A 576,716-nucleotide genomic window follows, 5' to 3' on the forward strand; every position below is an offset into this window, starting at 1 on the left:
GGAACCCCAGCATCCACTAGGACGATAGAGAAAATAAGAATTTACTTACCGATAATTCTATTTCTCGGAGTCCGTAGTGGATGCTGGGCGCCCATCCCAAGTGCGGATTATCTGCAATAATTGTACATAGTTATTGTTGCCTTCATCGGGTTATTGTTGTAGGAAGCCATCTTTCAGAGGCTCCTCTGTTATCATACTGTTAACTGGGTTTTAGATCACAAGTTGTACGGTGTGATTGGTGTGGCTGGTATGAGTCTTACCCGGGATTCAAGATCCTTCCTTATTGTGTACGCTCGTCCGGGCACAGTACCTAACTGAGGCTTGGAGGAGGGTCATAGGGGGAGGAGCCAGTACACACCACATGGTTAAAAGCTTTACTTTTTGTGCCCTGTCTCCTGCGGAGCCGCTATTCCCCATGGTCCTTTCAGGAACCCCAGCATCCACTACGGACTCCGAGAAATAGAATTATCGGTAAGTAAATTCTTATTTTATGTAGCTCAGTAATGCACAAACTTTTAGATATATAAATGATACAGACAGGAACATACATACCTTTAAGTATTTATTGTTTTAAATTCTGTCCACATTTATTTCCACATCAGTAGCGGATCTTGCCACGGGCAAGCAGGACTTTTCACATTTCACCCATTGTAAGTATGGTATTGAATCTTTAGAAGTTCGGTCAGGCAAACTGAAGACATTGCAATTGTGTGGTGTGGATGTCATTCATAGAGTCAGACCTATGCAGGACTGTTACTTCAACCTCTTCCATGATGTCATCATCAAAACCGCCATTCATTATACATGACAGATTTATGGTACTGGAAAGATCATTATGTTAATATAGTGAATTTAGGGCTCTACTTATTAAGCCTTTATTCCAGCAATTTTGCAGCAGAATGGGCTTTTCTCAACTTTTTTCAATTTGTGGAAAGAGGTACTCACCTATTAGGTGCCACATACCATAATCTCCATAGACCTCTATGGGATGGAGGATTAAAGCAATCTTGAGAAAGCATTATCCTATAGCTGGCAACGAGGGACCTGAGAATCTGAAGAGGCTTCACTTCATCTACGCTGATAATAATAATTTCTCTATCGTCCTAAGTGGATGCTGGGGTTCCTGAAAGGACCATGGGGAATAGCGGCTCCGCAGGAGACAGGGCACAAAAAAGTAAAGCTTTTACCAGATCAGGTGGTGTGCACTGGCTCCTCCCCCTATGACCCTCCTCCAGACTCCAGTTAGATTTTGTGCCCGAACGAGAAGGGTGCAATCTAGGTGGCTCTCCTAAAGAGCTGCTTAGAGAAAGTTTAGCTTAGGTTTTTTACTTTACAGTGAGTCCTGCTGGCAACAGGATCACTGCAACGAGGGACTTAGGGGAGAAGTAGTGAACTCACCTGCGTGCAGAGTGGATTTGCTGCTTGGCTACTGGACACTAGCTCCAGAGGGACGATCACAGGTACAGCCTGGATGGTCACCGGAGCCGCGCCGCCGGCCCCCTTGCAGACGCTGAAGAGAGAAGAGGTCCAAAATCGGCGGCTGAAGACTCCTGAGTCTTCATAAAGGTAGCGCACAGCACTGCAGCTGTGCGCCATTTTCCTCTCAGCACACTTCACACAACAGTCACTGAGGGTGCAGAGCGCTGGGGGGGGGCGCTCTGAGAGGCAAATAAAAACCTTATTAGAGGCAAAAAATACCTCACATATAGCCCACAGAGGCTATATGGAGATATTTAACCCCTGCCTAACTTCAAAAATAGCGGGAGACGAGCCCGCCGTAAAAGGGGCGGGGCCTATCTCCTCAGCACACAGCGCCATTTTCTCTCACAGAAAAGCTGGAGAGAAGGCTCCCAGGCTCTCCCCTGCACTGCACTACAGAAACAGGGTTAAAACAGAGAGGGGGGGCACTGATTTTGGCGATATTGTATATATATAAAAGATGCTATAAGGGAGAAACACTTATATAAGGTTGTCCCTATATAATTATAGCGTTTTTGGTGTGTGCTGGCAGACTCTCCCTCTGTCTCCCCAAAGGGCTAGTGGGTCCTGTCCTCTGTCAGAGCATTCCCGGTGTGTGTGCTGTGTGTCGGTACGTGTGTGTCGACATGTATGAGGACGATGTTGGTGAGGAGGCGGAGAAATTGCCTGTAATGGTGATGTCACTCTCTAGGGAGTCGACACCGGAATGGATGGCTTATTTAGAGAATTACGTGAGAATGTCAACACGCTGCAAGGTCGGTTGACGACATGAGACGGCCGACAATCTATTAGGACCGGTCCAGGCGTCTCAGAAACACCGTCAGGGGTTTTAAAAACGCCCATTTACCTCAGTCGGTCGACACAGACACAGACACGGACACTGAATACAGTGTCGACGGTGAATAAACAAACGTATTTCTCATTAGGGCCACACGTTAAGGGCAATGAAGGAGGTGTTACGTGTTTCTGATACTACAAGTACCACAAGAAAGGGTATTATGTGGGAGTGGAAAAAACTACCTGTAGTTTTTCCTGAATCAGATAAAATAAAATGAAGTGTGTGATGATGCGTAGGGTTACCCCGATAGCAAATATTGGCGTTATACCCTTTCCCGCCAGAAATTAGGGTACGTTGGGAAACACCCCTTAGGGTGATAAGGCGCTCACACGCTTATCAAGTGGCGTTACCGTCTCCAGATACGGCCGCCCTCAAGGAGCCAGCTGATAGGAAGCTGGAAAAATATCCTAAAAAGTATATACACACATACGGTGGTTATACTGCGACCAGCGATCGCCATCAGCCTGGAGATGCAGTGCTGGGTTGGCTTGGTCGGATTCCCTGACTGAAAATATTTTATTCATGTAGAGCATTTAATAGGATGCATTCTATATATATGTATGTGAGATGCACAGAGGGATATTTGCTCTCTGGCATCAAGATAAGTGCGTTGTCCATATCTCCCAGAAGATGTCAGGGACACGACAGTGGTCAGGTGATACAGATCCCATACGGCAGATGGAAGTATTGCTGTATAAAGGGAAGGAGTTATTTGGGGGTCGGTCCATCGGACCTGGGGACCACAGCAACAGCTGGGAAATCCAACCTTTTTACCCCAAGTTACATCTCAGCTAAAAAAGACACCGTCTTTTCAGCCTCAATCTTTCCTTTCCCATGAGGGCATGCAGGCAAAAGGCCAGTCATATCTGCCCAGACATAGAGGTAAGGGAAGTAGACTGCAGCAGGCAGCCCTTTCCCAGGAAAAGAAGCCCTCCACCGCGTCTGCCAAGTCCTCAGCATGACGCTGGGGCCGTGCAAGCGGACTCAAGGTGGGGGGGTAGTCTCAAGAGTCTCAGGGCGCAGTGGGATCACTCGCAAGTTGACCCCTAGATCGTACGAGTATTATCCCAGGGGTAAAGATTGGAGAGTCGAGACATCTTCTCCTCGCAGGTTCCTGAAGTCTGCTTTACCAACGGCTCCCTCCGACAGGGAGGCAGCATTGGAAACAATTCACAAGCTGTATATCCAGCAGGTGATAATCAAAGTACCCCTCCTACGACAAGGAAAAGGGTATTATTTTTCCACACTATATTGTGGTACTGAAGCCAGACGGCTTGGTGACACATAGTCTAAATCTAAAATGTTTTGAACACTTACATAAAAGGTTCAAATCGAGATAAAGTCACTCAGAGCAGTGATAGCGAACCGGAAAAAAGGGGACTATATGGTGTCCCTGGACATCAAGGATTACCTCCATGTCCAAATTTTGTCCTTCTCATCAAGGGTACCTCTGGTTCGTGGTACAGAACTGTCAATATCAGTTTCAGACGATGCCGTTTGAATTATCCACGGCACCCCGGGCCTTTTTACCAAGGTAATGGCCGAAAAGATGTTTCTTCAAAGAAAAAAGGCATCTAAATTATCCCTTACTTGCACGACCTAAAAAGGGCAAGTTCCAGAGAACAGTTGGAGGTCGGAAGAGCACTATCTAAAGTAGTTCTTCGACGGCACGACTGGATTCTAAATATTCCAAGAATCGCAGCTGTTTTCCGACGATACGTCTGCTGTTCCTAGGGATGATTCTGGACACGGTTCAGAAAAAGGTTTTTCTTCCCGAGGAAAAAGCCAAGGAGTTATCCGACCTGTCAGGAACCTCCTAAAACCAGGAAAGGTGTCTGTACATCAATGCACAAGAGTCCTGGGAAAAATGGTGGCTTTTTACGAAGCAATTCCATTCGGCAGATTCCATGCAAGAATTTTCCAAAGGGATCTGTTGGACAAATGGTCAGGGTCGCATCCTCAGATGCACCTGCGAATAACCCTGTCGCCAAGGACAAGGGTATATCTTCTGTGGTGGTTGCAAAAGGCTCATCTATTGGAGGGCCGCAGATTCGGCATACAGGATTTGATCCTGGTGACCACGGACGCCAGCCTGAGAGGTTGGGGAGCAGTCACACAAGGAAGAAACTTCCAGGGGGTATGGACGAACCTGGAAAAGTCTCTTCACATAAACATTCTGGTACTAAGAGCAATCTAAAATGCTCTAAGCCAGGCGGAACCACTCCTGCAAGGAAAACCGGTGTTGATTCAGTCGGACAACATCACGGCGGTCGCCCATGTAAACAGACAGGGCGGCACAAGAAGCAGGAGTGCAATGGCAGAAGCTGCCAAGATTCTTCGCTGGGCGGAGAATCACGTAATAGCACTGTCAGCAGTGTTCTTCCCGGGCGTGGACAACTGGGAAGCAGACTTCCTCAGCAGACACGATATTCACCCGGGAGAGGGGGGTCTTCATCCAGAAGTCTTCCACATGCTAATAAACTGTTGGGAAAGACCAATGGTAGACATGATGGCGTCTCGCCTCAACAAGAAACTGGACAAGTATTGCGCCAGGTCAAGAGATCCACAGGCAATAGCTGTGGACGCACTGGTAACACCTTGGGTGTACAAATCAGTATATGTGTTTCCTCCTCTGCCTCTCATACCAAAGGTATTGAAGATTATACGGTGAGGAGGAGTAAGAACAATACTAGTGGCTCCGGATTGGCCAAGAAGGACTTGGTACCCGGAACTTCAAGAGTTGGTCACGGACGACCCGTGCCCTCTACTTCTGAGAAGGGACCTGCTACAACAGGGTCCCTGTCTCTTTCAAGACTTACCGCGGCTGCGTTTGACGGCATGGCGGTTGAACGCCAGATCCTAAAAGGGAAAGGCATTCCAGAAGAAGTCATTCCTACCTTGATTAAGGCAAGGAAGGAAGTCACCGCGAAACATTATCACCGCATTTGGCGAAAATATGTCGCGTGGTGCGAGGATCGGAGTGTTCCGACGGAGGAATTTCAACTGGGTCGTTTCCTACATTTCCTACAATCAGGATTGTCTATGGGTCTCAAATTGAGATCTATTAAGGTTCAAATTTCGGCCCTGTCAATATTCTTCCAAAAAGAATTGGCCTCAGTTCCTGAGGTGCAGACTTTTGTTAAAGGAGTACTGCATATACAGCCTCCTGTGGTGCCTCCGGTGGCACCGTGGGATCTAAATGTAGTTTTAGATTTCCTCAAATCCCATTGGTTTGAACCATTGAAAAAGGTGGATTTTAAATATCTCACATGGAAAGTGACTATGTTACTGGCCCTGGCTTCCGCCAGGAGAGTATCTGAATTGGCGGCTTTATCTTATAAAAGCCCTTATCTAATCTTCCATTCGGATAGGGCAGAACTGAGGACTCGTCCGCATTTTCTCCCTAAGGTGGTATCAGCGTTTCACCTGAACCAACCTATTGTGGTGCCTGCGGCCACTGGCGACTTGGAGGACTCCAAGTTGTTGGACGTTGTCAGAGCCTTAAAAATATACATTTCAAGGACGGCTGAAGTCAGAAAATCTGACTCGCTGTTGATACTATATGCACCCAACAAGTTGGGTGCCCCTGCTTCTAAGCAGACGATTGCTCGTTGGATTTGTAACACAATTCAACTTGCTCATTCTGTGGCAGGCCTGCCACAGCCTAAATCTGTTAAGGCCCATTCCACAAGGAAGGTGGGCTCATCTTGGGCGGCTGCCCGAGGGGTCTCGGCATTACAATTCTGTCGAGCAGCTACGTGGTCGGGGGAAAACACGTTTGTAAAATTCTACAAATTTGATACCCTGGCAAAAGAGGACTTGGAATTCTCTCATTCGGTGCTGCAGAGTCATCCGCACTCTCCCGCCCGTTTGGGAGCTTTGGTATAATCCCCATGGTCCTTTCAGGAACCCCAGCATCCACTTAGGACGATAGAGAAAATAAGAATTTACTTACCGATAATTCTATTTCTCGGAGTCCGTAGTGGATGCTGGGCGCCCATCCCAAGTGCGGATTATCTGCAATACTGTACATAGTTATTGTTAACAAATTCGGGTTATATTGTTAAGGAGCCATCTTTAAGAGGCTCTTTCTGTTATCATACTGTTAACTGGGTTTAGATCACAAGTTGTACGGTGTGATTGGTGTGGCTGGTATGAGTCTTCCCCGGGATTCAAATTGCCTCCCTTATTGTGTACGCTCGTCCGGGCACAGTACCTAACTGGAGTCTGGAGGAGGGTCATAGGGGGAGGAGCCAGTGCACACCACCTGATCTGGTAAAAGCTTTACTTTTTTGTGCCCTGTCTCCTGCGGAGCCGCTATTCCCCATGGTCCTTTCAGGAACCCCAGCATCCACTACGGACTCCGAGAAATAGAATTATCGGTAAGTAAATTCTTATTATTATTATTATTATTATTATTATTATTATTATTATTATCATCATTATTATTGCCACTATTATTATTATTTTATAAAGGAGCCCCGGATTGGTGTAGGACTACTACAATCTGTATAGCTGCGATAAGCGACAATACAGATTGTTAGTGCTGACTACTAATACATAGACTCCCTTAGGTATAACAAATAAAATCATGATATGGTAAAAATTAAGTTGGCTTTGTTGTGTAATAAACCAATAAGTTAGGAGCATTGCACTATAAGTTGCTATGTAAAGTCAAATAGGAGCAACAGTTAAAAAAAATTGCATACAGTATATAATTGTACAGTTACAATATTACATATAGTACAGTACATTTTTGTATAGTTACAATGTTACATAGCATAATTACATAGATACAATGTTACATAGCATACAGTATATAATTGCATAGTTACAGTATTACATAGCAAGGGATAAAGGGTGGCGATACAGACCGCACTAGATCGCTCCCGTCTCTACAGAAGACCTCCTAAGAGAGGAGGTGTATTTCAGCAGGAGACTGACAAAATATATATAACCAACTACCTTATTATTTAGATTAGAAAAGAGTATCTTTCCAATAAATTTCAATGGTTGGTGGTGCTCCCCAGAGTCATAAATAGCACATTGTTATAGAAAGAAAAGAAGACTCTTTTTTGGGGGCACTCTTAAAAATAATAATAATAATAATAATACACCTGTATATGAAGAGTACTGTTATTAAAATATAACTTTTATTAAGTATGTCTAAGATATCAGAGATTGTGTATACAAATAATTTTTGCAGCAAAAGTCATACCCTGCTATTCAATTCGATGTAGAATTATTCCCAAAGTGGGTATTTTATGGGTTGTGAATGCCCACAGTTGATGACCACAATCCTATCCTCGTTAAAACCTATATTGGTATCGAGGTGAACTATCCCTGAAAAACGGCACTCTTAGTCTATTACAAAAATTAACATGAAGGCAGGAAATAGTGGTAGCAGAGTGCATATAGCACTGCTATAGAATTTCTTCCTTCCTATTGATAGATAGCTCTATCCGGCTATTACTATACTCGGTATAGGCGACGGATAATATTCTCAGTCTCATTAGGTGATTAATGTTGGAAATTCTTGAAACAAGGGTAATTTAAAGAAAATTAAATCAAGGAGGTTTTATGTTGGTATAACATGAACATAATAAATTATAATGCCATGTTGGTCAATGGGTTGTGTTTGAAAGATACTATCAAAGGTGAGTTACCCCGAATTTCCACAATTACAAACTCATATAGGTATCACATACATGCTGCAGAAAGGTTTTCCACAGAGCTCAGGCTGAAAGAGCAGTACAAGGCTACTGCACTATTTGTGAGATACAAATTGCAGCCGTGTTCTTATTGTAGTAAAAAGGCAGTATGTAGGTTTATTTACATTTGTAGAGTGAAATAGGTGGATATAGCTCACAAAAGATGCACCCAGGTGTCCACAATTTATCTGTAGGGGTTATTTAAACCGTAATCAGTATATTCTTTCAGATTATAGGGATACAATGTGCCTTTTTAGTTGTAGCCGCTAATACCATTATTCAGTTACATCTATGGATTACAAGTTTCTCGTAACGGAACGTCACGATGTGACGTTTATGCCACCTTATCACAAAACCTTAGAAATCTTCAGCATATATAGTCACAATTAGCTCATAGGGTGATTGAACCAATCCTGATTAAATATGAGAGCCTGTATGAATCATAGGTAACATTTAAACAAGATACATTTCCAAAAATCAAATGGACACAGTGTGTTAGCTACGTTATTTCAATTGCACATATTTACCAAGAACCACATAAAAATGGGTATCAATTAAAGGTGATTAAGGCACATTATAGTGACAAAAGCTATGCGATCATGATACCATGTGTCAAATATTGGAAGATTACCCATGCTCAAGAAATCGTCTAGCATCCAAATATCAAATAGACACAGTGTATTAATTACGTTATTTCAAATGCACATATTCACCAAAAGCCACATATGAAATAGGTATGAATATCGATTAAAGGTGACCTTTAATCGATATTCATACCTATTTCATATGTGGCTTTTGGTGAATATGTGCATTTGAAATAACGTAATTAATACACTGTGTCTATTTGATATTTGGATGCTAGACGATTTCTTGAGCATGGGTAATCTTCCAATATTTGACACATGGTATCATGATCGCATTGCTTTTGTCACTATAATGTGCCTTAATCACCTTTAATTGATACCCATTTTTATGTGGTTCTTGGTAAATATGTGCAATTGAAATAACGTAGCTAACACACTGTGTCCATTTGATTTTTGGAAATTTATCTTGTTTAAATGTTACCTATGATTCATACAGGCTCTCATATTTAATCAGGATTGGTTCAATCACCCTATGAGCTAATTGTGACTATATATGCTGAAGATTTCTAAGGTTTTGTGATAAGGTGGCATAAACGTCACATCGTGACGTTCCGTTACGAGAAACTTGTAATCCATAGATGTAACTGAATAATGGTATTAGCGGCTACAACTAAAAAGGCACATTGTATCCCTATAATCTGAAAGAATATACTGATTACGGTTTAAATAACCCCTACAGATAAATTGTGGACACCTGGGTGCATCTTTTGTGAGCTATATCCACCTATTTCACTCTACAAATGTAAATAAACCTACATACTGCCTTTTTACTACAATAAGAACACGGCTGCAATTTGTATCTCACAAATAGTGCAGTAGCCTTGTACTGCTCTTTCAGCCTGAGCTCTGTGGAAAACCTTTCTGCAGCATGTATGTGATACCTATATGAGTTTGTAATTGTGGAAATTCGGGGTAACTCACCTTTGATAGTATCTTTCAAACACAACCCATTGACCAACATGGCATTATAATTTATTATGTTCATGTTATACCAACATAAAACCTCCTTGATTTAATTTTCTTTAAATTACCCTTGTTTCAAGAATTTCCAACATTAATCACCTAATGAGACTGAGAATATTATCCGTCGCCTATACCGAGTATAGTAATAGCCGGATAGAGCTATCTATCAATAGGAAGGAAGAAATTCTATAGCAGTGCTATATGCACTCTGCTACCACTATTTCCTGCCTTCATGTTAATTTTTGTAATAGACTAAGAGTGCCGTTTTTCAGGGATAGTTCACCTCGATACCAATATAGGTTTTAACGAGGATAGGATTGTGGTCATCAACTGTGGGCATTCACAACCCATAAAATACCCACTTTGGGAATAATTCTACATCGAATTGAATAGCAGGGTATGACTTTTGCTGCAAAAATTATTTGTATACACAATCTCTGATATTTTAGACATACTTAATAAAAGTTATATTTTAATAACAGTACTCTTCATATACAGGTGTATTATTATTATTATTTTTAAGAGTGCCCCCAAAAAAGAGTCTTCTTTTCTTTCTATAACAAAGTATTACATAGCATACAATACTTTATATAATTGTACAGTTACAATATTACATAGCATACAGTATATAATTGCATAGTTACAGTATTACATAGCATACAGTACTGTATATAATTGTACAGTTACAATATTACATAGCATACAGTATATAATTGTGCAGTTACAATATTACAGAGTACAGTATATATTTGTATAATTACAATGTTACATAGCATAATTGCATAGTTACAATGTTACATAGCATACAATATATAATTGCATAGTTACAATATTACATAGCATATAGTGTAAAATTGTATAGTTACAATGTTACATAGCATAGTTACATAGCATATAGAACAGTTTCTCATTGTATAGTTACTATGTCACATAGCATACAGTACATAATTGTATAGTTACAAGCTTGTCAAAATGACGGAACAACATAACAGTAATGTCAGTGCCGGCAGTTGCGCGCCCGAACAGAGCACGAATTCTGCACACTTGTCTAGCTGCCCACCATGTACAAACATATGGTGCATCACAGCGCTGTTTCTAGTGGTGGCCGCATGGGCGCCCAATGCGACACTTTGTAACTCAATTCTGCTTCCCCTTCTCCCTCTTTCATAGTACTCCGCTTGGAGGTGGAGTTTTGCACATGGGGGTAATTCCAAGTTGATCGCAGCAGGAAATGTTTTAGCAGTTGGGCAAAACCATGTGCACTGCAGGTGTGGCAGATATAACATTTGCAGAGAGAGTTAGATTTGGGTGGGTTATTTTATTTCTGTGCAGGGTAAATACTGGCTGCTTTATTTTTACACTGCAAATTAGATTGCAGATTGAACACACCACACCCAAATCTAACTCTCTCTACACATGTTATATCTGCCTCCCCTGCAATGCACATGGTTTTGCCCAGTTGCTAACAGAATTCCTGCTGCGATCAACTTGGAATTACCCCCATGGGTGCATTGTGATGTTACGATGCAAACGCAACATTTCGTAAAAACTCCTCCCCCCGAGAGGAGTACTAGGGAAGAGGGAGGAGGGAGAGCCTTATATCAGTGCCAGTGTATATAACCCCCTTGGCAGTGAGCATGGATCCCAGAGCATGAAACCTTTGGCAATGAGCAAGACACTCAGTGCTTGAAACCCCTGGCAAATGAGCATGACACCCAGCACATGAAACCCCTGGCAATGAGCAGGTAATTTAAAAGTAATTAGAAGCTTTACTGAAGGGCATAGTGTATCATGGGCATTGCGGTGTATGGCATAATATGGTGTAGGGGGTATAATATGGTGGAATGTTTTTTTTATCCCTGTGGTGGCTGAGGTAAGATGTTGCAGGGTTAAAAACTGAGGTGTAATGTAGTCTTTTACTACAAGACCACGCCCATTTTAGCAAAGCCATGCCCCCATTTGGTGGAGGACCTTACCTGTCAGCTATGGAAAGAATATTGGAATTGGGAGCATATCGTTTCCATGCAGCACTAGTTGTTACAGCGGGCAGTACCCCATGACGCTGCTGCTAGTCTCTCTCAGTTGGGGTCAGTTCAGCAACTTGGAACGGCAGCTGGCTTTTGTGTGATAAGAAATGTACAGAGAATATTGCCACTATTACCAGCAACTCTTTTCTCACAGGCAGATTGCTGTAACTCTGCTCACCTAGGTATTGGACATTGGAATCTTAATATATCTGCATGGTATCATCTGACAGCGGGTCACCTCATGGTATGAGATATGGTGAAATAGAGCTGTTTTACATCTATCATGTTATTTCTCAATTCTGCAGTCCTATAAGAGACATTGGCCCTCATTCCGAGGTGATCGCTCGCTAGCTACTTTTAGCAGCCATGCAAATGCACAGTCGCCGCCCACTGGGGAGTGTATTTTCGCTTTGCAGGATTGCGAATGCCTGTGCAGCCGAGCGGCAGCAAACAAATTTTGTGCAAAACAAGACCAGCCATGTAGTTACTTGTTCTGTGCGATGATTGCTGCGATGAATGACACGGTAATGACATCAGATACCAGCCCAGCAAACGCGCGGCCACGCCTGCGTTTTTCCAAACACTCCCAGAAAACGGTCAGTTGCCACCCAGAAACTCCCACTTCCTGTCAATCTCCCTGTGTTCGCCAGTGCAAGCGTCGCTAGAATCTGTGTAAAACCACGATGCTCTTTGTACCCGTACGCCGCACGTGCGCATTGCAGTACATACGCATGTGCAGTTTTGCTGTTTTTTAAATGATCGATACGCAGCGAACAACGCCAGCTAGCGATCAACTCGGAATGAGGGCCATTGTTGCTTTTATTAATTGCCCCACTGGGAGATAGAGACATTGGTGCTATTGTCTATTGTTATAGAGGACTCACGGATGGAGACAGCAATTTAACCCCGGTTGGAAATACTGTGTTTCCATTATTACTACTAATTTTATCATCACCACTCGCAAATTTTAAAAGTTGCCAATCAGCACTAGGGTAGTGAACTACTGCCTACATACAGTATGTTTAGACACTTTGCATTTTTACAACTACTGTACATGGATACGTGGTATAACACAGTTGGCAACATAATCTCATCCGTTTGAGGCCAAGAAGAACAGCTGGCGTTTTACTATACAGATTACTCATCTGTTTTATTTAGTTTTTAATTTATTTTATTTTGGTTGGTATTTTACCACAACATATTATATCCCTTATTCATTTGGAGCTACTATCAATTAGAGAGTTGAGTGTGGCCACACTACTGATGAATGAGATTGATCATAGGTGGGAGGTGCGACATATGTTATTGTGATTTGGTTCAGCCAAGTGGATATATTTTTACTGGTTGGTATTACTGTACATGCTATATTTGCAAAAGTGATTTGAATAATTGTATTGCGCTTTGTTTTGTTTTCTATATTTAGACTGACAGTGCATGCCCACTTAGTTTCTTCATGGGGGCTGTACCTCAGTCCAAATGCATTACATGACCATTTGCAAGGCCGAGGTTAGTGATGGGAATTCACAAGCTGGCAAAAGTCTCCTCAGTCCTGGTGGGTGTGCTACAGCATGTAGGCTGACCATATTATCCCTTTATCCTGGGACACTCATGCAGGGGCATTTCTACAGAGGAGGGGGCCCGTGTGCACCTCCGGTTGGGTCCCCTCCTCTGTATGGCGCTGTAGACTCCGGCATTGTGCCGGAGTCTACTGCGCATACGCAGGTCTCCGGAAACATGGCGCCTGCCATGATCCGGAGACCAATTTGGTTACCGCGCAGCGATTTCCCCCACGATTGCAGGTCCCGATGCTGGACTCTGGAAAGGTAAGTGTTAAAATGGGTGCAATGGGTGCAGTGTGGGCCCCCCCCTGAACCCAGGGGCCCATGTGCACCGCACCCATTGCACCCATTATAGAAACGCCAATGGACTCATGAATTACACAGGTTCTGTGGTTGGCTGACTACAAGCCTGCATTTCACCTGGTTTTAAGTAGTGATGAGCGGGTTCGGTTCCTCGGAAACCGAACCCCCCCGAACTTCACCCATTTTACACGGGTCCGAGGCATACTCGGATTCTCCCGTATGGCTCGGTTAATCCGAGCGCGCCCGAACGTCAGCATCCCGCTGTCGGATTCTCGCGAGATTCGGATTCTATATAAGCAGCCGCGCGTCGCCGTCATTTTCACTCGTGCATTGGAAATGTTAGGGAGAGGACGTGGCTGGCGTCCTCTCCGTTCATTAATAATATTTGTGCTACTGCTTATTGCTTAATTGTGGGGACTGGGGAGCAGCTGTATTATATAGGAGGAGTACAGTGCAGAGTTTTGCTGACCAGTGACCACCAGTATACGTTGTCTGCCTGAAAAACACTCCATATCTGTGCTCAGTGTGCTGCATATATCTGTGCTCACAATGCTTAATTGTGGGGACTGGGGAGCAGCTGTATTATATAGGAGTACAGTGCAGAGTTTTGCTGACCAGTGACCACCAGTAGGAGAACGAATTGACAGAATAAGAGAGGAGTGGGTTAAACCTCAGCTAGTCTGGGGGCAGGACGGTAAGGCATTATGGGAGTTTTATTGTTAGCCAATAGGAATGAATGTTGGGGTTAGGTGGAATGGGTTCTTACGCCTGAGAAAGGGGCTGGGTCAGCCTCTTCTGCTTTTGTCGTTGTGAGGGTGAGTGCTCTTCCCCCCTTTGTCTCCTTGCTGTGCTGCTTGCTATTGTGAAATATTAGGTTGCTGCTGCTGTGGCAGTGTGCTTTATACTGTGCCTCCTCTGTCCCCATTACCTGGGATTACCTTGCATACCCTCCAACATTTTACACAGAAAAATCTGTATCCGAAAAAGGGGCGTGGTCGCGGGTAAGGGGGCGTGGCCGCGCCCCTTTTCCTATGCTTTCAATGGAAGTTTGGTGAGCCAAAAATTGGTACAGACCATAAAAAAAAGGTACTGTACCTATTAAAAAGGTACAGTTGGAGGGTATGAACTTGTGGCCTGCCTTACCCCGTCCCCGCCGCTCCTCTGGCCCCCCTGCCCGCTATATTGATGCAGCTCCTGCTCGGGAGCCGGCATCCGGTGCCCCGGGCCTGAGCACTTTGCTCACGGCCGGGGCTGAGCCTGCTGCGGGCACCAGTCCACGGGCGCGTGCGGCGGCACGTGCGTCCGCCCCTTCACCAGCTAGGCAGCGGGTGCCGGGGGATCCCTCCGGCGCGGCGGCAGCTGGCGGGGGACAGGGCGGCGGCCGGTGGCGAACTGGATCTGGCAGCCGGCGGGGGAGCCGGCCGGAGTGCCCGCTGGTGTGAATCCCCCGCCGGCTGCTGCGGCGCGGGGACGCGTGCACGCGCGTTCCCTGCGCCCTCCACCGCTGAGTGTCACCGGCGGCTCCCCAGAGAATGAGGGGACCCGTGAGGCTGCGGGATTCCCTGGGCGCTCTCCTCGCTCTAGCAGGGGGGGCTCCCGGGGGCCTTTGGTGGTGTCAGCACGGGACCAGAGGGGGGGGGGGGTGATGCCTGGTGGCGGGGGTCAGCGAGTTCTCCCGGTGGAGGGGGGGCAGTTGGGGCCGGGGTAGCGCTGTGGCTCGTGGTGCACTGCAGGAGAGAATGGGGGTTCTTAGGGCGGCTAGCGCCGGTACCAGGCGGGGCCGGCATGGGCGGCGTGAAGACGCGGTTGGAGCCATCCCTGCTTCGGACCCGGGGACCGGGGGGACCACTGGAGCTGCGGCTCCAGATCCCTCTGCCATTGCGGCGGCAATGTCGGCCATGATGGCGGCGTTTGCGCCGTTTTTGTCGACTTTGTCTCCGGGTGGCGTTTCCGTGGTTCCCGCTTCGGTCGACGCGGCCGTTCTCCCAGGTGCTTCTGGCCCAGCCATGGCGCAGTTTCTACAGGCGTGTTGCAGTCTGGGCTCCGCCGCTGCGTTGCTGGGTAGCGCTACCCCATCGCCCGCAGGGGCGTCTGCTTTCATTCCCGCCGGGAGGGCTTCGGCTCCTGTGGCGGTTGTCCCTTCTTTTTCAGGTGCGGATCCGGATGGCGATCAGGATGAGGAGCCAGTCGTGGCCAACGTTTCGCCTTCCGTAGGCGGGCCTGCCGGTGAGTGGGACGCCGATACAGTTGCTATGTCGCTGGGGTCCTCTTCTTCCTCGTACGGCAGTACATCAAGTAGATCTTCTTCCTCTTCTTCATCGTGCCAGTCTGCAGTTAGTAGCACCGTAAAGGCTACGAAGAGGGCTATCAAGTACGCGCGGCGTGAGGCGCGGCACCAGGATTAACGGTCTCGGAAGAGTAGTAGTAGTTCCCGTCGGGAAAGGAGGAGGCGTAATTTGCCGGGCGTGGTTCGCTGTGAGTGCACGGCAGTCTTGCGAGGGTTGCGTGAGAGTTGCAGGAGGAAGATTAGACGGGGGGAATACGTCAACCTTTTTACGTTGACGGAGGACACCAAGAGGGAAGGTAAGGAAGCGCTTGCGAAGGGCGGTATTGGGGCGGAGGCCTTCCGCTCGTATGACAACTGGTTGGCGGGTTTCTGTGTCTTCGCGGCATGCTACTTGGAGGATCGCCCTGATGACAAAAGGAACGTCATCAGGTATATCCACCTCGTGCATGACATGCAGCGTCAGTCTAAGGACGATTCGTGGCTGCATTATGACAAGCAATTTCGTCAGAAGCACAATTGCCTGCACATCATTGACTTCGGATGCAAAGATGTGGAGGTATGGCTTCGGGTCACGCGAGCGCAGGATATGAAGATGGTGACTAAGGGGGCGGCTGTGGCGCAGGCCGCGGCGGCGAGTCAGTTTCGTCCCGCGGTTGAGGCTCCGCCGCGCCGCCCTTGGACCGCGGCCCGTTCTCCGCAGCAGGCGCAGGCGAAGGGGAAGTGTTTCGCGTTCAACAATTCCACATGCCCCCTCGGGCAACGGTGTCGTTTTCACCACCTTTGCTTACGATGTAACGGATTCCACCCTGCTTCCAATTGCTTCCGCGGGGGGCGATCGGGTGCCAGGGCGGCCGTGGGCCCAGCCGGAAAAACAGCTGGGGGGCTTGCCGCTAGTTAGGGCGCCGACCTTGATTCGTTTGGGGGCCATGCTAAAATGGTCGGGGTGGTACCCAAACACAGACAACGCAAAATTTCTGCGGGAGGGTTTTGCGTCGGGTTTTCGTTTACCAGTGGTGGGGGGAGGTTTTGGTTCGGGCCGCCAGGAACCTGCAGTCTGCTCGGGATTTCCCCGACGTGCTTCGGGAAAAGGTTGAGCAGGAGGTTCGCATGGGGAGAATGGCGGGCCCCTTTGCGCTGCCACCTGTCGAGGATTTGATTATTTCGCCGGTGGGGGTCGTGCCCAAAAAGGTTCAGGGTAAGTTCCGGCTCATTCAACATTTGTCTTATCTATCTGGGTCCTCGGTGAACCATGCAATTTCGCCGGAATATTGTTCGGTGGTGTATCAGTCCTTTGAGGATGCTTTGGACATGGTTCGGGGCTGTGGCCCCGGGGCCCTCATGGCTAAACTGGATGTTGAATCGGCTTTTCGCTTGCTCCCCTTTGCACCCGGAGTCGTTTCGATTCATAGGTTTCCGTGTCGGGGAGGAATACTTCGCAGACAAGTGTCTGCCTATGGGGTGTTCCGTTTCGTGTGCCTTTTTCGAAAAGTTCAGCACCTTTTTACATTGGTGTGTGGAGTTTTCTTGCGGAGGTAGCGGAATTGCACATTACCTGGATGATTTTTTGTGCATGGGGCCCGCGCATTCTCCTCGCTGTGGTTTCCTGCTGTTCTCGCTGCGTGCTTTGCTGGGGCATTTTGGCGTCCCGGTGGCCGAGGATAAGACGGAGGGGCCCCTCTCCTGCTTGTCCTTTTTAGGTATCGAGATCGATACGGTCGCGGGGGCATGCCGGCTGCCTCAGGACAAGGTCGTGCAGCTACGGGAGTCCATTGCGCAGTGCTCGGAATGAAGTAAGGTTACGTTGCGGGAGGCGCAATCCCTCTTAGGTCGGTTGAACTTTGCCTGTCGGGTGATTCCCATGGGCAGGGTTTTTTGCCGGAAGTTGGAGCGGTCCACGGCCGGGGTGTCCAGGCCGCACCATTTTGTCCATTTCTCAGCAGAGATTAGGCGGGACCTCGCTATGTGGGTTTTTCGTTCCTGGCGGATTTCAATGGTGTACGGATCTGGATGGCCCCGCTCATTGACAGTTTCGAATTGCAGTTGTTTACAGATGCGGCGGGCTCCTCTGGGTTCGGTTGTTATCTGGACGGGGCTTTGTGCGCGGCCTCTGGGCCCGAGTCTTGGTCGAGGGAGGGGCTGACCGGCGACCTGTTGTTGCTGGAGCTCTTTCCCATCATGGTGGCCTTGGAGGTTTGGGGGGAGCGATTGCGCGATCGCAGTATTCTCTTCCGTTGCGATAACTTGGGGGTCGTGCACGCTGTTAACAACCAAAGGGCTAAGGCCCTGCGGGTCCTCCGAGTGTTGTCACGGCTCGTGCTAACCTGTTTGCGCTGCAATATTCTGTTTCGGGCGCAACACGCCCCCGGGGTAGATAATGGGATCGCCGACACATTGTCCAGGGGGCAGTGGGATAGGTTCCGTTTGTTGGCCCCGGAGGCTGATTCGGTAGGTTTGCCCTGCCCTTCTTATGTTTGGCAGGTCATCATGGCGGATTAGAAGGGCTAGCAGAGCTGTCTTTGGCTCCGTCCACTCTCGCTGGATACCGTCGGGCCTGGAAGGAGTGGGAAGACTTTTCCCGTGACCAAGGGCCTAGAGGTAAGAGGGGTCAGAGCTTGTTTCTAGACTTCGTTTGGCAACTCTTCGTAACGGGGAGATCGAGGGCCGTGGTGTCTCGGTACCTCGCCGGGATATCCTTTTATTCTAAATTGAAGGGTATGCCGGATTTTACGAAGGGTTTCCTGCTGGCAAGGGCGCTTAGAGGTTGGGCGCGTTTGGCTCCGGTGCCTCCCGATGGCCGACGCCCTATTGATGCGTCCCTGCTTTCTTCCCTCTTAGGGGCGGTGGCGGGGGTGGCGGACTCCCGTTTTGAAACGCTCCTGTTTCAGCTGGCTTTTTCCATGGCGTTCCATGGTGCATTCAGGGTTTCTGAGCTGGTTACGGCCTCTAAGAAAACCGAGGCCTTTATGCGGCGCGCGGATGTTATTGTGGGTGGGGGGTCCGTGCTGTGCAGGCTGCGCCGCTCCAAAACTGATCAGATGGGTAGAGGTCATTGGCTCACTTTGACACCATCGGGTGGTGGGGACTGTTGTCCGGTGGCATTGGCTGGTCGGTATGCGGAGGTCAGGCCCTCGTCTGAGGGGTCTTGGCTCCTGCATTACGACGGGTCGCCATTGACGAAGTACCAATTTACATGGATGATGCGGCGCTGCCTGTCCAGTTTGGGGCCTCTCGCCTAGGGACTTTGGTTCCCATTCCTTTAGAATCGGGGCCGCCACTTCCGCAGCATCTGCAGGGCGCGCTGTGGACGAAATTAAGGCTTTGGGCCGCTGGAAGTCGGCGGTTTATAAGCGTTACATTCGGCCCGTTGTGGCGTAAGCGAGTTTGTTCTACTAACATGTTGTTTGTGTTACTGCGTTGTGTGTTTCAGTTCAGTGTATTCGTGCTGTATTGTCTCCCCTGTCCTCCCTACTCGGGTGGCTAGCTACTCGCCACTGCTGGCAGTGGGGGTCTGGAGTGCTTCGCGATTTTTTGCCTGAACTGACGAACTGATTTGGCTTAATTTATTCAATTCGGCTAATTGGCATCTAATTACAAGTTCCTCAGCAGGTTTTTACGTTTCACCTCCAGCCGAGTTATTCTGTGTTCCCCCCAACCCCCCCTCCCAGCTCTAACCTTCCCCCCCTCCCCTTTTTTGTTATTTTGTTTTTTCCTTTTGTTTCTTTCTGTTGCTTTGATTGGCCTGAAGCTTGTTCAAGAGGAAAGTTATAGTCCTCTATTCAATTTTTTCTTTTTGGCAGATCTTCGTTCTGATAGTTGGTTCCTGTTTTGGGCTGGGTTTGGTTTTATCTCCCAAATTCACATTTGTTTATCTGTTTTTTCCCTTTTAGGTTGGCGGGTGGATGTGTGTGATGTGTGGGTGATTGGCCATTCCTATGTTTATTGGGCAGCCAATTTTTTGGCTACGGAAGGGGCTCCTTGCTTCGTGGGTTCGGATGATGTGCGGTGGATAGGTGTGCGTGGTATGCTTTGGCATGACCTGAAAGCGAAGCTTATGGAGCAGGTTCGGCGGTTTGGCACCCCCAAACTGTTGGTGATTCACTTAGGAGGGAACGACCTAGGTAGGAGGAAGGCAGTGAATCTTCGATTGCCCATTATTCAGGATCTGCAAGTGATTTCGGGCGCTTGGCCAGGCTGTAGGCTTATCTGGTCTTGTATGGTGCCGCGGTTGTGTTGGCGTGGAGTGGTGGATGTCGGGCAATCGATGTGGCTCGCCGGAAGGTGAATGCCGCGGTGGCTTAGTTTGTGGTGGCCCATGGCGGTGCCGTGGTTTGGCATCAGCGGATCAAGTTTCTGTACTTCTACTTGTTTAGACCTGATGGTGTGCACTTGACAGGACAGGGACTACCTATGTTTTTGGAGGATCTGTTTTCAGTGGTTGGTTCGGTAGGTTAGGGGTATGGTGGCGGTGCGTAGTTTCTGTGGAACAGAACTTCGCTGTTGGCGGGAAAGAACGGCAAGTTAACATTTGTTGTATTAAAGAGTGGATTGGAGGTCGTTTGGTTGTTGATTTTTAGGTGCGCTCTCCTTCGCTGACTGGTTTTACATCTGCTGGACCGCCTTCACGGGTGGCAGCCTCATCACCTTCACGGGTGGGTAGTCAGGATGGAGGTTGAGCGGATACCTATTTGTTTGTTGGAAGGTTTACGTCAGTTCTTTTTTAGAAGATAGTTATCTATGGGATAGGGTTGTTTAGCCGTTCTTTCTGGCCACCATACTTTAGTTTAATTATTCACAGTTAATGGTTCACTTAAATAAATAGCTAACAATTTCTGCCAAATTCAAGTCTCCGTGTCTTTATTTATTATAATTAAGTGTTAAGATGTTATAGTTTATGTTACGGACAATCCTCAGACTATATGAGGTTTAGGAGAACGAATTGACAGAATAGGAGAGGAGTGGGTTAAACCTCAGCTAGTCTGGGGGCAGGACGGTAAGGCATTATGGGAGTTTTATTGTTAGCGAATAGGAATGAATGTTGGGGGTAGGTGGAATGGGTTCTTAAGCCTGAGAAAGGGGCTGGGTCAGCCTCTTCTGCTTTTGTCGTCCCACCCTCCCTCCCTACTGGTGGTGTTTGTTTTATGTTGTTGCGTTGGCTATTTTCGTGCTGTGGGTTGTCACGGTTTGGTTGTGGCGGGAAAGAACGGCAAGTTAACATTTGTTGTATTAAAGAGTGGATTGGAGGTCGTTTGGTTGTTGATTTTTAGGTGCGCTCTCCTTCGCTGACTGGTTTTACATCTGCTGGACCGCCTTCACGGGTGGCAGCCTCATCACCTTCACGGGTGGGTAGTCAGGATGGAGGTTGAGCGGATACCTATTTGTTTGTTGGAAGGTTTACGTCAGTTCTTTTTTAGAAGATAGTTATCTATGGGATAGGGTTGTTTAGCCGTTCTTTCTGGCCACCATACTTTAGTTTAATTATTCACAGTTAATGGTTCACTTAAATAAATAGCTAACAATTTCTGCCAAATTCAAGTCTCAGTGTCTTTATTTATTATAATTAAATGTTAAGATGTTATAGTTTATGTTACGGACAATCCTCAGACTATATGAGGTTTGTTGTCTGCCTGAAAAACACTCCATATCTGTGCTCAGTGTGCTGCATATATCTGTGCTCACACTGCTTAATTGTGGGGACTGGGGAGCAGCTGTATTATATAGGAGGAGTACAGTGCAGCGTTTTGCTGACCAGTGACCACCAGTATACGTTGTCTGCCTGAAAAACACTCCATATCTGTGCTCAGTGTGCTACATATATCTGTGCTCACACTGCTTAATTGTGGGGACTGGGGAGCAGCTGTATTATATAGGAGGAGTACAGTGCAGAGTTTTGCTGACCAGTGACCACCAGTATACGTTGTCTGCCTGAAAAACACTCCATATCTGTGCTCAGTGTGCTGCATATATCTGTGCTCACACTGCTTTATTGTGGGCACTGGGGACCACCAGTATATTATATAGGAGGAGTACAGTGCAGAGTTTTGCTGACAGTGACCACCAGTATATATAGCAGTACGGTACGGAAGGCCACTGCTCTACCTACCTCTTTGTCGTCAAGTATACTATCCATCCATACCTGTGGTGCATTTCAGTTGTGCGCATTATATATAGTAGTAGGCCATTGCTATTGATACTGGCATATAATTCCACACATTCAAAAATGGAGAACAAAAATGTGGAGGTTAAAATAGGGAAAGATCAAGATCCACTTCCACCTCGTGCTGAAGCTGCTGCCACTAGTCATGGCTGAGACGATGAAATTCCATCAACGTCGTCTGCCAAGGCCGATGCCCAATGTCATAGTAGAGAGCATGTAAAATCCAAAAAACAAAAGTTCAGTAAAATGACCCAAAAATCAAAATTGAAAGCGTCTGATGAGAAGCGTAAACTTGCCAATATGCCATTTACGACACGGAGTGGCAAGGAACGGCTGAGGCCCTGGCCTATGTTCATGGCTAGTGGTTCAGATTCACATGAGGATGGAAGCACTCATCCTCTCGCTAGAAAAATGAAAAGACTTAAGCTGGCAAAAGCACAGCAAAGAACTGTGCGTTCTTCTAAATCACAAATCCCCAAGGAGAGTCCAATTGTGTCGGTTGCGATGCCTGACCTTCCCAACACTGGACGGGAAGAGCTTGCGCCTTCCACCATTTGCACGCCCCCTGCAAGTGCTGGAAGGAGCACCCGCAGTCCTGTTCCTGATAGTCAAATTGAAGATGTCACTGTTGAAGTACATCAAGATGAGGATATGGGTGTTGCTGGCGCTGGGGAGGAAATTGACAAGGAGGATTCTGATGGTGAGGTGGTTTGTTTAAGTCAGGCACCCGGGGAGACACCTGTTGTCCGTGGGACGAATATGGCCATTGACATGCCTGGTCAAAATACAAAAAAAATCACCTCTTCGGTGTGGAATTATTTCAACACAAATGCGGACAACAGGTGTCAAGCCGTGTTTTGCTTTTGTCAAGCTGTAATAAGTAGGGGTAAGGACGTTAACCACCTAGGAACATCCTCCCTTATACGTCACCTGGACCGCATTCATCATAAGTCAGTGACACGTTCAAAAACTTTGGATGACAGCGGAAGCAGTCCACTGGCCACTAAATCCCTTCCTCGTGTAACCAAGCTCCTGCAAACCACACCACCAACTCCCTCAGTGTCAATTTCCACCTTACACCGGAAAGCCAATAGTCCTGCAGGCCATGTCTCTGGCAAGTCTGACGAGTCCTCTCCTGCCTGGGATTCCTCCGATGCATCCTTGAGTGTAACGCCTACTGCTGCTGGCGCTGCTGTTGTTGCTGCTGGGAGTCGATCGGCATCCCAGAGGGGAAGTCAGAAAACCACTTGTAGTACTTCCAGTAAGCAATTGTCTTGTCAGCCTGGGTGGTGATAAATGTGGTTCCGGTAATTCAGAGGCAACTAGAGACTTGATTGAGTTACTGTGTCCCCGGTACCAAATACCATCTAGGTTCCATTTCTCTAGGCATGCGATACCGAAAATGTACACAGACCTCGGAAAAAGAGTCACCAGTGTCCTAAAAAATGCAGTTGTACCCAATGTCAACTTAACCACGGACATGTGGACAAGTGGAGCAGGGCAGACTCAGGACTATATGACTGTGACAGCCCACTGGGTAGATGTATTGCCTCCCGCAGCAAGAACAGCAGCGGCGGCACCAGTAGCAGCATCTCGCAAACGCCAACTCATTCCTAGGCAGGCTACGCTTTGTATCACCGCTTTCCATAAGAGGCACACAGCTGACAACCTCTTACGGAAACTGAGGAACATCATCGCAGAATGGCTTACCCCAATTGGACTCTCCTGGGGATTTGTGACATCGGACAACGCCAGCAATATTGTGCGTGCATTACATCTGGGCAAATTCCAGCACATCCCATGTTTTGCACATACATTGAATTTGGTGGTGCAGAATTATTTATAAAACGACAGGGGCGTGCAAGAGATGCTGTCGGTGGCCCGAAGAATTGCAGGCCACTTTCGGCATTCAGCCACCGCATGCCGAAGACTGGAGCACCACCAAACACTCCTGAACCTGCCCTGCCATCATCTGAAGCAAGAGGTGGTAACAAGGTGGAATTCAACCCTCTATATGCTTCAGAGGATGGAGGAGCAGCAAAAGGCCATTCAAGCCTATACATCTGCCCACGATATAGGCAAAGGAGGGGGAATGCACCTGACTCAAGCGCAGTGGAGAATGATTTCAACGTTGTGCAAGGTTCTGCAACCCTTTGAACTTGCCACACGTGAAGTCAGTTCAGACACTGCCAGCCTGAGTCAGGTCATTCCCCTCATCAGGATTTTGCAGAAGAAGCTGGAGACATTGAAGGAGGAGCTAAAACAGAGCGATTCCGCTAGGCATGTGGGACTTGTGCATGGAGCCCTTAATTCGCTTAACCAGGATTCACGGGTGGTCAATCTGTTGAAATCAGAGCACTACATTTTGGCCACCGTGCTCGATCCTAGATTTAAAACCTACGTTGTATCTCTCTTTCCGGCAGACACAAGTCTGCAGAGGTTCAAAGACCTGCTGGTGAGAAAATTGTCAAGTCAAGCGGAACGTGACCCGTCAACAGCTCCTCCTTCACATTCTCCCGCAACTGGGGGTGCGAGGAAAAGGCTAAGAATTCCGAGCCCACCCACTGGCAGTGATGCAGGGCAGTCTGGAGCGAGTACTGACATCTGGTCCGGACTGAAGGACCTGCCAACGATTACTGACATGTCGTCTACTGTCACTTCATATGATTCTGTCACCATTGAAAGAATGGTGGAGGATTATATGAGTGACCGCATCCAAGTAGGCACGTCAGACAGTCCGTACGTATACTGGCAGGAAAAAGAGGCAATTTGGAGGCCCTTGCAGAAACTGGCTTTATTCTACCTAAGTTGCCCCCCCTCCAGTGTGTACTCCGAAAGAGTGTTTAGTGCAGCCGCTCACCTTGTCAGCAATCGGCGTACGAGGTTACTTCCAGAAAATGTGGAGAAGATGATGTTCATCAAAATTAATTATAATCAATTCCTCCATGGAGATATTCACCAGCAATTGCCTCCAGAAAGTACACAGGGACCTGAGATGGTGGATTCCAGTGGGGACGAATTAATAATCTGTGAGGAGGGGGATGTACACAGTGAAAGGGGTGAGGAATCGGAGGATGATGATGAGGTGGACATCTTGCCTCTGTAGAGCCAGTTTGTGCAAGGAGAGACTGATTGCTTCTTTTTTGGTGGGGGCCCAAACCAACCAGTCATTTCAGTCACAGTTGTGTGGCAGACCCTGTCGCTGAAATGATGGGTTCGTTAAAGTGTGCATGTCCTGTTTATACAACATAAGGGTGGGTGGGAGGGCCCAAGGACAATTCCATCTTGCACCTCTTTTTTCTTTCATTTTTCTTTGCATCATGTGCTGTTTGGGGACAATTTTTTTGAAGTGCCATCCTGCCTGACACTGCAGTGCCACTCCTAGATGGGCCAGGTGTTTATGTCGGCCACTTGTGTCGCTTAGCTTAGTCACACAGCGACCTTGGTGCACCTCTTTTTTTCTTTGCATCATGTGCTGTTTGGGGACAATTTTTTGAAGTGCCATCCTGCCTGACACTGCAGTGCCACTCCTAGATGGGCCAGGTGTTTGTGTCGGCCACTTGTGTCGCTTAGCTTAGTCACACAGCGACCTTGGTGCGCCTCTTTTTTTCTTTGCATCATGTGCTGTTTGGGGACTATTTTTTTGAAGTGCCATCCTGTCTGACACTGCAGTGCCACTCCTAGATGGGCCAGGTGTTTGTGTCGGCCACTTGTGTCGCTTAGCTTAGTCACACAGCGACCTTGGTGCGCCTCTTTTTTTCTTTGCATCATGTGCTGTTTGGGAACTATTTTTTTGAAGTGCCATCCTGCCTGACATTGCAGTGCCACTGCTAGATGGGCCAGGTGTTTGTGTCGGCCACTTGTGTAACTTAGCTTAGCCATCCAGTGACCTCGGTGCAAATTTTAGGACTAAAAATAATATTGTGAGGTGTGAGGTGTTCAGAATAGACTGAAAATGAGTGGAAATTATGGTTATTGAGGTTAATAATACTATGGGATCAAAATGACCCCCAAATTTTATGATTTAAGCTGTTTTTGAGGGTTTTTTGTAAAAAAACACCCGTATCCAAAACACACCCAAATCCGACAAAAAAATTTCAGGGAGGTTTTGCCAAAACGCGTCCGAATCCAAAACATGGCCGCGGAACCGAATCCAAAACCAAAACACAAACCCCGAAAAATTTCCGGTGCACATCACTAGTTTTAAGAAGCCACAGAACCTGTGTAATTCATGAGTGTCCCAGGTTAAAGGGATAATATGGTCAGCCTACGCATGTCAAAGTTCAGAATGTTCAGAATGTCGACATGCACTCGTTGGGTAGGTTCTGTGGTCATGCAGGATGGTGGCCAAACTAGAACATTTTTTAAAGGGGCAATTATTTACAAGGCTAAACCATGCCTTGTAAATGAATGCCCCTGTAAAAAAAAAAAAAAAATCAGAGTTCAGCTGGCATCCCACACAGCCGCCGAACCCGGACTTCATTACATCCTGGCCATTATGTCGGTAGTATAATGTCATCATGTTCTGAATGTCAGCATTGGAAATGTCAACAATCACAATGTACTGCAAACAATTAAATTATAGCATTTGCCTAACTCTAAGACTAACCCTAAGCCTAACTGCACTCTAAACATGAATTAATGTGCTGACATTCTGGCTGTCAACATTCACAATATCGACATTCTGACAGCATTATGTCAGTGTAGACATGGTGAATGTAACTATGTTGAATGCGACATTCAGACCATGTAGACATTACTGTGTCGACATTACTGCATACCGTCCTGTCTGCTATCACTTTATTATTATCCCCTTATTTAATTTCAAATTTTTCATTTTTCTTCAAAATGCTGCTTATTTGAGCTGATGTCTTAAGCCATCTTGATTGGGCAAAGTGGATCTGGTGTAAAAATCAAGTTGTTTTGTGGATTTACTGTAGTATTAAATATTGCTGTACACCCCTCTGCAAAGCAATGAACAATTCTAAAAAAAAAAATGTGTTGTCCCCAAAACATTTTTTCACTCCGCAAAATCATGGATTTTGTACTGTACCTCTCCATTATCCTGGGTGCATCTGCTCTAGAATTTGAGTCTTCACTCCCCTCAGTCAGCTGCCATTTTGCTTGGCAAGCTCACATGCGGCTGATTGACTCAAGACACAAAGCACCACTAAAGAATATTTTATCCTGCGTCTTGTGAATTTTGCACTTAATACTCTTTGTTTATTTCAAGTCCCCTTGTATTGTCTCTCTATAGGGTCTATGTACTAAGCCTTGGAGAGAGATAAAGGGGTCTATTCATGAAGCAGTGAAAAGAGTGGAGAAAAGGACCAGTGGAGAAGTTGCCGTAGCAACCAATCAGCTTTGAAAGAAGCTTTATCAAGCACATGCTATAAAATGTACGAGAGATACTGGTTGATACTGATTGGTTTCCATGGGCAACTTCTCCACTGGTCTGTTTCTCCACTGTTTTCACTGCTATATGAAGAGACCCCAAAATACCAACCAACCAGCTCCTGTCATTTTTCATATACAGGGGTCTATTCATGAAGCAGTGAATAGAGTGGAGAAATGAGCCTGTGGAGAAGTTGGTCATGGCAACCAATCAGTTGCTCCGTACAATTGTATAATATGCAAATTATAAATGTTACTTCAATGCTAATTCGTTGCCATGGGCAACTTCTCCACTGGCTCACTTTTCACTGCTTCATGAATAGATCCCACAGCCTGTAACATGACAGGAGCTGACTGGCTGGTACTTTATCTCCATCCACTTTATCTCTCTCCAAGGCTTAGTACATAGACCCCTTTATTTTATATGTGAATTTAAGTACATTAAACCTCACAATCAGAGCCGGATTATCTTAGGGGCAACAAGGGCGGCCATCACGGGGGCCCCCACACATTAGGGGCCCCCACAGACCTCTTTATAAATCGGAGCAGTCTCCCTCAGCAGCCGCCGATGAGCTCCTGTACAGAGTGTACACGGAGCTCATCGGTGGCGGCTGACAGAGACTGCTCCGATTTAAAACGCAGTCTGTTGGGGCTCCTAACGTGTGACTCAGTAACGCACGACGGCGGTTCAGTCAGTGTCTTGCGGGATTTCACTTCACTACCCCGCGATACACTGACTGAGCCGCCGGCGTGTGCTGCTGTAAAGCTGCTGCTCCGTATGTGGGTGAGTATGTGTGTGTGAGTGAGTGTGTATGTATATATGAGAGTGTGCGGGTGCCCGCCTACCCGCCCGCGCACGGGGGGGGGGGGTCTTTGGTCGCAATTTTAAGTGGTGGGGGCCCCCACACGTTCGTTGCCCGAGGCCCCCACCAGCCTTAATCCGGCCCTGCTCGCAATGATTATTGTAATTACTTAATTAGCTGGCCAATGCATGATTTGTTATTGGGGTTTTCTATTCATGCTGCCAGAGTGGGCCTGACCAGCATCAGAGGGCCGTGCATTTTAAAATAATTATATGTATACATTGTGGAACTCAATAAAATTTTCTAAACAGATATAAAAAAAACCCTATCAACTTTTTCTAACCAACTTTTTGTAACACATACATACAACACTCAAAGTTAAGCATGTTCAGCTGTGCACACACAAGTCCCCATATTTTATCTGAGGTCCTTTAGTATCTCGCCATTCTATGGAGTACAGATAAATTAATGTTGACATACTTTTTTACAGTTTATTAACCTGTGCTCACTTGTACCACGGAACTCTGAGCTCACAAGGGAGTTAGCAACAAGCTAGCAAGATATGCTGGGATTTATAGTTCAGCTGGAGGACTACAGATTGCATAACTGTCCAGACACCAATAGCAGTTCAGTCAACATTAGAGAAAGACAGGGGGCATCTGGGAAACAATGTTGAACTCTCACTTCCAAATGTGAGAAGCAATCTCCATTCTGTGACAAGGGAATGTAGTCAAGATTCGGCGGTCAGGATCCCAGCGGTCAACATACCAACGCCAGCAGGGGGCCGAGGTAAGCCATGCAATTACCTACATACAATAACGTGCCACTATAGGCACATGGTGTCAAAAATACAGGCCTGCTTTTCTGCTAAATAACAGTACCAGACGGGTGTGGTATAATCAGTGCCGTTTCTTGCGGCGGTCGAGCCGTGCAACCGTGGCTCCTTGTCTCCCCCTCCTCCCTCTTCCCGAGAACTCCTGCTCAGGGGGCAGAGTTTCGAGGAATGACGCGGTTGCGTCGTGACGTCACAACGCAATCGCGTCCTTCCGTGAAACCCCGCCCCCCGAGCAGGAGTACTCAAGAAGAGGGAGGAGGAGCAGACAAGCTGGAAGGAGGAGGCGGCCGGCGCGAGGAAGGAGAGGTGGCCCGACCCGAAGAGCGGGAAGATCCTCTTCATGTGTAAGTAGTCTCTCTCTCCCCCCCCCTCTCCCTTCCTTCCCCCCCACTTGACACTTGCCTGCCGTAATGTGTAAAATGGGGACACCTGCCTGCCGTACTGTGTGAAATGGGGACACTTGCCTGCCGTACTGTGTAAAATGGGGACACCTGCCTGCCGTGCTGTGTAAAATGGGGACACTTGCCTGCCGTGCTGTGTAAAATGGGGACACCTGCCTGCCGTAATGTGTAAAATGGGGACACTTGCCTGCCGTACTGTGTAAAATGGGGAAACGTGCCTGCTGTAATGTATAAAATGGGGAGTCTTGCCTGCGTAATGTGTAAAATAGGGACTCTTGCCTGCCGCACTGTGTAAAATGGGGACTCTTGCCTGCCGTAATGTGTAAAATAGGGACTCTTGCCTGCCGCACTGTGTAAAATGAGGACACGTGCCTGCTGTAATGTGTAAAATAGGGACTCTTGCCTGCCGCACTGTGTAAAATGGGGACACGTGCCTGCCATAATGTGTAAAATGGAGAGTCTTGCCTGCGTAATGTTTTTTTCCCCTGTGGTGGCCATGATGATATCAGATGAGGCCACGCCCATTTAATGAGACCACGTCCATGTTAATGAGGCCACGCATGGTTTTTCTTTTTATAGCTATGGGGGGGTGGGGAGCGCATTCTTTTTTTATGTCAATGGGGGGGGCGCATTTTGAAATCTCGCACTGGGAGCAAAATTGGCTAGAAACAGCCCTGGGTATAATAGATAGACAGTGTCTAGTTAGACAGTTAATAGATAGATACCATATGTTAGACAGTCAAAAGGTTGACAGGGTCAAAAGGTGGACATAAAAAAATAGACAGTACAAAAGGTAGAGAGGGTCAAAAGGTTGACATGAAAATGGTCGACATAAAAAAGGTAGACACCATTTATTTTTATTTTTGGGGGTACTTGTGTGAATAGTTTTATCATCTGGGACCCCCAACTGTAGAAAGCATTTGCTCGCCGCACTTTGGGCTCAGTGTCTCGCTGCGCTCGCCACAAGGTTTTAAACCAGATCTATACCGACATGGATAGAGAAGGTATAAAAAAAATCCAAAAACATGTAAAATGTTAAAAAATAAAACCCTGTGTCTACCTTTTTTTATGTCTATCATTTTCATGTCAACCCTTTGACCCTGTCTACCTTTTGACCCTGTCATCCTTTTGTATTGACTACCTTTTTTCATGTCGACCTATTGACCCTGTCGACCAAATGTCTGTCTAATATATGGTGCCTATCTATTGACTGTCTAACTAGACACTGTCTATCTATCATCCGGATACCTTACCAGACACAGATTTGTATTCCAACCATCCACAGGCCATATACAATTCGGCTTGCCAGGGGCTTTCCTCTGAGTCTTTGGCTGATGCTTATTATTACTGATCCTCTGCTGACAATAGTATTGATTACATAAGTCAGCTGTGTGGATAGAGGCATCTCAGAGGAGGTCAAATCAGAGTCAACAAAATCTTTATTATTAGAAAAAAAAAGTGGAATGCAACCAAATGTCAATCTTTTTTTTCAAAACAAACAATATATTGTAATTTAAGAGATTAAACATGGGCATTGCACAGTTCAAATCACCAGAGCTTGAGGGTGTTCTCCACCAAATACAAAAAATAATGTAAAACATGTTGAAGCATTTATCTCATGCGGCAGTTGTACTAAGCCTTGGAGGGTGGTAAAGTGGAGAGAGAAGAAGTACCAGCCAGTCAGCTCCTAACAGCCATGTTACAGGCTGTATTTTAAAAAAATGACAGGAACTGATTGGTTGGTACTTTATCTCGCTCCATTTTATCACTCTCCAATGCTTAGTACATATGAACTATTATGAACTAGTTGAGAATTAACTAGTGATGTGCACCGGACATTTTTCGGGTTTTGTGTTTTGGTTTTGGATTCGGTTCCGCGGCCGTGTTTTGGATTCGGACGCGTTTTGGCAAAACCTCCCTGAAATTTTTTGTCGGATTCGGGTGTGTTTTGGATTCGGGTGTTTTTTACAAAAAACCCTCAAAAACAGCTTAAATCAGAGAATTTGGGGGTCATTTTGATCCAATAGTATTATTAACCTCAATAACCATAATTTCCACTCATTTCCAGTCTATTCTGAACACCTCACATTATTATTTTTAGTCCTAAAATTTGCACCGAGGTCGTTGGATGACTAAGCTAAGCGACCCAAGTCGCCGACACAAACACCTGGCCCATCTAGGAGTGGCACTGCAGTGTCAGACAGGATGGTCGATTTAAAAAATAGTCCCCAAACAGCACATGATGCAAAGAAAAAAAGAGGTGCACTGTGGTCGCTGGATGGCTAAGCTAAGCGACACAAGTGGCCGACACAAACACCTGGCCCATCTAGGAGTGGCACTGCAGTGTCAGGCAGGATGGCACTTCAAAAAAATTGTCCCCGAACAGCACATGATGCAAGGAAAAATGAAAGAAAAAAGAGGTGCAAGATGGAATTGTCCTTGGGCCCTCCCACCCACCCTTATGTTGTATAAACAGGACATGCACACTTTAACGAACCCATCATTTCAGCGACAGGGTCTGCCACACAACTGTGACTGAAATGACTGGTTGGTTTGGGCCCCCACCAAAAAAGAAGCAATCAGTCTCTCCTTGCACAAACTGGCTCTACAGAGGCAAGATGTCCACCTCCTCCTCATCGTCTGATTCCTCACCCCTTTCACTGTGTACATCCCCCTCCTCACAGATTATTAATTCGTCCCCACTGGAATCCACCATCTCAGGTCCCTGTGTACTTTCTGGAGGCAATTGCTGGTGAATGTCTCCACGGAGGAATTGATTATAATTCATTTTGATGAACATCATCTTCTCCACATTTTCTGGAAGTAACCTCGTACGCCGATTGCTGACATGGTGAGTGGCTGCACTAAACACTCCTTCGGAGTACACACTGCAGGGGGGGCAACTTAGGTAAAATAAAGCCAGATCCTGCAAGGGCCTCCAAATTGCCTCTTTTTCCTGCCAGTATACGTACGGACTGTCTGACGTGCCTACTTGGATGCGGTCACTCATATAATCCTCCACCATTCTTTCAATGGTGAGAGAATCATATGCAGTGACAGTAGACGACATGTCAGTAATCGTTGGCAGGTCCTTCAGTCCGGACCAGATGTCAGAACTCGCTCCAGACTGCCCTGCATCACCGCCAGCGGGTGGGCTCGGAATTCTTAGCCTTTTCCTCGCACCCCCAGTTGAGGGAGAATGTGAAGGAGCAGCTGTTGACGGGTCACGTTCCGCTTGACTTGACAATTTTCTCACCAGCAGGTCTTTGAACCTCTGCAGACTTGTGTCTGCCGGAAAGAGAGATACAACGTAGGTTTTAAATCTAGGATCGAGCACGGTGGCCAAAATGTAGTGCTCTGATTTCAACAGATTGACCACCCATGAATCCTGGTTAAGCGAATTAAGGGCTCCATCCACAAGTCCCACATGCCTAGCGGAATCGCTCTGTTTTAGCTCCTCCTTCAATGTCTCTAGCTTCTTCTGCAAAAGCCTGATGAGGGGAATGATCTGACTCAGGCTGGCAGTGTCTGAACTGACTTAACGTGTGGCAAGTTCAAAGGTTTGCAGAACCTTGCACAACGTTGAAATCATTCTCCGCTGCGCTTGAGTCAGGTGCATTCCCCCTCCTTTGCCTATATCGTAGGCAGATGTATAGGCTTGAATGGCCTTTTGCTGCTCCTCCATCCTCTGAAGCATATAGAGGGTTGAATTCCACCTCGTTACCACCTCTTGCTTCAGATGATGACAGGGCAGGTTCAGGACTGTTTGCTGGTGCTCCAGTCTTCGGCAGGCGGTGGCTGAATGCCGAAAGTGGCCCGCAATTCTTCGGGCCACCGACAGCATCTCTTTCATGCCCCTGTCGTTTTTTAAATAATTCTGCACCACCAAATTCAATGTATGTGCAAAACATGGGACATGCTGGAATTTGCCCAGATGTAATGCACGCACAATATTGCTGGCGTTGTCCGATGTCACAAATCCCCAGGAGAGTCCATTTGGGGTAAGCCATTCTGCGATGACGTTCCTCAGTTTCCGTAAGAGGTTGTCAGCTGTGTGCCTCTTCTGGAAAGCGGTGATACAAAGCGTAGCCTGCCTAGGAACGAGTTGGCGTTTGCAAGATGCTGCTACTGGTGCCGCCGCTGCTGTTCTTGCTGCGGGAGGCAATACATCTACCCAGTGGGCTGTCACAGTCATATAGTCCTGAGTCTGCCCTGCTCCACTTGTCCACATGTCCGTGGTTAAGTGGACATTGGGTACAACTGCATTTTTTAGGACACTGGTGACTCTTTTTCTGAGGTCTGTGTACATTTTCGGTATCGCCTGCTTAGAGAAATGGAACCTAGATGGTATTTGGTACCTCAATCAAGTCTGTAGATGCCTGTGAATTAACGGTGGATAACGGAAACACGTTTCTCACCGCCCAGGCTGCCAAGGCCTGAGTTATTCGCTTTGCAGCAGGATGACTGCTGTGATATTTCATCTTCCTCGCAAAGGACTGTTGGACAGTCAATTGCTTACTGGAAGTAGTACAAGTGGTCTTCCGACTTCCCCTCAGGGATGACGATCGACTCCCAGCAGCAACAACAGCAGCGCCAGCAGCAGTAGGCGTTACACTAAAGGATGCATCGGAGGAATCCCAGGCAGGAGAGGACTCGTCAGACTTGCCAGTGACATGGCCTGCAGGACTATTGGCTTTCCTGTGTAAGGAGGAAATTGACACTGAGGGAATTGGTGGTGTGGTTTGCAGGACCTTGGTTACAAGAGGAAGGGATTTAGTGGTCAGTGGACTGCTTCCGCTGTCATCCAAAGTTTTTGAACTTGTCACTGACTAATGATGAATGCGCTGCAGGTGACGTATAAGGGAGGATGTTCTGAGGTGGTTAACGTCCTTACCCCTACTTATTACAGCTTGACAAAGGCAACACACGGCTTGACACCTGTTGTCCGCATTTGTGTTAAAATAATTCCACACCGAAGAGGTGATTTTTTTTGTAATTTGACCAGGCATGTCAATGGCCATATTCGCCCCACGGACAACAGGTGTCTCCCCGGGTGCCTGACTTAAACAAACCACCTCACCATCAGAATCCTCCTTGTCAATTTCCTCCTCAGCGCCAGCAACACCCATATCCTCATCCTGGTGTACTTCAACAGTGACATCTTCAATTTGACTATCAGGAACTGGACTGCGGGTGCTCCTTCCAGCACTTGCAGGGGGCGTGCAAATGGTGGAAGGCGCCACCTCTTCCTGTCCAGTGTTGGGAAGGTCAGGCATCGCAGCCGACACAATTGGACTCTCCTTGGGGATTTGTGATTTAGAAGAACGCACAGTTCTTTGCTGTGCTTTTGCCAGCTTAAGTCTTTTAATTTTTCTAGCGAGAGGATGAGTGCTTCCATCCTCATGTGAAGCTGAACCACTAGCCATGAACATAGGCCAGGGCCTCAGCCGTTCCTTGCCACTCCGTGTCGTAAATGGCATATTGGCAAGTTTACGCTTCTCATCAGACGCTTTTAATTTTGATTTTTGGGTCATTTAACGGAACTTTTGTTTTTTGGATTTTACATGCTCTCTACTATGACATTGGGCATCGGCCTTGACAGACGACGTTGATGGCATTTCATCGCCTCGGCCATGACTAGTGGCAGCAGCTTCAGCACGAGGTGGAAGTGGATCTTGATCTTTCCCTATTTTAACCTCCACATTTTTGTTCTACATTTTTTAATGTGTGGAATTATATGCCAGTATCAATAGCAATGGCCTACTACTATATATACTGCGCACAACTGAAATGCACCACAGGTATGGATGGATAGTATACTTGACGACACAGAGGTATGTAGAGCAGTGGCCTTCCGTACCATACTGCTATATATACTGGTGGTCACTGTCAGCAAACTGCAAAACTAAAATGCACCACAGGTATAGAATCTAGATGGATAGTATACTTGACGACACAGAGGTAGGTAGAGCAGTGGCCTTCCGTACCGTACTGCTATATATACTGGTGGTCACTGTCAGCAAACTGCAAAACTAAAATGCACCACAGGTATAGAATCTAGATGGATAGTATACTTGACGACACAGAGGTAGGTAGAGCAGTGGCCTTCCGTACCGTACTGCTATATATACTGGTGGTCACTATCAGCAAACTGCAAAACTAAAATGCACCACAGGTATAGAATCTAGATGGATAGTATACTTGACGACACAGAGGTAGGTAGAGCAGTGGCCTTCCGTACCATACTGCTATATATACTGGTGGTCACTGTCAGCAAACTGCAAAACTAATATGCACCACAGGTATAGAATCTAGATGGATAGTATACTTGACGACACAGAGGTAGGTAGAGCAGTGGCCTTCCATACCGTACTGCTATATATACTGGTGGTCACTGTCAGCAAACTGCAAAACTAAAATGCACCACAGGTATAGAATCTAGATGGATAGTATACTTGACGACACAGAGGTAGGTAGAGCAGTGGCCTTCCGTACCGTACTGCTATATATACTGGTGGTCACTGTCAGCAAAACTCTGCACTGTACTCCTCCTATATAATACTGCTGGTCCCCAGTCCCACAATAAAGCAGTGTGAGCACAGATATATGCAGCACACTGAGCACAGATATGGAGCGTTTTTCAGGCAGACAACGTATAATACTGGTGGTCACTGGTCAGCAAAACTCTGCACTGTACTCCTCCTATATAATACTGCTGGTCCCCAGTCCCCACAATAAAGCAGTGTGAGCACAGATATATGCAGCACACTGAGCACAGATATGGAGCGTTTTTCAGGCAGAGAACGGATAAAACTGGTGGTCACTGATCAGCAAAACTCTGCACTGTACTCCTCCTATATAATACAGCTGCTCCCCAGTCCCCACAATTAAGCAATAAGCACAAATATTTGCAGCAACATTAAGTAACGGAGAGGACGCCAGCCCCGTCCTCTCCCTAACATTTCCAATGCACGAGTGAAAATGGCGGTGACGCGCGGCTCCTTATATAGAATCCGAATCTCGCGAGAATCCGACAGCGGGATGATGACGTTCGGGCACGCTCGGGTTAACCGAGCCATACGGGAGAATACGACTATGCCTCGCACCCGTGTAAAATGGGTGAAGTTCGGGGGGGTTCGGATTCCGAGGAACCAAACCCGCTCATCACTACTATATATTATATACTGGTGATCAGCAAACTGTGCAAAACTGAAATGCACCATAGGTATGGATGGATAGTATACTTGACGACACAGAGGTAGGTAGAGCAGTGGCCTACTGTACCGTACTGCTATATATTATATACTGGTGGTCTGCAAACTGTGCAAAACGGAAATGCACCACAGGTATGGATGGATAGTATACTTGACGACACAGAGGTAGGTAGGTAGAGCAGTAGCCTTCTGTACCATACTCCTATATATTATATACTGGTGGTCAGCAAATTTATGCACTGTACTCCTACTATATACTGCAATGCAGCACAGATATGGAGCGTTTTTCAGGCAGAGAACGTATAATACTGGTGGTCACTGGTCAGCAAAACTCTGCACTGTACTCCTCCTATATAATACTGCTGGTCCCCAGTCCCCACAATAAAGCAGTGTGAGCACAGATATATGCAGCACACTGAGCACAGATATGGAGCGTTTTTCAGGCAGACAACGTATACTGGTGGTCACTGGTCAGCAAAACTCTGCACTGTACTCCTCCTATATAATACTGCTGGTCCCCAGTTCCCACAATAAAGCAGTGTGAGCACAGATATATGCAGCACACTGAGCACAGATATGGAGCGTTTTTCAGGCAGAGAACGTATAAAACTGGTGGTCACTGATCAGCAAAACTCTGCACTGTACTCCTCCTATATAATACAGCTGCTCCCCAGTCCCCACAATTAAGCAATAAGCACAAATATTTGCAGCAACATTAATTAACGGAGAGGACGCCAGCCACGTCCTCTCCCTAACATTTCCAATGCACGAGTGAAAATGGCGGCGACGCGCGGCTCCTTATATAGAATCCGAATCTCGCGAGAATCCGACAGCGGGATGATGACGTTCGGGCGCGCTCGGGTTAACCGAGCCATACGGGAGAATACGAGTATGCCTCGGACCCGTGTAAAATGGGTGAAGTTCGGGGGGTTCGGATTCCGAGGAACCAAAGGAAAGGAAAGGAAAGCAAAGCGAATCCCAATTTTTTGTTAAGTACATCAACAGCAAGAGACTAAAGAAGGAGAGTATAGGCCCTTTAAAGGGGTTCACTATGGTATGCCGGCGGTCAGGCTCCCGGCGACTAGCATACCGGCGCCGGGAGCCCGACCGCCGGCTTACCGACAGTGTGGCGAGCGCAAGGGCGTCGTGGACCCCCACGAGGGAGAATAAGTGTCGGTATGCCGGCTGTCGGGATCCCGGCTCCGGTATACTGTGCACCGGGATCCCGTCAGTCGCCATACTGAAGACCACCCCTTTAAAGGACAAGAGGGAAGTCTTGATCAAAAATGATAATGACATAGCAAACAAACTAAACAAGTTTTTTTCAATGGTATTTACCAGAGAGGACCAAATGCTGGGTCTAACACAAAATCTCAACAAAGATAATGTCCCACTGCTAAATGCTTATTTATGTGAGGAGGTAGTCTGTGACCGATTAAAAAAGTTAAAGATTAATAAGTCACCTGGTCCCGATGGAATTCACCTGAGGGTTCTTATGGAGCTGCACGCTGAACTAGCAAGACCTCTATTTTTGATCTTCATGGATTCGGTTAAATCGGGTATGGTTCCCAAAGACTGGCGTATAGCGGTGGTAGTGCTGATATTTAAAAAGGGGAGCAAAGCTGAACCAGGTAATTATAGACCAGTTAGTCTTACATCTATAGTGGGGAAAGTATTGGAAGGTATTCTAAGGGACAGTATTCAAAAGTTCCTTGAAGCAAATAAGGTCATTAAAGGAACCAACATGGATTTGTGAAGGACAGATCATGTCAGACCAACTTACTTGGCTTTTATGAAACAGTAAGTGCGAACCTGGATCAGGGTAAGGAGGTGGATATAATCTTTTTAGACTTTGCCAACGCTTTCGACACTATACCACACATGCGTCTTATCTACTAGCTACAAGAAATAGGGCTAGGGAGCACAATATGCACTTGGGTCAGTAATTGGTTAGATAATAAAGAGCAGCACGTTGTGATCAATGGATCATTTTAAAATTGGACTAAAGTACTAAGTGGTGTGCCATAAGGGTCTGTACTTGGACCACTTTTGTTCAACATTTTCATCAACGACCTAACAGTAGGTCTAGAGAGCATGGTATCAATTTTCGCAGACGATACCAAATTGTGTAAGGTTATAAATACGGAGGGGGATTCTGAGTCTCTCCAGAACGACTTAACTAAACTGGAAGCATGGGCAGCAAAATGGAGAATGAGATTCAACACAGACAAGTGTAAGGTAATGCACTGTGGGGGCAAGACCAAAAATAACACCTACATACTAAATGGGGTAATATTAGAGGATTCTGTACTGGAAAAAGACTTAGGGGTTCACATAGATAACAAATTAAGCAGCAGTACCCAAAGTAGGAGTGCAGCAAAGAAGGCTAATAAGATATTAGCATGCATAAAACGGGGAATTGATGCAAGGGACGAGAGTATTATACTCTCATTATATAAATCACTAGTGAGGCCTCATCTTGAATACTGTGTGCAATTTTGGGCACCATATTACAAAAAGGATATCCTGGAGCTAGAAAAGGTTCAGAGGTGGGTGACCAAACTAATCAAGGGCATGGAGACGCTGGAATACGAGGAAAGGCTTGCAAGGCTAGGCATGTTTACATTGGAAAAGAGGAGACTAAGAGGGGACATGATCAACATCTACAAATATATAAGGGGTCAATACACAGAGCTTGGGAGGGACCTGTTTTCTATAAGATCAGCACAGAGGACACGTGGTCACTCACTTTGGTTAGAGGAGAGGAGTTTCTGCACATTGAGGCGAAAAGTTTTTTCACAGTAAGGACAATACGTGTTTGGAATTCCCCGCCCGAGAGAGTAGTAACTGCGGACTCAGTCAACACCTTTAAGAATGGGTTAGATAAATTCCTATTGGATAAAGATATTCAGGGTTATGGTGCATTATAGTTAATATAACTAGTCCTAACATAAAAATAACTAGTCCTATAATAAGACTGCATAGGAGACCACAAATAGGTTGAACTCTATGGACAATTGTCTTTTTTCAACCTTAGTTACTATGTTACTATGTTTAACAGCAGCCGTGTGTGCGTCCAGGCATTCTGAGTCCTGGTGGAGTAGCTGCCGCAAAGGTGCGGTGGTTTCACTGTATTGCGGAACAAATGTAGACAGGTAGTTGGTCATCCCCAGGAAGTGCTGCAGTGCCTGTTGGTCAGCCGGAAGCGGCATTTGCTGGATGGCAGTGATTTTATTCGGGTCCGGTTTGACGCCTTGACTAGTGAGCACATGGCCCACGTACGCCACTTCTGTAACTCTAAACTTACATTTGTCCGGGTTAAGCACGGGCCCGTTAAAGTACTGTACCTGGTGCAGCCGCTGGTCGTGTTCTTCCTTGGTGCGGCCCCATATCAGTATGTCATCGACGATGATTTCACAGGGAAGGCCTGCAAACAGTTGCTCCATGCAACGCTGGAATACCTCACTACCCGTAGTGATTCCATAGGGCATGCGAAGGAATACATACTACCATATCGGGGTCATGAAAGCGGTGAGCAGGGATGAAGCTCTGCCCAAAGGGATTTGCCAGAATCCGCACTTTACATCCAGGGTACTGAAAACAGTGGCAACTGGCATGTCAGTAATCACTTGCTCGATGGTGCGGAGAGAGTGATATGGACGCAGCAGTACTTTGTTCAAATGTACTGGATCAATAAGACGTAAAGTCCCGTCCTTTTTTGACGCGGCCACCATGGCGGACACCCAATGTGTTGCTTCCTCTATGGGGCAATGACACCCAATTGAGTCATTCTGTGGATCTCTTTAATGATTTTGTCTTTCATTGCGATAGGAACCCTCCGGGGGGCATAGACAGTAGGTATAATGGAGTCATCCAGCCTCATATGGTACACAACAGGAAGCTTGCCAAGTGTACTGCAATCAAATAAATCCTGAAAGTCTTTTATCTCTGGGACGGTCATCTGTATTGCGTGTACCTCAGGCCCCAATTTGAGAAGGCCTAGCTTCATACTGTCAGGGAGGCCTAGCAGTGGTTTTACCTTTTGATCCACAATGTGGAATAGCAACTCAGCACGGGTAAACTTTAGCTTTGTGGTACCCAGTGTGGTGATGATATGGCCACCATAAGCTATCAAGTTGATCTTGTCTCATGGGTTTATCTGTGCAGTTGGATCTATTTCATGTAGTTGTTTGTAGGATATGACATTGCACTTCACTCCTGTCTATTTTGAGTATGGCCACCTTGTTCGTATGCTTTGTTCTCAGTTTGAGTGGATACTATCGGTAAGCCGGCGGTCGGGCTCCCGGCGCCGGTATGCTAGTCGCCGGGAGCCTGACCGCCGGCATACCATAGTGAACCCCTTTAAAGGGCCTATACTCTCCTTCTTTAGTCTCTTGCTGTTGATGTACTTAACAAAAAATTGGGATTCGCTTTACTTTCCTTTGCTACTAGTTTTTCAGTTTCTACTTTAACTTTACTTTGCCGCTCTTATTCCTTTACCGCACTTATTCCTTTTTTGCATATTTTGTTACAGTCCTTATAGTGTTAAAATGACTTTGCATCCCCCTCAGATTTGTATTTTTTAAATGCTCGTTTTTTTTGTCCACTAATTCCTTTATATTTTTGTTAAACCACATTGGTTTGGAATTTTTATTCCTTTTTTTGCTGCTGGTGGGAATAAATTTACGAGTATTATTAATTAGCAGTGATTTTAATACATCCCATTTCTCTGTAGTATTTTTTCCTTGGAACAGAATTTCCCATTCAATGTCCCTTAATGCTTCCTTCATCATGTCAAAGTTGGCTTTGCTAAAGTTTAGAGTTCTAGTTGAGCCAGTATAGGACTGCTTATGAAAACTGATATTGAATGTGACCATATTGTGGTCGCTGTTACCTATGGGCTCTCCTACTACAATATTTGATACCAATTCCCCACTGTTAGTTAATACCAGGTCTAAGATTAAAGACCATGCTGACAAATCCACCGGTCCTGCAATACTTCAACGTGCATGATCCAATAGTCCTCTCTGCCGACGCTTCACAGAGTGGTCTAGGGGCCGTGTGCCTTCAACACCGCAGACCGGTGGCTTTTGCTTCCAGGGCTCTCACTGACACTGAAACCAGGTATGCACAAATTGGATAATCAGTGGATACAAAAGTGGATAATCAGTGAAAAGGGTTACTTCCAATTCAATTTAAATTGATACCCCATATGGTGAAATTTGGTCCGATACTATTTTAAGCATTGTTAAATTGCCTTTTTGAAGACACGATAAAGATGTATGTCCATATTGTGATTCTTTGATTAATACACCCCTGATGAAGTCTGTAGGACGAAACGCGTTGGGTTAGCACATTGTTCTCTGACATCTCTACAAAGAAGATCATTTTGATGTTGTTTGAATTAGCAACACAACTATCGTCTGTACAAACATTGTTTATTGTTATTCTGGGCAAATTGTAAACAGTTTTATGTATTGCTTTTTAAAAAAATAAACAATCTCTCTTTTTTAAGATTATTTTATTATACAAAACTTGTACATACCAAAGTACGACATCAGCTCCCTGGGGAAATCTCTTCTTCCACTATCTGTTGTTCATACCCCATCTAACAGGGGGTATCTTCCCTAAGTTGAAGCTTTCACATCTTTAGCGCGATAAAGGTCTTATATCTTTTCATATATATATATATATATATATATATCAGGATATAAGGATTGAATTGGAGATCTGAATGGATCGCTGATTGAAAGGATGTTGTGTTGCTGCAGGGGCTAAGATAACTTTAATACCAGCAATCAACATGGGGACACAGGACAAGGCAGAGAAGACAGAAACTCAGAATATGGGCCTGCAGAGCACATACAACAGGATGTGGGGGAGAAGGGGAGATACAACAAGATATGCATGTATAGAAGTGTGTTGACGGAATAACAAAATACTGGCGTACAGGACAGTAATGTAATGCTAATATACAGAGTTGTAGTATAGTGATAAAAGAATATTGAGATGCATGCAGGGAGAGATGACAGTATATGGGAATGCAGGGCAGAGGTGATAGGATATATGAATGCAGGGTAGAAATGACAGTATATCAGAATATGGGATGCAGGGCAGAGATTTCAGAATAAGGGGTGCAGGTCCGAGATTACTTGATATGGAGATCCAGTTTTGTGCTAGCAGGTAGGCTATTCTGCACGTACTAGGACTCTAGTGGTGTTCAGCTGGGCTGATACAGGCACAATTTAGATCCATGGGCAAATTAAGAGATTACATTTCAGTACCAGTTCTCATGGAGTACCTTTACTAGTGACATGGCCTGAAACGTCTGTATTGTTTGGCAACGCCAAACTAAGACTAAAGATGTGTTTAAACTGTTAACAATAATCACACAACATGGTTTGTATCTCTGCAAAGTATTAAAGTTATAACTGTTGACCAGATAACAGGAAAGAGAAATTCCAAAATAACGAATAACGTATATGAGCTAAACTCAGAACTAGCAAGGCCATTACATTTGATTTTCTCAGATTCAATTAAAACAGGCATGATACCTAAGGACTGGCGTATAGCAGAGGTAATCCCAATATTTAAAAAGGGAATCAAAACTCATCCTGGCAACTATAGACCGGTTAGTTTGACATCTATATTAGGGTAAATATTGAAAGTAATATTAAGGGATTGCATACAGGAGTACTTGGAAACATCCAATGTTATTAATAGGAATCAGCATGGTTTTGTGAGGGACAGGTCATGCCAAACTAACAAAATTAGCTTGTATGAGAAAGTGAGCGATAATGTTGACCAGGGAAATGTAGATGATGTGGTCTATATATTATATTGTGGTTATATATATTATATTTATCCAAAACCTTCTATACAGTGCCTCACATGAGGCTTCATTTCAAACTAAGAAAGCTCGGCCTAGGAAACACTATTTGTACTTGGGTAAGTAATTGGCTGGATAACAGTGAACAGCGGGTTGTGGTTAAAGGGATGTACTCCAACTGGGCCACTGTACTCAGTGGAATACCTCAAGGGTCAGTACTTGGGTCATTACTGTTCAATTTATGTATTAATGACCTAGGAACAGATCTGGCAAGCACAAGTGTCAATTTTTTGCAGATGGTACCAAGCTGCAGTATGTAGGGTAATTAACTCAGAAAAAGATTCAGAGTCCCTACAGAATGACTTATTTAAACTGGAAGTTGGGGCAGCTAAATGGAGAAGGAGGTTTAATATAGATAAATGTAAAGTCATGCACTTTGGGACTAAAAATAATCATGCAACCTACAAATTGAATGGGGAGAAGTTAGGGGAGACGGTATTATAAAAAGATTTGGGGGTGCTCATTGATAATAGACTTAATAACAGTACCCAATGTCAAACTGCAGCAACAAAGGCAAATAAGGAACTAGCATACATAAAATGGGGAATTGAGACAAGGGATGAAAGCGTAATCCTGACGTTTTATAAATCATTGGTATGGCCACATCTTGAATTTTGTGTACAATTCTGAGCACCACATTATAAAAAAGATATCTTAGAGTTTGAAAGGGATCAGAGGCGAGCTACAAAATTGAGAAAGGGGATACAGGCACTGGATTATGATGAAAGGCTTACTAGGTTAGATATGTTTATACTAGAAAAGAGGCGCCTAAGAGGGGACATTATAAATATTTATAAATATATAAAGGGACAATACATGGAGCTAACAGGACACGCAGACACCCTCTGAGGTTAGAGGAGAGGAAATTTCGTACCCAGCAATGGAGGGGGTTCTTCACAGTAAGGGCAGTAAGGATCTGGAATTCTTTGCCAGTGAAGGTAGTAATGTCGGACATAGTCAATACATTTAAAAATGGGTTAGATAAATTTTGTAACTGAGAAAGATATCCAAGGATATACTGTAACTTCTAAAATGAATGTATTTTGGAAAAACTATGCATTCTAGTTGTCGACTAGACAAAAAAAACGGTCTTCATTTGAGTCATTATGGGTTAATCTATGGTTATATAGAGAATAGTATAGGATCAAAATATAAAGGTTGAACTTGATGGAAAACTTGTTTTTTTCAACCTCATTGACCATGTTACTATATTTACCCCTTAATGAAGTCAGACAGACGATACGCGATGGAGGTATCTCACAGACTCTCCACATTTAAGATAAGCTCAAAGTCTCTCATTTTTAGATCTAGTATTATGTTACAGTATTTTTCTATACATTTAGACTTTCCCTTATTGCTTTTATATATATTCCCTTATTTTATTTTTAAAAATTGTTAATTTGTGCTTTTAGAATAAAACTATTGTTATATATTTTTGCTTAAGAAGTGGGTCTGCCTCCATTTTGCACATCCAGGCCACTAACTCCACTACTACTCTTCAGATCTTTTAGCCATCTCTTTTAGAAAATATTATTTGAAACACCATTGGTCGCTTTTACCCCTATTCCTATATCCATACCTTTTTTAAATAGCATCTTACCCATGCTAAATACTTAGGGGATAGCTGACACCCTATACTGCTAAGCGGGTGTTATTCATTAGTCAACAGTGACAACTGTATTGTGTTTTTTACGTACACGTGTGGTGCCATACTTTTCTTATTGGCGAGTCAAAATCATGTGACAACAAGATAGCCAATAAGATACCATTTTAGAGATCCAAAAAAAATCGAGTAAATCCAAACTGTACATCTCGATTTTTAACTAAATATTAAATATGTTAGTACTGTGTGTGTAACGTGCTTTTACCAATAATGGTTACAAAATGCAGATAATATCTTCCATCCCTGTGCTATTTCATGCAGAATAATATAATCCTGACAAAAGAAAGCTGCTATGAGTGTCAGACACCTAAATTACGTGAGGAATTGTGCAACAACATATCTCTCTGTAGCACAATTTGTCTTGGGATCAGCTAGCAGTAAGCCATATCTACGGAGAAACACCAAGAGCACACTTTGAAGGCAGTGTATTTTTAGCTTTTGTTTAAACTAAGTTTTCTGCCATTTAAACAGACACTTCAGACAGTTTGTCTCCTGCCAATTTGGGAAACTCGACTGCTATTATACAGCAGGACAGAAATTCTTTAAATTTACATCTGCTGAATCATTTCTCATGATATTTTATGGCCTGTCATCAGTAAAGGGTTAATAATAGAGTTATTTTGGATTCATTTTACTTGTACAGGTTGCTTAATGTTTTATGTATATATGAAAAGTATAACAGTTCCTTTACCTTACCATTTGATCATTCCTATGTGGAAAACAGCTGTCTCCATGAAAGGCTAATGCTGATTTGGAAATTTGCAAACATGAAATATTTTCACTAGGAAAACACAAATGTGGGTAATGGGAAAGTTGCTAAAACTGCAAGATGTGTTCAGATCCAGTGGCATATACGCTAGATTTACAGCAGTCATACATCAGATACACTTTAACATTTGCATATTTTAAATCCAACTCAGCATCAGCCCCAAACTGTATCATTTATCTTTCTGTGCGGAATAAATTGTTTTGTTTTTTTAATACTTGTAAAATGCTACCACAAATTTGGTGATATGTAATATAATGGTGGTTGGGGTGGTTGCCTTGGAAACTCCATGCAGCATCATCTCCACTCCTATACTGTTATACTTTCTCCAGGTGCCATGAGTAATTGAATTGCAGAGAAAGAAAGAAGGCTTACACCTTACATCTACATTGATCCCTGACTGTTAAGTTGCCTTTTTGCATTTCCCCCAGTGCCAGTGATTGTTCCTGAATTGCTGTAGTTAAATGTGTAGTTTTGTTCTATTATTCTTTTTGGGGTTTTTTTGCATTTTATTGATTTTTCCCATGAATAACCTTGGCCTGTTCTTGGATTATGAGTTTGTAGGCCACCAGCCCTGACCCAGCACTATGTAATTATTCCTCTCTGTTTACTACCAGCCCTGATCCAACATGGTCTATCACTATAGTCTGTTAACTGTAACCCTTACACAAGATTGTAGTATCTACATAGTTGTCTAATGTAAGTCCTGTTTCACACTGTGATCTGTCTGCTATACATTCTTTCTGTGTTTCCAGTTTCTGAGTTCTAGTACTCAGTGCTTGGACATTCTGCATAGTGTTCTATCAATCACTAAACCTCTGCAATATCTTGCGGTGATAAGCCATTATTATCTGGAGTTGAAGACCAAGGACATCTAGCTTTAATTCTGAGGCATTTACTAAAGGTAAGGACCTCACAAAGCAGTAGTAAGGGTCTATACAGGTATTGCCTGCCCTAGACACAGCCACAAGGATCTCTGTTTTACTATACAGTAGCTTATAAGCATTCATTGTAGAGGTCACAGAAGAGAGGTGACTACTGTGGTTGGCAGGGCAAATCAGTCATGTCACCACCCTGCAGCCCAATGCTCCTTTTCCTTCTCATTCAATTAACTAGCAAGCGGTCCTGATCTGAATTGGTAATCTGTTCTCCCAGTCTGGGAGAGTACCTAAAATGTGTGAGCCTCTTGGATGTTCTGTTAAAGTAGGCAAGTATTCTGTAGAGTAAAGCAGAATACTTGAATCAAGAGCAAGCACGACAAATTTCTAATGGTAATCTGGGGGGTTTGTTTTATCTCTCTGTAGGTGAAATTCCTTGAGTTTAATAGATATGCTAAAATTAATTACTTTATTTAAAATTACTTAACTGTTCCTATGATCCATCCCATAACTGTTATGGTCAGAATAGACTGTTATAGCTCTTTCCCAGGATATTATTATATATTTATTTTATAAGAAGAGTGTTGTCCTTTGGCAATTGATTGACTGAAGGCACAAATTAGGACAAACTGAGCCATGTTTTACAAGAAAAAGTGAAATTAATGAGGGAGATGTTTCAAAAGTCATAGCATGATGGACCTTGAAGTGTCAATTTCTGACTTTTATTTTCTCCCTGTGCTGAACAACTTGTGTCTGAAGATCCTTGTTCCATTGTCTGATATTATAGGGATATGATGGCTGCAATGTATACTATCGCTCTTAATTGCCAAACCCACATATGACACCACCGAGCACCTTGGTTTGACAGCAGTATTGGGGAGCTGAAGAAGAAGGGTCCCCAGTTTGGAAGATGATAGGTAAAGACTAAACCTTTCAAATGAACTAAAACTAATCAAGCATATTAAAGATACCAATCCACAATCATGCATAAGAAGTCAGAGATTCTGTCAAGTGAGAAGCTGAGTTGGCAAACAGCAGGCCAGTTCAGCTTTTCCATATCTTTGCCAGTTTCTTTGCTAATCAACATGTCTGTAGTCTGATGCAACTCTCTTCCAGTCAAGATGCAACAAGTTTGTATACTTTTTTGGGATGAACATGCTGTCAAATGAGTGCCAAGGTTTGAAGCTGGCATCTGTAGGCCATCTGGCAACCTGGATGTACTGTAGGAGACATTATGGAAATTTCCCTAAGGTTGAATCCCGCCACCTGTGATCTGGATCCACTGCTTCTAATAGAGTGTACGTATGTAACTGGCCCAGTAGTTTTCTAAAATAGTACCATATTTTTTTGTATACACTGTTAACTGAACCACTAAAGGAAGCAATTGTTAGGCCACTTTCATAAAAATCTTATTTAGATCCTGAGTGCAAGACCAACTATAAATAGTATCAAACATTGCTTTTCTGAAAAATTATCAAACAATGTGATTTCAACTCAACTGAAAATCAGTCAGTCCACGGTATCTATGATTTTTTCCAGACAGGAACTAATATAGCACTGATGCAACAGTCCTAAGCTAGTTCAAATCATTTCTCACTGACAAGTCATAGAGAGTGTCTTAGGAGCATAGTCATCGTCACTAGTGCCACTGAAATGCAATATTCCACAGGGATCAATCCTATCTTCAATGCTATTTGAGATATACAGTACATGCAGCCACTGGGTGAAATCAGATGTCACGGCCTGATTTACTACTTCTATGCAGGTGACACTCAAATGTGCCCATCCTTTGATCTGGTTACAGAGAACCCAATACCAATCTTAAATGACTTTCTAGCTGATCTCCAGGAATGGATGAGTGTCTGTTGACTGCCACTAATTCCGGATAAAATAGAAGGTTTTATATTAGAGCTTCTGTCAAAGAACAAAACTGTGGATGGGTGGGGATGTCATAGGAAGTGAGAGATTTTGTGAGAGTTCCCCTGTTTTTTTAATGTGGCAATAATTTATATGGTAAAACCAGATTGATTTTCCCATGTAAATGTTTGGCACTTAAAAAAAAAACAACAGTGGAACTCTCACAAAATCTATCACTTTGTGATTCTCACACCCTATTACATTGGGATGCATTCAATTTGCCGGCTGTCAGGATCCCGGCGGTCAGGATACCAACGGTCAGGATACCGATGCTGGAATCCCGCCAGCTGACAATGCTGCCGGCAAAACAGAACTATTCCCACTTGTGGGTGTGCACGACACTCATAGAGCGGTAATAGATCATGGGGCGAGTGCAGCGAGTCCTCAAGGGGACTCTTTGCGCTCGTCCCGCTGCCGGCATCCTGCCCGCTGGTAAATCATACTGATTCCGTTACATTCCCCCCCCTGCAGCTTTGCAATACAATTGGACTTATGCAATTGAAAATTGCTAAAAAGTTACCATCTTGCTCTTGAACTTGATTGTGGCTGGACACTTGAACATAATGTGCCAGGCATGATCAAATAATCATTTATTCATCTGAGAAACAGAGAAATAAACACTTGATTTTTCAGAAGATATTCAGTTCCTACACTCATACATAACTCAGCACCAATATTTGGACGACTGCAATGTACTCTACTTTGGTCTCCTGGCAAAAGAATTGCAGTTAGTACAAAATGCAAGGGCCAGGCTTTTAACTAACCAGCCCTATTCCTGCTACATAACACCAATTATCCACTCCTTCTCTGGCTGCCTGTAATATGGCAAATCTATTCCAAGTTTGACTTACCGCCTTTCAAAGCCATAGATACTGTAAACAGGGTTCAAGGTACTTGAAGCAGCCTCTGATTCCTTATTTTGATCTACAGATTAAGGGCTATTAGTAGTACCTAGAATCTCCCAGACTTGATTTGGTTGGCTGCGGTTTAAATGTGTAATGAAATATCTGAAAAATCATTATGTCAAAGAACTATAGTCATATATATGACCTACCAGCCCTCTCTGACAAGACTATTCCAGTGACTAATATAACATTTTGAAGCAATACACAATAACCACCTCAAGGCACCTCTGCAGTCCCTTCAATGCCGACCTCTCATGCCAATGTATATTTCACAGAACCTGTCCCCCTCTCCTTCAATGTTCACCTCACAGTACCTCATATTATCCATGGCAGTGGATGAACTAATGCGTGGTGTGCCATACTTACCTACCTTTTGTGTCCTTTCTCCGGGAGCGAGCTCTCATGCCATTAGGCTTCGCCCCCACATCTTTCAGTAGCCTGCTGTGGGGGCAGACATTTTCTGTTAGCCTCTGTTGCTCACCTAGAACTCCTGGCTGGCAGCCAGGGAATTACTCATATTAACATCACAGATTGTCCGGCGAATAGGCGACCCTGAGTTAATTTTTACAATTTAAAAAATTGTTTTGGCCCAGAGGCAGATGTCACCCGGTTCCCCCAGTCCAGTCTGCTCCTGTGTCCTAGGATATGGCAAAGGTTCAGGTGCATCCACATTTACCTTTGCTAAAAATCACTCCAAATACCCCATTTGGTGTACCACAGACTTTGCGACTTAGCTGTTCCAAGTGTCCTTGTTGCATCACTAATGAGACACAAGTACAATGCGAGGGTACACAAACTATTGGGGATAGACGCACATATAGTGCTGTGTGCAACTAAGGGGGAGATGTACTAAGCAGTGAAAAGAGGGGAGAAGTGAGCCAGTGAAGAAGTTGCCTATGGCAACCAATCAGTTGCTCTGTAAAATTTTATAGTACACAAATGATAAATGTTACTTTAATGATGATTGTTTGCCATGGACAGCTTCTCCACTGGCTCACTTCTCCACTCTTTTCACTGCTTAGTACATCTCCTCCATAATAGATGCATATTGTGGTATAAAAGAGATTCGATACGAGCGGCCATGCCTCCCGCCATGTATAAGCCTGGAGAAGGGATAAAGAAGTGATAAAGCAGTGATAAGTGCAAGGTGATAACGCACCAGTCAATCAGCTCCAATCTGTAAATTGACAGTTAGGACAAGGAGCTGATTGGCTGGTGCGTTATCACCTTGCACTTATTACTGCTTTATCACTTCTCCAGGTTTAATACATCTGCCCCAGTATGCTTAATCTGCAACTTCAGTATGCTTAATCTGCAATTCCTGTGCGACAAAAGTACTAATCTAAGGACACATCTGAATGTAGTCTCAGTAAATCATCCCAGCTCCTCTGCACACTGTCAGGTATATTCAATTCACGTCGGATCCTTTCCGACGGAAAGGATCTGACATGTGAGTATTCAATGCCACTCCAAACGACTTTTTTTTAAAGTAGGATTGACGCTGTCGGAAACAGGTTAAAACCTTTCGGGTTTGGCTGCGCTTCCGACAATACACGTGGATCGGCGGTTTAAGCCGCCAATCCGCGTGCTTTCCGATTTCCCAACTTGACAGAAAAAAGGGGGCAGCATTGAATAGGTCAGAACCCCTTCCGACCTAAAACAGTCAGAAACTGCCGTCTTTCCGACAAGACGGCAGTTTCCGACTACAATTGAATACCCACCTGTAACAGCATCACAGACACACAGTATCAAAAGATGTCTAGGACCCTAAAGCAGCAGGGGTCATGGTGTAACTAAGTAGTTCAACTGTTGTACTACAACAGGATAGAAGGTCTGGGGGTGCTGCTGACACCACCTAAGTGTCAGCTGAAGCTTAATCAGTGGTTGATCAGGCCACTCCTGGCTGGATAGCATTACGTCAAGAGGGACTATCTCTCTCTCTCTCTCTCTCTCTCTCTCTCTCTCGCTCTCTCTTATACATCAGAAAATATATAAACTAAATATGATACAGTTGGCATTATAGTGATAATCTGGCTTTTTACATAGTTTCAGCTGGGCCCAAGGCAGGAGCCTAGTTTGCCAAACGGATGATTTTGTGCTATAATGGATACAGTTAGTGTCTATAAGGGGAACAAAATGGTGAAAAAATACAGGGAGCAAGAAGTTAAGAAAAAAATCAGACCAGTAATCACATCACTGTGGGACAGATAAAGAGGATAGGACAAAGGCTTGCACATTGTGATTTATAGTAAAGGACACAAAACTTAATTACCTTTCTAAAAATATGAGCTTACTATACATTTTTATTTTAACACCACCACTTAAAATAGAAGAATAGAAGGGACAGACATGGCAATTTTCTTATCACAATGGCAGTGAGATAGAGGGTCCACACAGTACACGGTCTAATACAGACGTAGTTATATACTTACTATAGACACTGATGAGCTCTGATGTCACTATTGCATTCCGCGGCTCTTACATGAAACAACTGCCTGCTCTGTTACCACCGAGCCACCTTTTCCACCTGCTGGATGGGGTCTCTGAGTGGTATGAGCAGCACAGGGCTGCACTAGGTGCCAGTCAGAGACGTGCTAGGTGATGCAGGTATCTTCCAGCTGAGTGTGGCCCCTGACCTTCTTGGCAAACACATGTGTCACCCTTGTTTCACCCTATAGACAGTTATGTGCAGGGGCGGATTGGGATGGAAAACCAGCTGGGGAAATGTATGGAAGCAGCCCTAATAGGGGTGTGGTCTGATGAGGGGGTGGAGTCTGTTGAGGGGGTGGAATCCCTCCTCATAGGGCCTGATTATACACAAATGCGGTCTTCTGTGCGTCTTTTGCTGCAGTTGTGTCTGAGACCAGGGGCAGATTGTGAACTAAATGGGGCCATGTGAGCACCACAAGAGGTATAACGTACCGTGTAGCTGTGGCAGCATCACTGGATGGCAGAGTTACGGCACTGCAGAGATGGAATAACAGAATTAATAGGGACAATGCAGTGTACTGAGTGAAGTGGGCTGTCTCTCATGTGGGGGGTGGCGCCACATGACAACAAACAAAACAGGCCCCACAAACACGTCGGCCTACCAGAAATTTTTCGGGTGAGTCCTATGGCCCTGGTTATGTGTGTCAGTGATGTGCATTGAGGTAAATGGCTGTTGAGGCACTGGCTAGTACCAGAGCCAGAATTACACACACATATATGATCCATAGGGTACCAGTATATACTGCTGAAAATTTGATGGGTTTTGATTAGAGATGTGTAGACAAGTTAGGCACTGTCAGACTCCAGTATACGCCAAAGTTTTGACTATAAAAATGATTTGAATAATACAAAGAAGATATTTATAACATATTCCTTGCATTTTTCCTATCATTTTTATGGGTGGTCTTCAGTATGCCGACTGACGGGATCCCGGCGCACAGTATACCGGTGCCGGGGTCCCGACAGCCGGCATACCGACACTTATTCTCCCTCGTGGGGGTTCACGACCCCCCTGGAGGGAGAATAAAATAGCGTGGCACGCGTAGCGAGCCCGCAAGGGGCTCATTTGCGCTCGCCACACTGTCGGTAAGCCGGTGGTTGGGCTCCCGGCGCCGGTATGCTGGTCGCCGGGAGCCCGACCGCCGGCATACCATAGTGAACCCCATTTTTATAGCCAAAACTCTGAAGTATAACAGGAAAGGCTCAGCCTAAACTGACTGCATGTCACTGCTGTGTGTGTTTACTCCCACACTCAAACTACATACTGGAGGGTAAATGACTTCTGACATTAGTATGTTTATGTTCATATGGTAGGGGAAATATATTGTAAGCTTCACTGGAGCAGAGACTAAAGTGAAATAATTAATATTCTTTTAAATTGCTGTGCAATATGTAGAATTTAATAATGATAAGGTAACCTGCATTTCTGCTAATGCATTTCCTATACTGTGAGAAAATGTTCTTTAACTCTTTCATGCATAGAAGCCTCTACAATGGACAGCTTTTTTAAAGTAATTATCTCCTATAGAAACTACTGTATCTTATGACATCATTAGTGCAATGAAGGCCTTTTTCAGCATGGGTCAAAGATGTGTTGCATTTGCATACTCCCGACCCGTACTGTACTGCGCATGCACATCAGTAGCAAGGATGCGACTGCAGTATGATTGACAGCTGAGGGCGTTGGGTGGGCGGGTTCGAGGTGTTGGGGGGTGGTACTGTGAAAGACAGAGGCATGCCCGGAGTGTTATCGGGGTGGCTGCGTGACATCACACTCTGCTGCTCTGATAAAAAAATAGTAGCACTGCACCTGCCTTCGCAGCTTGGCGGTCGTAATTGCATTAGTTACGCCCCTAGTGGCAGATGCTTTATTGTTTTTATAGTCTCCAGGCATCAAGATCATCAAGCAACAGAGTTAGGCACAGAGGGACAAATTCAGACCTGATCATAGCCGTGCAAAATTTTGCACGGCTACCATCAGTTACTCAGACATGCGGTGGGACACCCAGCACAGGGCTAGTCTGGACTGCATGTCAGGCCCTAGACCACACACGGCGGCAATGCTTTTGAACCTGAAGAGTAGCTCTCTACCAGGTAGCTGGCAGGGAGCTACCCGTCGCTGTCTGGGTCGCAGCGGCTACGTGTGACATCATGCAGCCCCCGTGGCCCGCCCCCACACAGTCCGGGCATGCCTGTGTTGCCCGGCCCGTGCCTCTAAAACGACGACTCAATGCTGCCAGCCTGCTTCCTCCTGCCAAGCGACCACTTCTGCCTGTCAATCAGGCAGAGGCGATCGCAGGGCTAAGATGGCCATCGGCTGTCTGGCATGCGCCGACAGCAGCGATTAGGTCTGAATTAGGCCCAGAGTTGTATAATATGCACAGGGGAACTAGTGGATCTCATGGATCGGTGTGTAATACTGTTCCATTATAATAGGACAATGTTTTATGTCACAGATGCATGTTGACCACTCAAGTGGACACATGTATAACTTCTTTAGTTTTAGAGTTTAAGAAAAACTAGAGCTTTTTGTGTTTTTATAAGCCCTGAAGACTAATAACAAACATTTAAAATAAATATTGCATTAGGTTATCATAATTCATGCATGAAAGGGTTAATGTCTTATCTTCAATAATCGGCATATGCTAAACATGATTTACTGCAAGAAGCCACTGGTGGGATGGGTGGATGATTGTTCACGTTTTGCACCTTTATTTGCCCATAAAAAGCAACAATTTCTTAATACAAGCTGGGGAATTCGTCTGCTGAGGGATTTTATTTGCGCTCATGTCTTGGTTTGTTTATGGACAGTGGCGAGCTGTCTGCTTCGTGGAATGTTTGGATGTACTCAGCGTAGAAACGTGTGAGGAGCTGTGTGTACTGATCAAAGGTTATTAGATGTAAACGGCTGCGACCAAGTGAGCTAAGACGGAGTGCATATGACATGCCAGGCTTGCTGGCAACATCCTAAGGACAGTTTGACAAAATGACAGAGAGAATTATTTGGCGCAATATATGGCATGGTTGAGCTCTGCTCCTTTTGTTATTCTTGTACTATGCAGCTTCAAAGTGATTATGGATCTTTCCGAATGCACGTTTTATTATATAGAAATGTGTGGATACCAAAGCACTGCTAGACCTTTCTATAGTAAATGTGTGTGACTGTGTGTTTTACTGTTTAGAACAGGGGTGGGGAACCTGCGGCCCTCCAGCTGTTGTTGAACTACAGATCCCAGCATGCCCTGCAACATTTTAGCATGGCCAAATAGCAAAACTGTAGCAGGGCATGCTAGTATGTGTAGTTCAACAACAGCTGGAGGATCAAAGGTTCCCCACTCCTGGTTTAGAACATGTATTAGCAGGGTAGATCTGCTTTAGTTAATTTATCTGTGTAAATTTTTTTTTTTAAATGCATTGTAGAGTATAATAATGTTTATATGATAATGCAAGCATTTTGTCGCTGTGCTCTACTTTGTATGTCAATCATAGAGAGTGGGACACAGATATAAATACAATACTGAATAGATCTGTCCTAAAACTTCAATAGTTATAAGTGCATAACAATGGTGATGTACACACTAATACTAAAAACAGCCCTTGGCTAGAACCAATCAGTTACTGTACTTGAACCAGATTGTAATTCTAAAAACATTTGCTAATGAAGCCAAAATAATATGTTATATGGCTGTAAGTGCACAAAATTGTGATACATTTGCAAAAACAGTATTAGTTAAAACCAATTAGCCTAAATACATGTATTAATATTGTTTAAAATACTATAAATGCTAGAAAATAAAAATGAATTATTTAAAAAAAAAATTTTTAATCGACATATATTAGTAATGTCTGTTTTCAGGTGGTTTATAAATAAAGGGCAGTTTTTTTCTCCTACGTTCTAGCTAGGAGACTTAGGGGGTAATTCCGAGCTGATTGCTCGCTAGCTATTTTTTGCAGCGCTGCAAACAGATAGTCGCCGCCTATAGGGGAGTGTATGTTTGCTTTGCAAGTGTGCGAACGCAAGTGCAGCCGAGCGGTACAAAGAAGTTTTGTGCAGTTTTCGAGTAGTTCAGAACTTACTCGGTCGCTGCGATCACTTCAGCCTGTTCTTGTCCAGAATTGACGTCAGACACCCGCCCTGCAAACGCTTGGACACGCCTGCATTTTTCCAACCACTCTAGAAACCAGTCAGTTGACACCCACAAATGCCCTCTTCCTGTCAATCTCCTTGCGATCGGCTGTGCGAATGGATTATTCGTAAAATCCATCGCTCAGCAACAATCCACTTTGCACCCGTACGACGTGCCTGCGCATTGCGGTGCATGTGCAGTTCAGACCTGATCGCAGCGCAGCAAAAAAACTTAGCGTGCGATCAGGTCGGAATGACCCCCTTAGGGCCTTATTCAGGTATGTTAGCAAACTAAAAAAAAAAAACACTAATGGACAAAACCATGTTGTACTTTAGGTGGGACAAATGTAACATGTGCAGATAGATATAGACAGGGGCGGATTGGGATGGAAAACCAGCCCGGGAAAATTTATGGAAGCAGCCCTCATGGCCCCCACAGAAAACAATAAAATAAATTGGCCCTCACAGGGAAAAAATAAATAAATGTATAATATAGCTTTTGGTATTACAATTTGTTTCAAATTTCCACTGCTGTTTGAAAAGCCCAGTCACCCCAAAAGGTTTTATAATTATTGTAACATCTATATATTATTTATTAACATTTATGTAGCACTAGCATATTCCATTGCAGTTTCTTTCAAAGTTGGGTAGGAGCAGATTGGGGACTGAAAGTGGCCCTGGAAAAATTAGTAGAAGTGGCCTCACATGTGCAGCACCACCCCTCACATGTTAACAAACAAACAGGCCCCATATGTACATCGGCCCACCGGAGATCTTCTCTGTGGGCCGTCCGCCCCTGGATACAGATTTGGTTGGAGTGTTTTCAAACTGAAATCTAAAACTAAAGCAGACAGTATTTGCCATGCACAGAAACAATATAACCCACCCAAATCTAACTCTCTGCACACGTTACATCGGCCTCACTTGCAGTGCAACATGGTTTTTCCCATTAGAGTGCTTTTTTTTTTTGTTTGCTAACAAACCTGAATAACTCCCTTAGTGCAATTATCAATAGATTTCTTTATTTTTATTTCCTAGGGTTCTTAATTAGGTTTGTTAGCAAACCATAAAAGCACATTAATGAGCAAAACCAGGTGCACTGCAGGTGGGGCAGATATAACATGTGCACAGAGAGTTAGATTTGGGTGGGGTGTGTTCAAACTGAAATCTAACTTGCAGTGTAAAGCTAAAGTAGCAAGTATTTACCCTGCACAGAAACAAAATAACCCCCCCCCCAAAAAAATCTAACTCTCTCTGCACATGTTATATCTGCCCCACCTGCAGTGCACATGGTTTTGCCTATTAGAGAAAAAAAATTGCTGCTGCGATCAGGTCTGAATTAGGCCCATAGTCTGCTCACACTGCTGTCTGTGAGAGACTTTGCACTGGCAATCTGCCAGTGATGCAGGAAGTGCCTACATAAGGATTGCTTGTTGCTGATTGACTAAGACATCTAAAGAACCAGGAACTCGGTTCCCATTGGCAGTGCTGCAGTCAGGTGACCTAGGAGAAAATGGTTGCACTCTTAGTCCAGGGCTGGTCTATGGCTGGCGTCTACACAGTGCTTTGTGACAGTATAATTGCAAATGCCTAGGATTAAAGTTGATTTAGGAAGAATAGTTACTATTTGCATACATTCTCAGAAAGAAAATCACAAAGCATGCCACTTGTTACTGCTCTGGGTGAGAGACGACTACAGTACCATAGCGGCAAATTGTCAATGTAGTGGTTACTGACAAATATGTGTACAGCCGAGCTCTGCGCTTATGTTTGGTGGCACATCAGGTCTTTTTAAATGACCCCCTAAATATCTTCTATTATTCACTTCCAAAACATTTTTTATTAATTTTCAGGAGCTCTGCAGCTAAAATAGGGCATCTCAATATGTTATGTGCAACACAACAGGCAGATATTGGACCACTGCAATCCACTTGGTGATTCCACACTGCAATTCCCAAGATCTAGGATAGAGGTGGGGACAGGGTCAGTGAGAAGTGGGTCATGTATTCCCTGGGAAGAGCCAGGCCAAAGGGACCAGGTGCTACCATTCTTGTTGATGGGGTCATTGGGGTCTAGGTACTAAGCCTTGGAGAGAGATAAAGTGGACAGAGATAAAGTACCAGCCAACAAGCTCCTAACTGCCATGTTATAGGCTGTAGAAAGATCCAGCAATCCAACAGGACTCAATCCAGTCCGGATCAAACACCTTAAAGATCTGCCTTTGCATTTGGACCTTACCTGCTAAGCACTGAAAACTGCACCCTAGGACTGTGGCTACCATTCCAAGGACTCGTACCAGTGTACATATTCGGCTTCCTCGTGTGGTAAATTATCAAAACAAAAATTGCTGTGCCTGCCCTATAGATATTTTTCTAATTTTTATATTGACAAAATAATGTCTTTTTTATAATGAATTTAGTTGTTGCAACAATGTTTTATAATAAATTGTGATTATTAATTTCCCATATCCAGTTTTTTATTAGCGCTGTATATATCTTTATTTTTGTCAATTACTCAGGGACTAACTATCCCTTTAAACAGCAGCTGAAAAGGATTAGCATATCCTCTTAACAGCGCCGGACAAATTACCTTGGTAATTTATTCCTTGCCTGTCATTTTCAAACACAGCCTGCAACATGGCAGTTAGGAGCTGATTGGCTGGTACTTTATCTCCATTCACTTTCTCTCTCTCCAAGGCTTAGTACATAGACCCCTAAAACTCTCATCCTACTGTATCAGAGAATCAGAGCTTCCACATCATGCGATCCTGCTCTTCTACTGCAGCTGAGCCTGGGAAAAGCCTGGACCAAGCACCAGCCAACAAGAGCAAGAACAGTGCAAGAGAAGTTTCAGAAAGAGGACCTTTTATGACCCCCACTCCCACTGTGCGCTTAAGGTAAATGAAAGGAGAAGACAGGGGAGTGGATAGCAGAGGAATGTAGGGGGAGGGGGGGTAGCAGGGAGCATAAGGGGGTGAGATGGATAACAGGGAGGAGATATCCCTGGGATTAATATCAGGATCCTGGTAATCCTGAAATCCCAGGATTTTAAAATGGTTTTGGGACTAGAATACTGAGCTCCACATCATATCAAGTTGACTAAACTTACAAAATACTTTTTTCACAATTTAAGCAAATACTTTTCAGTAAATACTACTGTCAGTATTGTTCTAGCTGTGACTGGTGGATCCACGCTGGGTTGCAGTTGGAAGACGAGCTTTCCGGGATGGTAATGCCCTGAAGTGTTAAAGTTCTTAGCTGCCCCTGAGGTGACGACTGGGACTGGAGTCACTGAACTGAGTTCCGATTGGGAGACGGTCTCTCCGGGATGGAAGCGGGCTAGTAGAATAAAGTTCCTTCACATGGAGTGCTAACAACTTGAAGAAGAGGATAATGAAGAAAATAAGAATTTACTTACCGATAATTCTATTTCTCGTAGTCCGTAGTGGATGCTGGGGACTCCGTAAGGACCATGGGGAATAGCGGCTCCGCAGGAGACTGGGCCCAAAAGTAAAGCTTTAGGACTACCTGGTGTGCACTGGCTCCTCCCCCTATGACCCTCCTCCAAGCCTCAGTTAGGATACTGTGCCCGGACGAGCGTACACAATAAGGAAGGATTTTGAATCCCGGGTAAGACTCATACCAGCCACACCAATCACACCGTATAACTTGTGATCTAAACCCAGTTAACAGCATGATAACAGAGGAGCCTCTAGAAAAGATGGCTCACTACAGCAATAACCCGATTTTTGGTAACAATAACTATGTACCAGTATTGCAGACAATCCGCACTTGGTATGGGCGCCCAGCATCCACTACGGACTACGAGAAATAGAATTATCGGTAAGTAAATTCTTATTTTCTCTGACGTCCTAGTGGATGCTGGGGACTCCGTAAGGACCATGGGGATTATACCAAAGCTCCCAAACGGGCGGGAGAGTGCGGATGACTCTGCAGCACCAAATGAGAGAACTCCAGGTCCTCCTCAGCCAGGGTATCAAATTTGTAGAATTTTACAAACGTATTTGCTCCTGACCAAGTAGCTGCTCGGCAAAGTTGTAAAGCCGAGACCCCTCGGGCAGCCGCCCAAGATGAGCCCACCTTCCTTGTGGAGTGGGCATTTACAGATTTTTGGCTGTGGCAGGCCTGCCACAGAATGTGCAAGCTGAATTGTACTACAAATCCAACGAGCAATAGTCTGCTTAGAAGCAGGAGCACCCAGCTTGTTGGGTGCATACAGGATAAACAGCGAGTCAGATTTTCTGACTCCAGCCGTCCTGGAAACATATATTTTCAGGGCCCAGACAACGTCTAGCAACTTGGAGTCCTCCAAGTCCCTAGTAGCCGCAGGCACCACAATAGGTTGGTTCAGGTGAAACGCTGAAACCACCTTAGGGAGAAACTGAGGACGAGTCCTCAATTCCGCCCTGTCCGAATGGAAAATTAGATAAGGGCTTTTACAGGATAAAGCCGCCAATTCTGACACGCGCCTGGCCCAGGCCAGGGCCAACAGCATGACCACTTTCCATGTGAGATATTTTAACGCCACAGATTTAAGTGGTTCAACCAATGTGACTTTTGGAACCCAAAACTACATTGAGATCCCAAGGTGCCACTGGAGGCACAAAAGGAGGCTGTATATACAGTACCCCTTTTACAAACGTCTGAACTTCAGGGACTGAAGCTAGTTCTTTTTGGAAGAAAATTGACAGGGCCGAAATTTGAACCTTAATGGACCCCAATTTCAGGCCCATAGACACTCCTGTTTGCAGGAAATGTAAGAATCGACCCAGTTGAAATTCCTCCGTCGGGCCTTACTGGCCTCGCACCACGCAACATATTTTCGCCAAATGCGGTGATAATGTTTTTGCGGTTACATCCTTCCTGGCTTTGATCAGGATAGGGATGACTTCATCCGGAATGCCTTTTTCCTTCAGGATCCGGCGTTCAACCGCCATGCCGTCAAACGCAGCCGCGGTAAGTCTTGGAACAGACAGGGTCCTTGCTGGAGCAGGTCCCTTCTTAGAGGTAGAGGCCACGGATCCTCCGTGAGCATCTCTTGAAGTTCCGGTTACCAAGTCCTTCTTGGCCAATCCGGAGCCACGAATATAGTGCTTACTCCTCTCCATCTTATAATTCTCAGTACCTTGGGTATGAGAGGCAGAGGAGGGAACACATACACTGACTGGTACACCCACGGTGTTACCAGAGCGTCTACAGCTATTGCCTGAGGGTCCCTTGACCTGGCGCAATACCTGTCGAGTTTTTCCCAACGGTTTATAATCATGTGGAAGACTTCTGGGTGAAGTCCCCACTCTCCCGGGTGGAGGTCGTGTCTGTTGAGGAAGTCTGCTTCCCAGTTGTCCACTCCCGGAATGAATACTGCTGACAGTGCTATCACATGATTTTCCGCCCAGCGAAGAATCCTTGCAGCTTCTGCCATTGCCCTCCTGCTTCTTGTGCCACCCTGTCTGTTTACGTGGGTGACTGCCGTGATGTTGTCCGACTGGATCAACACCGGCTGACCTTGAAGCAGAGGTCTTGCTAAGCTTAGAGCATTGTAAATGGCCCTTAGCTTCAGGATATTTATGTGAAGTGATGTCTCCAGGCTTGACCATAAGCCCTGGAAATTCCTTCCCTGTGTAACTGCTCCCCAGCCTCGCAGGCTGGCATCCGTGGTCACCAGGACCCAGTCCTGAATGCCGAATCTGCGGCCCTCTAGAAGATGAGCACTCTGCAACCACCACAGGAGGGACACCCTTGTTCTTGGTGACAGGGTTATCCGCTGATGCATCTGAAGATGCGACCCGGACCATTTGTCCAGCAGGTCCCACTAGAAAGTTCTTGCGTGGAATCTGCCGAATGGGATTGCTTCATAGGAAGCCACCATTTTTCCCAGAACCCTTGTGCATTGATGCACTGAGACTTGGCTCGGTTTTAGGAGGTTCCTGACTAGCTCGAATAACTCCCTGGCTTTCTCCTCCGGGAGAAACACCTTTTTTCTGGACTGTGTCCAGGATCATCCCTAGGAACAGAAGACGAGTCGTCGGAACCAGCTGTGATTTTGGAATATTGAGAATCCAACCGTGCTGCCGCAACACTACCTGAGATAGTGCTACACCGACCTCCAACTGTTCTCTGGATCTTACCCTTATCAGGAGATCGTCCAAGTAAGGGATAACTAAAACTCCCTTCCTTCGAAGGAGTATCATCATTTCGGCCATTACCTTGGTAAAGACCCGGGGTGCCGTGGACCATCCAAACGGCAGCGTCTGAAACTGATAGTGACAGTTCTGTACCACAAACCTGAGGTACCCTTGGTGAGAAGGGTAAATTGGGACATGAAGGTAAGCATCCTTTATGTCCAGAGACACCATGTAGTCCCCTTCTTCCAGGTTCGCAATCACTGCTCTGAGTGACTCCATCTTGAATTTGAACTTCTGTATGTAAGTGTTCAAAGATTTTAGATTTAAAATCGGTCTCACCGAGCCGTCCGGCTTCGGTACCACAACAGTGTGGAATAATACCCCTTTCCCTGTTGCAGGAGGGGTACCTTGATTATCACCTGCTGGGAATACAGCTTGTGAATGGCTTCCAAAACTGCCTCCCTGTCGGAGGGAGACGTCGGTAAAGCCGACTTTAGGAAACGGCGAGGGGGAGACGTCTCAAATTCCAATTTGTACCCCTGAGATACCACCTGAAGGATCCAGGGGTCTACTTGCGAGTGAGCCCACTGCGCGCTGAAATTCTTGAGACGGGCCCCCACCCTGCCTGAGTCCGCTTGTAAAGCCCCAGCGTCATGCTGAGGGCTTGGCAGAGGCGGGAGAGGGCTTCTGTTCCTGGGAACTGGCTGATTTCTGCAGCCTTTTTCCTCTCCCTCTGTCACGGGGCAGAAATGAGGAACCTTTTGCCCGCTTGCCCTTATGGGAACGAAAGGACTGCGCCTGATAATACGGCGTGTTCTTATGTTTACCTGGGGTAAAAACGTGGATTTCCCAGCTGTTGCCGTGGCCACCAGGTCTGAAAGACCGACCCCAAATAACTCCTCCCCTTTATAAGGCAATACTTCCATATGCCGTTTGGAATCCGCATCACCTGACCACTGTCGTGTCCATAACCCTCTTCTGGCAGAAATGGACAACGCACTTACTCTTGATGCCAGTCGGCAAATATTCCGCTGTGCATCACGCATATATAGAAATGCATCTTTTAAATGCTCTATAGGCAATAATATACTATCTAGGGTATCAATATTTTCAGTCAGGGAATCCGACCACGCCAACCCAGCACTGCACATCCAGGCTGAGGCGATTGCTGGTCGCAGTATAACACCAGTATGTGTGTAAATACATTTTAGGATACCCTCCTGCTTTCTATCAGCAGGATCCTTAAGGGCGGCCATCTCAGGAGAGGGTAGAGCCCTTGTTTTTACAAGCGTGTGAGCGCTTTATCCACCCTAGGGGGTGTTTCCCAACGCACCCTAACCTCTGGCGGGAAAGGATATAATGCCAATAACTGTTTAGAAATTATCAGTTTTTATCGGGGGAAACCCACGCTTCATCACACACCTCATTTAATTTCTCAGATTCAGGAAAACTACAGGTAGTTTTTCCTCACCGAACATAATACCCCTTTTGGTGGTACTCGTATTATCAGAAATGTGTAAAACATTTTTCATTGCCTCAATCATGTAACGTGTGGCCCTACTGGAAGTCACATTTGTCTCTTCACCGTCGACACTGGAGTCAGTATCCGTGTCGGCGTCTGTATCTGCCATCTGAGGTAACGGGCGCTTTAGAGCCCCTGACGTCTAGACAGGCACAAGCCTATGAGACGTCTAGACAGGCACAAGCTGAGTAGCCGGCTGTCTCATGTCAACCACTATCTTTTGCAAAGAGCTGACACTGTTAATTCCTTCCAACAGTTCACCCACTCAGGTGTCGACCCCCTAGGAGGTGACATCCCTATTACAGGCAATTTGCTCCGCCTCCGCATCATTTTCCTCCTCATACATGTCGACACAAACGTACCGACACACAGCACACACACAGGGAATGCTCTGATAGAGGACAGGACCCCACTAGCCCTTTGGGGAGACAGAGGGAGAGTTTGCCAGCACACACCAGAGCGCTATATATATACAGGGATAACCTTATATAAGTGTTTTTCCCCTTATAGCTGCTGTATTGTTAATACTGCGCCTAATTTGTGCCCCCCTCTCTTTTTTTAACCCTTTCTGTAGTGTAGTGACTGCAGGGGAGAGCCAGGGAGCTTCCCTCCAACGGAGCTGTGAGGGAAAATGGCGCCAGTGTGCTGAGGAGATAGGCTCCGCCCCTTTTTCGCGGACTTTTCTCCTGCTTTTTTATGGATTCTGGCAGGGGTTAAAATTCATCCATATAGCCCTGGGGGCTATATGTGATGTATTTTCGCCAGCCAAGGTGTTTTAATTGCTGCTCAGGGCGCCCCCCCCTAGCGCCCTGCACCCTCAGTGACCGAAGTGTGAAGTGTGCTGAGGAGCAATGGCGCACAGCTGCAGTGCTGTGCGCTACCTTGGTGAAGACAGGATGTCTTCTGCCGCCGATTTTCCGGACCTCTTCTTGCTTCTGGCTCTGTAAGGGGGCCGGCGGCGCGGCTCTGGGACCGGACTCCATGGCTGGGCCTGTGTTCGATCCCTCTGGAGCTAATGGTGTCCAGTAGCCTAAGAAGCCCAATCCACTCTGCACGCAGGTGAGTTCGCTTCTTCTCCCCTTAGTCCCTCGATGCAGTGAGCCTGTTGCCAGCAGGTCTCACTGAAAATAAAAAACCTAAACTAAACTTTTCACTAAGCAGCTCAGGAGAGCCACCTAGTGTGCACCCTTCTCGTTCGGGCACAAAAATCTAACTGAGGCTTGGAGGAGGGTCATAGGGGGAGGAGCCAGTGCACACCAGGTAGTCCTAAAGCTTTACTTTTGTGCCCAGTCTCCTGCGGAGCCGCTATTCCCCATGGTCCTTACGGAGTCCCCAGCATCCACTAGGACGTCAGAGAAAAGAAGAATGCACAGGTTTTTGGAAATCCGGAGGAGAATCCCTGAAGGACTCAAGACACCGGTATACCGTGACCTGGAGCCGGATCACCCCCCTTGCAGATTGGAGCGGTGACGGAGACAACTATAGCAGAGCGGTGTCAGCTGTTGGACTTACACAGTGCCAGTACAGGGCAGGGAGCATGAGAACTTAGGCGGATGGAGACTCTGAGAAGCGGAGCTGCTATAACAACAGGAACCAGGATCAAGAACACACTCTTGAAATTGGGAGTACAGAGCACCAACATGCAGACTAGGCTGCATCAGACGTTGCTCTGGTGCCAGACTGCCCCAGAACACTCCCAGAAATACCCTGTGGTCTCCTGGGATTGGTGCAGCCAAATTAGCCAGCATCTGGCCCCTGATTGGTCCTTATTGACCATGTGCCTAAAATCCAATATGGCAGCGCCCACAGCCCAGCGGCGCCGGTACCAAACCGCAAAGAGTTCCCCAGCATCGCCCGTTCGCCCCCTCCTGCCTCCCAGACCTCGGATTAGACGGCCGCCACCCGCCAGCCGTCTTCACCAGCTGCAGAGCCGCTTGGAGAGGAAGCACAGCGTCCAAGCTGGTAAGTTCCGGCTCGCCGCCGCCCGACTCTTGCTACTCGTGACAACTATGGGGGTCATTCCGACCCGATCGCACGCTGCAGTTGTTCGCAGTGCAGCGTTTGGGTCAGAACTGCGCATGCGCCGGTGCCGCAGTGCGCCGCCGCAGTATACCGGCGCATGACAGGCAGTGGCATACGCTGGGCAAGAGAAAGTAGCACGGCGGCGTTTAGCCGCCGTTTTTGGGGCATGGTCTGGCCAACGTAGGCATGGCCGGACCATGCGGGGGATGGGCTGCAGCAGCTGCGTGACATCACACGCTGACGCTGCAACCGAGGGCAGTGACGAGTAACTCCCGGACAGCCACAGGAGCTGCGCTGGCCGGGAGTTACTCTTCAAGTACAAAAGCATCGCCACTGTGCGATACTTTGGTACTTGTGTGGGGAGGGGACGGACTGACATGCGGGGCGGACTAGCCCTGTACTGGGCGTCCACCCGCATGTCTGGGAAGATGATCGTAGCTGTGCTAAATTTAGCAGTGTGCACTATACTCACCTGTCCAGTGTCTGCTGTTCCGGTGAGCGCTGCCAGGTGGCGGGTCCCCCATATGCTGCAATGTGACCCCGGTGCAGTAAAGTGACGCTGCAAAATGGCAGCGCACTTTACAGCACCGGGGGGTCACAGCGCAGGAGAAGTACCTGACGCCTGGTAGCCTCCTGAAGCAGCGTGGATCGGCTCCCTGGACAGGTGAGTATATTATCCTGCTGAGGGGGTGTCCGCGGTGCGCGGGGGTAGTCGCGACGGGGGGTGGACCGGGTGGCGGCAGTAGCGGCGATGTCAGCGAGGGCGGTGCATGCGCAGCAGGACATCGGGGTGTTTTTTACGAAAAATACCCCGATGATGCTGCAAAGAGGCATTGCAGGGACAGAGCTTGACCACAAGCTCTGTTCCTGCATGCGATAATTGATACATCCCTGCGATGTAATCAATTATCGCAGTGAGAGTTTGGATGATTTTATCACCTGTCATCCGCATCCTGGATGCGGATGGTGATAAATAGGCTCCTTAGCTTTTGAGCTGATCCCCTTACATAGAAACATAGAATTTGACGGCAGATAAGAACCACTTGGCCCATCTAGTCTGCCCTTTTTATTTATCCTTTAGGTAATCTCAACCCTTTTTGAACCTTAATTCTTTGTAAGGATATTCATTTGCCTATCCCAAGCATTTCTAAATTGCTCTACAGCCTTAGCCTCTACCACCTCTGATGGGAGGCTATTCCACTTATCCACTACCCTTTCTGTGAAGTAATTTTTCTTACATTTCCCCTGAACCTGCCACCCTCCAGTTTCAGTGTATGTCCTCGAGTTCTAATACTTCTCTTCCTTTGAAGAATGTTTCCCTCCTGATCTTTGTTAAAACCATTGGTATATTGAACCCTTCTCTTAGAAACATTCCTGTACACCTTACCTGTCTGTTCAGAGAAGCCACAGAAGATATCACTGGTTTAGTATGTGACCATTATTCTAATAGTTATACAATAATCAAGTGCCACTGTTACATTCTTCTTCACTTCACCAGGCATGGTTCCTCTTTGTGGCTCATAGCCTCCTCTTCTCTGCCTGGGACAGGACAGAGTTCTTATGACATCTTCTGCACGGTCTACAACATAATGTATGCAGTCATAGGAGGATGGGGGACGTGCCAATAGCCATGTGCGACTTATATCAAATAATGTGCCTCTCCAATTTTATATGGGTACTATTACAGCTGGGGCAATGGCTGTGCCGCCTACTGGGCATTGCTCCTAGGACAATGGCATGAATCGTACCACCCTTGCTATGGTTCTGAACTACGGCCATGGTTGCAGCTTGTAACAAGCAATGTAAGTGGGAGCAAGTTATGATTGAAAATGAAAGACGCAACTCAAACCAAAATTTCTACCTTTCCCATTTATAGTAATGATAATGATATTATTATTATTATTATTATTATTATTATTATTATTATCATTATTATTTCATAACTCCAGATCAATGAAACAGAATGAACAAACATTGGCAGATATACTACAGGTACACCATCGATAATGTGGCACCCTTGGTTACAGCACTGTGCCGGATTATACATTTTGCCAGCTTATCGGTGATACATACAACAGAGTGTCTTTAAATCATTAGTTTGAAAAGGTCAAGACAGTCAAGGATAAATGGAAAAATATATACTGTATGCTAACTTGTTTTAATGTGACATTTCAAACAATATAAAGGTGTAATTTATTATTCAATGGTTACCAACTAAGTATGTATACCCTTCCCGATTGTGAAGTATTATGGAATATGAATAGTAATGTATCAACATTCTAATTAAAGAATAAACATTTTTTATTATTATTTTTTTGTAAAATGAATGTCTGAACATTTATGAAATAAGTAGCATTTTAAGAATTGAGATTTTTTTAAAGAATAATAACAAAGGAAAGGAGAAACACTCAAAACTACAAAAGCACAGGACAAGTGCAACATAAAATAAATGTATTTAGCAGGCATACAGTAACTAGGTTTTTACACATATCTGGAGAGTTTGCTCCGCAAACTTTTCCAGCTTTATGAGAGAAATACAGTATACAGGAGACTAGATACTTTGACTGTTTGCAGATCACCAGCTTTGTACATTCCTTAAGTACCGTAAGTCTTCTAAATTTAGGCTCCCGACTCCATTTGAACTTTTATGCATTTATGACCCAGGGCGCAAGGGAGTTATTTCTAGTCTGTATTCTCTACTAGCTGGCTCCTCCACTTCCAAAGGACCATTTGAATTGGCCTGGGAACAAGATTTGGGTGTCACTTTGGAGGAGGAGGAGTGGTCGTTGATTAGAGGCTCGATCACCAAGACTTCTATAAATACGAATTTTAAGGAAAGTGCCTTGAAGGTTTACTCAAGGTGGTATATGGTACCTGAAAAATTACATCACATCTTCCCTTCCTGTTCAGATTTATGCTGGAGACAGTGTGGTTCCAAATGCTCCTTTTTACATGTATGGTGGGATTGCCATGTGATTAGATCTTATTGGAATATCGTTTTCGCCCGTACAATCCTCCAGACTTCCTCTCCTATCAGGCCTTTACAAACATTGCTTTGTAAACCATTAGAGGGGATTTCTGGACCCTCTTGAAGACTCTGCACTCGCATCCTTATCACTTCTAAGCTTTTAATAGCATCCTCCTAATGCAAGCACACTGCAGCTCCGTTCTTACAAGCAGTAATCAATAAAATTTGGTTTGTGGCATCAATGGAGTACATTACTGTCTTGCTTCACGATTCTGTGACTAAAGTTTTAGAAGTTTGGGGCCCATGGTACCTACATTTCCATAGACAACTGCCAGGGACCCTGTAAATGTTTATTCTGATTTGATTTCATCATCCTTCTATTGACGCTAGTCTGGCCCCTCTACCTGCTTCTTTAATGTACCCTTTTCTTTGCAGCTATAGCGGTATTGTTCCATCCCCTTCTCCCCTACCTTTCCCTCCTTTATTTTCTCACCCAATCCCTCTCCCCAATCCTCCTGTGTAATCTTTTCACAGTGCCTTTATTATCGTTTTTCTCTTACAAAATATAAAAGTGGATTCAGTGGCGGATCTAGACTTAACTTTTAGGGGGGACGGTTTAAGAATTATGACTCCTCCCCCTAATCATAGCCCCTCCCACTTAGTAATGCCCTTCCCGTTCGCTTCTAAAATTTCCTATTGTTGCCATTACTAATAAAATGTTGCCAGTTAGTGGAGAGAACCCTGCGCACTGGTGATACAGACTGGCGAATCGCCATTCCTTCCATCAGGGGTGGTAGAGGCTAAGACAGTAGGGCAATTTAAACATGCATGGGATAGACATAAGGATATTCTTACAAAGAAATAAGGATCAGATAAGGTTAGAGATAAAAATAATGTAAAAAAAAAAAAAGGGGCAGACTAGATGGGCCAAGTGGTTCTTATCTGCCGACAAATTCTGTTTCTACAGCACACAGAATGAGCCGAAATTCACATTATAGCACACTGTATGAGCTGAAATTCACATTGTAGCACACAGTATGATCCGAAATTCACATTATAGCACACTGAATGAGCTGAAATTCACATTGTAGCACACTGAATGAGCCGAAATTCACATTATAGCACACTGAATGAGCTGAAATTCACATTATAGCACACTGAATGAGCCGAAATTCACATTATAGCACGCAGAATGAGCCGAAATTCACATTATAGCACGCAGAATGAGCCAAAATTCACATTATAGCATGCAGAATGAGCCAAAATTCACGTTATAGCATGCAGAATGAGCCGAAATTCACATCATAGCACACTGAATGAGCCGAAATTCACATTATAGCACACTGAATGAGCCGAAATGCACATTATAGCATGCAGAATGAGCCGAAATTCACATTATAGCACGCAGAATGAGCCGAAATTCACATTATAGCACGCAGAATGAGCCAAAATTCACATCATAGCACACTGAATGAGACGAAATTCACATTATAGCACGCAGAATGAGCCGAAATTCACATTATAGCACGCAGAATGAGCCGAAATTCACATCATAGCACACTGAATGAGCCGAAATTCACATCATAGCACAATGTATGAGCCGAAATTCACATTACAGCACGCAGACTGAGCCGAAATTCATATTACAGTACACTGAATGAGCCAAAATAATGCAGGGACATATACACTTTAGTTAGGAGAAGAGGGGGGAGAAATGGCACATAGGCACTTTAGCTAGGAGCGGAGGGGGGAGACATGGAACACAGAGGGCACACACACACACACACACTTACTTTTGCTTGGAGGGGAGGAGACATGGCATACACTGACAGTGACACCTACTCATATTTTGTCCGCAGCAGGGTGTGATGCGCTATTATGCAAATTTCTACACTGGCTCCCCATGTCCTTTAGAATACAATTAACATTATTTCCCTTCACCTACAAGGCCCTCAATAACAACTGCTCTTCATACCGTTATACCCTTATCTCAAAATAAGATCGATCTCTGACATGTGTTGTGCCTTGATGTCTATAACTACCTCAGCAGCATGAGGAGTCGGATGGAGGCCGGGTCCCGCCGCGGTATTGGGAACGGGGTGGAGAGCGGTGCAGCGCGGCGGGGGACGGGGAGAGAGAGAGAGCGTCCTGACGCGCGTACAGGGAGGAGGGGGCGTGGTCAGAACAGAGGCCGCTGTATGCACGTCAGGAGGCTCTCTCTCTCTCCCCTTCCCCCGCAGCGCTGCACCGCTCTCCACCCCGTTCCCAAAACCGCGGCGGGACCCGGCCTCCATCCCGGTGCCGGTATGTGTAGGGGGGGTGTTCGCCCTAATCGCCCCCCGCTAAATCCGCCACTGAGTGGATTTGTTAACATCTTTGTCGGTTGTGCTGTACTTCAATGTGTAGTGTTTTCTGACTCACACATTTATACACTTTTGCTCTCCACTTTTTCAAATAAAGAGTTAATAATAATGTATTTATTAAAAACTTAACTGATGATGTTTCCCTTCAAAACCGTTCATAACATTGTTGTTTTTTTTTAAATTAAAGTTTAATAAGTATTTTTTTAAATATTTAAATATTATATTATGCACATCTGCAGAACGGATCTCCTTGTCAAAAACTGTGGGACACAGTGAGCGGTGCGGTCGCATGTGATCTGACCATGCCAATTAAGTGGGTAATAGAACAATAAGGATAAGTTGACACTTGTGGGTATAGTTCCTAAAATGCGGGTCTATAGAAGTGGAAATGTTGCCCATGGCAACCAATGTCTATAAATATTTAGCAGCATATTTTCGCAGATCTGCTGCATCCAAATACGCCAAGCAGAGCCGTAACTACGTGTGTGCCAGGTGTGCCTGGCACACAGCGCAGTCGCCATGAGGGCACAACGGCCAGCATTCTATGTCAGCGGCTTGTAATGAGTCAAACTGACTCATTACAAGCCGCCTGTGCTGTGTGCGCCACCCTGGAGGAGAAGAGAGGAACAGCTCTGGAGGCAGGGGAGGAGGAGGAAGGAGGGGGACTGGAGCCGCAGCAGCGCTATGTTACTGGTAGCAGCGCCGCTGCAGCAGTCCCTTGCCTTCCGCATTAGCTGGCCAGCGCTGCTGTGAATGCTGAGATGCGCTTCCCTGATCCCATCAGCTAATGCGGAGGGAGAGGGACAGCTGCAGCGGTGCCACCACCAATTACATTGCGCTGCTGCAGCTCCCAAGTCCCCCTCCCTCCTCCTCCTTCTCCCCTGCCCGGGATCTGCCAGCACAGAGGAGCCTGACTGCCTGAGCCAGCGGGGAGAGATGGTAAATATCTATCTGTCTGTCTGTCTATCTATCTGTCTATATCTATCTATCTATTCTGTCTGCCGTACTGTGTAAAAAGGGGGACGCTGTCTGCCGTAATGTGTAAAAAGGGGGACGCTGTCTGCCGTAATATGTAAAAAGGGGACGCTGTCTGCCGTAATGTGTAAAAAGGGGGACGCTGTCTGTCGTAATGTGTAAAAATGGGACGCTGTCTGCCGTAATGTGTAAAAAGGGGAACGCTATCTGCCGTAATGTGTAAAAAGGGGACGCTGTCTTCCGTACTGTGCAAAAACAGGACGCTGTCTGCCATAATGTGTAAAAAGGGGATGCTATCTGCCGTAATGTGTTAAAAGAGGGACGCTGTCTGCCGTAATGTGTAAAAAGGGGACGCTGTCTGCGGTACTGTGTAAAAAGGGGGACCTTGTCTGCCGTAATGTGTAAAAAGGGGACGCTGTCTGCCATACTGTGTAAAAAGGGGGACGCTGTCTGCCGTAATGTGTAAAAAAAGAGACTCTGTCTGCCGTAATGTGTAAAAAAGAGACTCTGTCTGCCGTAATGTTTAAAAAAGGGATGCTGTCTGCCATAATGTGTAAAAAGGGGACTCTGTCTGCCGTAATGTGTAAAAATAGGATTTTAATACCTACCGGTAAATCCTTTTCTCCTAGTCCATAGAAGATGCTGGGGATGCTTCAAGAACCATGGGGTATAGACGGGATCCGCAGGAGACATGGGCACTTTAAGACTTTGAATGGGTGTGAACTGGCTCCTCCCTCTATGCCCCTCCTCCAGACTCCAGTTATAGGAACTGTGCCCAGGGAGATGGACATTTCGAGGAAAAGGATTTATTGTTAAACTAAGGGTGAGATACGTACCAGCTCACACTACCAAACACACCGTACAACCTAGTATTAAATAGAATTCCAGTCAACGGCATGAACAAAATCAGCAACAGGCTGACCATAACCAAAACACAACCTTTGTGTAACACAAGCAATAATTATTAAACAAGTACTGCAGATAGAGTCCGCACTGGGACGGGCGCCCAGCATCCTCTACGGACTAGGAGAAAAGGATTTACCGGTAGGTATTAAAATCCTATTTTCTCATACGTCCTAGAGGATGCTGGGGATGCTTCAAGAACCATGGGGTTTATACCAAAGCTCCAGAACGGGCGGTAGAGTGCGGATGACTCTGCAGCACCGATTGACCAAACATGAGGTCCTCCTCGGCCAGGGTATCAAACTTGTAGAACTTAGCAAAAGTGTTTGAACCCGACCAAGAAGCCGCTCGGCAAAGTTGTAATGCCGAGACCCCTCAGGCAGCCGCCCAAGATGAGCCCACCTTTCTCGTAGAATGGGCCTTCACCGATTTCGGTAATGGCAATCCCGCCGTAGAATGAGCATGCTGAATCGTATTACAGATCCAGCGTGCAATAGTCTGCTTGGAAGCAGGAGCCCCAATCTTGGTGGGAGCATATAGGACAAACAGAGCCTCCGTTTTCCTAATCTGAGCCGTTCTGGCGACATAGATTTTCAAAGCTCTGACCGCATCGAGAGACTTCGATTCCGCCAAGGCTTCAGTAGCCACTGGCACCACAATAGGTTGGTTCATGTGAAACGATGAAACCCCTTTCGGTAGAAATTGCTGACGAGTTCTCAACTCCGCTCTATCTATATGGAAGATCAAATAGGGGCTCTTGTGAGACAAAGCCGCTAATTCAGACACCCGCCTTGCGGACGCCAAGGCCAACAGCATGACCACTTTCCAAGTGAGGAATTTGAGCTCAACCTTATGTAAAGGTTCAAACCAATGAGATTGCAGGAACTGCAACACCACGTTAAGATCCCATGGTGCCACTGGGGGCACAAAGGGAGGTTGAATGCGCAGTACTCCTTTCACGAAGGTCTGAACTTCTGGAAGGGAGGCCAATTCTTTCTGAAAGAATATTGATAAGGCCGAAATTTGTACTTTAATGGAGCCTAACTTTAGGCCCGCATTCACACCTGCTTGCAAAAAATGGAGAAAATGCCCCAGCTGAAATTCCTCTGTAGGAGCCTTCTTGGATTCACACCAAGACACATATTTTCTCCAAATACGGTGGTAATGCCTCGCCGTTACCTCTTTTCTAGCCTGAAGTAGTGTGGGAATGACTTCACTGGGAATACCCTTTCGGGCTAGGATTTGGCGTTCAACCGCCATGCCATCAAACGCAGCCGTGGTAAGTCTTGATACACGCACGGTCCTTGCTGTAACAGGTCCTCTCGTAGAGGAAGAGGCCAGGGATCTCCTATGAGTAATTCCTGAAGATCTGGATACCAGGCCCGCCTTGGCCAGTCTGGAACAATGAGTATCGCCTGAACCCTTGTTCTTCTTATGATCTTTATCACCTTTGGAATGAGTGGAAGTGGAGGGAACACATAGACCGACTGAAACACCCACGGTGTCACTAGGGCGTCCACCGCTATTGCTTGAGGGTCCCTCGACCTGGAACAATACCTCTGAAGTTTCTTGTTGAGGCGAGACGCCATCATGTCTACTTGAGGAATTCCCCAATGACTTGTCACTTCTGCAAATACCTCTTGATGAAGACCCCACTCTCCTGGATGGAGATCATGTCTGCTGAGGAAGTCTGCTTCCCAGTTGTCCACGCCCGGAATGAAGACTGCTGACAGAGAGCTTGCATGTCTTTCTGCCCAGCGAAGAACTTTTGTGGCCTCCGCCATTGCCGCTCTGCTCTTTGTTCCGCCCTGGCGGTTTATGTACGCCACTGCTGTTATGTTGTCCGACTGAATCAAGACGGGCAGACCGCGAAGATATTCCCCTTGCAGAAGGCCGTTGTAAATGGCCCTTAATTCCAGAATGTTTATGTGCAGACAAGCTTCCTGGCTTGACCATTTTCCCTGGAAATTTTCCCCCTGTGTGACTGCTCCCCAGCCTCGGAGACTTGCATCCGTGGTCACCAGGATCCAATCCTGGATCCCGAACCTGCGTCCCTCTAGGAGGTGAGAACTGTGCAGCCACCACAGGAGAGAGATTCTGGTCCTGGAAGATAGTATTATTTTCCGGTGCATGTGCAGGTGAGACCCGGACCACTTGTCCAACAGGTCCCACTGAAACACCCTGGCATGGAACCTGCCAAACTGAATGGCCTCGTAGGCCGCCACCATCTTCCCCAGCAACCGAGTACATTGATGAATCAACACTCTTGTCGGTTTCAGAATCTGTTTGAGCATGTTTTGGATTTCCAGAGCCTTTTCCACTGGAAGAAAGACTCTCTGTAATTCTGTGTCCAGAATCATACCCAAGAATGACAGCCGTGTTGTCGGAACCACCGTGATTTTGGCAAGTTTAGGAGCCAACCATGTTGTTGCAGAATTGCCAGGGAGAGCGTAACGTTTTTCAGTAATTGCTCCTTGGATCTCGCCTTTATCAGGAGATCGTCCAAGTATGGGATAATTGTGATTCCTAGCTTGCGCAGGAGAACCATTATTTCCGCCATTACTTTGGTGAAAATCCTCGGAGCCGTGGACAGACCAAACGGCAATGTCTGAAATTGGTAATGACAATCCTGAGCAGCTAACCTCAGGTAAGCCTGATGCGGAGGATATATGGGGACGTGTAAGTAGGCATCCTTTATGTCGACCGACACCATAAAATCCCCCTCCTCCAGACTGGAGATCACTGCTCGGAGAGATTCCATCTTGATTTTGAATTTTTTTAGTTAGAAATTGAGGGATTTTAGGTTCAGAATCGGTCTGACCGAGCTATCCGGCTTCGGGACCACGAACAGGCTCGAATAAAAGCCTTCTCCCTGCTGTGACGGGGGTACCGTGACAATGACTTGATTTTGACACAGCTTTTGTATTGCAGCGCATACTACCTCCCTTTCCGGAAGAGAAGCTGGCAAGGCCGATTTGAAAAATCGGTGAGGGGGCACGTCTTGAAACTCCAATGTGTACCTTTGGGCTACTATTTCTAATACCCAAGGATCCAGGGCCGAGCGAACCCAGACCTGACTGAAGAGTTGGAGACGTGCCCCCACCAGTGCGGGCTCCCGCAGAGGAGCCCCAGCGTCATGCGGTGGATTTGGCAGAAGCAGGGGAGGACTTCTGCTCTTGGGAACCTGCCACAGCCGGTGACCTTTTTCCCCTTCCTCTTCCACTAGTAGTAAGGAAGGAAGACCCTCGTCCTTTTTTGTATTTATTGGGCCGAAAGGACTGCATCTGATAGTGGTGCTTTTTTTTTTTTTTTGTGCAGGAACGTAAGGTAAAAACGATGACTTACCCGCGGTAGCCGTAGATACTAGGTCAGCGAGGCCGTCACCAAACAAGACACCACCTTTATACGGCAGAGACTCCATAGCCTTCTTAGAGTCAACATCAGCATTCCATTGATGAATCCACAATGCCCTCCTAGCCGAGACTGCCATGGCATTGGCCCTTGATTCCAAAAGGCCAATATCCCTCGCAGCTTCCTTTAGGTAGGCTGCAGCGTCCCTGATATAACCCCGTGTCAAAATAATGCTATCCCTATCCAGGGAATCTATATCAGATGACAAGTTATCTGCCCACTTTTCTATAGCGCTACTCACCCATGCTGATGCAACGGCAGGTCTGAGCAGCGTACCCGTAGTGACATAAATGGATTTCAATGTATTTTCCTGCTTACGATCCGCAGGATCCTTTAGGGCTGCCGTGTCAGGAGACGGAAGCGCCACCTTTTTGGACAGACGCGATAGAGTTTTGTCCACAGTGGGGGTTGACTCCCACATTTTCCTGTCCCCAGAGGGGAACGGACATGCCACCTGAATTCTCTTGGGAATCTGTAATTTTTTGTCAGGATTTTCCCAAGCCTTTTCAAAAATATTGTTCAGTTCATGAGAGGGAGGAAACGTTACCTCAGGTTTCTTTCCTTTAAACATACAGACCAGTGGCGTAACTACTGCCCCCCGCAGTCCTCGCGGTGGCTTGGGGGCGAGGGGCTGCGGGGGCGCCACTGATTTACAGCAGACTGACATGCGGACGAGCGTCCGCATGTCAGTCTGCTTTCTCCTTCCCTCCGCCGCTTGTTGGAGGGACATGGAGGGCACAGCGTGTGCCTCTCCTGTGTCCCTCCTGCATCATCTCCGGCGGCCGCGGGTCTAATAGGGGGAAGTGCCGTTCGTGAGCTCTAATTGGCTCACGGACGGCACTTCCCCCTATTAGACCCGCGGCTGCCAGAGATGATGCAGGAGGGACACAGGAGAGGCACACGCTGTGCCCTCCGTGCCCCTCCAACAAGCAGCGGCGGCGGGAGACGACGACGAAGTAATATCTGGCACTGGGGGGGGGATATCTGGCACTGGGGGGGATATCTGGCACTGGGGCATATATGGCACTGGGGGGGGGTGATATCTGGCACTGGGGGGGATATCTGGCACTGGGGCATATATGGCACTGGGGGGAGGGGTATCTGGCACTGGGGGGGGCGGATATCTGGCACTGGGGGGGGATATCTGGCACTGGGGCATATATGGCACTGGGGGGGGATATCTGGCACTGGGGGGGATATCTGGCACTGGGGCATATATGGCACTGGGGGGGATATCTGGCACTGGGGCATATATGGCACTGGAGGGGATATCTGGCACTGGGGGGGATATCTGGCACTGGGGCATATATGGCACTGGGGGGGGGATATCTGGCACTGGGGGGGATATCTGGCACTGGGGCATATATGGCACTGGGGCATATATGGCACTGGGGGAGGGGATATCTGGCACTGGGGCATATATGGCACTGGGGGGGGATATCTGGCACTGGGGCATATATGGCACTGGGGGAGGGGATATCTGGCACTGGGGCATATATGGCACTGGGGGGGGGATATCTGGCACTGGGGCATATATGGCACTGGGGGGGATGTCTGGCACTGGGGCATATATGGCACTGGGGGGGGATATCTGGCACTGGGGAGAATATCTGGCACTGGGGGCATATATGGCACTGGGGGAGAATATCTGGCACTGGGGGCATATATGGCACTGGGGGGGAATATCTGGCACTGGGGGCATATATATCACTGGGGGGGGATATCTGGCACTGGGGGCATATATGGGACTGGGGGGGAATATCTGGCACTGGGGCGGAATATCTGGCACTGGGGGGGAATATCTGGCACTGGGGGCATATATGGCACGGGGGGGAATATCTGGCACTGGGGGCATATATGGCACTGGGGGGGAATATCTGGCACTGGGGGGGAATATCGCACTGAGGGGAAATATCTGGCACTGGGGGCATATATGGCACGTGGGGCATATATGGCACTGGGGGGGAATATCTGGCACTGGGGGCATATGTGGCACTGGGGGGGGGTATATGTGTACCTGGCACATGGGGGGGGGGCTATATTTGACACTGGGGGCATGTGAGTACCTGGCACCATGGGGGAATATCTGGCACTGGGGACATATGTGGCACTGGGAGCACAGCCCTAGCAACAAGGACTATCTCCTAGCAACGAGCATGACACCAGTGCATGAAACACCTGACAACGAGCATGACACCCAGTGCATGAAACACCTGGCAACGAGCATGACACCCAGTGCATGAAACCCCTGGCAACGAGCATGACTCCCTGAGCATGAAAACCCCTGGCACCGTGCATGGAACCAAGAGCATGAAAGCCCTGGCAACGAGCATGACACCCAGTGCATGAAACCCCTGACAACGAGCAGGTAATTGAAAAGTAATTAGAAGCCTTACTGTAGGACTTAATGTGTAATGGGCATTACGGTGTGTGGCATAATGTATCACGGACATTGCGGTGTGTGTCATAATGTGTCACAGGCATTGCGGTGTATGGTATACTATATCGCGGGCATTGTGATATGTGGTATAATGTCTCAGGGTCATTGCAGTGTGTGGCATAATGTATCACGGACATTGCGGTGTGTGTCATAATGTGTCAGGCATTACGGTGTGTGGTATACTATATCACGGGCATTGTGGTATGTGGTATAATGTCTCAGGGTCATTGCAGTGTGGCATAATACATAACAGGCATTGCGGTGTGTGGCATAGGGTATAACGGGCAGGGCATTGCGGTATGTGTCACAGGCATTACGGTGTATGGTATACTATATCACGGGCATTGTGGTATAATGTCTCAAGGTCATTGCAGTGTGTGGCATAATGTGTCACAGGCATTGTATGTGCTATAATGTATCGGGCATTGCAGTGTGTGGCATAATGTATCACGGACATTGCGGTGTGTGTCATAATGTGTCACAGACATTGTATGTGCTATAATGTATCAGGGGCATTGCAGTGTGTAGCATAATGTATAACGGGCATTGCGATTCCTGTCATAATGTGTCACAGGCATTACGGTGTGTGGCATAATGTGTCACAGGCATTACGGTTTGTGGCATAATGTGTCACAGGCATTACGGTGTGTGGCATAATGTGTCGGGGGCATTACAGTGTGTGCATATTGTGTCATGTGCATTATTGTGTGCGGCATAATGTCTAAGGGCCATTGCAGTATGTGGCATAATGTATACTGGGCATTACTATAAGGAGGAAAAATGACAAATAATGTAAGGGGCATGAATCAGGATTATTTTTCTTTCCTGTGGTGGCTAATGTCTGGGCGTGCAGGTTGCAAAACTGGGGTATAAGGTAGTCTTTTCCTGCAATGCCACGCCCCTTTATGAGAAACCACGCCCATTCCAACGAAACCACGCCCCTTTTTTGCTTCGGCGCGCATATTTAGCCCTTTCTTGCTCCCAATTATGGGGCATGGGGGGGGGGGGGGGCGCCGAAGAATTTTTTGGCTTGGGGGAGAAAAATTTCTAGTTACGCCACTGATACAGACCCTTGTGTCAGGAACAGCAGGGTCTTCTGTGATATGTAAAACGTCTTTTATTACCACAATCATGTACTGAATGCTAAGTTTAGGATTCAATCTGGCATCACTATAGTCAACACTGGAGTCAGAGTCTGTGTCGGTATCTGTATCCGCTATCTGGGTAAATGAACGCTTCTGTGACCCCGAGGGGGTCTGTACTTGTGACAATGCATCCTCCATGGATTTTCTCCATGCTTGGTTCTGAGACTCCGATTTATCTAATCTCTTATGCAATAGAGCCACATTTGCATTTAACCACTTAACCACTCAAAACATTTACCCAATCAGCAGTTTGCGGTGCCGACAGGGTCACTCCCACAGTCTTTTCTGTCCCCACTCCAGCCTCCTCCTGGAAAGAGCACTCAGCCTCAGACATGCCGACACACGCGTACCGACACCCACGACCGCACTGGGGCTATATGGGACAGACCCACAGCAAAGCCTGTTAGAGAAACACAGAGGGAGTTTTGCCAGCTCACAACCCAGCGCCTATCCCGGTTCTGAAACGTTTAATATAATGCCTCAGACCTGTTAGCGCTTTTAATATTAATAAAACAGCACCAAATTACTGTGCCCCCCCCCCCCTTGTTTTGCACCCTGTTACTTGTACAGCAGTGTAGGAGGCCAGGACCAGCGTCTCTGCAGCTCTGTGAAGAGAAAATGGCGTTGATTAGAGCTGTGAGGGCTAAGCCACGCCCCCTTAATGGCGTGCTTCACCCCCGCTATTTTCCACAAATTTATACTGGCGGGGGTCTGGTTTTAGTGCCCAGGCACTTTATACCGCTTTTGCCAGCCTATTAGTGAGGTTTCATGCTGCCCAGGGCACACCCCCCTGCGCCCTGCACCCTGCAGTGCCGCTGTGTATTTGGGAGCATGGCGAGCAATGCGCCCGCTGCACGGTACCTCAAAGCCGTCACTGAAGTCTTCTGATCTTCTTCTACTCACCCGTCTTCTGACTTCTGACTCTGCAAGGGGGGTGACGGCGCGGCTTCGGGAACGAGCATCTAGGCGTACCTAGCGATCAGACCCTCTGGAGCTAATGGTGTCCAGTAGCCTAAGAAGCAGAGCCTTGAAACTCACAGAAGTAGGTCTGCTTCTCTCTCCTCAGTCCCACGAAGCAGGGAGCCTGTTGCCAGCAGGTCTCCCTGAAAATAAAAAACCTAACATAAAGTCTTTTTCAGAGAAACTCAGGAGAGCTTCTCAGTGTGCATCCAGTCTCACTGGGCACAGAATCTAACTGGAGTCTGGAGGAGGGGCATAGAGGGAGGAGCCAGTTCACACGCATTCAAAGTCTTAAAGTGCCCATGTCTCCTGCGGATCCAGTCTATACCCCATGGTTCTTGAAGCGTCCCCAGCATCCTCTAGGACGTATGAGAAAAGGGGACGCTGTCTGCCATACTGTGTAATAAGGGGGACGCTGTCTGCTGTAATGTGTAAAAAGGAGGACGCTGTCTGCCGTAATGTGTAAAAAGGGGGACTGGCTTCCGTAATGTGTAAAAAGGGGGACTGTCTGCCGTAATGTGTAAAAGGGGACGCTGTCTGCCGTAATGTGTAAAAAGGGGGACTGTCTGCCGTAATGTGTAAAAGGGGCTCTACCTGGTGTAGTGCCGCTACTGTGCGGCGTAATTTGAATAATGGAGACTACTGTGCACCGTAGTATGAATTGGTATTATTTTGTGGCCACACCCCTTCCCCATGAAGCCATGCCCTGCCCCTATTTTACATAATGGGAGGGCGCCAATGCTGTTTCTTGCACACAGCGCTAAAATGCCTAGTTACGGCACCGACGCCAAGTGTTGCTGTTGCCAACACCTCCATTTCTATAAACCAGCGCTTTCGTAAATACACCCCTATGGGTTTAGATTAAAAAGAAAGAGCTACCTATGTTAACAATAAGGCATTCCATACCTGTGTTACTGTAAATAGTGTTATGGCTATTTCAGTGCATTAAAAACCTTTGTATTTACAATTTACTGAAATATTTTAGTTTCAGATCAATTATTAGCTTAGGCATAAGCTATTTTCATTTAACATTTCATAGGGAAGCAATGGCTCTTGATTATCCCTTTAGTTGATTTCAGGGGTAATTCAAACCTGATCGCTGTTGTGCGAATTCGCAAGGCGGCCGATTATCGAACAACTGAGCATGCATTATTATTATTATTATTATTATTATTATTATTATTATTATCCTTTATTTATATGGCGCCACATGGGTTCCGCAGCGCCCAATTACAGAGTACATAAACAAATAATCAAACAGTTGATGACAGTATAGGACAAGTACAGGGTAAATAAACATAGTTACATTAGCAGATGACACTGGAATAAGTATCAGGTGGCAGAAGACTGCTGGATTTGGTGCACTTGAAGATTATTAAAGAAAGGATAAGCACATGAGGGAAGATCGTAATGTGCAGGCATGAGGCCAAACTGGGAAGGAAATCAGCGTCTTTTTTGATCGCTAAGCGTACACAGGTTGACTGACAGGAATTGGACGTTTGAGGGTGGGAACTGGACGTTTTCTGGGAGCGTCAGAAAAACGCAGGCGTTCCCAAGCGTTTTTAGAGACGGTGTGTGACGTCAGCTCCGGCCCGATCAGCCTGTTTCGTTTGCACTGTTAGAGTAACTTCTGTACTGCGCACAGATTGCAAAGACTGAACAAAAACATTCAATGGCGAGTGAGTTGTCAATGGATTTGCATGACCGGCATTTGCAAAGCTTTTCGCACGGCGTATGCAGACTTGCACGGGGTGAAATTTCACTCTGTCTGGGCAGCGACTATCCGATCGCAAACCTCTGCAAATTTGCAGAGGAGCGATCAGGTCTGAATTAAGGGGGTAATTCCAAGTTGATCGCAGCAGGAAGTTTTTTAGCAGTTGGGCAAAACCATGTGCACTGCAGGGGAGGCAGATATAACATGTGCAGAGAGAGTTAGATTTGGGTGTGGTGTATTCAATCTGCAATCTAAATTGCAGTGTAAAAATAAAGCAGCCAGTATTTACCCTGCACAGAAACAAAATAACCCACCCAAATCTAACCTTCTCTGCAAATGTTATATCTGCCTCCCCTGCAGTGCACATGGGTGATCATTCCGAGTTGTTCGCTCGGTAATTTTCTTCGCATCGCAGCGATTTTCCGCTATTTGCGCATGCGCAATGTTCGCACTGCGACTGCGCCAAGTAAATTTGCTATGAAGATTGGTATTTTACTCACGGCATTACAAGGTTTTTTCTTCGTTCTGGAGATCGGAGTGTGATTGACAGGAAGTGGGTGTTTCTGGGCGGAAACTGAACGTTTTATGGGAGTGTGTGAAAAAACGCTGCCGTTTCTGGGAAAAACGCGGGAGTGGCTGGAGAAACGGAGGAGTGTCTGGGCGAACGCTGGGTGTGTTTGTGACGTCAAACCAGGAACGACAAGCACTGAACTGATCGCACTGGAAGAGTAAGTCTCGAGCTACTCAAAAACTGCACAGAGAAGTCTTTTCGCAATATTGCGATTCTTTCGTTCGCAATTTTGATAAGCTAAGATACACTCCCAGTAGGCGGTGGCTTAGCGTGTGCAAAGCTGCTAAAAGCAGCTTGCGAGCGAACAACTCGGAATGACCCCCATGGTTTTGCCCAACTGCTAAAAAATTTCCTGCTGCAATCAACTTGGAATTACCCCCATAGCCCTTAGTTTTATTTGTGATTTCTCTTGAATATTTACTAAAGAATCCATCATACAGTGGAAAACTGTTGTTACATAATACATACATAAAAATACTAGATAGACAAGGTGTATGTAAGAGCTGTGAGGTTCTTCAGATGTTTTGCTTAATAAATTACACAATTTGACTTTCCAAAGTTGATGTTACATGGGCTGATTGTGCCATCTAGTGGCACATAAATACAAATGTTAGTTGTTCATTGATCAACTGGCTTTACATGAAAATGATAAATTGTGCCATACTGTACAACTCTTTTATTCTGTCACAGTTCGGTTATCTGAATCTTGGATGACAAAATATCTCTTTGAAACGTATATACATACAAAAATGTAAAATATTGATTAAGGGCCTAATTCAGACATGATCGCTCCTCTGCAAATTTGCAGAGGTTTGCGATCGGATAGTCGCCGCCCATAGAGTGAAAACCCGCCCCGCGCAAGTGTGAAAATGCACACGTATGGCGTGCGAAAACTTCAGACAGCATACATCTGCAAATCCGTTCACAACTCACTCACCATTGAATGATTTTTCCAGTCTGTGCGTAGCTCAGGACTTACTCCTACAGTGCGATAGAATCAGGCTGTTCAGGGCCGGAGCTGACGTCACATACCCTCCCAGAAAACGCTTGGGAACGCCTACGTTTTTTCTGACACTCCCAGAAAATGGCCAGTTACCACCCCCAAACGTCTGCTTCCTGTCAATCACCTTGCGTACGCCTAGCAATCTAAATTTTCACAACATTCTGCCGCTGTCTGGCATCGCGTCTGCGCATTGCGGTGCATATGCATGCGCAGTCGATCGATAATTGGCTGCTGTGCGATTTCGCACAACAGCGATCAGGTCTGAATCGGACCCTAAGGTTGCAGGATTTAGTATACTGAAAGTATATACATTTTTAAATCTGACAAGGACGTACACAAACCAATAGAGGTTTATATATACTAGGTATCTCAATATGAATCTCTACTGACACCTTGTGTCGACTCCAGGTAAATATTTACTATTATGTAATCTGGGCCTGTAAATTTTGAACATCTAATATTTACCTGATGCGGACAAACCTCTGATCTTCTATACCACAATTACCATCAGGCAAGCTGTGTGCTAAAATTTCTTTAAAAGACTTGGACACAGTCAAAGCCTTATGGGCCCTACACATTAGGCGATTGGCCGCCGAGGTGCCCGACGGCTGACCCGGCGGCGGGGGTGGGGGAATGGCAGGGAGAGTGAAGTTTCTTCACTCCCCTGTCACCCGGGCCCATAGCCCTGCATGCTAATATGGATGAGATTGTCCATATTGGTATGCATTTATAAGCGACCCGACACCAACGATGAACAAGCGCGGGGCCGCGCATCGTTCATCGTTAGTGCCTACACACTGGGGGTAATTCCAAGTTGATCGCAGCAGGAAGATTTTTAGCAGTTGGGCAAAAAACATGTGCACTGCAGGGTGGGCAGATATAACATGTGCAGAAAGAGTTAGATTTGGGTTGGGTGTGTTCAATCTGCAATCTAATTTGCAGTGTAAAAATAAAGCAGCCAGTATTTACCCTGCACAGAAACAAAATAACCCACCCAAATCTAACTCTCTCTGCAAATGTTATATCTGTCCCCCTTGCAGTGCACATGGTTTTGCCCAACTGCTAAAAAATTTCCTGCTGCGATCAACTTGGAATTACCCCCATGGTTTTGCCCAATTGCTAACAAACTTGCTGCTGCGATCAACTCAGAATTACCCCCACTGAACGATATGAACTCATGCCTCCTCACCCCAAACACAATAATTGCACAATCGTTGACAAAAATATTTATTTTCTTTCTATTAGGGGAGACCTATAAGGATTTTAGCTCAATCTCTGAAATGAGTTATATTCAGAAGATATGTTTTTCTTTTTTCTAAAACTATGAGTGATATCACAACCATGTAATAAGTATGCAAGTTGTGTTTGGCCAAGCATAATATACAACGATATCACTTATACCCCTTTTACACTCGCATGAAAATCCCGGGATATTGCACGTGAACGCGCATCATCCCGGGATTTCTGTCAGTGTAAAAGGGTACAGGGACAATTTCCCGGGTCGAGCATCCCGGGATTTCATCCCAGGTCTAAAGCAGGGTTGGTCTCGGGACCGTCCCGGGAAGCTGGGTAGTGTGAAAGGGTCCGTCCCGGGTTTCACTATCCCGGGACTGTTAAAAGGACTCGGATTGGAGCTTTCTTGGGCTCAGAAAAGTTGATGTCATCTTTTCTGAGCCCAAGGCCATTTCTAATGACATACTTATGCATTTGCAGGGATATCCCGGGATCAGTGTAAATGGGGCTGTCCCGGGTCGATCCCAGGTCTTAGTGTAGTGTGAAAGGGGTCAGTCCCGGGAATGCATCCCGGGATGCATCCCGGGAAGCATCCCGGGAGTGACCCGGGAGTGCGAGTGTAAAAGGGGTATGACAATTTTCTAATAGTTAACACTCACAATACACTATAATCCTTGTCTAAATGTTTACATTTACTGTATATGTCTTTCATAACACTTATTGAATTAGAACAAACATCAGAATTCTGCCATTTCATTTATGTTTCTAATATCTTATCTAAATTAGCCTAATAAAATGTCAAAACAGTACTTTCATAATCTAAAGTATCTCACAAATTTAATTTAATGCCCATCTCCTTACAGTGGTGCATATTTTATAACTAGGTGATTCATCACGCCCTGTGGGCGCTCTTCACACCCACGTAAGGGGCTACACCCCCATAACCCTTGCACGCCCTTGTGGCGCGCAATCATTTTATTATATGGAGTATTACATCCAATCATAATTGTGTGAGTGGTTAAATATTGCACGGACAAAGGGCGTGCAATGGTTAAGGTGTCGTAGCGCTTTGCAATGGTGTGAACAGCGCACACGGGGCCTGATGAATCACCTAGTATATGCTGTGGCTGGGGGAGTGGTGGGTGCGGGGGACACACGGATGGGGGAGGGGGTCAAGGGGTGCCGAGGGTGGGGGAGGGGTGGTTGTGGGGGCGCCGCAGGTGGGGGAGGGGCTGGTGCGGTCGTGCCACAGGTGGGGGAGGGGCGGGTGTGTGGGTGCCTCGGGTGGGGGAGGGGCAGGTGCGGTGGTGCTGCGGGTGGGGGAGGGGAAGTGGTGCCGTGGGTGGGGGAGGGGTGGGTGTGGGGGTGCTGCGGGTAGGGGAGGAGGTCTGTAGCCACCACTGGTGGTGGATGGGGGGTGTGGGGGTGCTGCAGATGGGCCTGGAGGTACTGCGAGTGGGGGAGGGGCGGGTAATGCTTCTCCTCCTGGAAGAAGCTAAGCTCCCTTTGCCAGTGGCTCTCCTGGAGACTCGCACAGCATCCAGTCAGTCACTATTGTTAGTGCTGGTGTCCCAACGAGCCGCATTACAGGGAAGAAGATGCACTCACAGCCCTTAGCGCCGGAATGCTTCGGCGCTAAGGGCTGCTGGGAGCTGTAGTTTATTTAGTGCGTGTACTTCCCTGTAATGCGGTGCGTTGGGACACCGGCGCTAACAATAGTGACTGGCTGGCAGAACTGACTGATTCGATGAATCAATGTAAAAGGTGAGAGTGCTGTGCAGTGTCAGTAACACTGCACACCCACTGCACTGCACAGCACTGTCATCTTTTACATTGATTCAGCATCCACACATTACCCTCCACGATATCATACCTCCCAACTGTCCCAATTTTCGCGGGACAGTCCCGTTTTTTTGGGGCTGTCCCACCCGCGGGCCGCAGTGTCCCGCGGTGTGGAAGGGGCAGTTGGGAGGCTCCTGTCATCGCTGCAGAGCAGCGGTGAATAGACGCTGTGAGCATGCGCACAGCGTCTATTCAGTGAAGACAGGGAGAGGGGGCATGCCAGCGGCTCACAGAGCGCTGGTCATGCCCCCTTTAGTAATGAAAAATGGGGGCGTGACTCGCGATCGCGGCAGTGCCGCGAGGCCACGCCCCCTTTTGGTTAGGCCATGCCCCCTTTTTGGGCGCACGCGCGCAGGAGTCCCTCTTTTCAATCACAGAATGTTGGGAGGTATGACGATATCACCCACTCTATCCGTTACATTAGCCATCTTGGGGCTTCCAGGCCGGCTGTCCAGGTGCTGTGTTGCGGAATCAGGGCCTCTGGGGATCTGGGTGCGGCTGTGGTGGGGAGGCACTTCTGTGACATCATGCGCAGAGGAGGCTCCGGGGCTCAGAGAGTATGCGGCGCAGGGAGGGCTATAAAAGCCTTCCGCTGCGCTGTTTTAATACACATCTATGCCGGTGGCCGCAGCAGCTTTTGTTCCACCTGCACCGCGGCTAGGGAGTGGGGATTGATGATGCCGGAGGGGGCAGGCGGACTGGCAGCAGGACATAGGACACTGCAGTAAAAGGATTTTTCCCCCCTATCTACAGCGCAGGGACTTGCTGCAGATGCAGTGGCATACCCTCCAACTGTACCTTTTTGGCAGGTACAGCACCTTTTTTTTTATGGTCTGTGACGATTTTTAGTTCTCCAAACTTCCATTGAAAGTATAGGAAAAGGGGTGTGGCCACGTCCCTTTACCCATGGCCATGCCCCCTTTTCAAATTTGTACCAATTTTTATGTGTAAATTGTTGGAGGGTATGTTGCTGCAGATGCAGTGGGCCAATTTTGGGGTGTGGGCCTGGAGCTGCAGCTCCATCTGCCCTATTGTTAATCCTGCTCTGGGAACACACAGCAGCCAAAGGGCAGAGCCTCCCATTGGATGTAACCTGTGTGGGAGGGCGTTTCTCACACAATCAGCTGTAGACTGGGTGTGATAGACCTTGGCACTAACCCAATGAGAGCTCCTAGCCACGACCAGCGTTATACACACAGGGCCTAATTCTGAGTTGATCACAGCAGCAAATATTTTAGCAGTTGGGCAAAACCATGTGCACTGCAGGGGGGGGGAGATATAGCATGTGCAGAGAGAGTTAGATTTGGGTGGGGTGTGTTCAAACTGAAATCTAAATTGCAGTGTAAAAATAAAGCAGCCAGTATTTACCCTGCACAGAAACGAAATAACCCACCCAAATCTAACTCTCTCTGCACATGTTATATCTGCCCACCCCCCTACAGTGCACATGGGGGGTAATTCTGAGTTGATCGCAGCAGGATCTTTGATAGCAATTGGGCAAAACCATGTGCACTGCAGGGGAGGCAGATATAACATGTGCAGAAAGAGTTAGATTTGGGTGGGTTATTTTGTTTCTGTGCAGGGTAAATACTGGCTGCTTTATTTTTACACTGCAAATTAGATTGCAGATTGAACACACCCCACCCAAATCTAACTCTCTCTGCACATGTTATATCTGCCTCCCCTGCAGTGCACATGGTTTTGCCCAATTGCTAACAAACTTGCTGCTGCGATCAACTCAGAATTACCGCCACAGTCACAGAGCTGGGCTATTATATAGGAGATTGAAACCTGACCTACTGTAGGTCATTTGTGTAGGCATAGTCAGTATGAAATCCCAGTGGTCAGAAGACTGATGCCGGGATCCCAAAGCTTGAAAAGTCTATAGGTGCGAACCGGGGCTGTTCTCCCTCTCTCCTATCCCTCCCCGCAGCCTAACCCTAACCTCCCCCTATAGTACCTAACCCTAACACCCCCCGCAGCCTAAACCTAACCCTCCCACCCATGCTGCCTAACCCCCCAACCCTCCCTGCAGCCTAACCCTGATCCCACTTTCCTCCCCACACAGCCTAACACTAACCTCTACGGGGGTGTTTAAACTGAACCCCCCCCCACCCCCCGCCCTAAACGTAACAATGATGGTACACTTAGATAGGTCGGGATGCCAACAATTGGGATTCCAACGTTTGTGTCCCAACCTTTTTCGGGATTCCGGCGCTGGCATTGAGTTAGGACTCCAACAGCCGGGATCCCGACAGCCAGTAAATTAAACGCATCCCCTGTAGGCTTTGGCAGGACTGTTGTTGTATAACTTTTATTTTAACATCTGCAATGGCCTCCAAGTAATAGTAGATATCCTATCAGTGTCAATCATTGTATATATCTCTGTGACAACCCCAGTATCTACAAAATATACAAAATTAAAAATGTAACAGTTGTTTCTGATAAGAGAAGTGGAGATTCTTCCATGTGACTCCTTAGCAATTACTTGTGTTTACCGAGGGAAAGGTTGTGACTGCGCACACTCACCGGTCATAGTGCACATGCGCAACCCATCACCATGCCATTGCATCCCGTAAGGATGCAATCATATGGTGACTGGCAGACGACGGGCGTCTGGGGGCGGATATGTGGCATTTGGTGGGGGAGGACATCTGGAAACACAAGTGTATCATGCCTGTTTTTGGGGCCGGACGATGATGTCACCTGCGTTAGTAAACATGGAGGCGGGACCACACCCTGCGCAGCCAGGCTGCGTAGGCAGGGGTCAACCTCTATTTGATGCAATCACAAATGATTTGTGATCGCATCGTGGGGTGGCACCACACATGCTGGGCAGCCTTGCCCTGTGCTGGGTAGCCCCTAGCATGTGAACATATGGTCGCGGATTTTGCTGTGAGAGCAAAATCTGCAACCAACTCTGAATAGACCCTTCTGTCTTGAGGCTACTGATGTATAATGGGTGCAAGTTGTGCGGTGCACACGTGCCCCTGGGTCCAGGGGGCCAACACACACTGCACAGTGTTGCACACCCTGCACCCATTATTATACTCACTGGCCCGGCACTGTATGCAGAGCAGAAAATATCGTTTGGAAAATGGCTGCCGCAGCCATTTTCTGGTGGTTATCACATGCGCAATAGAGATGTGCCCAGGAACGTGGCACGGGCACTATGTTCCCAGAAACCGGTGCATGCACAGTAGACCTGGCACAATGCCAGAGCCTACTGCACCCAGTGCATCGGCAGAGAGAAGGTAGCCCAATCGGAGCTTGTACATGGTCCCCCTCTGCCTGAGGCCTCTCAGTTTCTTGCTCACATCATGTGACGTCCCTCCTTTATACTGCAGATGCACATCTTCTGCGCAACCCCAGCCTCTGCTGCAGCTCCTCTGCAGCTGCAACTGTACATGTGCAGAGAGAGAGAGAGCTCAGTGATACTTCACTATAGCAGGATATCACATACTCTCCTGCCAAAATCACACATTTTGATATAAATGGTCAATTTGCAGTCTTTTACAGTAAACCAAATATATTTTACAATTAGAATAACAGTGAATACAGTTCAACAGTGAACACAAAAAAACATTTGGGCATATATTATTGTCTACATGACAGACAGAACACCCTTAATGCTCCTCTCTGACCTTCTCAAGGTCAATATGGGACCATTAGGATCAGTAACATCATGTACTGGGACAGACATAACAAGTCCCCGATCTCTTACTGACATCCCTGATACTAAGCATAGTCAAAGATCCAGGGAGTTCTAACTAAGGAACACTAACCTCTCTGCTAAGGGTGAGTCAGTGACCTTCTCTGCATCTTCCTTATTTTCAGTTGTATACAGCTGTGGTCATTAGCATGGGACCATATCATGAGTAAAATTCACTCTGGGTTGACTCTGAGGTAATGTATGTCATGGGAAAGGTGATCGATCTGCTCTCTTTACTGCTCCATCCGTGGGTTAACTACCATTTCCTTGGCTGTAACTGGTTCCACGTTTACCCACCAGCTCTTCTACAGTAGCCTGCTCTGCATTTTTTCCAAACTCCTTGTCTAGCTTCTTGACTTGTTTACTTTCAACAGAAGTGGGAATGCTGGGAACTGGTAATAATTCCAGTATAATTGAACCCTCTGCAGGTTAGATAATACCAGTGTTGATTGCGATCAGCTTCTTATCTGCTGCCTTGCACTGGAGCGCCTCCAAGGCCAGTCACATTAATGGCTTTGACATCCTTCTTTCCATTCACAATATCAAACTCAACTGTGTTTCCATCTCCCACACTGTGGAGTTACTTTCTGGGATTGTTCTTCTAAATGGCAGTACAGCATACAAACTAGGTATGTGCACCTGAAATTTTTCGGGTTTTGTGTTTTGGTTTTGGGTTCGGTTCCGTGGCCGTGTTTTGGGTTCGAACGCGTTTTGGCAAAACCTCACCGAATTTTTTTTGTCGGATTCGGGTGTGTTTTGGATTCGGGTGTTTTTTACAAAAAACCCTAAAAAACAGCTTAAATCATAGAATTTGGGGGTCATTTTGATCCCATAGTATTATTAACCTCAATAACCATAATTTCCACTCATTTTCAGTCTATTCTGAACACCTCACAATATTATTTTTAGTCCTAAAATTTGCATCGAGGTCGCTGGATGGCTAAGCTAAGCGACACAAGTGGCCGACACAAACACCTGGCCCATCTAGGAGTAGCACTGCAGTGTCAGGCAGGATGGCACTTCAAAAAAATAGTCCCCAAACAGCACATGATGCAAAGAAAAAAAGAGGCGCACCAAGGTCGCTGTGTGACTAAGCTAAACAACACAAGTGGGCGACACAAACACCTGGCCCATCTAGGAGTGGCACTGCAGTGTCAGACAGGATGGCACTTAAAAAAATAGTCCCCAAACAGCACATGATGCAAAGAAAAAAAGAGCTGCACCAAAGTCGTTGTGTGACTAAGCTAAGCGACCCAAGTGGCCGACACAAACACCTGGCCCATCTAGGAGTGGCACTGCAGTGTCACGCAGGATGGCCCTTCCAAAAAATACTCCCCAAACAGCACATGACGCAAAGAAAAAAAGAGGCGCAATGAGGTAGCTGTGTGACGACTAAGCTAAGCGACCCTAGTGACCGACACAAACACCTGGCCCATCTAGGAGTGGCACTGCAGTGTCACGCAGGATGGCCCTTCCAAAAAATACTCCCCAAACAGCACATGACGCAAAGAAAAAAAGAGGCGCAATGAGGTAGCTGTGTGACGACTAAGCTAAGCGACCCTAGTGGCCGACACAAACACCTGGCCCATCTAGGAGTGGCACTGCAGTGTCAGACAGGATGGCACTTAAAAAAATAGTCCCCAAACAGCACATGATGCAAAGAAAAAAAGAGCTGCACCAAAGTCGTTGTGTGACTAAGCTAAGTGACCCAAGTGGCCGACACAAACACCTGGCCCATCTAGGAGTGGCACTGCAGTGTCACGCAGGATGGCCCTTCCAAAAAATACTCCCCAAACAGCACATGACGCAAAGAAAAAAAGAGGCGCAATGAGGTAGCTGTGTGACGACTAAGCTAAGCGACCCTAGTGGCCGACACAAACACCTGGCCCATCTAGGAGTGGCACTGCAGTGTCACGCAGGATGGCCCTTCCAAAAAATACTCCCCAAACAGCACATGACGCAAAGAAAAATGAAAGAAAAAAGAGGTGCAAGATGGAATTGTCCTTGGGACCTCCCACCCACCCTTATGTTGTAAAAACAGGACATGCACACTTTAACGAACCCATCATTTCAGCGACAGGGTCTGCCACACGACTGTGACTGAAATGACTGGTTGGTTTGGGCCCCCACCAAAAAAATAAGATTTTACTTACCGATAAATCTATTTCTCGTAGTCCGTAGTGGATGCTGGGGACTCCGTCAGGACCATGGGGATTAGCGGCTCCGCAGGAGACAGGGCACAAAAATAAAGCTTTAGGATCAGGTGGTGTGCACTGGCTCCTCCCCCTATGACCCTCCTCCAAGCCTCAGTTAGGATACTGTGCCCGGACGAGCGTACACAATAAGGAAGGATTTTGAATCCCGTGTAAGACTCATACCAGCCACACCAATCACACCGTACAACTTGTGATCTGAACCCAGTTAACAGTATGACAACGTAGGAGCCTCTGAACAGACGGCTCACAACAAGAACAACCCAATTTTTTTGTAACAATAACTATGTACAAGTATTGCAGACAATCCGCACTTGGGATGGGCGCCCAGCATCCACTACGGACTACGAGAAATAGATTTATCGGTAAGTAAAATCTTATTTTCTCTAACGTCCTAGTGGATGCTGGGGACTCCGTCAGGACCATGGGGATTATACCAAAGCTCCCAAACGGGCGGGAGAGTGCGGATGACTCTGCAGCACCGAATGAGAGAACTCCAGGTCCTCTTTAGCCAGGGTATCAAATTTGTAGAATTTTACAAACGTGTTCTCCCCCGACCACGTAGCTGCTCGGCAGAGTTGTAATGCCGAGACCCCTCGGGCAGCCGCCCAGGATGAGCCCACCTTCCTTGTGGAATGGGCCTTGACAGATTTAGGCTGTGGCAGGCCTGCCACAGAGTGTGCAAGTTGAATTGTGCTACAAATCCAACGAGCAATCGTCTGCTTAGAAGCAAGAGCACCCAGCTTGTTGGGTGCATACAGTATAAACAGCGAGTCAGATTTTCTGACTCCAGCCGTCCTTGAAATATATATTTTCAATGCCCTGACAACGTCCAGCAACTTGGAATCCTCCAAATCGCTAGTAGCCGCAGGCACCACAATAGGCTGGTTCAGGTGAAACGCTGACACCACCTTAGGCAGAAAATGAGGACGCGTCCGCAGTTCTGCCCTGTCCGAATGGAAAATCAGATATGGGCTTTTATACGATAAAGCCGCCAATTCTGACACTCTCCTGGCTGAAGCCAGGGCCAGTAGCATGGTTACTTTCCATGTAAGATATTTCAAATCCGCCGATTTGAGTGGCTCAAACCAATGGGATTTGAGAAAATCCAAAACTACATTAAGGTCCCACGGAGCCACTGGGGGCACAACCGGGGGCTGTATATGTAGTACTCCTTTTACAAAAGTCTGGACTTCAGGAACTGAAGCCAATTCTTTCTGGAAGAAAATCGACAGGGCCGAAATTTGAACCTTAATGGACCCCAACTTGAGGCCCATAGACAATCCTGTTTGCAGGAAATGTAGGAATCGACCCAATTGAAATTCCTCCGTGGGGGCCTTCCTGGCCTCACACCACGCAACATATTTTCTCCAAATGCGGTGATAATGTTGTGCAGTCACCTCCTTCCTGGCTTTAACCAGTGTAGGAATGACCTCTTCTGGAATGCCTTTTTCCCTTAGAATTCGGCGTTCAACCGCCACGCCGTCAAACGCAGCCGCGGTAAGTCTTGGAATAGACACGGTCCCTGCTGAATCAGGTCCCGTCTTAGAGGTAGAGGCCACGGATTTTCCATGAGCATCTCCTGAAGTTCCGGGTACCAAGTTCTTCTTGGCCAATCCGGAGCCACGAGTATCGTTCTTACTCCCCTTTGCCGTATAATTCTCAGTACTTTGGGTATGAGAGGCAGAGGAGGAAACACATACACTGACTGGAACACCCACGGTGTTACCAGAGCGTCCACAGCTATTGCCTGAGGGTCTCTTGACCTGGCGCAATACCTGTCCAGTTTTTTGTTGAGGCGAGACGCCATCATATCCACCTTTGGTTTTTCCCAACGGTTCACAATCATGTGGAAGACTTCTGGATGAAGTCCCCACTCTCCCGGGTGTAGATCGTGTCTGCTGAGGAAGTCTGCTTCCCAGTTGTCCACTCCCGGAATGAACACTGCTGACAGTGCTATCACATGATCTTCCGCCCAGCGAAGAATCCTTGCAGCTTCTGCCATTGCTCTCCTGCTTCTTGTGCCGCCCTGTCTGTTTACGTGGGCAACTGCCGTGATGTTGTCCGACTGGATCAACACCGGCTGACCCTGAAGCAGGGGTTTTGCCAGGCTTAGGGCATTGTAAATCGCTCTTAGCTCCAGTATATTTATGTGAAGAGACATCTCCAGGCTTGACCATACTCCCTGGAAGTTTCTTCCCTGTGTGACCGCTCCCCAGCCTCTCAGACTGGCATCCGTGGTCACCAGGACCCAGTCCTGTATGCCGAATCTGCGGCCTTCTAACAGATGAGCACTCTGCAACCACCACAGAAGAGACACCCTTGTCCGTGGCGATAAGGTTATCCGCTGATGCATCTGCAGATGCGATCCGGACCATTTGTCCAGCAGATCCCACTGAAAAGTTTGTGCGTGGAATCTGACGAATGGGATTGCTTCGTAAGAAGCCACCATCTTTCCCAGGACTCTTGTGCATTGATGCACAGACACTTTTCCTGGTTTTAGGAGGTTCCTGACAAGTTCGGATAACTCCTTGGCTTTCTACTCCGGAAGAAACACCTTTTTCTGAACCGTGTCCAGAATCATTCCCAGGAACAGCAGACGTGTTGTCGGGGTCAACTGAGATTTTGGAAAATTCAGAATCCACCTGTGTTGTTGCAGCACTACTTGGGTTAGTGCTACTCCGTCCTCCAGCTGTTCTCTGGACCTTGCCCTTATCAGGAGATCGTCCAAGTAAGGGATAATTAATACACCTCTTCTTCGCAGAAGAATCATCATTTCGGCCATTACCTTGGTAAAGACCCGAGGTGCCGTGGACAATCCAAACGGCAGAGTCTGAAACTGATAATGACAGTTTTGCACCACGAACCTGAGGTACCCTTGATGTGAAGGGCAAATTGGGACATGCAGGTAAGCATCTTTTATGTCCAGGGACACCATAAAGTCCCCTTCTTCCAGATTCGCTATCACTGCTCTGAGTGATTCCATCTTGAACTTGAATTTTTGTATGTACAGGTTCAAAGATTTCAGATTTAGAATAGGTCTTACCGAGCCGTCCGGCTTCGGTACCACAAATAGCGTGGAGTAATACCCCTTTTCCTGTTGTAGGAGGGGTACCTTGACTATCACCTGCTGAGAAAACAGCTTCCAATACCGTCGCCCTGTCTGAGGGAGACGTTGGCAAAGCAGACTTTAGGAACCGGCGAGGGGGGAGACTTCTCGAATTCCAACCTGTAACCCTGAGATACTACCTGCAGGATCCAGGGGTCCACCTGTGAGCAAGCCCACTGCGCGCTGAAATTCTTGAGTCGACCCCCCACCGTTCCTGAGTCCGCTTGTAAAGCCCCAGCGTCATGCTGAGGGCTTTGCAGAACCCGCGGAGGGCTTCTGTTCCTGGGAAGGAGCTGCTTGCTGCCCTCTCTTACCCTTTCCTCTGCCTCGGGGCAGATATGACTGTCCTTTTGCCCGCTTCTTATAGGACCGAAAGGACTGCGGCTGAAAAGACGGTGTCTTTTTCTGTTGGGAGGGGGTCTGAGGTAAAAAGGTGGATTTCCCGGCAGTTGCCGTGGCCACCAAATCCGATAGACCGACGCCAAATAATTCCTCCCCTTTATACGGCAATACTTCCATATGCCGTTTGGAATCCGCATCACCTGACCACTGTCGTGTCCATAAACTTCTTCTGGCAGATATGGACATAGCACTTACTCTCGATGCCAGAGTGCAAATATCCCTCTGAGCATCTCGCATATAAAGAAAAGCATCCTTTAATTGCTCTAAAGTCTGTAAAATACTGTCCCTATCCAGGGTATCAATATTTTCAGTCAGGGAATCCGACCAGACCACCCCAGCACTGCACATCCAGGCTGAGGCGATGGCTGGTCGCAGTATAACACCAGTATGTCTGTATATACTTTTTAGGGTAGTTTCCAGCCTCCTATCAGCTGGATCCTTGAGGGCGGCCGTATCAGGAGACGGTAACGCCACTTGTTTTGATAAGCGTGTGAGCGCCTTATCCACCTTAGGGGGTGTTTCCCAGCGCGCCCTAACCTCTGGCGGGAAAGGGTATAATGCCAATAACTTTTTTGAAATTAGCACTTTTCTATCTGGGTTAACCCACGCTTCATCACATACATCATTCAATTCCTCTGATTCAGGAAAAACTACAGGTAGTTTTTTCACCCCCCACATAATACCCCTTTTTGTGGTACTTGTAGTATCAGAGATATGCAAAGCCTCCTTCATTGCCGTGATCATATAACGTGTGGCCCTACTGGAAAATACGTTTGTTTCTTCACCGTCGACACTAAATTCAGTGTCCGTGTCTGGGTCTGTGTCGACCGACTGAGGTAAAGGGCGTTTTACAGCCCCTGACGGTGTCTGAGACGCCTGGGCAGGTACTAACTGGTTTTCCGGCCGTCTCATGTCGTCAACTGATTTTTGTAATGTGCTGACATTATCACGTAATTCCATAAACAAAGCCATCCATTCCGGTGTCGACTCCCTGGGGGGTGACATCACCATTACCGGCAATTGCTCTGCCTCCACACCAACATCGTCCTCATACATGTCGACACACACGTACCGACACACAGCAGACACACAGGGAATGCTCTATTGAAGACAGGACCCCACTAGCCCTTTGGGGAGACAGAGGGAGAGTTTGCCAGCACACACCCAAGCGCTATAATATATATGGGAACAACCCTATATAAGTGATGTATCCTTATAGCAGCTTAAATATAGTAATATCGCCAAAAAAAGTGCCCCCCCTCTCTGTTTTACCCTGTTTCTGTAGTGCAGTGCAGGGGAGAGTCCTGGGAGCCTTCCTCACAGCGGAGCTGAGCAGGAAAATGGCGCTGTGTGCTGAGGAGAATAAGCCCCGCCCCCTATTTCGGCGGGCTCTTCTCCGGAGTTTGTGAGATCTGGCAGGGGTTAAATACATCCATATAGCCTCAAGGGCTATATGTGATGTATTTTTTAGCCATAAAAAGGTATTATACATTGCTGCCCAGGGCGCCCCCCCAGCGCCCTGCACCCTCCGTGACCGCTGTGTGAAGTGTGCTGACAACAATGGCGCACAGCTGCAGTGCTGTGTGCTACCTCAGGAAGACTGAAAAGTCTTCTGCCGCCTGCTTCTGGACCTCTTCCATCTTCGGCATCTGCAAGGGGGGTCGGCGGCGCGGCTCCGGGACCGGACTCCATGGCTGGGCCTGTGTTCGATCCCTCTGGAGCTAATGGTGTCCAGTAGCCTAAGAAGCCAATCCATCCTGCACGCAGGTGAGTTGACTTCTCTCCCCTAAGTCCCTCGATGCAGTGAGCCTGTTGCCAGCAGGACTCACTGAAAATAAAAAACCTAAAAACTTTTTCTAAGCAGCTCTTTAGGAGAGCCACCTAGATTGCACCCTGCTCGGACGGGCACAAAAACCTAACTGAGGCTTGGAGGAGGGTCATAGGGGGAGGAGCCAGTGCACACCACCTGATCCTAAAGCTTTATTTTTGTGCCCTGTCTCCTGCGGAGCCGCTAATCCCCATGGTCCTGACGGAGTCCCCAGCATCCACTAGGACGTTAGAGAAAGAAGCAATCAATCTCTCCTTGCACAAACTGGCTCTACAGAGGCAAGATGTCCACCTCATCATCATCGTCCGATTCATCACCCCTTTCACTGTGTACATCCCCCTCCTCACAGATTATTAATTCGTCCCCACTGGAATCCACCATCTCAGGTCCCCGTGTACTTTCTGGAGGCAATTGCTGCTGGTGAATGTCTCCATGGAGGAATTGATTATAATTCATTTTAATGAACATCATCTTCTCCACATTTTCTGGAAGTAACTTCGTACGCCGATTGCTGACAAGTGAGCGGCGGCACTAAACACTCTTTCGGAGTACACACTGGAGGGAGGGCAACTTAGGTAGAATAAAGCCAGTTTGTGCAAGGGCCTCCAAATTGCCTCTTTTTCCTGCCAGTATACGTACGGACTGTCTGACGTGCCTACTTGGATGCGGTCACTCATATAATCCTCCACCATTCTTTCAATGGTGAGAGAATCATATGCAGTGACAGTAGACGACATGTCAGTAATCGTTGATAGGTACTTCAGTCCGGACCAGATGTCAGCATCAGCAGTCGCTCCAGACTGCCCTGCATCACCGCCAGCGGGTGGGCTTGGAATTCGTTGCCTTTTCCTCGCACCCCCAGTTGCGGGAGAATGTGAAGGAGGAGATGTTGACGGGTCGCGTTCCGCTTGACTTGACAATTTTCTCACCAGCAGTTCTTTGAACCTCTGCAGACTTGTGTCTGCCGGAAAGAGAGATACAACGTAGGTTTTAAATCTAGGATCGAGCACGGTGGCCAAAATGTAGTGCTCTGATTTCAACAGATTGACCACCCGTGAATCCTGGTTAAGCGAATGAAGGGCTCCATCCACAAGTCCCACATGCCTAGCGGAATAGCTCTGTTTTAGCTCCTCCTTCAATGCCTCCAGCTTCTTCTGCAAAAGCCTGATGAGGGGAATGACCTGACTCAGGCTGGCAGTGTCTGAACTGACTTCACGTGTGGCAAGTTCAAAAGGTTGCAGAACCTTGCACAACGTTGAAATCATTCTCCACTGCGCTTGAGACAGGTGCATTCCACCTCCTTTGCCTATATCGTGGCCAGATGTATAGGCTTGAATGGCCTTTTGCTGCTCCTCCATCCTCTGAAGCATATAGAGGGTTGAATTCCACCTCGTTACCACCTCTTGCTTCAGATGATGGCAGGGCAGGTTCAGGTGTTTTTGGTGGTGCTCCAGTCTTCTGTACGCGGTGCCTGTACGCCGAAAGTGGCCCGCAATTCTTCTGGCCACCGACAGCATCTCTTGCATGCCCCTGTCGTTTTTTAAATAATTCTGCACCACCAAATTCAAGGTATGTGCAAAACATGGGACGTGCTGGAATTTGCCCAGATGTAATGCACGCACAATATTGCTGGCGTTGTCCGACGCCACAGATCCCCAGGAGAGTCCAATTGGGGTAAGCCATTCTGCGATGATCTTCCTCAGTTGCCGTAAGAGGTTTTCAGCTGTGTGCGTATTCTGGAAAGCGGTGATACAAAGCGTAGCCTGTCTAGGAACGAGTTGGCGTTTGCGAGATGCTGCTACTGGTGCCGCCGCTGCTGTTCTTGCAGCGGGAGGCAATACATCTACCCAGTGGGCTGTCACAGTCATGTAGTCCTGAGTCTGCCCTGCTCCACTTGTCCACATGTCCGTGGTTAAGTGGACATTGGGTACAACTGCATTTTTTAGGACACTGGTGAGTCTTTTTCTGACGTCCGTGTACATTCTCTGTATCGCCTGCCTAGAGAAGTGGAACCTAGATGGTATTTGGTAACGGGGGCACACTACCTCAAGCAATTGTCTAGTTCCCCGTGAACTAACGGCGGATACTGGACGCACGTCTAACACCAACATAGTTGTCAAGGCCTCAGTTATCCGCTTTGCAACAGGATGACTGCTGTGATATTTCATCTTCCTCGCAAAGGACTGTTGGACAGTCAATTGCTTACTGGAAGTAGTACAAGTGGTCTTCCGACTTCCCCTCTGGGATGACGATCGACTCCCAGCAGCAACAACAGCAGCAGCGCCAGCAGCAGTAGGCGTTACACTCAAGGATGCATCGGAGGAATCCCAGGCAGGAGAGGACTCGTCAGACTTGCCAGTGACATGGCCTGCAGGACTATTGGCTTTCCTGGATAAGGAGGAAATTGACACTGAGGGAGTTGGTGGTGTGGTTTGCGCGAGCTTGGTTACAAGAGGAAGGGATTTACTGGTCAGTGGACTGCTTCCGCTGTCGCCCAAAGTTTTTGAACTTGTCACTGACTTATTATGAATGCGCTGCAGGTGACGTATAAGGGAGGATGTTCCGAGGTGGTTAACGTCCTTACCCCTACTTATTACAGCTTGACAAAGGCAACACACGGCTTGACACCAGTTGTCCGTATTTCTGTTCCTCCCACGGACAACAGGTGTCTCTCCGGGTGCCTGACTTAAACAAACCACCTCACCATCAGAATCATCCTTGTCAATTTCCTCCCCAGCGCCAGCAACACCCATATCCTCATCCTGGTGTACTTCAACACTGACATCTTCAATTTGACTATCAGGAACTGGACTGCGGGTGCTCCTTTCAACACTTGCAGGGGGCGTGCAAATGGTGGAAGGCGCAAGCTCTTCCCGTCCAGTGTTGGGAAGGTCAGGCATCGCAACCGACACAATTGGACTCTCCTTTGGGATTTGGGATTTCGAAGAACGCACAGTTCTTTGCTGCGCTTTTGCCGCAAGTCTTTTCTTTTTTCTAGCAAGAGGATGAGTGCTTCCATCCTCATGTGAAGCTGAACCACTAGCCATGAACATAGGCCAGGGCCTCAGCCGTTCCTTGCCACTCCGTGTCGTAAATGGCATATTGGCAAGTTTACGCTTCTCCTCAGACGCTTTTAATTTTGATTTTTGGGTCATTTTTTTACTGATCTTTTGTGTTTTGGATTTTACATGCTCTGTACTATAACATTGGGCATCGCCTTGGCAGACGACGTTGATGGCATTTCATCGTCTCGGCCATGACTAGTGGCAGCAGCTTCAGCACGAGGTGGAAGTGGATCTTGATCTTTCCCTATTTTTTTAACCTCCACATTTTTGTTCTCCATATTTTGCACACAACTAAAAGCCACCACAGGTATACAATGTAGATGGGTGGATAATATACTATTATTACTTATACCTATGGACGACGAGTGACGACAAAGAGGTAGGTACAGCCGTGGCCTACCGTACTGCTTATATATATAATATACTGTATAACGGACCTGGTGGACACTGTCAGCAGACTGCTAAACTAGTATGAAGAAAAGAAAAAAAAACACCACAGGCATACAATGTAGATGGATGGATAGTATAGTATTATATTACTTATGGACGACGAGTGCACTGACGACACAGAGGTAGGTACAGCCGTGGCCTACCGTACTGCTGCTTATATATATAATATACTGTATAACGGACCTGGTGGACACTGTCAGCAGACTGCTAAACTAGTATGAAGAAAAAAAAAAAAACACCACAGGTATACAATGTAGATGGATGGATAGTATAGTATTATATTACTTATGGACGACGAGTGCACTGATGACACAGAGGTAGGTACAGCCGTGGCCTACCGTACTGCTACTTATATATATAATATACTGTATAACGGACCTGGTGGACACTGTCAGCAGACTGCTAAACTAGTATGAAGGGAAAAAAAACACCACAGGTACACAATGTAGATGGATGGATAGTATAGTATTATATTACTTATGGACGACGAGTGCACTGACGACACAGAGGTAGGTACAGCCGTGGCCTACCGTACTGCTGCTTATATATATAATATACTGTATAACGGACCTGGTGGACACTGTCAGCAGACTGCTAAACTAGTATGAAGAAAGAAAAAAAAACACCACAGGTATACAATGTAGATGGATGGATAGTATAGTATTATATTACTTATGGACGACGAGTGCACTGACGACACAGAGGTAGGTACAGCTGTGGCCTACCGTACTACTGCTTATATATATAATATACTGTATAACGGACCTGGTGGACACTGTCAGCAGACTGCTAAACTAGTATAAAGAAAAAAAAACACCACAGGTATACAATGTAGATGGATGGATAGTATAGTATTATATTACTTATGGACGACGAGTGCACTGACGACACAGAGGTAGGTACAGCCGTGGCCTACCGTACTGCTGCTTATACATATAATATACTGTATAACGGACCTCGTGGACACTGTCAGCAGACTGCTAAACTAGTATGAAGAGAAAAAAAACACCACAGGTATACAATGTAGATGAATGGATAGTATAGTATTATATTACTTATGGACGACGAGTGCACTGACGACACAGAGGTAGGTACAGCCGTGGCCTACCGTACTGCTGCTTATATATATAATATACTGTATAACGGACCTGGTGGACACTGTCAGCAGACTGCTAAACTAGTATGAAGAAAAAAAAAAACCACAGGTATACAATGTAGATGGATGGATAGTATAGTATTATATTACTTATGGACGACGAGTGCACTGACGACACAGAGGTAGGTACAGCCGTGGCCTACCGTACTGCTGCTTATATATATAATATACTGTATAACGGACCTGGTGGACACTGTCAGCAGACTGCTAAACTAGTATGAAGAAAAAAAAAACACCACAGGTATACAATGTAGATGGATGGATAGTATAGTATTATATTACTTATGGACGACGAGTGTACTGACGACACAGAGGTAGGTACAGCCGTGGCCTACCGTACTGCTGCTTATATATATAATATACTGTATAACGGACCTGGTGGACACTGTCAGCAGACTGCTAAACTAGTATGAAGAAAGAAAAAAAAACACCACAGGTATACAATGTAGATGGATGGATAGTATAGTATTATATTACTTATGGACGACGAGTGCACTGACGACACAGAGGTAGGTACAGCCGTGGCCTACCGTACTGCTGCTTATATATATAATATACTGTATAACGGAACTGGTGGACACTGTCAGCAGACTGCTAAACTAGTATGAAGAAAAAAAAAAACCACAGGTATACAATGTAGATGGATGGATAGTATAGTATTATATTACTTATGGACGACGAGTGCACTGACGACACAGAGGTAGGTACAGCCGTGGCCTACCGTACTGCTGCTTATATATATATAATATACTGTATAACGGACCTGGTGGACACTGTCAGCAGACTGCTAAACTAGTATGAAGAAAAAAAAAAACACCACAGGTATACAATGTAGATGGATGGATAGTATAGTATTATATTACTTATGGACGACGAGTGTACTGACGACACAGAGGTAGGTACAGCCGTGGCCTACCGTACTGCTGCTTATATATATAATATACTGTATAACGGACCTGGTGGACACTGTCAGCAGACTGCTAAACTAGTATGAAGAAAAAAAAAAAAAAACACCACAGGTATACAATGTAGATGGATGGATAGTATAGTATTATATTACTTATGGACGACGAGTGCACTGACGACACAGAGGTAGGTACAGCCGTGGCCTACCGTACTGCTGCTTATATATATAATATACTGTATAACGGACCTGGTGGACACTGTCAGCAGACTGCTAAACTAGTATGAAGAAAAGAAAAACACCACAGGTATACAATGTAGATGGATGGATAGTATAGTATTATATTACTTATGGACGACGAGTGCACTGACGACACCGAGGTAGGTACAGCCGTGGCCTACCGTACTGCTGCTTATATATATAATATACTGTATAACGGACCTGGTGGACACTGTCAGCAGACTGCTAAACTAGTATGAAGAAAAAAACAAAAAACACCACAGGTATACAATGTAGATGGATGGATAGTATAGTATTATATTACTTATGGACGACGAGTGCACTGACGACACAGAGGTAGGTACAGCCGTGGCCTACTGTACTGCTGCTTATATATATAATATACTGTATAACGGACCTGGTGGACACTGTCAGGAGACTGCTAAACTAGTATGAAGAAAAGATAAAAAAAAACACAGGAGTGTTTTTCAGGCAGACAAACGTATACTGGACTGGTGGTCACTGTCAGCAAAACTGTGCACTGTACTCCTGCTATAACTGCTCCCCAGTCCCCACAATTAGGCAGTGTGAGCAGAGCAGTGCACTCAGCACAGATATATCATGCAGCAGGGCAGCACACTGAGTGAGCACAGATATGGTGGAGCGTTTTTTTCAGGCAGAGAAACAAAGGATTAAACTCACTGGTGTGGTATAATCAAAACCCTGCACTGTACTCCCTAACAGCAGCTCCCCGTCCCCAATCCTCCCCACAATTATAACTAACTAAGTCACTCTGTGTTCTACTATAACGGAGAGGACGCCAGCCACGTCCTCTCCCTATCAATCTCAATGCACGCGTGAAAATGGCGGCGACGCGCGGCTCCTTATATAGAATCCGAGTCTCGCGAGAATCCGACAGCGGGATGATGACGTTCGGGCGCGCTCGGGTTAACCGAGCAAGGCGGGAGGATCCAAGTCGCTCGGACCCGTGTAAAAAAAAGGTGAAGTTCGGGCGGGTCGGATCCCGAGGATCCGAACCCGCTCATCACTAATACAAACACATCTTCTTTGGTATAATTTTGGTTTATGAATCCAAGTCCATGATGTACATTAAACCATGTGACCATGTCCAACACTTTTGTTTTGATGACTTGGGGACCAGTAGCTATTAAAGCTGATGTGGTAATCTCCTTATTTGATTCTGAAGTACTGGACATGGACCCACATCCCTGTATTGTCCTTCCAGGGGTTGACGTCTTCTCTCTGATCTACCTGATGGCTGTACTTCTGTGTTTAAAGACAGTAAATTGTCTTCTGAAACTCTGAGACTTTCAGACAGTTCTCAACGAGGGCTGTACCAGGATGCCACTCTTCCATTTGTTGCTGTAGTGTTGTCCTCTTTTAGACCCTTTTACATCTCTCTTATGCCCTGAGTCAACTCAGCAAGATGGCCGAGTCATGATTGGGTCAGTCTTTTTATCTTTTTACACAGTCCATCCCATGGTAATACACACTGGAGACTGCTTAAAATAGCATTTGTTTATTTTAGCACTTTAGCTCATCCACAATCACATTTGCAGGAGTATAAGTGTACAAATCAGAATCAGGCCCATAGTGGGCAGAAATGGCATCTTGACAGTTGGTTTGGTTCTACTCCTTGAACCATGAAGATTATTAAATTGAAGCTGTATGGTGACATCTGGGCTAATAATTCCTGTAATAACTACAGTATAGGATAAACATAGTAAGTGCTCCTGTAGCAAGGGCATAGCTTTAGTAGATGCAGGGAATGCACCTATGGACAGGGGGTGAGGGCTGGGGGGGGGGGTACTCATTATCTGGGCCCAGGTCTGATGGCAGCAGCAGCTTTTCTCCTCAGCCCATGCTGGGCTGCAGTGTGGCCAGGGATGCACTTAAACATAGGGTTTTTTTCTGCATTTTTCTCTAAGGGCGCATGGCCACGCCTACTGTAATTAGGCCACACACCCTGAAAAGTACCTGGGACCAGCAAGGATCTCTACTGCCCTGACTAGGGGTCCCTCCACCCAGTTATGCTGCTTCTCTGACCCACTCAAGTTCCAGCATAATTGATTAATTACTGGAGGAGCTGATCATGACAAGGACATATCCAGGGAAGTGGGGGGTAACATATAGTCACATACACAAGAGCCATAACACTAGGCTGATTTAAGAGTGAATCATCACCAAAAAAGGCACTCACCGTATATAGAGGAGGACCTGTGTACTTGGGTAGGTACACCTGCCTCTCTGTGGGATTGTGTCTTGTGGAAGGTCACTGTCCATGACCGAAATGTTGACCACCGTCACAGCTTCCACTTTGTGAGTAAATAAACCTTCATTGACTTTGCTGCAAAGACCCTGGTGAGTGCCTTTTTTGGTGAGATTACATTTATGGATTCTAGTGGAATGCATTGAAGCTGCAGCCCAGGCAGATGGATTAACAACTCAGAGAGTGCCAACCTACATGCACAGTGTATATATACTGTATATATATATATATATATATATTTATTAAACTTACTATAGGCTAATCACTATTCACTTAATCATTTATATTAACTAAGTGGACAGTGCAACCATTGCATTCTTTACAATGATAATGTCTAAAGTACAAATTTATTAGCATATACAGTATGCAAATAATTTTTCAATTTACCCAACCCATTATAACTGTAAATGATCTAATGATCTATCTGCCTACTTACTTAACATAAACAATTAAGTGTATGGTGATTAGCATATAGTATTACAATTTTAAAAATAGTTTTGTAAAAATTATATAGTCTCACTGCTAACTGGCTTAATAATGTATAGCGGACCATTGACGATTTCACCCTCTTATGGTCATCCCTGCTCTTTCACTCACTGGCCTATGGGCCAATCAGAACCTGGGGGTGGGGCTTGGCTGTGTCACGGCAGAAACTCGAGGGGGAGGGGCCATAGGGAGGCTCTGTAGCATCAATGTTTCTCCACCATTGATGGCAAAACAAGTTATAATACTGGCATTAAACCACTGATGTTTGTAACCATCAATGGTCGATGGCCAACCCTAGGCTGGCAAGCTGGCTGAGATCTGGTACAATATGGAGCTTAAGTCCTCTTAAGTCTTAATGAGTTTAATAAACGTGAATTAACCCAATAGGAAGAAGCAGTATGTAGCGGTGTGTAATATTGACCTACACTCTCTACTGCCGTAAATCAGTAGGCCATGAATATGGCATTAGTGGAAGCAATATAGCCTTGTTTTTAAAATATTGTACCTCTTCTTAATACTTGCTTCACTTCTGTTCTTTAAATATTTCTCTGTAGTGATTAGATATAGGTAATACAAATTGGGGGGGTTATATGTGAAGGTGTGTAGGCCCACATTCACACCTGTCTGCTGAAAAAGCAGGAAACGTCCCAGGTGAAATTCCACAGCAGAATATTTTCTGCTCTCACACCAAGAGACATATTTGTTCCAAATACGTTGGTAATATTTAGACGTTACCCCCTTTCTGGCTTGGATCATAGTCGGGATAACTTTGTTAGGGAACCTTCGTCTGGCTAGAATCAGCCGTCAAATGTAGCCGCGGTAAGACCTCATAGACAAACGGGCCCTGTTGCAGAAGATCCTCGCGAAGAGGTAGAGGCCATGGATCTTCGAGGAGCATCTCCAGAAGGTCCGCGTACCAGGCCCTTCTTGGTTAGTCCGGAGCAATGAGTATTGCTTGAAACTTTTCCCTTATTATTCTTTTGAGAATCCTTGGGATCAGAGGAAGTGAAGGAAACACGTACACCATCTGATAGACCCATGGAGTCGGCAGAGCACCTACCGCCACTGCCTGTTGGTCTCTCAACCTGGAATAATACCACTTGTGCTTCTTGTTGAGACGAGAGGCCATCATGTTGATCCGTGGATATCCCCACTGACGTGTCAAGCACCTGAACACTTCCGGGTGAAGGCCCCACTCCTCCGTGTGCAGGTCGTGTCTGCTGAGGAAGTTTGCTTCCCAGTTGTCTACTCCCGGAATGAAGACCGCTGACAATGCCACAGCGTTTTTTTCTGCCCAGAGGAGAATTATTGACACCTCTGACATTGCTGCTCTGCTTTTCTTTACGCCCTGTCAGTTTATGTACATCACTGCCGTCACATTGTCCGACTGAACCTGAATGACCCGATCGTGAAGATAAGAGGCCTGTAGAAGGGCATTGTATATGGCCCTGAGTTCCAGAATGTTAATTGGAAGGATGACTTCTTGACTTGACCATCTTCCTTGAAACTGCACCCCCTGGGTGACTGCTCCCTAACCTCTGAGGCTTGCGTCCATGGTTAACAGGATCCAGTCCTGAATTACGAACCTCCGACCCTCGACGAGGTGAGAAATCTGTAGCCACCACAGAAGGGAGATCCTGGCTTTTGGCGACAGACAGATCCTTTGGAGCATGTGAAGATGCGATCCGGACCATTTGTCCAACAAATCGAGCTGGAAGGGTCTTGCGTGAAACCTTCCGTATTGAAGCGCCTCGTAAGAGGCCACCAATTTCCCCAGAAGGCAAATGCATAGATGCATCAATATCCGGGTTGGCTTCAGGACATCCCAAACCATCGAGTGGATTACCAATGCCTTTTCCAACAGAAGGAACAGTTTCTGCGACTCCATATCCAGTAGCATTCCCAGGAATGGGAGCCTCCTTGTTGGCTCTAGGTGAGATTTTGGAAGGATCAGAATCCACCCGTGATCCTGGAGAAGTTTGGTTGAGAGGCCAATGCTGTCCAGTAACCTCTCCCTGGACGGCACCTTTATCAGAATATCGTCCAGGTAATTTTGTTCACTCCCTGCTTGCAGAGTACAAACATCATCTCTGCCATCACTTTGGTGAGTACCCTTGGTGCCGTGGAGAGACCAAATGGCAGGCCTGGAACTGGTAGTGACAGTCCTGCAGTGCAAACCGTAGATAAGCCTGATGAGGCGGCCAGATCGGAATGTGAAGGTACGCATCCTTGATATCCAGAGACACAAGGAATTCCCCTTCCTCCAGACATGAGATCACCGCTCCATCTTGAACTTGAACACTCTTAAGAACGAGTTCAAAGACTTGAGGTTCAGAATTGGTCATACCGAACCGTCCGGTTTCGGTACTACAAACAATTTGGAATAGTACCCTTGTGCAGATGAGGTGGAACTGGAACAATGACTTGAGTCTTTACCAGTTTTTGGATGGCCTGCTGTAAAGTTATACTTTCCTCTTGTGAAGCTGGTAAGCCTGATTTGAAGAACCTGTGAGGTGGGAGGTCTTGGAACTCCAGTCTGTAGCCCTGGGAAATAAGATCTATGACCCAGGGATCCTGGCACGAACTTGACCAGATGTGACTGACAGTCCTCCAGGCATCGCGGTCCACCGTCATGCTGAAGGCTTAGAGGAAGCAGAGCCTGAGCTCTGTTCCTGAGCACCTGCAGTTGCTGGTTTGCGTGGTTTACCTCTTGCACCTCTGGAAGACGTAGAAGCACCTCTGGATCTTCCCTTAAACTTGGCTGTCCAAAAAGATTGTAAATTTGAAGCTGAAAAAGCTTTGCTGGCTGGGGGAACTGTGGAAGGAAGACACGTAGATTTACCCACAGTCGCTTTGGAGATCCATTTGTCTAGTTCGCCTCCAAACAAGGCCTTTCCTGTGAATGGCAGGCCTTCTACGCCTTTCCTGGAGTCGGCATCAGCAGTCCACTGCCGTAGCCACAAGCCCCTGTGTGCTGACACTGCCATAGCAGTGGTGCATGCATTAAGCAAACCAATCTCTTTTATGGCTTCCACCATAAAGTTTGCAGAGTCCTGTATATGCTGCAGGAGTAAAACAACAACCCCCCTAGACAAGGAATCTAACCCCTCAATTAGGTTACCTGACCATTTAGCAATGGCTTTTGTGATCCAGGCACATGCAATAGAGGGTCTTTAGGCCACCCCAGCAGCTGTGTACAATGATTTGAGTGTAGTCTTAATTTTACGATCAGCCGTGTCTTTTAGGGAGGCTGCACCAGGGACAGGCAATACAATTTTATCTGATACAAATTTTTAGAGATAATAACACTTATTATCAAGGGAGCGCTGCTAACCTCTAATACTCACGTGAGTTATATATGAACTTTCAGCTACATTAATAATAAATAGAGGCGGTGGCTACAATTGTTGCTGATTTTCCACAGAAGGAACTTTAAGTATCAACTACTACTGGACAGTAACGATTATAAATATACAGCAGCTTTATCCATGAGGATTTCTTGGACATTTTAATAGACATTTTTCGTTGTTACAAAGGGCAATATGAAATAAATATATCAGTTTTCATATAGATATAGATAGTGGTGTTTATGTATATTGACTACAATGTATTTATTGAATGTGGTTTTTTTCTGTTTATATATATTTTAATAATAAAGAATCTGTATATTTTACTTTTGCGCTCCCTTGATAATAAGTGTTATTATCTCTAAAAATTGGTTTACTATTGGTAGAACAGTACTACCTATGGGAGCAGCAATTTACAATATACTGTGAAATAAAACAGATGTATAAGGTTAAATGAAATAAGCAACAACTGGTGGAGTAGTAAAGTTTATGTAGGAGCGCTGGGTTCTATATATATGTGTATGGTTATATATATATATATATATATATATATAGAGAGAGAGAGAGAGAGAGAGAGAGAGACTTTTTTAATTTTATGTGATAGCCTAGAGACTGATGCGTCCACTATCAGTGGGTTTTCCCATTTTTTCATATCCTCTAGAGCAGTGGTTCTCAAACTCGGTCCTCAGGACCCCACACAGTGCATGTTTTGCAGGTAACCCAGCAGGTGCACAGGTGTATTAATTACTCACAGACACATTTTAAAAGGTCTGCAGGTGGAGCTAATTATTTCACTTGTGATTCTGTGAGGAGACCTGCAAAACATGCACCGTGTGGGGTCCTGAGGACCGAGTTTGAGAACCTGTGCTCTAGAGCACAGGTTCTCAAACTCGGTCCTCAGGACCCCACACAGTGCATGTTTTGCCGGTCTCCTCACAGAATCACAAGTGAAATAATTAGCTCCACCTGTGGATATTTTACAATGTGTCAGTGAGTAATTAATACACCTGTGCACCTGCTGGGTTACCTGCAAAACATGCACTGTGTGGAGTCCTGAGGACTGAGTTTGAGAACCACTGCTCTAGAGGAAAGATGAGAGAAACCTTTTAGGGATTTGAAATTTCTTATCAGGATTAGCAGGAAAGGTGACTGAGGACTTCTTTTTTACATTAAAATAAGATTCCTCACACTCCTCTGACACCTTATCAGGAATTTGCAGAACATCCTGATAGCCTCTATAAGATCTTCTATTCCCTGTGAGAGTAGCAGCCCCCCCTTCCAAATTCACCTCACCCTCCTCTATGTCTGACCCGTCAGCGTCAGACTGCAGGATATGGGCCAGAGATCGTTTTTGCGGACACATGGGAGGGGATTGAGATGCTGGTTTGACGACTGAGTCTATATTCATAAACTCATCCACAGTCTGTCTTAAGTATTGCGTCTCTTTCTCATTGCAGGAAAGCTTTATAGAAATATTTGAAATCATTCCCTTAATGGAATTAACCCACTCTGGTTCAGCCCCGCTATTCTGGGAAGGTGCACTACCCTGAGTACCCAGTAGTGAGCCCCTTGGTGAAGAGGAACACTCCGCTGTACAAGAAACACACTCTTTGCCTGACATAATGTAAATGGGACAGCACACGCACACATGGAAAGGTTAAGCACAATTAATCCACAAAGAGCCCTTCAGGGAGACACAGTTATTTGGAGCCAGCCCTCACCACGCCCCTATCACTAATGCCAAGCTTAGCCGGGTCGCAGACTAAGTACCCTAATGGGGGACTTAGTACACTAATAATCGCTCCCCCCCTGCTATGACCCCCTGGTACTGCTGAGGTAATCTGGAGTCTATCCGGAGGAGCTGCGCGTCCCTGTCACTCAGCGTCTGTGTCCACTGCAGAGGGAAAATGGCGCTGGTGAGCTGCTGGATCCGCTCATAGTGAAGGCCCCGCCCCTTCAATGGCGAGCGGTCTTCCCATTTTTTTATACTGGCTGAGGTAATCTGGTGTTTAAAATAAAGAAAACCATTTTAAGGCTGTTTTTGCCAGTGTGGGTACTGTGTACAGTGTACTGAGACGCAGCTGTGTACTGTGTCTGGAGATGAATTCCGCCCCAGTTAGAAGCCGTGCGTCTCTGTACCCTCATGCCGCCATAATGGCCGGCGACCCGCTAGTCGGGACGCCGGCTTAGTACTCACTACTCTTCTTTCATCTGGCTCTGTTAGGGGTGGCTGCATGCTGCGGGAATGTACGCTCGCCGTGGTGGGACTTGCAAATAGTTCCCTCAGGAGCACAAGTGTCCTGTCAGCGGGGAATGGGACCATTAACCCTTCAAGAGGTTGGGCCGTTTTCCCCCCAAAGTCCCATGAAGCAGACAGGCTGGTGCCAACCAGCCCTGCCTGAAAATAACATATAAAATAAATGCGAAAACTCTCCAGGAGCTTCGTAAGCGTGGCCGGCTCCTCTGGGCACATTTTCTAAACTGAGTCTGGTAGGAGGGGCATAGAGGGAGGAGCCAGCCCACACTATCAAATTCTTAAAGTGCCCATGGCTCCTAGTGGATCCGTCTATACCCCATGGTACTAAATGGAACCCCAGTATCCTCTAGGACATAAGAGAAAAAAACAAACTCACTATGGAGTATAGGGATCCAGAGGCAGGCAGCAGCACAGTCTGGCGGCATCCTCCTCTATTTAAGATGATGGCGGGTTGGAGGGCAGACACGCTGAAGAACCGATGCGGCAGACCAGAGGGCAGGTCATTGAATATGCAGCATGATGTTGCTGACATTATGCCGCGTGGGGCCATGCATCGTCTGAGGCTGAGCAAAGTGCTAGTGCTCAGCAACGCTGCCCGGACTAAAGAAAAACCAACAATAATGCGCACGCGCAGTTTAATCCTGTGAATCCCGGGATTGAAGGCTCCAACCCCGGAATTTAAATCCCGGCATTTTTGGCCTCAAATACCAGAATCCCGCCGATCCCTGGATTGGCTATGCTAGTAGACGGTGAAGCAGTTTGCAAAGGGTGGGAGGCTGACACAAGTCTACTTTAGTGGTAAAAGAGACAGGTGGCAGTAGATAGTGGTGAGAAGTAGTGATGGGAAATCTAGTTCACTTTGGTGATTAGTTCATTATGATCTAGGGGGTAATTCCAAGTTGATTGCAGCAGGATTTTTTATAGCAATTGGGCAAAACCATGTGCACTGCAGGGGAGGCAGATATAACATGTGCAGAGAGAGTTAAGGTGTGTACACACGGTGAGATTTTTTCTTGAGATTTTGACTATATAGTCAAAATCGCAAGAAAAGTTAGTGCAAATCGCAAGGTGAAAGTCACCTTGCGATCCCGATGCGCGGCCCCGCCAGGTCGGCATCGCAAGAAAAGATAGACTGTGCAGGCAAGTCAATCCTTGCTAGATCGGTGTACTATCTAGTTCATCTCACATGTCAATGACATCTCACATAAGCCAAAATCTCACATAAGCCAAAATCGTAAGCACACATAGTCCATATCTCAAGAAAAGTTAGTCAAAATCTGTCCTATCTGAGCTCCGGGGAGTTCAAGGGAAATCGCAAGTAAAAATCGAACATAGCAAGGATCTCACCGTGTGTACACACCCTTAGATTTGGGTGGGGTGTGTTCAATCTGCAATCTAATTTGCAGTGTAAAAATAAAGCAGCCAGTATTTACCCTGCACATAAATAAAATAACCCACCCAAATCTAACTCTCCCTGCACATGTTATATCTGCCTCCCCTGCAGTGCACATGGTTTTGCCCAACTGCTAGCAAATTTGCTGCTGCGATCAACTCAGAATTACTCCCCTAGTTCACTGAAAAGATTAGTTCAGAAGATTAGTTCATTTAGTTCATCATTTCACTCACTGACTGAAAGGAGTGAATGGATTTAGAACTAGTCTAGACTATTACACATAGAGTAGGCATTTCTAATACTAGCTCATTGTGGGAGTTATAGTCTTGTTCAAATGATCAGATACAGTATGTTTAATATGTCAGATTTTTTTATATTTAAGAAACGCAATAACTTATATAGCAACTTTATAGTGGCATGTCTATCTCTGTAATATTAATCCCATTGTTGGTACTAATTTTTACTTCATAATATGCACGTGAAAGACCCAAATTCAGAGTAATGTAATAAGTCACTTTTTTCTGCTTTTAAAATACAGTAATTAAAAGAAAAAAATGTCCCTTTGCCCCAATGTAACAGACCTAATGGTGTGTACACACGGTGAGAAATTTTTAGTCAAATCGTAAGAAAAGTTAGTGCAGATCGCAAGGTAAAAGTCACCTTGCGATCCTGATTCGATGCCGATGCGTGGTCCCGCGCGGTCGGCATCACAAGGCTAAATAGACTGTGCAGGCAAGTCAATTTTGACTATCTCTATAGAAGAGATAGTCAAAATTGACACTTAGCCAAAATCGCACATAGTCAGTATCGCAAGCACACTCATTATGTGCTTGCGATGCTGACCTAGCCCCTGTTGCATAGTGAGAATCGGGCATTGCCCGAATCTCACTGTGTGTATGGGCCTTCAGAGAGAGATAAAGTGGAGATGTTGCAAAGTAACCAATCAGCTTCTGTCATTTATCTTCAACAGTCTATAAAGTGACAGAAGCTGATTGGTTGCTAGGGGCAACTGCTCTACTTTATGTCACTTGAAGGTTCATAGTACATATCCCCCTATGTCTTGTGTTGTGTGCAGTAATCAGACCCTACAGGATAGCATGTAGCACTCAGCATTGTGTCTTTAGCTGATTGGGAGTGTAGCATGTCACCTAATATACTGGGGGAATGAATCATGGCTTTATGCAGTTAAGGATCAGCTCCATACAATGCGTATGCTGAGCACAGCAGTGCCACACATGGTAGCTTAGAGGCACTGTACTGACTCATTATGGCTGTATGAGTCATTGAGTCAGAGAACTGATCAGTGATCTGTATGAATCAGTGAACTGCTGAAGAGGAGAATGACTCAATGTAACTCAATCAGCTCCACAGAGTCCACACCAGGGCCAGTATTTACTAAAAATCCGAGTTTGGCCGATTTGTGGGGGTTTTTCTAAGTCCCAATCCGGGAATTCACTAAGCAGAAAACTCGGCAGTGTCTGGTCTATTTGTAATGGTTTGATTGGCACAGTTCAGAAATACGAATGAATAGACCATCGGTCAAACGCGGCTGTTATTTCATACAATACGGGCATTCACTATTCATTCGTATTTGGGTGTTAGTCTCTGAGTGCTCAAGTGCGGGTCTGTTTTTTTCCGATTCGTTAAAAAGAGCAGCAAAAAAATAGACCTGCTTTTTCCAGTCGAGTTTGGATAACCATGCACGGATCAGTGAGATCTGTGCCTGGTTATCTATGGGAAAGGGTCTGTTTAGTGTAAAAACAGAAAAAAAAAATGCGTGGGGTCCCCCCTCCTAAGCACAACCAGCCTTGGGCTCTTTGAGCCGGTCCTGGTTGAAAAAATATGGGGGAAAAAATGACAGGGGTTCCCCCATATTTAATCAACCAGCACCGGGCTCTGCGCCTGGTCCTGGTTCCAAAAATACGGGGGGAAAAAGCGTAGGGGTCCCCCATATTTCTGAAACCAGCACCGGGCTCCACTAGCCAGGTACATAATGTCACAGCCGGGGGACACTTTTACAGTGGTCCCTGCGGCCCTGGCATTACATACCCAACTAGTCACCCATGGCCGGGGTACCCTGGAGGAGTGGGAACCCCTTAAATCAAGGGGTTCCCCCCCCCCTCCAGCCACCCAAGGGCCAGGGGTGAAGCCCGAGGCTGTCCCCCTCCCATCCAAGGGCGGCGGATGGGGGGCTGATAGCCATGTGTAAAAAATTTAAATATTGTTTTTAGTAGCAGTACTACAAGTCCCAGCTAGCCTCCCCCGCAAGCTGGTACTTGGAGAACCACATGTACCAGCATGCGGTGGAAAACCAGGCCCGCTGGTACCTGTAGTACTACTACTAAAAAAATACCCCCAAAAAAACAGGACACACACACCGTGAAAGTATAAGTTTATTATATACATGCACACCTCCATACATACATACTTACCTATGTTCCTACGAGGCTCGGTCCTCTTCTCCATGTAGAATCCTTGGGGGACCTGTGAAAAAAATTATACTCACATAATCCAGTGTAGATTGTGTCCAATGTATAATCCACGTACTTGGCAAAACAAAAGAACGGAAACCCGACCACGCACTGAAAGGGGTCCCATGTTTACACATGGGACCCCTTTCCCCGACTGCCAGGACCCCCCCTGACTCCTGTCAAAGAGGGTCCCTTCAGCCAATCAGGGAGCGCCACGTCGTGCCACTCTCCTGATTGGCTGTGTGCTCCTGTAGTGTCTGTGAGGCAGCACACGGCAGAGATACAATGTAGCGCCTATGCGCTCCATTGTAGCCAATGGTGGGAACTTTGCGGTCAGCGGTTGACCAAAAGTAACCTCACCGCTGACCGCAAAGTTCCCACCATTGGCTACAATGGAGCGCATAGGCGCTACATTGTATCTCTGCCGTGTGCTGCCTCACATACACTACAGGAGCACACAGCCAATCAGGAGAGTGGCACGACGTGGCGCTTCCTGATTGGCTGAAGGGACCCTCTTTGACAGGAGTCAGGGGGGGTCCTGGCAGACGGGGAAAGGGGTCCCATGTGTAAACATGGGACCCCTTTCAGTGCGTGGATCGGGTATGCGGTTTGTTTTTTTGCCAAGTACGTGGATTATTAAAAAAGGACACGACACACTGGATTTAGGTGAGTATAATTTTATTTTCAGGTACCCTGGAATCGACGTTGAGACGTGGGCCGAGTCGGCATATGAACATAGGTAAGTATGTGTGTGTCGGAATGTATGTAATAACGTTGTACTTTCAAGGTGTGTGTGTCCTGTTTTTATTTGGGTATTTTTTTTGCAGAAGAACTATAGTTACCAGCGGGACCGTTTAACCCCCGCATGCTGGTACTTGTGGTTCTCCAAGTACCAGCATGCGGGGAGGCTTGCAGGGACTTGTAGTTCTTTTGCAAAAAACAATATTCTTTTATTTTACACTTGGCTATCAGCCCCCCATGGATGGGGGGGACAGCCTCGGGCTTCACCCCTGGCCCTTGGGTGGCTGGGGGGGGGACCCCTTGATTTAAGGGGTCCCCACTCCTCCAGGGTACCCCGGCCAGGGGTGACTAGTTAGTGATTTAATGCCAGGGCCGCAGGGACCTATATAAAAGTGTCCCCCGGCTGTGGCATTATCTCTCTGACTAGTGGAGCCCGGTGCTGGTTCAAAAAATACGGGGGACCCCTACGCTTTTTGTCCCCCGTATTTTTTGCACCAGGACCATGCGCAGAGCCCGGTGCTGGTTGATCAAATATTGGGGAACCCCTGTCAATTTTTTACCCATATTTTTTCAACCAGGACCGGCTCAAAGAGCCCGAGGCTGGTTATGCTTAGGAGGGGGGACCCCACGCAATTTTTTTCAGATTTTTAAACACTTTAAAAACCTTTTTAAGGTACACAATGAAGCCCTGCACGGATCTCACAGATCCGGCCGGGATTCCATGTGTTTTGTCAGGCAGTGTTTTACTCATCACTCCCGTAAAACACTGCCTGATATTACGAATCACATCGTCATCGGAAAATACGAATTGTGAAAAGTCGGCAGCTTAGTGAATGACCGTATCAGGATTCAAAAAGTTGCAGTAAAATGCACCCGGTACCATTCGAGTTCAAACACCCTTCAAAACGGCCAAAACACGAATCTTTGTAAATATACCCCCATGTCTGAGCACAGCAGTGCCACCTGTGGCAGCAGAGATGTACTGACTAATGAGTATTACATGAAAGAGCTGAATAACAGTGCTGCTGCAGCAGCACCTACACACCCAGTAGAATATTTAGCACAGCAGTACGCCCAGGACCCAGTACCAGAAGCAGCAGCAAGTGTTTGGACATCTGGACTAATAGGACAGTGATTGTATCACAGAAAGGTGAGCAGCATGACCACACATGCTCACTCACAGACACACATAGACTTTGGCTTTGCAGTGCAGATGCTATTTTTTTATTAGATCTTTATTGCTGGGCTGTGTTGTTCTTTTAACTTTCATTTTACAGAATCAGATCATACTTGCATACTCTCCCGGAATGGCTGGGAGGCTCCCGAAAATCGTGTGGCGCTCCCGGCCCCACGGAACAGTAGGCAAGACTCCAAGCCAAGCGCCCACCACCCGCAATCCCCCGCATCCCCCAACAAACCCCCGGCAGCGCAGTTCAAAGTGAGCGGTCATCCTGGCCCAGCCCCCTGCCTTGCAATGCCAACATTAACGGCATTGCTAGACAGGGGTGGGGCCATGATGATGTTATCATGCGGCAACACCCCCAATCCCGCCCCTAAACATCATCCTCCATCATTGCAGCGCCCCTGCGGCTCCAACCTGGCTGCTTTCTCCCGGAGGGGACAGCCAGTTTGTCGGTAAGTATGCATCAGATTCAGGAAGTAAAATCCAGTGAGTCAGACAGTGAGTAGCCTAATGCATCTGCTGGCTCTATTCTGTCTGTGTTTAACTCCTCCCACCTGCTTTACTCCCTGATGAACTAATCTTTGCAGAGCTGTGAACTGAACTAACCAGTTCACTTTGAAGATTAGTTCATTTTGAACTAATCAGTCATGAACTACCCATCACTAGTGAGAGGGTTGCTAGAATCATGTGAACCTCATCCCACTATCTCATTGTATGATACATCTGATAAAATAATAGCATGGAAACTCCAGTCCCTGGAAAGCACCACATGTATTTAAAAAATGGCTGCATTTAAAATTTGCATTTATTTATGCAGCATAAACATTACAAAATTGGAGCCAAGAAGGAGCAAGTGCCTGAAATCCATCCTACTTATTGCATCATAGGCAATATGATGAAATGTTTCTGTTCATAGTGCAGTAGGCAATATACCTTAGGGAATTTATGCATAGTGTATAATTTAAGACTCTCCCTGAGGAAGTGATTCAAATACAGTATCAAGGGATTATCCTTATGTTAAAACAAATCAACTAATCTCATGGAAAGTGGAATGGTGAGACATCAGCTGTCAGTGCCATGGTTTTATTCATCTGACGGAAACTTCATATGTCACTTCTTATAGGTGGTGTAGCCTGTGCACAGAGAAAATCAAAGAGACTACTAAAAACACTGCAATTGTACATAAACCTGATCCTTAAGAATGTGTGTTATGAAAAATACAGTGAAAATATTGAGGGGTATATGCAATTCACGGCGAATCGCGGCAAATTATCGCCGTTTTTTAATTCGACACAATTCGACAGGTGAATTCCGGCAGGTGGCTGCCGGAATTCACCATATTCAATGAAAAACGGATTCGACAGTCCCGCGGGCGAAAAACGGCCGATTTGCCGGATTTTGCCGCGAATTAAAAAAATGGGAAAAAACCCGGAAAAAATGGCGTGGGGTCCCCCCTCCAAAGCATAACCAGCCTCGGGCTCTTCGAGCTGGTCCTGGTTTTAAAAATCCGGGGTCAAAATTGACAGCGGATCCCCCGTATTTTTAAAACCAGCACCGGGCTCTGCGCCTGATGCTGGTGCAAAAAATACGGGGGACAAAACGAGTAGGGGTCCCCCGTATTTTTTACACCAGCATCGGGCTCCACTAGCTGGACAGATAATGCCACAGCCGGGGGTCACTTTTATACAGTGCCCTGCGGCCGTGGCATTAAATATCCAACTAGTCACCCCTGGCCGGGGTACCCTGGGGGAGTGGGGACCCCTTCAATCAAGGGGTCCCCCCCCCAGCCACCCAAGGGCCAGGGGTGAAGCCCGAGGCTGGCCCCCCCATCCAAGGGCTGCAATGGGAGGCTGATAGCCTTGAGAAAAATGTCTGAATATTGTTTTTTTCCAGTAGTACTACAAGTCCCAGCAAGCCTCCCCCGCAAGCTGGTACTTGAAGAACCACAAGTACCAGCATGCGGGAGAAAAACGGGCCCGCTGGTACCTGTAGTACTACTGGAAAAAAAATACCCAAATAAAAACAGGACACACACACCGTGAAAAGTACAACTTTATTACATACTGCCGACACACACATACTTACCTATGTTGACACCAAGCAGTCGGTCCTCTTCTCCAAGTAGAATCCACGGATACCTGAAAATAAAAGATAATTATACTCACCTTCCAGCGTCCAGAGATACATCCACGTTCAGAAAATAATCCAGGTACTTGGCAAAAAAAAAAAAACCGCAATGACCCGATCCTAAGGACTGAAAGGGGTCCCATATTGACACATGAGACCCCTTTCCCCGAATGTGCTGGGACACCACGTGACTCCTGTCACTGAGGTCCCTTCAGCCAATCAGGAAGCGCTACTACGTGGCGCTCACCTGATTGGCTGTGCGCTGTCTGTGCTGTGACAGCGCATCGCAAAGCCTCTCCATTATATGCAATGGTGGGAACTTTGCCGTCAGCGGGGGGGTTACCCGCGGTCAGCCGCTGACCGGCGGGTGACCCCACCGCTAACCGCAAGGTTCCCACCATTGAATATAATGGAGAGGCTTTGCGATGCGCTGTCACAGCACAGACAGCGCACAGCCAATCAGCAGAGTGCAAGGACGTTGCACTCGCTGATTGGCTGAAGAGACCTTTCAGTGACAGCTGTCACGTAGAGGTCTCTGCATTCGGGGAAAGGGGTCTCATGTGTCAACATGGGACCCCTTTCAGTCCGCTGGCACGGGTTTTTGCGTTTTGTTATTTTGCCAAGTACCTGGATTATACTCTGGACGTGGATTTATCTCTGGACGCTGGAAGGTGAGTATAATTTTTTAACAGGTACCCTCGGATCGTCGGAGACTGTGGCAGTCGGCGTGTCAACATAGGTATGTGTGTCGGCAGTATGTAATAAAGTTGTACTTGTCACGGTGTGTGTGTCCTGTTTTTATTTGGGTATTTCCCCCCCAGTAGTACTACAGGTACCAGCGGGCCCGTTTTTCTCCCGCATGCTGGTACTTGTGGTTCTCCAAGTACCAGCTTGCGGGGGAGGCTTGCTGGGACTTGTAGTACTACTGGAAAAAACAATATTCTGACATTTTTCTCAAGGCTATCAGCCCCCCATCCGCAGTCCTTGGATGGGGGGGACAGCCTCGGGCTTCATCCCTGGCCCTTGGGTGGCTGGGGGGGGGACCCCTTGATTGAAGGGGTCCCCACTCCCCCAGGGTACCCCGGCCAGGGGTGACTAGTTGGATATTTAATGCCACGGCCGCAGGGCGCTGTATAAAAGTGACCCCCGGCTGTGGCATTATCTGTCCAGCTAGTGGAGCCCGATGCTGGTGTATAAAATACGGGGGACCCCTACTCTTTTTGTCCCCCGTATTTTTTGCACCAGCATCAGGCGCAGAGCCCGGTGCTGGTTTTAAAAATACGGGGGATCCCCTGTCAAATTTCCCCCCGCATTTTTAGAACCAGGACCAGCTCGAAGAGCCCGAGGCTGGTTATGCTTTGGAGGGGGGACCCCACGCCATTTTTTTCCTTGATTTTACCGTTCCAGCTATAAAAAAAAATATATATATATTTTAAAAAATATATAAATAATACTTGTGCCTCCAAAAAAGACAAACCAAGTACCTAATCCCTTCTAATATAAATAGATATGCTATTACCAAAAAAAAACACACCAAAAAAAACATGTTTTAAATTTTTTTTATTGGTTTCACCCTCCAAAGTGTGGCGGATTGAAAATGACGAATTTACTGTCTAAAAGCACTGTTGTCGAATTTCCAAACTTGAATTGAATATAGACTTTGGTCGAATTGCAGCATGTGTATCATTGCAAAAAAGTCGAATTTGTCAAAAGTCGAATTTCAAAAAGTCGAATTTTGAAAGTCCGTTTTTTTGTCGGAAAGTACTGAATTGCATTGTCGATTTTTTTTTTTGGCGAAAAATTCCCGAAATTCGACAATTTCGGGAATTCGACCGCAATTGCATATACCCCTAAGGGGGGAGATTTATCAAAGCTTGGAGAGAGATCAAGTACCAGCCAATCAGTTCCTGTTATTTTTCAAACACAGCCTGTAGAATGGCCCCTATACATTAAGGCTGGGACGTAATGAAGTCCAAGTCTGACGTTTTTTTAAGGGGGCTATCATGTAAAAGGACAAACCATGCCTTGTATATGATTGCCCCCTTAAAAAAAATGTCCGACTTCGGCTGGCATCCCGCACAGCCGCCGAACTCGGACTTCATTACATCCCGCCCTATATGTCATTATTCTATTTTTGGATAAAGACATTTTTGTGAAAAGCAGTGAATTTGTTTTACACACAATGAGCTTGATTCTGACCTGTTCACAGTACACATATTCACAGTTTGAATGCCTACAGCGAGAATGGGCACATGTGTAGGAGATCTGGGCAGGATCCTGGCAGTCGGTATCCCAATGCCAGATTCCCGATGGCGGCATCCCAACATGGATCGAAATGCCGGCACCGGGTTCCCAAATGCTGGAATCATGATCGAGGTCTGCCGGGGCTCCACACTCGTAAGCTGCAGGGAAGGTAGGTTAGGTTTAAGCTGCGGGGGAGGGATAGGGTTAAGCTGCTGGAGGAGGGGGGTAAGGGTTAGCCTGCGGGCCTCAGAGAGGGGAAAATAAGAATTTACTTACCGATAATTCTATTTCTCGTAGTCCGTAGTGGATGCTGGGGACTCCGTCAGGACCATGGGGGATAGCGGCTCCGCAGGAGACAGGGCACAAAAATAAAGCTTTAGGATTAGGTGGTGTGTACTGGCTCCTCCCCCTATGACCCTCCTCCAAGCCTCAGTTAGGATACTGTGCCCGGACGAGCGTACACAATAAGGAAGGATATTGAATCCCGGGTAAGACTCATACCAGCCACACCAATCACACCGTATAACTTGTGATCTGAACCCAGTTAACAGTATGACAAACGTAAGAGCCTCTGAACAGACGGCTTACAACAATAACAACCCGAATTTGTTTGTAACAATAACTATGTACAAGTATTGCAGACAATCCGCACTTGGGATGGGCGCCCAGCATCCACTACGGACTACGAGAAATAGAATTATCGGTAAGTAAATTCTTATTTTCTCTAACGTCCTAAGTGGATGCTGGGGACTCCGTCAGGACCATGGGGATTATACGAAAGCTCCCAAACGGGCGGGAGAGTGCGGATGACTCTGCAGCACCGAATGAGAGAACTCAAGGTCCTCCTCAGCCAGGGTATCAAATTTGTAGAATTTTGCAAACGTGTTTGCCCCTGACCAAGTAGCAGCTCGGCAGAGTTGTAATGCCGAGACCCCCCCGGGCAGCCGCCCAGGATGAGCCCACTTTCCTTGTGGAATGGGCCTTGACAGATTTAGGTTGTGGCAAGCCTGCCACAGAATGTGCAAGTTGAATTGTGCTACAAATCCAACGAGCAATCGTCTGCTTAGAAGCAGGAGCACCCATCTTGTTGGGTGCATACAATATAAACAGTGAGTCAGACTTTCTGACTCCCGCCGTTCTTGAAATATATATTTTCAATGCCCGGACCACGTCCAACAACTTGGAATCCTCCAAATCGTTAGTAGCCGCAGGCACCACAATAGGCTGGTTCAGGTGAAACGCTGACACCACCTTAGGCAGAAAATGAGGACGCGTCCGCAGTTCTGCCCTGTCCGTATGGAAAATCAGATATGGGCTCTTATATGATAAAGCCGCCAATTCTGATACTCTCCTGGCTGAAGCCAGGGCCAGTAGCATGGTTACTTTCCATGTAAGATACTTCAACTCCACCGATTTGAGCGGCTCAAACCAATGGGATTTGAGAAAAACCGGGGGCTGTATATGTAGTACTCCTTTTACAAAAGTCTGGTCTTCAGAAACTGAAGCCAATTCTTTCTGGAAGAAAATCGACAGGGCCGAAATTTGAACCTTAATGGACCCCAATTTGAGGCCCATAGACAATCCTGTTTGCAGGAAATGTAGGAATCGACCCAGTTGAAATTCCTCCGTGGGGGCCTTCCTGGCCTCACACCACGCAACATATTTTCTCCAAATGCGGTGATAATGTTGTGCAGTCACCTCCTTCCTGGCTTTTACCAGTGTAGGAATGACCTCTTCCGGAATGCCTTTTTCCCTTAGAATTCGGCGTTCAACCGCCATGCCGTCAAACGCAACTGCGGTAAGTCTTGGAATAGACACGGTCCCTGCTGAAGCAGGTCCCGTCTTAGAGGTAGAGGCCACGGATCCTCCGTGAGCATCTCTTGAAGTTCCGGGTACCAAGTTCTTCTTGGCCAATCCGGAGCCACTAGTATCGTTCTTACTCCCTTTTGCCGTATAATTCTCAGTACTTTTGGTATGAGAGGCAGAGGAGGGAACACATACACTGACTGGAACACCCACGGTGTTACCAGAGCGTCCACAGCTATTGCCTGAGGGTCTCTTGACCTGGCGCAATACCTGTCCAGTTTTTTGTTGAGGCGGGACGCCATCATTTCCACCATTGGTTTTTCCCAACGGTTCACAATCATGTGGAAGACTTCTGGATGAAGTCCCCACTCTCCCGGGTGTAGATCGTGTCTGCTGAGGAAGTCTGCTTCCCAGTTGTCCACTCCCGGAATGAATACTGCTGACAGTGCTATCACATGATCTTCCGCCCAGCGAAGAATCCTTGCAGCTTCTGCCATTGCTGTCCTGCTTCTTGTGCCGCCCTGTCTGTTTACGTGGGCGACTGCCGTGATGTTGTCCGACTGGATCAACACCGGCTGACCCTGAAGCAGGGGTTTTGCCAGACTTAGAGCATTGTAAATCGCTCTTAGCTCCAGTATATTTATGTGAAGAGACATCTCCAGGCTTGACCATACTCCCTGGAAGTTTCTTCCCTGTGTGACCGCTCCCCAGCCTCTCAGACTGGCATCCGTGGTCACCAGGACCCAGTCCTGTATGCCGAATCTGCGGCCCTCTAACAGATGAGCACTCTGCAACCACCACAGAAGAGACACCCTTGTCCGTGGCGATAAGGTTATCCGCTGATGCATCTGCAGATGTGATCCGGACCATTTGTCCAGCAGATCCCACTGAAAAGTTCGTGCGTGGAATCTGCCGAATGGAATCGCTTCGTAAGAAGCCACCATCTTTCCCAGGACTCTTGTGCATTGATGCACAGACACTTTCCCTGGTTTTAGGAGGTTCCTGACAAGTTCGGATAACTGCAATAAATAGTGGAAAACTGCTCTAATCAAGCTGGTAACAATCCCCAGGTGCTGCGGGAGGGGGTTACTCTAGACAAGAAATACAAAAGGGATTTTTCCCACGCACTCTGCTGGCTGGAGGCTTATCATATCTTTTGCAAAACATATGTAACGAAGAGCTCTAAATTTCCTATTATTACATAGTATAAAGTTCGGATAACTCCCTGGCTTTCTCCTCCAGAAGAAACACCTTTTTCTGAACCGTGTCCAGAATCATTCCCAGGAACAGCAGACGTGTCGTCGGGGTCAACTGAGATTTTGGAAAATTCAGAATCCACCCGTGTTGTTGCAGCACTAGTCGGGTTAGTGCTACTCCGTCCTCCAGCTGTTCTCTGGACCTTGCCCTTATCAGGAGATCGTCCAAGTAAGGGATAATTAATACGCCTCTTCTTCGCAGAAGAATCATCATTTCGGCCATTACCTTGGTAAAGACCCGAGGTGCCGTGGACAATCCAAACGGCAGCGTCTGAAACTGATAATGACAGTTTTGCACCACGAACCTGAGGTACCCTTGACGTGAAGGGCAAATTGGGACATGCAGGTAAGCATCCTTTATGTCCAGGGACACCATAAAGTCCCCTTCTTCCAGATTCGCTATCACTGCTCTGAGTGACTCCATCTTGAACTTGAATTTTTGTATGTACAGGTTCAAAGATTTCAGATTTAGAATAGGTCTTACCGAGCCGTCCGGCTTCGGTACCACAAATAGCGTGGAGTAATACCCCTTTCCCTGTTGTAGGAGGGGTACCTTGACTATCACCTGCTGAGAAAACAGCTTGTGAATGGCTTCCAATACCGTCGAACTGTCTGAGGGAGACGTTGGCAAAGCAGACTTTAGGAACCTGCGAGGGGGAGACTTCTTGAATACCAACCTGTAACCCTGAGATACTACCTGCAGGATCCAGGGGTCCACCTGTGAGCAAGCCCACTGTGCGCTGAAATTCTTGAGTCGACCCCCCACCGCTCCTGAGTCCGCTTGTAAGGCCCCAGCGTCATGCTGAGGGCTTTGCAGAACCCTGAGAGGGCTTCTGTTCCTGGGCATGGGCTGCTTGCTGCCCTCTCTTACCCCTTCCTCTGCCCCGAGGCAGATATGACTGTCCTTTTGTCCGCTTGTTCTTATAGGACCGAAAGGACTGCGGCTGAAAAGACGGTGTCTTTTTCTGTTGGGAGGGGGTCTGAGGTAAAAAGGTGGATTTTCCAGCAGTTGCCGTGGCCACCAGATCCGATAGACCGACGCCAAATAATTCCTCCCCTTTATACGGCAATACTTCCATATGTCGTTTGGAATCCGCATCACCTGACCACTGTCGCGTCCATAAACTCCTTCTGGCAGATATGGACATCGCATTTACTCTCGATGCCAGAGTGCAAATATCTCTCTGAGCATCTCGCATATAAAGGAAAGCATCCTTTAATTGCTCTACAGTCAATAAAATACTGTCCCTATCCAGGGTATCAATATTTTCAGTCAGGGAATCCAACCAGACGACCCCAGCACTGCACATCCAGGCTGAGGCGATGGCTGGTCGCAGTATAACACCAGTATGTGTGTATATACTTTTTAGGATAGTTTCCAGCCTCCTATCAGCTGGATCCCTGAGGGCGGCCGTATCAGGAGACGGTAACGCCACTTGTTTTGATAAGCGTGTGAGCGCCTTATCCACCCTAGGGGGTGTTTCCCAGCGCGCCCTAACCTCTGGCGGGAAAGGGTATAAATAAGAATTTACTTACCGATAATTCTATTTCTCGGAGTCCGTAGTGGATGCTGGGGTTCCTGAAAGGACCATGGGGAATAGCGGCTCCGCAGGAGACAGGGCACAAAAAGTAAAGCTTTAGGATCAGGTGGTGTGCACTGGCTCCTCCCCCTATGACCCTCCTCCAAGCCTCAGTTAGGATACTGTGCCCGGACGAGCGTACACAATAAGGAAGGATTTTGAATCCCGGGTAAGACTCATACCAGCCACACCAATCACACTGTACAACCTGTGATCTGAACCCAGTTAACAGTATGATAACAGCGGAGCCTCTGAAAGATGGCTCACAACAATAATAACCCGATTTTTTGTAACTATGTACAAGTAATGCAGATAATCCGCACTTGGGATGGGCGCCCAGCATCCACTACGGACTCCGAGAAATAGAATTATCGGTAAGTAAATTCTTATTTTCTCTATCGTCCTAGTGGATGCTGGGGTTCCTGAAAGGACCATGGGGATTATACCAAAGCTCCCAAACGGGCGGGAGAGTGCGGATGACTCTGCAGCACCGAATGAGAGAACTCCAGGTCCTCCTCAGCCAGGGTATCAAATTTGTAGAATTTTGCAAACGTGTTTGCCCCTGACCAAGTAGCAGCTCGGCAAAGTTGTAATGCCGAGACCCCTCGGGCAGCCGCCCAAGATGAGCCCACCTTCCTTGTGGAATGGGCATTTACATATTTTGGCTGTGGCAGGCCTGCCACAGAATGTGCAAGCTGAATTGTATTACACATCCAACTAGCAATAGTCTGCTTAGAAGCAAGAGCACCCAGTTTGTTGGGTGCATACAGGATAACAGCAAGTCAGTTTTCCTGACTCCAGCCGTCCTGGAACCTATACTTTCAGGGCCCTGACAACATCCAGCAACTTGGAGTCCTCCAAGTCCCTAGTAGGCGCAAGGCACCACAATAAGCTGGTTCAGGTGAAACACTGACACCAACTTAGGGAGAGAACTGGGGACGAGTCCGCAGCTCTGCCCTGTCCGAATGGACAAACAGATATGGGCTTTTTTGAGAAAAAAAACCACCAATTTGACACTCGCCTGGCCCAGGCCAGGGCCAAGAGCATGGTCACTTTTCATGTGAGATGCTTCAAATCCACAGATTTGACTGGTTTTAAACCAATGTGATTTGAGGAATCCCAGAACTACGTTGAGATCCCACAGTGCCACTGGAGGCACAAAAGGGGGTTGTATATGCAATACTCCCTTGACAAACTTCTGGACTTCAGGAACTGAAGCCAATTCTTTCTGGAAGAAAATCGACAGGGCCGAAATTTGAACCTTAATGGGCCCCAATTTGAGGCCCATAGACACTCCTGTTTGCAGGAAATGCAGGAATCGACCAAGTTGAAATTTCTTCGTGGGGCCTTCCTGGCCTCACACCACGCAACATATTTTCGCCACATGTGGTGATAATGTTGTGAGGTCACCTCCTTCCTGGCTTTGACCAGGGTAGGAATGACCTCTTCCGGAATGCCTTTTTCCCTTAGGATCCGGCGTTCCACCGCCATGCCGTCAAACGCAGCTGCGGTAAGTCTTGGAACAGACATGGTACTTGCTGAAGCAAGTCCCTTCTTAGCGGCAGAGGCCATAAGTCCTCTGTGAGCATCTCTTGAAGTTCCGGGTACCAAGTCCTTCTTGGCCAATCCGGAGCCATGAGTATAGTTCTTACTCCTCTACGTCTTATAATTCTCAGTACCTTAGGTATGAGAAGCAGAGTAGGGAACACATACACCGACTGGTACACCCACGGTGTTACCAGAACGTCCACAGCTATTGCCTGAGGGTCTCTTGACCTGGCGCAATACCTGTCCCGTTTATTGTTCAGACGGGACGCCATCATGTCCACCTTGGTATTTCCCAACGGTTCACAATCATGTGGAAAAAACTTCCCGATGAAGTTTCCACTCTCCCGGGTGGAGGTCGTGCCTGCTGAGGAAGTCTGCTTCCCAGTTTCCACTCCCGGAATGAAACACTGCTGACAGTGCTATCACATGATTTTCCGCCCAGCGAAAAGTCCTTGCAGTTTTTGCCATTGCCCTCCTGCTTCTTGTGCCGCCCTGTCTGTTTACGTGGGCGACTGCCGTGATGTTTTTCCCACTGGATCAATACCGGCTGACCTTGAAGCAGAGGTCTTGCTAAGCTTAGAGCATTATAAATTTACCCTTAGCTCCAGTATATTTATGTGGAGAAAAGTCTCCAGACTTGATCACACTCCCTGGAAATTTTTTCCTTGTGTGACTGCTCCCCAGCCTCTCGGGCTGGCCTCCGTGGTCACCAGCATCCAATCCTGAATGCCGAATCTGCGGCCCTCTAGAAGATGAGCACTCTGTAACCACCACAGGAGAGACACCCTTGTCCTTGGATATAGGGTTATCCGCTGATGCATCTGAAGATGCGATCCGGACCATTTGTCCAGCAGATCCCACTGAAAAGTTCTTGCGTGAAATCTGCCGAATGGAATTGCTTCGTAGGAAGCCACCATTTTTACCAGGACCCTTGTGCAATGATGCACTGACACTTTTCCTGGTTTTAGGAGGTTCTTGACTAGCTCGGATAACTCCCTGGCTTTCTCTTCCGGGAGAAACACCTTTTTCTGGACTGTGTCCAGAATCATCCCTAGGCACAGCAGACGTGTCGTCAGGATCAGCTGCGATTTTGGAATATTTAGAATCCACCCGTGCTGTTGTAGCAGTATCCGAGATAGTGCTACTCCGACCTCCAACTGTTCCCTGGACTTTGCCCTTATCAGGAGATCGTCCAAGTAAGGGGTAATTTAAGACGCCTTTTCTTCGAAGAAGAATCATCATTTCGGCCATTACCTTGGTAAAGACCCGGGGTGCCGTGGACAATCCAAACGGCAGCGTCTGAAACTGATAGTGACAGTTCTATACCACGAACCTGAGGTACCCTTAGTGAGAAGGGCAAATTTGGGACATGGAGGTAAGCATCCCTGATGTCCCGGGACACTATATAGTCCCCTTCTTCCTGGTTCGTTATCACTGCTCTGAGTGACTCCCTCTTGCTTTGAACCTTTGTAAGTGTTCAAATTTTTTAGATTTAGAATAGGTCTCACCTAGCCTTCTGGCTTCAGTACCACAATATAGTGTGGAATAATACCCCTTTCCTTGTTGTAGGAGGGGTAATTTGATTATCACCTGCTGGGAATACAGCTTGTGAATTTTTTTCCATACTGCCTCCTTGTCGGAGGGAGACCTTGGTAAAGCAGACTTCAGGAGCCTGCGAGGGGGAAACGTTTCGACATTCCAATCTGTACCCCTGGGATACTACTTGTAGGATCCAAGGGTCCTGTACGGTCCCAGCGTCATGCTGAGAGCTTGGCAGAAGCGGTGGAAGGCTTCTGTTCCTGGGAATGGGCTGCCTGCTGCAGTCTTCTTCCCTTTCCTCTATCCCTGGGCAAATATGACTCTTATAGGGACGAAAGGACTGAGGCTGAAAAGACGGTGTCTTTTTCTGCAGAGATGTGACTTAGGGTAAAAACGGTGGATTTTCCAGCAGTTGCCGTGGCCACCAGGTCCGATGGACCGACCCCAAATAACTCCTCTTCCTTTATACGGCAATACACCTTTGTGCCGTTTGGAATCTGCATCACCTGACCACTGTCGTGTCCATAAACATCTTCTGGCAGATATGGACATCGCACTTACTCTTGATGCCAGAGTGCAAATATCCCTCTGTGCATCTCGCATATATAGAAATGCATCCTTTAAATGCTCTATAGTCAATAAAATACTGTCCCTGTCAAGGGTATCAATATTTTTAGTCAGGGAATCCGACCAAGCCACCCCAGCTCTGCACATCCAGGCTGAGGCGATCGCTGGTCGCAGTATAACACCAGTATGTGTGTATATACTTTTATATGATATTTTCCAGCCTCCTGTCAGCTGGTTCCTTGAGGACGGCCCTATCTATAGACGGTACCGCCACTTGTTTTGATAAGCGTGTGAGCGCCTTATCCACCCTAAGGGGTGTTTCCCAACGCGCCCTAACTTCTGGCGGGGAAGGGTATACCGCCAATAATTTTCTATCGGGGGGAACCCACGCATCATCACACACTTCATTTAATTTATCTGATTCAGGAAAAACTACAGGTAGTTTTTTCACATCCCACATAATACCCTCTTTTGTGGTACTTGTAGTATCAGAAATATGTAACCCCTCCTTCATTGCCCTTAACGTGTGGCCCTAATAAGGAATACGTTTGTTTATTCACCGTCGACACTGGATTCAGTGTCCGTGTCTGTGTCGACCGACTAAGGTAAACGGGCGTTTTAAAACCCCTGACGGTGTTTTTGAGACGTCTGGACCGGTACTAATTGTTTGTCGGCCGTCTCATGTCGTCAACCGACCTTGCAGCGTGTTGACATTATCACGTAATTCCCTAAATAAGCCATCCATTCCGGTGTCGACTCCCTAGAGAGTGACATCACCATTACAGGCAATTGCTCCGCCTCCTCACCAACATCGTCCTCATACATGTCGACACACACGTACCGACACACAGCACACACACAGGGAATGCTCTGATAGAGGACAGGACCCACTAGCCCTTTGGAGAGACAGAGGGAGAGTTTGCCAGCACACACCAAAAAACGCTATAATTATATAGGGACAACCTTATATAAGTGTTTTCCCTTATAGCATCTTTTTATATATTTCTAACGCCAAATTAGTGCCCCCCCTCTCTGTTTTAACCCTGTTTCTGTAGTGCAGTGCAGGGGAGAGCCTGGGAGCCTTCCCTCCAGCCTTTCTGTGAGGGAAAATGGCGCTGTGTGCTGAGGAGATAGGCCCCGCCCCTTTTTCGGTGGCCTCGTCTCCCGCTCTTCAACGGATTCTGGCAGGGGTTAAATATCTCCATATAGCCCCCGGAGGCTATATGTGAGGTATTTTTTGCCAAAAAATAGGTTTACATTGCCTCCCAGGGCGCCCCCCTCCCAGCGCCCTGCACCCTCAGTGACTGCCGTGTGAAGTGTGCTGAGAGCAATGGCGCACAGCTGCAGTGCTGTGCGCTACCTTAAGTAGACTGAGGAGTCTTCTGCCGCCGATTCTGGACCTTCTTCTCTTTTCAGCATCTGCAAGGGGGCCGGCGGCGAGGCTCCGGTGACCATCCAGGCTGTACCTGTGATCGTCCCTCTGGAGCTAATGTCCAGTAGCCAAAGAAGCCAATCCATCCTGCACGCAGGTGAGTTCACTTCTTCTCCCCTAAGTCCCTCGTTGCAGTGATCCTGTTGCCAGCAGGACTCACTGTAAAATAAAAAACCTAAGCTAAACTTTTCTAAGCAGCTCTTTAGGAGAGCCACCTAGATTGCACCCTTCTCGGCCGGGCACAAAAATCTAACTGAGGCTTGGAGGAGGGTCATAGGGGGAGGAGCCAGTGCACACCACCTGATCCTAAAGCTTTACTTTTTGTGCCCTGTCTCCTGCGGAGCCGCTATTCCCCATGGTCCTTTCAGGAACCCCAGCATCCACTAGGACGATAGAGAAATGCTAATAACTTTTTTGAAATTAGCACTTTTCTATCTGGGTTAACCCACGCTTCATCACATACATCATTTAATTCCTCTGATTCAGGAAAAACTACAGGTAGTTTTTTCACCCCCCACATAATACCCCTTTTTGTGGTACTTGCAGTATCAGAGATATGCAAAGCCTCCTTCATTGCCGTGATCATATAACGTGTGGCCCTACTTGAAAATACGTTTGTTTCATCACCGTCGACACTAGATTCAGTGTCTGTGTCTGGGTCTGTGTCGACCGACTGAGGTAAAGGGCGCTTTACAGCCCCTGACGGTGTCTGAGACGCCTGGGCAGGTACTAACTGGTTTGCCGGCCGTCTCATGTCGTCAACTGATTTTTGTAATGTGCTGACATTATCACGTAATTCCATAAACAAAGCCATCCATTCCGGTGTCGACTCCCTGGGGGGTGACATCACCATTATCGGCAATTGCTCTGCCTCCACACCAACATCGTCCTCATACATGTCGACACACACGTACCGACACACAGCAGACACACAGGGAATGCTCTTATCGAAGACAGGACCCCACTAGCCCTTTGGGGAGACAGAGGGAGAGTTTGCCAGCACACACCCAAGCGCTATAATATATATGGGAACAACCTTATATAAGTGTTGTTCCTTATAGCAGCTTAAATATATCAAAATATCGCCAAAAAATGCCCCCCCTCTCTGTTTTACCCTGTTTCTGTAGTGCAGTGCAGGGGAGAGTCCTGGGAGCCTTCCTCACAGCGGAGCTGAGCAGGAAAATGGCGCTGTGTGCTGAGGAGAATAAGCCCCGCCCCCTATTTCGGCGGGCTTTTCTCCCGGAGTTTTAGATATCTGGCATGGGTTAAATACATACATATAGCCTCAATGGCTATATGTGATGTATTCTTTTGCCATAAAGGTATTAAATATTGCTGCCCAGGGCGCCCCCAGCAGCGCCCTGCACCCTCCGTGACCGCTTGGTGTGAAGTGTGTGACAACAATGGCGCACAGCTGCAGTGCTGTGCGCTACCTTCATGAAGACTGAAGAGCCTTCTGCCGCCTGTTTCCGGACCTTCAATCTTCAGCATCTGTAAGGGGGGTCGGCAGCGCGGCTCCGGGACGAACCCCAGGGTGAGACCTGTGTTCCGACTCCCTCTGGAGCTAATGGTGTCCAGTAGCCTAAGAATCCAATCCATCCTGCACGCAAGTGAGTTGAAATTCTCTCCCCTAAGTCCCTCGATGCAGTGAGCCTGTTGCCAGCAGGACTCACTGAAAATAAAAAACCTAAAAACTTTTTCTAAGCAGCTCTTTAGGAGAGCCACCTAGATTGCACCCTGCTCGGACGGGCACAAAAACCTAACTGAGGCTTGGAGGAGGGTCATAGGGGGAGGAGCCAGTACACACCACCTAATCCTAAAGCTTTATTTTTGTGCCCTGTCTCCTGCGGAGCCGCTATCCCCCATGGTCCTGACGGAGTCCCCAGCATCCACTTAGGACGTTAGAGAAATTATGGTTAGGCACCAGCGGGGAGGGTGAGGCTGCTGTGTGTGTGTGTGTGGGGGGGAGCAGTGGTGCACGCAGAGGGGGTTTCCGAGTACCTGGAAACCCCCCCCCGATGAGCCGAGATTTTTATTTTGAGACTGAGACAGCTTTGTCTCCGTCTCAGCAAAAGCCGCTACCGCGATCGCAGAGCTGCAGCAGCAAGAGAGAGCTGTGGAGCTCTCTGCTTGCAGAATGTACCGGGGGAGCTGCTGGCTGCGCATGCTCAGCAACAGCAGCTCCCTCCACTCCGTCCTCACTCTGCCGTCCTTCTGCTCTCCCAGGCCCTGGTGTATCATGTAAGTTTGCAGCCAGTGTTTATGTGTGTATTTGTATGTTTGTATGTACAGTATGCCTGTGTGTTTGTGCACTGGTGTATGTACAGTATGTATGTATGTATGTATGTATGTGTACTTGTGTATATGTGTGTGTTTGTGTATGTATGTTTGAATGTGGTATATATGTATGTATGTATGTATGTGTGTGCGTGTGTGTATATATATATATATACACACACATGTATGTATGTGTATATATATAAATATATATATATATAGTGGTCGAAGTGGGGCGGAAATGCACTGAAAGTGCAGCAGGAGGCGAGGGAAGTGGCCATCCTGCTGCACATTGTGCTCCCTGTCCCTGTGCGGCGGCCGGTGCCCACCACACGCCGCTAACCTCCAGACGCCGCCAGACGCTCACCGCACGCTGCTCGCCGCCAGCAGCCCATCGCTCACCGTTGCCAGCCACCAGCAACAAATTAGGTAACGTTCCCCTGCTGTCACCTCTCTCCCTGTCGTCACTCGCTTTCCCTGTCGTCACTCGCTCTCCCTGTCATCACTCTCTCTCCCTGTCGTCACTCTCTCTCCCTGTCGTCACTCTCCCTCCCTGTCGTCACTCTCTCTCCCTGTCGTAACTCCCTCTCCCTGTCGTCACTCTCTCTCCCTGTCATCACTCTCTCACCCTGTCATCACTCTCTCTGCCTTTCGTCACTCTCTCTCCCTGTCATCACTCTCTCTTCCTGTCATCACTCTCTCCGTGTCGTCACTCTCTCCCTGTCGTCACTCTCTCTCCCTGTCGTCACTCTCTCTCCCTGTCGTCACTGTCATCACTCTCTCTCCCTGTCGTCACTCTCTCTCCCTGACGTCACTCTATCTCTCCCTGTTGTCACTCTCTCTCTCCCTGTCGTCACTCTGGCTGTCCCTGCTGTCAAAATTTCAGCTCATTCAGTGTGCTACAATGTGAATTTCGGCTAATTCAGTGTGCTACAATGTGAGTTTCGGCTCATTCAGTGTGCTACAATGTGAATTTCGGCTCATTCAGTGTGCTACAATGTGAGTTTCGGCTCATTCAGTGTGCTACAATGTGAATTTCGGCTCATTCAGTGTGCTACAATGTTAATTTAGGCTCATTCAGTGTGCTACAATGTGAATTTAGGCTCATTCAGTGTGCTACAATGTGAGTTTCGGCTCATTCAGTGTGCTACAATGTGAGTTTCGGCTCATTCAGTGTGCTACAATGTTAATTTAGGCTCATTCAGTGTGCTACAATGTGAATTTCGGCTCATTCAGTGTGCTACAATGTGAGTTTCGGCTCATTCAGTGTGTGCTATAATGTGAGTTTTGGCTCATTCAGTGTAATACAATGTGAGTTTCGACTCATTCAGTGTGCTACAATGTGAATTTCGTCTCATTCAGTGTGCTACAATGTGAGTTTCAGCTCATTCAGTGAGCTACAATGTGAATTTCGGCTCATTCAGTATGCTACAATGTTAATTTCGGTTCTTTCAGTGTGCTACAATGTGAATTTCGGCTCATTCAGTGTGCTACAATGTGAGTTTCAGCTCATTCAGTAAGCTACAATGTGAATTTCGGCTCATTCAGTATGCTACAATGTTAATTTTGGTTCTTCAAGTGTGCTACAATGTGAATTTCGGCTCATTCAGTGTGCTACAATGTGAATTTCGGCTCATTCAGTGTGCTACAATGTGAGTTTTGCTCATTCAGTGTGCTACAATGTGAATTTCGGCTCATTCAGTGTGCTACAATGTGAGTTTCGGCTCATTCAGTGTGCTACAGTGTGAATTTCGGCTCATTCAGTGTGCTACAATGTGAGTTTCGGCTCGTACCGTGTGCTATAATGTGAATTTCGGCTCATTCAGTGTGCTACAATGTGAATTTCGGCTCATTCAGTGTGCTACAATGTGAATTTCGGCTCATTCAGTGTGCTACAATGTGAATTTCGGCTCATTCAGTGTGCTACAATGTAAGTTTCCGCTCGTACCGTGTGCTATAATGTGAATTTCGGCTCATTTAGTGTGCTACAATGTGAATTTCGGCTTATTCAGCGTGCTAGAATGTGAATTTCGGCTCGTACCGTGTGCTATAATGTGAATTTCGGCTCATTCAGTGTGCTACAATGTGAGTTTCGGCTCGTACCGTGTGCTATAATGTGAATTTCAGCTCGTACCATGTGCTATAATGTGAATTTCAGCTTGTACCGTGTGCTATAAGGTGAAAGGGGCACCAGTACTAGATAGTATAAGGGGTTCTACTACACTGGACCCTTTTGGGTGACCACGCCCCCTTTTCTGGAGCGTGCCGAAGGCGCGCATAATTACGTCCTTGACTTTTGCATACCCCGACTTCAAAATTTCCACCTCGACCACTGTGTGTGTATATATATATATATATATATATAGCAAATAAACAGGAAGCGGCACTCAGAGACGTGGTAAGTAGTGAAAAAATAAAGCAACCAAGCTTTAATATATCATCACATCATCAACGTTTCGGGGTTGTCCCCCTTCATCAGGATAACAACAAGTGATCACAAAACAAACTTTATACCTTACCCCCACCAATGGAAAATATTCAGTATTCCCGCCAGCGTCCGCGCAGACCTCCGCCACTCCCCCCTGCATACACGGCTGTTTGCCGGAAGAGGAAGTGACGCGGACCACCGAACAGACTGCTGGGTGTGTTACCATGGAGACGCGGCACTGCTCGTATACCAGGAAGCCGCCAGCGTTGTCACGGAAACCCGTGCATCGTAAGCTGATTAAACTAAAGAATCCAAGTGCACATAGCAGCAAACCATGTTAGCCGCATCCCGTCTACCTGCAGTGTCAAATCATCCATCTTATAACCATAAATACATACATAAAAAAACAAACACAACAAAAAATTGTGACATTATTACAAACAAATAAAACCAATCTGCATCTCATAGAATCCGCTGCTACATTGTTATCAATTTTAGGTCAAATGACAAGAATAACATTCTCACATACTAAATTGTATATATCATGTGACACACAACTGGTACCTCAACAAGTACATAAAGGTCTAATGATAAACTCTATATACATTGTCTACACATGTATACACGGGTATAAATTTAAACTTGAATCATTTCTAAACAATTATATGTTACCCCTGTAAATGTTTTATACCGTGTCATCTTATGTCAAAACATGTATACCACACCAGCCTAATATGGACACATTCAAAGAAAACAATTGAGACCCATAGTCTCATTCAGGCCTTTAGGGGCCATGGTGTCCAGGCGGTAAATCCACCGGGCCTCCAGCTGTAGTAATCTTTTATGTCTATCACCACGTCGCAGTGATAGAGGTACATGATCGATAATTTTATAACGTATGGTGGCCACACCATGTCCCAATCGGGCAAAATGGCGTGCCACCGGTTGTTCACTATTCCCTATAGAAAGTGCGGCTCTAATGGCCGCCCTATGTTGTGCCATCCTCTCTTTGAATTGGCACACCGTTTTGCCTACATACTGGAGCCCGCACGGGCAGAACAGCACATAAATCACAAATTTAGAGGTACAACTAAGGGGCCATCCGATTTTAAATCTCTTACCCGTCTGGGCATGCACAACAGTGTCCCCTGTCTGGAGGTATCCACATGTCGTGCATCCCAGACAACGATAGCATCCGTTTTTTCTAGTTAGAAAATTTGATGTCTTGTTTTGACCTAACCCCGTGATGTCGGTCCGGACAATAATGTCCTTGATGTTCTTACTTCTAGAGTGGCCTGCAAGTAAGCGAGTGCCATGCAGGCTTTTCAAGCCTGGATCAGATGTCACCAACGGCCACCATGATTTAACATATTTCTTTTTTGCCGTGCTTTGTGTATTAAATTCCGTGATCCACGGGATGGAGTTCTGTAAAGACTCTTTCTTACGCTTTGTGCTGGACTCTGACAAGAGGGTTTGGCGTGTGTGGCCTATTGCCCTGTTTTTGGCTTTTTCCAGCTCAAGGATAGGATAGCCCTTGTCTAGAAATTTTTTTGTCATAATTTCCAACTGCCTCACGGTATCCTCTGGGTCACTAGTGGTCCTACATACCCTCAAATATTGAGAATATGGCAGACCCCTAACAGTAGACCTTGGGTGGAAGCTGTTATACCTAAGCAGGCTATTTCGGTCCGTAGGCTTCGTATACAATGTTGTTTGTATCCGTTGCTGGACAATCAAAATTTTTATATCTAGATAATGAATCTCTGTGGTGCTGGTGTTATATGTGAGTTTAATTGGACTAGAAGACTTATTGTGATTATCAATGTGTGTGAGTAAACATTGCAAGTCCCCGTCCCAGAACACCAGGAGATCGTCAATATACCTGTAGTACACAAACATGCCCTCCGCTATACTAGCATTCTCAAAAAATAATTCTCTTTCCACTTCCCACATAAATGAGTTGGCTAGTGACGGTGCCACTGCCGAACCCATAGCACAGCCGGTTTTCTGGCGGTAAAACCGGCCATCAAATAAAAAATAATTGTGCGTGAGGGTGAACATGAGAAGGCTCAAAAAGAATTCTATATCAGGACCCCTGTACAGTGAATTATTGACCAATAGATGTCTCACAGCCTCAACACCTGCCCGGTGAGGAATGCAGGTATAGAGGCTGGAGACGTCAAGTGTCACCATAGTGACAGTCGCAGGTACAATCTGTAACTCCTCCAAATGTCTGAGCAACATTGTAGAATCTTTGAGGTAGGAGAAGGTACTCTGGATGCATGGTTGTATGAACAAGTCTAAGTATATGGATACTGGCTCACACAAAGACCCCCTGGCAGACACAATGGGCCTGCCAGGAGGTCTTAGTGGGTCCTTGTGGATTTTCGGTATCGTGTAAAATATTGGTACTTTTGGGAACCCAGTTTTTAATTTACCACATATACCACTTGAAACAACCCCATCAGTGACCGCCTTATCCAAAATCCAATCCAATTCGCTCTTATATTGATCTGTTGGATCATGGTCAAGTAAACAATAGGTATCACTATCATTAAGCAACCGTATACATTCAGTACGATATTCATCTATACCCAACACAACAATTGAACCCCCCTTGTCAGCACCGCGTATTATTATGTCTTGCCTTTCTCCCAATGATTTAAGAGCTAAACGTTCTTGTTTAGTTAAATTGGGATGAATCTGACTAGGGCTAGGACATTGCATAGATTCCACCATGCGGCAGAACGTTTTGATAGAGGGGTTAGTTGTGATGGGTTCAAACTGCGATCTCGGTCCAAGTTTATGTAACTCTCGAGGTAGTACTTCAGATGGAGAAATATCCAATTTTTTATCATGGTATTCCCTAAGCTTGAGGGTGCGTTGTAGTTTAAAGTTCTCAATCTTGTCATAGAACATATCTGGCTGGTTTGTGGGCACGAAAGACAGCCCCTTACTCAAGACCCCAATTTCAGAAGGTGTTAGAATGCATGAGGAAAGATTAAAGATTAAGTCTTTTTCCCTTTTGGCGGCTTCTGTGCGTGCTTGCCGCCTTTGTTGCCCGCCCCTCCTTGTGCGTGACCTTTTCGGGTGGTATATCTTGCCCGGGTGTTCACGCCTAAAGGGGATTGTGATTTTCTTGATGTTGAGGCAGTAGAAGAACGTTCATCTGTCTCACTAGCCGAACTGGCGGTGTTCCTAGAGAAATTCCTACGTTTATAATATGATGTTTTCGCTGGGCCCCTCTGTTCATTGTTTGAAGAACCCAGCCAAGAGTATACCCGGTGTAACTCATAGTCCTGTTGGACTTTCAACAATTTCTGTTTTTTAAATTTAATTAATTCATTTTGGTAAGACTGTATTTGGGTCTCCAATTTCTCCACCCAATTAGCGGTTTTATCTTTCTCTAATTTCTTTTTATTAGCAGTCTCAAACACCAGTAATTTTTCTTTGGTAGCAGCGCATTCCCTTGTGGATTCCTCGATTACCAATAAAATCAGGTCCATTGAACATTTATTTAAAATTGAAATCCACTTTTTGCAGAAAGGGATGCTGTTGCGACCAATGGTGGGCATGTTATGAATTCTAAAACCGCGGGGAATTAATTTAGAGCGGAAATAGTCAGATAAAGTGCGTCCGTGAAAGGTAAAGTCCAGATCACGCTTTCTAAGCTTATACCATTCCTGGAACAATTCCTCATGGGAATCAATAGTGACCACATTGAAAGCCGTTTCTTTGTGTAAGATGTTCTCTGCCTCCATATCTGAGTAACTAAAAGTATCTGAGTTGTCACATTGCAGCACATAAGACATCATATCCCCTTGTTCCATAGTGAAATTACCAGGCTTAAAATTCCACAGGCAAAAAAAAATGACTAGGATAAAGCAATATCCCTAGTGTATAGCAGCTGTTTCCATAAAGTGCAAATTCCACAAGCACAAACAATGACCAGGATACAGCAATATCCTTAATTTATAGCAGCAGTTCCCATAAGGTGCATACAGTGTCCAGATTCAAAAAGTGCTAGTGCAACAATAAAGTGCTTAGTGAATAAAGTGCACAAAAAATACTAAAAATTCCTTTCTGAAGGTAATTAATGTAAAGGACGGGTGCCTTGATGTCACCGTGCTACCTGATCCAGGGCTCACACAGTCAATGAACATCCATGCAGAGGATCCGGCACTCCAACCATAAATATTGTAGATGCTCTGGTGCCTTCTTTGAGGGGTCTGCGCCCCAGCACATGCAGCAAATAAACAGGAAGCGGCACTCAGAGACGTGGTAAGTAGTGAAAAAATAAAGCAACCAAGCTTTAATATATCATCACATCATCAACGTTTCGGGGTTGTCCCCCTTCATCAGGATAACAACAAGTGATCACAAAACAAACTTTATACCTTACCCCCACCAATGGAAAATATTCAGTATTCCCGCCAGCGTCCGCGCAGACCTCCGCCACTCCCCCCTGCATACACGGCTGTTTGCCGGAAGAGGAAGTGACGCGGACCACCGAACAGACTGCTGGGTGTGTTACCATGGAGACGCGGCACTGCTCGTATACCAGGAAGCCGCCAGCGTTGTCACGGAAACCCGTGCATCGTAAGCTGATTAAACTAAAGAATCCAAGTGCACATAGCAGCAAACCATGTTAGCCGCATCCCGTCTACCTGCAGTGTCAAATCATCCATCTTATAACCATAAATACATACATAAAAAAACAAACACAACAAAAAATTGTGACATTATTACAAACAAATAAAACCAATCTGCATCTCATAGAATCCGCTGCTACATTGTTATCAATTTTAGGTCAAATGACAAGAATAACATTCTCACATACTAAATTGTATATATCATGTGACACACAACTGGTACCTCAACAAGTACATAAAGGTCTAATGATAAACTCTATATACATTGTCTACACATGTATACACGGGTATAAATTTAAACTTGAATCATTTCTAAACAATTATATGTTACCCCTGTAAATGTTTTATACCGTGTCATCTTATGTCAAAACATGTATACCACACCAGCCTAATATGGACACATTCAAAGAAAACAATTGAGACCCATAGTCTCATTCAAAAGTTTAAATTTATACCCGTGTATACATGTGTAGACAATGTATATAGAGTTTATCATTAGACCTTTATGTACTTGTTGAGGTACCAGTTGTGTGTCACATGATATATACAATTTAGTATGTGAGAATGTTATTCTTGTCATTTGACCTAAAATTGATAACAATGTAGCAGCGGATTCTATGAGATGCAGATTGGTTTTATTTGTTTGTAATAATGTCACAATTTTTTGTTGTGTTTGTTTTTTTATGTATGTATTTATGGTTATAAGATGGATGATTTGACACTGCAGGTAGACGGGATGCGGCTAACATGGTTTGCTGCTATGTGCACTTGGATTCTTTAGTTTAATCAGCTTACGATGCACGGGTTTCCGTGACAACGCTGGCGGCTTCCTGGTATACGAGCAGTGCCGCGTCTCCATGGTAACACACCCAGCAGTCTGTTCGGTGGTCCGCGTCACTTCCTCTTCCGGCAAACAGCCGTGTATGCAGGGGGGAGTGGCGGAGGTCTGCGCGGACGCTGGCGGGAATACTGAATATTTTCCATTGGTGGGGGTAAGGTATAAAGTTTGTTTTGTGATCACTTGTTGTTATCCTGATGAAGGGGGACAACCCCGAAACGTTGATGATGTGATGATATATTAAAGCTTGGTTGCTTTATTTTTTCACTACTTACCACGTCTCTGAGTGCCGCTTCCTGTTTATTTGCTGCATGTGCTGGGGCGCAGACCCCTCAAAGAAGGCACCAGAGCATCTACAATATTTATGGTTGGAGTGCCGGATCCTCTGCATGGATATATATATATATATATATATATACAGGTTGAGTATCCCTTATCCAAAATGCTTGGGACCAGAGGAATTTTGGATATCGGATTTTTCCGTATTTTGAAATAATTGCATACCATAATGAGATATTATGGTGATGGGACCTAAATCTAAGCACAAAATGCATTTATGTCACATATACACCCTGCCTGAAGGTAATTTTAGCCAATACTTTTTATAACTTTGTGCATTAAACAAAGTGTGTGTACATTCACACAGTTCATTTATGTTTCATATACACCTTATGCACACAGCCTGAAGGTCATTTTATACAATATTTTTAATAACTAAGTATTAAACAAAGTTTGTGTACATTGAGCCATCAAAAAACAAAGGTTTCACTATCTCAGTCTCACTCAAAAAAGTCCGTATTTCGGAATATTTGGATATGGGATACTCAACCTGTATATATATATATTACACATACATGCACATATACATACACACCCACGGAAGCCCCCCTCGCTAAATCCTGCGTTTGCCACTGGGGGAAGGGGGGGGGGGGGGGGGTTAGGGAGGCAGGCTGGACATCTAAATTCTAATTAGCAATTTTGGCCTGTAGTTGTATTGCAGTCGTTGTAGCTTTAGTAGTAGTAGTAGTAGTAGTAGTAGTAGTGTGAATATACGGTTTCCTCGTTCTGGTGATCGTAATGTGATTGACAGGAAGTGTGTGAAAAAACGCTACCGTTTCTGGGAAAAACGCGGGAGTGGCTGGAGAAACGGAGGAGTGTCTGGGCGAACGCTGGGTGTGTTTGTGACGTCAAACCAGGAACGACAAGCACTGAACTGATCGCAGATGCCGAATAAGTCTCGAGTTACTCAGAAACTGCACAGAGATGTCTGATCGCAATATTGCGAATCTTTCGTTCGCAATTTTAAGAAGCTATGATTCACTCCCAGTAGGCGGCGGCTTAGCGTGTGCAAAGCTGCTAAAAGCAGCTTGCGAGCGAACAACTCGGAATGACCCCCTCTGGTAGTTAAGAATCAGAGTCAGATTGTAATAATTGAGGAAGAGTGCGTTTGTGAGAGACCAACAGTGGGGGCTGAGGAGCCCGTCTGTGGTCGGCAGCAGTTACCATAAATTTGTCCATAGTTTGTTTCAGGGTTTGCCTTTCTTGCTTAGCCATAGCTAGCTCTGAATTAATATTGGAAATCAAAGATTTAAATGATTCCATCCACTCTGGTGCCTGTACCTCACTACCCTGTGAAGGAACAGAGCATTGGGTACACACCAGTGAACCTTGTGAGGAAGGTGTAGACTTAGCTTTGCATAAAGTACACACAGACTTATTAGCAGACATGCTTGTACACAGATTAGTATGAAAAACACAGTAACATTAGTGAGATAAGCACACTAACCTGGACCACCCTGAAAGGAGTGACACAGAGAGAGATATGGGAACCAGCACACTTCACCACAGACTGAGCAATGCCCCGCTGGGTGATCTCTTAGTGTAATTTTCCTCACAGCTGTAAAACCGCTGAACTAGCACTCCCCCCTCACTATAGCCCCCTGGTACCAGTTTACAATGGTGATTCAGTGGGTCCTGGAGGAGCAGTGTCCGCATGCAGCCTGTGAAGCAGCAGCAGGAAATGGCGCTGTTTGCCTTCTGGTCCCGCTCTCCGGGAAGCCCCGCCTTCCTAATGGCGTGCGGTCCCTTCGTTTTTTTTATACTGGCTGTCCATATTTGTGTAAAACGAGAGCACAGAACCCTCGGTTACTTGCCTGCCAGTCTGGGTAGTCAGTGTGCACCGCGGCCCGGAGCCGGGTAGACACTGTCTCTCATACCGCCATCACGCACCGGGGACCCGCTAACCGGGTTGTGGTCCCTCTTCGGCATCTGTTAAGGGGTGGCGGCATGCTGCCGGTGTGGGCTCACCCTCTGGGAGTGTGAGAACATCACCTCAGGAGCTCAGTGTCCTGTCAGCTGGGATGACGAACCATTAACTCTAAGGAAGTTGGTTCGGTCCCCCCTTAAGTCCCACAACGCAGGCAGTCTGGTTGCCAACCAGTGTGCCTGAAAATAACAAACTAAAACTAATTTCTGAAGAAAACTCTCTGGAGAGCAACAGAATGCGTCCGGCTCCTTGGGCACATTTTCTAAACGGAGCCTGCTAGAAGGGTCATAGAGGGGAGGAGCCAGCACACACTATTAGTTTCTTAAAGTGCCAGGCTCCAGTGAACCCAATCTTTACCCCATGGTAATCTAGAATTTCCCAGTATCCACTAGGACGTAAGAGAAAACTAATCCATGTTCTCATTATCTCCTGCATTGATTATTGCAATAGTCTTGTCTTACCAAAAAGTGACTCTCACCCTACAATCCATTCTGAATGCAGCTGCGAGGCTAATCTTCCTTGCTAGACATACATCGGCTGCAGATCCACTCTGTCAGTCCCTCCATTATTTACCTGTATTCTACCATGTACAATATAAAATACTTTTACTCACACACAAAGCTATTAATCTAATTACACCAATGTATATCTCTTTGCTTATCTCAAAATATCTCCCAACCCGACCTCTCCGCTCTTCATACGATCTACGTATTTCATCCACACTCATTATTCACTCCCATTCACGACTGCAGGACTTTCTTCGGGCTGCACCCACTCTGTGGAATGCCCTACGACGCACAATAAGACTCTCCGCTAGTCTCCAAACCTTCAATCGTTCCCTGAAACCTCAGCTCTTCAGGCTAGCTCATTATATTCCAGAACCACTCACTCAACCTTTCCAAGTTTTCCTATCCAATTACATCCCCACACATATTTTCTCTTTCTTCACTTTCCCATCCTCCTGACCCCAGACCAACATCACTGTGTGACCATACCACACAGCCGGGTGGTAGTCATGTGACCGCCGGTCGGCTGACCGACAGTCACATGACCTCCTCCATGAGCCCGACGGCTCACTATCCCGATGGTCGGCATGCCGACCAACAGGGACTATTTCCACTCGTGGGTGTCCACGACACCCATAGAGTGGGAATAGAACCCGTGGCGACCGCAGGGTCGCCACCGAGCCAACAGCGTGGCGAGCGCAGCGAGCCCGCAAGGGGCTTGCTGCACTCACCCCTCCCCGCCGGGATCCCGGCGTCGGTATGCTGCCGGGATCCCGGCGTCGGTAAGGTACTACACCCCACACAGCCCACCAAGAACCTTTGCAATCTGGTGGACAATTATGCAATAGATAGCACCTATCCTTGTGTATCAATACCTATTTCCCTATAGATTATAAGCTTGTGAGCAGGGCCTCTATGACTGTTTGTTATTACCCGATTTTGTTTAATCATTGTTGTTTCCAATTTCCAACTGAATATGCTGCGCTTAAGAAACTTAAATAAATATACAGCTCTCTCCCCTACAAATCATCAACCATCTATGACCAATGGTAACTACTTTTATCTTCGATGAGGGAGAACCAGATGGTTTCCCACCATCGTTTTTACAGCGCAACAGAGTATTTCTCTTTTCCAAGGTGTTGGGACACAGAGCCTAGCCCCTCCCCCAAGCTCTGATTGTCCCGCAGCTTGTGGTACACTAAGGCAGATTTGATAATCGCTGGGTGAAACCATCAATGGTTCATCATTGGTACCACTGATGGATAACCCACCGACAGTCATCTCTACCTGGTAGCCGAAGGAGAATGTGGTTGGAGCAGTTTGAATTCAAGGCAGCGCTATAAATATACAGACAATGCCCAATGGGCGCTGGACGGGACTTGTTTACTAAACCTCGGCATACACTACAACAATGTGTACCCAGCCAAACTGATACATTTACATGATACAGGGGACGATGGCATGACGATGCCAGTATGCCATTGTACATGTGGTATGCGGTTAGCATACCGCTCGTCGGGATCCCGGCTGTCCCAATACCGACGCCGGGATCCCGGCCGAGGCACCATACCACCACCGGTATACCAGCGAGGTAGACGATTCTCCCTCTATCGGTGTCCACGACACCCATAGAGGGAGAATAGAACCTGTGGCGAGCATGGCACAGAGCCCGGATCGTGGCGAGCCCACAAGGGGCTGCGTTGCCCTTGCACCCTGCCAGCATTCTGCAGCCCGGGATGCCGGTGTCGCTATACTGACATTCGGGATCCCGTGCGGCGGTAAAACATACCAAACACGTACATGTGATCTTCTGGTTGGCCAGCAGCAGTGCCAACCAGAAGATATCGCATGCAAACACAGGCACACACAAATCAGGCATACACACTTAACAGTCTGGCCGATATGTCATTCTGATTTGGCCAGAAATCAGTCCAAAATCGTTCTAGTGTACCCCCCCTATTAAAAATTTACTAATAATCGCAATGATGTTTATAAAATCCAACTCAACATCACGATTGTTGCTAAACAGACCCCTGTTAGCGCTTATTTAATGTCTTCTGTTTCTAATACTGTATCCTCCTGTCATCTATCTGTATTCATGTGCCGGCCATTATTATGTGTAACCCGCAGTGTCTCCCCAGTCCGCTGCTGGCAGTGGGAGCTGTGAGCCGCGGAGGTGCGCGGCCACCGGGACACAGCACGCCCCATGCCGGCTGCCCAGTGCCAGCTGTCTCACTCTCACACGGAAATGGCGGCAGCAGGGGAGCAGCGCAAACACCACGGCCTTGCACCAAGTCGAGTCTACGCATGCGTGTGACGTCACGTAGACGTCCGCGATCTACCAGCGAGAGATCGGCCAATCGGTGGGCGCCGATAGAGCAGGCCGGAGCGGCCCCATTGGTGGGATCCGGGGACCAGTCATCGTCCGATCCAGCCTAGGTAAGTGAGCGGACCGGCGCTGCGTTGTTGTGGCCCCGTTTCCGTTTCCCCGGCCGCTTCCCCCCCCCCCCCCCCCACTCCAACCCCAATGTGTCTGGGTGGGCCTGTGTGCAGTCTGGGCTGGCCGAGACCCCCCCGCGGCTACGCCCCGCAGACCTGCCATAGACTCCATGGCATCTCTGTTGTTATAGTATGTTCTTATGACCCAGTTCTATCAGGCTGCAGCATTGCTGGGCTATAGGAAGCTGTATTGTCCTCCAGGGTGCTTGAGGGTATAGGTGCTGCCCTCGCTCTGGGGTAATGCCAATTGGTGTTGATACCTGGGACTCTCTAGTTGGTATTATTAGAATGTAATGTATCCAATAAATATCTATCATTGTGTATTGGAGACCCTGGTTATCAGGGTCACTGGGAAAAGTAAATGGTCTAAGGGACACTTTAAACTTAGAATATATGCATTTTTGGTGATATTATATTGTGTATATGTATAGCACTTTATGGATGCAGTAAAGAGCCCATACATTTTTAAAAGGCAAAGGAATATATATTGCAAAATAACCGATGGTTGGGGACAGGTTCCTTTGCTGTCAGGAACCGTTGATGTAGAGACCGTGGGCTGACATGTACTCATTATTATGGATGTAGAGGCTTGATACTGAATTTTGCTAACTTTTGGAATAACAAATTGCTTACATACAGTATGGGCAGTTACTGTAGCATGACATTCTCTTGCAATATTATTGCTGGAGCTGCCATGTCTCATGCCATGTTACATTCCTGTACTTCTTACTGTAAGTGCGATTTCTGTGTAGTAGAGATGACAGAAGCGTTACCAGTACTAAGCAGTAAGTCGGGGAGTTGTTTCTCTATCCTAATATATTCTCTGCTGCTATTCTTAATTTGTGGTTAATTCATATGTACATATATTACCCAGCTTTGCAGGCAGAACCTCAGCACACATCAGTCACTGGCTTGTTAGTGGTTATTCCAGAGCTCCCTGCTCACATACAAGGGCTTCCCTGTGTCTCACATTACATCAACTGTCAACAGAGGTCCCTGTTTTATTTAGGATGCACTCCCTGTGCTACTATTCAATATTAAACATAAAGACTAGCCACACATCTGTTTACGCAAAACAGGTTGTGCCATCCACCACTGCAAAGCTTGCTATGGTCATTACATTTTCCCTTTTACAGGGTCAATAGTATAAAATTGAGACACTACCGGAGTTGGTAAAAATAGACGTTTTTACATTATGAACCCCATCAAGTGATTACTTTCCTTATCTAAACTGGATGAGTTTAGTAAATGGCCACGTCTTTAGACGTTTACTGTGCATACAGCACTTTTTTAATTTAAGTTACAGTGCAGTGGAAATAAATAAGTGTATGGAAAGGAAGCTGGGTACACAGATCCAAGGAGATTGCAGTCTAATATGCAATAATTTTCTCAACTTTCTAGAATAAAATGTGTTTGAGATAAACCATTCTATATTGAAATTTTTTTTTTTTATTTGTGCAGAAAACATCTGCGGTTAGTGGGGATGCGGTTATGTGACGCCGGTCACTATACCAACGCCGGAATCCCGCCCCGGCGGAAAGCCCGATAGTCGGCATGCCGACTGGCAGGAACTATTCCCACTCGACACCCATAGAGTGGGAATAGAACATGTGGTGAGCCCGCCCCATTGGCAACCTAAACACCGGCATCCCGGCGTCAGTATGGTGGCCAGCAGTATCCCACCTGCCGGTCACCCATACCCAACCCGATTGGTGTGATTTATAGGTAGCATAGGCAAATGCTGAGGGGGGGGGGGGGGATTGGTTGCCTGGAAACCTCCCTCTGGGCTCAAATTATGACTGTAATAGTATATGATTACTAGACCTCCTGCCACAATATGCAGTTAAGGGACAGAGCAGAGCTGCTGCACATGCCCTGTGATAGCAGCTTCTTTTGCCAAGGGGTGTGATAGGTAATCTCAGTGTTTGGGATGCCCTCCCCTGCCCCCTACCGTAACCCTTTCTCGTCTGGGGTGGTGGCTAGGGCAAAGACTCGGGTTGGGGGTTGCAGCTACTGCTAACCCCACCCTGTAGTGCCTAACCATAACCCCTTCCCTGGCCCTTACCCTCACCACAGTACTTACCTTTGGGATGCCAGTGTCTTTCACCTGACCTCCATCATCTACAGTACACCACCGGGATGCTGCCCGCATCCCCTACTAAGTTTGCTGTGTGTTTGTGGTTCTGAGTGTAAGGTAATGCACTGTGGTAACGAGAACAAAAGTAACACCTACCTACTAAATGGGGTAAAATTAGGGGATTCTGTACTGGAAAAGGACTTAGGTGTCCTCATAGATAGCAAACTAAGCAGTAGTACCCAAAGTAGGACTGCAGCAAAGAAGGCTGATAAGATATTAGCATGCATAAAACGGGGAATTGATGCTAGGGACGAGAGTATTATACTCCCGTTATATAAATCACTTGGGAGGCCACTCCTTGAATACTGTGTACAATTCTGGGCACCTTACTACAAAAAGGATATCCTGGAGCTAGAAAAGGTTCAAAGGCGGGTGACCAAACTAATTAAGGGTATGGAGACCCTGGAATACGAGGAAAGGCTTGCAAGACTAGGCATGTTTACACTGGAAAAGAGGAGATTAAGAGGGGACATGATCAACATTTACAAATATATAAGGGGACAATATACAGATCTTGCGCAGGACCTGTTGGTTAGATCAACACAGAGAACTCGTGGACACTCGCTCAGGTTAGAGGAGAGGAGATTCCGCACAATACGGCGTAAAGGCTTTTTTACGGTAAGGACGATACGTGTTTGGAATTCCCTGCCTGAGGGAGTTGTAATGGCCGACTCAGTCAACACCTTTCAGAATGGGTTAGATAAATTCCTAATGGATAAGGATATCCAGGGTTACGGGGCATAGTCACGCACTATGGTTATTATAAAAAAAAAGGGTTAAAACGTAACGGCAGTCATCAACTTCAGTCAAAATTTTATACAAAATAATCGTGCATAGGAGACCACAAATAGGTTGAACTCGATGGACAATTGTCTTTTTTCAACCTTCGATACTATGTTACTATGAGTCCTCACTCAGTGCACTGTACCAGAGAGTAGCTGCCAGAGAGTAGAGACAGATGCCTTACCATGAACTGGGAGAATGTGTGCTTAGAAAGTGCAGTTCTGTTTTCTACTGGTTCTACTAGGTTTGTGTATTTATTATAGAATGTGTAACCTTTTCCTGACCACTTATGTTATTTATATTAGTTAAACATGTTTTATAAAGCCCATACTGTATAACCATCTGTAGTATTAATTATTAATAATACTGTATTTCATACACTGTAAAAAAAATGACCAGTGTGTGTATATATATATATATATATATATATATATATATATAGATAGATTTAGTATGTTTTACCGGCGGGCGGTATGCCGGCTGTCAATATCCTGACAGCACCATCCCACTCATCACAGCGGGGGCAGTGCTAAGAGTCCCCGTGCGGGCATGAGTGAGAATAGCCCTCACGCTCTAAGGCAGACTTCCTCCATTTCAAACTTATGCTCTCATCCTTCAGTGCTGCCCTTCCTCTTTCTAAACAGTCATACTTCAAGAACCTCATCTCCTCCCAGTCTTCCAACCCCCGGCGCCTCTTTGCCACTCTCAACTCACTCCTCTGCCCACCTCCACCTCGTCTCCCTTCCTCACTCTCTGCTCTTGACTTTGCCACTTACTTCACATCCAAAATTGATGCCATACGTCAGGACATAACATCACACCAGACCATCAGTAACCAGCCTCCTCCCATCCCTTACCACCCCCCCCCCCTTCCCTCCCACCAACTCTGACATCTTTCTCCCATGCATCTGGAGAGGAAGTCATGGCATTCATTCAGTCCTGTCCTCTCACAACCTCCCCGCTTGACCCTATCTCATCCCGCCTCCTCCGCTACCTCTCTCCTTCTGCCTGTTCCCATCTTTCCCACCTTCTCAATCTCTCCCTCTCATCAGGCACTGCCCCCTCTGCCTTCAAGCATGCACTCATCTCTCCTATTCTTAAAAAACCTACCCTTGATCCAAACATTCTCTCCAACTACCGACCCATCTCTCTCCTCCCTTTTGCCTCCAAACACCTTGAGCGTATTGTCTACAACCGCCTTACTTCCTTTCTTTCCTCACACTCACTGCTTGACCCATTCCAGTCTGGCTTCCGTCCTCTCCACTCCACCGAAACTGCCCTTACAAAAGTATGCAATGACCTCCAATCTGCTAAATCTAAGGGACACTACTCTTTACTTATTCTACTTGATCTCTCTGCTGCTTGACACTGTGGACCATCCTCTCCTACTGCAAATCCTTCACTCCATTGGTCTGCGTGATACTGCCCTCTCTTGGCTGTCTTCCTACCTCTCTAACCGTTCATTCTCTGTCTCCTCTCATGACCCCACCTCCCCTCACTTCCACTAACTGTAGGTGTACCCCAAGGTTCTGTCCTTGGTCCTCTTCTCTTCTCTCTCTATACGTCCTCACTAGGTAAGCTCAGTAGTACTTTTGGTTTCCAATATAATCTCTATGCTGATGACACTCAAATCTATCTTTCCTTTCCAGACCTCTCCCCTGCTCTCCTCACTTGTATCTCCAACTGTCTCTCTGCTATCTCTTCCTGGATGTCCCAGCACTTTCTTAAACTTAACATATCTAAGACCGAGCTGATCATCTTCCCTCCCTCCCGCATAACCTCACCTCCTACAATCTCATTGTCTATTGATGGCACTACTATCTCCTCTAGCCCCCAAGTGCGCTGTCTTGGAGTAATCCTTGACTCCTCCCTCTCCTTCAAACCACACATTCAGCTCCTCTCACAAACTTGCCGTTTTCATCTAAAAAATATTTCCAGGATGCTACTAAGATTCTTATCCACTCACTGGTCATCTCCAGACTGGACTACTGTAATCTCCTCCTGACTGGCATTCCTGATAAATACCTCTCTCCACTCCAATCTATCCTCAATGCTGCTGCCCGGCTTATTTTCCTCACCAAACGCAATACGTCCACCTCTCCTCTCTTACAAGACCTCCACTGGCTCCTCTTCCCTTTCAGAATCCATTTCAAGCTTCTCACACTCACTTACAAAGCCCTCACCCACTCCTCTCCCATCTACATCTCTGACCTTTATCTCCCTTTACACTCCCACCCGTCCTCTTCGCTCTGCTAATGCACGCCGACGCTCCTGCCTACGGATTACTTCCTCCCACTCCTACCTCCAAGATTTTTCACGTGCTGCACCACTTCTGTGGAATTCCCTACCTCTCCCCCTCAGACTCTCCACCTCTCTACAAAACTTCAAACGGGCTCTCAAGACCCACTTCTTTACCAAACCCAGCCAAATCTCATACTAACCCTCTGTTCCACGCTCTCTTTGTACCCCATCTGTGTTACCCCTGTCTGTCTACCCCTTCCCTTTTAGAATGTAAGCTCTCACGAGCAGGGCCCTCTTCCCTCATGTGCTTATCCTTTTTCTTACTTTAATAATCTTCAACTGCACCAATTCCATCAGTCTTCTGCCACTTGATAATTATTCCAGTGTCATCTGCTAATGTAACTATGTTTATTTACCCTGTACTTGTCCTACATTGTCATCAACTGTAATACCCCTTTCACATCGCACAAATAACCCGGTACCGACACGGCATATTGTCGTGTCGAACCGGGTCAGTGTGCGATGTGAAAGCACACTGGGCGATTTAGCGGGTCGCCTGACCCGGTAAATCAACCCGGTAAAAAAGAAGGGTTTTACCCGGGTTGATTACCGGGTCAGGTGCGGTGTGAATGGAAGCCGTGTCGATGCGACACGGTTCCCATTCACAAGATAGGGAGAGGCGGCGCTGGAGATGAGCTCATCTCCCGACGCCGCCTCCACCCCCGCCCCTGCTGCTGCTGTGGCCTCCGTTGTCATGGCAACCGACCCGGTATATTGCCGGGTCGGGAAGCCTGCAACGGAGCGCAAATGCCGGATCCCACCCGGTAAGTACACGTTTGTCTTACCGGGTAGGACCCGGCATTTGCGGTGTGAATGCAGCATAAGTTGCTGTTTTCCTGTTTGTTTATGTACTCTGTAATTGGGCACTGCGGAACCCTTTTGGCGCCATATAAATAAAGGATAATAATAATAATGCGCTGTGATTCCGGCTGGTGGCATAGTCGGCTTCCGCCGCTGGGATCTCTACAACTGGCAAATTTTATATATATATATATATATATATATATGCAGTGGTGCAGCACTCCTAGGGGTAAATTTACTAAGATGGGAGTTCTATTTAAGATGGGATGTTGCCCATAGCAACCAATCAGATTCTACTTGTCAGAAGATAATATCCGGAATCTGATTGGTTGCTATGGGCAACATCCCATCTTAAATAAAACTCCCATATTAGTAAATTTACCCCCTAGCGTCTATGACAAATCACACTTGTAGGCATGAATACAGCAATGTTTCAGTGCCCTTTATTGGTGTGGCACTTTAGTCAAGTAGCCAAGTGCCACACCAATAAAGTGTACTGAAACGTTACTGTATTCATGTGTGATGTCATAGACGCTAGGGGCCTAATTCAGACCCGATCGCTGCTGTGCTTTTTCGCACAGCGAGCGTTCGGGTCTGTACTGCGCATGCACCGCAATGCGCCGGCGCGTCGTACAACTGCACTGGGCATCAGGGCATACCGACGGGATGCGCGTAAAAAGCGATCGCAAGGGGACTGGCAGGAAGAGGCCGTTCGTGGGTGGCAACTGAACGTTTTCAGGTAGTGTCTGGAGAAACGCAGGAGGGACCAGGCGTTTGAAGGGAGGGTTTCTGACGTCATCTCCGGCCTCGAACATCGCACTGGAAGAGTAATGCGATCGCACCCCTGCACACCGGATTCCCCCTCCCCATGTAGGCAGCGACTACCTGATCGCAGGGATGCAAAAAACGCACCCTAGCGATCAGGTCTGAATTAGGCCCTAGGAGTGCTGCACCACTGCATACATTTTGTGAATTTCCTTGTGTGGGCACCCGGCGCCGAACGGACTTAGTAAAGGGAGAGCCGGACACTACATGCAGAGTGGGAGATTGTGGGGGTTATTCAGAGTCTGTAGGCCGTCCAGCAGTGAGATGGCAATTGATTTGCGATCGCATCTCAGAATCGGAAATTAGAGGTAGACCTCCTGCATATGCAGCCAGGCTGCGCATGCAGGTGGTCTGGCGCCATGTGTCCTTTCACAGGAAACGCAGGTAACATCAGGCCGCTCCAAAAAATGGCCATGACACGCCTGCATTTGCTGCTCCACTCCCCCTCAACACTGCGTCGCCACCCCCGACAGCCCACCACCTGTCAATCACAATGTGATTGCATCCTTCCTGGATGCAATTGCATTGTTAAGGGTCACACACGTGTAATGTGGTCACGGGCCACGCATAGATGGGTAATAAGTGTCTGTCTGCGTTTTTAGCAAAACAGCAATCAGGCCTGAATACCCCCCTGTATTTGTAATCCCCTCTAGAAATTCTGCGTTTTCCCCTGGGTGGAGTTACCATAATATTCCATTAAACCAGGACGAGTATAAATTACTTAGGTTCTGTTGCTGGCTGACTTCAAACCTGCTTAATACCTGGGGCCTAATTCAGATCTGATTGCACCAGCAAATGATGTGCACTGCAGGAAGGGGGGGCAGATATAACATGTGCAGGGAGAGTTAGATTTGGGTTGGGTGTGTTCAATCTGAAATCTAAATTGCAGTGTAAAAATAAAGCGTCCAGTATTTACCCTGCACAGAAATAAAATAACCCACCCAAATCTAACTCTCTCTGCACATGTTATATCTGCCCCACCTGCAGTGCACATGGTTTTGCCCAACTGCTAACAAATTTGCTGCTGCGATCAGATCTGAAGTACCACCCTGGTTTTAAGCAACTAGAGTACCTGTGTAATCATTAGTGTCCCAACCTAAATGGATAGTAGGGTAAACCTAATAATAGGGAATAATTAAAGTGGTGTGTATGGCGCTTGGGATCCTGCCGGTCACCATAACGACGGATCCCGAGGTTTAGATTGGCGGGGGAGGGGGCGGGGGGTTGGTGAGCGCAACGAAGCATCTTGCAGGGGCCACTTGCGAGTGGAAATAGTCCCTGTTAGTTGACATGCCGACTGTTGGGCAGGCAATCGGTTGGAATCCCGGCGTCGGTTTAGTGACCGGCGGTTTCCTGACCGCCTTTCACGTAACTACATCCCGTATGGATATAGGGCCCAATTCAGACCTGATCGCAAAAGCAAAATCTTTCTCTGATGGCCAAAATCATGTTCACACTGCAGGTGGAGCAGATATAACATGTGCAGAGAGAGTTAGATTTGGGTGGGTTGTTTTGTTTCTGTGCAGGGTAAATACTGGCTGCTTAATTTTTACACTGCAATTTAGATTTCAGTCTGAACACACCCCACCCAATTCTAAAGGGGCCTACATACTGGGCGATATCTTGAAAGATATGAGCAATATTGTTCATAAATTGATGATAAATCGTTCATATCTTTCAGCGTGGCTACATCAACGATGAATGATGCGCGTGCCCGCAATCGTTCATCGTTGAACAATCATCGTTGATACATGCCAGTCAGTTTGGAAGATATATATGTATGTACTCTCATATCGTCCAAATTGACCATCGATATCGTCCAGTGTGTAGTAAAAAATTGACCCTTGATAATATCGATGGTCGAAAACATCGCCCAGTGTGTACGCCCCTAAACTCTCTCTGCACATGTTACATCTTCCCCACCTGCACTGCACATGGTTTTGCCTATTCGAGAAAAGTTTGCTGTTGCGATCAGGTCTGAATTAGGCCCTAGTTTGCACTCCACTGCAACTAATGCATGTTAACCAATAGGTTTCCTAGTTAAGTGTCCAGAATCTATGGGTTACTCTGCGCGGTTAGCCCCAGAGGGAGGGTGCACTTAGCATAGATTTTTCTGTAAATATAGGAAAAATTATGAAAGCGCATGAAAAATTGAAAGAATTTAATTTAATTCACACATGAATAAAAACATATAAACAGTATAATATGCTGCTATATACTTTCCGTGGAGAAGTGGAGCACAAATATAGAGTATCCGGAATATTAAAACTTAGTAATAGTCCATGCCAGTTATCCAGTATAGTGTTAGCCAGTCACAGATGGAAATGCAGAGTTAATGACACAGTGTGGCTAGAAATGACACTGTAGCAATGTTCCCCTCATATATGTAGATAGAATGTTCACCACTGTAGGGGTTCTTTTCCTGAAACTCCCAATCGCAGATCAGCGGTGTCATAGGATTTATGCTGCTGTTATCCACAACAGTGATGGAAAGGTGGGTGAGTGGTGGAATACCTCTGTAAAGCAGCTGTGCAGCCGATTATCAGGGCTGGGCTCACCAGCGCAGTGTAGCACTCACCAGCTGAGTGGTAGATAGAAAAGGCTGTGTGAGGTGATGCTGATGGCTGCTGGAGGATAGTGTAAGTAAAAACTGGAATGTAATATGTAAACCTTACTCGCTGGTGTGAATAAAGCTATCGTAGCACAAGGTTAATTAAATGACAAGCAAGCCCATTTGTAAGATAATATATGTGTAATAGAGTGCAGGTATGTAGTAAGTGATGGCAAATCTAAAATCTGCTTAGAATGATCTCTTGTAAATGAAGTATTTGACTAGTAGGGGTGTTTTGCACATCTGCATTGTTAGTAATCCCCAGAGTCTGTGTGTTTATGCGATATATAATATAGCTGCAATAATGGATGTGTTGATAATTAAAATTAGCATAGTAACCTAATACCTGGGGGAGAGCTTGTAATATAGCATGCCCAGTATTTTAATTGCTCAACCTCACTTTTGAGATCACATTCTGTTATGCTGTCAACTATTCTATCTTCTGCCATAAATCCTCTCCCCTGCTCAACTCTGAAGCAGAGCAATTAACACACGGGGCATGTTGCATTGCAGGATAGGTCCCCGGTCAATGGAAGTGTTCGAGGTGCTCTATAATAAATACATGAAAATTGATCCCCTTTCCTCCTTCTTAACTTTATGACTGTTCCTGAGTTTATCTATTGCTGTCACACCCCACCCAAATCTAAATCTCCTGCACATTACTTCTGCCCCACCTACAGTGCAACATGGTTTTGCCCAGGTGTGTGTGTGTGTGTGTGTGGGGGGGGGGGGGGGGGGGGGGGTTTCCAAATCAGAATCCGGCCCATAGTTCAGCAGGCAGAGCCTGTATAATTGTCTGCAGGCTTCCTAGGATACATAATCATTTTTAGGGTTTAGCTGTTCCTGCACTCCTGCCGGTGATTGTGTCAATTGCAGACAGAACACAGCACTGGCTGTAATATATTGCAACAGCTGGTTTTCCAGTAGAGCAGTTGCCCTTCCTACTGACTGTCATGAAACTGTCAGACAATGCTGCAGCAGTCAGAGGCATCTATAGTCCGTCTCTTACAGGCATCATCCCAGCTTGAACACGTGGTAGTGCCCAGCCAAGCATTCATTACAACTTCGGGACTTTATTGCAAGTGCTACCTTCGTTTATTTAGTGCAGATTGTTGGAGTTGTGCACTGGAATGTTTTTGTTAGGTTACATCAATCCTAATGACATAAAATATTTTACAATTCGGGGTGTTTGTCCTATATCTGCTGTTCCTTGGACAGTGTGTGTTGGTCTTTTTAAGATTAATCTCCATAATATTAAGTAATTGTTAAATTGATTATGTAAACATATAGGGGATTCACACCCTTTGCCCAGTCGATTTGCACCCCTGTTCTCCCAAAGGTGCTCGCCTACCCTATGGGGTAGCGAACACTTTGGGGCTGATTCAGTTGTTAATAACGAGGCCGCCAATAGAGGGCGCCCAATGACAGCAATTCAATTGATGTGCCGTTCGGAGCCCAGCAGAGGACACATTTCTTCTCGCAGCCTCCTGAGGTGCGTTAAAAAATGTGTGGAAACTCGGCGCTTGCCTAATGCTGGCAGTTTAGAGGGTTTAGGCGGCTAAACCTGATGTGTTTGGGCGCGACATGTGCAATGTGCCAAACTCAATTTAATTGTGACAGTTATTTGGGTGTCTTAAAACTTCTACAGGATTTTTGAACGTCTAAAACAATTGAATCAGCCCATTGGCCGAGATCCCACCACTGTGCTATTGATGCTATTTATATTTTTTTCTTTTTTTCACGTAACTACCATGGGAGTAAATCCCAGTCGTTTTTGCACAGCTGTAATACTAAAGAGTATAACGTTTTTTTCAACGTTGTCATGCTCCCATTTCCACCAGCTGCTTCTTCATGCAGCACCATCTGCTCCCCTTCGCTTCCTCGCTCTCTGTCCACAGATTGTCCTTTATGATCCAATAAGAAACGGTAATTATACATGATTCTTACCTTGTTGGTGCAAGTTCACAAGTAATTATGATATTGGGGGTCATTCCGACCTGTTTGCACGCTGCGGTTCATCGCTGCGGTGCGAACGGTTCGGTTCTGCGCATGTGCGGCGGACGCAAAGCGCAGGCGCGTCATTGCTCAGCGACGGGAGATGCTGGGCAATGACGCTGGGAACAAAGAAAGCGGTTGCAGCGGGGACCGCAAGAAGATTGACAGGCGGGAGGCGGATCGGGGCGTCTACTCACCGTTTTACGGGTGTGGAGATCTGAACGCAGGCGTGTCGAGGCGTTTGGAGGGCGGATGTCTGACGTTAATTCCGGGACCTTCATCGCTGGATTCATCGCACAGGGTAAGTAACTGCAGGGCTAGTCTGCTTTTCCTTAAAACATTTTTAGCATAGCAGGGCTGCACAAGCGATCGCAGCCTAGCAATGCTAAAATACACTCCCCCATAGGCGTCATCTAGTTGATCGCACAAGCAGCAAAAAGTTGCTACGTGCGATCAACTCGGAATGACCCACATTGTGTCCTAGTAGAGTACATTTTTAATATTTAATCCTAAATTCAAAGTAAATGAACAAAAAGGTTTTTTCTCTAACGTCCTAGTGGATGCTGGGGACTCCGTAAGGACCATGGGGAATAGACGGGCTCCGCAGGAGACAGGGCACTTTAAGAAAGAATTAGGAATACTGGTGTGCACTGGCTCCTCCCTCTATGTCCCTCCTCCAGACCTCAGTTAGAATCTGTGCCCGGACAGAGCTTGGTGCACTTTAGTGAGCTCTCCTGAGCTTGCTAATAAGAAAGTATTTTATTAGGATTTTTTATTTTCAGAGAGATCTGCTGGCTGTTTGGATATGTGTAAGTGCTAAGGTGAATTTATTGCACAAAAGATTAGAGAACAGACAGGAAATCTACCCATGTCTGTCCCTATGGCGCAGAGACCTTCAGAGTCTCACAATGCTCACTATCCAAAATAATAGACACTGATATCGACACGGAGTTTGACTCCTGTGTCGACTATGATAATGCAAAGTTACAGCCAAAAGGGCAGAAAAGTATTCAATATATGATTATTGTAATAAAGATGATTTGCATATCACTGATGACTCATCTGTCCCTGACACAAGGGTACACATGTTTAAGGGGAAGAAAGCTGAGGTAAATTTCCCTCCTCTCATGAGGAAAAAGAGCGGGAATCTCCAGACAAGAGACTGCAGCTTCCCACAAAGAATTCTCAGGCAGTATCCTTTCCCCACTAGGGCCAGGATGTGATGGGAATCTTCCCCTAGGGTGTCACGTTTGCCCAAAAGGTAGCCCTAGCTATTCTCAGGGATCCTGCAGATAGCGTGCAGATTTTGGTACACTACTCAGACCGGCGATTATGTCGGCATGGGTTTATAGCGCGGTGGCGGCGTGGACAGGTACCTTATCAGCAGAAATTGAGACCCTAGTATGTATATATATTTATATATTAAAGATGCTGTCTTAAGAGATATATATCATAAAACATGCCCAAAGAGACATGAGTATACTGGGTCCTAGGCCGAGGTGCGTCCTTTCTTGCCAGAGGCGGGGGCAGAGGAAACCAGCTGCACAACACAGCTAGTTCCCAGGAACAGAAGTCCTCCCCGGCCTCTACGAAAATCCACTGCATGTCGCTGGGGCTCCACAGGCGGAGTTAGGCCCGGTGGGGGCACGCTTTCGTAAGTTCAGCCACAAGTGGGTTCACTCCCTGTTAGATCCCTGGGCAATAGATATTGTGTCTCAGGGATACAAGCTGGACTTTGAGAAGATGCCTCCTCACTGACGGCCCTGCCAGCTCCCCCCCCCCCCCCCCCCCTGAGAGGGAAACGGGGTTAACTGCAATGTATCTTCAACAGGTGGTGGTCAAGGTTCCCCTCCTTCAACAAGGAGGGGGTTATTATTCGACCATGTTGTGGTCCTGGACTTGGTATCCAGAGCTGCAAGAAATGCTCGCTGAGGACCCATGGCCTCTGCCTCTAAGGCTGGATCTGTTGCAGCAGGGACCTTGTCTGTTCCAAGACTTACCGCAGCTGCGTTTGACGGCATGGCGGTTGAATGCCAGATCCTAGTAGAAAAAGAGATTCCGGATGAGGTTATTCCTACGCTAATAAAGGCTAGGAAAGACGTGACGGCTAAACATTATCACCGTATACGGCGAAAATATGTTGCTTGGTGTGAGGCCAGGAAGGCCCCTACAGAGTAATTCCAGCTGGGCCGTTTCCTTCACTTCCTACAGTCGGGAGTGACTTTGGGCCTAAAATTGGGGTCCATTAAGGTCCAGATTTCGGCCCTATCCATTTTCTTTCAAAAAGAACTAGCTTCTCTACCTGAAGTTCAGACGTCTGTAAAGGGAGTGCTGCATATTCAGCCCCCGTTTGTGCCTCCAGTGGCACCTTGGGATCTTTACGTGGTGTTGAGTTTCCTGAAATCACACTGGTTTGAGCCGCTTAAAACCGTGGAGTTAAAATATCTCACGTGGAAGGTGGTCATGCTTTTAGCCTTGGCTTCGGCTAGGCGTATGTCTGAATTGGCGGCTTTGTCACATAAAAGCCCCTATTTGGTTTTCCATGTGGACAGGGCAGAATTGCGGACTCGTCCGCAATTTCTGCCAAATGTGGTGTCATCTTTTCATATGAACCAACCTATTGTGGTGCCTGTGGCTACTCGTGACTTGGAGGAATCCGAGTTACTGGATGTAGTCAGGGCTTTTAAGGTTCATGTAGCCAGAACGGCTAGAGTCAGGAAAACTGAGTCGCTGTTTATCCTGTATGCATCCAACAAGCTGGGTGCTCCTGCTTCAAAGCAAACTATTGCTCGCTGGATCTGTAATACGATCCAGCAGGCTCATTCTGCGGCTGGATTGCCGCTTCCAAAATCAGTAAAAGCCCACTCCACAAGGAAGGTGGGCTCTTCTTGGGCGGCTGCCCGAGGGGTCTCGGCATTACAGCTTTGCCGAGCGGCTACTTGGTCAGGTTCAAACACCTTTGCAAAGTTCTACAAGTTTGATACCCTGGCTGAGGAGGACCTTGTGTTTGCTCATTCGGTGCTGCAGAGTCATCCGCACTCTCCCGCCCCTTTTGGGAGCTTTGGTATAATCCCCATGGTCCTTACGGAGTCCCCAGCATCCACTAGGACGTTAGAGAAAATAAGATTTTACTTACCGGTAAATCTATTTCTCGTAGTCCGTAGTGGATGCTGGGCGCCCGTCCCAAGTGCGGACTTCTTCTGCAATACTTGTATAGAGTTATTGCTTAAATAAGGGTTATGTTATGGTTGCATCAGGTGTGTCTGATGCTCTGTTGTTGTTCATACTGTTAACTGGGTAAGTTTATCACGAGTTATACGGTGTGATTGGTGTGGCTGGTATGAGTCTTACCCTGGATTCCAAAATCCTTTCCTTGTACCGTCAGCTCTTCCGGGCACAGTTTCCTTAACTGAGGTCTGGAGGAGGGACATAGAGGGAGGAGCCAGTGCACACCAGTATTCCTAATTCTTTCTTAAAGTGCCCTGTCTCCTGCCGAGCCCGTCTATTCCCCATGGTCCTTACGGAGTCCTCAGCATCCACTACGGACTACGAGAAATAGATTTAAGGCCCGTACACACTGGCCGATACATCGCGGGACCGTCGGCCAGTGTGTACGGGCGATACGTCTGTGAACTCCATCGTTCACAGACGTATCGCGTCGGCCGCGCAGCACAGCCGACAGCCAATATATCTAACGATATATTGGCCCGTCGCTGTGTGTGTACGGGGCGGTCGTCCAACCGCCCGTACACATGCTGCTGCGGCCGGCGGTGATTGACAGGTGAACTGGGCGGGCGGGAGCGCCCGCCCGCCCAGTTCATGACGTCAGTCCCCCGACGGATCGGGCAGTGTGTATGCACAGCACACTGCCCGATCCGTACTTAGATATATCTGCAGATCAATTGATCTGCAGATATATCTAATAGTGTGTACCCACCTTTACCGGTAAGTAAAATCTTATTATTTTTGCCTTTTGTTTATTTAAAATCCATCTTAAAGAAACAAACCCAATATGATTTTATTAAATACAAGCAACGCAGGTGTAGGTCTTATAGGTGTAGCCCTTGCATCTTCATATTCAGTGCTTTCTTGCTGATATAATAATGTTTAATTTGATATATGACACATATGATCTATGTGTGATGGAGTCTCTGAATCTGTACACGAAGTTCTATAAATGTAGCAGCTTTTTTCCAATACAAGTATTATTGTGCTCTGTATACAGACTCAGTCACTCACAATATACAAGTCTCATATAAAATTAATCAGCACAGTCTCTGTTTTCCATTGTTTGGGAGGGAGGGAATCCCGAGACCACATGTTGGAATCCCGTCGGTCACAATACAGACGCTAGAATCCCGACAGGCGGTGAAATACTGCTGCCAGAATACCGGCGCCAGAATACCGGCTTTTCTCCTTCTGTGGGTGTCCACGACACCCATACCTGTGGCAAGTGCAGCAATCCACAGTGCCCGCAGCGTGTAAACGTTGTAGGTATGCGTGTCGCTTATATTTGCTGTCAGCATAATCATTGTTGGATGCTAGTTGCAGAGTAGTGTAAACTGCTTCTTCATCTTTTAAGTAGGATATAGATTCTGTTTCATCTTCCTCCACTTTTATCTTTAATCAGTACACATAAACACAACTTCTCTTTATTGTCTAGATATGTGATAGCTGTGATGTACAATATATGGTATGAATCTTGTGTTATCTGTAGCTTATTTTCTCTGACGTCCTAGTGGATGCTGGGTACTCCGTAAGGACCATGGGGAATAGACGGGCTCCGCAGGAGACTGGGCACTCTTTAAAGAAAGATTAGGTACTACATCTGGTGTGCACTGGCTCCTCCCTCTATGCCCCTCCTCCAGACCTCAGTTAGAATCTGTGCCCGGCCAGAGCTGGATGCACTTAGTGGGCTCTCCTGAGTTCACTATAAAGAAAGTATTTGTTAGGTTTTTTATTTTCAGTGAGATCTGCTGGCAACAGACTCACTGCTACGTGGGACTTAGGGGAGAGAAGCAAACCTACCTGCTTGCAGCTAGCTTCTGCTTCTAAGGCTACTGGACACCATTAGCTCCAGAGGGATCGAACACAGGGCCCGACCTCGATCGTCCGTTCCCGGAGCCGCGCCGCCGTCCCCCTTGCAGAGCCAGAAGACGGAAGATTCCGGGAGAAAATCGGCGGCTGAAGACTCCGGTCTTCAATAAGGTAGCGCACAGCACTGCAGCTGTGCGCCATTGTTCCCACAGCACACCACACGCTCCGGTCACTGGTGGGTGCAGGGCGCTTGGGGGGGGGGGGGCTGCAATTAGTATACCTTCTTGGCAAAAAGCACATAATACAGTTTTAAACTGTATCTGTGCCCAATCCCCCACCATCATTTTTATTAAAAAAGCGGGAGAAGCACGCCGCTGAAGGGGCGGGGCTATCTTCCTCAGCACAGCCAGCGCCATTTTTTCTTCACAGCTCCGCTGGAAGGACGCTCCCCAGGCTCTCCCCTGCAGTATACACTACGGAAAGGGTAAAAAAGAGAGGAGGGGAACATAAATTTAGGCGCAGAATTGTGATAATAAGCAGCTATTGGGGGAAAAATTCACTTAGTATAGTGTAAATCCCTCTGTTATATAGCGCTCTGGTGTGTGCTGGCATACTCTCTCTCTGTCTCCCCAAAGGACTTTGTGGGGTCCTGTCCTCAGTCAGAGCATTCCCTGTGTGTGTGTGCGGTGTGTCGGTACGGCTGTGTCGACATGTTTGATGAGGACGCTTACGTGGAGGCGGAGCAGGAGCCGTTAGTTGTGATGTCGCCCCCTGCTGGGCCGACACCAGAGTGGATGGATATGTGGAAGGTATTAACCGACAGTGTCAACTCCTTGCATAAAAGGTTCGATGACGTAACAGCTTTGAAACAGCCGGCGTCTCAGCCCGCGCCTGCCCAAAATGTCTCAGAGGCCATCAGGGGCTCAAAAACGCCCGCTACCTCAGATGGCAGACACAGATGTCGACACGGAGTCTGACTCCAGTGTCGACGAGGATGAGACAAATGTACAATCCACAAGGGCCATCCGATGCATGATTACGGCAATGAAAAATGTGTTGCACATTTCTGACATTAACCCGGTTACCACAAAAAAGGGTATTATGTTTGGGGAGAAAAAGCAGCCAGTAACTTTTCCCCCATCTGATGAGTTAAATGGATTGTGTGAAGAAGCGTGGTGTTCCCCGGATAAGAAATTACTGATTTCTAAGCGGTTACTAATGGCGTACCCTTTCCCGCCAACGGATAGGTTACGCTGGGAGACATCCCCTAGGGTGGACAAGGCGCTCACACGCTTATCAAAAAAGGTGGCACTGCCGTCTCAGGATACGGCCGCCTTAAAGGAGCCTGCAGATAGAAAGCAGGAGGCTATCCTGAAGTCTGTGTATACACACTCAGGTACTATACTGCGACCTGCTATTGCATCGGCATGGATGTGTAGTGCTGCAGCAGCATGGTCTGATTCCCTGTCAGATAACATTGATTCCCTTGACAGGGATACTATTTTGCTAACTATAGAGCATATTAAAGACGTAGTCTTATATATGAGGGATGCACAGAGGGACATTTGCCGGCTGGCATCTAGAATTAATGCAATGTCCATTTCTGCCAGGAAAGTATGACTCGGCAGTGGACAGGTGATGCTGATTCTAAAAGGCACATGGAAGTTTTGCCTTATAAGGGTGAGGAATTATTTGGGGACGGTCTCTCGGACCTCGTGTCCACAGCAACAGCTGGGAAGTCGACTTTTTTACCCCAGGTTCCCTCACAGCCTAAGAAAGCACCATATTATCAAGTACAGTCCTTTCGGCCCCAGAAAGGCAAGCGGGTCAGAGGCGCGTCCTTTCTGCCCAGAGGCAGGGGTAGAGGGAAAAAGCTGCACCAGACAGCCAGTTCCCAGGAACAAAAATCCTCCGCATGACGCTGGGGCTCCACAGGTGGAGCCAGGTGCGGTGGGGGCCGTCTCCGGAACTTCAGCGACCAGTGGGTTCGCTCACAGGTCGATCTCTGGGTTCTACAAGTGGTATCTCAGGGATACAAGCTGGAGTTCGAGACGTCTCCCCCTCGCCGTTACCTCAAATCAGCCTTGCCAGCCACTCCCAAGGAAAGGGAGGTAGTACTGGCGGCAATTCACAAGCTGTACCTCCAGCAGGTGATAATCAAAGTTCCCCTCCTTCAACAGGGACGGGATTACTATTCCACAATGTTTGTGGTACCGAAACCAGACGGTTCGGTGATACCCATTCTAAATTTGAAATCCTTGAACACTTATATAAGGAAGTTCAAGTTCAAAATGGAATCACTCAGGGCGGTTATTGCAAGCCTGGAAGAGGGGGATTTTATGGTATCACTGGACATCAAGGATGCTTACCTACATGTCCCCATTTACCCACCTCACCAGGAGTACCTCCGATTTGTGGTACAGGACTGCCATTACCAATTCCAGACGTTGCCGTTTGGTCTGTCCACGGCACCGAGGGTATTTACCAAGGTAATGGCCGAAATGATGATACTCCTTCGAAGGAAGGGAGTTATAATTATCCCATACTTGGACGATCTCCTTATAAAGGCGAGGTCCATGGAGCAGTTGTTGGTCGGAGTAGCACTATCTCAGGAAGTGCTACAACAGCATGGCTGGATTCTGAATATCCCAAAGTCGCAGCTGGTTCCTACGACGCGTCTGCTGTTCTTGGGTATGATTCTGGACACAGAACAGAAGAAGGTGTTTCTCCCGGAGGAGAAGGCTAAGGAGTTGTCATCTCTGGTCAGAGACCTCCTGAAACCAAAACAGGTGTCGGTGCATCACTGCACGCGAGTCCTGGGAAAGATGGTAGCTTCTTACGAAGCAATTCCCTTCGGCAGGTTCCATGCAAGGGTCTTTCAGTGGGATCTGTTAGACAAGTGGTCCGGATCGCATCTTCAGATGCATCGGTTGATCACCCTGTCCCCAAGGGCCAGGGTGTCTCTGCTGTGGTGGCTGCAGAGTGCTCATCTTCTCGAGGGCCGCAGATTTGGCATTCAGGACTGGGTCCTGGTGACCACAGATGCAAGCCTTCGAGGTTGGGGGGCAGTCACTCAGGGAAGAAACTTCCAAGGACAATGGTCGAGTCAGGAGACTTCCCTACACATAAATATTCTGGAACTAAGGGCCATTTACAATGCCCTAAGTCAAGCAAAACCCCTGCTTCAAAACCAGCCGGTGCTGATTCAGTCAGACAACATCACGGCGGTCGCCCATGTAAACCGACAGGGCGGCACAAGAAGCAGGATGGCGATGGCAGAAGCCACAAGGATTCTCCGATGGGCGGAAAATCACGTGATAGCACTGTCAGCAGTGTTCATTCCGGGAGTGGACAACTGGGAAGCAGACTTCCTCAGCAGGCACGACCTCCACCCGGGAGAGTGGGGACTTCATCCAGAAGTCTTCCAGCTGATTGTAAATCGTTGGGAAAGGCCACTGGTGGACATGATGGCGTCCCGCCTCAACAAAAAGCTAAAAAGATATTGCGCCAGGTCAAGGGACCCTCAAGGTACTGAGGAGAATAAGAAAGAGAGGAGTAAGAACTATACTCATCGTTCCGGATTGGCCAAGAAGAACTTGGTACCCGGAACTACAAGAAATGATCTCAGAGGACCCTTGGCCTCTGCCGCTTCGACAGGACCTGCTACAGCAGGGGCCCTGTCTGTTCCAAGACTTACCGCGGCTGCGTTTGACGACATGGCGGTTGAACGCCGGATCCTGATGGAAAAGGGCATTCCGGTTGAAGTCATTCCTACGCTGATAAAAGCTAGGAAGGATGTGACAGCAAAACATTATCACCGCATATGGCGAAAATATGTTGCTTGGTGTGAGGCTATGAAGGCCCCAACAGAGGAATTTCAGCTGGGTCGATTTCTGCACTTCCTACAGTCAGGAGTGACTATGGGCCTAAAATTGGGATCCATAAAAGTCCAGATTTCGGCCCTGTCTATTTTCTTTCAAAAAGAACTGGCTTCACTGCCTGAAGTTCAGACGTTTGTTAAGGGAGTGCTGCATATTCAGCCCCCTTTTGTGCCTCCAGTGGCACCGTGGGATCTCAACATAGTGTTGGATTTTCTAAAATCACATTGGTTTGAGCCACTTCAGACCGTGGAGTTGAAGTATCTCACGTGGAAAGTGGTCATGCTTTTGGCCTTGGCTTCGGCTAGGCGTGTGTCAGAATTGGCGGCTTTGTCATGAAAAAGCCCTTATCTGATCTTCCATATGGACAGGGCAGAATTGAGGACTCGTCCCCAATTTCTCCCTAAGGTGGTATCAGCGTTTCATTTGAACCAACCTATTGTGGTGCCTGCGGCTACTCGGGACTTGGAGGATTCCAAGTTGCTGGACGTAGTCCGGGCCCTGAAAATCTATGTTTCCAGGACGGCTAGAGTCAGAAAAACTGACTCGCTGTTTATCCTGCATGCACCCAACAAGCTGGGTGCTCCTGCTTCTAAGCAGACTATTGCTCGCTGGATCTGTAGCACGATTCAACTTGCACATTCTGCGGCTGGACTGCCGCATCCTAAATCGGTAAAAGCCCATTCCACGAGGAAGGTGGGCTCTTCTTGGGCGGCTGCCCGAGGGGTCTCGGCTTTACAACTTTGCCGAGCTGCTACCTGGTCGGGATCAAACACGTTTGCAAAATTCTACAAGTTTGATACCCTGGCTGAGGAGGACCTTGAGTTGCTCATTCGGTGCTGCAGAGTCATCCGCACTCTCCCGCCCGTTTGGGAGCTTTGGTATAATCCCCATGGTCCTTAAGGAGTACCCAGCATCCACTAGGACGTCAGAGAAAATAAGAATTTACTCACCGGTAATTCTATTTCTCGTAGTCCGTAGTGGATGCTGGGAGCCCGTCCCAAGTGCTGACTTCTGCAATACTTGTATATAGTTATTGCTTAACTATAGGGTTATTGTTCTGAGCCATCTGTTGAATGAGGCTCTGTTTTTGTTCATACTGTTAACTGGGTATAGTTATCACAAGTTGTACGGTGTGATTGGTGTGACTGGTATGAGTCTTACCCTGGATTCCAAATCCTTTCCTAGTAATGTCAGCTCTTCCGGGCACAGTTTCCCTAACTGAGGTCTGGAGGAGGGGCAAAGAGGGAGGAGCCAGTGCACACCAGATGTAGTACCTAATCTTTCTTTAAAGAGTGCCCAGTCTCCTGCGGAGCCCGTCTATTCCCCATGGTCCTTATCGAGTACCCAGCATCCACTACGGACTACGAGAAATAGAATTACCGGTGAGTAAATTCTTATTATTTTATACTGCGTTGTATCCCCATAACCCAGACACCTCTGGTGGACACCAATGTAGTTGTGTATTCTAATGAGAGAATTGTACAGATTCCACTGTGGCAATTGCATGCATCTAGTGTACAAACCTACAATGTGTCGGGGCTAGGCCAGTGGCTGCGCATTCCTCATTATATTAAATAGTGATTATACAATTCACCACGTGTCACACCTAGACTGCATTCTGCTAGTTTGGAAGCAAGGATCAGTATTTGCATTGCTGTAATACTCACATGCTTCACCGACATCGTTTCTTTGTTTTTTTTTGTTTTCTCTGACGTCCTAGTGGATGCTGGGACTCCGTCAGGACCATGGGGATTAGCGGCTCCGCAGGAGACAGGGCACAAAAATAAAAGCTTTAGGACTAGGTGGTGTGCACTGGCTCCTCCCCCTATGACCCTCCTCCAAGCCTCAGTTAGGTTTTTGTGCCCGTCCGAGCAGGGTGCAATCTAGGTGGCTCTCCTAAAGAGCTGCTTAGAAAAAGTTATTAGGTTTTTATTTTTATTTTCAGTGAGTCCTGCTGGCAACAGGCTCACTGCAACGAGGGACTTAGGGGAGAAGAAGTGAACTCACCTGCGTGCAGGATGGATTGGCTTCTTAGGCTACTGGACACCATTAGCTCCAGAGGGATCGAACACAGGCCCAGCCATGGAGTCCGGTCCCGGAGCCGCGCCGCCGACCCCCTTGCAGATGCCGAAGAGTGAAGAGGTCCAGAAACCAGCGGCAGAAGACTTTTCAGTCTTCATGAGGTAGCGCACAGCACTGCAGCTGTGCGCCATTGTTGTCAGCACACTTCACACCAGCGGTCACTGAGGGTGCAGGGCGCTGGGGGGGGGCGCCCTGGGCAGCAATGATAATACCTTGTTCTGGCTAAAAATACATCACATATAGCCCCTGGGGCTATATGGATGTATTTAACCCCTGCCAGGTCTCACAAACACCGGGAGAAGAGCCCGCCGAAATAGGGGGCGGGGCCTATCTCCTCAGCACACAGCGCCATTTTCCTGCACAGCTCCGCTGCGAGGAAGGCTCCCAGGACTCTCCCCTGCACTGCACTACAGAAACAGGGTAAAAAAACAGAGAGGGGGGGCACTTTTTTGGCTATATTGATATATTAAGCTGCTATAAAGGAAACAACACTTCTGTAGGGTTGTTCCTATATATTTATAGCGCTTGGGTGTGTGCTGGCAAACTCTCCCTCTGTCTCCCCAAAGGGCTAGTGGGGTCCTGTCTTCGATAAGAGCATTCCCTGTGTGTCTGCTGTGTGTCGGTACGTGTGTGTCGACATGTATGAGGACGATGTTGGTGTGGAGGCGGAGCAATTGCCGGTAATGGTGATGTCACCCCCTAGGGAGTCGACACCGGAATGGATGGCTTTGTTTATGGAATTACGTGATAATGTCAGCACGTTACAAAAATCAGTTGACGACATGAGACGGCCGGCAAACCAGTTAGTACCTGTCCAGGCGTCTCAGACACCGTCAGGGGCTGTAAAACGCCCTTTACCTCAGTCGGTCGACACAGACCCAGACACGGACACCGAATCTAGTGTCGACGGTGAAGAAACAAACGTATTTTCCAGTAGGGCCACACGTTATATGATCACGGCAATGAAGGAGGCTTTGCATATCTCTGATACTGCAAGTACAACAAAAAGGGGTATTATGTGGGGTCTGAAAAAACTACCTGTAGTTTTTCCTGAATCAGAGGAATTGAATGAAGTGTGTGATGAAGCGTGGGTTAACCCCGATAGAAAACTGCTAATTTCAAAGAAGTTATTGGTATTATATCCTTTCCCGCCAGAGGTTAGGGCGCGCTGGGAAACACCCCCTAGGGTGGATAAGGCACTCACACGCTTATCAAAACAAGTGGCGTTACCGTCTCCTGAAACGGCCGCCCTCAAGGATCCAGCTGATAGGAGGCTGGAAACTACCCTGAAAAGTATATACACTCATACTGGTGTTATACTGCGACCAGCCATCGCCTCTGCATGGATGTGCAGTGCTGGGGTGGTTTGGTCGGATTCCCTGACTGAAAATATTGATACCCTGGATAGGGACAGTATTTTATTGACTATAGAGCAATTAAAGGATGCTTTTCTTTATATGCGAGATGCTCAGAGGGATATTTGCACTCTGGCATCGAGAGTAAGTGCGATGTCCATATCTGCCAGAAGAAGTTTATGGATGCGACAGTGGTCAGGTGATGCGGATTCCAAACGGCATATGGAAGTATTGCCGTATAAAGGGGAGGAATTATTTGGGGTCGGTCTATCGGATTTGGTGGCCACGGCAACAGCCGGGAAATCCACCTTTTTACCTCAGGTCCCCTCCCAACAGAAAAAGACACCGTCTTTTCAGCCGCAGTCCTTTCGTTCCTATAAGAACAAACGGGCAAAAGGACAGTCATATCTGCCCCGAGGCAAAGGAAAGGGTAAGAGAGTGCACCAAGCAGCTCCCTCCCAGGAGCAGAAGCCCTCCCCGGCTTCTGCAAAGCCCTCAGCATGACGTTGGGGCTTTACAAGCGGACTCAGGGGCGGTGGGGGGTCGACTCAAGAATTTCAGCGCACAGTGGGCTCACTCACAGGTGGACCCCTGGATCCTGCAGGTAGTATCTCAGGGTTACAGGTTGGAATTCGAGAAGTCTCCCCCTCGCCGGTTCCTAAAGTCTGCTCTGCCAACGTCTCCCTCAGACAGGGCGACGGTATTGGAAGCCATTCACAAGCTGTATTCTCAGCAGGTGATAGTCAAGGTACCCCTCCTACAACAGGGAAAGGGGTATTATTCCACACTATTTGTGGTACCGAAGCCGGACGGCTCGGTAAGACCTATTCTAAATCTGAAATCTTTGAACCTGTACATACAAAAATTCAAGTTCAAGATGGAGTCACTCAGAGCAGTGATAGCGAATCTGGAAGAAGGGGACTTTATGGTGTCCCTGGACATCAAGGATGCTTACCTGCATGTCCCAATTTGCCCTTCACATCAAGGGTACCTCAGGTTCGTGGTGCAAAACTGTCATTATCAGTTTCAGACGCTGCCGTTTGGATTGTCCACGGCACCTCGGGTCTTTACCAAGGTAATGGCCGAAATGATGTTTCTTCTGCGAAGAAAAGGCGTATTAATTATCCCTTACTTGGACGATCTCCTGATAAGGGCAAGGTCCAGAGAACAGCTGGGGGACGTAGTAGCACTAACCCAAGTAGTGCTGCAACAGCACGGGTGGATTCTGAATTTTCCAAAATCTCAATTGACCCCGACGACACGTCTGCTGTTCCTGGGAATGATTCTGGACACGGTTCAGAAAAAGGTGTTTCTTCCGGAGGAGAAAGCCAGGGAGTTATCCGAACTTGTCAGGAACCTCCTAAAACCAGGAAAAGTGTCTGTGCATCAATGCACAAGAGTCCTGGGAAAAATGGTGGCTTCTTACGAAGCGATTCCATTCGGCAGATTCCACGCACAAACTTTTCAGTGGGATCTGCTGGAAAATGGTCCGGATCGCATCTGCAGATGCATCAGCGGATAACTTTGTCTCCACGGACAAGGGTGTCTCTTCTGTGGTGGTTGCAGAGTGCTCATCTGTTAGAGGGCCGCAGATTCGGCATACAGGACTGGGTCCTGGTGACCACGGATGCCAGTCTGAGAGGCTGGGGAGCGGTCACACAGGGAAGAAACTTCCAGGGAGTGTGGTCAAGCCTGGAGATGTCTCTTCACATAAATATACTGGAGCTAAGAGCGATTTACAATGCTCTAAGCCTGGCAAAACCCCTGCTTCAGGGTCAGCCGGTGTTGATCCAGTCGGACAACATCACGGCAGTCGCCCACGTAAACAGACAGGGCGGCACAAGAAGCAGGAGGGCAATGGCAGAAGCTGCAAGGATTCTTCGCTGGGCGGAAGATCATGTGATAGCACTGTCAGCAGTGTTCATTCCGGGAGTGGACAACTGGGAAGCGGACTTCCTCAGCAGACACGATCTACACCCGGGAGAGTGGGGGCTTCATCCAGAAGTCTTCCACATGATTGTGAACCGTTGGGAAAAACCAAAGGTGGATATGATGGCGTCCCGCCTCAACAAAAAACTGGACAGGTATTGCGCCAGGTCAAGAGACCCTCAGGCAATAGCTGTGGACGCTCTGGTAACACCATGGGTGTTCCAGTCAGTGTATGTGTTTCCTCCTCTGCCTCTCATACCAAAAGTACTGAGAATTATACGGCACAGGGGAGTAAGAACGATACTCGTGGCTCCGGATTGGCCAAGAAGAACTTGGTACCCGAAACTTCAGGAGATGCTCACGGAAGATCCGTGGCCTCTACCTCTAAGACGGGACCTGCTTCAGCAGGGACCGTGTCTATTCCAAGACTTACCGCGGCTGCGTTTGACGGTATGGCGTTTGAACGCCGAATTCTAAGGGAAAAAGGCATTCCGGAAGAGGTCATCCCTACCCTGGTAAAAGCCAGGAAGGAGGTGACTGCACAACATTATCACCGCATTTGGAGAAAATATGTTGCGTGGTGTGAGGCCAGGAAGGCCCCGACGGAGGAATTTCAACTGGGTCGATTCCTACATTTCCTGCAAACAGGATTGTCTATGGGCCTCAAATTAGGGTCCAATAAGGTTCAAATTTCGGCCCTGTCGATTTTCTTCCAGAAAGAATTGGCTTCAGTTCCTGAAGTCCAGACTTTTGTAAAAGGAGTACTACATATACAGCCCCCGGTTGTGCCCCCAGTGGCTCCGTGGGATCTTAATGTAGTTTTGGATTTTCTCAAATCCCATTTGTTTGAGCCACTCAAATCGGTGGATTTGAAATATCTTACATGGAAAGTAACCATGCTACTGGCCCTGGCTTCAGCCAGGAGAGTGTCAGAATTGGCGGCTTTATCGTATAAAAGCCCATATCTGATTTTCCATTCGGACAGGGCAGAACTGCGGACGCGTCCTCAGTTTCTGCCTAAGGTGGTTTCAGCGTTTCACCTGAACCAGCCTATTGTGGTGCCTGCGGCTACTAGCGATTTGGAGGATTCCAAGTTGCTGGACGTTGTCAGGGCATTGAAAATATATATTTCAAGGACGGCTGGAGTCAGAAAATCTGACTCGCTGTTTATACTGTATGCACCCAACAATCTGGGTGCTCCTGCTTCTAAGCAGACGATTGCTCGTTGGATTTGTAGCACAATTCAACTTGCACATTCTGTGGCAGGCCTGCCACAGCCTAAATCTATCGAGGCCCATTCCACAAGGAAGGTGGGCTCATCTTGGGCGGCTGCCCGAGGGGTCTCGGCATTACAACTCTGCCGAGCAGCTACGTGGTCGGGGGAGAACACGTTTGTAAAATTCTACAAATTTGATACCCTGGCTAAAGAGGACCTGGAGTTCTCTCATTCGGTGCTGCAGAGTCATCCGCACTCTCCCGCCCGTTTGGGAGCTTTGGTATAATCCCCATGGTCCTGACGGAGTCCCAGCATCCACTAGGACGTCAGAGAAAATAAGATTTTACTTACCGATAAATCTATTTCTCGTAGTCCGTAGTGGATGCTGGGCGCCCATCCCAAGTGCGGATTGTCTGCAATACTTGTACATAGTTATTGTTACAAAAAAATCGGGTTGTTATTGTCGTGAGCCGTCTGTTCAGAGGCTCCTACGTTTGTCATACGGTTAACTGGGTTCAGATCACAAGTTGTACGGTGTGATTGGTGTGGCTGGTATGAGTCTTACCCGGGATTCAAAATCCTTCCTTATTGTGTACGCTCGTCCGGGCACAGTATCCTAACTGAGGCTTGGAGGAGGGTCATAGGGGGAGGAGCCAGTGCACACCACCTAGTCCTAAAGCTTTTATTTTTGTGCCCTGTCTCCTGCGGAGCCGCTAATCCCCATGGTCCTGACGGAGTCCCAGCATCCACTTCGGACTACGAGAAATAGATTTATCGGTAAGTAAAATCTTATTTTTTTTAACAGGTGGCCGAGTCAGTTTCATAAATAATGTTGAACGATTTTATTTCTTTCTGCTTTAAAATGTCAGTTTTAATGGTGCACAAACACTCTGCATGTGAAGCTGTCATTATGAGTTGTCACAAATATTACCCCCTAGAATGCAGGTCAAAAAGAAAAAAACAGCTAAACCTAAAATATAAGGTGCTTTCTATAAAGGGTCTTTTAATGGAGCTTGTGATTGTGTGTGAAAATTTGGCGTACTCTGGGGGTAATTCCAAGTTGATCGCAGCAGGAACTTTGGCCCTCATTCCGAGTTGTTCGCTCGCAAGCTGCTTTTAGCAGCTTTACACACGCTAAGCCGCCGCCTACTGGGAGTGAATCTTAGCTTAGCAAAATTGCGAACGAAAGATTCGCAATATAGCGAAAAGACATCTCTGTGCAGTTTCTGAGTAGCTCGAGACTTACTCGGCATCTGCGATCAGTTCAGTGCTTGTCGTTCCTGGTTTGACGTCATAAACACACCCAGCGTTCGCCCAGACACTCCTCCGTTTCTCCAGCCACTCCCGCGTTTTTCCCAGAAACGGTAGCGTTTTTTCGCACACACCCATAAAACGGCCAGTTTCCGCCCAGAAACACCCACTTCCTGTCAATCACATTACGATCACCAGAACGAAGAAAAAAACGTGAGTAAAAAACCTAACTGCATAGCAAATTTACTTTGCGCAGTCGCACTGCGGACATTGCGCATGCGCACTAAGCGGAAAATCGCTGCGATGCGAAAAAATTTACCGAGCGAACAACTCGGAATGACCCCCTTTGTTAGCAGTTGGGCAAAACCATGTGCACTGCAGGGGGGGCAGATTTAACATGTGCAGAAAGAGTTAGATATGGGTGGGTTATAATGTTTCTGTGCAGGGTAAATACTGGCTGCTTTATTTTTACACTGCAAATTAGATTGCAGATTGAACACACCACACCCAAATCTAACTCTCTCTGCACATGTTACATCTGCCCCCCCTGCAGTGCACATGGTTTTGTCCAACTGCTAACATTTGCTGCTGCGATCAACTTGGAATTACCCCCTCTGTACAGAATTTTTAAATAGAATCATAAGGGATATTTACTAAAGTGTGTTTTTTTTTTTTTTTTTTTTTTTTTAGAACTGGAGATGTTCCCCATAGCAACCAGTCAGATTCTAGCAATTACCTTCGTAAAGGTCCTAGATACAGTGCACCTAGAAAGTATTCACAGCGCTTCACTTTTTCCACATTTTTTTATGTTACAGCCTTATTTCAAAATGGAATAAATTCCTTTTTTCCCCTCAAAATTCTACACACAATACCCCATAATGACAACGTGAAAAAAGTTTTTGGGAGATTTTTGCAAATTTATTAAAAATACAAAACTAAGAAATCACAAAAAGTATTCACAGCCTTTGCTCAATACCTTGTTGATGCACCTTTGGCAGCAATTACAGCCTCAAGTCTTTTCGAATATGATGCTACAAGCTTGGCACACCTATCTTTGGGCAGTTTGGCCCATTCCTATTTGCAGCACTTCTCAAGTTCCATCAGATTGGATGGGAAGCGTCAGTGCACAGCCATTTTCAGATCTCTCCAGACATGTTCAATTGGAATCAGGTCTGTGCTCTGGCTGGGCCACTCAAGGACGTTCACAGAGTTGTCCTGAAGCCACTCCTTTGCTATCTTGGCTGTGTGCTTAGGGTCGTTGTCCTGCTGAAAGATGAACCGTCGCCCCAGCCTGAGGTCAAGAGCGCTCTGGAGCAGGTTTTCATCCAGGATGTCTGTACATTGCTGCATTCATTGTTCCCTCTATCCTGACTAGTCTCCCAGTTCCTGCCGTTGAAAAACATCCCCACAGCATGATGCTGCCACCACCATGCTTCACTGTAGGGATGGTATTGGCCTAGTGATGAGCGGTGCCTAGTGTTTCCTCTAAACATGAAGCCTGCCATTCACACCAAAGAGTTCAATCTTTGTCTTATCAGACCAGAGAATTTTGTTTCTCATGGTCTGAGAGTCCTTCAGGTGCACTTTGTCGAAATCCAGGCGGGCTGCCATGTGCTTTTTACTAAGGAGTGGCTTCCATCTGGCCACTATACCATACAGACATGATTGGTGGATTGCTACAGAGATGGTTGTCCTTCTGGAAGGTTCTCCTCTCCACAGAGGAATGCTGTAGCTCTGACAGTGACCATTGGGTTCTTGGTCACCTCCCTGACTAGGGTCCTTCTCCCCCGATCGTTCAGTTTAGACAGCCGGCCAGCTCTAGGAAGAGTCCTGCTGGTTCTGAACTTCCGTTTACGGATAATGGAGGCCACTGTGCTCATTGGGACCTTCAAAGCAGCAGATATTTTTCTGTACCCTTCCCCATATTTGTACCTCGAGACAATCCTGTCTCTGAGGTCTACAGATAATTCCTTTGACTGCATGCTTGGTATGTGCTCAGACATGCACTGTCAAGTGTGGGACCTTACACTGTATAGAGAGGTGTGTGCCTTTCCAAATCATGTCCAATCAACTGAATTTACCACAGGGGGACTCCAATTAAGCTGTAGCAACATCTCAAGGATGATCAGTGGAAACAGGATGCACCTGAGCTCAATTTTGAGCTTCATGGCAAAGGCTGTGAATACTTATGTTATTATTTCTTAGTTTTTTATTTTTAATAAATTGGGAAAAATCTAAAAAACACAACATTTTTCACGTTGTCAGTATGGGGTATTTTGTGTGCAGAATTTTGAGGGAAAAAAGGAATTTATTCCATTTTGGAATAAGGCTGTAACATAACAAAGCGTGGAAAAAGTGAAGCGCTGTGAATACTTTCCGGATGCACTGTAAATGATAAGTAAAAGCTGATTGGTTGCTAGGGGCAACATCTCCACTTCTAAAAACCCACACTTGAGTAAATATACCCCATAGAATTTGGTGTCCGATAGGAACCATTTAGTCTGCCCCATTTTTAACCTTATTGTTACCTAAAACCCTATTAGATCCTTAGCTCTCTGTAAGGATAGCCTTATATCTATCCCAAACTTGTTTAAATTGCTCTGCTGTATTAGCCTCTACCAGCTCTGATGGGAGGCTATTACATTTAACAACTACCTTTTCTGTGAATTAAGTTTCCCCTTGACCTACCTCTCTCCAGTTTCAGTGCATATCATTGTGTTCTAATACGTCTCTACTTTGACGAATGTCCCTCCTGTACCTTGTTGAAACCCTTAATATATATTTAACAGTTTATATCATGCCCCCCCTTTTTTTCCCCTTCTCTGCTCCAAACTATACATATTGAGATTTTTTTTAGTCTTTCCGGATACGTTTTTTGATGCAGGCCATGCACCATTTTAGTTGCCTTTCTTTGTACAGCCTCTAATGAATTCATATCCTTCTGGAGAAACTGCACTTTGGTCTCTCTCCAAATCAAACACCTGCTTTCTCCATATCCTATACACTGCTTGCTGGGCACCCTGCTTGGGCATTGCAAGGAGATAACACTTGCTTGCTACACCTCTGTTTGTTTTAAGTCTTTCCCTTATGGCTTTTGCAGTCCACCCTGTACAATCTCCCCAGCTTGACCTCTGTGGCCTGGCTGTAAGTATCTGTCCATATACCCTAATCTTAATATGTTTACCCTTAATCCTAACTCATAACACAAATGGGATCTGGTCTTTAGGCCGACTGCACTTAGGTCGACACTCATTAGGTCAACTACTATTGGTCAACATGCATTAGGTCGACATGGTCTATATGTCGACCTGGTCACTGGGTCGACATGTACAAGGTCGATATGGAAAAAGGTCGACATGAGTTTCTCACATTTATTTTTAATTTTTTTAAACTTTTTAATACTTTACGATCCACGTGGACTACGATTGGGAACAGTAACCTGTGCCGAGCGCAGTGAGGCACCCTGCCCTAAGCATGGCGAGCGAAGCGAGCCATGCGAGGGGATACGGCGCACTAATTGGGGTTCCCGGTGGCTATACAAAGAAAATGACGCCCAAAAAATGTTTAAAAAACCATGTCAACCTTTTTCCATGTCGACCAAATGACCGTGTCGACCTAGTTACTGTCGACCCTGTGATCCACACCCAACACGAATTCCCTAACCCTCACCCTTAATTCTATCACGAATATTCTGACACCAATATCCTAACCCTCACCCTTAATCCTAACACGAATATTCTGACACAAATACCCTAACCCTCACCCTTAATCATAATCCCTAACACTAATACCTTCATCCTTAATCCCAATAACACCAATTCCCCAACCTTCACCCTTAATCCTAACCAATCCCCTAACCCTAGTCCTACTCTAAACCCTAATTACCTAACCCTAAAAGGGCAGACTAAATTGGCCAAATGGATCTTATCTGCCGCGAAATTCTGTTTATATGGGATATGACCTCCAAAACTGGACACAGAGGCCATACCAATGACCTATACAGTGGCATTATTACGTCTTTTTTTCTGCTGCTGATTCCTCTCCCAGTGCAGCCAAGCGTCTGACTAGCCTTCCTCATTACTTTGTTACATTGCTTACTTGCCTTTAAGTCACCTGAAATAGTGACTTCTAGATCCCTTTTTTTGTTTCCATTATAGTGCCATTAATACTATATTTAGCCTTTGGATTTTCGAGACCCAAGTATTGTACATGAGTTTGCATTTTTTGACATTAAACTGTGGTTTATCTAGATCATTAGTAATTTGTTTTACCCCTCCCGCTGTGTCTACCCTGTTGCATACCTTTGTGTCATCAGCAAAAAGACCTTCTTTCCCTTCTGTACCATTTGCAATGTCACCAATAAAGATATTATAAAGCATTGGTCCAAGTACAGATCCCTGGGGTACTCCATTCGTAACCTTTCCCTCCTGTGAATGCAGTTTTCTCTATCGTCCTAGTGGATGCTGGGGTTCCTGAAAGGACCATGGGGAATAGCGGCTCCGCAGGAGACAGGGCACAAAAGTAAAGCTTTCCGATCAGGTGGTGTGCACTGGCTCCTCCCCCTATGACCCTCCTCCAAGCCAGTTAGATTTTTGTGCCCGGCCGAGAAGGGTGCAATCTAGGTGGCTCTCCTAAAGAGCTGCTTAGAAAAGTTTAGCTTAGGTTTTTTATTTTACAGTGAGTCCTGCTGGCAACAGGATCACTGCAACAAGGGACTTAGGGGAGAAGAAGTGAACTCACCTGCGTGCAGGATGGATTGGCTTCTTGGCTACTGGACATCAGCTCCAGAGGGACGATCACAGGTACAGCCTGGATGGTCACCGGAGCCTTGCCGCCGGCCCCCTTGCAGATGCTGAAATAAGAAGAGGTCCAGAATCGGCGGCAGAAGACTCCTCAGTCTTCTAAAGGTAGCGCACAGCACTGCAGCTGTGCGCCATTTTCCTCTCAGCACACTTCACACGGCAGTCACTGAGGGTGCAGGGCGCTGGGAGGGGGGCGCCCTGGGAGGCAAATGAAAACCTATTTTGGCTAAAAATACCTCACATATAGCCTCCGGAGGCTATATGGAGATATTTAACCCCTGCCAGAATCCGTTAAGAGCGGGAGACGAGGCCGCCGAAAAAGGGGCGGGGCCTATCTCCTCAGCACACAGCGCCATTTTCCCTCACAGAAAGGCTGGAGGGAAGGCTCCCAGGCTCTCCCCTGCACTGCACTACAGAAACAGGGTTAAAACAGAGAGGGGGGGCACTAATTTGGCGTTATAAATATATAAAAAAGATGCTATAAGGGAAAACACTTATATAAGGTTGTCCCTATATAATTATAGCGTTTTTGGTGTGTGCTGGCAAACTCTCCCTCTGTCTCTCCAAAGGGCTAGTGGGTCCTGTCCTCTATCAGAGCATTCCCTGTGTGTGTGCTGTGTGTCGGTACGTGTGTGTCGACATGTAGGAGGACGATGTTGGTGAGGAGGCGGAGCAATTGCCTGTAATGGTGATGTCACTCTCTAGGGAGTCGACACCGGAATGGATGGCTTATTTAGGGAATTACGTGATAATGTCAACACGCTGCAAGGTCGGTTGACGACATGAGACGGCCGACAAACAATTAGTACCGGTCCAGACGTCTCAAAAACACCGTCAGGGGTTTTAAAACGCCCGTTTACTTTAGTCGGTCGACACAGACACAGACAGGGACACTGAATCCAGTGTCGACGGTGAATAAACAAACGTATTCCTTATTAGGGCCACACGTTAAAGGCAATGAAGGAGGTGTTACATATTTCTGATACTACAAGTACCACAAAAGAGGGTATTATGTGGGATGTGAAAAAACTACCATAGTTTTTCCTGAATCAGATAAATTAAATAAAGTGTGTGATGATGCGTGGGTTCCCCCCGATAGAAAATTATGGGCGTCATACCCTTTCCCGCCAGAAGTTAGGGCGCGTTGGGAAACACCCCTTAGGGTGGATAAGGCGCTCACACGCTTATCAAAACAAGTGGCGGTACCGTCTATAGATAGGGCCGTCCTCAAGGACCAGCTGACAGGAGGCTGGAAAATATCATAAAAAGTATATACACACATACTGGTGTTATACTGCGACCAGCGATCGCCTCAGCCTGGATGTGCAGAGCTGGGGTGGCTTGGTCGGATTCCCTGACTAAAAATATTGATACCCTTGACAGGGACAGTATTTTATTGACTATAGAGCATTTAAAGGATGCATTTCTATATATGCGAGATGCACAGAGGGATATTTGCACTCTGGCATCAAGAGTAAATGCGATGTCCATAACTGCCAGAAGATGTTATGGACACGACAGGGGTCAGGTGATGCAGATTCCAAACGGCACAAAGGTGTATTGCCGTATAAAGGAAGAGGAGTTATTTGGGGTCGGTCCATCGGACCTGGTGGCCACGGCAACTGCTGGAAAATCCACCGTTTTTACCCTAAGTCACATCTCTGCAGAAAAAGACACCGTCTTTTCAGCCTCAGTCCTTTCGTCCCTATAAGATCATATCTGCCCAGGGATAGAGGAAAGGGAAGAAGACTGCAGCAGGCAGCCCATTCCCAGGAACAGAAGCGTTCCACCGCTTCTGACAAGTTCTCAGCATGGCGCTGAGACCGTACAGGACCCCTGGATCCTACAAGTAGTATCCCAGGGGTACAGATTGGAATGTCGAGACGTTTCCCCTTCGCAGGCTCCTGAAGTCTGCTTTACCAAGGTCTCCCTCCGACAAGGAGGCAGTATGGGAAAAAATTCACAAGCTGTATTCCCAGCAGGTGATAATTAAATTACCCCTCCTACTACAAGAAAAGGGGTATTATTCCACACTATATTGTGGTACTGAAGCCAGAAGGCTAGGTGAGACTTATTCTAAATCTAGAAATTTTTTGAACACTTACAAAGGTTCAAATCAAGATGGAGTCACTCAGAGCAGTGATAACGAACAGGAAGAAGGGGACTATATAGTGTCCCGGGACATCAGGGATGCTTACCTCTATGTCCCAAATTTGCCCTTCTCACTAAGGGTACCTCAGGTTCGTGGTGCAGAACTGTCACTATCAGTTTCAGACGCTGCCGTTTGGATTGTCCACGGCACCCCGGGTCTTTACTAAGGTAATGGCCGAAATGATGATTCTTCTTCGAAGAAAAGGCGTCTTAATTATCCCTTACTTGGACGATCTCCTGATAAGGGCATAGTCCAGGGAACAGTTGGAGGTAGGAGTAGCACTATCTCGGATACTGCTACAACAGCACGGGTGGATTCTAAATATTCCAAAATCGCAGCTGATCCCGACGACACGTCTGCTGTGCCTAGGGATGATTCTGGACACAGTCCAGAAAAAGGTGTTTCTCCCGAAAGAGAAAGCCAGGGAGTTATCCGAGCTAGTCAGGAACCTCCTAAAAACAGTGCATCATTGCACAAGGGTCCTGGTAGAAAATGGTGGCTTCCTACGAAGCAATTCCATTCGGCAGATTTCACGCAAGAACTTTTCAGTGGGATCTGCTGGACAAATGGTCCGGATCGCATCTTCAGATGCATCAGCGGATAACCCTATATCCAAGGACAAGGGTGTCTCTCCTGTGGTGGTTATAGAGTGCTCATCTTCTAGAGGGCCGCAGATTCGGCATTCAGGATTGGATGCTGGTGACCACGGAGCCCAGCCCGAGTGGCTGGGGAGCAGTCACACAAGGAAAAAATTTCCAGGGAGTGTGATCAAGTCTGGAGACTTTTCTCCACATAAATATACTGGAGCTAAGGGTAAATTTATAATGCTCTAAGCTTAGCAAGACCTCTGCTTCAAGGTCAGCCGGTATTGATCCAGTGGGAAAAACATCACGGCAGTCGCCCACGTAAACAGACAGGGCGACACAAGAAGCAGGAGGGCAATGGCAAAAACTGCAAGGACTTTTCGCTGGGCGGAAAATCATGTGATAGCACTGTCAGCAGTGTTTCATCCCGGGAATGGAAACTGGGAAGCAGACTTCCTCAGCAGGCACGACCTCCACCCGGGAGAGTGGAAACTTCATCGGGAAGTTTTTTCCACATGATTGTAAACCGTTGGGAAATACCAAAGGTGGACATGATGGCGTCCCGTCTGAACAAAAAACGGGACAGGTATTGCGCCAGGTCAAGAGACCCTCAGGCAATAGCTGTGGACGTTCTGGTAACACCGTGGGTGTACCAGTCGGTGTATGTGTTCCCTCCTCTGCTTCTCATACCTAAGGTGCTGAGAATTATAAGACGTAGAGGAGTAAGAACTATACTCATGGCTCCGGATTGGCCAAGAAGGATTTGGTACCCGGAACTTCAAGAGATGTTTACAGAGGTCTTATGGCCTCTGCCGCTAAGAAGGGACTTGCTTCAGCAAGTACCATGTCTGTTCCAAGACTTACCGCAGCTGCGTTTGTTGGCATGGCGGTGGAACGCCGGATCCTAAGGGAAAAAGGCATTCCGGAAGAGGTCATTCCTACCCTGGTCAAAGCCAGAAAGGAGGTGACCGCACAACATTATCACCACATGTGGCGAAAATATGTTGCGTGGTGTGAGGCCAGGAAGGCCCCACAAAGAAATTTCAACTCGGTCGATTCCTGCATTTCCTGCAAACAGGAGTGTCTATGGGCCTCAAATTGGGGTCCATTAAGGTTCAAATTTCGGCCCTGTCAATTTTCTTCCAGAAAGAATTGGCTTCAGTTCCTGAAGTCCAGAACTTTGTCAAGGGAGTATTGCATATACAACCCTCTTTTGTGCCTCCAGTGGCACTGTGGGATCTCAACGTAGTTCTGGGATTCTTCAAATCACATTGGTTTAAAACCAGTCAAATCTGTGGATTTGAAGCATCTCACATGAAAAGTGACCATGTTCTTGGCCCTGGCCTGGACCAGGCGAGTGTCAAATTGGTGTTTTTTTTTCTCAAAAAAGCCCATATTTGTTTGTCCATTCGGACAGGGCAGAGCTGCGGACTCGTCCCCAGTTCTCTCCCTAAGGTGGTGTCAGTGTTTCACCTGAACCAGCTTATTGTGGTGCCTTGCACCTACTAGGGACTTGGAGGATTCCAAGTTGCTAGATGTTGTCAGGGCCCTGAAAATATAGGTTCCAGGACGGCTGGAGTCAGGAAAACTGACTTGCTGTTATCCTGTATGCACCCAACAAACTGGGTGCTCTTGCTTTTAAGCAGACTATTGCTAGTTGGATGTGTAATACAATTCAGCTTGCACATTCTGTGGCAGGCCTGCCACAGCCAAAATATGTAAATGCCCATTCCACAAGGAAGGTGGGCTCATCTTGGGCGGCTGCCCGAGGGGTCTCGGCTTTACAACTTTGCCGAGCGGTTATTTAGTCAGGGGCAAACACGTTTGTAAAATCCTACAAATTTGATACCCTGGCTAAGGAGGACCTGGAGTTCTCTCATTCGGTGCTGCAGAGTCATCCGCACTCTCCCGCCCGTTTGGGAGCTTTGGTATAATCCCCATGGTCCTTTCAGGAACCCCAGCATCCACTAGGACGATAGAGAAAATAAGAATTTACTTACCGATAATTCTATTTCTCGGAGTCCGTAGTGGATGCTGGGCGCCCATCCCAAGTGCGGATTATCTGCAATACTTGTACATAGTTACAAAAATCGGGTTATTATTGTTGTGAGCCATCTTTTCAGAGGCTCCGCTGTTATCATACTGTTAACTGGGTTTAGATCACAAGTTGTACGGTGTGATTGGTGTGGCTGGTATGAGTCTTACCCGGGATTCAAAATTCCTCCCTTATTGTGTACGCTCGTCCGGGCACAGTACCTAACTGGCTTGGAGGAGGGTCATAGGGGGAGGAGCCAGTGCACACCACCTGATCGGAAAGCTTTACTTTTGTGCCCTGTCTCCTGCGGAGCCGCTATTCCCCATGGTCCTTTCAGGAACCCCAGCATCCACTACGGACTCCGAGAAATAGAATTATCGGTAAGTAAATTCTTATTTTAGATGGTTATGAAGAGTGTTGTTGTCCTATGTCCTCTACTTTGTGAGTTTTTAAGTAAACGAAGGCTGATAGACAGGTCTATTTTGCCTACAGAGACAATGTCACTTTTGCGTTGACCCATACACATGGTTGGCCAGTTAGTGTGGTCGGTATGTGGCTGCACATACATGCCAACAGTGGTTATCAGCAAACCACATCTCTGGGTCAATTCAGTTACTCACAAGAGGCAGTTTTCAAGGGCTTATTTCTGCTCGCAGCCTGTGAAAATCAGCAACTGTAAGGTGCGGGTAGGTAAGTACAGTGAGCTGCCTAAAGCCCCATAAACACTAGACGAGATTTTGAAAGATCTCGCTCGGATTGGCCGATCTGGGCGAGATCTTTCACAATCTCGTCCAGTGTGTACACTAAGGGGTATATTCAATCGGTGTCGAAAACTGCTGTCTGTCGAGAAGACGGCAGTTTTCGACTTTTTAAGGTCGAATCGTGATTCAACCTATTCAGTACTATTCGACAAGTCATGGAATTCAACTTGTCGAAAAGCACCTGGATCGGCGGAATAGCTGCCGATCCACATGCTTGTCGCCCCCTTTTCGACCATCTCAGTTCGACTTTTAAAAAAGTCGAATGAGATGGGGAGAGCTGAGGCGGGGACAGGGTGAGCAGCGCTGGAGGACAGCTGCCGCTTACAGCAGCGTCTACCCGGCTCCAGCAAGCGAGACCCCCTCGCTTGCTGGAGCCGGGTGGACGCAGGAGCAGCGGTGGCTGTGACAGGGGGGACGGAGCGGCTGCTGTGAGACAGGAGGGACGGGGGAGAGCTGCGCCACAGCAGCGGCTATAAAGCCGCTGCTGTAGCGCTGCTCTCCCCAGTCTGCCCGCGGCTCTCCCCCCCCCCCCCCCGCATCTCGATTCGACTTTTGTAAAAGTCGAATTGAGATGTCCATTGAACAGGCCAGGTCGGATCCATTCAGACAAATGAATATCGGAATGGATCCGACTTCAGTGTCGTTAACGATGCATGCACCCTCGCATCGTTAACGACCCCCTCCCTCGTCCGAACATGTACGGACGAGGGAGGTCCTCGTTACCGACAGCTGCAGCTTGGCCGTCGTTCCCCCTGCCGCCCCCCCGCCGTCGCTGCCTGTCCCGGCCGCATCGGCAAGTGTATATGCACTTGCCGATGCCGGCCATCCCCCGGGCGGTTCCCCGCCGTCGCCAGTATCGGCGTCGGCGGGTATCGGGTAGTGTGTAGGGCCCTTAAGGCTTATTGAATCTGCTCCTTAATCTATTTCTATTGGAACGTTCTTATGTATCTCATTGTTTCTTTGTTTTGTTTTTTAACTCTGACTGCTGTTATTTGCAGAAGTGCCATATAGTAGTGTCATGTATGGCTAGGAAGTCAGGCAGTCTGTGGTGCATATGGTATTATCCCCCTGAATTGGAGCTTTGTTTGGGTAGACTACTGAAATGATTATACCGTATTTGCCGGCGTATAAGACGACTGGGCGTATAAGACGACCCCCAACATTTCCACTCAAAATATAGAGTTTGTTATATACTCGCCGTATAAGACTACCCCCTCTTCCGCACACCTTCCACACACCAAATAAAACGTAAAAGAACATCAGATTGTAAAATGTATAAAAGTATACCCCTGTGTGCATTTATTGTTACCGGTTTCACATGAGTGCCATTAGTATTAGTGCCATTACAGTACCTGTCATTGTCACCATTGTACGGCCACAACGCGACCGCAGCGCCTCCGGCCAGTCCCTGCATCTCCCTGTACTTGGCACTAGTGCGCAAGTCCGCATGTGCGAGCTCTGCGTAGACAAGGGGCGGGTCATCAGCGTGACCCGCCCCTTGTCTACGCAGAGCTCGCACATGCGGACGCACTGGATACCGCGCGATACTGGATGGTATGTAGAATGAGGTGGGCGGGCATCGGGAGGCCACTATGGGCACCGGGCGAGTATCGGAAGGTCACTATGGCAGCTATGTCTATCCCAACTGAAGTGCACCCGGCGTATAAGACGACCCCCCCACTTGGAGGCATGTTTTTCAGGGCAAAAAAGTCGTCTTATACGCCGGCAAATACGGTACATACAAAGCTCTCTTACATAAGGCAACTTTTGTCTTAGGTCTAAGTGGCTTTGCTGTACAGTATGAGTAACATATAACCACACATGGGGTTTGATATGTATAACAAAAAACTTAATAGTTTGTGCTGCCTGTGCTGATTGCTTTTATTTTGTTTAGTAAAAACAAATTCTTCGCACAGAATGCCTTTTTTTATGAAAGTTAAAATGCCTAAGGCACAGTGGGGCAGATGTATTAAGTCTGGAGAAGTGATAAAGCAGTGATAAGTGCAAGGTGATAATGCACCAGCCAATCAGCTCCTAACTGTAATTTTTCAAACCCGTAATGATTGGCTGGTGCATTATCACCTTCTACTTATCTCTGCTTTATCACTTTTCCAGGCTTAATACATCTGCCCTAATGTTCAGTCCCCGTTGATGGTGTCATGTGCCTCGATTTATGTGAGTGCTCCTAAGTATATGTATCTGTGGAAGCTTCCCGGCCAGTGGGAAGTGTCAGGGCAGAGTGAGGGAGGTCCTTGCACAGCAAGAAATAGGCACAAATTTCAGGTTGTGTAGCTAAATTATTGAATATTGTTTTCTCTAACTTCCTAGTGGATGCTGGGGACTCCGTAAGGACCATGGGGAACAGACGGGCTCCGCAGGAGACATGGGCACTTTAAGAAAGAATTTAGATTCTGGTGTGCTCTGGTGTGCTCGCCGACGGCGCCGACACCTGATTGGATGGATATGTGGAAGGTTTTAAAGGATGATGTTAATTCCTTGCATAAAAGGTTGGATAAAGCTGAAGCCTTAGGACAGTCAGGGTCTCAGCCCGTGCCTGATCCTATGTCGCAGAGGCCGTCATGGTCTCAGAAGCGCCCACTATCCCAAATTGTTGACACAGATACCGACATGGATTCTGACTCCAGTGTCGATTACGATGATGCAAAGTTACAGCCTAAATTGGCTAAATCCATCAGTTATATGATTATAGCAATTAAGGATGTGTTGCACATCACAGAGGAAACCCCAGTCCCTGACAAGAGGGTTCATATGTATGGGGGAAAAAGGAAGGTGGTGACCTTCCCCCCTTCACACGTGCTAAATGAGTTATGTGAAAAGGCTTGGGAATCTCCAGATAAAAAACTGCAGATTTCCAAACGGATGCTTATGGCGTATCCTTTCCCGCCAACGGACAGTTTACGCTGGGAATCCTCCCCTAGGGTGGACAAAGCTTTAACACGCTTATCCAAGAGGGTAGCCCTGCCGTCACAGGATACGGCCACCCAAAAAGATGCTGCGGATAGAAAGCAAGAGGGTATCCTGAAGTCCATTTATACACATTCAGGTACCTTACTAAGGCCGGCAATTGCATCGGCCTGGCTGTGTAGTGCTGTAGCAGCATGGACGGATACCTTATCTGAGGAACTTGATACCTTAGACAAGGATACTATATTAATGACCCTGGGGCATATAAAAGACGCTGCCCTAAATATGAGAGATGCTCAAAGAGACATTAGTCTACTGGGCTCTAGAATAAATGCTATGTCGATTTCTGCCAGAAGGGTCCTGTGGACTTGGCAATGGACAGGTGATGCCGACTCAAAAAGGCACATGGAGGTTTTACCTTACAAGGGTGAGGAATTGTTTGGGGAGGGTCTCTCGGACCTGGTCTCCACAGCTACTGCTGGAAAGTCAAATTTTTTGCCATATGTTTCCTCACAACTTAAGAAAGCACCGTATTACCAAATGCAGTCCTTTCGATCACAAAAAGGCAAGAAAGTCCGAGGTGCGTCCTTTCTTGCCAGAGGCAGGGGCAGAGGAAGGAAGCTGCACAACGCAGCTAGTTCCCAGGAACAGAAGTCCTCCCCGGCTTCCACTAAATCCACCGCATGACGCTGGGGCTCCACAGGTGGAGCTAGGCCTGGTGGGGGCGCGTCTCCGAAATTTCATCCACAAGTGGGTTCACTCCCAGTTGGATCCCTGGGCAATAGAGATTGTGTCTCAGGGATACAAGCTGGAATTCGAAGAGATGACCCCTCACCGATACCTCAAATCGGCCCTGCCAGCTTCCCCTTTAGAGAGGGTAATAGTGTTAACTGCAATTCACAAATTGTATCTTCAACAGGTGGTGGTCAAGGTTCCCCTCCTTCAACAAGGAAAGGGTTATTATTTGACCATGTTTGTGGTACCGAAACCGGACGGTTCGGTCAGACCCATATTGAATTTAAAATCCCTGAACATATACCTGAAAAGGTTCAAGTTCAAGATGGAATCGCTCAGAGCGGTCATCGCAAGCCTGGAAGGGGGGGATTTTATGGTGTCTCTGGACATAAAGGATGCATACCTTCATGTCCCCATTTATCCACCTCATCAGGCGTACCTCAGATTTGTGGTACAGGATTGTCATTACCAATTCCAGACGTTGCCGTTTGGTCTCTCCACGGCACCGAGAATATTTACCAAGGTAATGGCGGAAATGATGGTACTACTGCGGAAGCAAGGGGTCACAATTATCCCATACGTGGGACGATCTCCTCATAAAAGCGAGGTCAAGAGAGCAGTTGCTGATCAGCGTAGCACGCTCTCTGGAAGTGTTACAACAACACGGCTGGATTCTAAATATTCCAAAGTCGCAGTTGATTCCTACGACTCGTCTGCCTTTCCTGGGCATGATTCTGGACACAGACCAGAAGAGGGTTTAGGCTCAGGAACTCATGACACTGGTCAGAAACCTATTAAAACCAAAACAGGTGTCGGTGCATCACTGCACGCGAGTCCTGGGAAAGATGGTGGCATCATACGAGGCCATTCCCTTCGGCAGGTTCCATGCGAGGACCTTTCAATGGGATCTACTGGACAAATGGTCCGGATCACATCTTCAGATGCATCGGCTAATCACCCTATCCCCCAGGGCCAGGGTGTCTCTCCTGTGGTGGCTGCAGAGTGCTCACCTTCTCGAGGGCCGCAGATTCGGCATTCAGGACTGGGTCCTGGTGACCACGGATGCAAGCCTCCGAGGGTGGGGGCAGTCACACAGGGAAGAAATTTCCAAGGTCTATGGTCAAGTCAGGAGACTTGCCTTCACATCAACATCCTGGAACTAAGGGCCATATACAACGCCCTACGTCAAGCGGAGTCCCTACTTCGCGACCAACCGGTTCTGATTCAGTCAGACAACATCACCGCAGTGGCTCATGTAAACCGCCAAGGCGGCACAAGGAGCAGGGTGGCGATGGCAGAAGCCACCAGAATTCTTCGCTGGGCGGAGAATCACGTAAGCGCACTGTCAGCAGTGTTCATTCCGGGAGTGGACAACTGGGAAGCAGACTTCCTCAGCAGGCACGACCTCCACCCGGAAGAGTGGGGACTTCATCAAGAAGTCTTCACGCAGGTTCCAAGTCGGTGGGAACTGCCACAGGTGGACATGATGGCATCCCGCCTCAACAAAAAGCTACAGAGGTATTGCGCCAGGTTAAGAGACCCTCAGGTGATAGCTGTGGACGCACTGGTGACGCCGTGGGTGTTCCAGTCGGTCTATGTATTTCCTCCTCTTCCTCTCATACCCAAGGTGCTGAGAATCATAAGAAAAAGAGGAGTGAGAACAATACTCATTGTTCCGGATTGGCCAAGCAGGACTTGGTATCCAGATCTGCAAGAAATGCTCACAGAGGACCCGTGGCCTCTGCCTCTAAGACAGGACTTGTTGCAACAGGGGCCCTGTCTGTTCCAAGACTTACCGCGGCTGCGTTTGACGGCATGGCGGTTGAACGCCGGATCCTAGCAGAACAAGGCATTCCGGATGAGGTCATTCCTACGCTGATAAGGGCTAGGAAGGAAGTGACGGCTCAACATTATCACCGTATATGGCGAAAATATGTTGCTTGATGTGAGGCCAGGAATGCCCCTACGGAGGAATTCCAGCTGGGCCGTTTCCTTCACTTCCTACAGTCGGGGGTGACTTTGGGCCTAAAATTGGGTTCCATTAAGGTCCAGATTTCGGCCCTATCCATTTTCTTTCAAAAAGAACTGGCTTCTCTTCCTGAAGTTCAGACGTTTGTAAAGGGAGTGCTGCATATTCAGCCCCCTTTTGTGCCTCCAGTGGCACCTTGGGATCTTAACGTGGTGTTGAGTTTCCTGAAATCACACTGGTTTGAACCACTCAAAATGGTGGAATTGAAATATCTCACGTGGAAGGTGGTCATGATACTAGCCTTGGCTTCGGCTAGGCGTGTGTCAGAATTGGCGGCTTTGTCACATAAAAGCCCTTATCTGGTTTTCCATGCGGATAGAGCAAAATTGCGAACCCGCCCACAATTTCTGCCGAAAGTGGTTTCATCCTTTCATATAAACCAACCTATTGTGGTGCCTGTGGCTACTACTGACTTGGAGGATTCCGAGTTACTTGATGTAGTCAGGGCTTTGAAGGTTTATGTAGCCAGAACGGCTAGGGTCAAGAAAACAGAATCTTTGTTTATCCTGTATGCTTCCAACAAGCTTGGGGCGCCTGCTTCAAAGCAAACTATTGCTCGCTGGATCTGTAACGCGATTCAGCAGGCTCATTCTGCGGCTGGATTGCCGCTGCCTAAATCAGTTAAGGCCCATTCCACAAGGAAGGTGGGCTCTTCTTGGGCGGCTGCCCGAGGGGTCTCGGCATTGCAGCTTTGCCGAGCGGCTACTTGGTCAGGTTCAAACACCTTTGCAAAGTTCTACAAGTTTGATACCCTGGCTGAGGAGGACCTTGTGTTTGCTCAATCGGTGCTGCAGAGTCATCCGCACTCTCCCGCCCGTTTGGGAGCTTTGGTATAATCCCCATGGTCCTTACGGAGTCCCCAGCATCCACTAGGACGTGTTAGAAAATAAGATTTTACTTACCGGTAAATCTATTTCTCGTAGTCCGTAGTGGATGCTGGACGCCCGTCCCAAGTGCGGACTTCTTCTGCAATGCTTGTATATAGTTATTGCTTAAATAAGGGTTATGTTATAGTTGCATCAGGGTTGATCTGATGCTCTGTTGTTGTTCATACTGTTAACTGGGTAAGTTTATCACAAGTTATACGGTGTGATTGGTGTGGCTGGTATGAGTCTTGCCCTGGATTTCCAAAATCCTTTCCTTGTACTGGCAGCTCTTCCGGGCACAGTTTCTCTAACTGAGGTCTGGAGGAGGGACATAGAGGGAGGAGCCAGAGCACACCAGAATCTAAATTCTTTCTTAAAGTGCCCATTTCTCCTGCGGAGCCCGTCTGTTCCCCATGGTCCTTACGGAGTCCCCAGCATCCACTACGGACTACGAGAAATAGATTTACCGGTAAGTAAAATCTTATTTTTAAATGTGCCAAAATATGTGCTGAGGATGGCTTTATAGGGACATTCCTTGATTTCCACTCTACAGAAGGGCACCAGCTAAGAGCAGGCGAAGTCTTGAACCTTCTACTTGCATTTTATGATTATTTTTTATAAAAAGTGAAAACAGTTTTTTTCCTGCTTCCTCTCAGTACCATTATAGCAGGGGTTTTGCTATTACGGCTTGTTAATACTGGCAGGTTATGCTGGGACGATTATATAGGTGATCACTTGCAAAATTGCTAATATTGTGACCTTCGCATGGACTCAACACAAACACAGACCGTTATCCACCATTTTAATGCCTATTATTCTGGTATCGGAGGATCAAGGTATCTGAGATTGTCTAATATTGCATTTATAATATAAGTACCTGGTACTCAGCCCTATCACAGGAGTTAGGCAGCAGCCCATCATGCACCCTCCCTCTCACTTACTGTTTGGCAGGCTTCTTCCAGTCCCATTTGTCATGGATCTTCATCTTAATGAGTCCAGACAGGGAGAGAGCATGGTTACTGGACAGTGTGAAAGTGCTGGGCACTGGGTAGAACACTGCACGGAATATATATGGGTGACTGGAAGATGGGATGCCGGCTGTCACTATGCCAACAGCGGCATCCCATCAGCCGGAAGGGTATGGGTCGTTGTGTCGACACAACTTAGGTCAACAGGGTCACTAGGTCAACATGGTTATTAGGTTGACATGTACTAGGTCGACATGAGGTTTTTTACTTTTTTTGGTGTCGTTTTCTTCGTTAAGTGACCGGGAACCCCAATTAGTGCACCGTGTCCCCTTGCATGGCTCGCTTCACTCACCATGCTTCAGGCAAAGTGCCTTGCTCCGCTACTGCTGCGCTCGGCACTGGTTACCGTTCCCAATTGTAGTCCACGTGGATCGTAAAGTATAAAAAAAGTCCAAAAATGGAAAAAGTTAAAAAATCATGTCGATCTAATGACCATGTCGACCTAATGCCTGTCGACCTAAGTGGTGTCAACCTAATGACCGTATCCCAGCCGGAATCCTGGCTGCGAGGCAGTGAGTCCACGTTAGGGAGGCCAATCCCGGGCCGTTTTTTCAATCCCGGGATTCGGGATTGAAAAACGGTCAATCCCGGGATTGCAGTAGGGATTAGAGAAAGTTGTAGGGAGCAGCGCTGGAGGGAGTGTGTAGGTAGCGGTGCGGGAGGTAGGGAGGGTGTAGGTAGCGGTGCGGGAGGTAGGGATGGTGTAGTAGGTAGCTGTGCGGGACTCAGGACAGAGGGTGTAGGTCGCGGCAGGGAGGGAGGAAGGCTGCACGGAGGGAGAGAGGATCATGTGTGTAAGTAATAGTACTTACTATTAGACGGGCGGCAACCATTAACACACTGAACGCGGCGGCATTTCAAATGAAGCGCCGGCCGCCAGCCAACCAGAGCTGGCGGACCGGCAGCCAATCAGGGAAGCGGCCGCAGCAGTCGCTCCTGATTGGCTGCCGCTGCAGCTTCCCTGATTGGCTGCCGGTCCGCCAGCTCTGATTGACTGGCGGCCGGCGCTACATTTGAAGTGCCGCGCGCGTTCAACTTGTTCATGGCTGCTGCCCGCCTAAATGAGTAAGTATTATTACTTACACAACCACCCTCCCGCCGCCGCGCATGCGCAGAATAATCCCGTGAATCCCGGGATTGGATGCTCCAATCCCGGGATTCAAATCCCGGCATTTTTGGGCCCAAATCCCGGGATCCCGCCGATCCCGATCCCGGGATTGGCCTCCCTAGTCCACGTGCTTCGGGCCCAGTGTCGAGCTTAGATCACCACTGGTTATATTTCAACTCAGGTGATGACTTGTACCCACCAGCCGAGTGGGAATTCTGGGCTGCGGTCGGGATTCTGACCACCGGCATTTGAACTTCCATTAGGATCCTGAATGTCAGGACACCATCCCCACTGGACACATCTGTGCAAAACTAATGGTTTTGATGCATGCAGTGTGCTTTGTATTTGAGGTCCATGGTAATAAGTGCACCCTGATCCATTACACTTCAGACTGGTACATAGGTTTGTCTCTGTACTGTAGCTCCTGAACGACATTACTTGTGAGTTTTATTCCACAGTCTTCCCGCAGCATCACATACCGGTACTGCTGTATGTGTTTAGATGCTCTGATTGGTTAGTGATGGCTTACTGGGATTTTCCAAATTACAAGCTTACCTACACATGGACTTGCAGCAGTGGCCTGGAGCTGTAGCACAGGGATTTATTGATGGTTGTCACCCTGACAAGCTTGAGGACTTCTCCCCTAGGGAATTCAGCAGTACATAACCAGGCTAGTGCAGGCTTAGCACAACCGAATATAGATTACTCCCCATGCCTTATGTTAACACTATAATCCTCTGATTGACTGCAAGGTATTCTACTCCTCACACCCACCGCCAACCCATTTAGAAACTGTATAAACAGTACTTCTAGGAGTTGATTATTATATACAGTAATTGCTATCCCTTTAAAAAATTATGACATAACTTTGATGATATATTTGATTTATTTAATTTATGTACAGGTAGGGAACTAAAAATCAGAAAGGTTAAAAGATGTAAAATGTCAAAATGTAAATAATTGGTGCTGCTGGGTGATGGTGTCAGACACATATACCTGGTCAGTGTGCATTTATATAGGTGTAACTGATGACAAAATGCTTCTGCAATGCTACTTGCACATACTGGGATATCTAACAACTTGCTTTTGGTTGCAATGTTTTACAGTTAAATGAAACCGGATAAGATCATGGCACGTCTTACTAAGAGGCGACAGGCAGATACGAAAGTCATTCAGTACTTATGGACAGCCATAGAAGTGATCCGAAATCAGAAACAGATCGCAAATATTGATCGTATTACTAAGTAAGTCCTAGTATCAAGTTAGAATATTTTCTTTATCACGATCTGGTGTAATAATGAGAGATTTAGTGGCGATGCTGAAAACATATTGGGTGGAATTTAGTTGTTTTTGGGCACCCGTAAGGAGCTATTCAATTCTTTTGCCGATGGGCGCAAGTGCCACAGGCACCCATTATTTCTGCTCGCAGTCTTCTGAGGTAAATCCACCCAAAGTCAGGATTTTGGACGGCCACCTAAACTGCAATTTCTACAGTGCGGCCAATACTTTGCATGCGTTTAGGTGCTTTACATGGCTAAACCTGATGCATTTGTGCATGATATGCCTGATAAGTAATGGCCGATTGTGGCACTCGTGCCCATCAGCAAAACAATTGACTACTGATTTTTGTGCACCCAAAAACAATTGAATCCCCCCCCCCCCCCCACCACTGTGTATTACTATTACTCTGTTTGAAAAATATTGTATACAAGAGCTGTCAATTTTTGAGTGTGTCTCAGTGCTAAACCATTGTTATTCCAGAGATTAGGAGAAAATGCTTCTGGACAATGACCTCTGCTTGCCAACCATTTCATTCAGTGTTTTATCGCTGGGATTTTTTGAATATGTAATAATTTTTGCTGACAATTTCTACCAGTGATAAACCAAGGGGAAAGGGGAAGGGCATGAGACTTGAGCACTGGTACAGAGACTAAAGAGAATTTCTACCAGTGATAAACCAAGGGGAAAGGGGACGGGCATGAGACTTGAGCACTGGTACAGAGACTAAAGAGAATTTCTACCAGTGATAAACCAAGGGGAAAGGGGAAGGGCATGAGACTTGAGCACTGGTACAGAGACTAAAGAGAATTTCTACCAGTGATAAACCAAGGGGAAAGGGGAAGGGCATGAGACTTGAGCACTGGTACAGAGACTAAAGAGAATTTCTACCAGTGATAAACCAAGGGGAAAGGGGACGGGCATGAGACTTGAGCACTGGTACAGAGACTAAAGAGAATTTCTACCAGTGATAAACCAAGGGGAAAGGGGAAGGGCATGAGACTTGAGCACTGGTACAGAGACTAAAGAGAATTTCTACCAGTGATAAACCAAGGGGAAAGGGGAAGGGCATGAGACTTGAGCACTGGTACATAGACTAAAGAGAATTTCTACCAGTGATAAACCAAGGGGAAAGGGGACGGGCATGAGACTTGAGCACTGGTACAGAGACTAAAGAGAATTTCTACCAGTGATAAACCAAGGGGAAAGGGGACGGGCATGAGACTTGAGCACTGGTACATAGACTAAAGAGAATTTCTACCAGTGATAAACCAAGGGGAAAGGGGACGGGCATGAGACTTGAGCACTGGTACATAGACTAAAGAGAATTTCTACCAGTGATAAACCAAGGGGAAAGGGGACGGGCATGAGACTTGAGCACTGGTACATAGACTAAAGAGAATTTCTACCAGTGATAAACCAAGGGGAAAGGGGACGGGCATGAGACTTGAGCACTGGTACAGAGACTAAAGAGAATTTCTACCAGTGATAAACCAAGGGGAAAGGGGACGGGCATGAGACTTGAGCACTGGTACAGAGACTAAAGAGAATTTCTACCAGTGATAAACCAAGGGGAAAGGGGACGGGCATGAGACTTGAGCACTGGTACAGAGACTAAAGAGAATTTCTACCAGTGATAAACCAAGGGGAAAGGGGACGGGCATGAGACTTGAGCACTGGTACAGAGACTAAAGAGAATTTCTACCAGTGATAAACCAAGGGGAAAGGGGACGGGCATGAAACTTGAGCACTGGTACAGAGACTAAAGAGAATTTCTACCAGTGAGTACGCTAGTGTTGTAAGCACTGCCATGTAAACCTTTTGTGTTATGCTCAGTAGTAGTAGCGTACTCAAATATTATTAATTAAAAATATCTTTAAAATGGACCCAAAGCTTTTCCCAAACATTGACATTAAGATTTTCAGCTTGTTGCCAAATGTCAAGATCTGTGTCTAGTTATGCCCGTTGGTGGCCAGGCCAAGTGACCAGATCTCATGAGACACCATTAATGTAGGTAGCAGTACACACATAATAGTTAGTGGCTTACTGCTTTATAGCCGGCTAGATAGGTTTAGATTGTTCTTTCTCATTTTTAGTGGTTTATGCATATCTGCAGTACAGTACAGTTGCAACAGGAGTTTTCCACTTTAACTATGAACTTTAATTAACTTCATCTCTTCCCAATAATAACCAATTTGTTGTATCTAAATATGCATATGTGCCGGCAACAGCGATGCGCAGTCCCGCATGTCGCTATCGCTGGCTCTAGATTTGGCACGCACGCATGCCAAATCTAGTGAGATCGCTCATTTCACCGCTGGGTGAAATAAGCACTAATCCCCTCCCCTCGCTCAGCAAACATTGCGCTCAGCAAACATTGCGTGTGTACGAGGCTTTAGGACATTTTGTGGCTTTTCTTATCACCTTTCTTTACACCAAACATCATACATACCCATTTTTAATCCTGCTGCCAGAGACATATTTACCACTTGTAAATCCTTGTGTGACAAGACCGGGAAAGACATTGGGAAGGTACAGTATTGTAAAAAGCATCCCATGCTGAGTGCTCAACAGCCACTTATGCATCTGGAGGTGGGTCACTTGCAGGTTATTTTGTAAAGTGGAAGGCAACAAATACGTTTGTGATGGAGGACTTTAAATAAATGTTATGATCTTGCTCTACTTTCATTTTACAAGTTCTCTTCAACTCGATACTTTATTTCTCTGACGTCCTAGTGGATGCTGGGAACTCCGTAAGGACCATGGGGAATAGACGGGCTCCGCAGGAGACTGGGCACTCTATAAGAAAGATTTGGTACTATCTGGTGTGCACTGGCTCCTCCCTCTATGCCCCTCCTCCAGACCTCAGTTAGATTTCTGTGCCCGGCTGAGCTGGATGCACACTAGGGGCTCTCCTGAGCTCCTAGAAAGAAAGTTTAATTTAGGTTTTTTATTTTACAGTGAGACCTGCTGGCAACAGGCTCACTGCAACGAGGGACTAAGGGGAGAAGAAGCGAACCTACCTGCTTGCAGCTAGCTTGGGCTTCTTAGGCTACTGGACACCATTAGCTCCAGAGGGATCGACCGCAGGACCCGTCCTTGGTGTTCGTTCCCGGAGCCGCGCCGCCGTCCCCCTTACAGAGCCAGAAGCATGAAGATGGTCCGGCAAATCGGCGGCAGAAGACTTCAGTCTTCACCAAGGTAGCGCACAGCACTGCAGCTGTGCGCCATTGCTCCTCATTACACAATTCACACTCCGGTCACTGAGGGTGCAGGGCGCTGGGGGGGGCGCCCTGAGCAGCAATAAAAACACCTTGGCTGGCAAAATAACCACAATATATAGCCCCAGAGGCTATATATGTGGTAATTACCCCTGCCAGAATACAAAAAATAGCTGGAGAAAAGTCAGCCGAAAAAGGGGCGGAGCCATCTCCCTCAGCACACTGTCGCCATTTTTCCCTCACAGTTCCGCTGGAAGGAAGCTCCCTGACTCTCCCCTGCAGTCTACACTACAGAAAGGGTAAAAAAGAGAGGGGGGCACTAAATTTAGGCGCAGTTTAATACTATAAGCAGCTATAAAGGGTCATAATTCAGTTAGTCCCTGCATTATTATAGCGCTCTGGTGTGTGCTGGCATACTCTCTCTCTGTCTCCCCAAAGGGCTTTTGTGGGGTCCTGTCTCCTTTAAGAGCATTCCCTGTGTGTGTGCGGTGTGTCAGTACGGCTGTGTCGACATGTTTGATGAGGAGACTTATGTGGAGGCGGAGCAGATGCCTGTAAATGTGATGTCACCCCCTGCGGGGCAGACACCTGAGTGGATGGATTTATGGAAGGAATTACGTGCAAGTGTCGACTCCTTACATAAAAAATTTGACGACATGCCAAATGCGGGACAGCCGGCTTCTCAGCTCGTGCCTGCCCAGACGACTCAAAGGCCATCAGGGGCTCTAAAGCGCCCGCTACCTCAGATGGCAGACACAGATGTCGACACGGATACTGATACCAGTGTCGACGACGATGAGTCAAATTTAATGTCCACTAGGGCCATTCGTTGCATGATTGAGGCAATGAAAGAGGTATTACACCTTTCTGATATAAACCCAGGTACCTCAAAAAAGGGTATTATGTTTGGGGAGAAAAAACTACCAATAGTTTTTCCCCCATCTGAAGAATTAAATGAAGTGTGTGAAGAAGCGTGGGCTTTCCCCGATAAAAAATTGGTGATTTCAAAAAAATTACTAATGGCGTTCCCTTTCTCGCCAGAGGATAGGTCACGTTGGGAACCTCCCCCTAGGGTGGATAAAGCGCTCACACGTTTGTCTAAAACGGTGGCACTACCGTCTCCGGATACGGCCGCCCTAAAGGAACCTGCTGATAGAAAGCAGGAGGCTATCCTAAAGTCTATATATACACACACTGGTGTTATACTGAGACCAGCTATTGCTTCAGCGTGGATGTGCAGTGCTGCTGCTGCTTGGTCAGATTCCCTGTCGGAAAATATTGACACCCTAGACAGGGACACTATATTGCTAACCGTAGAGCATATAAAAGACTCAGTCTTGTACATGAGAGATGCACAGAGGGAGATCTGCCGGCTGGCATCTAGAATAAGTGCATTTTCCATTTCTGCTAGGAGAGGCTTATGGACTCGGCAGTGGACAGGAGATGCAGATTCTAAAAGGCACATAGAAGTTTTGCCTTATAAGGGTGAGGAGTTATTCGGGGATGGTCTTTCAGACCTTGTTTCCACAGCTACAGCTGGGAAGTCAGCATTTTTGCCCCATGTCCCCTCACAGCCTAAGAAAGCGCCGTATTACCAGGTACAGTCCTTTCGACCCCAGAAAAACAGGCGGGGAAAAGGCGGGTCCTTTCTGTCTAGAGGCAGAGGAAGGGGGAAAAAGCTGCAACGCACAGCAGGTTCCCAGGACCAAAAGTCCTCCCCCGCTTCTTCCAAATCCGCCGCATGACGGTGGGGCTCCACAGACGGAGCCAGGTACGGTGGGGGGCCGCCTCAAAAATTTCAGCGATCAGTGGGTTCGCTCACGGGTGGATCCCTGGATCCTTCAAATAGTATCTCAGGGGTACAGGCTGGAATTCGAGGCGCTTCCCCCCCGCCGTTTCCTCAAATCGGCCTTACCGACAACTCCCTCGGGCAGGGAGGCTGTGCTAGAGGCCATTCACAAGCTGTATTCCCAGCAGGTGATAGTCAAGGTACCCCTACTTCAACAAGGACGGGGTTACTATTCCACACTGTTTGTGGTACCGAAACCGGACGGTTCGGTGAGACCCATTTTAAATTTGAAATCCTTGAACACATACATAAAAAAATTCAAGTTCAAGATGGAATCGCTCAGGGCGGTTATAGCAAGCCTGGACGAGGGGGATTACATGGTATCCCTGGACATCAAGGATGCTTACCTGCATGTCCCCATTTACCTTCCTCACCAGGAGTACCTCAGATTTGTGGTACAGGATTGCCATTACCAATTCCAGACACTACCGTTTGGACTGTCCACGGCACCGAGGGTGTTTACCAAGGTAATGGCAGAAATGATGATACTCCTTCGAAAAAAGGGAGTTTTAATTATCCCGTACTTGGACGATCTCCTTATAAAGGCGAGGTCCAGGGAGCAGTTACTGGTCGGAGTAGCACTATCTCGGGATGTGCTACAACAGCATGGCTGGATTCTAAACATTCCGAAGTCACAACTGGTTCCTTCCACTCGCTTACTGTTCCTGGGGATGATTTTGGACACAGAACAGAAAAAAGTGTTTCTCCCACAGGAGAAAGCCAAGGAGCTGTCATCTCTAGTCAGAGACCTCCTAAAACCAAAACGGGTATCTGTGCATCACTGCACACGAGTCCTGGGAAAAATGGTGGCTTCATACGAAGCAATTCCATTCGGCAGGTTCCATGCAAAGACCTTCCAGTGGGACCTCTTGGACAAGTGGTCGTGATCGCATCTTCAGATGCATCAACTGATAACCCTGTCTCCAAGGACCAGGGTGTCTCTACTGTGGTGGCTGCAGAGTGCTCATCTTCTAGAGGGCCGCAGATTCGGCATACAGAACTGGGTCCTGGTGACCACAGATGCCAGCCTTCGAGGCTGGGGAGCAGTCACACAGGGAAGAAACTTCCAAGGACTATGGTCAAGTCAGGAGACTTCCCTGCACATAAATATTCTGGAACTAAGGGCCATTTACAATGCCCTAAGTCAGGCAAAACCCCTGCTTCAAAACCAGCCGGTACTGATCCAGTCAGACAACATCACGGCAGTCGCCCATGTAAACCGACAGGGCGGCACAAGAAGCAGGATGGCGATGGCAGAAGCCACAAGGATTCTCCGATGGGCGGAAAATCACATAATAGCACTGTCGGCAGTGTTCATTCCGGGAGTGGACAACTGGGAAGCAGACTTCCTCAGCAGACACGACCTACACCCGGGAGAGTGGGGACTTCATCCAGAAGTCTTCCTACTGTTGGTAAACCGTTGGGAAAGGCCACAGGTGGACATGATGGCGTCCCGCCTCAACAAAAAGCTAAAGAGATATTGCGCCAGGTCAAGGGACCCTCAGGCGATAGCTGTGGACGCGCTAGTGACACCGTGGGTATACCAGTCAGTTTATGTGTTCCCTCCTCTGCCTCTCATACCAAAGGTATTGAGAATAATAAGAAGGCGGGGAGTAAGAACGATACTCGTGGTTCCGGATTGGCCAAGAAGAGCTTGGTACCCAGAACTTCAAGAAATGATATCAGAGGACCCATGGCCTCTACCGCTCAGACAGGATCTGCTACAGCAGGGGCCCTGTCTGTTCCAAGACTTACCGCGGCTGCGTTTGACGGCATGGCGGTTGAATTCCGGATCCTAAAGGAAAAGGGCATTCCGGAGGAAGTCATTCCTACGCTCATAAAAGCCAGGAAAGAAGTAACCGCAAACCATTATCACCGTATTTGGCGGAAATATGTTGCGTGGTGTGAGGCCAGGAAGGTCCCAACAGAGGAATTTCAGCTGGGTCGTTTTCTGCACTTCCTACAGTCGGGAGTGACTATGGGCCTAAAATTGGGTTCCATTAAGGTCCAGATTTCGGCTCTGTCGATTTTCTTCCAGAGAGAACTGGCTTCTCTGCCTGAAGTTCAGACTTTTGTAAAGGGAGTGCTTCATATTCAGCCCCCTTTCGTGCCTCCTGTGGCACCTTGGGATCTCAATGTGGTGTTGAGCTTCCTAAAATCACATTGGTTTGAACCACTTAAAACTGTGGATCTGAAATATCTCACGTGGAAAGTGGTCATGTTATTGGCCTTGGCTTCGGCCAGGCGTGTGTCAGAATTGGCGGCTTTGTCATGTAAAAGCCCTTATCTGATTTTCCATATGGATAGGGCAGAATTGAGGACTCGTCCCCAGTTTCTCCCTAAGGTGGTATCAGCTTTTCACTTGAACCAACCTATCGTGGTGCCTGCGGCTACTAGGGACTTGGAGGATTCCAAGTTACTGGACGTAGTCAGGGCCTTGAAAATTTATGTTTCCAGGACGGCTGGAGTCAGGAAAACTGACTCGCTTTTTATCCTGTATGCACCCAACAAAATAGGTGCTCCTGCTTCTAAGCAGACTATTGCTCGCTGGATTTGTAGCACAATTCAGCTGGCGCATTCTGCGGCTGGATTACCGCATCCAAAATCAGTAAAAGCCCATTCCACGAGGAAGGTGGGCTCATCTTGGGCGGCTGCCCGAGGGGTCTCGGCTTTACAACTTTGCCGAGCTGCAACTTGGTCAGGGGCAAACACGTTTGCTAAATTCTACAAATTTTATACCCTGGCTGAGGAGGACCTTGAGTTCTCTCATTCGGTGCTGCAGAGTCATCCGCACTCTCCCGCCCGTTTTTGGAGCTTTGGTATAATCCCCATGGTCCTTACGGAGTTCCCAGCATCCACTAGGACGTCAGAGAAAATAAGATTTTACTCACCGGTAAATCTATTTCTCGTAGTCCGTAGTGGATGCTGGGCGCCCATCCCAAGTGCGGATTGTCTGCATTACTTGTATATAGTTATTGACTAACTAAAGGGTTATTGTTGAGCCATCTGTTGAGAGGCTCAGTTGTATTTCATACTGTTAACTGGGTATAGTATCACGAGTTATGCGGTGTGATTGGTGTGGCTGGTATGAGTCTTACCCGGGATTCAAAATCCTTCCTTATTGTGTCAGCTCTTCCGGGCACAGTATCCTAACTGAGGTCTGGAGGAGGGGCATAGAGGGAGGAGCCAGTGCACACCAGATAGTACCAAATCTTTCTTATAGAGTGCCCAGTCTCCTGCGGAGCCCGTCTATTCCCCATGGTCCTTACGGAGTTCCCAGCATCCACTACGGACTACGAGAAATAGATTTACCGGTGAGTAAAATCTTATTTTCTCACTCTGCCTGGACACCTACTGTAATATGCATTGTGTTATTATTTGTGTAGACAATGTATACTGACTTTTTAGTAGCACTGTGAAGCCAAACGTAAGAGGGATGTGCACTAAGTTTCCGGATGCACAAAAGTATTATATTTACAGAGTGAACATTACATTTACATTTTTTCAGCGTTTTCACCAGAGTAGTCTATACAAAGTTGCACTTGCTGCAGGCATTGGTTGGTGTACCAGTACCCTGTAACAGTGCGCTGCATGCACGCGTGGTATGGTAGCTGCATGACAAGTCTTTGCCACAAAAACAGCCACCACCTGCTTGGCCACGCTGCGCTCACATCGGAACTTCTGTGACGGCGCACCTCTAGCTGAGGTTCACTGGGCCAACTGGTGTTTGGTCTCTGGGTTGAAACTATAGATACAGGATTCATCACCACTGATGAGAGGGGTAGATGTATAAACTCACGATATGGGGGACAAGCAGTATGAAGGCACGTTATTTGCACTGATATGCTTCTCCCCCATATATTACTGCAGGGGCCCCTATCTATATCTGCGCTGTTATCTGTAAGATAGCACGCTGGTATGTGGGGGTAATGTATGAATGGTCAGTTGCACTAACCATTTTGACACCTGTAGCTATCGATGTTGACAGCGGCAGGTGTCGTTGCCCATCCACCACAACAAGAACAACACTGTCCTTGGCTGCAGCGGCTCAGGGCTGCATGTGAAATCTTGCGAGAGTAGCGAGATATCGTGGATGCACCCTGGTGCCGGCCAGGTGTAGAGGTACAGCTTTGTGCTCTGGCGGGGATCGCCAGAGGGGGAAGTTTTCACTCCGCCACTTCAGCAAACGTAATGTTCTTACATCTCGCCGATGTACCTTCCTGTTTCGCCTCAGTAAAGAGGCCAAGTCGGAAGAGCTCTAGTGACACGATATGTGCCGCTATAGTATATCTAACCCAGAGTTTGAGCGACCACCTCATACCTGCCCAGCATGGTGCATCACCAGGTTACCCCAGCCGCCTCCTGCTCGCGAGTAAGCTGATGGGCCACCCAGCGTGCAGAAACCTTGCTAAGGCCAGCTTTTCGTGGCGTATCAAGCGGATGGATCCCGATTAGATGCCTACTGTATTTCTTTCTTTAACTGGGCCACTGTCACCCTGTCGGCCACCTTATCTATGGCCCGTACTGCAGCAATGTTGTCCTCGGTGATGGTGCACACATGTCAGCCTCAGGGCTCCTCGTCTTCCAGGGACCGTTTTCTGGGCTGAAATTCTGCAAACCACTCAAACAGTGGTTCGGGGCGGCGCTTCCTCCCTAAAAGCAGCTTGCAGTCGCTCAAAACCCTCTCCTAGTTATAGAAGATCATGGCTCTCCAGTAGCCTCTGTTGAGCTCCATAACGAGTTTGTGAAGGAAGTGAACATGCTGACTTCTTCAGTGTGCAGTGCTGCTTATGGGCCTAATTCAGTAAGCTAATTAGCAGAATTTGCAATCCTTTTGCTAGCATGCTGGGGGCCGCCCACCGCCGTACAAGGCCGCCCAGCTTGCTGACAGCCGCCTGCCCCCTCTTGATGAAGCAGAAATCGCTATCGCATTGCAATTTCTGTTTCAACGCAGGAATTAGAGATGCCTCCTGCCGGTGCAGCTTAGCCCTAGATCGTTAGCCGCCCCAGGCGACCGCTCACCCCAGCAGCATGCCGCCACCCCCTAACAGAGCCAGAAGATGTTTGTGGCGAGTGAGTCCTTGGCCCCCCTAGCAAGCGGGGAGCCGGTGTAAAGATGGCGGCAACAGGGTAGGGAGCGCAGTACTAACCGTGCTCCGAGGCTCAGCGGTACATAGTGCAGCGCTGTGAGGGGCGCCCTGAGCCAGCGCCTATACCCTAAACTGGTCAGTAAGCCTGTCAGGGTCCCCGGATCGCTGCCAGCACAAATCATCAGGCCAGTATAATACAATGAAGAGCGGGAAGCAGCGCCATGTTCAGGGGGCGGAGCTTCTCCTCAGAGCGGACCCAGCAGCGTTCAGCGCCATTTTCCTGCCTGCAGTTCCTGTGCAACAGACGCTAACAGGGAGAGCTGTCCCTCCAAGCAACTCCAGCTATCCTGTGCGGTACCAGGGGATTGTAGAAGGGGGAGGGGGGAGGCTGTGTAAAGTCTATTAAGGTACACAGACAGCGCTGGTAGTTTCATTAGTTCTACCTTGAAGGTTGGCTTCAATCTCTGTGTCTCTCTGTGGCATACTTGGGGGGAAGCTGTGTCTGACATTTCCCTGTGTGTGTGGGTGTGGGCGTTTAATATCTCACATAGCCATGTCTAGGGACTCTGTGTCATATGCTGCAGAAGATGTTTTCTCTCAGGAGGGATCCATTCCATGTACACAGGATTGTAATGCTTTGTCTCAGATCCCTATTGTTGAACCTGAGTGGTTAACTTCTATTATAGGAATGATCTCTCAGCTCTCTACTATGGTACCTAATACTGAGACTGAAACTCAATTGTTGAAGAAGTCTGTGGCAGTTTAGTCAGGCTCTGTCCCTATTCCTGCAAAATCCCCTAGCATGTTCCCACAGAATCGTGCACTTGCCCAAATTATGCACAATGACACGGATACCGATTTTGATACTACAGACGGTGATGGGGATGTGCTGAGGGGAGCGGCATCCCTTGCAAAGGGGGTGCAGCTCGTGATTGAAGCCATTAGAGATGTGTTGAACATTAATGACACCACACCTGAGCAGGTTGAGGAGGCTTACTTCACTGATAATAAGAAAGCCCCACTAACCATTCCTGCGTCTAAAGAATTAAACAATATATTTGAAAAATCCTGGGAAATACCAGAGAAAAAATTCCAGATCCCAAAAAGAGTTCTGGTTGCTTTTCCCTTCCCTGAGGAAGATAGGAAAAAATGGGAAAACCCACCAATTGTTGACGCATCTGTCTCCAGACATTCTAAAAAGGTGGTTTTACCTGTCCCTGATTCTACCGCGTTGAAAGAACCAGCTGATTGTAAAATTGACACTACGCTCAAATCCATATACACTGCTTCAGGAGTGGCCTTAAGGCTCACTATTGCCTGTGCATGGATTTCTAAAGCCATAGTAAAGTGGTCAGGTACATTACTAGAGGATTTGGATACAATGGATAGAAGTGACATTGAATTGTTTTTACGTCACATACAGGATTCTGCGGGGTTCATGGTGGAATCCATAAAAGACCTGGGTACGCTGACTGTACGGATATCCTCCATGTCGGTATCAGACCGCAGGGGATTCTGGCTACGCCAATGGTCTACAGACTCGGAATCCAGAAGAAGTGTGGAGAACCTACCCTAAATAGGTCAGGCTCTATTTGGGGATGCGTGGATTTCCACGGCAACCGCGGGTAAGTCACCTTTCCTTCCCTCTGCTACATCTTTTGCGAAGAAACCGTTCTTCAGCTGTGCAGCAATCCTTTCGGACCACTAAGACAAAATAAAAAAGCCCAAGCCTTCTACCACTTTATTTAGAGGTGGTCGGGCAAAATCCATAAAGCCTGCACCCGCAAGCTCCCAGGACCGGAGACCTGCTTCTGGTCCCTTAAAATCCTCAGCATGTTGGTGGACCTCAAAGCCTGGAGGACGGGCTGGTGGGTGCGAGTTCAGACGTTTCAGCCACGTCTGGGTGTCATCCGGCCTGGATTCCTGGGTACAGGATATTGTGTCCCAGGGGTACAGATTGGAGTTTCAAGAACTCCCGCCTCACCGATTCTTCAAATCAGGCTTGCCAGCTTTGCTGACAAACAGGGCTATCCTACAGGAAACCATCCTAACATTGGGAAAATCACAGGTCACTGTTCCAGTTCCACCTCCTATGCAAAACAAGGGTTATTATTCAACCCTTTTCGTGGTACCGAAACCGGATGGTTCGGTCAGACCAATTTGGATTTTCAAAATGGAGTCTCTCAGAGCAGTGATTTCATGTCTGGAGGAGGGAGAGTTTCTGATATCTCTGGATATCAAAGATGCGTACCTCCACATTCCGATTTGGGGCACTACCTTTCGGCCTCTCCACAGCACCGAGGGTGTTCACCAAGGTGATGGCAGAGATGATGGTTCTCCTCCGCATACAGGGGGTGAACATAATCCCATATCTGGTCGATCTGCTGATAAAGGAGGCATCCAGGGAGAGGTTGTTGCAGTCCATTGTTCTCACGACTCATATGCTCAGGGAACACGGTTGGAACCTGATTTTTCCAAAATCACATTTGGAGCCGACCAGGGGGTTGTCTTTTCTGGGAATGATCCTCGACACAGAAGTGCAGAGGGTGTGTCTTCCGGGGAAAAAAGCGTTGGTGATACAAACATTGGCCTGGGATGTCCTGAAGCCAGCCTGGGTTTCGGTTCATCAGTGCATTCGCCTTCTGGGGAAGATGGTGGCTACGAGGCTCTACAGTACAGAAGGTTTCATGCTCGGCCCTTGCAACTGGATCTCCTGGACAAGTGCTTGGCATCTCATCTACACATGCACCAGAGAATACGTCTGTCGCCAAAAGTCAGGATTTCACTCCTCTGGTGGATACAACTACATCACCTTCTGTAGGGCTGCAGGTTCGGGATTCAGGACTGGATCCTTCTAACCACGGATGCAAGTCTCCGGGGCTGGGATGCAGTCACTCAGGGGGAAACCTTCCAAGGAAGGTGGTCAAGCCTGGAATCCAGCCTACCAATAATCATTCCGGAACTAAGAGCCGTCTACAACGGCTGTCCCATCTTCTGCGACGTCGAGCCATTCAAGTGCAGTCCGACAATGTAACGACAGTGGCTTACATAAACCGACGGGACGGAACGAAGAGCAGAGCTGCAATGTCAGAGGTAACAAGACTCATCCTCTGGGCAGAAAAACACGCGTTGGTGCTGTCAGCAATCTTCATTCCGGGAGTAGACAACTGGGAAGTGGACTTCCTTAGCAGACACGATCTCCATCCAGGAGAGTGGGGACTCCATCCGGAGGTGTTCACGGAGGTAACAGATCTTTGGGGTGTAACACAAATAGACATGATGGCCTCTCGCCTCAACAAGAAGCTTCGGCGGTATTGTACCAGGTCAAGGGACCCGCAAGCCGTAGCGGTGGACGCCCTAGTGACTCCGTGGGTGTTCCAGTCAGTGTATGTGTTTCCTCCACTTCCACTCTTTCCAAGAGTTCTAAAACTCCTAAGGAGAACAGGAGTTCAGGCGATCCTCATTGCTCCGGACTGGCCAAGAAGGGCTTGGTTTGCGGATCTACTGCTAGAAGAGCCGAGGCCTCTTCCTCTTCAGGGGAACCTGCTGCAGCAGGGGCCGTTCGCTTATCAAGACTTACCGCGGCTACGTTTGACAGCATGAACGCCAGATATTAGCTCGGAGTTGCATTCCGAACAAGGTTATTCCTACCCTGATGCAGGCTAGGACAGGAGTAACGTCTAAACATTACCATCGTATTTGGAAAACATATGTATCTTGGTGTGATTCCAAGAAGTTTTCTACGGTGGAGTTTCAACTGGGACAGTTTCTCCTCTTCCTGCAAGCAGGTGTGGATATAGGCCTGAGGTTGGGATCCGTAAAGGTCCAGATTTTGGCCCTATCCCTTTTTCTTCCAGAAACCGTTTGCTTCCCTCCCGGAGGTTCAGACTTTTTGAAAGGGGTTCTGCACATTCAGCCTAACTTTGTGCCGCCTACGACACCATGGGATCTTAATGTGGTGCTGCAGTTTCTCCAATTGGATTGGTTCGAACCTCTACAGGAGGTTGAGGTCAAGTTTCCCACATGGAAGGCTGTTACTTTGTTGGCCTTAGCTTCTGCTAGACGTGTGTCGGAGCTGGGGGCTTTGTCTTGTAAGAGCCCCTACTTGATATTCCATGAAGATGGAGCTGAGCTCTGGACACGTCGGCAGTACCTTCTGAAAATTGTGTCGGCATTTCATATCAACCAACCTATTGTGGTGCCAGTTGCTACTGACTCCTCAGTTTCATCAAAGTCCTTGGATGTTGTAAGGGCTCTGAAAATCTATGTGAAGAGGACTACTCGTCACAGAAAATCGGACTCTCTGTTTGTCCTGTATGAGCCCAAGAAATTTGGGTGTCCTGCTTCTAAGCAGACGATCTCTCGCTGGATCAGGGTCACTATCCAGCATGCGTATTCTACGGCAGGATTGCCGTGTCCTACGTCTGTTAAGGCCCACTCTACTCGTAAAGTGAGTTCTTCCTGGGCGGCTGCCGGGGTGTCTCTGCTTTACAGCTTTGCCGAGCGGCTACTTGGTCAGGGTCGAACACGTTTGCAAAGTTCTGCAAGTTCGGTACTTTGGCCGCTGAGGACTTGAAGTTTGATCAGTCAGTTCTGCGGGAGCCTCCGCGCTCTCCCTCCTGTTCTGGGAGCTTTGGTACATTCCCATGGTACTAATGTGGACTCCAGCATCCTCTAGGACGTAAGAGAAAATAGGATTTTAATTACCTACCGGTAAATCCTTTATTCGTAGTCCGTAGAGGATGCTGGGCGCCCTCCCATCGCTTTGTGTTCCTGCAGTGGTTACTTTGTTTAGAATTGTTTTGTTACTTGGTTAAATAATATTGTTCAGCCATTGCTGATGTTTCAAGCTAGTTAGCTTGGTTTGCCTTGTGTGTGTGTGTGTGTGAGATGGTGTGAATCTCGCCACTATCTGTGTAAAATCCTTCTCTCGAAGTTGTCCGTCTCCTCGGGCACAGTTTCTAGACCGAGTCTGGTAGGAGGGGCATAGAGGGAGGAGCCAGCCCACACTCTCAAACTCTTAAAGTGCCAGTGGCTTCTAGTGGACACGTCTATACCCCATGGTACTAATGTGGACCCCAGCATTCTCTAGGGACTATGAGAAAAGGATTTACCGGTAGGTAATTCAAATCCTATTTTTTCTGATTTCCATGCAAGATAACTGTGGCCCCTTCCCCTCTCTTTCAGTAGTGAATACTGAGCAAAAATAATTAAGATAATCTGCTATTACATTGTCTCCCACAACAAGACTCCGAGTCTCTGTCTTTAGTCTTATTATTCCGTCTTCTCTACAAGATAGTGTTTGATTACCACCGCTACCGACACCCCAATCCCTTCAGCACCTAGAAACACTCTCTCCCCCCCAACACAAACACACACATACACCAACACACAATCTCTGCAGCTTACAGACCTACAAACCTACGAACACCCCAGCCTTAGCAGCACACAGAGATATACAGAGTGAGCTCTTTTAAAACAGACCTGCCTCATACTTATGTAATTTGCATCTATTGGTGGCTAGTGCATTCTCTTGTGGTGCATGTATCCAAGCATTTAATATTATGAAAATAAAAGTAAGCACTCCAGTAGTTTCATGTTATCTTTCCTTACCATATTAATGGTAACCTACATTTTGCAGAGGCTTGCTGGTTTTAAGTGATGCTTTTTGTAGGAGAATGATTGATATAAGAAAAAAAAAACCTCCCTAACCTGAAAAAGTTAACCTCTGGTCTTCGTGCTGGGCTGACCAGAGTAGATGAAGCCGATCCTGCTGTCATGCGTATGAGGGGGAGGAGCCAACAGGAAGCAGGGGTCATGCACTCCACCATGTGGTTAATTGTGCTTATACCAGTATGTAAATATTTGCTAATGTGAAAACTGCACATCTTCACACATGAAGACACAGCTGTACAGTTAACCGCTTCAGTGGTGTTTTGGGTTTTTTAAATACACACCTCCCATGGTGTGTTTTTAAAATCAGGTAGTGCATGGGTTAACGTGCAGTGGGGGAATGCAGGAGGGCGATCGCCCACGTGGGAATACCAGCGGGCATCGCCAGCATCAATTATTCTATACCTTACCATACATCATTAGTTTATTTATAAAATACACACCTCCCAAGGTGTGTTTTTTAATTCAGCGAGTGCTGAAATCAGGCAGTGCAGGGGTTAAAAATTCTGGCAGGTTTGTGCAGGAGGGCGATCGCCCGCGGGGGAACACCCATCGGGAACACCAGCTTCAGCACTAATTCCCGGCTGCAATCGGCATAAACCATTACAGAGTTAAACCCGCCCCTCGGCCAAAAGGAGTCCGGGGGCGGGCTTAACTCCATAATAGCTTATGCTGATTCCTGGGCGCTGCCTAGCCCGGAAATTTTCCGGGCATACCACAGTCTGAAGAGGTTAAAGGTTACCCAAAGTAAACCTATCCATTTCTACATATAATATGAGCAGTATTCTGGATTATTTTTCATTAACTTTTGAACACATGAACTGTTCTGTAAACAGCGCCTCATGTTTCCATGAATTCATAGGTTTCATTATAATGTATATTCGGAATCAGTATGCATTGCTGGCTGTCGGGATTCCAGCGACCAGTAGACCAAGGCCGGAATCCCGGCGGTGCATTGGGCCCGGTGGCGACCTTAGGCCATTATATTCCCCCTTGGGTGGTGGCGTGGACCACCCACCGAGTGGGACTACGGGGCTGCGGTTGGAATTCCAGCCGATGACATTTCCCCTGCTTTCGGGATTCCGGCGTCGGTCTCCTGGATGCCGGGATCCCGACAGCTGGCAAATTGACTGCATCCCGTATATTTATCCACTAAATGGCTGCTCCTCTTTGTTCAGGTGACTGGTGCTGTACACATTACCCTGAATTAGGACTGGACATAAACAAAAACAGTGCAGTACAGTTTTTAGCATTGCCAAATGCTATCAGTAATAATTTTAGCACACCCAGGGTGGCATCAGGAGATTATGGAGTAATATTATATGACACGTGCTGGTATGTAGTCATTTTGTATGGTTACGGGCTTGTGTATTATTCCTGTGTTGAAGACACTGGTTATACATTGTGTGTATTATTCCTGTGTTGAAGACACTGGTTATACATTGTGTGTATTATTCCTGTGTTGCAGACACTGGTTATACATTGTGTGTATTATTCCTGTGTTGAAGACACTGGTTATACATTGTGTGTATTATTCCTGTGTTGCAGACACTGGTTATACATTGTGTGTATTATTCCTGTGTTGAAGACACTGGTTATACATTGTGTGTATTATTCCTGTGTTGAAGACACTGGTTATACATTGTGTGTATTATTCCTGTGTTGAAGACACTGGTTATACATTGTGTGTATTATTCCTGTGTTGAAGACACTGGTTATACATTGTGTGTATTATTCCTGTGTTGAAGACACTGGTTATACATTGTGTGTATTATTCCTGTGTTGCAGACACTGGTTATACATTGTGTGTATTATTCCTGTGTTGAAGACACTGGTTATACATTGTGTGTATTATTCCTGTGTTGCAGACACTGGTTATACATTGTGTGTATTATTCCTGTGTTGCAGACACTGGTTATACATTGTGTGTATTATTCCTGTGTTGAAGACACTGGTTATACATTGTGTGTATTATTCCTGTGTTGAAGACACTGGTTATACATTGTGTGTATTATTCCTGTGTTGAAGACACTGGTTATACATTGTGTGTATTATTCCTGTGTTGCAGACACTGGTTATACATTGTGTGTATTATTCCTGTGTTGAAGACACTGGTTATACATTGTGTGTATTATTCCTGTGTTGAAGACACTGGTTATACATTGTGTGTATTATTCCTGTGTTGCAGACACTGGTTATACATTGTGTGTATTATTCCTGTGTTGCAGACACTGGTTATACATTGTGTGTATTATTCCTGTGTTGCAGACACTGGTTATACATTGTGTGTATTATTCCTGTGTTGAAGACACTGGTTATGAATTGGGTACAGGTTGTATATATGTAACATACTGGTCATTTGGGCTGAATAGTGTTTCTGTGAAATATTTGTTGATTATTATTGGTAGAAAGCAATATAAGGTATGAAGCCTGTGCGCTCTTACATAAAACACACTCTACACTGAGTCACACAGCGACAATGGGGGTCATTCCGACCTGTTCGCAAGCTGCCATTTTTTGCAGCGCAGCGATCAGGTCACTACTGCGCATGTGTATGCACCGCAATGCGCAGGCGTGTCCAACGGGTACAAAGCGGATCGTTGCTGAGCGATGGATTTAATGAAGAATTCATTCGCACAGCCAATCGCAAGGAGATTGACAGGAAGAAGGCGTTTATGGGTGTCACCTGACCATTTTCTGGGAGTGTTTGGGAAAACGCAGGCGGTATCTGACATCAACTCCGGGACCAGACAGGCTGAAGTGATCGCAAGGGCTGAGTAAGTTCAGACCTACTCGGAAACTGCGCAAAATGTTTGTGCAGAGCTTGGCTGCACAGGCGTTCACACACTTGCAAGGCGAAAATACACTCCCCTATGATTGCAGCACTGCAAAAAGTAGCTAGCGAGCGATCAACTCGGAATGACCCCCAATGTTAGGCCAGATATGACTGAGCCAGCAACACTTGGAAAGGCTTTCTTACTGTTACAGCCTTGCCCCTTCCCTAACACATGGCATGGAAAGTATGGTAAAAGTATGTTATAGAGCAAAGCAAGAGTAAAGACATGCTTAGGAAAACAGATTTAGCTGTCATATAAGTATAGGAAAAACATTGTTACTAGCCAAGATAAGAGGGATAGTAGAGCATACCTTCCAGCTGTCCCGATTTTCGCGGGACAGTGCCGCTGTCCCACCAGCGGGCCGCAGTGTCCCGCAGGGGGGGGGGGTTTGGAAGGCTCCTGTCACTCACTGCTCTTCTTAGCATGGCACAGCGTCTATTGACAGGTGACAGAGGGAGAGGGCTGCATGCCAGCAGCTCACAGAGCGCTGGGCATGCCCCCTCGGTGATGGCAAACAGGGGCGTGACTCCAAATTGCGTCATTGCTCCCGAGGTCACACCCCCCTTCAAATAGACCACACCCCTTATTGCACTGGGGTCCTGCCTGCAGATATTGAAATGTTGGGAGGTATGGTATAGCATTCTGCTTATAGTGTGAGAGATGAACAGCTGCTGCATATTGTGTGTCACTAGACAGGGAGCAAGGTGAACAATCTAGTACCCCTTTCACATCGCAGAAATAACCCAGTATCGACCCGGCATATTGCCAGATCGACACGGGTCAGTGTGCGGTATGGAAGCGCCAAATCCAAATTCCCGGGTCACCTGACACGGTAATTCAACCCGGGTTATAAACAGTGTTATTCCCGGGTAGAATACCGGGTCAGTGGCTGTGTAAATGGATTCCTGGGTCGATGCGACCCGGGACCCGTTTACTAGATAGGGAGAGGCGGTGCGGAGATGAGCTCATCTCCCAGCGCCGCCTCTGCCCCCCGCCGCTATGGCAACCGAGCCAGCATATTTTCGGGTCGAACAGCCAGCCAAAAGGGTAGGAGAGTCTCCAATGGCGGATCCCTTCCGGGAAGGACCCGTTTTTAATTCCCGGGTGGGATCCGGCATTGGAGATGTGCAAGGGGTATAGGTTACACAGGCAGAAGACAGGTCTGATACCAGTTACCCGCACCATGCATCCCTAAACTTGCTCTGTGACTTCATACCAATTCCTCTGCTACATAATACTTAATCCTGTGTAACTAGTAGCGCTGAAGATATGGCAGTAACTGCCTGGAGGTGAGATTAGACAGCCACAGGGCCATGGGCCATCTGACATCACAGTGGGCCTGATAACATCACAATGGGGTAGTGTCTTGTTTGGTGACGGCTTCACTGACCTGGTATCTACGGCTACCGCGGGTAAGTCGTCATTTTTACCTTATGTTCCTACGCAACAAAAGAAAACGCCCCACTATCAGATGCAGTCCTTTCGGCCCAATAAATACAAAAAAGGAAGAGGATCCTCCTTCCTTGCTGCGAGAGGAAGAGGAAAGGGAAAAAGGTCACAGGCTGTGGCAAGTTCCTAAGAACAGAAGTCCTCTCTGGCTTCTACCAAATCCACCGCATGACGCTGGGGCTCCTCTGCGGGAGTCCACACCACCGCACCAATGGGGGCACATCTCAAACTCTTCAGTCAGGTCTGGGTTCGCTCGTCCCTGGATCCTTGGATATTAGAAATAGTAACCCAAGGGTACAAAGTAGAGTTTCAAGACGTGCCCCCTCACCGATTTTTCAAATCGGCCTTGCCAGCTTCTCTTCCAGTAAGGGAGGTTGTATGCGCTGCGATACTAAAGCTGTGTCAAAATCAAGTCATTGTCACGGTACCCCCCTCACAACGGGGAGGGCTTTTATTCGAGTTTGTTCGTAGTACGGAAGCCTGATGGCTCAGTCAGACCGATTCTGAACCTAAATTCCCTCAATTTCTTTCTAAAAAAATTCAAATTCAAGATGGAATTTCTCCGAGCAGTGATCTCCAGTCTGGAGGAGGGGGATTTTATGGTGTCGGTCGACATAAAGGATGCCTACTTACACGTCCCCATATATCCTCCACATCAGGCTTACCTGAGGTTTGCTGTTCAGGATTGTCATTACCAATTTCAGACGTTGCCGTTTGGTCTGTCCACGGCTCCGAGGATTTTCACCAAGGTTATGGCGGAAATGATGGTTCTCCTGCGCAAGCAGGGAATCACAATTATCCCGTACTTGGACGATCTCCTCATAAAGGCGAGATCCAAGGAGCAATTGCTGAAAAACGTTGCGCTCTCTCTGACGATTCTGCAACAACATGGTTGGCTCCTATACTTGCCAAAATCACAGTTGGTTCCGACGACACGGCTGTCGTTCCTGGGTATGATTCTGGATACAGAATTACAGAGAGTTTTTCTTCCAGTGGAAAAGGCTCTGGAAATACAGAACATGGTAAAACAGATTCTGAAACCGGCAAGAGTGTCAATTCTTCAATGCACTCTATTGCTGGGGAAGATAGTGGCGGCCTACGAGGCCATTCAGTATGGCAGGTTCCATGCCAGGGTGTTTCAGTGGGACCTGCTGGACAAGTGGTCCGGGTCTCACCGGGACATGCACCGTAAAATATTCCTATCTTCCAGGACCAGGATTTCCCTCCTGTGGTGGCTGCACAGTTCTCACCTTCTGAAGGGACACAGGTTCGGGATTCAGGATTGGATCCTGGTGACCACAGATGCAAGTCTCCGAGGCTGGGGAGCAGTCACATAGGGGAGAAATTTTCAGGGAAAGTGGTCAAGCCAGGATGCTTGTCTGCTCATAAACATTCTGGAATTAAGGGCCATTTACAACGGCATTCTGCAAGCGGAACATTTTCTTTGCGGTCTGCCTGTCTTGATTCAGTCAGATAACATAACAGCAGTGGCGTACATAAACCGCCAGGGCGGAACAAAGAGCAGAGCGGCAATGGCCGAGGCCACGAACGTTCTTCGCTGGGCGGAGAGACATGCAAGCGCTCTGTCAGCGGTCTTCATTCCAGGAGTGGACAACTGGGAAGCAGACTTCCTCAGCAGACACGATCTCCATCCAGGAGAGTGGGGTCTTCATGAAGAGGTCTTTGCAGAAGTGACAAGTCGTTGGGGAATTCCTCAAATAGACATGATGGCGTCCCGCCTCAACAAGAGACTTCAGAGATATTGTTCCAGGTCAAGGGACTCTCAAGCGATAGCCCTAGTGACATCGTGGGTGTTTTCCGTCGGTCTATGTGTTCCCTCCACTTCCACTCATTCCAGAGGTGATAAAGATGATAAGAAGAACAAGGGTTCAGGCGATATTCATTGTTCCAGATTGGCCAAAAAGGGCGTGGTATCCAGATCTTCAGGAATTACTCATAGAAGATCCCTGGCCTCTTCCTCTACGGGAGGACCTGTTACAACAAGGACCAGGACCATGCGTGTATCAAGACTTACCGCGGCTGCGTTTGACGGCATAGCGGTTGAACGCCAAATCCTAGCCCGGAAGGGTATTCCCAGTGAAGTCATTCCCACACTTCTTCAAGGTAGAAAAAAAGTTACGGCAAAGCATTACCACCGTATTTGAAGGAAATATGTGTCTTGGTGTGAATACAAGAAGGCTCCTACGGAAGAATTTCAGTTGGGGTGTTTGCTCCATTTTTTGCAAGCAGGTGTGGGCCTTAAGTTGGGCTCTATTAAAGTACAAATTTCGGCCTTGTCAATCTTCTTTCAGAAAGAATTGGCCTCCCTTCCAGAAGTTCAGACCTTCGTGAAAGGCGTGCTGCACATCCAACCTCCATTTGTGCCCCCTGTGGCACCGTGGGATCTTAATGTGGTGTTGCAGTTCCTGCAATCTCATTGGTTTGAACCTTTACGTAAGGTTGAGTTAAAATTCCTTACTTGGAAAGTAGTCATGTTGTTGGCCTTGGCATCCGCAAGGCGGGTATCTGAGTTGGCGGCTTTGTCTCACAAAAGCCCCTATTTAATCTTCCATGCTGATAGAGCAGAGTTGAGAACTCATAAGCAATTTCTGCCAAAAGTGGTTTCATCATTTCATGTAAACCAGCCAATTGTGGTGCCAGTGGCTACTGATGCCTTGGCAGATTCGAAGTATCTCGATGTGGTTAGAGCTTTGAAGATCTATGTCGCCAGAACGGCGCAGATTAAGAAAACAGAGGCTCTGTTTGTCCTGTGGGCTCCCAACAAGATTGGGGCTCCTGCTTCCAAGCAGACTATTGCGCGCTGGATCTGTAATACGATTCAGCAGGCTCATTCTACGGCAGAATTGCCGTTACCGAAATCGGTAAAAGCCCATTCTACCAGAAAGGTGGGCTCATCCTGGGCGGCTGCTCGAGGGGTTTCGGCATTACAGCTTTGCTGAGCAGCTACTTGGTCAGGTTCAAACACCTTTGCAAAGTTTTACAAGTTTGATACCCTGGCTGAGGAGGACCTCTTGTTTGGTCAATCGGTGCTGCAGAGTCATCCGCACTCTCCCGCCCGTTCTAGAGCTTTGGTATAAACCCCATGGTTCTTGAAGCATCCCCAGCATCCTCTAGGATGTATGAGAAAATAGGATTTTAATACCTACCGGTAAATCCTTTTCTCTTAGTCCATAGAGGATGCTGGGCGCCTGTCCCAGTGCGGGCTGTATCTGCAGTTTGGTTATGGTTACACTCATGTTGAGTTATGTTCAGTCAGTCTGTGGCTGATGGTGGTCATGCCGTTGTATGCGTTGTTGTTGAATGCCATGTTGTACGGCGTGTTTGAGGTGTGAGCTGGTATGTAGCTCACCTTAGTTTAAAAAATTAAATAAATCCTTTTCCTCGAAATGTCCGTCTCCCTGGGCACAGTTCCCATTACTGGAGTCTGGAGGAGGGGCATAGAGGGAGGAGCCAGTTCACACCCCTTTTAAAGTCTTAAAGTGCCCATGTCTCCTACGGATCCAGTCTATACCCCATGGTTCTTGAAGCATCCCCAGCATCCTCTACGGACTAAGAGAAAAGGATTTACCGGTAGGTATTAAAATCCTATTTTTATATATATATATATATATATATATATATATATATATCTCTATGTCCAGTGCATCTTTATTGTTAGAATATTTTCTGCATTGCTTGTGACTGTGTGCCTGTATCTGTTGTGTGGTTTCACTTTTCAGTGTTTCCCAGATATTACTGTCACTATGGGGGTCATTCCGAGTTGATCGTAGCCCTGCAAAATTTTGCAGGGCTATGATCATGACAATAGAAATGCCGGACCGCGCCCACGAAACGGCGGCCAAACGCCGCCGCTCCACCCAGCGACCGCCTCTGCCTGTCAATCAGGCAGAGGTGATCGTAGCTCAGCGACGGCCTTCGGCCTTCTGACATGCTCCGGCGCATGCGCAGTTCTGACCCGATCAGTGCGCTGCGATAAACTGATATAACAATAAATATTGACCCCCTATATTCTGTATCCTGGGCTAGGTGCGCTTGGGTCAAACAATATAGTTGTGCACAGAGTTTATCTATATACAGATATAAGTATATTACTCCTGTGTTAGTCACATTATACCCTTTGTTTTATTCCACAGGTTATTTTATTTGTCTGGTTATATAATCGTATTGTGTAAGTCCAGTTGTTTACATTATGCAATGTTTAACAAAAAGTGCAGTTTTTAACAAAAAGGGCAGCAAATTTGCGGAAGTTCCTGCATCATGCAGAGCATGCTCCGCGGATTTATCAGAGGGGGAATTATTGCATGAAGGTCTCTGTACTGTGTGTCATGCACCTCCCAGTCAGTCCGCAGCCCCTGTCACTAGTCAGGAGCCTCCATGGGCAGCATTCACTACCCTGCTGGGTACTCTAGTGGAGCGCCTTGCACCCCCTATGAGGCCGCCTGTGCCATTACCCCCACAAATTGTGTCCATGGTTAATATATATAAATTTGTTTAAATTGCGCACTCACCATTTGAAAAATAAAAAGTTATTTTATTAATAGGCAATATACTCACAAAGAATTACATAGCAGAAAGTGCATATGTGCAAAGTCGACGTTTCGGTCCACTAAGGACCTTCATCAGGACAAGCAACTATGCATCCAAAAGTAAAATGGCTGAACTTTTATTCTTCTTTTTTATTCTTCAAATGGTGAGTGCGCAATTTAAACAAATTTATATGGATGGATCTTTGATCTTTATTGGAGCACCCCGCTGTTGTCTATAAGTTATATGGAGTGCGGACACTGTTTCTTATTTTTTATATATATATATATATATATATATATATATATATATATATATACGGTTCTGACGAAAGATATAAATCTGAAACGTTAACTAAGTTAAGAGCGTTGTCTCTGCTTTATTGATTTGCTGTACAAGTCCTGAGTGAGTGCCGCCGGAGTACAAATTTGATTTTATATATATATATATATATATATATATATTTCTCTGACGTCCTAAGTGGATGCTGGGACTCCGTAAGGACCATGGGGAATAGCGGCTCCGCAGGAGACTGGGCACAACTAAAGAAAGCTTTAGGACTACCTGGTGTGCACTGGCTCCTCCCACTATGACCCTCCTCCAGACCTCAGTTAGAATCTTGTGACCGGCTGAGCTGGATGCACACTAGGGGCTCTCCTGAGCTCCTAGAAAAGAAAGTATATTTTAGGTTTTTTATTTTCAGTGAGATCTGCTGGCAACAGACTCACTGCTACGAGGGACTAAGGGGAGAAGAAGCAAACCTACCTGACTGGAGATAGTTTGGGCTTCTTAGGCTACTGGACACCATTAGCTCCAGAGGGATCTAACACAGGACCCGACCTCGATCGTTCGGTCCCGGAGCCGCGCCGCCGTCCCCCTTACAGAGCCAGAAGCATGAAGATGGTCCTGAAAATCGGCGGCAGAAGACTTCGGTCTTCAACAAGGTAGCGCACAGCACTGCAGCTGTGCGCCATTGCTCCTCATGCACACCTCACACTCCGGTCACTGATGGGTGCAGGGCGCTGGGGAGGGGGGGGCGCCCTGAGCAGCAATATTAACACCTTGGCTGGCAAAACATCACAATATATAGTCCCAGAGGCTATATATGTGATAAATACCCCTGCCAGAATCCATAAAAAAAGCGGGAGAAAAGTCCGCCGAAAAAGGGGCGGGGCTATCTCCCTCAGCACACTGGCGCCATTTTTTCTTCACAGTGCAGCTGGAAGACAGCTCCCCAGGCTCTCCCCTGTAGTTTTCAGGCTCAAAGGGTTAAAAAGAGAGGGGGGGCACTAAATTTAGGCGCAATATTGTGTATACAAGCAGCTATTGGGAAAAAAAAAAAATCACTCAGTTATAGTGTTAATCCCTGCATTATATATAGCTCTGGTGTGTGCTGGCATACTCTCTCGCTGTCTCCCCAAAGGACTTTGTGGGGTCCTGTCCTCAGTCAGAGCATTCCCTGTGTGTGTGCGGTGTGTCGGTGCGGCTGTGTCGACATGTTTGAGGAGGAAGGTTATGTGGAGGCGGAGCAGATGCCGATAAATGTGATGTCGCCCCCTGGGGGGCCGACACCAGAGTGGATGGATAGGTGGAAGGTATTAACCGACAGTGTCAACTCCTTACATAAAAGGCTGGATGACGTAACAGCTGTGAGACAGCCGGCTTCTCAGCCCGCGCCTACCCAGGCGTCTCAAAGGCCATCAGGGGCTCAAAAACGCCCGCTACCTCAGATGGCAGACACAGATGTCGTCACGGAGTATGACTCCAGTGTCGACGAGGTTGAGACATATACACAATCCACTAGGAACATCCGTTGCATGATCTCGGCAATGAAAAATGTGTTACACATTTCTGACATTTACCCAGGTACCACATAAAAAGGGGTTTTATGTTTGGGGAGAAAAAGCAGACAGTGTTTTGTTCCCCCATCAGATGAGTGAATGAAGTGTGTGAAGAAGCGTGGATTCCCCCGATAAGAAACTGGTAATCTCTAAAAAGTTACTGATGGCGTACCCTTTCCCGCCAGAGGATAGGTCACGTTGGGAGATATCCCCTAGGGTGGATAAGGCGCTCACACGTTTGTCAAAAAAGGTGGCACTGCCGTCTTAGAATACGGCCACTTTGAAGGAGCCTGCTGATAAAAAGCAGGAGGCTATCCTGAAGTCTGTATATACACACTCAGGTACTATACTGAGGCCTGCAATTGCCTCAGCATGAATAGTGCTGCTGCAGCGTGGTCTATTACCCTGTCAGGACAGGGATACTATTTGCTAACCATAGAGCATATTAAAGACGTCATCTTATATATGAGGGATGCACAGAGGGATATTTGCCGGCTGGCATCCAGAATTAATGCAATGTCCATTCTGCCAGGAGGGTATTAGGGACCCGGCAGTGGACAGGCGATGCTGACTTTAGAAGGCACATGAAGATTCTGCCTTATAAGGGTGAGGAATTGTTTGGGGATGGTCTCTGGGACCTCGTATCCACAGCAACTGCTGGAAAGGAAAAAATTTACCTCAAGTTTCCTCACAGCCTAAGAAAGCACCGTATTATAAGGTACAGTCATTTCGGCTTCAGAAAAGCAAGCGGATCAAAGGCGCTTCCTTTCTGCACAGAGACAAGGGAAGAGGGAAAAAGCTGCACCAAACAGCCAGTTCCCAGGATCAAAAATCTTCCCCCGCTTCCTCTGAGTCCACCGCATGACGCTGGGGCTCCACAGGTGGAGCCAGGGGCGGTGGGGGCGCGTCTCGGGAACTTCAGCGACCAGTGGGCTCGCTCACAGGTGGTTCCCTGGGTTCTGCAAGTAGTATCACAGGGATACAAGCTGGAGTTCGAGGCGACTTCCCCTCGCCGTTACCTCAAATCAGCCTTGCCTGCTGCCCTCGAGGAGAGGTAGTACTGGCGGCAATTCACAAGCTGTACTTCCAGCAGGTGATAATCAAGGTACCCCTCCTTTAACAAGGCCGGGGTTACTATTCCACAATGTTTGTGGTACCGAAACCAGACGGTTCGGTGAGACCCATTCTAAAATTTAAATCCTTGAACACTTATATACGAAGGTTCAAGTTCAAAATGGAATCGCTCAGGGCGGTTATTGCAAGCCTGGACGAAGGGGTTTACATGGTATCACTGGACATCAAGGATGCTTACCTGCATGTCCCCATTTACCCTCCTCACCAGGAGTACCTCAAAATTGTGGTACAGGACTGTCATTACCAATTCCAGACGTTGCCGTTGGTCTGTCCCCGGCACCGAGGGTATTTACCAAGGTAATGGCCGAAATGATGATACTCCTTCGAAAAAAGGGAGTTATAATTATCCCGTACTTGGACGATCTCCTTATAAAGGCGAGGTCCAGGGAGCAGTTGTTCGTCGGAGTAGCACTATCTCGGGAAGTGCTACAACAGCATGGCTGGATTCTGAATAGTCCAAAGTCGCAGCTGGTTCCTACGACGCGTCTACTGTTCCTGGGTATGGTTCTGGACACAGAACAGGAAAAAGGGTTTCTCCCGGAGGAGAAGGCCAAGGAGTTGTCATCTCTAGTCAGAGACCTCCTAATACAAATACAGGTGTCGGTGCATCAATGCACGCGAGTCCTGGGAAAGATGGTAGCTTCTTACGAAGAAATTCCATTCGGCAGGGTCCATGCAAGGATCTTCCAGTGGGATCTGTTGGACAAGTGGTCCGGGTCACATCTTCAGATGCATCGGCTGATAACCCTGTCTCCAAGGGCCAGGGTGTCGCTGTTGTGGTGGCTGCAGAGTGCTCATCTTCTAGAGGGCCGCAGATTCGGCATACAGGACTGGGTCCTGGTGACCACGGATGCCAGCCTTCAAGGCTGGGGGGCAGTCACACAGGGAAGAAACTTCCAGGGACGGTGGTCAAGTCAGGAAACTTCCCTACACATAGATATTCTGGGACTAAGGGCCATTCACAATGCCCTAAGTCAGGCTAGACTCCTGCTTTAATACCAGCCGGTGCTGATCCAGTCAGACAACGTCACGGCGGTCGCCCATGTAAACCAGCAGGGCGGCACAAGAAGCAGGATGGTGATGGCAGAAGCCACAAGGATTTTCCGATGGGCGGAAAATCATGTGTTAGCACTGTCAGCAGTGTTAATTCCCGGAGTGGACAACTGGGAAGCAGACTTTCTCAGCAGGCACGACCTCCACCCGGGAGAGTGGGGACTTCATCCAGAAGTCTTCAAAATGATTGTACATCATTGGGAAAGGCCACAGGTGGACATGACGGCGTTCCGCCTCAACAAAAAGCTAAAAAGATATTGCGCCAGGTCAAGGGACCCTCAGGCGATAGCTGTGGACGCTCTGGTAACACCGTGGGTGTACCAGTCGGTGTATGTGTTCCTTCCTTTGCCTCTCATACCCAGGGTATTGAGAATACTAAGAAAGAGAGGAGTAAGAACTATACTTGTGGTTCCGGATTGGCCAAGAAGAGCTTGGTACCCGGAACTTCAAGAAATGATCTCAGAGAACCCATGGCCTCTGCCGCTCAGACAGGACCTGCTACAGCAGGGGCCCTGCCTGTTCCAAGACTTACCACGGCTGTGTTGGACGGCATGGCGGTTGAACACCGGATCCTAAAGGAAAAGGCATTCCGGAGGAAGTCATTCCTACGCTGATTAAGGCTAGGAAAGATGTGATCGCAAAATATTATCACCACATATGGCAAAAATATGTTGCTTGGTGTGAGGCCAGGAAGGCCCCAAGGGAGGAATTTCAACTGGGTCGATTTCTGCACTTCCTTGGAGTGACTACGGGCCTAAAATTGGGTTCCATTAAGGTCCAGATTTCAGCTCTGTACATTTTCTTCCAAAAAGAACTGGTTTCACTGCCTGAGGTTCAGACTTTTGTTAAGGGAGTGCTGCATATTCAGCCCCCGTTTGTGCCTCTAGTGCAGGCATGTCCAAACTGCGGCCCTCCAGCTGTTGAGAAACTACACATCCCAGCATGACTTGACACAGCTTCAGCATTCTCTGACAGCAAAACTGTGTCAGGGCATGCTGGGATATGTAGTTTCACAACAGCTGGAGGGCCGCAGTTTGGACATGCCTGCTCTAGTGGCACCTTGGGATCTCAACGTGGTGTTGGATTTCCTGAAGTCGCATTGGGTTGAGCCACTTCAATCCGTAGAGCTAAAATACCTCACGTGGAAAGTGGTCATGCTGTTGGCCTTGGCGTCGGCCAGGCGTGTATCAGAATTGGCGGCTTTGTCATGCAAAAGCCCTTATCTGATTTTCATATGGATAGGGCGGAATTGAGGACTCGTTCCCAATTCCTTCCTAAGGTGGTATCAGCTTTTCATGTGAACCAACCTATTGTGGTGCCTGCGGCTACGTGGGACTTGGAGGACTCCAAGTTACTGGACGTAGTCAGGGCCCTGAAAATATATGTTTCCAGGACGGCTGGAGTCAGGAAAACTGACTCGCTATTTATCCTGTATGCACCCAACAAGCTGGGTGCTCCTGCTTCAAAGCAGACTATTGCTCGCTGGATCTGTAGTACGATTCAGCTTGCACATTCTGCGGCTGGACTGCTGCATCCTAAATCAGTGAAAGCCCATTCCACGAGGAAGGTGGGCTCTTCTTGGGCGGCTGCCCGAGGGGTCTCGGCTCTACAACTTTGCCGAGCAGCTACTTGGTCGGGGTCAAACAAAATGCTACAAGTTTGACACCCTGGCTGAGGAGGACCTAGAGTTTGCCCATTCGGTGCTGCAGAGTCATCCGCACTCTCCCGCCCGTTTGGGAGCTTTGGCATAATCCCCATGGTCCTTACGGAGTCCCAGCATCCACTTAGGACGTCAGAGAAAATAAGATTTTACTCACCGGTAAATCTATTTCTCGTAGTCCGTAGTGGATGCTGGGCGCCCATCCCAAGTGCGGATTGTCTGCAATACTTGTATATAGTTATTGCCTAACTAAAGGGTTATTGTTATGAGCCATCTGTAGTGAGGCTCAGTTATATTTCATACTGTTAACTGGGTATAATATCACGAGTTATACGGTGTGATTGGTGTGGCTGGTATGAGTCTTACCCGGGATTCAAAATCCTTTTCCTATTGTGTCAGCTCTTCCGGGCACAGTATCCTAACTGAGGTCTGGAGGAGGGTCATAGTGGGAGGAGCCAGTGCACACCAGGTAGTCCTAAAGCTTTCTTTAGTTGTGCCTAGTCTCCTGCGGAGCCGCTATTCCCCATGGTCCTTACGGAGTCCCAGCATCCACTACGGACTACGAGAAATAGATTTACCGGTGAGTAAAATCTTATTATATATATATATACATACATACATACATACATACATACACGCACGCACACACACACACACACACACACACACACACACACACACACACACACACACACACACACACACACACACACACACACACACACACACGAGGCATGCGCCTTATGTCCCTATTGGAAAATGAGGGGGGTGCCAATTCTCTCTCTGGCACAGGGCACCAAAAAGTCTAGTTACGGCTCTGCTAGAAGGTTAGGGTAGGTGAAGGGGAAGAAAGGATGTAGAAGACTATACTTTAGGATATGGTCCTTTTGTACATATATTGTTGTTTACTCTATATTTTGCTTATTAGATTGCTCTGTCTAGAACAACAGATAAGCAGCAGCATCGTTTCATACCATCATTGTCACCTGCCCTAAAGCTTCTGCTTTCAAATCCTATACACTACACTTTACTTTTGGGTAATTTTATACATCTGTTTCAACGTAACATCTGAGATCAATGAAAATTTATACAGTGGAAATGTGAAAATATCTTTCTCTTACGTCCTAGAGGATGCTGGGGACTCCGTAAGGACCATGGGGAAAAGACGGGCTCCGCAGGAGACATGGGCACTAAAAATAACTTTAGATATGGGTGTGCACTGGCTCCTCCCTCCATGCCCCTCCTCCAGACCTCAGTTTGATACTGTGCCCAGAGGAGACTGGGTGCATTACAGGGAGCTCTCCTGAGTTTCCTGAAAGAAAGAATTTTTGTTAGGTTTTTTAATTTCAGGGAGCCTGCTGGCAACAGGCTCCCTGCATCGAGGGACTGAGGAGAGAGAAGCAGACCTACTTAAATGCAAGGCTCTGCTTCTTAGGCTACTGGACACCATTAGCTCCAGAGGGGGTCGGAACGCAGGTCTCTCCTAGCTGTTCGTCCCGGAGCCGCGCCGCCGTCCTCCTCACGGAGCCGGAAGATAGAAGCCGGGTGAGTATAAGAAAATAGAAGACTTCAGAGGCGGCAGAAGACTTCAGATCTTCACTGAGGTAACGCGCAGCGGTAACGCTGCGTGCCATTGCTCCCACACAAAACACACACGGCTGGCACTGTAAGGGCGCAGGGGGGGGGGGGGGGGGGCCCTGGGCAGCAATTTACACCTCTGGGACTGGTAAAACTAGAAATATTGGGTCTGTGGGCTGTATATGGGTATCCCCCGCCAGTTTTTGAATGCATTCGAGCGGGACTGAAGCCCGCCGCTGAGGGGGCGGAGCTTGATCCTCAGCACTCACCGGCGTCATTTTTCTCCACAGCACACGCTGAGAAGCTGGCTCCCCGGACTCTCCCCTGCTGAACACGGTGACAGAGGGGTTTAAAGAAGGGGTGGGCACATAATTTGGCGCAATCAAGATATATATATATATAAGGCGCTATCTGAGAATTTTGGTTTCCAAAGTTATTAGCACTGGGTGAGTGCTGGCATACTCTCTCTCTGTCTCTCCTAAGGGCCTTGTGGGGGAGCTGTCTCCAGATTAGAGATTCCCTGTGTGTGGGGGGTGTCGGTACGCGTGTGTCGGCATGTCTGAAGCGGAAGGCTCTTTTAGGGAGGAGGTGGAGCAAATGAGTGTGGTGTCTCCGTCAGCAACGCCGACACCTTACTGGGTGGATATGTGGAATGTTTTAAATGCAAATGTGAATTTATTACACAAGAGGTTGGACAAAGCAGAGTCCAGGGAATGTACAGGCAGTCTAGACCTGCCCTTTGCTATGTCGCAGGGGCCTTCTGGGTCTCAAAAGCGCCCACTATCCCAGGTTGTAGACACGGATACCGACACAGATTCTGACTCCAGTGTCGACTATGATGATGCGAAGTTGCAGCCAAAATTGGCTAAAAGTATTCATTATATGATTATTGCAATAAAAGAGGCGTTGCATATCACAGATGACCCCTCTGTCCCTGACACGAGGGTGCACATGTATAAGGAAAAGAAACCTGAGGTAACCTTTCCCCCTTCTCATGAGCTGAACGAGTTATTTGAAAAGGCTTGGGAAACTCCAGACAAGAAACTACAGATTCCCAAGAGGATTCTTATGGCGTATCCTTTCCCGACTAACGACAGGGTACGGTGAGAATCCTCCCCAAGGGTGGACAAAGCGTTGACACGCTTATCCAAAAAGGTTGCGCTGCCATCTCAAGATACCGTAGCCCTCAAGGATCCTGCTGATCGCAGACAGGAGATTACCTTGAAGTCTATTTACACACATACTGGTACATTACTCAGACCGGCGATAGCGTCGGCTTGGGTTTGTAGCGCTGTAGCAGCGTGGACAGATCTGCTGATATTGATACGCTGGATAAGGAAACCATTTTATTGACCTTGGGTCATATTAAGGATGCTGTCCTATATATGAGAGATGCTCAGAGAGACGTTGGCCTACTGGGTTCCAGAGCCAACGCGATGGCGATTTCTGCTAGGCGAGCCCTATGGACCCGACAATGGACGGGTGATGCCGACGCGAAGAGGCATATGGAGGTTTTGCCTTACAAGGGTGAGGACTTATTTGGGGAAGGTCTCACGGACCTGGTTTCCACAGCTACTGCAGGTAAATCAACTGTTTTGCCTTATGTTTCCTCACAGCCTAAGAAAACGCCACATTATCAGATGCAGTCCTTTCGGTCGCATAAATCCAAGAGAGTACGGGGATCTTCCTTTCTTGCCAGAGGTAAGGGCAAGGGGAAAAAGCTGCCAACTACAGCTAGTTCCCAGGAGCAGAAGTCCTCCCCGGCTTCTACAAAATCCACCGCATGACGCTGGGGCTCCGCTGAGGGAGTCCGCTCCAGTGGGGGCTCGTCTTCGACTTTTCAGCCACGTCTGGGTTCAATCACAGGTGGATCCCTGGGCAATAGACATTGTTTCCCAGGGTTACAAGCTGGAATTCGAAGAGCTGCCTCCTCGCGGGTTTTTCAAATCGACCCTACCGGCTTCTTCCCCAGAGAGGGAGGTAGTTTTAGCAGCAATTCAAAAATTGTGTCTTCAACAATGGTGGTCAAGGTTCCCCTGCTTCAGTAGGGGATGGGGTATTACTCAACCCTGTTTGTGGTCCTGAAACCGGACGGTTCGGTCAGACCCATTCTGAATTTAAAATCCTTAAACCTATACTTAAAAAGGTTCAAGTTCAAGATGGAATCGCTCAGAGCGGTCATCGCCAGCCTGGAAGGGGGGGATTATATGGTGTCCCTGGACATAAAGGATGCATACCTTCATGTCCCCATATATCCGCCTCATCAGGCATTCTTGAGAATTGCTGTACAGGATTGTCATTACCAATTTCAGACGTTGCCGTTTGGGCTTTCCACGGCCCCGAGGATTTTCACCAAGCTAATGGCGGAAATTATGGTGCTCCTGCGCAAGCAGGGAGTCACAATTATCCCGTACTTGGACGATCTCCAGAGTAGCAAAAGCGAGATCAAGAGAGCAGTTGCTGAACAGCGTAGCACTCTCCCTGAGGGTGTTGCACCAGCACGGCTGGATTCTCAATCTCCCGAAGTCACAGTTGGTTCCAACGACCCGTTTGCCTTTCTTAGTCATGATTCTGGATACAGACCAGAATAGGGTTTTTCGCCCGATGGAAAAGGCCCAAGAACTCATGAACTTGGTCAGGGACCTCTTGAAGCCAAAAAGGGTGTCGGTGCATCGCTGCACTCGAGTTCTGGGAAAGATGGTGGCGTCTTACGAGGCCATTCCATTTGGCAGGTTCCATGCAAGGACTTTTCAGTGGGACCTTCTGGACAAGTGGTCGGAGTCGCATCTACAGATTCATCAGATGATCAGCCTGTCCCCCAGGGCCAGGGTATCTCTCCTGTGGTGGCAGAGTGCTCACCTTCTAGAGGGTCGCAGGTTCGGCATTCAGGACTGGGTTCTGGTAACCACGGACGCGATCCTACGAGGATGGGGAGCAGTCACACAGTGAAGAAACTTCCAAGGTCTATGGTCAAGCCAGGAGGCTTGTCTACACATCAACGTACTGGAATTAAGGGCCATATACAACTGCCTTCGTCAAGCGGAGAATTTGCTTCGCGACCTACCGGTTCTGATTCAGTCAGACAACATCACCGCAGTGGCTCATGTAAACCGTCAAGACGGAACAAAGAGCAGAGTAGCAATGGCTGAAGCCACCAGGATTCTTCGCTGGGCGGAAAATCATGTAAGCGCTCTGACGGCAGTCTTCATTCTGGGAGTGGACAACTGGGAAGCGGGCTTCCTCAGCAGACACGATCTACATCCAGGAGAGTGGGGACTTCATCAGGAAGTCTTTGCAGAGATTGCAAGTCAGTGGGGACTGCCTCAAATAGACATGATGGCGTCACACCTCAACAAGAAACTTCCGAGATATTGCGCCAGGTCAAGGGACCCTCAGGCGGTAGCAGTGGACGTCCTGGTGACACCGTGGGTGTTCCAGTCGGTCTATGTGTTCCCTCCTCTTCCTCTCATCTCCAAGATATTGAGAATCATAAGACGAAGAGGAGTACAGACAATTCTCATTGTTCCAGATTGGCCTCAAAGGGCCTGGTATCCGGATCTGCAGGAAATGCTCACAGAAGATCCGTGGCCTCTTCCTCTCAGAGAGGACCTGTTGCAACAGGGGCCCTGTCTGTTCCAGGACTTACCGCGGCTGCGTTTGACGGCATGGCGGTTGAACGCTGGATCCTAGCGAAAAAGGGCATTCCAGATGAGGTCATTCCTACTCTGATAAAGGCTAGGAAGGACGTGACAGCAAAACATTATCACCGTATATGGAGGAAGTATGTGTCTTGGTGTGAGTCCAGGAATGCTCCTCCGGAAGAATTCCATCTGGGCCGTTTCCTTCACTTCCTACAGACTGGAGTGAATTTGGGCCTAAAATTAGGCTCCATTAAGGTTCAGATTTCGGCCCTATCCATTTTCTTCAGAAGGAATTGGCTTCTCTCCCAGAAGTCCAGACTTTTGTGAAGAGAGTGCTGCATATCCAGCCTCCTTTTGTGCCTCCTGTGGCACCATGGGACCTTAACGTGGTGTTACGGTTCCTTAAGTCTCACTGGTTTGAGCCTCTTCAAACGGTGGAATTAAAGTATCTCACTTGGAAAGTGGTCATGTTGTTGGCCTTGGCATCGGCAAGGCGAGTGTCTGAGTTGGCGGCTTTATCTCATAAAAGCCCCTATCTGAGTTTCCATATGGATAGAGCGGAGTTGCGGACTCGTCCTCAATTTTTGCCTAAGGTGGTTTCCTCTTTTCATATGAACCAACCTATTGTGGTGCCTGTGGCTACGCGGGACTTGGAGGATTCCGAGTCCCTTGATGTGGTCAGGGCATTGAAAATTTATGTAGCCAGAACGGCTCAGGTTAGGAAAACAGAGGCACTGTTTGTCCTGTATGCAGCCAACAAGGTTGGCGCTCCTGCTTCTAAGCAGACTATTGCTCGCTGGATCTGTAACACGATTCAGCAGGCTCATTCTACGGCTGGATTGCCATTACCAAATTTAGTAAAGGCCCATTCCACTAGGAAGGTGGGCTCTTCTTGGGCGGCTGCCCGAGGTGTCTCGGCATTACAGCTTTGCCGAGCGGCGACTTGGTCGGGTTCAAACACCTTTGCAAAGTTCTACAAGTTTGATACCCTGGATGATGAGGACCTCATGTTTGCTCATTCGGTGCTGCAGAGTCATCCGCACTCTCCCGCCCGTTTTGGAGCTTTGGTATAATCCCCATGGTCCTTACGGAGTCCCCAGCATCCTCTAGGACGTAAGAGAAAATACGATTTTAAACCTACCAGTAAATCTTTTTCTCCTAGTCCGTAGAGGATGCTGGGCGCCCGTCCTAGTGTGGACTAAATTCTGCAAGACTTGTATATAGTTTTGGCTTACATAAGGGTTATGTTACAGTTAAGGTCAGTCTCGGGCTGATGCTGTTTTGTTTCATACTGTTAACTGGTTCGTATATTCCATGTTATACGGTGTGGATGGTGTGGGCTGGTATGAATCTTGCCCTTAGATTAACAAAAATCCTTTCCTCGTACTGTCCGTCTCCTCTGGGCACAGTTTTCTAACTGAGGTCTGGAGGAGGGGCGTGGAGGGAGGAGCCAGTGCACACCCATATCTAAAGTTCTTTTTAGTGCCCATGTCTCCTGCGGAGCCCGTCTATTTCCCATGGTCCTTACGGAGTCCCCAGCATCCTCTACGGACTAGGAGAAAAAGATTTACCGGTAGGTTTAAAATCTTATTTTTAATTTTGTCCTCAAATAGAAATATGTTTTCATGTTTTTCCTACTGACTATTAAATATTTGACCATTTATGTTTTCTACTTACAGTATATCTTGTATTGTTAGTACATATATATAATATGTTATGCACTAGCATATGAGCACAGTGGAAGCTGTATGTTTACCTCATTTGTGCTTCATACTGACCGCCTGTACAATGATTAGTGCTTTTTCTTATTTCATTTAATTACACTTAACGGAATATAAAATGCAGTGGCTTGTTTTTTTTTTTATTAGCTTTTAATGTGGATTTTTATAAATCAATCTGTAGTCTGAGCATCTTGTCAGAGTAATAAGAAATGTACATGTTTTATATTGCTTGTAATTATATTTCCCTTTTGTTTTTTCCTGTTTCTCTCTCTTTTTTCCTTCTATAATTGGCTGCTAGACCTAAATTCCGAGTTTAGCCAGTATGTAATATCTAATAAACTGTACTTTCTTGTAAAGATTTTGTGGCAGATGCTGTTTTAAAATATTTGAGATTGCACGGGGTCTATTCAGTTGATGTTGGGTCCTTTCCGACGGAAAGGATCCGACAGTTCAGTATTCAATTTGAGGCCAAATCCAGCAGGTTTTGGCTGTTCTTGACAATGTCAATCTGACTTTTTTTAAAGTCAGATTGACATTGTCGAAAACAGGGCTAAAACCTGTATGATTTGGCCTCAAATCCGACAAAACATGTGGATCCGCGGCTAATCCTACGATCCATGTGTTTTCCGACAAGTCTGAAAAAACTTCAGCCCCATTGAATAGGTCGAATCATGCTAAGTTTAGACGGCCGTTCCGACTACAATTGAATAGACCCCTTTATGTACCTCGTTACCAAAGCGAGTATAAACAAGAATAGCATTTACCTCTGGTGCTGTGCCTACTACTAGAACATCTGTCATTATAACATTGGCCTCTATTGGAAACATATCCTCTGTAGTTGCCAAAGAGCATGCTACATTCAGGTGCATCCTGTTCCACAATGAGCTATTTAAAACACCACTAAACACTGGATATTGTATAAGTTGGCTTATATAAAAGAACTACTAATATGTAGATTTATGCCAGAGAATGGCTGATAACGTAGACGATTAGCTCACACTGAGATGTGAATGTAAATGGAATGTCAGATACTTACACATTGGTGATTTTGCCCTCTTAGGTGACAAGGAGCTAGGCTGAATCTTGTCATATGTTTACAAATCACTGTACGCTTCCTCCTGACTCCAGTGTATGGTGAGCGGCAGCAGTGAATTCCTATGTGGCAGCGGGGATGAGGAATTTGCTAGCCACATTTACAGCTGAAAATAAATATATCTTTATTTTGAAAGTGATTTGGGTGAATTAGGTTCAGCAAAATGTGGACAGATGGCCATTTGCTATAAACAGGAGTTTTGTCATACTGTGGTATGCCAGCTGTGACATTTGTGGAATGTTATATTCTAGAAGTTCACTTAAATATTTAAGTTTAATGGTCCTTTAATAGTCTTACAAATTGGATCCTGTTTTCTGATTCCTATCAGGCTCTCTGACAGCTCTGGAACTTCAAGACCCAGGATGTATTGCAAGCCATAGACTGCACAGGCATGCTGGGGGCAATTCAGTTGTTTTGGTGGCGGCACCAATACAGCTGTCAGTTAATTTCTGCTGGCAGCCTTCTAAGGCGGTGAGCAGAAATGTGCGGAAGAATCCCCTTTGGGCACCCAAACCTCACATTTCGCTTTGCGGCAAGCAATTAAGTTGGGTTTAGCAGCTTTACATGGCTAACTCAGTCTATTTGGGTGCGATAATTAATGGGCGCCTGAAACAAATTGAATTGCTCTGTTGTGCCCATTAATTATTGCAGCTATTAAAACTATTGAATTCCTCCCTTGGACTTTTAGTTCACCAACAGCTGTCAGGCTCTGAGTTACCTAAAGCATAAGTTAGGCTAACATGCCTTTGTGCCACAAGTTACAAATACAAAGAAAAATGGAAAGTGGTGGGCGCAACACCATATAATCTTACATATAAGAAAACGATGGACTGAAGGATTCTCTCTTAGGGGTATATGCAATTACCGGCGAATCGCGGCAATTTTTCGGCCGTTTTTTAATTCGACACAATTCGACCGTCTAATTCCGGCAAGTGGGTGCCGGAATTCAACATATTCAATAAAAAACGGATTCGACAGTCCCGCTGTCGAAAAACGGCCGATTTGACGGATTTTGATCCAATTTTTAAAAAAACGGGAAAAAACCCAAAAAAAAATTGCGTGGGGTCTTCGAGCCGGTCCTGATTCTAAAAATCCGGGGAAAAAACTGACAGGGGATCTCCCGTATTTTTAAAACCAGCACCGGGCTCTGCGCCTGGTGCTGGTGCAAAAAATACGGGGGACAAAAAGAGTAGGGGTCCCCCGTATTTTTTACACCAGCATCGGGCTCCACTAGCTGGACAGATAATGCCACAGCCGGGGGTCACTTTTATACAGCGCCCTGCGGCCGTGGCATTAAATATCCAACTAGTCACGCCTGGCCGGGGTACCCTGGGGGAGTGGGGACCCCTTCAATCAAGGGGTCCCCCCCCCAGCCACCCAAGGGCCAGGGGTGAAGCCCGAGGCTGTCCCCCCCCATCCAAGGGCTGCGGATGGGGGGCTGATAGCCTTGAGAAAATTGAAAGAATATTGTTTTTTCCAGTAGTACTACAAGTCCCAGCAAGCCTCCCCCGCTAGCTGGTACTTGGAGAACCACAAGTACCAGCATGCAAGAGAAAAACGGGCCCGCTGGTACCTGTAGTTCTACTGGGGAAAAAATACCCAAATAAAAACAGGACACGCACACCGTGAGAGTAAAACTTTATTTCACACATGTCGACACACACATACTTACGTGGAAAGGGGTCCGTTTGGTTCGGGTGTTCGTTTTGTTGTTTTGCCAAGTACGAGGATTATTTTAAAAGTTTCGGACACTGGATTGAGGTGAGTATAATTTTATTCACAGGTACACCGTGGATTCTACTTGGACAAGTGGACAGAGGTCGGCGTGTGAACATAGGTAAGTATGTGTGTGTAGACATGTGTGAAATAAAGTTTTACTCTCACGGTGTGCGTGTCCTGTTTCTCTAACGTCCTAGTGGATGCTGGGGACTCCGTAAGGACCATGGGGAATAGCGGGCTCCGCAGGAGACTGGGCACTCTAAAGAAAGATTTAGTACTATCTGGTGTGCACTGGCTCCTCCCTCTATGCCCCTCCTCCAGACCTCAGTTAGAATCTGTGCCCGGCCGAGCTGGGTGCTCCTAGTGGGCTCTCCTGAGCTTGCTAGAAAAGAAAGTATTTTGTTAGGTTTTTTTATTTTCAGAGAGCTTCTGCTGGCAACAGACTCTCTGCTACGAGGGACTGAGGGGAGAGAAGCAAACCTACTCACGGCAGCTAGGTAGTGCTTCTTAGGCTACTGGACACCATTAGCTCCAGAGGGATCGAACACAGGTACCTAACCTTGATCGTCCGTTCCCGGAGCCGCGCCGCCGTCCCCCTCGCAGAGCCAGAAGAACAGAAGCAGCAGAAGCAAGAAGACATCGAAATCGGCGGCTGAAGACTCCTGTCTTCACTTAAGGTAGCGCACAGCACTGCAGCTGTGCGCCATTGCTCCCACAGCACACCGCACTCTCCGGTCACTGTAGGGTGCAGGGTGCAGGGGGGGGGCGCCCTGGGCAGCAATTAAGTACCTTTTGGGCAAAAAGAGGCATATATACAGTCTGGGACTGTATATATGCCCGAGCCCCCGCCATTTTTTACACATTAAAGCGGGACAGAAGACTGCCGCTGAGGGGGCGGGGCCTTCTTCCTCAGCACACCAGCGCCATTTTCTCTTCACAGCTCCGCTGGAAGGACGCTCCCCAGGCTCTCCCCTGCAGTATACAGGTGTATTAAAGGGTAAAAAAGAGAGGGGGGGCACATAAATTTAGGCGCAGTATATATATATATTAACAGCAGCTACAGGGGTAAACACTAAGGTACAGTGTAATCCCTGGGTTATATAGCGCTGGGGTGTGTGCTGGCATACTCTCTCTCTGTCTCCCCAAAAGCCTTTGTGGGGTCCTGTCCTCAGTCAGAGCATTCCCTGTGTGTGTGCGGTGTGTCGGTACGAAAGCTGTGTCGACATGTTTGATGAGGAAGGATACGTGGAGGCAGAACAAGTGCAGCTGAGTGTGGTGTCGCCGCCGACGGTGCCGACACCTGATTGGATGGATATGTGGAAGGTGTTAAATGATAATGTAAACTCCTTGCATAACAGATTGGATAAAACTGTAACCGGGGGACAGTCAGGGTCTCAACCCATGCCTGATCCTACAGCGCAGAGGCCGTCAGGGTCTCAAAAGCGCACACTATCCCAGATAGTTGAGACAGATGTCGACACGGAATCTGACTCCAGTGTCGATGACGATGAGGCAAAGTTGCAGCCTAAAATGACTAAAGCCATCCGCTACATGATTGTAGCAATGAAGGATGTATTACACATTTCTGAGGAAAATCCTGTCCCTGACAAGAGGATTTATATGTATGGGGAGAAAAAGCATGAAGTGACTTTTCCCCCTTCACATGAATTAAATGAATTATGTGAAATAGCGTGGGATTCCCCTGACAGGAAGGTGATAGTTTCCAAGAGATTACTTATGGCGTATCCTTTCCCGCCAACGGACAGGTTACGCTGGGAATCCTCCCCTAGGGTAGACAAGGCGTTGACACGCTTGTCCAAGAAGGTGGCCCTGCCGTCTCCGGATACGGCCGCCCTAAAGGATCCTGCGGATAGAAAGCAGGAAGCTATCCTGAAGTCGGTTTATACACATTCAGGCACACTGCTGAGGCCAGCAATTGCTTCGGCCTGGATGTGTAGTGCGGTAGCTGCATGGACGGATTCTCTGTCTGAGGAGTTAGATACCCTGGACAGGGACACTGTTCTACTGACCCTGGCACATATCAAGGACGCGGTCCTATATATGCGGGATGCCCAGAGGGACATTTGCCTGACAGGCTCTAGAGTTAACGCAATGTCCATTTCTGCCAGAAGGGTCTTATGGACTCGGCAATGGACAGGGGATACCGACTCTAAAAAACACATGGAGGTTTTACCTTATAAGGGTGAGGAATTGTTTGGGGACGGTCTCTCGGACCTAGTTTCCACAGCTACGGCTGGGAAGTCAAATTTCTTGCCTTATGTCCCTCCACAACCTAAGAAAGCACCGTATTACCAAATGCAGTCCTTTCGTTCTCAGAGGAGCAAGAAGGTCAGAGGTGCGTCCTTTCTTGCCAGAGGCAGGGGTAGAGGAAAAAAGCTGCACCATGCAGTTAGTTCCCAGGAACAAAAGTCTTCCCCGGCTTCCACTAAATCCACCGCATGACGCTGGGGCTCCACAGGCGGAGCCAGGAGCCGTGGGGGCGCGTCTCCGACTTTTCAGCCACCAGTGGGTTTACTCACAGGTGGATCCTTGGGCTATACAAATTGTGTCTCGGGGATACAGGCTGGAATTCGAGGTGATGCACCCTCACCGTTACCTAAAATCGGCCTTACCAACTTCCCCCATAGAAAGGGAGATAGTGTTGGAGGCAATTCACAAACTTTTTCTCCAGGAGGTGGTGGTAGAGGTCCCCCCCCTTCAAAGGGGAAGGGGCTACTATTCCACTATGTTTGTGGTACCGAAACCGGACGGTTCGGTCAGACCCATTTTAAATTTAAAATCCCTGAACATTTATCTGAAGAAATTCAAGTTCAAAATGGAATCGCTCAGAGCGGTTATTGCAAGCCTGGAGGAAGGGGATTTTATGGTGTCTCTGGACATCAAGGATGCTTACTTGCACGTCCCCATTTATCCGCCTCATCAGGAGTACCTCAGGTTTGTGGTACGGGACTGTCATTACCAATTCCAGACGTTGCCGTTTGGCCTGTCCACGGCACCGAGAGTTTTTACCAAAGTGATGGCGGAAATGATGGTGCTCCTTCGGAAGCAAGGGGTTACAATTATCCCATACTTGGACGATCTCCTCATAAAGGCGAGGTCCAGGGAGCAGTTGCTGATCAGCGTAGCACACTCTCAGGAAGTGTTGCGTCAGCACGGCTGGATTCTGAACATTCCAAAGTCGCAGCTGATTCCTGCGACGCGTCTGCCCTTCCTGGGCATGATTCTGGACACAGACCAGAAGAAGGTGTTTCTCCCGGAGGAGAAGGCTCAGGAGCTCGTGACTCTGGTCAGAGACCTCCTAAAGCCAAAACAGGTGTCGGTGCATCGCTGCACGCGAGTCCTGGGAAAGATGGTGGCGTCATACGAAGCCATTCCCTTCGGCAGGTTCCATGCGAGAATCTTTCAGTGGGATCTGCTGGACAAGTGGTCCGGATCGCATCTTCAGATGCATCGGATGATCACCCTGTCCCCCAGGGCCAGGGTGTCTCTTCTGTGGTGGCTACAAGGTGCTCACCTCCTCGAGGGCCGCAGATTCGGCATACAGGACTGGGTCCTGGTGACCACGGATGCAAGCCTCCGAGGGTGGGGGGCAGTCACTCAAGGAAGAAACGTCCAAGGGTTGTGGTCAAGTCAGGAGACTTGTCTGCACATCAATATCCTGGAACTAAGGGCCATATACAACGCCCTGAGTCAAGCGGAGCCTCTGCTTCGAAACCAACCAGTGCTGATTCAGTCAGACAACATCACGGCAGTGGCCCATGTAAACCGCCAGGGCGGCACAAGAAGCAGGGTGGCAGTGGCAGAAGCCACCAGGATTCTTCGTTGGGCGGAGAATCACGTACTAGCACTGTCAGCAGTGTTCATTCCGGGAGTGGACAACTGGGAAGCAGACTTCCTCAGCAGACACGACTTCCACCCGGGAGAGTAGGGACTTCATCAAGAAGTCTTCACGCAGATTGCAAATCGATGGGAACTGCCACAGGTGGACATGATGGCGTCCCGTCTCAACAAAAAGCTAAAAAGATATTGCGCCAGGTCAAGGGACCCTAAGGCGATAGCTGTGGACGCACTAGTAACACCGTGGGTGTTCCAGTCGGTCTACGTGTTTCCTCCTCTTCCTCTCATACCAAAGGTGCTGAGAATTGTAAGAAAAAGAGGAGTGAGAACAATACTCATTGTTCCGGATTGGCCAAGAAGGACTTGGTACCCGGAATTGCAAGAAATGCTCACAGAGGACCCATGGCCTCTGCCTCTCAGACAGGACCTGTTACAACAAGGGCCCTGTCTGTTCCAAGACTTACCGTGGCTGCGTTTGATGGCATGGCGGTTGAACACCGGATCCTAGCAGAAAAGGGCATTCCGGAAGCAGTTATTCCTACATTGATAAAGGCTAGGAAGGACGTGACAGCAAAACATTATCACCGTATATGGCGAAAATATGTTGCTTGGTGTGAGGCCAGGAAGGCCCCTACAGAGGAATTCCAGCTGGGTCGATTCCTGCACTTCCTACAGTCAGGTGTGACTATGGGCCTAAAATTAGGGTCCATAAAGGTCCAGATTTCGGCCCTATCCATTTTCTTTCAAAAAGAACTGGCTTCACTGCCTGAGGTTCAGACGTTTGTTAAGGGAGTGCTGCATATTCAGCCTCCTTTTGTGCCACCAGTGGCACCTTGGGATCTTAACGTGATCTTGGCTTTCCTGAAATCCCACTGGTTTGAGCCACTTAAGACGGTGGAGCTAAAGTATCTCACGTGGAAAGTGGTCATGCTGTTGGCCCTAGCCTCAGCTAGGCGTGTGTCAGAATTGGCGGCTTTGTCATGTAAAAGCCCCTATCTGGTTTTCCATATGGACAGGGCAGAATTGCGAACTCGTCCGCAGTTTCTGCCAAAGGTGGTGTCATCTTTTCATCTGAACCATCCCATTGTGGTGCCTGCAGCTACTCGTGACTTGGAGGATTCCAAGTTGCTTGATGTAGTCAGGGCTTTGAAGATCTATGTTGCCAGGACGGCTGGAGTCAGGAAGACTGACTCGCTGTTTATCCTGTATGCATCCAACAAGCTGGGTGCTCCTGCTTCAAAGCAAACCATTGCTCGCTGGATCTGTAACACGATTCAGCAGGCTCATTCTGCGGCTGGATTGCCGCATCCAAAATCAGTAAAAGCCCATTCCACAAGGAAGGTGGGCTCTTCTTGGGCGGCTGCCCGAGGGGTCTCGGCATTACAGCTTTGCCGAGCTGCTACTTGGTCGGGTTCAAACACATTTGCAAAGTTCTACAAGTTTGATACCCTGGCTGAGGAGGACCTGGTGTTTGCCCATTTGGTGCTGCAGAGTCATCTGCACTCTCCCGCCCGTTTGGGTGCTTTGGTATAATCCTCATGGTCCTTACGGAGTCCCCAGCATCCACTAGGATGTTAGAGAAAATAAGATTTTACTTACCGGTAATTCTATTTCTCGTAGTCCGTAGTGGATGCTGGGCGCCCGTCCCGAGTGCGGAATTTCTGCAATACGTGTATATAGTTATTGCTTAATAAAGGGTTATGTTATGTTGGCATCCATTGGTTGATGCTCTGTTGGTTATTCATACTGTTAACTGGGTAAGTTTATCACAAGTTATACGGTGTGATTGGTGTGGCTGGTATGAGTCTTACCCGGGATTCCAAAATCCTTTCCTTGTAATGTCAGCTCTTCCGGGCACAGTTTCCTTAACTGAGGTCTGGGAGAGGGGCATAGAGGGAGGAGCCAGTGCACACCAGATAGTACTAAATCTTTCTTTAGAGTGCCCAGTCTCCGGCGGAGCCCGCTATTCCCCATGGTCCTTACGGAGTCCCCAGCATCCACTACGGACTACGAGAAATAGAATTACCGGTAAGTAAATTCTTATTTTTTATTTGGGTATTTTTTTGCCCAGTAGAACTACAGGTACCAGCGGGCCAGTTTTTCTCCCGCATGCTGGTACTTGTGGTTCTCCAAGTACCAGCTTGCGGGGAGGCTTGCTGGGACTTGTAGTACTACTGGAAAAAACAATATTCTTTCAATTTTCTCAAGGCTATCAGCCCCCCATCCGCAGCCCTTGCATGGGGGGGACAGCCTCGGGCTTCACCCCTGGCCCTTGGGTGGCTGGGGGGGGACCCCTTGATTGAAGGGGTCCCCACTCCCCCAGGGTACCCCGGCCAGGGGTGTCTAGTTGGGTATTTAATGCCACGACCGCAGGGCGCTGTATAAAAGTGACCCCCGGCTGTGGCATTATCTGTCCAGCTAGTGGAGCCCGATGCTGGTGTAAAAAATACGGGGGACCCCTACACTTTTTGTCCCCCGTATTTTTTGCACCAGGCGCAGAGCCCGGTGCTGGTTTTAAAAATACGGGGGATCCCCTGTCAGTTTTTCTCCCGGATTTTTAGAACCAGGACCAGCTCGAAGAGCCCGACGCTGGTTATGCTTAGGAGGGGGGACCCCACGCAATTTTTTTTCTGATTTTTAACATTCCATATAAAAAAATTAAAATAATATTTTTAAAAATATATAAATAATACTTGTGCCTCCAAAATAGACAAACCAAGTACCTAATCCCTTCTAATATAAATAGATATGCTATTACCAATAAAAAAAACCACACAAAAAAACATGTTTTAAATTTTTTTTATTAGATTCCGCCAGCAAAGTGTGGCGGATTGAAAATGACGAATTTACTGTCTAAAAGCACTGTTGTCGAATTTACAAACTTCAATTGAATATACTTTTGTCGAATTGCCGCATTTGTACCATTGCAGAAATAAATTAATTTGGTGGGTGTGGAAGAGCCCACACCCCACCAAACAGAAGAAATTCCTATGTTTGGAGCACTCTTTTATATAATGTGTATGTATGAATGGATGAAAACTGTATTTAGTTTAAAACTTAGCTTTTATTCATCAAATACTCAACTAAAAAATGATAACAGGGGTATTCTAGAAATATCAATTAATTATTCCCCTTCTAAACAGTGGTAAAAATATAAATAAATAAGAGCAAATACTCTCGTCTTGAAATTATGTATTTTGCTCAAAAATTGATGACAGGAAATGATAGTAATCTATCAAACTTATCCAAAAAGCAGCAGTAGTGATATTGGTGATATATATTCTATACAATCAGAAAGGTTATTTTAGAAAATTGATTAATCTTTAGATATTCAACTTCAATATCTCATATAAGGTCCAATCTGATAATACATGTTTGAATTTCACCTGGCGGTATAAATAATACTATACATATAGGATCGACTTCTCCCCATATTTCACAATAATTTTTTGTACATCAAATACTAACATCCCTTCCATGCAGAAGAGAGAATGCTATCCATGTCTGTGTAGAGACACATAAAGAATACATAGTTGCAATTAAATTATACTGAACACTCTATCTACATATTGGTTCATTTGTATCTTTAAGTAGAAAGCTGACACACTAATGTTTATATCAGCTGATTATGTAACAGATGCAGATATCTTAAACAGCCACTATTTGCAAGGACCACATCCTAATCATAATGTAACAGACCACATCATATACATTAGGGCTCCTGTATAATTTATTGATTAGCTGTATTCAGAAAACATATTGTTGCATAGAGAATTTGAGAAAACACGATCATATTATACTGTGTCTTTGACAGTGGAAAGAAAAGATTGGTTTACACTGGCATGGATAGTAGAAAATTAGATGGTGACACTCTAGTCTGCTAGTCCCATCTGCTGTCTAACCTCATCCGTGAGCGGAGGAAAGATGAGAGTAGGACCGTCGACTGTGTCACGGAAAAAAGTAAAGCTGGCGCACTGGCTAGAGACCCCGTCGTGGTGTTAGATGGGCCCTGATGCTTATATGCCTTGCAAGGTCCTAAATGCGCCACTTGGGCCAGAGCCAGAGTCCGAAAATGAAAAGAACCACAGTGACAGAGTAGGTCACAATTATGTTGGTATCGCTAAATCATTAGAAAGCATTTGAGTTATGTACTGAGATTACACACACCAGAATTGCTCCTAGTGGAAAATATGACTATTGCTGGAAAACTATTGTAATTATTTTCTTAATAGGCACAGATTGAAACAGTTTCTCAGGTATTCATATCCACATTGATTGCACCTTGCTTGTTGCCATATTTCTTATAAAGGTTGGTACCTATTTTATTATCAAAAGTACACAAACATAGCTCGTCACATGTGAGACTATAAATCTAGAAAAAGAAAAAGAAAGGTAGTCGGCACTCCAGTTCACTGATCCCATCTGCTGTCTGACCTCATCATTAGAGCGGAGGACAGATGAGAGTAGGATCGTGGGCTGTGCCGTGGAAAAAGAGACAGCGGACGGCAACCTGAGAAGCCGTATGTGGTGTTAGGCGAACCCTGTTGCCGCTTGCCTTGCAGGGTCCGGATGCGCCACCGGAGACCAGGTGTCCGTCCGTGAAAGTGAGGATTAACAGGAGAGGAAAGGATGTGGGGAGTGTCGGGTAAGTGTGTCTAACCCACAGGTCAATGTACGTTACCACTCTTGAGCGCGATATCCCCGAACTCAGTCAATCATAGCCGCTCAAACGCTCTGGATTGCTGCTGCTGGTCACGGCTCCCCCTGCAGTGAGGAGTCCGTGCGTTAGGCCGTTTGTTGTACGTACGTTTCACCACCTGGGCTTGCTCACCTGGCTCACATAGTCTCACATGTGACGAGCTATGTTTGTGTACTTTTGATAATAAAATAGGTACCAACCTTTATAAGAAATATGGCAACAAGCAAGGTGCAATCAATGTGGATATGAATACCTGAGAAACTGTTTCAATCTGTGCCTATTAAGAAAATAATTACAATAGTTTTCCAGCAATAGTCATATTTTCCACTAGGAGCAATTCTGGTGTGTGTAATCTCAGTACATAACTCAAATGCTTTCTAATGATTTAGCGATACCAACATAATTGTGACCTACTCTGTCACTGTGGTTCTTTTCATTTTCGGACTCTGGCTCTGGCCCAAGTGGCGCATTTAGGACCTTGCAAGGCATATAAGCATCAGGGCCCATCTAACACCACGACGGGGTCTCTAGCCAGTGCGCCAGCTTTACTTTTTTCCGTGACACAGTCGACGGTCCTACTCTCATCTTTCCTCCGCTCACGGATGAGGTTAGACAGCAGATGGGACTAGCAGACTAGAGTGTCACCATCTAATTTTCTACTATCCATGCCAGTGTAAACCAATCTTTTCTTTCCACTGTCAAAGACACAGTATAATATGATCGTGTTTTCTCAAATTCTCTATGCAACAATATGTTTTCTGAATACAGCTAATCAATAAATTATACAGGAGCCCTAATGTATATGATGTGGTCTGTTACATTATGATTAGGATGTGGTCCTTGCAAATAGTGGCTGTTTAAGATATCTGCATCTGTTACATAATCAGCTGATATAAACATTAGTGTGTCAGCTTTCTACTTAAAGATACAAATGAACCAATATGTAGATAGAGTGTTCAGTATAATTTAATTGCAACTATGTATTCTTTATGTGTCTCTACACAGACATGGATAGCATTCTCTCTTCTGCATGGAAGGGATGTTAGTATTTGATGTACAAAAAATTATTGTGAAATATGGGGAGAAGTCGATCCTATATGTATAGTATTATTTATACCGCCAGGTGAAATTCAAACATGTATTATCAGATTGGACCTTATATGAGATATTGAAGTTGAATATCTAAAGATTAATCAATTTTCTAAAATAACCTTTCTGATTGTATAGAATATATATCACCAATATCACTACTGCTGCTTTTTGGATAAGTTTGATAGATTACTATCATTTCCTGTCATCAATTTTTGAGCAAAATACATAATTTCAAGACGAGAGTATTTGCTCTTATTTATTTATATTTTTACCACTGTTTAGAAGGGGAATAATTAATTGATATTTCTAGAATACCCCTGTTATCATTTTTTAGTTGAGTATTTGATGAATAAAAGCTAAGTTTTAAACTAAATACAGTTTTCATCCATTCATACATACACATTATATAAAAGAGTGCTCCAAACATAGGAATTTCTTCTGTTTGGTGGGGTGTGGGCTCTTCCACACCCACCAAATTAATTTGTATCTGGTACACTATTCCTGGGAGCACCTCCAACGTAAGAACAGCTGCCCATTCGGGCCTAATTTGTTTCTGTTTAGTTGGTTCTCATGATTCAGTCATCCAATTATAATTAGTCTGGTGCAGGGTAAACCTAGTTTTGCTACCATTGCAGAAATGTCGAATTTGACAAATGTCGAATTTCAAAAAGTCGAATTTGGAAAGTCCGTTTTTTTTGACGAAAAGTCCTTCACAATCGAACGCCACCAGCTGGCTCTAGCTGTTTGACCTGGACTGTCGTTTTCTCCTGATGTGCTGTGGATTCCGGAGTTTCCAGTACCTTTTGGGAGGGTAACTTTGAGTACCAGATGCCAGCTAGCTCCATCCACTTCACATGTGGTTACATGCTCGTTTTAACTGTCAAATTGTGAGTGCTTAGTGTGAATAAATCTGTTGTCTTTTGTCAAACTGGTCTGTTCTATGATTTGTCTCTTCATACCGAGATAAAAACCATACCTTGAGAAGACATACAGAGAGAATTCACTTCAGACCCACTAAGCCCTTGCTGTCGGACTAAGAGAGAATCCTTCAGTCCATCGTTTTCTTATATGTAAGATTATATGGTGTTGCGCCCACCACTTTCCATTTTTCTTTGTATATGTATATCTTGGAATTTTGGTGAAGGTTCCTGTGTCAGTGGTAGGCTGCTCCTACACCATTGGTAGCGCATTGTGATTGTTTTTTTTACCATTTTTACAAGTTACAAATAGCATTCTTTAATTGGCAGTTCATTGGTTAGCATTGCTGTCTCACAGCTTTTGGATAATGTGTTCAGTTCCAACCAGCGCGTTTGCATTGTGGAGTATGTATATATGACCTGTGCTCCAGTTTCCACCTACGGTCCTTACACGTTCTGATAAGTTAATTGGTTGCATATCCTAGCATCCTAGTGTGTTTTTGCATGTTAAGGAATTCATACTGAAAGATCCAATGGGGCAGAGACAGATGTGAATGATAAAGAAATGTACAGTTGTCCTTAATATAATAATAGTATGATGATATTAATACTAATTGCTGCTTTCCCTTTTTGCCTGTTTTGTTTTCCAAAGAGGGAGGCTAACTATTGTTTACTTATTTTTAATCAGGTATATGACTCGTGTTCACGGGATGCATCCTAAAGAAATCACACGACAACTTAGTCTTGCTGTAAAGGATGGCTTGATAGTGGAGACGCTAACCGTAGGATGTAAGGGGTCTAAAGCTGGTATTGAGCAGGAAGGATACTGGTTGCCGGGGGATGAAATTGTAAGTCATAATCTTATACAAGAGAATGCGTTTTAATTCTAATTTGCCTTTGTAAAAATCACCAGATTCAGTGATCAACCAAGGTATGTCATCTGATCAAAGTATAAAATGTTAAACTGTCATAAGAAGAATATATATACAGGTTGAGTATCCCTTATCCAAAATGCTTGGGACCAGAAGTATTTTGGATATTGGATTTTTCCGTATTTTGGAATATTTGCATATCATAATGAGATGTCATGGCAATGGGACCCAAGGTAAGCACAGAATGCATTTATGTTTCATATACACCTTATACACACAGCCTGAAGGTCATTTTAGCCAATGTTATAATATACTTTGTGCATTAAACAAAGTGTTTGTACATACACATAATTCATTGATATTTCATATACACCTTATACACACAGCCTGAAGGTCATTTAATACAATATTTTTAATAACTTTGTGTATTAAACAAATTTTGTGTACATTGAGCCATCAGAAAACAAATGTTTCACTATCTCACTCTCACTCACTCAAAAAATTCTGTGTTTCGGAATATTCCGTATTTCAGAATATTTGGATATGGGATACTCAACCTGTGTATGTATATGTATATGTGTATATATATATATATATATATATATATATATATATTTTTTTTTTTTTTTTTTTTTTTAACAGATACTTTTAATTATATTTTTGAGGCATGTTTATGGTTACAGTGACAGACGTATCAAATGTTGCTTCTTATATGTATTTATTTTTCTTTGATTTTATGGGGAGGGGGGCAATTTAACGGTTGTCGGGATCCTGGCTGTCAGGAGACCGGCGTCGGAATCCTGAACGCCGGCTGAAATCCCCACTCGAGGGGGAATATAACCCTGTGGCGACTGAAGGTCAAAAGCGCGGTGAGCGCCGGGATATCATAGTGATCCCCATATGTACTTATTTTCAATTTAAATTGTGTGTGTGTGTGTGTGTAGGTTTGTTTTATCTTGTTTGTGTCCCTCTCCCATACAATTTTAGCATTAAGGCCTTATGCTTGTGAGCCGTTTTCCCCCTTGCATAAAAATCGATGGCGTTTTACCTTAATGGACGTTAACCGAGCATATTAGCACTTATGTGAGCCTTGTGATATTAACGGAGATGTATCTTACTCTGTCTTCTCTCAAAGACTCCAAGATATGAGCAAAAATAGTCTCAGAACTTCTTATTGATTAGCGATGTGACAGTCACTGAATTATTTTTTATTTACATTGAAAAGTACTTGAGACTAATGGTGGGTACACACTGGCCGATATATATCGGCAGATCTATTGATCAGCCTATATATTGCTAGTCCGTTGGCCAGTGTGTACCAACAATATGTCTGTGAACGTCGTCTTTCACAGACATAACGCGTCGGCCCTGCAGCACACACAATGACCAATATATCTACAGCTATATTGGTACATTGTTGTGTGTGTACGGGCTGTCAGCCTACCGCCTGTACACTTCCTGCTGCAGCCGGCGTGATTGACGACTGAACGGGGCGGTCGCATGTAAGTGCCCGCCCATTTCGTGATGCCAGTCAGACGTATGTATGTATAACACACTGCCCGATCCGGCTATAGCTATATCTGCAGATCCATTGATCTGCAGATATATCCACCAGTGTGTACCCAACTTGGTACACACTGGTGGATATACTGGCCAATCAATTGATCAGCCAATATATATTTCTCTTACGTCCTAGAGGATGCTGGGGACTCCGTAAGGACCATGGGGTATAGACGGGCTCCGCAGGAGATATGGGCACCCTAAGACTTTAGATGGGTGTGAACTGGCTCCTCCCTCTATGCCCCTCCTCCAGACCTCAGTTAGATCCTGTGCCTAGAGGAGACTGGATGTACTACAGGGGAGCTCTACTGAGTTTCTCTGAAAATACTTTTGTTAGGTTTTTTATTTTCAGGGAGCACTGCTGGCAATAGGCTCCCTGCCTCATGGGACTGAGGGGAGAGTAGCAGACCCACTTTCCTGGACTGATGGGCTCTGCTTCTTAGGCTACTGGACACCATTAGCTCCAGAGGGTCGGAACACAGGTGTCGTCCTCGCTGTTCGTCCCGGAGCCGCGCCGCCGTCCTCCTCACAGAGCCGGAAGATAGAAGCCGGGTAAGTAAATGAAGTAAAAAAGAAAGAGTGTACTGGCGCTAGTAGAAGTTTCTCCAATATTGATAACCAAACGTGGATGAATTAAAGCATATAAATAATTTATTCACTAAACAACATATGTACCATGTCACTTAAAACCAGTAAATTGGGCATAAAACAAGACTGAGAATCAAAATAGGAATAGCTGCTAGTATGCATCCATATGGTATCCCGGACTGAAGAATAAAGTTCCCTGGGGAATAGTGTTATTTAAATACAGCTGGTGTTACCCATGGCGATGGAGTCCTCCAGGTGCTTGGAAGTAACAGCAGGCAAGCTGTGATGTTTATGCAAAAGCTGGGTCTCTCCAATCAATGCTGTAGTAGTGTAGTCCCACAGAGAAAGTGCCAAAGCAAGGAATAATCGTGTTAGAAGTCCATATCTGGATCCTCACAAAATGGAATGCATGTGGTGATGGCAGCTTGGCACTTAATGCGTTTCCCTAGGCACGGTCACCTAGCTTCATCAGAAGTTAAACTCGGTCTGAGTGTGGGATCTATTTAAACCCCTTTAACGACCTGATTCCCATCAGGTGTGGTACAACTATTTGATTCAATCATCCACAAAATTTGGTAAAATAAGCTACTTGTTATAATAAATCTGAATTTTAAATGAAGTAAGAAGACGTCAAAGGCGGCAGAAGACTTCAGTTCTTCAGAGAGGTACCGCGCAGCGCGCCATTGCTCCCACACACACACACACACAAGGCACAGCAAGGGTGCAGGGGGGGCGCCCTGGGCAGCAAAAATTACCTCACATAAAACTGGCATCATTATTAGATACTACGGAGGCAGTATATTATAAAACCCCCGCCAGTATAAAAAAATGAGCGGGACCGAAGCCCGCCGTCGAGGGGGCGGGGCTTGATCCTCCAGCACTAACCAGCGCCATTTTCTCCACAGCATGCTGCAGAGTAGCTGCTCCCGGACTCTCCCCTGCTGAACAAGTAACAGGGGGCAAAAAACGAGGTGGGGGGGCACATTTATTTGGTGCAAATATATATATATATATATATATATATATATATATATATATATATATATAATTTATATATATATATATATATATATATATATATATAAAAAGCGCTGTACAGGCTGAGACTTTGTTTTCAGTATCTAGGGGCGCTGGGTGTGTGCTGGCATACTCTCTCTCTGTCTCTCCAAAGGGCCTTATTGGGGGGCTGTCCCCATATTCATATATCCCAGTGTGTGTTGGGGTGTCAGTACGTGTGTGTCGACATGTCTGAAGCGGAAGGCTCGTCGAGGGAGGATGCAGAGCAGATGGTGGTGGTATCTCCGTCGGCACAGCCGACACCTGATTGGTTGGATATGTGGAATGTTTTAAATGCCAATGTGACCTTATTACATAAGAGATTGGACAAAGCAGAGTCCAAGGAAAAAGCAGGGAGTCAATCCATGGCTTTGGCTGTGTCACAAGACCCCTCAGGGTCCCATAAACGTCCCTTTTCCCAGATTGCAGACACTGATACCGACACGGATTCCGACTCCAATGTCGACTATGATGATGCAAGGTTACACCCAAGGGTGGCCAAGAGTATTCAATATATGATTATTGCAATAAAAGATGTTTTGCATATCACAGAGGACCCCGATGTCCCTGACACGGGGGTCTGCATGTTTAAGGAAAAGATATTTGAGGTAACGTTTCCCCCATCTCATGAGCTGAACGCTTTATTTGGAAAGGCTTGGGAAACTCCAGACAAGAGACTGCAGGTTCCCAAGAGAATTATTATGGCGTATACTTTCCCCTCAAAGGATAGGTTACGGTGGGAATCCTTAACGCGCTTGTTCAAAAAGGTTGCACTACCGTCCCCGGACACGGCAGCCCTCAAGGATCCTGCGAATCGCAGGCAGGAAACTACCTTAAAATCAATTTATACGCATACGGGTGCCCTGCTCAGACTGGCAGTAGCGTCGGCAAGGGTGGGTAGCGCAATTGCAGCGTGGACAAATAACTTGTCATCTGACATTGACACCCTAGATAAAGATAGTATTTTGCTGACCTTGGGTCACATTAAGGATGCAGCGTTATATATGAGAGAGGCTGCGAGAGATATTGGGCTGTTGGGTTCAAGAGCCAATGCCATGGCAGTTTCTGCTAGAAGGTCCCTGTGGACCCGTCAATGGACTGGTGATGCTGATTCAAAGAGACATATGGAGGCTTTACCTTACAAAGGTGAAGTTTTATTCGGGGAGGGCCTCGCGGACCTGGTTTCCACAGCTACCGCGGGTAAGTCTTCTTTTTTGCCTTATGTTCCCCCACAGCAAAAGAAAACACCTCAATACCAGATGCAGTCCTTTCGGTCGCAAAAGTTCAGAAAGGGTCGGGGCTCTTCCTTCCTTCCCCTTAGAGGTAGAGGGAAAAGAACACCAGCTGCGGCTAGTTCCCAGGAACAGAAGTCCTCCCCGGCCTCTATAAAATCCACCGCATGACGCTGGGGCTCCGCTGAGGGAGTCCGCACCGGTGGGGGCACGTCTTCGGCTCTTCAGCCAAGTCTGGGTTCAGTCGGATTTGGATCCTAGGGTGGTCGAAATTGTATCCCAAGGCTACAAACTAGAGTTCGAAGAGGTGCCTCCATGCCGATTTTTCAAATCGGCCTTGCCAGCTTCTCCCCCAGAGAGGGAAATAGTTTCAGCTGCCATACTAAAGCTGTGTCAACAGCAGGTGATTATAAAGGTTCCCCTAGCGCAACTGGGGAAAGGGTTTTATTCAACCCTATTTGTGGTCCCGAAGCCGGATGGCTCGGTCAGACCAATTCTGAATCTAAAATCCCTGAACCTATATTTGAAAAGGTTCAAATTCAAGATGGAATCTCTCCGGGCAGTGATCTCCAGCCTGGAAGGGGGGGATTTTATGGTGTCACTAGACATAAAGGATACATACCTTCATGTCCCCATATATCTGCCTCATCAAGCGTACCTGAGATTCACTGTACAGGATTGTCATTACCAGTTTCAGACGTTGCCGTTTGGGCTTTCCACGGCCCCGAGAATTTTCACCAAGGTAATGGCGGAAATGATGGTGCTCCTGTGAAAGCAAGGAGTCACAATTATCCCATACTTGGACGATCTCCTGATAAAGGCAAGATAAAGAGATCAGTTACTGAAAAGCGTGTCTCTCTCTCCCTGAGAGTACTACAACAACACGGCTGGATTCTAAATCTGCCAAAGTCGCAGTTGGTCCCGATGACTCGGCTGGCATTTTTGGGCATGGTTCTGGACACGGAAAAAAAGAGGGGTTTTCTCCCAATGGAAAAAGCCCAGGAACTCCAGAACATGGTCAAGGACCTGCTAAAACCAAAAAAGAGTGTCAGTTCATCAATGCACTCGAGTATTCGGAAAGATGGTGGCGGCCTACGAGGCCATTCCGTTCGGCAGGTTCCATGCGAGAACATTTCAGTGGGACCTTCTGGACAAGTGGTCAGGGTCCCATCTACAAATGCATCGGAGGATAAGCCTGTCCCCCAGGGCCATGGTGTCTCTCCTGTGGTGGCTTCAGAATGCTCATCTTCTAGAGGGTCGCAGGTTCGGCATTCAAGATTGGGTTCTTGTGACCACGGACGCGAGCCTCCGAGGATGCGGAGCAGTCACGCAAGGGAGAAATTTTCAGGAAATATGGTCAAGCCAAGAGGCTTGTCTACACATCAGTGTGCTGGAATTAAGGGCCATATACAACGGGGATGCGGTCAAGATGCCGCCGGCCGGAGTCCCGGCGGTCGAAATACCGACGCCGGAATCCCGACCGCCACAATCCCGACATATTCTCCCTCCGTGGGTGTCCACGACACCCATAGAGGGAGAATATAATAGTGTGCCGAGCGTAGCGAGGCACCGTGCCCGCAGCTTCGCGAGCGAAGCGAGCCCGCAAGGGGCTGCTTTCCGCTCGCCACCCCTGTCGGGATTGTGTGGTCGGGATTCCGGCGTCGGGATTTCGACCGCCGAGATTCCGGCCAGCGGCATTTAGTACTGATCCCATACAACGGCCTACAACAAGCGGAGAGTCTTCTTCGCAACCTACCCCTTCTGATTCAGTCAGACAACGTCACAACAGTGGCGCATGTAAACCGCCAAGGCGGGACAAGGAGCACAGCAGCAATGGCAGAAGCCACCAGGATTCTTCGCTGGGCGGAAAATCATGTAAGCGCTCTGTCAGCAGTCTTCATTCCGGGAGTAGACAACTGGGAAGCAGACTTCTTCAGCAGACACGATCTCCATCTAGGAGAGTGGGGACTTCATCAAGAAGTCTTTGCAGAGGTAACAAGTCGTTGGGGACTTCCTCAAATAGACATGATGGCGTCACGCCTCAACAAAAAGCTTCGGACGTATTGTTCCAGGTCGAGGGACCCTCAGGCAGTGGCGGTGGACGCCCTAGTGACACCGCGGGTGTTTCAGTCGGTCTATGTGTTTCCTCCACTGCCACTCATCTCAAAAATATTGAGAATCATAAGACGAACAAGAGTGCAGACAATACTCATTGTTCCAGATTGGCCTCGAAGGGCCTGGTATTCAGATCTTCAGGAAATGCTCACAGAAGATCCGTGGCCTCTTCCTCCCAGGGAGGACCTGTTACAACAAGGGCCCTGTGTGTTTCAAGACTTACCGCGGTTACGTTTGACGGATGGCGGTTGAACACCAAATCCTAGCTAGGAAAGGTATTCCGGGGGAAGTCATCCCTACTCTAATCAGAGCTAGGAAGGAGGTAACGGCGAAGCATTATCACCGTATCTGGAGGAAATATGTATCTTGTGAAACTTTTACAATCAAAATTGGAAACCACCTTAGACAGCGCTCACTTCAAATCTTTTACAAACCATAAATGTAACCATACATAAGAGTTAATACTCATAGGCTGGGAGATAGTCCTTGAATGTTCTTCACTGGTCTGACTGACAGGATATCCACAATTTCTTCTCAGTCCCGCATAACTTGATTTCTCAAGTTAAAGGGAAAAAACAAAGGGAAACAAGATTGTGGTGAACCCTGAAGGTGAAAATCTCTTCTCCCCTTTTATCCGCCCCCGAAAAGGATCAAACAGGGTAGGTCCGTCACCCTATTCTCCTTAACACAGGAGAGGGAATATTCTGATTGTTCTTTATACTTTTTTTCAGAAAGGGTGTATCTCTCCTTTAGGGGTCCACCACAGTGAAAGATAAGCAGGTAGGGTGCCAGCCCGTACCTAACTTACTAATGAAGAACCTGTGCAAATCCCATAAAGGTATCTTCTCACCAAATCTTTGGAGGGATGAGATGATATGAGGCGTACCCGACTCACTATTTTTTAGGCGTAGTCTTCCACATAAAGGTATCTTTATTTCCACTCTCTTCCTTTCTGTACTTCTATCGCCTGGTGGTTATTCCAGTCTCGATCAATGAGGATAGCAAGACAGAGAGGGGAACAGGAATTATAGTAGGTCTGGAGACGGGGATTCTCCTTATCCCTTTCTTTCTCCAACCCCTGAATAGGTCAAAAAAGGTGGGTCTGTCACCTTATCTCTCAGAAGGGTGTGAATCTCCTTTAAAAAGGTCCACCACAGTGAAGGATATAAAAGTATGGTGTCAAACCATACCTTACTTACTATAATCAAAACTGTCTAAATTGTTCAGCCAAGTAGGAACCAATCACATTTATACTAATACTGTAGTACAGTTACAGGGTTTAGTTATAACTCACAAAAAGCAAAACTATGTTTACTATAACGGATAAACATTTTCATTAAAAATGTCAGTAAATTACATTAATTAAATGTAGTCACGGGATCCGGTCACCATGCCGACGCCGACTGACATGGACTATTCCCACTCGTGGCTGTCCACGACACCCGTAGAGTGGGAATATAAATGGCTTTGTTGCACTCGCCATATATATATATATATATATATATATATGTATATGATCAGCCTATGAGTGCTGCCCAGATGTATTTGAGATATATATATATATTTATTTTAAGGGACTTGTTTTGTGTTATTAGTTTTTATATTTGTATTATAGAAAATGTGAGAGATGAATGTTTATAATATTATTGTCATTTGTTGTTACCTAGTTGTGCTAGTAAGTCAGCTTCCAGAAAACTCTTTACCGCTAATGCAAAGCTTCTGCGCATTATTGGCTTTTTAAAACTTATGTTACTCGTACATTTTTCACTTGATGTAGGGCCTGGAACATTTGCTATACAGTGAGCATAGAAGTGGAATGTACACTGCATCTGGAAAGTATTCACAGCGCTTCACTTTTTCCACATATTTTTATGTTACAGCCTTATTCCAAATGGAATTCATTAATTTTTTCCCTCAAAATTCTACACACAATACCACATAATGACAACGTGAAAAAGTTTTTTTTGAGATTTTTGCAAATTTATTAAAATTAAAAACTAAGAAATCACATTTACATAAGTATTCACAGCCTTTGCTCAATACTTTGTTGATGCACCTTTGGCTGCAATTACAGCCTCAAGTATTTTTGAATATGATGCCACAAGCTTGGCACACCTATCTTTGGGCAGTTTGGCTCATTCTTTGCAACACATCTCAAGCTCCCATCAGGTTGGATGGGAAGCGTCGGTGCACAGCCATTTTCAGATCTCTCCAGAGATGTTCAATTGGATTAAAGTCTGGGCTCAGGCTAGGCCACTCAAGGACATTCACAGAGTTGTCCTGAAGCCACTCCTATTTTGGCTGTGTGCTTAGGGTCGTTGTCCTGCTGAAAGATGAACCATCACCCCAGTCTGAGATCAAGAGCGCTCTGGAGCAGGTTTTCATCCTGGATGTCTCTGTACATTGCTGCATTTATCTTTCCCTCTAAACTGACTAGTCTCCCAGTTCCTGCCACTGAAAAACATCCCCACAGCATGATGCTGCCACAACCATACTTCACTGTAGGGATGGTATTGGCCTAGTGATGAGCGGCGCCTGGCTTCCTCCAAACATGACACCTAGCATTCACGCCAAAGAGTTCAATCTTTGTCTCATCAGACCAGAGAATTCAGGTGCATTTTGGCAAACTCCAGGCGAGCTGGCATGTGCTTTTTACTAAGGAGTTGCTTCCGTCTGGCCACTCTACCATACAGGCCTAATTGGTGGATTGCTGCAGAGGTGGTTGTCCTTCTGGAAGGTTCTCCTCTCTCCACAGAAGAATCCTGTAGCTCTGACAGAAGGACCATCGAGTTCTTGGTCACCTCCCTGACTTCTCCGTCGATGGCTCAGTTTAGACGGCCGGCCAGCTCTAGGAAGAGTCCTGGTGGTTCCGAACTTTTTCCATTTACAGATGATGGAGGCCACTGTGCTCATTGGGACCTTCAAAGCAGCAGATATTTTTCTGTACCCTTCCCCAGATTTGTGCCTCGAGACAATCCTGTCTCGGAGGTCTACAGACAATTCCTTTGACTTCATGCTTTGTTTTTGCTCAGACATGCACTGTCAAGTGTGGGACCTTATATAGATAGGTGTGTGCCTTTCCAAATCACGTCCAATCAACTGAATTTACCACAGGTGTACTCCAGTTAAGCTGTAGGAACGTCTCAAGGATGATCAGTGAAAATAGGATGCACCTGAGCTCAATTTTGAGCTTCATGGCAAAGGCTGTGAATACCTGTGTACATGTGATTTCTTAGTATTTTATTTCTAATAAATTTGCAAAAATCTCAAAACTTTTTTCACGTTGTCATTATGGGGTATTGTGTACAGAATTTTGAGGGAACAAATTCATTTATTCCATTTTGGAATAAGGCTGCAACATAACAAAATGTGGAAAAAGTGAAGCACTGTGAATACTTTCTGGATGCACTGTATATGAAAAATGTGCTGTATGAGACGTTGGATTTTATACTCTTCATAATAAATGTAGTAGTGTTAAATGGCTTCCATTAGTCACCTAATTACTGTCTCTTTATTTTCTATTTTGCACTACAAACTGGTCCTGTCCCCATCTCCCCCCAACACGATGGGCTAATCTTGCCTTTCTCTTGTCTCATATCTGTCATAATCAGCCCTGATGATCTCCTTGCTTGATTTCCAATAGCTCGCTCTGTTGCAAATTCTCTGTAATCCTCCTTCACTCCCTCCCTTTCTTCCTTATTGTATTACATTTAATTAGCTTCTGTTCCTTTTCTTGCTTCTTATGTCTGAGCTCTGTGTAATGTGTCAGACGTCATATAGTGTGTGTATTTATCATGACTGAATAAAAAGTTGTGCTTGTTATTTTGATGTCTCTATCTTAAATGAGACTCTTTGGCATCATTTTAATTAGTGACGATATTAATACCGTGTTGATCACGTTTAAATGCTGATAATGACACCCTAATTCATCTGTGCATTGTGCATTTTTATTCCCAGACCCATAGGGGTGCGTATTCAAATGCATAACTTGAGGCTACTGTATGTTTGCTGGAGTTGCCATGTTGACTTCATTGGGGAAATGCATGGAATGTTTGTAGCCTATACTTCTTACAGGTCCCTGAAACGGGTGTGGTATGTTAGGTAGAATAGACCTAGGTCGACAGTGTCTAGGTCGACATGGTTTACTAGGTCGACAGGGACTCTAGGTTGACATGGAAAAGGTCGACATGAGTTTTTTGAAATTTTTTGGGTGTAGTTTTCTTTGTAGAGTGACGGGGAACCCTAATTAGTGCACCGTGTCCCCTCGCGTGGCTCACTTCGCTTGCCTTACTTCGGCAAGGTGCCTCGCTGCGCACGGCACATGTTACTGTTCCCAATTGTAGTCCACGTGGATCGTAAAGTATCAAAAAGTTAAAAAAAATTATTTTTTGTTAAAAAAAACCTCATGTTGACCTTTTGTCATGTCGACCTAGAGTCCCTGTTGACCTAGAAACCATGTCGGCCTACTTACTGTCAACCAGCAGTGGTCGACCTAGACACTGTTGACCTAAGTCTTGTCAACCTAGAGACCGGATCCCCCTGAAACATGTACCTATAAATTATTGAATGTTTGTTTAGCCAAAACTTTAAATGTAGTTTTACAGTAGGTAGAAAATACTTACATATGCGATATACATGTTTTTACCTTATCAGTAATGCTGCTGTAGATGTTAATCACAAATTGTAGAATCCCTAACCTGTGTTTGGAGTTGGGACTACAGAGTACTTTCTCCAGTTTACAGAAATGTTTGAATCCTTTATTTTGAGATGCTGTAAAGATCCATATTGACCTGTTAAAACTGTCTTCACATCATGACACAACCATTGCCATTGCCTGCAGATGGAACTGGAGATTGTCTACCACTCTTGTAATGAGCTTTGAGAGCCTCGTGCACAGCAGCAAACTATTGCTGTGTTCTTGATCTGTAGGAATTTTCATTCTTAAACTAAAGAAGGAAACCTGTAATCAGTGGTACACGTGTATATGTGCATTGTTGGGAACCACTGGACCTTAGACACTGTGAAGACCTCGCTGTCAGTAAGGAGGCCCTATATATGATAGCATTTTTCAGAATGTAATATTTTGCCTCTATATTTTGCAAACCCTGTAGACTATACCAGTTATGTTTAGCCCAACACTTTTGTAAATTATTGCAGATGAAACATCACCAAATTCACGGAAGAGAGGGAAAATCAGTGAATTCACCTGAGGTTTGTTAAAGTGCTTTGATATCAAGCTTTGCAAGTATGTAAACAACAATTTCTTTTGTCATTTCCATAGTTGGAGCAGTGGGGCTAAAATCACTACTTTCCATAATCATTTAACCTAATAGTGGGAGGCAAGTTCACAGTGGGTATATTACTAGAGCAACTTCACCATTAATAGCCCTCATTGATATAATAACATGGTGTGAGTATATAGACTGCAGCATTTTGTAAACCTTTGGGTTTGGAAGAGTCTGTGACATGTAGAACATATAGTATTTTTATCTGTTGCTTTCTTCCTTAGGAGCCTTCACCGTTCCACTTCTTATTTTTTTCTATTTTGTATTTTACACATGTTCATTATATAAGAACTTTATTTGGTGATTTGAACAACATTGTCAGATTTGTTGTACAAAAGGCTTCCTATATATACCCTATGCCGCAGTATATTCGGGGCAGTAACCAGGAAGCTGCCGGCATACAGCTGGAAATATTACACATTTTTGCAAATGGTAGAAGGGACAGTTTGTCATATTTTCAGATTCTTGTACCTCAGAAATGGGTAAAATCTGTGCATTTGGGTTCTTTTTTTCACAATGTTTAAAAAAACTGCTAAAAATCCATCAAAAAAGAAAATTAAGTCTGTATGCAGTCATTATGTTGACACCAGAATATTGACATGGTCTGAATGATGACATTCAGAATGTTTAACATGGACAAAATATCGACATCACATTGTAAATGTCGAAAGTCCATTATAGTTCAGGCTGCAGTTAGAGTTAGGTTGCGCAGTTATGGTCAGGCTGCGGATAGGTTTGGGATGCAATCAGCTGATGTAATGTCCATGTCAACATTCTGAATGTCGACATTTTGTACCACATAAAACACCTATATAGATAAGTGATAGTAACCATGTTTGAACCTAGACATCACAAGATGAGACAAATTAATATAGTGCAATAGCAGTGTGAAATTAGTATACAATTCTTACTTTTCTTCTTGTAAGCTAAGCACCTCTTTTCCCACGATTGTCAGTAAGGTTAAAAACAAAGCAACACATTGCAGCCTCTTGCAGCACTGATACGGGTTACCCTGTAAAAAGGAATGCAGATGCACATGGTATTGCTAATGTCTAATGTAAACTTTAGGGTACTTACCTTTTGAAATGGCGTGATTCTTTGTCCTGCCAATTAACGCTGTGTTTCTCCTAGGACTGGGAGACAGAAACTCACGACTGGTACTGTTTTGAATGTCATTTACCTGGAGAGGTGATGATATGTGACCAGTGTTTTCGCGTATACCACCCTAAATGTTTACCTGATGATTTAAGACTCAGAGATAGCAGTAATCACTGGCAGTGCCCGGTCTGTAAGGTAAGGCACTTTTAGTAAAACATTTATTTCATCTGCATGTATCCATGTTATTGGGTATGTACATACAGTTAGTAACAACTCCACTGGTATCCAGCTGCACACGAAAACAATGGGCTTTTTAGCCCGATAGTATTATTGGGCTATCCAATTACAGACCGTTTTTACTGTGCGGTAAAAGACCCATTTTCAGGTGATAACACATGGGAACCATGATAAGTTCCCGGACCCATGCGTTATCGCGAGAAAACATAAAAGGATACTGAGGGCTGTTTATCAGGGATTATGCAAAGCCTAATCCCAGATAAATTCCGGTTATAGCCCCGGGGAGATCCATTAACTTCTGTAGTTTTCCACGGTTACTTGCATACCCCCTTCTACTGTGGTATTTCCTATAAATTATATTCTAATGAGAGAATGGACTTTAAGGAACACATGAAATCGTTATTCCAAATGAATGTACATGAAAGACGGATGACAGGTTCAGGAGACGGATGCCGGTAACAGGCAGAATTCCGGCAACGAGCGCAGCGTGTACCCTCGCGGGCTCGCCACGCTTCGGTCACTATTATATTCCCCCTCGGGTGGTGGCGTCTACCGGGATTCCGATCTCTGGCATTTCCCTGGCTGTTGAGATTCCGGTGTCTGTATCCTGACCGATGGGATCCCGGCAGCCAGTAATTTAACCGTCTGCCTATTACTCTGTTGAATAATTTTGACTAAGAGCCATGCTGTTTGAGATTATGTTTGCCTGTGGTTCCCTTCATCTTTCATCCCTGTTGTACAATTGCAAGTGTTTTAAACAAAGGATTACATTACATTTTTATAATGTAGAGGAATCTACCTATATAAAGTAGATGACAATTGTATACTCCGTTATCGTCCAGTCACTGGAAGCTGTTGCTTTCACACTGCTAAATCAGGACGTGAAATCCACTGACCCATATCTTGCTTATTGGTGATACACTGTGGAGTCATCGAGCTACGGGCACAATAAAAGTAATATACCAGCCCATAGCACGTAATGTCCCCTCTGCCTGTGTATTATGGTAATGGCAGGGATAAGTGGCTTAAGGTAATATTAAATGCACTGTTCTGCCGTCATCCCAAAAAATTAGCTTTTATACATCATTATAAGTGGTTGAGATTGAGCCACAACATGTGTTTAAAGGGACATTATTTACATCTTCCAGACACACTGTCATAGGAAAGCACATTTATAGATGACATATGTTAATCATTAAACAAGTATATTTGTTTTAGTTATTCCTGCTTACAGCTCATGGGGTTTTAGCTGTAGTGACTGTACATTTATTTCACAGAGATAAACTCATAAATAGAAATACTATTATTGAACTTAGGGCCCTATTCAAACCTGCCCGCTGATGTAAGCCGCAGTGCAGTGTGACAGAATCATGCGCAGGCACACACATTACGCTCGCATCCCCGATGGATGCCACCACAATGTGATTGACAGCAGCGGGCATTCGCGGGGCAGTGCAACATTCGGGGCAGCTGCATGATGTCACATGCAGCCGTTCCATTTAAAGAAATGGCAGCCGACCGGCTGTGCTGCCAGGGCTCAACCTTAGTTCCAGTGCATCCGCAATCTAATTGTGGACGCATTGGGAAGCGGCCTCACACATGCTGGGCGGCCTTACCCTGTGCTGGGCGGCCCCCGGCATGTGAGGAGTTGGACACAGGTTTGGCTGCGTATGCAGCGATCTGTGTCCATCTCTGAATAAGGTCCTGAGTGCAACTAATTCCTTTCATAAAATAATTTCCCCAGCAGTTCATATGCCAAGCTATAATGAACGAAACATCTTGCCTAATGAGTTGGTAATATACAGAAAGGTATCTGGTCCCATAGGTACTCTGTCATTACGACCTGTAGTCTGCATAGTGTTTGTACAGTGTAAGTAACATTCTTTCTGCTGCGGGGTACACTGGGCTCCACAAGGATTAACATCGGGGTGTAGAGTAGGATCTTGATCCGAGACACCAACAGGCTCAAAGCTCTGACTGTTCCCAAGATGCATAGCGCCGCCTCCTCTATAACCCCGCCTCCGTGCACAGGAGCTCAGTTTGTAAGTTGGTGCAATGCAGTAAGCAGGCAATCAACAGGAGGGCTGCTCCTGCAGCCCATTTTATAAGCTAATTTTCAGAAGAATAGAAGAAATTTGAAGACTTCAAGGGCTGCAGCTTTATTGAATGTCAGTCAGACATCCTTTGCTGCAGCTCCATCACTCCCCCAGCGGCGCTGTACACTCCGGCGCCCTGGTTGCCGGGTAAATACAGCGGAGGCTCCGGTGTACTTCTGGTCAGTCACACACACTCACCGCTGCCCTCCGGGATCGCGTGGTCGCAGGTAAAAGGGGAGGTAAGGGGTCTCTTTGGCCCGCTGTAATCGCAATCCAGCGCGGCCGTCGGCGCTGGCATGGACACTGTAAAGGGCAGCCGCTCCACTAGCCATCGGGACACAGGGCACAGGTAGGGGTTTTTCTCTATAAAACCTCGTTTTTATTACAGTGGGGAAGCCAGCAGGGGGATAAGTCCTAACCTGTAGCCCCTCCCGCAGCCCCAGGGCGCCATTTGGGTAAATGTTCCCACCCTGGAGCTGCATATCTCTCCCTCACTCCCTGTCAGCTGCCATCACAACGGAGCTGCGCTGTTCCTGGGACGACTGCTGGAGCAAATCCTCCTCTGTAAAGCCGCCTGCTCGCCAGCGCTGTGCATTTTACAGGACACTTAAGTATTCTACCTGTCAAGGGACAGTGTTAGTTAAGAAAAAGTGCATACATTCAGGGTTGTGTGGTACAAACACCCTGTGATATACATCCAGTATCTACTGTGTTTTGTTATATCTACCATTTACATATATAGCTATACTGAGTATCACTTTGTATTGCTAGTCCAGTGCAGTTTTATGGTTTAATAAAATTTCTACATTGTACGCTTGTGACTATATATGTGTGTGTGCATGTAGCTGCTGCGTGGCTGTCATCTCGGGTATTTCACTCAGCTTGCTACTCCTATATTCTGTAACCTGAGGGGGCTAAGTGCGTCAGGTTTATGAACTGGTATAGGTATTTCACAAGATATACTTACTGTGTATTTTTCATTGTGATTTATAGTCACCATATATCTCTTGGATTCCCGGTTTGTGCTGACAGGAAAGTCACACTGCACGGGGAGTTCTTGCTAAGGTATATCGCTGGTAAGATTTTACTAGGTTGCATAATATTGTGCTTATTATTATGTCAGCTACACGAGGCAACGGAACTGGGGCTTCTCCCACATTGCGTAGTGGTGATGCTGCAGTCAGGTTCAGGGGGTTCCTTACCCCCCAGTGGATCTGTAGCACCGGGGGTAACTAATGACCCACCTTGGGCTACCTTCTCCACGTTGTTGAATACGCAGGTAACTAAACTTACGCCCCCCTGTGGGACCTCCTATGCCACTGCAGCAATTTATGGTCCCTACAGTCAATCTGCCGTGGGCGGATCAAATCTCAACACAGTTACAGCACTTGAACCGATCGCTGACTAAAAATAAGTCTCACTCTCGCCCACCTAAGACTAAGTCGTCTTCTAAACGGGCCGCTACATCCTCACAATCCACCTCTGTCCCGGACACATCCTCTGATTAGGATGGTGCATATACTGACCCCACAGACACTGACTCTTATGCTTCTGATGGGGAAGGGAAGTCACTGGTGGATGTTCCTGATTTGATTGAGGCTGTCAGGCTCATTCTTCAGGTCTCTGATGAACCTGAGCCTGCAGCTGTCTCTAAAAATCCGTACAGATTTAAACGTAAGAAGGTAGTTAAACAAGTTTTACCTCGACTTCCGCTTCCGGGTGCATGCAGGAGGCAGCGTGATCCGGCTGCTCCGTCCTACACCCGCTACTGAAACCTTTTAAAGGCTTTCCCAAGCCTCCAAAACCTCTCCATTTCCCCCCCAACCCTGCGGGTACCTTCCATGGAGAAATTCTTGGCTGCCCCACCGACCGCAAAGCCGCTACAGCCACGCCAAGAGAAGCGCCGCGCAGTGCCAAATATGGCGCCAGACGCGGACACCGCGGCCACACACCCGGCGCATAAGAAAGCTGCGGCAGAGGCTCTGGAAGACACTGACACCCCGCAGGTACGGAGATCCCCTGACTCCCCTGCCACTTACAGGGATATAGTGGATGCTATTAAAAACACCATGTCCCCTTTATTAACGCAGGCTGTTTCAAACATCACACACTAACTACAGCATCTGCAGGGCAGGGTGACTGACACTGAAAACCGTTTGGGCACAGTTAGCCATGACCTGGCGGACGCCCAATACTCTATTATACAGCTTCAGAAAGAGAATTATCAACTTTGGAACAAAGTTGATGATATCGAAAATCGATCTAGGAGATGCAATATTCGTGTGGTAGAAGTACCGGAGTCTCTGTAGGGTTCTGATCTGATGGCTTTTGTCACTAATACACTCCCAAGGCTTTTGAAGATTGAGTCAGAATGCAAAGATTTAGTGATTGAGAGGGCTCACAGAGTTGGTCCCCCCCCTAAACCTCATGATAAGAGGCCACGAGTAATAGTTTTCAAATGTTTGAATTACCTGCACAAACTGGCTATCTGGAGGGCTTCCCATCAAATCCAGGATTTGTCTTGGGAGGGCAAACGCATACGCCTGTTTCAAGACTTTTCTGTTGAGCTTACCAGAGCAAGAAAGGCTTTTTCTCCTATATGCTCAGCCCTTGTTGCAGCAAAAAGAAAGTTTGCCCTTATGTATCCCGCACGCCTGCGTATCTTTATTGCGGACAGACACTATGACTTTAATACCCCGGAGGATGCCCAGGCTTTTTTAAGGGAAGGTAATCTACAGATACCAGATGACATCACAGATCCCACTGCTACTGAACAGTAGCGTATAACCTGAATATGCCACAGTTCAGGATGCACTACTCATCTCTGTTTGTTCTCACCAGTCCTTTCTGGGACTCTCCATATTAGGCTTAATGTTCTATGATAGTTTTATGATACCTCTAGTGTACAGGTTGAGTCTCCCTTATCCAAAATGCTTGGGACCAGAGGTATTTTGGATATGGGATTTTTCCGTATTTTGGAATAATTGCATACCATAATGAGATATCATGGTGATGGGACCTAAATCTAAGCACAGAATGAGTTTATGTTACATATACACCTTATACAGACAGCCTGAAGGTAATTTTAGCCAATATTTTTTTATAACTTTGTGCATTAAACAAAGTGTGTGTACATTCACACAATTCATTTATGTTTCATATACACCTTATACACACAGCCTGAAGGTCATTTAATACAATATTTTTAATAACTTTGTGTATTAAACAAAGTTTGTGTACATTGAGCCATCAGAAAACAAAGGTTTCACTATCTCACTCTCACTCAAAAAAGTCCGTATTTCGGAATATTCCGTATTTCGGAATATTTGGATATGGGATACTCAACCTGTAATGCAATTTCCATTTTGACTTACTGCCTCTCTTACCTGTTTTATATTGGACTTTGCACGAGTGACTAATTGTTTATATGTGGAATATGTTAACTCCAATATATAGACCTTTCTGGACAAGATCCGTTAACCCTCTCTCCCCCCCCTCCCGGATTCAGACTAATGCCTTCTCAATATTTTTCTCCTCCCAGTACTCTGAAATGTGATTGTTATGTCCATAGGTTTTCACTTCTTCTTTTACCATAACCAGAGGTTTTAAGCTAAACTTTGTGCTACTAGGGTGCTAGGACACCTGTACTGCTCTGATTTACGGTTAACTAGATCCAGGTACACTGTACTTGGTGCTAGATTGTTCTTTTTTTTTTTTTCTACAGTTTTTTATGTTTTATACTGCGGAAGCACGGTGCTTATAAGCACGATAACTCTATATCAGACATGTGGTTCACACCCATGATGATTTTGTGCATTTTACTAGTTATGCTTTTGTCTTGTCTTCCCCCTCTCTCCTGTTTTTCCCTCTTGTTTCTACCCTTTTGCATTGAGATTACCTATGCTTTAATGATTGTTTACCTGCATCTACTGATAAGATGTCTGCAAGACAAGTTATGCCTGATGTGACTGAACTGAAGATCGGCTCGATCAACGTGGGTGGTTTTAACTCACCTGCCAAACGCCGAAAGGTACTGACTTACTTACATAGACAAAAACTAGATATAGTTTTTATACAGGAGTCTCATCTCGCACAACAAGAAACTGTTAAGCTCCAGATGCTTAATTGGTGTCTACTAGCATCCTCCTCATACAACTCAAAATCCAGAGGTGTAGTCATATTGGCGTCCAAATCACTCCCACTTGATGTTTTAACTACTGAAAGTGACCCAGATGGTAGATTCCTTATACTTTCCATTAAATTATTTTCAACAACATACACTCTATGCACTCTCTATGCAGCCAACTCATATTCCAAACCCTTCCTCCAAACTCTCTTGACGCGTTTGCTTCCCCATGCCTCATCCAACCTTATCTTAGGTGGAGACTTCAATTTGATTTCTAACTCCTTCTTAGATAGGTCTCACCCTAAAAATAAACCCATATCTTTACCTAAACTAGGTGTCCCTTTCCTCCTCTCATCCTTACAATTGATTGATGTATGGAGAGCTCTAAACCCAACAGAGCGACAATTTTTCTGCTTATCCGCTGCTCACCACACTCTTTCTCTCATCGACTATCTCTCACTCTCTTCTACTCTTTTTACACATGTTATTGATTCTGGTATGGAACCGATAGTTGTCTCAGACCACTCATTAGTATGGCTGACTATAAAAACTCAGACTGAAAGATCTACACATAGAACATGGAGATTTCCGGCTCATTTAAGTAATTCCCCCAAATTTATAGCATTATTAAATAGCTCCTGGGACAGCTATTATGAATCTAACAAACATATTCTTGCTACTGACCCATCTCTGTTTTGGATGACGGCAAAGGCTGTACTGAGAGGCACCATCCTTACATATGAATCTAAAGAAAAGAAGAAATATTCTCAAACATATGTAACATTACAGCAATTACTCACTGATGCTTATTCGGCGTTCAGCCAAAACCCTTCATCCAGTAATAGAGATTCCTATTTAATAGCTAAAACGAAATTTGAAGAAGTACTCCAATCTTTAACAGACAAACACCAGTTTACTTTTAACTACCGCTTCCATAGGTATGGTAATAAGACTAGCAAGCTCTTATCCAATACCCTGATCCTTAATGGTACCAGACCACCGATGAGAATTCACCCTCTACTCCTCCCTGGTGGATCACATACTACTTCAAATATGCAAATCACTCACATAATGAGAGACTATTTCGCTGATATCTATTGACACCCCCAACCGGCTGCAGTTGCCTTGTCTTCCACCACTTCTTCTCTACCTATATACCACTCCGATTCTTACTGGTCTACTCTCCTTTATCCTCAACTCTCTTCTGAACTTACCTCTTCTTTGACACAACCAATCACTCTTACTGAAATACAACAAGCTATTAAATCTCTGAAGCCAGCAAAAGCCCCAGGCCCTGATGGCTTCAGTGGGGACTTTTATAGATTGTTGGAACCAAAGATTAGTACAGTCTTAGTATCCTTTTTTAATTATATCCTATCCAATGGAACCCTCCCCCTATATTTTAACTCGGCAATACTTAAGCTTTTGCCTAAGCCGGGTAGAGATCCCTCTCTCCCTGGCTCCTATAGACCTATTTCATTATTAAATTGTGACTATAAACTTCTTACCAAAATCCTTGCGACACACCTAAATCCACTTCTCCCCTCCCTAATCCATAAAGATCAATCCAGATTTTTCAAAGGACGATATTCCCTTACAAATATTCGCAAGGTTTTGGCTGCGGTGGAGGCTGGGAGCAAGGGAACAGGTGCGGCCAGTGGAAATGTAATTCTCTCAATTGATGCTGAAAAAGCTTTTGATTTAGTACACTGGTCGCACCTGTTCCTCACCATGGAAAGATTTGGATTCCCCCCTAACTTTATTTCCTTTATCAAAACACTATATAATTCCCCCTCCTCCCAAGTCTCTTGTAACGGCTTCCTGTCATCACCCTTCCCAATTCTTAAAGGAACCAGACAGGGATGCCCCCTTTCCCCCCTTTTATTTATTTTAGCGATTGAACACCTTGCCATCGCCCTACGTTCATGTCCTAAATTTCAAGGTAGTAAAAAATTTTCCTCAGAATTAAAAGTCTCCCTTTTTGCGGACGACATGCTTCTTTTTGTTTCTGATCCGGAAAATTCCCTCCCAGCCATTTTGGATATAATTAATTCTTTTAGCCCCATTTCTGGCTATAAAATTAATATTACCAAATCGGAACTACTCCCTATATCAACTCTACCCCAAGTTCAATACTCCCTCCCTACTATATCTCAATTCCATATCCAGACCTCCCAAATTAAGTACTTGGGCGTCCAAGTCCCTAATAGTCCTCGCTTACTCTACTCTGCTAATTTTCTTCCTCTCCTTTCTAAAATCTCCGCTCAACTGGACTCCTGGTCCAAACTCCCGCTCTCTCTATTAGGTAGAACTGCTGTATTGAAAAGTGTAGTCTTCCCCAAAATGTATTACTCCCTGCAAATGTTACCATGCCTTATTTCAAGACGTGACATTTCTACTCTCGAAAAATCATGTCTACCTTTTTATGGAACGGAAAACGTCCAAGAATGGCCATAAAGAAACTGTATCATCATAAAACTCAGTAAATCTTTAAAGCAACCACACACACACTCGTCCTTTGTACCGCTATGGGGCAACCCCAATTTCACCCCTTCCCTTTCTAATCCTGCATTCCGACTTTGGCACCAAAAAGGGCTTAAGTTAGCAACAAAACTATTTGACCCAGGAGGATGTGTAATGCCCTTCTCTTCTCTAAAAGACACCTATGATCTCCCTAACTCCCACTTTTATTTATATCTCCAGGCGAGGCACTTTGCACAAGCCCTACCACCCTCATCCACTCTGCATACTCATCCTCATTCCCTAGATGCACTATTACATTCCCTCTACACGCGAAAATTAAAATCTAAACACTTATATTCCCTTCTTCTTAACCTTCAGTCTGATAATCACCTTGATGTTCTTGTACAAAATTGGAATAGTGACATCCCCACGTTCACTCGAGCCGATCTTCATTCTTCTCATTCCCATAAGATTATGAGTATCCTTCACTCAGTTTATTTGCAGGAGGTTCATTTTAAGTCTATACAAAGACTTTATATTGCACCTGATCAAAGGAGACACATGATCTCATCGGAATCAGGTTCATGCCCTAAATGCTCTATGGCAAATGCAAAATACTTTCACTGCTTTTGGTCCTGCTCCAAAATACTAAAATTCTGGCGTAAAGTTATTCTATTCATTAATTCCTCAATGAATTTAAGATTACTCCTGAGCCCTTTGGCCTGCCTCTGTCTGAATTTTAAAGAAGGACCTCCCCCCACTACACACTGTACTTCACCCTTCCTTATTATTACCCTAACCCTAGCTAAGAAACTCGTATTAATACATTGGATTAAGAAATCTGCTCCCTCTATACAGGAACTCAAATGCAAATTACTTCAGTTGATTTACTTTGACAAAAGAACAATCTCATTAAGTCCAGACTTGAACTATTACAAATTTGTTTCAAAATGGGGTACATACATATCTTCGCTTGACACCGACACTAATTCGTCTATATGGCATAATATCAATGTATCTTAAGATGCTTGGTAGATATATGTGTCCCCTCCTCCCCCTCCCTCTTTACCTTTTCCTATGTTATGTCCTCGTCTACACCCCCCCCCCCCTCTTTTTCACCTTTCTATTGTTGTTATTGTTACTGTGTATGTAGAAGGATACATAGCCCAGGTTTCTAAACGTACCATTGTATGTTATTGATGGCATTACAGTATGTAAATGTACGCTACCAGTTTCTATTACATGCCTGTATTTGGTTCTGATCATCTTCACTACTGCAAGGGATTATAACCTTGTTCCTTACATGCTATGTTTTTCCTATTCATGTCTATGACATTTGTTTGTAAAAATAAAAAATATTGAAATCAAAAAACAAGTTTTACCTCATTTTCAACTCCTGGCTGACATACGTCAGGACTCCTGGGAAAAATCTGGGAATGAAATTCACACCGCATAAGAGACTCGCTATCCTCTCTCTGCGGAGCTATGTAAAAATTGGCAAACTCCCCCGCCTTTAGATTCTCATGTGGTGCGCATGGTAGTTTCCTCAGATCTGCCAGTAACTACCGTCACCTCTCTGAAGGAACCGACGGATATGCATGTGGAGGGTTGTTTGAATGCGATTTACACCCTAACGGGGGCTGTGCATAGAACAACCATTTCAGCAACTTGGGCTGCTGAAGCTGTTGAAGCATGGGTTCAGGAGCTGGAGGCGGAGCTGCCTTCCAACACTTCTGATCATGCTAGACAATGTCTCTCATATATTGCCACGGCTTCTCCTTACCTTAAGGAGGCGGCTTCCAATGCCGGGGTGCTGGCGGTCAAGGCTGCCACTATGTCCATCTTGGCTCGCCGTATCCTTTGGTTGAGATCCTGGTCGGATATGGATTCTAAGAAAACCCTGGAGGTGCTTCCTTTTAAAGGAGACATTCTTTTTGGCGAAGACCTAATCAAGATTGTGGCTGATCTGGCTACTGCTAAAACAGCTTGCCTACAAAGTACGGCTCCTTCCGCGCAGAAGGCTAAAAGTACTTTCCCTCGGCCCTTTCATCCTCCAGGTAAAGCAAAAGGTCAGGCGTACCCGAGGCAAGCTCGTGCTTCCAAAACCTGCCAAGCCCAGACCGAAGCGGGCCTGGGCTGCCCGTCAGCCTGCTTCCAAAATTGACAAGCCTGCCGCATGACAGGGCGGGTCTCCCTCTGGGGGATCCCAGGGTGGGGGGCCGACTTCTAGGTTTTGTCCAGGAATGGTTGAAGACCACTTCAGATACCTGGGTAAGGGAAGTCGTCACTCGAGGTTACGCCGTACCCTTCAAGAACCGTCCCCCTCATCGATTTTGCCTGACAGATGTCCCTTTGGACCCGATGAAGACAACCACTCTTCATTCGGTGGTACATTCCCTCCTGACCACGGGAGTGGTAGCACGGGTGCCTCTTGCTCAGCGAGGCAAAGGGTTCTATTCACCGCTGTTTCTAGTCCCTAAACCGAACGGGTCCTCGCGACCCATTCTCAATATCAAGTCCTTAAACAAGTATGTGAGGGTCTCCAAGTTTCGTATAGGAAACTCTACGCTCTATTGTTCTGGCCTTGGAGCCTGGGGACTATATGGTCTCCCTGGACATACAGGATGCCTACCTGCATATTCCTATTGCAGTGTCTCATCAGCAGTACCTGAAGTTTGCGGTGGGCAACCTTCATTACCAGTTTTGGGCGTTACCCTTTGGTTTGACAACGGCTCCTCGAGTTTTTACCAAAGTAATGGCGTTCATGGCGGCTACACTCCGCCGTCAAGGGGTCAGGATCCTACCGTACCTAGACGATTTGTTGATCCTGGCAAATTCCCCCGAAAAACTCCAGTCATCTAGATCTGACTATCCAGGTCATGACAGCCCACGGGTGGCTTGTCAACTGGAAGAAATCATCCCTTGTTCCTGCTCGGAGCATGGTACACCTGGGTGAGTTATTGGACACTCACAACCAGCGGTTGTTCTTGTCTCAGGAGAAGGTCCTGAAACTTCAGGACAGGATTCAGTGCTTCCTATCTCGTCCGCAAGTGTTGATTCATTCGGCAATGCAAGTGCTAGGTCTCATGGTGTCGGCTTTCGACATGGTAGAGTATGCTCAATTCCATTCTCGCCCTCTGCAGAAGTTGATTCTGACCAAGTGGGACAGCCTGCCTCACCGGATCACATCTCACATGATCACCTTGTCTCCGGAGGTCCCCCTGTCACTGAGTTGGTGACTTCAGGACCATCGATTGAGCAGGGGCCATCCCTTCTGGATATCCAACTGAGTCCTGCTGATGAGGGATGCCAGTCTGAGAGGTTGGGGCGCGGTGTTGGTACAACACTTCCTTCAGGGTCGGTGGACAGAGGAGCAGTCTCTACTCCCGATAAATATTCTGGAACTGCGGGTAGTGTTCAATGCATTGACAATGGCCCAGCATTTGATACAGAACAGACATGTTCAAGTACAATTGGACAACGCCACCATGGTGGCATACATCAATCATCAAGGCGGCACTCGAAGCTGCATGGCAATGAGGGAAGTATCAAGGATTCTTCAGTGGGCAGAACGCCATCTGCCAGCCATATCCGCAGTGTTCATTCCGGGCGTCCTAAACTGGGAAGCGGACTTTCTCAGTCATCAGGACGTACACGCCGGAGAATGGAGCCTCCATCCAGAGGTGTTTCAACTTCTCGTGGATGAGTGGGGCCTTCCAGATGTGGACCTGACACAATCACAAGGTTCCGGTCTTTGAAGCAAGGACAAGGGATCCTCGAGCAGCGTTCGTGGACGCTCTGGCAATTCCATGGAACTTTCGGCTGCCGTATGTGTTCCCTCTGGTGTCACTCCTGCCCAGAGTAATACGGAAGTTCAAGCAAGAAGGAGGAAACCTGCTTCTGGTAGCTCCAGCGTGGCCTAGGTGGCACTGGTTCTCCGATCTACAGGGCCTCTCGTTGGATCGTCCCCTTCTACTACCGCAACGACCAGACCTCCTCGTTCAGGGACCTTGTGTTTACCAGGACTTGGCCCGTCTGGCTTTGACGGCGTGGCTCTTGAAGCTTCCGTCTTGAGGGCCAAGAGTTTTTCTGAGGCGGTCGTTCAAACTATGTTGAAGGCCCGTAAGCCGGCTTCTGCTCGGATTTACTATAGGGTCTGGAATGCTTACTTTACTTGGTGTGCGTCTCATAATCATGACGTTTTCAAGTTTAGTATGGCCAAGCTGTTGGCCTTCCTACAACAGGGCCTGGATTTAGGCCTTTGTCTGGCCTCCCTCATGGTTCACATTTCTGCCTTGTCGGTTTGGTTTCAGAGAAAGATTGCTGCCCTACCTGATGTTCATACATTCACTCAGGGTGTGTTGCGGATTCAACCTCCTTATGTACCACCTGTTGCCCCTTGGGATCTGTCGGTGGTTCTGGAGGCCTTGCAAGTCTCCGTTTGAACCTCTTGTGTCTGCGGACCTTAAGTAGCTTTCCCTTTTAAGGTTTTGTTTTTACTGGCTATCTCTTCAGCTAGAAGGGTCTATGACTTAGGGGGACTTACAGGATAAGGTACCTATCTGATTTTTCACCGTGACCGGGCAGTTCTTAGAACGCGTCTGGGTTATTTACCTAAGGTGGTGTTTCCCTTCCAACTTAACCAGGGGATTGTGGTTCCGGCCTTTAATTCTCCTGAGTTGTCATCTAAAGAGCGGTCTTTGGATGTGGTACGGGCTCTCCGTGTCTATGTGAAGAGAACCTCCTCCATTAGGAAATCTGATTCTCTTTTTGTACTGTTTGGTTTTCACAAACGTGGCTGGCCTGCTCACAAGCAGACCTTGGCCAAGTGGATTAGAATGGTGATTGCACATGCTTACATACAGACTGGCCTTCCAGCTCCTGCTACCATTAAAGCCTATTCTACTCGGTCTGTAGGACCTTCTTGGGCGGCCCGCCGTGGTGCGACCCTTGAACAATTGTGCAAGGCGGCTATGTGGTCTTCAGTGAACACGTTCATAAGGTTCTATGCCTTCGATACTTCCGCCTCCCAGGATGCTTCCTTTGGACGCCGGGTTCTTGTGCCCGCTACAGTGCGTCCCCTACCATAAGGAACTGCTTTAGGACATCCCCGATGTTAATCCTTGTGGAGCCCAGTGTACCCCGCAGCAGAAAACGAGATTTATGGTAAGAACTTACCGTTGTTAAATCTCTTTCTGCGAGGTAGACTGAGCTCCACAAGGCGCCCTGACGCACTTAGCTTCTTTGGGTTGGTATGGCATTAGCCGCTGACACCCTCCCCTCTGGTGAGTGTGTGGTCTGTGTGGCTACTCGTGTTTGTCCGTCTCTGGTACCTGCTACTGCATTGGGCTGGTTTACGTAACTGAGCTCCTGTGCACAGAGGCAGGGTTATAGAGGAGGCGGCGCTATGCATCTTGGGAACAATCAAAGCTTTGAGCCTGTTGGTGCCTCGGATCAAGATCCTACTCTACACCCCGATGTTAATCCTTGTGGAGCCCAGTGTGCCTCGCAGAAAGAGATTTAACAACGGTAAGTTCTTACCATAAATCTCGTTATTCTCATCCTCTAGAATCACCTCGGTGTCTAATCTGACTGTTTTATATTTTATTTTATATTGTTGCTGTATACTCTTTAAATTATAATGTAAAAGGGATCAGTAATCTGTTTTGTTTTTGTTTTTTGTTTCTTTTTTTCTTTTTCCCCCATAGAGTATGAAAAAGAAAAACACAAACAAGCAGGAGATGGGTAAATACCTGCGATTCATTGTGTCCCGTATGAAGGAGAGGGTAGGTTTTACTTCTAGAGTAAGCTGATTTCAACAGTGTCGTCTCAAGCTCATGGTAATCATCTCTTGCTGGCACTGTCCCTTTTCTCGTGTGCATGTAATATTTACCTTTATCCAATGCTATTAGTAATGAATGCATCACTGCTGCTTGTTGCTTTCTGACAGCTGGCTTGCAGCTGCTTCTGGTGGTAGTCAGTTTATTGTATGCAAAATGAAGCAGTTTGAGTAGGTGAGCTGCTTCGCTGTATAAGCTAATTTTGCTAATTAATGACAAGTGAGGCTAAGTCTTATAAAGATTACAGTAAACCCCCTAAAAAGGATAATGTCTCATATTAAAACAAATAATACTATTTAGCCAAAACAATATTGACAGACAAAAAATAAATTAGACTATAGAAGCAGAAAGGTAAGTCTGAAATTGGTTGTTTTGTGGTATTAATGAACTGTAGGGATATGTGGAAATGTAATATTACATTGGGAAAATCCAAACCTTGGTCATGTTGGGTAATCACCTACTTGTTTTTTGTTTGTTTTTGTAAAACTATTTTATTAGTTTCAAAAAGTATAAAGTTACATACAATAGTAACCCAAACATATATCCCCTCTCGAGGACGTACAAAACAGAAATATATAACTGCACATATCTGATATTCAGGGTTACTATGTACATTATAACGTATCAAGTACATTGTTAAATATAATGAACAGACACAATATTAGCAGAAAAATAGCAAGAACGAGAATCAGAAAATAAAAAGGGTAACACATGAAGGAGGGGGGAGACAAATCAAGACATTTCGCTCCTTAGTCGCGTGAGGCATACATGGTATATGAAATCCATGAGCTCATGACCATCATATCATCAAAGCATAAAGATAACATTCAAATAGCATCTAAGCGTTTATATAGAACCCAAGAAGTATTTTCAAAAAGCTTCTCAATATGAACCTGCGTATCAGCATCTAAACTGTTGATATAGAGCTCCCATTTTGAGTAGAAACGAGCCACACCCCTCTCAATGTCTGGCAAGGTGGCTTGGCGTTCAAAGTAGAGAACGCGTAGGAGTACATTTTTTTATTCACCCAATGAGGGAGATAATCGTTTCGTCCAATGATTAAAAATAACTTTGTTAGCCACCGTGAGGATGACCGTGAGAATGGGTATAACTCGCCTCCTATCTGGGCCCAGGGACCAACTCTCAAAAAAGTAACATAAACAAGCTATGGAGTCCTTAGTAATCCGTGAAGAGAAGATCTGGTTGACATAGTCAATAACTTTGTTCCAAAACCTAGCAATTTTCCCACATATCCAAAAACAATGAAAAAATGAGGCCTGCAATGCGTGGCATTTCAAATATTCACTAGTCCCATCCGGGACCATATACACTCTCTGGGCTGGAGCTATGTAAGCCTCATGCAGGATTTTGAAATACTCTTCCTGAAGTTGGGCTGAGTGCAATTATTTAAATGTAAGCTGGCATGATTTCAATATGGTGGCCTGATCCGGACAGCTCGCGATATCGCCCACCCACTTGGAAAACGTACGGTTCCATAATTTTTCCCTCTGCATTACCCGTATATGATCATAGTAATATGACACACTATAGGTTGAAGCATTCGTAAGAGTGAGCAGGTTAGATATCGGGTCCGGGAGTTCCTGTGAGGACATAGGGGGAACCATGGTAGTAATAAAATGTTGGGCTTGTAAGTACATATAGAAATTGGAATTAGATATGCCAAATCTGTTTTTCAGTTCCTCAAAGGATAACAAATGCTGTCCACCTGGGTCAGACACATTTTTTAGTAGATGAAATGGCCATCTCTTTCCACAATTTGACGGTGGCATTCTCCAAACCAGGACTGAAGCATGGGTTGCCCCAAAACGTGGTGAAACGAGAAGAACTCGGATCCCTATGTAATTTAGAATTCGAGTATTGCCAGGCTCCATAAGTGTCTAAAAGTATAATATTAGTTCTAAGTGATTCCGGTAATTTATTTTTTGGGGTGTGAAGGAGAGCACTAGGGCGAACAACTCCTCTTCCAATGAATAATTGGTAAAGCATGAGCGCTTCCAGAACCAATCAGTGACATAACGAAATAGTACTGCTCTGCTGAAGACTAAAGTGTTAATATGTGTTAAGAAAGAAGCATAAGCTATGGGTTAGAAAGTGCTACAGAAATAAGGGTGTTAATAAAATACTCAAAAGAGTAATATTAGTGAAAAAATAGAAGTGTTACATAAGTGCTAAATAAATAATATGGCGTGCTACCCCAAGGTTTAGTATTTCAATGGTGTGCTGCCCTAGGGTGGTCGGGCCTGAGCCGACTTTGTGGGGTCCAAGCCCTGGACTTATGCTTAGTTAGGGACCTCCATTAATAGAGCAGCCGTGAAGTGGCCTGGAGGCTTATCATATCTTTTGCAAAACATATGTAACGAAGAGCTCTACATTTTCTATTATTACATAGTATATAGTTCTTCTTACTAACAGCCAGCAGAGTGCGGGGGAAAAATCCCTTTTGTTTTTCTTGTCTAGAGTAACCCCCTCCCGCAGCACCTGAGGATTGTTACCAGCTTGATTAGAGCAGTTTGCCACCATTTATTACATATAAGAAATGATGAGCACATAGAAGAGGTAGCGGTCCAGCCGCTACATCCCTATCCACCGTGACATATGAGCAAACAGACAGGGGAGACAGGACATGACACAAAAGGGGCGGTAACATATAGAGAAAAGAACATAGTAGGACCCGAGGCATCAAAGCACCTCTTCCATCCGAGAAATAAGGACTTACATCCATAAACAAACGCATGGTCATAACGACAAGCATGGCGTGCTTACCCCTAGCACACCCCAGCCAATAAAGGTAGTCAAAAAAGAAATGAGAATCCCCTCATCCTGCCAGCCAAACTAACTAGAATGAGCCCAAGGCCCACATAAGAAGTGCTGGGCATGTAAGAACTAGACGTTAAGCATTAGACAGTAATCCCCAGCACACAATAATCATACATATAGCAAGCATTATACGCTTCCGGAACAGTTAAGCCATCCAATAGGTCTTATATGTATCACCAGACCCAGGGCTCATGAGACTGAACGTGTAGAATTAGGAGAAGGTGGGCTCCTCGACTTCCTTCCTTCCGATAAATACCCAGCTGCGTCAGCTACATTGGTAAAGTCTCGAAAGGTGTCCCCCTCAAATAATCGGAGACGCGCTGGATAGAGCAGTGCAAACTTCCTGCCCTCCTGAACCAGGCGAGAGCAAATCTGAGAGAAGTCCTTTCGAGCACGAGACACCTCTGCAGAATAATCTTTAAAAAGGCAGATTTCCCCGCCATCCCATGAAAGAGCATGGTGTCTCCTTGAAGCAGACCATATAGCCTCCTTATGGAGGAAGTTCAAACAGCAAAAAATCACCACGCGTGGTCTTGCATTCTGACCCGTCTGGGGCGGTCCTAAGCGTTGGGCCCTCTCAACTACCATATCTACACACGCTTCAGGTCATCTAATTTATTCATCACTTGGTAATAAGATTTTTGCAATGTGTCAGTAGTTGTTTTTAACTCTGCGACATCTTGAAACACTTCCCCCAAACGTTGCTCAGTAGTTAATACTCTCTGGGACAGTTATTTGATCTGAGACTTGATATAATTTGCCACCTGCGTCGGCGTAGCAGAATGTGCGTCTATGAGGGTCCCCATTGTTACCTGAATCGCTTTCACTACATCACCATATGTGACAGGAGCTGCAGGGTCAGGGGAGGCAGGCTGAGATCTATCTTCCAGCATCAGGGCACCCTCCGGTGTGTCCTGTGCGGTGGCCATATTGGATTCAGCGCGCCGCCGTTCAGAGCGGGATCTCTGCTGCTTAGCCAGCATGGGAGAGGTAAGAAACTTCTCCATATGCTGAGGGAGGCTTTACCTTAGCTGCGGGTGACGCCGGGAGTAAAGCCGCGGACGCGTCGATGCGGGCTGAGTTGGCTGGGGTAGCAGCGGAGCTCACATGCCGGGCACCCGTTCACATGGGAGCCGGAACCGGAAGTCAATCACCTACTTGTATTAATTTTGATAAAGTTTAGGAGTGTATAGGTGATTTTTACGTGTGGTTGCATTGCCTGCAAAAAGGCTGTATTGTGACATGTAAAGACATGCTGCTAAATACTGGTGCATGTTTCATTTCCTGCATGTAACCAACATGTAATAGTAATAAACTCACCATTTTGTGATGGACAGTAAATTAATACTGTATGCATAGTTTTCTCCTTGGAAGAGAGCACAGAACACTTCCTATGACACTTGTACATATGTGTCCTCATACATCTTTGCTGCAGTCGCGCCAAACAGCCCCTCTTGGCACGCCGGGTCTCTTGACATTCTGCTGTCATTGGGTGTCTTTGTTTTTGCTGAAAATGCTTCTTAGATGCAACCAAATGTGTATATTCCGCACCAAGAGACTGTGTTGATTAATTTGATATACAACACTTGTATATCTGTGTATGAGTCTCTGAATCTGCATTCGAAGTGCTACAATGCAGCGGCCGTGGCTTTTTTCCATGCCATGTTCTGTTGTGCTTCATATATAGATTTGGTCGTTAATCAGCACAATCTCATGGTGCGTCTAAAACACACTGTCGTCAGAAAAGATGCCCAGAACTAAAGGAGTTGGGACCTGTCGGCTTACTTGCAACAGGCATTATATTTAGTGTTCCCGCTAGCATGTGGATAGAGCAAGGCACTGAAATCTGGGCACTGTATCACTGCGTGCACCAAAAAAGGGGACATGGGGGGGAGAGGTGTCTCACTTCTGCGGGCATGCCCAGCACTTACGAAGGTGCTGGGCTTCCCTCAAGCTCTTCCCTCACTGTGAATAGATGATGGCATCTATTCACCGGCGGTGATTGCTACACTGCAGTTCTTCCCACCCGCCGGATACTATGGCCTGTGGACAGAAGATGACAGGCCGTTCCAAGAGGCGCTTGCAGGAGGGCAGGGCGCATTTTGGCGTTTTAAATTCCTGCAGGGTGCTGTGCCCTGCTAAAACAGCCTAACATGAACACTAATATTAAATCCAGATAAACCTATGCACACAAACCAGGGTTGGCTGCTTTAAACCACCTTGGTTTAAACCAAATGTTCTTTAAAAAAAAAAAAAAAACTTGTTTTTTTTATTAGGCTGTGATTACAGACACAGCGCTGGGACTTCTTAAAAACAGCCCTATCATACTAACAACTAGTATTTTTATTCAAAACTAGTTACTAGCCTATCAAAATGATGGAACAACATAACAGTAATGTCAGCGCCGGCAGCTGTGCACACCTGAACGGAGCAACACTTTAATTGTTTGTCAGGCGCCATCTAGTGGCTGCCAGCATACAAAACACTTGCATTCCTCCCATAGATGTTGAGGATCTGCGTTGCCTTTTATTTTATAGGTTGTGTAATGCCAGTGGGGTTCAGTATGATTTACCGATGAACACAATGCCGACAGCCATTAACCTACAGTCAAAATACCGTCACGGTTAAAATACCGACATTCATTATGCCGACATGTTCAAAATGCTGACATAGGGGTATATTCAATAAAGGTGTGTACACACGGTACGATATTTTCTTCCGATTCTGACTATATAGTCAGAATCGGAAGAAAAGATAGTGCAGATCGCAAGGTGACAGTCACCTTGCGATCCCGATCCGATGCCGATGCGCGGCCCCGCGCGGTCGGCATCGGCAGAAAAAATAGGCTGTGCAGGCAAGTCAATCCTGGCTATCTCTATAGAAGAGATAGTCAGGATTGACACGCACATAGCCAGCATCGCAAGCACACTCATTATGTGCTTGCGATACTGGCTAAGTGCCGACCCGGCCCCCTGTCGCACGGTGAGAATCGGATAAGTCCGAATCTCACCGTGTGTATGCACCCTAAGAGTCGGAAACTGCCGTCTTGTTCCAACCTATTCAATAGGGGCTGTTTTTTCCGACAAGTCAGGAATTCACGACTTATCGGAAAACACGTGGATCAGCGGAATATCCACGTGCATCTGTCTGAAACGACGGGTTTTGGCACCGTTTCCGACAATCTCAAAGTCGGATTGAGAAGATCAGATGGGGGAGCAGGGCGAGGGAGGTAGAGAGAGTGCTTACCGGCGGGGGCAGTTGGAGCTGCAGTCGGTGGAAGACACGGCTCCTCTCTGATGGGGGTCCCCCCGGCCAGGCTCCTCTCTCCCGGCAGCGCTACACAGCTCCCCAGGCGACTCGACAGCAGCGATCCCTGGCTACACGGCTCCCCAGGTGCCTCCACGGTTCCACGGCAGTGCTGCCCAGCTACACAGCTCCCCAGGCGACTCCACAGCAGCGCTGCCCGGCTACACTGCTCTCCGGCTACACAGGCGGCTACACTGCAGCGCTGCCTGGCTACACGGTCCCCGGTTACACAGGCGGCTACATGGCTGAGTGCGGCTCCCTCCGGCAGCTCCCTGTGATCTCACACACGGGGAGCTGCTGACAGCAGCAGCACGGACTCCAGCCAAGGCCGACAGTCGGATTAGGCTCATATCCGACCGTTGGATTTGGCCACTCAGTTGAATAGGGCTTGTCGGATCCATTCCGACAAATGCATGTCGGAATGTATCCGACAGTAATTGAATATACCCCTTAGTCAGAATGTTGGCATTTAAAATGCCGACATGTCAAAATACCGACATGAGTTTTTCTGATTTTTTTTATGTCATCTAAGTGTACCGCGGCCCCTCACATGGCGCGCTGTGCTAACCATGCTTCGGGCATAGTGCCTCGCTGCGCTCGGCACACTATTATATTCCCCCTCCAGGTCCACTAGGGTAGTAAAGTATGAACAAGTCTGTTTTGGGGCAAAAATTCCTTAAAACCGCATGTCGGCATTTCAGTTGTCGGTATTCTATGTCGGCATTTCGAACATGTCGGCATAATGAATGACGGTATTTTGACTGTCGGTCAATGGCTGTCTGGATTATGATGGTCAGTACTGTGCCGTCTGTAAATCAACTGCTACCCATGCCAATTTTATATTACTATTCAGATTTATTTCATTATAAACAATTAGTAGGACTAATACTTATCAGTAACTTGTTATTATTTTCAATTTCATCTATCTCGGTGAGTGTACTTTGTTTGTTTTAATATGATTGGGGAGGTACTCAACTAGTGCCGTATCCGACCTATTCAATGCCCGTGCCGTTTTATCGACTTGTCGAAAAATCTGGCACTGGCGAAAACCTTGTGTATCAGCGAATTCAATGCAGATACACATGTTTTGGCGAATTTGCGGACATTTTCAACCATTTTTGGCGCAATTTTTGCCCATGCCGATTCCAAGAAAAAAAGTGAAATTGCATAGGCAAAAACGGATTAAAAAATGTGCAAAAACGCCCGCAATTGAATACCCTGTGTTGAATTAGTGCCGTTTTCTCGACCAGTCAAAAAAACAGCACTTAATTGAATACCCTCTTAGTCTATTTATATTTACATGTAACAGGAATAATAAGCAGTAAAAAAATGGTTTTATTGAAAGATGTAAAATAAATCACATCACAGCCTAATAACTTTGGTTTATTAAAACATGGTTGATCAAAGTTTCTTATACATAGCGATGTTTCACAGTATTCCTTAAAACATTGATGAAAAAAAACCTGTTTATCTGGTTTAAAAATAAACAAACATTTTATTTTCCGGCCCTGACGCAAACTAAACAAAACATTCAGCAAACTGTAGACGTAAAGTAAAATAAACTCTGGAAGAGGTCGTAAACATCACACAAGTGGGGGATGCAGTCATCATGTTGATATTCTAAATGCTGACACCAGAATGTCGACAGGTATATCGAGATTGTTGAAATGTCTCTGCATAATGTTGGTATGTATACAATGTCCACATGTGGGTTAGGAATAGGCTGCAGGGGAAAGTTACAGTTGAGTTGCGGGGAGATATTGTAGTTAGTCTGCAGATGCAGGGGGTTTAGGGTGAAGGTTAAAATTAGGGCTAGAAGTTAGCATACCAGAAAGGTTGCACTTCAGGTAGGGCAGATGTAATGTGCAGAGAGATTTAGATTTGGGTGGGGTGTTTTCAAACTGAAATCTAAATTGCAGTGTAGAAATTAAGCATCCAGTATTTACCCTGTACAGAAACAAAATTACCCACTCAAATCTAAATCTCTCTGCATGTTACATCTGCCCCACCTGCAGTGCAACATGGTTTTGCCCAATTGTTAACTTTTTTGGTATGCTAACCAACCTGAATAATTCCCTTAATTACATCCCGCCAATGGTATCACAAGTAACTTAGGCCTGTCAAAAAGAGAAAAAGAAAACCTACATGAAATGTTCCTAAGACTGGACACATCAACTTGACCTAAGACTGGACACAAACTTTCTGATGTGTTAGTTTTGCGTGCGCTTCGACGTTATCTGCAGTGTTCTGAAGTAATATACTATATGCGTGTTTAAAATGCAGTGGAAATGCCACCTAGAAATCTTTTGTGAGGATGTGTTCGACAACAGAGCAACTTCCTGTGTCGGTGACATTGAGCTGGGATTAAGGAGCTGCATGAGAACTGAGCTTTGCTGGTCAAAATGGCTTTTCTTATACAGCAGAGGAGCATCTAAAATGTATAATCCTCTCTAGCATCTACTGACTCAAAAGAAAGCAATCCTGCCTAGCAGTAATATAAGGGAGAACATAACTGCGGGGATTTCTCCACAAGGGAGACAAGACTCCTAAGGTAATAATACAATTCTTTATAAATATATTGTAGAAATGCACAATGCAGGAAATTAGAGGGATTATTTAGTAAGATGCCACAAGGGAATGTTAACATATTAATTCCATATGCCAACTGTCCCTAATTTCTAGTTATAGTCCCAGGTTGATCAGATTTGTCCTTGTATATGTCCCTTTTTTACCGATGGGCATCGAATGGTTCACAATGGTTGGTGCCTTTGGTACTTTACAGCAATGGTAGGAAATCATTGTTGGAATGAGCCATTAAAGGGCATCATTACCTGGGGTCAGGTGAATGTGGCATGCCAATCAGAGAAGAGAGTTTGGTATACTCTAGAAAATGTAAAATATGAAAAGTTTTCAATATGATAGCAAAAGAAACCCAATGTTTACTCCTAAAACAAAAATTGTACAATACTATTTAATATTATTTTATTTGTTTGGATAGAAAGAGAAATGAATAACAAATGACCAGTATTCAGCACAAAGTCCCTGTGGTTCAGTAAAAATGAGGTTAGTCCTTAGGGTCCTGCCGACTTGAAGGGATCCTGAATACGTCAAGATGCCACAGATGCATAGAAAGGTATGCATGGATGATGTTTTACTGTATCTTAATATATTTTACGACAGATTTAAATGACAGATTTCTAAAAGCAAAAAAAATAATTAAATGCACAGTTTGCACATAAAGTATAAATAATAAGTCAATAAAATTCCTAAAATGAAAGTGTACCTAAAAGAAATCCAGCATTATGTTTTCTCAATGTTTCTCTTAATTTTATTATTTTAAAATTTTGTATTTCATAGATCACATTCTGAAAACTTGCTGGAATCAGTGAGGATCCTTAAATGAGACCTTACAGCAGTAGAAAACCAGAGCAGCGGGGCCTAGCAGAAGAATGAAGCCTTGTCTGGTTTTCAGGGAGTATTCGGCCTTAACAGGAAAATAAGCTATAGAGAAGTGACAGTACTCTATGTATTTTTTTAACTATTTACAAGATTTGTTCTTGTTAAGGTAATGTTTTGTTTCTTAAAGAACATTGGAAAATATTTGACATGATTGTCTTTGGATCTGTAGGAGACTTATCCAACCTCAACAAGAAAACAGAAATGGAAGCCTCTGTATTTTCTATTCCTTTCATGCCAATTCTCAGAAGAAGGAGATACCCCAAAATGTGGATCCTGATCTCCTGTCCTCCATGATAATCAAAATTCTATCTGATACGTAATTTGAGCTGAATGAGTAGACTGCGTTAGCTGTACCAGGAGATGAGGAAGCTACTCTTTTCTGTAGGCGTGTCATGATTGACCTCTGAAAAGTACCACTTGACTATTAACTGTGAACATTCTTGTAATAAACCATTATGTTGACCTCACATTATCCACCAATAGTGCAATAATTTCCAAATTACCTGACACCCATTTTATCATCTATTCCGACATATGCACCTTTACTCTCTTACATATGAGACCTGCACCAACAGCTAAACCTGACCAACCTGATTAACGCAACACGTAAACTCCTATTTGAGCGCTCAAACGGGTCACACCCCGGAGGGTGTGAGCTGAAATGCCGGCGCTAGCAGCCACCGCGCCCAAGCAGGGCAATAATTGAATTGCACCGTTAGGTGCCAGCCAGTGGCTGCCAGCGCGAAAACATCTGGAAATATTCTGCAGCGCTTTACAGAGAATGTTTGGCAATTCCCATCATTACCTGCCCCAGTGAAGCCTACAATTTATATTCCCTGCCACATTTACACACACACACACTCACGCCAGGGTTAATTTTGTCAGGACCCAGTTAACCATCCAGTATATTTTTGGATTGTGGGAGGAAACCGGAGTACCCTGGGGAGAATACACAAACTCCGCTCAGTTAGGGCCATGGTGGGAATTGATCCCATGACCTCAGTGCTGTGAGGTAGTAATGCTAACCATCACACCATCCGTACTGCCCTCCCTACTACTTCCAGCACTTCAATCACTCATAGTAGCCCAAACTATCTGTGATGTTCATATTTTATTTGTACTGTTCATTGATTTTATTGACACTGTTCATTGATTTTATTGATGTAGAAAAATGTTATGCGCTGACATTTGTTTGGTTTGTTTGAAATGTTACCATTTTTAAAGTTCTGTATAACAGTTTAGGTATAAAACTGTTTATTTACAAATGTGGCTTCCTTTTCAAATGAAAAAAAAACATGAAAAATAAAATAACATTTACAACAGTTTTATCTTTCATTTCTTTATAGTAAACTATTATAAAATTACCATATTTTACAAATGATCAACTTTATATTGGATGATTTCATTTTTTGTTAAATTATTTTATTTATTCCAACCACAAGGAAAGTAGACAGTGCAGCATCATAATACCACATAGTAGTTTCCAAACAAAGTAGACCATATTACCACAGGAAATTCTCCTCCTGGGTTATTCTACACCAAATCAACACAGGCTTTCAAACTGACAGATTCAGATTGTAATGAAATTCGGTATATGTTAATTGATGCCTTGGGATTGAAGATAACTTCAAAATCTTAGGCTGATATGTACACTGCTTTTGAAGTTATATTCCTTTAAAGCTGCTATTTTTTAATGAAGAATTTGCTATTAGCTTTTTTTTTATTGATTTATACTGTAGCTCACCTAATTGAGCTAGAGCACTCGTTCCTCAGGACCCCACACATTTTACGTTTTTCTAGATCACCTAGCAGATGCACGAGTGTATTCATTACTCATTGATACATTTTAAAGATCCACCGGTGAATCTGATTATTTCACGTGCAATTCTCTAAAGAGACCTGGAAAACGTGAACTGTTTGGTACCGAGTTTGAGAACCTGTGAGCTAGAGAGTTGGGCAAGGTATCATTTTAAACCTTTGTTTATGGCCGTTCATAAGATATATATCAGCAGTATGTTTCAATAAAAATTTAAAATTTTCAAAATTAAATTTTTTTTCTCAAAATGCCAAGTTTTTTTAAAATTATATTAAAAACAAAAATTCAAAAATTGTCATTCTCCAAAGTGTTTAGTTTTGGGATCATCTGCTAAAAGAGGTTTTAAGATAATTTAAGATAATGAAAATGAGGACTATCTAGGCCTGGGTAATACAGGCCAGTAAACTGGCCTAAGGATGAAGAGCAGATGTAGTGGAATTGATGCTGGACTTTATGAAGTTTGTTCATGTATTCTCCAGAAGTGGCAATAGTCATCCGGATAAAATCATTACATTTGGGGGGATAGTTTCACAATTCCATTATGATGTGCCCGGTACACCAGTGAGCAAACCCGGTACTTCCAGTGTTTAACCTGTACTCTCCCAACGCTGCTTCTGGACTGTCATATCCTTGACTCCCGCACTTGTAACATAAGCCCCATATATGGAGCTGAAATGTCAAAGGAATATTCACAATATTCCAACAATGGGCGGTATCCTATTAGCAGTGGTACTTTACCGCTGCTAATAGATCACCTTAGGATCACCTTAGCCCCGATGCCAGCATCCTTTTCTCCGAGTGCTGGCACTTAGAAGCATAATCTGCGATAAGTGGCCGCCGGAACCACGATAATACAAGATCGGGGACTTATCCCTGATCCCATATGTTTTCATGTGATTGTGGGTCCAACTTCAGCCAATCAAAACGGCCTCTAATTGGACACCGCGATAATGGCCATCAGTTATACATTACGATATTCAGCCATTTTGATTGGCTGAATCAGAATCGGGGCTAATTGGATACTACACAATGTCTCTACACTTCAACAACAAGCCGTTTCTTCATATATCTGGATTTCCATATGTTGATATGTTGTGTCTTGGAGGAGGTAGATCTTTCACAGGATGTGTGTTCTTGGATATTTCTATGCTCCAGGAAAGATTTGAGATTCATTAATGCATGAGTTCCAAACTGAGGACAAGTTAGAAGGGTTGTCTAGTGGCATTTTTATACTCCCATATAATCAAGTGCTTAGACTGTCTCTAATACTACAGACTAAGGTAAAGTGAAGGGTGGCAATTAGAACTTTGTCTGTGTAATATAAGATGTCAGTGTGCTTTGCTATGATAGACAAATGTATATGATGTATATTCTGGTATGAATTCATGCATTACCGTTTTGTAGCGGTGAAACACCCACCCAATACTCATATAGTCGTTGTCTAACCATCTTCATAGACTATGGGCCTGATTCAAGGTTGAGTGCAATACAAAAAAAAAATTCTGCAGGTGGGGCAGATGTAACATGTGCAGTGAGAGTTAGATTTGAGTGGGGTGTGTTCAAACTTAAATCTACATTGCAGTGTAAAAATAAAGCAGACAGTATTTACCCTGCGCAGAAACAAAATAACCCACTCAAATCTAACTGTCTGCACATGTTACATTTGCCTCACCTGCAGTGCACATGGTTTTGCCCATTAGAGGAAACTGTTATTTTGCAACATCCTTGAATCAGGCCCTATGTCCGTGCAATGCCCCCATTACTAAGGAGATGACCAGAGAGTTCCAGCTGCTCTGGCATGTGATCCTCTGAAGACCATATGAAGCTCTTGGAACACCTGTTGCACATCAGTCTAAATCATTAAAGGGCAACTGAAAGTTAAAGGTCACATCAGCTCCCAGTGGGGTCACATGTGGCAACAAATTATGTCCCTTTTTAATATCATTCAAACGGATTCTGATGAGAATGAGCGCAGTGCATTCACATACTAAATAAAACAGGTCTTCTCATCTGCTACATTAGTCAGCTTTAAGTCGGTGAAAACAAATCATGGGGGCAATTTGATAGCATACGAGGAGTGGCCATCAAATAACTAGACTGATGCTATAATTTATGTTTAATTTAAGTACATTTTAACTCTGCTGCCCTTCTATGTTCTGCCTCCACACACTATTGCATTCTTATTTTCCATTGGTCAAAGTCATGCTATAGCCCATTATCTTCTTTACCTCAGTAACTGATGCAAAACATGTTCCCTTGAGTACAGATGTAACTTTAGGATGAAGAAAGAAGTCACACGGTGCTAGGTTTGGCAAGTATGGAGGGTGTTCTAGCACTTCAGTCTTTTCCTCTGCCAAAAGAGTGCTGTGTGGACTGGTGCGTTGTCCTCATGTAGGCTGAAACTTGTTTCAAACTCCGTCCTCTGTTTTTTTTTTCTGATACTTTCCCGCAAAATTTCTAGAGCATTTTTATAGTAATGTTGACTTACTGTTGCGCATTCTGGTACCCAGTCTTCCAAAATAACACCTTTGAGATCAAAGAAAACAATTACCATTGCTTTGAATTGGACTGGCGTTTTGTCTTAGGATCTTACTGGAAGATCCATTTTTCATCATAGGTAATAACTTTATCTAAAAAAATGTGAATCCACTTAAATTAGTTGCAAAATGTGTTTACAAATTCACTTTCGATTTTCTTTCTGCTCGGCAGTGAGAAGCCTTGGAACCATCTTAGATCAAACTTTTGTCATGTTAAGATCTTAATGCAAAACTTGCCTAACCGGTTCTTATTCTATGTTTACCATTTCTGCTATCATTCTGATACTGAGTCGATGGTCAATTCGAACATCATTTTCACATTTTTTTTTTCTATGCTTTTGTTTGTTTTTAATGTACAAGACCTTCCGTAATGTCTTTGATATCCTCACAACTGTCACTAACGGCAGGATGTAATGGTGTCTGAGATCGCTGGAGGTGCGGGATGACAGACTATCTCAGCAATTTTTTAAAGGGGCAATCACTTCCAAGCCAAAACCATGCAAGTCATTGCCCCTTTAAAAAAAACATATTTAATAGCCACACTTCTTAAGGTGATCTGATGCTTCTCCACCAGAATTGAGTGTATCGGCCATGTTGGACTACATGCTACTAGTGAGGTCCTACAAAAAATCATTTGTTGGCTAGCTTCATCATTCTAATCTGGCTGCTTGAGCCTAACCTGTCATAACCACCCTTCCTTACAGCTTAGGCCATCCCATTAGTAGTCTAACACTTTCTTTTTACCTGCCACATACTTATTTTGTCCTTATCTCCTTATTTATATTAATATAAATATTAATATATTAAGTATCAGCAGATGAGAAAATAAAAACTATTCCATTATTCTAAGAAATCTGCATTTGAAGTAAAACACAACTTTTAATTGAAGTATAAAAGCAGTTTGTATTACAGAACATTTGTTTGTTTGTGACCATATTGCTTTGTTTTTTGTATTCAAAGTAAAAATTAACTTTTTGACTTATCATTTCTATCCTATAGGCAATTGAACTGAACAAGAAAGGAAAGGACAGCAAACATCCAATGTACAGGCGGTTGGTGCACACGGCTGTCGATGTTTCCACTATTAATGAGGTATATATATGTGTGTATATTGTACGTATTATTATTTTTTTACCCAGAGTATAAAAACATTTTACAGGTCATATGAAAAATACGTACTTTTCTGATGCATGTTGTTACACAGTAATTCCTAAGAAAGGTTCACGTTCTGTAAAAGTCACTAATGTTACCTGTTCCTGGCATTAATCACTAACTGAGGGTGTGATTCATAGATGTACACAAATGTTGCCACTGCATGACAATATGAGGCTAGTGACGCCCACTGACTTCTGCATGCCCAGAAAACAGGGTTCACACGCCCCAGTTTCCTGGAATGCTTCACATCGCCACCCTTAAACACCTGCAGTATGTCAATCAGGCTGCTGCTAACAGGGCACTGCGATCATCGCAAGCAATGCGGCTGCGGCACATGTGCAGTCTTGAAAACATTGGTCCATTGTGACCGAATCAGGACTGCGGCTGGGGCTGATCGACCCCTATGTCATGCTACTATTTATTTCTTCCTACTGCTATTGTGATGTAATATGGTACAAAGAAAATTACTATAGTATTCCCTCTGCAATTCTATAACTGGGCCATTTTTTATTTCTGCAGAAAGTAACAGAAGGAAAGTACAAGAGTTACGAAGAGTTCAAGGCAGACGCACAGCTGCTCCTACACAACACCATTATTTTTTATGGAGGTGAGGCTTCTTTTTTAACCACTTAAGTTGCTGTCACCCATATAAATAGGGGGAGTCCCCTGGGGAGTTCAATAGCAGAAGAGATGGATCCTTCATAATACTTTCCATAAAGAAAAATGTTAACGCCATAAATAGTCTCCTGACAGTGTTTCATCGTTTATAGAGAAAAGTCCATTAAAGAGTGTAGGGCAGTCACAGTTCTATAACCTCCTGTCAGTACTTTGGTACTGTGTGTGTGTGTGTGTGTGTGTGTGTGTGTGTGTGTGTGTGTGTGTGTGTGTGTGTGTGTGTGTGTGCAGATTGCTAAAGTGAAGGTTTTAAAGACTTGAGTAGATGGGAATTAATTTATAATGAGCTGTAGAGATGGGATTGGTATGCATGACCGGTGGAGGGGTTGCCCTAACCATGCATTACCGCAGCCTAACCCTGACCTCCCCCCTTACAGCCTAAACCTCCCCCCCCCCCCTTTTCCGCACCTTAACCCTAACCCTCACCCCTAGGGCCTAACCCTAATCCCCCCCCCCCCCTGGTGGTGCCTAATCCTAACCCCCCTCCCCGCAGCCTAACCGTAATTTACCCCCCCCCCCCACACACACACACACACCCCTGCAGCCTAACTGCAGGTGGCACCTAAACCTAACACACACACCCAAGCAACCAAACCCTAACCCTCCAGGCTATACTTACCTTTGGGATTCCAGCTGTTGGTATTCCGGCTGTTGGGATGTTGACCTGTTCAGGATGGCGTCGGTGTTCTGATGGGTTTCGGGATCCCAACAGCCGGTATTTTGAATGTATGCTGTTGAGACTATCAATCACATAGACTAGTTTGTGATGTGAATGAGTCACCTCTGCTGCATCCTGCGGACTAATAAGAAGAATGCTAAATATAAAGTAATGAAATTAACATTCAGTGTAAAGAACTAAATATGGCGTGCCATGCTTTCTGGATGCTGGTACAGATGTGTCCTCATACTACATTGCTGCAGTCGTGCCAAATAACCCATCTCTGTGCGCCAGGTCCCGTGATACTCTGCTAGCGCCGGAAGTCTTATTTGCCAAAAATGTGCAATGTGACTAGGGTGCACAAGGAGGCAGTGCTGATTAAATTTATATATGACACTTGTATACCTGTGTGCAACTGAGTCTCTGAATCTATATACAAAGTGCTACAATGTAACAGCAGCAGCTTTTGTATAATACAAGTTCCGTTGTGCTCCGTATGCAGACTCAGTCACACACACTATACAAATGTCATATTTCAAACTAATCAGCACAGTCTCCTGGTGCGCCCTAGGCACATCGCTAAGATACATTTCCAAAAAAAAGACACCCGACGCTTGCAGATATATATAAACAGGATATTGCAGACATGTTCTTAGACTACTGCACCAGTTCACTTGCTGTGTTGTCATTACAGATGACAGTGAGCAGGCTGATGTAGCAAAACTTCTGTACAAGGACACATGTCATGAGGTAAGTAGTGCCACATCCACAATACTGTATTTTAAGCTAATTAATGTTTTATCTAATGAAATAAGTTAAAAAAGAAAATAATAGCCTTTTATTTTATGCGTCTGATTTCATTTGAATAAATGTGTAACCATCTTCTTCTACTCTTTACCTCTATTGATAATGCACTATGGAATAAATTGTTTCATAAATAGTTTGCGCCATTACAAGACCTGCTAAACTACAGGGCCCGACTACATGACCCATGCTTGAAGCTCCTTTTCTATCTGGGCTGGCGGTTTTATGGTATACAGAAGGTCTCTGTAAATGCAGTTATGGCAGCTTTGGGCTGTATATGTCGATGGTGGCAGGGAAGGTATGCTGGGCACAGAACTGTACAGATGGAGCAGGGTTTTGGTCTTATATTATTGGGATCATCTGGTATCAAAGTACAGTGAGCATACCACAGTAACCAAGCCTCCAATCTGTCTCAGTGGTAAGGACATGACACAAAAAGCACTACTGATAATAAGAATTTCTCTATCGTCCTAGTGGATGCTGGGGTTCCTGAAAGGACCATGGGGAATAGCGGCTCCGCAGGAGACAGGGCACAAAAAGTAAAGCTTTAGGATCAGGTGGTGTGCACTGGCTCCTCCCCCTATGACCCTCCTCCAAGCCTCAGTTAGATTTTTGTGCCCGGCCGAGAAGGGTGCAATCTAGGTGGCTCTCCTAAAGAGCTGCTTAGAAAAGTTTAGCTTAGGTTTTTTATTTTACAGTGAGTCCTGCTGGCAACAGGATCACTGCAACGAGGGACTTAGGGGAGAAGAAGTGAACTCACCTGCGTGCAGGATGGATTGGCTTCTTTGGCTACTGGACATTAGCTCCAGAGGGACGATCACAGGTACAGCCTGGATGGTCACCGGAGCCTCGCCGCCGGCCCCCTTGCAGATGCTGAAAAGAGAAGAAGGTCCAGAATCGGCGGCAGAAGACTCCTCAGTCTTCTTAAGGTAGCGCACAGCACTGCAGCTGTGCGCCATTGCTCTCAGCACACTTCACACGGCAGTCACTGAGGGTGCAGGGCGCTGGGAGGGGGGCGCCCTGGGAGGCAATGTAAACCTATTTTTTGGCAAAAAATACCTCACATATAGCCTCCGGGGGCTATATGGAGATATTTAACCCCTGCCAGAATCCGTTGAAGAGCGGGAGACGAGCCCGCCGAAAAAGGGGCGGGGCCTATCTCCTCAGCACACAGCGCCATTTTCCCTCACAGAAAGGCTGGAGGGAAGGCTCCCAGGCTCTCCCCTGCACTGCACTACAGAAACAGGGTTAAAACAGAGAGGGGGGGCACTAATTTGGCGTTAGAAATATATAAAAAGATGCTATAAGGGAAAACACTTATATAAGGTTGTCCCTATATAATTATAGCGTTTTTTGGTGTGTGCTGGCAAACTCTCCCTCTGTCTCTCCAAAGGGCTAGTGGGTCCTGTCCTCTATCAGAGCATTCCCTGTGTGTGTGCTGTGTGTCGGTACGTGTGTGTCGACATGTATGAGGACGATGTTGGTGAGGAGGCGGAGCAATTGCCTGTAATGGTGATGTCACTCTCTAGGGAGTCGACACCGGAATGGATGGCTTATTTAGGGAATTACGTGATAATGTCAACACGCTGCAAGGTCGGTTGACGACATGAGACGGCCGACAAACAATTAGTACCGGTCCAGACGTCTCAAAAACACCGTCAGGGGTTTTAAAACGCCCGTTTACCTTAGTCGGTCGACACAGACACGGACACTGAATCCAGTGTCGACGGTGAATAAACAAACGTATTCCTTATTAGGGCCACACGTTAAGGGCAATGAAGGAGGTGTTACATATTTCTGATACTACAAGTACCACAAAAGAGGGTATTATGTGGGATGTGAAAAAACTACCTGTAGTTTTTCCTGAATCAGATAAATTAAATGAAGTGTGTGATGATGCGTGGGTTCCCCCCGATAGAAAATTATTGGCGGTATACCCTTTCCCGCCAGAAGTTAGGGCGCGTTGGGAAACACCCCTTAGGGTGGATAAGGCGCTCACACGCTTATCAAAACAAGTGGCGGTACCGTCTATAGATAGGGCCGTCCTCAAGGAGCCAGCTGACAGGAGGCTGGAAAATATAATATAAAAGTATATACACACATACTGGTGTTATACTGCGACCAGCGATCGCCTCAGCCTGGATGTGCAGAGCTGGGGTGGCTTGGTCGGATTCCCTGACTAAAAATATTGATACCCTTGACAGGGACAGTATTTTATTGACTATAGAGCATTTAAAGGATGCATTTCTATATATGCGAGATGCACAGAGGGATATTTGCACTCTGGCATCAAGAGTAAGTGCGATGTCCATATCTGCCAGAAGATGTTTATGGACACGACAGTGGTCAGGTGATGCAGATTCCAAACGGCACAAAGGTGTATTGCCGTATAAAGGAAGAGGAGTTATTTGGGGTCGGTCCATCGGACCTGGTGGCCACGGCAACTGCTGGAAAATCCACCGTTTTTACCCTAAGTCACATCTCTGCAGAAAAAGACACCGTCTTTTCAGCCTCAGTCCTTTCGTCCCTATAAGAGTCATATTTGCCCAGGGATAGAGGAAAGGGAAGAAGACTGCAGCAGGCAGCCCATTCCCAGGAACAGAAGCCTTCCACCGCTTCTGCCAAGCTCTCAGCATGACGCTGGGACCGTACAGGACCCCTGGATACTACAAGTAGTATCCCAGGGGTACAGATTGGAATGTCGAAACGTTTCCCCCTCGCAGGCTCCTGAAGTCTGCTTTACCAAGGTATCCCTCCGACAAGGAGGCAGTATGGGAAAAAATTCACAAGCTGTATTCCCAGCAGGTGATAATCAAATTACCCCTCCTACAACAAGGAAAGGGGTATTATTCCACACTATATTGTGGTACTGAAGCCAGAAGGCTAGGTGAGACCTATTCTAAATCTAAAAAAATTTGAACACTTACAAAGGTTCAAATCAAGATGGAGTCACTCAGAGCAGTGATAACGAACCAGGAAGAAGGGGACTATATAGTGTCCCGGGACATCAGGGATGCTTACCTCCATGTCCCAAATTTGCCCTTCTCACTAAGGGTACCTCAGGTTCGTGGTATAGAACTGTCACTGTCAGTTTCAGACGCTGCCGTTTGGATTGTCCACGGCACCCCGGGTCTTTACCAAGGTAATGGCCGAAATGATGATTCTTCTTCGAAGAAAAGGCGTCTTAATTACCCCTTACTTGGACGATCTCCTGATAAGGGCAAAGTCCAGGGAACAGTTGGAGGTCGGAGTAGCACTATCTCGGATACTGCTACAACAGCACGGATGGATTCTAAATATTCCAAAATCGCAGCTGATCCTGACGACACGTCTGCTGTGCCTAGGGATGATTCTGGACACAGTCCAGAAAAAGGTGTTTCTCCCGGAAGAGAAAGCCAGGGAGTTATCCGAGCTAGTCAAGAACCTCCTAAAACCAGGAAAAGTGTCAGTGCATCATTGCACAAGGGTCCTGGTAAAAATGGTGGCTTCCTACGAAGCAATTCCATTCGGCAGATTTCACGCAAGAACTTTTCAGTGGGATCTGCTGGACAAATGGTCCGGATCGCATCTTCAGATGCATCAGCGGATAACCCTATATCCAAGGACAAGGGTGTCTCTCCTGTGGTGGTTATAGAGTGCTCATCTTCTAGAGGGCCGCAGATTCGGCATTCAGGATTGGATGCTGGTGACCACGGAGGCCAGTCCGAGAGGCTGGGGAGCAGTCACACAAGGAAAAAATTTCCAGGGAGTGTGATCAAGTCTGGAGACTTTTCTCCACATAAATATACTGGAGCTAAGGGTAAATTTATAATGCTCTAAGCTTAGCAAGACCTCTGCTTCAAGGTCAGCCGGTATTGATCCAGTGGGAAAAACATCACGGCAGTCGCCCACGTAAACAGACAGGGCGGCACAAGAAGCAGGAGGGCAATGGCAAAAACTGCAAGGACTTTTCGCTGGGCGGAAAATCATGTGATAGCACTGTCAGCAGTGTTTCATTCCGGGAGTGGAAACTGGGAAGCAGACTTCCTCAGCAGGCACGACCTCCACCCGGGAGAGTGGAAACTTCATCGGGAAGTTTTTCCACATGATTGTGAACCGTTGGGAAATACCAAAGGTGGACATGATGGCGTCCCGTCTGAACAAAAAACGGGACAGGTATTGCGCCAGGTCAAGAGACCCTCAGGCAATAGCTGTGGACGTTCTGGTAACACCGTGGGTGTACCAGTCGGTGTATGTGTTCCCTCCTCTGCTTCTCATACCTAAGGTACTGAGAATTATAAGACGTAGAGGAGTAAGAACTATACTCATGGCTCCGGATTGGCCAAGAAGGACTTGGTACCCGGAACTTCAAGAGATGCTCACAGAGGACTTATGGCCTCTGCCGCTAAGAAGGGACTTGCTTCAGCAAGTACCATGTCTGTTCCAAGACTTACCGCAGCTGCGTTTGACGGCATGGCGGTGGAACGCCGGATCCTAGGGGAAAAAGGCATTCCGGAAGAGGTCATTCCTACCCTGGTCAAAGCCAGGAAGGAGGTGACCGCACAACATTATCACCACATGTGGCGAAAATATGTTGCGTGGTGTGAGGCCAGGAAGGCCCCACGAAGAAATTTCAACTCGGTCGATTCCTGCATTTCCTGCAAACAGGAGTGTCTATGGGCCTCAAATTGGGGCCCATTAAGGTTCAAATTTCGGCCCTGTCGATTTTCTTCCAAAAAGAATTGGCTTCAGTTCCTGAAGTCCAGAAGTTTGTCAAGGGAGTATTGCATATACAACCCCCTTTTGTGCCTCCAGTGGCACTGTGGGATCTCAACGTAGTTCTGGGATTCCTCAAATCACATTGGTTTAAAACCAGTCAAATCTGTGGATTTGAAGCATCTCACATGAAAAGTGACCATGCTCTTGGCCCTGGCCTGGGCCAGGCGAGTGTCAAATTGGTGGGGGGTTTTTTTTTTCTCAAAAAAGCCCATATCTGTTTGTCCATTCGGACAGGGCAGAGCTGCGGACTCGTCCCCAGTTCTCTCCCTAAGGTGGTGTCAGTGTTTCACCTGAACCAGCTTATTGTGGTGCCTTGCGCCTACTAGGGACTTGGAGGACTCCAAGTTGCTGGATGTTGTCAGGGCCCTGAAAGTATAGGTTCCAGGACGGCTGGAGTCAGGAAAACTGACTTGCTGTTATCCTGTATGCACCCAACAAACTGGGTGCTCTTGCTTCTAAGCAGACTATTGCTAGTTGGATGTGTAATACAATTCAGCTTGCACATTCTGTGGCAGGCCTGCCACAGCCAAAATATGTAAATGCCCATTCCACAAGGAAGGTGGGCTCATCTTGGGCGGCTGCCCGAGGGGTCTCGGCTTTACAACTTTGCCGAGCGGCTATTTAGTCAGGGGCAAACACGTTTGTAAAATCCTACAAATTTGATACCCTGGCTAAGGAGGACCTGGAGTTCTCTCATTCGGTGCTGCAGAGTCATCCGCACTCTCCCGCCCGTTTGGGAGCTTTGGTATAATCCCCATGGTCCTTTCAGGAACCCCAGCATCCACTAGGACGATAGAGAAAATAAGAATTTACTTACCGATAATTCTATTTCTCGGAGTCCGTAGTGGATGCTGGGCGCCCATCCCAAGTGCGGATTATCTGCATTACTTGTACATAGTTACAAAAATCGGGTTATTATTGTTGTGAGCCATCTTTTCAGAGGCTCCGCTGTTATCATACTGTTAACTGGGTTCAGATCACAGGTTGTACAGTGTGATTGGTGTGGCTGGTATGAGTCTTACCCGGGATTCAAAATCCTTCCTTATTGTGTACGCTCGTCCGGGCACAGTATCCTAACTGAGGCTTGAAGGAGGGTCATAGGGGGAGGAGCCAGTGCATACCACCTGATCCTAAAGCTTTACTTTTTGTGCCCTGTCTCCTGCGGAGCCGCCTCTGAAAAGATGGCTCACAACAATAATAACCCGATTTTTGTAACAATAACTATGTACAAGTATTGCAGACAATCCGCACTTGGGATGGGCGCCCAGCATCCACTACGGACTACGAGAAATAGAATTATCGGTAAGTAAATTCTTATTTTCTCTGACGTCCTAAGTGGATGCTGGGGACTCCGTCAGGACCATGGGGATTATACCAAAGCTCCCAAACGGGCGGGAGAGTGCGGATGACTCTGCAGCACCGAGTGAGAGAACTCCAGGTCCTCCTCAGCCAGGGTGTGCCCCTGACCAAGTAGCAGCTCGGCAAAGTTGTAAAGCCGAGACCCCTCGGGCAGCCGCCCAAGATGAGCCCACCTTCCTTGTGGAATGGGCATTTACATATTTTGGCTGTGGCAGGCCTGCCACAGAATGTGCAAGCTGAATTGTACTACACATCCAACTATCAATCGTCTGCTTAGAAGCAAGAGCACCCAGTTTGTTGGGTGCATACAGGATAACAGCAAGTCAGTTTTCCTGACTCCAGCCGTCCTGGAAACCTATATTTTCAGGGCCCTGACAACATCTAGCAACTTGGAGTCCTCCAAGTCCCTAGTATCCGCAGGTACCACAATAAGCTGGTTCAGGTGAAACGCTGACACCACCTTAGGGAGAAACTGGGGACGAGTCCGCAGCTCTGCCCTGTCCGAATGGACAATCAGATATGGGCTTTTGTGAGACAAAGCCGCCAATTCTGACACTCGCCTGGCCGAGGCCAGGGCCAACAGCATGGTCACTTTCCATGTGAGATATTTCAAATCCACAGATTTGAGCGGTTTAAACCATTGTGATTTGAGGAATCCCAGAACTACGTTGAGATCCCACAGTGCCACTGGAGGCACAAAAGGGGGTTGTATATGCAGTACTCCCTTGACAAACTTCTGGACTTCAGGAACTGAAGCCAATTCTTTCTGGAAGAAATTCGACAGGGCCGAAATTTGAACCTTAATGGACCCCAATTTGAGGCACATAGACACTCCTGTTTGCAGGAAATGTAGGAATCGACCGAGTTGAAATTCCTCCGTGGGGGCCTTCCTGGCCTCACACCATGCAACATATTTTCGCCAAATGCGGTGATAATGTTGTGTGGTCACCTCCTTCCTGGCTCTGACCAGGGTAGGGATGACCTCTTCCGGAATGCCTTTTTCCCTTAGGATCCGGCGTTCAACCGCCATGCCGTCAAACGCAGCCGCGGTAAGTCTTGGAACAGACATGATCCTTGCTGAAGCAAGTCCCTTCTTAGTATCTCTTGAAGTTCCGGGTACCAAGTCCTTCTTGGCCAATCCGGAGCCACGAGTATAGTTCTTACTCCTCTCCTTCTTATAATTCTCAGTACCTTGGGTATGAGAGGCAGAGGAGGGAACACATACACCGACTGGTACACCCACGGTGTTACCAGAGCGTCCCAGCTATTGCCTGAGGGTCTCTTGACCTGGCGCAATACCTGTCCAGTTTTTTGTTCAGACGGGACGCCATCATGTCCACCTTTGGTCTTTCCCAACGGTTCACAATCATGTGGAAGACTTCCAGATGAAGTCTCCACTCTCCCGGGTGGAGGTCGTGCCTGCTGAGGAAGTCTGCTTCCCAGTTGTCCACTCCCGGAATGAACACCGCTAACAGTGTTATCACATGATTTTTCGCCCAGCGAAGAATCCTTGCTGCCATTGCCCTCCTGCTTCTTGTGCCGCCCTGTCTGTTTACGTGGGCGACTGCCGTGATGTTGTCCGACTGGATCAGCACCGGTTGACTTTGAAGCAGAGGTCTTCCTAGGCTCAGAGCATTGTAAATTGCCCTTAGCTCCAGTATATTTATGTGGAGAGAAGTCTCCAGACTTGACCACACTTCTTGGAAATTTCTTCCCTGTGTGACTGCTCCCCAGCCTCTCAGGCTGGCATCCGTGGTCACCAGGACCCAGTCCTGAATGCCGAATCTGCTGCCCTCTAGTAGATGAGCACTCTGCAGCCACCACAGAAGAGACACCCTTGTCCTTGGAGACAGGATTATCCGCTGATGCATCTGAAGATGCGATCCGGACCATTCGTCCAGCAGATCCCACTGAAAAATTCTTTCGTGAAATCTGCCGAATGGAATCGCTTCGTAAGAAGCCACCATTTTTCCCAGGACTCTTGTGCATTGATGCACTGACACTTGGCCTGGTTCTAGGAGGTTCCTAACTAGCTCGGATAACTCCCAGGCTTTCTCCTCCGGGAGAAACACCTTTTTCTGGACTGTGTCCAGAATCATCCCTAGTAACAGCAGACGTGTCGTCGGAATCAGCTGCGATTTTGGAATATTTAGAATCCACCCGTGCTGTCGTAGAACTACTTGAGATAGTGCTACTCCGACCTCCAACTGTTCTCTGGACCTTGCCCTTATCAGGAGATCGTCCAAGTAAGGGATAAATTAAGACGCCTTTTCTTTGAAGAAGAATCATCATTTCGGCCATTACCTTGGTAAAGACCCGGGGTGCCGTGGACAATCCAAACGGCAGCGTCTGAAACTGATAGTGACAGTTCTGTACCACGAACCTGAGGTACCCTTGGTGAGAAGGGCAATTTGGGACATGGAGGTAAGCATCCTTGATGTCCAGGGACACCATATAGTCCCCTTCTTCCTGGTTCGCTATCACTGCTCTGAGTGACTCCATCTTGATTTGAACCTTTGTATGTAAGTGTTCAAAGATTTCAGATTTAGAATAGATCTCACCGAGCCGTCTGGCTTCAGTACCACAAATAGTGTGGAATAATACCCTTTTCCTTGTTGTAGGAGGGGTACTTTGATTATCACCTGCTGGGAATACAGCTTGTGAATTGTTTCCAATAATGCCTCCCTGTCGGAGGGAGACGTTGGTAAAGCAGATTTCAGGAACCTGCGAGGGGGAGACGTCTCGAATCTCCAATCTGTACCCCTGGGATACTACTTGTAGGATCCAGGGGTCCACTTGCGAGTGAGCCCACTGTGCGCTGAAACTCTTGAGACGACCCCCCACCGCACCCGAGTCCGCTTGTACGGCCCCAGCGTCATGCTGAGGACTTGGCAGAAGCGGTGGAGGGCTTCTGTTCCTGGGAAGGGGCTGCCTGCTGCAGTCTTCTTCCGTTCCTCTACCCCTGGGCAGATATGACTGGCCTTTTGCCCGCTTGCCCTTATGGGGACGAAAGGACTGAGGCTGAAAAGACGGTGTCTTTTTCTGCTGAGATGTGACTTGGGGTAAAAAGGTGGATTTTCCAGCTGTTGCCGTGGCCACCAGGTCCGATGGACCGACCCCAAATAACTCCTCCCCTTTATACGGCAATACTTCCATGTGCCGTTTGGAATCTGCATCACCTGACCACTGTCGTGTCCATAAACATCTTCTGGCAGACATGGACATCGCACTTACTCATGATGCCAGAGTGCAAATATCCCTCTGTGCATCTCGTATATATAGAAATGCTCTATAGTCAATAAAATACTGTCCCTGTCAAGGGTATCAATATTTTCAGTCAGGGAATCCGACCAAGCCACCCCAGCGCTGCACATCCAGGCTGAGGCGATCGCTGGTCGCAGTATAACACCAGTATGTGTGTATATACTTTTTAGGATATTTTCCAGCCTCCTATTAGCTGGCTCCTTGAGGGCGGCCGTATCTGGAGACGGTAACGCCACTTGTTTTGATAAGCGTGTGAGCGCCTTTAATTTTCTATCGGGGGAAACCCACGCATCATCACACACTTCAATTAATTTATCTGATTCAGGAAAAACTACAGGCAGTTTTTTCACACCCCACATAATACCCTTTTTTGTGGTACTTGTAGTATCAGAAATATGTAACACCTCCTTCATTGCCCTTAACATGTAACGTGTGGCCCTAATGGAAACTACGTTTGTTTCTTCACCGTCGACACTGGAGTCAGTGTCCGTGTCTGTGTCTGTGTCGACCGACTGAGGTAATGGGCGTTTTAAAGCCCCTGACGGTGTTTGAGACGCCTGGACAGGTACTAATTTGTTTGCCGGCCGTCTCATGTCGTCAACCGACCTTGCAGCTTGTTGACATTATCACGTAATTCCCTAAATAAGCCATCCATTCCGGTGTCGACTCCCTAGAGAGTGACATCACCATTACAGGCAATTGCTCCGTCTCCACACCAACATCGTCCTCATACATGTCGACACACACGTACCGACACACAGCACACACACAGGGAATGCTCTGATAGAGGACAGGACCCCACTAGCCCTTTGGGGAGACAGAGGGAGAGTTTGCCAGCACACACCAAAACGCAATAATTTTACAGGGACAACCTTATATAAGTGTTTTCCCTTATAGCATCTTAATATGTAATAATATCGCCACAAAAATGCCCCCCTCTCTGTTTTAACCCTGTTTCTGTAGTGCAGTGCAGGGGAGAGCCTGGGAGCCTTCCCACCAGCAGTTCTGTGAGGGAAAATGGCGCTGTGTGCTGAGGAGAATAGGCCCCGCCCCCTTTTCGGCGGGCTTCTTCTCCCGTTTTTCTGACAACCTGGCAGGGGTTAAATACATCCATATAGCCCCAGGGGCTATATGTGATGTATTTTTAGCCAGCATAGGTACTTTCATTGCTGCCCAGGGCGCCCCCCCAAGCGCCCTGCACCCTCAGTGACCGTTGGTGTGAAGTGTGCTGAGAGCAATGGCGCACAGCTGCAGTGCTGTGCGCTACCTTAAGAAGACTGGGAAGTCTTCAGCCGCCGATTTCTGGACCTCTTCTCTCTTCAGCATCTGCAAGGGGGTCGGCGGCGCGGCTCCGGTGACCCATCCAGGCTGTACCTGTGATCGTCCCTCTGGAGCTAGTGTCCAGTAGCCTAAGAAGCCAATCCATCCTGCACGCAGGTGAGTTCACTCCTTCTCCCCTAAGTCCCTCGATGCAGTGAGCCTGTTGCCAGCAGGACTCACTGAAAATAAAAAACCTAACAAAACTTTTACTCTAAGCAGCTCTTTAGGAGAGCCACCTAGATTGCACCCTTCTCGGCCGGGCACAAAGATCTAACTGAGGCTTGGAGGAGGGTCATAGGGGGAGGAGCCAGTGCACACCACCTGATCCTAAAGCTTTTACTTTTGTGCCCTGTCTCCTGCGGAGCCGCTATTCCCCATGGTCCTGACGGAGTCCCCAGCATCCACTTAGCACGTCAGAGAAATGTAATTGCAGATACTGTTGCATTATTATTATTGTTTTCTCTGACGTCCTAGTGGATGCTGGGAACTCCGTAAGGACCATGGGGAATAGCGGGCTCCAAAGGAGGCTGGGCACTCTAGAAAGATTTATGACTACCTGGTGTGCACTGGCTCCTCCCACTATGACCCTCCTCCAAGCCTCAGTTAGATTTTGTGCCCGGCCGAGGTTGGATGCACACTAGGGGCTCTCCTGACCCTTTAGAAAGAAAGTATAGAAATTAGGTTTTTTATTTTCAGTGAGACCTGCTGGCAACAGGCTCACTGCAGCGAGGGACTAAGGGGAGATGAAGCGAACCTGCCTGCTTGCAGCCAGCTTGGGCTTCTTATGCTACTGGACACCATTAGCTCCAGAGGGATCGACCGCAGGCCCAGTCCTTGGTGTTCGGTCCCGGAGCCGCGCCGCCGTCCCCCTTACAGAGCCAGAAGCAAGAAGAGGTCCGGAAAATCGGCGGCAATAGACATCAGTCTTCACCAAGGTAGCGCACAGCACTGCAGCTGTGCGCCATTGCTCCTCACACACACTTCACACTCCGGTCACTGAGGGTGCAGGGCGCTGGGGGGGGGGGGGGGCGCCCTGAGAAGCAATAATAACACCTTGGCTGGCAAAAATACCACAATATATAGCCCCAGAGGCTATATATGTGGAAAATACCCCTGCCAGAATATAGGAAAAAGCGGGAGAATAGTCCGCGGAAAAGGGGCGGAGCTATCTCCTTCAGCACACTGGCGCCATTTTCCCTCACAGCTCCGCTGGAAGGAAGATCCCTGGCTCTCCCCTGCAGTCTACACTACAGAAAAGGGTAAAAAAGAGAGGGGGGGCACTAAATTTAGGCGCAGTATACATTTATATAGAAAAAGCAGCTATAGGGGACATAACTCAGTTAGTCCCTGCATTATATAGCGCTCTGGTGTGTGCTGGCATACTCTCACTCTGTCCCCCCAAAGGGCTTTTGTGGGTCCTGTCCTCTGTTAGAGCATTCCCTGTGTGTGTGCGGTGTGTCGGTACGGCTGTGTCGACATGTTTAATGAGGATAATGATGTGGAGACGGAGCAGATGCCTTTAGAAGGGATGTCACCCCCTGCGGGGCAGACACCTGAGTGGATGAGCTTATGGAAAGAAATGAGTGCACGTAATAGACTCCTTGCATAAGAAATTTGACAGCTCGTGCCTGTCCAGGCGTCTCAAAGGTCATCAGGGGCTCTGAAACGCCCGCTACCTCAGATCGCAGACGCAGATGTCGACCCTGATACTGACACCAGTGTCGACGACGATGAGTCTAACCTGATGCCCACTAAGGCCATTCACTGCATGATTGAGGCAATGAAAGAGGTGTTACACATTTCTGATATAAATACAGGTACCACTAAAAAGGGTATTATGTTTGGGGAGAAAAAACTACCCGTAGTTTTTCCCCCATCAGATGAATTAAATGAAGTGTGTGAAGAAGCGTGGGCTTTCCCTGATAAAAAATTGGTAATTCCTAAGAAGGTACTAATTGCGTTCCCTTTCCCGCCAGAGGATAGGTCACGTTGGGAAACACCTCCTAGGGTGGATAAAGCACTCACACGTTTGTCTAAAAAGGTGGCACTACCGTCTCCGGATACGGCCGCCCTCAAGGAACCTGCTGATAGAAAGCAGGAGGCGATCCTGAAGTCTGTATACACACACTCAGGCATTATACTTAGGCCAGCTATTGCGTCAGCATGGATGTGCAGTGCTGCCGCTGCGTGGTCAGATAAACTGTCAGAAAATATTGACACACTAGACAGAGACACGATTCTGCTAACCATAGACCATATCAAAGACTCAGTCTTATATATGAGAGATGCACAGAGGGAAATCTGCCGGCTGGCATCTAAAGTAAGTGCATTGTCCATTTCTGCTAGGAGAGGCTTATGGACTCGCCAGTGGACAGGAGATGCAGATTCTAAAAGGCACATGGAAGTTTTACCTTATAAGGGTGAGGAATTATTTGGGGATGGTCTCTCGGACCTAGTTTCCACAGCAACGTCTGGGGAAGTCAGCATTTTTTACCCCATGTCCCCTCACAGCCTAAGAAGGCGCCGTTTTATCAGGTTCAGTCCTTTCGGACCCAGAAAAACAAGCGTGGAAAAGGCGGGTCTTTTCTGTCCAGAGGCAGAGGTAGGGGAAAAAGGCTGCAACAAACAGCAGGTTCCCAGGAGCAAAAGTCCTCCCCCGCTTCTTCTTCCAAGTCCGCTGCATGACGGTGGGGCTCCACAGGCGGAGCCAGGTACGGTGGGGGGCCGCCTCAAGAATTTCAGCGATCAGTGGGCTTGCTCACAGGTGGATCCCTGGATCCTTCAAATAGTATCTCAGGGGTACAAACTGGACTTCGAGGCGTCTCCACCCCACCGGTTCCTAAAATCTGCCTTGCCGATTGCTCCCTCAGACAGGGAGGCGGTGCTAGCGGCAATTCACAAGCTGTATTCCCAGCAGGTGATAATCAAGGTACCCCTACTTCAACAAGGACGGGGTTACTATTCCACACTATTTGTGGTGCCGAAACCGGACGGTTCGGTGAGACCCATTTTAAATTTGAAATCCTTGAACACATACATAAAAAAATTCAAGTTCAAGATGGAATCGCTCAGGGCGGTTATTGCAAGCCTGGACGAGGGGGATTACATGGTATCCCTGGACATCAAGGATGCTTACTTGCATGTCCCCATTTACCATCCTCACCAGGAGTACCTCAGATTTGTGGTACAGGATTGCCATTACCAATTCCAGACGCTGCCGTTTGGACTGTCCACGGCACCGAGGGTATTTACCACGGTTATGGCGGAAATGATGATACTCCTTCGAAAAAAGGGAGTTTTTAATTATCCCGTACTTGGACGATCTCCTAATAAAGGCGAGGTCCAAGGAACAGTTGTTGGTGGGAGTAGCACTATCTCAGGAAGTGCTGCACCAGCACGGCTGGATTCTGAATATCCCAAAGTCACAGCTGGTTCCGACGACACGTCTACTGTTCCTGGGTATGATTCTGGATACAGTCCAGAAAAAAGTGTTTCTCCCGGAGGAGAAAGCCAGGGAGTTGTCATCTCTAGTCAGAGACCTCCTGAAACCAAAACAGGTATCGGTGCATCACTGCACGCGGGTCCTGGGAAAGATGGTAGCTTCTTACGAAGCAATTCCCTTCGGCAGGTTCCATGCCAGAATCTTTCAGTGGGACCTGTTGGACAAATGGTCCGGATCGCATCTTCAGATGCATCGCTTAATAACCCTGTCTCCAAGAACCAGGGTGTCTCTACTGTGGTGGCTGCAGAGTGCCCATCTTCTAGAGGGCCGCAGGTTCGGCATACAGGACTGGGTCCTGGTGACCACGGATGCCAGCCTTCGAGGCTGGGGGGCAGTCACACGGGGAAGAAACTTCCAAGGACTATGGTCGAGTCAGGAGACTTCCCTTCACATAAATATTCTGGAACTAAGGGCCATTTACAATGCCCTAAGTCAAGCAAAATCCCTGCTCCTACACCAGCCGGTGCTGATCCAGTCAGACAACATCACGGCAGTCGCCCATGTAAATCGACAGGGTGGCACAAGAAGCAGGATGGCAATGGCAGAAGCCACAAGAATTCTCAGATGGGCGGAGAATCATGTACTAGCACTGTCAGCAGTGTTCATTCCGGGAGTGGACAACTGGGAAGCAGACTTCCTCAGCAGACACGACCTCCACCCGGGAGAGTGGGGACTTCATCCAGAAGTCTTCCAGATGCTGGTAAACCGTTGGGAAAAACCACAGGTGGACATGATGGCGTCCCGCCTCAACAAAAAGTTAAAAAGATATTGCGCCAGGTCAAGGGACCCTCAGGCGATAGCTGTGGACGCTCTAGTGACACCGTGGGTGTACCTGTCGGTTTATATGTTCCCTCCTCTGCCTCTCATACCAAAGGTATTGAGAATAATAAGAAAGCGAGGAGTAAACACAGTTCTCGTGGTTCCGGATTGGCCAAGACGAGCGTGGTACCCGGAACTTCAAGAGATGATCTCAGAGGACCCGTGGCCTCTGCCGCTCAGACAAGACCTGCTACAGCAGGGGCCCTGTCTGTTCCAAGACTTACCGCGGCTGCGTTTGACGGCATGGCGGTTGAACGCCGGATCCTGAAGGAAAAGGGCATTCCGGAGGAAGTCATTCCTACGCTTATTAAAGCCAGGAAAGATGTTACGGCAAATCATTATCACCGCATATGGCGGAAATATGTTGCATGGTGCGAGGCCGAAAAGGCCCCAACAGAGGAATTTCAACTAGGTCGATTTCTGCATTTCCTGCAAGCAGGAGTGAATATGGGCCTAAAACTAGGCTCCATTAAAGTACAGATCTCGGCTCTGTCGATTTTCTTTCAAAAAGAACTAGCTTCAGTACCTGAAGTTCAGACATTTGTGAAAGGAGTGCTGCATATTCAGCCCCCGTTTGTGCCTCCTGTGGCACCTTGGGATCTCAACGTGGTGTTGAGTTTCTTAAAATCACATTGGTTTGAGCCACTAAAAACCGTGGATCTGAAATATCTCACGTGGAAAGTGGTCATGTTATTGGCCTTGGCTTCAGCCAGGCGAGTGTCAGAATTGGCAAGAAAAAAAGCCATTTGTTTCCCCCAGCACCCTGAATCATAACCGTAACCAGATATTAATTCCACATGATAACAGAATTCAGAGATCTTCGTTACACATATTTGCGCAAATGTGTGAATAAGCCCCAAAGCCGCATCAAGGCGTCTCTGTATATTTGGGGTCCCTAGCGCTATATCTAGGTGCATGGTGTGGCACCCCAAAACACCAGCATAAGCCAGAAAGCCCAGCGTGGCATACCAGTGAAAAAACTATAGTGTTAATAAATTAGTATTTAGGAAGCCGAAGCTATAGAGAAAGTGATACAAAATTAAATGCAATTAAAATAGAGAAATAGTGTTTAGAAATTAATAAGTGAAAAGTGTTAATAGAATGTAAAGGTATGCCACACTAAGGCCATCCAGCTCAGCCAGTCCAGAGGCACCACACCTCACACCTCCATTACCCCAATCTGGGTTTAAGATTAACCAGCAAGGAGCCACATGATAATGGCTCCTTACTACAATATGTCTAAGCTAAGAGCTACCTACCGTGGAGCAACCCCATAATGCTCCCTGTGGCATGTCAGGGCCTGCACCTCCTCCTAATGCAGGAACCTCTCTGCCTCTCACAACAAACACATATATTGGTAGATGCTCAATTAGCTTAGTGATATCATTCAGGTGCTCGAAAGGGAGGGGTATTTCTAAGCAAGAAAAAAAGCCATTTGTTTCCCCCAGCACCCTGAATCATAACCGTAACCAGATATAAATTCCACATGATAACACAATTCAGAGATCTTCGTTACACATATTTGAGTGTCAGAATTGGCGGCTTTATCATGTAAAAGCCCTTATCTGATTTTCCATATGGATAGGGCAGAATTGAGGACTCGTCCCCAGTTTCTCCCTAAGTTGGTGTCAGCGATTCACCTGAACCAGCCTATTGTGGTGCCTGCGGCTACTAGGGACTTGGAGGACTCCAGGTTGCTAGACGTGGTCAGGGCCCTGAAAAGATATGTTTCCAGGACGGCTGGAGTCAGAAAATCTGACTCGCTGTTTATCCTGTATGCACCCAACAAGCTGGGTGCTCCTGCTTCTAAGCAGACTATTGCTCGCTGGATTTGTAGTACAATTCAGCTTGCACATTCTGTGGCAGGCCTGCCACAGCCAAAATCTGTAAATGCCCATTCCACAAGGAAGGTGGGCTCATCTTGGGCGGCTGCCCGAGGGGTCTCGGCTTTACAACTTTGCCGAGCAGCTACTTGGTCAGGGGCAAACACGTTTGCAAAATTCTACAAATTTGATACCCTGGCTGAGGAGGACTTGGAGTTCTCTCATTCGGTGCTGCAGAGTCATCCGCACTCTCCCGCCCGTTTGGGAGCTTTGGTATAATCCCCATGGTCCTTACGGAGTTCCCAGCATCCACTAGGACGTCAGAGAAAATAAGAATTTACTCACCGGTAATTCTATTTCTCGTAGTCCGTAGTGGATGCTGGGCGCCCATCCCAAGTGCGGATTGTCTGCAATACTTGTAAATAGTTATTGCTAACTAAAGGGTTATTGTTGAGCCATCTGTTGAGAGGCTCAGTTGTTTTCATACTGTCAAACTGGATATAGTATCACGAGTTGTACGGTGTGATTGGTGTGGCTGGTATGAGTCTTACCCGGGATTCAAAATCCTTCCTTATTATGTCAGCTCGTCCGGGCACAGTGTCCTAACTGAGGCTTGGAGGAGGGTCATAGTGGGAGGAGCCAGTGCACACCAGGTAGTCATAAATCTATCTAGAGTGCCCAGCCTCCTTCGGAGCCCGCTATTCCCCATGGTCCTTACGGAGTTCCCAGCATCCACTACGGACTACGAGAAATAGAATTACCGGTGAGTAAATTCTTCTTATTATTATTATCCTTTTTATGGCACTACAAGGGGTCCACAGCGCCTTACAAAGTACATAAAAAGAAGCAGTTTACAAAACGGAAAGAAGTGACTTACAGTTCTAAATATTGCAGAAGGTGGACAAGCCGTATAAACATACTGCATCAGCAGTCACAATAGCCAAATAAGCTGCAGGGCGGCAGAACTTAATGGGTTGGTGCTGTTGTTGGCAGTCAGGAGGAGAATGGGGGTATAAGTAAGGGAAGGAAAAGCACGTGGTGGAGGAGGGCCCTGCTCAACTAAAAGAAAGGTGTTCCAGCTTTTTGTGCAAAGCATTTGGGACGAAAAGAGATGTGCATGAGGCTGTATTACTTGCCATGGAACTGCTTGTGTTGACACTATGGTGTATTGGAACCTGTCATTGTTTTACTAGTTATCATATATTTCTCTAGCGTCCTTGAGGATGCTGGGACTCCGTAAGGACCATGGGGAATAGACGGGCTCCGCAGGAGATCGGGCACTTTAAGAAAGCTTTGGACTCGGTGTGCACTGGCTCCTCCCTCTATGCCCCTCCTCCAGACCTCCGTTTTACACTGTGCCCAGAGCAAGATGGGTGCACTGCCTAGAAGCATTTTTGTTTGGATTTTTGTTTTTTTTTCTACCTTTTACTACTTTTTCACAGGGAGCACTGCTGGCAACAGGCTCCCTGCATCGAGGGACTGAGGAGAGAGGAGCAGACCTTCTTGTCAAAGATGGGCTCTGCTTCCTCGGCTACTGGACACCATTAGCTCCAGAGGGGGTGAACGCAGGTTCTTACTTGGGCGTCCACCCCCGGAGCCGCGCCGCCGTTCTACTCACAGAGCTAGAAGTACAGAAGTCGTCAGGCGGCAGAAGCCTTCAGCTTCACTGAGGTAACGCACAGCACTGCAGCTGTGCGTCATTGCTCCCATACACCTCACATACTCCGGTCACTGTAAGGGTCCAGGGCGCAGGGGGGGGCGCCCTGGGCAGCAATATAAACCTCTGCATGGCAAAAAGACTATATACATGTACAGGTGGGCTCTGTACATGTATATAAAAGAGCCCCCGCCATATTTTACTAAGTTTGAGCGGGACAGAAGCCCGCCACCGAGGGGGCGGGGCTTCTCCCTCAGCACTCACCAGCGCCATTTTCTCTCCACAGCACTGCTGAGAGGAAGCTCCCCGGACTCTCCCCTGCTTACACACGGTGAAAGGGTGCTTAAAAGAGAGGGGGGGGGAGGCATATAATTGGCGGTTTACATATTATACAGCGCTGCTGGGGAAAAACATTTTGTGTTGGTCTCCAGGGTTATTGCGCTCGGGTGTGTGCTGGCATACTCTCTCTCTGTCTCTCCAAAGGGCCTTGACAGGGATACTGTCTTCAGGAAAGGGGTTCCGTGTGTGTGTGTGTGTGTGTGTGTGTGTGTGTGTGTGTGTGTGTGTGAAGTGTGTCGGTACGCGTGTGTCGACATGTTTGACGAGGAAGGCTCGCTTAATGTGGAGGGGGAGTGCTTGAATGTCAGGTCGCTGTCGGCAACGCCGACACCGGAATGGGTGGATATGCTGAATGTCTTGAATGCAAATGTCAATCTATTGCATAAAAGATTAGACAAGGCAGAAGCTAGGGATCAGTCAGGTAGCCAGTCCATGCCTATCCCTGGGGCGCCAGGTCCTTCGGGGTCTCAGAAGCGCACCATATCCCAGATCGATGACACAGATACTGACTCTAGTGTCGACTATGAAGATGCAAAATTACAGCCGAAGGTGGCTAAGGGTATACGGTACATGATTATTGCCATTAAAGAGGTTTTGCATATTACTGAGGAACCCCCTGTCCCTGACACGAGGGTACACATGTATAAAGGGAAAAAGCCTGAAGTCACTTTTCCATCCTCATTTGAATTAAGTGACTTGTGCGAAAAGGCTTGGAATCTCCGGATAGGAGACCACAAGTTCCCAAAAGGATTCTCATGGCGTATCCTTTTCCACAAACTGATAGGATACGCTGGGAATCTTCGCCAAAAGTTGACAAGGCGCTGACACGTTTGTCCAAAAAGGTGGCACTGCCTTCTCAGGATACGGCTTCCCTCAAGGAACCTGCTGATCGCAGGCAGGAAATTACCTTAAAGCACATTTACAATCATTCCGGTACTATTGCTCGACCGGCTATGGCGTCGGCCTGGGTTTGTAGTGCGGTTGTGGCATGGGCAGATTCCTTATCTACGGAAATTGACACCTTAGATAGGGACGCCATTCAAATGACCATAGAGCATATCAGAGATGCTACCTTGTATATGAGAGATGCTTAGAGAGACATTTGTTTATTAAGCTCCAGAATAAATGCTATGTCTATTTCTGCTAGGCGGCTCTTGTGGACCCGACAGTGGACGGGAGATGCCGATTCAAAGCAGCATATGGAGTCCTTGCCTTACAAAGGGGTGGAGTTGTTTGGAGACGGCCTCTACGGCTACGGCTGGTAAGTCAAATTTCTTACCTTATGTCCCCCCGCAGCATACAAAAAGGCACCTCATTATCAAATGCAGTCCTTTCGTTCCAATAAAAACAAGAAGGTACGTGGATCATCCTTTGTTCCCAGAGGGAAAGGCAGGGGAAAAAAGCTGCACACAGCTAGTTCCCAAGAGCAGAAGTCCTCCCCTGCGTCTGCAAAGTCCACCGCATGATGCTGGGGCTTTCCGAGGGGAGGCAGATCTGGTGGGGGCTCGTCTTCGGTTTTTCAGCCACGTCTGGGTTCACTCGCAGGTGGATCCCTGGGCATTAGAGATTGTTTCTCAGGGATGCAGGCTGGAATTCGAAGACTTGCCTCCTCGCCGATTTTTCAAATCGGCTCTGCCGGCTTCCCCGTCAGAGAGGGAGCTAGTGTTGGCGGCAATCCAAAAATTGTATATTCAACAGGTGATTGTCACAGTTCCTCATCTCCAGCAAGGAGAGGGATATTACTCAACCCTGTTTGTGGTCCCGAAACCGGACGGTTCGGTCAGACCCATTTTAAACCTGAAATCTCTGAACCTGTACTTGAAGAGGTTCAAGTTCAAAATGGAATCACTCAGGGCGGTCATCGCCAGCCTGGAGGGGGGGGATTGGATGGTGTCCCTGGACATAAAGGATGCTTACCTTCTTGTTCCGATATTCCCCCCGCATCAGGCGTTCCTGAGATTTGCAGTGCAGGACTGTCACTACCAATTTCAGACGTTGCCGTTGGGGCTTTCCACGGCCCCGAGAATTTTCACCAAGGTAATGGCGGAAATGATGGTGCTCCTGCGCAGGCAGGGGGTCACAATTATCCCATACTTGGACGATCTCCTCATAAAGGCGAGATCTCGGGAGAGGTTGCTGGACAGCGTGTCTCTGTCCATGAAGACGTTGCAGATACACGGCTGGATTCTCAATACACCGAAGTCCCAGCTAGTCCCTACACCGCGTCTTACCTTTTTGGGGCTGATTCTAGACACAGACCAGAAAAAGGTTTTTCTTCCGATCGAAAAGGTTCAGGAACTCATAGCCATGGTCAGGAACCTATTAAAACCAAAAAAGGTTTCAGTGCATCATTGCACGCGGGTCCTGGGGAAGATGGTGGCTTCCTACGAGGGCATTCCTTTCGGCAGATTCCATGCGAGGACTTTTCAATGGGACCTCTTGGACAAGTGGTCCGGGTCCCATTTACAAATGCATCAAAGGATCACCCTGTCTCCCAGGACCAGGGTATCTCTCCTGTGGTGGCTGAACAGTGCTCACCTACTAGAAGGTCGCAGGTTCGGCATTCAGGACTGGGTCCTGGTGACCACGGACGCAAGCCTCCGAGGCTGGGGAGCAGTGACACTGGGAAGAAATTTCCAAGGTCTCTGGTCAAGCCTAGAGTCTTGTCTCCACATCAACGTCCTGGAGTTGAGGGCCATATACAACGCCCTGCGTCAAGTGGAGGAATTGCTTCGGAGAAAACCGGTTCTGATTCAGTCAGACAATGTCACGGCAGTGGCTCATATAAACCGCCAAGGCGGAACAAGGACCAGAATGGCCATGGCAGAAGCGACCAGGATTCTACGCTGGGCGGAAGGCCATGTAAGCGCGCTGTCAGCGGTGTTCATCCCGGGGGTGGACAACTGGGAGGCGGACTTCCTCAGCAGGCACGACCTGCATCCGGGAGAGTGGGGACTTCATCAAGAAGTCTTCGCACATATCACGGATCGTTGAGGACTGCCTCAAATCGACAGGATGGCATCCCGTCTCAACAAACAGCTAAAGCGGTATTGCGCTAGGTCAAGGGACCCTCAGGCGGTAGCGGTAGACGCTCTGGTGACACCTTGGGTGTTCAGATCGGTCTATGTGTTTCCTCCTCTTCCTCTCATACCCAAGGTGTTGAGAATAATACGAAGAAGCAGGGTCAGAACAATTCTCATTGTTCCGGATTGGCCACGGAGGACTTGGTATCCGGAGCTGCAAGAGTTGCTCGCAGGGGATCCGTGGCCTCTTCCTCTAAGGCAGGACCTGCTGCGGCAGGGGCCCTGTCTGTTCCAAGACTTACCGCGGCTGCGTTTGACGGCATGGCGGTTGAACGCCGGATCCTAGCGGAAAAAGGGTTTCCGGATGAAGTCATTCCTACCCTGATCAAGGCTAGGAAAGATGTGACATTAAAACATTATCACCGTATATGGCGGAAATATGTTTCTTGGTGTGAGGCCAGAGCTGCTCCTACGGAGGAGTTCCATTTGGGCCGTCTACTTCACTTCCTTCAAACAGGAGTGACTTTGGGCCTAAAATTAGGGTCCATAAAGGTCCAGATTTCGTCCTTATCCATTTTCTTTCAAAGAGAATTGGCCTCTATTCCTGAAGTACAGACCTTTGTGAAGGGAGTGCTGCATATTCTGCCTCCCTTTGTGCCTCCGGTGGCGCCTTGGGATCTTAACGTGGTGTTACGTTTCCTCAAGTCACCTTGGTTTGAACCACTCAAAACTGTGGAGTTGAAATACCTCACGTGGAAAGTGGTCATGTTGTTGGCGTTAGCTTCGGCAAGACGTGTTTCCGAATTGGCGGCTTTATCACATAAAAGCCCATACCTGGTTTTTCACGTGGATAGGGCAGAGTTGAGGACTCGCCCTCACTTTCTGCCAAAAGTGGTCTCATCTTTTCATGTGAACCAACCTATTGTCTTGCCTGTGGCTACACGGGACTTGGAGGATTCCGAGTCCCTGGAGGTAGTCAGGGCTTTGAAGATTTATGTGACCAGAACGGCTAGAATCAGGATGACTGAAGCTTTGTTAGTTCTGTATGCGGCCAACAAGGTTGGCGCTCCTGCTTCAAAGCAGACTATTGCTCGCTGGATCTGTAACACGATTCAGCAGGCGCATTCTACGGCAGGATTGCCGTTACCGAAATCGGTTAAGGCCCACTCCACTAGGAAAGTGGGCTCTTCTTGGGCGGCTGCCCGAGGGGTCTTGGCATTACAGTTGTGCCGAGCAGCTACTTGGTCGGGGACAAACACCTTTGCAAAGTTCTATAAGTTTGATACCCTGGCTGAGGAGGACCTCCTGTTTGCTCAATCGGTGCTGCAGAGTCATCCGCCCTCTCCCGCCCGTTTGGGAGCTTTGGTATAATCCCCATGGTCCTTACGGAGTCCCAAGCATCCTCAAGGACGCTAGAGAAAATAAAATTTAACTTACCGGTAAATCTATTTCTCGTAGTCCGTAGAGGATGCTGGGCGCCCGTCCCATGTGCGGACTTCTTCTGCAAGACTTGTATATAGTTATTGCTTACATAAGGGTTATGTTATAGTTTTTCGGTGGAACCGTGGCTATGTTGTTGTTCATACTGTTAACTGGGTAAGTTTATCACAAGTTATACGGTGTGATTGGTGTGGCTGGTATGGATCTCGCCCTTAGATTTACAAAAATCCTTCCTCGTACTGTCCATCTCCTCTGGGCACAGTTTCCCTAACTGAGGTCTGGAGGAGGGGCATAGAGGGAGGAGCCAGTGCACACCCAGAGTCCAAAGCTTTCTTAAAGTGCCCTATCTCCTGCGGAGCCCGTCTATTCCCCATGGTCCTTACGGAGTCCCAGCATCCTCTACGGACTACGAGAAATAGATTTACCGGTAAGTAAAATCTTATTTTTATAGTTTATGCTCAAGTTAGTCTGCTGCGTTATTAAAAACAAATAATCGCTAGAACAGATCACTAGAGCAGTGTCTCATATATTGTAAGAAGACATTATTAATGACCTTATTCATGTCACCGTTCTAAAAAAACTGTCTTCTCTGTCTCTTATAGCAGTCGCCACTAGAGGGCAGACGTGCAGATACAGCATGATAGTACTAATTTCACTATACTCCTGTGTATATTTCTCCAAATATTGTTATAAGCAGTATGTGATAATGATGCATAAGGAGCAAAAGAATGGCATGTAGTTCTCATATGACTATAAAACTGCTATGTATTAATATAATAATTTTTTTTTTAGTTGGATGAGCTGCAGCTCTGCAAAAATTGCTTCTATTTATCAAACGCGCGGCCTGACAATTGGTTCTGCTATCCCTGTGTATGTATTTTAATGATCCTATATAATGTTTGAATTTATTGAAGATTTTGCATCAGTATTCATAGAGAGAAATGTAGCAGAATGTGTTTTAGAGAATCTTTGTGCATCAGTGCACCATGGGGCTAATTCAGATGTGGCTGGAGTCGCTGTCACTGCTGTTTACATAGAAACAGCAGCTATAGCTCTAATATGGTAATGCAGCAGGAGGTGCGTCCTAGGACCCATGGGGTCGCGCAAGCCAGCTCCTGCAGCTGTTACCTAGAGGCCAGGAAATTTCCGTCTTCTTACAGCGATGGAGAAACAGAGGCCATCGCTGACCCCAAACAGCATAAGACTGTCAATCACTGTGATGCGGATCTGTGCCCGTTGGCACAGGACCAGTTTGCGCATGCACAGAGTGGAGCCTGCACATATGCGCAGTACCGATAATTGGTACTTTACTGTATGTAACGCTACTCCAGCCACGTCTGATTGACCCCCATATCATTTGTTGAGTGATTTTGTTTTCTTCTTTATTACTAAATAGAATGTATCATCTACTATAGATATGAAAAACCCCATTCAGAGCTAACCTTAGCACAGTCACCGCATTGTTCAATTGCGACCATAGAACTATAAGTATGGAGTGTGTACGTTCTCGCCATGTTTGTATGGATTTCCTCCAGGGGCTCTTACAGTCTACCCATTTGTGTGTGGCTCAGAATTTAAACTCCACCACTGGTGCAGGGACTTTTATGAATGATTAAACATTCTCTCTAAAGTGGTTGTGTGCTATATAGGCACTATATAAATAAAGCATAATACATTTTCACTGAACTCCTTTGCTATTGCTATTGTCCTTAGAATTTGAGCATGAAGGAGACATTTCTCTGTTTTTGGATTCTTCCATTTACTTTTTTACTGACTTAAACTGGATTTAGTAATTAGTTCATCTGAGGCCTTTTACATCTGTTAATTCAGACAGAATGTAAGTGGGAATCCAGAACTAGACAAGTCTCCCTGATGAGATAGGTCATGTTTATCAGCAACAGTGACTTCACTACTCTCCAAATGTATAGCTATGTCAGGGTCTAACCATTTTTCATCACTTATACGCTCACTGTGCTCATATGAAACTTTCTTTGATCATGTCAAACTTTTTAATTTGGTGTTACTTCCAATACAGGCTTCTGGCTAGTGCCAAATGATCACATGACAAATGCGTGTCACAGAATCTTTTTCGTATTCAAACTGCTATTCCATGTTACGTAGTGGAGCTGGTGTTTCTTCACGCACAGGTCCTGACTTGTGTCTGTGCAAGCAATGATGTGTATGTCCTAATACTTTCACTGATTGTTGGAACAACACTGATACTCAGTTCTTCTTAATTGGAAGTATAATTGTAGATTTTCACTTGTTACAGATCCCTAACCATGAGCTTGTTTGGGCCAAGATGAAAGGTTTTGGCTTCTGGCCTGCAAAAATCATGCAAAAAGATGACACTCAAGTTGATGTTCGTTTCTTTGGCCATCATCACCAGAGGTACTGAAGGGGGATCAAAAGATTGATTAATGTTGCTTTAAAATAAAAAACTGATTCAAATAAATTATATAAAATGGAAGACAATTGAAGGAGTAAATGAAAAGTTCAGACATTACCTTATTACAGACTGATAAAGCCTTGCCCTTATTATTAGGACAGAGCCATAATGATATTATTCAGGGCAAAAAGCAGAGACTGTAGTAATTTAAGTTACCACAGTCTAACATTACTGGTCCTGCCAGTATGAATCCACCAACCCGGTTTGTTTCTACAATACAAGCATGTAATCACTTGTGACAGCCACCATCGTCCGACATGGGATGTTGCTAGCGTCCCAAGGGAGCCCGCATGTCATGGGTACACCCAAGACGATGTACCCGATATATCTTTCCGATCCGCGTTAGAATGATATATCGTCTAGTGTGTGCCCGGCTTTCAAAAAGCATCCAATCTAACGGGACAGCCTGCTCCAGAGACTGAGAGCATGATGGATTATTAAGTACCAACAGACCAGCTATTTCATTTATGTTCTTAAACTCTGTAATACACACTTTAAAAACATTTCTGAATGTCAAATACTGACTTCACGTTTTAAATTAGTAATTACCTGCATGATTTATTATCTGCAATTCTTCATTTCTCCTTCATCCAATAGGGGACACTGGAGGCTTAAGACCGTGGGGTATAGATGGTGGTAGATGGCACTTTAAAAATGTAGAAGTGTGACTGGCTCCTCCCCCTCTATGCCCCCCATTTAGACCAGTTTTAGAAATGTGCCCAAGGGAGCCGGTTCTCTCCCTGGGCTGCTCCAGAGTTTTTCTTCTTTTCTTCTTAATGTTTTGCAAACAATAGGATCCTTTGAAATGAGGACAGACAGGCAACTTACTGCCCCTGCCTATCTGCACTGAGGGCGCTACCAGGGGAGGATCCTGTCACTGCTGACCAAATCTACATCCAGAGTCCCCGGCTGCAGGGACCTCAGTCCCTTGGGTGTACCCAACGGAGCTGCGTGCGGCTACCGTTAGTGTCTCCTTAGCCAAGTACCGACACTGGTCAGCATGGCAGCACTGGTGAGTATACCACAGTGCTCTGCTTAGCAGAGTGACTGGGTGACATTTGCCGGCACGCAGCAGCCCATCTCATTACGGGGGGGGGGGGGGGGGGAATGCTACTTAGGAACAGCCTGGTACTGCGGCACACTCAGCAACAGTGGCGCTATGGTCCACGCGCCGGAGCATTTTTAAAAAGAGGCACCATGGCGGGGGGGGGGGGAGGTGGAGCTTAACTCTGTACAGCTTCGAGTTCCCGGCGGCCAGTGCGCCTCAGTCAGCGCACAGCTTAAAGGCGGAGCTCTGCTCCATGCAGCCCAATAGCTCTCTCCATGTGGAAGCGACCATATTACAACGCTGGTGGGTGAAGCGGCTGTACCGGAGGTCCTGGAGGCGTGAGTGCTGGAGGCATAGATTGAGAGAGTACAGGGCACACATGTACCTTCTCTGATCACACAGAATGGGTTAATACTTTTGCGTCTGCGCAGTTATATATAACAGAGTTATTGTAGGGCAGTTGTGGCTCTTCCTCCTTCCCTATTGCCTACACACACACACACTCTCTCTCTTTTCTCTAGTACTTTTCTTGTTTTCTATCTGTGTTTGTTTTATACACAAAAACTCAGTATGACAGTAAAAAGTAATTCAAGTTCAAGATGGAATCTCTTCATTCAGTTACGTTATTGCTGGATTGGACGTTGGAGAATTTATGGTGTCCATAGATATCAAAGGTGCCTATCTCCACATTCCGATCTGGCCACCTCACCAGCAATACAGATGGGCATGAACAGCTAATTAGTACCCTAATAGAACATACTGTACAGAGATGCTAAGGACGGTGATTTGGCATCCAGGAACTTAGGACGGAGCTTTTATCTCTCTCCATTATACATAAAAAGATTAAACTGGGGGCGTGGCCTGGAGGCTGATCAGGCAGGCTGTGCTTTTTATGAGCTCCCAGGGACCTGGGAGTTTTTTCAACTTAACACAGCCTCCCCACGCTTGTTGCTTGCTTTAAAAGCCCTGTCCTGCTCCATTTATTAGTTGAGATAGCAGTGAGTTGGGCTGCGGAGTCGGGGAGCCGGTTTCCTGGCTCCCGCAGATTGCGGCCTACTCACTGCCCTAAAGCCGGGGCCTCGATTTGTGACCGTCCCGCCGCCGCGTGGAGAGTTCCCCGGGACACCTTACCGTGGATCCTGGACCTTGCCCTTGCCTTGGGCTTGCTCTGGCCGGAGCTGCAGTGTCCAGAGAGCGGAGGGGGCGACTCGGGACCCATCTGGAGCCGAGCCGGGAGCTCCGGAGTCACAGCGGCGGCCATCGCGCCGGCCTGCCTGAGGTGACCGCTCTCCCCCTCTTCCCCCCCCTCACGATATCCGTGCAGACGTGCGCACCGCGCTGCTGCGGGCGCACCGACGGCTCAGCCGTGGCCCTCCCTGACTGAGTGCAGCAGTGCTCTGGGGGTGCGCCCCCTGTGCTCCTAGGGGCTCTCACTGCTCCCACCCCGCATGTCCGCTTCCCGCCCCCTGTGGCGAATACTGTCAGGCCGGGGGTCTTTTAGCTACGGCCCTTGGGCCATTTCATACACTATAAACTCCCCCTCCGGGCACTGATTAGGCCCCACTTGGGTCTATACAGGCCAGATTTACGGGAGTCCTTTTGTCTTGCTCCGTGCTGGGCCAGACGACCTCCCAGGGTCACACTACAGACCCCTCCCCCCCCGGGTGAGATATGCTTAGGCAGCTGACTCTTGCATCCGACTCCCGGAACCCTTCCCGTTCCTAGAGTCCCCCTGCCTTCCTGGTTTCTCCTCTTTGCTGACTGGCGCTCCGTCCCCCCCCCCCCCCCCCACCCCACCCCAGCTCTTTCTGTGGCTCTGCCCTCAGCTGCCAACGTTATTGCTCCGCACTGACATGCACTGCCCTGAGCTCTTGTTCTCTACTATTCTACCCTGGGCCACCTGATGGCCATCTGAGACCAGGCCACGGGGAGTGACTGCTCCCCAGGAGCTATGCTGTTGTTTGTGATAGGTGTTTTTCATAGTGTCAAAAAGTCCTTGAAAAAGTTGCATGCAAGCAACGAAACGCGTTGGTGGGACTTGCTTGATAGTGTGTTTGCCTAAACCTTGGAAGGATTGGACCTGGACCAAGCCCCCGCAATTGATTTTTCAACAACTTGGACCCTTAAAAGAACTTATATTGCACCGTGGAGGAGTCACATCTACCACCCTCTGAGGAACAGCAATTTGCGGACGCAGCTTCGCCTAATTACCTCAAGGGACGCTGGTGGTAACTATAACTCACGGATAGGACATAGGGTCCTCCTATTCAAGGGGACTATCATAGGAACAGGTTCTATATTACCGACCTTCTACAAGGACTTTTTGACACTATGAAAAACACCTATCATGATTGATATTTGGAAACCATGTGAAAGTTGTCAGATATATATATACTTGATCCAATTACTATAGATCACCTTTTAACATACGTTTTATTAAAACAAGGATTTTATACGCTACTTGTTTTTGCTTATGTGACCATTTAAGCGCTGCATTTTTTCTGTTTTATCTACTGTTCAGGGGTCTGACCAACCCCTTCCTATACAGCTGCTGTGGGGAACCACCCATCTAGCGCCTGGGTACAGTTAATACCTTCGGGTATTGCTTTTTTATTTCTCATGCTGTTGTTTGTATCTTGCTGATCCTGACACATCTTGAGCTACTTGCAAACATCCTCCTCGCTGTCCCACCCGGAATATGAGACGTACCTCGAAATCCTCTAGGCGGAGCAACAACAACCAACCTCGAAAAGCCACAAGGTCTCAAGCGTACCTGAGGCCCTTCCTTCATCCCACGACCTCCCCACAGATGGAGAACCGCTCCTCCCCCCGCCCCCCAACCTCTCCCTCTGCTTCCTCGATTTCAAATCCGGCTGATGATATGGCTGACCCTGCGTCAATAGGCGGTCGCGAGTTCCGGGAAATCCTGACCTTCATGAGGTCCCTTCCTACTAAGCAAGACCTTCAAGACACTATTAGGAATGAGCTCGCCTCCATCAAAAGCGACATTTCACACCTGGCTGATCGCGTGGTGACTCTGGAAGAAGACCAAGAGGCTAGCGCTTCCTGTGTGTCCTTGCTGAGGGACTCTGTCCTTGCTCAATCCAAGGAAATCCGGGCTTTGCAGTCCAGAATGACGAATATGGACAACAGGGGCAGGCGGAACAACATCCACGTCCGTGGCCTCCCGGAGGAGGTCCCCCAATCTGGGCTAGTGGACGCTCTGACCAAGATATTTAACGGGCTCTTGAATAAGGATTCGCATAACGTTATCACTTTTGACAAAGCCCTTCGGCCGAGAGGCCTCTCCACCGACCGACCTCGTGACGTAATTTGCCGGCTCCATTACTTCGCCCAGAAAGAGGAAATTATGTCCAAAGCTAGGCAATTAGATGGTATTGACTTTAATGGTTGTGCTATAAGCCTCTATCAAGACCTTTCTTGGTACACACTCCAGCAGCGGAAATCCTTGAAGCCTCTAACGGACAAGCTACGGAAACGCCAGCTACGTTACCGTTGGGGTTTCCCTTTTAACCTCCAAGCCTGTTCCTCTGGGAAATGGTACACCCTATCTTCCCACGCTGACCTCATCCCGTTCTGCTCCTCACTAGGTCTACCGCCATTGTCCATTCCGGATTGGGAGTTTCCTCTTCCTGATGTTCCTCTCCCTAAGCGAGCTTCTAGCTCGCAACCATGGCATGAGGTTCGGGGCGCCAAGAAAAGATCCCAGTCAACTACATCTCCCTCCAAGACCGATTTGCTGTAAAGGACCCTTCTGACTGATATTGTCGTTCCTGCTCTTTTTTCCTCCTACAGAAACTCTTGCTGATAACGCAATGTTGGAGGGTTTATTTTTCTTTCTCGAAGGGTTCTCACACATGTTCAGTGTTAACTCCTAGTTGCCTATGGAGGTTATTGATAACTGGTTAATATGCTTGCTCATGTTGGCCGGTGGGGGGGGAGGGCTGTGGACTTGTCTGCTGCCCTTATCCCCCACTGGCCACTTTTCTTAATGTAGGATTTTTTCCTCTCCTTGTATTTTCTTTGTGTCAGTTTTACACATGTTTTCTCTAACGTCCTTGAGGATGCTGGGACTCCGCAGGAGATAGGGCACTTTAAGAAAGCTTTGGACTCTGGGTGTGCACTGGCTCCTCCCTCTATGCCCCTCCTCCAGACCTCAGTTTTACACTGTGCCCAGAGCAGGATGGGTGCACTGCAGAGAGCTCTCCTGAGTTCTCTGCCTAAAAGCATTTTTTTCTCTACTTTTTCACAGGGAGCACTGCTGGCAACAGGCTCCCTACATCGAGGGACTGAGGAGAGAGGAGCAGACCTTCTTGTCTAAGATAGGCTCTGCTACCTCGGCTACTGGACACCATTAGCTCCAGAGGGGGTGAACGCAGGTTCTTACTGGGCGTCCACCCCCGGAGCCGCGCCGCCGTTCTCCTCACAGAGCTAGAAGAACAGAAGACAGAAGTTGTCAGGCGGCAGAAGCCTTCAGCTTCACGGAGCTAACGCACAGCACTGCAGCTGTGCGTCATTGCTCCCATACACCTTACACACTCCGGTCACTGTAAGGGTGCAGGGCGCAGGGGGGGGCGCCCTGGGCAGAAATATAAACACCTCTTATGGCAAAAGACAATATACATGTACAGGTGGGCACTGTACATGTATATAAAAGAGCCCCCGCTATATTTTTGTAAGTTTGAGCGGGACAGAAGCCCGCCACCGAGGGGGCGGGGCTTCTCCCTCAGCACTCACCAGCGCCATTTTCTCTCCACAGCACCGCTGAGAGGAAGCTCCCCGGACTCTACCCTGTTTACACACGGTGAAGGGGTGTTTAAAAGAGAGGGGGGGGCACATAATTTGCTGATAACATATTATACAGCGCTGCTGGGGAAAAACATTTTGTGTTGGTCTCCAGGATCATTGTGCTGGGGTGTGTGCTGGCATACTCTCTCTCTGTCTCTCCAAAGGGCCTTGACAGGGATACTGTCTTCAGGAAAGGGGTTCCCTGTGTGTGTGAAGTGTGTCGGTACGCGTGTGTCGACATGTTTGACGAGGAAGGCTCGCTTAATGTGGGGGAGTGCTTGAATGTCATGTCGCCGTCGGCAATGCCGACACCAGAATGGGTGGATATGCTGAATGTCTTGAATGCAAATGTTAATCTATTGCATAAAAGGTTAGACAAGGCAGAAGCTAGGGATCAGTCATGTAGCCAGTCCATGCCTGTCCCTGTGGCGCCAGGCCCTTCGGGGTCTCAGAAGCGCACCATATCCCAGATCGATGACACAGATACCGACACAGATACTGACTCTAGTGTCGACTAGGAAGATGCAAAATTACAGCCGAAGGTGGCAAAAGTTATTCGGTACGTGATTATTGCCATTAAAGAGGTTTTACATATTACTGAAGAACCCCCGGTCCCTGACACGAGGGTACACATGTATAAAGGGAAAAAGCCTGAAGTCACCTTTCCATCCTCATTTGAACTAAGTGAATTGTGCGAAAAGGCTTGGGAATCTCCGGATAGGAGACCACAAGTTCCCAAAGGGATTCTTATGGCGTATCCTTTTCCACAAACTGATAGGATACGCTGTGAATCTTCGCCTAAAGTAGACAAGGCGCTGACACGCTTGTCCAAAAAGGTGGCACTGCCTTCTCAGGATACGGCTTCCCTCAAGGAACCTGCTGACCGCAGGCAGGAAATTACCTTGAAGCATATTTACACTCATTCAGGTACTATTGCTAGACCGGCTATGGCGTCGGCCTGGGTTTGTAGTGCGGTTGTGGCATGGGCAGATTCCTTATCTACGGAGATTGACACCTTGATGCTATTCAAATGACCATAGAGCATATCAGAGATGCTGCCTTGTATATGAGAGATGCTCAGAGAGACATTTGTTTATTAAGCTCCAGAATAAATGCTATGTCTATTTCTGCTAGGCGGCTCTTGTGGACCCGACAGTGGACGGGAGATGCCGATTCAAAGCGGCATATGGAGTCCTTACCTTACAAAGGGGAGAAGTTGTTGGGAGACGGCCTCTCGGACCTTGTCTCTACGGCTACGGCTGGTAAGTCGAATTTCTTACCTTATGTCCCCCCGCAGCATACAAAAAAGGCACCTCATTATCAAATGCAGTCCTTTCGTTCCAATAAAAACAAAAATGTACGGGGATCGTCCTTTGTTGCCAGAGGGAAAGGTAGGGGAAAGAAGCTGCACACAGCTAGTTCCCAAGAGCAAAAGTCCTCCCCTGCCTCTGCAAAGTCCACCGCATGACGCTGGGGCTTCCCGGGGGGAGGCAGATCTAGTGGGGGCTCGTCTTCGGTTTTTCAGCCACGTCTGGGTTCACTCGCAGGTAGATCCCTGGGCATTAGAGATTGTCTCTCAGGGATACAGGCTGGAATTCGAAGACTTGCCTCCTCGCCGGTTTTTCAAATCGGCTCTGCCGGCTTCCCCGTCAGAGAGGGAGCTAGTGTTGGCGGCAATCCAAAAATTGTATATTCAACAGGTGATTGTCACAGTTCCTCATCTCCAGCAAGGAGAGGGATATTACTCGACCCTGTTTGTGGTTCCGAAACCGGACGGTTCGGTCAGACCCATTTTAAACCTAAAATCTCTGAACCTGTACTTGAAGAGGTTCAAGTTCAAGATGGAATCACTCAGGGCGGTCATCGCCAGCCTGGAAGGGGGGGATTGGATGGTGTCCCTGGACATAAAGGATGCATACCTCCATGTTCCGATATTCCCTCCTCATCAGGCGTTCCTGAGATTTGCAGTGCAGGACTGTCACTACCAATTTCAGACGTTGCCGTTTGGGCTTTCCACGGCCCCGAGGATTTTCACCAAGGTAATGGCGGAAATGATGGTGCTCCTGCGCAGGCAGGGGGTCACAATTATCCCATACTTGGACGATCTCCTCATAAAGGCGAGATCTCGGGAGAAGTTGCTGGACAGTGTGTCTCTGTCCATGAAGACGTTGCAGATACACGGCTGGATTCTCAATATACCGAAGTCCCAGCTAGTCCCTACAACGCGTCTGACCTTTTTGGGCCTGATTCTAGACACAGACCAGAAAAAGGTTTTTCTTCCGATCGAAAAGGTTCAGGAGCTTATAGCCATGGTCAGGAACCTCTTAAAACCAAAAAAGGTTTCAGTGCATCATTGCACGCGGGTCCTGGGGAAGATGGTGGCTTCATACGAGGCCATCCCTTTCGGCAGGTTCCATGCGAAGACCTTTCAATGGGACCTCTTGGACAAGTGGTCCGGGTCCCATTTACGAATGCATCAAATGATCACCCTGTCTCCAAAGGATCTCCCAGGACCAGGGTATCTCTCCTGTGGTGGCTGAACAGTGCTCACCTGCTAGAGGGTCGCAGGTTCGGCATTCAGGACTGGGTCCTGGTGACCACGGACGCAAGCCTCCGAGGCTGGGGAGCAGTAACACTGGCAAGAAATTTCCAAGGTCTCTGGTCAAACCTAGAGACTTGTCTCCACATCAACGTCCTGGAGTTGAGGGCCATATACAACGCCCTGTGTCAAGCAGAGGAATTGCTTCGGAGAAAACCGGTTCTGATTCAGTCGGACATCGTCACGGCAGTGGCTCATATAAACCGGCAAGGCGGAACAAGGAGCAGAGTGGCCATGGCAAAAGCGACCAGGATTCTACGCTGGGCGGAAGGCCATGTAAGCGCACTATCACAACTGGGAGGCGGACTTCCTCAGCAGGCACGACCTGCATCCAGGAGAGTGGGGACTTCATCAAGAAGTCTTCGCACAGATCACGGATCGATGGGGACTGCCTCAAATCGACATGATGGCATCCCGTCTCAACAAAAAGCTAAAGCGGTATTGCACCAGGTCAAGGGACCCTCAGGCGGTAGCGGTAGACGCTCTGGTGACACCTTGGGTGTTCAAATCGGTCTATGTGTTTCCTCCTCTTCCTCTCATACCCAAAGTGTTGAGAATAATAAGAATGAGCAGGGTCAGAACAATCCTCATTTTTCCAGATTGGCCACGGAGGACTTGGTATCCGGAGCTGCAAGAGTTGCTCACAGAAGATCCGTGGCCTCTTCCTCTAAGGCAGGACCTGCTGCGGCAGGGGCCCTGTCTGTTCCAAGACTTACCGCGGCTGCGTTTGACGGCATGGCGGTTGAACGCCGGATCCTAGCGGAAAAAGGAATTCCGGAGAAAGTCATTCCTACCCTGATCAAGGCTAGGAAAGACGTGACGTTAAAACATTATCACCGTATATGGCGGAAATATGTTTCTTGGTGTGAGGCCAGAGCTGCTCCTACGGAGGAGTTCCATTTGGGCCGTCTGCTTCACTTCTTTCAAACAGGAGTGACTTTGGGCCTAAAATTAGGGCCCATAAAGGTCCAAATTTCGGCCTTATCCATTTTCTTTCAAAGAGAATTAGCCTCTCTTCCTGAAATACAGACTTTTGTGAAGGGGGTGCTGCATATTCAGCCTCCCTTTGTGCCTCCGGTGGCGCCTTGGGATCTTAACGTGGTGTTACGTTTCCTCAAGTCACCTTGGTTTGAACCACTCAAAACTGTGGAGTTGAAATACCTCACGTGGTAAGTGTTGTTGGCATTAGCTTCGGCTAGACGTGTTTCAGAATTGGCGGCTTTATCACATAAAAGCCCATACTTGGTTTTTCACGTGGATAGGGCAGAGTTGAGGACTCGTCCTCAATTTCTGCCAAAGGTGGTCTCATCTTTTCATATGAACCAACCTATTGACGTTAATTGGAAAAAGGGGGGTGGAAGCTGCGCTCACAGAGTGGGGTACCAATTGTGCTGCTGTACCTGAAGGCGTCCTACCTCCTTGCGTGGAATAATGGTTGTAAAGGTCAGCGCACTAATTGGTTGGTGAGGGTATGTAATGGGTGTGTGATGGTCTGGGTGAAGTTTGTGTACCACGTGGATGTGTGTGTTAATGATGGTCACTCTAACCGTTGGATTGCCGTGTGCATCTAGTTTTATTTTTGTTTTTATTTTAAAAAGTGTTCATACAGTATCAAGGTTGTCCTTATTGGCAACAACCTATGAGGATTAGATAATGGTTCCTTTCAGTTATTTGTCCACCTCTTTCAGGTGTGTCCTGCAGACTACCCTTTATTTTGTATACCTTCCTAGTGGTATACAAGATGGACCCCAGTTCAGGTGAATGTCAGGTGTACCCTGCGGGTCACCTTTACCATAGGGGTGATGAGAGCCTATGTTCCCTCTGAGTCTGGATGCTGGATGGTGTCTATGGAGTATGATCAGTGCGGCGTCCCGCCTGTCATACACCTTCTGTGTGCAGCACTGAGGTGTGAGAGAGTGGGCTGTGTGCACTGACACTTACCGCCGTGGACAGGATTTTCTGCTGCCTGTCGCCGGTGAGCCGCGTCTCTGCTGTTCCCCCCTCAGGCTGTCAGTCCTCCGTTACCTCCGTCTTTCTTAGTAGATGTTCTCCCCAGCGGCAGCCGGTCCCCTCCGTGGCTTCTTCTGTCTCCCTTACTGTGCGCGCTGTCTGGCGGCAGCTGATCTCCTTCGCCTCCTCCTCGTCGTCCGCGTTCCGTCCTGCCGCTTCCGGGTTCGCGCGTCACGTTCAGTACCACGTGAGCGCTCTTTCAGTGCAAAGTTCAGATTGCCCTGTTCCCTTCTCCGGCCGGAGAGGGGAATCTGTAGGCTGTATTTTTGTGAATGAGTGTGATGTTAATTACGTCCCAACGCGTTTCAGCACGAATGCCTTTGTCTAGGGTTACAAGTGTATGTTCCTGTGCCCATTATATGGTGCAGTTACCATGTTGATTGGTCCATATAGATTGTCTTTGGTCACCGCCCACCACTGTGATTGGTTGCGGTGACTCTCCACCTGTCAATCAATCACATCATGTCGTCTATGTGTTTCGGACTTGCTCTTACTCCTAGGTGCAGGTCTCATTATTAACATGGACTACAATGTCAGCGTTGAGTTCTGTAAACTATACCCAGCTGCCTGTGCCTCTAGGTTGCAGTCTGTGGGTGATTGTATAGTTACATGAAAATGGATTGCAATATGGGGATGCCGTTATGCTGTATTGCTGTATTGGATATTGGGGTAATTAATTAATGTGGGTGGTCTGTCCTGTCAGTATGGGGTGGTGGTCGGGTGTAGGGGGAAGGATGTGGGGGATGGGGGGGGGGGGGGGGAATCTCTGGTTGGACTATGCGAGCCTTTAATTGAGACGTGGTGGGGAGGGTATGAGGGGGGTGATGAAGGGGGGGGGTTGGGGTTGAACGGGGGGGGGGGGGGGAAAGAGAGAAAGGACAGGATGTGTAGGGTGGGTGTGGGGTCAGTGCTTCTGATGCTGTGTTTCAACCCGTATTGTTAGAGGGCTGCGGCAATGTTGTAGTCTATGTTTAATCCTCTTGGTGTTAAGGTTTTCAGATTATAGATCCATCTGAGTTCCTCCCTATTGATTTTTTTCAGGTAGTCTCCCCCTCGCCAGTTGTTGGTTATCTGTTTTATTGCCAAAAAGTGTAGTTTGGATGGGTCCTGCATGTGAGTCTCCTTAAAGTGCTGTGAAACACTGTGTTTCTCATATCCCTTCTTTATGTTCTGTATGTGCTCGGAGATCCTAATCTTTAGTGTTCTAATGGTGCGTCCCACATATTGTAGTCCGCATGGGCAGGTGATAAGGTATATCACCCCTTTTGTGTGGCATGTGAGTTCCTCTCTAATCTCATATTTTTGACCGGTGATATGCGAGCAAAATCCTGTGGTATTCTGTGTTGTTCTGGAGTTTGTTGTTCTGCACCCTAAACACGACCCACAGTGGTAAAATCCTCTCTTTCTCTTAGTACCCTCTAGTGTGGTCTGTATTTGTCTTGATGGTGGGATGTGATTATGTACTAATTTTTCCCTCAGGTCTGGGGCCTTCCTATACACTACTTTTGGTTGTTGGGGTAATATTTTCGCTAACGTGTCATCTTGCATTAAGATGGCCCAGTGTTTCAGTATGCTCTGTTTCATCCTACCTGCTCCGGTGTTGTACTGTGTTATGAAATAAATGTCGTTGTTGTGCTGTTTCTCTTGTCTCTCCTTGTATTTCAGTAAGTCATGTCTATCTGTGTCCTCCAATTTCTTATATGCTTTATGTACAATCCCCTTGTCGTATTTCCTATCTATGAATTTCTGTTTCAAGTCTTGTCCTTGTTTGTGATAGTCTTCTATCCGTGTGCAGTTCCTTCTCAGTCTTGTAAATTGTCCTGTCGGGATGCTCTGGAGCCAGTTTGGGTGGTGGCCACTTGTGGATAAGATGTAGCTATTCACGTCTACCTGTTTGTGGTGCGTGCGTGTGAGTATCTGGTTGTCCATTATATTGATCTCTAAATCAAGGAACACTACTTGTTCTTTGCTGTATTTTGTAGTGAAACGTAAATTCCTGTCATTCTTGCTGATGTGTAGTAGAAATGCTTGTAGTTGGTTCTCTGTCCCTTTCCATATGAATAGTACATCATCTATATACCTGTGCCAGAGGACCAGGTTCGCTCCGAAGTCATGCCCCTTCCAGATGTTATCCTCCTCCCACTTACTCATAAACAGGTTGGCATAACTCGGGGCGAACCTGGTCCCCATTGCTGTCCCTGTCCGCTGTTTGTAGTATTCATCGTCAAACCACGTGTAATTATGTTCAAGTATGAATGTGATGGCCTTTAGTATGAAATCTGTCTGCAGGGGTTGTAGTGTGTTGTCTTGTGAGAGGAAATGTCTTGCACTATCAGTCCCTTGCTTGTGATCTATGACTGTGTACAAGGATGTTACATCACTTGTCACTAAAAACATGTCTTCTGTCCAAACTGTATCCTGTAGTATTTGGAGTGTGTGAGTGGTGTCTCTTAGATAGGATTTCTGTTTAACTACATGTTGTTGTAGGAAGGAATCTATGTATCTGGAAAGGTTGGATGTAAGTGAGTTGATCCCTGAGATTATTGGTCTCCCCGGTGGGTGTTCCAAGTCTTTGTGTATCTTCGGGAGGTAGTAGAATACAGGTATTACAGGGTTTGTTGGGGTGAGAAAGTCAAATTCTTTTTTGTTGATGATCCCTAGTGATAGGCCTTCATTCAGTAGTGATTGTAACTGTCGTTTGTATTCCTGTGTTGGATCTCCTGTCAATTTGGTGTATGTTTGTGTATCCCCGAGCAATCGTTTTGATTCCTGTATGTAGTCTTTTTTATCTAGCAGTACAATGCCACCCCCCTTATCCGCCGGTTTAATGATCAGTGTTTTGGAGTTCTTAAGTTCCTCCAAGGCTTGTATCTCTCCCTTGTTCAGGTTCAGATGTTTATTACATGTGTTGTCCATTTTGTCTAAGTCATTAGTAAGTAGTTGTTCAAAGGTATTGATTATGTGTCCCTTTATGTGTTGTGGGTAAAATGTTGATTGCGGTTTGTGGTCAGTGTGTTTGAAGGTTGAGGTTTGTTCGTCTGGTTTGTGTTGTAGGTGGGTTTGTGCAAAGAATTTTTTGAGTGTGATCTTCCTAGTGAATGCCTGTATGTCCATATATGTGTCGAATTTGTTCATCTTTCTAGTTGGGGCGAATTTGAGTCCTTTATTGAGTAGTTGCTTGTGTTGTTCCTCTAGGTGGAAACTGCTTAGGTTAAATATCCCTTCAACTGACGGTTTTTTCTCTGTGTCCTTATTGGTTTTGTTTTTTTGACCTCCCCTACAGCCTCGTCTAGTTCTATGAGTTTTCTTTTGTTGGTCTGCGTGTGTTTTGACGGTGTTTGGCAGGCCGCAATGCCTGCCTCTAAATCTAAAAAATCTATGTCCCAATGTTCTCCATTTTTTGTGGTTATGTTGGTGGGTGTTTGGTCTTGTGTTTTCTCTACTTGTGTGGTACTTTCTGTCCCTAGGCTGCCATGTTTTCCTATCTGTGTATCTGTTAGTGCCGTCAGACATCCTTTCTCCAGTGATTGTCTTATTGTGGCCTCGTACTTTGGATCCTCTATCTCGTGGATTGAGAAAGATGATTCTGCTTCTATCATACATGATATGTCCGTAATGTCCGATTCTGTTTCAGATTCCCTGTCTGTGGATCTTGCTATGTTTGAGTGGATCAGTGTCATGTATGCCTGATATGTCAGAATCTTGTTGGTGTTTGGGTGTCTGTATGTTTTCAAAATGGTCTTGTGTTTGTTTGTGCTCTGGGTCGTGTTCTTACACCTAGATTTGAAATGTGTTGGTATCCCTATTGTGGAGGGTGTGGCTTTCCTTCCTTTCTGTGTGCTCTTGATGCCCCACCTGTCCCTGAGGAATTTTTTCTTTTTCCTTTCAATAATGATATCCTCCCCCTTTCTTAATCTGTTTTGAGTCAGTGTCTCTATTTTCTGATAGTCTTGATCCTTTTGATATAATTCCAAATTGTTGTGTAGTGAGATGATATCTTTATCTATTGTTGCTAGATCCTTCTCGTGTTGTTCTATAATAATGTGTATCAGTTTCAAGGAACATTCTTTAAGAGTGTTGTTCCATTTGTCCATGAACTCTTTGTTCTCTCTATTAGGTGTCGGTATTTTCTTAATAGTCAGTCCCTTTGGTATGGTTTTTTGGTCTGCGTACCATTGTAATGCAAATGTGTCCCACCATAATTTTGTCTCTTGTTTGAGTAGGCGTTCCAATCGGACTATGTGTGTACATAGATCCTGTCCCTTGCTGAGGAATGATGTGGTTTGTTCAAAGTTGGTGAATGTTTCTTTTGCCCTATCTATACGGTCATTCCTGTAGTCTAATAATCCCATGTGTGACTGTTTTGATGTTGATCTCTGCGTGTCCTACTGGAAAATGAAGTTACGGGGGTGCGATGTGTGCTGCAGCTTCTTGTGGACAATACGTTAATTGGAAAAAGGGGGGTGGAAGCTGCGCTCACAGAGTGGGGTACCAATTGTGCTGCTGTACCTGAAGGCGTCCTACCTCCTTGCGTGGAATAATGGTTGTAAAGGTCAGCGCACTAATTGGTTGGTGAGGGTATGTAATGGGTGTGTGATGGTCTGGGTGAAGTTTGTGTACCACGTGGATGTGTGTGTTAATGATGGTCACTCTAACCGTTGGATTGCCGTGTGCATCTAGTTTTATTTTTGTTTTTATTTTAAAAAGTGTTCATACAGTATCAAGGTTGTCCTTATTGGCAACAACCTATGAGGATTAGATAATGGTTCCTTTCAGTTATTTGTCCACCTCTTTCAGGTGTGTCCTGCAGACTACCCTTTATTTTGTATACCTTCCTAGTGGTATACAAGATGGACCCCAGTTCAGGTGAATGTCAGGTGTACCCTGCGGGTCACCTTTACCATAGGGGTGATGAGAGCCTATGTTCCCTCTGAGTCTGGATGCTGGATGGTGTCTATGGAGTATGATCAGTGCGGCGTCCCGCCTGTCATACACCTTCTGTGTGCAGCACTGAGGTGTGAGAGAGTGGGCTGTGTGCACTGACACTTACCGCCGTGGACAGGATTTTCTGCTGCCTGTCGCCGGTGAGCCGCGTCTCTGCTGTTCCCCCCTCAGGCTGTCAGTCCTCCGTTACCTCCGTCTTTCTTAGTAGATGTTCTCCCCAGCGGCAGCCGGTCCCCTCCGTGGCTTCTTCTGTCTCCCTTACTGTGCGCGCTGTCTGGCGGCAGCTGATCTCCTTCGCCTCCTCCTCGTCGTCCGCGTTCCGTCCTGCCGCTTCCGGGTTCGCGCGTCACGTTCAGTACCACGTGAGCGCTCTTTCAGTGCAAAGTTCAGATTGCCCTGTTCCCTTCTCCGGCCGGAGAGGGGAATCTGTAGGCTGTATTTTTGTGAATGAGTGTGATGTTAATTACGTCCCAACGCGTTTCAGCACGAATGCCTTTGTCTAGGGTTACAAGTGTATGTTCCTGTGCCCATTATATGGTGCAGTTACCATGTTGATTGGTCCATATAGATTGTCTTTGGTCACCGCCCACCACTGTGATTGGTTGCGGTGACTCTCCACCTGTCAATCAATCACATCATGTCGTCTATGTGTTTCGGACTTGCTCTTACTCCTAGGTGCAGGTCTCATTATTAACATGGACTACAATGTCAGCGTTGAGTTCTGTAAACTATACCCAGCTGCCTGTGCCTCTAGGTTGCAGTCTGTGGGTGATTGTATAGTTACATGAAAATGGATTGCAATATGGGGATGCCGTTATGCTGTATTGCTGTATTGGATATTGGGGTAATTAATTAATGTGGGTGGTCTGTCCTGTCAGTATGGGGTGGTGGTCGGGTGTAGGGGGAAGGATGTGGGGGATGGGGGGGGGGGGGGGAATCTCTGGTTGGACTATGCGAGCCTTTAATTGAGACGTGGTGGGGAGGGTATGAGGGGGGTGATGAAGGGGGGGGGTTGGGGTTGAACGGGGGGGGGGGGGAAAGAGAGAAAGGACAGGATGTGTAGGGTGGGTGTGGGGTCAGTGCTTCTGATGCTGTGTTTCAACCCGTATTGTTAGAGGGCTGCGGCAATGTTGTAGTCTATGTTTAATCCTCTTGGTGTTAAGGTTTTCAGATTATAGATCCATCTGAGTTCCTCCCTATTGATTTTTTTCAGGTAGTCTCCCCCTCGCCAGTTGTTGGTTATCTGTTTTATTGCCAAAAAGTGTAGTTTGGATGGGTCCTGCATGTGAGTCTCCTTAAAGTGCTGTGAAACACTGTGTTTCTCATATCCCTTCTTTATGTTCTGTATGTGCTCGGAGATCCTAATCTTTAGTGTTCTAATGGTGCGTCCCACATATTGTAGTCCGCATGGGCAGGTGATAAGGTATATCACCCCTTTTGTGTGGCATGTGAGTTCCTCTCTAATCTCATATTTTTGACCGGTGATATGCGAGCAAAATCCTGTGGTATTCTGTGTTGTTCTGGAGTTTGTTGTTCTGCACCCTAAACACGACCCACAGTGGTAAAATCCTCTCTTTCTCTTAGTACCCTCTAGTGTGGTCTGTATTTGTCTTGATGGTGGGATGTGATTATGTACTAATTTTTCCCTCAGGTCTGGGGCCTTCCTATACACTACTTTTGGTTGTTGGGGTAATATTTTCGCTAACGTGTCATCTTGCATTAAGATGGCCCAGTGTTTCAGTATGCTCTGTTTCATCCTACCTGCTCCGGTGTTGTACTGTGTTATGAAATAAATGTCGTTGTTGTGCTGTTTCTCTTGTCTCTCCTTGTATTTCAGTAAGTCATGTCTATCTGTGTCCTCCAATTTCTTATATGCTTTATGTACAATCCCCTTGTCGTATTTCCTATCTATGAATTTCTGTTTCAACCTATTGACGTGCCTGTGGCTACACGGGACTTGGAAGATTCCAAGTCCCTGGATGTGGTCAGGGCTTTGAAGATTTATGTGACCAGAATGGCTAGAATCAGGAAGACTGAAGCTCTGTTTGTTCTGTATGCGGCCAACAAGGTTGGCTCTCCTTCTTCAAAGCAGACTATTGCTCGCTGGATCTGTAACACGATTCAGCAGGCACATTCTACGGCAGGATTGCCGTTACCGAAATCGGTTAAGGCCCATTCCACTAGCAAAGTGGGCTCTTCTTGGGCTGCTGCCCGAGCGGTCTCGGCATTACAGTTGTGCCGAGCAGCTACTTGGTCGGGGTCTAACACCTTTGCAAAGTTCTATAAGTTTGATACCCTGGCTGAGGAGGACCTCCTGTTTGCTCAATCGGTGCTGCAGAGTCATCCGCACTCTCCCGCCCGTTTGGGAGCTTTGGTATAATCCCCATGGTCCTTACGGAGTCCCAGCATCCTCAAGGACGTTAGAGAAAATACGATTTTACTTACCGGTAAATCTGTTTCTCGTAGTCCGTAGAGGATGCTGGGCGCCCGTCCCAAGTGCGGACTTCTTCTGCATGACTTGTATATAGTTATTGCTTACATAAGGGTTATGTTATAGTTTATCGGTTGAACCGTGGCTATGTTGTTGTTCATACTGTTAACTGGGTAGTTTATCACAAGTTATACGGTGTGATTGGTGTGGCTGGTATGGATCTCGCCCTTAGATTTACAAAAATCCTTCCTCGTACTGTTCATCTCCTCTGGGCACAGTTTCCCTAACTGAGGTCTGGAGGAGGAGCATAGAAGGAGGAGCCAGTGCACACCCAGAGTCTAAAGCTTTCTTAAAGAGCCCTATCTCCTGCGGAGCCCGTCTATTCCCCATGGTCCTTACGGAGTCCCAGCATCCTCTACGGACTACGAGAAATAGATTTACCGGTAAGTAAAATCTTATTTCTCTGACGTCCTAGTGGATGCTGGGCACTCCGTAAGGACCATGGGGAATAGCGGCTCCGCAGGAGACAGGGCACATCTAAAGAAAGCTTTAGGATCACCTGGTGTGCACTGGCTCCTCCCCCTATGACCCTCCTTCAAGCCTCAGTTAGATTTTCTGTGCCCGACGAGAAGGGTGCACACTAGGGGCTCTCCTGAGCTCTTTGTGAAAGTTTTAGTTTAGGTTTATTATTTTCAGTGAGACCTGCTGGCAACAGGCTCACTGCATCGAGGGACTAAGGGGAGAAGAAGCGAACTCACCTGCGTGCAGAGTGGATTGGGCTTCTTAGGCTACTGGACATTAGCTCCAGAGGGACGATCACAGGTTCAGCCTGGATGGGTCACCGGAGCCGCGCCGCCGGCCCCCTTACAGAGCCAGAAGAGCGAAGAGGTCCGGAAAAATCGGCGGCAGAAGACTTTCCTGTCTTCAGATAAAGGTAGGCGCACAGCACCGCAGCGGTGCGCCATTGCTCTCAGCACACTTCACACTCCGGTCACTGAGGGTGCAGGGCGCTGGGGGGGCAGCGCCCTGAGACGCAATAAATCGATAGAAAACCTTTTATGGCTAAAATAAATGCATCACATATAACTCCTGGGCTATATGGATGCATTTAACCCCTGCCAAAACATACAAGAAAACGGATGATAAGGACGCAGAGAAAGGGGCGGAGCCTATCTCCTCAGCACACTGGCGCCATTTTCCCTCACAGCTCAGTTGGAGGGAAGCTCCCTGGCTCTCCCCTGCAGTCACTACACTACAGAAAGAGGTTAAAAAAGAGAGGGGGGCACAAATTAGGCGCAGTATAAACAATACAGCAGCTATAAAGGGAAAAACACTTATATAAGGTTATCCCTGTATATATATAGCGCTCTGGTGTGTGCTGGCAAACTCTCCCTCTGTCTCCCCAAAGGGCTAGTGGGGTCCTGTCCTCTATCAGAGCATTCCCTGTGTGTGTGCTGTGTGTCGGTACGTTTGTGTCGACATGTATGAGGAGAAAAATGATGAGGAGACGGAGTAGAGTGTCTGTAATAGTGTTGTCACCCCCTGGGGGGTCGACACCTGAGTGGATGTACTGTTGAAATTGCGTGACAGTGTCAGCTTTGTATAAAAGACAGTGGTTGACATGAGACAGCCGGCTACTCAGCTTGTGCATGTCCAGACGTCTCATACAGGGGCTCTAAAGCGCCCGTTACCTCAGATACAGACGCCGACACGGATACTGACTCCTGTGTCGACGGTGAAGAGACAACCGTGATTTCCAATAGGGCCACACATTGCATGATTGAGGCAATGGAAAAAGTTTACACTCTTCTGATAATATAAATACCACCAAAAAAAGGGGTATTATATTTGGTGAGGAAAAACTTCCTGTAGTTTTCCTGAATCTGAGAAATAAAATGAGGTGTGTGATGATGCGTGGGTTTCCCCCCGATAACAATTGATAATTTCTAAAAAGTTATTGGCAGTATACCTTTTCCCGCCAGAGGCTAGGGTGCGTTGGGAAACACCCCCTAGGGGGGATAAGGCGCTCACACGCTTGTAAGAACAAGGGCTCTACCCTCTCTGGAGATGGCCGCCCTTAGGGATCCTGCTGATAGAAAGCAGGAGGGTATCCTAAAATGTATTTACACACATACTGGTGTTATACTGCGACCAGCAATCGCCTCAGCCTGGATGTGCAGTGCTGGGTTGGCGTGGTCGGATTCCCTGACTGGAAATTTGATATCCTAGATAAGGACAGTATATTATTGCCTATAGAGCAATTAAAAGATGCATTTCTATATATGCATGATGCACAGCGGAATATTTGCCGACTGGCATCAAGTATAAGTGCGTTGTCCAATTATACCAGTAAAGTGGTCAGGTGATGCGGATTCCAAACGGCATTTGGAAGTATTGCCTTAACAAAAAAGGGGATGTACCCCAGGTCGCCTCTCAAAATAAGACGCCGTATTATCAGGCGCAGTCCTGGTTGGCAAGCGGACAAAAGGGTTCCTCTTTTCTGCTCGTGACAGAGGGAGAGGAAAATGGCTGCAGAGATCAGCCAGTTCCAAGGAACAGAAACTCTTTTCCGCCTCTGCCAAGCCCTCAGTATGACGCTAGGGCTTTACAAGTTCAGGCACGGTGGGGTCCCGTTCTCAATGAATTTCAGTGCGCAGTGGGCTCACTCGCAAGTAGACCCCTGGATCCTTCAGGTAATATTTCAGGGGTACAAATTGGATTCGAGACGTATCCCCCTCGCCGTTTCCAAAGGTCTGTTTTACCGACGTCTCCCGCTGACAGGGAGGCAGTTTTGGAAACCATTCACAAGCTGTATTCCCAGCAGGTGATAATCAAGATACCCCTCCTGCAACAGGGAACGGGGTATTATTCCACACTATTGTGGTACCGAAGCCAGACGGCTCGGTGAGACCGATTTTAAAATCTAAAATCTAAAATCTTTGAACACTTGCATACAGAGGTTCAAATTCAAAATTGAGTCACTCAGAGCAGTGATTGCAAACCTGGAAGAAGGGGACTACATGATGTCTCGGGACATCAAGGATGCTTACCTTCATGTCAAAATTTACCCTTCTCACCAAGGGTATTTCAGGTTATGGTACAGAACTGTCACTATCAGTTCGGACGCTGCCGTAGGGATGGTCCACGGCACCCCGGGTCTTTACCAAGGTAATGGCCGAAATGATATCCCTTCGAAGGAAGGAAATTTTAGTTATCCCTTACTTGGACGATTCCCTGATAAGGGTAAGATCCAGGGAACACTTGGAAGTCGGTGTAGCACTATCTCAGGTAGTGTTGCGGCAGCACGATTGGATTCTCAATATTCCAAAATCGCAGCTGGTTCCGACGACTTGTCTTCTGTTCCTAGGGATGATCCTGGACACAGTCCAGAAAGAAGGTGTTTCTCCCGGAGGAGAAAGCCAGGGAGTTATCCGAGCTAGTCAGGAACCTCCTAAAACCGAACCAAGTCTCAGTGCATCAATGCACAAGGGTTCTGGGTAAAAATGGTGGCTTCCTACGAAGCAATCCCATTCGGCAGATTCCACGCAAGACTTTCCAGTGGAACCTACTGGACAAATGGTCCGGGTCGCATCTTCAGATGCTTCAGCGGATAACCCTGTCACCGGGGACAAGGGTATCCCTCCTGTGGTGGTTGCAGAGTGCTCATCTTCTAGAGGGCCGCAGATTCGGCATTCGGGACTGGGTCCTGGTGGCCACGGATGCCAGCCTGCGAGGCTGGGGAGCAGTCACACAGGGAAGGAATTTCCAGGGCTTATGGTCAAGCCTGGAGACATCTCTTCATATAAACATTCTGGAACTAAGGGCCATTTACAATGCCCTAAGTCAAGCGAAACCCCTGCTTCAGGGTCAGGCGGTATTGATCCAATCGGACAACATCACGTCAGTCGCCCACGTAAACAGACAGGGCGGCACGGGAAGCAGGGGGGCAATGGCAGAAGCTGCAAGGATTCTTCGCTGTGCGGAAGATCATGTGATAGCACTGTCAGCAGTGTTCATTCCGGGAGTGGACAACTGGGAAGCAGACTTCCTCAGCAGACACGATCTACACCCGGGAGAGTGGGGACTTCATCCAGAAGTCTTCCACATGATTGTGAACCGTTGGGAAAAACCAAAGGTGGATATGATGGCGTCCCGCCTCAACAAAAAACTGGACAGGTATTGCGCCAGGTCAAGAGACCCTCAGGCAATAGCTGTGGACGCTCTGGTAACACCGTAGGTGTTCCAGTCAGTGTATGTGTTCCCTCCTCTGCCTCTCATACCAAAAGTACTGAGAATTATACGGCAAAGGGGAGTAAGAACGATACTCGTGGCTCCGGATTGGCCAAGAAGAACTTGGTATCCGGAACTTCAAGAGATGCTCACGGACGAACCGTGGCCTCTACCTCTAAGAAAGGACCTGCTCCAGCAGGGGCCTTGTTTGTTCCAAGACTTACCGCGGCTGCGTTTGACGGCTTGGTGGTTGAACGCCGGATCCTGACGGAAAAAGGCATTCCAGATGAAGTCATCCCTACCCTGGTCAAGGCCAGGAAGGACGTAACCGCAAAACATTATCACCGCATTTGGCGAAAATATGTTGCGTGGTGGGAGGCCAAGAAGGCCCCTACAGAGAAATTTCAACTGGGTCGTTTCCTCCATTTCCTGCAAACAGGACTGTCTATGGGCCTAAAATTAGGGTCCATTAAGGTTCAATTTTCGGCCCTGTCGATTTTCTTCCAAAAGGAACTGGCTTCAGTGCCTGAAGTTCAGACATTTGTAAAAGGGGTACTGCATATACAGCCTCCTTTTGTGCCCCCAGTGGCACCTTGGGATCTCAATGTTGTGTTGAGTTTCCTAAAGTCACATTGGTTTGAACCACTCACCACTGTGGACTTAAAATATCTCACATGGAAGGTGACGATGCTGTTAGCCCTGGCTTCAGCCAGGCGTGTGTCAGAATTGGCGGCTTTATCATATAAAAGCCCTTATTTAATATTTCATTCTGACAGGGCAGAATTGAGGACTTGTCCTCAATTTCTACCTAAGGTGGTTTCTGCATTTCACATGAAGCAACCTATTGTGGTACCTGCGGCTACTAAGGACTTGGAGGATTCCAAGTTGCTTGACGTGGTCAGGGCCCTGTAAATATATGTTTCCAGGACGGCTGGAGTCAGAAAATCTGACTCGCTGTTTATCCTGTATGCACCCAACAAACTGGGTGCTCCTGCTTCTAAGCAGACGATTGCTCGTTGGATTTGTAGTACAATTCAGCTTGCACATTCTGTGGCAGGCCTGCCACAGCCAAAAATCTTAAAATGCCCACTCCACAAGGAAGGTGGGCTCATCTTGGGCAGCTGCCCGAGGGGTCCCGGCTTTACAACTTTGCCGAGCAGTTACTTGGTCAGGAGCAAATACGTTTGTAAAATTCTACAAATTTGATACCCTGGCTGAGGAGGACCTGGAGTTCTCTCATTCGGTGCTGCAGAGTCATCCGCACTCTCCCGCCCGTTTGGGAGCTTTGGTATAATCCCCATGGTCCTTACGGAGTTCCCAGCATCCACTAGGACGTCAGAGAAAATAAGAATTTACTTACCGATAATTCTATTTCTCGTAGTCCGTAGTGGATGCTGGGCGCCCATCCCAAGTGCGGATTGTCTGCAATACTGGTACATAATTATTGTTACCAAAAAATTCGGGTTATTGTTGTTGTGAGCCATCTTTTATAGAGGCTTCTCTATTATCATGCTGTTAACTGGGTTCAGATCACAAGTTGTACAGTGTGATTGGTGTGGCTGGTATGAGTCTTACCCGGGATTCAAAATCCTTCCTTATTGTGTACGCTCGTCCGGGCACAGTATCCTAACTGAGGCTTGGAGGAGGGTCATAGGGGGAGGAGCCAGTGCACACCAGGTGATCCTAAAGCTTTCTTTAGATGTGCCCTGTCTCCTGCGGAGCCGCTATTCCCCATGGTCCTTACGGAGTGCCCAGCATCCACTACGGACTACGAGAAATAGAATTATCGGTAAGTAAATTCTTATTTTTTTCTTTTCTCATGGTTCCTGTTGCAGTTCACTACCGTTCCCCCCCATTACACCCGCATTTGGCTCTATGCCGGTAGGGAGACTGACTACTATACGGTTCAGTCTCTCTCCTGCGGGTCTTTTGCTGATGTTATTACATTGTTTTTGTATTTTTTTCTTCTTTGTCTCTTTTTCCATGCTTGTTCTTCCTTCTCCCCTTCCTCTCTCTCTCCACTTTCAGTTTAATGGGAACTCGCTCTACTTCATTCCACCATGAGTGTCCCGGGTAACATCAAAGTGCTGTCCCTCAATGCGCGTGTTCTCAACACGCCGGAGAAGAGATCTAGCCTTCTACGTCTGTTGAGATCTGAAAGAGCAGATGTTGCATTAGTGTAGGAGACCCATTTTAGGGTTAGAATTCGTAACCCCTCTCTTACCAGTCGCTACTTCCCCGCAGCATATTACTGTAACACCCCAGGTAGCAAATCCAAGGGAGTGGCTATTGGTTTTTCCAGGGATTTGTGTGTTTCGGACATTACTGTACATAGGGTAGTACCGGGTAGGCTCCTTCTTTTGACTTGCAAAATCTTTGAGCAAATGTTCACTTTTGCAGTGATTTACGCCCCGAACCAGGCCCAACTGTCTTTCTGCAATTCCCACCTCCCGAGGTTAGACTCTCTATTCCAGGGAGTCACTGTTTTAGGTGGTGACTTCAACTGGACATTAGACCCCAGCACTGACACGTCATCCCAAACCTCTAGATTCGTAGCATCCAAATACCGCCGTTTTAAATGTCTACTTCACACACAACTAGCTGACTCCTGGAGAACCCTTAACCCCTCAGGACGTGACTACTCCTTTTATTTACACCCTCACCGGGTTTACTCCCGTATTGATTACCTATTCCTTAGCCATAGACTTCTCCCGCTTCTCATAGATGCCACTATTGGCTCTATTACCTGGTCTGACCACGCCCCAGTGACATTGACTTTGGCTCTCCCTCATGGTCCCCATAAACAATGGACCTGGAGACTCAATGAGTCTCTTCTCTATGACACACTCTGTAAAGACGCTTTAGACAAGGCCCTAGACGATTATATTGCCACGAATGTTACGGATGATGTCTCCCACCTCACTGTGTGGGAGGCACATAAATGTGTCCTTCGCTGCAAATTGATACAACTGGGCACTTACAAGAAGAAGCAGAAGCAATCTCTGATCTCAGGACTTCTACTTAAGATTCATGCCCTCGAGACATCTCACAAAATATCACTGTCAGACGTGACCTTGTAGAGTTGTCGGAAGCCCGCTCTCAGCTGAATAAACTCCTCTCTGACAATATAATTAATTCCATCCGTAAATGTAAACAGAAATACTATCAATGGGGCAATAGGCCGGGCCGAGTCCTGGCTCACGCTATACGTGCCCAACACTCTGCTTCGTTTATTAGTTCCGTGAAGGACACCAGAGGGGTCCCCAAATTCAAATCACCTGAGATTGGGGCTTGCTTCGCACGATTTTACACCTTGCTTTATAACCTAGAGAGTGCTCCCTCAGATATAGATCCCCACCTTTCACTCCAAAAAATAAGGGACTATCTGAAGTTCATTGATTATCCTGTCCTTCCACCCTCAAAGCTCAGTATACTAGAAGCCCCTTTCACAGCCCAAGAACTAGGCCAAGCCATCTCCTCTATGCTGTCGGGAAAAAGCACTGGCCCTGACGGATTCACTTTTGCGTACTGTAAGCTGTTTAAAGATAGGTTGCTCCCTCTTCTCCTTCATGCGTTTAATTCAATTGCGTCTGGCTCTCATTTCTCCCGTGATTCTCTGGAGGCCCATGTTTCGGTGATACCGAAACAGGGCAAAGACCCTTCGGTCTGCTCCAGGTACAGACCCATTTCCCTCCTCAACGTAGATCTCAAAATCTATGCGAAGATTTTGGCAAATAGACTGAGTACACTGATCCCTCTCTTGGTTCACAATGACCAGGTAGGCTTTGTGGTTGGCCGGGAGGCCAAAGACAACACAACCAAACTCCTCAACCTCATTCATTTAGCATCCCACAGCACTACCCCTACTATTCTACTGTCTACTGACGCCGAAAAGGCATTTGATAGGGTCAGTTGTAAATTTATGGAATCCATTTTGGAGCATATAGGCTTAGGTCCCAATGCACTTACTTGGATAATGACCCTGTATGACTCCCCGACGGCAAGGGTCCGCGTAAATGGCACCCTGTCTGACCCATTCACCATAAGCAACGGTACTAGCAAGGCTGCCCATTATCTCCTTTGATTTTTGTGCTATGTATTGAGGCGTCGGCCAGGTCTATTCGGGCCAATCAAGCCATCAGGGGTTTCACCATAGGTGATGGTGAATATAAGCTAGCCTTGTTTGCAGATGACCTCTTGGCCATAGTATCCCACCCCACGGACTCCCTTCCGCACCTAATGAAAGAACTTGATCTATTTGGACAGCTTTCCAATTTTAAAATGAATTATGCTAAATCTAGTGCTCTTTAAATTTCCGCCCCTGTGGACTCCATCGCGGACCTTAAACGCTCTTTCCCTTTTTCGTGGCAATCTTCCCACATAACTTAACTTGGTATTAAGTTGACCGCTAACGAGTCCCAGTTGTTCCCACTGAATTATTTGCCTCTCTTACAAACGATTCAAAATGACTACTCTAGATGGAATATGAAATATCTATCCTGGTTTGGGATGATAAACATAGTTAAGATGGAGGCGTGGTCTGGCACTGGAGGAGAGCAGTAGCAGCTTGCATCAGCTCCTGCTTTTATACCTCCTAATATACCCTCCTGGTGTGCTATATTCCTGTCCTGCACTCCCATCCGCCTCCTTATCCCTTTCCCTAACCCCTACTGCCGACAAACTGAACGGGAGCAGTTGCGGGCGCTCCCGCGAGCTGAGGCCTACTCACCAGCTTGAAGCCGGGGCCTTGATTTTGGCGTCGGCCCGCCGGACCCCCGGACACCTCGTACTGCCAGCGGGTGGGCTCACCCTGCCTCCTCCTTGGCGCTCCGGCTGTGCTTCCACCCGTGGGGGGCCTTGCACGAACCGCAGACAGCTGCCTTACCCCTGCCGCCCGGAGGACTGAGCTGAAACCTGCGCCCCCAGCACCTCACACTGACCGGCGGCCATCTTACCTCCGCTGCTGCAGGCTGCTCTCGGAGGACCTGAGACAGAGGGAGACTGGAGCCACACTGTCACTGCTGCGGATCGTCGACGGTGCGGTGAGGAACTTTCCCCCCCTAACTCCCTGTGACCTGACCACCTTCTCCCGCTGCCTGCGGACCCGCGGGGCCGCCCGCGACGGGAACGCGGATTGGGGCCCTCCATCACTCCTTCAGCCGCAGCCTCGATTTCCCGGCCACCCCCGCCGCAGACATCACATTGACGTGGACGTCCGGCTGAGCCTGCAGTTTGGATCACAGAATCCCCCTTCCAGCCTGGGGATTACTGTAATACTGGCCTGCGCCTCTGCATACCCCTGCTGTCTGGCTGACCGCCTCTCTCCGCTTGGCTCCTGCTTCTGGGGAATTGGTAGAGGTTCCGCACTGCCCAGCTGCACGCACCCCTCAATACCTGGGTACTTCCGCAAGATACTACGCAGCGACTCCTGCGCTGCTCTGACGCTCCTTCTCCGATAAAGATGTATTATATTGCTGGTTTGTTCCCCATTTACAAATTCCCGGGCGCCTGCCCCGTGTTCGCTGACGGGATGTGAATGCGGCTGCTCTCCACCGGCTATGCTGTCTGATTAGTGGGGGAATGTATCCCCCGCCATCCTTATAAGAATATGGTGTTGCCCTTTTGAGATGGTCCTTTCATTCACCCGCCCGGTCTACACGTAGTACCCCGTCTCAATCGAATCTCCTATCCTACTTATCCATACCGCCGGTTCCTGACCCCCCTCCTACTGTGCCTGAAACGGGTATTGCTCCGCCCACAATGGCTTCCTCTCCCACGACTGGAGATCTACGGGCCCAGATGACCCAACTGCGTGGTGAAATTGGGGACATTTTTACTCACGTCCGCTCCCTTCCTTCCAAACAAGACATGCAAGCTCTTGAATGCCGACTTCAGGACTCTATCCAAACCCAGATCTCGTCGGTACAATCCGATATAAAACATCTGGGAACCAAAGTTGTCTCTTTGGAGGAGGAAAGGGACACAGTAGAGGACCAACTACTCCAGCTTCGGGACACAGTCGCTCAACAGGGGTCGGACATGGAACTGATGCAGAATAAATTGGACGACCTGGACAACAGAGGCCGTCGGAACAATATTAGAGACCGGGGCCTATCTGAAGAGGTTCCTCCGTCCGGCCTTGTTGACGCTCTGACCAAAATATTCGGTGAAATCCTGGGCCTGGACTCCTCTGACTCGATTGAATTCGACCGGGCTCATAGAGCCCTCAGACCGAAAGGACCAGCTTCTGATCGCCCGAAGGATGTCATCTGCAGACTCCATTATTTCTCACAGAAAGAGGAGATTCTTCGCAAGGTACAAGATTTGGAAGGAGTTGACTTCTATGGTACTCGAATCCAGATCTTTCAAGACCTCTCGTGGCGTACGCTCCAACAGCGGAGGTTGTTGAAGCCTTTGACAGAAACGCTACGCAAACACGACCTGAAGTACAGATGGGGTTTTCCGTTCTCCTTACAAGTCTCCCATGCTGGTAGGGTCCTCTCTCTCCAATCCCCAGTGGATTTACCTGGATTTTGCACTGCCTTGGGACTGGAGGATATTTCCCTCCCTGATTGGCGAGCTTTTACTCTCCCCTCCCTGGCCTCCGCCAAGCCATCCAGAAGAGAGAGGTGGCACAAGGTCCAGAATCCGAAGAGGAAATCCAAAGGCGAAGATCCCCCCCCAATCGATGGATGCCACCTGAATAGAATCCAGCTGGAGGGCCTTGCTAGCCCTTTTCGAGTTCTGATTTTGACAATCTTTTATGTAGGGTTCGCAGATGGACCCCCATATGAGACTCATTTGCTTAGCTTCTCTGTTGATTCTGCCTCATTACTTTTGATTTATTATATGTTTCCCCCCCCCCCCTTTTTTTCTTTTTTTTTTTCACTTTTCCCTCTCCCCCCCCCTACCCCCCTCAGTCACCTTAGACGACTTGACATTACCTATGCCCTGTTTCTCATATTTGTACCATGGCGTAGCTGTCAAGTACTATTCTGCATTAAGACCCCGTACCTTATTCTTGCGTGTTCACTTAACGCAGTTGTGGTCCTCATTTATGCCCCCCCCCCTTTTTTTTTTTCTTCTCTATACCCTGAAAGGACCCTTACCATTATTGCTGTTATTACCATTAGTATTACTATTATTGTTATTCTTCATGTTATTGTTCCTGCATTGCTCAACCAACACCGGTTATCTTCATTGCTTATGTTTTACTTGAAATGATTGTTTTTAGGATGGCGGGGCTGCGGCCCCCTACTGTACCCCCTACCGCTATGGTTTTCTCGAGACAGGGGCACCCTTACGGTCCCTTTCCTGTCCGGCTGCGGTATCTTACTGTTCAACCTTGTCATGACTGTAATTTTGTGAACCCGGTGTTAGTGAAGTCTGTGCGGGCAACTGGAGGACTATGTGAATATTAGGCTGGTCTGTAGGAATCAGTGAGAAGAAGGAGCAATCCCTGACCGGGGATCGAACCCGGGCCTCGGCAGAGGAAGCCGTATCCTGACCACTGGATCACCAGGGACTTTGATAGCAGGATGATGAATGTATAGGTGAGACTGTACTGTATATAGTGTTCACAGGAGTAGGTGCTTATGTACTTAAGGTTACTGGCAAGATAGTAAGACGGACTGGTTACTGGTGAGACTGGGATGCAACTGTAATGCGGGCTGGTACCGGATATAACTGGAAACGCAACTGAAAGTAGAACGATGACTGTGGCTATAACTCTAGTACGAGGCTGAAGAACCCTGCGGCTATGACGGTAGAATACTGCAGCTGTGGTTTTCAGTTGAGACTGTGGAATACTGCGACTGTACCTTTAAGATGAAACACTGCAACTGTGCCTTTAAGTTGAAACTGTGGAATACCGTACTCTGCCTTTAAGATGAAACACTGCAGCTGTGTTTTTAAGTGGAGACTGTGGAATACTGTACTGTGCCTTTAAGATGAAACACTGCAGCTGTGTCTTTAAGTTGATACTGTGGAATACCGTACTGTGTCTTTAAGATGAAACACTGCAGCTGTGTCTTTAAGTTGAGACTGTGGAATACTGTACTGTGCCTTTAAGATGAAACACTGCAACTGTGTCTTTAAATTGAGACTGTGGAATTACTGGATATCAATGGCAACACAAATGTAATCCAAACTGGGTAACAAAGGAACAGAGTTTTTACAGGAACTGAAGTACAAGGGTTACCGTTAGGGAGCTCAGCTTCAAAGCTCACACAGAGCTGTGTGTGACACGAGGAACTGGCCCAGTTTCCAACTCAGTCTCCCGACTTATACTTCCTGGTCCTTGGTGATTGGTGAGCAGTGTCAGGTGATTCAGAGAGTCTCAGGCTGGCAGAGGATTGGACAGCTCTGGGTCAGGTGAACAGTCACTGTCATGTGAGTACTCTAGACTAGGCTGTAATGTGGAGTGAGGCCTAGCAGGCCGAGAGAACACTGAAGCCTGAACTTCTGCAAACAGAGGATGCTGGCTTTTAGGCCTAAACTTCAGATTGCTGAAGTCAGACTCACACAGGAGATCACCACAGGTGGAGCTCGTTAACTATTACCTTCCAGGCAAAGAACTCAGGAAACTCATGGTGCTGTCAAGCTGTTTATCTCAGTGAGCAAAAAGGCACAGGATCCAGGACAGATGGCAGGGGTAAGTCACCAAATACGAGAACTACAGTCAGGATCGTGACAGTCCTACTCTGGTATGTCGCTTCTTTTCTTTCTTGTTCTTGGACACTCCTCTTTCTTCTTTTATCTCCTTTGTCCTATCCTTCCTTTTCTTCCTCTCTTCATCTGGACCACAGCCTGAGATCTTTGAGGCCCCCTACCTCCCCAACCAGAAGAGGTCTGGTGCTCTCCGTTCGTTTCATGCGGAGAGGGCTGATATTGTCCTTGTGCAGGACACGCATTTCCGACACTCCCCCTCTACACCTCATATCAGGAATAGGTTCTTTCCCACCTCGTATTATTGTAATTACTCCCACTCTAAGTCTAAGGGTGTGGCCATCCTTTTTGCTAAACATTTACCCATCACCAACGTGGTGGTCCACAGGTTGGAGGAGGGGAGATGCCTCTTACTTATATGCTCTATTTTTAATACGACTTTTACAATTGTTAACATATATGCTCCCAACCAGGGTCAACCTGCCTTCCTCGAGGCTGTTCTGGACAGGGTCGACGCGTTGAAACAGGGGATCCTGATTGTGGGAGGAGACTTCAACTGGGCCCTCGAACACACCCTAGACACCTCCTCCAAGCCCACGTTAGTGCATCACCGCTCGTCGGGAAGGTGCGGCGCCTCCTTCACCTCCATCAGCTGTCCGGCGCATATTCCACCCGTCTGACCGGGATTACACATATTAGGAGGAGGGGCGCCCAAGATGGCTGCCTCACCTTTTGTATGCTCCTGATCATCTCCATAAAACAGCTTAAATTCACCACAACTGACCTATGAATCATCATAAATATCCAAGGACTTACCTTTAACTTGTACTACTCTACGCGGGCATCTCATCAAAACCAACGGATTGCATTCCTGCGCTGAGATACACACTGGATTGAATCCTGGACTGAATCCTCTGCAAACCTCCACTGAGAAATCCTTCAGTTTAGCAGCTGCTGCACTCTGCATTGGACATTGCCCAGATAAGGTACTGTGGATTACAACCTATCTTTGGCTACATCTAGCCCCTCACTTAGACATCATCCACCTCTGTTCTCTGAGCAACTAATAACTGACTTATTGCATTAATCTACAAATATCAGTATATTCAGGCTCTGAATTGCTGAAGGCTCACTGTTTCAACTCAGGATCCATTTCCCAGGACATGTTATCACTTCCCCCCACACACAAGAAACCTACTTCAAAGGCCTCTCACACTGAGACTTTTCACACCTACACAGTAGGAATTGGCTTCTAACACCTTCCCAAAAGTCTGCCTATGCTAGGATAATTGATTAAATCAGCAGCTATTTTATTTATCACTTGCTTCAAATATACCCAATAGGTTATAGCAATAACTTTGTTCATAAACCCATTAGAATTTTGGATCAAATACCGATTGGGGGAAAACAAAACACAAAAAGGAAGAAAAAAAAACAAAAACAAAAAAACACTGCTTTCTCTCCCTCTCTCATCATCATATGCAGCTCAAACTCATAGTAATCTGTCATTGATGACCAAATGTATACATATTGCTCCAGCTTCATTCTTTCACTCCGCCCACCACGTTCTGCAGTTCCTATCACACCATCACAGGCTTCTATTCTCCAATCCCTTGGCATTTTAAAAAGAAAACACAGGCGCATTCGTGGGAAGCGAGCAGGCAGGAAACTTATTTCCCCCGGTAACCATCTACGTCCTTTGCCCACCTGCTCACCCCCATACACAAAGAACAATCAAATAGAAGTAATACCCAAAAGACGGCCCTATGTTTGGAAGGACAGAACTGTCAACTCTCGCTTTGTGACCCCCATACCCAGAGCTCCTGCACTTAACATAAAGAAAACTGAAGGCCCTCTGGTATGCCCAATCAGGTCAGTCCTTTGTAATGCCAGATCTATAAGAAACAAGACTGCAACAATTGCTGACCTTATTGAATCTGCAGATCTAGCCTGTATTACAGAGACCTGGCTAGACGAAAATGCAGCACCTATATTGGAGGCTGCGGTACCAACAAACTACTCTGTCATCCACAACCCAAGACTGGACCGCAGGGGTGGCGGGGTGGCTATCTGCTTCAAAAAAGAACTTAAACTTAGGGTCCACCCTATTGAAATTACTCGCTCATTTGAGTGCATTGCTGCCCAGAGTTCGACAGGATTAGGTTTCAGAGTACTTCTCATCTACCGGCCACCTGGAGATGGAAAGATATTTCTACAAGAAATTGCAGACACTGTTGCTGGCCTGGTTCTGGAACATCAAAGATGGCTCATCCTCGGGGATTTCAATGCATGGGTGGATGATGAGCTCTCACGCCTTGGCCAAGACCTCCTGTGCACAATGAATGGTCTGGGCTTCACACAGATAATTCCCTCTGCCACACATAAAAGTGGTCACACTCTTGATCTTGTCTTTCAGATTGGATTAGAAGTCACTGACCTAAAAATAAACCCAGTCATCTGGTCAGACCACTACTCCCTCTGGTTCTCAGTTGCAACCCCTCAAATAAGATCTCTGCCCGTGGAGTTGACCAGGTACCGTCCAAGGAGGGGTATGACTCCCCAGGCTCTTGCAGCAAATATGGATCTCTCTGCTATACTGGGTGCCTGTGAAGATCCCTGTTCCCTAGTCCGTTATTATAATAGGGATGTTAAGGCTGCAATTGATATTATCGCCCCTGTGCGTATAAGACCTCGTAAACCACATCGTCAAGCTCCATGGTACGACAACAGTGTTAGTGAGCTCAAGAAAAGGGGGCGTAGACTGGAAAGACGATGGAGGAAGACTAACCTAGTGGATGACAAAATAAAACTAATAAAGCATAACGAAGAATATCAATCGACAATCACTCGCAAGAAATCACAGTTCCTGTCAAATGAGATCACAGCAGCAAACAATAGGCCAGCTCAACTTTTCCGCACAGTGGAGATGCTTTGCAAGCCAGCATGCCTGCAGACTGATGAGACCCTTTCCCAAGCAAGATGCAACGAGTTTGCAAACTTCTTTGCAGATAAAATATCCACCATCCGGGCTGGAATATCCACAGTGCCATCAAAGGAGAGCCAAACTACAAAGCCTGCCAATATAAGCTACCTGCCTTCATGGACCAGCTTTGACCCAGTGGATGTAAAGGACACTGCTGAAATTGCTCGGATTTTGCGTCCCACCACCTGTGGCCTGGACCCAGCCTCAACCAAGCTTCTAATAGGTTGTACGGATATAATCGGTCCTGTCTTTGCAAAAATTGTTCAATGCTCTTTGCAGACAGGCATTTTTCCTGGACCCCTAAAGGAAGCAATTGTTAGACCACTTCTTAAAAAACCTAATTTAGATCCCGACTGCATGTCCAACTACAGACCGGTATCAAACCTTCCTTTCCTAGGAAAGGTTATTGAGAAAGTGGTTGCAAATCAACTGGAAACTCGCCTGACAACCCATGATATTTATGATCCATTTCAATCAGGATTCAGGAGAAGACATAGCACTGAAACAGCCCTGGTGTGTGTGTTAAATGATCTTCTGATGGCAAAAGACAGAGGTGACTGTTCAATATTAATCCTTCTGGATCTCTCGGCAGCATTTGATACCGTGGACCACGGGCTTCTGATTGAGCGACTGATACACTTCTGTGGTCTGGATGGCACAGTCCTAAACTGGTTCAAATCATTTCTCACAGGCAGGTCACAGAGAGTATCATCTGGATTATACTCATCACCACCAGTGCCATTGCCATGTGGTGTCCCACAAGGTTCTATACTATCCCCCATGCTTTTTGCAGTATACATGCTCCCATTGGGCGAAATAATCAGGCGCCATGGCCTGGTCTACCACTGCTATGCAGATGATACACAACTGTACTTGTCCTTTGCTCCGGGCACTGATAACCCAGTAGCAACCCTGAATGGCTGTCTAGCTGAACTACAGGAGTGGATGAGCGCCAGTTGGCTGCGACTGAACCCGGATAAAACAGAGGTCCTTATAATACAACCGCAACATCAAAGGACAAGACTGCAGCATAGCCAACCAACTGGACTTACACTCGGGGATTCAGAATTACAGACCAGTGATCATGTGCGGAATCTTGGCGTTGTCCTGGATGATGGCTTGACACTTAAACATCAGATATCAGCCACAATCAAATCCTCATTCTTTCACCTGAGGAACATAGCCAGAATCAAGCACCTAATTCCCTCAGATGATATGCCAAAAGTCATACATGCATTTGTATCATCTCGATTAGACTACTGTAATGCCCTCTACCTTGGTCTACCAGCAAAAGAATTGCAACGCTTACAGCTGGTGCAAAACACAGCTGCCAGGCTGTTAACCAACCAGCCCCGTTCCAGCCACATAGCACCCATCCTCTACTCCCTTCACTGGCTGCCTGTAAGATGGCGAATCCTCTTCAAGATTGGCTTACTGAGTTTCAAAGCATTACATGACCAAGGCCCAAGGTACCTGAAACAGCTTCTGATCCCATACTGCCCCACTCGATTACTGCGATCTGTAGATGAAGGACTTTTAGCAGTACCTAGAATCTACCGTAATTCATCTGGGGGTCGAGCTTTTAGTCATGCGGCTCCGACTCTATGGAACTCACTTCCCAGCACAGTGCGAGAGGCCCCAACTATAGAATCCTTCAAAAGTAGACTCAAGACTTTCCTGTTTACTCAAGCATTTCCATAGTGTCTCTTTTAGTATCTTCATGCTTCTGTATTTTATGAAAAATGTACTTCATTATTTTTCTGTACTATATTATGCTGTGTATCTGTTAAGCGCCTTGAGTCCTATTGGAGAAAGAGCGCTATATAAATAAAATTATTATTATTATTATTATTCAATTCCCCATCGCTCATACTCTAGACTGGATTATATTCTTCTTGACCACAGGCACTTGCCCCTGGCCTGCAATGCCTCCATAGGCCAGACAACATGGTCCGATCACGCACCGGTCAGACTGGACATTGTCATCAGACCTTCTCCTGCCCAGCGACGCTCGTGGCGCTTTAACGAGTCCCTATTACACGACCCGTACTGTAAAGCCCAACTTGAGGATGCCATTGATATGTATATTGAGTGTAACGCCACTCCTGAGATTTCTGACTTGACGATTTGGGAGGCTCATAAATGTGTAATCCGGGGAAAGTGCATTCAATTGGGCTCCTATCTAAAGAAACAACGTTTGGGCCAAATTGAGGGACTTTTGCGGCAAATTGAAAACCTAGAAACCACCCATAAGGCCACTCTCTCCCCTGATACTTATGTAGATCTGGTCACTGCCCGTTCGTCCCTGAATAAATTACTGATGGATAAAGTGAAATTCTCCTTTCGGAAGTGTCGTAATCGGTATTACCGATGGGGCAACAACCCGGGTAAAATGCTTTCCCGGGCTTTACGTAATCAGAGGGCGCTCTCGTTCATCCCCTCCATAAAAGACACACATGGGCACTCTCCATGACACGGATAAAATTGCGGAGACATTCTGTTCGTACTACACCTCCCTATACAATCTCCCCTCTTCCGATTCGAATGGCGATAGGTCACGCGACGTAGATGCCTACCTTACAAAGATTGGCTTCCCTAAACTCTCCGAGGATGCCGGGGAGGAGTTGGAGAGGCCCTTCCCAAGAACTCGATGAAGCTATTAAATCCGCTCCTTCTGGGAAGAGTCCTGGCCCTGCCGGTTTCACCATCAATTACTATAAAGCCTTTAAGGATAAATTGTTCCCTCTACTTTTGGATGCGTTCAATACAGTCTCCGATACTAATCCTTTTTCTAAGTAGTCTCTTGAGGCCCATATTGCAGTCATCCCTAAGGACGGCAAGGACCCCTCCCTGTGCCCCAGCTACCGGCCAATATCCCTTCTCAATGTTGACGTCAAACTCTTCGCCAAACTCCTAGCTAATAGGCTCAAGTCCCTCCTACCCTCCCTTATACACAGTGACCAAGTGGGGTTTGTCCCTGGCCGAGAGGCGAAGGACAACACGTCTAAGATCATTGCTCTTATACACTACGTCTCCTTACAAGATTCCCCGGCAATCCTACTATCCACTGACGCTGAAAAAGCGTTCAACAGAATTGACTGGGGCTTTATGGCTGGGGTGTTGAGGCACATGGGACTGGGTCCGACCTGCTTACATCGCGTCCTGGCCCTTTACACCTCCCCTTCGGCTAGAATCGTGATTAACGGTTCCTTATCCGGATTGTTCGATATTAACAATGGAACTAGGCAGGGCTGTCCTCTGTCCCCCATGATTTTTATTCTCTGTATGGAGGCCCTAGCTAGGGCGATCAGGCTGAATCCAAATATTACTGGGATCAGGCTTCAGGACACTGACTATAAGCTTGCCCTCTTCGCTGACGATTTACTGGCTACAATCACGAACCCTATAGTTTCCTTGCCTAACCTAATGGTCGAGTTCAGGCTCTTTGGCGAGCTCTATAACTTTAAAATAAATTACTCGAAATCAGTGGCCCTGAATCTTACTGCCCCGCCTACCATGGTATCTGGACTTAAAGCGGCACTTCCCTTCACCTGGCACACCTCTCAATTGAAATACTTAGGGACTACCATTACCAGGGATCTTTCACGTCTTTTCGACTCCATCTTCACTCCTCCTAACTAAGCTTCGTGCAGACCTCCAGTCCTGGACTTCCAAGTCTTTCTCTTGGCTAGACAGACTGGGTATTCTCAAGATGAATTCCCTCCCTAAAATCTTATATCTATTGCAGACCCTGCCGATCAAAATCCCTTCCACTTGGTTTAAAGAGGTCCAACTGCTATTTAGCGAATTCATCTGTGGAGGCAAGAGGCCCCGCTTGAAATTCTCCTTGTGGTTAGGCAGAGAGACAAAGGTGCCCTTCGCCTGCCAGTCATACAAGGTTACTACCGAGCATGCCACCTCCAAAGGATTCTTTGGTGGTCTAGAGCTGCTCCATCGAAACAGTGGGTGCAGGTCGAGAGCCAGGCGCTCCCTTCGCCTATTGCCATTGTTCCGTGGTTGCACACCCTCCCTGCCATTTCCCATCCCACGGTGGGCCCTACTTTGGCGTGTTGGAAGGTGATTAGAAAATCCCCCTCTTCATTTATCTTTTTCAAACGTTCCCGATCTATGTCCCCCCCTATGTTTTTAAATTCTTGCAGTATCAAACTTCTCGTTTTATTTGGGCCAATAAACATCCTAGAATTAAACTTTCGCTGCTACAACGACCTTCCTGGGGCGGAGGTTTAGGTATACCCAATTTCAAATACTATTACCACGCAGCCCAGCTGGCATCCTGTGTTCAGTGGTGTGGCCCGGGGGCGGACAAGGTGTGGATAGCTATCGAAGCCGGCGAGCTGGGACTCTCCACGCTCTCTTCCCTCTTGTGGCTTCCGAGAACCGCCCGCCCTCGTACCACCTCATCTCACCCAGTGGTGGCCCGTTCTTTATACGTTTGGGATTTTGTGGTGAGGAAACATCAATTGGCCCCTAACCCATCCCCCCTCATACCTCTGTTCCATAACCCTGCCTTCCCTCCTGGAATGGTTAAATCTGCTTTCTCACTCTGGAAACAGGGAAACGTTGCCTTTCTTAATGACATTGCCTCTACTACACCCTTTCCTTCGTTTATCCAGATTCAGACACAATACTCTCTCCCTCATAGTAAATTTTTCCGCTACCTCCAACTTAGACACTTTCACTCCGGGGTTCATACCACTCTCTCTTCTAGGCCTCTCACCACTCTTGAAAATATATGTTGGCGACGCTCTTCTATGAAAGGTCTTATATCAGATCTCTATACTTTGCTATTGCGGGGCTCTGCTACTCCCAGAGATCACAGAGAATTGGCCTGGGAGAGAGATTTGGGTGTCACTTTGGATGAGGATGAAATTTGGAGTAATGCGTCCTCTAGCTCTATCTGTTTCAGGATAAAGTAAAATGTATATAAACTGGTATATCGTTGGTACTATGTACCTTCGCGACTGAAGGCGATGTTCCCTGATGTTACGGATGGCTGTTGGAGGGGCTGTGCTTCTGCGGGGACTTATATGCATATTTGGTGGATCTGCCCGAAACTAGTACCTTTATGGAAGGAAGTTGTCCGACTTCTTTCATCCCTACTCTCCACCCCAATCCCCCTGGACCCTAAATACTTTCTACTGCCTCTGAATCTTCCGACTTTGACTACACATCAGAACAAGTTATTAAGTCATGTGGCTACCGCCACGACATGTCAAATAGCAAAGGCCTGGAAGTCGCCCTCCCCACCGTCCCTACAATCCGTTATAACTCATATTTGGTACGTTTATAAGATGGAATATATGACCAGTCTTATTAGACAATCGGCCAGGGCGTTTGATAAAATCTGGGCACCGTGGCTCACTTCTCAAAATGCCCCCTCCCCATTCGGTAACTGATTAAGCTACGCACCCTCATTCTTATGTTGGCTGCCCGGATCCCGCCACTCGGACCTCCCCCCCTCTTCTTTCTACCTTCCCTTTTGCCCACAATCTTGTTTCTTCCTTTTCCTGTCCCTATTCTTCCCGTTCTCTCACTCCCCTGGGCTGGTTGGCCACACCATGGACCTAGAGGACTCTTTTTCCTCTCTCGCTCTATCTCTGCTGTCTCACTTTAAAAAAACAAAACGGATTTACTCACTTGATTACTGTTATTTTCTAGTTGTGTGCATCTTAGTACTAAAATGTTGTTCTATGCTTATGAAACACACCGTTTATATGTATCACTGTGAATCGACCAATAAAATTCTTCTTAAAAAAAAAAAAGAAAATCCCCCTCTTTTTCTTCGCCGACTTCCTCCTACATGTCTTTTCTATTTAATGAACGATTTCTCCCTGGTACGGACGCGCGGGCCTTCCAGCATTGGTTTGATTTGGGACTCTGTAGGGTCGGGTAGCTGATGGACGGGGGTGGGGTTGTCTCCTTTTTGGATTTACAGGAGAAATGGCACTTACCGCCCAGAGATTTTTGGCACTATCTGCAAGTTCACCACTTCTTGGTATCCCAGGGGTACCCTGGAGGGAGGCCCTCAACCCTTACACCGTTCGAACGCCTCTGCGACGGCCCGTCACCCCCGCTTCACTCTATCTCCTTGATATACAACCTTCTACTGACAGACTCCAGCTCAGCTCTCCCATCCTTTACTGAGACGTGGGACAAAAATCTCGGCCGGGAGCTCGGGGGAGACGTATGGAAGAAAATATTCAAACTGGCTCATGCTTGATCCCCCTAGTACACTGGTAGTGGAGACCCAGTACAAATTGATCTCTCGGTGGTATAGATGCCCTGACATTCTTTCTGAAATGGGTCTTGGTCTCCCTGACACCTGTTGGCGTTGCTCTTCTGGCCCAGGGAACCCGCTCCATATATGGTGGTCGTGCCCCTTGCTCCAGCCCTACTGGCAGGAGATACTCTCACTTTCTGCTGAAATTACGGGGGAAGCGGTAGCGACAGATCCTCTGTTTTGGCTGTTTCACTACTCGTCCAGACCTGTCTCGAGCTATAAACATTCCCTGTTATGCCATCTTAACAATGCCGCTAAAGCGGTGATTCCTGTCCGTTGGCGATCCTCCTCTCCTCCAACTGTTAGAGATTGGTTGACTAGAGCAGACCTTTATATGGACTTAGATGATATAATGACGTCCGCTGAGAGGAGCTATTCATCCTTCAGGGATACGTGGGCTCGATGGCTACTTTTCAAAGATTCCCCAACCTTTAGGTCCATCCTTGCTTCCAGTTCTTCCATGTCCTCTTAGATGCGTCTTCACCTCAATGTACTGCTTTCCACCCTGTGGTGAGCGGGAGACTCGCGCTTTGGACCAGGTGATTCTGATTCTGACTCTGATGCTTGTTCTTACCCTTTCCCCCTTCTTCTTCTCTGCCACTCTCCGTATCTTTCCTTTCTTCTTCTTCTTTATCTTGTTTTTTGCTTTGGGCTAATACGGTTAACATGATGTGTCTGCTATCGAACTATATCTGTCCATGTGCTGTGCTGTTATATAACAGTGATACATGCTTTTCTGTAAATGGCCATGGGAGTTAAACAGGCCTCCAGTTGTATTGCAACACTACTCTCTATTATGATTGTCTGTATGTTAACCGTTTGTTATTGCTATTGTTTTTCAATAAACACATTTTGCACTAAACATAGTTAAGATGAACACCCTCCCTAAATAATTATATGTAATACAGACCCTCCCGATACGCATCCCGGAGTCCTGGTTCCAATCTGTTTCACTCTTGATCCAGCAGTTTGTTTGGCAGTGGAGGAGGCCTAGGCTTAGACGCTCCCAGTTGACTAAAACAATTGCGAATGGCGGCCTTCAGCTTCCTGATATAAAAAATTATTACCATGCCATTCTTTTGAGTAGAATTATAGACTGGACGAGACATCGCGAGCTTAAACAATGGGTGGAACTGGAGGGCCTGTACGCACAACAATTCCCAGAAATATTTCCTTGGCTCCCCTCCTCCCCTAAATTGCTCCTTTCCCACCCTACTATAACTCCTACACTTACCGCCTGGAAGTCACTGCGGGAACTACCTTATATTTCTTCTAAATTCGGTCCCTTGACATCCTTTCTCTCCAACCCTGACTTTGCTTCGGGTGTCAACCCTGCCCACTTCTCACATTGGGCGTTAACAGGTCTGTTCAGGGTCGGTCAGATGGTGTCACCGACTGGAGTCAAACAGTTCTCAGATTTGAGGGCGAAGTGGGACATCCCCCAGCAGGACTTTTGGATGTGCCTACAAATAAGACACTTTTTGATAACTGGCACTAGACTCCGGAACGCCGCTAGAGAATTGACCCTCTTTGAGAAACTCTGTGTTGCTATCCTTGACCCGACCCACACTATTTCCACACTTTACAAGATTGTTTGCCATTCCCAACCTATCGACACTCCATCCTTTGCTGTGGCGTGGGAGAGGGACCTGGGTATCTCCCTGTCGCCTAGAGACTGGGAAAAAAAATTCTTAAAAACCCACACGAGCTCTGTCTATGTCTAGATCAGTGAGACTCATACAAGGTTGTGACAAGGTGGTACAGGCACCCCTCTCTTCTCCATGCTATGTATACCTCCTCATCAGCCCTCTGTTGGCGTTGCTCCTCCCCATCTTGCACCCTTCTACATACAGTATTTGGTGGACATGTCCACCTATCCAACCCTTTTGGCAGGAGGTTATACACATCTCTCAGGCCATCCTTGAGACTCAAACCCCGCATGATCCAGCATTCTGGCTTATCAATCACTCCACAATTCCAATGTCCCAACACAAACATTCCCTATTGCGACATTTAAGCAACGCAGCACGTGCTGTAATCCCGTCCATGTGGAGGTCCCACCTCCCTCCTAAGAGTCGTGCATGGTTCACTAAACTAGATTATTTTATGAAAATGGAGGATCTGTTCCTCTCATCGATCGGTAAATCTTGAGAATTTGAATACACATGGTCCCCTTGGCTGAAATACAAGGCTTCCCGGGCCTACTTAGCCACTCCCTTGGATAATAACTAAAATCCTTATTTCTCTGTCTCCCATAACTTGCTAAGTTGTACCCCCTACTTCTCTTACCCCCCTTCTTCTTTCTCTCTCCTTTTCTTACTTCCTACTTATCTTCTACCCTTGCTGCCTTCTGGCGTTTCTATTCTGTTCCTCTATTGGTCTTCAAGTTTTTTATGTATGAGAACACCTTTAACCACTGCTGTGTAAAACCGTTCTCTCGCAGACATAGCTAGAGTTCCCTGCGATATTTCTTCGGAGTAGGCCCTGCTCCTCGGATGTTAAACTCTATCTGCCTGCATACTTGGTATATATTACCTCTGACGCTTCCATTCGCCTCCGCAGGGTTGCTACCTCTTCTTTTGACATCTGTACAGTTTGATTTGTGTTTATTAGTTTTATTTGTGTCGGTGATTCTGTATTTGTAACTGCATAGGTGTTTTCTTTCTTTGTTAATGTCTTTTAAAACCCTTAATAAAAATTATATATAAAAAAAAAAAGATTAAACTTGCCACTGTACGTTACAAGCTGTTCGTGCTAATTAGTACACTAGTAGAACATACTGTACAGAGAAACTAAGGACGGTGATTTGGCATCCAGGAACTTAGGGAGGAGCTTTAATTTCTCTCCATTATACATAGAAAGATTAAACTTGCCACTGTACGTTACAAGCTGTTCGTGCTAATTAGTACACTAGTAGAACATACTGTACAGAGATACTAAGTACGGTGATTTGGCATCCAGGAACTTAGGGAGGAGCTTTTATCTCTCTCTCTCTGTTATACTTAGAAAGATTACAATGGAGAGAGATAAAAGCTCCTTCCTAAGTTCCTGGATGCCAAATCACCGTCCTTAGTATCTCTGTACAGTATGTTCTATTAGAGTACTAATTAGCTGTTCGTGCTAATTAGTACTCTAATAGAAAATACTGTACAGAGATACTAAGGACGGTGATTTGGCATCCAGGAACTTAGGGAGGAGCTTTTATCTCTCTCCGTTATACTTAGAAATCACCGTCCTTAGTATCTCTGTACAGTATGTTCTATTAGGGTACTAATTAGCTGTTCGTGATAATTAGTACTCTAATAGAAAATACTGTACAGAGATACTAAGGACGGTGATTTGGCATCCAGGAACTTAGGGAGGAGCTTTGATCTTTCTCCATTGTAATCTTTCTAAGTATAACGGAGAGAGATAAAAGCTCCTCCCTAAATTCCTGGATGCAAAATCACCATCCTTAGTATCTCTGTACAGTATGTTCTATTAGGGTACTAATTAGCTGTTCATGCTAATTCGCTATTCACTAAAAACCCTGATTTATGTGAAACCTGTGTGCACCCTTCCATTGAATGTTTTACAATGGATTGCACAGAATTTTTTTTTTTTTAAGTGAATGTCAGGGGGGAAAAAAATATATAGATTGGCACTTTGGGAATCAAACCCGGGACCCTCAGCGTGGGAGATGGGAGCCTTCACCGCTAGCCTACGTCGCTCCATGGAAGATGTACAAGTTCATGTGTAAAAGTAATGCAAGCAGCGATTCCTTCCCATTGGTGTTCGTTTATGACGTTAGGGCACTCGGACGCTCATTTAGTGCACTGTACATACTTTAAAGTCAATGAGCTACATTATTCCTTTCACACATTAGTTGCGTCTGCATACACAAGTGTTCACACATTAGTTGCATCTGCATACACAAGTATTTTAACACGTTCGTTTGCATCTGAATAAACAATTTTTTGTAAAAATTTATTTTTACTCTCTCCTTCTGACCATTGGTCACCATCTGTGTGTACACTATGCAGTACAGGACTGTATATTAACATTACAGTCGTCACTGACCATTTGCCAGAGCTTGTACTGTAGATCAGTCCACCGCTATTCAAACTGAAGTACTGGATTAGTGGAGCATTAGCCACCCAGTGGTGGAGATGTGTATTGCATGCTGAGTATCTAGTCGTGCCTCAACGCGCCTGTCCGTGATTAAACTCAGCAACCTAAGCTATCGCCTAGGCGTGACTAAACCTCCGTCTAGGCGCAGAAACAGTCAAGATAATGGAGGACCCATCTGTATCTGCGGTTTGCAGTCCAAAACGCACATTACCAATTCCAGGCTTTGCACTTCTGGTTGTCCTCGGCTCCACGCCTGTTCACAAAAGTGATGGCAGTCATGATGGCTCAATTACGCACCCAGGAAGTGAACATTGTTCCCTATCTTGACGATCTACTAATCAAGGCACAGTCCAAGGAGATCCTGCTGCGAGACATTGGGTTGACGCATTGCTCATACAATACGGCTGGATCTTAAACTTTCAAAAAGCTCAGCTTAAACCGTCTCAGAGAATTCAGTTTTTGGAGATGTCCTGGACACTGTACTCCAGAAGATTTTTCTTCCACAGGACAAGGTTCGCTCCATTGAAGAACTTGTACGTTTGATATTACAGCCTCGCATAGTGTCGGTTTACCTATGCATTCAGCTTCTGGGAAGGATGGTAGCTGCTTTCATGGCTATACTATTCGTCAGATTCCATTCCATGCCTTTCCAATTGAACCTTCTCTCCCAGTGGTCGAGGTCGCACCTGTTTCTTCATCAGCGGGTACATCTGTCTTCCAGGACTCGTTTTTCCTGCTCTGGTGGACAAAAACCTCAAATCTGTCTCAGGGGAGACGATTTGCAATATCAGATGGAATTCTGCTCACTACGAATGCCAGTCTGAGAGGCTGGGGGGCAGTGACGTTGGACTGTCAGTATCAGGACCGCTGAACTCCACAGGAAGTGGTGTTACCTATCAACAATCTCAAATTAAGGGCCTAATTCAGACCTAATCACAGCAGTAAATTTGTTCCCTAATGGGCAAAACCATGTGCACTGTAGGGGGCAGAAATAACGTACAGAGAGCGTTAGATTTAGGTGAGTTATGTTGTTTCTGTGCAGGGTAAATACTGGCTGCTTTATTTTTACACTGCAATTTTAGGGTTTGAACACACCCCATCAAAATCTAAATCTCTCCACACATGTTATCTGCCCCCTCCCCATGCAGTGCACATGGTTTTGCCCATTAGAGAACAAATTTTCTTCTGCGATCAGGTCTGAATTAGGTCCTAAGAGCAATCTACAATGCTCTCCAATCGGCTCTACCTTTGTTGAAGAATCGAGAAATCTGTATGCACTCTGACAATGCCACAGCGGTGGCATATATAAATCGACAAGGTGGCACTCGCAGCAGAACGGCCATGAGAGAAGTAACTTGCATTCTCCGGTGGGCCGAAGGATATGCCAAGGCAATATCAGCAGTGTTCATTCCAGGGGTCGAAAACTGGGAAGCAGACTACCTCAGTCATCAGGATCTACACCTGGGAGAGTGGGAACTCCATCCCCAGGTTTTTCAACAACTAGTGCATTGATTGAGGTCTTCCGCAGAGCTCATGGCATCCAGACACAACCACAAACTTCTTCGCTACTGTTCCCGAACGAGAGACACAAAGGCGGATGCTGTGAATCCCATGACATCTCCTTGGCATTACCGGTTTCCACTATTATCTACCTATTCCCACCATTTCCACTGTTCTTTCGGCTTCTCAAACGGATCAAGAGGCAGGAGGTCACTGTGCAGCTGGTGGCACCAGACTGGCCTTGCAGATCTTGGTACGCTGATATTAACAGGTTGCTAGTCGACGATCCGTGGCCACTACCACTTCGGGAGGATCTTCTACAGCAAGGCCCGTTAGTCTATCAAGACTTAAGGTTTGATGGCTTGGCTGTTGAGACGGCAGTACTAAAAAATAATTGTATTCCTTCAGCGATTTATTCCCATTATCCTTCAAGACAGAAAATAAGTTACATCTCAGCATTACTACTGGATATTGAAGGCTTATATGACTTGGTGCGAGATTCGCAGCGTTCCATCCACATCGTTCAAGCTGTCTAGACTGCTGCTTTACCTTCAATCAGGTTTTTCGTCAGGCTTGCGTTTGGGATCCTTAAAGGTGCAGGTATCGGTGCTTTCCGTTTTCTTCCAGAAAAAGCTGGCTCTGCTACCAGACTTGCAGACTTTTTTCCAAGGGGTCATTAGGTTGCAACCACCTTATATTCCCCCAACCGCAACGTGGGACTTGGATTTGGTTCTGTTCTGTCTTTTCTACAATCCTCAGTGTTCGAGCCTTTGGAATCAACGGATCTAAAATACCTTACCTGGAAGGTGGTGCTGGTGTTGGCACTGGCCTCAGCCAGAAGAGTATCAGAGTTGGGAGCTCTGTCGTGTCATTCCCCATATCTGATTTTGCACTCTGATAGAGCAGAGCTGCGTACCAGGATATCCTTTTTACCAAAGCTGGTTTCGGCTTTTCACATTAACCAGCCTATTGTGGTCCCGGTGCTCTCCGACGACTCGCCTTCAGCAAAATCTCTGGATGCTTTAAGAGCTCTAAGATTTATGTGGACAGAAGTTCTTCTATTCGTAGGAGAAACTCTTTGTTTGTCCTTTATGATGCTGCTCGTCCTGGCTGGCCTGCTTCAAAGCAGACGTATCTCGTTGGATTCAATTGGCCATTCGTCAGGCATATGTGGCTTTATCTAGGCAGCTACCAACGTCAATGTCTGCTCACTCTTTGAAACAATTATGTAGTGCAGCTACTTGGTCAGCCGGCATACTTTCATAAACTTTAACCAGTTTGCCACCTTTGCGTCTTCATCCTCTCAGTTTGGTCGTGCTGTTTTGCAGGTTTCTCAGTGCTCTCCCACCCGACAAGGGAGCTCTGGGACAACCCCACGGTCTTAAGCCTCCAGTGTTCCCTAGTGGATGAAGGAGAAAATTGGATTTTGGTAAATCTCTTTCTCCGATTCCACAGAGGACACTGGACGCCCACCCAGTGCTGTTGTTTCCTGCCGTACTGAGTAGTGTTTTGTATTCTCTAACGTCCTAGGAGATACTAGGATGGTATTAGTACCATGGGGTATAGATCAGGTCCATTGGAGCCTGGCACTTAAAGAAATGTTCAGTGTGTGTTGGCTTTTCAACTCTATGCCCCTCCTGCAGACTCAGTTTAGAAAAATGTGCCCAAGGAGCCGGGTGCATTCATGGAGCTCCAGAGTGTTTTCTTCAGAAATTTGTTTCAGTTTGTTATTTTCAGGCAGCACTGGCTGGCACCAGTCTGCCTGCGTCATGGGACTTAGGGGGGAAGCCAAAACCAACCTCTAATAGGGTTAATGGTCCGGATCCCTGTTGAGGTGCAGCATGCCGCCACCCCTAACAGATGCCGAAGATGCTGGTGCAGTGAGTACAGACATCGGGGGCCCAGTTAACGGGTCCCCGATGACAGTGGTGGCATAAGGGCGCGGCGGACACGTGGCTGCGGGCTGCAGTGCCCAGTGCGGACACCCTCACTGGCGCTGGCATAGAAAGGGGTTTTAACACTGTTTCCTGCGTTTTGGGACACAAATGCCTTTATAATTCCACACAAGGGACTGCGCGCCATTACGGTGGCGGGGCTTGCCAGAGAGTGAGACCAGTGGCTCAGAGGTGCCATTTCTTGCTGCCTTAGATTACAGGCTGCACGCAGGGATCCTCTAAAGTCACCTTGTACGGTACTAGGTGGATTCATAGGGGGGGGGGGGGCATATATATATATATATATATATATATATTATCAGACAACCAGTTACCTTATCTAAGGCTCTGGTTTATGCCCGGCAAAGCGCTGCTTTAGCTGTGAGGCATTGTGTACTGGTCTCATCCCTCTCTATATCACGCCATACTAACTGTCTGGGGTTCTGTGGTCATATTACTGTGTTATTTCACTTTACTGTGTGTATGTGTTCTGCTGTATCAGCATGTCTGGTAAAAAGCCTGTGTGTCCATCATGCAACACAAAGTTTTCCTCTTCTCCTGGGGGATCTCTACTATGTTATCAGTGCTCTCACCCTTGTCGGTAGCAGTACACTGGAACCTGAGTAGTTAGAGTCATTTAAAGGAATGATTTCTAATATTAACTCTGAATTGGACAGGAAAGGCAAATGCTAAAGAAATCTGTAGATGATTTTTTAGTCAATGCTGCTGACGACAGACCGGCTCCTCAGGCTCCCCTGCTACTCTCACAAACACGCACTCTCACATGTACTCCAATCTGACTCTGAAAATGACATGCCACATTTGGAAGAAGGTGAAGTGGAGGTAGACGGTGACAATACTCTGTCTCAGGGTGTGGAAGGCCTAATATATTCTTTTAGGGAAGTCCTCAATATACCAGATAAAAAGACAGAACCTGATGCGATCACATCAGCCTGTCCGGGACCGGAATTGACATCAGGAACCCTCCCTGCAAACGCATGGACACGCCTGCGATTTTCCAGACACTCCCTGAAAACGGTCAGTTGACACCCACAAATGCCTTCTTCCTGTCTATCTCCTTGCGATCGCCCGTGCTCTTCTGCACGGAGGCCAACACAAGGGCCATATTGGCCATATTCATTCCAGGAGTGGACAGCTGGGAAGCAGACTTCCTCAGCCGGCATGACCTCCATCAGGGGGAATGCTCCATTCTTCACCCTCAGGTGTCCCAACAGCTGGTTCAACGGTGGGGCTGCCCACTGATAGACATGATGGCTTCTTGTCTCAACAAGAAGCACCGTCGCTACTGTTCTAGAACGAGGGATCCGCAGGGGGTGGCAGTGGACACTCTGACGGTGCCATGTGTCAGGTTCGGTTTTGCTTGTGTCCCCGGAGGGGGCGCTAGTGAGTCAGTGGAGGTAGGATGGAAGAAGTGAGGAGGCTGGATTGGGTTTCTGCGCATCAGCGCAATGGTGTTTTATTTAACATAAAAGTTCACACAATATGGCAGCAGAATAACGTGCAGGGATAAACAATAAAAAGTATGCAATGGAAATGGTGCAGCTTGGAAGCTGAGAGTCTATGGAGGAAATGGTAAATAAGTTCACTGATGTGAGAACCAGAATGGTTTAAAACGTGGATCCAGCAGAGATGGTAAATAAATGTATAGCAACCTGGTAGCAGATGCAGGAGACTCAGGTGAATGTTCACAGTGCAATTCGTTAGGCACAGGCAGCTAGCAAGCTGCTTCACAGGTGAGGTGATGGAATGCACCTGGAGAGAGTCTCTACTGCTGAGGCTGAAGCACACTGCGGTTGTAGAAAGGTGTGGAGCCAAATACCAAAGCAGGGGTTGCTGATGCTTGTAGTTCCACGGAGGTGCAGGAAGGTAACCAGGAATATGGAGGAACAGGTAGGTAACCAGGAACACGGAGGATCCAGGAAGGTAACCAGGAACACGGAGGAATCCAGGCACATGGGTCGCAGGAGTGACATAAAGTTCAGGACAACCACAGGCTCACCCTGCAGCTCCTGATATACCCCCTGGTGTGCAGACATTGGTTGGAGTGGGAAAAGGAGGTGAGGCCAAGCTCCGGATTGGCCGCCGTACTCTGACCGATGGAGACTGTCATGGCGGCGCCCATGCCGCGGCCCGGCGGGAACGCGGCGTGCTCACACGCCCGCTGTTACAGGAGCGTTCCTAGGCGCAGGATGACGTCTGGCGGCAGAGGAGCGGACGACAGCAGAACGTAGGGACCCCGGACGGAGTCCGCACCGACGGACAGACGTGGCTGTGGTGAGTCGATTCCTGACACCATGGACCTACCAATTTGTCTACCTGTTCCCTCCAATTCCTCTTATTCCCAGAGTTCTAAAACAATTCAAAAGGGAAAACGTTCAAGCAATTCTACTTGCCCCGGATTGGCCTCGCCGGGCCTGGTATGCAGACCTCTTGTCCATGTCTCTCGAAGAGCCCTGGCCTCTTCCACTTCTGAAGGACCTTCTTCAACAAGGGCCGTTTGTCTATTCAGGGGAGGCCTCCCCTTCCATTAATGATTGCCATAATACAAAGAAGATACCTATGACACCTGTTCAGTATCCTATTTATATTATTTTAATCTTTGCAATGCATTAAAGTAGTTTGGTAGGCAGTGATAGCAAGTGCCTACCATTGACAATGGGAATGGGGATAAAGCGGGAATGGGGGGCAAGCACTGGACTATAAAAGCCCATTGAAAACAGTGAAAAAAGCGGCACCTATATAAGTGCCTCGCTGCCAGGGATGGGCTTTCAGGCCACATCAAAGCACATCCCTGTCAGCAAGGCAGATATGATTGGACAGCGGATCCAGTGCTGGATCCGTTGGTTCAATCACCCAAAAGCTGCGGCGGGACAAGGGACTCGGAGCTCCCAATAATCAGCTCTCCTCTCCTCACCCCTAATCATCTCCTGTTGCAGCTGGTGGGGGGAGCCTGACAAGAGCCGCCCGCTCCTGGTGATCTCCGTTACCCCGCAGGTGCAGCTGGCAGCACCAGGGGTTGAGGAGAGCCAAGCGCAGCAGCTAATCTTTGGCAGCGGGTACAGAGGTGGCACCGGGAAACCCAGAGCACCATGCAGCGGCGGCTGGCGTTCTCCTCCTCTCAGGCAGCAGAGCAGACTCAGCAGCAGCACCGGACCTGCTGCACTCTCTCACCGGCGGCTCTAAGCAGGACCAAAGTCAGAGGGGCTCGGGGGAAGGAGTTGATTGACTGGAAGTAGTGTGGGCAGGGGTATAGCTCACCCCTATATCCTAGACAGGGGGCATTACTTGTAACTGGCACTATGGGACGCATTACGTGTAACTGGCACTATGGGACGCATTACTTGTTACTGGCACTATGGGACTCATTATTTGTAACTGGCACTATGGGACGCATTATTTGTAACTGGCACTATGGGATGCATTATTTGTAACTGACTATGGGACGCATTACGTGTAACTGGCACTAAGGGACTCATTATTTGTAACTGGCACTACGGGACGCATTACTTGTAACTGGCACTGTGCGACGCATTACGTGTAACTGGCACTATGGGACGCATTACGTGTAACTGGCACTATGGGACGCATTACGTATAACTGGCACTATGGGACGCATTACGTGTAACTGGCACCATGGGACGCATTACATGTAACTGGTACTATGGGACGCATTACGTGTAACTGGCTCTATGGGAAGCATTACGTGTAACTGGCACTATGGGAAAGATTATTTGTAACTGGCACTATGGGACGCATTACGTATAACTGGCACTATGGGACGCATTACATGTAACTGGCACTATGGGATGCATTACGTGTAACTGGCACTATGAGACGCATTACATGTAACTGGCACTATGGGACGCATTATTTGTAACTGGCACTATGGTACACATTACATGTAACTGGCACTATGGAACACATTACATGTAACTGGCACCATGGGACGCATTATATGTAACTGGTACTATGGGACGCATTACGTGTAACTGGCACTATGAGACGCATTACATGTAACTGGCACTATGGGACGCATTATTTGTAACTGGCACTATGGTACACATTACATGTAACTGGCACTATGGAACACATTACATGTAACTGGCACCATGGGACGCATTATATGTAACTGGTACTATGGGACGCATTACGTGTAACTGGTACTATGGGACGCATTACTTGTAACTGGAACTACAGTACACATTATGTGTAATGTTATCTGCTGTTCCTAAAAAGTGAGCTGAGGTTTGTGTTCTTGTGCTACTGGGGATGTACTGGAGAAGCCAGTGCCTCCCCAGCCATTGACCTCACCGCACGTCACCGACATCGAAGCATTACCACCGTATCTGGAAGAAGTATGTTTCTTGGTGTGAAGGTAGAAAATATTCTACTGTGTAATTTCAACTTGGGCGTTTCCTGCTCTTCCTGCAAGCAGGCGTGTATATGGGCCTACGGTTAGGCTCCATCAAGGTTCAGATTTCGGCCCTATCTATTTTCTTCCAGAGACAGCTGGCTGTAATTCCGGAAGTACAGACATTCCTGAAAGGTGTCCTTCGCATTCAACCACCATTTGTCCCTCCGATGGCTCCGTGGGATCTCACGGTGGCCCTGGATTTTCTCCAACCAGACTGGTTTGAACCTTTAAAGAAGATGGACTTGCAATACCTTACTTGGAAGACTGTCATGTTGCTGGCTTTGGCCTCTGCAAGCCATGTGACTGAATTGGGGGCCTTATCCTGTAAGAGCCCTTATTTGATATTTCACGAGGATAGGGTGGAGCACAGGACTCGCCCACAGTTTTTGCAGAAATTGGTTTCGGCTTTTCACATTAATCAACCTATCGTGGTTCTGGTGATGTCTAACACTTCGATTGCTCCAAAGTCCTTGGACGTGGTTCGGACTTTGAGGATTTACGTCAAAAGGACAGCTCATCACAGGAAGTCTGACTCACTTTTTGTCCTTTACAACGCTACCAAGATTGGATGTCCTGCTTCCAAGCAGTCCATTGCCCGTTGGCTCAGGCTGACTATCCAACAGGCTTATTCTTCAGCGGCGTTGCCGCTGACGAGTTTTATTCAGGCCCACTCCACTAGGTTGGTGGGTTCCTCCTGGGCGGCTGCCCATGACATCTCAGCCTTACAGTTGTGCCGAGCTGCTATTTGGTCTGGTTCAAACACGTTTTTGAAGTTCTTTAAGTTTGATATCTTGGCTGGTGAAGACCTTCAGTTTGGTAAGGCAGTTTTGCAGGGGTCTCAGCACTCTCCCACCCGTTCTGGGAGCTTTGGGACTTCCCCATTGTACTAATACCATCCCAGTATCCCCTAGGACGATTACAGAAAATAGGAATTTGATACCTACCGATAATTCCTTTTCCCGTATTCCGTAGGGGATACTGGGCGCCTGCCTCAGTGCTTCTAGTTAGCGTTGCTATCCTTTGTTACTGTTATGTGTTGGTTTTGTTGCCTCTCCGCTTTTGTTGTCTATTTTCCTTCTCTCCTCGGGTACAATTTTCCTAGACTGAGTCTGCAAGAGGGGCATAGAGGAAAAGAGCCAGCACACACTGAACATTTCTTAAAATGCCAGGCTCCAATGGACCCGATCTATACCCCATGGTGCTAATACCATCCCAGTATTCCCTACGGACTACGAGAAAAGGAATTACCGGTAGGTATCAAATTCCTATTTTTTGTTGTGACTGTATCTGTTTTCCAAATTATGTGTTTTTTCTTTTCATACTATTTGTGTAGTTCTGTTGTTCTTTTTCACCACCTCCTCTGTCGTGTGTTCTTCCCGTCTCTCCTTGGGGTCAGTTCTCTAACTGGTCTGGAAGGGGGCATAGAGGGAGAGGAGACAGTCACACTTCTAAATTTTTAAAGTGCTGGCTCCCATCTATCACCATCTATACCCCCACGGTATTAAGCCTCCAGTGTCCCCTGTGGAATCGGAGAAAGGGATTTGCCGATAAGTACCAAAATCCAGTTTTTCTAATAATTATTTTCCCAACATTACAATACATAGGATTTATCAGAATTGGGTCAGTGATTAGTAAGGAAGAATTGGGTACCAGATTCACAAGTTTGCCAAGAAGCTACATAGGGAAGATCATAAATAAACCAGTATAAAGTGCAGTTTGTAGCACGTTCCAAAGTTGCGAACAAAGTAACCATTCCATCATTCCCTCTTCTCCTACTTTCAGGTGGGACTTTTAGCTAGAAGCTTTTGGCTCCTCTTACAACATGTTTGTAGTCTAGCAAGATGTGTTTAGGGGTCAGTCAATCTTTTTCATCTTTAAGCATGAGAGAGACCTTAGAAGTGCCAGAGTCTTGCAGTGATTCAGTCCTAGGAAGGTGCAGATTCCAAGGAAGAATGGAAATCCGCTGAAACGTGAGATATGGAAATTCCTCTTAATTGGACGAGGACTCTTTAAGGACAGAAGGGGTTGAAGATTTGGCCCTTATATGATAATAGAGAGCCATTGACTCGAGTCTTATCTTTGCTCAGAAGGAAAAAAATAATGTTCTTCATTTCAACTTGACTATTTGATTTAGAAAATGTATACCAAGCCTGACGAGCTCTCTGGTCTTACACAGGCTATAAACCTTTATATTCAGTCTTTTGGCATCAATCTTCTGTTTGGCCCGGAACTGGATAAGATCATCCATGTTAATACTTTCAAGCTGAGAGGTTCTAGAGTTTGTTTCTTTTGCTTCTTATCAAGAATTATTGGTCCTAAGCTAAGCAAACAGCATCTAAACCCTCATATGAATTGCTCTCTTTCCACCTAGGCATACCTATGGTGGGAACCTGCATTCTTTTCTTTTAGAATCTGTAATACAGTTCCATTTCAGGTACTTGGGTGACAGGAATTATAGCACAAGGCTACATCATATATTTCCTCAATGTTCGCAAAGATGTCTTTTTAACCAGGAGTTAAGATCAAAAGAGTGTCTAGCCTTGTAGCGTGTGGTTATCCCCTTTCCAGAAGAAAAGTGGGAGTTGTGCTTTATTCCAGTCTTTTCTTGGCTCAAATGTATGATCCCTAAGCATCCTGCTCAAGATGGAGTCTCTGGGTTTGATCATCAGCTGGAATAAAACAAACTCATGGACATCAGAGATAACTTGCATGTACCGATATGGGAAAAGTCATTAGTGCATTCTCAAATTCACAGTCCATTGTCATCATTAGCAATTTCAGGCTCTACTTCTTGGCCTATATGGCGTTTATTGCCTCTCTTCTGTGAGCCAGATGTGTGACAGATGTTCCTTATCTGGATGATCTGTTGATCAAAGCAGTGTCCTTGTTTCTTCTATTTTTTGGGTGACAGACAAAACCTGAGAGTCTCATGAGTGGGTTATAAGGTACCAAAAATGTAACATAATACTCATCTTGGCCTGATGTTCAAGATCAGACATCAGAGAGTTTTAATGCTGGAAGAAAAGATAATCTCACTACAAAGACCAATAAAGTCTCTATTGGCTCTAAGACAAACATCAGTATTCTTATGCATGGACAAGGGATAGAAAGGTGTTTCTAGTAAGCTCCATGTCTGCCCCATGGAATTTTCATTTACTTTAAATTTTCCCTCACATTTTTAAAAGGCTATAAGGAGAAGCACACGTGTTCCTTGTGACACCAGACTGGCCAAATTAGATTTAAAAAATGTGGTTCCTCCTCTCATGGCTCAACCAGCCTTGTGCAGAAAACCCAGGATTATTCCCTCATACACCTTGGAGGTTGGTAGGTGTGGGGTTAAGGGTTAATAAATCGTTCATAATATTGTTTTAAGTGCCAGCATGCCCAGACAATGAGGATCGGTGCTTGTAGTCCACCTGTAAAAAAAAAAAAAAAAACAAGACACACACCAAATGTTTTAGTATTTAATTAAAAATAAAAAGAACGCCCCCACACTGCCCTCGTTCACCACTTTAATACTCACAAAATCCATGAAACAGGTCCTCTTTGGTCCATGTAGATATCCAGGGTTCTTTGCAAAACAAACAACCAGACAGACTGGCTGCTTGCACAGCCACAATGAAATTGACAGGTCACTTGCAGACACTGTCCGTAGAAATTAATAGGGAAACTTTAATTGGCTAAGAGCATCGGAGTGGTGCTCTCAGCCATTCATTTTTATGGAGTGACCGTAAGTAACCTGTCACTCTGCAGCTTAAATTACAGTCTTTTTTTTCTTAAATGTAAATTAAAATATTTGTAACTGCACTTTTTAAAACATAATGCAGGTTGTGTCTCCCAAATACAGACTGCTCTGGACCACATTCCAGATATGGGATTTTTCCGGTAATGCCGGGCGTGTGTGTGTTGGGAAGTGGGGTGCTGTGGTTGTCTTACAATTTGCGGGGGTCCTCCGACTTGCAAAGGATTGGGTAGGGTGGGGTGGTTTCTAGCAACTTACGGGGTTATGTGGTGTGGGGGGGGGATCGGTGAAGTGCCGTGGGTGTGCGGCAGTGTGGGTCCGGCAACTTGAGGGGGTGTGTTGCGGGAGTCCGGAAATTTGCGTTGGGTCCAGGCGTAGTTACCAGTATGGGAATGGCTGATGATCACAGGCATCACTGGTGAACTGAAATGTAAACATTTTTGGAATATTCCGGTACTCAGAATACCAGATAATAAAGACTCAACCAGTAGATACAATAGTTTCCAAAAATGTTTTAGAGTGCCATAAATTATATAATCAATATTACACTTGATGGGTCTGTATGCATCAGTCTGCCATATTTCAGTACTTATGCAGTGATGAATGCAGCCGCTGCGTCCATGGGGTCTGCGAATGCACAACCCTTCACTATGTGGCCGCATCCCACTAGGATGCGGGCGCAAGGTGATTGACATCGGTGGCCGTGCCAGAGCACCTGCGCAGGCAGGGGTCAACCACAAATCCATGCGTTTGCAATGAAATTGTGAATGCATCGCGGGGTGGCGCCACACATATGCTGGGCGGCCCCTGGCATGTGAGTAGATGAACGCAGATCATGCTATGGAAGCAAAATCTGCGTCCATCTCTGAATAAGCCCCTATATCCGCAATGATGACAAACCATGTCTTTGCTTTGTTAACAATTAAAGGTTTTGTGCTCTTTTGGACAACTATCCATTAATATTACCTGCTGTGTAGTGTATAAGGGTGTCCTCACCAGAACCTCTCCTTACCTTAAGCCAGGAAGCTTATTGCACTGTAGCTCATGTGAATGCAGGGTAAGCTTCCGCAGCACTGATGTGAACATGGGCAGATCAGCTTCAGGTAACTAGGAGCTTCCCAGATTCCCTCTTTTCTACATGCTATTAGTTATATTGTTGGGAGCTTGTGATTAAGGACATTTAATACTATAAAACATGAATACTGTAAAGATATAAAGCAGGACTTTATCCTTACTGTGCGTAGCCTATCATTTGTACAGCACTGTTCAGTATCATGACACCAAGTTTATAAATATTATTCATATGAAGTGCAGTCACTGTATTGTACTCCCCCAGTGATGTATTGTAAAATCCCATTATCACCAGGGCCTGGATTCCTTCAGAGAATATTCAGGACATTACAGTCAATGTACATCAGCTCCATGTAAAGCGCAGTATGGGCTGGAAAAAGGCCTGTGATGAGTTAGATCTGCACCAACGCTTCCTACGGGAAGGGCGATTCTGGAAATCCAAAGGAGAAGACAAGGGGGAGGAAGAGGCAGAATCTAGCATCTCATCGACTAGTAATGAGCAGGCAAGTGGGTTGTGAAAGATACATTGACCACCGTTGCATAGACTGCACAAGTTTTTATTCCAGATTAAACTTTGAAATGAATCTCTGTGTAGCACCTCATTGTGACACACCACAGTATATACAGTAGCATGGAGTGTGGTGCTGTTTATGTTGCCAGAGATATAGGGCTGGTTTCTGGGATGGCCACCTGTTTAAGCAAGACACACGAAACAAGCCATGTGTGTCTGCAGATTTGTTTGCTACAGGAAAGGCTAGACAGGAGGGAAGGGGCAGACTATTGTAGGCCAAATGTGGGTCGTAATTTGGAACAGATGCGGAGCTGCACAGAAACACACATAGGGCCTAATTCAGACCTGATCGCAGCAGCAAAATTGTTCTCTAATTGGCAAAACCATCGGGGTAATTCAGAGTTGATCGCAGCAGCAAATTTGTTAGCAGTTGGGCAAAACCATGTGCCCTGCAGGTGTGGCAGATATAACATTTGCAGAGAGAGTTAGATTTGGGTGGGTTATTTTGTTTCTGTGCAGGGTAAATAATGGCTGCTTTATTTTTACACTGTAATTTAGATTTCAGTTTGAACACACCTAACCGAAATCTAACTCTCTCTGCACATGTTACACCCCCCTCCCCCACACACACACACACACACCCTCCTGCAGTGCACATGGTTTTGTCCAACTGCTAACAAATTTGCTGCTGCGATCAACTCTGAATTAGGCCCCATGTGCACTGCAGGTGGGGCAGATGTCACATGTGCAGAGAGAAATAGATTTGGGTGGGGTGTGTTTAAACTGAAAGCTAAATTGCAGTGTAAAAAAAAAAAGTAGCCAGTATGTACCCTGCACAGAAACAAAATAACCTACCCAAATCTAACTCTCTCTGCACATGTTATATCTGCCCCACCTGCAGTGCACATGGTTTTGCCCATTAGAGAAAGATTTTGCTGCTGCGATCAGGTCTGAATTAGGTCCATAGTCCGGTCTGTAGCTGTATCAGTTGTGGGTGGCTGAGGGTTGGGGCAAATGCATGCAACAATGGTTGCCAGCAGGCACTCATGATTGTCTGATTGCAGTATGCCTCTGATACTGCGTTCTTTATAGATTGTGCATATATTACATAATTTTGTGCGTGTAATTTAATGTCATTTTTTGGCTGTTTTCTTATATGAAAAGTAATATTATACAGATGTGTAATATCCTCAATACGCCATGCGGTGCGAGATACCTGACAATAGTGAGCTACACAGAGTTGCTCTTTAATGTGAATGTGTCTTAGTCACAATCGGATGTGACAAAACCGATTCTTGAGACTGCACTGATTAATTAATATGTGACACTTGTATATCTGTGTGCGACTGAGTCTGAATCTGCATAACAAGCACAGCGGAAATTGGTGACAAAGGGCCTAATTCAGACCTAATCACCCCTCTGCGAATTTTCAGAGGTTTGCGATTAGATAGTCGCCGCCCAGACAGAATGAATACCCACTCCGTGCAAGTCTGCGTACGCATTGCGAAAATTGCTGCGAACACCGGTCAGCTGCAAATCCGTTCGCAACTCACTCACCATCAAATGATTTTTCCAGTCTGTGCGTAGCCCAGGACCTTCTCCTACAGTGCGATATAACCATGATTGGGGCCGGAGCTGTCGTCACACACCCTCCCTGAAAACGCTTGAGCTCGTCTGCGTTTCTGCAGCGGGGTACACTGGTATTCCACAGGGAATAACATTGGGGTGTAGAGTTGGATCTTGATCCGAGGCACCAACTGGCTAAAGCTTTGACTGTTCCAAGGATGCACTGCACCGCCTCTTCTATAGCCCCGCCTCCAGGCACTAGAGCTCAGTTTATAAATTGGTGCCTGCAGTGCAGGTCACTAACAGGTGGGGCTGCACTAGGCAGCCCTGAAAAGAGCTTTTTAGAAGACTTCAAGAACCACAGCACTTCCTATGTCTTTATGACATGCTGTACTGCGGCTCCATCACCTACCTCAGCGGCGCTGCATACTCCCGCGGCCAGGTTCCCAGGTACTTGCAGCGGAGACATACCGGTTTTCAGGCACACCACCGCTGTCACTCTCCAGGATCACGTGGCTGCACTAAAAGGAGGAGGTAATAGGGTCCCCCAGGTGGGACCTGCCGGTAAATCGTGATCCGGTCGCGGTCCCAGGAGACACTGTGTCGCACAGGGACCCCACTATATCCACCAGGGCAAGGAGCACAGGTCAGATTTACTAAAATCCGTTAATAAAAGGCTCCACAGTACCCGGTGGTGCAGTCCAGCAGAGGGATTAATGCGCTGACCTGTAGCCCCTCCCCCAGCTCCGGGCACCATCTACTGCTGGTGTTCCTGCCCTGGAGCTGCAGTCCTCTCTCCCTCACTCCCTGACTGAGATTTTGGCGCCGTTGCATAGTTGGGCTGATCTCCGGGACTGCTGGGCACAGTCTCCTCTGTAAATCCGCCTGTATCATCAGCGCGGTGCATTTACAGACACTTAAGTATCTTACATGTCATTTTAGACAAGGGTACTGCTATCTGAATATTTAGTACAAGTATTCTGTGATATACATCCAGTGTTTACTGTGCATTGTTATATCTGTATGCATACATACTTATATGTAATTTACTAGTCCAGTGCAGTTTTATTGTTTATATGTAATAACTAGGTGATTCATCGCGCCCTACGGGCGCTCTTCACACCGTCGTGTGGGGCTACGCCCCTTTAACCCTTGTACACCCTTGTGGCGTGCAATGTTTTTATTACGTTACGTGTGTAAGCGGCACTGGTACAGGGGGCGTAACATGTGTAAGCGTCAGTGGTACAGGGGGCGTTACGTGTGTAAGCGTCACTGGTACAGGGGGCGTTACATGTGTAAGCGTCACTGGTACAGGGAGCGTTACGTGTGTAAGCGTCACTGGTACAGGGGGCGTTACGTGTGTAAGCGGCACTGGTACAGGGGGCGTTACGTGTGTAAGCGTCAGTGGTACAGGGGGCGTTACGTGTGTAAGCGTCAGTGGTACAGGGGGTGCGCTGCGCGCTGTGATTAGGCTGGTTACCTGGTGTGGCTCAGTGGCAGGGGACGGAGCGTACGGGTTGTCCCTCGCGTTCTTTCGCTGTCCCGTTGGCGGCAGCATCTCCCTGTGTGAGTGGTGGGCTAGCAGGAGGCAGGCATTCCAGTGGCAGCTGCACGGTCTGCCAATCACAGCGCGTCCTGGCGGCGTCTGGCCAATGGCGGGCGGAGTGTGCCGGGGCGGGGGGGGAGGGTCTCGACGGAGACTCAACAAATGGCTGGCAGAGGGGGGGTGGCCGCATCGGAGTCTTAACCAATGGCTTGCGGAGGGGGGGGACCACATCAGGGTCGGAACCAATGGCTGGCGAGGGGGGGCGGAGCCTTAAGCTGGTGCTGCTGTCTCTGGGGAGGGGGGGCGGAGCCGCGACGGCGGCCACGCTGATATAACCTGCGGTCAGTTATGTATCCTGCTCACATATATTAGGGCAGATTTCCTATGGCTATCTCCTATATATTAGCCCACATCTCTATGGCTTGACTCCGCCCAGCGTTACCAAAGGAGGCACAAAGTCACGGATCTGGGCTAATATATAGGAGATGGGGGGGGGGGGAGATGTATATACAGCAGCTATATATATGTGTGTGGGGGGGGATAGATGTGTGTACAGTAGGTATATATATGTGTGTGGGGGGGGGTAGATGTGTGTACAGCAGGTATATATGTGTGTGTGGGGGGGGGTAGATGTGTGTGCAGCAGGTATATATATGTGCGTGGGGGGTGGGTGTGTGTACAGCAGGTATATATATATGTGTGTGTGGGGGGGTGTAGGTGTGTGTACAGCAGGTGTGTGTGTGTGTGTGTGTGTGTGTGTGTGTGTGTGTACAGCAGGTATATATATATATATATATATATATATATGTGTGTGTGGGGGGGGGTGTACAGCAGGTATATATATGTGTGTGTGTGGGGGGGTAGGTGTCTGTACAGCATATGTGTGTGTATGTGTGTGTGTATATATATATATATATATATATATATATATGTGTGTGTGTGTACAGCAGATTATATATATATATATATATATGTGTGGGTGTGTGTACAGCAGGTATATATATATGTGTGTGTGTGTGTGGGGGGGTAGGTGTGTGTACAGCAGGTATATATATGTGTGTGTGTGTGTGTGTGTGTGTGTGTGTGTGTGTGTGTGTGTGTGTGTACAGCAGGTATATACTGTATGTGTGTATGGAGGGAGTACATAGGGCATGTACAGGTATATACACATAATGTGGGCCGGGGAGGGGAGGAGGTGCTGCAGCTGCTGTGTACTGCACTGGGTCACTTGCTTGTCTCCATCTTCCGGCGGCGGCTCCCCACGACCCGCCGACCGGTTCTCCACTGCCGCTGCCTCACAGTGACTGGTCGAGCGTCTCGCGGCCGTTACCCGTCCTCCTCCACCAGGCAATCACACAGTGGCCGGTTGTCTGCTTTTTCCTCCTATTCCTCCTATATCTTAGGCCAAATCTGTGACTCCGCCCAGCATTGTGACTCCGCCCAGCGTTAGCAAATGAAGCACAAAGTCACAGATCTGGGCTAATATATAGGAGATTCCTGCATTGTACCTGTGACTGAGTGTGCCTATAGCTGCTGTGTGGATTCCATTCTTGTGTATCACACGTTTTGCTACCACTATGGGGGTAATTCTGAGTTGATCGCAGCAGCAAGTTTGATAGCAATTGGGCAAAACCATGTGCACTGCAGGGGGGACAGATAGAACATTTGCAGAGAGAGTTAGATTTGGGTGGGTTATTTTGTTTCTGTGCAGGGTAAATACTGGCTGCTTTATTTTATACACTGCAATTTAAATTTCAGTTTTTATCACACCCCACCCAAATCTACTCTCTCTGTACATGTTATATCTGCCCCTCCTGCAGTGCACATGGTTTTGCCCAACTGCTAACAAATTTGCTGCTGCGATCAACTCAGAATTAGGCCCTATATTCTTTACCCTGGGAAACTAGGTGCGTCAGGGTCTCGTATAATATATAGTGCTACACAGGGTATACTGTTTGTATTTCTCATTGTGTTTTTCAGTCACCCCACACCGCTTAAATCCTCTGTTTGTGCTCTTTGTTTATGGTCACAAAACACAGGGGATTATTTGCTAGTTTTTGTGTTTGTCTGGCTATATTGTACTATTACGCACTAAGGCTACATCCCATACAAAGTCTGCTACACAGGGCGGGACATCCGCGGACGCTCCTGCATCATGCAGTGCTGACGTCACGGATTCACCAGTGGGGGAAGTGTTAGCTGCTGGTTCATACATCTCCCAGTCCGCCTGCGGCACCTGTGGCCAATCAGGACCCACCTTGGGCTGCGTTTTCAAATATGCTGACTACGCTTGTAATACGTCCTACGCCCCCTGTGGGGCCTCCCTTGCCATTACAGCCACATATTGTCCCTGTAGTCAATCTGCCATGGATACTCTGTCTACCCAGGTACAGCATTTAAATCAGACTTTGGTTAGACAGAAGTTCACCCCACACCCCTCTGGGGCCAAGGTGTCATCTAAACGTGCCATTTCTTCCTCACAATCCACTAATGTTTTGGATAATTCTTCCGAGGAGGATGGGGAATGTACTAATCCGTCAGACACTGATACAGTTGCTTCTGATGAGGAATCTACAACCCAGGTTGATGTTCCTGACCTTGTGGAGGCTATCAAGCTGATTCTCCAGATTGATGATGACATTGAGCCTCCTGTTACATCTAAGAAACAGGATAAGTTTAAGCATCAGAAGGTTACTAAAGTAGTTTTACCACATTCTGACCTTTTAATTGACATACGTCAGGAATCCTGGTCATCTCCAGGAAAGAAGTTTTCCCTGTCTAAAAAGATGCTAGCTCGTTATCCTATCCCTGCGGAGTTGAGTAACAAGTTGGAAACCCCACCGCCGGTGGACTCTCATGTCGCCCGTCTTGTGGTGTCATCTACTCTGCCTGTCACCACTGTCACCTCACTGAAGGAACCGACAGATAAGCGTGTGGAGGGATGCCTGAAGTCTATTTACACTCTTACCATACATAGACCCACTATGGCGGCCTCTTGGGCGGAAAAAGGAGTTGAAGCATGGATTCAGGCAATTGAGGATGAGCTATCTCAGATTTTTTCTGACACTGCCAGACAATATCTGTCGTATATTACCACAGCCTTTCACTATTTATTTATTTATTATTTATTACCAGTTATTTATATAGCGCACACAAATTCCGCAGCGCTTTACAGAGAATATTCGGTCATTCACATCAGTCCCTGCCCCAGTGGAGCTTACAATCTATATTCCCTATCACATGTACACGCACACACATTCATGCTAGGGTTAATTTTGTTGGGAGCCAATTAACCTACCAGTATATTTTTGGATTGTGGGAGGAAACCGGAGTACCCGGAGGAAACCCACGCAAGTACGGGGAGAATATACAAACTCCCCACAGTTAGGGCCATGGTAGGAATCGAACCCATGACCTCAGTGCTGTGAGGCAGTAATGCTAACCATTACACCATCCGTATTGCCCCTCTCACTATATTCAGGAGGTGGTCTCTGATGCAGGGGTCATGGCGGCCAAGGCATCTACTACGTCTATCCTGGCTCACCGGATTCTGTGGTTGAGGTCCTGGAAAGTGGACCTGGACTCCAAAAAGACCTTGGAGGTGCTTCCTTTCAAGGGAGACATACTATTTGGGGAAGATCTGAACAAGATTGTGACTGACTTTGCGACGGCCAAGACTGCGTTTCTCCCAAGTACTAATCCTTCTGTGCTCAGAAGGCTAAAAGTAAAGCAAAAGGTTAGGCGTACCTGAGACAGGCTCGTACTTCCAAAACCACTAAGCCCAAATCTAAACAATCCTGGGCCGCCCGTCAGCCTGCTTCCAAACAAGACAAGCCTGCTGCATGATGGGGCGGGCCTCCCCCAACTTCTGCAGTTCGCCCATGCCTGGTATAAGACCACTTCAAATGCCTGTGTGCGGAAAGTTGTCTCTCACGGGTACGCAATCTCCTTCAAGAGACGTCCCCCTCGCCAGTTCTGTTCAACAGTTATCCCCTCGGATCTGTTGAAAGCGCAAGCTCTACACCTGGTTGTACAATCCCTCCTAGAAACAGGAGTGGTAGTGCCGGTACCTCTGTCCCAGAGAGGCAGGGGATACTATTCGACCCTGTTTCTAGTTCCCAAACCAAATGGGTCTTTCCAGCCTATCCTCAACCTCTTATCATTGAACAAGTTTGTGAGAATGTCCAAAACCCTGCGCTCTATTGTGCTGGCCATGGAACCCGAGGACTATATGATATCCCTGGACATACAGGATGCTTACCTGCACATAACTATTGCCATTTCGCATCAGCAATATCTGTGGTTTGCTATTGGCAACCTTCATTTTCAATTCCATGCTCTGCCATTTGGACTGGCCACGGCACCTTGGATTTTCACCAAGGTCATGGCCGTGATGACGGCTTTCCTCCATCTTCAGGGAATCGGGATCCTGTTGTATCTAGACTCGGTGAACTGGAGATGTCGGTCCAATTCCTACAAGCCCTTGGATGGCTCATCAATTGGAAGAAGTCCTCCCTGGTCCCTGCTCGGAGCATGGTGCACCTGGGGGCGCTGCTGGACACACACAACCAAAGACTGTTTCTGTCTCCGGAGAAGGTCCTGAACTTGAGGACAAGATTAGATGCTTCCTTTCTCGCCAGAGAGTGTCGATACACTAGGCGATGCAAGTACTAAGCCTCATGGTGTCGGCTTTCGACATGGTAGAGTACGCTCAATTTCACTCCCACCCTCTTTAGAGGTTAATCCTTTCCAAATGGGACGGCCTGCCTCATAGGATCAGGTCTCAAATGATCTCCTTGACTCCGTAGGTTCGTCTGTCACTGAGCTGGTGGCTACAGGACCAACAGTTGAGCAGGGGCCGTCCCTTCTGGTTCTCCAACTGTGTCTTCCTGAAAACGGATGCCAGTTTGCAGGGTTGGGGTGTGGTGTTGGAGCAACACTCTCTCCATGGTCGGTGGACCAGGGAAGAATCTCTCCTCCCGATAAACATTCTGGAATTGCGTGCAGTGTTCAATACGTTGACACTGGCCCTGCCTCTGGTACAGAACAGGCCTGTTCAAGTACAATCAGACACCGCCACCACGGTGGCGTACCTAAATCATCAAGGCGGCACTCGAAGCCGCATGACAATGATGGAAGTGTCAAAAATCCTCCAATGGACGGAACCTTATCTGCCAGCCATATCGGCAGTGTTCATTCCGGGAGTTCCTCAGTCATCAGAACGTGCACGCCGGAGAGTGGAGTCTTCATCCCGAAGTCGTTCAACTCCTAGTGGACAAGTGGGGCCTACCAGATGTAGACCTGATGCATCTCGACACAATCGCAAGGTTCCGGTCTTCGTAGCAAGGACAAGGGCTCCTCAGGCAGCATTCCTGGACGCACTCGCAATTCCATGGAACTTTCGGCTGCCATACGTGTTCCCTCCAGTGTCACTTCTGTCCCGGGTAATACGGAAGTTCAAGCAAGAATGAGAAATACTACTTCTAGTCGCTCCAGCGTGGCCTAGACGGCTTTGGTTCTCAGACCTGTATGGTCTCTCGATAGAGCGTCCTCTTCTACTTCCTCGTTCAGGGCCCTTGTGTCTACCCGGACCTGGCCAGACTGGCTTTGACGGCGTGGCTCTTGAAGCATCACTCCTGAGAGCAAAAGGATTCGCTGAGGTGGTCATTCAAATTGTGTTGATAGCCTGTAAACCAGCTTCAGCTCGGATTTATTAATTATTATTATTATGATGCATATACTTTCAAAACTTCCAGACTTTTGGCTTTTCTACAACAAGGCCTAGACTTGGGCCTTCATCTGACCTCCCTCAAGGTTCATATTGCTGCCTTGTCGGTGTGTGGTTTCAGAGAAAAATTGCGTCTCTTCCTGACGTTCACACTTTCACTCAGGGTGTTCTATGTATTCAGCCTCCCTATGTCCCTCCTGTGGCTCCATGGGATCTGTCTGTAGTCTTAAATGCCCTGCAAGAGTCTCCATTTGAATCTCTTGAGTCTGTGAACCTTAAATGCCTTAAGCTTAAGGTTGTGTTTCTGTTGGCTATTGCCTCTGCTAGGAGGGTGTCGGACTTAGGCGCTTTGTCCTGTCGCCCACCTTTTCTGATTTTTCACCGTGACCAGGCAGTTCTTCGAACTCGCCCTGGTTATTTACCTAAAGTGGTATCATCTTTTCACCTTAACCAGGAGATTGTGATTCCGGCCTTCATCTCTTCTGGTTTGTCCTCCAAAGAAAGATCTTTGGACGTGGTATGGACTCTCCGTATTCATGTGGACGTGGTATGGGCTCTCCGTATTCATGAACTGCCTCTATCACGAGGTCAGATTCCTTTTTAGTACTTTTTGGTTTTCACAAAAGTGGCTGGCCTGCGAATAAGCAAACCTTGGCCAGATGGATTAGAATGGTGATTGCACAAGCTTATGCGCAGGCTGGGCTACCAGCTCCTGCTTCAATCAAGGCCCATTCTACTCGGTCGTTTGGACCTTCTTGGGCAGCCCGCCGTGGCACATCTGCAGAACAATTGTGCAAGGCAGCTATGTCGTCCTCAGTGGACACGTTCATCAGGTTTTATGCCTTTGATACTTCCGCCTTCCAGGATGCTTCCTTTGGACGCCGGGTTCTTGTGCCCACTGCAGTGCGTCCCCTCCCATGAGGAACTGCTTTAGGACATCCCCGATGTTATTCCCTGTGGGATACCAGTGTACCCTGCTGCAGAAAAGGAGATTTATGGTAGACTTACCATTGTTAAATCTCTTTCTGCGAGGTACACTGGATTCCACAGGGCGCCCACCCTGACACACTTAGCTTCTTTGGGTTTGTATGGCATTAGCCGCTAGTCCCTTCTCCTGTCGTGAGAATGTGATTCTATGTGACTAACATCTACCGTCTCTCTTATGTGCTACTGCATTGGACTGGTTAACAAAACTGAGCTCCAGTGCCTGGAGGCGGGGCTATAGAGGAGGCTGTGCAGTGTATCCTGGGAACAGACAAAGCTTTAGCCTGTTGGTGCCTCGGATCAAGATCCAACTCTACACCCTGATGTTATTCCCTGTGGAATCCAGTGTACCTCGCAGAAAGATTTAACAATGGTAAGTCTGCCATAAATCTCATTTTTACTGACACTCCCAGAAAACGGCCAGTTACCACCCCCAAACACCCACTTCCTGTCAATCAGCCTGCGTTCACCTTGCGATCAAAAAAGACGCTGGATGTTTTCGCAGTTTTGCCTTACACGTGCGCACTACGATCCGTATGCATGCGCAGACAATCGATAATCGTCTTCCTTGCGAATTCGCACAACAGTGATCAGTTCTAAATTAGGCCCAAAGAGGTGCAGAAGCTGCATCGTAGCACTTTGTATACAGATTCAGACTCTTATTATTTTTTAAATGGAATCAAATAGTTAATGTATTTTATATTATCAAAACAGGTTAAAAAAAAAACATTTCTTGCACTTATGAGCTGGTTATGTGTATTCGGACGCATGTACTGTATGCCTCTCGTAAAGCTGACGCTAACGTGGCACCTATACTACAATTCATTATTGGATACATCTTGGGAAATACACTATTTACACGTATAAGATTATTTATTTCTCTGACGTCCTAGTGGATGCTGGGAACTCCGTAAGGACCATGGGAATAGCGGGCTCCGCAGGAGACTGGGCACTCTAAAAGAAAGATTAGGTACTATCTGGTGTGCACTGGCTCCTCCCTCTATGCCCCGCCTCCAGACCTCAGTTAGAATCTGTGCCCGGCCCGAGCTGGTTGCACACTAAGGGGCTCTCCTGAGCTCCTAGTAAAGAAAGTATTTGTTAGGTTTTTTATTTTCAGTGAGATCTGCTGGCAACAGACTCACTGCTACGAGGGACTAAGGGGAGAAGAAGCGAACCTACCTGCTTGCAGCTAGCTTGGGCTTCTTAGGCTACTGGGCACCATTAGCTCCAGAGGGATCGAACACAGGCCCAGCCTCGGTCGTCTGGTCCCGGAGCCGCGCCGCCGTCCCCCTCACAGAGCCAGAAGCAAGAAGAACGTCCTGGAAATCGGCGGCTGAAGACTTCGGTCTTCATTAAGGTAGCACACAGCACTGCAGCTGTGCGCCATTGCTCCCTATGCACACCACATACTCCGGTCACTGATGGGTGCATTGCGCTAGGGGGGGGGGGCGCCCTGGGCTGCAATTAGAGTACCTTAACTTTGGCAAACAACATATAATATAGCCTAATAAGCTATATATGTGTAAAAATCCCCTGCCATAATACAATTATAAGAGCGGGAGAAGTCCGCCGAAAATGGGGCGTGGCTATCTCCCTCAGCACACTGGCGCCATTTTCTCTTCACAGTGCAGCTGGAAGACAGCTCCCCAGGCTCTCCCCTGCAGTTTCCAGGCTCAAAGGGTTAAAAAGAGAGGGGGGGGCACTAAATTTAGGCGCAAACTGTATATAAAAAGCAGCTATAGTGAAAAATCACTTTCTATTAGTGTAAATTCCTGATTAAATAGCGCTGTGGTGTGTGCTGGCATACTCTCTCTCTGTCTCCCCAAAGGACTTTGTGGGGTCCTGTCCTCAGTCAGAGCATTCCCTGTGTGTGTGCGGTGTGTCGGTACGGCTGTGTCGACTTGTTTGATGAGGAGGCTTATGTGGAGGCGGAGCAGGTGCCGATAAATGTGATGTCACCCCCTGCGGGGCCGACACCAGAGTGGGTGGATATGTGGAAGGTATTAACCGACAGTGTCAACTCCTTACATAAAAGGCTGGATGACGTAATAGCCATGGGACAGCCGGCTTCTCAGCCCGCGCCTGCCCAGGCGTCTCAAAGGCCATCAGGGGCTCAAAAACAGCCGCTACCTCAGATGGCAGACACAGATGTCGACACGGAGTCTGACTCCAGTGTCGACGAGGTTGAGACATATACACAATCCACTAGGGGCATCCGTTGCATGATTTCGGCAATGAAAAATGTGTTACACATTTCTGACATTAACCCAAGTACCACTAAAAAGGGGTTTTATTATTGGGGAGAAAAAGCAGCCAGTGTTTTGTTCCCCCATCAGATGAATTGAATGAAGTGTGTGAAGAAGCGTGGGTTTCCCCCGATAAGAAACTGGTGATTTCTAAAAAGTTACTGATGGCGTACCCTTTCCCGCCAGAGGATAGGTCACGTTGGGAGATATCCCCTGGGGTGGATAAGGCGCTCACACGTTTGTCAAAAAAGGTGGCACTGCCGTCTCAGGATACGGCCACCTTGAAGGAGCCTGCTGATAGAAAGCAGGAGGAAATCCTGAAGTCTGTATATACACACTCAGGTACTATACTGAGACCTGCAATTGCCTCAGCATGGAGGTGTAGTGGTGCTGCAGCGTGGTCTGATACCCTGTCAGATAATAGTGTTACCCTCGACAGGGATACTATTTTGCTAACCATAGAGCATATTAAAGACGTCGTCTTATATATGAGGGATGCACAGAGGGATATTTGCCGGCTGGCATCCAGAATTAATGCAATGTCCATTTCTGCCAGGAGGGTATTATGGACCCGGCAGTGGACAGGTGATGCTGATTCTAAAAGGCACATGGAGATTCTGCCTTATAAGGGTGAGGAATTGTTTGGGGATGGTCTCTCGGACCTCGTATCCACAGCAACAGCTGGGAAGTCAAAATTTTTACCTCAGGTTCCCTCACGGCCTAAGAAAGCAACGTATTATCAGGTACAGTCCTTTCGGCCTCAGAAAAGCAAGCGGGTCAAAGGCGCTTCCTTTCTGCCAGAGGCAAGGGAAGAAGGAAAAAGGCTGCACCAGACAGCCAGTTACCAGGATCAAAAATCTTCCCCCGCTTCCTCTAAGTCCACCGCATGACGCTGGGGCTCCACAGGCTGAGCCAGGTGCGGTGGGGGCGCGTCTCCGGAACTTCAGCGACCAGTGGGCTCGCTCACAGATGGATCCCTGGGTTCTGCAAGTAGTATCACAGGGATACAAGCTGGAGTTCGAGGCGACTCCCCCTAGCCGTTACCTCAAATCAGCCTTGCCTGCTGCCCTCAGAGAAAGGGAGGTAGTACTGGCGGCAATTCACAAGCTGTGTCTTCAGCAGGTGATAATCAAGGTACCCCTCCTTCAACAGGGACGGGGTTACTATTCCACAATGTTGTGGTACCGAAACCAGACGGTTCGGTGAGACCCATTCTAAATTTAAAATCCTTGAGGGGGCGTGGCCTGACGAGTAATGGAGTAGGACGTGCTATCCTAGCTCCCCAGCCGACAATATCCTGAAAACATCCTGGCACCCCCTGTGAGACTGCATAAACGGCCCTGTGCGGCTTTATGAAACTCTGCTGCCCGTTCTGAGCCCCTTTCCAAGTGGATCCTGTGCTCACTGTACCTGCTGGGTACGAAAGAAGGGCTGTGCTGATCCTGTCCTGCACGAGGCCGGCGCCATCTTGGATCCTGCTGCAAGGGAGCTGTGCTAGTCGCCTCCCGCCCGGCTCTCCTAGCGTACCCTGCGGCCGGCGAAGAGATACCGCGGGGGCCCCGTCACCCGCACAACATACCGCTCTGCTCTACTTCTCTGCCGGACGACCAGGGCGCTTGTCGCGGCCCTGCAGAGCACGGGAGACCGCCGGGCGCCATCTTGCGGTTGGCGGGCCGCGCGCACGGGGCTCCGCCACCCGCCCCTGACAGCCCTGCACAAAAAAAAACCCACAAACGGAGCGGCCTATGAGCCGGACAGCTGATACCCCCTCTGCCTGCTACAAAAGCCCTGGTCCCCTGTGAGATATAACACAGGCTGGGCTGACTGTGGGCTTCTCCGGGCGCCATCTTGAGGTTGGCACTGGGCTCAGCTCTGCTCCAGTCCACACCTCTCCTGCCAGACACTATTATATGCAGCCTGAGCAGCCAGACCTGACTAGTGGCTGGCAAAGGATAATAAAGCAGACCTGCATTGCTCTGCCTCGTTTATGCAGGTGAGAAGTTGCTTGATCCCCTGATCCTGACCATAACTACCAATTCTATAGTGCCACACTATCAGGAACACTGGTCCTTTTATATATATATATCCGTCCTGCGTCTATTGGCCCTCACATAGTGAGCCGCTGCCTGCGCCCCCTCTCTTGCCTGCACTGCTTTGATTATAATCGGTCATATACGGTGGCATCGTGTTATCCAAAATGGTGAAAGGCCGTCAACAAAACGCGGCGGCAGGCGCAATGGAAAAGTTTATCCGCAACCCCGGTCCCCAACAACAGCGGAGGGAAACTACACAAGATGAGTCTTCGCCCCCTTCTCCTGCATACAGCTCTGTCTCATCAGAACCACCTGATGCTGCGTTACAAAGAGTGTTGGACGCCGTGACAGCAAGCGAGGCCCGCTTGGCTGACAAAATCGGGCAGGTGCAGTCTGATCTCTCCATTATACATCAGGACCTACAACGGGTGAGAGAGAGGGTGGGTGAGGCCGAAACCCGTATCTCCAATGTCGAGGATACTGTCACTCCGCTGGGGCGGCGTACTGACACTTTGGAGTCTCAAATGACTGATGTGCGCAAAAAACTAACGGATATGGAGGGACGCTTACGTCGCAACAATGTCCGTTTCATCGGTCTGCCCGAGAAGGAGGAGGGCTCATCTCCTGAGGAATTTCTAGAGGCGTGGCTTCGGAAGGCATTTGGACCCGATGAATTCTCGCCGCATTTCACCATAGAACGAGCTCATAGAGTGCCGATGCGCCCGTTGCCTCCGGGGGCCCCGCCTCGTACCTTCATCGCCAAGTTCCTTCACTTCCGCGACCGGGACACTGTTCTGAAACTTGCTCGCACGAAAGGCCCCCTAAAATGGAACGGGTCGCCAATATCGGTCTTCCCAGACTTTGCGGTGGAGGTGCAGAAAGATAGAGCTCAGTTTCTGCCTGTTAAGCGGAGACTCCGGGAACTTGAACTGCCATACGCCATGCTCTTTCCATCACGATTACGAGTGGTAGCTGATGGGGAGACCAAGTTTTTTGAGGCTCCTCGTGAGGCGATGATGTGGCTGGATAGACGCTTCCCGGCGAGACGGGCCCTTGCTGATGAGTGATTAATTCCTGTGACTGTGTGGCAAAAGATTTTATGTACAGGATAAGATTATATGCATATCTACTGGAGTGATGCAGGATGTGGGGGAAAATGTTTAACTATCTATGCTGTTCCCTGAGGATATGAGGGTGGTAGGGGGGTTAATTACTTACCTGATTTTCTGTCTTGTTATTCTTCTTATACAGGCAATTACTATATTAATAATGCTGGGACATGTCGGGTGGGGGGCCGGGGGAGAGGAGGGATATATCGGCGGTCCGAATATACCTGATTATATTTGATCTTAAGTCCCGGGGGGTGACTTTGTATATCTCGCCTCTTTTTCTATCCTATGGGGGCGAATTAGTCTACAGGCTGGGGAAGTTTTGTTTTGTTTGTGTTTTGTTTTCTCTTTCTTAGGGCCATTGTATTTCTGGCTCCACCCAGGGTATAACAAGGTGTGTGCTCTGGGCTTGAGCCGGTATTAGGTTCAGGGATCCAAGTATGCTGCAGGTTGGGAGTAGTATACAGGGTGGGGGGAGGGGGGAAGTTGTTGGCTATGGTTGTTTCTGGTATGGATGGTCGAAATTTGAGTGTGTGTGGCTTACGAATCTACTCATTGAGCGGTGGTGCCTTGTTCTTGTATACAGAGAAGATGGATCTGGCTGGCTGCTGGCTGTAGCCTCTCTTATTATCAAAACGACCCCTCATGGTTGGACTTAGGTTGGTGTCATGGAATGTAAGGGGACTCAATGACAAGATCAAGAGATCCCTTGTGCTTAGACAAATTAAGCAATATGCCGCTGATGTGATATGTCTTATGGAGACCCACCTGGTGGGCAGTAAGACCCTTGCCCTTAAAAGACCTTGGGTAGGGTGGGCATTCCATTCCACACACACTTCTGCCTCTCGGGGGGTCTCTATCCTTATAAAGAAGGCAGTTCCCTTTGTACTGGAGTCAGTACAAACGGACCCATGGGGAAGATATGTGTTTTTAAAGTGTAAAATCCACTGTACCCCTCTGCTTTTGCTGTCCGTATATGTGCCCCCCCCGTACTCCTCAGATGTCCTAAAAAGGGTTGCAGGATTTATGGCCTTGTCACCGGGTATACCCGTGGTTTGTGTGGGGGATTTCAACAATGTTTTAGATAAAGCGATGGATAGATTCTCCACCAATCCCTCTGGTCCACACTCTGGTAGAAATGATTTTGCTGAGGTTGTGTCGGGACTGGGCCTGGTTGATCCCTGGAGACTGAGACATCCATCTGCTAAACAATATTCATGCTTCTCACATTCCCACTCCTCGTTCTCTAGGATTGACCTGGCCCTTCTCTCGAACGATCTGATTCCTAGGGTCCAGGATAGCAAATATGAGACTAGGGGTATATCGGACCACTCCCCTTTAACATTGACCCTGGACTTTGGCTGCTCTAGAGGCCAGGCAGTGTGGAAGTTTAACCCGTTTTGGCTAGTACATATGGGAGATGGCTCCGATTTGGTGACTGCGTGGCGGGAATTTTTTGAGATAAATAAGGCTGGGCAACCTATCTCTAATTTATGGGATGCGTTCAAGGCCTTTTTGCGGGGAACCCTAATTAAACGAGTGGCTAATTTAAAAACCTTTTTCAGGCACCGGGAGTCCGAGCTAGAGACCTTGAGTGTTGCTGCTGAGGTAAAATACTTACAGGATTGCTTGGATAGTTCCAAATCTGCATGGTTGACAGCGCAGGGGGAATGGAGGGAATGTCTAATGGAAAAGACTCAGCATAGACTCCTCTTTTCCTCTCACACCTTCTACGCCTCCGGGGATAGGCCGGGATCATATTTAGCCTCTTTGGCACGAGGTGAGAGATCCGCTAATACCGTGGTTGAAATAGAGGCCCCAGACGGTACCACTGTAGTGCAGACCCCACAGATTGCGTCGGAATTCGTGTCGTACTATAGACGTTTATATAGCTCTAAACTGGACTGTACCCCGATGCAATTAGACGAATATTTACAGACTATACAGCTTCCCTTGCTGACTGGTGAGGCGCATGACTTCCTCGAGGCACCTATTACGCCGGAGGAGATTGCGGATGCGATCAGTGCTGCCCCCAATGGGAAGGCTTCAGGGCCCGATGGCATACCGTCTGAGCTATATAGGCGCCATTTAGATTTTTTTGTCCCCCAATTGCTTGAGCTATATAGTCAAATATTCACACAGGAATCCCTCCCATTATCTATGGCGGAGGCATTGATTATTGTCCTTCCGAAGCCCGATAAGGACCATAGGAAGGTTGATTCTTATAGACCTATCTCCCTTCTACCGACCGATATCAAAATTCTGGCCAAAATCCTGGCATGTAGATTAAATAAGGTAATTACACAGATCATACACCCAGATCAGACGGGATTTATGCCCAATAAATCAACATCCATTAATCTCAGACGATTATTTACCCATCTACAGGTCCCCCGTGAGGCACCCTCATCCATAGTAGTATCACTAGACGCCGCTAAGGCCTTTGACTCCGTGGAGTGGGAGTACTTGTGGAGGGTCATGCGCAAGTTTGGTATAGGCCCTAACTTTATCAAATTTGTCCGCCTGATGTATTCCTCTCCCCTGGCTAGAGTGACGGTGAATGGCTTTGTGTCACATTCCTTTCCGTTGTCCAGAGGCACTCGTCAGGGATGCCCATTGTCCCCTACCCTGTTTGCTATAGCCATTGAACCCCTTGCATGTCTTCTGCGAGCGAACCCTGAGATTATTGGATACACCGTGGGCACCAGGGAGGAGAAAATAGCTCTTTATGCCGATGATATCCTGCTATTTGTGGATCGCTATGCTGAGTCTATGCCTAAGATTTTAGATATTATTAATAAGTTCGGATGTTACTCAGGGCTCCTGATCAATTGGGAGAAATCCTCCATTATTCCGCTTCAAGGTGAGGTCCCTGCCTCCCCATTGGTTGTTCTCCCGCTAAGATGGGTGAATTCCTTTAAGTATCTGGGCATATGGATATCCAATGACCCTCATAAATTTACTTCCCTTAATATTACACCGCAAATATCTTATCTTCGCAATAAGGTGAAGGTCTGGGGGAAATTGCCCCTGACGGCTACAGGGAGGGTTAATCTGGTAAAAATGGTTTTTCAACCCAAACTCCTATACATACTTCAACAATCCCCGATATACATCCCCCAGAAAACTTTCAAACAGATAGATGGCTTGATGTCCTCTCTGGTTTGGGCTAGTAAACGGGCACGGTTGAAACTTAATACTCTGACTAGGCCCAAAACCTCAGGGGGGCTGGCTCTTCCCAACTTTCGTCTTTATTATTTTGCAGCACAACTAGCACATCTATGGGAATGGGTTAATGAATCTGACACTTCAAGTTTGCATTCTCAGCTGGTATTGCAGGAATACCCAGGTGGTTCACCACTGAGACTGCTTCTCTGTGGAAGTGTCAAAGTATCGGCACTACCACTCTTTAAACAATATATTACTGTTTGGAGACTGGCGCATCGGATATTGCAAGGACAGGGCATTGACCCTGACACTCCGCTGAACAATAAATATGGATTGCCAGAGTTGTGTCAGCTTCAAGTCAGGGAGGTGTGGGAACCATGGGGGGTGACTTCACTGGGACACTTGTATGTTGATGGGTTTTTTAGATCTTTCCAGCAGATTCAACAGGAATTTAACGTCCCCTCAGCGTATTTTTATCGCTTCCTTCAATTGAGACATGCGGTGTCTGCCCAATTCCCCGATGGCCCGCCGGCGCTTACTGATTCTCCGGTCAAATTGCTGTTGCAGACAGTGGGACCCGGTCACTTAGTATCCAAATTATATGGCCGGTTACTTCAAATGCATCATATAGACCCCCTTAGCTCCCTTAAGACCAAGTGGGAATCTGACCTAGGTCCAGTGTCGGATGAGATATGGGAGGGTGCCCTGGGATCGAGCCGGCTTTCAACATCATCTGTCCGATATCAACAAATTCAGTTGTTCGTGCTGCACAGGGTATATATGTCACCTCTGCGATTGTCACATATAGGGGGATCCCACAGCTCAAAATGTCCCAAATGCGGCACTATGGGAGCAGACTTTTGGCATATGATATGGATATGCCCTCTGGTGTCGAAGTTTTGGGAGGAGGTTATACGGGCCATAGTTGGTACGGGTATCCCCTCTACCGTACTTACACCTATCTCTTGCATATTGGCAACTATAGATGAGGAAACTCTAGACCCGCCCAGTCGACGATATGTTATAAACCTCAGTGCTCTGGCCAAGGTTTGCATAGCCAGATTATGGATGGCTAATGAAGCCCCGGCGCCACAATCCTGGATTGCTCTGGTTAATACTACGGTTGCACATGAAAAATTCGTATATCTGGCCAGGAATGCGGAAAAAAAGTTTATTGCTATATGGGGAAGGTGGATGAGCTCTCGCTATTTCGCTTCAAGGATGAATACTGCTGAACCCTAGATCTATTTAACTGCCCGATATGAGTAGTCTTTGTGTGAGTTCTCTGGGGTGAATGGCCCGTGGCCGGCCGGATCCAAAGGCACGATGTTATCGTGATAAAAGATAATACAATGTGGGTCTAATATATAGGAATTCTGGATCACCACTGCTCTATTGCTATTTATGATTCTGAATGAGATATTTAATACCACATCACACTATGCTCTCTCTGCAATACCGTAGCATGTTGTTGTTACTTGTTTAAGTGTTATAGTCTGGTTGTTGTAAGTATGTTATGCTTGCCCTAGGCAATGTTTAAATGTTAAAACATTGTAAAAACCAATAAAAAACTATTGAATTTAAAAAAAAAATTTAAAATCCTTGAACATTTATATAAAAAAGTTCAAGTTCAAAGTACCTCAAGGGTGTGGTACAGGACTGTCATTACCAATTCCAGACGTTGCCGTCTGGTCTGTCCACGGCACCGTGGGTGTTTACCAAGGTAATGGCCGAAATGATGATGCTCCTCCGAAAGAAGGGAGTCATGATTATTCTGTACTTGGACGATCTCCTTATAAAGGCGAGGTCCAAAGAGCAGTTGCTAGTCGGCGTGGCACTATCTCAGGAAGTGCTGCATCAGCACGGCTGGATTCTGAATATCCCAAAGTCGCAGCTGATTCCTGCGACGCGTCTGCTGTTCTTGGGCATGATTCTGGACACAGAACAGAAGAAGATATTTCTCCCGGAGGAGAAGGCCCAGGAATTATCATCTCTGGTCAGGGTCCTCCTGAAACCAAAGCAGGTGTTGGTGCATCACTGCTTGCAAGTCCTGGGAAAGATGGTAGCTTCTTACGAAGCAAGTCCATTCGGCAGATTCCATGCAAGGATCTTCCAGTGGGATCTGTTGGACAAGTGGTCCGGATCGCATCTCCAGATGCATCGGTTAATCACCCTGTCCCCGAGGGCCAGGGTGTCTCTGCTGTGGTGGCTGCAGAGTGCTCATCTGCTCGAAGGCCGCAGATTCGGCATACAGGACTGGGTCCTGGTGACCACGGATGCAAGCCTCCGAGGTTGGGGGGCAGTCACCCAGGGAAGAAACTTCCAAGGACAATGGTCAAGTCAGGAAACTTCCCTACACATAAATATTCTGGAACTAAGGGACATTTACAACGCCCTGAGTCAAGCAGAACCCCTGCTTCAAAACCAACCGGTTCTGATTCAGTCAGACAACATCACAGCGGTCGCCCATGTAAACCACCAGGGCGGCACAAGAAGCAGGGTGGCAATGGCAGAAGCCACAAGGATTCTTTGATGGCGGAGAATCACGTGATAGCACTGTCAGCAGTGTTCATTCCGGGAGTGGACAACTGGGAAGCAGACTTCCTCAGCAGGCACGACCTCCACCCGGGAGAGTGGGGACTTCATCCAGAGGTCTTCCAGCTTATTGTGAACCGTTGGGAACGGCCACAGGTGGACATGATGGCGTCCCGCCTCAACAAAAAGCTAAAAAGATATTGCGCCAGGTCAAGGGACCCTCAGGCGATAGCTGTGGATGCTCTAGTGACACCGTGGGTGTACCAGTCGGTTTATGTGTTCCCTCCTCTTCCTCTCATACCCAAGGTACTGAGAATAATAAGAAGGAGAGGAGTAAGAACTATACTCATTGTTCCGGATTGGCCAAGAAGAGCTTGGTACCTAGAACTTCAAGAAATGATCTCAGAGGACCCTTGGCCTCTGCCTCTCAGACAGGACCTGCTACTGCAGGGGCCCTGTCTGTTCCAAGACTTACCGCGGCTGCGTTTGACGGCTTGGCGGTTGAACACCGGATCCTAAAGGAAAAGGGCATTCCGGAGGAAGTCATTCCTACGCTTATTAAAGCTAGGAAGGTTGTGACCGCAAAACATTATCACCGCAAATGGCGGAAATATGTTGCTTGGTGTGAGGCCTGGAAGGTCCCAACGGAGGAATTTCAGCTGGGTTGATTTCTGCACTTCCTACAGTCAGGGGTGACTATGGGCCTCAACTTGGGTTCCATTAAGGTCCAGATTTTGGCTCTGTCGATTTTCTTCCAAAACGAACTGGCTTCACTGCCTGAAGTTCAGACTTTTGTTAAAGGAGTGCTGAATATTCAGCCTCCTTTTGTGCCTCCAGTGGCACCTTGGGATCTCAACGTGGTGTTGGATTTCCTAAAGTCGCATTGGTTGAGCCACTTAAAACCGTGGAGCAAAAATATCTCACGCGGAAAGTGGTCATGCTGTTGGCCTTGGCTTCGGCCAGGCGTGTATCAGAATTGGCGGCTTTGTCATGTAAAAGCCCTTATCTGATTTTTCATATGGATAGGGCGGAATTGAGGACTCGTTCCCAGTTTCTTCCTAAGGTGGTATCAGCGTTTCATTTGAACCAACCTATTGTGGTGCCTGCGGCTACTCGGGACTTGGAGGATTCCAAGTTGCTGGACGTAGCCAGGGCCCTGAAAATCTATGTTTCCAGGATGGCTAGAGTCAGGAAAACTGACTCGCTATTTATCCTGTATGCACCCAACAAGCTGGGTGCTCCTGCTTCAAAGCAGACTATTGCTCGCTGGATCTATAGCACGATTCAACTTGCACTTTCTGCGGCTGGACTGCCGCATCCTAAATCAGTAAAAGCCCATTCCACAAGGTAGGTGGGCTCTTCTTGGGCGGCTGCCCGAGTGGTCTCGGCTTTACAGCTTTGCCGAGCTGCTACTTGGTCGGGGTCAAACACATTTGCAAAATTCTACAAGTTTGATACCCTGGCTCAGGAGGACCTTGAGTTTGCTCATTCGGTGCTGCAGAGTCATCCGCACTCTCCCGCCCGTTTGGGAGCTTTGGTATAATCCCCATGGTCCTTACGGAGTTCCCAGCATCCACTAGGACGTCAGAGAAAATAAGAATTTACTCACCGGTAATTCTATCTCTCGTAGTCCGTAGTGGATGCTGGGCGCCCATCCCAAGTGCGGATTGTCTGCAATACTTGTATATAGTTATTGCCTAACTAAAGGGTTATTGTTATGAGCCATCTTTTCGTGAGGCTCAGTTGTTATTCATACTGTTAACTGGGTATAGTATCACGAGTTGTACGGTGTGATTGGTGTGGCTGGTCTTACCCGGGATTCCAAATCCTTTACTTATTGTGTCAGCTCTTCCGGGCACAGTTTCCCTAACTGAGGTCTGGAGGAGGGGCATAGAGGGAGGAGCCAGTGCACACCAGATAGTACCTAATCTTTCTTTTAGAGTGCCCAGTCTCCTGCGGAGCCCGCTATTCCCATGGTCCTTACGGAGTTCCCAGCATCCACTACGGACTACGAGAAATAGAATTACCGGTGAGTAAATTCTTATTTTTTTTAGTGTTAAGTATGTTCATCTTCTGTACATCTTGGCTTGTTGGTAACAGTTGTGCGCACTGTCTCGGGCAATCACTTCTAGACTCCTGCGTGGAGCAGCATACTGGGATTTCTGTACATTATTTTAGGTTGTTTAGGTTACACCCTGTTGCCTGTCATACAGAGACAAACATACTGCAGGTGGTATGATTCTGGGATTCATAGGAAGAGATCGCTGATATTATTTTGGCTATTGGAAGTTTCTCACACCTGTTGGTTCAGTGGGGCTGGGTTGACAAGCAGCATGTTTGCATTTGGACTGCCGGCAGTGTTAAAATGCTTTCATTAGTATTTTGCAGGTCAACATTGTGGTTCCGGCATTATGCTGCCGACAGGAACAGCGTTTACATTGTTCGTGTCTGCATCATGACGGCATACTATTCAGAGAACTTCTCTCATGCCCCTCCAGTATTAGCACTTGAGGGAGCTCGTTATGTATTAGTACAGAACAGTAATTATTTTGCTCTTTGACAGATAAAGGACAAAGAAAAGCCACAACGTCTGATACATTGTTATTCAGTGCTGTTAAAAATCAGAGACATTTCTAATAAAAGAAAGTATCAAGGTTCTGTGTTTTTTCTTTACTGCATTGCTCAGAAAATACAGAGTGCACTGTACAAGTATAAGCACATTTACCTTATTAGCACTCCCTTCCTGGCTGATCTCATTATTATAGCCGTATGACTGTACTACAGGAGGCTATTATTTATGGAATATATGTACCCGTCTCCAAAAGTGACAGATCACCTGGAGTACACCTGGAGTCCTCACACAACCTCCTCACAGCTTGTCCTGGTTTCCTGCAGACATAGAGATATATTGTCTGGGCAACGAGACATGTCTATGAATTGTTTCCTCTAGCCTTTCTAATTGAGGCCCAGACTAGCTATAAACAGAACACGAACAAGGTCTGCATAATTTACAGATTATCTTGTCTCTGTATGTTAAGGATGAAAAGCATGTTTAAAATCTGTTCAGTGTTAGCAGGATTGCATTTACTTTGTTTCCTTAATCTTTCGAGCAGAAGGCAACTCCGGAAACAAGAGCCAAGAAAGGACGACGCAATCAAAATGTAGAACCCAAGAAGGAAGTAAGATTTTCTCATTGTTATTACTGCATGTTGTGAACTGTTCCCATCCACTGAAAACAGAGGAATGTTAGAATATACATGTCATTTAGCAGCCTGCCAATTGCTATATTCTCTTAAGGGCTTGTACCTGATCGGATTAGATTAACAGTGAATGTGATTGAGTTAGATTAGAACTCTCTGATATTACTTGGGATAGATAGATAGATAGATAGATAGATAGATAGATAGATAGATAGATAGATAGATAGATAGATAGATAGATAGATAGATAGATATGCTGATCTTATATTATGTATACACCACACAGATGTAACACAGTACTCCTGGTTATATTTAAGCACTCATTTCCCAAAGTGGTGCTTAAAATTCTAACTAATCACACAGATACTTCTGCCCCTATGATGTCACATACACCCAAGGGATAGCTGATTACTCCCCAGAACTACTTAAATTAATCTTAGGTATCCCTAGATTACAACATCTGTGAAAGGCTAGTCTCTACTAGATAACCAGTGTTCAACGCTCAGCAGCCAATGTGGAATAGCAAGTGATAGCAAGGTGTGAGATTTTTGCTATTCAATTAGGTGCAGATTTTGGTTTGTTTTTTCGAAAATATTTTTATTGAAGCATTGTAGATAATGTACAATCAAGATATAATGCACAAAGGAATTTTATACGGGAAAAGAACATAAGGCATTCAACCATATGGTATACATAAATCACAATTAAATCAAATTCACAAAAGCATAAGGTTGGGCAGTACTAGTAACAAATAAAATTACGTAATAAGAAAGTTGTAATATAAGTTACATAGTTATAGTGCAAGGATACCAAAATATGTAGACGAGTAGGTACATAGAATGGGTGCATAAAAACCAGGTCATTTAGGTTTGTTTGTTTTTTAAATAAGTCAATATAAGATGAATAATAATGTTAGTCTCTCTCCCCACACCCCAGAAGCCCAGCAATACCCACTGCTCAGGAAGAATTTAATTCAAGTGCAATAGGTGTGTCGCTTTTTATTTTTTGAGTGGTGGGGGCTTTTTTTTCTCGCAGCCCAGAGCACGACTAATCTTTCCTAAAATCCTTATTTTTAGAAAAAAAATGGTTGGGAAGTGCTGCGGATCTCCCTCCCCCATAACTAATTAAGCAATTGGAAGTTTCCAATGAGCTTAATTAGTCCAATTAATCACCTACCAAAGCACTGCCGCCTCCTTTTGTTCTTCTCTCTAGTGTCGCAGACAGCAGAGACAGCTTCCAGTGACCGGTCAGGCACAGGACATGTATTACTCCTAACCCTGCACCCCACTACCCAAACCCTGCATCCGCTCCCTACACACACTACTGCTCACCCTGCACCCGCTACCTGAACACTCTACACTACCTCTAACCCTGTATTCGCTCCCTGCACACACTACACTACCCCGAACCTTGCACCCGCTCCCCACACACACTACCGCTCACCCTGCACCCGCTACCTGAACACTCTACCTTTAACCCTGTATTCGCTCCCTGCACACACTACACTACGCTACCCCTAACTCTGCCCCCGCTCTCCGCACACACTACACTACCCCTAACCCTGCACCCGCTCTTCGCACACATTACACTAACCCTGCACCAGCTCTCCGCACACATTACACTAACCCTGCACCCACTCTCCGCACACATTACACTAACCCTGCACCCGGTACCTACACACACTGTACACTACCCCCGCTCCTTCCATCACACAGCATCAATCCTCAAGCTACCTGCAAAATACCCCCACGACCAGTTATATTATAATTGGATAGTGCAGTTATTGGGAGCATGCATACCCACAGTAATCCAAAATTTGTCGCAAGGTCAGTGTAAATTTTTTGGCGCGCAAAACCTCACAGCCAATTGGATATGGTCCTTTGTCTGGATTGTACAATATGTCTGCTGTGATTCCTGGGTGGAATACTACTTACCAATAAGGTTTTAAGAAAGTTTCAGGAAGATTAAGTATCTTAACATTTGCTAAACTCTACACCAGACGCTTTCAGCAAAAGGCAGCAAGTAAACTTCTATTCTCAAAGCAGAGATTTTTCCAGTGGGGGAACAAATCGGTATGGCCAGAATATAGGCTGCACCCGGCACTTGCCAGAACATTACACTGTAACCGCTTTACTTTTCCCCTGACGATATTATGGAGGAAACTATTTCTAATATGCTGTATAACTTCAGGATAGAAGGCAATATGGTGTACTTGGAGTACTTTTTGAATGATATAAAATTGTCTGCATAAGACCACAATGCTTTTCCATAGGTCTGTTACCTTGTAGGAGCATGTGACTGCTGTTACGACATTACGAAAAGTCAGCAATATAAAAAAAACTAGAACAAATAGCATGGAAGTGTGCCAGTATTATACTGTACTAATACTTAACAGAGCAAGAGAACAAATGATTGCATCAGTAAAAGTCCAATACAAGAGTTGTAAATAGCATTGACATCAAAAGATGCAACTATGAACATAAGGAAAACTTTCCATGCAGACAAGGCGGTGAGGACAGGAGGTTGCACTGACTGTAAGAGCTAACATCGAGCATATTGTGAGAAGGAGGTTGACTTATGATGTGGCGGGATCAATAAACATGAAGAAGTGCATTTTAAGGGAGTACTTGAAAGATTGGTGGTTTGATGAGAGTCTGGTCTGGTGGGACTGGGAGGCCTGTTGTACAATGATTTACTGTATGTGAACGTAAGCAGTTTGAATTGTGTTGTAGACGAAATAGGGCACCAGTGAAGGGTTTTGCAGAGAAGCATGGTTGTAGAGGAACAAAAGTAAAGGAAGATTAAGCATGATTGCGCATTCAGGACATACAACAGGGAGGACTAGTCAGGAAACAGGCAAGTTAGAGACTGCAATATTGCAGCAATTAAGGTGGGAGGTGAAATGAGAGTGGACAAGGTTATGGTGACATTCAGGGAGAAGAAATGACAAATCTTGGCAATGTTATAGATGTCGAGGGTTGAGGCAATAATGACCCTTAAGCAGTGAAAGAATGGTATTTTTAATTTTAAGAGAAGACGGAGGAGGGGGTTGTCATTATGCAAAAAAAAAAGATTTCAATCTAAGTTACTTCTATGTTGACCTTGAGAGGTAGCATTCAGTCATCCAAGTTAAGGTCCCAGACACATAGGAGAGGAGATAAGGAGAAGCGATCAGGTTAGGAAAGGTAGATTAAAGTGTAAGCATAGAAGTGATATTGAAGTGAACGTTATCAAGGAGAAGAAGGTGTTCTACTGTGTTGTAAGCGGCAAAGTAGCAGCAGCAGGGAGAAGTGGTCCATTGAGTTACTAAAAATAGATTGATTGTCACCTTGATGGGCACAGTCTCAGTAGAGTAAGGAAGGTGGAAACTCATTAGTAAAGGGTCAAGGAGATAATGAGCAGTGACAGTGTATGTTTAGGCATTGTAAACCAGCTATCCCAGAAGTTTGAAAAGGATGGAAATTAGATATATAGTGTGAGAGTGAACCGGGGTTAGAAGATGGTTCCTTGATAATTGCAGTGATGAGCACGTGTTTGAAGGTGGAAGGAAAATTCCAGTAGAGAGGGAAAGGTGGCTAGGTGCCAGCAAGTATGAGGGAGGAGAGAGTAGCGGTGGTGGGAGGCGGCAGGATCTAAGAGATGTTATGGGGGAAGAGGAGGAGAGAGTAAGAGGACCTAGGAGTCTGACAGTTGGGAAGAAAGCAAGGTGTTTGGAGCAGTACTCAGAGCCGTAGAGGGGAGATGTCATGACAAGTCTTTTTCTCCGTGAAGTGACAAGAAACTGTGTAATTGGTGAGGGAATAGATAGTGGAAAAAAGGGATGTTGCACTTGGAGTAAAGACGCTGAGCAGTATATTTGCATGTAGCAAGTGAAATTTGATAGCCAGGGTTCGCGTTTAGATCATTGGGGACAGAGGCACCTTTATCCATGGCTGCATATACAGTGGATTCAAATGAGATCGCTGCATTAAGGCAGAACAGGGAGGATAGCAGAGAGAGTAGTGATTCAAGGGAAGATGACAAGCAAGAGAGGTCAAGATCATACGGGTTGGTAAGTATCCAGACGATTTTATGTGTGGTAGAAGGGAATGGAAGAGAAGGTTGTGGTCAGAGAGTGGTAAGTATGTGTTATACTGCCTTCAGACCAAGATCCGACCTGGGATTTTGATCACATTTTGAAGCAGGGTTTGAAACTCTGTTTAGATGTACTTACCCCTTTCACACCGCAGGGTGGACCCGGGTTATTCCTGTGTCGCCGCCTTTAGCACTGGACCCGTGTCTGCCAGTGCATTATCTACAGTGAATACTTGGAGATGGCGTCATCTCCAAGAGCATCTGAGCCACTAATTAACTCATTTTAGGCATGACCTGGATCATCCCTTTCACACCGTCACCCGACCTGAGTTTCCCCAGCAATATCCGGGTTATTTGTGCAGTGTGAAAGGGTTAATAGATAAGTTGGAGATATCACAGAGGTATGAGAACATATGAGGATCAGGGTGTGACCATTGTGTGGGAGATGCAGTTAACTGGGTGAAATCATGGGTAACTGAGAGGGATTTTAAAGTTCCCATGGGTGGGAGTGAGTAGTTTCAAGGAAAGGAAATGGGAGAGCCAGACAATAACGATGGCGAGTAAGTGACAGGTGGGGACTGTGGAGTTTTAATACAGAGTTTGATAAGGGAGGAGAGACATATGGAGTGAATCTCAAAAGATGAGAAAGTGAGGAAATTCTGAAATTAGTTGAAGTAAGGTATAAACTGTCAGAAGGTGGGATCAAGATTTCAGTGATGCAGAGAGGGTGATTAACAGAGGAAATGGTCGTGGAGGGGAGTGATCTTGTTGCAGATGGATCTTGCATTTCAGAGTGCACAAGTAAAAGGGCAGAGCCTTGGGGGAGTGATTAGATACAATGCAGATGCATTAGACGAATTGTAGAGGAATGGCGGTAGAAGGTCAGAGCAGTGGATGGGAGAGTTAGTTGGAGAAATCAACTGTGGGGTATAGAGGAATAAAAGGTGTGAGAGTAGCATAACCATAGATGCAGAGTGAGTAGGATGGAGCGGTAGAGCTGTGGGTAGGGAAAAGCATATGTGACTGAAGGGAGGAACATGTGAGGAAGGAGTGATAGAACAAGAGTTTGGGAGTGGGGAGGTAGAGGAAAAAAATAAGTGGAATCGTCATCAGAATTGAGAGGAGCCTCTGAAGGATCACGGAGCATGGCATCACCAACTGAGGGCCTAGCTCCATCCAAATTCTGGAAGTCAGCAGGGATTGGTAGTGTACCTGAAGCTGTGGGTACATCTTGTGTGATGGCTGACCGGGTATGGCAAGGAGGACAAGGCAGAGAGTCGGAAGGTGAAAATAATGTGGGTTACGTCTGCTGGTCAATGCAGAAGCTGGAGGCTGTGATGGATCACTGGAGTGTGATAGCATGACAGACCTTATATAAAGAGTACTAGGAAGAATCTCTGTGGCACTGTTACACCTTACCTAGACTGTCTTTCTTGTACAGAACAGGCCAGTTGTGCTTTATCTGTTTTCCTAGAACAGAGAAGGGCAGTTGAGTAGTATCTCTTTCTTGTACAGAAGAGGGGCCTCAAGGACAGTTGACTGTCCAGCAGCATAACAAAGATGACACTCAATGCTGTCCCTGGCACAATGCTATTCCTCTGTACAAATTAGTAATTCCCCACTTTCTCCAAAAACAAATAAGGGGGCAAACAACCAGTAAATAAATCAGGTGCTACCCTTTTATATAGGTTCAAATATTATTTAAAAAAAATGTTTATAAAGTGAATATAACTGTCTGCCAGGTCTGAAATAAGTGGAAACTGGAACCCATAAACTAGAAACAGAACAATAATAGAAGCTCTGTCAGTTTTTTATCATTTACCACACACACTTAGGCAAAACTTATTATTATACGCATAACACCTATAAAACAATGTAATAGTATTTAAAAAACAATCGGCGGGATGTACAGTAATAGAGTTCTAGATCTTCAGTGGTGCAGGATGCACTTCCGGTGATCTCGGACTCCATTAATCCCACTGCATGTAGTTGTATTAAACAAAACAACAATTTATAAAACCGTATTAGACCATTAATTAGACCATGGACTAGCCAACATAGAAAATCAAAACTGCAATTGTTTTGCAGCGGTAACAATGTAAAACAGTTATAATAATACTACTACAGCAATTGTAATAATCCAAGCATAGGAACATCAGATTATTAATTAGTTTAATCCCAGCAGTTGCCTAATGGCCCATGCATCTTGTTTGGTAGTAGGGTATTTGCAGACAGAATTAGAAATCTCACAGGTGTTAGTGGGAACCCAAAAGTGTTAGTCAATTATCCAATGTACAGGATCAAAGCTGCAAATGATTTTGCTGAATCAGACCCTCGATCCCTTATATCAATCTCCATATATTAACCTGACTCCAAGGGGTCACATCATATCGCCCGTCACACATAAAGCGGCTAAACCTATTGGGCACAAGAGAAAAAATATGCGAAGAGCCTGACTTTTTGCACATTTCTGCTCATCCCCTCAGGTAGGGGTGAGCAGAAATAACTGGGCACCCACGGTATTCGTGTCTGAACAGAGCAACAGTTGAACTGATTTATCGGGCACAGGGCGCCCAAAAACAACTGAATTCGTCAGCAAGAGAGAGTTCTGGGTGGTTTTCTCCACTGCAGCCATCACAGGGGAATAGGAAGTTGAAAGTATTTCAGTTCAGTTACCTCTTTATAAATACATCAGCAGTCCACAGGATAGAGAAAACACTTGGGCTCATTAATGTCTTTCACCACCTCTATCACGCATCGACATTCATCAGATAATAATGATGCAACATTCCACGATGCGCAATGGAATTTTGGAGATTGCAAACCCATCGCAAGCTCAACATCACTAAGTTTACATTGCTTTCCCATAGGGGTGCAAAGTAAAAGGAGGGATGTTCATGTGCCGTAATTATCCAGGATGTGCACAACAGCTGTCATACATTGTGCGTACATTAATTGCTTTGCGTTTGTTATTAATTTGTGAGCATGATGGCTCTATAGGAAGAGGGGTGCAGAGGTCATTTAAAGTGCAGCCATCTCCAATGCCTCCCACACACCTTACATGACAGGTAAATGTACTAGGAGGTTATACAGTATATCATTTTTTGTTTACATTTCCAGGGGCTTTTGAGTGTGGGGTTTTTGCCTGATTTCATGTATAAGGCAATACATGCTGTTCTTTCTATTCCCGGTAAGGAATCTGTTAGTGCTGTAGGCCTAAGGGGTCTATGGACTAAGCCTTGGAGATGGAATACATACTATTTCCCAGCAGGTTGGATGCCGGCTGTCAATATCCTGACAGCGACATCCCACCCGCCAGAATGCCGGCAGCGGGGTAAGCGGTACGAGTCCCCTTGTGGGCTCGATGGCTCGCTGCACTTGCCACAGGTTCTATTCCCACTCTATGGGTGTCGTGGACACCCACGAGTGAGAATAGTCCTTGCATGCCAGGATTCTGGCTGTCAGTATTGTCGGCTGTCGGGAACCCGACAGCTGCCACATTGATTGCATCCCTTGGAGATAGATAAAGTGGGCAGAGATAAGTACCAGCCAATCAGTTCCTAACTGCCATATTATAGGTGTGTTTGAAAAATGACAGGAGCTGGTTATTTGTTACTTTATCTCTCTCCAAGGCTTAGTACATAGACCCCGAAGTATTTTTTAAACTATGACATCAGTTACTACCAAAGGTTTTAGCTACCAAACTATCTAATGTAATTCTTTCCACGGCACACAATGGCCAGGTTGACTTTATCCCAAGGAAATCCCGTTCTATAAACAACGTGTTTTTCTTTCTTAACTCATAGATTTTCCCCACTAATAATTATAGTAAACCTCTTCTGTGATGCATCAAAAGTGTTTTATCCAGCGTAGTGGAGCATCTATAGCAGACCTTCAGCCAGGTACACACTAGCGCAATGTGTCGTTTCTGGACGGAATATGACATATTGGCCCGATCACTCCGTCTGTACGGCCAATATGGGGGTGCCCACGGTGGCTAGCAACATCACCTGGTCAGCCCTACTGCACGGCAAACGCTCGATAACGCTAGCAACCTAGTTATATGTAAGTGAAGGATGGCGTGATATGTCCACAAGAAACGCTAGGTATAGGGAAGCAAGCATTGTAGTTGGATAGCTAAAAAATACAGTAAGGTGTTGAGCAACACCAAAGCTGTTATTACTGTGACACTAATTACCAGAAACTAGGTACAGGTTGAGTATCCCATATCCAAATATTCCGAAATACGGAATATTCCGAAAAAATACGGACTTTTTTGAGTGAGAGTGAGATAGTAAAACCTTTGTTTTTTTTTTTTGTGTAAACTGTTTTTATTAATCAAAGCAGTATTCAAAAACATTACAGAGACATTTTCAAAAGACAAAAGAAGGGCATACAAAAATATCGCATAGCATATATCCATCAGTACACCACACATAAAGCGCCCTTAGCCGAAAAATATCTGTCTGCATTTCTGTCATCATTAAAGCTTATAAGGGAAGAGCACAATATCAAACAGCATCAGTGAATGGGAAAGAGAGAAAAAAAAAAGGAAAGAGAGAAGAGAAGAGGAAAAGAGGATAAGCAAGGAAAGGTTAGGGTGGGCAGGGTCAGGTGTGTCGATCTGCGTGGTACGGGCAGACTATTTGGGGAGCGTATGAGTGATCTCCACCAATCCTGAGTCTGGTCCGCAGTACTTAAACAGCATTATCGGAATATGGGTATGGGTATAGATAATGATACAGATATGAATATGGGCCTGTTTACCAACATGGGGGGGGGGGGTTATGTCGCAATATAGGACTTATACTGCGATGTGTCTTTAAAGTCGTACCAGGGAAACCAAATAGCTATGAAGTTAACTGTTTTCCCAGATGAGAAGGAAACCAGGTCTTCCATGTCCAAGAAGTGATCAATCTTTGTGAACCACATTTTAATTGAGGGTGGAGTGGTAGATCTCCAAAGAATTGGGATCACTGCTTTAGCAGCGTTGCAAAGGTGTCTTAACAGGGAATGTTTGTAGGAGTGTGATCCTGCGGGGGGGGTGATTAAGGAGCCAGAAATCTGGGTCTCTCGGGATTTTGTCACCTACTATCTTTTCGGTGCATTTAAATACTTCTGCCCAAAATGGAGTTATAAGAGGACAATCCCACCAAATATGTATAAAACTCCCTGGGGCATTTTTGCATCTCCAACACATATTCGAAAGAGAGGGAAACATTCTGTTAAGGACACGTGGGGTCCTATACCACCTTATATATAAGTTTATAAAGGGTCTCTAGTGTCGAAATGCATAAAGAACTCGCCTGAGCGTTTTTAAACACGGATTCCCAGTTAATTTGAGTAGGTATCCCCGACAATTCCCTTTCCCAGGAAGCCACGAAGGCAGGAGGTTGTGGGAAGAAATTTTCCATTATCAACGTATAAATTTGTGAAATAGTATGTGTGGGTGAACTGGGGGAGATACATAGTCTCTCAAACCCGGTGAGGTCTCTAGTGACATCAGAGAAGTTCTTGGGAGATGATACGAAATGGTGGACCTGCAGGAACCTCCAAAACTCAGCACTGTGTAGGTTCCAAGAGGACTGAACATCTGAAAAAGAGCGCACCCTACCCGAGCTCACCAGCTGACCGACTCTAAAGATCCCAGCTTCTGCCCATGGGGCGAAAGCAGTCCCTTGGAGGCCCGGGGCAAAATCCGAGTTATAGAGAAAAGAGGTTAAGGGGGACCATTTGGAGGATATATAACTCTGGGATCTCAGCTTGGCCCATAAACTGAGTGTGGGAGAGACCGTGGGGTGTGACACCTTCGGGAGGGAAGGAAGCCAAGGTGCAATTTCTATATAATATGGGAGACAGCCCTCCTCTAGAAGGACCCATTGTTTATGATCCTTGGCACGTGTCCATTCCAGTATCCTATTCAGGTGTACTGCGTGGTAATAGTTAGGGATATGTGGGAGTTGTTGCCCCCCTTGATGTTTTCTCCTGAACAAAATATCATGTTTAAATCTAGGTGTATTACCTCCCCATACAAATGTACGGATAAGCCTCTGGACATCTCGAAGCCATAGCAGGGGGATGTGTATCGGAAGGGTCTGGAGAAAGAATAAAATCCTGGGGAGGGCATTCATTTTAACTACGTTGATCCTTCCGAACCAGGACAGTCTCAGCTTTTTCCACAACAGGAAGTCTAAACGAAGCCTAGACAATAAGGGTTTAAAATTTAGGGAGAACACTTTGGATAAGTCATTGGTCAGTAATACCCCCAAATATTTTAATTTATGATCATGCCAGGTGAAGGGGAAGGCTTGTTTCAGGCTTTCTACTAGTGCAGGAGGTGTAGTTAAGTTCATGGAAATAGATTTGGAATAATTTATTTTGAAGTTAGAGAGGACTCCAAACTTCCCAAACTCCACCATTAAGTTTGGCAGAGAGGTGACCGGATTCGTGATTATTGCGAGTAGATCATCGGCATATAATGCCAGTTTGTATTCGGTTCCTCTTACTAACAGACCCGAAATATTTGGGTTAGCCCTAATGCTTCGGGCTAGTGCTTCCATGCAGAGGACAAAGAGCAATGGAGATAGCGGGCATCCCTGTCGCGTACCGTTGGAAATTGGAAAGGAGTCAGAAAGGGTGCCATTAATCCTAATTTTGGCAGATGGGGAGGTATAGAGGGATAGGATTCTGTGGAGACAGGTGTCACCAAGTCCCAGATGCCTCAATATTCCGGTCATAAAATCCCAGTCCACTCTGTCAAAAGCTTTTTCTGCATCGGTTGACAGGAGGATAGATGGGGATGAGAGCTGACCCGCATAGTGAATCATACTGAGCACTTTGGTGGTATTGTCCCTGGCTTCTCGGCCCAAAACAAACCCAGCTTGATCTCCATGTATCAAGCCAGGCAACAGTAGTTTAAGGCGGTTTGCAATCAATTTAGCGAAAAGCTTTATATCAATATTTAGTAGGGAGATTGGGCGGTAGCTCGAGCAAAGACTGGGGTCTTTACCCTCTTTGGGTAGAACTGCAATATGGGCTTCGAGAGATTGTGGGGAGAAAGGTGATTGGTCAGATATAGTGTTAAAGGCTCTTGTGAGCATGGGGATTAATTTCTCCTTAAAAGCTTTGTAATAGGCAATAGTATATCCGTCGGGGCCGGGACTCTTACCATTAGGAGAGGATTCAATAACTCGCTGAACCTCCTCCGTGGAGAAAGGGGTGTCTAGATCCTCTGCTTCTGTTGCGGTCAGTGTGGGGAAATGTAATGTCGTTAAATAGTCAGCTATGGCTTTTTGATGGGACGACCTGTCAATTCTACCGGTTGGGCCGGAGAGGTTATACAGAGTAGATTAATATGTCTTAAAGGCCCTGGCTATGTGAGGTGTCTGATGTTGGGGTTGGCCATGATTGTCTTTAATTGTATGAATGAAAGTAAGAGCACGTTGTTCTCTAAGTGCTTTGGCCAATAATTTTCCAGGCTTGTTGCCCCATTGATAGTATCTGCTACGGCACTTCCGATAAGAAAACTTGACTCTATCTGAGAGTAACTTATTCAGAGCCGCCCTAGCAGTTTCGAGATCGGCGTAGTGTTGTGGGGTTTGGGATTTTTTATGTAGAAGTTCCAGCGATTGTATTTTAGTCAGTAGATCCTCTCTAAGTCTCTCCCTCTGCTTTTTGCGAAAGGATCCTATTTGAACACAAACCCCCCTGATGACACATTTGTGTGCTTCCCATACTGAGACTTTGGAGATGTCATCTAAGTCATTGGTACAAATATAAGAGTCCAAAGCGTTATCAATTCGGGACTTACAGTCTGCATCCTGTAAGAAAGTGTCGTTGAAACGCCAGGACCATTGGCGATGTGCGTTGGGAGGTAAGCGTATGGTGAGGTTGACTGGGGCATGATCGGACCATACAATCTGTCCTATAGAGGCATCGGACAGAAGGTGTAAGTGTCGGTGACTCAAAAATAAATAATCAATCCTGGAATATGTCTGGTGTGGATGTGAGAAATAGGTGTAATCTATATCAGTGGGGTGTGTCAATCTCCAAGTGTCGATCAGCTGGTGGTCGAGCAGAGCACGCCTCATTCTCCTATGCTCCCTCTCAGGCTTGCAGGATATCTTTTTAGAATTGTCCTGGCGAGGATCCAGGGTCCAATTCAGATCACCCCCCATCACTACCACCCCCTCCAATAGAGGTTCCGCGTCTTCTAGAACGGAGGATAAAAAGGTGGGTTGTTTAGCGTTAGGGGCGTATATATTTAAAAAGGAGAAACGTTGGCCGTGTATGTCGCATTTCACCAGCAACCCCCTACCTTCAGCTATTCTGTGGGAGGCTACATTGAGAACAGGCAGATGGCGAGCAAGCAGGATGGCTACACCTAGTGTCTTACCAGCCGAATTATTGGACAGGAAAACATGCGGGTAGTAATGACATTTCAGGGACGGTGCATGTCCCATCTTGAAGTGTGTTTCCTGAATAAAAGCAACGTCTATTTTCTCGTCTCTAAGCCATTTAAGAAGTTTAGACCTTTTTTCAGGGACATTCAGCCCTTTGACGTTAAGGGTAGTTACGTGTAGATCACTCACCCCCATTATCAGACAGATCCAGTCGTTTCACGATAGTCTTCCCATCGGCAGACCTTGGGAAAAGTGGGGGGGAAAAAACAGGGGGGGGGAGATAGGAAAAAAGGAAAAGCAAAGAAATAGAAAGAAAAGACTGCGGCGGGAAAATCTCCGCCAAAAAGTACTTTAACATTAGGCCAAAGTGGCATTACTACCAAAATTGCTGCAAAAAGGACAGGAGCGGAATCCTGCCGACTCCCGGTCCAAAGAAACAGGGGATGCAGCATATTGGGGTCCTGCGGGGGGTTCAGGACAGCGACCACTCCCAAAACAAAAAAACAATTCGTTAAATATACGGTATTACCGAGGTATGCACTAGGCATATGTGAAACATGAAAAATATAGTATACAAATATTTAAGTATATATATTGGCATAAGAGCGTACAGACAAACCTCAAATTATCTAGCCGGGTTTCAGTAGACTTTAGTGTCTGTACACTGTTATCCATCTACATAAACAAGAATAAAAACAAAAATATAACAGCAAAAGGGAAGAAAGAAAATATAAACAAAAACAAAAAAGCAAAAACCGATCACATTGGTGAACAACACATTGCACTATGAAGAAAGAGAAGGACTCAATGTATAACGTATGCAACAAGCGAATTTACATCCACTCGGGACGAGGCATCTCATTCAAGGAGGCTTCGAAAGTCGCGGGCCAGGAGTGGATCCCCGCATCCGCGGGGTGCGAACCTGCTGCCACGCGTCATCTGGAGGGAGTACAATAGGTAAGTCCGGAAGGTGGTGAAAGGCGTCCCAGTCAGGAACCGGAACCGGGGGGATACCTAGAGTCGTGAAGAAAGCCTGTAAGTCCGACGGTCTAGAAAGACTCGCAATTTTGCCGCCATGAGAGATCTGGAGGGAGAATGGAAAGCCCCATCTGTACTTCAGCTCGAGCTTCCTGAGGGAGTCTGTAAGAGGTTTCAAGGCGCGACGTTGTTGTAAGGTTGACCAGGCCAGGTCAGGGAATATCTGGATCTTGTCGCCTTGAAATACAATGTTGTCTAGTTGACGGGCCGACCTCATTATCTCCTCTTTTTGGGCGTAATAGTGGAGCCTACAAATCACGTCCCGTGGTCTGTCGGAGGGCAAGCCTCGAGGACGAAGGGCTCTGTGAGCTCTATCGAATATAATGTCCTTATTCGGATCCAGGTCAATAAGTTCCCCAAATATCTTAGATAAGGCGTCTACCAGATCTGCTTGCTGGACGCTCTCCGGCAGGCCCCTGACTCTAATATTATTTCGCCGGCCGCGATTATCCATATCCTCAATGCGCGACTTTAAGAAGGAGATATCGTCTCGTTGGTGGCATAGTACTTCCCGAAATTTAGTCAAAGAGTCCATAGCAGACGATTCATGGCGTTCTAGTACATCAACTCGAGTCGCGATTTGAGACATATCTTGTCGGAGCGCTGTCACTTCCTGAGTAATGGTGGATAGCAGACGGGTCTCCAAGGCCGAAAAGTCTTGTTTCGTAGGAAGTGATCGTACATGAGACAATATTTCACTTATCTCCGCTGATAAGGAGAGGGCCTGTGAGGGCTCCGGAGACCCAGGGGAGGCCATGTCGTCCACCGGGTCGCGTACACTCGAGAAGGTCGGGACGTTAGAAGAAGCAGAAGGGGTCGAGGTAGGAGAAGTTAGGAACCGCCGTAAATCTGATGAACGTCGGTTCACAGGGGGTGGGATCTCGTCCGGCTTAGTCTTGGCCTTCTTGTTTTTCTTTCCCCCTTTCACCATGAGATCGGTCTTTAGATATGGCTGTTTAAAATTACACTTTCACATTTCCTCGGTATTATATAGCATGAGGGCCGTCAGCGTGCAAGAACCCCCTCGTGGTCTTAGGGTGGCATCAGGCAGGCATGCACTAGGCTAAGGGCCCATTCTTTCACTTGTAGTGGTGGTGCTTCTGATATGGTCCGATCAGGGTGTATCCACCGAACCCCAGGCCACCGGGCAGGGAGTCAGCCAACAGGCACAGAGAAATTGTTAAATGGATGGGTGGATGGATGGGTGTGGGGAGTACTGTGACTGTAGTTATAGGGTATTATGTTGTGACCTAGCCTATATTGACCAGCCCCTCGGGTCTCACTTCTCCCCTTCACACACGTCGTTGCAGTGAAAGTACAACCCAGTACCTTTCACTGAACCCAAGATGGCCGCCGGGCGCCTTCTCCCGTCTTTTCATCCGACGAGCTGCCGGGTCCCCGCCTCGCTGAGAGCTGTGGGCAGAGAGGAAAACAGTTAGCCGCGGCGAGCGGCCGGCGGCAGGTGAGTCTGTAGGGCTCCGTACTATGTGCACAGCCTACGTAGCGGGTCCCGGAGCCGTCCACGGCCTGTTGTCTAAAATCGAGGCCCCGGCTTCTTCCAGCCCCGCAGGCCGCAATCCGCGGGAGCAGTTAAAACTGCTCCCCGATTCCGCGGCACCCCAGGGGTCTCAGCCGAGGGGCACCAGGAGGACGGTAGATGACTGAGGGTGGTCTAGGAGGCACGGATATCAGGGGAATAGGTGTTTTATGTTATGGGTCTCAGGAGCTCTTCCCAAACACGTCTGCCTCCTTCAGACCCCAGACCACGCCCCCCAAACCTTTGTTTTTTGATGGCTCAATGTACACAAGCTTTGTTTAATACACATGGTTATTAAAAATATTGTATTAAATGACCTTCAGGCTGTGTGTATAAGGTATATATGGAACATAAATGAATTGTGTGAATGTAGATACACTTTGTTTAATGCACAAAGTTATAAAAATATTGGCTTAAAGGACCTTCAGGCTGTGTGTATAAGGTGTATATGTAACATAAATACATTCTGTGCTTAGATTTAGGTCCCATCACCATGATATCTCATTATGGGATGCAATTATTCCAAAATACGGAAAAATCCGATATCCAAAATACCTCTGGTCCCAAGCATTTTGGATAAGGGATACTCAACCTGTACTTAACTTAGGAGTGTAGATTCAACATCAAGTAGCACAAGACTCAAAATGAAGGATATCTAGAAATAACTAGATGTCACTGACATACACTACATCTTTGTCTTTCTAGGAACCAATTTCAAAACCGTCAATGGTAGTAGATAATGGCATATTGCAAGCCCAAAAATATTTGGGGCCTGATTCTGTGTTGCATGCTATGTGGGATGAGGTTGAGTGATTTTTATTTACTGGGCATGCATCCCGATTGTAGGCCTGATTCAGAGACCAAGTTAGTAAAATGCCCAATATAATATTAATGGTGTGCAACATCTGGGGAAAAATGCAAAAACTTTACATCCATATTTTCCTATTGTGCTAAACTTGAGGGATAATAGGCCTGGATTAAGTACAGCATCACTGTGCTTTATTAATTATCTACTGAATCTACTCAGTTCCTACCTTGATTTGTAGTGACAGCTCCATATAGATTACAGCTTTGGCATGCATTGCTCTCTCAGGTACACATGCAGCATTGTGAAATAACCACAAGCAAGATCAGGCCTCAGACTCAGGGGCTCGCGTCTAACCTGCATATCATTTTATTATGCAGTATGTATTACATGGCAGATATGACTGTGAGGGCAAAATAGGTGCCAGATGTTGAAGGCCTGTCGGACAACCATGGCTTTTACAGTATATAGTTCATAATGTATGGTAAGATTTCACAAAATTTCTTGGAAAGACCTATACAGCTATACATATTAAATAGAATTTACAACTCCCAGCTGTTGTACAGGACAGCCTGGAATGTATGAAATGTCACTTAAAAATGAGCGGCTACATTATATTCATCTTTATGGTTTTGCACCATTTGGGCACTATTGGAATGGAGTGCTATAAATAGTGGCCCTCATTCCGAGTTGATCGCTCGCAAGGCGATTTTAGCAGAGTTACACACGCTAAGCCGCCGCCTACTGGGAGTGAATCTTAGCTTCTTAAAATTGCGACCGATGTATTCGCAATATTGCGATTACAAACTACTTAGCAGTTTCAGAGTAGCTTCAGACTTACTCGGCATCTGCGATCAGTTCAGTGCTTGTCGTTCCTGGTTTGACGTCATAAACACACCCAGCGTTCGCCCAGACACTCCTCCGTTTCTCCGGCCACTCCTGCGTTTTTTCCGGAAACGGTAGCGTTTTTAACCACACGCCCCTGAAACGCCGTGTTTCCGCCCAGTAACACCCATTTCCTGTCAATCACATTACGATCGCCGGAGCGAAGAAAAAGCCGTGAGTAAAAATACTATCTTCATTGTTAAATTACTTGGCGCAGTCGCAGTGCGAATATTGCGCATGCGTACTAAGCGGAATTTTACTGCGATGCGATGAAATATACCGAGCGAACGACTCGGAATGAGGGCCAGTGTTTCATCCTTTGATCTGTATCCTAGACTACTTGCATTATTGTAATAAAGCGATAACCCTTGAAATTGCAGCTAAGGCTTTGTTGTTGTTGTTGTTGTTGTGAAACCATTACCCTAAGCTAGATGACTCCTGATGTTCCTTTCCTCGATCATGGAAAAAACTAGTGTTATAAAACCAGAAGAATTGCAGTAATGCATGGTGTTGAGGACAGTGTTTGGGTGACTTTGAATATCAAACCTTCATCTGTAGCTTTATTTGTTAATTAGACTGGAGGCAACTGTTTTCTTGATTTAAAGGCTACCTTGCTAAGCTAACACAATAGGCACAGTTATATTGTTTATTGAATACTAAAATTTCCGTTATGTGGTACATCATGAGGTATACAGCAGTGCTTTCTTAGTGACATTGCGCACTTCTTCTGTTTCATTGCCACTGTGTGCCATGTTGATATTTTTTTCCCATTTTATAACTTTGAAAAAGCGTATACATAAATCTGTATTAAAAAAAAAAAAAGTTTGGATCAGGTTCATAATCTTAAGATATAATGCTGCAACACGGCTTGCTGCATGGCGTGCCAGGCTGTGACTATTCACAGCGATCAGCGGCTGTAAATAAGTCACAGCCTGGCACGCCGTGATGCAACATGCCGCATCACAGTAAGATGAGCATGGCTACATATGTATAGTATATTAGTATTATTTAGTGCATAGTGTTAAAAGCACCTGCTGTGCCCCACCGTACTGATTTTTCCAAGGTGATTTTGAATGGAACTCACTTGCAAGGTAAAGCACCTCTTCTACAGTTCTACTCAATCAAAATGTCCTTAAATCTAATCCAACGTTGTTATTATTATTTCTAGGTGGTAGAGCCAGAACCTGAAACAGAAGCCGTGAGCTCAAGCCAGGAAATCCCCACTCTACCACCGCCAGTGGAGAAGGTGTCTGTCTGTACACAGACCAAGAAACAGAGTGCCTCCTCCCCAAGAATGTCGCACCACGGTACTCAGACCAATAATGATGACGTGTGTCAGAACATGTGTCATGACAAGTACAGTAAGATCTTCAATGAGTTCAAGGAAAGAATGAGCACGGACAACAAAAGAGAGACTGAAAGAGCCGTACGAGAAGCGCTAGATAAGGTTAGAATAAGTCAGTCATGTTTTCAGTTGAAAAGCTGTAAATGTCTCTTACGGAAATGTTTTCATATCCCTTATGTCCGGTAATGGTGTGAGAGCCAACTCGGCTCTTCTCTGGGACTGATGAGTAAAAACACATCATTATCAGTGATGCCTGTAATAAGAGAGTTTAGGTAAAAGTTGAACGCTATCTGTGACCGGCCTCTTTCCCTATTATTTAGGTGGAGTTTAGTACGTTACACAGTAAAAGTGAACATTACTTTCCTTGGCTCTGCCATGCCTCCTAATCCATTTCATCCCCCAGTATATGTAAAGCGGCTCCCCCTTTGCTACTCTGGAGTTTGGGAATTTCTTTACATGAACAGCATAAAAATATCCCTTTTTCATACATGTGCATGAAAATGGGGCTCTGAGAACACCACTGCCTGTTTAAAATGGGCTAGTGGCTGAAGAGTGAGGAGAGTGTAGTCAGAACGGCCAGGTCAGGGAGAACGCCAGATCCCAGGTAAGTCACATTCATTACTACAGTTTAGTTTGCTTACACTAGTTTTGCATAAAGATCACTTATGGGTCTGTGAGATTTAATATAATAAACTACTTCTGTACTATTTGACATTTATTTTTGTTCATATATTGAGTCAATTTAATAAAATTCTAATTAAACCAGACCCGTAAACATTTTTACACCCTTGGCCCAAACAGCAATAAGACATTATTTGCTGTCAAGAATGTTCACCTATGTCATGATAGATTTCATGCCCATCACGCATAACCAATGTTACAGCTTACTATAACCACATACTGTAGTCATTGCTCCAGCTGAGACCGTAATACTGTTCGCAATGAAAAGAGGGATAGAAGAGTCATTTCTCTGACGTCCTAGTGGATGCTGGGAACTCCGTAAGGACCATGGGGAACAGCGGCTCCGCAGGAGACAGGGCACATCTAAAGAAAGCTTTAGGATCACCTGGTGTGCACTGGCTCCTCCCCCTATGACCCTCCTCCAAGCCTCAGTTAGATTTTCTGTGCCCGACGAGAAGGGTGCACACTAGGGGCTCTCCTGAGCTCTTTGTGAAAGTTTTAGTTTAGGTTTATTATTTTCAGTGAGACCTGCTGGCAACAGGCTCACTGCATCGAGGGACTAAGGGGAGAAGAAGCGAACTCACCTGCGTGCAGAGTGGATTGGGCTTCTTAGGCTACTGGACATTAGCTCCAGAGGGACGATCACAGGTTCAGCCTGGATGGGTCACCGGAGCCGCGCCGCCGGCCCCCTTACAGAGCCAGAAGAGCGAAGAGGTCCGGAAAAATCGGCGGCAGAAGACTTTCCTGTCTTCAGATAAAGGTAGGCGCACAGCACCGCAGCGGTGCGCCATTGCTCTCAGCACACTTCACACTCCGGTCACTGAGGGTGCAGGGCGCTGGGGGGGCAGCGCCCTGAGACGCAATAAATCGATAGAAAACCTTTTATGGCTAAAATAAATGCATCACATATAACTCCTGGGCTATATGGATGCATTTAACCCCTGCCAAAACATACAAGAAAACGGATGATAAGGACGCCGAGAAAGGGGCGGAGCCTATCTCCTCAGCACACTGGCGCCATTTTCCCTCACAGCTCAGTTGGAGGGAAGCTCCCTGGCTCTCCCCTGCAGTCACTACACTACAGAAAGGGGTTAAAAAAGAGAGGGGGGCACAAATTAGGCGCAGTATAAACAATACAGCAGCTATAAAGGGAAAAACACTTATATAAGGTTATCCCTGTATATATATAGCGCTCTGGTGTGTGCTGGCAAACTCTCCCTCTGTCTCCCCAAAGGGCTAGTGGGGTCCTGTCCTCTATCAGAGCATTCCCTGTGTGTGTGCTGTGTGTCGGTACGTTTGTGTCGACATGTATGAGGAGAAAAATGATGAGGAGACGGAGTAGAGTGTCTGTAATAGTGTTGTCACCCCCTGGGGGGTCGACACCTGAGTGGATGTACTGTTGAAATTGCGTGACAGTGTCAGCTTTGTATAAAAGACAGTGGTTGACATGAGACAGCCGGCTACTCAGCTTGTGCATGTCCAGACGTCTCATACAGGGGCTCTAAAGCGCCCGTTACCTCAGATACAGACGCCGACACGGATACTGACTCCTGTGTCGACGGTGAAGAGACAACCGTGATTTCCAATAGGGCCACACATTGCATGATTGAGGCAATGGAAAAAGTTTACACTCTTCTGATAATATAAATACCACCAAAAAAAAAGGGGTATTATGTTTGGTGAGGAAAAACTTTCTGTAGTTTTCCTGAATCTGAGAAATAAAATGAGGTGTGTGATGATGCGTGGGTTTCCCCCCGATAACAATTGATAATTTCTAAAAAGTTATTGGCAGTATACCTTTTCCCGCCAGAGGTTAGGGTGCGTTGGGAAACACCCCCTAGGGGGGATAAGGCGCTCACACGCTTGTAAGAACAAGGGCTCTACCCTCTCTGGAGATGGCCGCCCTTAGGGATCCTGCTGATAGAAAGCAGGAGGGTATCCTAAAATGTATTTACACACATACTGGTGTTATACTGCGACCAGCAATCGCCTCAGCCTGGATGTGCAGTGCTGGGTTGGCGTGGTCGGATTCCCTGACTGGAAATTTGATATCCTAGATAAGGACAGTATATTATTGCCTATAGAGCAATTAAAAGATGCATTTCTATATATGCATGATGCACAGCGGAATATTTGCCGACTGGCATCAAGTATAAGTGCGTTGTCCAATTATACCAGTAAAGTGGTCAGGTGATGCGGATTCCAAACGGCATTTGGAAGTATTGCCTTAACAAAAAAGGGGATGTACCCCAGGTCGCCTCTCAAAATAAGACGCCGTATTATCAGGCGCAGTCCTGGTTGGGAGGGAGAGGAAAATGGCTGCAGAGATCAGCCAGTTCCAAGGAACAGAAACTCTTTTCCGCCTCTGCCAAGCCCTCAGTATGACGCTAGGGCTTTACAAGTTCAGGCACGGTGGGGTCCCGTTCTCAATGAATTTCAGTGCGCAGTGGGCTCACTCGCAAGTAGACCCCTGGATCCTTCAGGTAATATTTCAGGGGTACAAATTGGAATTCGAGACGTATCCCCCTCGCCGTTTCCAAAGGTCTGTTTTACCGACGTCTCCCGCTGACAGGGAGGCAGTTTTGGAAACCATTCACAAGCTGTATTCCCAGCAGGTGATAATCAAGATACCCCTCCTGCAACAGGGAACGGGGTATTATTCCACACTATTGTGGTACCGAAGCCAGACGGCTCGGTGAGACCGATTTTAAAATCTAAAATCTTTGAACACTTGCATACAGAGGTTCAAATTCAAAATTGAGTCACTCAGAGCAGTGATTGCAAACCTGGAAGAAGGGGACTACATGATGTCTCGGGACATCAAGGATGCTTACCTTCATGTCAAAATTTACCCTTCTCACCAAGGGTATTTCAGGTTATGGTACAGAACTGTCACTATCAGTTCGGACGCTGCCGTAGGGATGGTCCACGGCACCCCGGGTCTTTACCAAGGTAATGGCCGAAATGATATCCCTTCGAAGGAAGGAAATTTTAGTTATCCCTTACTTGGACGATTCCCTGATAAGGGTAAGATCCAGGGAACACTTGGAAGTCGGTGTAGCACTATCTCAGGTAGTGTTGCGGCAGCACGATTGGATTCTCAATATTCCAAAATCGCAGCTGGTTCCGACGACTTGTCTTCTGTTCCTAGGGATGATCCTGGACACAGTCCAGAAAGAAGGTGTTTCTCCCGGAGGAGAAAGCCAGGGAGTTATCCGAGCTAGTCAGGAACCTCCTAAAACCGAACCAAGTCTCAGTGCATCAATGCACAAGGGTTCTGGGTAAAAATGGTGGCTTCCTACGAAGCAATCCCATTCGGCAGATTCCACGCAAGACTTTCCAGTGGAACCTACTGGACAAATGGTCCGGGTCGCATCTTCAGATGCTTCAGCGGATAACCCTGTCACCGGGGACAAGGGTATCCCTCCTGTGGTGGTTGCAGAGTGCTCATCTTCTAGAGGGCCGCAGATTCGACATTCGGGACTGGGTCCTGGTGGCCACGGATGCCAGCCTGCGAGGCTGGGGAGCAGTCACACAGGGAAGGAATTTCCAGGGCTTATGGTCAAGCCTGGAGACATCTCTTCATATAAACATTCTGGAACTAAGGGCCATTTACAATGCCCTAAGTCAAGCGAAACCCCTGCTTCAGGGTCAGGCGGTATTGATCCAATCGGACAACATCACGTCAGTCGCCCACGTAAACAGACAGGGCGGCACGGGAAGCAGGGGGGCAATGGCAGAAGCTGCAAGGATTCTTCGCTGGGCGGAAGATCATGTGATAGCACTGTCAGCAGTGTTCATTCCGGGAGTGGACAACTGGGAAGCAGACTTCCTCAGCAGACACGATCTACACCCGGGAGAGTGGGGACTTCATCCAGAAGTCTTCCACATGATTGTGAACCGTTGGGAAAAACCAAAGGTGGATATGATGGCGTCCCGCCTCAACAAAAAACTGGACAGGTATTGCGCCAGGTCAAGAGACCCTCAGGCAATAGCTGTGGACGCTCTGGTAACACAGTGGGTGTTTCCAGTCAGTGTATGTGTTCCCTCCTCTGCCTCTCATACCAAAAGTACTGAGAATTATACGGCAAAGGGGAGTAAGAACGATACTCGTGGCTCCGGATTGGCCAAGAAGAACTTGGTATCCGGAACTTCAAGAGATGCTCACGGACGAACCGTGGCCTCTACCTCTAAGAAAGGACCTGCTCCAGCAGGGGCCTTGTTTGTTCCAAGACTTACCGCGGCTGCGTTTGACGGCTTGGTGGTTGAACGTCGGATCCTGAAGGAAAAAGGCATTCCAGATGAAGTCATCCCTACCCTGGTCAAGGCCAGGAAGGACGTAACCGCAAAACATTATCACCGCATTTGGCGAAAATATGTTGCGTGGTGGGAGGCCAAGAAGGCCCCTACAGAGGAATTTCAACTGGGTCGTTTCCTCCATTTCCTGCAAACAGGACTGTCTATGGGCCTAAAATTAGGGTCCATTAAGGTTCAATTTTCGGCCCTGTCGATTTTCTTCCAAAAGGAACTGGCTTCAGTGCCTGAAGTTCAGACATTTGTAAAAGGGGTACTGCATATACAGCCTCCTTTTGTGCCTCCAGTGGCACCTTGGGATCTCAATGTTGTGTTGAGTTTCCTAAAGTCACATTGGTTTGAACCACTCACCACTGTGGACTTAAAATATCTCACATGGAAGGTGACGATGCTGTTAGCCCTGGCTTCAGCCAGGCGTGTGTCAGAATTGGCGGCTTTATCATATAAAAGCCCTTATTTAATATTTCATTCTGACAGGGCAGAATTGAGGACTTGTCCTCAATTTCTACCTAAGGTGGTTTCTGCATTTCACATGAAGCAACCTATTGTGGTACCTGCGGCTACTAAGGACTTGGAGGATTCCAAGTTGCTTGACGTGGTCAGGGCCCTGTAAATATATGTTTCCAGGACGGCTGGAGTCAGAAAATCTGACTCGCTGTTTATCCTGTATGCACCCAACAAACTGGGTGCTCCTGCTTCTAAGCAGACGATTGCTCGTTGGATTTGTAGTACAATTCAGCTTGCACATTCTGTGGCAGGCCTGCCACAGCCAAAAATCTTAAAATGCCCACTCCACAAGGAAGGTGGGCTCATCTTGGGCAGCTGCCCGAGGGGTCTCGGCTTTACAACTTTGCCGAGCAGTTACTTGGTCAGGAGCAAATACGTTTGTAAAATTTTACAAATTTGATACCCTGGCTGAGGAGGACCTGGAGTTCTCTCATTCGGTGCTGCAGAGTCATCCGCACTCTCCCGCCCGTTTGGGAGCTTTGGTATAATCCCCATGGTCCTTACGGAGTTCCCAGCATCCACTAGGACGTCAGAGAAAATAAGAATTTACTTACCGATAATTCTATTTCTCGTAGTCCGTAGTGGATGCTGGGCGCCCATCCCAAGTGCGGATTGTCTGCAATACTGGTACATAATTATTGTTACCAAAAAATTCGGGTTATTGTTGTAGTGAGCCATCTTTTATAGAGGCTTCTCTATTATCATGCTGTTAACTGGGTTCAGATCACAGGTTGTACAGTGTGATTGGTGTGGCTGGTATGAGTCTTACCCGGGATTCAAAATCCTTCCTTATTGTGTACGCTCGTCCGGGCACAGTATCCTAACTGAGGCTTGGAGGAGGGTCATAGGGGGAGGAGCCAGTGCACACCAGGTGATCCTAAAGCTTTCTTTAGATGTGCCCTGTCTCCTGCGGAGCCGCTGTTCCCCATGGTCCTTACGGAGTTCCCAGCATCCACTACGGACTACGAGAAATAGAATTATCGGTAAGTAAATTCTTATTTTTGTGTCTGACGTAAGAACTAAATCATATGTTAAAAAGACAGTGGAAATGGGGTTTGTTTGTTTTTTTTTTTTTAAATAAATATATCTATTTCAAACAACTGTCTGGTACTGAAATGATAGACCTTGGGGATATATCCTATTAGCAGCAGTAATTTACCACTGCTAATACAGTAGGTTCGCCAGGGGCTATCCTGTTAGCCCTGATGCTGGCATCCAGATCCCCATGAGGCAAGCACATACACGGTATTATGTTTTGGGTGCCTCTTAATCCACGATGGCAGCCTGCAGATCCGCAATAACACATAGGTCCGGAAATGTATCCCGGATCCCATGTGTTTTTGCGCGAAAACTGGACCATTTTCTCCCGGGAAAAAACAGTATTAGAATAGCCTAATAATGACCAACGGTTACATATCACGCTATCAGCCGTTTTTTTAAGGCGAAAAAGTATTGGGGCTAATCGGATACCCCGTTTCCTTGTGTGCATTAGTTCCTCCCACAATAGCCTCCGCTCTTTGGGGCTGATTCAGGTTGGTTAGCAAAGCAAAAATGCACACTAATGGGCAAAACCGTGTATCAGTGCAGGTGGGGCAGATATAACATGTGCAGAGAGAGTTAGATTTGGGTGGGGTGTGTTCAAACTAAAATCTAAATTGCAGTGTAAAAATAAAGCAGTCAGTATTTACCCTGCACAGAAACAATATAACCCACCCAAATCTAACTCTCTCTGCACATGTTACATCTGCCCCAACCCGCAGTGCACATGGTTTAACTGACTTGAGTGCTTTTCTTGGTTTGCTAACAGCCCTGAATAAACCCCAGTGGACCTGATTCAGTTTTCTTAGCAAAGCAAAAAAGCACACAACTCGGCAGAGCCATGCGGCACTGCAGATGGGGCAGATGTAACATGATTTAGCTTTGGGTGGGTTATATGTTTCTGTGCAGGGTAAATACTGGCTGATTTATTTATACACTGCAATTTAGATTTCAGTTTGAACACACCCCACCCAAATGTCACTCTTATCTGCACATGTTACCTCTGCCCCATCTGCAGTTTAACATGGCTCTGCCCAGATGCAAAACTGCATCAGGACCTATGTACGACATTGTTCCATCTTAATTACCTTTTTTTAGTGCAACCTCCTGCACAGCAACACTTATAAAAACTAGTGATGAGCGGATTCGGTTTTACTCGGTTCTCAAAATGGTATCTTATTGGCTATCCAAAACACGTGAAATCCGTGAGCCAATAAGATGCCGTTTTGAGAACCGAGTAAAACCGAATCCGCTCATCACTAATAAAAACAATACAGAAGTACTAAAGGCACAATGTTTAATACATTCATGCTAGAGACTTGACCTTTATGAATATAGGTTATGAATATATGGAACAAAAAATATTTAATCTCTTCTATACTAGCTGACTGTGCAGTGGCAATGATGTATTATGTGAGTGGCCTTCCATGTAGGCAGGGGATGCCTGAAGTGTTTTGTCTTACGTGGTAACTAAAAACCTGTGCTTATTTCTGCAGCTGCGAGCGGAGATGGAAGAGGAGAAGAGACAAGCGGTTAGTAAAGCCGTGGCCAACATTCAGGGAGAGATGGACAGAAAGTGCAGGCAGGTGAAAGACAAGTGCAAAGAAGAGTTTGTTGAAGAAATTAAGAAGCTGGCAGCACAACACAAGCAGCTGATCTCCCAGACCAAGAAGAAGCAGTGGGTAAGGGATATGTGGCTATGGTATCTGTTACTATTGCAGGGGAATTCTGCCACAAATGACTGTAACCGATATTTCACCTTGAGCACTGACAAGTGGAAAGTGTCAGTGGAAGCTGAAGTAGGAGTACGCTTCTAGTGGTCAGAGGAGGGCCTATATATTTTCTTTGTAAAACAAAGCCATATTTTATGTCACAGATAAACATAAAATACAGGTTGTCTTCTGTAAAAGAGCCGATGAGAATGTATGCAAATATGTTACTGTGCCAGAGCTAGGTATAACTAGCGGGGGCTAGTTCTGGCCAAACTCGCACAATGGGGCGGCGAGCACTTTTTTGTGAATTCGGGCCGCCGGGATGATTCGCACCCGCGTTTGGCATGACTGCAGCAAAGATGTATGAGGACATATCTGTTTCTCTGAATCCTATTCTTAGGAATAGTCAGTGAATCATCCTGTGTTTTAGAATATCTTCCATGTGCGTTAGGAAATATACTTTTCACATGTTAAGACGAATTCCATTCACCTCAATTAGATATAGGATACATATACATGTGTGAGACAAAGTTGTTTCAATTATGACGCCCAGGGTACTTAAGACAGGGAAGTCCGGTGAAGGCGGGGGGGAAAGGGGGTTAAGCTCCGCCAAATTGAGAGACAACTACTGTAATTTCTAAGTTTTCTCGTAGTGGAGCAAAGACATCTTAACCTTGAAAAATGTGTCTTTGCCTGCACTGCATACTGTCCGGCTCACGTTCTGGCTGCCAGGGTTAGTGTGCTCTGGCTGGGGGTCCTGGTGTACATTACAGTACTGTCTAGCCACTGAATGCATGTTTTTCACTGGTCTTAAATCTCTTGATATCTTACTTGTACGTCATTGAGGGAGTTTAATGTGTTTTCTTACCCTGTTCAGTGCTACAACTGTGAAGAGGAGGCGATGTACCACTGCTGCTGGAACACCTCTTACTGCTCCATTAAATGCCAGCAAGAACACTGGCATGCTGAACACAAGAGAACCTGCCGCCGGAAAAGATGAATCGTTCCTTTAATCGTTTCCGTGATCTCAATCCTCAAACTCTGCGTTTTGTTTTTAATTTTCAAGATGCCGTACGTGCTTACTTTCTGCGTACCATTTTTGAACCAGCTCATAGTTTGCTCAGTGCCGGACAATATGCTTATTGCACAGCTCCAGTACTGAAGTGCTGAAAACCTTCTTCACAAAGACATGTTTTGCACATTAAATATTGTGCTAGTCTTCTTCTAACCTGTTTGCTGCCAGAGGATCCGGCATTGCTTTGCTGTTTAGGGCTTGGCGGCTCTTCTGGGAACAATCATGGTTAGACCGTACGTTCCTGTCATAACTAAAGTTGTGAGGAATTTAAACTGTTTTACATTCATTATGACATTATTGCTGATAAACGGTAGTTTTTCTAGACAATTTTGCATTTTCAGGTTCAAGGCATTTTGTGTTTATAATCTTTTAAGCAATTTAAAATAATTTTAACAATTTTATGTCTGCCAAGCAGCAGGTCTTCTGTTTGAAAACAAAGAAAAAGGCATCATTCTTTTTTTTTTTTTTTGGGGGGGGGGGGGGTGCCTAAAGGAGAAATCTTGGACCATAAATCCAGGTGGAGGCAAACAGATCCGAATACGATGAGCCCAATGTTTGGTGACAGACACTTCTGATGAATCAGTGAATGTAAAGAACCTATAGGGGGGGCTCTACTACCTTAAGCAAGGCCTCACTTCCAAACCTGCCATGCTTGTTCTATTACATTTCTCCTACTAAGAAATAAGAAAGGCATTATGATTTTAGTTATTCTCTACCAAGGGGTTTTAAGGTTAAATTTTAGGGAACAGGGTTCACAAAGCAAGAATTGTTCTTGCATATTTTATTTGTAAAATATATCCCATGTTTGTTCATTACTTATTTTCAATATATAACTTTTATAAAAAAAAATGAAATATATTAACTTTGATTGCATAGTTATAAATACAGGTAATCCTATCTTAGAGCATAAAAATTACTTTTCGATTTGCACAGTTCATTGTCCTATGAAGGCACACTTACAGTGACCACGCAAACCAAGAATCAACCTTGGATGACTTCTTACAGGGTTTATTGAGATCTCAGCTGTTCCATTTAGAAGTAATGCACCTGTTCACACTACTTATAGGCATCTGATTGTAATTGTGGGTGTTTGTCAAGGTAATCTTGCTCTGAGCTTCTCTGATTGACATCCTGCAAATTATGTTGCTTCATAAGTAGGAAGCGTGTTTTTTTTTCCTCATTTACTTCTCTAAATTCTGACTACCAAATTCATGGTGTTGCAGGTTTTACAAATTATCACCATTGTCTGTGCAGGGTAGACTGTGTAATGTTATACCCTAGCTACCAGCTCATTGCACCCCCTAATTCAATTTTCAAGTGTACCTAGAGCTTAATGCAAACCAATATTCAATACAGTATATCGGTTCACTATGGACGTAAGTGCCTCTTGGCTCGGTGGAGTCACCAGTCCTTTCCTTTGGTTCTGCCTACAGTATAGCCATCTCCATTGTTGGTGATAGGTACACTTTTTCTCTTACTGGCAAGTGATTTTGGAGGTACAATGTCAACCCTGCATGACTTCCTCGAAAATACCCATAAGTAACTTGTAGCATTTACAACCTTCTATAAACTGCTATTGAACTCTTTGGCATTATACCCAACACACTAAAATATTGCATTTCCTGTCCACTGGTGTTTGCAACCTGATGCACAGCAGACAACATTGAAACTCTTGATGTTCACAAAGACTTTTGAGTAACAGCCATGCTTCCTCACCACACACTGAATGACGATTATTGCATGTCAGATTCCTTGTACAATGTCAGTTTTTTGTAACATCTTATGGACTATTTCCCATAGGAATGGATCGATAGTTGAATAACATTTATCTTATGTTAATCTTTCAGGTTGTTGGGGGTGGGGTTGTTTTAAAAGCAATTTACTTTGTTAGCCACTATCATCATTTTACTCTGTATTTGAATTAATCTTGATTATATTTTTATTTGATAAAGAAAGAGATTTTGGTGTTTAATGTGAGAACTTGAAGAGGGGCTGTAGAAAACCCTAACGAACTAGCTATTTGGAAGAAAGAATACTGAGGAAGAGTTGTAAATATTTATTTAGATCTTTGATATTTATTGCAAGCGATTAGACAATGGAAGTGGAAAACTTGAGACCATAAATACACTGGGGGACAGGTATGTTAACTGGTGTACAGGTAATTGGTGGACCTGCAAAGAAAGGGTCCGTTAACTCAGAGCAACCAGATTCTTACTGCACTTTTTGGTACGGTTTAGGGGAAAATATGAATCAAACATTTTTGGTTGCTTGTGAATTACGGTGACTTCTTTTTCCTTTTCTTTCCCATGATTACCCATGCACCAGTTCTCACATTACCCATTGTTTTTCTTATTCAGTTTCATACATGAAACCAGCATGATGTGACTGTATTCTAGCGATATTTCACAAATCTCTTCCACAGCATATTATTACAGCTAAACCACTCTACTGATATAGTGGCCTGCAGTAAAATCCCAGCAGCAGGGAGGTATACTTTGCAAGATCTGCAGTATCGATCCAGACCTATGAAAGAAAGTGTATTGTGAGAATACATTTGATGTAAAATCATTCCAAGAAACATACAATATAGCGGTTATCTGCATGAGAGTAAGACTTGTGTTATTTTGGTTTATTTTCCTGTGTCCTTTGACATGGTTGCACATTGCAGAGTTAAATCGGTGTGAAAACAAAATTTAACAATTAAGATTGTGGCCTGGTTTTGTATATGTTGTAAGTTAAAATATAGAAAAAGCAAAAATGACAAAAAAAATAATAAAAACCTGTTTTGAAACCGTTATTACAAAAATGAATTCACTTCTATTTCTTAAGACGTTAAGCTTGGCCACTATGCACATTGTAATTATCCATTGTGGCTGGTCTAGTTCTATGATACATTCTGCCATTTTGTAAGCTGCTCTTACTAGCAATAGGTGTTAACATTTGTTAATAAATGTATTTAAAATGAAATGATGGTGTCATTCAAAGTACTTCTCTCTACTGGTTTGTGTGTTATTTGGAAAGTGATGAGTGCAGCTTAATATTGTGGAAATTGTAACTAGCTTAAATGGTGTTTCCAGTGACACACATCAGTTATACAGGGGTTCTAAATAGTTGGTGGAATGGGCAGTAATTATTCTTAATTTGTACTTACGTAGCCTTCAAACCAGGGTTGAGAAATAAAGTGGCCCTTCAGCTGCTGTTGAATTACAAATCCCAGCATGTCCTGAAACAGTTTTCGCATGGCCAAAACTGTGGTGGGTAATCTGGAATGTACAGTTCTACAACAGCTGGAGGGCTACTTATTGCCCACCCCTTAGCAGTCATTAGGTGTAGTTACACCTCCTTTTTCTTCTCTGTGTGATGGATCCATCAAGCCCGACACAGAATCCATGACTCACTATTACCCTCTTCCTTAATACTATCACACACCTCACTGCTTTACCTCTATCTAACAGAGCAGATAAGTCTAATTTCTCCGGCAGAGTCCACAGGTTATCTAGAGGATAACAATGGGATATGATGGAGCATCAGCGGATTGGCACCAATCGATCAAAGCTTTCCTGCCTCCCAGGATGCAACGGGCCCGTCCATATATCCCCGCCCACTGGCTCAGGCAAATCAGTTTTGTTTGGTGCGGCAGGAGCCTGACCATGGTCAGAGGGCTGCTGGTTTTTAGCAGCCCTAAGCTTTCTTATTTTATTTTTATAGTCTTACTATTTTTTTTTTAGTGATCTTACTAAACAGCGTCTTATACGCATATTAGAAAGAGTCGCTCCAACAACTCTCCGCCAGGTCGCGACAACGCTTACCCACGAATACAGTGCTGTTTCAACGGGCGTCTGTGTCGGATATACTAGCAGGTCCATCAGACGTTACCAGGCTGTGGCCGGAGCACGGAGAGAAGGTAAGGCATCGGTTCCGCTTAGCTCGATGGAATATTAACAACAGCCGCAGCGGGTGCTCCAGCGCTAGCCCTTAGGGATCATAGGCTCCAGGAATAGCATGAGGCCGCGATCCCTAGGGTTGATGTCAACGGGGAAGTCAGACGCTTTCCTGGTCGCCCCCCCCCTGGTTCATGACCAGTTTCTGCTGAGTCTTTCCGTCATGAACTGTTTCCTCGCTTCCGTCCCAGACGCTACCACGAGGGGACCTGGTCGCAGCATAGGCAGCTGTGTGACCGGTGCGTCTGTGTTCACTGATTGCTACCACGAGGGGACCCGGTCGCAGCATAGGCGGCTGTGTGACTGGTGCATCCATGTTCACTGAGCGTCTGTGTTCACTATAGGTTCATAGAGCAGCAGTGTACACTAGTAGCGTCTGGATCCACTCAACGTTCGCTAACGTATTGATCGATCCTGGAAGCGAGGGGAGTCTCCCTCTATCCCACTCTGCTGAGTACGGGTTATACAGCACTAAAATCTCTACCTGTTTTGAGTACGAATAGTTAGATAAGTGTCTATTGCATATGAGTGTGTATACATATACTATTGTTTCTCTCGCATTGCATCTGAATACGCTAGATCAGTTTAAACATGATCAGTAATTTGTTCTCCTACATACTTAAAAGATATGTCTGTAGTTGATGATGTGCTCATATTGCTAATTATACTAATGTATAACATGTGACTGACTGCTAGTGTGATTGCTGACTTTATCAAATGTCTGTTAATTGTCCTTTCTGATCCTCAATGCTGGTGCATGGGTAGGGTCAGATTGTATGTCACTTTAAATACTTTAAAGTGATTACAGTCATAAATTGTGTAGTACACTGTGAAAGTGCTGATTATTCATCATGTCTAAGAGCGGCAAAGGTGAGGAAGGTACACACAGCAACAGCAACACTCATTTTATGTTTGTCTTGCAAAAATGTATTATCCTCTCAGGATCTGGTTCAGGATGGTTTGTGTACAAATTGCTTTAGTTTTCAGCAAAATACAATGCAGATCCTGGTACAATGTCAAGCACAAAGGGATCCACCTTGGGCTATGTTTGCACAGACCTTATCCAGTATAGCTGAACAGATAATTCCTACCCCATCTGTACCGGGAACAGGTTACACTATTAACCCTTACATGCAGCTCCCTACCTACAATATATCATTTCTACCAGCACCTTCTCAAGAGAAGCAGGTGGATAAACCGAGGTTAAGTAAATCTTCACTTTCACAGACTACACATGAGGCAGAGGAAGATTCATCGGAAGATGAAAGCTCAGATAATGCTATTTCGGCATACAGTACGAAGAGGTGGAAGGCCTCAGCTCAGTTGATATGGGATCGGTATGAAATACCTCCTTTCAAAATCCCAACACCAATTGACCGATAGTCAAAATCCCGACAAGGTCAAAATCCCAACATGGACAAAATACCGACATTTAAAATACCGACAAGGTCAAAATACCGACATGTAAAATGCCGACAGGTGAAAATACCGACATATGAACCAGAACAAAAAAACTACTTATACAACGCCTCACCAGTGTAAATTAAATTAAATAAATGAAAAAATAAAAATGTAAAACTCCTGAGACATTGCGCTTGCCATGACCACTATGTGAGAGAATGGATTGACGAACTAAAAAAAAAAACAACAGTGGCTGCGCTGTGTGTCAGCAGTTATGTGTAAAAGGAGAGCAAACGTGTAGTATGTAAAAATATTGTTATTTAATAATGAAAATCACAGATAGAAAAAAATGACATTAAAACAAGTTACAGCACACCTATATCTGTCTCCGGTGATTACTGGCTAATTTAGCCGTATAAAGAATAATGGCTATAGATGAAAAAAGTTCATATTCCACAATTCATGAGGAAATGAGGAGAATTCAATATAGTGCAATTCCAAATGGTTATCTCTAAAAGTCACCAGGTAAGTGGTTGTGAGCATATAATACCTATCCGAATGGGCTGGTGAAGATTAGCCGAGCGTCCCCGGCTAAAAAGTCCTGCGTTGCCCAATATCCTGCACAGCGGAGAGGAGATGTGGATGCTCCCCGATGATCATCACCCGCCATAGCGGAGAAGTGGACGGCAGCCTCCTATAGCGGTAGAAGCTTGCTCGACGGTTATCACCAGCCGCAGCGGTGAAGTGAGCGGCGGCCTCCTGTAGCGGTGAGCCGGTCAATGATGGTAATGGTGAGACCAATATGGATTGCACGAAGGTGTATCACCTGGGCCAGGTGTGCATAGAGGCGGGGTCCTGACGCGTTTCGTCATGATCACGTGACTTTATCAAAGGTATGATCCTACCTCCAGACTGGTCAATATTTAAAGCCCAAACGGCTAATAGCAAACAGATGTCAATAATTAACAATTAAAATAATGCATTAAATACACGTTGACTCTCATAATAAAACGTTTTAAAACATGAAACAATAAAAATATATGGCAGAAATTGCTTGTAGTATAGTGACCTATATCCTCAAATTAGATACACATATATATAGATGATCCTATAATGTACATGAGTATTTATTCAAGAAACACTTATATTTAAACAAAATTCAAACTCCAGGTTGTCTACAACCTCATTCTAACACCAACATCGGATACTCCTAGGGCGGTCGTTATAAGAGATCACAGTAATGCCGGACAAAAGATGGTAACTGTCTTTTATATATAAGAACGAATATTAGGCAAAACTTTTTCTGTCCGGCACCTTATCACTCTAAAAAATTAATCTGAGAAAATTTAGTATTAAAAATAAAGCTATAAATAGCTAACATGCACCAGTGTGGCCACCGTGGATTCAAACTTAAGTCTGAACATAAGCACTATTCAGTGACCTAACCTGATGCGCCACTGATCCCACTGGATGTAGAAAGACCAAACTATAACCAATGGTTACAAAATATTGGATCTTATATAGCACGCTTAGAGAACCTCATTTGGATATAATTAGGTTCATATAAACAAAAGGGGGGGGGAGGCGGTGGGAATTAATTAAAACGCCAAAATTAAACTCCGGGTTGCCTACAGCCTCAATGTCAGATGCTCCTAAAGCGGCCATTATAAAGAATCATAGTGGTGCCGGGCAGAAGACGGTAACTGTCTTTTATATATAAATACATATATTGAGCAAATACTTGATCTATTTCTGTCCGGCACCCTATCACTCTAAGAATTGGTCTAATCAAATTTGGAATAAAAAATGGAGCTATGTATAGCTAGCAGGCGCCAGTGTGGCCGCCGTAAATTTGAACTTAAGTCTGGCAAAAACACTATTCAGTGTCCTAACCTGATGCACCACTAATCCCACTGATTGAACAGAGAGAAATAAATAAATGGATCTTCAATATAGTAAGTCGGCATGTACCATTAACTTATCAAAGATCAAATTCAATACACTCATTTAGACCCTCCGGCATTAGGGTTCTCAATTTATGGATTTATGGAGAATTACTGGATCCATAAATTGAGAACCCTAATGCCGGAGGGTCTAAATGAGTGTATTGAAGATCCATTTATTTATTTCTCTCTGTTCTATCATTTTCAATAGGCTTTTGTGTCAATATACTGTGAATTGTCCAAGTACTCAGTTTTTTCTATATGAACTCAATTATATCCATATGAGGTATTCTAAGCGTTCTAGATAAGAGCTAATACATTTTGCAATCATTGGTTATAGTTTGGTCTCTTTACATCTAGCGGGATTAGTGGTGCATCAGGTTAGGACACTGAATAGTGTTTTTGCCAGACTTAAGTTCAAATTTACGGCGGCCACACTGGCGCCTGCTAGCTATACATAGCTCCATTTTTAATTCCAAATTTGATTAGACCAATTCTTAGAGTGATAGGGTGCCGGACAGAAATAGATCAAGTATTTGCTCAATATATGTCCGGCATTACTGTGATCTCTTATAACGACCGCCCTAGGAGTATCCGATATTGGTGTTAGAATGAGGTTGTAGACAACCTGGAGTTTGAATTTTGTTTAAATATAAGTGTTTCTTGAATAAATACTCATGTACATTATAGGATCATCTATATATATGTGTATCTAATTTGAGGATATAGGTCACTATACTACAGGCGATTTCTCTATCGTCCTAGTGGATGCTGGGGTTCCTGAAAGGACCATGGGGAATAGCGGCTCCGCAGGAGACAGGGCACAAAAGTAAAGCTTTTCCGATCAGGTGGTGTGCACTGGCTCCTCCCCCTATGACCCTCCTCCAGACTCCAGTTAGATTTTTGTGCCCGGCCGAGAAGGGTGCAATTCTAGGTGGCTCTCCTAAAGAGCTGCTTAGAGAAAGTTTAGCTTAGGTTTTTTATTTTACAGTGAGTCCTGCTGGCAACAGGATCACTGCAACGAGGGACTGAGGGGAGAAGAAGTGAACTCACCTGCGTGCAGGATGGATTGGCTTCTTGGCTACTGGACATCAGCTCCAGAGGGACGATCACAGGTACAGCCTGGATGGTCACCGGAGCCGCGCCGCCGGCCCCCTTGCAGATGCTGAAGTTAGAAGAGGTCCAGAATCGGCGGCTGAAGACTCTGACAGTCTTCTAAAGGTAGCGCACAGCACTGCAGCTGTGCGCCATTTTCCTCTCAGCACACTTCACACGCTGTCACTGAGGGTGCAGGGCGCTGGGGGGGGGCGCCCTGGGAGGCAAATGTAAACCTATATACTGGCTAAAAATACCTCACATATAGCCCCCAGAGGCTATATGGAGATATTTAACCCCTGCCAAACTTCACTAAAGAGCGGGAGACGAGCCCGCCGGAAAAGGGGCGGGGCCTATCTCCTCAGCACACAGCGCCATTTTTTCTCTCACAGAAAGGCTGGAGAGAAGGCTCCCAGGCTCTCCCCTGCACTGCACTACAGAAACAGGGTTTAAACAGAGAGGGGGGCACTAATTGGCGATATAAATATATATATAAAGATGCTATTAGGGAGAAACACTTATATAAGGTTGTCCCTATGTAATTATAGCGTTTTTTGGTGTGTGCTGGCAAACTCTCCCTCTGTCTCTCCAAAGGGCTAGTGGGGTCCTGTCCTCTGTCAGAGCATTCCAGGTGTGTGTGCTGTGTGTCGGTACGTGTGTGTCGACATGTATGAGGACGATGTTGGAGGAGGCGGAGAAATTGCCTGTAATGGTGATGTCACTCTCTAGGGAGTCGACACCGGAATGGATGGCTTATTTAGGGAATTACGTGAAAATGTCAACACGCTGCAAGGTCGGTTGACGACATGAGACGGCCGACAAACAATTAGTACCGGTCCAGGCGTCTCAGAAACACCGTCAGGGGTTTTTAAAAAAACGCCCATTTACCTCAGTCGGTCGACACAGACACGGACACTGAATCCAGTGTCGACGGTGAATAAACAAACGTATTCCTCATTAGGGCCACACGTTAAGGGCAATGAAGGAGGTGTTACATATTTCTGATACTACAAGTACCACAAAAAAGGGTATTATGTGGGAGTGAAAAAACTACCTGTAGTTTTTCCTGAATCAGATAAAATAAAATGAAGTGTGTGATGATGCGTGGGTTTACCCCGATAGCAAATATTGGCGTTATACCCTTTCCCGCCAGAAGTTAGGGCGCGTTGGGAAACACCCCTTAGGGTGGATAAGGCGCTCACACGCTTATCAAGTGGCGTTACCGTCTCCAGATACGGCCGCCCTCAAGGAGCCAGCTGATAGGCAGCTGGAAAAATATCCTAAAAAGTATATACACACATACGGTGGTTATACTGCGACCAGCGATCGCCATCAGCCTGGAGATGCAGTGCTGGGTTGGCTTGGTCGAATTCCCTGACTAAAAATATTTTATTGATATAGAGCATTTAATAGGATGCATTCTATATATATGTATGCGAGATGCACAGAGGGATATTTGCACTCTGGCATCAAGATAAGTGCGTTGTCCATATCTCCCAGAAGATGTCATGGACACGACAGTGGTCAGGTGATACAGATCCCATACGGCACATGGAAGTATTGCCGTATAAAGGGAAGGAGTTATTTGGGGTCGGTCCATCGGACCTGGGGGCCACGGCTACAGCTGGGAAATCCAACCTTTTTACCCCAAGTTACATCTCAGCAGAAAAAGACACTGTCTTTTCAGCCTCAATCCTTCCGTTTCCCATGTGGGCAAGCGGGCAAAAGGCCAGTCATATCTGCCCAGACATAGAGGAAAGGGAAGTAGACTGCAGCAGGCAGCCCCTTCCCAGGAAAAGAAGCCCTCCACCGCGTCTGCCAAGTCCTCAGCGTGACGCTGGGGCCGTGCAAGCGGACTCAGGTGAGGTGGGGGGGTAGTCTCAAGAGTCTCAGCGCGCAGTGGGATCACTCGCAAGTTGACCCCTAGATCGTACAAGTATTATCCCAGGGGTACAGATTGGAGAGTCGAGACATTTTTTCCTCGCAGGTTCCTGAAGCCTGCTTTACCAACGGCTCCCTCCGACAGGGAGGCAGTATTGGGAAAAAATTCACAAGCTGTATTTCCAGCAGGCGATAATCAAAGTACCCCTCCTACAACAAGGAAAAGGGTATTAGTCTTCCACACTATATTGTGGTACTGAAGCCAGACGGCTTGGTGAGACATAGTCTAAATCTGAAATCTTTGAACACTTACATAAAAAGGTTCAAATCAAGATGGAGTCACTCAGAGCAGTGATAGAGAACCGGAAAAAAGGGGACTATATGGTGTCCCTGGACATCAAGGATTACCTCCATGTCCAAATTTGCCCTTCTCAACAAGGGTACCTCTGGTTCGTGATACAGAACTGTCAATATCAGTTTCAGACGCTGCCGTTGAATTATCCACGGCACCCCGGGCCTTTACCAAGGTAATGGCCGAAAAGATGATTCTTAAAAGAAGAAAGGCATCTTAATTATCCCTTACTTGGACGATATCCTGAAAGGGGCAAGTTTCCAGAGAACAGTTGGAGGTCGGAAAAGAACTATCTAAAGTAGTTCTATGACAGCACGAGTGGATTCTAAATATTCCAAAAATCGCAGCTGTTTTCCGATGATACGTCTGCTGTTCCTAGGAATGATTCTGGGCATAGTCCAGAAAGAGGTATTTCTCCTGGAGGGGAAAGCCAGGGAGTTATCCGACCTAGTCAGAAACCTCCTAAAACCAGGCCAAGTATCAGTGCATCAATGCACAGGAGTCCTGGGAAAAATGGTGGCTTCTTACGAAGCGATTCCATTCGGCAGATCTCATGCAAAAACTTTTCAGGGGGATTTGCGGGACGAATGGTCCGGATCGCATCTTCAGATGCATCAGCGGATAACCCTGTCTCCAAGGACAAGGGTGTCTCTTCTGTGGGGGCTGCAGAGTGCTCATCTTCTAGAGGGCAGCACATTCAGCATTCAGGACTGTGTTCTGGTGACCACGGATGCCAGTCTGAGAGGCTGGGGAACAGTCACACAGGGAAGAAATTTCCAAGGAAGTGTGGTCAAGTCTGGAGATTTCTCTCCACATGAATATACTGGAGCTAAGGGCAATTTACGATGCTCTGAGCCTAGGAAGACCTCTGCTTCAAAGTCAACCGGTGCTGATCCAGTAGGACATCGTCATGGCAGTCGCCCACGTAAACAGACGGGGCGGCACAAGAAGCAGGAGGGCAATGACAGCAAGGATTCTTCGCTGGGCGAAAAATCATGTGATAACACTGTCAGCAGTGTTCATTCCGGGAGTGGACAACTAGGAAGATTTCCTCAGCATGAATGAATTCCACCCGGAAAAGTGGGAACTTCATCTGGAAGTTTCCACATGTTTGTAAACCGTTGGGAAAGACCAAAGGTGGTTATGATGGCGTCCCACATGAAGCGCCAGGTCTAGAGACCCTCAGGCAATAGCTGGGACGCTCTGGTAACACCGTGGGTGTACCAGTCGGTGTATGTGTTCCCTCCTCTGCCTTTCATACCCAGTGTATGGAGAATGATAGGAAGGAGAGGAGTAAGAACTATACTCGTGGCTCCGGTTTGGCCAAGAAGAACTTGGTACCCGGAACTTCAAGAGATACTAGAAAGGATCTTGATTCAGCAAGAATCATGTCTGTTCCATGACTTACCGCAGCCGCGTTGACGGGTGAACGCCGGATCCTAAGGGAAAAAGGCATTCCGGAAGAGGTCATCCCTACCCTGGTCAGAGCCAGGAAGGAGGTGACCGCACAACATTATCACTGCTTAGGTGAAAATGTGTTCCATGGTGTGAGGCCAGGAAGGCTCCACGGAAGAATTTCAACTAGGTTAATTCCTACATTTCCTGCAAACAGGAGTGTATATGGGTCTCAAATTGGGGTCCATTAAGGTTCAAATTTCGACCGGTCGATTTTCTTCCAGAAAGAAATTGGCTTCAGTTCCTGAAGTCCAGAAGTTGTTAAGGGAGTACTGCATATACAACCCCCTTTTGATGTCTCCAGTGGCACTGGGCGATCTCAACGTAGTTTGGGATTCCTAAAATCACATTGGTTTAAACAACTCAAATCTGTGGATTTGATATATCTCACATGGAAAGCGACCATGCTGTTGGTCCTGGCCTCGGCCAGGCGAGTGTCAGAATTGGCGGCTTTATCTCACAAAGCCATATCTGATTGTCCATTCGGACAGAGCAAAGCTGTGGACTCGTCCCCAGTTTCTCCCTAAGGTGGTGTCAGCGTTTCACCTGAACCAGCTTATTGTGGTACCTGCGGCTACTAGGGACTTGGAGGACTCCAAGTTGCTGGATGTTGTCAGGGCCCTGAAAATATAGTTTCCAGGTCGGCTGGAGTCAGGAAATCTGACTTGCTGTTTATTCTGTATGCACCCAACAAGCTGGGTGCTCCTGCTTCTAAGCAGACTATTGCTCGTTGGATTTGTAGTACAATTCAGCTTGCACATTCTGTGGCAGGCTTGCCACAGCAAAAAATATGTAAATGCCCATTCCACAAGGAAGGTGGGCTCATCTTGGGCGGCTGCCCGAGGGGTCTCGGCATTACAACTCTGCCGAGCAGCTACGTGGTCGGGGGAGAACACGTTTGTAAAATTCTACAAATTTGATACCCTGGCAAAAAGAGGACCTGGAGTTCTCTCATTCGGTGCTGCAGAGTCATCCGCACTCTCCCGCCCGTTTGGGAGCTTTGGTATAATCCCCATGGTCCTTTCAGGAACCCCAGCATCCACTAGGACGATAGAGAAAATAAGAATTTACTTACCGATAATTCTATTTCTCGGAGTCCGTAGTGGATGCTGGGCGCCCATCCCAAGTGCGGATTATTCTGCAATACTTGTACATAGTTATTGTTACAAAAATCGGGTTATTGTTGTAGGAAGCCGTCTTTCAGAGGCTCCTTTTGTTATCATACTGTTAACTGGGTTTAGATCACAAGTTGTACGGTGTGATTGGTGTGGCTGGTATGAGTCTTACCCGGGATTCAAAATTCCTCCCTTATTGTGTACGCTCGTCCGGGCACAGTACCTAACTGGAGTCTGGAGGAGGGTCATAGGGGGAGGAGCCAGTGCACACCACCTGATCGGAAAAGCTTTACTTTTGTGCCCTGTCTCCTGCGGAGCCGCTATTCCCCATGGTCCTTTCAGGAACCCCAGCATCCACTACGGACTCCGAGAAATAGAATTATCGGTAAGTAAATTCTTATTTTCTGCCATATATTTTTATTGTTTCAGGTTTTAAAACGTTTTATTATGAGAGCCAACGTGCATTTAATGCATTGTTTTAATTGTTAATTATTGACATCTGTTTGCTTTTAGCTGTTTGGGCTTTAAATATTGACCAGTCTGGAGGTAGGATCATACCTTTGATAAAGTCACGTGATCGTGACGAAACGCGCCAGGACCCCGCCTCTATGCACACCTGGTCCAGGTGATACACCTTCGTGCAATCCATATAGGTCTCACCATTACCATCATTGACCGGCTCACCGCTACAGGAGGCCGCCGCTCACTTCACCGCTGCGGCTGGTGATAACCGTCGAGCAAGCTTCTACCGCTATAGGAGGCTGCCGTCCACTTCTCCGCTGCGGCGGGTGATGGTCATCGGGCAGCATCCACATCTCCGCTGTGCAGTACATTGAGCAACGCAGGACTTTTTAGCCGGGGACGCTCGGCTATTCTTCACCAGCCCATTCGGAGAGGTATTATATGCTCAGAACCACTTACCTGGTGACTTTTAGAGATAACCATTTGGAATTGCACTATATTGAATTCTCCTCATTTCCTCATGAATTGTGGAATATGAACTTTTTTCATCTATAGCCATTATTCTTTATACGGCTAAATTAGCCAGTAATCACCGGAGACAGATATAGGTGTGCTGTAACTTGTTTTAATGTCATTTTTTTCTATCTGTGATTTTCATTATTAAATAACAATATTTTTACATACTACACGTTTGCTCTCCTTTTACACATAACTGCTGACACACAGCGCAGCCACTGTTGTTTTTTCAAAATACCGACATGCATTTTTTTGTTTTTTTGTGTGTATGTCGACATAAGTCAACATGGACACCATATAAAGTGTACCGCGTCCCCTCGCATGGCTCGCTGCGCTCGGCACACTATTATATTTCCCCTCCAGGTCCACTGGGATGGTAAAGTATGAACAAGTCGGTTTCAATGAAAAAAACTCATGTCGGTATTTTGACCTGTCGGCATTTTACATGTCGGTATTTTGACCTTGTCGGTATTTTAAATGTCGGTATTTTGTCCATGTCGGGATTTTGACCATCGGTCAATTGGTGTCGGGATTTTGAACGTCGGGATTTTGATTGGAGGTAAACTGACTGCATCCCGTTGATATAGCTGAGTTAATTAGAGCTATGAAAGCCATTCTTTCCTTAGAGGATTTAGCAGAGCCTGTGTTAAAAACCAAGGCACCTGTGTTTAAACGTCCCAAAACAGTTAAGACTGAGTTTCCAGGGTCAGATCAACTGACGGAAATCATGGAAGAGGCTTAGGCAACGCCCAATAAGAGGTTTAGAATTCCCAAAAAATGGGATTCCAATTATTCTCTTCCAGCTGGGGATGGTTTAAAAAGGGAGGTGACTCCTAAAGTAGATACGCATGTGATTCAATTAGTACAAAAATCTATTTTACCTTTGCCTTCAACATCATTAAATGATGTTACGGATAGGAGAGTGGATGGGTTTCTAGAAACCATTTTTTCCCTGTCTGGGGCAGCCATAAGGCCAGCCATGGGCTGAGACATTAGAGGAGGATTTTCCAGTATCTTGTAGAGAGCAAAAATCCTATGTAGCACACATAAAACAGGCTGCAATATTCTTGGAAGAAGCAGCATTGGATATTGGTACTATTGCCTCCAGGGCTTCAGCTTCAACAATAGCTGCTCGCAGAGCAGTTTGGTTACGTACATGGAAAGCTGATTCAGAGTCCAAGAAGGTTTTGGTATCTTTGCCTTTTTCTGGAAATATTCTTTTTGGTAAAGAATTGACAGATATTTTGGAGTTAGAAGCAGACTCCAAAAAGGTAAAGTTTCCTTCCACATTCAAATACAAACCTAAAGTTCCGGTTTTTCTGTCCTTTCGGTCTCAAGGACAGGGTAAGGGAAAAAGTGATCGCAAGCCCCAATACAACAAGTCGGGTAAGACTAAAAAACATTGGGCTACCAGATGGCCGGCTTCCAAATCAGAGGATAAGCCATCAGCCTGATGGTGCGAGCCTCCACCTGGGGGACCCCAGGGGGTAGGAGGCTGACTGCTTTAGTTTACACAGATTTGGCAACAGTCTACAACAGATGCCTGGGTGCAGGAAGCGGTATCACTAGGTTATGCTTTTCCCTTCAGGAAGCATCCTCCTCAAAGGTTTTTCTGTACCAGCCCGTCTCGAGTCGAGACGAAGGTTAGGGCTTTGCAAGAAGCAGTTCAGAAATTGCTTCAGTCAGGAGTAATTATTCCAGTTCCCCCTGCACAACGAGGACAGGGTTTTTACTCCAACCTATTTTTGATTCAGAAGCCAAATGGATCATTTTGGCCCATTCTCAATCTCAAAATGTTGAACAAATTCATTTGGGTACCTCGGTTTCACATGGAGACGTTACGTTCCATAATCTTGGCCATGGAGCCAGGGGATTATATGGTATCCCTAGATATACAGGATGCTTACCTACATGTTCCTACAGCACTGTCCCATCAGTGTTATCTCAGGTTCGCTGTCCTCCAACAGCATTTTCAGTTCCAGGCCTTACCCTTTGGGTTAGCTACAGCCCCCAGAGTATTTACCAAGATTATGGTGGTTATGGCAGCATATCTCCACCAGCAGGGGATAAGAATTTTCCCATATCTTGACGATCTTGTAATTCTGGCACAGTCACAGGAGTTGCTCTTATGTCATCTCCAACAGACAATAACTTGTTTGCAGAGACATGGGTGGCTCATAAATTGGGCAAAATCGTCTTTAGTTCCGTCACAGCAGATGACTCACCTGGGGGCTGTACTGGATTCAGGTCTGCAGAGAGTAATTTTACCTCAGAACAAGATATCCAAGGTTCAGTCAAGGATTCAAGACTTGCTACACAGTCAAACGGTATCCATTCATGCAGCAATGCGAGTGTTGGGTTTGATGGTGTCAACATTCGACATGGTAAAGTATGCACAATTCCACTCGAAGCCTCTGCAGCGTCTGATTCTTGCCAAATTAAATGGATTTCATCAGATAATAAAGAAACAGACTATGGTACTTTTGGTAAAAGTAACAAGGTCATTAGCCTGGTGGCTACAGACATCCCATCTTGACAAGGGGAGACCCTTTTGGATATCAGATTGGGAGATTCTAACAACAGATGCGAGTCTCCAGGGCTGGGGAGCAGTGTCCGGGAGATTGTGCCTCAAGAGACTATGGACCAAATAAGAAAGTTGCCTGCCAATAAATGTGTTGGAACTTCGGACCATATGCATGGCACTGATTCATGCAAAGGACATTCTTCAAGGAAAACCAGTCCAGATCCACTCGGATAATGCGACGGCAGTAGCGTACCTCAACCATCAGGGAGGAACTCGCAGCCAAAAAGCAATGATGGAGGTAAGTCCACATACTAAGGTGGGCAGAACTTCATCATCCAACTTTGTCCGCAGTATTCATTCCGGGAGTCCTAAACTGGGAAGCTGACTTTCTCAGTTGACACACCATTCAAGCAAACGAATGGGCTCTACACCCAGAGGTCTTCCAGACTCTAGTAGACAAATAGGGGTTGCCAGAGTTAGATCTCATGGCGTCCCTTCTGAACAATAAGGTGGCCACATATGGGTCAAGAACAAAGGACCCCAGAGCAATCATTGTGGACGCCTTGTCGGTGAGATGGGACTTTCATCTAGCTTATGTGTTTCCTCCGACCACCCTGTTACCCAGGGTGATGAGAAAAATAAAGCAAGGAAAGGGTGCCGTGATACTAATAGCTCCGGCTTGGCCCAGAAGGCATTGGTACACAGATCTGCAGAGAATGTCAATGGAGGTTCCACTTCTGCTCCCTCAACATCCAGATCTACTGATGCAGGGGCCTTGTTATCACAGACATCTGGACTGACTGTCTTTGACGGCGTGGCTCTTGAAACCTCTATCCTGAAGTCAAGAGTATTCTCACAACAGGTAGTTCAAACAATGCTCAGAGCAAGGAAACCTTCCTCAGCTCGTATTTATCACCGAATATGGCAAGCCTATATTCATTGGTGCAGTGAAAGAAAGGTGGACCCTAAATCTTTCAGAGTTTCCAGGGTCTTAGCATTTCTTCAGGCAGGAATGGATAAAGGTTTGAGGGTGGCTTCCTTGAGAGTGCAAATATCGGCATTGGCTGTATGGTTCCAAAAGAAAATTGCCAATTTGTAGGATGTGCGTACTTTCTTCCAAGGAATGCTGCGCATTCAACCTCCATTTGTTCCACCTACAGGGCCGTGGGACTTATGTGTAGTCCTGAAAGCCCTTTAAGTTGCCCCATTTGAACCACTTGTTAAAGTGGATCTTAAATGGTTGACAGCTAAAGTACTCTTTCTGCTGACTATGGCATCAGCTAGAAGAGTATCAGATTTAGGAGCTCTGTCATGTCGTTCCCCTTTTTTGTTTTTCTATCCAGATAAAGCAGTTCTCAGAACTAGATCAGGGTATCTTCCTAAGGTGGTGTCTAAATTCCACCTTAATGAAGAAACTGTAGTCCTGGCTTTTCAGGTATCGTGACTTTCTGCGGGAGATGCATCGCTGGACATGGTCCGTACCAGTGCCATCAGAAAGACAGATTCTCTCTTCATTCTCAACGGATTTCACAAGAGAGGATGGCCTGCTAGTAAGCAGACGCTGGCAAGGTGGCTTCGGATGATGATTTCAGAAGCATATTCTCAGGCTGATCTCCCTGTTCTGGCTAATGTCTCTGCTCACTTTATTCGTAAGGTAGGTCCCTCATGGGCAGCACAGCGTGGTGCTTCAGCAGAACAAATTTGTAAGGCAGCCACAGGGTCTTCCATTAACACATTCATTAGACATTATTCCTTGGATATCTTTGCCTCTCATGACGCTGAATTCGGGTGAAGGGTTCTCCTGGCCAATCAGGAGCGTCCCCACCACTAAATTGCTTTGGGAAATCCCATTGTTATCCTGTGGACCCTGCCGGAGAAATATACGTTATGGTAAGAACTTACCGTTGATAACGGTATTTCTCCTAGGTCCACAGGTTCCACAGGGACCCCACCCTGACGCACCTGATTTGAGGATCCTTCTACTCACTAACCTCTTCCTTCTTGTATGGAAGGGTGTGCATGTGTGTTATTCTCGCCTGATTAGGGCTCTACATGATGCTCCTGCCTAGTGCTTTGGAATACAACGGATTTGCCTGAGCCAGTGGGCAGGGATATATGGACGGGCCCGTTGTATCCTGGGAGGCCAGAAAGCGTTGATCGATTGGTGCCAATCCGCTGACGCTCCATCATATCCCATTGTTATCCTGTGGACATAGCAGAAATACCGTTATCAACGGTAAGTTCTTACCATAACGTACATATTTCTCTCTGCCTCTTGCAGGTGTAGAAACAGCCTCTTGGTCTTCTCAGACTCAAGGCCTACTGGTATGGCTTCTTCTTAATATCATAGGCCAGGCCTGGCCAACCTGTGGCTCTCCAGCTGTTGTAAAACTACAAGTCCCATCATGCCTTGCCACAGTTTTGCTATTAGGGAATGCTAAAACTGTGGCAGGGCATGCTGGGATGTGTAGTTTCACAACATCTGGAGAGCCACAGGTTGGCCAGGCCTGTCATAGGCCCTGTTACAGAGATATGTGGTCTTTTCTGCCTCCTGCAGATTGTACGCTGGCCTCGTGATCCACTGGGCTCTTTGGCTTGCTTAGACACCACAGGTAGTTTGATTGGCATTCACAACCACACCTGAGCTGGATACACACTTGTCTGCCCCAAGTCCCTATGTGTGGAGGGGCTCACTCCAGCCCCCAGATCCACACAGACTCCATAGCTCACTATCTTCCTTCTACCTTACTGCCACTAATATATATATATATATATATACACACACACAGATATATTTATATATCTGTATAGACAGATCCTGGCCAGCACCTCAGCAACAGATCCAAGTACCGTCCCGATGATTATACAGCTAACAGGAGCAAAACAGGTGGCAATCAGGACACATATTAAAGATGATACAGATGGCCTGTATGTGTGTGTGTGTGTGTGTATGTATATATATATATATATATTTTAGGAAACCGGGATTGATATTGCACCACTTGTGATACAAACAGATATGTTAAAAGAGTGAACTTCGGCAATCTATATAGACACTCCCCTGTCTACCTAATGGGGCGTCAGCTGGATCCTTCAAATGAGTGCAGGGATGGTGATTCCCTGAATGAGATTTGTTAAAAACGGGGGGGATGAAGGATATATAGCGACCCAGGTGTCAGTATAATAAGTATATAGTTGCCAATTATAGTAATATAAAAAGGTATTTATTCACATATAATTAAAAATACAAGAAACATCTAAAAAAATGGGACACCTACCTCATTTAAGATAAGAAAAAATTGTTATACTCGCTCTTATACTTGCTTTTATTGTAGTTTTATATAATTCATTTAAGTGCTTTTAGTTCAGTTGTGTTTTATCATTGTCCCATTTTTTTAGATGTTTCTTGTATTTTTAATTATATGTGAATAAATACCTTTTTATATTACTATAATTGGCAACTATATACTTATTATACTGATACCTGGGTCGCTATATATCCTTCATCCCCCCCCGTTTTTAATATATATATATATATATATATATATATATATATATTTCTCTTACGTCCTAGAGGATTCTGGGGTCCACAGTAGTACCATGGGGTATAGACGGGTCCACCGGGAGCCATTGGCACTTTAAGAGTTTGAGAGTGTGGACTGGCTCCTCCCTCTATGCCCCTCCTACCAGACTCAGTTTAGAAAATGTGTCCGGAGAAGCCGATCACAGCTAGGGGAGCTTTCCTGAGCTTTTCTGGTAAAAGTTGTTTTTAGAGTTTATTTTTTTACAGGAGGCTGTTGGCAACAGCCTGCCTGCAGCGTGGGACTAAGGGGGGGAGCAGTGTCCACCCTGCGGGGTCTTAGCCACTTTCTCCGCTGACTGGACACCGAGTTCCAGAGGGGTTGGATCGGTCTCCGCCACAGGGGACTGCTCGCCCCAGCAGCATGCCACAAACCCCGTACAGAGCTGAAGAGTGGTGAGTGAGACACCGATCCCCCTAGCAAGCGGGGGGCCGGTGTGAAGATGGCGGCAACGGGGAGGGAGCGCAGTATTAACTGCTCTCCTGTGAAGGTTCAGAGGCACATGGTGCGGCGCTGTGAGGGGTGCCCTGGGCCAGCGCTTACCCCCACACTGGTCCACAAGTCTGTCGGTGTCCGCGGATCTCAGCCAGCACGTTTTACTTCAGGCCAGTATAATTCTTGAAGAGCGGAAAGACAGCGCCATTAAGGGGGCCGAACTTCTCCTCAGAGCGGACCCAGCAGCGTTCCAGCGCAATTTTCCTGCCTGCACAGCACTGGATGGAAGAACAGGTCCCTCCACAGTAACTCCGGCTATCAGTACACGGTACCAGGGGGTTGTAGAAGGGAGGGGAGGCTGTAAAACGACTGTCTCTCCTATTAAGGACACAGCGCTGACAAGGGGTCTCCCTTTGCTGTAAGCGCTGTGTGTGAGTTGGCTCCGATCTCTGTGTCTCTCTTGCCATTCTTGGGGGGGGGGGACTCTGCCCCCACGTGTGTGTGTGTGTGTAGTGTTTGGTGGTCTCCTTTAGCTTGTCCAGGGACACTGTGTCATATGCTGCAGAGGATTTATCCTCCCAGGATGATCCCATTCCATGTAATCAGGATAGCACTGGTTTAGCACAGATACCAGCAAGGGAACCAGAGTGGTTTTCCTCTATCAAATCTTGGATTTCTCAGATTTCTGATAGGGTTGCAAGTAATGAATCTGCAACCCAGGTATTACAGAGCTCTAAGGCAGTATGGCCCAGTTCTGGTACCTCAGGATGCCCCGCTATACACTCCCACAAACGTGCGCTTGTGCATGTCACACAAGACGACGCGGATACCGATTCTGACACTACAGGTGGTGATGGGGATGTGTTGCGGGGGTCCGCATCTCTTGCAAAGGGGGTGCAATTATTGATAGAGGCTATCATGGATATGTTAAATGTTAATGACCACACCTGAGCAGGTTGAGGAGGCTTTTTTCACTGAAAATAAAAAAGCCTCGCTAATTTTCCCCGCGTCAAAGGAATTGAATGCTATATTCGAAAAAGCATGGGAAAACCCTGAGAAAAAATTCAAGGTCCCTAAAAGGGTACAGGTGGCATTTCCTTTTCCTAAGGAGGATAGGAAAAAATGGGAAAACCCGCCGATTGTTGATGCATCTGTGTCCAGACTCTCAAAGAAGGTGGTTTTACCTGTTCCAGGATCTACCGCCTTAAAGGAGCCGGCAGATAGGAAAATTGATAACACGCTTAAATCAATGTACACTGCTTCTGGGGCCATATTACATCCCACTATTGCTACTGCGTGGATTGCAAAGGCAATAGTGAAGTGGTCGGCTACCTTACTTTGAGGATTTGGATACGATGGATAGGAATGACGTTGCTTTCTATTTACGTAACATACATGATTCTGCAGGTTTTATGGTAGAATCCATGAAAGACCTGTGTTCCATGGCTGCGGGAATATCTTCCATGTCTGTTTCAGCTCATCGGGGACTGTGGCTACGCCAGTGGTCGGCCGACGCGGAATCCAGAAGAAGTGTGGAGTCCCTACCCTATACAGGTCAGGCTCTCTTTGGGGAAGCTCTAGAAGCATGGATATCCACCGCTACAGCGGGTAAGTCTCCGTTTCTTCCCTCAGCTGCACCTGCTCCGAAGAAATCCTTCTCTTCTGCTGCAATGCAGTCCTTTCGGCCTAACAAGCCTAGAAAGGCCAAACTGTCCAATACCTTCTTTAGGGGAGGTGGGGTTAAGTCCAAGAAACCTGCCGCTGCAGGTTCCCAGGAATAAAAGCCTACTTTGGGTACGCCAAAGTCCTACGCATGATGGTGGACGGTGGTGGGGCCAGTGGGAGCGAGACTCACACTTCAGTCATGTCTGGGTATCGTCCGGCCTGGATCCCTGGGTGATAGGTATTGTGTCTCAGGGATACAGGCTGGAATTTCAAAGTCTCCCTCATCGCTTTTTCAAGTCAGGATTACCAACTCTGTTGGAGGACAGCATTGTACTACAGGACGCTGTCCACAAACTGGTGGAGGCACAGGTCATTGTACGAGTGCCGCCTCACATGCTGACCAAAGGTTACTATTCGAACCTTTTCGTGGTACCGAAGCCAGATGGTTCAGTCAGGCCCATTCTGAACCTAAAATCATTGAACACCTTTCTAAAGGAGTTCAAGTTCAAGATGGAGTCTCTCAGGGCGGTGATATCATGTCTGGAAGAAGGGGAATTCCTGGTATCACTGGATATCAAGGATGCGTACCTCCACATTCCGATCTGGCTGCCACATCAGGCTTATCTCCGCTTTGCATTGCTGGACTGTCATTTACAGTTCCAGGCCCTGCCATTCGGCCTCTCCACAGCACCATGGGTGTTTACTAAGGTGATTGCGGAAATTATGATTCTCCTCCGCAAGCAAGGTGTGAACATCATTCCATATCTGGACGATCTGCTGATAAAGGCATCGTCCAAGGAGAAGCTACTGCAGTCCATTGTTCTCACAAACCGACTGGATTCTGAACCTTCCAAAGTCACATTTGGAACCAACTCAGAGGTTGTCATCTCTGGGAATGATCCTGGATACGGAAGTGCAGAGGGTGTTCTTCTGCAGGAAAAGGCATCGGTAATACAAACTATGGTCCGGGATGTCCTGCAGCCACCCCGGGTGTCGGTTCATCAATGCATTCGCCTATTGGGAAAGATGGTGGCCTCTTACGATGCTCTCCAGTATGGGAGGTTCCACGCTCGGACATTCCAACTAGATCTCCTGGACAAGCGGTCGGGATCTCACCTCCACATGCACCAGAAAATTTGTCTGTCGCCAAAGGCCAGGATTTCACTCCTCTGGTGGCTCCAATTACCTCACCTTCTGGAAGGACGCAGGTTTGGGATTCAGGACTGGGTCCTTCTAACCATGGATGCGAGCCTTCGGGGCTGGGGAGCAGTCACTCAAGGAGTAACCTTCCAAGGACGGTGGTCAAGCCTGGAGGCCGGCCTGCTCATTAACATCCTGGAACTAAGAGCCATCTACAATGATCTTCTTCAGCCGGCCCCTCTTCTGAGAAATTGGGCCATTCAAGTACAGTCGGACAACGTAACAACAGTGGCTTACATAAACCGACAAGGTGGAACGAAGAGCAGAGCGGCAATGTCAGAGGTGACAAGAATACTCCTCTGGACAGAAAAACATGCGTTAGCACTGTCAGCCATCTTCATTCCGGGAGTAGACAACTGGGAAGCAGACTTCCTCAGCAGACACGATCTCCATCCAGGGGAGTGGGGACTACATACGGAGGTGTTCATGGAAATAACAGATCTTTGGGGCTTACCACAAATAGACATGATGGCCTCTCGTCTCAACAAGAAGCTTCGGCATTATTGTTCTAGGATCGAGGGACCCACAGGCAGTGGCAGTGGACGCCCTGGTGTCTCCGTGGATGTTCCAGTCAGTGTACGTGTTTCCACCACTCCCACTCATCCCAAGAATCCTAAAGCTCATAAGTAGAACAAGGGTTCAAGCGATCCTCATTGCCCCAGACTGGCCAAGAAGAGCTTGGTACGCGGACCTTCTGAATCTACTGCAAGAAGAGCCGAGGCCTCTTCCTCTTTGGGAGGACCTGCTGCAGCAGGGGCCATTCGCCTATCAAGACTTACTGCGGCTATGTTTGATGGCATGGAAGTTGAGCACCTGATTCTTGCTCAGAAGGGCATTCCGAAGAAGGTTATTCCTACCCTCATACAGGCTAGGAAAGGGGTAACGTCTAAACATTACCAAAGTATTTGGAAGAAATATGTCTCTTGGTGTGAGTCCAAGAAGTTTCCTACGGTGGAGTTTCAACTGGGACGTTTCCTCCTCTTCCTGCAAGCAAGAGTGGATATGGGTCTGAGGTTGGGATCTGTGAAGGTCCAGATTTCAGCCCTATCCATTTTCTTTCAGAAACAATTGGCTGCCCTCCCTGACGTTCAGACCTTTTTAAAGAGAGTTCTGCATATTCAACCTCCCTTTGTACCGCCTACGGCACCTTGGGACCTAACGTGTTGTTGCAGTTCCTCCAGTCGGATTGGTTTGAGCCTCTACAGGAGGTAGAGGTCAAATTTCTTACATGGAAGGCGGTCACTTTGTTGGCCTTAGCTTCTGCTAGACGTGTGTCCGAGCTGGGGGCTTTATCCTGTAAAAGCCCTTACTTGATCTTCCACAAAGATAGAGTTGAGCTCCGGACACGCCAACAGTTTCTACCGAAGGTTGTCTCGGCATTTCATATCAACCAACCTATTGTGGTGCCATTGGCTACTGACTCCTCAATTACATCAAAGTCCTTGGATGTCATAAGGGCTCTGAAGATATATGTGAAGAGAACTTCTCGTCACAGAAAGTCTGACTCTCTGTTTGTCCTATATGATCCCAAGAATATTGGGTGTCCTGCTTCTAAGCAGACGATCTCTCGCTGGATCAGGTTCACTATCCAGCACTTTTTGTAGGAGATGGGGGTAAATGTGGCGCTGTATTGGACCTAGAGCAAGCCCCAGGGAGGGTATGGGGGTCCCCTAAATGACTCCCTCAGGGATAAGCGGTGCAATCGGATGTAACCTCTCCCTTGTGGGCCCTGGATCCTTTTAAATATCAAATCTCCAATAAGGATAATGGATATCAAGTATAATAAAATGATGAAGTGATAAAATGAAATTTAATATAAAAGCTTTGCCCTGCTGTGCCTTTTCCACCATCAAGACAGACACCTTTTGTATGCTGAGGATCACGTGGATGGCTATTGGAAATCTAATCTCCGGAGCCATTAGCAGGGTATTTCTCAGGGTACTTTGCTTTTTCTCAACAACTGCGGCTCCCACCTACCCCACGGGTATGATTATCTTCCTGCCTTCATTGTGATTGCACCTCATGTTTATTTTATACCATATTTATATTCTTGTTTTTTATATTAAATTTCATTTTATGGTAGGAGGGGCATAGAGGGAGGAGCCAGCCCACACTCTCAAACTCTTAAAGTGCCAACAGCCCCTGGTGGACCCATCTATACCCCATGGTACTAATGTGGACCCCAGCATCCTGTACGGACTACAAGAAAAGGATTTACCGGTAGGTAACCAAAATCCTAATATACCAGTATATATATAAATAAATATAAATCATCAATGTCCAAAATTTGAAATCTGGTTGGGAGTTTATTCTTATATGTTCCCTACTGACCACCTCCATCCCCTTTTAACCAGGAAATGTTTTGTATTCATTGAGATTGAACGTTGTACTTGCAGTGCTATACTTGTGATCTCTCATGCAACAGATGCCACAGTCCATCTTTAGAATGTTCTATGTAATTGTGAGGCTGAATCCATTATGGACACTGATGCTGGGTTATAGACGTTAGGTCTAGGAATATGGCACTTTAAGAACATGTTCAGAGTCATCCCTCTTCTATATCCCCTTCCTGTAGGGAACTCAATTACCTTTCTAACCAAGCACCACATGAGAACCTCTAGGGGAAAGAAACATAGCGAAACAACATGCCCCTAAACATTTAAATATGTAAAGTGAACCAGAGAGTCAGCGCATAGAGGGCCTGATTCATGTTAGTAAGCAAAGCTTAAGAGCACACAACTGAGCAAAACCATGTTAAACTGCAGGTGGGGCAGAAAAAAACATGTTCAGAGAGGTTTAGATTTTGATGGGATGTGTTTAAAACTGAAAACTAAATAGCAGCCTTTTTGTTTTTCTTAAAGATGAATCCGACATGAATCAGTCCCTGTGTCTCCCAACATATTCAGATTAAATGGTTTTAGTAGAAAAAACAATCCAAATTTCACTTACACCGTTTGAGGGACACTGACTGGTAAGTTCCCACAGAAGCCCTTATGTGTGTGTATCTGAAAGTTTAGGTGTGCTGCATCTGCCATCTAAAACAAGCATGTTTGCACACAAAAAAAAATTGAGCTTGTAATACAGGTTGAGTCTCCCTTATCCAAAATGCTTGGGACCAGAGGTATTTTGGATATCGGATTTTTCCGTATTTTGGAATAATTGCATACCATAATGAGATATCATGGTGATAGGACATAAATCTAAGCACAGAATGCATTTATGTTTCATATACACCTTATACACACAGCCTGAAGGTCATTTTAGCCAATATTTTTTATAACTTTGTACATTAAACAAAGTGTGTCTACATTCACACAATTCATTTATGTTTCATATACACCTTATAAACACAGCCTGAAGGTCATTTAATAAAATATTTTTAATAACTTTGTGTATTAAACAAAGTTTGTGTACATTGAGTCATCAAAGAACAAAGGTTTCACTATCTCACTCTCACTCAAAAAAGTCCGTATTTCGGAATATTCCGTATTTCGGAATATTTGGATATGGGATACTTAACCTGTACTTAGTAAATGTTTTCACCAAGGACCAAGTTTGCCCCTTACACAGCTTCTCTGGTAAGTACCTGTGCCATAGTGCCCCAAAGGTGCACAATAACCTTACAGAATGTATCATATGAGAGAGGAACATGTTTCCCTGCCCCAATATAAGATCAATATTATTGAAGTAATCCACCTAGCAGTTGTTTGCTTTGAATCAAGCTCATTGTTCTGTGGCAAAAAAAACACCAAAAGATCATTTGTTCTTAACTTAGTAGTCCTATCTACATAAATCTTCAGAATCTTAACAATGTCCAACAACTTTCTCAAGTTTGATTTCTGCACAATACAAGCCTCGTGCCTTAATTAAAAATAAACATGGAAACCATCTTGAGCCCTAGCTTCATGAAAATGGAAACCTTCCATAATGAGAAGATAGAAACATAGAATTTGACGGCAGACTAGAACCACTTGGCCCATCTGTACTCTTCTTGATTCTTGGTTCTTTGTAAGTATATTCATATGCCTATCCCAAACATGTTTAAATTGCTCTACTGTCTTAGCCTCTACCACCTCTGATGGGAGGCTATTCCACTTATCCACTACCCTTTCTGTGAAGTAATTTTACCTCAGTTTTCTATCTCAAATCTATCATGTCCTCCCTTTCCCTTCTCTACTCCAAACTATATCTGTTAAGAACTTTTAATCTTTCCGGGTAAATTCTGTGATGTAGGCCATGCAACATTTTAGGGGTATATTCAATTTGTGACAGTTTTTCCGACAGTCGCAAAACCAGAACTTTCTGCAGCGGGGTACACTGGTATTCCACAGGGAATAACATCTGGGTATAGAGTTGGACCTTGATCCGAGGCACGAACAGGCTAAAGCTTTGACTGTTCCCAGGATGCACTGCACCGCCTCCTCTATATCCCCGCCTCCAGGCACTGGAGCTCAGTTTGTAAGTTGGTGCTTGCAGTGCAGGCAGCTAACAAGGAGGGCTGCGCTAGGCAGCCCTGAAAAGAGCTTTTCTGACAAGAAAGGAGAATTCAAGGGCCGCAGCATAGGCACTTGGTGCTATATGTTATGCTGACATATCGTGCTGCGGCTCCCTGCCCTCCCCCAGCGGCGCTGTATACTCCTGCGCCCTGGTTGCCGGGTACTTACAGCGGAGGCGCTCCGGTCTCATCAGGCACACATACCGCTGCTGCTCTCCTGGATCGCGTGGCCGCACGATAGGGAGGATGTAAGAGGGTCCCCCAGGCGGGACCCGCCTAAATCGCGATCTGGTTGCGGTCTCCGGAGACGGACCGCGCCGCTGCCGTGGACACAGTGGCCATGCAGTGACCCCACTATATCCAGCAGAGCAAGGAGCACAGGTCGGATTTACTAAAATCCGTTTAGTACAGGCTCCATAGTACACGGTGGTGAAGTCCATCAGAGGGGATAAGACTGAACTGTAGCCCCAACCCCAGGCGCCATCTACAGCAGATGTTCCCGCCCTGCATCTCCCTCCCTCCCTGTCAGCGTTTTGGCACCATTACACAGAGCTGCGCTGATTCTGGGACTGCTGGGCACTGTCTCCTCTGTAAAGCCACCTGCCTCATCAGCACTGTGCATTTACAGGACAATTAAGTATTCTACATGTCGTTTAGACAGTTTTAGTTAAGAACAAGTGCATAACTACAGGAATATTTAGTAGAAGTATTCTGTGATATACATCCAGTATTTACTGTGCATTGTTATATCTGTATATATACATAGCTTTACGTAGTATTGCTAGTCCAGTGCAGTTTTATTGTTGTTTGTAATAATTTCTGCATTGTACATGTGACTGTGTGTGCCTATAGCTGCCGTGTGGTTCCTATTCCGTGTATCTCACACATATTGCTATCCCTATATTCTGTACCCTGATGGGGGCTAAGTGCATCAGGGTCCTATATGTATATAAATATATATATATATATATATATATATATATATATAGTGTTTCACAGGATATACTGTTTGGTATTTTTCTCTGTGTATTTCAGTTACTTTATACCACTTAAATCCTGTTTGTGATCTGCATTTGCAGTCACACTCCACCAGGGGTTTTTGTCAGGTACTGTGTCTGGCTATATTGTACTGTTACGCCCTAGGGCTACATTCTCCAATAATGTCTGCATCACAGGGCAGGAGATCCATGGCTGATCCTGCGTCATGCATTGCTGACGCCACGGATTTATCTGAGGAAAATATTCCAGCTGACGGTCCAGGTATTCGGGGTTTTGTACCCCTCGGTCAGCCTGCAGTACCGGTGGCACACCAAGACCCACCTTGGGCTGCTTTTTCTAATTTACTGACTATGCTAGTAACGAGACTTGCGCCCCCTGTGGGACCTCCTGTGCCTGTACAATCACATATTGGTGGGCACTCTTTCTACTCAGTTACAGCAGTTAAATCAGACTTTGGTTAAACAAAAGCCTGACCCTCGCCCTCCTAGGACCAAAGGGTCATCTAAGCGGGCCATTTCTTCCTCACAGTCCACGCATGTTTTGGATACTTCATCGGATGACCCATTAGACACTGATGCAGATGCTTCTGATGAGGAATCTACAACACAGGTGGATGTTCCTGATCTCTTGGAGGCTTATCAAACTGATTCTTCAAATTGATGATGAACCTGAACTTCCAGATACGTCTAAGAAACCTGATAAGTTCAAACGTCAGAAGGTTACTAAATTAGTTTTGCCACATTCTGACCATTTAGTTGATATACGTCAGGAATCCTGGGAGTCTCCAGGAAAGAAATTCTCCCCGTCTAAAGAGATGTTAAGTAAAAATTGGGAAACACCGCCGCCGGTGGACTCACATGTTGCACGTCTGGTGGTGTCTTCTACTCTGCCTGTCACTACCGTCACCTCTCTGAAAGAACCGACGGATAAGCATGTGGAGGGTTGCTTGAAGTCTATTTACACTCTTGCGGGTGCTGTGCATAGATCTACTATAGCGGCTTCTTGGGCTGCAAAAGCTATTGAAGCCTGGGTTCAAAAAGTTGAAGCAGAGCTACCTCCGAATTTTTCTGATAATGCCAGACAGTGTCTTTCATATATTACCACAGCCTACGTCCATTCTGGCTCGCCGGATTCTGTGGTTGCGGTCCTGGTCTGTGAATCATCCTTTTTGGGGAAACATCCTTTTTGGGGAAGATCTGAACAAGATTGTTGCTGACTTAGCGTCTGCTAAAACTGCATGTCTGCCGAGTACTAATCCTTCGGCTCCGAAGGCTAAGAGTACCACCTTTCAATCCTTTCGACCTCCAAGTAAAGCAAAGGGTCAGGCGTACCCGAAACAGGCTCGCACTTCCAAAACCTCTAAACCCAAACCTAAATGTTCCTGGGTTTCCCGCCAGCCTGCTTCCAAACCAGACAAGCCTGCTGCATAACGAGGCAGGCCTCCCCCTGGGGAACCCCAGGGTGGGAGGCCGACTTCTGCGGTTCGCCCAGGTTTGGTTACAGGCCACTTCAGACGCCTGGGTGAGGGAAGTCGTCACTCACGGATACACCATCTCTTTCAAGAAACGTCCCCCTTGCCAGTTTTGCTCGACAAATATCCCTACGGATCCGTTGAAAGCAAAAACTGTACATTTGGTGGTACAATCCCTCCTGGACACAGGAGTGATAGTGCCGGTGCCTCTGGCTCAGAGAGGCAAGGGGTACTGTTCAACGCTGTTCCTAGTTCCGAAACCGAATGGATCCTCTTGGCCCAATCTCAACCTCAAGTCTTTGAACAAATTTATGAAGGTATCCAAATTCCATATGGAAACTCTTCGCTCTATTGTTTTGGCCTTGGAATCCAAGGACTTAATGGTATCCCTGGACATACAGAATGCATACCTACATATACCTATTGCTATGTCCGCAATATCTGCGGTTTGCTATTGGCAACCTACATTATCAATTCCAGGCCTTGCCTTTTGGACTGACCACGGCACCGCGAATCTTCACCAAGGTTATGGCTGTCATGACGGCCCTTCTCCGCCATCAGGGTATCAGGATCCTGCCATATCTGGATGACTTGTTGATCCTGGCAAACTCCCCAGAGGTTCTCCTCCGTCATCTGGAACTGATGGTCCAATTCCTGCAAGCCCACAGGTGGCTCATCAACTGGATGAAATCCTCGCTGGTCCCTGCTCAGAGCATGGTGCACCTGGGGGCGTTACTGGACACATACAACCAACAGTTGTTTTTGTCTCCGGAGAAGGTCCTGAAACTTCAGGACAGGATAAGACGCTTCTCTCGCTCACGTGTGTCGATACACTCGGTAATGCAAGTACTAGGCCTCATGGGGGTCGGCTTTCCACATGGTAGAGTACGCTCAATTTCAGTCTCGCCATCTGCAGCGGTTAATCCTTTCCAAGTCGGATGGTCTGCCTCACCGGGTCAGGTCTCACATGATTTCCTTGACTCCGGAAGTTTGTCTGTCTCTGAGCTGGTGGCTCCAGGACCAATGATTGAGCAGTAGTCGTCCCTTCTAGATCTACAACTGGGTCCTCCTAACGACAGATGCCAGTCTGCGGGGTTGGGGCGCGGTGTTGGAGCAACACTCTCTTCAGGGTCGGTGGACCAGGGAGGAATCTCTCCTTCCGATAAATATTCTGGAGCTGCGGGCAGTGTTTAATGCTGTTAAACTGGCCCTGCCTTTGGTATAGAACAGATCTATTCCAGTACAGTCGGACAATGCCACCACGGTGGCGTACATAAATCGTCAAGGCGGCACTCGAAGCCGCATGCCAATGATGGAAGTGTCAAAGATTCTTCTATGGGTGGAACGCCATCTGCCAGCCATATCGGCAGTGTTCATTCCGGGGGTCCTCAACTGGGTAGTGGACTTCCTCAGTCATCAGGACGTACACGCCAGAGAGAGGAGCCTTGATCCAGAAGTCTTTCAACTCCTAGTGGACAAGTGGGGCTTACCAGATGTAGGCCTGATGGCGTCTCGACACAATCACAAGGTTCCGGTCTTCAGAGCAAGGACAAGGGATCCTCAAGCAGCGTTTGTGGACGTGCTGGCAATTCCAAGTAACTTTCGGCTGCCGTATATGTTCCCTCCAGTGTCACCCCTGCCCAGGGTAATAAGGAAGTTCAAGCAAGAAGGAGGAATACTACTTCTAATCGCTCCGGCGTGGCCCAGACGGCATTGGTTCTCAGACGTGCAGGGTCTCTCGATAGAGCGTCCTCTTCTACTTCCGCAACGCCCAGACCTCCTCGTTCATGGCCCTTGTGTCTGCCAGGATCTGGCCCGACTGGCTTTGACGGTATGGCTCTTGAAGCTTCAATTCTGAGGGCCAAAGGATTTTCTGAGGCGGTCATTCAAACTATGTTGAAAGCCCGTAAACCGGCTTCGGCTCGGATTTAATATAGGGTCTGGAATTCTTACTTCACCTGGTGTGCGGCTAAGAATCATGATGCATACAAGTTCAGTACTGCCAAACTTATGGCTTTTATGCAACAGGGCCTGGACTTAGGCCTTCGTCTGGCCTCCCTCAAGGTTCATATTTCAGCCTTATCGGTATGGTTTCAGAGAAAAATTATGTCTCTGCCTGACGTTCATACTTTCACTCAGGGTGTTTATGGATTCAACCTCCCTATGTCCCTCCTGTGGCTCCTTGGGATTTGTCAGTTGTTCCGGATGCCATTCAAGAGTCTCCGTTTGAACCTCTTGAGTCTGTGGAACTTAAGTGGCTTACACTTAAGGTCTTGATTTTGCTGGCTATTGCCTCTGCTAGAAGGGTTTCAGATTTGGGTGCCTTATCCTGTCGGTCATCCTATCTGATCTTTTACCGTGACCATGCGGTTCTTAGAACTCGCCCTGGTTATCTTCCAAACCAAGAGATTGTGGTTCTGGCCTTTATTTCTCCTGGTTTGTCTTCCAAAGAATGGTCTTTGGATGTGGTATGGGCTCTCCATATATATGTGAAGAGAACTGCCTCTCTTAGAATATCTGATTCTCTCTTTGTCCTTTTTGGTTTTCACAAACGTTGCTGGCCTGCGAATAAGCAGACCTTGGCCAGATGTATTAGAATGGTGATTGCACAAGCTTATATCCAGGCTGGACTTCCAGTTCCTGCTACTATCAAGGCCCATTCTACTCTGTCTGTTGGACCTTCTTGGGCGGCCCGCCGTGGCGCGTCCCTAGAACAATTGTGCAAGGCAGCTACGTGGTCCTCAGTGAACACGTTCATCAGGTTCTATGCCTTTGATACTTCCGCCTCCCAGGATACTTCCTTTGGATGCAGGGTTCTTGTGCCCGCTACAGTGCGTCCCCTCCCATGAGGAACTGCTTTAGGACATCCCCGATGTTATTCCCTCTGGAATACCAGTGTACCCCGCTGCAGAAAAGGAGATTTATGGTAAGACTTACTGCAAGGTACACTGGATTCCACAGGGCGCCCACCTTGACGCACTTAGCTTCTTTGGGTTTGTATGGCATTAGCCGCTGGTATCTTCTCCTATCGTGACAATGTGGTTATCTGTGGCCACTAACTACTGTCGTCTCTTTTACCTGCTACTGCATTGGACTGGTTAACAAAACTGAGCTCCAGTGCCTGGAGGCGGGGATATAGAGGAGGCGGTGCAGTGCATCCTGGGAACAGTTAAAGCTTTAGCCTGTTGGCAGCTACAAACAAAAACAAATTACTGCTATAAAGCGCCTAAATTAGAAATAAATAGTATTAAAAATTCACTTGTGCGCTACTGTAAAGGCACTGTATATATGCCTTTAAATTTACAAAACAGATACATAGAAAAAATGGCTGCGCTCAAGAGAATATATGTTAACAAAACAGGAGAGCTGACATATATAGATCTCTAAAAATATTTATTATAATCTGACAGTAAGATGCAGTAGTAAAAATTCTCAGTAGATAAAAAACCATATATAACATATACAATATGTGTATAATATGTATACATACTCTGAACCACCGTAAATTATTTAGTAAAAATTATTTAGTAATAAATAGAATGAAGGTTCCCCTTATATATTAATAGGGTTGACTCAGTATTGTAACAAAAAGAAACACTGTCCAGCAATTGTAAAACTTATTATAATTGTAGCTGTAAATTGTAAAATATAAAATGTTACAATGTATCTCAACCGGAGATTCTCTCTGTTTAGTTTAGTAGAGCAGGGCTCCACTCTCTGCATGTGTACGTGACCTTTGAGAAAGTTACATGATTTGTGATGAAACGCGTTAGTATCCTCCTCCATCTGACACTCTGCTCACCGTCCAGTCTCCGCACGGACAACGATCACCTCACTGGCTTCTCTCTCAGCACGGGAACAGCTCCCTCCATCAGATCAGAGGACCTCTCCCGCTAAGCGGTGGCTCTTTCCAGTGTATTTGTTACACATCCCTCTCCTCTGCAAGCACATCAGTGGGCACTACAGTGAACTCTCACCGAGGACGCTCGGTGTTGCCAGCCCACGGGAGAGGTAAAATTAATTGTACATGCCACCTGCTCAAATAGCTTATTGTCGGGACTCACACCGCTAATTAGTGGAATGTGCATGCTGCCTCTGTACACATACAGAGAGTGGAGCCCTGCTCTACTAAACTACACAGAGAGAATCTCCGGTTGAGATACATTGTAACATTTTATATTTTACAATTTACAGCAATTATAATAAGTGTTACAATTGCTGGACAGTGTTTCTTATTGTTACAATACTGAGTCAACCCTATTAATATATAAGGGGGAACCTTCATTCTATTGGTGTGGACACTATTATTACTAAATAATTTACGGTGATTCAGAGTATATATACATATTATACATATATTGTATATGTTATATATGTTTTTTTATCTACTGAGAATTTTTACTACTGCATCTTACTGTCAGATTATAATAAATATTTTTAGAGATCTATATATGTCAGGTCTACTTCTGTTTTGTTAACATATATTCTCTTGAGCGCAGCCATTTTTTCTATTTAGCCTGTTGGTGCCTCGGATCAAGATCCAACTCTACACCCCGATGTTATTCCTTGTGGAATCCAGTGTACCTCGCAGAAAGAGATTTAACAATGGTAAGTCTTACCATAAATCTCCTTTTTCGACAGTTTTAGGTCAAATTTGCATTCGACCTATTCAATGAATGTGCAGTTTTTTCGACTGTCAAAAAAAAACAGCACTTGTCGGAAAACACATGGATCGGCCCACATGTTACTGTCGAAAGCGCGTCTGTTTTTGACAGTTTGCCACTGATGCAGATTCGACTTGTAATCAAATTGAATCTACATTGTCGGAATGCTGGCCGTTTCCGGCCAGCATTGAATAGTGACTTGTCGGAGAGGAGCCCTTGGTTGTCCTACTTTGTATGTATTCTAATGTATTTATATCATTCTAGAGATATGGTCTCAGAATTGAACACAGTATTCCAGATGAGGCTATACCAATGACCTATACAATTTCATTATTTCTTTTTTTCTGCTACTCATTACTCTCCCTATGCAACTAAACATCTGACTTGCCTTTCTCATTGCTTTGTTGCATTGCTTTCCTGCCTGTAAGTCACTTGAAATAGTGACTCCTAAATCCCTTCCCTCCTTAGTAGTTTCCATTATAGTAGTCTTATTACTACATTTAGAGATCCAAGTGCAAGATTATGCATTTTTTACCATTAAACTGTAGTTGCCATGTACTTGAGCATTTCTCAAGTCTGCCTAGATCATCAGTCATTTGTTTTACCCCTCCCAGTGTGTCTACCCTGTTGCCTATCTTTATGTAATTTGCAAAAAGACATACTTTCCCTTCAATGCCATTTGCAATGTCACCAAAAAATATATTTAAGAGTACAGGTCCAAGTACAGATCCTTGGGGTACTCTCCACTGATAACATTTCCCTCAATAGAATGCACTCCATTTACTACAACTGTCTTGTTTCCTATCCTTCAACCAGGCATTTCACTGTTTTTATAAATCTAATCCCACACTTTTGAATTTATTTAGCAGGACAGTTTTAGATGCCTTACTAAAGTCTAGATGTGTAACATCTACATCTCCATTTGATTTTCTCCTTTCACTTACATACTGTACTTAAGAAAAGATTTGCCCCCTTTATCTACTGGGCCATTTTCTCCTCAGCTTCTTCCTTTGCACACCTAATCACCTTCTTAGCCTCCTTTCATCTGGCAAGATGTTTTTGTTATTATTTTGAGTCTGTTTATATTTCCTAAAGCCGATCTATTTTGCTTTCACACTAGTTGATACCTCTTTTGTGATGTACACTGGCTTTCTTCTCCTTATGCTTTTCCTAACACTTTTAATACAAAAGTCTTTTGCCTTTAGTATTGCACTTTTAAGTTTTTCCCTGCACTCCATTCAAGTTCATCCAATCCACAATGAATCACTTAAACATCTGATTGATTTTGCAAAGTCAGCCTTCCTAAACTCCAACACCTTTGTTTTTGTGTGACAGGAGTTGGCCTCTGTCTTTATACTAAACCATACTGCTTGATGATCACCACAAACTTATTTTCCTTGTAAGAAATCTAATGCCAACAACACGAAGTTGATACCCAAAAGAGCTTTAACTCTCTGCATAGTAGCTTCACTTCCTGTAGGAGTGCCACCACCTTCTGAAATAATACTGGAAGAGCCCAGATTTAAACCTTCCATAATTGAATCTCAATAATTTTTCTAAATCCTCCATCAGAAACAGATGCAAATAGTCTAAATGAAAAGATGATGTCCTAAACCAGGGGTTGATGAGGTTCTAAAGCATCCCTGCATGACCTGTTAGGACATTATAAAACACTGGAAAGGCACGCTGGGATGTTTGGTTCCACAGCAGCTGGAGTGGCAGATGTTGCCTACTCGTATTCTAAACTACTTCTAACATATATATATATATATATATATTCCAGACCCTTTGCCTTAAGAATCTTGGCATCCATGTCTTTAAAGGCAGTTGAGATAATCCCTAATAAAACAGGCCCTACTATAATTTAACAGATTCTGCTTTAGGGAATGACACAATGATGAGCTTTCTACCATGAACTTGTTGGATGGTCCAGGAGCACACCTTCTCTTTTTACTATCTTCAACACATGGTTGCATTGTTGCTAGAAGGAACGGGTAAAGTATTGAACCTACAGCATCCTCTACAAATAAATGCAGATCCATTGTACTTTCATAGAGCAGTCCACCTTGTGGTTCAGCCATTATGCCATCATGTCTACATCTGGCTGGCCTCCTGTTTCCACAATCTGCTTTAGAATGTAAGCTCTTTCTGTTTTAGTCCTTGCACTGTCCTTACTACAAATGTTCCTTGCCTTTTTTTGCATACCCTGTTCAGCTACTCTGAGGCTGGTTGCTTACATTGTACATATGTGATTTACCACTGCCTGCTCCTACACACTACAGATAGTTGCTCTACTAAATTAGTTGCTAGTTGCCCCCTATATTCGTCACTGCTTGTCCCTGGTTCCAGCATCACTCTTGTCCAGTTCCAAATTTTAAAGAGAGAGCCCTTGCTGAGATTGTGATAATCAGTCACCAGATGAGAGATTGATGCATCCTTGGAGATGTCTGATGAACTGGCTGATAAAATGGTGGTGTGATTTTTCGATAGTTGATATTGAATTGAAGTGGAATGTCTTAGCAGAGCAAATTGCACCACCTCGAAGATCAAGACCATCTTTTCCAAGATGACACAGACCGTAAAAAAGAAAAGTGGAATGGTACACCTGGTGCTGGTTTGTGTCAACATTATGGCTGTGTAAAAATCTAGGACAGAACCTTTGACACTACTTTCTGTCAAACAATATGTGGCTATGGTATGTGATCATCCACCATATTCAATATTATATGCAGCACAGTTTATATAACTGGTATTTATTTTCACAAAGTAAACGTAATTTATCTATGGATGGCACTACGCTCATTGAATGAATTGAATGGCATGGCAGAACGGACAAAGACAATAAGATATGGTTTAAGTCAATATAAAAAATTAATAGATTGTTATTATTAATTTTTTATATTGACTTAAACCATATATTATTGTCTTTGTCCGTTCTAACAATCATTCTAGAATCAAGTAAAAATTGTTACATGTAATACTTAATAAAATAAATATCCACGTTGTTTTCCAACTGCAATAATAAAAACCTGTAAGGCTGCGGAAGGGGACGATCATGGTTAGGCACTTGGTAGAGGGTTAGGCTGCGGAAGGGGACGGTCATGGTTAGGCACCTGGTAGAGGGTTAGGCTGCGGAAGGGGACGATCATGGTTAGGCACTTGGTAGAGCTTTAGGCTGCGGAAGGAGACGATCATGGTTAGTCACTTGGTATAGGTTTAGGCTGTGGAAGGGGACGGTCATGGTTAGGCACCTGGCAGAGGGTTAGGCTGCGGAAGGAGATGATCGTGGTTAGGCACCTGGTGGAGGGTTAGGCTGCGGAAGGGGACGATCATGGTTAGGCACTTGGTGGAGGGTTAGGCTGCGGAAGGGGACGGTCATGGTTAGGCACCTGGTAGAGGGTTAGGCTGCGGAAGAGGACAGTCATGGTTAGGCACCTGGTAGAGGGTTAGGCTGCGAAAGGGGACGGTCATGGTTAGGCACTTGGTAGAGGGTTAGGCTGCGGAAGGGGATGATCATGGTTAGTCACTTGGTAGAGGTTTAGGCTGCGGAAGGGGACGGTCATGGTTAGGCACTTGGTGGAGGGTTAGGATGCGGAAGGAGATGATCATGATTAGGCACTTGGTGGAGGGTTAGGCTGCGGAAGGGGACAATCATGGTTAGGCACTTGGTAGAGGGTTAGTCTGTGGAATGAGCCGATCATGGTTAGTCACTTGGTAGAAGTTTAGGCTGCGGAAGGGGACGGTCATGGTTAGGCACCTGGTGGAGGGTTAGGCTGCGGAAGGGGACGATCATGGTTAGGCACTTGGTAGAGGGTTAGGACTGTCGAAGTCGGAAAATATTGCAATACACACACCACATGCAAACACCACACAGATGGCATCCATGCATGTACTCAGTCTGCCGTGCGTGCGCATACTCGCAAATTGCGTACAATCGCCTCCCACGGGAGTGCGCGTACGGGCATGGTATGAGCAATTACAGAAAGATTCTTACTTGCAATGGAAATGATTAGACACATGCCACAGTGCCCAGCCTGTGTCGAGTCACTGTTCACACACACACTAATCTAACCAAACATGCACATCCTTCCAACACAATGTCTTGTTCACTCCAATGTTTGAACAGACCCCCTGGTCTGTGAAGAAAGACAAACACAAACCGAACAAGTCATCGTTTGGTGGGAGCCAGAACAATGGGAGACAAATATCCCAATAAATACACATAAGCCTGCGTTTTCAAATTATTAACTACAGGCAGCCTGCAGTCTAGAAAACCTTTGATATAATAGCAGGGAAACACTTATAAATATGTGTGTGTGTGTGTGTGTGTGTGTGTGTGTGTGTGTGTGTGTGTGTGTGTGTGTGTGTGTGTGTGTGTTGAGAATGGTTGGTCATTTCATGTGTAGGATCATGTTGCCTGGAGATAGCATAACAAAGTAACCTAATGAACATGGAAATATCTGTCACACATTACATATTTCCCAAACTTAGTACACACATTACACATAGTCTCCCCTTTCCCCTCATGCAACTTTTACTTATTTACAAGGCACAACAAGGGAATTATACACCTTTACAGTATGCGAGGAGACAGTAACTGATCAGAGCATCATGCATGGTATCTACGTGTTCGGATAATTATGAGTAATAATCCGGTGTTGGTTTGGAGAAGATCGCATGTCGTTGCGAATAGTTATTCGCAAAGGCAGATTAAAGGTATATTTGTGTTTATTATGTACTTGGTATGCGGTGGGAATCCAGAGCTGACCAGCTGTACACACCCCTGGATCAAGGCATCGCCCATCTCTTCAAACCGACCAATGACCTCTCCTGTACTGTAAACGACCATCCCTCCAACCAATCAGTGGAGAGCATACAACCCCATTGCATTGTATTTTGGGCAAGGGTATATAAACCTTGCACCTGGGCCGGTCACTCTCTCTCTCTTGCTCTAAGGTCATCTTGCCAGATCGACTAAAGGACCGGATCCGGGTTGCGCAGGCGAACAAACGTACGTATCATTGGGTGTGACTCTCTCTCTGTGATTGAATTGTATTGTGTTGTACCCTTTATATTTTAACTTATTGTAATCCCCTTTTACAAATATATTATTACTTGTTGCTGCTTTGGACCACAACATACAATCAAATACTGGTGTCGCATTCAGTTTCTGTTGAGCGTTTGTATAGTGTAATTGCCACACCTAGAGCTGCCTCGTGCTCTCAGCGTGTCGGTCTGTGTGTATGCACTGAGTGTAAGCTGCACGGCTATTCCGGCGTGTGTACGCAAAGTGCGTGCACAGTACGGGACTGTGTACGCTAACTGGGGACAGAGTACGTAGGTAAAGGATTTATTACAGCGGACGCAGCGACTTCAGTTACAGTGTGCGATAGGGGTTAGTGGCTGCTTTCCAAGAAGTCTATCAAACTTCTCAGTTGAGGGCATCATCCGGCTCGTCTCATACCCGGCTTTTGCACAACATTGCAGGCGCTTGCCAGCAGCAAAGGGTGGATTAGCATTATTATATTGTGTTGAGCTATCTTGTGCTTTCGAACCGCACCTGTACTGCATTGGTTAGGGATGCTGGCGTGAACCGCAAGGACAAAGGAAAAAAAAGCCATTTAAAAGTTTTTTGTTTTTTTCTTTTGCACATGTAACCTTGCGTAAAGGTGCACACAGCGTACCCATACTTTGCATCCATCCCACATATTGTTGCCATAGGTTATAATGGTCATTTATAGGTTTGTGTGAAACCGGATACATCTGTGTTGCTATATACATTTGAAGTAACTGAGTTAATGACATAGTTATAAGAACACAAAACGCAGCTCTGGCCTAGTCTTTTAGGTTAAACAGAGCAATTGTGGGGTGTGTTCGTGAGCTCACATTTATACTGTGTGATTTGTTTTAGTGTGGGCGCACTTTTGTACACGTGGCCCGGACAAAGTACGTGAGCGTGCACAAGCGTGAAAAGGCACGTGCGGTTGCGTAAGATCGCTAACGCCAAGGACAAACCACACAATAGTTCTATTTAAAGCAGAGTAGTAGATGTTTATCTACAAATAGCACATACCTATCCGGTTTCAAACGCAGATTAGAATAACATTGATAAAGTGTGTTACCTCTGGGGAAAGCTATCAGTTAACAGGAAAGGATATTTTTCTGATCAGAAAACTATAGAGTGTTAGTGTGGGCTGAAAAAGGTGTGAATGTATTGAACCCCGCTTGGTGAACTTGGTGAACTCGGTGAAACTCTGTGAACTTGGTGAGCACGGTCTAGGTAAACACGTGCAATTGAGTGTGATAAAGCTTTGTGAAGTTGTTGTTTTAAAGTTTTTTTTTCTTGGTATTACACTCCGGCTGTTTTGGAGCACAGTGTGAAGACTCCAGTGATCTTACAACTTATAGATAGCAAGTGTCTATAAGCGGTACGATTGGACCGCACGGTTGTGTGAGCGATACGTGGCGCAACGTGATATGAAGTTTGGCATATTTGTGCGTAAATCTCGTCATCATACGCGTTGTGTAAAGCACATGCAAGCGTGATTTGTGTAAAAAAAAATTGTCTTTTAGGCAGATATTCACTGGGTACGGTAAGTTACTCCTAAAGGCCCAGGGGATATAGGCCGAAGTAGGGCCTGCACTGGCTACGCGTGTCTGCTAAATAGGGCGGATCCGTGGTACTCGGAGCAGAAGAAGTTAGTGGAAGAACTTTGAGGACTTCCACCGTTAGACTACTGTGTTTGGAGAATTTTAGGAAGTTTTCCCGTGTTAAAAAGGTCCACAATGAAAGCCAAGTGCACAACACAGGGACGTTCCTCAGTCAGGGTTCAGACAGCAGAATTGAGACCCAGGGGGTCAGCTCGGTTGGTAATGTGGGGGAAGTATGGTCCCCACACTGAGACCTTTTGTGATGAATGGACACGAATGACTGTGGGGGATAAAGCATCATTTCCTGGGATAGGTAGTTTTGATCCAGAGGTACTACAAAATGTAAGGATTAGAATATGCCTGCTCAAATCCAGAAAGCAAAAGGTAAGGCATACAGATTGTTTAAACTTGTGGCAACAAGAGGGGGATCTGCAAAGGGAGCTTGCTCGCACAGCAAGTTCCAAACCAGGCAGAAGCATGAATGCGACAGCACCACCACCACCATACGTTGATGGAGAGAAGAGTGTCACCACCAATGATACAAAGGTAGAGGTCAGGGAAATGCGCAGCACATGTATTAAAACTAACGCTTGTACCTTCTACCCTGTTTTACCTTCTCCCCAAGATTACAGCAACGTAGAGGATGAGCCTAGCATGATCTCAGCCCTTGCCCTGGCTGCCACCATATACGACACAAGGGTGGGCATTGCCCAACCACCAAGGGCAGTGGCCGCATCAGCCAGTGAGGGGGCAGATGAGATCGTGGTGACTGGTAAGTACGGTACCATCCATTATGCAGAAACAGTGACTCCCCGTATTGTAGAGACAAACAAGAAAGATGTGGTTGAGTTGCATCCAGTTAGGGTGATTGCAGTCCCTAATGGGAGAACTGACACTCAGGGGGTGACCCCAATCAGGAACATTGCAATGTACTGTCCCTGGTCCCGTATGGAGCTGAGGTCAATTATGGCAGAATTCCCTGACCCCAGAAAGGATTTAGTCAGATGCCAGAAATATATAAGAGATTTAGGACTTTGCCAAGAACCCACAAACAAAGATTGGCGGACGGTGTTGCGAGCGAGTCTCCCCTCTAACATTGACATCCTAGATGCAGAAGTGCCACTCACTGATGCTTACAATCAGGAGAATGTCAGGCAAATCAATATACAACTAGGTTTGTATTTCCCAGCTGTAGTTAGATAGAATAAGATTTTTTCCGTAAGACAGAAAGAGAATGAACTGGCATCCGAATATTTCCACAGAGCTTTGATGGAAATGGATAAATTCACTGGGATTGAGGATATTAGAGACAATGTCAACCACAGGGAAGTAGCTGTCTCTGTATTAATGGAGGGATTGAAGGAGGCACTGAAAACCAGGGTGCAAATTTCTCTGCCAAACTGGAGGGGTATTACGGTGACTGCACTTAGGGAATCAGCACTGGAGCATGACCGTAATATCCAGAAAACCAGGGAGGCACAAGGGGAGCGGTTGATGGTGATGAGCATCCAAGCACTGGAAGGAGCACCAACTCGACCAAAACCCCAGGCCCCTGACACATGGAAAAAGTCAAGAGTTTGTTATCTGGGTAAAAGGGAAGGGCATTATGCCAGAAATTGTAACAGCACACAAAAATTCAGACCCCCTAGACAAGAACACGAGCAAAGTAATTATACACATAGACGAGATCAGGGATCATACAGGAGAGAGTACGAGCCGCATAGAGGGGAAACAAGGAGGTACCCGCCGAGGAGGGACTGGCAGACCTCTGAAAATTCTCAGTTACCCCCCTCACATATTGTAGCTGCCAATGCGCTGCGGGAGGGTCCACGGCTCCAATAGAGGTTAGGCCACACCTGTAGTATGCAGCCAGTGAAGTTGATTGCAAGCCTTGGTAGTGAACCTGAGGTCACAGTTGATGTAGCTGGTAGATCATTACCTTTTCTTGTAGATACAGGGGCGGCCAGGTCAGTGTTAAATTCGACGGTAGGTATAAAAACCACGGGTAAAACAATTTCGGCAATGGGAGTAACAGGAACAGTGCAACAATACCCTTTGAGTAGACCAGCAGAGATTACAATAGGGCCCTTGCAGACCAAGCATTCCTTTTTGCTAGCTGCATCGGCTCCGACTAACCTGCTTGGAAGAGATTTATTGTGTAAAATGCGGTTTGTCATATATTGTACTCCTGAGGGTGTCTTCTTAGATATACCTGAGAATCACATTCAAGAAGTACAAGATATATTAGACAACCCTCAAAGGCTAATGTCGCATTCTGCTGTTATAGACAAGTGTCCATCAAAGGTAGAGAAAATGATCTCACGAATACCGGGTTCCCTTTGGACCAAAGATGGACAAGACACTGGATTGATGGTGAATGTAGCTCCAGTAGTAGTACAAGTAAAAGATGGTAGGATAGCTCCAAAAATCCCTCAGTATCCTCTGAAGCCAGAGGTAGAATTAGGAATGTACCCCATCATAGAGCGCTTGCTACAACAGGGCATCCTAGTCAGGACGTCCAGCACTGCCAATAGTCCCATCTTCCCTGTGAAAAAGAGTGGGGGGAGGGGTTACCGGCTAGTGCAGGATTTAAGAGGGGTGAACAAAATAGTTGCGAGTCAATTCCCCGTAGTGCCCAATCCAGCTGTCATCTTGATGCAGATCCCTGCAACCTCTTCATACTTCACTTTCATTGATCTCTGTTCTGCCTTCTTTTCTCTCCCTCTCCACCCCGACAGTCAGTACCTTTTCGCCTTCTCTTACAGGGGAGTACAGTACACCTGGACTCGTCTTCCCCAAGGCTTCATTGACAGCCCAAGTATCTTCTCCCAAGCACTGCATGACTGTTTGCAATCCTTTCAACCTGAAAATGGCTCAGTGCTAATACAGTATGTTGATGACTTATTGTTGTGCTCTGACTCATTTGAAACGTCCTTGGCAGATACGAAGCAGCTGCTGCTTCACCTCTTCCAGACAGGACACAAGGTTTCAAAGGATAAATTACAGTTGTGCAGTAAAAGGGTGAGGTATCTGGGGCATTGCTTGACACAAGGACAACGACTCCTCACTGCTGATAGGATAGAGGCGATTCACGACATGACTCTGCCACAAACCCAGCAACAGATCCGCACTTTTCTTGGAATGTGTGGGTACTGCCGAAACTGGATCCCAGGGTTCTCCATACTGGCTTTACCTTTGCAAGAGATGGTCTCTTCGAACAAACCAGATCGGATCTCGCACACAGATGAGTCCGAACTAGCATTTAAGAGACTCAAACAGTGCCTATCACAGGCACCTGCATTAGGCATGCCAGATTATGGGAAACCCTTTGAATTGTACGGTACGGAAAGTGCTGGGTGTGCGGCAGGTGTTTTAACACAGAAACATGGTGATGCCAGCAGACCAGTAGCATACTACAGTGCACAGTTGGACACTGTAGCACTGTCTCTCCCCACATGCTTACAAAGTGTTGCAGTGATAGCTTTGCTAGTGAGTAAGAGCGAAGACGTAGTGTTAGGACACAACCTGACAATCCATACACCTCATGCAGTATCAGCCTTACTGAACTCCGCCCAAACCAGACATGTCTCATCGGCACGATTTACAAAGTGGAAATTAGCACTAATGGCCCCTGTAAACATCACTATAAAGAGATGCAGTGCACTAAATCCTGCAGCTTATCTGCCAAGTGTGCCTGGACAGGCACAAAGGGTGGAGGATGAGAATGATGCTGAAGGAGGATTTAATGCAGACACTGATACACATGATTGCATGGAATACCTGAATCAGACTTTCACTGCGAGACCTTACATTAGTGACAACCCACTGGAAGGTGTAGATTTTACTTTTTACACTGACGGTAGTTGCCACAGACAGACGGACTCGGGAGACCTGTGTACTGGATACGCAGTTATAGACGACAGAAGTATCATAGAAGCTGAGCCCCTGGGCCCACCGCACTCAGCACAAGTTGCTGAGCTGGTCGCCCTAACCAGAGCATGTAAACTGGCCAAGGGTAAGTCAGCTAATATATACACAGATTCTAGGTATGCCTTTGGAGTGGTACATGATTTCGGATCCCTATGGCGCCTCAGAAATTTCATGACAGCAGCTGGCACGCATCAAAAGATTGCTATCAGCAATACAAGACCCCGACAGAGTGGCTGTTATCAAGTGAAAAGCCCACACTTACAGTGAAGACCCAGTGTCACTTGGTAACAGCCGGGCAGATGAAGCTGCCAAGGCAGCAGCAAGTTCAGCCACACTAACCAACATCACACCACTGATGACATTTAACACAATAAGCACACAACAACTCATTGAAATGCAAGATTTGTGTTCCCTGCAGGAGAAGTCCGTCTGGAAGGCGAAGGGATATGGAAGAGAGTCTTCGGGCCTCTAGACAGATGGGCACGGTAAGCCAGTGGCCCCCAAGGCATATCTTCCAGCCCTAGCGGAAGCAGCTCACGGCCTGACCCACTTGGGCAAGGAAGGTATGTGCAAACTGGTCAGGGCATACTGGAGTGCACCAGGGTTCTCATCTGATGCAGGTAGGAGGGCAATGGCTTGTATTACCTGCATGAGAAAGAATGTTGGGAAGACAATACCGACGGAACCATCCCATATCCCTCCTACGGACGGACCCTTCCAGGTAATACAAATAGACTTCATACAGTTACCACCCTGTAGGAATCTGAAATATGTCCTAGTGTGTACAGATGTCTTTTCAAATTGGGTAGAAGCATTCCCCGCTGCCACAAATACTGCTACGTTCACTGCAAAGAAAATTGTGCAGGAATTTGTGTGTAGATATGGTATCCCCAGAATAATTGAAAGTAATAGGGGTACCCATTTTACAGGTGAAGTCTTTCAGGTCATGTGCAAACTGATGGGTATTAATAGCAAGCTACATACTCCGTACCGGCCACAGGCGAGCGCAAAGGTGGAGAGAATGAATAGCACTATTAAGAACAAGCTTAGCAAAGTGATGGTTGAAACTGGATTGTTGTGGCCAGAGGCATTGCCACTAATGTTGTACAGCATCAGAACCACTCCCAGGTCACCACTTACCCTATCACCCTTTGAAGTTCTTTTTGGGCGACAACCTCACGTAATGATTGACCCCCAGGATGATTTGAAATGTAATAATGAAGTGACTGTGCAATATTTGGTTAGGATGAGCCAGCAGCTCAGAAATCAACAAAGAAATCTAAAGCTGGTGATTCCTGACCTACCAAACAGTAATTGTCATGACATTGAACCTGGGGACTTTGTGATGATTCAAAATTTTCTACGCTCAGGTTGCCTCATTGACAGGTGGGAAGGACCATATCAAGTTTTATTGACCAGTACAACAGCACTAAAGGTCGGCGAAAGAGAGACTTGGGTCCACTCGTCCCATTGCAAGAAAGTTGCAGAGCCGGAGACAGCTCGTGATAAGGAGAAAGGTGAAGAGAACCTTGTACCGCTGGAGCAGCTATTCCGGGAGAACTAAAAAGGCAAGACTGTTGAGCGGCACCCGAGCGTAGGGAGCGGAAAGAGCAAAGATGGTTGGTGCAGCCAGAGACGGTTAACAAAGATCAAGGAAGGTTGTCGCACCAGTTTTTCTTTTTTCACCTCCCCACTACTTTCTCTTTGTTTTTGTTTTTCCCCCTCATCTTCCTATTTTTGTCCCTAACGAAATGGATCCATCCCAAGAGACTGTATTCCGGCTTTTTCTGGTGGTTTTGTTTTTGTGCAGGACAATTTGTTTTTGTGAGGGCCCCCGAGACGTCGAGCAAGGATCTGGAGTGAGTTCTGATGGAGAGTACGGGTTGGTAGGACCCCAGGATCAGCGTATCACTTTCGCCAAGGCTAGCATCAGAAAAAGGAAATCCACAAACCAGAACCCAACTCATCAATCACCAAAAATGTCATTTTATTGTTGTATGTACCGTTACATGTCTTCTGTTCATCTCTGTAGGGCTAGGTTAGTGAAAAACACATAGTCATTAGATAATACGGACACATAATTGCTCACACATATGGATCCCCACGATGTATCATCAGATAAATGTGCTCACCATTTATCATATAGCTCGGTGGACCATTTACAGACCCTTAATATGGGATGAGAAGGAATATAATGAATACTTCGCAAAGCCTAGAAGCTAGTGATGCACGATGATACATCCCCCACAGGCAGTTACTCATTACCATGTGGCCTTACACAGGGAATTCAACCCAGACATATTTGTAATTACCTATGGGGTGGGGTGTGGTGGCCCCTGTGTCGGTATGGCTGGGCTGCTTCAGGTCGGCACACCCTAACACTTTATTAACACTTATGATTTTCCCTATCACTTTGTATATATTTTTGTATTATTTTAATCACACCACTTACATAGCACTACTGTGCTTCTTATTAACCCTTATTAACTCTCACCTGTGTGCTGACCTGGGGTAGCCGACCTGTGCCGACGTTATGGGGTCCTGCACCCCGGACCCATACCTAGTATTAGGGACCCCCAGTGACGGAGAGGCCTTGTCGATCGGCCTGGGAGCTTAACCCTATATCTGCAGATATACGCAACCAAGATCTCCGTATTATCTTACTATTATGTAGTAATATTTTTCACTCGGTGTGCATTAGGGAACCATTGTTTTTTCCTACACAGAATTACCCCTCCCTTTTAGCACCTGAGTGACATCACTATCTGATTGAGCAGCTCACCATTTTTTGTATTGTATTGAGAGGCATGGATGGGTCAGCATTAGGGATTGCTGATTTCAGACTGCCACAGGAGAAGTTAGGGGTATCTCCAGGTAAGCTGGCTCTCAGATGCTGTAGGAGCAATTACCATGTGGCCTTACACTGGGAATTCAACCCAGACATATTTGTAATTATCTATGGGGTGGGTGTGGGGTGTGGTGGCCCCTGTGTCGGTATGGCTGGGCTGCTTCAGGTCGGCACACCCTAACACTTTATTAACACTTATGATTTTCCCTATCACTTTGTATATATTTTTGTATTATTTTAATCACACCACTTACATAGCACTACTGTGCTTCTTATTAACCCTTATTAACTCTCACCTGTGTGCTGACCTGGGGTAGCCGACCTGTGCCGACGTTATGGGGTCCTGCACCCCAGACCCATACCTAGTATTAGGGACCCCCAGTGACGGAGAGGCCTTGTCGATCGGCCTGGGGGCTTAACCCTATATCTGCAGATATACGCAACCAAGATCTCTGTATTATCTGACTTATGTAGTAATATTTTTCACTCTGTGTGCATTAGGGAACCATTGTTTTTTCCTACACAGTTACTCATACATACACGTTTTTCCTATCACACTAAGCCATCCATTTCTCACCTATGACCTTTTCTCCCTCTTCCAAGGTACATACTCGCCCATTGTAATGTATAGCATGTAAATATTTTTTTCTGTCATTAATATTAGTGGCAGTTATTGTTGACTGCCAAAGGGTGGACTGTCGAAGTCGGAAAATATTGCAATACACACACCACATGCAAACACCACACAGATGGCATCCATGCATGTACTCAGTCTGCCGTGCGTGCGCATACTCACAAATTGTGTACAATCGCCTCCCACAGGAGTGCGCGTACGGGCATGGTATGAGCAATTACAGAAAGATTCTTACTTGCAATGGAAATGATTAGACACATGCCACAGTGCCCAGCCTGTGTCGAGTCACTGTTCACACACACACTAAACTAACCAAACATGCACATCCTTCCAACATAATGTCTTGTTCACTCCAATGTTTGAACAGACCCCCTGGTCTGTGAAGAAAGACAAACACAAACCGAACAAGTCATCGTTTGGTGGGAGCCAGAACAATGGGAGACAAATATCCCAATAGATACACATAAGCCTGCGTTTTCAAATTATTAACTACAGGCAGCCTGCAGTCTAGAAAACCTTTGATATAATAGCAGGGAAACACTTATAAATATATATATATATATATATATATATATGTGTGTGTATCTTGAGAATGGTTGGTCATTTCATGTGTAGGATCATGTTGCCTCGAGATAACATAACAAAGTAACCCAATGAACATGGAAATATCTGTCACACATTACATATTTCCCAAACTTAGTACACACATTACACATAGTCTCCCCTTTCCCCTCATGCAACTTTTACTTATTTACAAGGCACAACAAGGGAATTATACACCTTTACAGTATGCGAGGGGACAGTAACTGATCAGAGCATCATGCATGGTATCTACGTGTTCAGATAATTATGAGTAATAATCCGGTGTTGGTTTGGAGAAGATCGCATGTCGTTGCGAATAGTTATTCGCAAAGGCAGATTAAAGGTATATTTGTGTTTATTATGTACTTGGTATGCGGTGGGAATCCAGAGCTGACCAGCTGTACACACCGCTGGATCAAGGCATCGCCCATCTCTTCAAACTGACCAATGACCTCTCCTGTACTGTAAACGACCATTCCTCCAACCAATCAGTGGAGAGCATACAACCCCATTGCATTGTATTTTGGGCAAGGGTATATAAACCTTGCACCTGGGCCGGTCACTCTCTCTCTCTTGCTCTAAGGTCATCTTGCCAGATAGACTAGAGGACCGGATCCGGGTTGCGCAGGCAAACAAACGTACGTATCATTGGGTGTGACTCTCTCTCTGTGATTGAATTGTATTGTATTGTACCATTTATATTTTAACTTATTGTAATCCCCTTTTACAAATATATTATTACTTGTTGCTGCTTTGGACCACAACATACAATCAAATACTGGTGTCGCATTCAGTTTCTGTTGAGCGTTTGTATAGTGTAATTGCCACACCTAGAGCTGCCTCGTGCTCTCAGCATGTCGGTCTGTGTGTATACACTGAGTGTAAGCTGCACGGCTTTTCCGGCGTGTGTACGCAAAGTGCGTGCACAGTACGGGACTGTGTACGCTAACTGGGGACGGAGTACGTAGGTAAAGGATTTATTACAGTGGCCGCAGCGGCTTCAGTTACAGTGTGCAATAGGGGTTAGTGGCTGCTTTCCAAGAAGTCTATCAAACTTCTCAGTTAGGCTGCGGAAGGAGCCGATCATGGTTAGTCACTTGGTAGAGGTTTAGGCTGCGGAAGGGGGCGGTCATGGTTAGGCACCTGGTAGAGGGTTAGGCGGCGGAAGGGGACGGTCATGGTTATGCACCTGGTGGAGGGTTAGGCTGCAGAAGGGGATGATCATGGTTAGGCACTTGGCGGAGGGTTAGGCTGCGGAAGGAAACGGTCATGGTTAGGCACCCGGTAGAGGGTTAAGCTGCGGAAGGAGATGATCATGATTAGGCACTTGGTGGAGGGTTAGGCTGCGGAAGGGGACGGTCATGGTTAGGCACCTGGTAGAGGGTTAGGCTGCGGAAAGAGACAATCATGGTTAGGCACTTGGTGGAGGGTTAGGGTGCGGAAGGGGACGATCATGGTTAGGCACTTGGCGGAGGGTTAGGCTGTGGTAGGGAACGGTCATGGTTAGGCACCCGGTAGAGGGTTAGGCTGCGGAAGGGTACAGTCATGGTTAGGCACCTGGTAGAGGGTTAAGCTGCGGAAGGAGACAATCATGGTTAGGCACTTGGTAGAGGGTTAGGCTGCAGAAGGAGATGATCATGGTTAGGCATCTGGTAGAGGGTTAGGCTGCGGAAGGAGACGATCATGGTTAGGCACTTGGAGGGTTAGGCTGCAGTAGGAGATGATCATGCTTAGGCGCTTGGTGGAGGGTTAGGCTGCGGAAGGAGATGATCATGGTTAGGCACTTGGTAGAGGGTTAGGCTGCGGAAGGAGATGATCATGGGTAGGCACTTGGTAGAGGGTTAGGCTGCGGAAGGAGACGATCATGGTTAGGCATCTGGTAGAGGGTTAGGCTGCGGAAGGAGACGATCATGGTTAGGCACTTGGAGGGTTAGGCTGCAGTAGGAGATGATCATGCTTAGGCGCTTGGTGGAGGGTTAGGCTGCGGAAGGAGATGATCATGGTTAGGCACTTGGTAGAGGGTTAGGCTGCGGAAGGAAACGGTCATGGTTAGGCACCTGGTAGAGGGTTAAGCTGCGGAAGGAGATGATCATGATTAGGCACTTGGTGGAGGGTTAGGCTGCGGAAGGGGACGGTCATGGTTAGGCACCTGGTAGAGGGTTAGGCTGCGGAAACAGACAATCATGGTTAGGCACTTGGTGGAGGGTTAGGGTGCGGAAGGGGACGATCATGGTTAGGCACTTGGCGGAGGGTTAGGCTGTGGTAGGGAACGGTCATGGTTAGGCACCCGGTAGAGGGTTAGGCTGCGGAAGGGTACAGTCATGGTTAGGCACCTGGTAAAGGGTTAAGCTGCGGAAGGAGACAATCATGGTTAGGCACTTGGTAGAGGGTTAGGCTGCAGAAGGAGATGATCATGGGTAGGCACTTGGTAGAGGGTTAGGCTGCGGAAGGAGACGATCATGGTTAGGCATCTGGTAGAGGGTTAGGCTGCGGAAGGAGACGATCATGGTTAGGCACTTGGAGGGTTAGGCTGCAGTAGGAGATGATCATGCTTAGGCGCTTGGTGGAGGGTTAGGCTGCGGAAGGAGATGATCATGGTTAGGCACTTGGTAGAGGGTTAGGCTGCGGAAGGAGATGATCATGGGTAGGCACTTGGTAGAGGGTTAGGCTGCGGAAGGAGACGATCATGGTTAGGCATCTGGTAGAGGGTTAGGCTGCGGAAGGAGACGATCATGGTTAGGCACTTGGAGGGTTAGGCTGCAGTAGGAGATGATCATGCTTAGGCGCTTGGTGGAGGGTTAGGCTGCGGAAGGAGATGATCATGGTTAGGCACTTGGCGGAGGGTTAGGCTGCGGAAGGAAACGGTCATGGTTAGGCACCTGGTAGAGGGTTAAGCTGCGGAAGGAGATGATCATGATTAGGCACTTGGTGGAGGGTTAGGCTGCGGAAGGGGACGGTCATGGTTAGGCACCTGGTAGAGGGTTAGGCTGCGGAAAGAGACAATCATGGTTAGGCACTTGGTGGAGGGTTAGGGTGCGGAAGGGGACGATCATGGTTAGGCACTTGGCGGAGGGTTAGGCTGTGGTAGGGAACGGTCATGGTTAGGCACCCGGTAGAGGGTTAGGCTGCGGAAGGGTACAGTCATGGTTAGGCACCTGGTAGAGGGTTAAGCTGCGGAAGGAGACAATCATGGTTAGGCACTTGGTAGAGGGTTAGGCTGCAGAAGGAGATGATCATGGGTAGGCACTTGGTAGAGGGTTAGGCTGCGGAAGGAGACGATCATGGTTAGGCATCTGGTAGAGGGTTAGGCTGCGGAAGGAGACGATCATGGTTAGGCACTTGGAGGGTTAGGCTGCAGTAGGAGATGATCATGCTTAGGCGCTTGGTGGAGGGTTAGGCTGCGGAAGGAGATGATCATGGTTAGGCACTTGGTAGAGGGTTAGGCTGCGGAAGGAGATGATCATGGGTAGGCACTTGGTAGAGGGTTAGGCTGCGGAAGGAGACGATCATGGTTAGGCATCTGGTAGAGGGTTAGGCTGCGGAAGGAGACGATCATGGTTAGGCACTTGGAGGGTTAGGCTGCAGTAGGAGATGATCATGCTTAGGCGCTTGGTGGAGGGTTAGGCTGCGGAAGGAGACGATCATGGTTAGGCACTTGGTAGAGGGTTAGGCTGCGGAAGGAGACGATCATGGTTAGGCACTTGATGGAGGGTTAGGCTGCGAAAAGGAACAATCATGGTTAGGTACTAGAGGGAGGGTTAGGATTAAGGTTAAAAAAAATTTTTTTAAATGTTTCGAACTTTTCTGTCATTCTTTTGACCATATTGGCCTGTTGACTGTCAACCATCTGTTGTCGACCTATTGATTGCCTATATACTGTTGATCTTTTAATGCAAACTAGTGGTAGGATTACATAACTTAATCTTTAATGTGTTATGTTATGGTGCTACATATTAAAAAATCACAATATACATTTTACGTGTTAAAATCTCACAAAGCAGAAAATGAAGTTAAATGAACTCCTCTATATTCTATATGTTGATATTTTTAATAAAAATATAATTTCCTCTATATTTACAGGACTCCAGATGCATTTATATAGGGATGATATTTATATTTTCTGCATAGCTAACTGTGGACTTTAGCCACATACAGTAATCTGCCATTTCAAATTCAAGAGTCCAGCTCATCTGTGCTCTTTACTAGATTTGCACATTGGACACCAGGGGCCGGATGTAATGTCGCCTGAGTTCAGATGCTGTTCGGGATGCCGGCCAAACTCGGACAATTTTTTTAAAGGGGCAATCACTTACAAGGGGTATGGTTGTGCCTTGTATATGATTGCCCCTTTAAAAAAATATCCGAGTTCAGCCGGCATCCCGCACAGCCGCTGAACTCAGGCGGCATTACATCCGGCCAGCGGTGGATTGGCACGCCGGGACACCAGACCAGATTCCGTTTGGCTGGTCCAGACGTCCCTCAGTGGCCGCCGTCACCCCCAGCGCTGGCCGGCTGCCGCGAGCAGAGCTTAGCTCCAATCACGGCAGTGTTAACTTCCAGGTAAATTAAAGATGGCCGCCAGAGGAGCTGCTGCGCATGTGCAGCCGCAGCAGCTCCCCCATAAACCTCAAGAACAGGACTGTTGCTGACAGACAAAACGCGTTGGGACTACCTGTGGACATCTCCTTCTATGGACAGATAAGCTTCATACAATTTTTAATTCTGTACGCATGCCTTCCAGACATTTTTATGGACAAATAAGCTTTATATAATTTTTATTCTGTACGCATGTTATTCAGCTGTCTTTATGTATTTTTATGTTACTATGTGTATTAAATTTATGTGTTTTTAATATATACACTGCTCAGACTGCATATTAATTCTTTTTGGGAATAAGCTGGTTCCCTAATTAGGCCTGTGAAATCACACAGTGATACAATATGACATTTTAAATGGTATACACTATGGGGGTCATTCCGAGTTGTTCGCTCGTTGCCAATTTTCGCAACAGAGCGATTAAGGCAAAAATGCGCATGCGCATGGTACGCAGTGCGCATGCGCTAAGTATTTTAGCACAAAACTTAGTAGATTTACTCACGTCCGAACGAAGAATTTTCATCGTTGAAGAGATCGGAGTGTGATTGACAGGAAGTGGGTGTTTCTGGGCGGAAACTGACCGTTTTCTGGGAGTGTGCGGAAAAACGCAGGCGTGCCAGAATAATACGCGGGAGTGGCTGGAAAAACGGGGGAGTTTTTGGCCGAACGCAGGGTGTGTTTGTTACGTCAAACCAGGAACGAAACGGGCTGAGCTGATCGCAGTGTAGGAGTAAGTCTCGAGCTACGCAGAAACTGCTAAGAATTTTCTATTCGCAATTCTGCTAATCTTTCATTCGCAATTCTGCTAAGCTAAGATACACTCCCAGAGGGCGGCAGACTAGCATGTGCAATGCTGCTAAAATCTGCAAGCGAGCGAACAACTCGGAATGAGGGCCTGTGTTTGCTCTCCTCTTTTTTATTTGCATGTATTAAGCCACAAAAGAGTGCTGCTTGAGCAAAGCTTCTCTGTTACCAGATAAGTGATCTAAGACAATTCTTATCATCCCTTCCTCTATACCTTCTCTCACCTTGATATACTCACCACACTCTTGGGCGCTTGTATTCACCAATTGTTGCAATATATATATAAATACATATATATACATATATATATATATATATATATATATATAATATACAGGTGATTGTAGACCGGCACCCACATCATCCAGCATTAACCCGGTGCCTTTTCCACAGAATCTAAATACAAGCAGTGATGGTAGAGACGGCACTCATAGGGATTAGTTGCAGGAAAACTCACTGGTCTACTTTCTTTTTTCCTGCAACAAATCCCTATGAGTGCCGTCTCTACCATCACAGCTTGTGTATATATATATATATATATATATAGATAGCGGTGTGGGGATCGGCACTCAGAATGGGGGCTGCTGGGATACTTGCTGCGGTGCCTTCTGTGATCCTGTGCCGGATCCAATGTAGTAGAAGGAGAAATCAGCGGCACTCAGCAGTCGGGAATAAGCTGTATAGAAAACTTTTATTTCAGTCCTACGGCGTTTCGGGGAACTAATTTGACCCTACTGTACAGTATAAAATGGAATTAGATTTATTTTTGGCACACTGTTTAAACACGGGTGCATTATCTGGTGATCAGGTAAAAGCCATGACCGTACAGTACCCTACTGTACCTTTATTTTACACAGTGCCTAAAGTACATAAATCTATATCTAATCCACCTGGCCGACCGATTGTGTCGGCCAGAAAATCACTATATCACCCTATCTCCATTTTTTTGGATACCTATCTTAATCCATGCATCCAGGCAGTTCCCTCGTACCTGAAGGACACCACAGCATTATTGGTGCATTTAAAACGGTTGGTTATTCCTTCTGAACAAGTGTTGTTATGTAGTGCCGATGTTACCAGCCTCTACACCTGCATCCCACATGAAGCAGGTGTGGAGGCAGTACGGGCGTTAATCAACAATAATCCCCTATACTTGGGCCCACCTATTGAGGTATTCTTACAGATGCAGAGGCTCAAGCAATTCTCATCGAGCAGAAACTAGATGATGATCCTCCGATTTCTACCACAGAAGAATTATATCGTCAATGGCAAAAATTAAAACAGCGAGAGTGTGATTTTACATACCATGGGATTACTTTATCGGACTATTACCGTACTAATCAAATACCGAGGGGGTTTAGGATAAAGAATACCCCCACCATAGGCCGATACAGTATACTCTTTTGCAGGCGATGGGTGGCAATTTTAAATAAGTGCTCCATGGACCTAATGTTGCTGGTAATAGAAGAGTCTACCCGCGAATTGACACAGATAAAAGAGCAACTCACAACATTTGAGAATGCCCATAAGTCAACTCTATCAGCCGACACCACCACCAATTGGCTTGACAAGATCCAGGTCCATATGGAACAGTAGAGGAGCAATCTGATCAAATACAAGAAAGAAAAACTACATAAAGTTCAAGCTGATTATCAACAAAGACGAGTCTATTCTTGGCTCAGTAACACCAACCCATCCCATGAGCGACCGACACAATTTAGGAGGTACCGACAGCGTAATCATCCGTTTGAGCAGTCTGATTCTAGCACATCAGTGAGTGAAAATGAACAACCCAGTACCCCTTCTACATCTAACACAGCAACTTACCCTTTAGGGGTGGCTACCCGGTCGGGCCATCGCCCCGCCCCCGGACGAGGACGAGGCGGTCAGGGCAAAACAAAAGGATCCAATGTGCGACGACCACCACGCCGCTGACCGATTTAGTTATTAATCTATCCTCGACTCCACTCACGATAACAGAACAAAAAGTTCTATCACGAGGGTTGTCATTTGTGCCAACCACCAAGCCGGATGCTTTTACTGCACAAGTGGAGAATTACAAGTTTAATAGGACTTTACGCCTTAAAGGGAGGGAGCTAAACAGGGTACGAACATTCCAGTAAAATTAAGAAATGTGGCTCCTAGATCTAAATTTGACCCTAATACTAACAATCCATCCATCAGGACTTTTTCAAGGATGTTGGAACAGTCGTATGAACAGACCTCTACCATTACACGTCATCCTAATCTCACAATTGAGGAACGGAGAGCACTGAAGGACTTATCCATGAGGACGGACCTCATAATAAGGGAAGCGGACAAAGGGGGATCTGTAGTTATACAGGACTTACCGGCAGAGGCGTCACTCACCTCTGTGACACCCGGTGCGGCAGCGAGGATAAAAGAGGTGGGGCTTTGTGGGAATGGGCGGGGCTTAAATAGAGGGGCGGGGCTTCGCGGGCGGAACCCGTTTTTAAACCATTGCAGGTACGCAAAGGGGGCGTGGCTTTGCAGAGGGGCGGGGCTTCGCGTCCCGACACCCGTTTTTTTTTTTTCACTTCGGGGTGTGGGAGGTGAGGGCTGACTCTCGGGAGGTGCTGTCCCTGCAGTGCTGGCTCCTACAAAGTGACAGGAGCCGAGTGCTGCACATAATATAACAGTGCAGCACTCGGCTTCTGTCACTCTGCAGGAGCCGGCATTTTGGTGTCACCCCTCGGCGGGTGACACCCGGGAGCGGGCCGCACCCCCCGCACCCCACTTGTGACGCCTCTGCTTACCGGTGTATGTGGCAGAGGGCAACCGTCAACTTTCTGACACAGCTGCATACAAGTGTTTAACATTTGACCCTACTGCACAGTATGAAACGGAATTAGATTTATTTTTGGCACACTGTTTAAACACGGGTGCATTATCTGGTGATCAGGTAAAAGCCATGACAGTACAGTACCCTACTGTACGTTTATTTTACACAGTGCCTAAAGTACATAAATCTTTATCTAATCCACCTGGCCGACTGATTGTGTCGGCCAGAAAATCACTATATCACCCTATCTCCATTTTTTTGGATGCCTATCTTAATCCATGCATCCAGGCAGTTCCCTCGTACCTGAAGGACACCACAGCATTATTGGTGCATTTACAACGGTTGGTTATTCCTTCTGAACAAGTGTTGTTATGTAGTGCCGATGTTACCAGCCTCTACACCTGCATCCCACATGAAGCAGGTGTGGAGGCAGTACGGGCGTTAATCAACAATAATCCCCTATACTTGGGCCCACCTGTTGAGGTATTCTTACAACTTCTGACCTTAGTTTTGACCCGCAATTACTTCACATTTAATGGTCGCATTTATTTACAGCTAGCGGGCTGTGCGATGGGGTCCCCAGTGGCCCCATCGTACGCGAATGCCTATATGTATCATGTGGAAACCCAATTGTTTGATAGCCCACAGGGGTCATCTATGTACTTCTATAAGAGGTACATAGATGATCTCTTAATTTTTTGGAATGGGTCAGCTTTGTCGTTATCCAAGCTTTTAGATGACCATAATGCCTCTGATGGCACTGTGAAATTTACTTATCAGATTTCATCTCAAACAATACACTTTTTAGATGTGGCCATCTCCTTAGTCGCTGGGGTTTTACAGACCAACCTATATGTCAAACCCACTGACCGGAATTCTGTGTTACATCATGAGAGTTTTCACCCTCTGTCTACACGTAAGGGCCTCCCGTATTCTCAGTTATTGCGAGCTAGGCGAATTATCTCTGACCCTTTGCAAACAGTAAACATCATGGATCAAATGGTAATTAAATTTGAGGAGTGGGGATATCCACGCACAGAACTTTTGGCTAGTAAGGCCAAAGCCCTTAGACAGACTAGGGAATCTTTACTGAGCAGTACTGCTTCATCTCATGTATTGATTAATGACACTCCTAGAATTCCGTGGGTCAACAAATATACGACTGCTACCACCCCGTTAGTCAGGAAGGCCAAACAACTTTGGCCAATGATTAATACTGACAAAACCTTACCAGCGCTGGCAGGTACAAAATTACTCCCAAGTTATACTAGGGGTAAAAGCATTGCAGACACTATTGTTAAATTGGATATTTTTCCTTTAACCAAATCAGTGCAATCACATTTTTTACGACCAAAACTTGGCTGCTATCGTTGCTTAGGTTGTTCCACTTGTAACACCCTCATGACGGGTTCTATTTTTAGTCATCCCCTTACGGGGAAGAAGTATACTATTCGTCACAGGGTAACATGTACCTCCACTCACGTAATCTACATGTTAAAATGTCCCTGTGGATTAGCCTATATTGGTAAGACCCAGAGACAATTCCGGGAACGTATGGCGCTGCATCGCAGTGCCATTAAATTGGCCATCAAGAAGGGCACCAGTGAGCAACCGGTAGCCCGACACTGTGTACAAGCCCAACATACGGTAGCCAGCATGCGGGCTATCATTATAGATCAAGTGCCATTGTCACACCGTGGAGGGGATCGGAACAAGATCCTACTGCAACGTGAAAGCAGGTGGATTTTTGTTCTAAACACCTTGTCACCACGAGGTTTAAATGAGACCATGGGTCTTCAATGTTTTTTATGATTACTGTGGAGGTACTTGTTACTCAAATTAGTCTAAATTATCTATCCGTCCATTACTGTGGTTAATACTTCCAGACATTTTTGACTGTCATTAGCATTTTTGCATGATTAAGACGATTTGATGCATTAGGGGCAGCGCACGATTAGTCCGGTGGTCCCTACTACAGGACTGTTATACCATAGGATATTTACTGGATCTTCGCTGTCTAGATCTGTGGATTAAGGTTTTAACTTCACTGTATATGTATTTTAATGTTTTATTGTGCTCGCGAACACATTTGTTATTGTGCTTGTTATACAACAATGATCACGTTTGCTTTGTTTTGTTTGTCAGTAGTTGCCCAGCAACACCAATGTGACCTTCGGGATTGGCTCCCTGCCCGGCGCTGTCTGCTGACGTCAGCACCCTGCGACCCGTGGACAACGCGGATGGACGCGGCGGCTGCAGCGGCGTCTGACAGGTGAGGTGAATCCTGTTAATGATTACTTGTTCAGCATGGGTATATATGTGTTGTATGTATAAATGTATTGGTGCATTGTTTGTCCCTGAAGACGGGGCTAGTTCCCCGAAACGCCGTAGGACTGAAATAAAAGTTTTCTATACAGCTTATTCCCGACTGCTGAGTGCCGCTGATTTCTCCTTCTACTATATATATATATATATATATATATATATATGTGTAAAAAATAGAAGTAATCAGCGCCTAATAATGCCTAGAAAATAACGGTGGGGACATAGAATGATATTTAGTGAAAAAAATGGGACAAGCACTTATCTCAGATAGGAATCTTCGGTCCTCAGACCAATATCATCACAGTAATATGCACAAGAGAAAAAGAAACAACCAATAGTGTGTACCGTTTCAACCTATATGTACTTATAGCATTTTTCTACTTAGTGAGTGTTAATTGGAAATGCTCCCAGAATATCACACTCCACAATAGCGTAGTAGAAAGATGATTTTTCACATTTAATTAAGTACATAAAATATATCCACGGTTTAAAACAAGCAGATATCGCACGTACAAGAAACAATAGATATAAAAGCTTATCTGTCCATCAAAAGACAGATAAAAATATTCTAGAGCTCAAACAAGAAGTGATGATGATCTCTAGGGAACAACTTTTGAGCCCAGGTATGAAACAAACGACCAACAGGATTCCACTTGTTACAGAATTCACTACAGCTAGTGGGGTCATACCTAGAGCAACCAAGGCCTTATGGCCTATTGTCACCTCGGATAAAGATCTACCATGTTTTAAGAATAAAACCATCATGCCGAGTTATAAAAGGGGAAAAAACCTCCATGATCTTTTGGTAAAGACTGATGTGACCGCGAAACGGACGACCGTCAATACCAAAGGATGTTATAAATGTTTATCTTGAGAGACATGTTGCTATATGGAAACGGAACCTACATTTATAAATCCAGTCACCCGAAGATGCCATCGGATCCAGCATTATGTGACATGTATGACCCAGTTTGTAATTTATGCCATCTTTTGTCCTTGTGGACTTATCTATGTAGGACAAACTATAAGGACCTTTAGGGAGCGTATGGCACTACATCGATTAGGGGGGCTATTGAGGGAAAGAAAATTGACCAACCGGTCGCCCGCCATTTTAAAATGGCAAACCACAAACTTTCTGAATTGAAATATAAAATTCTGGATCATGTACCGGTATCTACCCGTGGGGGTGACAGAGCAAAAGCACTGGCACAGAAAGAAGCCAGATGGATTTATAACTTGAACTCTCTTACCCCAAATGGCTTGAATGAACAGATGGCTTGGTCTTTCTATAATTATAGTTTGGATATTAACTATATTAATATATTAATTTCTTAATTTAAATATTTGTGACACACTTGATTATTCTATCTCCGCTATTTGTGTCTATTTTTAGGGGTGGTAGTGTCTTCTCTCTCTCTCCCCTATTACTATACTAAAAATAGTTCTCTTTATAGAGGAACACTATTACCTACAGATCTATTGTTTGATGTCTGTTCCGGTGCTGCATTTTCTTTAATTGGTTCTCCTGTGTTACTTGTTCTTAACCTATTTTTCTTTTATGTATTTTACACCTCTTTCTTATCATTTATGCACTGCTATTGCTCATCATGTGTATTTACTATTGTCCCCGTCTTATCATTCAGCTTCCTGGAGCAGCGGTTTGAGTTGACGCCGCGTCTGGTTGCTTGGCAACGGCATGACGTCATCAGAGGGAGCCGCTGACATAGCCCCGGAGCGCGCGCGCGGCTCGCCGTTGGCGTCCGGAAGCGGGAGGAGGGAGACCTCACACGAGGTGTCTATTTAGGTAAGTACACTTGTGGTTATTGTTTTTTGTTTTGTTTTGTTTTCTCTTCTAGCATTGTGCACCTTGATAAAAACGCCTGTGTGGCGTTGAAACGTCGGAATGCTTTGCACTTTATTTTTGCATATGTTGTATTGAGCCTTTGAATTTCTATAAAGCCGTTTTGAAATAAATCCGGTGAGTGCCGCCTGGTCCCTGCAATGAGGAGGAGACTTGCCAAGTCTGAACCAGGGGACTACATTATATCTATATATATATATATATATGTATCGTCAAAATGTATAAGTGTGCGCTCATGTGGATCAAATATAATCTGTAGTAAAATATTAAAATATTTTCTTAGAATTAAAATATTTTCACATGCATTCCTAACAAACGTGGGTGGCAGCTGATAACAAATTATGGCGATTAGAATGTGTACAAAATAGAAGTAATCAGCGCCTAATAATGCCTAGAAAATAACGGTGGGGACATAGAATGATATTTAGTGAAAAAAAGTGGACGAGCACTTATCTCAGATAGGAATCTTCAGTCCTCAGACCAATATCATCGCAGTAATATGCAAAAGAGAAAAAGAAACAATCAATAGTGTGTACCGTTTAAACCTATATGTACTTATAGCATTTTTCTGCTTAGTGAGTGTTAATTGGAAATGCTTCCAGAATATCACACTCCACAATAGCGTAGTAGAAAGATAATTTTTCACATTTAATTAAGTACATAAAATATATCCACGGTTTAAAACGAGCAGGTATCGCACGTACAAGAAACAAATGATATAGAAGCTTATCTGTCCATAAAAATAGGGTCCAGGATATCTCCCTTCACATTTACTTTAGTACATAAATTAAACCACGGTTTAAAACGAGCAGGTATCACACGTACAAGAAACAATAGATATAAAAGCGTATCTGTCCATCAAAAGAGGGTCCAGGGTAACTCCCGACGCGTTTCGTCCCAATGCAAAGGACTTCATCAAGGGGATAATGTCCCAGAGGCATTTAGATGTATTTATACCTCTGGCACTTAAGATGGTGGAGACATGTGGAACAAACAACATGGCCTCACTTCCTGTCATCAGCTATATATCACTTATACAGGACTACCTCAATTAATGGACCACCAAAGGATTTATAATATCAATGAATCTTATTTAAGATTGGACCAGTACTTTTCTGACATCCTAACAGATGAACTTTGCATACAAAATAATATTGTATTAATTTGCTACACATCCCGAGTCCGCAACAACGACTAACTATAAATATATTATAGGCTATTTGTTAGTGGCAGCACTCACTGGACTAACACTGCTCTGCTGCAGTTATATGTGTGTGTTTGTGTTTGTGTATAAGTGTATAACGTGCTCTACCTGGTACAATGTGTGTAACGTGTACTTCCTGGTGTAAAGTGTATAACGTGCTCTACCTGGCGCAAAGTGTATAACGTGCTCTACCTGGTGCAGTGTGTATAATGTGCTTTACCTGGTGCAATGTGTATAATGTGCTCTGTCTGGCACAAAGTGTATAACGTGCTCTACCTGGTGGAATGTGTATAATGTGCTTTACCCGCTGCAATGTGTATAACGTGCTCTACCTTGTGCAATATGTGTAATGTGCTTTAACTGGTGTAATGTGCTTTACCTGGCACAATGTGTATAATGTGCTCTGCCTGGCGCAAAGTGTACAACATACTCTACCTGGTGCAATATGTATAATGGGCTTTACCTGGTGCAATGTGTATAATGTGCTCTGCCTGGCGCAAAATGTATCATGTGCTTTACCTGGTGCAATGTGTATAATGTGCTCTGCCTGAGGCAAAGTGTATACCGTGCACTACCTGGCGCAAAGTGTAGAATGTGCTCTATCTGGCGGAATATGTATAATGTGCTCTACCTGGCGCAGTGTTTATAGGAGGTTCTACCTGGTGCAATGTGTATAAGTGGCACTACTGTGTGGTATAATGTGAATTGGCATTATTATGTGGTCACGGCCCTTCCCCACTAAGCCACACCCCTAAAATTTTGCAACGTGCACTTTCCATACATGCATATCAGCATGCTTTCTGAGCAGTAATCCCTCCCACTTGACAGACTCCACCCCCTTCCTATTAGGGCTGCTTCCATAAATTTCCCGGGCTGGTTTTCGATCCCAATCCACCCCTGCATCCAGCCCCTGGTGTACATATCTCCAAATATCTTCTGTTCTGTGATGGGGCGCATGTACAGCATTGTACTCAGAAAATAAACCTGTATGATTTTAGCTTGAATCCCTGTCAGAGGTGTTTTCCCAAGAGATTGACAGCTGCTCAGTTATCATGGAAACTGCCTGTGATCATTAGACCGTCAAAATCCAGAGAATTATACTGCAGAGAAATACTGGAGCCAGGTCTTGCAGGATGAAGATATTGCCAACAGCTTCTAGTCACACATACATATTTTGCTATTTCTATGGTGAATTTCTGCTTGCTTCATCTGGTCTTATTTATATCTCTCTTAAAAGAAAAAAAAACAATAAATAAAAATGTTGATTTAAAAATGTTCTGTAAAACCCCTCTGTTTGAAAGAGAAATGAAGGAGATTATACACTACAGATAAGCATTTAGCATGCTTCCTATATGAACCCTCAAGCCGTGACTAATAACATTCACAAAAATAATCCCTTTACATTACAGAATGACTTTATGATGTTGGTCTGCAATGCAGTCTGCATTTCTTTGGCTGCACATCTGGTAACAAGATGGGATCATTTTTTAAGCCAGATTAAGTTAATAAAGTAACTCAGCTAAATGAAAATGCATTCCTACAATATCACTGTGCCTACTGCTGTAAGAAATGTAATTTACTGTAATGCCAGTTTTATTATAATAAAGGTCCAATTTTTGACTAGAAAGATTGTACTTACAATTACTGTATATACGTAAATCAGACTCTCCCATAGAACAGACTTCCCTTTAAAAAACAACAGCATAGACTTCCACTAAAAAAAATAAAAATAAAAAATATATTGTTTCCTTTGCGTATCTTCAATTTAAAAATAAATAAAATAATACCTTTTAAATATGAGTAAAAGGTTTGTTGGCCAAGACATTCAGTTTTATTTAATTGCATATACTATACATAATTATGGGAAAATATGTTTAGCGAGTTTAATTTATTCATTAACAGAAAAAAAGAATGCTAATTAAAAATGTGTAGTTAATAGAAGAATCAAAAACAAAATAAAAAAATGAACTATATATAAAGATCTAATAAATTATTATCTAAAATCAGCATTAAACCTCGACTAAAATACACAACACAGAAACAATTGTACTGTATGTGCACAATAAAAAAAAGAAAAGAGGCAGATTGCCTTGGAGATAAAGGGACAGATGTAATGCCGTTCGAGTTGGCCGGTGGTGCGGGTTTCCGGTCGTACGTGGACATTGTTTTAAAGCAGCTATCATTTACAAGGCAAAGCAATGCCTTGTAATTGATTGGCGCTTCAAAAAAAATGTCTGAGTTCGCCCGGCAACCCGCACCTAATCCCCAAACAAAAATATGTTTCTGCGGAGTCAGCGCATCTCGGGGTTGTGTGCAGTTGTGCAATAGTCGATGTGCACCAGCAGTAAGAAATTAGTGAACAGTAAATGCTAAAGATATATTACCCAATTTGTGGTATCCATCAAATGGCAGTAATTATGTTGCTGTTTTATGTACAGCGACATAATTACAGCAATTCGACCATAATATCAACATGGTACAAACTGTTGACAAGCAATACAGTAGGTTGACATTCTCAAACTGTCAACAGGTTGATAATGTCAACATTGTTGGAGGTTTGTTAGGGTTAACTAGCAGGGAGGTTAAGTGTAAGGCACTAGGGGGAGGGTTGGGTATTAGGTTCTGGGATAGGGGAGAAACACTCACCGGAATGCTGCAGAATCAAAGGTCTGCACCGGAAGTGACTCTCAAAGCACCGCTAGGACCCAGAAGAAGCTAGAGACCCTAGCATGGTACATGGAACATGGTAAGAGACCAATATCATCCTTGTAGACATGATGAATGACGACATGGTCATTGTCAACATGCTGAACATGCCGGCATATTGTATGTCAACAGTATAACCCTGTCCACAGTCTTATGTCAACATGGTGACTGTCAAATTGATGATAAATATATATAGACTGTAATGAAGTCTCTGCACAGTCTAACTATTTTGAGAATCGCATTTATAGTGAAAAATGTAATTAAATATCAACAAATGTACAATATAAAAATATAAACTGGTTTCAATTAAGTACAAGACATGTAAAGTACATTTCCAGTTCAAATCCCATTTCTGACAGAATGCCCATTTCAACAGCAAGAAATCATCAATATCCTGTAAAAATCATAACTGTAGGCAGGAATAGTTTTATTTATTTATGCGGAAATAGAATAAACTATGTCATATAACCCCATGAGTACAAATTATAGGCCCTAATGTCCAGCATCATAGCTTAATTATTAATAAAGTTTCACACTGTATCATCATGGTGGCATCCTTAGGGAGTACAAAACTTTGCATCTTCTGATGGGTGGATGGGCAGAATGGAGAATTTCTATCCCTTAAGAAATTGCAGTTAATCTGATACCTACATCAGTGTCTTGCTCTAGCAGGTCTCCACACCTAGTTCACTGGTCCTGGCCACTGCTTGCTCACTAAGATACAAAACCTTGACTTCCATAGAGCCAAATTGTTCACAAATGGAAAAGGAATATTAATTATCATAGGTTGGTTGACAACATTCAGTCTGGGAGAAAACACAGCACATGACCCCAGCCCTTCTTATTTACACCTTAAAAACCCAATGATCCAGGGGAGTACCTAACTACCATACTGACTGTGGCTCCAGTGATTGGGCCTGCTCCTCGTTCATGGGATATCCCTGTCCCCTCTAGGCACCCACTGGCTTATTGCTCTCTGGGATGCCTGTTGCTCCTTTTGTACTCTCCTGGAGCTGTCTGGACTCCTTGGTTTCAGAGCTACACAGTACAGCCTATTACCTTGTCTCATTGATGCTGGTACATTTCCCAGCTGCTTACTTTGAGCTCCAGTCTCACTGATGGCCCTGTGTTGTGGCAGTGTACTCTGCAGTGTCCCTGTGCTTAGGTAGTGGATGCAACATGCAGGTTTGGCTTCAGCAGTCCTACACAGAACTTTCTGTGCTCATGAAACTATCTCTGTGAGTTACCCCAGATGTCTGCCTCGCTTACCTGCCTCTGCCTGGTTTTGTGCTCCCTGCACTTCATTTATCTAAGGGGTTGCAGCTCTTCTGTTACCCACACTCACAGTGACCGTGCTTCTGTCTGCTTCAGCTTCCTCCCTGAAATACTGCTGCAGCAGCTGACACCTCTGCTACTGCCACAGACTTCTTCCTGCATTAAGAAATCCTGCATTGACGTGAGTCAATTTAATCCATTGGTTATATCTCAGTACCCCTACTCACAATTGGGACCACTCTTCCTTTTTATTTACCTATCATACCCACAATCTCCAAAGTGTGGCCTTCATAGAACTCTTTAGGTTTACGTCATTGACAGTCTCTATTTTAGATAATCTACTGATCCTCTCCAGAGTCATGTGACCCCCCAACATGGCCTACAGCTACTGCCACCAATGCTACAGTTTCCTGCATTTATAACAATCTTTACTTACCTTACTGCACCTTTAGCTCTCTCTATATACTATTCTGGTTTTTGCTGCATTGCATACCATATCACCATTACTCAGAAAGTAGCCAAGGTTTCTAGCTTGCCACCATCGGTAAGCTTTCCTCTACCACTGATGGTGGTTCTGCTATAAAGAAGTCTGAGGTGAAGACTGCCCCTGAAAGTAGTCTGGGTGTTTAGCCTGAATTGGATGCTCTTTGCCCTTAGAGCAGATCTCTTCTCTAAATTGAAGACATCTATTGGAGAACTCTGTACTAAAATGTCAGAGATTGGTAACCACACTGACCATCTTGAGACAAACATGTAGAAATTAGTGTAATTCCATAATGACCTGATTCCAGTATATGATGGCATTCCACTTGAAGTTGCGACACTGCAACAATATCAATATTCAGGATATCCCTGACTCCCTGATGTAACGAAGTCCGAGTTGGCCAGAGGTGCGGGATCCCGGCCGAACTCTGACTTTTTTTTAAAACAGCAATCATTTACAAAGCAAAACCATGTCTTCTAAATGATTTCCGCTTTAAAAAACATCCGAGTTCGGTTGGGAAACCACACCTCCAGCCAAACCGGACTTTATTACATCTGACCCCAAGTGTCTAACAGAGTTATTGGACTTTGCTACATTATGTCTTCTGCAAACTCCTTCCTAAGGTGGAGAAAGGGACTTCCTGATAAACCATATACACTGGCTCCCTAAAACATGATTTACTTCTGGAAATTATCCCAGGAATACTCTAATGAGGAATTATTTCATTCATATCAAGGAACAGATCAATTGGAATATTAAGGTCCATTAAACTGTTCCTTGAATGGGACCTGATCTGTAACCAGTCAGGACCCAGAAAACCCAGTGTGTCCTCACTTTCTTTTGTTCAGTGCTACATGCAGACCTAACTACTGTTTTCCAACCTTTCTACTAGAAGTCTCCATTTCATGGGATGCTCCATGGATAGATCCTATTTTTGTAATGGATTCATCCCTTTTTGATGAACATTAACTTGGATTTTTATGTCTTTGTAGTGATATGTTATCTTTGCTACAGCCATATAGTTCCTTTGGGGTTTTTTTCATTGATATTTGCTGTTGGCTGTTCTGCATATCTTTCTAAATTTTGCAAGCCCTATGAGCACTGGTCAGTACTTGCTACGCCTAACTATTACTTTCCCCTTTGTTTTTTATGGGCTAGTTGGGTTTTGATTTTTTATTATATATGCACTGAACTCTAGACAACTTCTCTTTCTCCAGGCAGTGTGTGTGTGGAATTTCATAAAGTCTGTGAATAAGAGATTTATATTATTAGATAAATGGATGCTACAACATTCACAGTTGGTTAAATTGTTTACAATTACCTTATCTTATCTTATCATGTTCCTTTGATATAAATTTCTAATTAATGTCAGTCTCTCATCAGACTCTCCCCATATTTATGAAATTCCTTTGAAACTAAAGGGTGTATTTATAAAAGTTTGTTTTTGTATTAAATTTTAAGTTCAATTTAAATCGACTGAAATCAAATCCAATCGACATTCTTTTTTACTCATGAAAGCCCACATTTATCCTATTTTGAAATTGTTTTAATAATCAAATTCAATGTTGCTCAATTTTGATTTTGTGTTCGGTTTAGGATATCCATTTCAAAATCACCTATAAAATCGAATGTAAAAAAAAAAAACCCTCATCTGTTCCTATTGGTCCAACTATATCACATGTAAGAAGCTGCTGTGGCTCCTCTAATTCTGGTTTGAGTATATCTCTGCTGGTGGGGCACCTGTGCGTGCACAGGACCTGTCCTGCATCATCACACATAAGTACCCTCTAAGCCATAGCCTGTCACCATTTGGGACCAGCAAATCAAAAGATGCAGGAGCTACACTGCTTCCATCTCTAAATGAGGCCCGTACTTCCTACAGCCAAAGTGAACAACATTTGAGTGCCTTTTTATTAGAGATGTGTGCAGATTCTCAAGTGTTTCTTAATTTCTTTTAAAATTGATAAAAACATCTAAAATCAGGTCTTTGGACCTGTCACATAGATCCTTTACAGTATTATTAATACCTGCCTTATTCATTGCAGACAAATCTTAATCTCTACACATTACATCTGCCCCACCTGCTGTACAACATGGTTTTGCCCAATTGATAACTTTTTTGGTTAGCTAATAACTCTGAGTAGCCCCCATTGTCCTTTCTGTTGAGAGCAACAAACTTGCCACAAAAACATCATATAGAAATGGACTGTAATGGCTACATATATTATGCCAGCTGTCATAATAATATATGGAAAAATAAGGGTCACTTCCTTAGATTGAAAATAAATAGTTCTAAAATAAAAAATTTTTTATAAATAAGCTTATGAGTTGACAACTTCATTTATAAAAAGGGTTACCCTGATCCATTGTAGATATTAGCTTTAGATCATGTTAATGTGATTAGTAGAGATCTTACACTTATTCCAAAATATAAAACATATGTAGCTCAATTTAAAGACATGAATCAAGGGGTTGGCTTGGGGTGACTAGGTGTGTGGGATCCCGCCGGTCACCCTATCGACACCAGGATCCCGAGCATTAGATTGCTGGCGTGGGGGGGGGGGGAGTACAATGAAGCCCCTTGCGGGCTCACTACACTCACCACGCGGCGGGCTCGGTGGCTCGCTGCGCTTGCCACAGTTTCTATTCCCACTCTATGAGTGTTGTGGATACCCATGAGTGGGAATAGTCCCTGTTAGTCGGCATGCTGACTGTCGGGCTGTCAATCGGTTGGGATCCTGGCATCAGTATAATGACCGGCGCTCTTCCAACTGCCGGTCACATAACTACATCCCGAATCTAGTCCTCCCTTTCATTTTTATATGTAACTTATGTTTATGTTTCAAGTGAGCAGGATAATTAAAAAGAATTTTGCACCTCAACATTTGGACAAGATTTTTTGTTTACATCTTAGTGAGTGTTGTTTAAGGAGGCAAATAATTTGAGAAATAGGTTAGCCCCTAGTCTTTTCAAAGATACTAAATAAAACAATAATACAGCATCTAAGGCAACAACTATCTCTCCCAGATGGTTACCATCTAAACAGAAGGATGTTGCAGATGTGAAGAACTGATTGTAGTGTATGCAAATATATTAAACAAAGAATCCAGGAGTTTTGTGCTTATTCACTTGGTCATAGATTTAATATTGAATTGTCAGTCACTCTTTGTGGTTCACCTTATAACCAGCCATTGTGAAATCAATATGTGGGCAGAGCTACCCGTAGACTTAATATAAAGATTATTAGAGCATACAAAAAATGCCCGTAAAGTCACAGAACTCACAATCCGTCACAGCATGTGTGGTATCTTCATAAAGGAGACAAGAATGGGGATGATTCAGACCTGATCGCTGGGCTGCTAACTTTGCTGTCCTGCGTTCAGATAGTCCCCTAGGGAGAGTGTAAATTTGCTTTACAAGTGTGTGATCCTATGTGTATGCTGAGCTGCAAAAATCCTCCATGTGCAGTCTGTGCGCAGCCCAGGACCTACTCCTAGGACTTACTCCTACATTGCGATCAGAAGAGGCTGTTTTCGGGGCAGGAGCTGATGTCAGACACCCTCCCTGAAAACACTTGGGAACGCCTGCATTTTTCCAGACACTCCCAGTAAACAGTCAGTTACCACCCACAAACTGCCTCTTCCTGTCAATCACCTTGCAAGCGCCTGTGCAGTCCTGTCGCTGACCACCGATGCCCGTTGTTGTTATCTGACACGCATGCGCAGTTATGACCTGATCACCCGCTGTGCGAAAATGCACCGCAGCAATCAGGCCTGAATCACCCCCAATGATTTAACTGTATCAAGCAAGCGATCTTCTCAGTAGGTACCTTCTCACCCCAAAGTCTCAATGACTCTATTGATCTAAATGTATTTTTATTAGAGATGTGCACCGGAAATTTTTCGGGTTTTGTGTTTTTGTTTTGGATTCGGTTCCGCGGTTGTGTTTTGGATTCGTAACGCGTTTTGGCAAAACCTCCCTGAAAATTTTTTGTCGGATTCGGGTGTGTGTTTTTGATTCGGGTGTTAATTTTCAAAAAACCCTCAAAAACAGCTTAAATCATAGAATTTGGGGGTAATTTTGATCCTATAGTATTATTAACCTCAATAACGACAATTTCCACTCATTTCCAGTCTATTCTGAACACCTCACACCTCGCAATACTATTTTTAGTCCTAAAATTTGCACCGAGGTCGCTGGATGACTAAGCAAAGCGACCTAAGAGGGCGGTACAAACACCTGGCCCATCTAGGAGTGGCACTGCAGTGTCAGACAGGATGGCACTTAAAAAAAATTGACCCCAAACAGCACATGATGCAAAGAAAAGAGAAAAAGAGGTGCACTGTGGTCGCTGGACGGCTAAGCTAAGCGACACAAACACCTCAATATCACAGGAATTATTCATTCTAATCAATGGTATTATTGGTCCAAATCACTGGAAGAAAATGACAAAATTACTGGAATTATTCGTTCTAATCAGGTATTACTGGTCCAAATCACTGGAAGAAAATGACAAAATCACTGGAATTATTCGTTCTAATCAATGGTATTATTGGTCCAAATCACTGGAAGAAAATGACAAAATTACTGGAATTATTCGTTCTAATCAATTGTATTATTGGTCCAAATCACTGGAAGAAAATGACAAAATTACTGGAATTATTTGTTCTAATCAATGGTATTATTGGTCCAAATCACTGGAAGAAAATGACAAAATTACTGGAATTATTCGTTCTAATCAATGGTATTATTGGTCCAAATCACTGGAAGAAAATGACAAAATCACTGGAATTATTTGTTCTAATCAATGGTATTATTGGTCCAAATCACTGGAAGAAAATGACAAAATCACAGGAATTATTCGTTCTAATCAATGGTATTATTGGTCCAAATCACTGGAAGTAAATGACAAAATCACTGGAATTATTCGTTCTAATCAATGGTATTATTGGTCCAAATCACTGGAAGAAAATGACAAAATCACTGGAATTATTCAATCTAATCAATGGTATTATTGGTCCAAATCACTGGAAGAAAATGACAAAATCACTGGAATTATTCGTTCTAATCAATGGTATTATTGGTCCAATCACTGGAAGGAAATGGAATGGATGGATACTTGCAGTGACACAGAGCTGCAAGATACATCAATGGCCTACTGTACACAACTACAGTTGGGTCACCAAAATGCTGCACTGTAATACTATATATACTGCTTACAAAAATGCTGCACAGATATGGAATGGATACTTGCAGTGACACAGAGCTGCAAGATACAGCAATGGCCTACTGTACACAACTATATACTATTGGGTCACCAAAATGCTGTACTGTAATACTATATATACTGCTCACAAAAATGCTACACAGATATGGAATGGATACTTGCAGTGACACAGAGCTGCAAGATACAGCAATGGCCTACTGTACTGTACTACTGTAAGTATAATTAATTATATACTGGTGGTCCCCACTCCCCACAATAAAGCACACTGAGCACAGATATTTGCAGCACACTGAGCACAGATTATGGAGCGTTTTCAGGCAGAGAACGTAGATATTTTAAGCAAACTGAGCACAGATATTTGCAGCACACTGAGCACAGATTACGGAGCTTTTCAGGGAGAGAACGCAGCCACGTCCTCTCCGTTCAATCTCCAATGCACGAGTGAAAATGGCGGCGACGCGCGGCTCTTTATATAGAATACAAATCTCGCGAGAATCCGACAGTGGGATGATAACGTTCGGCCTCGTTCAGGTTAACCGAGCAAGGCGGGAAGATCCGAGGCTTCCTCGGAACCGTGTAAAATGGGTGAAGTTCGGGGGGTTCGGATCTCGAGGAACCGAACCCGCTCATCTCATTTTTATACAGATATCTGTGTTGACATTTTGACATCTTTTTCTCTTATTTATTTATTTATTTATTTAATTATTGCTTAAGCATATTTTTTACTGGCATGTGTCAGCAGTTGTGTGATGGAGGTTATCCACACAATGAATAGCTTAACAAGGGATTAGTTTATTGACTAGGTAGAATGTAATACCCCACTAGATAGCGTAAGGGAGTGTGCTGAAATGCTAAAAACATTGCCAGGCCTTTATGCAGGTTCTGTTGATTCTCTAAGTACGACATGGAAGCACGGTGGAATTTTTCTGATGACAAAGAGCTACAACTAAGGTTTCCAAATTAAGCTTTACATTATTCAAGAAAGCAGTTCCTCAAACAAATGTTGATAACCACAATTACAATAACAGCTTCAATAATATGCTTAGACCCAACCCAATAATAATGACATATTGTAACATTAAACATTTCAGTATTCTTCAAATCAATTCGTATCTAAAGGTTTTGATCAGTTTCCTATCACACTACTGTACATTAACATTTGTAAAACACAACTACAACTTGATATTAGTCCCCTTAAGAGAATCTATCCCTATTGGCCAATAATTCTTTTGTGGGCAATTGTATTAGGTAGGGAACCATTTGGCATGTTTTGGTCATCTGTTGAAGGCTGTGCATGGTGGCATGTCCAAGCCTGATTTCCTGGTGGGTGGCATACAGCCTGCCTGTCATCCACAAACGTCTCTTCCACCTCCATGTAAGTAACATTAAACCCTTCAATTTAAGACTATATTACATGCACCTTTAATTTCTTTCACAGCAACCGTTATCATAACCTTACAATCAATGTATGCTTTTGACTTGAAACACCAATTATTTTCCTAGCGTTTAATTGTACTTTAGTCAGAAGGGTGGATGATGTCATCCAGCCTGACTGTCTCCCTCAATTACTTAATTGAGGGAGACGGTCAGAGCTCAGATCAGATCCATATAAGAAACTAAACGGAATTGATAATTTCTTATTTATTTATTTTATTTATTCATTTCTTATTTTCATTGGGTGGTGATAACTATATTGCTCTCAAATTGTTGGTATAAATGTAGTAGATAGTTTGCTATTAAGATGTAAATAATGTACAGTATGTCTTTATGCCAAGTCAGTGCCGTTCAAATTTGTTTTTACATAAAGAGTTGTACTTTACTAACTACATTTAGTAATCACACTGACCAATGCCAGCGATCATATTGACCAATGCCAGCAATCAGCGATCATACTGACCAATGCCAGCAATCATACTGACCAATGCCAGCAATCATACTGACCAATGCCAGCAATCATACTGACCAATGCCAGCGATCATATTGACCAATGCCAGCGATCACACTGACCAATGCCAGCGATCACACTGACCAATGCCAGCGATCACACTTGTATCTATAGAAACGAATGTGCATTTCCGTATGCAGAGGTGAATACCCAGCGTAGTTGCTGTGCATCCATTGCTATGTTTGTTTGCTATTAATCAGCATTTGTTATAAAAGATTTGCATGGAAAACTGGAGTATTTATTCTTATGGCCAACTCTGTGACACGCAGTTTTGTCAACAGACCTTCACTGAACCTTGCCTACATGAGAGAACTCACCCTTACAACCTAGTTATGTCTCTCTGAAGATGTACTGGAAATGCGTACAACTGTGAAACACTTGTACTTGCATACGCTTGGAGTTGGAGACTATACAGTGCAAAAACATATCAGATGAACTCAGCATCAGAACTGTTGTGAGCAACAACACAGGTGTAACTACATACAGTGCATCTGGAAAGTATTCACAGCGCTTCACTTTTTCCACATTTTGTTATGTTACAGCCTTATTCTAAAATGGAATAAATACATTTTTTCCCTCAAAATTCTACACACAATACTCCACAATGACAATGTGAAAAAAGTTTTTTTAAGATTTTTGCAAATTTATTAAAAATAAAAAACTAAGAAATCACATGTACATACAGTAAGTATTCAAAGCTTTTGCCATGAAGCTCAAAATTGAGCTCAGGTGCATCCTGTTTCCACTGATCATCCTTGAGATGTTCCTACAGCTTAATTGGAGTCCAGCTGTGGTAAATTCAGTTGATTGGACATGATTTGGAAAGACACTCACCTATCTATATAAGGTCCCACACTTGACAGTGCATGTCTGAGCACAAACCAAGCATGAAGTCAAAGGAATTGTTTGTAGACCTCCGAGACAGGATTGTCTTGGGGCACAAATCTGGGGAAGTGTATAGAAAAATATCTGCTGCTTTGAAGGATCCAATGAGCACAGTGGCCTCCATCATCCGTAAATGGAAGAAGTTCGGAACCACCAGGACTCTTCATAGAGCTGGCCGACTATCTAAACCGAGTGATTGGGGGAGAAGGGCCCTAGTCAGGGAGGTGACCAAGAACCCGATGGTCAGCTACAGCATTCCTCTGAGTAGGGAGGAGAACCTTCCAGAAGGACAACCATCTCTGCAACAATCCACCATTTAGGCCTGAATGGCAGAGTGGCCAGACGGAAGCCACTCCTTAGTAAAAAGCACATGGCAGCCCACCTGGAGTTTGCCAAAATGCATCTGAAGAACTCTCAGACCATGAGAAACAAAATTCTCTGGTCTGATGAGACAAAGATTGAACTTTTTGGCGTGAATGCCAGGCGTCATGTTTGGAGGAAACCAGCCACCGCTCATCCCCATGCCAATACCATCCCTACAGTGAAGCATGGTGGTGGCAGTATCATGCTGTGGGGATATTTTTCAGCGGCAGGAACTGAGAGACTAGTCAGCATAGTGGGAATGATGAATGCAGCAATGCACAGAGATATCCAGAGAGCTCTTGAACTCAGACTGGGGCGACGGTTCATCTTTCTGCAGAACAACGACCCTAAGCACACAGCCAAGATATTAAAGGAGTGTCTTCAGGACAACTCTGTGAATGTCCTTGAGTGGCCCAGCCAGAGCCCAGACTTGAATCCGATTGAACATCTCTGGAAAGATCTGAAAATGACTGTGTACTGACGCTTCCCATCCCACCTGATGGCGCTTGAGAGGTGCTGCAAAGAGGAATGGGCGAAACTGCCCAAAGATAGGTGTGCGGCTACCCGCGAGGTTAATTGGGGTCCTGTGGATGCCTGCTTGCACTGAAGAGGACCGATCTTCACTGGATAATAGGTGAGTATTTAGGTTTTTTTTTACAGATACCACAAGGGATTCTACAGTGACAAGGGGACTGATGGGCTCCATGGGACACTAGGTAAGTATGTGTGAGTGTGTAAGTGTGCATGTATGTGGAATTAAACTTATACTTTCACGGTGTGTGTGTTTTGTTTTTATTTGGGTATTTCTTTTGTTGTGGAACTACAAGTACCAGCAGGGCCGTTATTTCCCTGCATGCTGGTACAGGTGGTTGTCCAAGTACCAGCATGCGGGTGAGGCTTTCTGGGACTTGTAGTTCCACAACAAAGGACAATATTCTTTATTCTTTCTTTGTACATAATTTGGGCTATCAGCCCCCATCCACCACCCAGGGAAGGGGGGACAGTCTCGGACTTCACCCCTGGCCCTTGGGTGCCTTGAGGGGGGGACCCCTTGATTTAATGGGTCCCCACTCCCCAAGGGAACCCTGGCCAGGGGTGAATAGTTGGGGGGAGTGATGCTTTGGCCGCAGGGACCTATATAAAAGTGTCCCCCGGCTGAGGCATCACCTCCCTGGCTAGTGGAGCCCAGTGCTGGTTTTAAAAATACGGGGGACCCCTACGTCTTTTTTCTCCATATTTTTGGAACCAGGACTAGCCCAAGAACCCGGTGATGGTTGTATAAATACGGGGAACCCTACTCAATTTTCCCCCAGTATTTAAACAACCAGGACCAGCACAAAGAGCCCAGGGCTGGTTATGTTTAGGAGGGGGATCCCACGCAAAAAAATTTTTTTTTAACTCTTTCTATACTGTACACAATAAAGCCCTGCACGGATCTCACTGATGCGGCCGGGCTTCATTGTGTTAAGTCCGGCAGTGTTTTACTATTCTCTCCCGTAAAACACTGCCGGCAATACGAATTACACCGACATCAGTGAATTCTAATTGAAAAAACAAGATAGTTTAGTAAATTACCGTGTTTTTTCTCAAAAAGTTGCATTCTCACACTGCTGATGTCAGCTGAGATTGATCTCGGCTGAAATCGGTAGAAATGAGAATCTTAGTAAATATACCCCAGGGTCAGAACCGAGTCTGACTGGGTTGGAAATGTGTCCAGAAACCTGGGTCAGGCCCGACTTTTGGTGGAAAAGTGGTATTACACTATACACAAATACACTGTTCTTTTTTTATTTCTTACATAGGCACAATCAACATACAACAATTTGGCATCAATTAACTACTTCAAAAGACATTGGGGGTCATTCCGAGTTGTTCGCTCGCAAGCTGCTTTTAGCAGCTTTGCACACGCTAAGCCGCCGCCTACTGGGAGTGAATCTTAGCTTATCAAAATTGCGAACGAAAGATTAGCAATATTTTTTTTTCAAACACTCCCATAAAACGGCCAGTTTCCGCCCAGAAACACCCACTTCCTGTCAATCACATTACGATCACCAGAACGAGGAAAAATCCGTGAGTAAAATTCCTAACTGCATAGCAAATTTACTTGGCGCAGTCGCAGTGCGGACATTGCGCATGCGCACTAAGTGGAAAATCGCTGCGATGCGAAGAAATTTACAGAGCGAACAACTCGGAATGACCCCCATTGGGGGTAATTCAGAGATGATCGCAGCAGCAAATTTGTTAGCAGTTGGGCAAAACCATGTGCACTGCAGGGGAGGCAGATATAACGTTTGCAGAGAGAGTTAGATTTTGATGTGTTATTTTGTTTCTGTGCAGGATAAATACTGGCTGCTTTATTTTTACACTGCAATTTAGATTTCAGTTTGAACACACCCCACCCAAATCTAATGGGCCCTACAGACATGCCGATCCGCCACCGAGGTGCCCGACGGCCGATACGGCTCCATTGAAGTGCAGGAAAATATGGACGAGATCATCCATATTGGCCTGCATGCACAGCCGACGGGGGACCAGCGATGAACGAGCGCGGGGCCGCGCATCGATCATCGCTGGAGCCTCCACACTGAAAGATATGAACGAGTTCTTGTTCATTTATGAACGAGATCGTTCATATCTTTCAAACAAATCGGCATGTGTTTAGGGCCTTTAAGTCTCTCTGCACATGTTATATCTGTCCCCCCTTGCAGTGCACATGATTTTGCCCATCTGCTAACAAATTTGCTGCTGTGATCAACTCTGAATTACCCCAATTCTCCATTTGAGGCTCACACATGTATAAATGTGGTTTCCAGATATCTCTGAAAATAAAATCTCCTAAGTATGGAGATTTTTTCTACATACATTACATTTCATCATTGTTCTATAGATTCATTATTGCAACACCATCTTTTATCCTCTATTCTATCTAGTTTTATATTTTACCTTTGGATATTGCTTCTTTATTGTTTCATTAATTCTGCCTAGAAGCTTTTTATACATAGTACATGTATTTATTTTCTACCAAGCCAATCAGGGCTTTTTAAATGACAGGCTGGGCAAGGTCACGTCCCTAAGAGTGACCACATCCCCACTCTAGCACCAGGCCAGCTTGATATCTTGGCATCTCTTTTAACCATGCAAGTAATTTCATCTAACCTGTATGTAAAACATAGAAAATTGGTCTTTGTGTGCTTTACAAAGAAGACCATTTTTATTTCTCTTTCTGCACTGGTAGCTGAGTTTTACTCACCGGCATTTCATACACTATTTGAAAACTGACAGCATTCCACAGTCAAACAGGCAGCCACCAAGCCCCATTCCACTACACATCACTTCCTTGCACATTGTGGTTTCCCTCTGGGAACCTTAACGATGGATGCTTTCCATACTCTTTGCAGTACCACAGGTGCATTGATTAATGACTGACTGACACATTTTAAAAGCTCTGCAGGTGGTACTTTCACTTGCGATTCTGAGAGGAAATCGTGCACTGTTATGTAGCCCACACACCAACAATCAACAACCTTCGGTGTGCCGATTGAAGAATTGGATTCTCCAGCAGGGATTTGCCATATTGATGTATGGACCGAATTAGGGTTCCCTGAGGTCTGGAATTGGGAAACAGTGTTCAAATACAAAAGCCTGGAGCACTAAATACACTAGCTGCATATTTCTATCTCTCAGAGGGAGCGGAATACCACAGACCTTTTTGGCAGCAAAGGTCATCACATCTATGCATCTCAAAAGAAGCAGCCCAACTCTTCCTTCCATCATACTTATACCACTTATACCACTTTCACATCAAAATCCTGAGTCCAGCCCGGAATCTGGGCACAATTCCAACCCAGGTCAGACATGGAACAGACCCCGTTTACACTGCAGCTTGATTCCCAGGTCGGACCCATTTACACCACACATGGGTGCAGTGTTAACTGTTCTACCAGTGCTTGGAGATGACATCATCTCTAAGCGCCAGTGAACCAGTTCTCCCTATGCTGCAATACATGCCCGGGTAGGATGACCCAGGTCACCCGTTCCCACTGCCCAGTTACCCTGGTCCTTCCTGTGTTCATCCCTGCTTGCTAACAGGGTTGAAATCCCTGGTCACTGGACCTGGGTTATTTTTCAGGGACCTTTTCACACAGAGCCAAGACCTGGGTTAACCCAGCAATTACCCAGGTTATTGCAGCGGTGTGAAAGAGGTATCAATTAGTCAATGCCTCATAACACATGTTCATTGACATCCCCACCATGCACCTACCATCATTTACCATCTCTATTTCTCCTACTCACTTCCTCCATATTCTCGCTAAACTTAGTTTCTCTCACCAGCACCTGTGTCTGCCCCCCTCCCATCATTATTTTCCCTTAGCCCTTTCCTCTTTTTTACATGACTGCATGCATGATCTGTTCTGCTCCCTGCAACCACTGCACTCACTAATTTGCACAAGCAGACACAAACCTCTCAATCACAAATCATGCTCTCATGTCCTAATTCTCACAATACTCCTCTCTGAACATGTCAACATCTCACCAAAACCCAGACCCCATACTTTTCTATCCAAAACGTCTCACCTCCCCTTTCTGTTCTATTTTCCTGTGCACCCTGTAACAGATCTGTTTGTAGCAAATTTACATCCATCCATGATCTACTTATATCAATGTCCACCAACAGCCTTGCCATAACAGAAATATGGCTTACTTCTTCAGAGGGAATCTTCCTCATTCTGACTCCCAAACCCAAAGACAGTCAAGTTTGAAGACTCCTACTCTATTTAAGCTGCCCCTTCTGAGTCAAACCTTTGGAACCCACCCTCTTCTTATCATATTTTGAAGTCCACACCATATAGTATATGTTAAGAGAATGGTAAGTACAAAGTTTCTGTACCCATGCACAGGTCTTTCTTGGGCATAGCGACAAGCTTTAATGAGGTCCATAGGCTGACCCATTGCTTTAGTACCTTCTTTCTATTAACAGTCCCATGAGATCAGGATTATTGGTGGTTGCTTGCTTAGAACAATAGCTTCTTACGTATTCTTCTACATGATCATCATCCTTGGCTTTGCATTCAACACCACTTAGGGGGAGATTTATCAAAGCTTGGAGAGAGATAAATTACTAACCAATCAGCTTATGTCCTTTTACAGGATGTGTTTAAAAAATGACAGGAGTTGATTGGTGGGTTGATACTTTATCTCTCTCTCCATTTTATCTCTCTACAAGATTTGCTAAATTACCCCCTGAACCTGATGTCTATGTTGGTCAGCCTGGTCGCATGCCTTAGGCTGCTTGCACATCATTTATTCATTTATATTTATATAGTGCCAGTTTATTCCGTTGCAGCTGTCAGGGGTATAGAAAGAACAGTCAAGACTACATCTGGGATGTATGTCCTGTAAAGAGCATTGCTCATATAGGGGCTAATTCAGGTTGGATCGCAAATGATGATCCAACCGGAATTGTTACGATTGCCTTGCGGACGCATGCACAGCGCCCGTCCTGCGCATACACCCGCACTTTCTGTGGGGGGCTGCAGAAAATGCGATATCCTCTGCCTGTCAATCAGGCAGAGGCGGTCATGGGGCGGGCAACGCTCCATTTCCAGGGAGGAGACGGAGCATCGCGGGGTCATTGCAGCGTGAACGGGGGCAGAGTCGGACAAACGGGGGCATGTTGTGGGTGTGGTCACGGTAGCTGCGTGACGTCGTGATCAGGGAGAAGGCGGCGAGTCTCCTGCGGGCACAGTCAAGCTGCACCGGCAGGAGGCTTCCAGTATCCGATCACTCGCAATTTCTGCTTGTTGAAGGGGGGAAGGGGGCTCCGGTCAGCATGCTGGGCGGCCTTGCCCAGCGATGGGCGGCCCCCAGCATCCTAGGAAAAGGATAGCAAATTCTGCTGATTAGCAGAATTTGCTATCCTTATTGAATTAGCCCCATAATGCATGTGTTCTGCTGTACCTTCCTTACAGTTATTTATTGCACCTCCTGTGCATGTTGGAAGGCACTACAGGTTGAGTATCCCTTATCCAAAATGCTTGGGACCAGAGGTATTTTGGATATCGGATTTTTCCGTATTTTGGAATAATTGCATACTATAATGAGTTATCAAGGTGATGGGGCCTAAGTCTAAGCACAGAATGCATTTATGTTACATATACATCTTATACACACAGCCTGAAGGTAATTTTAGACAATATTTTTAATAACTTTGTGCATTAAACAAAGTGTGTGTACATACACACAATTCATTTATGTTTCATATACACCTTATACACACAGCCTGAAGGTCATTTAATACAATATTTTTAATAGCTTTGTGTATTAAACAAAGTTTGAGTACATTGAGCCACAGAAAAAAAAGATTTCACTATCTCACTCTCACTCAAAAAAGTCCGTATTTCGGAATATTCCGTATTTCGGAATATTTGGATATGGGATACTCAACCTGTACTTGTTTAGCTAGTGCTTTTTTGGACACGTACATTGTCTACTTATGTCCACTTAAGACATAAATGAAACAATCTCCATTTTAGGAGAAAATGTAAACTGTTAGAATTCATTAATTAATTGGATGGTCTAAACATGATAGTAGCTAGTACTTTGTAGTGACAGTTTTAATTTTGTTGACATGAGCATTATTAAAAGGCACAGTAAATAGGTGATGTATGTATGAACTTGTATATGCTAGCCTACCAGATAGGAACACTTCAGTAAAATAAAATGTGTTGTGCATCAGCATTTTTACCAGTCTGCATGCCAGAGTCCTCAAAAGTCACATCCTGCCCAATCTATATATTCTAAAACTATGATTACCGATCATGAAATATAAAGTCAGTGTTGAAAGTGCACCTTATAGTTTTTGCTACAACACTTACATTATTATCAGTTGTGGAATCACCAGAAAAACATGTATAAATGTTATATAAACCATAAGAAGTATGTAACATTTCTGTAATTTATATTAATAATTAAATTATATTTTGGCAAGATGTTGGTTGTCAATTTAAAATAAACAACAATATGTCTGTTAGAATTCCACATGTGTTTCTGACTCCAGAAAGTCCCCTCCTGGGGCTATGGCCCAAGAGTCCCATCCTGAGGCTGAGGGCCAAAAGTCCACTACTGGGTGTGTAGCCCAAAAGTCCCCTCCTGGGTCTGTGGCCCAAAAGTGCTCTACTGTGGCTGTGGCCCAAAAGTCCTCTCTAGGAGCTGTGGCCTATAAGTCCTCTCCAGGAACTGTGGCCCAAACATCCACTCCTGGGGCTGTAGCCCAAATGTCCCTTCCTGGGGCTGGGGCCTAAAAGTCCTCTCCAGAAGCTGTGGCTTAAAAGTCCTCTCCAGGAGCTGTGGCCCAAATATCCACTCCTGGGGCTGGGGCCCAAATGTCCACTCCTGTGGATGTGGCCCAAAAGTCCTCTCCAGGAGCTGTGGCCCAAACATCCACTCCTGGGGCTGTGGCCCAAACATCCACTCCTGGGGCTGGGGCCCAAAAGTCCTCTCAAGGAGCTGTGGCCCAAAAGTCCTATCCAGGAGCTGTGGCCCAAACACCCACTCCTGGGGCTGTGGCCCAAACATCCACTCCTGGGGCTGGGGCCCAAATGTTCACTCCTGGGGCTGTGGCCTAAAAGTCCTTTCCAGGAGCTGTGGCCCAAAAGTCCTTTCCAGTAGCTGTGGCCCAAAAGTCCGCTCCTGGGGCTGTGGCCCAAAAGTCCGCTCCTGGGGCTGTGGCCCAAAAGTCCGCTCCTGGGGCTGTGGCCTCTGAACCCCCTCTTGGGGCTATGGCCTCTGAACCCCCTCCTGGGGCTGTGGCTCAAGAGTCCCCTCCTAGGACTGTGGTCTGAGAGTCTCCTCTTGGGACTTTGGTCTGGGAGTACCCTCTCTTGGGGCTGTGGCCTGAGAGTCGCCTATTGAGGCTGGAACCACTTTTTTAGGCCATAAAACTTGTAACACCTCCACATTCTCCTGGTCTACAATGAAGTCCAACTGTAATCAGTGGTGTGGTTACTTGATAAGCTTCCTCAGCTTCTTGTCTGTCAGGCCATTCACTTTCATGATGTTCAACAGATGTTTCATGTACTGTCCTTGATTTTTTAAGAACAGAGGAATTTTAGCATCGGGAAAGACTGCAAACTGCTTCAAACGGTGTATATCTTCATAGGATACCTTGAAGAAGAATCAAAGTACTTTTATTAGATAAACATAAGACTTCAGATGAAGTGGCTATACAAAGTATTCACCTACAATTCTTTTTCACATTTTATTTTCATACATAATGGAATTAAAATGGATTTACTCTTGGATTCTACTTGCTAACACATTCATTTGTAAAGTAAAGAAAAAAAAAACCCTACCTCTAAAGTAATTTAGCTACAAATAAAACAGAAAATACATAAATATTCACCTTCCACTTGATGCTAACACATTTAGCTGAAATTACATAGTGGATTAGCCAAATGCTTCAGTGGGCGTTCTCCTGATGGAATGATGGCTCAGGGGTAATCTTGGTGAGATTTAATCATTGTAGCCAGCACTAATTTACAGTATGAGTGGCTCATTATCATGTAAATAGTCATGGATTTGGGGTCTCATGATTATAAGGCTACATGTGCCTGTCCAACTGTGGCACATACAGTACAAATTCCAGCACACCTTGTCAATTGGTAGCATTGGGACTTGTAGTGACCACAGCAGAATAGCATCTGGCAGATTAAATTAAATGCCATTATCTCAAGGTATAGAATGGTGTTATATGTAGAAGTCAGTTGGATGCTCTATTTATTTTGCTGTGCTCATTAGGATCCTCAATGTACTATATAGCAGTCACTGGAATTCTCAATATACTGTATTAGATTGTTCTATGTCCTGTTTTATGGTCACTGTGATGTTCTCTTATGTATGGTGTCACTGGGATGTCCTCTGTACATTATAATGTCCTTTGTTGTATGGCTGTCATTAGGATCCTCTCTATGTTGTAAAGTTATCATTGGGAAGCTCTCTATTGTAAGATGGTCAATGGGTTGTTCTTTGTATTGTCTAGCGGGTAGGGCTAATGGTTTGCTAACCACACCCATGTTTGTCTTCGGCTATGCCTATAGTTGATTTGGTACAACCTTCATGAAGTCACTTTCAGAAATTTGTCCAGCCCACTTTATCCACCCAATCCTCTCCAAGTTAAGTCATTAAAACAGTGGTACCCAAACTAGGTCCTCAAGGACACCCAACAAGTCACGTTTTCCTGGCCACCTAGCAGATGCACAGGTGTAATCATTCCTCACTGACACATTTTAAAAGATCCACAGGAGGAGCTAATTATTTCTTATAGTAACATAGTAATTGAGATTGAAAAGAGGTAAAATGCCCATCGTGTTCAACCTGTATTAAATTGTGTTGATTATAATGTACCTGCTGAAGTAATGTTTTATGACTATTTAACAACTAGAAATCATGTTACACCCAGATTAACAACGTCAATATTTTAAATGTTAAAACCTTGGATATCATTTTCAATCAGAAATGTATCCAATCCTTTTTTAAATGCATTTACAGAGTCCGCCATTACTACCTTCCCTGGCAGTGAATTCCAAATCTTTATTGCCCTAACAGTGAAGAACCCTTTCCTCCGTTGCGTACGGAATTTTGTCTCCTCCAGCCTCAGCGAGTGCCCACGTGTCCTAAACAGTGTTCTTTAAATAAATAATTCCTCTGATAACTCTTTGTAATGCCCCTTTACATATTTGAAGATATTAATAATATCTCCTCTTAGACGCCTCTTTTCCAGTGTATACGTATTCAACCTAGTAATCCTTTTCTCGTAGTCCAGTCCCTCTAGCCCTTTAATCAATTTAGTACAGTAGCTCGTCTTTGAACCCTTTCGAGTTCCCCGATATCATTTTTATACAGTGGTGCCCAAAACTGAACACAATATTCCAGGTGCGGAAGGACCAATGATTTATAAAGCTGCAAGATTACATCCTCGTCCCTTGTCTCTATTCCCGGTTTAATGCACGCTAGCACCTTACTTGCCTTTTTTACTGCGCTTTGACATTGTGTACGGTTATTAAGCCTATTATCAATTTCACTTGTGATTCTGTGAGGAGACCTGGAAAACATTAACTGTTGGGGGTCCTTGAGGACTGAGCTTGGGAACCACTGCACTAAAATAATAATTACTAAAGTATCTAACATAACACAAACAGCTTTGCCGCAGAATTGCCTTTTTTTGCCTTATTGGGTAAAAAAGTGAATGCAACAAACCAGTATCATAGTAATAATAAAATGACACAGATAGTTTATACTTTTAAAATCAGCATTTGTTAGATTAAAATGACACATTACATCCATAAAAGGTATATACACACAAAAATAAAATTTTATTTAGGTTACTAGTTAGTATTTTGGACCTTTCAAATATATCATACATATCTTCCCTCCGCAACTGTTTCTCTTTTGCACCTCTGTCCACCCCCAGTCTGTCTTTTTTTTTTAATCTTTGAATCTTGGTCCACCCCACACCCCAGTTTGTCTCTCTCATCTCTCCCCTTATCTCTTTCTCAACTTTGTGCACAGATCTGTCTCTCTCATCTCTGTCCCCCTACACCTTTATCTCTCATTCTAATCTCTGTTTCACACCATTCTAACTCTTTCCCATCTCTACTCGTTGTGTATCTCTCATCTCTGTTCCCCTATCTGGTGCATCTGATTTGCAGGAGTGGTGTTATCGGCAAGGGGGCTCGGTGGAGCCATGAATGGGGGTAGATATGATTGGATGCATTGGCGTTTCTATAATGGGTGCAATGTGTGCGGTGCACACGGGCCCGTGGGTCCAGTGGGGGCCCACTCCGCACACATTGCACCCATTTAAATACTTACCTTACCAGAGTCCAGCTGCGGGTGCAGCGTTCGCGGCGGAAATCACCGCCAAAATGTCCACCGCACATGCATGGTAGCAAAATTGGTCTCCGGATCATGGTGGGTGCCATGTTTCCGGATACCTGCGCATGCGCAGTAGACTCCAGCGCAAAGCCGGAGTCTACAGTGCCGTTCAGAGGAGGGGGCCCACTTGGAGGTGCACACGGGCCCCCTCCTCTGTAGAAACGCCCCTTCTTGGATGGGTATATATGTAGGTGGGGTGGATTGGCTCTAGGCACTTACAGGAGGGAACAATATGTCTCTTATCTCTGTCCACGTATCCTCTGTCCACTACTCCCCCAGTCTTTTTCTCTATCATCACTAGAAGACCCCCAGTTGGGAGCTCAGGGATAGTGTGGGGCAATAGTTCCAGGTGCTGCCAGGAGGGAATAATCCTCCTTACATCTGTAAAGTGATGAGGGAGAAGAGAGGCTGTGTATGTCATGAAGTCAGTGAGAGCTGTGGGTGCAGGTTAAGGGTGAGCTCTAGACTGACACAATAGGAGATTATATAACAGATATCAAAGAACATGGCTGCCTCTATGAAATATGTCTCTCATTTATAATTATATATATATATATATATATATATATATATACCCAATTCCAAAAGTCGGCACTCCATGGAAATCAGGGCAATAACTTGCCAGGGTGCTCTCAAGGGGCCTGCCAACCCCCTACAATACTCTCCAAGAAACAGAGGCACTACCGGACTTCAACATGAATGAAGAATCGTGGTGGTTTATTCAACGTTTCGGGGTACTGCCCCCCGTCATCAGGACACACACACACATATATATATATATATATATATATATATATATCAATCTACTAATAGGCAGGCAGACAGCATTCTTATTTGGAAACCTACTAATAGGCAGGCAGACAGCATTCTTATTTGGCAACTTGCACAATGGATCTAATGGGGTGTATATATATTAAAGGTAGAAGAACCCTACATCTATATTCTAGGGATTTAGGAATTGTCCTTGTTTTTCAAGCCCCACAGATTGTGAAAGCCATCAGTGAGTATCAAGCAATATAATTACAAAGCAAATCATAGGGAAGCTAGTTACTATATGCTTTAGAAGGACAGTGGTGGTGCCAGCAATGTCTACCATGACCCTAATTAAAGATCTGTAGTGGTGCCACTGCCCAAGGCACAAGGCCAAGTGGGTGGCACTGTCACTGCCCAATTGACATCTGCATTTGGCTTGCAGGCTGGAAAAGGCACCATGTAGCCAGGAGATCTGCCTGATAGAAACCTTGCACACAGTTCCCTGGTCCTGGCCTTCTCAATGTGACATTGAGGGGGAAGGTGAGACCAGCCAAGGGCGCATTATCACCCTGCTAGAGTGCTGAAGCAGACACCATTCCTATGCGATCCCCACATAAAGATTAAATGTCATTAGGTTCCTGCTACCACTAACAATATATCATGTAAAGTACCTACTTTAGTTGATATACTTTTTTACTGCATATTTGAATGATTTAATTGGGTAAGCGTAGCAACATGCATAGCAACATCAGAACCAACTGTCCAGACAACTTTTCTAACAACAAACCAGTGAAAATAGTGACTTTCATGTATAAGGTTATCATCACACAGTATATACCATCAGTAGGCATCTCCGCAAAACAGAAAGTTCCATACTGCACCTTGTTACTGGGCAGCTGCAGCTCCTATCCAATACATTGCTAAGGGACAATAATGTTCCCCTCCTTACAGGGCCAACTTGAGGGCCATTCGGGAGGTGAAGCTGCATGGAGGCACAACCCCATAGAGGGCATAATGTTGCTTGCTCCACCAGGACAGATGGTTGGCACTAACAGTGAGTTATTGGCTGCATCACATGGGTCCGGCACTGGTGATGTCATTGTCAGTGTGTAACTGTGTGTTCATAGATCAATCTATCTATTTATATCCTCTAAAACAGTTTCCCAAACTCCACCTTTACAGTCCAGGTTTTAACGATATCCATGTTTAAGTCCGGATGGTTAAATTAAATTGACTGATGTACTGTACTAATTAAGTCATCTGTTCTCAAGCGTGGATATCCTTAAAATCTGGACTGTAATGGTGGAATTTGGGAAGTTCTGCTCTAAATAATCCTTCCGGCCACAGGTATAACTGGAGTGTCAGTGGACAGTGAGTGGAAGCAGAAGCAAATAAGAGCAGGGGCGTTTCTAGGGCCAGGCAAGCCGTGCAATCACATGGGGTGCTGAGGCCAGCTTCTGCAGCAGTATGCGTTCCAGCCGACTACATAGAATACTGAGACACTTGTATTCGGAAGTGCCCGGAGCCACCACTGGAGATGGTGGGAGCCACTGCAGTGACGACGGGCGCCAAATGGGAGGCGGCCCACAGCATGAAACCCCCTAACAAAAAACAAGAAATTAAAAGGTACTAAAACAATGGTGTCAGGGGAATAATTGTGGAGCATAGTAAGATGTCCTGGGCAGTTCTGTGTGGGGTATAACAAAGTGTCAGGGGCATTACTGTGTATGGCTTATTATAGTGCAGAGAGCATCACTGCAGGGGACATAATATGGTGCGGGCGCATTAATGTGTGGAGCATAATATGGTGCAGGGGGGCATTACTGTGTGGGGCATAATATGGTGCAAGTGGCATCACTGTGTGGCCTTAATATGGTGGAAGTTTTACTTTTCTGTGGTGGCCGAGGTCTGTTGGTGCAGGGTCAAAAACTGGTGCGTAAGGTAGTTTTTTCCTGCAAGGCCATGCCCATTTTAATGAGGCCACACACCCTCATCTTCTGAGGGGCTAAAGCCTGTTTTTCCTGTGGGGTCCAATGTGTGTTTTTTGTTACTGTGAGTTTAAGTGTGAGTGGGGTGGACTGGGGGAGCGGGGCAGGGTTCTTCAAAAGTCTTACACAGAATGCTGTCAGACCTGAGGGTAAACTCTGACATTTTGGGGACAGACATTCTTTGGAAACTCCTTCCGTAAGACAGTGATTGTGCACTGTGTTACTATGCGAGCAATGCTTGACTATAAATTAAATGCAATGTCAATTACAGTATCACTTTACTATTATTTCAATACTGAAAGACATAATAATAATAATAAAAAAATATACCTTGCCCATGCACATGAGTAGGCGGAAATCGATGGTGTCTCTGTGCCTCAGAATATGTAAAATACCGTCAAGGTACACCTGATCTTTGCTGCAGCAACCTGTGAGAATGAAGAGAAACATTAATAGAATAAGAACCTCAGCACTGATATCTGTAGTCTAAGATCTCATTATAAGACCTGTTGCTGCCACTTATGTATTTTTTTCATAATAGTTATTATCTTTTTTTCCTCCCAGCTCTTTCTGAGACGCACTCTTGTGATGGGAGTTGGAGCAAAAGATCTTCTTGCCCAGGGTGAAGTTTAGCAGATCCCATAATAAAGGGATCCATTATCCCCTAGCTTTGTGTGATTTGCATTTTTTTACACTAGGGTATAGGAAGGCATAACCCTGGGTATGTAATAGAAAATCTGTATTTTGCACACAAATACCCACCCCCAAAACACTGAAATCCCAGTTAAACTAGATTCATTAAAAATAGTGGACTCTTTACAGCATAGTTGGCGACTTTCTGGTTGCCCCTCTGAGAGAGAGCTGCCAGGTCGGCACAGCGGGAGGCAATGTAGGGGGGCATGATACATTATAGGGGGCAAAGTGGGGGTTGGCAAGTCATAGGACGTTGTGCAGGGGCGTGGTTTCTGTGATTGCATCATCCCGGCCACGCCATCCACTATGCAATTTTGAGAATACCAGCATTGTACAGCAGGGGGGTAAGTACAATAACGCAAGTCAGCATGACATGCATCAGTGCCTGGCTAGGTGGTGAGTAGTGGGTAATTTTTATGAGCCTCTTGGCCATTCCAGGACATTAGGCAGGAATGCTTTACAGTATCAGAATTTAGGGAGTCATTGGTATAATGGACATTGGGCCTAATGCAGACCTGATCGCTAGGCTGTGTTTCCGTACAGCCTGCGATCAGGTCTGAACTGCGCATGTGTATGCACCGCAATGCGCAGGCGCGTAAGTCCACAGCGGCGAGGATCGGCAGGCAACAACGGGATGTGTGAGAAAAGCGATTGCACAGGCGATCGCAAGGTGACAGACAGGAAAAAGCCGTTCGTGGGTGGCAACTGACCGTTCCTAAGGAGTGTCCGGAGAAACGCAGGAGGGACCAGGTGTTTGGAGGGAGGGATTCTGACGTCAGCTCCAGCCCCGATCATCGCACTGGAAGAGTAAGTCCTGGGCTGTGCAGAGACTGCACATGTGATCGCACCCCTGCACACCAAACTCCCCCTCCCCATGTAGGCAGCAACTACCTGATCGCAGGGATGCAAAAAACGCACCCTAGCGATCAGGTCTGAATTAGGCCCAATATCTTGAAAAGACATTGTGCTTTTTAGACTCGGCTATGGCTAGTTGTATGTGAATCAATATCAGGACTATTGATAGTGGCCATGTGACTATACAGCATAACAGATCACGCAGATATGGAAGTTTTCAAGTTTATGAAGTATCCCTGATATTTAACAAATGCCTAATGCAAGACATATCAAAGAGGACAAATTAACACAGGATACTGCCGTCCCCATTCAATGTCCTGGATCAATTTACCAAGTCCCAAAGAGCTTAGTTAACCCCTAAATCAATGCAGGGGTTAGTAACATAGTAACAAGATGAAGAAGTTGGCCGTTATTTAGTTATTTATTTTAAATATAGTGCGCAATCTACCCACCATGTATATCCTTATCCATTAAGAATTTATCTAGCCCATTCTTAAAAGTGAGTCCGCCATTACCACTCTCTCAGGCAGGGAGTTCCAAACACGTATTGTCCTTACTGTGAAGAAACCTTTTCATCTCATTGTGCAAAATCTCCTCTCCTCTAACCTAAGCGGGCGTCCGCGTGACCTCTGTGTTGATCTTACCAAAAACAGATCCTCTGCAAGTTCTATGTTTTGTCCCCTTATATACTTGTAAATGTGGATTATGTCCCCTCTTAATCTCCTCTTTTCCAAAGTGAACATGCCTAGATTAGCAGGCCTTTCCTCGTATTCTAATTTTTCTATCCCCTTGATCAGTTTGGTCGCCCGCCTCTGAACCTTTTCTATTTCTAGGATATCTTTTTTGTAGTATGGTGCCCAAAATTGTGCACATTATTCGAGATGTGGCCTCACTAGGGATTTATATAATGGGAGTATAACACACTCATCCCTTGCATCAAATCCCCGCTTTATGCATGCTAATACCTTGTTTGCCTTCTCTGCTGCAGTCCTACTTTGGTTACTACTACTAAGTTTGTTATCTATGAGAACACCTAAGTCTTTTTCTAGTGCAGAATCCCCTAGTTGTACCCCATTTAGTATGTAGGTGGTATTTTTGTTCTTGCTACCAAAGTGCATTACCTTACACTTGTCTGTGTTGAACCTCCTTCTCCATTTTGCTGCCCATTCTTCCAGTTTAACTAACTCGTTCTAAATAGACTCAGTGCCCCCCTCTGAATTTATAACCTTACACAGTTTGGTATCGGCTGCAAAAATTGACACCATGCTCTCTAGAGCTACTGCTATATTGTTAAGGAAAATGCTGAACAATAGTGGTTCAAGTACAGACCCTTGTGGCACACCACTTAGTACTTCAGTCCAATTTGAAAAAAGTTCCATTAACCACAACGCGCTGCTCCCTATTATCTAACCAATTTCTAACCCAAGTGCATATTGTGCTTCCTAGCCCCAGTTCTTGTAACTTGTAGATAAGTCTCATGTGCAGTACTGTGTCGAAAGCTTTAGCAAAGTCTAAAAAGATTACATACACCTCCTTACCTTGATCTAGGTTCGCGCTGTTTCATGGAAGCCTAATAAATTTGTTTGACATGATCTATCCTTCACAAATCCATGTTGGTTCCTATTAATAACTTTATTGTTTTCAATGAACTTCTGTATACTATCCCTTAAAATACCTTCCAGTACTTTCCCCACAATAGATGTAAGACTTGCTGGTCTATAATTACTTGGATCAAATATACTTCCCTTTTTGAATATTGGCACAACTTCCACTATACGCCAATCTTTGGGAACCATGCCTTATGCAAGCGAGTCATTGAAGATCAAAAATAGCGATCTTGCTAGTTCGGACTGTAGCTTACTGAGAACCCTTGGGTGAATTCCATCGGGGCCTGGTGACTTATTAATCTTATTTTTTTAATCGTTCAAAGACTACTTCCTCGCTTAAATAAGCACTTGGACATTATCGCTGCTGAGATTAAGTGTTAATCCCCGCATCTGGTCCTCTCTTGTGAATACAGATAAGAACTTTATTTTTTCCGCTATATCATTATCGGTTTTGATTTTTTTGACCCAGCTTGTCCTTTAAAGGGCCTATACTCACCTTCTTTAATCTTTTGCTGTTGATGTATTTAAAAAACTTTTTGGGGTTTGATTTGCTATCCCTTGCTATTTGCTTTTCCATTTCTACTTTAGCCGTTCTTATTTCTTTTTTGCATATTTTGTTGCAATCCTTATAATACTGGAATGACTCCGGCTTCCCATCTGATTTGTATTTTTTGAACGCTCTCCTCTTATTGCCCATTAGTTCCTTAATCTTTTTGTTAAGCCACATTGGTTTGGAATTATTTCTCCTTCGTTTGCTGCCCATGGGAATAAATTGACGAGTATAGTTACAGAGGAGTGCTTTTAATACATCCCATTTCTCCGCAGTATTTTTTCCCTGAAACAAGGTTTCCCATTCAATGTCGCTTAGAGCTTCCCGCATCAGGTTAAAGTTAGCTTTGCTAAAGTTCAGAGTCCTAGTTGAGCCTATATAGGGCTGCTAATGACAACTGATATTGAATGTGACCATATTGTGGTCGCTGTTTCCCATTGGCTCCCCTACTATAATATTTGATATCAAATCCCCATTGTTTGTAGTGATCATTTACTGTATTTAAAAACCTAGTGCCCCTAGCAGTGTCATATGAATCATTTATCTATAATGGGTGCAGGATGTGTGGTGCACATTCAGGGCCATATTAAGGTTTGAGGGGACCTCAGGGCAACTTTCTTTGGAAAGTGCCTACCAACAAATGATGTACCTAGATGTTTACCAAACAGAGCTACCTGTCACTTAAAGCGTGTAATGCTTACTGGTACTCGGATGCCACCAGGACTTCAGTTTGGGTAGTAAAAGGTTTATCACAGATGGATGTTATATAAGTAAGGCTAAATGGGACACTAAACCTGGACCCCAATGTACCAGGCATACACCAATGTACTAGGACACTGAGGCACAGGATAGATGTGAAATATCTGAGATAAAAATTGAAACAAGAATAATTGTATATCATTAGAGCTGTAGACAAGAGGTTCTGCAGCAGTGAAAACTCAGATATATGCAATATAATATAAAAAGGTGATATTTATATAAAGAAAGTACCCCTGGCAGGAGACTGCAGCAATACATTATTTAGGTAACCTAGACAGTGAATAAATGCACATAATACACCATCATAAGATGGAACACCAAATTGTAACCTCTAGCAAGAGATTCAGGAGCAGCAGTGTAAATGATAAATTATTCCTATGTTAACCACAGCAATATAATAAATATAACGGATTATGGATCCAACGGAAACCTAAGAAACAATCAATGTCAAACAATAAAAAGTCAAAGGCTTTTGACCCAGTAATCCAAAACTTTACAAGGGTCAGGGCAGACAGAACAAAATCATAGTCAAAAAGTGTTATCTAAAATTACAACAAAATGAGACACAAGGGGGCGTGACTTTGTGGGCATGATGCCAAGCTCTCTTGCATGTGCCTTTATCAAACTTGAGTACACCTCACAGTGCCACGAGAGGTGTCACCCACCCAAGTGATGCACCTGCTTCCCAGTCTTGGCAAGTCTTAAAATTGTCTATTTTTTGTGCCCATATATTAAAAAGTCCCAGATAGAGCTATAGTCTTTGTCCGTGAGATCAACAATATTAAATGCAAAAAATAGGCATGTTATGCGGTTAATATTATTGCTATATTAAATCCTGCGGGCACACAACTGAAACGCAGCAGTTTTGAAAATCATCCACATGATAATATACCCCATAATGTTTTCTGAAACAGCAAGCTGTCATATACCTGGCTGGGATGTGTCAGTGCAGCCTCTCTTCGCACGCATACAGTAGTGCCATCTTGTGTTCGGGTTTTCCATGAACCGACCCAAGTCTTTGAACAGCTCACTAAACGACATCTGGCTGGCTTGGTAAACTGTGTAATAGAGCAGTGCAGCTCTCCACAGGAAAGGGTTTTCTTCAGTCAAAACAGTGTGGAGACTTGCCAGGCCTTCTTCGGTGGGATTGCAGGGCTTTAGATTATATTGTTCACGGCCGTGGCTGTTATACCATGGCTGTTGCTTGTTGTTCACCATACGGTAATAATGGGTTCCTGCATTAATACAAGAAATACAGTTTTTTAAATTATCCCTAAAATGGAAATGAAACTTAGGGCATGGATACATTCCCTATAACTAATTCAGAATACTATGGCACAGATAGGTATATTATATAAACACACAGATTTAGACAAAATGAGACAATATGGATTTTAGATGGTTATGTTTTACGGTGGTGATCATACATGATTCAATAAAAAAGAATGCTGGATGTAGGGGTTCTATGTCCTGGTGGAGCAGCGTCCCGCATCCAGCAGTTGCATAAAACATACCCTTCTTCTCTGCGGCTGGTGAGCGGTGATTGCCAATGATGATATTCCTGTGTGGTCTCCTGGTGCCCCGTCCATATTACTGCTGAGAGCCAGTGGCAGTGTGTGCATGCCTGCGGACCCGTTTCCACATAGCCCGAGACCACCAGCAGCCGCGAGACTTCTGGGTCCTACTTGCTCTTACGAGAACACGCTGTTCCCGATAGTCCCTCAGCGTGCTGACCGCTCAACTCTGCTTGCTGGAGTTGTTCCAGGCACCCATTAATCAGACTTGTCGCACCCAAGAAGACAGGGTTTAACTGCATATAGCAGCTAAACCCGCCTAAAGTCCTGAATAGGGTGCCCAAACATCGGTATGAGCACCCAAGCCATGGACATATTGCACATTTCTTCTTACCATCTCAGGAGGCTGTAAGAAATGTGTCCCCTCTGCAGCCCTTGAGTAACAATTGAATTGCTCCATTGGCAACAAGTGGGCTCCATTGGGCACGCACTAGCGGCCTCATTGTGGAGTTAATGGAAAGTGGATTGTATTTTCTCACACTGCATGTACTCAAAAAACAATCGGTCCCAAACGCACACAAAGGTAGTCCTGTTCCACGTTGTATGCAAAGTGCACACAGTTCTGCTTATGGGGGTCATTCTGAGTTGATCGCTAGCTGCATTCGTTCGCTGTGCAGCGATGAGGCAAAAAAAGGGCACTTCTGCGCATGTGTATGCGGCGCAATGCGCACACATGTCGTACTTATACAACGGCCGATGCAGTTTCACACAGGGTCTAGCGAAGTTTCTCAATCACACTGCTGACCGCAGTGTGATTGACACGAAGTGGGCGTTTCTGTTTGTGTACTGACCATTTTCAGGGAGTGTTCGAAAAAACGCAGGCGTGCCAGGAAAAACGCAGGCGTGGCTGGGAGAACGCAGGGCGTGTTTGTGACGTCAAAACAGGAACTGAACAGTCTGAAGTGATCGCAAGCACTAAGTAGGTCTGAAGCTACTCTGAAACTGCACAAATTTTTTTTGTAGCCGCTGTGCGATCCTTTTGTTCGCCCTTATGCTAAGCTAACATACACCCCAGAGGGCGGTGGCTTAGCGTTTGCACGGCAGCAAAAAACTGCTAGCGAGCGATCAATTCGGAATGAGGGCCCATATACTGAAAGGGAACCAGAGGAAAGTGTTTTTAGATTAGAAATAAAACACCAGGGAATGTAAAGCAGCAGGCTACAATACCTATTTCATGTCTAAGTGTCCCTTCCAGCCACTTTTCCCGGGCAACAGACACATTAATGGTCATTGTCGGCTGACCCTTGACCTCTGACATATAGGCTTGAGGAATCATGTCCTCTGAAAGGTGGACAGCAATCTGGAGAACATGGAGAAGAACACGGTCATCTTACGTTACGTGACAGAACATAATGGGCTGGAAGCAGAAGAAACATTTTACAGTATAATTTAAAAACAATTGGTTAACTGATTTTATGGCCACAGACCATTGACAGACAATGGGCATTAATTCATCAAAAATAGGGCATGAACTGTTTCAATATACTGAAAGGAAACTGTTTTATTATACGATTTCACAATAACACATAAAGAAATATAGATTATGTTACATCACACATCCAGATTTCATACTGTATATCAGAAAACCATATCTTACTGGAATTACATTGTGACAAGCTTAAAATATAACCCTTAATAATTTAGTGGTGTTAATTAGGTATGGGGAGGCAATCATATTGAAAGCAAGGAAGCGTGGCTTATACATTCATTAGGCAAATCATTTCTCAGTGTCATGACTCATGTATAAAGTACTGGACTGTTCTGGACTGTTCTGCATGGAATTATGGTTAGTATGGCTGTAAAAGGCGACCTTGATTACTTTGGCTAAGAGATTATATTTGTGGCATGTTTACTAAGAGTTTCAGTGATCAGTATAGCTTAATCACAAACAGAGCTCCAAAGCTTATCATTGTCTGATTGCAGAGCATTAAATGCTCATATCACCTGATGGGAATGTTTGTGTATTCAGTGGTACAAAAAGCACAGGCAGTGGATTACCGCGCAGTGGAGGAAGGTGATATGGTGACAGGAATCATCCTTCACAGTGTTCTCCACAAATGTTTATATACACATGTGGTGCCAACCTAAACAGCTCCAGAGGGATGTAGTCAATATCCCAACGGTCGGGATCCTGGCAGTCAGAATACCGACGCCAGGATCCCGACCGCCGAGAATGCCGGCACCGGCACTAGGACTATTCCCACTCGTGGGTGTCCACTACACCCATAGACTGGGAATAGAATGGAGGCCGCAAGGGGCTTACTAGCGCTCGCCCCGCTGCTGGCATTCTGGCGGCCGAGATCCCAGTGCCTGTATGCTGAACTCTGGGATCCCGGCTGCCGGGATTCTATCCCCAACCCGCTACAGAGTCCAGAGTGCTTTTGTCAACCAAGATAAACTGTTCTGGGATGTTTTTGGATGCATTTTCCTGACATGTTTTAGGTGCAGTCATTCACAGATAGCAAGATCAAAGCTAAACTCTACAGGACTGATTCAGATGTGGTTGGAGTTGCTCTATGGTAATAGCGCTCTATGGTGATGCAGCAGGAGGCACGTTTTACAAGCAGACGCCTCCTACTGCAGTAGTGATCTGACCTGCATCCTAGGACACAGCATCAGATCAGTCACTCACCATCCGGTGGCTTGCAGCAGCCAGGGTGATGCACAAGCCATCCATCGCAGAGGCCTGGAAATCTCCATCCTATGACGGAGATCCCTGGTCAGTTCCCTCTCCTAAACATCAGTGACATGCCTCCATTTTGTCCCCGCACTCTCAGATGGCATCAGACTGTCAATCACTGACAGTCTGATGTCAGGCTGCATGCTATTTTGCAGGACCCATTCGCACATGGGCAGAATGAGTATGGCACATGCACAAAGTAAAGATAATCGGTACTTTGTGCATTCTGTAGCAGTTGCATCGGGATCTGGAAAGCCCCCTACATACTTGTACTGAGTGATCATTTTTCACTGTTAGAGCATTTCTTTCCTGGTGAGATGGAGTCTACAAGGAAGGATATGCCCCCATCCACAGAGCAGGTGCGGTCACTCAATAGCTCATAAGCAACATACACAGTATATAGCTCATAAGCAACATATACAGTATATATAGCTCATAAGCAACATATACAGTATATAGCTCATAAGCAACATATACAGTATATAGCTCATAAGCAACATATACAGTATATAGCTCATAAGCAACATATACAGTATATAGCTCATAAGCAACATATACAGTATATAGCATTCTCAGTCACCAGCTCTAAACACAATTGCCTGGTCACCTGTGGTGGGCTAACACCCAAATTAGGGTTACATTTGTTTCTTCACAACCTATGTCACAAAGAATATACCAAATCCATCATTTAGAATCCTAGTGATCTTTTCCTTGAGGACCACAAGTAAAACTAATGGTACTAAAGGACAACAACTATTATAACCATGATGGGATCTGATGCCAATCTACACACTGCATAACCTTGAAGAGCTTTTGCTAGAGTTAATATTAAGTGCAATCTAGTAAATCAAAAATACTGACATTAAAGAATGGATGCAACAAGAGAGAAGCTGTAATGTAACTATATTGAAGGAGTAGGTAAGTGATTATCCCTGGTAGCCAGAGTTTTTTCTTATCTGACGTGCATGAGATCTAGATCTATTCTATCCGTTTTGGGGAATGGAAGCCACATGCTCTGTGTCTTCACATTGGGAGCCAAGCTGTTAAAGGGCATCTGGGATTCCAGTGAGACAGTCTATAAATGTTATGAATAGTTGCTGTTTGTTTCTCCACAGTGTACAACAAAATCTTGCACAATTTGTTCAGGATGCGGAGTACAGGATGCGGTACCCCAATCACATGAGAAGGAATGGTATATCAACTATAGCAAAGCAACAGCTGCTGTAAATATATATGTGTGACCCATATGGTCTATTTTGACCTATCATGGGACATTGTAATATAAAAGGGTCAATTCAATTCAGCGCGGATTGAATAGTGCCAGGAATTAGCTCCCGGTGTGCTATTCAATTTAGTACGATGTGACGCCCGATGAGAAGATTTCTTATCGCACCCCTCTAGAAATCCGACAAAAGTGCTGTTGCGATTTTCTGCCCTTAGCGTGTTGGAAACAGCATCACAACGGGCACATAAGTCGGAGAATGGCGGTTCTCGTGACAAAACACCCTGTTTAGTCTGCAAGAACTAGTTTTATCCAACATAACAGAGCACTGAATTGAATAGCACTGGGAGCTAATATCCGGCGCTATTCAACCAGCGCTGAATTGAATTGACCCAAAAGAGTAAACAATTATGTACATCGAAAACAAAAACTCCATATGCTCCTTTTTAGTCACTAAACTAATGAAAATATATGTTAGGTAAAAAAGTAAATGGGTGGAATAAGGGAAAACATTTAAGAACATAGTTTTTGGCGGTGCAATATTTGTGTACAACCCATAAACATGGAAAACTGTATTTTTTAAATTTTGCCATTTAATTTAGAATCCCCAAAACAATATTTAAAAACTGTAATACAAAAAATATATAAAGTTCACTCTGGTACCCTAAGAAATGAAAAGGTGATTTAACTGGCATATAACAAAAAATCAAAAATGTATAATGTAAGGAAGCTACAGAGATGCCAGATCACTAAAAGGGTTAAGAAAAAATACTTTAGGCCACTTACCTCACCCAGACAACCTTCTTTCTTCATATATTGTTCAGCATGGAGCAAAATTTGCCTTTTTGACAGTAGACTTCCGCCAGTTGCTTTTTCAAACTCTGAATAGCTGCCATATTTATTAATCGCTCTATCCATGATATCAATTGCCTGTACAAGAAGACAAAAACCAATATCAGAATATATTTTTAGATGTTTTAAAATAAACCATGGAGCTTTTTAAGCTTTTAATGTTCCATTATAGAGAGCTGACAGGTCAGTTAAGAGATAATGGAAAGTTCTTTTAGCCTGATGGCATAGAAATGGCCAGATTACAGAAGAGGTCGAGAAATTCATATTGCATGATGGCAATAATTATGGGCACCAATCAATAGGTTTCTATGGGGGATGCTATGCTGCCAGATTTAGCAAGAATTTCCAGAGCTTGGTAAATCTGGTAGCATTGCATACCCCATAGAATCCTATGCGGGCTATGGCTGGCGGGAATGTATAGACTGCAGTAGATATCAAAGATATCTGACGCAGTTCCTCTATCGTACATTTGGAGGATACTAAATATTTGCCAAAAAATGGATGTTTATGGGGAATAAGCCGCATATAATCAATGATAAATGGGCCACAGTCAGTGATATATTTTTATAATATTTTAAAAGGAAAATAGAATTGTATAATAAATGAAATACCATGGACTATACCTGTTTCAGGAATCTGTTGGAGGCAATGCTGTGCTTTTTCAGATCATCTGGCAATGCAGGATTTTCATATTTAAACTGAGGATTGTGTGTAAATGATGAATTGAAAAACCTACGTTTTTCCTGAGCAATATTTATAGGCTTCAGGGAACTTAAGAAACATTTTGTTTTCCCTGAAATGTCTTCCTCCTTTTTCCATGAGATATCATCTTCCTTCACTCTAATTGAATTTGGTAATTCACGCTTCTTCAGATTGGCTTTAGGTTGGTATGCCAGATCATCTGGCAATGCAGGATTTTCATCTTTAAACTGAGGATTGTGTGTAAATGATGAATTGAAAAACCAAAGGTCTTCCTGAGCAATATTTATAGGCTTCAGGGAATTTAAGAAACATTTTGTTTTCCCTGAAATGTCTTCCTCCTTTTTCAATGAGATATCATCTTCATTCACTCTAATTGAATTCGACGGTAATTCATACTTCTTCAGATTGGTTTTAGGTTGGTATGCCAATACTACTCTATTTCCATTTACTGATCTGCTCTGTGTTTTAGAACCACTGGCCTCTGTAGACACACAGTTATTACTAGTCCTGGTCCTGCTTGCACATAACAAAGTGCTATGTGAGGAAACTGTAAGCAGAGGAAGGAAGGTGCTGAGTTCGATTGGTCTTGCTCTGAATTTATTCAGTCTGATGCTTTTAGGCAATTCTTGGATGGTCTTTGCAGATGCCTGGATACATGCTTTCCTCACACTTTGAACTGAGCTTCCTGTAAGATCTTCTCTGGGCCACTTAGCAGCTTCTATATATAAAATATAATCACATCAACAATATTCATGTATGGATTAATAAGAGGTCAGTAATCGTTTGGCTTTTCACTGTGTAACTGAACAAATTAAAATGTTCTCATAAGATTTTTTTTTTTTTTTTAAATATATTTACTGAGTTTTCACAATGAAGGAAATAAAGATACAAACATTTGTGCAGTGTCAGAAATGGGATAAGGGAGGCATCCAAACAAAACAGCAGGATAATACAGAGAAGACATGTCGTCTCCTACTAGGAAAAGTACAATATATTAGGTAGAAGAATCCCGAATTAGAGAAGGCTTAGAGTAAGGATGTCAAAAAACAGAGCCAAAAATTAGGCCTTTAATAAAATAACAAAATGTACCTGTACAAATTTCATACAGAAGAAGATTGGTAAAACAGAGAAGACAAACAAAGAAGAGACAAGAAAGACGAACTGGAGGGGGAAGGGAGGGAGGGACATAGGGAACGGAGTCAGTGCCGGTAAAGGGTATACAAAAACTTTACAGTGTTAGTCATAAGACAGGATGAGAATAGGGTTCACGAAACTTGTATGCAGACAAACAGCAATAGTTTACATAAACATTTTCAAAGGTCAGTAGCAATGCGACGTAATAAGAACCATTTGGTTGAATCAAATAAAGATAACACATGTTGTTGGTGGGAAGGGTGTAAAGATTTTATAAATGGGCCCCATTTTTTGTAAAAGCGTATAACATTACATTCAACATTAGGTATAGAGGACTGGCGCTCTAAGGATAAGGTACGAATCAGGTGTGAACGCAAAGTATCAATGCTAGGAGGAGATTTAACAATCCAATTAGTAAAGGTGGGTACACACTGGAAGATATATCTGCCGATCAATTGATCGGCAGATATATCTATGGACGGATCGGGCAGTGTGTTGAGCATACACACTGCCCGATCCGTTGGGGACTGACGTCATGAACTGGGCGAGCATGTACACATGCCTGCCCAGTTGAGCTGTCAATCACCACCAGCCACCGCAGCATGTGTACAGGCAGTTGGCTGACCGCCCGTACACACACAGCGACGTGCCAATATATCGGTAGATAAGCTGTTTTATGGCGGCATCTATTTCCTGGGGTGTGAGTCAGTCGGAATAGAAGGGGCATCAATGGACTCCCAAAAGGAAGACTCACCAGATACATCCCTGGGGGTTGGGTATATATCTCTGTATAGAAATATTGAAATAAAGATGCTACATCTTTGCCCGTGAAGGCATAAGTGCCATCAGGGCGCTGGATAGAGTGTATGAGGGATGGGGGAGCTGAGGACTTCACTAAGTTGGAGAGCAAGCGGACGATTTTGTTACCGAACCTATAAAACTTATGGTCTTTGTAAAATGCCTGTTTATCACCCATAGAGGCGAGTAAGCCATCAAATTTGTGCTGAGCTAAAACAAAACTAGATTTATTACTGGGAGTTGGGGTGGTCTTATAAGTTTGGTATGCTATAGTTAGTTGAGATTGCAACAGTTTATATGAGGAAGCATGTTGTTTTTTAGTCTGGGAAACATATTGAATTATACGACCCCTAAGCACAGCTTTAGATGTCTGCCAGAAAAGAATAGGGTCCGATTCCAATACGGCAAGATTATCAAGTCTGAACTCCTCCCAAAACACATCAAGATGGAAAGCGCCAAAGTTTATATGAGCCTACATCTAAAGAGGAAGATAAGGATACCCAGATAAGAGAATGGTCAGAAAGAAACATCGGCTCAATTCATGCATCAATTATATTAGAAAATATGGAATCTGACAAAAGAATATAATCAATTCGTGAGAGCGAACCATGAGTGGTGGCTAGACATGTGAAGTCCCTATCAATAGGGTACAGGGCCCTCCATGCATCAGTAAGCATCAGTTGTTGTGATATAAAAGGGATACCGATCTTAGGGGGCGATCTTCTGCGGGCAGAAGAATTGGAGTCCATAAACGGGGAGGAAAAAACATTAAAGTCACCCCCCAAGAGCAAATAATTGGACATAAAGGGGGTCAGTTTATGTAGTATCATGCTAAAAAATGGGGCAGAGTGAGAATTAGGGGCATAAATATTACAAAAAGTATTGCATTAAAGAGGGAAAGATCAATCAACACATACTGTATCTACCGTCACGGTCAAAATCAGTGTGGAGTATCTCTATAGGGAGTCGCTTTTTTGCCAGAACAACAACTCCCCTAGCTTTGGAAGAATAGGGGGGCAGCTGCAAGGACTGTCCATCCTGGAGTGGATAACTTCAATGTTTCTGAGAGTAATAAGTGTGTCTCCTGTAGTAAGACTAAGTCTAAATATAGCTTATTGAAATAGAGGAGTAATTTCTTATGCTTAATTGGGGAGTGGATACCACCTACATTCCAAAAACCCACCTTAACCTATGCCATAAATCACAAAACACAGGTAGTAAACATGCGACTCAAACTCCGCAGAAAACAAGACAGGAAAATACAGGGGAGGAAAGAAGGGGGAGGGGAAAAGAAAAAGACAAAAAAAGAGTATGAAGAGTACTCCAACAACAATTGTAAGAAGGGTAACTTCAGAATTCACACAGTTGTAATAAAACAGGATGCAATTTAGTCTGGAAGGCGGAGCTCCCAGCCGAAACTACCTATCTAAAAACATGAGAAAGGGAGCAATAGTCCCATCTAAGAACAAACCTATGACCATCATATTGGTAACAGAGAAAGGCAATTCTGCCACAACAACACCTGAAAAGAAACGAGAATCATCCTCTGTCAGCGGGCATGGTTGCTCTCAGACATACCCCACTGCATCTTCGGCCGTAGTAAAATCTTTGAAGGCCATACCATTGAAGATTCTCAGATGAGCCAGATAAAGGAGGGTGAATTTCTTCCCTTCCTGAACCAATTGTGAGCATACCGGGGTAAAGGCTTTACGAAGCCGTGTCAATTTAGGGGAGTAGTCCTGGAAAACAAGAATTTTGTTGCCATTCCACGTGAGATCCCTCTTCCATCTAGAGGTGGACCAGATGGTTTCCTTGTGTATATAATTCAGGCATTTGAACAGAACGACTCGGGGACCTACAGGAGGAAGAGTCACGCAGTTGACCTGCCCGATGGGACCGTTCAATCACAAGATCCGAACAAGCATCTTCGATATCAAGTAATTTAGGCAGGGTCTGCTTCATAAAATGGTATAAGGCTGGCCCTTTAAGGGATTCTGGCAGCCCCACTATCCGTAAATTGTTTCTACGCAATCTATTTTCCAAGTCGTCTAATTTAGCCCACACTTGCATGTCAGATTTGTTTCAACTGTGCAGTGAGATCTTGCAGAGAGGAAATGGCTTGGACGTTTTCTCTGGCAGTGTGTTCCACTGCCAAGACTCGTTTGGCTAGCTGTTTGCACTGGCTCTTAATGTCAGTAACTGCTTGTTGGAGGGCAGCTGCATTAACTGCAGTCTGTTCCTTTAGCATAGGCTGCACTGTCTCCCTCACAGCTTGCACCACATCAGCATATGTAAGGGAAGAGGGGGGAAGCATCTGAGGGGTGGTGTGCCTTAGCAGGGGCTATGGGAGGTTGTTGGTTCTTAGAGAGAGCAGCAGCAGGCAGTGATACCTGAGGGAGGGTTATGGTGGAGGTGTCCATATCAGCAGGTGTCCCGGTGGCCATTTTGTGGGACGCGCTACGATATGGGCGCGGATGGCATTTGACTGGACAAATACTTGTCCATAGAGTAGCATGTAGCAGGAGGGCGCCAAGCCCTATAGAGCAGAGAGACACTTGTCCCTGTGATGTGGCTGCCAATAACCACTAGTGTGCGGCTGGCCGCGGCATTCGGCTGCATTGCGCAAGGCTGATGGTGGGGTGAGAGGCACTGTAGATCCTGCTACAGCTCGCGGATTGGTGAGCAGCCGGGAGGAAAGTGAGAGAGCTCTAAAGCACTCTCCGGGTGCATCCAGCGGGAAAGCCCGCAGCGCGTCTCACTGCACGCCACACAGGAGACCCGTCACTGGAGCTCCGGATAGTTGAGGACAGAGCCCAGGAAGGTGATCGGGTGTAGCTGCAGCACTATGGGAGGTCACTGGAGTGGTCGGGTGGGCTCACAAAGCCCTATCAGGGTAGAAACGGGCAGTCGACACCGCAGCTGAGGAGAGAGACACCTCACATCAGCCGCGCCGGAACCGGAAGTCTGTTCTCATAAGATTTAAGAGCATTCCTAGTGACCAAAATACATATAAACACCAATTCTGGAGCACTGACTTCTGGGTAGACCATTTACATTAGAACGTACTGAGTGTTTTTTTTTCCTTACAGGACAGTCAGATAATGTCTCTCTGAAATAGGTACCAGCTGCAATCAAAGTCATCGAGATCAGAGATGGGCTGGTACTGAGGGGGACATGGCCAAATCTGGGAAGGGTAGCCAAGTCCCCTCCTACAAAAATGAAAAAAAACCATGCAAGCAAAAAGCCATAAATAGTTGTGCTGCAAACTGCAAAGATGCACGTTTGTCCCCTTAAGCAGCGCTGCCTAGCAACTGTGCCCAGGCACAGGTAAGCAGTACCCTTCTCCCAATAAAATCCTAATAAATACTACATAATATTCAATATCCCAATATTGAAATAATCATTTGTGAATTAATAAGCTAATTAGCTAAATATTGAAGTGCACAAACGGATTAAATTTAAGAGATATTCAAACCGGATTAATAAAGACACAACACAGGTAGTGAGCTTTGATTTTCATCAATTTAATTTATTCACGATTTATGTTAATTGTATCACCTAAATGTATTGTAATGTCTTATTTCGTGGTTAGACAACAATTTTAAAGAATTTATTAAAGGTTAATTTTTAATAATCTTCTGTGCGCCAACAAAGAGACATTCTTTTCGCCTTCTTTTTTCTTTGCACTTAGGAAGCAACACTGATTGACAATCAATTTCACATGCTGTTGTGTAAATGGAATAGACAACAGGTGGAAATTATAGTCAATTAGCAAGACACCCCCAATAAAGGAGTTGTTCTGCAGGTGGTGACCACAGACCACTTCTCAGCTCCTATGCTTTCTGGCTGATGTTTTGGTCACTTTTGAAAGCTGGCGGTGCTTTCACTCTAGTGGTAGCATGAGACGGAGTCTACAACCCACACAAGTGGCTCAGGTAGTGCAGCTCATCCAGGATGGCACATCAATGCGAGCTGTGGCAAGAAGGTTTGCTGTGTCTTTCAGCATAGTGTCCAGAGCATGGAGGCGCTACCAGGAGACAGGCCAGTACATCAGGAGACATGGAGGAGGCTGTAGGAGGGCAACAACCCAGCAGCAGGACCGCTACCTCCGCCTTTGTGCAAGGAGGAACAGGAGGAGCACTGCCAGAGCCCTGCAAAATGACCTCCAGCAAGCCACAAATGTGCATGTGTCTACTCAAACGATCAGAAACAGACTCCATGAGGGTGGTATGAGGGCCCAACATCCACAGGTGGGGGTTGTGCTTACAGCCCAACACCGTGCAGGACATTTGGCATTTGCCAGAGAACACCAAGATTGGCAAATTTGCCACTGGCACCCTGTGATCTTCACAGATGAAAGCAGGTTCTCACTGAGCACATGTGACAGACGTGACAGAGTCTGGAGACGCCAAGGAGAACGTTCTGCTGCCTGCAACATCCTCCAGCATGACCGGTTTGGCAGTGGGTCAGTAATGGTGTGAGGGGGCATTTCTTTGGGGGGCCACACAGCCCTCCATGTGGTCGCCAGAGGTAGCCTGACTGCCATTAGGTACCGAGATGAGATCCTCAGACCCCTTGTGAGACCATATGCTGGTGCGGTTGGCCCTGGGCTCCTCCTAATGCATGACAATGCTAGACCTCATGTGGCTGGAGTGTGTCAGCAGTTCCTGCAAGACGAAGGCATTGATGCTATGGACTGGCCCACCCGTTCCCCAGATCTGAATCCAATTGAGCACATCTGGGACATCATGTCTCGCTCCATCCACCAACGCCACGTTGCACCACAGACTGTCCAGGAGTTGGCGGATGCTTTAGTCCAGGTCTGGGAGGAGATCCCTCAGGAGACCATCCGCCACCTCATCAGGAGCATGCCCAGGCATTGTAGGGAGGTCATACAGGCACGTGGAGGCCACACACACTACTGAGCCTCATTTTGACTTGTTTTAAGGACATTACATCAAAGTTGGATCAGCCTGTAGTGTGTTTTTCCACTTTAATTTTGAGTGTAACTCCAAATCCAGACCTCCATGGGTTAATAAATTTGATTTCCATCGATAATTTTTGTGTGATTTTGTTGTCAGCACATTCAACTATGTAAAGAACAAAGTATTTAATAAGAATATTTCATCCATTCAGATCTAGTAGTGTTGTTTAAGTGTTCCCTTTATTTTTTTGAGCAGTGTATAAATAATACAATTATCCTTCTGTCTGGCCTATTGAATAAAAATCTAACATGTAAAATATATGATTTGCTTAACTGAATTAGGATCTTAGCTAATCAAACATCATTACTTATAGTACAGTGTTCAATGTACAATGTTTCATATTAGTCTAATTTTAGTCAATAACATTTGCAAACAGTTACTATAATGAATTTTGCTGAAGAACATTTCTCTAAAATTCCCTTGAGAAGTTTGCATTCCTTTAACTATGGGGTACATTTACTAACATTCGTAATTCCCGAAAATAGGTCAAAGTTCAATCACGAATGACATCGACAGTGTAAAACTGCAACTTTTTGAATTTATTACGATGGATTTACTAAGCTGTCGTATTCGGGTTTTTCTTTTCTTCCGATGTCGATGTCATTCGTTTTTTTTTACCTAATTTTACGGCAGTGATTAGCAAAACACTGCCGTTTTTTTTTACAATCAATCTCGGCCGGATCTGTGTGATCCGTGCTGGGGTTCTTTTTATTTTTTATTTTTAATTAAACAATGTAAAATCCCCAAAAAAAATGCGTGGGGTCCCCCCTCCTAAGCATAACCAGCCTCGGGCTCTTTGAGCCGATCCTGGTTGCAGAAATATGGTGAAAAAAATGACAGGGGTTCCCCCATATTTAAGCAACCAGCATCGGGCTCTGCGCCTGGTCCTGGTCCCAAAAATACGGGGGACAAAAAGAGTAGGGGTCCCCCATATTTTTAAAACCAGCACCGGGCTCCACTAGCTGGACAGATAATGCCACAGCCGGGGGTCACTTTTATACAGCGCCCTGCGGCCGTGGCATCAAAAATCCAACTAGTCACCCCTGGCCGGGGTACCCTGGGGGAGTGGGAACCCCTTCAATCAAGGGGTCCCCCCCCCCCAGCCACCCAAGGGCCAGGGGTGAAGCCCGAGGCTGTCCCCCCCCATCCAATGGGCTGCGGATGGGAGGGCTGATAGCCTTTGTTGTAAAATAAAAGATATTGTTTTTAGTAGCAGTACTACAAGTCCCAGCAAGCCTCCCCCGCATGCTGGTACTTGGAGAACCACAAGTACCAGCATGCGGCGGAAAAACGGGCCCGCTGGTACCTGTAGTACTACCACTAAAAAAATACCCAAAAAAACACAAGACACACACACCGTGAAAGTATAATTTTATTACATACATACACACATACATACATACATACTTACCTTATGTTCTCACGCAGGTCGGTCCTCTTCTCCAGTAGAATCCAAGGGGTACCTGTTGAATAAATTCTACTCACCAGATCCAGTGGTCCAGGCTCCTCGGCAAATCCAGGGATAATCCACGTACTTGAATAAAACAAAAAAACGGTTGCCCGACCACGAACTGAAAGGTGACCCATGTTTGCACATGGGTCACCTTCCCACGAATGCCAGAAACCCACTTTGCCTTCTGGCTAAGTGGGTTTCTTCAGCCAATCAGGGAGTGCCACGTTGTAGCACCCTCCTGATCAGCTGTGTGCTGCTGTCCTCACTGACAGGCAGCACACGGCAGTGTTACAATGTAGCGCCTATGCGCTACATTGTAACCAATGGTGGGAACTTTCTGCTCAGCGGTGACGTCACTTTAGGTCAACCGCAGGGCAGAAAGTTCCCATCATTGGTTACAATGTAGCGCATAGGCGCTACATTGTAACACTGCCGTGTGCTGCCTGTCAGTGAAGACAGGAGCACACAGCTGATCAGGAGAGTGCTACAACGTGGCACTCCCTGATTGGCTGAAGAAACCCACTTAGCCAGAAGGCAAAGTGGGTTTCTGGCATTCGTGGGAAGGTGACCCATGTGCAAACATGGGTCACCTTTCAGTTCGTGGTCGGGCAACCGTTTTTTTGTTTTATTCAAGTACGTGGATTATCCCTGGATTTGCCGAGGAGCCTGGACCACTGGATCTGGTGAGTAGAATTTATTCAACAGGTACCCCTTGGATTCTACTGGAGAAGAGGACCGACCTGCGTGGGAACATAAGGTAAGTATGTATGTATGTGTGTATGTATGTAATAAAATTATACTTTCACGGTGTGTGTGTCTTGTTTTTTTTTGGGTATTTTTTTAGTGGTAGTACTACAGGTACCAGCGGGCCCGTTTTTCCGCCGCATGCTGGTACTTGTGGTTCTCCAAGTACCAGCATGCGGGGGAGGCTTGCTGGGACTTGTAGTACTGCTACTAAAAACAATATCTTTTATTTTACAACAAAGGCTATCAGCCCTCCCATCCGCAGCCCATTGGATGGGGGGGGACAGCCTCGGGCTTCACCCCTGGCCCTTGGGTGGCTGGGGGGGGGGGACCCCTTGATTGAAGGGGTTCCCACTCCCCCAGGGTACCCCGGCCAGGGGTGACTAGTTGGATTTTTGATGCCACGGCCGCAGGGCACTATATAAAAGTGACCCCCGGCTGTGGCATTATCTGTCCAGCTAGTGGAGCCCGGTGCTGGTTTTAAAAATACGGGGGACCCCTACTCTTTTTGTCCCCCGTATTTTTGGGACCAGGACCAGGCGCAGAGCCCGATGCTGGTTGCTTAAATATGGGGGAACCCCTGTCATTTTTTTCACCATATTTCTGCAACCAGGATCGGCTCAAAGAGCCCGAGGCTGGTTATGCTTAGGAGGGGGGACCCCACGCAATTTTTTTTTAAAAAATAAGCACTTTCCCACCCCTTCCCACTGATATACATGCACGGATCTCATGGATCCGTGCATGCCTATCCAAACACGAATAAAAAAAAAAGTTCTGTTTTTTTTTAGCACTTTTTTACGAGTTGTAATTTTTCACGGCAGTGTTTGTTCTTTTTTTGCTTTGCACTTCTTAGTAAATGACCGAGATTCATACTTAAACAGCCGCGTTTTGACCGATGGTGTATTCATTCGTAATTTTTTACCTGAACTAGCAAAAAATTACGAATGCCCTCATCACTGCCGTGATTAGTGTTTAGTAAATGACCGAGATTAACCGAGATGACACTTTGAAGAAAAAACGGCATCTCGGTCAAAATCGGGAGCTTAGTAAATATACCCCCTATGTGTTTAGTAATATACTGTAGGCCCTCATTCAACTTCAGTTGCAGTTTTGCTAATTGTGACGTCACGCGGCCACCCCACATAGTTCTTCTCACCTCCCCGCTGTCTCCATTGTCCCTTATCGGCCAGCGGCCCAGCAGAAATCACAGGCAAATGGCATGGCGGCCATTTTCCCATTGATTTGTGCATGCGCAGTAGAGAACTCCCAGTGAAAAAGGGGTGGGTGCCATGTTCCCAGAGACCTGTGCATGCGCAGTAGACTGGCAAAAAGCCATAGTCTACTGCTCTGCCATAGAGGAGGAGGCCTACACAGAGCCTGCATACAGGCACTCTCCTCTCTTAAACTGCCCCTGATGGAATCATTACTCCAAAATGTTCTTAGCCATGAATATGTCACATAGCAGTGATATTAAGAATGTTTCTGAGATATTATTGCTGAGCAAGCAGTTTACTCATGTAGAAGAGGTAACAAGCACAAGCTGTTATAATGTTTTGTCTTCTACAAAGTTATACTGTACTTTACAGTTACTGAGCTCTCAATCTACAAACACTGTTACAATGTTATGTCACACAATCGCTCCACCTTGGAGATAACCCTAATGATCAGAACTTTTGCAGTATTAATTAATGCAGTGAAATACTAAAATCACCCTGTACCAGGGCTTAAAGTGAGCCGGAACGGGGTGAAACTGTGTTCTGTCAGTTCCACCTCCAGCTCACCTCACCCGATGTGTTCCCGACACCGCAGGGAGATACCGGGCGCCCACTGAGATTGTGTTACCAGCAGTCGCCTGGCTCTCTCTTCACAGTGGAAGCCGGCGGCAGGCAGAGCCGGCCCTAACCAATATGATGCTCTAGGCAAGATTTTGGCTGGTGCCCCCTAGCACCACCGCTAGTTCCGCCTCTGACCCTGCACCCCTTTCCCAGCACTATCACCTCCCCACCCATAGCAGTCCTTTTTTGTTGTTTTTCTACCCACTGTATTTTAAATAAGAACAGTGTGCACATTCGGTGCACAGCCCAAAAAAGTATGTGTTTTTTATGGCAAGGGGCATGGCCACACAATAGTACCCAATTCAATGTATGCCTCACAGTAGTGCAACTTTATTCACTATTTATAATGCGATAGGGTCCCTTATTCACATTACATCATACTGAATTGCTCCTTATTCACATTACACCACACCATATTGCTCTTTATTCTCATTACACCACACCATATTGCTACTTATTCACATTACACCACACCATATTGCTCTTTATTCACATTAAACCACACAGTAGTGGCCTTTCTATACATTACGCCACACAGTAGAGCACCATATACACATAATGCCACACATTGGTAATGCATTTATACACATAATACCTCACAGTAATGCCCCTTACACATATGACACACATTATTAATGTCCTTATAAACATAATGCGCCTTACACATTATGCCAACCCTTATTAATGCCCTTATACACATAATTTCCCTTACACATATGCCACACATTGTTAATGCCCTTATACACATAATGAAACACAGAATGTCCCTTACACATATGTCGCACATTATTAGTGCCCTTATACACATAATGACATATATTTCCTGGCGTGAGTCAACTGGCAGCTCTGCTAATGTCGGGTGCCTATTTTTTATGAAATGCATCTTATTTGCATTGCTATGTGGCTAGGATGCACAAGCAGCTTCTGCTGATTAAAATGATATGCAGCATGTCTATATACTGTGTGCGACTGTGGCTGTATCTGCATACGAAATGCTACACACAGAATATAGGCATGCCGCACATCATTTTAATCAGCAGAAGCTGCTTGTGCCCCTAGGCATACCAGATGCCCTAGGCAATTGCCTAGTTTGCCTATGCCTAGGGCCGGCTCTGGCGGCAGGAGCTCACTACTGAGCTCCAGCTTCCGGCTCTGTCAGTACGCAGGCATGACGTCTCTCTCATAGTGCCGGGGAGCCAGACGCCAGGAGGATCACAGCGGTCGGACACGGGAACGGGGCTTGGTAAGTATGGTGTTTGTTTGTTTTTAAACTTATGTGTGACTATATTAGCAGCGCATCTACTGGGGGCAAGCTACAGAGGGGCAAGCAACTGGGGTAAACTACTGGGGGCAAGCTACAGGGGGTTAACCACTGGGGGAAAACTACTGCGGGCAAGCTACAGGGGGCAAACCACTGGGGGCAATCTACTGGGGGCAAACTACAAGGGGGCAAACTACAAGGGGGCAAACTACAGGGGTGCATTACTACTGGGGGCTTAGCTACAGGGGCGCATTACTACTGGGGGCATAACTACAGGGGCGCATTACTACTGGGGGCATAACTACAGGGGCGCATTACTACTGGGGGCATAACTACAGAGGCGCATTACTACTGGGGGCATAACTACAGGGGTGCATTACTACTGGGGGCATAACTACAGGGGTGCATTACTACTGGGGGCATAACTACAGGGGTGCATTACTACCAATTGGGGCATAACTATGGGGGCGCGTTACTACTGGGGGCATTACTACTTGGGGGCATAACTACAGGGGCTAAACTGCAGGGGGCTAAACTACTGGGGGCATTACTACATTTGGAAAACTGCTGGGTTCAAACTACATTGGGCTAAACTACATGGGCTAACTACTGGGGGCAAACTACAGGGGTGCATTACTATTGAGGGCATAACTACAGGGGCATAACTACAGGGGCATTACTACTGGGGGCATAACTACAGGGGGGCATAACTACAAGGGGGCTAAACTACAGGAGGGCTAAACTACAAAGGGGCAAACTACAGGGGGGCATTACTACTGGGGGCATAACTACAGGTGCTAAACTATAGGGACTAAACTACTGGGGGCATTACTACTTGGGGCAAACTACATGGGGCTAAACTACAGGAGCTAAACTACATGGGGCAAACTATATGAGGACTAGACTACAGTGGCTAAACTACTGGGGGCATTACCACTGGTAGGTTAAACTAAATTGGGGGTAAACTACTGGGGTCATAACTGCAGGGGCATTACCACTGGGGGCATAACTACTGAGGCTAAACTACAGGGTGCTAAATGACTGGGGGCATTACTGCAGGCGACATTACTACTGGGGGCAATACTACACAGGGGCATTACCATTAAGGGCATTACTAATGGGGGCACAACTAATGAGGGCATTGCAAAGGGGGCACTTCATAAGGGGCATCCCTCCTGGGGACATAAGGGACACCACTACTATGGGCTCCATATAAGGGGCACTACAACTGTGGGCACTACCAGTACAGTGGACATTGCAAAATAATTCCAATGCTGTGGGCATTGTAAAAGGAGCACTACTGCTGTGGGCATTGTGTATTTCGGGGTGCTACTACTGTGGGCATTATGTGTATTAGGGGTTCTACTACTGTGGGCATTATTACTATTGTGTGACCACGCCCCTTTCTGTTTGAGAGCATGCCCCTTTCTGTTTGAGACCACGCCCCTTTTGGGGGGAGCTTGCCGCAATACCTTAATTTTCATGAATATACCACGAGACCGTTCCACTTCCGGTTGTGCGCCACTTCCGGTCTCGCGTCACTTCCGGTCCTGCGTCATCAGAAGTGATACGGCCCCACGGTAAATGGCGGGAAAGGCGGCATTAGGAGGTTTTAATGGGAGCAGAAGTGGATAAAATGGACTGGAGTATATGTGGGGAAAAGATAGGTTTTAGAATGGATAGTGATTCCATGTCTGGAAATAGGACCTACTGTTAATTAGATAGACTGGGTATAAAAAGCAGTCTAAGGCACTTCTTCCTCATGCCTTGAGGAAGATACTTTGATATCGAAACGCGTTGGTTGAGGACTATTTTATGAAGCTCTCTCATGGTCAGATGGTACAGTGCATATCCTGGGGACGCCTCTGATATTGTTTAAATCTGTGTGCATTTGTCTACTTCTTTTGTTGGGTAGACCACATGACCAGCTGAGAGTCCATTTTAAATATTGTTGTTTTTTAAGAAACCTATTAAAAGATTGTATTACACGAGTGGAAGCTTTTTCCCTTTATCCCAAATATACAATAGACGAACCTTGAAAGTCTATTGAAGGAAGCAGTAGGATCATGATTGGCTGATGCCACTCCAATGAACGCGTTATTGTCTACATATTTAGTAGACCACCATTTCCGGTAGGGGGCTATATCATCAACCTTGCATGTCAAATATATTGAAGGGGTGATACACTATGAGATTTCTTTCTTTCTATTTTTGAGTGTGCTTGGAAGCCGTAAGAGAGTTGCTGCTTGGAGGAACATTTGAGGAGGTGGAATCTTGAAAGTGTCTTTTATTCTACCAACAGCGCCAAAGGATAAAGTGGTAATTTTGTTCTTTTTGTGTATTGTTTAGTAGTTTGGGTGAAGCTACTACACCTAATTATCTAATAGGCTGCTTATAGGTGAATTTGATCGGGTCACAGAATTTTTGTTTGTAGATTGTAATTAATTTAATGGGCGCCGGGGGGAGGTGGGGCGGGGGTTCCACCACCTCTCCAGGACCACTTTAAGCACTGCCCTGTATGCTCAATCATCAGTTTTAGCTTATATACTGTAAATGCAGTTTACAACCATGATAATGAAACCTCATTCAGTCAATGGCTGCTTAAGTCATTCTTGTTTGCATAATCTTTCATTTATATCTTATGTTAACACAGAGATATTGATATACACTGTAATCATCTCAAACACTGCCTGATTCATTATTCAAAGTAAACCAGTAACAGGCACGCCATGATCTAGTACTCCTATTATTCAAATGATGGATAAATCACTATAAGTAAGCCCGTACACACTAGGCGATTCTGTAAGCAATATCGCTTATTTCTACCCTCCTGAGTGATATCATTTACAATATCGCCCAGTGTGTATACTGCTGACGATAGCCGATTCACCCTCCCGGGGGTTGTTAGTGACCCCTTCTGTCATCTGTACATCCAGCTCAATCTGACAATATTGTCAGATGCTGCATGTTCGGGCCAGCTGCAGCACAACGTTACTGTGTGATATCGCAAGTATATGCACACTGTCGGCGGCTCGGCCCGAGAGGGGAAACACTAGGCGATATCGCTCCTGGAGCGAAACGCCTAGTGTGTATGGGCCTTTACAGTATACACTCAAGGCTGTAACAGCTTAACGTATACAAGAGAAATCACATATTAGCAGTGCTAGCATATGTAGCAAAACAAACATAAGGAGAATTCTAATAATTTAGCCGCAAAACGTTTTTTTTTTTTTCCAGCAGGTTCAATCGACAAATTGCAGCAATTTTGCATTCCCTAACTGCATGCATGAGACACGGCAATCACTAAAGAATCAAAACCCTCTTCACATCGCCTCCAGTACTGTATTCAAATTGAGCCCATAGTATTGTAAATATGTAATAATATTGCCCCTCTATATAATTGTAATAATAATTACAGTGAGCCTATAGTGTTTAAACATCTGTGAGGGATGAGAGACTGGTCCTATTTAGCTAGTTATCTATTAAGTAGGCCCAGTCATTCTATTTTGCATTGGGGATCTCTGCTGAGCGTAATAGCTCGTATCATCATTTTTTAAACCTCTCTAAGTCAGATCAAGCATAGAAGAAGAATCTACATATGGAGGGTTGGTAATGGTTTGTCCGTGGTCAGCATGCCGATTGCGGGATCCTGCCGGCGGGGTGGTGGTGGGTTTTAGCACATCCTGGCGGAGGCGAGCGCAACAGAGACCTTGCGGGCTCGGTGACTCACTGCCCTCACCACAGGTTCTATTCCCACTCCATAGGTGTCGTGGACACCCACAAGTGGGAACAGACCCTGTGTGTCTGCATTTCGTTGTGCGGCATTGTGATCGCCCAGGATTCTGCTGTTGGCATGGTGACCACCGGGATCCCGAGCGCCCGTTACATGACCACATCCCCATATAGGTATCCATACACTACAGGAAAACTTGTGTGGCCAACCATGCCAATAAATATGGAGGCAATTATAAACAGCAAAAGAAAAAGTACCAATATAGGGGTATATGCAATTGCGGTCGAATTGCCGCAAATGTCGAAAAACGGGGCATTTTCGACACAAAAAAATATTCGTCAATGCAATACAGTACTTTTCGACAAAAAAAACGGACTTTTCAGATTCGACTTTTTAAAATTCGACTGTTGACAAATTCGACATGTCTGCAATGGTAAAAATGCAACTTTTCGACAAAAGTATATTCAATTGAAGAATGTCGATTCGACAATAGTGCTTTTCGACAGTAATTTCGTCAATTTCATTCCGCCTCACTTTGCTGGCGGAATCTAATAAAAAAAATTTAAAAACATGTTTTTTTTGCATTTTTTTTATTGCTAATAGCATATCTATTTATATTAGAAGGGATTAGGTACTTGGTTTGTCTATTAGGAGACACAACTATTATTTATATATTTTTTTAAATAATATTTTTTTTTTAACTGATTAAAATAGAGAGAGCATGGTTTTCAGTGGGAAGGGGTGGGAATGGGTTAAAATCCAGAAAAAAAAATGCGTGGGGTCCCCCCTCCTAAGCATAACCAGCCTCGGGCTCTTTGAGCTGGTCCTGGTTGTAAAAATACGGGGGGGAAATTGACTGGGGATCCCACGTATTTTTAGAACCAGCACCGGGCTCTGCGTCCAGTCCTGGTGCAAAAAATACGGGGGACAAAAAGTGTAGGGGTTCCCCGTATTTTTAACACCAGCACCGGGCTCCACTAGCTGGAGAGATAATGCCACAGCCGGGGGATACTTTTATACCGGTTCCTGCGGCCGTGGCATTAAATCCCCAACTAGTCACCCCTGGCCGGGGTACCCTGGAGGAGTGGGGACCCCTTAAATCAAGGGGTCCCCCCCTCCAGCCACCAAAGGGCCAGGGGTGAAGCCCGAGGCTGTCCCCCCATCCATGGGCTGCGGATGGGGGGCTGATAGCCTTGTGTAAAATAAAAGAATATTGTTTTTTGCAGAAGAACTACAAGTCCCTGCAAGCCTCCCCCGCAAGCTGGTACTTGGAGAACCACAAGTACCAGCATGCGGGGGTAAAATGGGCCCGCTGGTACCTGTAGTTCTTCTGCAAAAAAAATACCCAAATAAAAACAGGACACGCACACTGTGAAAGTACAACTTTATTACATACATGCCGACACACACATACTTACCTATGTTCACACGCCGACTCTGTTCACGTCTCCAAGTAGAATCCGGGGTACCTGAAAATAAAATTATACTCACCTAAATCCAGTGTGTCCTGTTCTTTTTTTGTAATCCACGTACTTGGCAAAAAAACAAACCGCATACCCGATCCACGCACTGAATGCTGAGACCCCCCGTGACTCCTGTCACAGAGGGTCCCTTCAGCCAATCAGGGAGCACTCCCTGATTGGCTGAAGGGACCCTCTGTGACAGGAGTCACGGGGGGTCTCAGCATTCGAGGAAAGGGGTCCCATGTGTAAACATGGGACCCCTTTCAGTGCGTGGATCGGGTATGCGGTTTGTTTTTTTGCCAAGTATGTGGATTACAAAAAAAAGAACAGGACACACTGGATTTAGGTGAGTATCATTTTATTTTCAGGTACCCCGGATTCTACTTGGAGACGTGGACAGAGTCGGCGTGTGAACATAGGTAAGTATGTGTGTGTCGGCATATATGTATTAAAGTTGTACTTTCACGGTGTGCGTGTCCTATTTTTATTTGGGTATTTTTTTACAGGTACCAGCGGGCCCGTTTTACCCCTGCATGCTGGTACTTGTGGTTCTCCAAGTACCAGCTTGCGGGGAAGGCTTGCTGGGACTTGTAGTTCTTCTGCAAAAAACAATATTCTTTTATTTTACACAAGGCTATCAGCCCCCCATCCGCAGCCCTTGGATGGGGGGGACAGCCTCGGGCTTCACCCCTGGCCCTTGGGTGGCTGGAGGGGGGACCCCTTGATTTAAGGCGTCCCCACTCCTCCAGGGTACCCCGGCCAGGGGTGACTAGTTGGGGATTTACTGCCACGGCCGCAGGGACCGGTATAAAAGTGTCCCCCGGCTGTGGCATTATCTCTCCAGCTAGTGGAGCCCGGTGCTGGTGTTAAAAATACGGGGGACCCCTACACTTTTTGTCCCCCGTATTTTTTTCACCAGGACCGGACGCAGAGCCCGGTGCTGGTTCTAAAAATACGGGGGATCCCATGTAAATTTTCCCCCCGTATTTTTACAACCAGGACCGGCTCAAAGAGCCCGAGGCTGGTTATGCTTAGGAGGGGGGACCCCACGCAATTTTTTTTAGGGTTTTTTAACCATTTTTGTGCCGTCCGAAAAGTCGAATCCAGGACGCACTTATCCGTTAATTGGTCCGTTTTTCGACAGCGGGACTGTCGAATCCGTTTTTTATTGAATATGTCGAATTCCGGCACCCGCCGGCCGGAATTCGACGGTCGAATTGTGTCGAATTTAAAAACGGGCGAAAAAAAGCCGCAATTCGCCCGGAATTGCATATACCCCATAATTGTTTAACAAAATATAGGGTACAATGCAATATATTAAATAATATGGGAGGGGGTATTTAAATAATATTGGGTAAATAAATAATACAAGGGGGTATCTGCCAATCAGCTCCTACTGTAACTGTCATTTTTCAAACACAGCCTGCATAGCAGTTGGGAGCTGATTGGCTGGTACTTTATCGCCACCCAAGGCTTAGTAATAGATCCCATAGTTGCAGCTGCTTGGGTGGCACTGCACTGATAAACTTATGTAACTAGCAGCCAAAATACAGCATCACGTACATAATGGGGCTCATGCAGAGTTCGATTTATTTTGTACCTACAGTAAATCTACATGCTAAGTCCAGTTTGAAAAAGGCCACATCTTGCTGAAGTGGCCACATGTGCAAGATGCGTCTAGCTAGGCCAGGGTATTATAGTTAATGCAATCCTTGAAAAATAATACCAAAATATATAATACAAAGTATTATATATATTAAATAAAATTGGGGTGAAGGAATTTCAAATATTAAATAATACAGGAGGTATATATATATATATATATATCTCCTATATATTAGCCCAGATCTGTGACTTTGTGACTCATTTGCTAACGCTGGGCGGAGTCACAGATCTGGCCTAATCTATAGGTTACAGACACCATCACCCCGCCTCCAATTAACACCCCCAAAAAACCCTTGCCCCAACAGAGGAGACCGACCCCCCTGCACCGCCCCATTGTCCTCACCCGTCCGTCTCACATGAGTGGGTGATCAGCGGCGTGTGCTGGGAGCAGGTAAGAGCCGCTCGCCGCCTTCCTCCTCCCCTCTCCTGGCCTGCCTGCTGCTGTGTGTCCGATGGGCGCCGTGCAGCAGGAGGCGGCAGCCACCACCACCACAGAGATCAGTGCGAACAGCGATAGCACTGCGGCTTATCGCTATCCCTGCCCCCGCCTCCCGGCCCTGCACCTACGCGAGGGGAGCGGCCGGGTCCGGCCTCGGCCCCGCACAATGAGCCAGCTCCTCTCTCTCTGCCTGGTGTCAGCGCCAGGGAAGTGTCCCTTCCAGCTGCACCAGGGTCACTGCTGCCACCCAATCACTTGCAATCTCCCTGCTGCTGACACAATGGCTGGGCAGGGGGCCCGGGCACTAGATGAGGATGGCCATTATATGTATCCTGTAACTAGGGGGACATTGTGACATGTGGGGTCAAATATGTCAGTGTACATGTGTGTCTGCAGCTACATATGTGTGTATGTAGGCATAGGTGTGCGTAGGGGGGGTGCCTGGTGCGCACAGGCACCCCCTAATGTCTGGCACCCCGATCTCACATGCCTGATGCAGCGATCGCCGAGCTGGCTGATTACTGTCCCCTCTGCGCTGCACCCTGTCAGGACTGCATTACTGACCGGACGCCTGGGTTAATCAATGGTGCCACTGACACCGGCTTTCAAATTTCCTGCTACACCTCCATGTACAAAAACAGCGTGATGTGACGTGATGACATCATGCTGCTCACACGCCCACCCGTCACACGCCCACCTCTCTTCTTCTATGCTATGCCAACGCCAGCCACTGATGAGGAGCACCATGCAGCCAGCGTTCCTCTTAGGAAGACAAATTCAATACTGGCAGGCGGCCAGCAGCAGCATTGACACGTCACTCGTTTTTCCAGCAGCAGCAGTACTAGTCTGCGACTGTCAGTGTCAGTGAGTGACTGCAGCTTGCAGGGGAAAGAGAGGGGGAGCCAGACCAGGTTGAGGAGGAGCAGTGTAATTGCAGTGAGTGCCATCAGGGGTGTTTGTTTGGTGCACACCACAACATCTGACAATGTATCTACTTTATTAGAATTGGTACAAAGGTGGATATTTTATATGCGTTGACCATCAATAGATGGTGCTAGACACGCCCAAAAGGCGGTGCTAGACACACCCCTCCGAAGGTGCACCCCCTAATAAAATGTGCTGCGCACGCCAGTGTATGTAGGGCAGTACTCTGTGTGGTCCAATGTAGAATTTCTCTACTTAATAATATGTACAATATTATATCTCCACCCCCATCCGCGGTACCCCCGCACCCACCCCTCCCCCACACACGCCACCTCCGGACCCCCTACCCCACCCGCGGCACCCCCGCCCCTCCACCAACCGCAGCGTCTCCAGATCTCCTCCCCATCCGCCGCACACACGTACGGACCCTCTACCCCACCCGTGGCACCCCCCCAACCCCGCCCCTCCATCAATATTTAACCACTAACATAACACTCTTGACCTCCCCCACCCGCACCACCTCCGGACTCCGTACCCCACCCGCAGCACCCCCGCACCAACCCCTCCCCCACCCGCGATTTTCTCTACTTAATAGTATGTACAATTTTATATATTATATCTCCACCCCCATCCGTGGTATCCCCGCACCCACCCCTCCCCCACCCGCGTCACCTCTGGACCCCCTACCCCGCCTGCGGCTCCCCCGCACCCGCCCCTCCACCAACCGCAGTGCCTCCAGACCCCCACCAGCATCCGCAACCCCCACTCCCCCACCACCTCCCTGTCGCAAGGGGCTACGCCCTCTTCGCCATTGGACGCCCCTTCATCGTGCAATATTTTACCACTAACATAACTAGGCATGCAGGTAATACTCCATCTCCTACATAATTGCTCAGAGTGATGTGTGGCTAACGCTGGCCGTGGCTAGGAGCTCTCATTGGGTTAGCACCAGGGTAGCTCCTCCCCCTGGTGACGTCAGAGGTCACTTTACAACTTGGTATTACTGGCAATGTCGGATAGCGCTGCTGCGGCTGTGTGTAGGGCCCGCGCCTCCGCCACCAGAGTAACATGCACGTGCTGTGTTGCTCCGGATCGGCGTTTAGCCTCTGCTGAGCTGCTCACGCTGGCCGGAAGCCTTGCCGTGGAGAGAGCACCATAGCGTGTCACCGCGGCTGGTTCGGCTGCATGCCGCGTTACAGCACCCAGGAGAGGGGGCATCTCCACACAGGAGACTACCGGCTGGACTTCAGTAAGTAGTGCGGCTGCATCAGCGGAGGGCTGCAGGAGGCCGGCAGTGTGCTGCTACTCTCCCCTTTTCTGCCGTGCACAACACATGGCCCGGCTCTGCGCTGCCTGTCTCCGGGAGAGCTCTGCTGCTGTGTCCCGGCTCTGCCGGTCACGACCTTGCGGCACCAGGTGTCACCTATGCTGTGCCTGTGTCCCCTATACTGTCACCTCTGCGGTGCTCCAGCTGGATGCACCTCATGCAATCCGACAACCGCAGCATCATCGCACCCTCCCCCACCCGTGGTGGCTCTGGTCCACCTCCCCCACCATGGCACCCCCGCATCCGCCCTTCCCCCAACCATGCAACCCACGTACCCGGCCCTACCCCACCCACCGCACCCCCTCAACCACCCCAACCCCCCCGCGGCACCCCCGCTTCCCCCCACACCACGGTGGCTCAGGACTCTCCCCCACTCGCCGCACCCCAGGACACCCTCCCCCATTCGCGTCTATCCCGCACCCGACACTCCCCCATCCACATCTCTCCGGCCTCCTCCCCCATCTGCCGCCCCTTTCACCCGCAGCATCTACAGACACCCTCCTCCATCCGCAGTCCCCCCCCCCTCAACCGCCCCTCCACCACTCAAAGCACTCCTGCAACCGCGCCTCCCCCACCCGCAATACCCCTGCCCCCCTCCACCATCCGTGTCTCCCCCGCACCCGCCACACCCCCAATCACAGCACCTACTAGGTGTTCATCATGCCCTGCGTGCGCTGTTCACACAGTCGCAAGGGGCTAAGGCCCCTTAACCATCACACGCCCTTTGTCCGCACAATATTTACCCAATCACACAATTATGTTTGGAGGTAATACTCCATATAATCAACATATTGCACACCCAAAGGCCGTGCAAGGCTTAAGGGGGCGTAGCCCCTTGCGACGGTGTGAAGAGCGCCCGTAGGGCGCGATGAGCACCTAGTATATATATATATATATATATATATATATATAAAATTATTATATATAATTATATTATTCAAATTATTATTATATATAATTATTATTTTAACAATATTGGGAAAGCAATCATTATTACTGACATTTGTGCGTGTGTACATTGGGTCTAATTCAGCGTTGATCGCAGCAGCAAATTTATTACCAGTTGGGCAAAACCATGTGCACTGCAGGGGGGGTAGATATAGCATGTGCAGAGAGAGTTAGATTTGGGTGGGATGTGTTCAAACTGAAATTTAAATTGCAGTGTAAAAATAAAGCAGCCAGTATTTACCCTGCACAGAAACAAAATAACCCACCCAAATCTAACTCTTTCTGCACATGTTATATCTGCCCCCCCCTGCAGTGCACATGGTTTTGCCCAACTGATAAATTTGCTGCTGCGATCAACTCTGAATTACCCAGATAGATAGATAGATAGATAGATAGATAGATAGATAGATAGATAGATAGATAGCCACTCCATACCCTCCAGCATAACTCATTAATTAGGTACAAAATGCTTTGTTCTTGGACTTCCTTGCCAGTGGCAGTTGCAGAGGTGGGGCTGCAGCACAGTCCAAACCTCAAATAGAGGAGCCACACCAACTGCCACCCCAAACACTGCCAAACATCGCCGACCGGGACTCACTGGAAAGTTGGTGTGGCTCCCCTATTTCAATTTTGGTCTGTGCTATATTGTACCTCATGGAATAGGTCATATTGGAGGGTATGTCACTCTCTGTTGTACTATAATATCCTTACTATTCCCTTTTACTCACTTTTTATGGACCTGGATTCCATCATTTTGGTGCGGTATATGAAGATCACAGGTATATATCCAAAAATATGGACCAACTGACACCTAGGCTGTCTCCTGACATGTAGCCAGTGACAGCTGCAGCATGTTTGTCTCCATGGCAACAGCTGGTACTAAGTCATAGAGCAAAGGACTTCTGTGCCATAGTACCAGCTGCTTGGGTGTCACTGCACTGAAAAGTAACTTATGTAATTAGCAGCCAAAATCTACATATAAAAGAATACTAAGGAGAGCCTCCCTGTGATATTAATGCCACATACACTACAAATACAGCATCACGTACATAATGGGGCTTATACTCAGCTTGACTTATCTTGCATCAAAATCCCACGTTCTAAAGCTGGGTACACACTAGCTGATATTTTGAACAATTTAACCGACTCCAATGTATCGAAATGACAAATCGTCCAGTGTGTACGCACTGTGCGCGCTCCCGCTGCGTCGTCTGTCACATCTTCAGGACGGCCCTACTTACTGCTCAATCTGAAGATGTGGCTGACCACCACATGCTTTCAGATGCAGCGGGGGAACAATATATCCTGTGGTCGTTCACCAGATCGTGCAGTGTGTACTGACTGCACAAATTATTGTTCCGTCGCAGCTGCCATAGGCTGAGTAAACAGGTGAAATGGCATATGCAAGATGCGTCTAGCTAGGCCAGAGTAGTATAGGCGTCTTCTTTACTATTGGACGCAACAGTAGAATATGTGCCTGGTTTATGCCAGGATGTGTGCCTTCACAGGTATAGTAGTAAATGCAGTGTGCACACAATTCATACACAATAAAGATTTTAAGTTCAAATCTCATTCACCATCTTCAGCTTTAAAAGATAGCAGGCCGAAACTAGGATTTTCAGCACCCTGGGCAAGGCGGTAATTTAGCGCCTTCCACCCAAAAAAACATATATATATATATATATATATATATATATATATAAAAATAACAAAAATAATTACAAAAAATTATATACTGTATATATATATATATATATTTACACACACACAGAAACACAGGGGTATATTTACTAAGGTCCCGATTTTGACCGAGATGCCGTTTTTTCTTCAAAGTGTCATCTCGGTAATTTACTAAGCAAAAATCACGGCAGTGATGAGTGCATTCGTAATATTTTGGAAGTCCTAGGAAAAAATCACGAATCAATACACCATCGGTCAAATACGCCTGCAATTTGGTAGAAATCGGTCATTTATTAAAAAGTGCAAAACACAAACACTGCCGACAATAGCCAAACACTGCCGTGATAAAATACAAATCGTGAAAAAGTGCTAAAAAAAAAACAGACCTGCTTTTTTATCCCGTGTTTGTATAGGCATGCACGGATCCATGAGATCCGTGCATGTTTTTCAGTGGGAAGGGGGGTGAAATGTTCTAAATTTTCAGAAAAAAAATTGCGTGGGGTCCCCCCTCCTAAGGCAAACCAGCCTCGGGCTCTTTGAGCCGATCCTGGTTGCAGAAATATGGGGAAAAAATGGACAGGGGTTCCCCCATATTTAAGCAACCAGCATCGGGCTCTGCGCCTGGTCCTGGTTCCAAAAATACGGGGAAAAAAAAGAGTAGGGGTCCCCCGTATTTTTGAAACCAGTACCGGGCTCCACTAGCTGGACAGATAATGCCACAGCCGGGGGTCACTTTTATACAGTGCCTTGCGGCCGTGGCATCAAATATCCAACTAGTCACCCCTGGCCGGGGTACACTGGGGGAGTGGGGACCCCTTCAATCAAGGGGTCCCCCCCCCAGCCACCCAAGTGCCAGGGGTGAAGCCCGAGGCTGTCCCCCCCATCCAATGGGCTGCGGATGGGGGGCTGATAGCCTTTGTGAAAAGTGTTTGATATTGTTTTTAGTAGCAGTACTACAAGGCCCAGCAAGCCTCCCCCGCAAGCTGGTACTTGGAGAACCACAAGTACCAGCATGCGGCGGAAAAACGGGCCCGCTGGTACCTGTAGTACTACTACTAAAAAAATACCCCAATAAAGACATTACACACACACCTTGAAAGTATAACTTTAATACATCCATCCACACCTCCATATACACATACTTACCTTATGTTCCCACGCAGGTCGGTCCTCTTCTCCAGTAGAATCCATGGTGTACCTGTTGAAAAAATTATACTCACATAATCCATGGTTGAAGGCTCCTCGGTAAATCCTTTTGTAATCCACGTACTTGAAAAAATAAAAAAAACGGATACACGACCACGAACTGAAAGGGGACCCATGTTTTTTCACATGGGCCCCCTTTCCCCGAATGCCAGAAACCCACTCTGACTGATGTCTAAGTGGGTTTCTTCAGCCAATCAGGGAGCGCCACGTTGTGGCACCCTCCTGATCGGCTGTGTGCTCCTGTACTGTATGACAGGCGGCACACGGCAGTGTTACAATGTAGCGCCTATGCGCTCCATTGTAACCAATGGTGGGAACTTTCAGGTCAGCGGTTGACCGAAAGTGACCTCACCGCTGACCTGAAAGTTCCCACCATTGGTTACAATGGAGCGCATAGGCGCTACATTGTAACACTGCCGTGTGCCGCCTGTCATACAGTACAGGAGCACACAGCCGATCAGGAGGGTGCCACAACGTGGCGCTCCCTGATTGGCTGAAGAAACCCACTTAGACATCAGTCAGAGTGGGTTTCTGGCATTCGGGGAAAGGGGGCCCATGTGAAAACATGGGTCCCCTTTCAGTTCGTGGTCGGGTATCCGTTTTTTTATTTTTTCAAGTACGTGGATTACAAAAGGATTTACCGAGGAGCCTTCAACCATGGATTATGTGAGTATAATTTTTTCAACAGGTACACCATGGATTCTACTGGAGAAGAGGACCGACCTGCGTGGGAACATAAGGTAAGTATGTGTATATGGAGGTGTGGATGGATGTATTAAAGTTATACTTTCAAGGTGTGTGTGTGTTGTCTTTATTGGGGTATTTTTTTAGTAGTAGTACTACAGGTACCTGCGGGCCCATTTTTCCGCCGCATGCTGGTACTTGTGGTTCTCCAAGTATCAGCTTGCGGTGGAGGCTTGCTGGGCCTTGTAGTACTGCTACTAAAAACAATATCAATCACTTTTCACAAAGGCTATCAGCCCCCCATCCGCAGCCCATTGGATGGGGGGGACAGCCTCGGGCTTCACCCCTGGCACTTGGGTGGCTGGAGGGGGGGACCCCTTGATTGAAGGGGTCCCCACTCCCCCAGTGTACCCCGGCCAGGGGTGACTAGTTGGATATTTGATGCCACGGCCGCAAGGCACTGTATAAAAGTGACCCCCGGCTGTGGCATTATCTGTCCAGCTAGTGGAGCCCGGTGCTGGTTTCAAAATACGGGGGACCCCTACTCTTTTTGTCCCCCCTATTTTTTGAACCAGGACCAGGCGCAGAGCCCGATGCTGGTTGCTTAAATATGGGGGAACCCCTGTCCATTTTTTCCCCATATTTCTGCAACCAGGATCGGCTCAAAGAGCCTGAGGCTGGTTTGCCTTAGGAGGGGGGACCCCACGCAATTTTTTTTTTACATTTAAACATTTTTTTTTTTTTTTTACAAGCTGCACAATGAAGCCCAGCACGGATCTCTCAGATCCGGCCGAGATTCATTGTATTAAAGTCGGCAGTGTTTTACAAGTCACTCACGTAAAACACTGCCAAAAAAACCGAATGACATCGACATCGGAAAACCCGAAAATGCAGAATACGGCAGCTTAGTAAATTAGTCGTAATCAATTCAAAAAGTTGCATATTTACACTTTCGATGTCATTCGTGATTGAACTTTGACCTCAAACGGGAAAATACGAATCTTAGTAAATTTACCCCACAGTGTGTGTGTGTGTGTATATATATATATATATATATATATATATATATATGCCTGCTCCTTCTTTTCAAGAGGACACCTCCATTGCTGTATTATTGTTTGGGAAGGCACCCCGGCAGCAATATTGGATATCCCAGAGTGCCCTTTCTTGTGAATATATATATATATATATATACTGTATACCATACTTGCCTACCTGACCCTCTCCATGAGGGAGAAAATGCTCTGTTCCTGGACTTTCCTGGTAATGTATGATTGCCATCACCTGTGGTGAGCTAGTTAATTGATAAGAAAGGTGTTTCCCCACAGGTGATGGCAATCATACATTGCCAGGAAAATCCAGGAACAGAGCATTTTCTCCCTCATGGAGAGTCAGGTAGGCAAGTATGCTGTATACATATATTGTAAAGCCTCCTGCTCAGCATCCTCTCCTCACAATGCCCATTTGCCTCAGCCCAAAGTGGGGGATGCGATTAACTTGTTGCCGGCTCTGTCCTCTCCCAGCTTCCCTCCGGAGGTCCTGGCAAACAGTCAGGCAGCCGGGCAGGAGAGTGTGCAGAGGCACTGTGGGTGAAAGGGCAGAGGGAGGCTCCGGAGTCCGGCAGCCGCACATGCAGAGGGAGGCAGAGGGAGATGGAGGCTCCAGGACCGTGACGTGACGGTGTCATACGCGGCTGCAGGAGGTAATTGCGGCGGGAAGGTGGGGAGGAGCAACTGGGTGAGGGAGCTGGGAAGAGTTCTCCGTGCCCCCCTTAAGTCTGGCGCCTGGGGCACGTGACCCATTAGCCCCCCCCCCCCCCCCTCCCTAGTTACGGCCGTGAAGATAGAGTAGGCTTTATTAATGCAGTCTGATTGCTAATATCACTGATATTACTGTAATGGTGCAATACTGACATCCCTACAGTTTTACCATAATTGACAGGAGGGATGCAGGTGTAATGAGCCAATCAGAAGTGGCGGCTGTTCGTTATCATCACCAGTTGTATTCTGTACCAGGGACAGAGCACCTGCAAGTGACCCACCTCCAAACTGGCGCATATGTTCATGTTGTGCAGTCAGCAGTTGTATTCTGTACCAGGGACAGAGCACCTGCAAGTGACCCACCTCCAAACTGGCGCATATGTCCATGTCGTGCAGTCAGCATGGGATGCATTTAACATGTACATGCTCTTATGGTTCTTTGGGCACTGTCCAACCACTGTCCTAGGGGGGAAATTTCCCCAGGCCTCTGACTAGCAGGAGGCCTTCAACATTTTCCAACTTTTTTTTGTTTCTATATGTGTTCCAGGTAATAAAATTTTAAAAACCTACTGCCTTCTGTAGGAAACCAGTACATCAGTATATGTATTTTATTTGTAAATTGTAATAAAGTTATGTATTAAAATCAATTAAAAAACAAACATTTTAAATGCATTTTTGATGTGTTTTTTTCTTTTATAAGAGGGGGTGGGCCTCCATGAACCTCTGAATGGGCACAATGGGTTACAGCAGAAAGTGCCTCTTAGACATCATGTGATCAGACATATAAGATTTTGGTGTGTATGCACAGCTGCAAAACTGCAGTTTGCAGGGAAAAAGGTACAATTTGCATTTGCTTCTGTAAAGTCAGCCCCTGTGATGGTGTAGTCGTACCTGCTTTCTCCAGATGAAGCTTGCGTCCTTCAGACCTCTCACGGCTTCTTCCTCAGGAGCCCGTGGCAGAATAATAGTCACCCCAAGGAGGACCCCACGGATAAAAGAAATGCGAATGGATGGTGACAGCACGTTTATTAAGTCAAGGGTAAGAAACGTCACCGTTAATGTATTCAAAGGGCTAGCTAATAAGTCAACTCTATTTCAGAGGGTTCAAGGCGGAACATCACATATAATTTGCATAATACGCATAAGTATTATCACATATAATTTGCATAATAGGCATAAGTATTACCACAACCTCAACATAAATGTTTTTCAGAACATAGAAGAAAACCCAAATGTCTTTTAGCCAGGAGGGTCCAAGAATTGTTCAAACAGTATACTAACGCGCCACTAGGTGGCGATAGGAACTTAAATAAAAGAAAGTCTTTAACATTGTACACAATCCGGAGAAGTCTATAAGCATCGGTTTAGACCACAGGTTCTCAAACTCGGTCCTCAGGACCCCACACAGTGCATATTTTGCAGGTCTCCTCACAGAATCACAAGTGAAATAATTAGCTCCACCTGTGGACCTTTTAAAATGTGTCAGTGAGTTAATTAATACACCTGTGCACTTGCTGGGTTTCCTGCAAAACATGCACTGTGTGGGGTCCTGAGGACCGAGTTTGAGAACCACTGGTTTAGACAGATCATGAAAGTCATATGGTATATAGGAGGGAGTTGCGGAAGACTGAAGGTGGTAATTGGCATGGGCCAGCGTAGTAACTGTTCCTGAGCACCGTGTTATTACAGTGAACTTCCCCTCCTAAGACAAGCCGTATATCATCGGGTGCCTCTGCAGCAGACAGGACTAGCTTTGCAAATGAGCCTGCATTATCTAGGATAGTATACAAGTAGTAGGGTTTCAACAGGGCGCAGAGGGGTAAGCCATGTCGGGCACTTAGGGCAGGGTAATGTTGGTTTGTATAAGAGATGTAGTGTCACTAACTTCCCTGTCCCGTCTCCCAGTGAAGCAGTTCTTGTGCCCCCGGGTACTACAACATCAATGCTGGCCAGGCCAGAAGTCTTTGGCCTGATTAGGGCTGGTAGTCAGGAAAGTGAGGGGTTAACTGTCCCGATATCTGAGGCATGGGGTGCCCCCTGAGGCTTACCCTTAAACGTGGGGTAGACTGGCAGCTGTAGACGTCCTCAGACTTGCGGCGCTGCAGTGTCTGGCCGTGCAGGGCATCCCTTCAGCACGACTATACTTGGCCCCATCTCCGGTCCCTGCAGCGTGCGGCAGCTCAGGGCTTTTGAGCGGGTCTCCCGCTCTGTGCGGCTGGCGGGTGGTCAGGTCCTGGCTCTCCCTCTCACTTACGCTGTGCGGCTGGCGGTTCTGCCCACGGCGACTGTGGGCAGCGGCTGGTCTCTCCTCCTCCACTCCCGGCGGCCTCACACTGCGTGGCTGTGGCTCGCTTCCTGGCTGGGTGCGGCTCTGTCCTGGCGGCAGAAGACCCTCCTCAGTGCCGGTGCCCCGCTCTCGGCCTCGAACAGCTGTGGCTCGTTTCAGCGCTCTCTTGTCCACACACTCGGTGGTGGGTCAGCGGTCCTCTCTTCTTCTGTTGCGCGGCAACAACCATTTTTGTACGGCCCTCCTTCTTCCCGACCAGCTCCAGCCAATCCAAGTGGGGACAGGCTTCCCGCGCTGCTGGGACATGTAAGTCACAAATTCTGGGTCCTAGTGCCCTACTGTTTTCTCCTCCCTGGCGCTACTGTTGCCTAGCAACCGGGGTGGAAGATTAACCCCACGCAGTCTCTATTCTAAAGGCTCAGGCAAATAAATCAGGGGTACCCCAGAGGCAGGGTACCACACTTCCAGCTCTACATGTATGCCACTTTATCCTCGTGGTTATCAATATATTCTATTGAACAGATATAGAGATTACAGCTAAGTGGAATTCAAGTTACTGCAATCCTTGGAAAATAAGATATATATACTGTATATAAAAAAAGTGTTCTAAATATTCAATAATATTTTGGGTGGAAGTATTTAAAATTAAAAATAATATAGCGGGCATTAAAATTATTGAAGACTTACAGGGGATGAATATAATTGTTTAAACAATCTGGGGACGTTAAAAAGTGTGTGTGCGTGTGTGTGCGTGTGCGTGTGTAGATAGATAGATAAAATAGCCACTCCCTATTGTACTAAGGGCCTAATTCAGACCCGATCGCAGCAGCAAATTTGATAGCTAATGGTCAAAACCATGTGCACTGCAGGGGGGTGGGGGGGTCGCAGATATAACATGTGCAGAGAAAGTTAGATTTGGGTGGGGTGTATTCAAATTGAAATCTAAATTGCAGTGTAAAAATAAAGCAGCCAGTATTTACCCAGGTCACCGGCCATTATGTCGGCATGAGGGTACAGAGACGCAAGGCTTCTAACTGGGGCAGATTGCGTTTCCAGACACAGTACACAGCTGCATCTCAGTACACTGTACACAGTACCCACACTGGCAAAAACAGCCTTAAAACGGTTTTCTCTCCATTTTAAGCAACAGATTACTTCAGCCAGTATAAAAAAAAGCGGGAAGACTGCGCGCCATTGAAGGGACGGGGCTTCACTATGAGAGGATCCAGCTGCTCACCAGCGCCATTTTGCCTCTGCAGTGGACACAGATGCTGACTGACAGGGATGTGCATCTCCTCCGGAGAGACTCCAGATTACCTCAGCGGTACCAGGGGGTCATAGCAGGGGGGGAGCGACTATTAGTGTACTAAATCCCCTATCAGGGTACTTAGTCTGCGACTCGGCTAAGCTTGGCATTAGCAATAAGGGCGCGGTGGAGGCTGGCTCCAAATTACTCTGTGTCTCCCTGAAGGGCTCTTTGTGGGTTAATTGTGCTTAACCTTTTCCTATGTGTGTGTGTGTGCTGTCACATTTACATTATGTCAGGCAAAGAGTGTGTTTCTTATACAGCGGAGTGTTCCTCTTCACTACTGGGTACTCAGGGCAGTGCACCTTCTCAGAATAGCGGGGCTGAACCGGAATGGGTTAATTCTAATAAGGGAATGATCTCAAATATTTCTACAAAGCTATCCTGCAATGAGAAAGAGACACAATACTTAAGACAGACTGTGGATGAGTCCCCAAACCAGCGTCTCACTCCCCTCCCATTTGTCCGCAAAAACGATCTCTGGCCCATATCCTGCAGTCTGACTCTGACACTGAGGGGTCAGATATGGAGGAGGGTGAGGTGGATTTGGAGGGGGGGGATGCTACTCTGTCACAGGGAATCGAAACTCTTATAGAGGCTATCAGAGATGTTCTGCAAATTCCTGATAAGGTGTCAGAGGAGTGTAAGGAATCTTATTTTAATGCGAAAAAGAAGTCCTCAGTCACTTTTCCTGTGTCAAGGGAATTGAATACCCTGTTTGAAGAACCGTGGGTTAATCCTGATAAGAAATTTCAAATCCCTAAAAGGTTGCTCCCATCTTTTCCTTTTCCTCAGGAGGGTAGGAAAAAATGGGAAAATCCACAGATAGTGGACGTATTAGTCTCAAGGCTGTCACGAAAAATTGTGTTGCCTGTTCCTAGCTGCTGGGGTGGCCCAAAGACCCACTATTGCACGTGCGTGGATCACAACAGCCATTGCTAAATGGTCATGTAACCTAATTGAGGGGTTAGATTCCTTGTCTAGGGGGGATGTTGTTTTACTCCTGCAGCATAAACAGGACTCTGCAGACTTTATGGTGGAAGCCATAAAAGAGATTGGTTTGCCTAATGCACGCACCACCGCTATGGCAGTGTCAGCACGCAGGGGCTTGTGGCTACGCCAGTGGATGGCTGATGCGGACTCCAGGAAATGCGTGGAAGGCCTACCATTCACAGGATAGGCCTTGTTTGTAGACAAACTAGACAAATGGATCTCCAAAGCTACTGCGGGTAAGTCTACGTATCTTCTTTCCGCAGCTCACCCAGCCAGGAAAACTTATTCAGATTCAAAATTACAGTCCTTTCGGACAGCCAAGTTTAAGGGAAAATCCAGAGGTGCTTCTACAGCCTCCAAAGGCGCAAGAGGTAAACCATGCAAACCAGTAACTGCAGGTGTTCTGGAACAGAGCTCAGGCTCTGCTTCCTCAAAGCCTTCAGCATAACAGTGGACTGCGAGGCCTGGAGGTCTGTCAGGTGGGAGCCTGACTACAATTTTTCAGTCACATCTGGTCAAGTTCAGGCTGGGATCCCTGGGTAATAGATCTTATTTCCCAGGGCTACATACTGGAGTTCCAAGAGCTCCCACCTCGCAGGCCATCCAAAAACTGGTACAGACTCAAGTCATTGTTCCAGTTCCACCTCATCTACACAACAAGAGGTACTATTCCAACTTATTTGTAGTACCGAAACCGGACGGTTCAGTATGTCTGATTCTGAACCTCAAGTACTTGAACCCGTCCTTAAGAGTGTTCAAGTTCAAGATGGAGTCTCTGAGAGCGGTGGTCTCAGGTCTGGAGGAAGGGGAATTCCTTGTGTCTCTGGATATCAAGGATGCGTACCTACACATTCCGATTTGGCCGCCTCACCAGGCTTATCTACGGTTTGCATTACAGGACTGTCACTACCAGTTCCAGACCCTGCCATTTGGTCGCTCCGCGGCACCAAGGGTGTTCACCAAAGTGATGGCAGAGATGATGTTTATACTCCTCAAGCAGGGAGTGAATATAATTCCGTACCTGGACGATCTTCTGGTAAAGGCGCCATCAAGGGAGAGGTTGCTAGACAGCATTGGCCTCTCAACCAAACTTCTACAGGCTCACGAGTGGATTTTGAACCTTCCAAAATCTCACCTAGAACCAACACGGAGGCTCCCATTCCTGGGAATGATACTGGACACAGAGTCGCAGAAAGTGTTCCTTCTATTGGAAAAGGCATTGGTAATCCAGTCGATGGTTCGGGATGTCCTGAAGCAAACCTGGATATCGGTGCATCTATGCATTCGCCTTCTGGGGAAAATGGTGGCCTCTTATGATGCGCTTCAATACAGAAGGTTTCACGCAAGACTCTTCCAGCTCGATCTGTTGGACAAATGGTCCGGATCGCATCTTCACATGCACCAGAGGATTCGTCTGTCACCAAAAGCCAGGATCTCCCTTCTGTGGTGGCTACAGACCTCACACCTCATCAAGAGTCGGAGGTTCGGAATTCAGGACTGGATTCTGTTAACCATGGACGCAAGCCTCCGAGGTTGGGGAGCAGTCACCCAGGGGGTGCAGTTTCAAGGAAGATGGTCAAGTAAGGAAGTTGTCCTTCCAATCAACATTCTGGAACTCAGTGCCATGTACAACGCCCTTCTGCAGGCCTCTTATCTTCTTCAGGATCGGGCCATTCAAGTCCAGTCGGACAATGTAACGGCAGTGACGTACATCAACCGACAGAGCGGAACGAAAAGCAGAGCAGCAATGTCACAGGTGTCAAGAATTCTCCTCTGGGCAGATAAAAACGCTGTGTCATTGTCAGTGGTCTTCATTTCGGGAGTAGACAACTGGAAAGCAGACTTCCTCAGCAGACAAAACCTGCACCCGGGGGAGTGGGGCCATCACCCGGAAGTGTTCAGGTGCTTGACACGTCTGTGGGGCTATCCACGAATCGACATGATGGCCTCTCATCTCAACAAGAAGCTCAAGCGGTATTGTTCCAGGTCGAGAGACCCACAGGCAGTGGCGGTAGACGCTCTGACGACTCCATGGGTCTATCAGATGGTGTATGTGTTTCCTCCACTTCCTCTGATCCCAAGAATTCTCAAAAGAATAAAAAGGAAAAAGGTTCAAGCAATACTCATTGCTCCGGACTGGCCAAGAAGGGCCTGGTACGCAGAGCTTCTGGAGATGCTCCTCAAAGATTCGTGGCCTCTACCTCTTCGCAAGGATCTTCTGCAACAGGGCCCGTTCATCTATCAGGACTTACCACGGCTATGTTTGACGGCATGGAAGTTGAACGGCTGATTCTAGCCAGAAGAGGGATTCCTAACAAAGTTATCCCGACTATGATCTAAGCCAGGTAGGGGGTTACGTCTAAACATTACCACTGTATTTGGAAGAAATACATCTCTTGGTGTGAGAGCAGAACTTATTCTGCGGTGGAATTTCACCTGGGACTTTTCCTGCTTTTTCTGCAGGCAGGTGTGGATGTGGGCCTACGCCTAGGCTTCATAAAGGTCCAGATTTTGGCCTTGTCCATTTTCTTTCAAAAACAATTGGCTTCTCTCCCTGAGGTCCAGACGTTTTTGAAACGTGTTCTGCACATCCAACCTCCCTTTGTGCCTCCCACGGCACCTTGGGATCTCAATTTGGTGCTGCAGTTCTTCCAATCGGACTGGTTTGAGCCATTACAGGAGGTGGACATAAAATATCTTACATGGAAGACCGTCACACTGTTGGCCTTGGCTTCAGCAAGACATGTGTCGGAGCTGGGGGGTTAGTCTCACAAGAGCCCCTATTTAAGTTTCCATGAAGACAGAGCTGAACTCAGAATTCGTCAGCAATTTCTTCCGAAAGTGATGTCTGTGTTTCACATCAACCAACCTATTGTGGTTCCGGTTATCAACAAAACATCCGCTTTTTCAAAGTCTTTGGATGTTGTGAGGGCTTTGAAGGTATACGTAAAAAGGACAGCTCGTCACAGGAAATCCGACTCGCTGTTCGTTCTATATGATCCCAATACAATTGGGTGTCCTGCTTCAAAGCAGACAATTGCACGCTGGATGAGGCTCACTATCCAGCATGCTTATTACACGGCAGGTTTGCCGGTTCCAAAATCTGTACAGGCCCACTCTACTACGTCGGTGGGTTCTGCCTGGGCGGCTGCCCGGGGTGTCTCGGCATTACAGCTCTGCCGAGCGGCTAATTGGTCTGGTTCGAACACGTTTGCTAAGTTCTACAAGTTCGATACTTTGGCCTCTGAGGACCTTCAGTTTGGTCAATCAGTTCTGCAGGAACCTCAGCACTCTCCCATCCGGTTTGGGAGCTTTGGCACATCCCCATGGTACTAAATGGACCCCAGTATCCTCTAGGATGTAAGAGAAAATAGAATTTTAATTACCTACCGGTAAATCCTTTTCTCGTAGTCCGTAGAGGATACTGGGCGCCCGCCCGATGCTTCGTTCTTCCTGCACTGTTACTTGGTTAAGTATTGTTGGTTCAGCTGTTGCTGTTCCTGTTTAAAGTTGGGTTAGCATAGCTTTCCTCTGTTTTGTGTGTGCTGGATCGGAATCTCACCACTACCTTTATCTATCCTTCTCTCAAAGTATGTCCGTCTTCTCATGCACAGTTTCCTAGATTGAGTCTGGTAGGAGGGGCATAAAGGGAGGAGCCAGCCCACACTATCAAATTCTTAAAGTGCCCATGGCTCCTAGTGGACCCGTCTATACCCCATGGTACTACATGGAACCGCAGTATCCTCTATGGACTATGAGAAAAGGATTTACTGGTAGGTAATAAAATCCTATTTTTGCCCATTAGCTAACAAATGTGCTGCTGCAATCAGGTCTGAATTAGGCCCTGTATCCTTACTATTGCTTTTTACTCACTTTCCATGGATATGGAATCCATCATTTTGTAGCGGTATATGAAGATCACTGGTATTTTCCACAAATATGGACAGACTGACAGCTATGCTGTCTCCTGACATACAGTATGCCCAATGACAACAATTGCAGCACATTTGTCTCCATAGCAACAGCTGGTACTAAGTCATCGAGCAAAGGACTTCTGTGCCATAGTACCAGCTGCTTGGGTGGCATTGCACTAAAAAAACAACAACTCAGAAACATAGCAATATAGAATTTTATGGCAGATAAGAACCATAGGGCCCATCCAGGCTTTCCTTTAGGGTTAGGGGTTAGAGTATAAGGGTTTGGTTACTGGATTGGGTTAGGGTTTATGAGTTTGGTTTAAGGTATTAGGGTTAGGGGTTGGGTTAGGGTATTAGGGTTATATGGCCAGATCCCCAGTCCCAATGCTGGCTTCCCTGGCTCCCTCCATGTGGCTGATGGAGGCTGCGGCACTGTAGGGGTTAAACCCTGTGCTGCAGCGCCACATCTGACTGGACCTATCAGTGCCAGACACCAAACTTAAATGGCCTATAGGTGCTAGGAGCCATATTTGAATATGTTACCGGTGCTAAGCGCTGTTTGTTTAAAAATGTGAAATGTTAATGTGTTTTGATGAGCTGCTTTGATGCTTTTTGTTAGCCGTTGCAGTTGGGACACACTGCAGGAATGGGAGTACAACATGCTGGGGAACCGGGAAAGCCAGCTGACAGTGCGGAGAGGCGACCAGCTGTGGGTGGGGAGGTCTGCAGTTAACCCCTGGTTTGCTACACTGGGGGAGTGTAAGCAGCTACTGGAGCCAGGAGGATCGGCGCCGTGAGGATAATAAAATATATTTTCATTGATCTGTTTATGGGACTATTGTAATACATGTACTTTCCCCAAATAAAGTATATAAAGACTTTATTTGCAGTTGCCAAAACCAAGGATACATCCTAAAGTGTATTTAAAAATGTTTAAATTAATGTATATGAGGATAAAAATGCACTTACTTTCTCTTTGGTGGTCTAGGTGTGTGGGTCCCATAGCAAATGTTTAAGGGGCCCCTGTCCCAATGCTTCTAGAGAGGCACCTCTTCACAGCAGGTGTTATTTTTATGCCCCATAAGAGTTCCCTAGTCCAGAGGTTCTCAAACACAGGTTTTTAAGTTTACCCATGCTTGGCCATAGGTGACTTATGGTCTATTTACTAAGCCTTGGATGGAGATAAAGTCGCTGGAGATAAAGTAGCAGCCAATCGGCTCCTAACTGACATATCACAGGCTGGATTTGAAAAATGACAGTTAGGAGCCGATTAGCTGGTACTTTATCTCCAGCAACTTTATCTCCACCCAAGGCTTAGTAAATAGACCCCTTAATTAGTACCTCAGTCAATTTGATTTAACCATCTGTGCCTTGAGGAGCGTATTTGAGAACCGTTGCCCTAGTTTATTTTCTAAGCCACAATAGTGCCCTAGTTACTGTTATGTCACATAGTAGTGCCCTAGTTTATATTATGAACCATAGTAGTGCCCTAGTTCACGTTTGTGACATTGTAGGGCTGCTAGTACACATCATGCAACACATTACCCCCAATTCACATGATGACATACACTTACCCCAGTTCATATTATGTCACATTATAATGCTCTTCAGTTCATTTTATACCACATTACAATGAGCAGGTACAGGGGCATAACTAAAAATGTTGTAGGTCCCATGCTCAAAGCTTGCAATGGCCCCTATGTAACATCCAATGGTGAAAAATGTATAAAACACATGTTACTCCGACAGGAAAGGTCGGTCCCTTCTCAGCTCCGTGCCCCACAGCAGGCTCCCCCCCCCCCCCCATCCCCCCACCCACCCCACATGCACACACAACAATGCTCTTGCGGAGCTCTCTGTTGGGTCATTCAGCCCTCTGCCAGAGAAACAGAATGCCTTCTCTTGAAGCCTCGTCCCTGAAAGTGGTATGAGAAGTGTGACCGGATATGCCTCATTGCGCCAGGCGATCCCAGACTTGTTTGAATCCACAGGACCTGGATGACAGGTATGCACAATTTACATAAATTAAAAAAAATTCTAACTTTTCGGTAAGAAACTTCTGACCTACGAGTGTCATGAAAAAAATATTAAGACTCTGGGGCGCTGTGATTGAAGAAAGTTTTAGAACCACAGGACTAATGCAAAGCATCCCCAAAGATTGCAGAACAGATAAATATATTGTAGAAAGCCATACATTACAGGTTGAACGATGACTAAATTACTTATACTGCAGCAGTCTCTCTCTCTTTCTCTCTCTCTCTCAAATAGCAGAAAACTACGTCCTGCTTAATATGAATGCATTTAACCTGAGCGAAATATAAGTATAACAGATCAGGTAAAACACACCTGAAAAAGGTATATATTTTACAGTTTTTACATTTTGTTTTGCCAAGTTAAAAATACACCTTTTATAAATAGGATTTCAAATATAAAAAAAGCAAGAAGAGCAACTATTTAATGCATACTAAAAAACTATTACAAGGCTTAAAAATCTACGTAATATAATCAAAGTTTTTATAGTTTAACAAAGTTGCAGGTTAGCACTGAACAATGTATTTTACTTCTATGGCCAATATCACAGGCTTTGTTCTTTAGGGGGAATTCAATTATTTTGGGCGCCACTATAATTACTGGGCGATGGACCAATTCAATTGTTCCTGGCGCTCATTGATTTTCGTACACAAATAGACATTGTTTAGCCCCATACAGTAGCTAAACCTATCTAAAGTCCTGGTTAGTGCGCCCAAACTACCGAGTTTTCGCACCTTTCTTCTTGCTGCCTAAGGAGGATGCGGTAAGAAATGTGTCTCTCTACGGCACTTGTGCCCGAATGGAGCAGCAGTTGGATTGCTCCGTCGGGCACCATCTAGTGGGAGCTACGGTGGAAAAACAATTGAATCACACCCTAGGAGTCCATTAAGTCTTCTACAATATTTTTCACATGGCAGTACATAGCCTGTATAGTTGGAGTCTTTCATACACTGCCTATTCAGTGCTTTGTGTAATATGTATTGGTACTGTCAGAACGATCCAAATGTTATAAGATGCACAAGACATTTTTGGTCAGTACATATCTGTTTATTGTCCACAATAACCAGCCTATCTTGCTTGGCAATGGCAAGCATATTCATTGCTACTTAGACCAGTATGGTGTGACTAGCCATTAACAGCATCTCACACCCAGCAATGACCATCTTCTTAATCACTCCAATGGCCAGTATAGTAATAGTAGCAGCAGGCTTATTTACAGGGAAACAAAAACGTTAAATATCATATTTATTAATGTAGAACTTACTAAAAATGAATTTACACTTACAAACATGGGGGGGGGGGCATTCTGACCCATTCGCTCGCTGCTTTTTATCGCAGCCAAGTGAACGGGTACCAGATGGCCGAAGGCCGTAGCTGGGCTGCGATCGCTTCTGCCTGATTGACAGGCAGAGGCGGTCGCTGGGCAGGAGGGGGCAGAACGGTAGCGTTTGGCTGCCGTTTCGTGGGCGCGGTCCAGCCAACGCAGGCGTGGCCGGACCGTGCGGGGAGCAGCCCACAGCGGCTGCGTGATGTCATACACAGCCGCTGCGGGCCGGGGAGTGACGAGTAGTTCCCGGCCAGCACACTAAAGCTGCGCTGGTCGGGATCTACTCTTGAAGTGCAAAGGCATCACCGCTGTGCGATGCCTTTGCACTTCTGCGGGGGGGTGGCGGCACTGACATGCGGGGGGACACCCAGCACAGGGCTATCCCGCCCCGCATGTCAGTGCCGCCCCCCCCCCCCCCACCCCACCCTCCCGCAGAAGTGCAAAGGCATCGCACTGCGGCGATGCCTTTGCACTTCAAGTGTGATCATAGCTGTGCTAAATTTAGCACAGCTACGATCATATAAGAATGAGGGCCATGGTGGGATAAAACATGAAGCAAAATATTAAATTCCAAATTGAGGCAAAGCGTTATCATTCCGGCGTCAGATTCTCACGGGTTCTGAATTCTATATAAGGACCCTGCAGCCAGGACTCTGCACCATTTGTCTCCAGTCATGCTGCTGTATGCTATGCTGTGCTGATCCACAAGTGCTGTGCTCTGCTGCATCCATCTTAAGCTGTGCTGTGTTCAGCAAGTGGCTGTGCTGTGTCTAATAAATTAGTCTAATTCTGTCACACAGTGGTGCTGCACTGACTCCACAGGCCATACCCCACTGCGTTCACATATAAGCACTGTAGTGTGACTCCGCAGTGTCAGTTGTGAAAAAAAGTTTATAAAAAGTTAGTAAAAAAAATAGTTTTTGAAAACTTTGTGCAACCTCTGTGCACTGTACCCCAGTGCAACTTTGTTCACGCATATAGAAAAGCCCTTTGAATCCCCGCAGTGTGTGCTGAGCTGCAAATTTAGAAAGTAACCTATATATATTGTTCAATTGTTTGAGCTGTTCTGTGCGCTGTGCCCAAGTGCGACTATTCTGTGCCCAAGTGTCGCTGCTTGTTTGAAACTGCCAGCATTATATATATATATATATATATATATATGTATATATATATGTATGTATGTATGTATGTATGTATGTGTATATATATATATATCACGTGTGAGGCACGTGCCTAGGGCTGGCATTTGCTGGGGGATGGCACGTCAGGCTGATAAGGTCCAGGTGATTCTTTTTTTCATCATTACGACTTTTTAAAAAAAATTTAGCAAATGACGGAGATGGGACAATGGCCAGCAAATTGTGGTTAGGGAGTTAGTAGTAGGGTAAGGCGGTGAGGTTGGGGCTGCTCTGGGGCTGCTTTGATGGTGTTGAGGCATCCGGACCGGCCCCCGAAATGTAGGGGGCAATGATGTGATTGGGGCGGATCAGCGTCCAATACGGTGCCTAGGGGAGGCCTGACCCCTAAATCCGCCCCTGTGTAACACAAATGTTGTAATCAGTTTTTTTCTTTTTTGTTTATGAATTCTGCTATCGTCAGATTGTGTCTCTTTATTGTTGTATTCCAAGATGTTTGCATTTTCATTTTGAGGCAATGTTCTGTGTTGATATTCAATAAACATATTGTTGTTGTTGTTTTTTAAAAAAAGAAGCATATTCTCAGAACCAAAAAGTCCAGCACTTATGTGTGGAATTATTTTTACCCAAATCTTGACAACAATTGTCAAGTCACCTGTAGCATTTGGAAAACCACAGTAAGTAGAGGTAGGGACGTTAACCATCTAGGAACCTCCTCCATGTTACATCCTTTGCAGCAAGTGCATGAAAAGTTTTTGCCAACATCAGAAACTTCTGCTAAAAAACAACAAGAAGCCCAGTGTCAGCTAGCTACCTTCTCTCAGAGCCGTAACTAGGTGGGGGCAGGCGGTGCCTAGCCCACAGCGCATTTGTCCTGTGGGCGCACCGTCTGCATCCACCATATTGACCAGCTCTCTATGCAGAGAGAAATGCAGCGCTGTCTGCTGTAGAAATGACAGCAGGCAGCGCAGGGGACTGGAGAGGCAGACAGTGAATTTTCTTCCCCTTGCTGTGTCAGAGCTGCAGACATGATATGAAGCAGTGCTGGACAGTCTCTCCGTGTATGTGTGGGCCGCCCCCTCCTGATGTTCTGGTGCTATGAATCTGCTGGGATTGTGCGGCCCACCTCCCTCTGTCTTGAAGTGAGTAAAGTTGGAGCCAGCCGGGAGCTGTTGCTGAGGAGGAGAGGGTACAGGTCGTAAATCAACTGTGCACACTGATGGACCCCTCCACCCCATCCTATGGAGCCTGGAGATGTGAGAGGAGCTCCTCTGAGCTAGCCTGAAATGCTGGGTGACACGTTGATGTAAGTGTTGACTAGGAACACACACACACATATATATATATATATATATATATATACATACATATACATATATACATACATATACATACCTACCTACATATATACATACATACATACATATATATATATATATATATATATATATATATATATATATACATACATACACACCAGAGCCGTAACTAGGTGTGTGCCGATGGTACCTTGCCCACAGGGCAAATGCACTAAGGACGCACAATGGAGCATCACACCCGCACGGCCGCAGATTCACTGTTTTAGGCGGCACCACCTGCAACAAAGGGGACTCTGCCGTAATGTGTAAAAAGGGGACGCTGTCTGCCGTAATGTGTAAAAAGAGGACGCTGTCTGCCGTAATGTGTAAAAAGGGGGACGCTGTCTGCCGTAATGTATAAAAAGGGGACACTGTCTGCTGTAATGTATAAAAAGGGGACACTGTCTGCTGTAATGTGTAGAAAGGGGACTCTGTCTGCCGTAATGTGTAAAAAAGGGGACGCTGTTTGCCGTAATGTGTAAAAAGGGGACGCTGTCTGCCGTAATGTGTAAAAATGGGATGCTGTCTGCCGTAATGTGTAAAAAGGGGGCGCTGTCTGCCGTAAGGTGTAAAAGGGGCTCTACCTGGTGTAGTGGCGCTACTGTGCGGCGTAATTTGAATAATGGAGACTACTGTGCACCATTATATGAATTGGTATTATTTGTGGCCACACCCCTTTCCCGTGAAGCCATGCCCCTATTTTTTGCGCGCTCCGTAGGGGCGCAGATGCCGTTTCTTGCACACAGCACTAAAATGTCTAGTTACGGCACTGCCTTCTCTCACCTAGATCCCTGCACCTGCACTCCCCACTGCCAGCACTTTCATCCTCAATAACATCACTAATGATTGGAGGTAGTCCTGCATCCAATTTGATAAGGCTAGGTGACTCTTCCCCTGTCCAGGATTCCCCAGAAGAATACATCAGCACTAGGCTTGTTGCTGCTGGGGATGGATCTTCATCTCAGAAGGGGACCAAGTAGACTAGTATTTAATAGAAAAAAAAATTGATTGTTAAACAATCCTTTGCAAGGGAAAGCAAGTATGACAGCTGTCAATCAGTGGCATAGTGGATCACTTATGCCATGGTGGCTATGCTAGTTTTAGATCTGCAGCCAATATCCACCATTTATGCTGTGGATTTTAGACAGTTAATTGAGGTCATGTGTCCCCGCTACCCAGGGCCGGATTAACAATGGGGCTGATGGAGCTGCAGCTCCAGGCCCATCCTCCAAATTAGGCCCACAGATCTCTGTGCTGCAGTAGGCAGGAAAAAAAATTCCTTCAACTGCAGCAGCCTGCGGTGTCCTAAGGGGGCCGCGCCCCCTCCGCCCTCAACATCGGAGAGGGGACCCCACTCTCACGGCCGCGCCACTGGCGCCACTCACACGGGGACAGAAAGCTTTCCCTGCACCGCATACACAGTTGAATCGGCGGCACCTGAGGCAGGTGACGTCACAGCGCGTGACGTCTAAAAGGGTCCGCCCCGCTACTATCGCACCCGGCCTCCAGGACTCTACTACACACTCACCAGCCCAGGGAAGGGCTCTAAAAGCAAAGCAGCCCCTCAGTGAAGGCATCCTGGGGTTGACTCAACAGCAGGGTGTCTGATATCCTCCAAACTAAGGTGAGGCATCAGACCTGTCACCTGCTGGCTGCTGCTGATGTAATATAGTAATGTGGCATACTGATGCACTATTGATTACACAGGTATGTATATATATATATATATATATATATATATACTATATAAAAAAAATCTATATATGTTTGTGTCTGTATGTGATATATATATATATATATATATAATGGTGTATATTTTTTAAAGGAAGACCAGGATGTATAAATGTATGTGTGTATATAAATATATTTGTACTATACGTGTGTGTGTGTGTGTGTGTGTGTGTGTGTGTGTGTGTGTGTGTGTGTGTGTGTGATTTATTTTCAGGGGATGTAGTTAATTTACCGGCAATCTGTGAAATGCAGGTGGTCGGAATCCCGACAGAAGCCTGGTATTCCCAATCAGGTGGTTGCCCACCCCACCACCTGACGGGGAATATAATAGTGTGGCGAGCAAAGATCTAATAGTGTGGCCACTGGGCCCAGAGCGTGGTGAGCCTGCAAGGACAGTCACTGCGCTTGCTGCCGGGATTCCAGCTGTCGGGATCCCGGCGTTGGTCTCCTGACCAGTGGGCTCCCGACCGCTGGCATTTCTTACCGAATCCATTTTTACCAAAGAGAACTGCCAGAACTCACAATAACAATGGCAGCTTGCCCTGAAGCACAATTATAATGGGACATACAGATAGAGCCACCCTTGCGGCAAAGTAGTCTCGCTATGTGTGCCAGTGAATGGCTGTGTGCGTGTGTATGTGCACGGCCATAGCGAATACATTAACTAGGCACCGGGCGCAAATAATTGCAGCTCAGCGCACCAAATTGCACCATAATGCATACGCCCGCGGATGAGTCTGGCTACATCTGTATGTCTCCCACAAACAGCACCCAGAGACTTCTTGCTGGCAAACAAGTATATTCCACTATTATCATTTGGGCATTTACCCTGTTGTCAGGACCACATACAATGCATTGTATGTACTGTATGTGGTCCTGACAACTGTGAGGATGCCCTGAAACATTCATTGTGAAATATATTTGTTTGCCAGTATATACAGTACATAGTGTTCACAATGGGCTGTTTTAGCCCTTCAGCAACACCCTGTCGTGCCGCCATCTCCACCGTGTAAATAGGTTCACATGACATCATGGCATCACTGATGCCGAGAGCAAGACCCTGCACCTATATATATTAGAGATGAATGGGTTCGGTTCCCTGAGAACCGAACCCTACCGAACTTCACTACCCGAGCCAGGACGAGGCAAAACGTCATCATCCCGCTGCTGGATTCTCGTGGGGCTTCGATTCCATATAAGAAGCCGCCCATCACCGCCATTTTCACTCCGGCATTGGAGAGTGTAGAGACAGGACATGTCTCCGTCCTAAGTGTCTGTGTGGGAGGGAAAGTGGGGTGGTGATTCCAGTGCTGTCTTGCGCTGCTCAGTCCAGTGTAGTGTCTTATGTTGCATCATTCCAGTCACAGTGGTGGTGTCCTCTTCTGCCATATGTCCAGTGCTGCTGTATAAGTCCAGTCCATTGCAGTGGTGCTGTGTTGTCCTGCATCAGTACAGTGGTGGTGTCCCTGTGCTGCCGTATAAGTCCAGTGGTACTGCCGTATAAGTCCAGTGGTACTGCCGTATAAGTTCAGTGGTACTGCCGTATAAGTCCAGTGGTACTGGCATAGAAATCCAGTCCAGTGATTCTGCCGTATATGTCCAGTGGTACTGCCGTATAAGTCCAGTGGTACTGCCGTATAAGTCCAGTCGTATAAGTCCAGTGATACTGCCGTATAAGTCCAGTGGTACTGGCGTAGAAATCCAGTGGTACTGGCGTAGAAATCCAGTCCAGTGATAATGCCGTATATGTCCATTGGTACTGCCGTATATGTCCAGTGGTACTGCCGTGTAAATCCAGTGGTACTGGCGTATAAATCCAGCCCAGTGATATTGCCGTATATGTCCAGTGGTACTGGCGGATAAATCCAGTCCATTGGTACTGCCGAATAAGTCGAGTCCAGTGGTGCTGCCATATAAGTTCAGTGGTGCTGTTGTATATTATTTACTCCAAATAAAGGGGTTACTAATATTTAATCCAAATAATTTTGACAGGGTTTGCCCTATGTGGTGTAGAGGTACGGTCTCCTTTGCTGCATTTTGTCATATAACTCCAGAAAAATAATGGAGAACAAAAATTTGGAGTATAAAATAGGGAAAGATCAAGATCCAATTCCTCCTACTGCTGGCGCTGCTGTTGTTGCTGCTGGGAGTCGATCGTCATCCCAGAGGGGAAGTCGGAGGACCACTTGTGCTACTTCAACTAAGCAAATGACTGTCCAACAGTCCATTGTGAGGAAGATTAAATATGACATCAGTCATCCTGTTGCAAAGCGGATAACTGAGGCCTTGGCAGCTATGTTGGTGTTAGACGTGCATCCGGTATCCTCCATTAGTGCAGTGGGACTGCAGTGCCACTCCTAGATGGGCCAGGTGTTTGTGCCGCACACTTGTGTCGCTTAGCTTAGTCATACAGCCACCTCGGTGGAACCTTTTGACCTAAAAACAATATTGTAAAGGTGTTCAGAATAGGATGGAAATGAGCGGAAATGAATGTTATTGTGGATCAAAAGTTACCCCCAAATTCTGTGATTTTTAGCTGTTATGCTTTTTTCAAAAATCATCCAGATCCAAAAACCAAAATCCGAAAGGGTGTATGTATATATGTGTGTATGTATGTAGTTTCGGTTCAGTAGAACTACAGTAGTAAGGTCTACAACAATAGGTTGACACATGAAAACGTGTCGTATTTGCTGTCAGAGCACAGGGAACCCCAATGAGTGTACTGTGTCCCCTTGCTTCGGGCAGCTTACTATTCCCAATCGTAGTCCATGAGGATGGTAAAAGATGAAAAAAAAAATCCAAAACAAAACATGTTGACCATTTCAACCTGTCAACCTTATGTACATATCGACCATTTACACATTGACCTATTGACCATGTCGACTATTTGGTGTCAACCTATTGACTGTCTACCTAGACACTAGACCTATAGATTGCATTATATATATATATATATATATATATATATATATATACGTAGAAATGATCCGCGGCACTCAGGGTCTTGCAAAAAATCAATGTTTATGTTCAAAACATCAATGCAATGGACATCAATATATATTACAGGGTTAGTCTCCCATATCCAAAATGCTTGGGACCAGGAGTAGTTTGGATATCGGATTTTTCCGTATTTTGGAATAATTGCATACCATAATGAGGTATCATGACGATGGGACCCAAGTCTAAGCACAGAATGCATTTATGTTTCATATACACCTTATACACACAGCCTGAAGGTCATTTTAGCCAATAT

The 576,716-nt window shown here is 46.2% G+C and overlaps 2 protein-coding genes and 1 long non-coding RNA gene across 3 annotated transcripts; 2 read left to right on the forward strand and 1 right to left on the reverse strand.

Annotated features, from left to right (window-relative positions):
• The first annotated feature begins 148,016 nt into the window (after positions 1-148,016).
• On the forward strand, positions 148,017-430,820 carry ZMYND11 (zinc finger MYND-type containing 11). Its single transcript, XM_063921925.1, has 16 exons — positions 148,017-148,194; positions 196,590-196,727; positions 248,120-248,279; positions 260,012-260,065; positions 261,271-261,432; positions 275,868-275,945; positions 290,955-291,047; positions 291,630-291,717; positions 293,138-293,193; positions 317,344-317,421; positions 318,824-318,942; positions 376,110-376,317; positions 400,354-400,419; positions 418,350-418,628; positions 426,563-426,748; positions 427,656-430,820. The coding sequence occupies exons 2-16, from the start codon at positions 196,594-196,596 to the stop codon at positions 427,776-427,778; spliced, it is 1,884 nt and encodes a 627-aa protein (XP_063777995.1). The 5' UTR covers positions 148,017-148,194; positions 196,590-196,593; the 3' UTR covers positions 427,779-430,820.
• Positions 284,169-286,809, forward strand: LOC134928911 (uncharacterized). The gene is made up of 3 exons (XR_010178123.1): positions 284,169-284,694; positions 285,142-285,276; positions 285,501-286,809. It is a non-coding gene; the product is annotated as an uncharacterized LOC134928911 (long non-coding RNA).
• Positions 430,821-511,112: 80,292 nt separating the features above from the next.
• LOC134928912 (putative tyrosine carboxypeptidase MATCAP2) lies at positions 511,113-552,905 on the reverse strand. Its single transcript, XM_063924838.1, has 7 exons — positions 552,776-552,905; positions 529,260-530,056; positions 528,571-528,714; positions 525,050-525,182; positions 523,238-523,543; positions 518,175-518,272; positions 511,113-512,334 (listed from the first exon to the last, which is right to left on the reverse strand). Exons 1-7 carry the CDS (start codon positions 552,798-552,800, stop codon positions 512,173-512,175), a joined length of 1,665 nt encoding a protein of 554 aa, XP_063780908.1. The 5' UTR covers positions 552,801-552,905; the 3' UTR covers positions 511,113-512,172.
• Positions 552,906-576,716: the final 23,811 nt, after the last annotated feature.

This window comes from Pseudophryne corroboree, chromosome 5 (assembly GCF_028390025.1).
Source record: "Pseudophryne corroboree isolate aPseCor3 chromosome 5, aPseCor3.hap2, whole genome shotgun sequence".
In the NCBI taxonomy this organism is placed as follows: Eukaryota; Metazoa; Chordata; class Amphibia; order Anura; family Myobatrachidae; genus Pseudophryne; species Pseudophryne corroboree.

What these genes read in the sequence shown, in the direction of transcription:
- ZMYND11 (XM_063921925.1), top strand. Translation starts at nt 196,594, where the DNA reads ATGAAACCGGATAAGATCATGGCACGTCTTACTAAGAGGCGACAGGCA. An exon ending in ACAAGGACACATGTCATGAG is followed by an intron (nt 293,194 to 317,343) that starts GTAAGTAGTGCC and finishes TTTTTTTTTTAG; the next exon opens with TTGGATGAGCTGCAGCTCTG. An exon ending in TTTGGCCATCATCACCAGAG is followed by an intron (nt 318,943 to 376,109) that starts GTACTGAAGGGG and finishes CATTATCACCAG; the next exon opens with GGCCTGGATTCCTTCAGAGA.
- LOC134928912 (XM_063924838.1), bottom strand. Translation starts at nt 552,800, where the DNA reads ATGATGGAATCCAGGTCCATAAAAA. An exon ending in CCAACAGATTCCTGAAACAG is followed by an intron (nt 528,715 to 529,259) that starts GTATAGTCCATG and finishes CTTCTTGTACAG; the next exon opens with GCAATTGATATCATGGATAG. An exon ending in GACACTTAGACATGAAATAG is followed by an intron (nt 523,544 to 525,049) that starts GTATTGTAGCCT and finishes GTATTAATGCAG; the next exon opens with GAACCCATTATTACCGTATG.